The 571,182-nt window shown below is 48.8% G+C and overlaps 5 protein-coding genes across 9 annotated transcripts in view; 2 read left to right on the top strand and 3 right to left on the bottom strand.

The window, feature by feature from the left end:
- VWF (von Willebrand factor) overlaps window positions 1-22,123 on the bottom strand; it is a 162,380-nt gene extending 140,257 nt beyond the window's left edge. The window contains 6 exon segments of the mRNA XM_068160869.1: window positions 7,085-7,209; window positions 15,320-15,528; window positions 17,120-17,222; window positions 18,187-18,345; window positions 19,006-19,060; window positions 21,988-22,123. Coding sequence (XP_068016970.1) covers window positions 7,085-7,209; window positions 15,320-15,528; window positions 17,120-17,222; window positions 18,187-18,345; window positions 19,006-19,060; window positions 21,988-21,993 — 657 coding nt within the window. The 5' untranslated portion in view covers window positions 21,994-22,123.
- A 26,463-nt stretch (window positions 22,124-48,586) lies between these two features.
- On the top strand, window positions 48,587-77,581 carry CD9 (CD9 molecule). Its single transcript, XM_068160896.1, has 8 exons — window positions 48,587-48,768; window positions 67,369-67,471; window positions 71,010-71,107; window positions 72,289-72,363; window positions 73,383-73,475; window positions 74,021-74,110; window positions 75,905-75,988; window positions 77,176-77,581. The coding sequence occupies exons 1-8, from the start codon at window positions 48,703-48,705 to the stop codon at window positions 77,239-77,241; spliced, it is 675 nt and encodes a 224-aa protein (XP_068016997.1). The 5' UTR covers window positions 48,587-48,702; the 3' UTR covers window positions 77,242-77,581.
- A 193,673-nt stretch (window positions 77,582-271,254) lies between these two features.
- LOC137452470 (uncharacterized) lies at window positions 271,255-335,011 on the bottom strand. Its single transcript, XM_068160894.1, has 6 exons — window positions 334,638-335,011; window positions 333,337-333,400; window positions 288,347-288,406; window positions 278,978-279,269; window positions 277,023-277,130; window positions 271,255-273,687 (listed from the first exon to the last, which is right to left on the bottom strand). The coding sequence occupies exons 1-6, from the start codon at window positions 334,903-334,905 to the stop codon at window positions 273,676-273,678; spliced, it is 804 nt and encodes a 267-aa protein (XP_068016995.1). The 5' UTR covers window positions 334,906-335,011; the 3' UTR covers window positions 271,255-273,675.
- Window positions 334,888-395,253, top strand: KMT2E (lysine methyltransferase 2E (inactive)). Its single transcript, XM_068160888.1, is given in 28 exon segments — window positions 334,888-335,262; window positions 354,428-354,612; window positions 361,414-361,525; window positions 361,884-362,110; window positions 363,753-363,833; window positions 364,822-364,880; window positions 368,701-368,870; window positions 370,053-370,091; window positions 371,620-371,832; window positions 373,075-373,205; window positions 374,274-374,391; window positions 374,525-374,634; window positions 376,258-376,519; window positions 378,433-378,531; window positions 380,329-380,493; window positions 381,453-381,761; window positions 382,876-383,130; window positions 383,315-383,459; window positions 384,229-384,482; window positions 384,614-384,670; window positions 385,956-386,516; window positions 389,405-389,703; window positions 391,564-391,652; window positions 391,754-391,873; window positions 392,027-392,118; window positions 392,897-393,475; window positions 393,477-393,985; window positions 393,987-395,253. Coding segments are annotated over 27 exon segments (5,556 nt in total). The 5' UTR covers window positions 334,888-335,262; window positions 354,428-354,541; the 3' UTR covers window positions 394,417-395,253.
- A 1,892-nt stretch (window positions 395,254-397,145) lies between these two features.
- On the bottom strand, window positions 397,146-549,258 carry SRPK2 (SRSF protein kinase 2). 5 transcript variants are annotated; one of them, XM_068160889.1, is made up of 17 exons: window positions 549,121-549,258; window positions 548,939-549,023; window positions 440,965-441,116; window positions 434,056-434,164; window positions 433,460-433,547; window positions 433,117-433,204; window positions 428,104-428,210; window positions 423,133-423,298; window positions 421,115-421,140; window positions 419,540-419,786; window positions 418,113-418,601; window positions 412,132-412,232; window positions 411,924-412,031; window positions 404,862-404,931; window positions 404,074-404,166; window positions 403,543-403,635; window positions 397,146-398,809 (listed from the first exon to the last, which is right to left on the bottom strand). In XM_068160889.1, the coding sequence occupies exons 1-17, from the start codon at window positions 549,134-549,136 to the stop codon at window positions 398,625-398,627; spliced, it is 2,223 nt and encodes a 740-aa protein (XP_068016990.1). In that variant the 5' UTR covers window positions 549,137-549,258; the 3' UTR covers window positions 397,146-398,624. The 5 variants fall into 5 exon arrangements, with proteins under 5 accessions (XP_068016990.1, XP_068016994.1, XP_068016993.1 ...); XM_068160893.1 differs by lacking the exon at window positions 403,543-403,635 and having other exon boundaries at window positions 549,121-549,257; XM_068160892.1 differs by lacking the exon at window positions 404,074-404,166 and having other exon boundaries at window positions 549,121-549,257.
- Between the last annotated feature and the right edge of the window lie 21,924 nt (window positions 549,259-571,182).

Below are 571,182 nucleotides of genomic sequence, written 5' to 3'. Positions count from 1 at the left end.
CTGCTGTTAGTACTTAACCGCAACTAAGAACACAGCCAAGGTCATCAAGCCAGCAGAAGCACCAGGGAGCATTTTCTAGAGCTAAGGAACTGAAAAGAGAATTAATTTGCACAACTAACCTCGTGTTATTTTTCAGACCACTAGGATTATTTGAACCTTATTGTTATTTTCCTCTTTCCATCCATTGGCAAGAGGGGATTGGATGCCCATGGTCTAGTCGTGAGGTCAGTGGCGAGAGGTTGGACTCCATGATCTTGGAGGTCTCTTCCAACCTTGGTGACTCTGTGATACTCTGATATTTACATTCTGCTACTTTTCTGCTCAATATGTGGAAAGTTTCCCGAGGCACAGCCTAAAACTGCCACACCAGGGAAGACCAGACAGTGTCTGGAATAGCAGGAAAACAGAGAGATCAGAAAGAGGAGACATTTACAGCTGAGGTAGTTAAGAAGAAGAAAGAAAGAAATAGTGACCAGACCCACTTTTAGGTAATGAGTGAAAGATCAATCTGACTCAAATTCAGGGAATCAAATGTGTCTCCCACTTTCTGGCCCCGTGTTCCTGTCGCTCCTGCTGGCTTGCCCAATGCACAACAGCTCGATTTAACTCAGATAAAAGGCAGAAGAAAAACCAAAACATAGCAAATAAAAACCCAGGGAAGAAAAGCAATTTGTTCTGCTCTTGTTCTGTCAGCACAATAGCAGCTTAGTGTAAGGGGAGGACTGCACGGTGAGATGGAGGCAGGGTGCCAAAACCTCTCCTTTCAGACAGCAGCAAGCCAAGATGAAACTTGGCTCCACAGGAAACAAAACCTAAGGAATTCTCCCCCTGTACTCAACACTGGTTAAGCCACACCTTGAGTCCTGTGTCTATTTCTGGGCCCCTCAGCTTTAGAAGGATATTAAGAGACTTGAACGTGTTCAGAGAAGGGCAACGAGGCTGGGGAGAGGGCTCAAGCACAAGCCCTACAAGGAGAGGCTGAGGGAGCTGGGATTGTTTAGCCTGGAGAAGAGGAGGCTCAGGGGTGACCTTATTGCTCTCTACAACTCCCTGAAGGGAGGCTGTAGCCAGGTGGGGGTTGGTCTCTTCTCACAGGCAAGCAGCACCAGAACAAGAGGACACAGTCTCAAGCTGCACTAGGGAAAGTTTAGGCTTGAGGTGAGGAGAAAGTTCTTCCCAGAGAGAGTTGTTAGCCATTGGAATGTGCTGCCCAGGGAGGTCGTGGAGTCACCGTGTGGGGTGAGGTGTTCAAGAGTGGTGTCTCCCAACATAAACCTTTCTGTGAATTCTTTATTTTTGTTTCTGCTTTCTTCAAAACTCAATGGTCAGGCTTAATTTGCTCCCTGGGATAGGACAAGGAGCAATGGATGTAAGCTGCAGCACAGCAGGTTCCACCTCAACACAAGGGGGAACTTCTTTACTGTGAGGGTCACAGAACACTGGAAGAGGCTCCCCAGAGAGCTTGTGGAGTCTCCTTCTCTGGAGACTTTCAAGGCCTGTCTGGATGCATTCCTCTGTGACCTGAGCTGGATTGTAGGGTCCTGCTCTGGCAGGGTGGTTGGACTGGATGATCTCTTTGGGTCCCTTCCAACCTCTGACATCCTGTGATCCTGTGAACTAAAAGTGATCTTTGTTCTTTAGTTCAGGGGACAATGCACATAGAGGGTGAGGAACACGTATTGGCAGGCTCACCCACTGCTCTAACATTCCTGCTTACGGAACAACAGTCCTGGAAGCAGCTCTACACAGATACCAAAATATCACAGAATCACAGAAACATTCAGGTTGGAACAGACCCTCAGGATCCCCAAGTCCAACCCAGAACCTTACACTACAAGGTTCACCCCTAAATCAGATCCCCAAGCACCACATCCAAACCATCTTTAAAGGCATCCAGGCTTGGGGACTCCACCACCTCCCTGGGCAGCACATTCCAATGCCTGACCACTCTTGCTGGGAAAAAAACTTTCCTAGTGTCCAGTCTAAACCTACCCAGTCACAGCTTGAGGCCATTCCCTCTTGTTCTGTCAAAACTCAACAGACCAGGAAGCAAAGCCTCAAGCTGAAACAGTACTTAAGGTACAAGTGGCTGTAAGATTGAAAGTAGCAGACCTGACCGCAGCGTCCAAAATAAAGGTGACAGTCCTGCAACTTCTCCCTTGATTTCTGCATGAGTCCTGTGTTGGTACTTTAAATGGGTTGGCAATGTCCTGGCACTCACAGCCTGTAGCAACCACAAACTTGATGACCTCCTTTCTGCCTCAGTCCCAACACAGAGCTGTAGGTGGAATTTTCTGCATTCTTTCCATTTCTGTGGCATTGCTTTCTGCTGCTGCATGAACTGCATTTGTCTGTTGCTTAACATTTGCCATTAGGGAGGTACAACCTAAAAACTAACAGCTTCACAGATTGCATTGGGTTGGAAGGGACCCTCAAAGGTCATCCTGTCCATCCCCTCTGCAGTCAGCAGGTTGGACTTGATGATCTCAAAGGTCTTCTCCAAAATGGTGAATTCTATTCTATTCTGTTCTGTGCTATGCTATGCTATGCTATGCCATGCTATTCATCTCCAACCAGAGCAGGCTGCCCAGGGCTGCATCCAGTCTGATCTAGAATGTCATCACAGACAAGGCCTCAGCCACATCCCTGGACAACCTGTTCCTGTATTTCACCACTCTCATTGTTCAGAACTTCCCCCTGATGTCCAACCTAAATCTCCCCTGCTACAGTTTCAACCCATGGTCCCTCATCCTATGGCTACAAGCCCTTCTACAAGCCCTCTCCAGTCTTCCTGTAGGTCCCCTTCAGATATTGAAGTGGAGCTCTAAGGTCTCCCCAGGGCCACCTTCTCCCCAGGCTAAACAGCCCCAACTCTCTCAGCCTGTCCTCACAGCGGGGGTTCTGCAGCCCTTAGATCATCTTTGTGGCCCTCCTCTGGACCCTCTCCAGCAGTCCTATGTCCTTTTTATGCTGGGGCAGCAGAACCGGAGGCAATGCTGCAGGTAGGGTCTCAGCAGAGCAGAGGGGCAGAATCCCCTCCCTGTTCTGCTGCTCTCCCTGCTTTGGAAGCAGCCCAGCACACAGCTGCCTTCTGGGCTGCCAGCAACCATTGCTGGCTCATGGGGAGTTTGTCACCTACTGACACTCCCATGTCCTTCTCCTCCAGACTGCTCTGCAGCCACTCCTCACCCAGCCTGGATTTCTGCTGGGGCTTGCCCGACCCAGGTGCAGGACCTTGCATTTGGCCTTGTTGAACTTCATGAGGTTGCATCTTGCAAAGAAGTCAGAGATCTTCTGTCCAAGGATGCTATTAGGGGATACAGAGAGGGCAAAGAAAACCACAGATCTACCCTGCGTGGTGGGGGGAGAGAAGGGATGCACTGAACCAAAGCTGTTGTTTCCCTCACCTAGCAGCTGACTGCCCGGCAGGGAAGGAGGCTGAGAGATGGAGGAGATTTACATTCCTGAAGCTGAAGCAAACAAACAAAGCAGACCATTAAGCAGCTCTGCATTCTTCAGGGGGACTGGTTTGGCTGGATTTCTATTAATAGCATTGTGCTTATTCTAGCACAGTGAATACATTAAGCCAACTTCAAATGCTGTGAGATCATGAGCTCACGTGAGGCAGAAGATAATTTCACCTAGTTTGTGAGAGAGCAAATATTATCCCACAAACCCACTAATTTTTAACACAATCTGTATAAAACTCACAACTGGTGCAGCCTGCCCATCAGACAGGCAGGGCTTCACCCTGCATGCCACTCCCTGACCTCAGCTGCAGTGCTGACATTTTTTTAAGCCTTAAACTTGGCTGAACAAGATAAAATTCATAGAATAGAATAGAATCATAGAATCAATAAGGTTGGAAGAGACCTCAAAGATCATCAAGTCCAACGTGTCACCCAACACCTCATGCCTACTAAACCATGACACAAAGTGCCACATCCAATCCCCTCTTGAGCACCTCTAGGGATGGTGACTCCATCACCTCCCTGGGCAGCACATTCTAAAGACTAACAACTCTCTCTGGGAAGAACTTTCTCCTCACCTCAAGCCTAAACTTGCCCTGGCACAGCTTGAGACTGTGTCCTCTTGTTCTGGTGCTGCTTGCCTGGGAGAAGAGACCAACCCCCACCTGGCTACAGCCTCCCTTCAGGTACTTGTAGAGAGCAATTAGGTCTCCCCTGAGCCTCCTCTTCTCCAGGCTAAACAACCCCAGCTCCCTCAGCCTCTCCTCACAGGGCTGTGCTTCAGACCTCTCCCAGCCTTATTGCCCTTCTCTGGACACATTCAAGAGTCTCAATGTCCTTCTTAATTCCTAATTAATTCCTTCAGGCACAACCAGTTGCAACAACTAGCCCTGCTCTAGAATTGCATCTGAGTTTAAAACATAGTCCTGTCCCTCAGAAAACATCTCAGCCAGGCTGAAACTCCTCATGTTTAGGTCACACCCTTGGTATCATGCATCATTACTTAGGTCAGGTGTTCAATCTGTCCTGGCCCTGACAGAAGCCTTCTGCACACATTGACTCAGCTCTAAGGAGGCAACATGGAGAACGGCAGGAGATTGAACACATCCAAGTGCCAGGTTCTGCACATTGGCCACAACAACCCCAGGCAGTGCTACAGGCTGGGGTCAGAGTGGCTGAGAGCAGCCAGGCAGAGAGGGACCTGGGGGGACTGGTTGATGGTAGGCTGAACATGAGCCTGCAGTGTGCCCAGGTGGCCAAGAAGGCCAATGGCATCCTGGCCTGCATCAGGAACAGTGTGGCCAGCAGGAGCAGGGAAGTCATTGTGCCCCTGGACTCAGCACTGGTTAGGCCACACCTTGAGTCCTGTGTCCAGTTCTGGGCTCCTCAGGTTAGAAAATGTGTTGAGTTGCTGGAAGGTGTCCAGAGAAGGGCAACAAAGCTGGGGAGGGGTTTGGAGCACAGCCTGTGAGGAGAGGCTGAGGGAGCTGGGGTTGCTTAGCCTGGAGAAGAGGAGGCTCAGGGGTGACCTTATTGCTCTCTACAACTACCTGAGGGGAGGTTGTGGACAAGCAGAGGTTGGTCTCTTCTCTCAGGCAACCAGCACCAGAACAAGAGGACACAGTCTCAAGCTGCACCAGGGGAGGTTTAAGCTGGAGGTTAGGTAGAAGTTCTACACAGAGAGAGTGATTGCCTATTAGAATGTGCTGCCCAGGGAGGAGGTGGAGTCACCATCACTGGAGGTGTTTAGGAGGAGACTTGACAGGGTGCTTGGTTGCATGGTTTAGTTGATTAGGTGGTGTTGGATGATAGGTTGGACACAATGATCTTGAAGGTCTCTTCCAACCTGTTCTGTTCTGTTCTGTTCTGTTCTGTTCTATTCTATTCTATTCTATTCTATTCTATTCTATTCTATTCCCAACCTGAAATCACTGTTGTGTTTCCTCATCCATGTTTGTTGGCTGCTGATTGAAGCTGCAAGGCTAAGGAGCACAACCATGCTTTACTGAACTTCAGAACATGACTAATGCAAGCATCCCCACCCAAAATCTTAGTGCAGATTTAGATTGGATGTGAGAAACAAGTTGTTTACTATGAGAGTGGTGGAACACTGGAACAGGTTGCCCAGAGAGGTGGTTGAGGCTCCATCCCTGGAGATATTCAACATCAGGGCCAACAGGGCTCTGAGCAACCTGCTCTAGTGGAGGATGTCCCTGCTGGCTGCAGGAGGAGTTGGGCTAGCTGACCTTTGGAGGTCCCTTCCAACACAAACCATTCTATGCTTCTATTAAAAAAAAAAAATGAGCTGTTGGTTTCTTTCTCTGTGTAATGTTTGGGTGTTGGGGTTTGAAGGGGAGAGGGCAGTGGGAAGGGAATGTGTGTAATGCAGTTTTTAAAAGAATGGAAACAGGCAGGGTGCAGTAGGAAGAGAAAAAATTGCTAGTGAGCAACTATTCCTTTCTTAACACTGTGTGTAAGACAAACAACAGTCATGACAAGTGGCCTCCAAGGCTGCTTTGTTACAGCACCAGGCAGCCCAGGGTAGAAATCCTCCTGCTAGCACCAGCCAGCATCTGCAGAGAGGGCACACTTACCAGCTCAGGAACTGCAAGCATCCAGCTGTATACTGCATCCAGCCCCACTCTGGCTCACCCAGAGGCCAGGAGTGCCCAAAGACAGCTCAGGGATTTGCTGTGCAAGTGCCACTTCCACCTTCTGCCTGAACCTGATCCTCTTGTGCCACAGCAGGGACCTACATATGGCCACTATCAGCCCCATGGTTAACTCCTGCCAGGCTGGACGAGGAGCTGCACACCTTGTTCCAGTGCAGCAGCAAGACCATAGAATCACCAGGTTGGAAAAGACCTCAGAGGTCATCAAGTCCAACCTGTTACGCAATACCTAACACCTCATGACAACTAAACCATGGCTTCAAGTGCCACATCCAATCCTTTTTTGAATGACTCCACCACCTCCCTGGGCAGCACATTCCAATGGCCAATTACTCTTTCTGGGAAGAACTTTCTCCTCACCTCCAGCCTAAACTTCCCTGGCACAGCTTCAGACTGTGTCCTCTTGTTCTGGTGCTGCTTGCCTGGGAGAAGAGACCAACCCCCACCTGGCTACAACCTCCCTTCAGGTTGTTGTAGACAGCAAGAAGGTCTCCCCTGAGCCTCCTCTTCTCCCGGCTAAGCAACCCCAGCTCCCTCAGCCTCTCCTCACAGCGCTTGTGATCCAGATCTCTCCCCAGCCTCATTGACCCTCTCTGGACACGTTAAAGTCTCTCAATGTCCTCCTTAAATTGAGGAGCCAGAACTGGACACAGTCCTCAAGGTATGTCCTCACCAGTGCTGAGTACATGGGCACAATGACTTTCCTGCTTCTGCTAGCCACACTACCAATGCCCCATGTAGCCACCTTCAGAGCACTCTGCACCTTAGATACCCAAAATGGGTCCCTCCTAGGCCTCACAGCCTAACCATTTGCTGAGGGAAGGCCACATTAGCTACAGGCACAGACTCAAGGAAGTGTTTGTGCTCCTCTGCCAAAGGACAGGCAAAGTGCCTTCAGGTAGGGGAGGACCAAAAGCAGAAGGGTTCTCTCTTGCCACCAACCTTCTCTGCAATGTCAGATGAAATGTTGCAGGTGTTGCTTGGAGTCTGCACTCTCTTACACCGCTTGTTCTCACTGTGCAAAGCCCAGGAGTTTGCAAAATCATAGCTGTTTGCCACAAGGCTCCCTGAGAAGGAAGAAGAGAAGCACAGAGGGGAGGTTTAGGGGGCTGAGCAACAAGTGGGTTTCATTGGCTACTCTCAGTGCCATAGTCTACTGAAAGATCCTTCTAAAAATTAAGACTGCTGTATCAAATGAATTTCTATCCCAGGTAGACTCACTCTAGAAAAGGCACTTCCAGTCATTTGGACTGACTCTTGCAAAGGACTTGTCTGAGCTCAAGGACAGACTAAAGCCTGTAGAAGGGAGCTCCCAGCACTTTCCATGCATGCATGAGCATAGGAGTTACTGGCTGGTCAGCTTTAATCTGCAGAAGTCTAAGCATGCCTACACATTTTCCTACTGTTTAAAAGCTGTCAATAAAACATATAGAATCATGGAATCACAGAATGGTTTAGGCTGGAAGGGACCTTAAAAGTCATCTAGTTCCAATCCCCCTGCCATGGGCAGGGACACCTTACATTAGACAGGGTTGTTCAAGGCTCTCTCCAGCCTGGCCTTGAACACCTGCAGGGAGAGAGCATCCACAGCCTCACTAGACAACCTGTTCCAGAGACTCACCAAGACATTTGAGAGGGAGAGAATACAATAAAAATAATAAATACATAGATAAATAAATAAAGCTGTTCTCTCTAAACAAAGTGTGATCATTCCTGATCCAAACCAGCCTTGATTTTTCTCTTATCTGAAACTACATCTTGTGTGCAAAGAAATTTAAATACCATAATTGCTTAAGCCCATGATATTTTTGTGTAAGATCATGGAATGGTTTGGGTTGGATGGGAACGCCAAAGCTCATCTAGTCCAACCCCCTTCCATTCAGCAGGGGTGTCCTCCACTAGATCAGGTTTCTCAGACCCCTGTCCAGCCTCACCTTGAAAATCTCCAGGGATGGGACCTCAACTACCTCTTGGGGCACCCTGTTGCTGTCCTCCACCACCCTCATGCTACAGAACTTGCTCCTCACATCCAATCTCAATCTGCTCTTCTCTCATTTCAAACCATTGTCCCTCATCCTGTCACTGCAGGCCTTTGCGAACAGTCCCTCTGCAGTCTTCTTGGAGCCCCCTTCAGCTACTGGAAGGCTGCTCTTAGGTCTCCTTGGAGCCTTCTCTTCTCCAGGTTGAACAACCCCAGCTCCCTCAGCTTGTCCTTGTAGGGTGCCCTGAAGCATGCTCCTCTGTCCCAACACAAGCAGCTCCTGGCCCAGGCATGGGATGCTTTGCACCCACTTTGCATGAGAGCAAAACCAATGATGTGTATGGCTGCCTCTTGCTGGGAGGTGCAAACCAACTCTCTGCTTCTCTTGCTCCATCCTTCTGAGATAGGGGATCCTCCCAGAAAGGGAATGTTCCCTCCTCCTTCTCTCATCTCCCATGGCCTGGCTGATTCAAGGCTTAGCTCTGCTACAACATAATTAATTTCATGACACCCTCAGTTCTGCAACTCTGACTTTTAAAACCTTGCTGCATGTGAGAGGATCATTTCCCACTGTTAACACCTTCCTAGGACTTTGTGCAGACAGAGACTGTTGAAATATGACCCTAACTGTGTCTGAAAAATAGAAATGCTTCCCAAGCACATCTACATATCCCAAAAATATGATAAATCATTATTCATCTATATGCATACATAACAAAAATTAATGTAGCCACCGGCTGTACATTGAGTAGAAACACAAAGAGCATAACTGAACAATCGAACAGGTCTGGAATAGAATAGAAGTAACCAGGTTGGAAAAGACCTCAGAGATCATCAAGTCCAACCTATCACCCAACACCATCTCATCAACTAAACCATGGCACCAAGTGCCACGTCCAATCCCCTCTTGAACACCTCCAGGGATGGTGACTGCACCACCTCCCTGGGCAGCACATTCCAATGCATAACAACTCTCTCTATGAAGAACTTTCTCCTCAAAACTAGAAAAACTAGTGAAATTTAGTCTAGTAAGAATGGAGGTGCCAAATTAAATACATCTCCTTTTATTTGCACTAACAGGAGATGGGCTTCACTCCAAGGTAGTGTTCCTCTGGCTCTGAATACATGTCCATGATGATCTTCCCACTGGCAAGGACCAGCAGATCCTCACTTACCCACAAGTCAAGTCTTGAAGGTTGGGACAAGTTCCAGCCCTGTAATATTGGTCACCTCTTTTTTCATTTTAGAATAGAATAGAATAGAATAGAATAGAATAGAATAGAATAGAATAGAACAGAATAGAATAGAATAGAATAGAATAGAATAGAATAGAATAGAATAGAATAGAATAGAATAGAATAGAATAGAATAGAATAGCGCAAACCAGACCAGACCAGGTTGGAAGAGCCCTTTGAGATCATCGAGTCCAACCTATCACCCAACACCATCTCATCAACTAAACCATGGCACCAAGTGCCTCATCCAGTCTGCTCTTTCTGTGAAGAACTTCCTAACATCCAGCCTAAACGTCCCCTGGCACAGCTTGAGACTGTGTCTTCTTGTTCTGGTGCTGATTGCCTAAGACAAGAGACCAGCCCCCACCTGGCTACAACCTCCCTTCAGGTAGTTGTAGACAGCAAGAAGGTCTCCCCTGAGCCTCCTCTTCTCCAGGCTAAGCAACCCCAGCTCCCTCAGCCTCTCCTCACAGGGCTGTGCTCCAGACCTCTCCCCAGCCTCATTGTCCTTCTCTGGACACGTTCTCTGCCCTTCTCTCTGCCCTTCATGGACTCTGGTTCAAGAGTCTCAATATCTTCTTAAATTGAGGGGCCCAGGACTGGACACAGTACTCAAAGTGTGGCCTAACCAGTGCTGAGTCCAGGGGCAGAATGACTTCCCTGCTCCTGCTGGCCACTCTATTCCTGGTCCAGGCCAGGATGTCATTGGCCTTCAATGTGCACTGATAGCCCAGAAGGCCTATTATATCCTGGGTTGCTTCAAAAGCAGGGTGGCCAGCAGAAGGAGAGAGGGGATTCTACCACTTTGCTCTGATGAGTTCTCAGCTGCAGTGATGTATCCAGCTCCAGAGCCCTCAACACAGGAAGGACATGAACCTGATGGAGCAGGGCCAGAGGAGGGCCATGAAAACGATCACTACCCTTTGTATGTCATCATCCAATCAATTCCTCATTCACTGCACAGCCCACCCAGCTGGAGCAGGCTCAGAACACATCAAGCATCTACCCCAAGTTAGTCATGGGTATTGTTTTATCATTAATGTCTTTGTAATTTTAGATACAGATTCCCAGAACCTGCCAGCGCCAAGAAAAGCAAAACGGGATGCTGGATTCATTTGGGTTGACCTTTCTTTGAGAGGGGAAACAGAGGGGAAACAGAGGAGAGACAGAGAGGAAACAGAGGAGAGACAGAGAAGAAACAGAGGGGAAACACAGGAGAAACAGTGGATGGGCTGGGTTGGAAGGGACCTCCAAAGGTCATCTAGTCCAACCATGAGCATGTCACACACACAAATGACAAAATGCCAGATTAACCTCCCTGTGTTGGACTTGAAGGAGCTCTTTGGCACAAATAAATGGTAATGATGACCTAGACATCCAATCCCCCCTCACCCATCACAGCAGTTCCCCTGTGAGGAAGTTCTCTCATATGAGTACTTATCAAAGACTGAAGCTATGGGCACACAAATAAGCTCCATGAGCTTCTGCTGCAGCCTCTCTGACTAGGGAGAAATCCCCTTACAATTTCTGCAAGCTCAGAGCATGATCATGGGCTACACTTCTTGATAACTTGCTCAAACGCTCATGCTCTGAGATTTGAGGACCCAGATGCCCATGTTGTGCCAGATATCCTCTGTGGGATTATGTAAATCATGGCTGCTGGCCTGTGCTGTGGATCTCCAGCTGTAAAATACTCATGACACTCAAATGGCATGGGCTGAAGGCTGTCAAACAGGTATCTGAGCACCTAGAGAGGAGTCAGTTTCATGTTTCTGATATGAGTATAGACTATCAACCAGCTAGAAGTGGCTGATGATGAGGAGAGGCAAAACCTGTTCAATTACCAAGTCTTGGAAGCATTCACAGGTTCGCTGTAAAGGCAAGAAAAGCAGAGGAGAAATTAACTCCTTCCTTAGGATCTAGGGGAAAATCAGACCCACAAACAAAACCCCCTGGAAAGCTTCCAATAGCTTTATTTTTTTATGTTTTAGTTATGCTTAAAGTGTGAGAACAAGCTCTCCAGGGGCAGCTGGCTTGTTTTCCGTGCCCAGTCCAATGAACAACCAGACGTGTACAATGTAATCATTCCTGTTTATAAGTCTGGACAGGACACAAACACTTCTCTGCAGGATAAAGCAGTTTAGAAAACAACTATGTCAATGGGAGTGACTCAGCACAACATCCTCTGGCTGAAGGACAGGGTGTCTGCAACTCTGAAACCTGCTGGGGAGAATTAATTTGGGATGAAGTAAAAGAGCCTGAAGATGCTACCTACAATGCTGACTCCTACCAGTGTTATTTTGCTACAATATCTCACCTTCAGTCCTAACTTAGACCTCCAGGACCTCAATAACTAAGCTTCAAACCACATACAGGGCCAGGTCTGATTAATATCTTAATATCCCTGGGCTGCCCAGGGAGGTGCTGGAGTCACCATCCCTGGAGGTGTTCAAGAGGGGATTGGACGTGGTAATTGGTGCCATGGTCTAGTCATGAGGTCTGTGGTTACAGGTTGGACTCAATGATCTTTGAGGTCTCTTCCAACCTTGGTGATTCTGTGATTCTGTGTGATTAATGATTTGGGTGAGGGGATTGAAGGTACCATCAGTGACACTAAACTGAGAGGGATTGTTGAGCTGCTTGAGGGTAGGAAGGGGCTGCAGAGGGATCAGGACAGATTAAATCCATGGTCTGAGGTTAACACAACGAGGCTTAACAAGACCAAGTGCTGGGTGCTGCACTGTGGATGGAATGGAATGGAATGGAATGGAATGGAATGGAATGGAATGGAATGGAATGGAATGGAATGGAATGGAATGGAATGGAATGGAATTAAACAGGTTGGAAAAGACCTTTGAGATCATCAAGTCCAACCTACCATCCAACACCACCTAATCAACTAAACCATGGCACCAAGTGCCTCATGCAGTCCTTTTTTGAACACCTCCAGTGATGGTGACTCCACCACCTCCCTGGGCAGCACATTCCAATGCCCAATCTCTCTTTCTGGGAAGAATTTCTTCCTAACATCCAGCCTAAACCTCCCCTGGCACAGCCTGAGACTGTGTCCTCTTGTTCTGGTGCTGCTTGCCTGGGAGAAGAGACCAACCCCCACCTGGCTACAACCTCCCTCCAGGGAGTTGCAGACAGCAAGAAGGTCTCCCCTGAGCCTCCCCATCTCCAGGCTAAGTAACCCCAGCTCCCTCAACCTCTCCTCATAGAGCTTGTGCTCCAGACCTCTCACCAGCTTTGTTGCCCTTTGGTCACAATGCCACACAACACTACAGGCATGGGGCAGAGTGGCTGGAAAGCAGCCTGGTGGAAAAGGATCTGAGGGTGCTGGTGGACAGCTGAGAATGAGCCAGCAGTGTGCCCAGCTGGCCAAGAAGGCCAAGGGCATCCTGGTCTGTAACAAAAGCAGTTGTTCATTCTACAGAGGATAAAGGTTCAAGGAGACCTAAGAGCAGCCTGCCAGTACCTGAAGGGGACCTACAAGAAGGATGCAGAGGGACTGCTTGCAAAGGTCTGCAGTGGCAGGATGAAAGGCAATGGTTTGAAATGAGAGAAGAGCAGATTTAGATTGGATGTGAGCAACAAGTTCTTTAGCATGAGCGTGGTGGAATACTGGAACAGATTGCCCAGGGAGGGATTTGAGGCCCCATCCCTGGAGATATTCAAGGTGAGGCTGGACAAGGTTTTGGGCAACCTGATGTGGAGGAGGATGTCCCTGCTGACTGCAGGGGGGTCGGACTGGATGAGCTTTGGGGGTCCCTTCCAACCCAAACCATTCTACGATTCTATGACCTTTCTTCCTTTGTCTCTGACTCAGCTCTGCATAGTGCTCCCAAGAGGTTTCCAGATAAGAGCCTACAATCTCAGAAGCATTAGGTCATTGTCTTTTTTCTTTGCTCTCTGTGCTTCTATTCCACACTCTTCTGAAGCCCAGAGATCTTATTGTAGTTATTATCAATACAAACCCAGCCCAGAAATGTATCTAATGCATTAAAACTGAGAGCCCCAACTGGTAAATCAAAGCACGCCCACAAGCGAACAGGAAACAGTGGAGACATCAACAGCAGAGCCCAGTCTGCAGCAAATTGAAGGTAATCTTTTGGTACCCTCAGACTGCCAAGTCACTGCAGCAAGCTCACATCCTGGGTTGGGCTGACCTTTACAAGATCTAATCAGGCTAAAATGAGAGCAAATAAACTACAGCTAGAAAAAAACAAACCTACCTGCTTCTTCATGAGCTACATAGAACTTTCATTTGAGGAACATTTACCTCTCCCAGCCATTTTCTCTTGCTTCTCACCTGGAAGTTACTTTCAACAGTTTATAAATAAATAAATAAATAAATAAATAAATAAATAAGGCTTTTTAAAGGTCTGAATCAAATGAAAGCTGGGGTTGCTTAGCCTGGAGAAGAGGAGGCTCAGGGGAGACCTTCTTGCTGTCTACAACTACCTGAAGGGAGGCTGTAGCCAGGTGGGGCTTGGTGTCTTCTCCCAGGCAAGCAGCACCAGAACAAGATGACACAGTCTCAATCTGTGCCAGGGAAGTTTAGGCTTGAAGTGAGGAGAAATTTCTTCACAGAAAGAGTTGTTAGCCATTGCAATGTGCTGCCCAGGGAGGTGGTGGAGTCACATGGAGGCCATGAAGATGATCAGAGGGCTGCAGAACCTCCCCTCTGAGTTGGGGCTGTTCAGCTTGGAGAAGACTCCAGGGAGATCTTAAAGCACCTTTCCAGTACCTGAAGGGGTCTACAAGAAAGGCAGGAAGGGACTTTTGACAAGGGCTTGTAGTGACAGGATGATAGGAATTGGGTTGAAGCTCGAGGGCAGATTTAGTCTGAGACAGAGACAGTGGAACAGGTTGCCCAGGGCGATTGTGATTGCCTACTCCCTGGAGGTGTTCAAGGCCAGGTTGGATGAGGTCTTGAGCAGCCTGGGCTAGTGGAAGGTGTCCCAGCCTATGGCAGGGAGGCTGGAACTAGATGCTCTTGAAGGTCCCTTCCAACCTAAACCATTCTATGAATCTATGAATTAAAAGGTAACCAATATATAGAACAGCATTCCATGCCAAATCCAAACACAAACCTGCCAGGAGCAACCCTTAGGGTTCAATATTCTGCTGTTGCAACACTATCTCACTCCCTCTTCACTAATTCAGGAAAAACCTGATGCTGAATACATGAGTTTTCCTCACATCTCTTTTTGCTGGGTCTTCTAGTCTGTCTCCCCACACACTGTATCATCCATTAGAATTATCAGGGTTGGAAGGGATCTCAAGGATCAGCCACTTCCAAATCCCTGCCATGGGCAGGGACACCTCACACTACAGCAGGTTGCTCACAGCCACATCCAGCCTGGCCTTACAAACCTCCAGGGATGAGGCTTCCACCACCTCCCTGGGCAACCTGTGCCAGTGCCTCACCACCCTCATGGGGAAGAACTTCTTCCTAACATCCAATCTCAATCTACCCATTTCTAGTTTTGTTCCATTCCCCCCAGTCCTATCACTCCCTGACACCCTCAAAAGTCCCTCCCCAGCTTTCTTGTAGCCCCCTTCAGATACTGGAAGGCCACAATTAGGTCTCCTCAGAGCCTTCTCTTCTGCAGACTGAACAGCCCCAACTCCCTCAGTCTGTCCTCATAGGAGAGGTCCTCATTGTTTAGCCTGGAGCTTTCTCTTTGTATTTCAAGATTCAAGGTTATTAAAACTGTTCAATTTTAGCTACTGCTTTTTTGCTCAGGAATGAAATGTGGCAGCAATTCCCCTTTCAGGAGAGAGGAAGATGAAAGAACTTAGCCAAACAGCTTTTTTATTGTGGATCAAGAGAAGGGATCTGACAGGTTTTGTAGAGACCTTTTGCTGAAGCAGCAAAATCTGTTGAATGACCCAGCAGGCAAAGCATGCTGAGGGTACCTTAAAATCCATCCCATCAGTGAGTTGCAGCCTTACCTTCCTGAGTTCTGAAGTCATCTTCAGCAAACTGATTGAAGTTGCCACACAAGCCACAGGTCTTATTGTAGTGTTTCTCTTGAAAGAGGATCTGAATATTGCCACTGGTGTCAATCTTCACCATAAAGCCATGCTCAGTGCTGGATATTTTATAATAACCTGCTTCCTTCTCTATAAATATGCCATTGGAGGCAAAAGGTATGGAAACCCTGGGAAGAGGGGAAAATGGGGAGAATTTCTCAGAATATGGCACAAACACACACAAAAAAAATGAAAATTGCTGTCCTAGTTTGAACTTCCAGGGCAAAAGCCTGCTGGACAGGATGTATATTATCCCCACTCCTTCTTCCCCCACAGGGAAAAGATAGGCAGGGGAAGGTAAAAGGAATAAATAAAAACTCTTGCACAGAACTGGAAGCTAATAAAAGTCTCTCTTGAACTGGGGAGCCCAAAGCTGGGCACAATATTCCAGGTGTGGTCTCATCAGGGCAGAGTAGAGGGGGAGAAGAACCTCCCTAGCCCTGCTGGCCACACTTTTCTTGATGCACTCCAGGATATCATTGGCTCTCTTGGCCACAAGGGCACATTGCTGTCCCATGCAGAACTTGCTGTCTACCAGGACTCCAAGGTCTTTCTCCATGAAGCTGCTCTCCAGCAGGGCAGCCCCTAAGCTGTCCTGCCTCCTAAATAGAGGATATGCAGGAAAGGGAGAGGAGTAACATGCAACCAGCACCAGAGCAAGAGGACACAGTCTCAAGCTGTGCCAGGGGAAGTTTAGGCTCGAGATGAGGAGAAAGTTCTTCCCAGAAGAGTAATTGGCCATTGGGATGTGCTGCCCAGGGAGGTGGTGGAGTCATCATGCCTGGAGGTGTTCAAAAAAGGATTGGATGTGGCACTTGGAGCCATGATTTAGTTGTCAGAAGATGTTAGGTATTAGGTAATAGGCTGGACTTGATCTCTGAGGTCTTTTCCAACCTGGTTCTATGATTCTATAATCCAGTTTTCCACCCTGTGATGGTTTTGAGACTAGCTGCCTTTAAGAACCATGAAATTACAGACCTCCAGGTGGTCCAGAGTGTCCAGGAAGTGAACAGGGAAGTGTATTTCATTCCCACAAGTCCTGCATCCCTACAAAACTGACTGCAGAGTCAGATTTCTGCCCTTTCATCTCTCTCTCTGCTCCTGGGAGGACACACAGGCTGTTTTCTCTTGTTGGGGAGACCCGGTGTCAGCCTTGGCAATGATAGGTTGGACTCGATGATCTCAGAGGTCTCTTCCAACCTGGTTAATTCTATTCTATTCTATTCTATTCTATTCTATTCTATTCTATTCTATTCTATTCTATTCTATTCTAATGCTGCCAGCTAGGCCTGGAGTTGCCTAACTGGGACCTGGAGCTGCCGAGTCAAATTTTATCTGCGTCACAATGGTTTGGTGTGCAGGGCAGAGAAGCCTGGTAGGGGAAGAGACATGAAGTCCTGGGTTTGTTGCCCTGGTTTAAAAGGCAGTTTGTGTGAAGTTTGGCTTAGTGAGCTTCTGTGTTAAGCCCAGACTATGGGTTTACTGTATTTTATATGCTTTGTACTGCTTTGTGTAGGTGCAAATAGCATTTCCATTCAAACTTCCCAATTCTATTAATCCTTTGTGTGAGCATTTTTATTTTACCCCTGTTGGAAGAGGCAAAAGAGCATCTGCCTTGCTTTAAGACACACCCTGGGATCCACTAGCCAACCCTCAACCTGTAACAGTTGTGGTTTGGGGATTTCATTTTCCTGCTGGAATGCTTATTCCCACAGATACCTTTTGTCTTCCTGCATCACCTTTCCATCTAGAGAAAAGCGAAGGTTGAAATATTCTCCAAGGTACACAGAGAAACCAATCTTCTCCCCGTCCTGGTAGTCACCTGGAGAAATGAGACACAAGCAAATGTTGATATTTCTGGGATTCAGGAGGACAACTGGCAAATGCACCTGACAGAGTTGGGAGCACACCATCTACCATTTTCAAGAGGCATCTGTTTCATCACATCATAGTGGTTTAATATCAAAGGGCCAGGTAGCACCAGGAGGAGTGTTGGCATCAGCCACTGGCAGGTGCATGAACTGACACTTGAATGCATCCAGAGAAGGGCAACAAGACTGGGGAGAGGTCTTGAGCACAACTGCATGTTAGGAAGAAATTCTTCCCAGAAAGAGAGAGAGATTGGCCATTGGAATGTGCTGCCCAGGGAGGTGGTGGAGTGACCATCACTGGAGGTGTTTAGGAAGAGACTGGCTGGGGTGCTTGGTGCCATGGTTTAGCTGATTAGATGGTGTTGGGTGATAGGTTGGACTCTATGATCTCAAAGGTCTCTTCCAACCTGGTTAATTCTGTATTCTGTATGTAACAAGCCCTATGAGGAGAGGTTGAGGGAGCTGGGGTTGCTTAGCCTGGAGAAGAGGAGGCTCAGGGGAGACCTTCTTGCTCTCTACAACTACCTGTAGGGAGGTTGTAGCCAGGTGGGGGTTGATCTCTTCACCCAGGCAACCAGCACCAGAACAAGAGGACACAGTCTCAAGCTGTGCCAGGGGAAGTTTAGGCTGGAGGTGAGGAGAAAGTTCTTCCCAGAAATAGAGATTGGCCATTGAGATGTGTTGCCCAGGGAGGTGGTGGAGTCCCATACTTGGAAGTGTTCAAGAGGGGATTGGACATGGCAAATGAAGCCATGGTTTAGTATTCATGAGGTGTTAGGTATTAGGTAATAGGTTGGACTTGACGATCTCTGAGGTCTTTTCCAACCTGGTTGTTTCTGTGATTCTGAGAGACCCAACCATGTCCCCACAACATTGGGCATTTGTGTTACTTCTTGGCACCCTGATCAGACTCACCTAAGAGGGTGAAGGAGCGCTTGTGACAGTCACCAGCAAGGAGGTAACTGCAGTCCCCAGCAAAGCTGTAGAAAGAGCCATCAAAAGTTTTGATGTGGTCAGTCCCAAAAAGGCTGCAACGGGAAGCTGCTGACTCCTGAAGCAAAGAACTCGATGACCCTGGGTATCGAAAGACAACGTCACTGGCCATGTAAAACCCTTTTGTAGTGCAGAAAAGCATCTACTGGAGAGCAGAGCAGAGGAGAGGGACCTGGGGCTCCTGGTGGGTTGGAGTCACTGTTCCTGGAGGTGTTCAAAAATAGATTGGACGTGGCACTTGGTGCCATGGTTTAGTAGTTATGAGGTGTTGGGTGACAGGTTGGACTTGATGATCTTTGAGGTCTTTTCCAGCCTTATTGATTTTATGATTCTAAGGATGACCATGAGCCAGCAGTGTGCTCTTGTGGCCAAGAAGGCCAGTGAAATCCTGGGGGGTGTTAGAAGGGCTGTGGTCGAGAGATGTTCTCTTCCCCACTCTACTCTGCCCTGGTGAGGCCACATCTGGAATATTGTGTCCAGTCCTGGGCTCCTTAATTCAAGAAGGACCTCAAGGAACTTCTTGAAATAGTGCAGCACAAAGCCACAAAGCTGCTGAAGGCAGTGGAACATCTCCCAGCTGAGGACAGGCTGAGGGACCTGGGGCTCTTTAGCTTGGAACAGAGGAGCCTGAGGGGTGACCTCATTCCTGTTGATAAAGATGTGCAGGGTGGGAGAGAAATCTCCAAAGAAAGAGTGAGAGTGCATTGTAATGTCTGGATAGCAGAAAACAACAATTCCTACCTGACACTCCTGTGGCCAGCAGCACATCTGTTAGCAGCACCACCAAGAAGAGCATCTGTCACATATCAGAAAGGAAGAGATTAGAATATTCTCTATTTGCAGCTTTCAGTCTGCTTCAAAACAACTATTTTCTGTTCTTTCCTCATAAAAAGGATTTTTTTTTGTTTATCATAGAATCAGTAAGGTTGGAAAAGACCTCATAGATCATCAAGTCCAACCTGTCACCCAACACCCCATGACTGCTAAACCATGGCTTGAAGTGTCATGTCCAATCCCTTTTTGACCATCTCCAGGGACAGTGACTCCTGGGCAGCACATTCCAATGGCCAATCTCTCTTTCTATGAAGAACTTCTTCCTAACATCCAGCCTAAACCTCCCCTGGCACAGCTTGAGACTGTGTCTTCTTGTTCTGGTGCTGATTGCCTAAGACAAGAGACCAGCACCCAGCTGGCTACAACCTCCCTTCAGGGAGTTGGAGAGAGCAAGAAGGTCTCCCCTGAGCCTCCTCTTCTCCAGGCTAAGCAACCCCAGCTCCCTCAGCCTCTTCTCACAGGGCTGTGCTCCAAACCCCTCCCCAGCTTTGTTGCCCTTCTCTGGACACATTCCAGCAACTCAACATCTTGCTTAAACTGAAGAGCCCAGAACTGGACACAGTACTCAAGATGTGGCCTAACCAGTGCTGAGCACAGGGCACAATGACCTCCCTTCTCCTGCTGGCCACACTATTCCTGATGCAGGCCAGGATGCCACTGGCCTTCTTGGCCACCTGGACACACTGCAGGCTCATGTTCAGCCTACTATCATCTGGCCTGACAGGAAGAAGCACACAAGGCTGGATCAGCATCATCCTTATAATCCACTGAGTTCAGGGATGCTGGACCTTCTCATTTAAACTATACTCTTACCCTGAAAGGTTGGACTAGATGATCTTTGAGATCCCTTCCAACCTAGTGTTCTATGAATCTATGATGACAAACCTGTGGCTCTGAGCAATCTGATCTATCATGAGGGGTCCCTGCCTATGGCAGAGGGGTTGGAACTAGATGATTTGGAACTAGATGATCCTTGAGGTCCCTTCCAACCTCAACAATTCTATGATTCTATAATACAAGCAGCAAGAAGGATTTAAACCATTGCAGTTTGGAGACTTAGGGTGAAAATTTCCATTCACCAAAAGCAGTTTCCTGCTTTCTGCCACTGAAACATCAGCCTCTGTTTTCCATACATCAATAAAACACCTCCTGTACTGCCAAGCCTTGACAAAGAATAACAATAGGATATGAGTGTCGTGCAGATGGTGAACAGATGAGTTCTGCAGAAAAATGCTGCCAGTAAATGGATGAAAGCTATAGGGAGCTCCATCTAAGTGAGACGGGCTGCCTGAGGAGGTGGTGGAGTCACCATCACTGGAAGTGCTCAGGAGGAGACTGGATAGGGTGCTTGGTTGCATGGTTTAGTTGATTAGGTGGTGTTGGATGATAGGTTGGACGCGATGATCTTGAAGGTCTCTTCCAACCTGGTTTATTCTATATTATTCTATATTATATTATCTCTAATCTCATATAGGCAACTATAAAGGCTTAAATAACATAGAATTATCAGGGTTGGAAGGGACTTCAAGGATCAGCCAGTTCCAAATCCCTGCCATGGGCAGGGAACCTCACACTACAGCAGGTTGCTCACAGCCACATCCAGCCTGGTTGTAAAAACCTCCAGGGATGAGGCTTCCACCACCTCCCTGGGCAACCTGTGCCAGTGTCTCACCACCCTCATGGGGAAGAACTTCTTCCTAATATCCAATCTCAATCTACCCATTTCTGTTTTTTTTCCATTCCCCCTAGTACTATCATTACCTGACCATAAATATACCGTTCTTAAGCTACTAATGACAGGAGACCTGGCACTAAGCCATCAAAGAAGTCTCCAACTGAAGTCCAGAATCCATTCTGCCAAGAAATTCAGGCACACACTCCTGATGGATGCCCATTACCTAGGTCCCTTTCACAGCCACACAAATAAATACCAATTTCTGCCTCATTTACAAAAGATTCAGAGAGAAAGACTTGTTGTAAAGCTGTCCAGGCTGAAAATGCTCATCTGACACAAAGCTAAGATAGGTAAGAAATGGCAAGGCATGGGGAGGCAACTGCAAAGTAATGGTAAAGAAACGAGTAGGCATGGTCCTCAGGTTGCACCCTTGCTAGTGTATTTTCAGTGCATGCCCTGTGGAACTACCTGAAGGGAGGTTGTAGCCAGGTGGGGGTTTGTCTCTTCTCCCAGGTAACCAGCACCAGAACAAGAGGACACAGTCTCAAACTGCACCAGGGGAAGTTTAGGCTGGAGGTGAGGAGAAAGGTCTTCACAGAGAGAGTTATTGGCCATTGGAATGTGCTGCCCAGCAGCACAATATCATCCTTCACACCCTTGCCCACACCTAACTTGGGTCACATCTAGACTGACATCAAAACTAAGCTTTTCTCCTCTTTCTTCTGCAGGAACAAAAGCTCCTATACAAGTCTATGGCCTCTGAGAAATGAAGCATCCTACTTCTCCTCTTGAACAATAGCATTTCAAATTGAATGTGCTGCCCAGGGAGGTGGTGGAGTCACCATCCCTGGAGGTGTTCAAGAGGGGATTAGATGTGGCACTTGGTGCCATGGGTTAGTAGTCATGAGGTGTTGGGTGACAGGTTGGACTTGATAATCTTTGAGGTCTTTTCCATCCTTATTGATTCTATGGTTCTATGTGATCACATCAGGTCTCACTTTTCTCTGTTGAGTCTTACAAAGCATGCAAAGACAAGACAAGATGCAAACACTCTTGTTTTTCATTCCCCTTCCACCACCCAGTTGCAGACTTGAAGTTGTCCCCCCTCCAGTTCTGACAGAGCAGGTGCCACCAATAAATTAGATTACAACCAAATGAGACCTGCCAGTATATAACCCTCCATCATTTTATGGCTTATTTAGGAATGGATGTACCTTCATGTGTGCAGGATTCCTTCTGCATACGACCGAGAAGCTCCTCCAGTGGCTACCTATAGCCTCCACCACACCATGATTCCCGAGTTCCTTCAGGAGACAGCACTGGACTGGCTCTGCTCTGAAATTCCTTGTTTTTCTGCAAGCCAGGAACTCTTGGTCATTTAAAAGGGAAGAGCAAGAGCAAACGTCACATCCCTCTGGCTCTCCAAGACAATAGATCAAATTGCTATCGTGGAAATCAGTGCCTTCAATTGCCAGAAAGTCACAATGAGGGGAAATAGTTTTTAGAGACTTACATGACAGATAAGCCTTTGGAATACATTTTGCATGTGGATGTGTGACAGCTCTCACTGATTGAGCCACTGGGCAGCACATTCAATTTGAAATGCTATTGTTCAAGAGGAAAAGTAGGATGCTTCGTATCTCAGAGGCCACAGACTGGTGTAGGAGCTTTTGTTCCTGCAGAAGAAAGAGGAGAAAAGCTTAGTTTTGATGGCAGCCTAGATGTGACCCGAGTTAAGTGTGGGCAAGGGTGTGAAGGATGTTATTGTGCTGCTAAGGGCATAGCTGACAGTCTAGTCTCCAACTGCTCTTGTGGAAAGCAGCTTAGAGTAAGGAGAAGGAGATGCATCCTGGGCTGCATCAAAAGCAGTGTGGCCAGAGATGGAGAGGGGATTTTGACACTTTGCTCTGGTGAGCCTTCACCTGCAGTGCTGTGAGCAGCTCTGGAGCCCTCAGCACAGGAAGGACATGGACCTGATGGAGAAGGGCCAGAGGAAGGCTACAAAAATTATTTCCTCTACCTCTTTCCCAGCACTGCTGCAGGGGATGGGGCATGAGGGTTCCAATCAGCTCATCACAGACTGTCTCTGCTGCTCCTTCCCCCTCGTGCTCTTCCCTTGTTCCACTGTAGGATCCCTCCCACAGCAGACAGCTCTCCATGAGCTACTCCAGTTTGAGTCCTCCCCACCCACTGCTGCTCTTCTCAAACTGCTCCAATGTGGGTCCCCTCCCAGGGTGGAGCTCTTCAGGAACAGATTGCTCCAGGATGGGCAGCCATGGGGTCACCAGTCCTGCCAGCAACCCTATTCCAGTCTAAGTTACTCTCTCTACAGGTCCTGCCAGAAGCCTGCTCCAGCACAGACTTCCCACAAGATCACAGCCTCCTTCAGCCTGCCTCAGCATGGGGTCCTCCATGGCCTTGAAGTAGGCAAGGTGAAAAAGTAAAGCCTAGCAACACTGAATTTGGATTCCGTCTGAGGAAGTGTCAAAATAAGGAAGAGGCAAATTAGATTAGGCTGTGGGAGCAACAGAGGATGTCACTTTGTGACCATTTCAAAGATGCAAGCATTGCTGGTGATACAAAACTGGAACACCAGTAGGCTGTGCTGCCATTCAGTGGGACATGGACAGGCTGGAAAGCTGGGCAAAGGGGAACCCCATGAAATTCAAACAGGACAAGTGCAGGGTACTGCACCTGGGCAAGAATAACCCTAGGTACCAGTACAGGTCAGGAGCTGACTTTCTGGAAAGCCCCTAGAGTCCTGGTGGACAGTAAGTTATCCATGGGACAGCACTGTGTCCTTGTGGCCAAGAAGGCCAATGGGATCCTGGGGTGCATTAAGAGTGGGACCAGCAGGTCAAAGGAGATTATCCTGTCTAGTGAGACTGCATCTGGAGTATTGTGTCCAGTTCTGGGCTCCCCAGTTCAAGAGGACCAGGGAACTATGGACAGAGTCCAACAGAGAACTATAAGGATGATTGAGTCCAACAATGGAGAGAGTCATAGAATCACAGAATTGTTAGGGTTGGAAAGGAGCTCAAGGATCATCTAGTTCCAACCCTCCTGCCATGGGCAGGGACAACAGAGTCCAGCAGAGAGCAATGATCAGTTATGATTAGAAGCTGAGAGCCCTGGGGCTCTTTAGCTCAGAGAAAAGACTGAAAGGTGATGTGGTGGTGTTAGGTCATAGGCTGGACTCAGTCTATGATGATCTCAGAGGTCTATTCCAGCCTCAATAATTCTGTGATTCTGTGATCTGATAATACCTCAACAGGGTGGGTGTCAAGAAGATGGGGTCAATCTCTTTTCAGAGGTGTCCTCTGATAGAACAATGTGCAATGAATGCAAACTGGAACACAGGAAGATGCATCTCAACACAAAGAAAAACTTCTTTGGTGTGAGGATGCAGAAGCCCTGGAGCAGGTTGCCCAGAGAGGTTGTGGAGTCTCCTGCTCTGGAGACACTCAAAACTCATCTGGACATGTTCCTGTGTGATCTGCCTTTAGGTGATCCTACTGTGGCAGGGAGGTTAGACTAGATAATTTCCAGAGGTCCCTTCCAACCCCTATCCCTTGTATGAGCCCTTGTAGAATAGAATAGAATAGAATAGAATAGAATAGAATAGAATAGAATAGAATAGAATAGAATAGACCAGACCAGACCAGACCAGACCAGACCAGACCAGGTTGGAAGAGACCATTGATATCATTGAGTCCAACCTATCATCTAGCACCATCTAATCAGTTAAACCATGGCACCAAGCACCCCATCCAGTCTCTTCCTAAACACCTCCAGTGATGGTGACTCCACCACCTCCCTGGGCAGCACATTCCAATGGCCAATCTCTCTTTCTGGGAAGAACTTTCTCCTCACCTCCAGCCTAAACCTCCCCTGGCACAGCTTGAGACTGTGTCCTCTTGTTCTGGTGCTGCTTGCCTGGGAGAAGAGACCAACCCCCACCTGGCTACATCCTCAGGTGCCACAGAAAAAAAGCACACTCCAAGGAGGACAATTTATTTTGCAATGTAGGAAATGCTGGAACAAAAGACGTGCTTCATGAATCAGCAGAAAGCTCCTAAGCAGAGATTCTGGGGGAAGGAAGCCATAGGGCTTCGTTGCTCAGAAGCAGTCAAAGCAGTGAAAGAATTGCAGGAAACGGGCAATAAACAAAGAAAAGAAAACCAAAACCACCAAACACCATTATACAATCAGAAGTACAAAGTGCACATAAAGAAAATGTTCATCCAGTCCACCCCAAAACAGTGACATTCTTAATCATAGTATCATAGTATCATAGAATCAGTCAGGGTTGGAAGGGACCACAAGGATCATCTAGTTCCAACCCCCCTGCCATGGGCAGGGACACCCCACACTAGACCAGGCTGGCCACAGCCTCATCCAGCCTGGGCTTAAACACCTCCAGGGACAGGGCCCCAACCACCTCCCTGGACAACCCATTCCAGGGCTTCACCACTCTCATGGGGAAGAACTTCCTCCTCACCTCTAGCCTGAATCTCCCCACCTCCAGCTTCATTCCATTCCCCCTAGTCCTATCACTACCTGACACCCTAAAGAGTCCCTCCCCAGCCTTCTTGTAGCCCCCTTCAGATACTGGAAGGCCACAATGAGGTCACCTGGGAGCCTTCTCTTCTGCAGACTGAACAGCCCCAACTCCTTCAGTCTGCCCTCACAGGAGAGGTGCTTCAGCTCTCTGATCATCCTAATGGCCCTTCTCTGGACACGTTCCAGCACCTCCACATCCCTCTTGTAATAGGGGCTCCAGAACTGGAGGCAGTACTCCAGGTGGGGTCTCACCAGGGCTGAGTAGAGGGGGAGGATCACCTCCCTCGACCTGCTGGCCACACTTCTCCTGATGCAGCCCAGGATCTGATTGGCTTTGCGGGCTGCAAGTGCACATTGAGAGCTCATGTTGAGCTTTTTGTCCACCAGCACCCCCAAGTCTCTCTCCTCAGGGCTGCTTTCCAGCCAGTCAGTGCCCAGCCTGGATTTGTGCCTGGGATTGCCTCGACCCAGATGCAGGACCCTGCACTTGGTCTTGTTGAACTTCATGAGGTTGGCTTGTGCCCACCTCTCCAGCCTGTCAAGGTCCCTCTGGATGGCCTCCCTTCCCTCCAGTGTGTCTGCTGCACCACACAGCTTGGTGTCATCAGCAAACTTGCTGAGGGTGCACTCAATGCCACTGTCCATGGCACTGACAAAGATGTTGAACAAGATGGGTCCCAGGATTGATCCCTGAGGGACTCTGCTTGTCCCTGGCCTCCACTGGGACATGGAGCCATTGACAGCCACTCTTTGGGTGCGGCCATCAAGCCAGTTCCTTATCCATCTAGTGGTCACCCATCAAACCCATGTGTCACCAGTTTGGAGACCAGGATGTGGTGCAGGACAGTGTCGAAGGCTTTGCTCAGGTCCAGGTAAATGACATCAGTTGCTCACCCCTCATCTATTAATTTTGTCACCTGCTCATAGAAGGCCACCAGGTTGGTCAGGCAGGATTTGCCCTTGGCGAAGCCATGCTGACTGTTCCCAATCACCTCTTCACTATTCTTTTTTAAGGACGAGCAGAGGGCTGCAGCTGCTCTCCTATGAGGACAGGCTGAGGGAGTTGGGGCTGTTCAGTCTGGAGAAGAGAAGGCTCCAGAGAGACCTTATTGTGGCCTTCCAATATCTGAAGGGGGCTACAAGAAAGCAGCGAAGGGACTTTTTAGGATGTCAGGTAGTGATAGGACTAGGGAGGATGGATCCAAGCTAGAGGAGGAGAGATTGAATGTCAGGAAGTTCTTCCCCAGGAGGGTGGTGAGACACTGGCACAGGTTGCCCAGGGAGGTGGTGGAAGCCTCATCCCTGGAGGTTTTGAAAGCCAGGCTGGATGTGGCTGTGAGCAACCTGATCTAGTGTGAGGTGTCTCTGCCCGTGGCAGGGGAGTTGGAACTGGCTGATCCTTGAGGTCCCTTCCAACCCTGTCAGTTCTGTGATTCTCTGGGGGGCAGAAATTATGATTAGTGGTAGGAAGCAACTTCTCTGCAAGAGGAGGAAATTTCCAATCTTGGAAATCCACAGAAAAAAGCATAAGGAACATCTAATATCACAAATGGCACATAGAGAGTAATTTCCCTCAATGTAAAAGTTGGGAACAGCCAATGAAGTTCTCAGCATTCTAAGCTCAGAACTGGAAGGCCTCAGCACAGGTCACTGTGTCAATAAGTAGTCAACTTAATGAAGGGCTACTCCATCAAAGGGATGCAGCAAATCACAGGGATCAGGTGATGAATTGGAGCATGTGGCTTAGAAATTATTTACTCTGTGGAGTGCTGGAAGCAGAAATCCTACCCTTTGATGTTCCGCTTCATTGCTTACAACTCTTCTCCTAAACAACAGCTGCCAGACACCAGAATCCTATTTTTGGTGTTATTTTTGTCCCAAAGCACCAAAACCCACCACCTTCCAAATGTTACCTTCCACCAAATACCACCAAAACCACCACGCACACCAACCCAACCCAACCAACCCCTACTACCACCCCCCACACCCTCTGATGGGACTAGTTGTTGCACACAGCAGTGTAAAATGAATTTCATCCAAAAGGAGCAAAATAAATTTCTTTGAAACACCCCAAAAGCCTGCTTGAAGAACTAAACAGTGCCTTCAGTGATAGGACAAGGGGCAATGGTTGTAGATGAGAGAAGAGCTGACGGAGATTGGATGTTAGGAACAAGTTCTTTAGCATGAGGGTGGTGGAACACTGCAGCAGGTTGCCCAGGGAGGTGGTTGAGGTCTCATCCCTGCAGATCTTTAAGGTAAGGCTCAGCAAGGCTCTGAGCAACCTGCTCTAGTAGAGGATGTCCCTGCTGACTGCAGGGGAGTTGGACTGGATGACCTTTGGAGGTCCCTTCCAACCCAAGCCATTCTATGCTCTTATTCATTACAGTACATTTCTTCAACTGATTTCAGCCTTGCTGGGACTTTTTTTCCTATCTTTGCCAGAGATTCACTCATTCAGTCAAGGGTTGGACTGGATGATCTTTGAGGCCTCCTCCAACCAGATACATCGTGTGATTACATTCATATTGGCATTCCCTTGAAGTATTTACAGATGCTTTCAAGCTCAGGAACTTTCTTTTCTTTTAATATGGGCTACAAAAAGGAAATTTCTCAGACTAAATCCTACCAATCCTGTCTAGTGGCAGAGGACTTCTGCACAAAACCAGCACAGTTGTCAAAGATTGGGAGAAGGGATTCTTGTGAGAGAAACCAGATTACATAAAGACTGACAGCTCCCACACAATAAAAGTGAGTTTCTAAAGGTCTCCACTAGAAAGAGCAGTCCCCAACATTAAAGGAACTGAGTTTCTGAAGGTCTCCACTAGGAAAAGCTGTCCCCAGCATTAAAGGAATTGAGTTTCTGAAGGTCTCCACTAGGAAGAGGAGTCCCCAGGGTTAAAGGAATTGAGTTTCTGAAAGTCTCCACTAGGAAAAGCAGACCCCAAGGTTAAAGAAATGGAGATTCTGAGGGCCTCCACTAGGAAGAGGAGTCCCCAGGATTAAACAAAAGTGAGTTTCTGAAGATCTCCACTAGGGAGAGGAGTCCCCAAGATGAAAGAAATTGAGTTTCCGAAGGGCTCCACTAAGAAGAGCAGTCCCCAAGGTTAAAGGAATTGAATTTCTGAATGGCCCCAATAGGAAGAGCAGTCCCCAGCATTAAAGAAATGGAGTTTCTGCAGATCTCTAGTAGGAAGAAGAGTCCCCAGGACTAAAGAAATTGAGTTTCTGGATGTCCCCAGTAGGAAGAGGAGCCCCCAAGATCAAAGTCTTGGCCCATGTAGGCTCATTCCCCTGTACTATGAGGAGCCAGGATTTTCCCCTAATTGTTTCTTCCCTTTCCTAAACCACTTTCTCAAAAGCAAAGTTGTGCATAGCTGTGACTTCCCGACTTCCCTTCAACTCATGTTTCTAATGCTGAGCAAAAGGGGGGGGGGGGGGGGGGGGGAAGGGGGGGGGGGAGAACCAACTCTGATAAGCAGATCTTTAAGACAAAGTCCTGTGTTTGTGTCTGAAAGGCTGATTTACCCCAGTACAAAACAGAGCATGTTACTCATTGTGGAGGACAATTAAGTGGCAGAAACATCCACTGCTCCCTGGGAACAAATGGCACCATTATGTGATAAAGAAATCTGTCTTATGTGCATTCCCCACCACCCTTCCCCTTTTTTTTTCCCTGCAGGAGGAATGAAAAAAAAATAAAACAGTCCAGACTGGGAAATTTTCCTCTAGCCTCCTGGTTTTTAACTCATCCCATTTTTAACTCCCAAGTTGGGAGCAGGTGTTAGTCAGTTAGAGGGTAGAAAGGCTCTCCAGAGGCACCTCGACTGACTGGACAGATGGGCAGAGTCCAGCAGGATGGCATTTAACAAGTCCAAGTGCCAGGTGCTGCACTTTGGCCACAACAACCACATGCAGAGCTACAGGCTGGGGTCGGAGTGGCTGGAGAGCTGCCAAACACAGAGGGACCTGGGGGTGCTAGTTGACAGCTGGCTGAACATGAGCCAGCAGTGTGCCCAGGTGGCCACGAAGGCCAATGGCATCCTGGCCTGAATCAAAAATAGTGTGGCCAGCAGGAGCAGGGAAGTCATTGTGCCCCTGGACTCTGCATTGGTTAGGCCACACCTTGAGTCCTGTGTCCAGTTCTGGGCCCCTCAGTTTAAGTTTAGGCTGGGTGTTAGGAAGTTCTTCCCAGCAAGAGAGATTTGCCATTGGAATGTGCTGCCCAGGGAGGTGGTGGAGTCACCACCACTGGAGGTGTTTAGGAAGAGACTGGATGGGGTGCTTGGTGCCATGGTTTAGTTGATTAGGTGGTGTTGGGTGATAGGTTGGACTGGATGATCTCTGAGGTCTTTTCCAACCTGGTTAATTTTATTCTATTCTATTTTAAAGAGCAGAGCAAAACCTTGGGGACAGATTGGATGTAGAAACCACCAAGGACAGAGCCAAGGATGCTGACAATTATTGATGCATTATTTTTCATAGAATCATAGAGCATTAAGGGCTGGAAGAGGTCATGGAGTCCAACCCCCATGCCAGAGCAGGTCACACAAGAATTCATCCAGGCAGGTTTGGAACGTCTCCAGAGAATGAGACTCCACAACCTCTCTGGGCAGCCTATTCCAGTGCTCCATAACCTTCACAGTTTCTCCTCATGTTGAGGTGGAACTTCCTGTGTTCCAGTTTTTGCTTGTGGTTCCTTTTTCACTAAATGATACAACTGCCTTGGCTGAAAAACATGCTCAAGACCATTGAGCCCAATCATTATTTTACTCTAATAAGTCTGGTGCAAACCCACTTCCTTTAGCTTCACATCTCTGTGTCTAAGTTATCCTCTGCAGCCTCATAGGGTGGATTTGATAAGGACAAAGATGAACTATTCATTTTCAGCCTCAGGGTCACAGGATTTTAGGGGTTGGAAGGGACCTCTGGAGCTCATCAAGTCCAACCCCCCCATGCCAGAGCAGGACCATAGAATCCAGCACAGGAACACATCCAGATGGGGCTGGAAAGCCTCCAGAGGAGATTCCACAACCTCTCTGGGGAGCCTGTTCCAGTGCTCTGTGACCCTCACCGTAAAGAAGTTCTTCCTCATGTTGAGGTGGAACCTCCTGTGCTGTAGTTTACATCCATTGCCCCTTGTCCTATCCCAGGGCACAAGTGAGCAGAGGCTGTCCCTTCCTTCCTGATGCCCAGCCCTCAGACATTTAGAGACATTGATTAGACCCCTCTCAGTCTTCTCCTCTCCAGACTGAACAACCCCAGGCCTCTCAGCCTCTCCTCATCAGTGCTCCAGTCCCTTCATCATCCCTGTTGCCCTCCATTGGACTCTCTTAAGCAGATCCCTGTCCCTCTTGGACTAGGGATCCCAGAAATGGATGCAGTATTGCAGGTGGGGCCTCACTAGGGCAGAGCAGAGGGGTAGGAGAACCTCCCTTGATCTACTGGACACCCTGAAACAGTAACTGATGAAGGTCTTACTGAGTGAAGGAAGTGTGCTCCTCCTGTCTACAGGTAACTTTTACACACACTGTAAAGTCTTTGGAGCTGGCCCTGTGTTACTATTCTCAAGTTGCACAGCACTTAGCAAAGTGGGGACCAGGTCCACCACCTTGCATTACCAGAAAACAAAAGGAGCTAAACCAACTCTGACACGTGCACTGAGCTCCTCAAGTTTAATCCCATGGAATGGAGAGAAGGTAAAGCCTTTGCAAGTGATGAAAGACACATTCCTGTTTAGGCTAGAGTTTCCAGCCATCAAGGAGCTAATCACACAAGTGACATAAATCCTGGTCTAGACAAAGCTTTATACACTGAAAGGGGGGAAAATACCTTGCAATGGCATGGAAGACAGCTTCGCACACACCCTTCTGTAAGGAAGGGTGAAGTCATTTCAGCTAAAGCTAGAGAAGATTTTAGGCACCAGATTCATGCTGACTTCCACTGCCTCAGCATTTTACTGTGGCTTCTAAGCACAGCCTGAAGTCCAAAGCCCCTCAGATCTGACAGTCCTGCACCGATTATTTACACAGCTCATTTTGCATATTTGGATCCCATCTGCCCCCAGTGCTTTTTAGATGAGAAGGCTCTGAGGAGACCTAATTGTGACCTTCCAGTATCTGAAGGAGGATACAAGAAAGCTGGGGAGGGACTTTTTAGGGTGTCAGGAAGTGATAGGACTGGGGGGAATGGAGAAAAACTGGAAGTGGGTAGATTCAGATTGGATATTAGGAAGGAATTCTGGAAGATACTGGGAGGGGGTGGAAGCCTCATCCCTGGAGGTTTTGAAGGCCAGGCTGGATGTGGCTCTGAGCAACCTGCTGTAGTGTGAAGTGTCTCTGCCCGTGGCAGGGGGGTTGGAACTGGATGATCCTTGAGGTCCCTTCCAACCCTGACAATTCTATGATTCTATGATAGTTATTTCACAACAGTGAAAACATGATGGTCCTCAGCCCTGTTTTCTAGAAGTCCTTCACAACTTCATGCCTCAGTTTGGCCTGTCCACTGATTCACACAGTGGCATAAGTTGGAAGAAACCTTAAAGATCATCCAGTTCCAATCCCACTGCTACAGGCAGGGACACCTCTCACTAGACCAGGTTGTTCAAAGCCTTATCCAGCCTGGTCTTGAACACTTCCAGAGATGAGGCTTCCACAACTTCGTTGGGCAACCTGTTCCAATGTCTCATCACCCTCATAGTAAAGACCTTCTTTCTAATGCCTAATGTAAATCTGCTCTGCTCTTACTTAAAACCCTTGCCCCTCATCCTGTCACCATTTTCTCTTGTAAATAGCCCTGCTCCAGGTTTCCTGTAGGCTCTCTTCAGACACGGGAAGGCTGCTATTAGGTCTCCCTGGAGCCTTTTCTTCTGCAGGCTGAATAACCCCAGCTCCCTCAGCCTGTCCTTGTAGCAGAGGTGTTCCAGCCCCCTGATCATTTTCAGGAACAAGTTCTTTAGCATGAGGGTGGTGGAACACTGCAACAGGTTGCCTGGGGAGGTATTTGATGCTCCATTGCTAGAGATCTTCAAGGTCAGGCTGGACAAGATTCTGAGCAACCTGATCTAGTGAAGGATGTCCCGGCTGACTGCAGGGGGATTGGGCTAGATGATCTTTGGAGGTCCCTTCTAACCCAAACCACTCTATGACTATCAAGATTTCTTCCTAAGACCCAGTCTAGATCGACTCTCCCTGAGGTTCAAACCATTCCCCCTTAGCCTATTGCTAGACACCCTGATGAAAAGTCCCTCTGTAGCCTCCCTGTAGGTTCCCTTCATGCATTGCAAGGCAGCTCTTCTCTTCTCCAGGCTAAACACCCCCAGCTCCCTCAGCCTGTCCTCATAGTAGAGGTGTTCCAGCCCTCCTCTGGACTCACTCCCACAGCTCTATGTCCTTCTTATGCTGGGGACACCAGAACTGGAGGCAGGATTGGAAGTGTGGTCTCAGCAGAGCAGAATCAAGGGGCAGAATCCCCTCTCTTGCCCTGCTGGCCACGCTCCTCTGGCTGCAGCACAGCACACAGCTGTCTTCTGGGCTGCATGAGGGCACTGCTGGCTCCTGGGGAGCTTCTCATCAACCAACACCCCCAAGTCTCTTTCTTCAGAGCTCTCTCAACCCACTGTGCACCAAGCCTGGATTTGTGCCTGGGATTGGCCTGACCCAGCTGCAGGACCTTGCACTTTGCTTTGTTGAATCTCATGGAGTTGGCACTGGTCCACTTCTCAAGGCTGTTAGGATACTTCTGGATGGATCCCTGCCCTGAAATGACATCCAGCACACCACACAGCTTGGTGTCACCAGCAAACCTGCTGAGGGTGCCCTCGATGCCCCTGCCGATGCTGCTGACTTGTGGAAAGAGAAGCCAAGTGACATTGTTCTCACTCTGCCATTTTTAAGCATTAGGAGTCAAAATGAGAAGAACATAACCTGGATTCACATCCAGCAGGAATGTGCCTAGCAGCAGGCTGCTGCTACATGTGCTGAGGAGCCCTTGAAATTAAAACAAGCCAGCCACAAATGACACTAATGGGGAGGCTGTCACTTCTGGGTGCAACCACAGAAACAAAACATAATAGGGGGAAAATAGATATTGGCTTTATTCCCAGACAGACAGTAAATCATCTGCAGAGAGAATGACATTCCTCTCCTCCCCTTGAGAGAACAGAATAGAATTAACCAGGTTGGAAAAGACCTTTGAGATCATCAAGTCCAACCTATCACCCAACACCATCTCATCAACTAAACCATAGAATTACATAGAATTACATAGAATAAACCAGGTTGGAAGACACCTTCAAGATCATCGTGTCCAACCCATCAACAAATCCAACCCACCTAAACAACTAAACCATGGCACCAAGTGCCTCATCCAGTCTCTTCCTGAACACCTCCAGGGAGAGTGACTCCACCACCTCCCTGGGCAGCACATCCCAATGTCAATCCCAATCTCTCTTTCTGGGAAGAATTTCTTCCTAACATCCAGCCTAAACTTCCCCTGGCACAGCTTGAGAATGTGTCCTCTTGTTCTGGTGCTGGTTGCCTGGGAGAAGAGACCAACCCCCACCTGGCTACAACCTCCCTTCAGGGAGTTGGAGAGAGCAAGAAGGTCTCCCCTGAGCCTCCTCTTCTCCAGGCTAAGCAACCCCAGCTCCCTCAGCCTCTCCTCACAGGGCTGTGCTCCAGACCCCTCCCCAGCTTTGTTGCCCTTCTCTGGACACCTTCCAGCATCTCAACATCTTTCCTAAACTGAGGAGCCCAGAACTGGACACAGGACTCAAGATGTGGCCTGACCAGTGCTGAGTACTTGTTCAAGTAGATAGCACATCTTTGGAAGGGACTTTCCCCCCTTTTGATAAGTCAGCTTAAAGAGGAAAGGAAATCAAAATAAATCACACTCAATAACCAGGCACAGAGCAGTCAAACAGGCTTCAGATACTATGCATAGCTCTTAAATACTGATACATTTATCACAGGATGTTAGGGATTGGAGGGGACCTCCAAAGGTCATTGAAAGAATCTATCCAAAAATGCAACACTAGGTTGAGAGAGGTTCTCCTCCTCCTCTACTCTGCCCTGGTGAGGCTGAATCTGGAATACTGAGTCTAGTTCTGGGCCCCTCAGGTCAAGAAGGACCTCAGGGAATTGGTTGAAAGAGTCCAGTGCAGAGACACAAAAGTGATTAGGGGAGTAGAACATCTTTCTTATGAGGAGAGACTGAGGGAGCTGGGGCTCTTTAGCTTGGAGAAGAGGAGACTGAGAAGTGACCTCATTCCTGTTTATATAGATGTGCAGGGTGAGTGCCAAGAGGCTGGAGCCAGGCTCTGCTGGGTGATGCCCAGTGGCAGGACAAGGGGCAATGGGTGGCAGCTGAGGCATAGGAAGTTCCATGCAAACAGGAGGAAGAATTATTTCACTGTGAGGGTGACAGAACACTGGAAGACGTTGCCCAGGGGGCCTGTGGAGTCTCCCTCTCTGGACATACTCAAAACCCACCTGGATGTGTTCCTGTGTGATCTGGTATAGGTGATCCTGCTCTGGCAGGGGGGTTGGACTGGATGATCTTTTGAGATCACAGAATGTCAGGGGCTGGAAGGGACAAAATTACGGAATTAGAGTAATACCAGAAACTTCAACTGTATATTTCCAGAGGTTCCCTGGAGAAACGGAGAGGTCCACATAGAAGGTATTTTGTGATATGAGATAGATATATACATATGTACAAAAAGGTCTGAGGACTAAAATATTCTGTTTTCTGACCTGTTATCTCAAGCTGAACACCTGAAAAATACATTCGGACTTATTACCCCTTAAGTCTCCCACCCTGCACTGAACAGCTTCTAAGCAACCAGTAGATGATTTCTAAGGTCCTTTCCAACCTAAGCCATACAGCTGAAATAAAACACTGGGCCCTCAATGTTTGCAGAAACTTGCTTGAATAGTGGTCTTTCAGCAGACATCCTTTGAATGTTGGGAGCAGATGTTGATTGGTTAGAGTGTAGAAGGGCTCTCCTGAGGGACCTTGACCATCTGGACAGATGGGCAGAGTCCAACATGATGGCATTCAACAAGTCCAAGTGTTGGGTGCTGCATTTTGGCCACAACAACCACATGCAGTGCTACACACTGGGGTCAGAGTGGCTGGAGAGCAGCCAAACAGAAAGGGACCTGGGGGTACTGATTGACAGCCATATGAACATGAGCCAGCAGTGTGCCCACGTGGCCAAGAAGGCCAACGGTATCCTGGCCTGCATCAAGAATAATGTGGCCAGCAGGAGCAGGGAAGTCATTCTGCCCCTGTGCTTAGTACTTGAGTCCTGTGTCCAGTTCTGGGCTCCTCAATTTAAGAAGGACATTGAGACACTTGAATATGTCCAAAGAAGAGCAACGAGGCTGGGGAGAGGCCTCAAGCACAAGCCCTAGAAGGAGAGGCTGAGGGAGCTGGGATTGTTTAGCCTGGAGAAGAGGAGGCTCAGGGGAGACCTTCTTGCTGTCTGCAACTACCTGAAGGGAGGTTGTAGCCAGGAGGGGGTTGGTCTCTTCTCCCAGGCAACCAGCACCAGAACAAGAGGACACAGTTTCAAGCTGTGCCAGGGGAAGTGTAGGCTTGAGGTGAGAAAAAAGTTCTTCACAAGGAGAGTTGATAGCCATTGGAATGTGCTGCCCAGGGAGGTGGTGGAGTCACCATCCCTGGAGGTGTTCAAGAGGGGATTGGACATGGCACTTGGTGCCATGGTTTAGTAGTCATGAGGTGTTGGGTGACAGGTTGGACTGGAGGATCTTTGAGGTCTTTTCCAACCTATTGATTCTATGAATTCTATTCTATGAATGGAATGGAATGGAATGGAATGGAATGGAATGGAATGGAATGGAATGGAATAGAATAGAATAGAATAGAATAGAATAGAATAGAATAGAATAGAATAGAACAGAACAGAGCAGAATAGACCAGGTAGGAAGAGACCTTCAAGATCATCATGTCCAACCTATCATCCAACACCACCTAATCCCCTGAGTGATCCAGCTCACAGCAGCCAAGGCAAGGCACAGTTGCTACCTCCCAGTTGTGTGACCACAGATGGGTTTCTTCACATATGCATTTCTAAGCCCATTACTGAAATGGGATGTGGGACTTCCTCAAAAGCTTTGCCTCCAAGTTGCAGCCAAGCAGGGGGAAACCCAACTTTCACACATTTTTTACCTCTGTGGTCAGAGAGGAATGGCTGTGTACTCAGCTCTCACAGCCTTCTGAAGAAGAATCTATTCCAGTCCTCCAGAGCTCTGGCATCTGGCAAATGCTCAGTGTTGCATACTTGCTGACTACCCCAGTGTGCACCAGGATAATGCTGAATTATGAACCCAGCCCACTGCACAAAGTGTTCCTGTCTCCTTTACAAAAAGCCTTCCCTCCTCCACCCAGAATGTTAAACGTGTAAACAGCACACTTGTGTTTGAGCTGAGAGGATTGCAAAACAAGGAGGAGGACAGAGGCTTGCAGAGAAAGGAGGCACAAGCCAGCAGCCCTAAAGAGAACCATAGAATGAATAAGGTTGGAAAAGACCTCAGAGATCATCAAGTCCAACCTGTCACCCAACACCTCATGACAACTAAACCATGGCTCCAAGTGCCACACCCAATCCCCTCTTGAGCACCTCCAGGGATGGTGACTCCACCACCTCCCCGGGCAGCATATTCCAATGGCAAATCTCTCTTTCTGGGAAGAGCTTTCTCCTCACCTTCAGCCTAAACTTCCCCTGGCACAGCTTGAGACGGTATCCTCTTGTTCTGGTGCTGGTTGCCTGGGAGAAGAGACCAACCCCTCCTCACTGCAACCTCCCTTCAGGTAGTTGTAGACAGCAAGAAGGTCTCCCCTGAGCCTCCTCTTCTCCAGGCTAAGCAACCCCAGCTCCCTCAGCTTCTCCTCACAGGGCTGTGCTCCAAGCCCCTCCCCAGCTTTGTTGCCCTTCTCTGGACACCTTCCAGCAGCTCAACATCTTTCCTAAACTGAGGGGACCAGAACTGGACACAGGACTCAAGGTGTGGCCTAACCAGTGCTGAGTACAGGGGCAGAATGACCTCCCTGCTCCTGCTGGCCACACTATTCCTGATGCAGGCCAGGATGCCATTGGCCTACTTGGCCACCTGGGCACACTGCTGGCTCATGTTCAGCCTACTATCAACTAGCACCCCCAGGTCCCTTTACTGCCTGGCTGCTCTCCAGCCACTCTGACCCTGGCCTCTAGCTCCGCCTGGGGTTGTTGTGGCCAAAGTGCAGCACCTGGCACTTGGACTTGTTGAATGCCATCCTGCTGGACTCTGCCCATCTGTCCAGCCTGTCAAGGTGCCTCTGGAGAGCCTTTCTACCCTCTAACTGATCAAGACCTGCTCCCAACTTGGTGTCATCTGCAGTTAGAGCAAGGAAGGTGCTGATGCCACATGGAACAAAACTGTGCCTCTCGACCTTTCTGTAGGAAGAAGTGAGAGTTAAGTGATCAGGAAATGTGCCCTTGTGGCCAACAAGTCTAATAGCATCCTGGGGTGGGTTAGAAGGTGAGTGGTTTGGAGGTCCAGAGAGATTCTCCTCTCCCTCTACCCTGCTCTGGTGAGGCCACATCGGGAATATTGTGTACAGTTCTGGGGCCCTCAGTTCAGGAAGGACCTCAGGGAACTGCTTGGAAGAGTCCAACACAGAGCCACAAAGATGAAGAAGGGAGTGGAATGTCTCCCTGATTATCAGAGGGCTGGAGCACCTCTTCTACAGGGACAGGCTGGATCTGAGCAAAGCCTTCCACACTGTCCCACACAACATCCTGGTCTCCAAGCTGGTGCAGTATGGGTTTGATGGATGGATCATTCATTGGATAAAGAAATGGCTTGGTGTCTGCACCCAAAGGGTAGCTGTCAATGGATCCATGTCCAAGAGGAGTCTCTCAGGGATCAGTCCTGGGACCAGTCTTGTTCAACCTCTGTGTTGGTGACACGGACAGTGGCACTGAGTGCACCGTCAGCAGGTTTGCTGGTGCCACCAAGTTGTGTGGTGCAGCAGACACTCTGAAGGGAAGGGAGCCTTCCAGATGGACTTTTACAGGTTGGACAGGTGAGCCCATGACAACTTCATGAGGTTCAACAAGACCAAATGCAAGGTCCTGCACGTGGGTCAGGGCAATCCCAAGCACCAATATAGGCTGGGCAGGGACTGGCTTGAGAGCAGTCAAGAGGAAGAGGACTTGAGGGTGCTGGTGGATGAGAAGCTCAACAGGAGCCAGCAGTGAGCACTTGCAGCCCAGAAAGCCAATCCCATCCTGGGCTGCATCAAGAGAATCAAAGCCAGCAGGTCAAGGGAGGTGATTCTCCCCCTCTGCTCCACTCTGGTGAGACCCCACCTGGAGTCCTGCCTCCAGTTCTGGAGCTACTATTACAGGAAGGATCTGGACATGCTGGAACATGTCCAGAGAAGGGCCATGAGGATGATCAGAGGGCTGGAGCTGCTCTCCTATGAAGACAGACTGAGAGAGTTGGGGTTGTTCAGTTTGAAGAGAAAGCTCCAAGGAGACCTTATTGTGGCCTTCCAGTATCTGAAGGCATCCTTCAAATTATCTCCTCTGCAGAGATGCTAGAGAAGAATCTTAAGGAGGTCTACAAGAAAGCTGGGGAGGGACTTTTGAGGATGTCAGGTAGTGATAGGACTGGGAGGAATGGAACAAAACTAGAAATGGGTAGATTCAGATTGGATGTTAGGAAGAAGTTCTTCCCCATGAAGGTGGTGAGACACTGGCACAGGTTGCCCAGGGAGGTGGTGGAAGCCTCATCCCTGGAGGTCTTTAAGGCCAGGCTGGATGTGGCTCTGAGCAACCTGCTGTAGTGTGAGGTGTCCCTGCCCATGGCAAGGGGGTTAGAACTGGCTGATCCTTGAGGTCCCTTCCAACCCTGACAATTCTGTGATTCTGTGATTCTATGGAATGGGTTAAGAGTGAGCAAGGAAAGGTTTTCCTAGGTAAATTATTCAGCTGGAAGGGAGAATGAGCAGTGCACTGGCACCCCCCCACCCAGCCCTTGCAGGTCAGATGGTGCAAGGATACAAGGCACCATACAGAGCCAGGCTCAGACACCTACTGCCAGCATGTGATGGAGCAGTGTCTTGCACAGCATCAGGCTATTCATGCAGGATAAAAGGGGGCATTCTGCAGAGGAAATGGAGAGGTGGCCTTCTCAAAGCTGAGCCACAGTAATTCCACCATGACTGCTCAGACCGTGTGTGATTGATCAGAAGCCGACTTCCATTGCCATCTGGCACCTTTTATGATTACTGAAGGTAATTTTAAACAAAACAAAACCCCCACAATAAAACACCCTATTCTGATTACTTTCTGTGACTTACTTTGTAGGAAAGGTACTTTGCAAAATCTTTGAGCTCAGCAACTTAAGTTAATCACTTAATTCTAGGAGATATCTACACCCTTGACTCGCTGCTGAGCATTTAGAAAACTGTTAAATCCAGCTGGCAACTGGTCATCAAGAAGGATATTGAGACACTTGAACGTGTCCAGAGAAGGGCCACGAGGCTGGGGAGAAGTCTGGAGCACAGCCCTGTGAGGAGGGGCTGAGGGAGCTGGGGTTGCTTAGCCTGGAGAAGAGGAGGCTCAGGGGAGACCTTCTTGCTCTCTACAGCTGCCTGAAGGGAGGTTGTAGACAGGTGGGGGTTGGTCTCTTCTCCCAGGCAACCAGTACCAGAACAAGAGGACACAGTCTCAAGCTGTGCCAGGGGAGGTTTAGGCTGGAGGTTAGGAAGAAATTCTTCACAGAGAGAGTGACTGGCCATTGGAATGTGCTGCCCAGGGAGGCAGTGAAGTCACCATCACTGGAGGTGTTTAGGAAGAGACTGGATGGGGTGCTTGGTGCTGTGGTTTAGTTGTTTAGATGGTGTTGGACTCAATGATCTCAAAGATCTTTTCCAACTTGATCTATCCTGTTCTATTCTATTCTATTCTATTTCACAGAACAAAAAGGCAATGGAGTGGATGGCACCAGTTTATGCCAGCCACTCCCACCAGGGGAAGCTTTTTTGTGTAGACCAACAACTTCATTTATTCTCTATGTTAGACTACTAGTCAAGGGTTACAATTTGGAGACAGCTGCCCTGGTGCCTGGACATTGGCACCTGCCCACCCGCACAGTGAAACGAACGACATGGTGGCCTTTGTTTTATCATAGAATCACAGAATTGTCAGTGTTGGAAGGGACCTCAAGGATCAGCCAGTTCCAACCCCCCTGCCATGGGCAGGGACACCTCACAATAAAGCAGGTTGCTCACAGCCACATCCAGCCTGGCCTTACAAATCTCCAGGGATGAGGTTTCCACCACCTCCCTGGGCAACCTGTGCCAGTGTCTCACCACCCTCATGGGGAAGAACTTCTTCCTAACATCCAATCTCAATCTACCCATTCCTAGTTTTGTTCCATTCCCCCCAGTCCTATCCCTCCCTGACACCCTCAAAAGTCCCTCCCCAGCTTTCTTGTAGCCCCCTTCAGATACTGGAAGGCCACAATAAGGTCTCCTCAGAGCCTTCTCTTCTCCAGACTGAACAGCCCCAACTCCCTCAGTCTGTCCTCACAGGAGAGGAGCTCCAGCCCTCTGATCATCTTTGTGGCTCTTCTCTGGACACACTTTCTTGGCTGGGAGGCAGTGACCTCAAGCCATTTCATTCTTTCCTCATGCTACCTGTATTTATCTCTTATTAACTTGAAAAGCCAGGACATTTTTCCACTTTGTCCCATAAAATTCCTAGATGACTCCTGTTGGCCTGGTTTTATAACCTGGAACTTAGAAGGGTTTGCCCTAGTTCACCACCCACATCACAGTGCTATATTACAGCAAGAGAGGTGTGGCACAGCATGGGTCATAGAATCATAGAATCAATTAGGTTGGAAAAGACCTCAAAGATCCCTGTGCTCGAGAATTGTAGAATCATAGACTGGTCTGGGTTGGAAGGGACCTCCAAAGGTCATCCAGTCCAATCCCCCCTGCAGTGAGCAGGGACATCCTCCACTACATCATGTTGCCCAGTGCCCTGACAAGCCTCACTTTGAATGTCTCCAGGGATGGGGCCTCAACCGTCTCCCTGGGCAACCTGTTGCAGTATTCCACCACCCTCATGCTAAAGAACTTGCTCCTCTCATTTCAAACCATTGTCCCTCATCCTGTCACTGCAGGCCTTTGTGAACAGTCCCTCTGTAGCCTTCTTGAAGCCCCCTTCAGCTACTGGCAGGCTGCTCTTAGGTCTATCCGGGGCCTCCTCCAGGCTGAACACCTCCAGCTCCCTCAGCCTGTCCTCATAGCAGAGCTGCTCCAGCCCCATGATTATTTTCATGGCCCTCCTCTGGCCCTGCTCCATCAGGTCCATGTCCTTCCTGTGTTGAGGGCTCCAGAGATGGATGCAACACTGCAGGTGAGGTCTCACTAGAGCAGAGGGGCAGAATCCTCTCTGTCCATCCCTCACCACACTGCTTTTGATGCAGCCCAGGCTGCCATTGGCCTTCTAGGCTGCAAGCTCAGACTGCTGGCTCCTGTCCATCTTCTCATTCACCAGCACCCCCATGTCCTTTTCTTCAGGGCTGCTCTCATCCTCCCCCAGTCTCTTGATAACCATACACACCTCAATAGCAGCTACAGCCCCTGGCCCCACTCTGGCCTAAAAATAGCCTCTCCTCTACCAAAAAGACTGAGACATGCAGACATCAAAGTAGTAGTTAGATGAATCACACTTGGAGCTGAGCAAGTGTTTGAGTCATGATTTCCCAAATGGTCTTTTGCAAGCCTTCGTAGTCACAGCCTTTGTCGCTACCAACAGCTTACTGTTTATGAAAGATGTGAGCGCCCATCCTGCTGACATGAGACTGCTCACATGTTGAAAGCCAGACAGGAGTTCTGCTGCCTGCAGCATGATGGGTCTTACATGGTCATTTCACATGAGAACAAGTTAACAACTGCAGATTCAATGGTGTCAAACTGCTGTGAAAAATGAAGGGGCATCAGGACTCTTTTTCTGTGACAGCTTAAAACTCAGGTGTGTTTTCTCTGAGTAAAACTATGACATCTTCCATGGCCTTCCTTCCTAAAACAACCTGTCTTCATCACTGGTAGGAGTAAGAGAGAGTCTGAATTGTTTGGAACCGATACTTACAATCTGACTCCAAGTTTAAATGTAAACACAGAATCACAGAGTGTTAGGGGCTGGAAGGGACTCAGAAAGATCATCCAGTCCAAAAGGTCCTGCCAGAGCAGGATCATCTAGAGCATATCACATAGGAACACATCCAGGTGGGTTTGGAATGTCTCCAGAGAAGGAGGCTCCACAACCCCCTCAGGCAGCCTCCTCCAGGGCTCTGGCACCCTCACAGGGAAAGTTTTCCCTTCTGTTCCCATAGCACCTCCTCTGCCCCAGCTTGCACCCATTGCCTTTTGTCCTATGTTTGGACATCCCTGAGCAGAGCCTGGCTCCATCCTCCCAACACTGCCCTGCACATCTTTATCAACAGGAATGAGGTCACCCCTCAGGTTCCTCTGCTCCAAGCTAAGGAGCCCCAGGTCCCTCAGCCTGTCCTCAGCAGGGAGATGTTCCACTGACTTCAGCAGCTATGTGGCTCTGTGCTGGATTCTTCCAAGCAGTTCCCTGAGATCCTTCTTGACCTGAGGGCCCAGAACTGGACAAAATATTCCAGATGCAGCCTCACCAGGGCAGAGTAGAAGGGCAGCAGAACCATTCTGGACCTACTAACCACAGCTGTTCTAATACACCCCAGGATGCCCACAAGGGCACATTGATGGCTCATGGGCATCCTTCTGTCCACCAGGACCCCTAGGTCCTTTTCCCCAGAGCTGCTCTCCAACAGATCAAACTCTAACCTCTACTGGTCCACGGGGCTGTTCTTTCCTAGACAGAAGACTCTACACTTGCCCTTGTAGGATTTCATTAAACAGCTAAGAACAAAATAATCAGTCATTGGATTTGTTGCTTCTTTTGTTTCCATGCATTTTATCTCAGAGCATGGAAGATGATAACTGATGGTGAAACAGTTTTCAAAGGGTTCCTAAGTTCACACTGAGATTTTCCTCTTGGTCTCCTCACAATAACAGCACTAATGTATCATACACAAAGGTCTTATGCCAAATATTTGCAAGGAAGGGCCTAAATATCTTCTAATCTTCCTCAAATCTCACTTGCCTCTACTTGCCCCTGTACTCAGCACTGGTTAGGTCACACCTTGAGTACTGTGTCCAGTTCTGGCTCCTCAATTTAAGGAGGACATTGAGACACTTGAACATGTCCAGAGAAGGGCAATGAGGTCCAGAGCACAGCCCTGTGAGGAGAGGCTGAGGGAGCTGGGGTTGCTTAGCCTGGAGAAGTGGAGGCTCGGGGGAGACCTTCTTGCTGTCTGCAACTCCCTGAAGGGAGGTTGTAGCCAGGTGGGGGTTGGTCTCTTCTCCCAGGCAAGCAGCACCAGAACAAAAGGACACAGTCTCAAGCTGTGCCAGGGCAAGTTTAGGCTCAAGGTGAGGAGAAAGTTCTGCCCAGGGAGGTGGTGGAGTCATTGGCCCTGGAGGTGTTCAAAAAAGGTTTGGATCTGGCACTTGGAGCTATCGTTTAGTTGTCATGAGGTGTTAAATATTAGGTAACAGGTTGGACTTGATGATCTCTGAGGTCTTTTCCAACCTGGTTGATTCTATGATTCTACTTTCAGCTGCACTTCCAGTTTTGAAGGAAGACCTGATTTCTAGTGAAATCCTGTGAGGCTTTGTGGATTCTTCCAAGTCCTGCTCATGGCAGAAAGCAGACAAACTTCCAGGATTTACTCCCCAGCATAAGATCTTCCAGACTCTAGCTGTTATGGATACCAAACAGTGGGGAAAGGCCACAGCCTTTGACACAGTGCTAGCAGCGTGACTGATCCTATGAGTCACTTTTGCAGTGGAATGCAAATCTTGAATCCCCAGCTCCCAGAGGAGCCTCTCCCTTGCAGCCTCAGATGCTAAAGCCAGCAGGAACCACTAACCCACTTCACATCTCTCCTGCATATGAAGCCATTCCAAATTATTGCTGTATTTAAAACAATCCAAGGAAGAATCTGGGAAATTTGCTTGGAAAAGTTAGGCCAGAAGAAATAAGGCACTTAACCTGAGGTTTCATGGATAGACTTGAAACACTGGAACAGGCTGTCCAGAGAAGTTGTGGAGCCTCCTTCTCTGGAGACATTTAAATCCCACCTGGACATGCTCCTGTGTGATCTGCTCTAGGTGATCCTGCGCTGGCAGGGGGGTTGGACTGGATGGTCTTTTGAGGTCCCTTCCAACCCCTAATGTTTTGTGATTCTGTGTGACTTGGCCATACATTTTGAGAAGCAAGGGGAAATAAGAAGCCACGGACTCTATTCCAGTGTCATCTGAGTCATTCTAAACTCTGAGGTCATTGACAGCACAGAATCACAGAATGGTCTGGGTTGGAAGGGACTTCTGAAGGTCACCTAGTCCAAACCCTTCTGCAGTCAGCAGGGATATCTTCCACTAGATATGCTCAGAGCCTTGCAGAGCCTTAACTTGAGTATCATCAGGGATGGGGCCCCAGCCACCTCCCTGGACAGCCCATTCCAGTGTTTCACCACCCTCATGCTGAGGAACTTTTTCTAATATCCAGTCTAAATCTGATCTTCTTTCATTTCCAACCATTACCCCTTATCCTGTGTCTGCAGGCTTTGCAGCCCTCTTGTAGCCCCCTTCAGGTACTGGAAGGATGGAGCCTTCTCTTCTCCAGCTGAACACCTCCAGCTCCCTCAGCCTGTCCTCATAGCAGAGACGCTCCACGCCCATGATCATCTTCATGGCCCTCCTCTGGCCCTGCTCCATCAGGTCAATGTCTTTTGTGTGTTGAGGGCTCCAGAGATGGACACAGCATTGCAGGTGAGGTGTCACCAGAGCAGAGTAAAGTGGCAGAAGCCCTCTCTCCATCTCTGGCCATGCTGCTTTTGATGCAGCCCAGGCTGCCATTGGCCTTCTGGGCTGCAAACTCAGACTGCTGGCTCATGTCCAGCTTCTCATCCACCTGATAAGAAAATTGTTATTTTTTTCCCCTTCATTCCACACTCTGAAGAAATTCCATTAATCCCTGTCCTTCCCTGGGGAAAGCTTCATACTTTATCTTTCTGCAGCTCAAATCACTTATGCCTGGCCCTTTAAGGGAAAGAGACCTTTCCAAAGACCTGAAATTGTTTATGTAGAGAAGGCTAAAGGCATCAAGTTAGCTGACAGTTGTCCTTCCACATGTATGTGAACACAGAGATATGGGGAAAATGGGCCAAGGAGGCTGCTGTGAACCTCAGTGCTCCTGCAGTGCTTAGCCATGGTTCCCACCATCCTTTAACACAGTTAGGAGATAGACTCCCTCTCCCCTTTGCCTCCCTGCATTCATCAAAAGATCAAGGCCTTTTGGATAAAGCAGTCTGAGTGGAAAACCTTTCCTCATGAGAAACAAACCCTTATCTTCTTTGCTGTGGGCCCAAATAAGACATTTGGGTTCCCATTAAAAACAGGAGAAACTAATTCAGCTTATCTGGACATGAAAACTAAGCCAGTGTTGTGTCTAGGTGATTAGCAAGGTAGTTTTAAGAGGCTCCTTGTAAGCTCTCCTTATCAGCAGTATCCCAGGTTTGCTCTTCTCTGTCGCAACAGGATAAAAACAGCCATCCAGCAAAATATAAGGGCAGGTAATACATATCTCATGCAAAAGAATCATAACAATAACAATAACAATAATAATAAATTATTTCACCAGGTGAACTAATAAATCATTCTGAAGTGCTTCTCACAAGGGTCACAGATGTCCATTACTGATTTCTATTATGCAGAAATGCAGCCGACTATTATCTCATTTCCACAGTCACAGAAGTTCAGCTATGTACAGAGGGTGCAGTTTGAGACTGTGTCCTCTTGTTCTGGTGCTGGGTGCCTGGGAGAAGAGACCAACCCCCACCTGGCTACAACCTCCCTTCAGGGAGTTGGAGAGAGCAAGAAGGTCTCTCCTGAGCCTCCTCTTCTCCAGGCTAAGCAACCCCAGCTCCCTCAGCCTCTCCTCCCAGGGCTGTGCTCCAAACCCCTCCCCAGCTTTGCTGCCCTTCTCTGGACACATTCCAGCAAGTCAACATCTGGAGATCTTCATGTCTAACCCCCCTGCCAGAGCAGGACCATAGGATCTAGCACAGCTCACACAGGAATGCAGCCAGGGCTTGAAAATCTCCAGGGATGGAGATTCCACAACCTCTCTGGGGAGGTTGTTCCAGTGCTCTGTGATCCTCACAGTAAAGAAGTTCCTCCTAATGTTGAGGTGAAACCTCCTGTGCTGTAGTTTACATCCACTTCCCCTTGTCCTATCACAGGGTGCAATGGAGAAGAGCCGGTCCCTTCCTTCTTGACACCCAGCCCTCAGATATTTATCTGCATTTATTAGATCCCCTCTCAGTCTTCTCCTCTCCAGACTGAACAGGCCCAGGTGTCTCAGCCTTTCCTCATCAGGCAGTGCTCCAGTCCCTCCATCATCCTTGTAGCCCTCCATTGGACTCTCTCCAGCAGATCCCTGTCCCTCTTGAACTGGGGAGCCCAGAACTGGATGCAATATTCCAGGTGGGGCCTCACTAGGGCAGAGTAGAGGGGGAGGAGAACCTCCCTCGATCTGCTGGGCACACCCTTCTTAATGCACCCCAGGATACCAACACCTTTCCCAAATTCTCCTTTCCCATCCCTATCTGTGGTGCAGCAGCAGCTTAGACTCCTAGCTCTTTATTTTGCTGCCTTGCTTTCTAGCAGAAACATATTCATGTTTTGCAACCTGCTCAGGGAAACAGCTACCCAATTCAATGTCTCCTCCATTCTATGAGCTCTGGAATGTGCCCTATCTTATCATTTGTTTTGGCAACGATAACCCCAACATGGTTTTGTTTGCTTTTCACTAAGTATTCTTCTGTTCTTCCTGTTCTGATCCAGAGGCTGGGTTTGGTTTGGGGTTTCATTATTTGTTTTGGTTGATTGTTTTTTTTGTTGTTTAGTTTGTTGGTTGGTTTTGTTGTTGTAGAATAGAATAGAATAGAATAGAATAGAATAGAATAGAATAGAATAGAATAGAATAGAATAGAATAGATTTAACCAGGTTGGAAGAGAGCTTCAAGATCATTGAGTCCAACCTATCACCCAACACCACCTAATCAACTAAACCATGGCACCAAGCACCCCAGCCAGGCTCTTCCTAAACACCTCCAGTGATGGTGACTTCACTACCTCCTTGAGCAGCCCATTCCAATGGACAATCTCTCTTTCTGTGAAGAACTTCTTCCCAACATCCAGCCTAAACCTCCCCTGGCACAGCTTGAGACTGTGTCCTCTTGTTCTGGTGCTGGTTTGTTCGTGGTTTTGTTTGGCTTGGTTTTTTTTGTTTGTTTGATGTTTTGTTTGGCTTGATTTTGTCTGGTTTGGGGTTTTTTTATTTGGTTGGGTTTTGATTGCTTTTTGTTGGTTTTGTTTTGATTGTCTGTAACTGCTGAATTTCTACTAACTCTGCATTAAAGTCCAAGCGAGGCACAAGCTCTCAGTTTTCATGCCTGAGCTAACAGAAGCTGAGTGCTGAACTTGCCGTTAAAAAAATCAAAGGGAAGTTCTTTGCCCAAATTTAACAGGTTTTCTCTCACAATTGGGATGACCTAAGGGTATGTGCGGGATGAAACTCATCCCACCCCGATGTTTCCAGATTGCATGCTTGTAACTTTGCACGGGCACGTTCGAAAGATTAAAGCACCTAACAGAACCCATTGGAAACCTGACTGACGGATTGAAGTTAAACTGAATAAAGCTTTGCTAGAGCAGGCTGGAACGCGGCTCCAAGCTGACCGGGTTTTGCACATGTCGCTGTTACACCACCGAATTCTTTCCCCGGGACGACGGCAGCTGGGCGCCGGGACGCAGCATCCCTGCACCGGGAGCGACACCTCAGCCCGCGGCGCCCGAGGCCGTGGGTGGAAGAACAGCCTTCCCCCAACCCTCGCTCCACCCGGGGTTCCCCAGCCCTCGGAGGCCCCGGCGGGACGGGGATGGGAGAGGGGTAGGAGGGCGGGAGGCCAGCCCCGGGGCGGGGCGGCCGCAGGTGCGAGGCGGTGGCGGGAGCTGCTAATTGGGCGGCCGGGAAAGGGGCGGGCAGAGGGCCGAGGAAGGGGCCGGGCACAATGGGGAGGGAGAGCCTGGGAGAGACCTGAGGAGAGCCGGATTTAAGGAGTGGCGCTGGGTAGAGGTGTCCTGCTGGTGACTGTCCGTACCACCACCGCCGCCACCTTACCGCCGCCATGCCCGTCAAAGGAGGCACCAAGTGCATCAAGTACCTGCTCTTCGGCTTCAACTTCATTTTCTGGGTGAGGGGCACGGTCGCCGCGGAGCTCGGCGGGGCTGTGCCGCCGGAGCTGCTCGGGAGGGAGCTCCTGGGAACCGCGTGGGGAAGGGCAGCCTGCCAAAGCGGTGGCTTTGGTTTTCCGTGTTGTGTTTTACCGAGTTTATTGCTTTTTCCCCTCACTCTCACGCCAGTCGGGAAGGGGCGGGTGAGGCGGGGGGGCTCCCGGCACTGCTTTCCGCCCCCTGCTTAAGCTGCCGCCGTTTCCCCCGCCGCTGCCGGGGCGGCCACGGTACCTGCGCCCGGGCGGGGCGGCTCCCGGGCGCCGCGGCGACCGGCGGCACCTTCCCTGCGCGGCTCTCTGCGTAGCCGGGCGGGGCTCCTGGCGCTCTTCCCGCTTTGGGGCGCTCTGGGGTGGGTGCCTCTGGCTCCCTTATCTCCCCCGGAGGGTTCTGAGGCGTCCTGCCCCGTGGGAGCTGGCGTCTTCCCGGGCGGGGGCCGCCGGTGGGGAGCGGCAGCCGATTACCTGTTGCGATACTGAACGTGCTGCGGTGCCGTAAAACGCCCGGCGAGGTGTTTTATTTCCCAACCTTTTTGTGTGTGTGTCCGATTAAGCCGTGCTTAGTGTAGGGCTGCCTGCGTGTCCCGCCTGTTAACATTACGGGGGGATGCTGGGTGTGAAAGTGGCTTCCCCACCCCCAGCAGCTCGCCCAGAAACTCTCTTTGCGGGAGGTACTGCTCGGGAGGTTGTTTGGTTTCTTGTGGGTTTGTTATTTTTCGGTGCGAAGGCTGTGACGGGCGGTGGTGAGCTGCTGCCTCCCGGACTAGTGCTTGTGATCGTCATTTGTACGGACCCATCTTGTGGGGCTGTGGCTTCTGCCTTGTATCTTCTGGGCAGTGTCCTGTAAAGAAAACCCTCAGCAAATTCAAGCTGCAGGAGCACCCCATCACCGTCGCTGGGAATCCTATCTCGGTTCCTTGGCTTGTGTTTACCAGGCAGTGTCAGAAAGCATGGCTTCACTTGAGAGGTTGTGGCTGCTTCTCAAGCACTCAGACCATGGACATCTGAATTTTGCACGATCTGCCTTGCAGCAAATGACACAGGGCCATACAGCACAACTGCCTGTGTGCCTGATGTATAGGTGTGAAGTGTGAGACTCCCAAAAAAAATGAGTTTTCTCTGGGCTATCTGCTACAGCTACAGTGGAGAAATTCTTTTGTGGTTCCTTTTCACCTTCTGATGTGACAAAATTAACTGGGAGCTGTGGAAGGAAACCACTTCTGGAGTCAGTTACAGTGTTGCACATGGGATGACTGGAAGACACAATACTAATGGATTAAGTTGTCATCATCTCTTGACTTAAAAATGAGTTTCAGCAAAATAAGAGAGTGGAACCGGGCTGCCCTCGAGGGAAGCTGTGCAGAGAATTTGCAAGGGCCCAGGAAAATGCTAATTGCCCCTTGTGAGTCATGGAGAGGCTGAGCAGAGGGGTCACAGAATGCCAGGCTGGGAGAGACCCTGAGGATCATGTGGTCCTGCTCTGGATGCTTTCCAGCCTGTCTGTCTCTTGTGTACAGCCAGGACCAAAACTGCACTCAGTGCTCCAGGTGTGGCCTGACACGCACTGAGTGGGACAATGGCTCCTTTATCTCTGCTGGTAATGCCCTGGTTGATGCAACCCAGTATCCTGTTGGCTTTCTTTGCTGTTGCTGCAGTACACTGTTCACTCATGCTGAGCTTGATGTGCACCAAGCCCCCCCAGGTCCCTTTTTATAGGGTTGCTCTTGAGCTAGGCGGACCCTACTGAGCTGCATCCCTGGGTTAGGTATTCCTAGGTGCAAGACCCTACATTTCTTCCCACTGAACTTCGTAAGGTTCTTGCTAGCCTGCTCATTCAATCTGTCCAGGTCTTCCTGGAGGGTGGCTCTCCCTTCTGGAGTGTAAACCTCCCCACTCATTTTGGTGTTGTCTGCAAACTTTATCAGGGTGCTCTTGATCCCAACAGCCAGATCACCTATGAAGATATGAAACAGCGATTGGGCCCAATATCAATCCCTGGGGGACCCTGCTTATGACTGGCTGCCAGGCTGAGAAATAACTATTGATTACCATCTTCTGGGTACAGTCTGTCAGCCAGCTCCCCACCCACCCCACAGACCACCTATCCAGGGCAATATTCCATAATTTTCCCAGGGATTGAATGAGGGTAATAGGTCTGTCATTACCTGGGTCCTGTTTGGGGCCCTTCTTCTACATGGAGGTGACATTACCCATCTTCAGGGATGTCTCCTAATCTCCATGACTGCTCGTAGGTTACAGAAAGAAGCCTCACGAGGACATCAGCCAGCTCTTAGCACCCTCAGGTGGAAGGCACCTGGGCCTGTTGAGTTGTACAGATCAAACACTTGCAATAGCTGACACAGCAACTCTTCCTTCAGTGAAGGTGGATCTGTGACGTTGTTCCCATGGCCTGGGTCCCCAAAACACTGGTAAAGACAGAGGTGAAGGTGTTGAGGACCTCTGCCTTTTCAGTGTTGTTGGTTCACCTCTCTTGTTTAATAGTGGGCCTAGAGTGTGTTTCTGTTTCTGCTTGTTATTAATGCATATGAAGAACCTTTTCATAGAGTTTTTAACCTCTTTGGCCAATTCCAGTTCAAGCTGAGCTTTTGCTTTCCTAACTACAAGAGCATTACCAGGATGTGCAGAGATGCAATCTTCAATTAGTAATTGTCCATTTTTCCACCTCTGGTACACTTCTCTTTTGGTTCTGAGCATACCCAGGAGCTCAGAATTAAGCCAAGGGTCTCTCTTGTTCCACCTCCTTCCCTTGCCTTTAGAGGGGATGAACTGGTTTTATGTGTCCGGGAGGTTGTTCTTGAAGGAAAACTCCCAGCACTTGTTAGCTCCTTTGTCCTCCATGGGAGCTTTCTATGGATCCCTTCCAGCTGAGCCCTGAGCACAGTGAAGTTTGCTCGTCTAGAAATCTAACCCCTTTGTTTTGGAGCTAACCTTCAGTGTGCTCAGCAGTATCCCAAATTCCACAATCCTGTGATCGCTGCAGCCAAGGCTGTCATTTAACCAAGATACTCCAGAGCAGGTTTTCTTGGTTGGTGAGCAGCAAGTCCAGTAGTACCTCCTCCTTCCTGGCTGGCACATCTGTGTGAGGAAGGAGTTCTCTATGCAACCCAGAAACTTGATGGATGTCAGGTGAAACTGCTCTGTTGTCTCTGTAAAGAGACAGCTATCTTGGGGCAGGCAGCACTAGAGGCTGGGAACAACCCTGATAAAGGCTTGGATGTTTTTTATGGCATTGGGAGATGTGAAAAGCTGATGAAGTAATGGAAGTAAACTGAGCCGAAGTGATATGCCTGAGTGCAACCCTGATCCTAAAACTGAAGGCACAGTCAGTGACCCTTGGCCTTGGGAACCCCTCCTCAAGAAGAGGAAGAAGCCTTTGCTTGCTTCTGAATAGTTCATGGGTGTGGGGTGCTGTTGTTCAGGTGCTACTTGGGGACGATGATGTAGTCAGGTTTAGTGCACCTCCTGAGGCAAGAGAAGTTGCAAGGTCCTGTGAAGCTGTGATCAAGTTTTACACACAGGACTCCTTTTTTTAGTATACAAGTTGCCTCAAAAGGACAGGTAAGGAACATAAATGGCCTGTAGGTGTTTGTAGTTTGATGTTAGGTGGCTTTATTTGACCCCATCAGAGATTTGTGTGAGGGCAAGAGGAAGCAAAAAAGCTTGGTATGGGGGAGGGGAGTAATAAAACAAAACCTGGGAAACTCAAAGCTGGAACTATGCTGAGGGAAAGAGATGGAGGTTGCAAAATGTCGGCAAGCCAAATGTAGCAGTACAATAAGGCTAGCCAAAGAAAAAGCTTCAGGAACAGTTTGCAAGAGCAAACCCAACTAACATATCCCCCGCCAGACACATTAGGACCAGGGAGCTTCCTGGGGAGCCCTGCAATTGGTTCAGGCACGTAGGAGCATGTTGGGAGTGATGTGCTGTGGGACTTGCTCCTACTGTGGGTACTTGGGGAAAACATGGGCAGAGTTCTGTGCTCTAACCTGTCTCTGAATCCCTCACAGGCTTGGCTTGACCTCATGATGAAATGGTAGTGGAACAAAAACAGTAAATGCTGGTTAACAGCTTTCCAGGTTCATACAACATTTAGCTCATTGTGACTGGGTAAAGCCTCCTGCTCTCGCCTCCCACCTCAGTGCTGGAAGAATGGAGTGTGGTGGATTTGAGCCTGGATGTTTTTTGTTTGATGCCATTCTGGGGTATGTAAGAGTGGCACACATGATGCCTCTGGAAAAGGCAGAGAAGATTCTTTCCAACTACAAAGCTGGTGTACAGGTGGAGGTGTGCTGTTGAAGAGAGTATGCTAACTGCAAGGGGAAGCTGGACTTTGTGACACAAACTGTTCATCGGAAGCCTTGGATCTTGGAAAGAGGAAGGGGCCACTTGGTGTGTGTTCACTTGTTCAGGGTCTCCTGGAGATATCAGAGCTTTTAAGGAAACCAAGCAGCCTTGGAGTAAGATCCTGGCAGGACAAAATGGTTGGCTGAGCAGGGGCAGGGCTGAGTTGAGGTGGAGCTCTCTTGCAGGGGAGAGAACTGGCAGACCTGGCATGCAGGAGTCAACTGCATGGTAAGCAATACAGTCCCAGCTAATCTGTAAATGCATGAGAAGTAACAACTTGGTGCTTGAGTAGCATCTGTTATTCCCAGCAATGCAGGTGGGTGCATGCTAACCTAGCAGGCTGTGTGAGAAGTGTGACACTTGCCAAAGACCAAGTAACATCTGGGAGGCAGGGGCAGGAAGGAGCCTGGAGTTATGAACTCCTTGTTTGAGTGGCAGCAATGAAGTCTTGAGAGAAAAGGGTCTGTGATGGCTTCACAAAAGCACCAGGTGGATGCACAGAGGAAAACTAGTTTCAGAAGTCAATGACCTGAAGAAAAGATGATCCTGTTGTGTAAATCTATTGTGTGCTGTGGGCTGCTCTAGTGTTCTGCCCATGTTGAGAAGGAACATGGTGGTAATGTTTAGGATAGGAAGAGGGTTTCTGCTACCAGCAACTGAGTGAATTTGTATTCTTTACCTTAAAAACAGGAAAATGTGCTTGAGGTCTGTAAGATCATGACTGGCCAGGTAGTAGTTAGGGCCTGACTATACAGAGAGCAAGAACTGAGGGCTGAGTCTGAGAAGAGGAAGGTTTGAAAGATGAGGACATAGCTCTAGGGCTGGTGGTGTCTCTCCAGCAGGTGGTGTGGATTATGTAGCTCAAGGGGTACCTATCTAATGGTGCTCAGCAGCCTTTAGTTCATTCTCTAAAGGTTCTGTCTGTGTCTTTGCACAATCTGTAAGCCCTCAACATACAAACTGGGAGATTAGTCCTTGGAAACGCCACTGCCTGCCATGCTCTGATAACCCTTCTTGAGGAACCCCCTTGTAGGATGCTGTGCTAGACTGTGATAAGTGGCCTGATGGCAAGGCCAGGCTGGGAGTGCTGATCACTAGCATGATATTCTCTGAAACATTTGGAACTCCAGAGCTTTGATCCAAATGTGCTTGTGGCCTGAAGGGAAAGTGGAGAGAGGAACCCATGGATGGCTGCTGCTAGTACTTTGTAAATCTGGTTCATCAAAGAATTGTCAGGATTGGAAGGCACTTCAAGAATCATCCAGTTCCAACCCCTCTGCCATGGGGAGGGACACCTCACACTAGATCAGGTTGCCTGAGATATGTCCAGCCTGGGGGATGGGGCTTCTGCCCCCTCCCTGGGCAACCTGTTCCAGTGCTTCACCACCCTTATGAAAAACTTCCTGACATCTAATCTCAATCTCCTCTCTAGTTTGGATCCATTCCCCCTAGTCCTACCACTACCTGACACCCTAAAAAGTCCCTCCCCAGCTTTCTTGTAGCCCGCTTCAGATACTGGAAGGCCACAATAAGGTCTCCCTGGAGCTTTCTCTTCTCCAAACTGAACAACCCCATCTCTTTCAGCCTGTCCTCACAGGAGAGGAGCTCCAGCCCTCTGATCATCCTCATGGCCTTCTCTGGACACATTAAGCATTACATTTGTAGAAAATGTTTTCACTGTTGTGCTTGAATAGATCAGGAGGTTAGGTGATCCAGTCTCCTCTTCAAATTGTGGGAATGAGAGGTGGGTATGTGTTTCCCCCCCCTTTAGTTCAAGTATTACTCGATAAACCAGGTTCCTTGCTGCTGTTGTGTTGCTGGTATCCTGCTACTTGAGTTTGCAGGCAGTGCTTCTCTCTCAGCACCACCAGTACTGGCCCTAATGTCTTTGGGTCTGATCTGTAATGAAAGCTGTACCAGTTAAAGCCTTTGGAAGTTTGGGCTTTGATTTGGGATGGGGAAGGGAGGTGTTGAGGCTGCCAGAGAAGCTAATACAAAAGATTAATATTTTTTCCTGTCAGGCTGGCTTGAGCTTGGCAAGAAGTCAATGGAAACTTCACATGATGTGCCTTAAAGCCAAGCAGTGGAGTGGTCTGGCCAGAGTTGGTGTTGAACAACATTAGCATGGGCACATGTTTGATTACCTTGAGTTGTGTAACGAGTGACTGCCCCTAGCTGAGCTCCCTGAACTCGTGGGGTTTGCTCAGGCTTGTTGGCCCTGGTGATTAAGTGTTTTCCTGGTGAAGCTGCTGGCTGTGCTGAGCAGCTCAGTGCATGCAGTGTGAGCACTTGGCACGCCAGCCCGCCTGTTATCTCGCTGGCTTGCTGCTGCTACTGAACAAAAGCAAGGACCTTGCATCATTAAACTTAAACCTTGGGGTTTTTTCCCTTGTGAGTTTTGTGGAATCTGAAGACATCTGCTGCTGCTACTTGATTTACTGTGCTGTTGGTTGAAGTGCTGCAGCATACGCTCAGAGGTCCTCTTGAGCCTTTCAGAAGTTTGTCTTGCTCCTTTGCACTATAAAGCAGCCAGCTTGTCCTGGCTCTCTTCTCTTCAGAGTGTTTTGTGTTGTAAACAAATGCAGTTGTCTGTGGGAGTGCCTGCTGGAGCAAGATGAGCAAGATTAGGCTTGGAGGGCTCTTTTCCTTCTGTCTGTAACTTTAAGATACCTCTGACTTTGTTCAGAGCCGTAATCTCATCTGCTGCAGGAGCAGCCAGGAGCAATTCGGTGCTCTGGCTTCGGTAGAGGGCCTTCAGGGTTCAGATGAAGATTTGCAGGATGGGTAGGGAAATATCACAGAATTGTCAGGGTTGGAAGGGACCTCAAGGCTCATCCAGTTCCAACACCCCCTGCCATGGGCAGGGACACCTCACACTACAGCAGGTTGCTCAGAGCCACATCCAGCCTGGCCTTAAAAACCTCCAGGGATGAGGCTTCCACCACTTCCCTGGGCAACCTCAGGGCTGCTTTCCAGCCAGTCCCTGCCCAGCCTGGATTTGTGCCTGGGATTGCCTCGACCCAGCTGCAGGAAGTCCTTCCCCAGCTTTCTTGTAGCCCCCTTCAGATAGTGGAAGGCCACAAGAAGGTCTCCCTGGAGCCTTATCTTCTCCAGAATGAACAACCTCAACTCTCTGTCCTCATAGGAGAGGAGCTCCAGCCCTCTGATCATCCTCATGGCCCTTCTCTGGACACTTTGAAACATGTGTATGTGTGTCTGCATGCACACACCAAAGGAGCAGCAAATAGCTACTTTCTTTGCTCCGTTAGCAAAATATTTAGTTGCTGCCTGCAGTGCAAGAACCAAAATGTTGCCTGGGTTCACCTGGATGTATTTTACTTCTAGTCAGTGCTGTGAAGTCAGGAATGGAGTTGAAGGGTGTAGTCTTGAGAAACCTGATGGGAAGCTGCTTGTACTTCAAGTTCTAGCAGCCCTAGCTGCTATTTGCAATTTAAATTGCAAATACAGTCAACTGGCCTCTGAATAGGAACTTGTATGAAATGGGCACCAGCCTTGGCAGCGCTTCAGGAATTCTGTAATGCTGCTCCTACTGTACTGGAGCACCCTTTTATTGCAAGAAATTGTGACATTAATTTAGCCCACAATGCTCTTGAAGCCAGCCTAAGAAGCAAGAAAATACTTCCTTTGCAGTCTGCTGCTTTTTCTCTCTGAAGGAGGAGTTTGGAAATAGCTGCAGTTTCTTATACAACTGCTAGCATTTGTTACACATCTGTTGGGAAAGTGGTTGGTTGGGTGTGTGGTTTTTTTTTTTCTTCAGAAGTTTGCCAACCTTTGCTGTTGTGGATGACACTAATCCTGTAATTGAGAGGTTTAGCTCGATGGTGAACCTCATCTGTGCTTACTGTTTGCAGGGTTGTATTTATAGAGGGCCAGCAAGTAACAGAACAGAAACAGACAGTTTGTTACTGCTCATAATGTTCTCAATCCCTTTGCCATGTGCAGAGTCTTGCACAGGCAGTTAGTTGTCTGCCTCATGCAGAGGAAGGTTTGAGTCAGATCTTCCATGCTGCGGAAGTGGAGGAAGGGCTGGCAGTAATGTTGGAGTAAGAGGGAGAGTTCCCCTAGGAAAGCTTAATCACGGAAGGGTCAGGGTTGGAAGAGACCTGTCAAGGATCATCCAGTTCCAACCCCCCTGCCATGGGCAGGGACACCTCGCACTAGATCAGGTTGCCCAGAGACACATCCAGCCTGGCCTTAAAGACCTCCAGGGATGAGGCTTCCACCACCTCCCTGGGCAACCTGTTCCAGTGTCTCACCACCCTCATGGGGAAGAACTTCTTCCTAATGTCTTATCTAAGTATCCCCTTATCCTATCCCTACCTGACACCCTATAAAGTCCCTCCCCAGCTTTCTTGTAGGCCTCCTACAGATACTGGAAGACCACAATAAGGTCTCCTTGGAGCCTTCTCTTTGCCAGACTGAACAACCCCAGCTCTCTCAGCCTCTCCTTGTAGGACGGGAGCTCCAACCATCTGGTCATCTTCATGGCCCTTTTCTGGACATGTTCCATATTGTCCCCAACCCTCACCCGCCTGCATGTCATCAGCCTCCTGCCAGCAACAGGAGTGGCAGTGAAAAATAATAGCAGGATGGAAAAAAAAGCCAAGGTCCTGTGGTACTTAGGGTGAGCCCCAGCACTGCTTGTACCAGTCTGTCGTCATAGGAGAGGAGCTCAAGCTAGCTCCAAGCTATCACTTGGTAACTGCTTGGACCCTGAGCCCCTTGAGATGTTTCTGTATGCATAAAGGCAAGATGCTGTAAGGTGCCTGTCTGCAGCAGATAGGTGCTTGTTTGGGGACTGTCCTTTGGGGTAGATCAAGGTAATGAGGTCAGAAGGGACTGAACAAAATGGTCTTTGCAAAACAGTGGTTAAACCCAAATGAAACTTTCCAGCTTTCCAAAGCATGACACAGCAATACGTAGATTAAAAACTGGGCTTCCTAGTTTGAAAAAGCTCAGGCTTTTAATACCTGATCACACCAAGGTCCTTACATCTACATCTTAAACCCCCTGTGCAAATCTTCTGCCAGGAGTCCCATGTGTGGGAAACCTGAGATGATAAACCTGATTGAGAGCATGACTGAATGCTCCCAGTTCATGAAGGTAAGCAAAGTGCAGTCACAGGATGATAGGGGTTGGAAGGAACCTCTGGAGATCGAGTCCACCCCCGCTGTCAGAGCAGGACCATAGAATCCAGCATAGGTCACACAGGAACACATCCAGATGAGGCTGGAAAGGCTCCAGAGAAGGAGACACCACAGCCTCTCTGGGCAGCCTGTGCCAGTGCTCTGTGACCCTCACAGTGAAGTTCTTCCTCATGTTGAGGTAGAAGCTCCTGTGCTGTAGTTTCTGTTGCCCCTTGAGGTGAGGAAGGAAGACCTGGGATGTTGCTTTTAATGAGGTCAGGACTGTGCTCTGCAGTGGTAGAGATCCTTTGTCAGCTATTTCTTGGCACATGGAAGGCTAAAAAAGCAGGGTGTCAAACATCAACACTGGGACACACCTTAAGATATGCCCAGAAGCAAAACTGTGTAGGGGGAGACCACAGGAATGGAAAGGGCTGAGTTTGGAGCAAGCATTTGTTGAAGCATGGGGCTGGATGGGTGGGAAAAGGGAAGTCCTTAGCAGGAGGAGGTGCAGGGCTGTGTAAGAAGGGGAAACAGACCAAAAAAAAGGGTTTAGTGTTGTAATACGAAGAAAGATGTGTGTAGGAGTGGAGCTTTGGAGGCCATGGGGATGTATTTGCATGTGATGGGAGGAGGGGAAACCTAAGAAATCGCCATAAGGATTAGAGGAAGAAAAACCGGGTATTTTTATCCTTGATTTGCATCTAGAACCACAGAATGCCTTGACTTTGGAAAGGACCTTAAAGGTGACCCATTTCCACACACACCTCCCCTATTGCTGTGGGCAGGGATACCTTCCACTAGACCAGGTTGCTCAAAGCCTCATCCATCCTGCCCTTAAACACAACTTCTCTGGGCCACCAGTGTCCAATACAAACCTACCCTGCTCTAGTTCAAAACCATTGTCCTATCACCACAGGCCTATATAAAATGTCCCTCTCCAGTTCTTCTGTAGCTCCATACAGGTAGTGGAAGGCCTCCCTGGAGTAGTCTTCTCCAGGCTGAACAGACCCAACTCCCTCTGTCTGCTTTCAGCCCTCTGATCATCTTTGTGGGTCTCTTCTGGTCCTTTACCATCAGGTTCTTGTGCTGGGGTCTCCAGAGCTGGCTGTAGTACTGCAAGGTGGGGGTCTCAAGTGTGAAGGAGAGAGGCAGAATCACCTCCATTGACTTGCTGTAAATTGCAGCTACAGAATAGGGCTGAGTCAAGCAGTAATGAACTGGGAGGTGTTGGATGGTTAGGGGAAGAGCAATGACACCTCTTAGCTTGAGCAGGGCTGTGGGTAGCATGCTTGGACCAGGGCACGAGAATCACTGCCACAAGTTCTTCCAATGCACTGAGCGATAGTACCCCTTTAACTTCACATTTTGGATGAATGGGTTAATAAACCCTTTATCCTGACTTCCCTTTCCTCTCCTCTTTACCACAGGCACATCCTACCCCCAGGCTTCCTAAATGCTGCTTTGCCCTTCTCTCCCTTAATTTTGCAGGGTTTTTGCACACCAAATGGCTAACTTGAGGAAAACTGGCAGTTTAATTCTTTTCTTCAGCACAGGATAGATTTATTTAGAAATCTCATGTCTTACTCAACTCCTATGACAAAACAGAGTCTGTTAGGTTGGGAAAACATTGGGATGAAAAAGCAAACCACCCTCAACAACCAGCTCTGTAAGGGATCTGCTATGCAGCCTGGGCACAGGGACATGCACCCCTTTCCTGGGGAGGAAAAATACAGCTACCAAACCCACCCAAAATACAGCTGCCAGCAAGCTTCTGGCATAGCATCTGTGAGCAGAGAGGTGGCCATGTAGCAGCCTCTGGTGTGCCAGATTTGGTCTGAGAGGCTGCCAAGTGTCAGCGGGTGCCCATGGGGCTGGGCTTGCCTCTTCCTCTGGGGGTAGTGTTGGTGCCCTTGTCTCACAGTAATTTGATGGAAACCTACAACCTCAAATTGCTTTCTTGCCTTCTGCTTTAAAACTGCCCTTTTTTTCCCTCCCCTCAGTTCGGTAGCCTTTGTGGGTAGGAAGAGCACAAACTGAGAAGACACAAGGCTGCTTTCCTTAAAGTGAGACAAAAAGTCACTTTCTTGCAAGAAGGAGCTGCTATTTTTTGTGTTCCTAGTCCATCATGGAGAGAATTACCTCCTGATTTCATCCTAGCATTTTTCTAGTGATGTGGAAGCTTGAGTATTACCACTCTTCTGTGATCCCAGAATAAGTTCTATAGCTCTCTGTCATGATGCCTTTCTGAAGGGAAGTCATTTAATCATGCCCAGAGTTCAGTTTTTGTCCTTTTGAAAGGACCCATATTGGGAATGTTGTTTCACACAGTGGAGGGCAGACCAGTTTGGTTATGAATCATAGAATGGCTCTGGTTGGAAAAGAACCTCAGAGATAATCTCCTCCAACCTCTCCACCATGGGCAGGGACACCACTCAACTACACTCAGCTGCTCAAGGCCTCATCCAACCTGGCCTTGAAGACCCTCAGGGAAGAGGCTTCTACAACCTCTCTGGGCAGCCTTTCCAGAGTCTCACCACCCTCCTACTGAGGAACTTCTTTCTAAGATCCAGTCTAACCCTGCTTTTCCTCAGCTTCAAACCATTCCTCTTTGTCCTGTTGTTAGACACCATCATGAAGAGTCCCTCTGCAGCTTTCCTGTAGAATCCCTTCATGTGTTGGAAGGCAGTTGAGCCTTCTGAGTTGCTTGGACCTGCTGGATTATCTACATGGCTAACCCTAACCCTTCACCATTTTAATAGTCATAGAATTAAATTGTCAGGGTTGGAAGGGACCTCAAGGGTCATCCAGTTCCAACCCCCTGCTATGGGCAGGACACCTCACACTAGATCAGGGTGCTCACAGCCACATCCAGCCTGGCGTTAACTTCCAGGGATGAGGCTTCCACCACCTCTCTGGGCAACCTGTTCCAGTGTCTCACCATCCTCATGGTGAAGAACTGCTTCCTGAAGTCTAAATCTTCCCTCTTTCAGCTTGAATCCATTCCCCCTAGTCCTATCACTACCTGACACCCTCAAAAGTCCCTCCCCAGCTTTCTTGTAGTCCCCTTCAGATACTGGAAGGCTGCAATAAGGTCTCCCTGAAGCCTTCTCTTCTCCAAACTGAACAACCCCAACTCTCTCTGTCCTCATAGGAGAGGAGCTCCAGCCCTCTGCTCATCTTCATGGCCCTTCTCTGGACACCTTCCAGCACCTCCAGATCCTTCCTGTAATAGGTGCTTCAGAACTGGACACCTTAAAGGTCTGCAGGGGGATCAGCTCTGGGTCTGGAGCTTGCAGTCATTTGCTGTGCCCTGCTCCATTTACAGCATGCCATTGAGCTCCTGAACACTGAGTTGTCAAACCACAAACACAGGTAGCTGCAGACAGCTGGGTGTGCTCAGGCTTGTGGCTTTGCAATTCATGGCTTGCTAGCAAAACAAGCAGAGGCTGGAGGGTTTCTCTTCTGGGTGCCTGCAAAAGCTGAGGACTGCTTGACCTAGGGAACAGAGTCTTGGAGGATTATTAAGTACTGGGTGGCTTAAGTGTAAGTTAGAAGCAGTGCATAAGATTTTCCGTCCCTAAGCCCTCTTGGCTTTTGCAGTGAAGTGAGCTGAGATTGTAAAGGCTCTTTTCAGATGGTGCTGTAGCAGTGAGTATAGGTAAAGCAGCAACTTTTTCTGGGAGCTAGTCCCCCTCTCCTTTCCCCTGGGGTGCTGCTGAGGCACAACAAATGGAAGCAATGCTGTTGTCACACACTATACTGTCAAGGTCCTTCATGAAGCATGACTTAAACTTACTTGGTTAGCATAGCCCTAGCAAGGAAAGCAGCAGGGAAGTGCAAGCTTTGTTCTTGCTGAGTACTTTGTGAGTAAGCCTGTTCCTACACACCCCTGACACCACCAAAGTGTCTTTTACATAGGTCTGGAGCCCTCTGTCTGGGTTTGGCTCTTTCTGCATCATCTATCACTTCATCTCTTTCCCAGTAAACCCCTGCAGCTCCTCTTCAAGGCAGGCTTGGGAGTCAGGTGCCTGCCATACCAGAAATGCTGGTTTTCCTACCATCTCTTTTTCACTCTTGACTGATACATGAGCCCTTCAGCCCTGCACTTGGGATGCTTTCTGCTGTGAAGCTGTGTGACCGTTTGAGGCTGTGCCTTTGTGAAAGGGACACCATGGCTGAATGTTTTGTAAACAAAAGACAGGTCTAAACGAATTTCATTGGTAGACTGCAACTTTAAGTTTTGAGTGCAACTGAGACTTTCCTCAGTTTCGGTTCTTCCCTCCTCCTTTCCAGCTGGTTTGCTTCTAGGCTCTCTGCCAGACTGACCTTGGACAGATAAGGCCTCTACTAACATATTCTGCTTTAATTAACAATTGCTCTTTTTCTTTCTTTCTAACCCTCTTTGGGGAAAAAGGGGAGAGAAGGGGGTACAGGGGGGGAACCCTCCTCCAGAAAGGTGTGTGGGGGGGGAATTTCGTTCCTGTGTTACTTTGCTGTATATTTCTGTGTATATATTGTAAATACTGTAAATTGTGTATATATACCCTGCATCCCCTAAAGCTGCCTGTAAATAGAGCATTCCTCTTGCTCCTGCAGCTGTGGCTAGCTGTGGTTATTTTTTTTTCCTTCTCTTTGCGGGGGGAGGAGAAAGCTGGGCCTTCCTCTCAAACCCATGACAAGCTGCAAGGGATATGCCTTCCCTTAAACCCTTGTTTAGCTCCATTCTCCTCATCCTGAGTGAGGCTTCAGAGCTCTCCCTGTTTTTTATGGGCTTGGAAGAGCAAGCCCAAGAGGCTAGAGAAGAGAGCAAAAATGGAAATGGGTAGATTCAGATTGGATGTTAGGAAGAATTTCTTCCCCATGAGGGTGGTGAGAGACTGGAACAGGTTGCCCAGGGAGGTGGTGGAAGTCTCATCCCTGGAGGTGTGTAAGGTCAGGCAGATCTAAAGCAATCTGATCTATTGTGAGGTGTCCCTGTCCATAGCAGGGGGGTTGGAACTGGAAGGCTCTGGAGATCCCTGACATTTCTATGAAGAGAGCCACGGGCAGCAATCCTGTGCCTGCCTTTGAGTGCAGACACTCCTGTGGGGAGAAGGCTCTCAGGCTTCCCATGGGGACAGCACAAGGAGCTTGGCTTGCTGCTGAAGGATGTTAGGAACAAGCTCTTTAGCAGAAGAGTGGTGGAACCCCTTCAAGACGCTGTCCAGAGAGGTGGTTGGGGCCCCATCCCTGGGGACATTCAAGGTGAGTCTTGACTGGGCACTGGCTAGCATGATGTAGTGGAAGATGTCCCTGGTGACTGCAGGGGAGATGGGACTGGATGAACTCTGGAGGTCCCTTCCAACCCAGACCATTCTATGACTATACCCACAGGGGTTTTCTGTAGAAATACTTTCCACATTCTCACTGAAAAATAACATCAGTAAACACTTCCCAGTTCCTTGGCCACAAGTCAAGCATATTGCTCCCTTCTAGGAGGAACTTTGTATCAGAGATAAGGCTTTGTGTTTTGGTTTTTTCTCATGCATGCTTTGCCTTATCAAAGCTCCAGAATTTCTAAGCTTGTTGCTCACTCTTAAGTTGAAATGTTTTCTGTCTGCTGCAATGTGGGATATCTGTCCTGGAGAGCTGTTTTGATAGTGAAATGGCAGAATTGTCAGGGTTGGAAGGGACCTCAAGGATCACCCGCTTTCACCCCCCTGCCAGGGGCAGGGATACCTCATACTAGAGCAGGTTGCTCACAACCACATCCAGCCTGGCCTTAAAAACCCCCAGGGATGAGGCTTCTACCACCTCCCTGGGCAACCTGTGCCAGGGTCTCACCACCCTCATAGGGAAGAACTTCATTCTGAGGTCTTATCAAAATCTCCCCTCCTCCAGCTTGCATTCATTCCCCCTATTCCTATCACTACCTGACACCCTAAAAAAGTCCCTCACCAGGTTTCTTGATATTGGAAGGCAACAGTAAGGTCTCCCTGGAGCCTTCTCTTCTCCAAACTGACCAACCCCAACTCTGTCAGCCTGACCTCACAGGAGAGGTGCTCCAGCATTCCGGTCTTCAAACGAGAGGAGGAGCTGAGAAGCACACTCTCCAGCTTGGTTTCTTTTTCTCCTCTTCCATGCAAGATGACCTCAGGTTTTTGTGTTTTAAAGGAAAGAGTGTGCAGTCTGCTCAAAGCAAACCTACCATTTGCCATTCCCTCTCTTGCAGCACTTCTCTGATGCCTTCTGCAAGGTGTTTCGCCCAGCAGCTAATTTAGGCACACAACTTGCCACAGACACATACCAGTGTTAAGAGGAACCTGGAGGTGCACAGGCAGAGCTGTTAACAATATAAAACCAACTATTCTCTAAAACTTGCCTGCTTTGTTCCAGATCAGTGCACAGAAATGCTGCTAGTTTACCAGCTTGTTTCCCCCTCTTCCTTTCAGCACTGTATCTTATTGTGTTGTGTTGTTTTTTTTCCCCATCCCTGGAGGTTTTTAAGGCCAGGCTGGATGTGGATCTGAGCAACCTGATCTAGTGTGGGGTGTCCCTGCCCATGGCAGGGGGGTTGGAACTAGATGACCCTTGGGATCTCTTCCAACCCAACAAAGAGACCTGGGGGTGCTGGTTGATAGTAGGCTGAACATGAGACAGCAGTGTGCCCAGGTAACCAAGAGGGCCAATGGCATCCTGGCCTGCATCAGGAACAGTGTGGCCAGCAGGAGCAGGGAGGTCATTCTGCCCCTGTGCTCAGCACTGGTTAGGCCACACCTTGTGTCCTGTGTCCAGTTCTGGGCCCCTCAGTTTAAGCAAGATGTTGAGTTGCTGGAAGGTGTCCAGAGAAGGGCAAGAAAGCTGGGGAGGGGTCTGGAGCACAGCCCTGTGAGGAGAGGCTGAGGGAGCTTGGGGTTGCTTAGCCTGGAGAAGAGGAGGCTCAGGGGAGACCTTCTTGCTGTCTGCAACTACCTGAAGGGAGGTTGTAGCCAGGTGGGGGTTGGTCTCTTCTCCCAGGCAACCAGAACAAGAGGACACAGTCTCAAGCTGTGCCAGGGGAGGTTTAGGCTGGGTTTTAGGAAGAAATTCTTCATAAAAGAGAGATTGGCCATTGGAATGTGCTGCCCAGGGAGGTGGTGGAGTCACCATCACTGGAGGTGTTTAGGAAGAGCCTGGCTGGGGTGCTTGGTGCCATGGTTTAGTTGATTAGATGGTGTTGGGTGATAGGTTGGACTCGATGATCTCTGAGGCCTTTTCCAACTAATTCTATTAAGGTTTCTATTCTGATCTAATTCTATGATTCAGGGAAGAGCACACTCAAAACTCTCTCCTGAGATACACTGAGTTTTTTTCGAGTCTCTTTCACATGCTAAAACTTCTATCTTGGCCCTACAAGGCTCTTTTCCTTCTGATGGACTTGTCCTTGGGTGTGAAGGTTTAAGATCCCTTAGCCTTGGGATGGCATTGCAGCCACCCAGAATCAAACAATGGGCAGGGAGGGGTCAGTGGAAAAGCTGACACTTGGCACCTCAGGTATTGTGAGTGAAGAACAAGAATAGTTTGATGTGTAAACACATCTGTCAGCGAGATGCCTCCCGTCAGGAAGTCTGTTTGTTCTGCTTTTGGTGTCCCCATCCTTTTTATGCTGGTACTTTGTCACCACCTTCTTAAACGACAGAGCTCCATGCTGTGTTTGCTTCTGATGTTGCTACTAATGCAGGGGTGAATGTGGTTGTGGTTGTTTCAGGCTATGCCTTTACAATTTCTCACAGCTCTTGAGCAGAAAAGTAGTAAAATGTAACTAAGTCGCCACTGGGTATGGGGAAAAAAGGGAAAATATTATTGTACACAATAGCATTGGAGAGATAAGGAACTTAAACTGGCTGTACCAAAACAGTTTCTCTTCTCTTCTGCTATCCAGAGGGACCTGGACAGGCTGGAGAGGTGGGCACAAGCCAACCTCAGGAGGTTCAACAAGACCAAGTGCAGGGTCCTGCATCTGGGTCGAGGCAATCCCAGGCACAAATCCAGGCTGGGCAGGGACTGGCTGGAAAGCAGCCCTGAGGAGAGAGACTTGGGGGTGCTGGGGGAGGAGAAGCTCAACAGGAGCTCTCAGTGTGCACTTGCAGCCCGCAAAGCCAATCAGACCCTGGGCTGCATCAGGAGAAGTGTGGCCAGCAGGGCAAGGGAGGTGATCCTCCCCCTCTGCTGAGACCCCACCTGGAGTATTGCCTCCAGCTCTGGAGCCCCTATGACAAGAGGGATCTGGAGGTGCTGGAAGGTGTCCAGAGAAGGGCCAGGAGGATGAGCAGAGGGCTGGAGCTGCTCTGCTGTGAGGACAGACTGAAGGAGTTGGGGCTGTTCAGTCTGCAGAAGAGAAGGCTCTGAGGTGACCTCATTGTGGCCTTCCAGTATCTGAAGGGGGCTACAAGAAGGCTGGGGAGGGACTGCTCAGGTAGTGATAGGACTAGGGGGAATGGAATGAAGCTGGAGGTGGGGAGATTCAGGCTGGAGGTGAGGAGGAGGTTCTTCCCCATGAGAGTGGTGAAGCCCTGGAATGGGTTGTCCAGGGAGGTGTTTGAGGCCCTGTCCCTGGAGGTGTTTAAGGCCAGGCTGGATGAGGCTCTGGCCAGGCTGATCTAGTGTGGGGTGTCCCTGCCCATGGCAGGGGGGTTGGAACTGGATGATCCTTGTGGTCCCTTCCAACCCTGACTGATACTGTGATGCTATGATACTCTTCTTGCTTTTTTGCTCTGGAGTGATCTTAACTTGCTTCTGCTTGACCTTGGCTGCAGTGTTCTGGTGAAGTCTAACAGCAACTTTCTCTGCTCTTCTGTACAGGGGGATAGGGGAGGACAGAAAAGGAGAAGCTGGTAGCTTCCCCTGGTCTCTGACCTGTATAGTTTGTACATATTCGTTGTGCTCCTTTGCAGTTTTGCCTGTAAACACAGCTTTCATTTGCTTCCAGCTGGGCTGACAAAGTTAATGTTGGGGGTGGGGTGGGGGAAATTTTAGCTCACCTCTGGGGTTTTATGAAGTGTCCTTTAACGAGGCTTGCTGCTCCTCCCAGCTCGCAGGGACAGCAGTTCTTGCCATCGGACTATGGCTGCGGTTTGATTCACAGACCAAAAGCATCTTTGAACTGGAATCCAACAACACAACCTTTTACACAGGTAAGCTAGGAGGGGGCTCAGGGTGGGAGATCACGGCTTTACACCCTGGCTTTCAGGCTCCTTAGAAACCTTTGTCTTCCTTGAAGGCTGGAGAAGAGAAGGCTCTGGGGAGACCTTATAACTGCCTTCCAGTACCTGGAGGGAACCTACAGGAAGGCTGCAAAGGAGCTTTTTACAAGAGCATCCACCAATAGGATGAAGGGAAATGGATTAAAATGGAAGGAGAACAGGTTTAGCTTGAGTCTTAGGAAGACATTCTTCACTATGAGCGTAGTAAGACTCTGGAATGGATTGTTCAGGGAGGTGGTGGATGCCCCCTCCCTGGAGATGTTCAAGGCCTTGAGCAGCTGAGTCGAGTTGAGAGATGTCCTTGCCCTTGGCAGGGAGGTTGCATTAGATGATCTCTAAGGTCTCTTCCAGCCTTGGCCACTCTATAAAAACAGCCCTAAACTGCCTTGGGCAGAGAGCAGCTTCCCCTGGCTGGTGCAGGGGGCAGCTCTGTGTTGTGAGCTCCTGAGCAGACAGCAGCAGTCACGTTCAGGGTTTCTTGGCCCTGTATGCATTGTATATCACTTCATCTTTTTTCCTAGCTATAAACACTGCAGTTAAGCATTTGTAATCCCAGACATTCCTGGTAGACACAGGGGGAGTCTCTGCCTGATACTTCTCATGGTATGAGTCAGCAAAGTTTCACTCCCAGGGGAATAGAATTAACCAGATTGGAAAGATGTCACAGATCAAGTCCAACCTATCACCCAACACCATCTGATCAACTAAACCATGGCACCAAGCACCCCATTCAGGCTCTTCCTAAACACCTCCAGTGATGGTGACTCCACCACCTCCCTGGGCAGCACATTCCAATGGCCAATCTCTCTTTCTATGAAGAATTTCTTCCTAAAACCCAGCCTAAACCTCCCCTGGCACAGCTTGAGACTGTGTCCTCTTGTTCTGGTGCTGATTGCCTGGGAGAAGAGACCAACCCCCACCTGGCTACAACCTCCCTTCAGGGAGCTGGAGAGAGCAAGAAGGTCTCCCCTGAGCCTCCTCTTCTCCAGGCTAAGCAACCCCAGCTCCCTCAGCCTCTCCTCACAGGGCTGTGCTCCAGACCCCTCCCCAGCTCTGTTGCCCTTCTCTGGGCACCTTCCAGCAAGTCATCATCTTTCCTAAGCTAAAGGGCCCAGAACTGGACACAGGACTCAAGGTATAGCCTAACCAGCAGTCACAGATGACACTAACTGTTTTTCTTCTTCTGTAGTGGCCAACCTAAGCTACCCACAACTCCAGCTCTGGCCTTATCTCTCTCAGAAGGAGCATTTACTATTGCAGCCTTTACAGCATGCTAATTGACTCTAAATGTAATGGAAAGTGTGCACAGTTGTCTTGGTGAGCAACTATTAAAGGCAGGCTGGAGCAACTCAGCTTTAGTTAGGCCGTGTGGAAGTTACTCAAAGAATCACAGAATGGTTTGGGTTGGAAAGGACCTCCGAAGGTCATCCAGTCCTACCCCCTGCAGTCAGCAGAGACATCCTCCACTAGAGCAGGTTGCTCAGAGCCTTCTCAAGCCTGACCTTGAAGATGTCCAGGGACAGGACCTCAATTACCTGCCTGGGCAAGCTGTTGCAGTGTTTTGACATCCTCATGCTAAAGAAACCTTTGCCTCTTGTTTTATCACCGCAGGCCTTTGCAAACAGTCCCTCTGCAGACTTCTTATCAACCAACACCCCCAAATCTTTCTTCAGAGCTACTCTGAACCCCCTATGCACCCAGTCTGGATTTGTGCCTGGCATTGGTCTGACCCAGCTTGCTGTATGGCTTTCTTGAAACAGTATTGATTTGCTCTCTGAAGGCCAGAACTAATTTGTTATCTGTATTGATAGAAATTTCATCCAAATTCTACATGGTGTGTGCTTGTCTCGTGTTTCACCGTCTGAATGATGCCTTCTTGCTGTCCATGGGGAGTTGCTTTGCTTGCTAGCTCCTGGTGCTCTCACCAGCTAGCAGCTGTAATGCTGAAGCTGTGACAGTTCCCAAATGTAAAATGAGAGGATTTGGTGTAAATGGAGGCTTTTAGCCCAGAAATGTTTGCTCTGTCTCCTCCACCATGCTTGCTGCCTCAATTCTGGGTGTAATGAGCCTCTCCAGGCCATTGGATATGGTTTGAGGAAATGCTGAGTTCCTTGTTTTTAGAGAGGCTGCTGGGTTGGGTATCTGGAGTGTGGGCTTGTACTACTGGGGAATAATTCAGTCTTTCCTCATGCTAAACCAGTGTAGGAGATCATCTAAAGCTTGATGTCAGAGCCCTCAACACAGGAAGGACATGGACCTGATACAGAGGGTCCAGAGGAGGGCCATGAAAATGATCAGGGGGCTGGAGCAGGACAGGCTGAGGCAGCTGGGATTGTTCAGCCTGGAGAAGAGAGAGGTTCCAGGTAGACCTAAGAGCAGCCTGCCAGTAGCTGAAGAGGGCTCCAAGAAGGCTGCAGAGGGACTGCTTGCAAAGGCCTGCAGTGACAGGATGAGGCACAATGGTTTGAAATGAGAGAAGAGCAGCTTTAGACTGGATGTGTGGAACAAGCTCTTCAGCTTTAGGTTGCTCAGGGAGGTAGTTGAGGCTCCATCCCTGGAGATCCTCAAGGTGAGGCTGGACAGGGCTGTGAGCAACCTACTCTAGGGGAGGATGTCCCTGCTGACTGCAGGAGGGTTGGACCTTTGGAGGTGCTTTGCAACCCTAACCATTATGATGCCTTTTAATAGCCATTCTCCTGGAGGCAGCATGCTTCAAGAATTCTCAGCTGGCAGTAAATCACTAGTTGCAGCTGTTGAGCTGCAACACTCTCTTCATCTGTAGATAAGTTGGCAATTCTAGCCCTGTGCCAGTTTTAAAATGCCTCTTAGTTTGTCTTAGATAGCTTTATCCTGCCCACTGTCTGAAACTTGGGCTGCAGTAATGGTCAGAATAGAATAGACCAGGTTGGAAGAGACCTTCAAGATCACTGCGTCTAACCCATCAACCAATCCAACCCACCTAAACAACTAACCCGTGGCACCAAGCACCCCATCAAGTCTCCAATGAAACAAAACCTTCAACTTATTGATGATAGTAGTCAGAGAATAAGAATTCTCAATGTTATCTTCCCCAGGAGGGTGGTGAGACCCTGGCACAGGTTGCCCAGGGAGGTGGTGGAAGCCTCATCCCTGGAGGTTTTGAAGGCCAGGCTGGATGTGGCTGTGAGCAACCTGCTGTAGTGTGAGGAGTCCCTGGCCATGGCAGAGGGGTTGGAACTGGATGATCCTTGAGGTCCCTTCCAGCCCTGGCAATTTGGTGATTCTATAATACGTTTCTTCCCAAGCTCAGACATGGTAGCTTTGAATTGTAATCACAGCCCTTTTGTTCTTGCTTGGAACATCTCACTCAAGAATCTACAAAACTTGTCAGAAGCTACAAATGTTATTTGTGGGGCAACTGCATCCATACCCTGCTGCTGAGATCTCACCTTACCTATCTCCATGTCTCTGTTTTAATTCTCCTCCCTAGGAGTTTACATCCTGATTGGAGCTGGTGCACTTATGATGCTGGTTGGCTTCTTGGGATGCTGTGGTGCATTGCAGGAGTCTCAGTGCATGCTTGGCTTGGTAAGTGGTTAAACTTCTAGCAGCACAGTAAGTGAAGGGAAGAAAATGCTCCCATGCTGATTTGCTTAGGCTCCACAATGTTTGTTTCAACACATTTTGCTTCCAGAATGCCCAAGTGTTAAATAGAGCTTCCATTTCTGGTCTTGAATGTGCCTGTCCATGTTGTATTTGAACACAGGGTGACTTCAGGAGTTGGTGACATGGTCAGATATTGAGGTATCAAGACTTGGGGAGGGTGTGTGAACATAGAACTAAGACACTGACAAGATTAATGCTGTTTATTAAACACTATGTCCTGAATGTTGAAGGCTGGGCAATCTTTAATCTTTGAGCCCAGAGCTGTAGTATTTGATCCTTGAAACAAGCCTCCACTGTTCCAAATCACAGGATGAGCTGCTTCTAGTTGACAACTGCTCTGCAAGCCAATTATTGGAGCGCAACTTCATTGTTTGCAGACTGGAGGGACCAGTGGAGCTCGCTGGGTTGATTGCACATCTGTATACTTGTGGAACTACCCATCCACATAACCAGAAGATTTAGTTAATAAAAGACTATTGCTATAGCCAGGGCCAGAACAATTCCCCTTCTGTGTAATGGCAGAAGTTCATTTCATGTGTTTCTTGCAAAGTAATGCCTTTAGCCTTCTAATTCTGAGCATCCTTTAAAGTGCCTTCAGATGATAGTGGTGGCTTGGGACCTGGCAGTCAATTGCCTGCAGAGATGACACTCTTATTTCTGTCTTATGTGATGCACAACAAAGAAGGGACCATTAGCTCTCTGGGAGTTGGTGCCAAGCTAGGTATTAAGTGATGACTCCTAAAGCAATAGATGTGACGAACCAGAGGAGAGAATTGGTGTCAGCTGTTGTGATGTCCAAGTGACCTAGGCAGCTTCAAAGCCTGAGCTAACAGGTGCTTGAGTTTTTAATTAGCACTGATCAAAAAGGAGGGCTTGGAAAAACACTGCTAGGCTTTCTGACTCTCCTGGGAAGAAGTGCTGAGCCAGTGCAGTGCCCTCTTTCTTCATCTTGCCGCTGTTCCAGACCTCCCTTGAGCAACTCTTACCACCAGGTTGAATGCTGGGGAGTGGACAAGCTTGCAGTGAACCTGTGTGATGCTGGTTTGTGGTCTTCTGATCTCAGTGAGCTGACCTTATTTTTTTTCCTTCTTCATCTTTTCCAGTTCTTCCTGTTCCTTTTTGTGATTTTTGCCCTTGAAATTGCTGCTGCAATCTGGGGATTTGCAAACAAAGACAAGGTAGGTTTCTTTTAAAAGCTGGAATGCTGCAATAGGTTACCCAGTGGAGCTGTGGATGCTTCATCGTTGGAAGCATTCCAAGTGGTGTTGGATGGGGCTTGGAGCAACCTGATCCAGTGAAAGATGTTGCTGCCCATGACACAGGGAAGGGACTAGACATTTAAAGGTCCTTCCTGACCCCAAATAGTCTCTGATTCTGCGATACTGCCCACAGAAAGTCAGCAGTCTGCTGAAATCTATACCAGAGTCAGAGTTCTCAGGGTTGGAAGGAACCTCAAGGATCATCCAGTTCCCACCCCCTGCTATGGGCAGGGACACCTCACACTAGATAATCAAGTTTTGACTAGTACTGATCTAAGCAATCTGGGGGAGAGAAATAATGGTCTGGATCAGAAGGGACCTCCAGCAAAACAATGTAGGAGCTTAGACTCATTTTAAAACAGTTTTAGACTTTATAGCAGAGAAGCCAGAATCCAGCATGCTAGAAATGCCCTCTGGGCATTACCTGGCTGAGCTGTGAAGCTTTCATCACTTCTAGATGTGAGCTGGATCAGCTACAGGCTGAATGGTTGTGCATCTAGAAGGTGACTTACCTGGACTGTCCTCTCAAGCAGTCAAGATTGTCTCTTGTTTCCACATGAAGTGCTTGTAGATCAGTGTTGGTTTTCTGCTTGTCTTGTGGAGCAGGAGAAGACAGCAACTTCTAGGGTACAGAAATGAGGAGGGGATATTTTTGTGTGTGCGTGTAGCCAGTGGGTGAAGACTTTGTCTTCTCTCCTCCTAGAAGCTCAGAGGTTTGGAAGGAAAAAGTGAACCTTATCTGCTCAGGTGTGGCTTTTAAAGTGAGTGTTGCAGTTAGGCTCACCTGTTCCTGTTGAGAAATGCTGTCCACCACCCTCTCTTTCTACATGCCAAGAGAATTAGTGTTGCAGGCTGCAGAATTTCTTAGGACTGACTCCAAACTATTCTGTCTGTGTAATTAAGGCAGTGATACAGCATAACTGGTTGCTATCCTCTAGGTTATTGAAGAGCTGAAGGACTTCTACAAGGAAACCTACAACAAGAGATCTCAACCAGCTGCCAAGGAGACCCTGAAAGCATTTCAGTTGGCTGTAAGTATGGGGTCACACTTCAACTAGGCAGTAATGCAGCTTGTTGGCACTGCTCTGGGTCATTCAGTCCCCTGTACAGATCTGGCACCTTATGAACCAGAAGAAACTGGTGATGCAGAGAAGATCTTTTTGTGTAGCATCAGTGAGTTCAGGATGAGTCTTTGTCCCTCTGAAGTTGCAAAATGCTTACAACTAGTTCCTGTTTTCCTGAAACCCAGATCTGTGGAGGTTGATCTGGAGGATCATAATACATAGTGTTTGGATATGTGACATTTGGGCTTTGGGGTCTGTAAGGGAGCACAAGGTATCACCACAATTCATGTGTGGTATGGGATCCAGCCCTCCCTTTCAGAATCCTGTCCTTTTCAAGTAATAAAGGCTCCTTAAAATCAGGTTTAGAGCAGGATTTCTAAGGCAATTGGCTTACAATCTGTACTATAACTTCATGTAATCCATTTCCCCTTATTTCCCAGATAGGGAGCAAGAGTAAAGGATTATTTAACCTGGCTCTGTTTTTTTTTTCCCCTGTGTGTTTTCTTTTGTAGCTGGACTGCTGTGGTCTTACAGGATCTTTAGAGCAACTCTTAATGGACACCTGTCCCAAGAAGACCTTGATTGAGGCAGCTTCTGTGATGGTAAAGCATGACTGAACTCACCAATGGGTAGAATGAGAAACCTGGTTCTGAACAAAGCCTTCTAGTCCATGGGGGAATTCCCATGTCACACTCACTTAGCAACCTCTCTCTCCCTCTCTAATCAGTCCAGCTGTGGAAAATCAACAGACTGCTGCTGTGGAAAGAACAAGCAGGGTCAGCAGGAAGTCTGAGCTTGCACAGGAAATGTGTAGTTTGTGTGTCACCACCACTCACATGGATGGACAGCAAAGGCCAAGGCTTCACCTTCCTTGCCTGCAGCAGGAACAGTGTGGACAGCAGGAGCAGGGAGGATATTCTGCCCTGCACTCTGTGCTGGTTAGGCCACACCTTGAGTCCTGTGTCCAGTTCTGGGCCCCTCAGCTTAGGAAAGATGTTGACTTGCTGGAAGGTGTCCAGAGAAGGGCAACAAAGCTGGGGAGGGATCTGGAGCACAGCCCTGTGAGGAGAGGCTGAGGGAGCTGGGGTTGCTTAGCCTGGAGAAGAGGAGGCTCAGGGGAGACCTTCTTGTTCTCTCCAACTCCCTGAAGGGAGGTTGTAGCCAGGTGGGGGTTGGTCTCTTCTCCCAAGCAACCAGGACCAGAACAAGAGGACACAGTCTCAAGCTGAGCCAGGGGAGGTTTCAGCTGGAGGTTAGGAAGAAATTCTTCATAGAGAGATTGGCCATTGGAATGTGCTGCCCATGGAGGTGGTGGAGTCCCCATCACTGGAGGTGTTTAAGAAGAGCCTGGATGGGGTGCTTGGTGCCATGGTTTAGTTGATTAGATGGTGTTGGGTGATAGGTTGGACTTGATGATTTCAAAGGTCTTTTCCAACCTGGTTAATTCTATTCTATTTGAGCAGCTGCCAGGCTCTCAAAGACTTATACTTCTAAAAATTCCTTTTTCTTGGCTACCATGAAGTCTCTCTGGGAAAAGGATTGTATTTAATTCTTTTTTTCCGGGGAGCTTCCAGCTGGCCAATCTATAGCCTAGCATGCAGCTGAAGAAATCCTGGCCTTCCCATGCACCCTGTGTTGATAAAGTGTCTGACAAGATCAAGAGTGCCTTCAAATCATAGAATCAATAAGGTTGGAAAATACCTCAAAGATCATCAAGTCCAACCTGTCACCCAACACCTCCTGACCAATAAACCATGGCTCCAAGTGCCACATCCTATCCCTTTTTGAACACCTCCAGGGACGGTGACTCCACCACCTCCCTGGGCAGCACATTCCAATGCCAAATCTCTCTTTCTGTGAAGAACTTCTTCCTAACATCCAGCCTAAACCTCCCCTGCCACAGCTTGAGACTGTGTCCTCTTGTTCTGGTGCTGGTTGCCTGGGAGAAGAGACCAACCCCCACCTGCCTACAACCTCTCTTCAGGTAGTTGTATCTGTGTTTTGAAAGGGGCTCAGCAACCCTCACCCTGATACTGGCAGCCAGTAATAAGCTAAGTCTGACACAACTGCTGCTGGCCCTGATCTACCTCATCAGCTCTGTAGGTGTTGGGAATCCTGCTGTAGTGAAGGCACAGTTAAGAAGTTTAGATACTTGGAGGAGTATAAGCCTCTTCTTTAGCAGCTTTTTTTGTGTTGGAACATCCCTGGTTTTCTTTAAAGAGGGGGAAAATGAAGCCATTTCCAAGCAGTATTCCAAAGATGGAGTCTTCATCTCCAGTTGCAGCAGACTTGGCCAGAGGTGCAGCAGGAATTGGCAGACTTGAGCACAAACAAGTAGGAACAAGCCCCTTTTGTGTGTGTAGGAAACACTAATGAAGAGGTGTTTTTCTTTTCAGTCATGCCCTGCTGCCATTGATGATGTCTTCAATTCAAAACTGAATGTGATTGGAGCAGTTGGCCTTGGCATTGCTGTCATCATGGTGAGTTCCCAGATGATGTAGAAGGTAGCTGCATGGCCTAAAGGATGCTTACAGCAGAAGACTGTGGACCAGTGCCTGGCATGGCAGTCCCCAAGCCCTATTCTGCTGGTGGCATGTACCAGCAGGATCAGGGTGTGTGCTGCAGGGCCTTGAGGCAGCACAGAGGGTGGGGTGGCTTGGACCTCCCTGCCTTGGATTAGTATCTGCCTCCCTGTAGTGGAGCAGTGGGGAGGTTTTATCAGTAGTGTGTGTGTATATATACTTAGGGTGGAGATGTACTGGTCATGTTGCCAGCTCATTCCTCAGTCTTAATATCTCTTGAGGATCCTTGCTTTTGTTTCCTCTGTCACAGAGAGTGCCAGAGAGCTGGATAAGAGTTGCTAGGAAGAACATTGGCACTTCTGGTTTGACTTCTCTGGAGGAATGTGTCATGGAAGCAAATGTATGCTAGGGTGGATCAATGATTTCTTAAGAGGCATGGCAGTGGTTTGTAGCAGAGTTGTTTGGAAGTGTTGAGGGTGAAGGAGATCCATGAAAATGGACTGAAATTTGGGGCTGGAGAGGTGGGAACTTCAGAAAGTGGTGATATGGCTCCTGGGCTGGGAAGAGCAGCTACACTCCTTCCCATGTTGATGATAGGATTGTATCCAGTTTGGGCCCCTTTGTTCAAGGACCTCAGGAAACTGCTTAGAAAAGTCCAGGGCAGAACCTCAGAGATACTGAAGGCAGTGGAATAAGGCTGAGAGAGCTGGGACTCTTGAGCTTGGAGCAGAGGAGCCTGAGGGGTGACCTCATTCCTGTTGATAAAGATGTGCAGGGCAGCGTCAGGAGAATGGAGCCAGACTCTGCTCAGGGATGTTCAGTGATAGGACAAGGGGCAATGGGGGCAAGCTGGAGCAGAAGAAGTTCCACAGGAACAGAAGGGAAAACTTTTTCCCTATGAGGCTGCCAGAGCCCTGGAGTAGGCTGCCCAGGGGAGTTGTGGAGTCTTCTGCTCTGGAGACATTGCAAACTCACCTGGATGTGTTCCTGTGTGACCTGCTGTAGGTGATCCTGCTCTGGCTGGGGTGGGGGGAATTGGACTGGATAACCTCATTAGGTCCCTTCCAAACCCTAGCATGTGATTCTGTGGCAGTCTGTGGTGGTGCCTTGTCCCCTGACTCCTCCTGCATCTGCTTTCTCCACAGATCTTCGGCATGATCTTCAGTATGGTTCTGTGCTGTGCTATCCGCAGAAGCAGAGAGATGGTCTGAAGAGCTAATAAAAACCCCCAAACACATCTTCCCCCCCCCCCCCCCCCAAGACTGCTGCACTATAAAAACCTTTCTCATTAACTTTAGAGCTCTGAAAGCATTTCTTAAGAGAGAAAAAAAAACCAAAAGAAAGTTATATATTTGTTACCTTTTTAATGCTTTATTTGGTACTGATGTAGGTTTGCTGTTTATGTTCCTAGGTATAAAAGTGACCAAGGTATATCTGACTTCAGACAAATACTGTATATAAAATGCCTGACTTTCTTGGAACTTACTTAATTTGGATGTAATTTATGTTGGAGACAATTTGATACTTTAATAAAGAGTAAGATGTATTGTATGTTTGTGGAGGAGAGTGGTGTGTTCAGTTTGGGGCACCTCAATGCGGGAGAGATGTGGAGGTGCTGGAGCCAGTGCAGAGGAGGGCAAGGAAGCTGGGGAAGGGCCTGGAGAATAAATCTGATGAAGAGCAACTGAAGGAGCTGGGGATGGTTAGTTTGGAAAAGAGTAGGCTGAGGGGAGACCTCATTGCTCTCTGCAGCTACCTGAAAGGACATTGTGGAGAGGCTGGTGCTGGCCTCTTCCCACAGGTAATTAGTGATAGAACAAGAGGGAATGGCCTTAAGCTGCAGCAGGGTAGGTTTAGACTGGACAGTAGGAAAAAAATTTTCAGGGTCAGAGTGGTCAGGGATTGGAATGTGCTGCCCAGGGAGGTGGTTGAGTCCCCAAGCCTGGCTGTGTTTCAAGGTGGTTTGGATGTGGTGCTTGGGGATCTGGTTTAAGGGTGAACCTTGTAGAGTAGGGCTCTGGGTTGGACTTGGTGCTCCTGAGGGTCTTTACCAACCTGAATGTTTCTGTGATTTTGAGAGGGGAGATTTTACTATGGTCATTAATGATTGTGTTGGATGCATAGCATGGAGTTGAACTTTCAGACCATCTGAAGTGTTAAATCCCCATAGGTTTAGTATAAAGCAGAAGATAAGTTCTGTGCCAATGCCAGGCTTGAAGGGAATCCCAAGAAATAGGAGAGACACTTGCCAGAGTGTGTTGGGGAAGATCATAGAATGGGTTGGAAGGGACCTCCAAAGGTCATCCAGTACAACCAACTCTGCAGTCAGCAGGGACATCCTCCACTATATCAGGTTGCCTCACCTTTAATATCTCCAGGGATGGAGCCTCAACTGCCTCCCTGGGCAACCTGTTGGAGTGTTCCACCACCCTCATGCTAAAGAACTTGTTTCTAACATCCAATGTAAATCTGCTCTTCTGCCATTTCAAACCATGGGCAACCTGATCTAGTTGGGGATGTCCCTGCTGACAACAGAGGGGATTGGACTGGATGAGCTTTGGAGGTCCCTTCCAACCCATTCTATGCTGTTACACAAAGGCTGGAGGAGCTGAGGAAGTACTGGGCAAGTATTGATGGGCTCTGCGCTGTCTAGCTCCGAGGCTGCTGTGAGGAGAACAGGGGCAGATGAATCCAAACTGCTGATGGATAAGGGGTAGAGCTGTTCATATGTTGTAAGCTAGCCAAGGACAGTAGGCACAAACAAGGTTGCATGCAGAATGTGGGAATGCTCACCAGGAAACAGCACAGCTGCTCTTGAAGGCTTGAAAAAATAAATGTTTGACTAAGGGGCAAGGACTTTGAAGTCCTGAAGAATGCTAGATTTGGCTGCTTGTGAGATAATTATGCCAGAAGAAAGGTTTGGAGGTTTGAGAGCTTATAATATTCTTTTAAATGTGTTCAGAGTGTCTGGGTCAGGCTGCCTCAGAAACAGGATCTCAAGCTAGCTGCATGGGCTGCAGTGTTAGGAGAAGGTGCAGGCAAGGCAAGGAGGGCTTGGTTTTCCATGGGGGCAGGATTTGTTGCTGGGAAACATCTTCCTTATGGGAAAGTTTTCAGTGGTAGAGCTTACTGTCAGTTTACAGCAGTCCCAGCCCATCAGGGTGTTGTGGAGGAGTGTGAGGGGGGAAAAATGACAGCAGGCCCACAAAAGGAGTGGTGGAGTCCCCATCCCTGGAGGCGTTCAAGAGGGGATTGGATGTGGCACTTGGTGCCATGGTCTAGTCGTGAGGTCTGTGGTGACAGGTTGGACTCGATGATCCTCGAGGTCTCTTCCAACCTTTGTGATACTGTGAAATGTGGGCAGTGTGTTGGATGTATGGAGAAGAATGGGAAGAAAGGTGCAAGCCTTAACTTATTTTTGGGGGCAAATAAATCCTAGGGTTTTTCACACACTTCAAAATATTTTAATCCATCACAGAATAGAATTAACCAGGTTGGAAAAGACCTTTGAGATCATCAAATCCAACCTATCACCCAATACAATCTAATCAATTAAACCATAGCTTCAAGTGCCTCATCCAGGCTCTTCCTAAACACTTCCAGGGATGGTGACTCCACCACCTCCCTGGGCAGCACATTCCAATGGCCAACCTATCTTTCTGTGAAGAACTTCTTCCTCACATCCAGCCTAAACCTCCCCTGGTGCAACTTGAGACTATGTCCTCTTGTTCTGTCCCAGGTTGCCTGGGAGAAGAGACCAACCCCCACTTGGCTACAACCTCCCTTCAGGGAGTTGTAGAGAACAATAAGGTCTCCCCTGAGCTTCGTCTTCTGCAGGCTAATCAACCCCAGCTCCCTCAGCCTCTCCTCACAGGGCTAGTACATTCTAACTATTTCAGCAAACTTTGTAGGAGTTAGGCTCAAAGCACTTGCTCTAAGGGAGAAGGGGGAAACATTGTGAGGATGAAAGTCCCAGTGATAGATGTGAAATGGATGCTGTTTCCCAGGGGAATGTGCTGTGGAGTTCAAGCTGAGCTCTGCCCTGTTTTTCTCACAAGCTTCTACAGAGACAGCTGCCCAGCAAGGCTCCAGCTGGAGGCTGGAGTACTAGTGGTGGGGCTCAAACTAAGTACTAGAGGAGCTTGTTTGTTTCATCCTGCTTTTATTTTTCACTGCTAGCCTGTCACTGGAGGTGGGTGAGGGTTGGGGAGGATAAAGAATGCTTCCAGAGAAGGGCCATAAGGATGGTCAGAGGGCTGGAGCTCCTTTCCTAGGATAGACAGAGAGTTGGGGCTGTGCAGTCTGGAGAGGAGAAGGCTCCGAGGAGGCCTTCTTGTGGCCTTCCAGTATCTGAAGGGGGCTACAAGAAAGCTGGGGAGGGACTTTTGAGGGTGTCAGGGAGTGATAGGACTAGGGGGAATGGATCAAAGCTGAAAGAGGAGAGACATATTAGACCTTAGGAAGCAGTTCTTCCCCATGAGGGTGGGGAGACACTGGCACAGGTTGCCCAGGGAGGTGGTGGAAGCCTCATGCCTGGCGGTTTTCAAGGGCCAGGTTGGATGTGGCTGTGAGCAAGCTGCTCTAGTGTGAGGTGTCCCTGCCCATGGCAGGGGAATTGGACCTGAATGATACTTGAGGTCCCTTCCACCCCTGACAATTCTGTGATTCTTTGGCTGTGCTGCAGATGCTTTGCAGCAGAGTAAATTCCTTACTTGCTGTTGCTGCCCAGGAGGGATGGATTGGCTCAGGGGCTTGCTGTCCCTGGGTGAAAGTTGCTGCTGCAGCTACAGAGCACAAGCACAGAGATAGCACACAGCCTGAGCTGGGTTTGGTTGGGTTTCTATGTTTAGAGGGTGGTTTATGCAGATGGCCACCATGTAATTATGATGATTATAAAACAGCCACCTCTTCAGTTTCTGCCTGCTGGCAGTCCCGAGGAAGTGACCTAATGTGAACTGCCCGCAGTGAGGACCTTCAACCCTATCAGAAGTCACATTTAACTGAAGCTAGGACACCCAGACAGTTGCCAGGCTTTGCTGGCAACTACAAAAATAGATTTAGTGAGGTTTGGGGTTTTTTGGGTGTTGTTGGGTTTTTGTTTTTTCCACTGCTGGATACAGGTTTCCACATGCATGACTCCAACAAAATGAATCCACAAGGAAGCCATTCATGGCATATTGAATGCTTCTCTTCTCTAGCTGCCTGTTTTGTGTTCAATAGATATTCAGGCTGGGGCTGAGAAGTGACCTTTTCTGCCTTGTTCTTAATGCTGGCTCTTAGTCCCCTGAGTTGCCACACACCGGACTGCTGCACTGCTTCTGCTGCTCTGTCCCACCAGCAAAATTGCTGCCTTTGAAACACCACCCTGGCAGGGCCTGCAGGATAAACCGAGTTTGTGTTACACAACACTGCTCCATGGTCATGCACAATGAAGGAATGGGGTGGAGGAGAGCCAGGGGAGTTACACCACAGGACAGGTTTTTCAGCTTTGTGCTGGTGTAGCCTTGATGCAAGCACCACCTTCTGCTTATAGCAGCACCACCTCTGCTCCTGCAAAGGTGGGGGAGTACTCAGCAGCCCTTTCCAAACCCAGCACCTCACCTCAGCTTCAGGTTTGTTAGCTGTAGATAGCCTTGATGCTCCCTTGCTGCTGGGACTTCTTGGTCCCTCTCCTTCCCTCAGCACCCACAAGTGTGGTTATCAAACAGGAAGGCTGCAGAGGGACTTTTCATGAGGGGGGCTAGAGACAGGACAGCGGGGAATGGTTTGAAGCTGAGGGAGAGCAGGGTTAGGCTGGATCTTAGGAAGTCACAAAAATGCTTGCAGAAGGGAAAAAGAAAAGAAACCCCTCAACTTTTTAACAGTAATCATCCCTAAGAGTAAGATGGGACCTTGGCCAAGAAGGCAGAGGGAGGAGAGCTCTTCTGCTGTAATGAGATGCCAGCAACAGCAAGCAAGGGGCTCAGAGTTCTGGGAAGCCATGTGGTTACTTGCTGGAAGAGCAGAGGAAGCTGCTGACAAGCTCAGGAAGGAGACTTGATGGCTAAACAAAAAAAAAGCAGCAACTCGGGGGTGGAGCCAAGGCAGGCCTCACCAAAAGGAGAAGCTTACTCTTTCTAGTGACCTTGGCACATAGGACCAGCAGTTCCTAAGGAGAAGGGACTTGCCAAGGGGCATAGGTGCTGCTCTCTCAGCTTTCTGCCCTCTTTCCACCTTCACTTTTCTTCTCTCACACTAAAATCCTTCAGTGCAGACATGCTCTCTTTCACAGACCCACAAAGTACCAAGGAAACGCCTTCTTGTTTTGTTGTTTGTTTGGGTTTTTTTTTAGCAGTATAGCTCTTCTAACCTTGGCTACCAACAGGTTCCAGTATCTGAAGGGGGCTACAAGAAGGCTGGGGAGGGACTGCTCAGGATCTCAGGTAGTGATAGGACCAGGGGGAATGGAATGAAGCTGGAGGTGGGGAGATTCAGGCTGGAGGGGAGGAGGAAGTTCTTCCCCATGAGAGTGGTGAAGCCCTGGAATGGGTTGTCCAGGGAGGTGGCTGAGGCCCTGTTCCTGGAGGTGTTTAAGCCCAGGCTGGATGAGGCTCTGGCCAGGCTGATCTAGTGTGGGGTGTCCCTGCCCATGGCAGGGGGGTTGGAACTAAATGATCCTTGTGGTCCCTTCCAACCCTGACTGATACTATGATACTTTTTAGGGTGTCAGGGAGTGATAGGACTAGGGGGAATAGATCCAAGCTAGAGGAGGAGAGATTTAGATTAGATGTTAGGAAGAAGTTCCTCACCATAAGGTGAGAGACTCACACAAGTTGCCCAGGGAGGTGGTGGAAGCCTCATCCCTGGAGGTGTTTAAGACCAGGCTGGATGAGGCTGTGGCCAGGCTGATCTAGTGTGGGGTGTCCCTGCCCATGGCAGGGGGGTTGGAACTGGATGATCCTTGTGGTCCCTTCCAACCCTGAATGATTCTATGATACTATGGTACTATAACAGCTCTGATGGGAGGAGAGGCTGAGAGCCCTGGGGGTGTTTGGCCTGGAGAGGAGAAGGCTGAGAGGAGATCTGATCAATGTCTGTCAATATCTGAGGGGTGGGGGGCAGGGTGGAGGTGCCAGGCCCTGTGGGGTAGTGCCCAGGGCCAGGCCAAGGGGAAGAGGGCACAGACAGGAGCCCAGGAGGTTGCAGCTGAGCAGGAGAAAGTTGTTTGGTGTGAGGCTGTTGGAGGCCTGCCCCAGGCCCTGCTGCTGAGCCAGCACCACTGAGCCACCTCCCTCAGCACCACATCCAGGCAGCTTCTAAGCCCCTCCAGGGCTGGGGACTGCACCACCTCCCTGGGCAGCCTGGGACAGGCTTTCAGAACCCTTGCTGGGGGGAGGTTGTTCCTAATGCCCAACCTCAGCCTCCCCTGGCACAGCTTGAGGCTGTTCCCTCTTCTGTCGCTTGTTGCATGTGAGGAGAGACCAACCCCTGACCACTCTGGCAGCAAAGGAATTGTTCCTCAGCTCCAACCTCAGCCTCCCCTGGCACAATTTCAGGCCAGTTCCTCTCCTATCACCTGCTATGAGGGAGCAGAGCCCAAGCCCCAGCTGGCTGCAGCCTCCTCCCAGGGAGCTGCAGAGAGCAAGGAGGTCTCCCTCAGCCTCCTCTGCCCCACACCAAACCCCCCCAGCTCCCTCAGCTGCTCCTCCCCAGCCCGCTCCTCCAGACCCTTCCCCACCTTTCTTGTCCTTCTCTGGCCCTTCCCAGTGCACTGGCACTGGTTGGTGTGGCCCAGAGCAGTCCAAACCTCACCCAACCACCTCCTCTCTCCTGCCCAAGGCAACCAGTGCCAGCCTCAGGAGCTGGTTCCTTGGAGCCAGAAGTGACCTCTGGAGATGGCCTCAGCCTACATTTGATGCAGAGGTCCTGGGCCATGACTGTACTAAGGGAGAGAATGAAAGGGCAGGGGAGGGGGGCAGGGAGAGGAGGAGAAAATGTGTTTGGCACTGCAGGAAGCTGAACTTTCTCACATGAAAAGCAAAGCAGCAGGAAAGGAGGAGCAGAGGTGTGGCTCCCATGGGGCAGGCAGCAGGTCCTGGCTGGGAAGTCTCAGGGCACCCTGGGCCTCGTGTTTGTGAGGTCATCAGAGGGGACAAAGAACATCACCCCAAGCTTTCACTTCTCTGAGCACCACAGCTTCCTCCTCCCTATCATCCCCCCCAAACTCCACCTCAGGCTGCACACTCTGTGCTCTCCCACAGGCTGCTGGAGAGCAGCTGGCACCCAGCACTGCCAGCCCAGCCCCAGCCTGCCCTGGGCTGAGCCCCAGCAATGTGGGCAGCAGGGGCAGGGAGGGGATTCTGCCCCTCTGCTGTGCTCTGCTGAGACCTCCCTGCAGTGCTGGGGCAGCTCTGGAGCCCTCAGCACAGACAGGGACCTGCTGGAGCAGGGCCAGAGGAGGCCACAGCAGTGCTGGCAGGGCTAGAAGGGCTCTGCTGTGAGGCCAGGCTGAGAAAGTTGGGCTTGGGCAGCCTGGAGAAGGCTCCAGGGAGACCTTCTGGTGGCCTTGCAGTGCTTCCCCTGCTGGCATCCCCTGCAGGCATCCCCTGCTGGCATCCCCCGGTCTCCTGACACAGAAGCTGTCAGATGCCTGAGAGTCTCCTATAGAAATGTCTCATTTCTGGAGTACTGCATCCAGCTCTGGAGCTTCTGTGCCAGGAAGGCTCTGGAGGGGCTGGAAGATGTCCAGAGAAGGGCCAGGAGGGTGAGCAGAGGGCTGGAGCTGCTCTGCTCTGAGCACAGCCTGAGAGAGTTGGGGTTGTGCAGGCTGGAGAGGAGAAGGCTCCAGGGAGACCTTCTGGTGGCCTTCCAGGGTCTGCAGGGGGCTACAAGAAAGCTGGGGAGGGACTTTTGAGGGTGTCAGGGAGGGACAGGACTAGGGGGATGGAGCAAAAGTAGAAGTGGGGAGCTTGAGACTGGCTGTGAGGAAGAAGTTGTTGGCCAGGAGGGGGCCAACCCTGACAGCTGTGTGATTCTATGGCATCCCAGCCCTGCAGAGCACCCAAGCAGCTCCTCCTGCCAAGCCCTGGCCCAGAGCACAAGCCAGGGATGCAGAGCAGCGACAGCAAGAACCCCAGGAGCCCTGCACCCCACCAGCTGTTCCATGGAGTGCACAGAAACCACAGCAGGGATGGGCAGGGCACCAAAGCCAGGCAGACACCTGAGGCTCTCAGCCCTCCTGAAGCCTCAACTGCTGCCTCAGCTGAGAGGGCAGGGGGTCCCCAGACCTCCTCCTTCTGCCTTGGGCTTTCTGCACCCCACGTTGTAAAGAGGAGGTCTCCTCAGTCTCTGCTCCTGCCCAGACTCAGAGCACCAGGGAATGGGTTTGGGGTTGGAAGGGACCTCAGAGCTCAGCCACCTCCAGTCCCCTGCCATGGGCAGGGACCCCTCCCCCCAGCCCAGGCTGCTCAAGGCCTCATCCAGCCTGCTCCTGAGCACCTCCAGGCAGGGGGCAGCCACAGCCTCCCTGGGCATCTAATAGCTGATATCATCTAATACCTAATGCTATCATCTAATAGCTGATCTCTTACAATACCATCTAACAGCTAATCTCACCTAACATCTAATGACAGGGAATGTGCTGCCCAGGGAGGTGGTGGAGTCCCCATCCCTGGAGGTGTTCAAGAGGGGATTGGATGTGGCACTTGGTGCCATGGTTTAGTCATGAGGTCTGTGGTGACAGGTTGGACTCAATGATCTTTGAGGTCTCTCCCAACCTTGGTGATTCTGTGATACTGTGATATCCAGCACTATCGAATGCCATCTAATTGCTAATAATCACTGAGCTCTACTGCCCAGGGTACCACATGTCCCCTGAGAGCTAATATCTGATAATACCTAATAATATCTAACACTCTAACAGCTAACAGCTGATAAGACCCAATGGCTGCAGTGTCTATCATCATCTAATGTCTCCTCCTACCTGATGATAGCCAATGAGCTCTCCTAGCTCCAGCCCCAAATCCACACCTCCGACCCCACCCCTCCCAGCTGCCCTGCTTCAGGCTGAGCTGGGGGCTGCAAGTCAGGGCGTAGCCAAGCCCCCCGACCAGGGGACCCCCCCCCAGGGGGTTAAGGGAGTAGCGGCAAGCCGCAGAGCAAGGGCTGCCTCCAGGAGGGTGCAGGGAAGCGGCTAAGAATGTGCTGCTTCCCCTGGGCGCTCACAGGATGCCTGAGCAGGAGCAAACCCACCAAGAGAGCCTCCAGGGCTAGGCCCTCGGTGACCCCAGCCCCAAGGTGACAGGGGACAAGAGGAGCCACGGGACCCTACCGGCTCTTTCCACACCTTGAGTCCTGTGTCCAGCTCTGGGCTCCTCAGCTTAGGAAAGATGTTGAGATGATGCTGGAAGGTGTCCAGAGAAGGGCAACAAAGCTGGGGAGGGGTCTGGGGCACAGCCCTGTGAGGAGAGGCTGAGGGAGCTGGGGTTGCTTAGCCTGGAGAAGAGGCTCAGGGGAGACCTCCTGGCCCTGCACAACTCCTGGAAGGAGCTCTGTGAGCAGAGCTGGAAGGGCTTCTGTGTGCTGCTGTAGCAGACGTTGCCATCCTGGTGTGGCTCCTTCCTCGCTTCTGCCTCTGCTCTGCCTCTGATGGGCTGGTTCTGCCACGTGGGGCAGGGGGCTGCTGCAGCGGAGGAGCAGGTGAGCGAGGGCTGGGCCCCCCCTAAAGTGCTGAAAATTCACCGAGGGGACCACAAAATCTTTAAAAGTGTAAGTACAGGGGTGAGGCGAGGCGGGGCCAAGCCTCTGGTGTGCAGCTGGAGAGGGAGGGATTGGCGTGACTGGTGCGTAAGAAAGCTTTGGAAACGACCCCTGTCTGCCCTCTCTGCTTCTAAAAGGCTTTTAGCATTGAAAAAAAAAACATATGGGGGCCCGGCTGCTGCCCACGCCCAGGGAGGTGCTCAGTGCTGCCACCCGGTGTGTAATGGCCGGCAGTGCAGGCGTGCCGCGGCGTGTGCCGCCCCGTGGGAGCTCAATGCTGCCACCCGGTGTGTAACGGCCGGCAGTGCAGCCGTGCCGCGGCGTGTGCCGCCCCGTGGGAGCTCAATGCTGCCACCCGGTGTGTAACGGCCGGCAGTGCAGCCGTGCCGCGGCGTGTGCCGCCCCGTGGGAGCTCAATGCTGCCACCCGGTGTGTAACGGCCGGCAGTGCAGCCGTGCCGCGGCGTGTGCCGCCCCGTGGGAGCTCAATGCTGCCACCCGGTGTGTAACGGCCGGCAGTACAGCCGTACCGCGGCGTGTGCCGCCCCGGGGGAGCTCAGTGCTGTCACCCGGTGTGTAATGGCTAGCAGTGCAGGCGTGCCGCGGCGTGTGCCGCCCCGTGGGAGCTCAGTGCTGCAGCCTAACTGCACTGAATGCTTGAAATGCTCGAAAATTCTTAGGGGAAGAGGGGAGGGCGGAGAGCTTGACTCGAGCGTCGCTATGGATCCAGCGCCTGCGCTCTAGCCCAGCCCTGCTCGCGCCAGAGGGGCAGCGTCCAGGTGGTCGCTACGGATCCAGCACCTGCGCCCTAGCCCAGCCCTGCTCGCGCCAGAGGGGCAGCGTCCCGGTCATCGCTGTGGTTACAGCGCCTGCGCCACAGCGGGTCTGGTCCTGCGCACGTGCCCTCCTCGCGGGCTGCGCCCTGCTCTTTTGGCGGGGGGGCGGGCGCCGTGGTGTGTGGCTTTGGCACAGGACCGGTCACGGAGAGCCCTGATTCGGCGCCTGATGCCGTTCTGTGCCCCAGGGTGCCTGCGAACCGCCATCCTTTGGCGGGGGAAGGGGTCCTGGCGCATTCGGGGAGCTTGCAGTGCGGTTTCCGGTGTCGCTGCTGGCCCGGGACTCCCAGGTGTGTTCCTTCCGACGTCTGAAGGTGATCTGGGGGCATCCGCAGGGCTTTTGGGGGTGAGGGAGGAGGTCTGGGGGCACCTAAAAGGGTCTGGGGATATGTAAAGTTATCGTGGGGTCATCTGAAAGGGTCAAGGGTCGTGGAGAGGCACCTGGGCACCTCCGACGGACCCTTTGGGAGGTCTCTGCAGGCTCCCGTGGGAGCTGGACGTGACTCGGGGTGGGTTTGGATTTGGATTTGTGCTGCAAACAGCGTTGATAATGACTTAGAGAAAGACACACAAGACAGTAAGTTTTTTGTATCATGCTTCTATTCTGGCGCCTGACACAGGCAGAATAATTTCAAAAGACCTGTGTGTCTTCAGAGAGTTTTGGGCAAACTTTTATACAAAAAGTTATCTGTCTATAATGACAGAGGTCCAGATGCTTCCTATCTATACAAAGCTTATCTATCTAAAAAGAGCAGAAGTATACATATCATGGAGGTGTCCTTTATCTTATACAAAAGAGCATCTTGTCCAAGACTAACAGAAGTGAATCACTGAAAAATCCTGTTACTCCTTATCTATCCAAAGGCTGTCTGCCAACCCCTCTCCCCCTCCCTGCATTCCAGCATTTCAGCTAACAAGAGGAAAATTCTTTATCAACTCTGTTATTCTGTTAATGAGAATTTTCTGTTCATCAATTTCCCCCTTTCTTACAGCCAACAGTATATTCCTATACTATATTTTCTTAAGTCAAACTTTGGACCCAGGCTTTCTGAGCTATCTTTCCCATGCTGACAATTGTGGAAGTTACTCTCAGATGTAGTCACCCAGTCTGACGGCCCCCAAGTCCAATTCATTGAGGCTACCCCAAATAAAGGGGTCCTCATTTGGCCTCGAGGAAGTTTAGTGCATATCCAACAGTTAGAGAGACTACTTTGCAAAGCCAATTCTTGCCTAACATTTAAGTACATATTGCCTTCCCATCCCTCAATAGTAACAACCCTCAAGAGTAACAACAAATCACAATTATCGGTACAGCTTGAGCTTCAGGAGTCCCTGGGATTTGAGTTTCCATTCTTTTGCTGAGGTCTTCTTGACTCTGGTGTGGTGAATCCAAGCAGCTTGTTCCTTGATTTTGATGGCTGTGAAGGATGTCAGTAACACCTGATATGGTCCGGTCCACTTGGGGTCCAGAGGGTTCTCTGAAAGAGATCTGACATAGACATAATCTCCAGGTTCCACATCATGGACTGGTCTGTCTAACCCTCTCACATTGGTTCCAATCACCTGTTTGTTAACAATGCTCAGGTTCTTATAAATTTGCTGAACATACTTGTTCAACATTTCCTCTCTAAATTGCCCTGGTTCAGAAGGGTCCAGAGTTCCTACTACATAAGGTCTTCCAAACAGGATTTCGAATGGGCTCAACCCTTCCTTTATTCTTTGCTTAGTTCAAATTCACAACAGGGCAATTGGTAATGCTTGTGGCCAAGGAAGGTTTGCTTCCTGTCCAATTTCTACTATCTGGTTTTTGATTAAATGGTTCATTTTCTCCACTTGCCCACTCGAATGTGGATTGTAGGGGGTGTGGAGTTGCTAATCAATCCCTAAAATTTTGCTCACTTGTTGTACCACCTTGGCCACAAAATGAGGTCCCCTGTCTGAGGAAATAGCAGCAGGTACCCCAAAACGAGGTATTATCTCTTGTAACACTGCCTTAGTAACCTCCCGTGCTTTGTTTGTGCGACCAGTCAATATTGCTAAGGACCAGTCAATACTGTTGTAGTTGTATTTGTATTTGTTTTGTGTTCTGTGTGCTGTAAAAAGAAAATACTGTGTTGTATTGTGTAAAATGGGAGGCAGACAAAGTAGTGAGATCCCAAGACATAGCCCACTTGGTTGTATACTTGCCCACTGGGGGGAAATTGGAGCCCCCCCCCCAAGGAGGGTCAACAAATCAAAAGACTCTAATTAAATTTTGTACCCGGTGGTGGCCATTATGTGAATTAGATGGTGGAGAGAAATGGCCTGTAAATGGGAGTCTGGAGTATGATGCTTTACTGCAATTGATGTTGTTTTAAAGAAGAGAAAAGAAATGGGATGAGACAATATATGCTGATATGTTTTTCTATCTCCAAGAGCATCCTGAGTTTCAAAGGGACTGTGGTGTTAGAGCTCCCTCTGATCCAATGGTTTTGGCCCTTGCAAAAGAAAACAAGGCCAAGAATAAGAGGCAGACACGGTTGAATAGGTGTTGCTCTGTGTGTAGCATAGGGCGGAGGTGTCTTAAACTTGAGGAATTAAAAGACCTGCCTGAATTTTATCAATCTTCAGGAAAATTGCAAGAGGTAGTGACAGAGAGTTCGGAAAATAATGTAGGAAATTCTGTGAGTGGCAGCAATTCTTGCCACTGGGCTTCCCTGAGCATAGCTCTGGGAACTGACTCCAGTATCACTCTCTTATTTGTAAAGTCCCCTGGGTACCGGCCCTCATGAACCAAGGGGTTCAGGAGGGTTGGACCTACTTCAAACAGGAGCTCTTGAAGGCACAGGAACTGGCGGTTCCCACATGCCGAAAGGCAAGCTGGTGGGGAAGGCAACCAGCCTGGATGAGCAAGCAGCTCCTGGAGGATTTAAGGGGGAAAAAGAGGCTGTATCACCTTTGGAAGGAGGGGAAGGCTACTCAAGGTAAGTTCAAGGAAGCTGTTAGATTATGTAGGAATAAAATTAGGGAGGCAAAGGCCCAGCTGGAAATGAAGCTGGCCACCTCAGTCAAAGACAATAAAAAGCATTTTTATAAATATATTAACAATAAGAAGAAGGGCAGGAAGAACCTGCACTCCCTATTGGACCTGGAGGGGAACATGGTGACCGAAGATGAGGAAAAGGCTGAGGTCCTGAACACCTTCTTTGCCTCAATGTTTAACAGCAAGGCAGGAGTTCAGGACAAGTGGCCTCCTGAGCTGGGCGATGGGGTCGGGGAGCAGTGTAATGCCCCGGAAATCCATGAGGAATTAGTTCGGGATCTGCTGAGCCACTTGGACACTCACAAGTCCATGGGACCGGATGAGATCCATCCTAGGGTGCTGAGAGAGCTGGCAGATGAGCTGGGCAGGCCGCTCTCCATCATTTTCCTCCAGTCCTGGCTCACCGGTGAGGTCCCAGATGACTGGAAACTGGTCAGTGTGGTCCCCATCCATAAGAAAGGTCAGGTGGAGGAACCTGGAAACTACAGGCTGGTCAGCCTGACCGCAGTGCCAGGGAAAGTGATGGAGCAGATTATCCTGGCGGCAGTAACAGCGCACCTGAAGGATGGCCAAGGGCTCAGGTCCAGCCAACATGGATTTAGGAAGGGCAGGTCTTGCCTCTCCAACCTAATCTCCTTCTATGATCAGATGACCCATCTGGTGGACGTGGGGAGGCCTGTGGATATGGTCTGCCTGGACTTCAGCAAGGCCTTTGACACCGTCCCCCACAGCAAACTATTGGTTAAGCTGTCAGCTCGTGGCTTGGACCACTACACTCTGTGCTGGGTTAGGAATTGGCTGGAGGGCCGGGCCCAGAGAGTGGTGGTGAACGGCGCCACATCCAGCTGGCGGCCAGTCACCAGTGGTGTGCCCCAGGGATCAGTGCTGGGCCCTGTCCTCTTCAACATCTTCATTGATGATCTGGATGAGGGGGTCGAGTCAGTCATCAGCAAGTTTGCAGATGACACCAAGTTAGGAGCAGATGTTAGTCAGTTAGAGGGTAGAAAGGCTCTGAAGAGGGACCTCGACTGACTGGACAGATGGGCAGAGTCCAACAGGATGTCATTCAACAAGTTCAAGTGCCGAGTGCTGCGCTTTGGCTACGGCAATCCCATGCAGAGCTACAGGCTGGGGTCGGAGTGGCTGGAGAGCTCCCAAACAGAGAGGGACCTGGGGGTGCTGATCGACAGCCACCTGAATATGAGCCAGCAGTGTGCCCAGGGGGCCAAGAGGGCCAATGGCATCCTGGCCTCCATTAGGAAGAGTGTGGCCAGCAGGAGCAGGGAAGTCATTGTGCCCCTGTACTCTGCTTTGGTTAGGCCGCACCTTGAGTACTGTGTCCAGTTCTGGGCCCCTCAGTTTAAGAAGGACATTGAGACACTTGAATGTGTCCAGAGAAGGGCAACAAGGCTGGGGAGAGGCCTTGAACACAAGCCCTATGAGGAGAGGCTGAGTGAGCTCAGAGGAGGCTCAGGGGTGACCTCATTGCCCTCTACAACTACCTGAGAGGTGGTTGTGGCCGGGAAGGGGTTGGTCTCTTCTCCCAGGCAACCAGCACCAGAACAAGGGGACACAGTCTCAAGCTGCGCCAGGGGAGGTTTAGACTCGAGGTGAGGGGGAAGTTCTTCACCGAGCGAGTCATTCGTCATTGGAACGGGTTGCCCAGGGAGGTGGTGGAGTCATCAACCCTGGAGGCGTTCAAGAGGGGATTGGATGTGGCACTTGGTGCCATGGTCTAGTCATGGGGTCTGTGTTGATAGGTTGAACTCTGTGATCCTCGAGGTCCTTTCCAACCTAAGTTATACTGTGATACTGTAAGACAGAGCAGGGGAGGGCAGGGCACGGTAAGGCAGGGCAGGGCAAAGCAGAGAAGAGCAGGGCATGGCAGGGCAGGGAAGGGCAGGGCAAGGCGGGGCAGGGCATGGCAAGGTAGGGCAGGGCAAGAAACGGATGGACAAGGCAGGGCAGGGCAAGGCAGGACAAGGAAAGGCAGGGCAGGGCAGGGCTAGACAGGGCAGAACAAGGCAGGGCAGAGGATGGAAGGGCAAGGCAGGGCAGGACAAGGCAGGGTGGGGCAAGGCAATGCAGGGCAGGAAAAGGCAAGGCAGGGCAGGGGAAGGCAGGGTTGGGAAGGGCAGGGTAGGGAAGGGCAGGGCAAGCCAGGGAAGGGCAAGGCAGGTCAAGGCAGGGCTGACAAGGCAAGGCAGGGCAATGTAGGGTAGAGTAGGATAGGACAAGGCAGGACATGGCAGGGAAGTGCAAGGAAGTGCAGGGCTGGGTAGTGCAGAGCATGGCAGTGCAAGGCAGGGCAGGGCAAACAAGGAAGGGCAAGGTAAGGCAGGGCAGGGCAGGTCAAGGAAGGGCAGGGCAGGGCAAGGCAGTGTAGGGAAGGCTGGGCAGGGCATGGCAAGGCAGGGAAGGGCACAGCAGGGCTGGGCAGGGCAATGCAGGGTAGGGCAGGGCTAGGAAGGGCAGGGCAGGGCAGAGCAGGAGAAGGCTGGGCAGGACAAGGCAGGGCATTGCATTGAAGTGCAAGGCAGGGAAGTGCAGAGCATGGCAGTGGAAGGCAGGGCAGGGCAGGTCAAGGCAGGGCAATGTAGGGTAGAGTAGAATAGGGCAAGGCAGGGCATGGCTGGGAAGTGCAAGGAAGTGCAGGGCTGGGTAGTGCAGAGCATGGCAGTGCAAGGCAGGGCAGGGCAGGGGAAGGCAGGACAGGGCAGAGCTGGGCAAGGAAGGGCAGGCCGGGGTAGGGTAGTGCAAGATGGGGCAGGGCAGGAGAAGGCAGGGCAGGGCAGAGCAGGGCAAGGAAGGGCAAGGCACAGCCGGGCAGGGCAGGACAAGGCAGGGGAATGCTGGGTAGGGCTGGGCAGGGCAGGGCAAGGAACGTCAGGCCGGGGCAGGGTAGTGCAAGACGGGGCAGGGCAGGAGAAGGCAGGGCAGGGCAGAGCAAGGCAGAGAAGTGCAAGACAGGGAAGGGCAGGGCATGGCAGTGGAAGGCAGGGCAAGGCAAGGCAGGGCAATGTAGGGTAGAGCAGGCTAGGGCAAGGCAGGGCATCGCAAGGAAGTGCAAGGAAGGGCAAAGCAGGGACGGGCAACGCAGGTTCAGGGCAAGGCATGGCAGGACAAGGCATAGCAGAGCAGGGCAGGGAAAGGCAGGGCAGGTTAAGGCAGGGCAGGGAAAAGCAGGGCAGGGCAAGCTAGGGCAAGGGAAAGTGGGTTAAGGCAGGGCAAGCTAGGGCAGGTTAAGGCAGGGCAGCGCTGGGCAGGGCAAGACAAGGCATGACAGGGCAGGGTAAGACAGGGCAGGGCGGTTTAGGGCGGGGCTGTGAAGGGCAGGGCAGGGCACAGAAAGGCAGGGTAGGGCATGGAAGGGCTGGTCAAGGCAAGGCAGGGCAGGGCAGGGTAGGGGAAGGCAGGGTAGGGCTGGGAGGGCAGGGTAAGGAAGTGCACGTCAGGGGAGTGCATGGCAGGGCAGGGCAATGCAGGGCAGGGGAAGGCAGGGTAGGACAGGGCAGTGGAAGATATGGCAGGGCAGGGGAAGGCAGGGCAGGGCAAGAAAGGGCAGGGTAGGGCAGGGCAGGACAAGGCAAGGAAGAGCCAGGCAGGGCAGGGTAGGGCAGGGCAGGTTAGGGCAGGGTATGGCAGGACAGGTTAGGGCAGGGTAGGGCAGGGCAGGTTAGGGCAAGGCAGGGCAGGGCAAGTCAGGGCAGGGCAGGGCAAGGCCGGACAGGGCAGGGCAAAGTATGACAAGGCATGGCAGGGCAGGGCAAGGCAGGGCAGGGCAAGGCTGAGCAAATCAGGACAGGGCAGGGAAAGGTAGGGCAGGGCAGGGGACTGCAGGGCATGACAGGGCAGGGTGTGGCAGGGCAGAGCAAAGGAGGGCAGGGGAGGGCAGTGCAAGGCAGGGCAGGGCATAGGAGGGCAGGGCAGGGCACGTGAGGAAACGAGAGGGCAGGATAAGGGAGTGCAAGGCAGGGATGGGCAACGCAGGTTCAGGGAAAGACATGGCAGGGCAATGCAGGGCAGGGCACGAACAAGAATGGATGGGAGTGGGACAGAAAAGAATAATACAAAACCAGTCTTTCTCTGAGGAGGTGCAGAGGCAGCAGGGAAAAGGATCAGGTCCAGCCACGTGGCTGAGGAGCAGGAGGGCAGCTGCAGTAGCTCTCATCCAGCAGAGGCAGGAGCCAAAAAAGAGATCCAATAGCTATGATGTCCTGCTTTTTATACCCTAGCTGGGCAGGGAGGGGGGAGTGGAACAGACTCAGCTTTCCCAGGGGGGAGACGCCCTTCAGGGAGTGTAAAGCACCTGCAAGCCCTCCCCCCTGCTTTCTTCTTTTTTTTTCAGAAAAAGGCGTTAACCCACCACAGCAGGACAGAGAAGGGCAGAGAAAATGCTGGGCCAGGCAGGGCTGGGCAGGGCTGGGCAAGGCAGGGCAAGGGTGGGCAAGGCAGGGCAGGGTAGCGCCAGGGAAGGGAGAGGAGGGCAAAGCAGGACAGGGCAGGGCTGGGAAGGCAGAGCACAGCTGAGCAAGGCAGGGCAGGGCAGGGCTGGGCAAGGCAGTGCAAGGCAGGGCAGGGCTAGGCAGGGCAGGGCCAGGCAGGGCAGTTGAGGGCAAGGCTGGGCAATGCAGGGCAAGGCAGGGAAGGGCAGGTTAGGGAAGGGGCTGACAAGGCAGGGCTAGGCTGGGCAGGGTCGGGCAGGGCAGGGCTGGGCAAGGTGGGGCAAGGCAGGGAAGGGCAGGTTAGGGAAGGGGCTGGCTGGGCAGGCTCAGGCAGGGCAGGGCTGGGCAAGGTGGGGCAAGGCAGGGCAAGGGAAGGTAGGGAAAGGCAGGGCAGGGCATGTCAGTGCTGGGCAAGGCAGGGCAGGGCAAGGCAGGGTGTTGCAGGGCAAGAACAGGCACGTTTGGGCAAGGCAGGGCCAGTCAGGGCAAGGCCGGGCAATGCAGGGCAAGGCAGGGCTGGGCAAGGCAGGGCAGAGCAGGGCAGGGCTGGGCAAAGCAGGGCTGGGCAAAGGAAGGCTGGCCAGGGTAAGGCAGGGCAGGCCAAGACAGGGCAAGGCAGGGAAATGCAGGGCACGGCTCAGCAGGGCTGGGCAAGGCAGGGCAAAGCAGGACAGGGCAGGGCTGGGAAGGCTGGGCACGGCTGAGCAAGGCAGGGCAGGGTAGGGCTGGGCAAGGGAAGGCTGGGCAGGGTGAGGCAGGGCTGGGCAAGGCGGGGCAAGGGAAGGCAGGGCAAGGCAGGGCAGGATAGGGCAGGGCAGTGATGGGAAGGCAGGGAAAGACAGGGCAGGGCAGAACAAGGGAAGGCAGGGCAGGACAAGGCAGGGTGTTGCAGGGCAAGAACGGGCAGGTCTGGGCAAGGCAGGGCCTGTAAGGGCAAAGCTGGGCAATGCAGGGCAAGGCAGGGCTGGTCAAGGTAGAGCAGGACAGGGCAGGCTTAAGGAAGGCAGGGCAGGGCAGAGCAGGGCAGTACAGGGCAAAGCAGGGCAAAGCAGGGAATGGCAAGGCAGGGCAAGGCTGGGTAGGGCAGGGCAAGGCAGCGCAGGGCAGGGTAGCGCCAGGGAAGGGAGAGGAAGGCAAAGCAGGGCAGGGCTGGGAAGGGCAGGGTGGGCAAGGGAGTGCAGGGCAGGACAGAGCAGGGCTAGGCAAGGCAGGGCAGGGCTGGGCAGGGCAGTTGAGGGCAAGGCTGGGCAATGCAGGCCAAGGCAGGAAAGGGCAGGTTAGGGCAGGGGCTGACAAGGCAGGGCTAGGCTGGGCAGAGAAAGGCAGGGCAGGGGAGGGCTGAGCAGGGCAGGGGAGGGGAGGGTTGGGCAGGGGAGGGCAAGACAGGGCAGAGTAGTGCTGGGCAAGGCAGGGCAGGACAGAGCAGGAGAGGGCAGGGCTGGGCAGGGGAGGAAAATGAAGTGCAGGGCAGGACTGGGCAAGGCAGGTCAAGGCAGGGCAGGGCAGGGCAAGTCTGGGGAAGGCAGGGCAAGACAGGGCAGGCCAGGACTTGGCATGGAAGGGCAGGGCAGGACAAAGCAGTGCACGTGAATACAGGGCAAGAAAGGGCAAGGCAGGGCAGGGGAGGATAGGGCAAGCCGGAGCAGGGCAGTACACGGCAAGGCAGGAAAAGGCAGGGAATGGCAAGGCAGGGCAAGGCAGAGTTGGGCAGGGCAGGGCGGGGCAAGGCAGGGCAAACTAGGGTAGGGCAGGGCTGGGCAAGGCACCGCAAGGGAGGACAGGGCAGGGTAAGGCTGGGCAAGGCAGGGCAGGGTAGCGCCAGGGAAGGGAGAGGAAGGCAAAGCAGGGCCAGGGCAGGGCTGGGAAGGCAGGGCAGGGCTGAGCAAGGCAGGCAGGGCAAGGCAGGGCTGGGCAAGGGAGTGCAAGGCAGGACAGGGCAGGGCTGCACAAGGCAGGGCAGGGTAAGGGAAGGTAGGGCAGGGCAAGGAAGGGCTGAACAGGGGAGGGCAGGGCTGGGCAGGGGAGGTCAGGCCTGGGTACGTCATGGCAAGGCAGAACAGGGGAGGGCAGGGCTGAGCAAGGCAGGGCAGGGCAAGGCCAAGAAGGGCAGGGCAAGGCTAATCAGGGGTGGGCAGGGCAAGGCAGAGAAAGGCATGGCAGGGTAAGGGAAGGCAGGGCAGGGCAGGATGGGGTAGGGCAGTGCTGGGCAAGGCAGGGCAGGCCAAGGCAAGGCAGGCGAAAGCAGGGCAGGGCAGGCCCGGGACTGGCAGGGCTATGCAGAGCCGGGCAGGGGAGAGCAGGGCAGGGCAAGGCAGAGCAGGGGACGGGAGAGCAAGGAAGAGTAGGGCAGGGCAGACAAGGGCAGGGTAGGGCAAGGCTGGGCACAGCAAGGCAAGGTAGTGCTGGGCAAGACAGGGCAATGCAGGGCAGGGCAGGGGAGAGCAGTGCAGGACAAGGCAGGGCTGGGCAAAGAAGGGCAATGCAGGGCAAGGCAGGAGAGGGATGGGCAAGGAAGAGCATGGAAGGGCAAGGCAGGGCAGGGCTGGGCAAGGCAGGGGAAGGCTTGGCACGGCAAGGCAGGGCAAGGCAGGGCTGGGTAAGGCATGGGAAGGAAGGGCAGGGCTGGGCAAGGCAGGGCAAAGCTGGGCAATGCAGGGCAGGGCAGGGCAGAGCCAGGGAAGGCAGAGGAGGGCAAGGCATGGGAGGGCAAGGCAGGGCTGGGCAAGGCATGGGATTAAGGGCAGGGCAGGACTGGTCAAGGCAGGGCAAGGCAGGGCAGGGGGGGCATTGCTGGGCAAGGTAGGGCAAGGCATGGTAGGGCAAGGCAAAGCAGGGCAGGGCAGGGCTGGGCAAGGGAGTGAAATGCAGTTCAGGGCAGGGCTGGGCAAGGCAGGGCAGGGCAGTTGAGGGCAAGGCTGGGGAAAGCAGGGGAGTGCTGGGTAAGGCAGGGCAAGGGAAGGCAGGGGAAGGCAGGGCAGGGAAGGACAGAGAAAATGCTGGGCCGGGCAGGGCTGGGCAAGGGAGTGCAATGCAGTTCAGGGCAGGGCTGGGCAAGGCAGAGCAAGGCAGGGCCGGGCAGGGTAAGGCTGGAAAAGGCAGGGCAGGGCAGGGTAGCTCCAGGGAAGGGAGAGGAGAGCAAGGCAGGGCTGTTCACGGCTGGGCAAGGCAGGGCAGGGCAGGGCAGGGCTGGGCAAGGGAGTGCAATGCAGTTCAGGGCAGGGCTGGGCAAGGCAGGGCAGGGCAGTTGAGGGCAGGGCTGGGCAAGGCAGGGCAGGGCAGTTGAGGGCAGGGCTGGGCAAGGCAGGGCAGGGCAGTTGAGGGCAAGGCTGGGCAATGCAGGGCAAGGCAAGGAAAGGCAGGTTAGGGCAGGGGCTGACAAGGCAGGGCTAGGCTGGGCAGGGCAGAGCTGGGCAAGGTAAAGCAGGGCAGGACTGGGCAAGGCAGGGAAGGGCAGGTTAGGGCAGGGACTGACAAGGCAGGTCTAGGCTGGGCAGGGTCAGTCAGGGCTGGGCTGTGCAAGGCAGAGCAAGGGAGGGCAAGAGAAGGCAGGGAAAGGCAGGGCAGGGCAGGACAGGGCATGTCAGTGCTGGGCAAGGCAGGTCAGGGCAAGGGAACGCAGAGCAGGACAAGGCAGGGTGTTGCAGGGCAAGACCGGGCAGGTCTGGGCTAGGAAGGGCCAGTCAGGGCAAGTCCGGTCAACGCAGGGCAAGGCAGGGCTGGTGAAGGCAGAGCAAGGCAGGACAGGACAGGGCAGGGCAGGCTTAAGGAAGGCAGGGCAGGGCAGAGCAGGGCAATACAGGGCAAATCAGGGCAAGGCAAGGAATGGCAAGGCAGGGCAGGGCAATGCAGGGCAGGGCAGGCAGTGCTAGCTAAGGCAAGGGAAGGCAGGGCAAGGAAAGGCAGGGCAGGGCTGGGCAAGGCATGGCAAGGCAGGGCAGAGCAGGGCAAGGCAAGGCAGGGTTGGGCAGGGCAGGGCTGGGCAGGGGAGGTCCGGCCTGGGTAAGGCATGACAAGGCAGAACACAGGAGGGCAGGGCTGAGCAAGGCAGGGCAGGGCAAGGCCAGGAAGGGCAGGGCAAGGCTAATCAGGGGTGGGCAGGGCAAGGCAGAGAAAGGCATGGCAGGGTAAGGGAAGGCAGGGCAGGGCAGGACGGGGTAGGGCAGTGCTGGGCAAGGCAAGGCAGGCCAAGGCAAGGCAGGTGAAGGCAGCACAGGGCAGGGCTGGGGCTGGCAGGGCAAGGCAGGGCAGGGCAGGGCAATGCAGGGCTGGGAAAGGCAGGGCATGGCATAGCAGGGCACGGCAGGGCAGGGAAGGGCTTAGCAAAGCACGGAAAGGCAGGTCAGGGTAGGGCAAGGCAGGGATGGGCAAGGCAGGGCAAGACAAGGTAGGGCAGGACAGTAGAGGGCATGGCTGGGCAATGCAGGGAAGGCAGGGAAGGGCAGGGCAGGGCTTTAGAAGGCTGGGAAAGGCAGAGCAGGGTAGGGCAGTAGAGGATTGGGCAAGGAAGGCAAAGGCATGTCAGGGTAATCCAGGGCTGAGCAATGCAGGGCAAGGCTGGAAAGGGCAGGGCAGGGCAAGGCAGGGCAGGTCTGGGCAAGGAAGGGCCAGTAAGGGCAAGGCAGGGTAGGGCAGGGCAAGGCTGGGCAGGGCTGGGGAGAGCAGGGCAGGGGAGGACAGGGCAAGGCAGGGCAAGGCAGGGTAGGGCTGGGAAGAGCAGAGCAGGCCAAGGCAAGGCAGGCGAAGGCAGGGCAGGGCAGGGGAGAGCAGGACAGGGCAAGGCAGGGTAGGGCAAGGTAGAGTAGGGCAGGGCAAGGCAGGGCAGGGCTGGGCAGGGGAAGTCAGGCCTTGGTAAGGCATGGCAAGGCAGAACAGGGGAGGGCAGGGCAGTGCTAGGCAAGGCAAGGGAAGGCAGGGCAGGGCAGGTCTGGGCAAGGCAGGGCAAGTCAAGGCAGGGCAGGGCAGGCTTAAGGAAGGCAGGGCAGAGCAGGGCAGGGGAGGGCAGGGTACGACAGGGCAAAGGAAGGCAGGGCAAGGCAGGGCAGGTCTGGGCAAGGCAGGGTAAGGCAAGGCAGGGCAAGGCCAGGAAGGGCAGGGCGAGGCTAAGCAGGGGTGGGCAGTGCAAGGCAGAGAAAGGCAGGGCAGGGCAGTGCTAGGCAAGGCAAGGGAAGGCAGGGCAAAGCAGGGCAGGGCAGGGCTAGGCAGGGGAGGGCAGGGGTTGGCAGGGGAGGGCAGAGCTGGGCAGGGGAGGTCCAGCCTGGGTAAGGCTTGACTAGGCAGAACACGGGAGGGCAGGGCTGAGCAAGGCAGGGCAGGGCAAGGCCAGGAAGGGCAGGGCAAGGCTAATCAGGGGTGGGCAGGGCAAGGCAGAGAAAGGCAGGGCAGGGTAAGGGAAGGCAGGGCAGGGCCGGACGGGGTAGGGCAGTGCTGGTCAAGGCAAGGCAAGACAAGGTAGGGCAGGACAGTAGAGGGCATGGCTGGGCAATGCAGGGAAGGCAGGGAAGGGCAGGGCAGGGCTGGCAAAGGCAGGGCATGTCATAGCAGGGCATGGCAGGGCAGGGAAGGGCTTAGCAAAGCACGGAAAGGCAGGTCAGGGCAGGTCAGTGTAGGGCAAGGCAGGGCTGGGCAAGGCAGGGCAAGACAAGGTAGGGCAGGGCGGTGGAGGGCATGGCTGGGCAATGCAGGGAAGGCAGGGAAGGGCAGGGCAAGGCTAAGCAGGAGTGGGCAGGGCAAGGCAGAGAAAGGCAAGGCAGGGTAAGGGAAGACAGGGCAGGGCAGGACGGGGTAGGGCAGTGCTGGGCAAGGCAGGGCAGGCCAAGGCAAGGCAGGTGAAGGCAGGGCCGGGCTGGGCCTGGCTGGGCAATGCAGGGCAGGGCAGGGGAGAGCAGGGCAGGGCAAGGCAGGGAAGGGGAGGCCAGGGCAGGGCAGGACTGGCCCTGGCCAGGCAATGCAGGGCAGGGCAGGGGAGAGCAGGGCAGGGCAAGGCAAGGCAGGGCAGGGGAGGGCAGGGCAGGACTGGGAAAGGCAGGGCAGGCCAAGGCAAGGCAGGTGAAGGCAGGGCAGGGCTGGGCTTGGCAGGGCAATGCAGAGCAGGGGAGAACAGGGCAGGGCAAGGCAGGGGAGGGCAGGGTACGACAGCGCAAAGGAAGGCAGGGCAAGGCAGGGAATGGCAATGCCGGGCAAGGCAGGGCAGGGGAGGGCAGGGCTGGGCAAGGCAGGGCAGGGCAGTGCTAGGCAAGGCAGGGAAGGGCAGGGCTGGGCAAGGCAGGGTAAGTCAAGGCAGGGCAGGGCAAGCTTAAGGAAGGCAGGGCAAAGCGGGGCAGGGCTGGGCAAGGCAGGGTAAGGCAGGGCAGAGCAGGGCAGGGCAGGGCAAGGCCAGGAAGGGCAGGGCAAGGCTAAGCAGGGGTGGGCAGTGCAAGGCAGAGAAAGGCAGGGCAGGACAGTGCTAGGCAAGGCAAGGGAAGGCAGGGCAGGGCTAGGCAGGGGAGGGCAGGGCTGGGCAGGGGAGGTCCAGCCTGGGTAAAGCATGACAAGGCAGAACACGGGAGGGCCAGGCAGGGCAAGGCCAGGAAGGGCAGGGCAAGGCAGAGAACAGCAGGGCAGGGTAAGGGAAGGCAGGGCAGGGCAGGGCAGGACGGGGTAGGGCAGTGATGGGCAAGGCAGGGCAGGCCAAGGCAAGGCAGGTGAAGGCAGGGCAGGGCAGGGCTGGGGCTGGCAGGGCAATGCAGGGCAGGGGAGAACAGGGCAGGGCAGGGAAGGGCTTAGCAAAGCACGGCAAGGCAGGTCAGGGCAGGTCAGGGTAGGGCAAGGCAAGGCAGGGCAAGACAAGGTAGGGCAGGACAGTGGAGGGCATGGCTGGGCAATGCAGGGAAGGCAGGGAAGGGCAGGGCAGGGCTTTAGAAGGCTGGGAAAGGCAGAGCAGGGTAGGGCAGGGGAGGACTGGGCAAGGAAGGCAAAGGCATGTCAGGGTAATCCAGGGCTGAGCAATGCAGGGCAAGGCTGGGAAGGGCAGGGCAGGGCTGGGCCAGGTGGGGCAAGGCAGGGCAATGGAAGGCAAAGCAGGGCAAGGCAGGGTAGGGCAGGGCAGGGCTGGGGAGAGCAGAGCAGGCCAAGGCAAGGCAGGCGAAGGCAGGGCAGGGCTGGGCCTGGCAGGGCAAGGCAGGGCAGGGCAAGGCAAAGCAGGGGAAGGCAGGGCAGGGCTGGGGAGAGCAGAGCAGGTCAAGGCAAGGCAGGCAAAGGCAGGGCTGGGCAGGGCAGGGGAGAGCAAGACAGGGCAGGGGTGGGCAGGCAAGGTAGGGTAGGGCAGGGCAAGGCAAGGCAACAGAAGGCAGGGCAGGGCAGGGCACGGATGGGCAAGGCATGGCAAAACAGGGAAGAGCAGGGCAGGGCAAGGCAGGGTAGGGCAGGGCAGGGGAGGGCAGTGGTGGGCAGGGGAAGTCAGGCCTGGGTAAGGCATGCCAAGGCAGAACAGGGGAGGGCGGGGCTGGGCAAGGCAGGGCAAGGCAAGGCAGAGAAGGGCAAGGCAGGGTAGGGGGGAGCAGGGCAGGGCAAGGCCGGGCAGGGCAGGGCTGGGTAGGGCAAGGCTGGGCAGGGCTGGGGAGAGCAGGGCAGGGCAAGGCAGGGTAGGGGTGGGCAAGGCAGGGCAAGGCAGGGCGAGGCTGTGGAGAGCAGAGCAGGCCAAGGCAAGGCAGGCGAATGCAGGGCAGGGCAGGGGAGAGCAGGACAGGACAAGGCAGGGCAAGAGCAGGCGGGGAGGGCAGGGCAAGGCAGGGTAGGGCAGGGCAGGGCTGGGCAAGGCAGGGTAAGTCAAGGCAGGGCAGGGCAAGGCTAAGCAGGGGTGGTCAGGGCAAGGCAGAGAAAGGCAGGGCAGGATAAGGGAAGGCATGGCAGGGCAGGTCGGGGTAGGGCAGTGCTGGGCAAGGCAGGACAGGCCAAGGCAAGGCAGGTGAAGGCAGAGCAGGGCCAGGCTGGGCCTGGCAGGGCAATGCAGGGCAGGGCAGGGGAGAGCAGGGCAGGGCAAGGCAGGGCAGGGGAGTGCAGGGCAGGACAGGGCAAGGCTGGGAAAGGCAGGGCATGGCAGGGCAGGGCAAGGCAGGGCAGGGCTGGGCAGGTCAATGCAGGGCATTGCAGGTCAGGGCAGGGCAGTGCTAGCTAAGGCAAGGGAAAGCAGGGCAAAGCAAGGTAGGAGAAGGCTGGGCAAGGCATGGCAGGATCCTCCTCAGCAGGATCTTTTAGAGTAGAGGGCCCCTCACCAGGATCAGTCTCCAGCTCTTCCTCTCCATCTTTGGCCTTTCCACCTCTAGTCTTTAAAACAGCCACCTTAAATGGAGCTGTGTTTGAATTTACAGCCACCTTAATGGAAGCTGACAGGTCCTGAGATAAATCAGCTGCTGGGGCAGTGACTTCCGGTCCCACCGAGAGAGTGGGCGGAAGTGACGTTGCTCCATTAATGGCTGACAGAGAAGAAGAAGGAGGAGAAGGAGCAGGTGCCATGTTGATACCAGCTGACGCCCTTGGCAGCTTGCCAGAATCAGCAGAAAAGTCATTTAGAGCTGCTTTACCAATTAACTTTTTAGCCCTCTTTTTAACTGACACAGATTCTGCACATTCCTCATCATTAGATGATTCTGGGACTGATCCAGAGCCACGGCGTTTTCTTTTTGATCTAGTTTTAATAACAAAGCAAGCTTTGGATATCTTTCTCTCTCGCCGCAGAGAGAACAGTAAATATGCAATTACCATCACCAGCAACAGATCTATACACAACAAATAAGTCACTTTTGGATCCCAGGCATCACCTAAAGTTACTCTCTCCTCAGGCGGAATCTTAAAACCCTTTATCTCAATTGGGAGAGTGGTGGAGGTAACATTTCTGCATCTCACTGGCCATAGGAAATCCATGCATTTTCTATACCATAGTCTAACTCTATACATAACCCACATATAAATTGTCCGCACCAAATATTTGCCCAGGTAATCCAAAATCAAACCCAAACAATATCTGTAAACCAGAGCCCCAAAAATTGAAAAAAATAATCGCTCTACAAACCACAACACCTTCATGCTTGCTAATTCAGCTAGAAAACACTAAATCAATCAAGTAATAAATTAAACTAATTATCTGCCCCACGTTGGGCGCCAAGAAAAAATGTGGTGGGGTTGGAAGGGTAAGGCCAAGAAGCCTCTTCCCTCCCCCCTGTAAAGTAAAGGGAAAGAAAATTGGAGGGAAAGGAAAAAAAAAACTCACTGCTGAATTAGCAAAGCAGTGGAGCTGTATATTTACAAAGCAATATAGGATATGCAGGGGAATATATACAAATTTACAATATTTATAATATATACAAATATATACAATAAAGTAACACAGAAATGAGAGTTCCCCCCATCAGCAGAGGGGGTTCCCCACCTCCGCTCTCCCCTCTCTCCCCCCTTTCCCCAGAGTAGGTTAGAAGAGAGAGAAAGAGGAAAAAAAAGTTAGAAGCGGTTTGTGTTAATTGGAAAGGAGTTAGTACAGGCCTTTATCAGTTTCAAGGCCGAAGCCTTGGCAGAAAGCCCAGGAGCTGCAAGCTGCTGCCCGAAGGAAAAACGGAAGCAAGACTGCAGAAAAGTGCTGGAAAGCCCAGTATACCTTCCTGCACTCCCAGTTCAGAAGGTGCTTCCTCCCACTTCACCAATGAAATTAGTTTAGATTCTTCTTTCGTTTACCAACATCCGTCCACCATATTCCCTTTCTTAAAGGCACAGCCTCAAACGGTCACACTGAGCAATGCAGGGCAAGGCAGGGCAGGGGAGGGCAGGGCAAGGCAGGGTAGGGCAGGGCAAGGCAGGGCAAGTCAAGGCAGGGCAAGGCAGGGTAGGGCAAGGCAGGGTAGGGCAGGGCAGGGCAGGGCAGTGCTAGGCATGGTAAGGGAAGGCAGGGCAGGGCTGGGCAGGGGAGGGCAGGGGTGGGCAGGGGAAGTCAGGCCTGGGTAAGGCATGGCAAGGCAGAACAGGGTAGGGCAGTGCTGGGCAAAGCAGGGCAGGCCAAGGCAAGGCAGGTGAAGGCAGGGCAGGGCTGGGCCTGGCAGGGTAATGCAAGGCAGGGCAGGGGAGAGCAGGGCAGGGCAAGGCAGGGCAAGACAGGGCAGGGCAGGGGAGGGCAAGGCAGACAAGGGCAGGGTAGGGCAAGGCTGGGCACAGCAAGGCAAGGTAGTGCTGGGCAAGACAGGGCAAGCAGGGCAGGGCAGGGGAGAGCAGTGCAGGACAAGGCAGGGCTGGGCAAAGAAGGGTAGTGCAGGGCAAGGCAGGAGAGGGCTGGGCTGGGCAAGGCAGGGCAACGCACGGCAGGGCAAGGCAGGACAGGGATGGGCTATAAACATGGAAAGTTATCTTGGACAACAGGACATACACCTGCATCAACAAACCTTGTGTGTCGTTAGTAGTTGGACCAATAATCTGTAATAGAGCGATGGGAACCAATGAAGCCATGCCAACAAGGCACCCTGAGTTTATATAAGTTGTAGAAGTTCCCTTGCTACGCACTTCTGCCTTTCCTGTCTTTTCTACACCTACATTTTACTTTACTGTGCTATACTCACATTACAGGCGTGCACCACAGGCCTGCACCATAGGCCTGCGACACTGGAACAATAAAGGAACAATAAATGAACAATACTCGATCATATTGGTCAGCCGCATTGATTCCAATCTCCGTCGCCCATAGGGCAGTGCTGGACAAGGCAAGGTAGGGCAGGGCAGGAAAGGGCAGGGCAGGGCAAAGGAGGACAAGGCAGGGAATGGCAAGGCAGGGCAAGGCAGGACCATGCAGGGCATGGCTCGGCAAGGCACTGCAAGGCAGGGCAGGACAATGCAGGGCAAGGCAGATCAGGGCAGGGTAGGGCAAGGCAAGGCAGGGCAGGGCTGTGCAAGGCAGGGCAAAGCAGAGCAGGGCAGGGCTGGGAAGGCAGGAAACGGCTGAGCAATGCAGTGTAGGGCAGGGCAGGGCTGGGCAACGCGGGGCAGGGCAGGGAAGGGCAGGTTAGTGCAGGGGTTGACAAGGCAGGGCTAGGCTGGGCAGGGTCGGGCAGGGCAGGGCTGGGCAAGGCAGCGCAAGGCAGGGCAGGGGAGGGCAGGGCACGGCAGGGCAGGGCAGGGAAGGGCTTAGCAAAGCACAGCAAGGCAGGTCAGGGTAGGGCAAGGCAGGGCCGGGCAAGGAAGGGCAAGGCAAGGTAGGGCAGGGCAGTGGAGGGCATGGCTGGGCAAAGCAGGGAAGGCAGGGAAGGGCAGGGCAGGGCTTTACAAGGCTGGGAAAGGCAGAGCAGGTTAGGGCAGGGATGGACTGGGCAAGAAAGTCAAAGGCATGTCAGGGTAATCCAGGGCTGAGCAATGCAGGGCAGGGCAGTGCAGGGCAGTGCTGGGCAAGGAAGGGCAAGGCATGGCAGGGTAGGGCAGGGCAGTGCAGGGCAGGGCTGGGCAGGGCAGGGCAAGGAAGGGCCGGGAAGGGCAGGGCAGGGCAGGGCAGCGCTGGTCAAGGCAGGGCAAGGCATGGCAGGGAAGTGCAAGGCAGGGCAAGGCTGGTAAAGGCAGGGCAGGGCAGGGCAGGCTTAAGGAAGGCAGGGCAATGCAGGGCAGGGGAGGGCAGGGTTCGACAGGGCAAAGGAAGGCAGGGCAGGGTAAGGCAGGGGAGGGCAGGGCAAGGCAGGTGAAGGCAGGGCAAGGCAGGGTAGGGTAGGGCAAGACAGGGCAAGGCAGGGCAAGGCAGGACTGGGCAGGGCAGGGCAAGGCAGGGAATGGCAGGGCAGGGCTGGGCAAGGCAGGTGAATGCTGGGCAGTGTACGGCAGGACAGGGCTGGGCAAGGCAGGGGATGGAAGGGCAAGGCAGGGTAGGGCAGTGCTGGGCAAGGCATGGCAAGTGAAGGGCTTGGCATGGCAGGGCAAGGTTGTGCCGGGTAGGGCTGGGGAAGGCACTGCAAGGCAGGGCAGGGCAGGGCCGGGGAAGGCAGGGATAGACAAGGCAAGGCAGGGAGGCAGGGCAGGTCAGAGCAGGGCTGGGCAAGGCAGGGCATAGCAGTGCAGCAGAGGGCAGGGCTGGGCAAGGCACGGCAAGGCATTGCAAGGCAGGGCAGGGCAAGGCAGGGTCAGGTAGGGCAGTGTAGGGCAGTGTAGGGCAGGGCAGGTTAGGGCAGGACGGGGCTGGGCAAATGATGGCAAGGCAGGGCCGGGTAAGGCAGGGCAGGGCAGCGCAGGACTTGGCAAGGCAGGGAAGGGCAGGGCAGGGCAGGGCAGGGCTGGTGAGGGTAGGGCTGGGCAAGGCAAGGCAAGGCCGGGCAGGGCTGGGCAGGGCAGTGCAAGGCTGGCAATGGCAGGGCAGGGCAGAGTTCAACAATGCAGGTGAATGCTGTGCAGGGTACGGCAGGGCAGGGCTGGGCAAGGCAGGGCAGAGCAGGGCAGGGCAAGGCAGGGCAAGGTAGAGCAGGGCAGGGCAGGGCTGTGCAAGGTAGTGCAGGGCAGGGCTGGGCAAGGCAAGGCAAGGCAGGGCAGGGCAGGGCAGGCTGGCCAATGCAGGACAAGGCAGGGAAAGGCAGGGTAGGGCACAGCTTGGCAAGGCAGGGAAAGCTTGTCAGTGTAGGGCAGTTCAGGGCTGGGCAAGGTAGTGCAGGGCAGGGCTGGGCAAGGCAGGGCAAGGCAGGGCAGGGCAGGGCAGGCTGGCCAATGCAGGACAAGGCAGGGAAAGGCAGGGTAGGGCAGGGCTTGGCAAGGCAGCGAAAACTTGTCAGTGTAGGGCAGGCCAGGGCTAGGCAAGGTAGGGCAGGGCAGGGCTGGGCAAGGCACAGAAAGGCATGGCAAGGCAGGGCAGGGCTGGGAATGGCAAGGCAGGGCAGGATTCAACAAGGCAGGTGACTGCTGTGCACGGTACGGCAGCAGAGGGCTTGGCAAGGCATGGGAAGGCAGGGCAAGGCAGTGATGGGCAAGGCAGGGCCAGGCAGAGCAGGGGAGGGCAGGGCTGTGCAATGCAAGGAATAGCAGTGCAGCAGAGGGCAGGCTGGCCAATGCAGGACAAGGCAGGGAAAGGCAGGGTAGGGCAGGGCTTGGCAACCAGGGAAAGCTTGTCAGTGTAGGGCAGGCCAGGGCTGAGCAAGGTAGGGCAGGGCAGGGCTGGGCAAGGCACGGCAAGGCAGGGCAGGGCAGGGCAGGGCACAGCAGGGCAAGGGAAGGCAAGGCAGGGCAGGGCTTGGCAAGGCAGGGCAGGGGAGGGCAGGGCAGGGGAGGGCAAGGCAGGGCTTGGCAAGGTACGGCAAGGCAGGGCAGGGCAAGGCAGGGCAGAGTAGGACAGGGCAGGGTAGGGCAGGACAGGGCAAGGTAGGGCAGGGCAGGGCAAATCATGGCAAGGCAGAGCCGGACAAGGCAGGGCTGAGCAGGGCAGGGCAGGGCAGAGCCTGGCAGGGCTCAGCATGGCAGGGCAAGGCAGGGCAGGGCCGAGCAGGGCAGGGCAGGGTAGGGCAGGGCAAGGCTTTGCAAGGCATGGCAAGGCATGGCAGGGCAGGGCAGGGCTGGGCAAGGAACAGCAAGGATTGGCAGGGCAGGGATGGGCAGGACAGTGTACGGCAGGGCAGGGCTTGTCAAGACACTGCAAGGCAAGGTAGGGTAGGGCAGGGCAGGGTAGGGAAGGGCAGGAAAAGGCAGGGCAGGTCAGGATAGGGCTGGCAAGGCAAGGCAAGGCCGGGCAGGGCTGGGCAGGGCAGGGCAGGGCAGGGGTGGGTAGGGCAGGGTACGGCAGGACAGGGCTGGGCAAGGCAGGGTAGAGCAGGGCAGGGCAAAGCAGTGATGGGCAAGGCAGGGCAAGGCAGAGCAGGACAGGGCAGGGCTGTGCAATGCAAGGAATAGCAGTGCAGCAGAGGGCAGGCTGGACAATGCAGGACAAGGCAGGGAAAGGCAGGGTAGGGCACGGCTTGGCAAGGCAGGGAAAGCTTGTCAGTGTAGGGAAGGTCAGGGCTGGGCAAGTTAGGGCAGGGCAGAGCTGGGCAAGGCAGGACAAGGCAGGGCAGGGCAGGGCAGGGCAAGTGAAGGCAAGGCAGGGCAGGGCAGGGTAATGCAGTGTAGAGCAGGGCAGGGCAGAGTAGGACAAGGCAGGGCAGGGCAAGGCAGGGCAGGGCAAGGCTGGGAATGGCAGAGCAGGGCAGGGTCCAACAAGGCAGGGGAAGGCAGGGCAAGGCAGGGCAGAGCAGGGCAGGGCAAGGCAGTGATGGGCAGGGTAGGGCAAGGCAGAGAAGGGCAGGGTAGAGCAAGGCAGGGCAGGGCATAGCAGTGCAGCAGAGGGCAGGCTGGCCAATGCAGGACAAGGCAGGGCCGGGCAGGGCAGAGCCGGGCAGGGCAGGGTAGGGCAGGGCAGGTCTTGGCAAGGCACAGCAAGGCAGGGCAGGGCAGGGTAGGGCAGGACAGGGCAAATCACTGCAAGGCAGAGCCGGACAAGGCAGGGCCGAGCATGGCAGGGCAGGGCAGAGCCGGGCAGGGCACAGCAAGGCAGGGCAAGGCAGGGCAGGGCTGGGCAAGGCTTTGCAAGGCATGGCAAGGATTGGCAGGGCAGTGATGGGCAGGGCAGTGTACGGCAGGGCAGGGCTTGTCAAGACACTGCAAGGCAAGGTAGGGCAGGGCAGGGCAGGGTAGGGCAGGGCTTGGCAGGGCAGGGAAGGGAAGGGCAGGGCAAGTCAGGGTAGGGCTGGCAAGGCAAGGCCGGGCAGTGCAGGGCAGGGCAGGGCTGGGCAAGGCAGGGCAGGGCTGGGGAGGGCAGGGCAGGACAGGGTAGGGCAGGGCGCGACTTTGCAAGGCAGGGCAGGGCAGGGCTTGGCAAGGCACGGCAAGGTATGGGCAGGCAGGGTAGGGCAGGGTATGGCAGGGCAGGGCTTGTCAAGACGCTCTAAGGCAAGGTAGGGCCAGGCAGGGCAGGGGTTGGCAAGGCAGGGAAGGGCAGGGCAAGGGCAGGGCTTGGCAAGGCACAGCAACGCAGGGAAAGTAGGGCAGGGCAGGGCAGGGCAGGGCAGGGTAGGGCTTTACATGGCAGGTCAAGGCAGGGCAGGGTAGGGCAAGGCTGGTCAGGCTAGGGCTAGGCAAGGCACGGCAAGGCAGTGCGGGGCAAGTCAGGGCAGGGCAAGGCAGGGCCAGGTAGGGCAGTGTAGGGCAGGGCAGGGTAGGACAGGGCAGGGCTTGGCAAGGCACAGCAAGGCAGGGAAGGGAAGGGCTTGGCAAGGCAGGGCAAGGCTGGGTAGGGCAGGGCTGTCCTGACTAAGGCACGGCAGGGTAGGGCAAGGAAGGGTAGGGCAGGGCTGGGCAAGGCAGGGCAATACAGGGCAAGGCAGGGCAGGGTTGGGCAATGCAGGGCAAGGCAGGGCAGGGTTGGGCAATGCAGGGCAGGGTAGGGCAGGGCTTGTGGGTGTAGGGTTGGCAATGCACAGCATGGCCGGGCAGGGCAGGGCAGGGTAGGGCAGGGCAAGGCTGGCAATGGCAGGGTAGATCAGGGTTTGACAAGGCAGGTGAATGCTGGGCAGGGTATGGCAGGGCAGGGCTGGAAAAAGCAGGGGAAGGCAGGGCAAGGCCTGGCACGGCAGGGCAGGGCAAGGCAAGGCAAGGCATGGCAAGGAAGGGCAGGGCAGGACAAGCTGGGGCAGGGCAGGGCAGGGCTGAGCAAGGCACGGCAATGATTGGCAGGGGAGGGCAGGGCAGGGCAAGGCTGGGAATGGCAGGGCAGGTCAGGGTTTGGCAAGGCAGGTGAATGCCGGGCAGGGCAGGGCAGGGCAAGGTAGGGCAGGGCAGAGCAGGGCAGGGCTGGGCAGGGTAGGGCAGGGTAGGGCAGGGCTTGGCAAGGCACGGCAAGGCAGGATAGGGCAGGGCCAGGCTGGGCAAGTCAAGGCTGGGCAGGGCAAGGCTGGGCAAGGCAGGGCAAGGCAGGGATGGGAAGTGCAGGGCTGGTCAGGGTAGGGCTGGGCAAGGCACAGCAAGGGTGGGCAGGGCAGGGCAGGGCAGGGAAGGGAAGGGAAGGGCAAGGCATGGCAAGGCAGGGCAGGGCAGGGCAGGGTAGGGCAAGGCAGGGATGAGCAAGGCAGGGCAAGACAGGGATGAGCAAGGACAGGGTTGGGGAGGGCTGGGCAATGCAGGACAAGGCAGGGAAAGGCAGGGAAGGGCAGGGCTTGGCAAGGCACAGCAATGCAGGGCAGGGCAGGGCAGAGCAGGGCTGGGCAATGCAGGAGAAGGCAAAGAAAGGCAGGGTAGGGCATGGCAAGGCTTGGTTAGGAAGGACAAGGCAGGGCAGGGCAGGACTGGGCAAGGCAGGGCAGGGCAGGACAGGGCAGGGCAGGGGAGGGCAGGGCTGGGCAAAGCAGGGCAAGTCAGGGCTGGGTAAGGCAGGGCAGGGCAGGGCTCGGCAAAGCACAGGAAAGCAGGGCCGGACAAGGCTGGGCTGGGCAGGGCATGGCAGGGTAGGGCAGGGCAGGGCAGGGCAGGGCATGGCAAGGGAGAGCAAGGCAGGGCAGGGTAGGGCAGGGCTTATCAAGGCACTGCAAAGCAAGGTAAAGCAGGGCTGGGCAGGGCTGGGCAAGGCACAGCAGGGATGGGCAAAGCAGGGCAGGGCAGGCCAGGGGAGGGCAGGGAAGGGCAGGGCATGGCAAGGGAGAGCAAGGCAGGGCAGGATAGGCCAGGGCTGGGCAAGGCACTGCAAAGCAAGGTAAAGCAGGGCTGGGCAAGGCAGGGCAAGGCAGGGCCAGGTAAGGCAGGGCAGGGCAGGGCAGGGCAGTCCTGGGCAAGGCACGGCAAGGATTGGCATGGCTGAGCAGGGCAGGGCAGGGTACGGGAGAGCAGGGGTTGTCAAGACACTGCAAGACAAGGTAGGGCAGGTCACAGCTTTGCAAGGCAGGGCAGGGCAGGGCAAGTCAGGGCAGGGCAGGGCAGCGCTGGGCAAGGCACGGCAAGGAATGGCAGGGCAGGGCAGGGCAGGGTACAGCATGGCAGGGCTTTCCAAGGCTCTGCAAGGCAAGGTAGGGCAGAGTAGGGAAGGGCATGGCAGGGCTGGGCAGAGCAGGGCAAGGCCGGGCAGGGCTGGGCAATGTAGTACTGGGCAAGATCAGGCAGGGCAGGCCAGGGCAGGGCGTTACAGGGCAGGGCAGGGTAGGACAGGGCAGGGCAAGGCAGGTCACGGCAAGGCAGGGTAGAACAAGGCAGGGCAGGGTAAGGCAAGGCAGGGGTGGGCAAAGCAGGGCAGGGTAGGGCAGGGCAAAGTAGGGCAAGGCAGGGCAAGGCAGGGCAGGGGAGGGCAGGCCACGGCTTTGCAAGGCACAGCAAGGCAGGGCAAGGCAGGGCAGGGCAGGGCAGGGTACGGCAGGGCAGGACCTATCAAGGCACTGCAAAGCAAGGTAGGTCAAGGCTGGGCAGGGATGGGGAAGGCAGAGCAAGGCAGGGGCGGGTAAGTCAGGGCAGGGTAGGGTAGGGCAGGGCAGGGCAGTCCTGGGCAAGGCATGGCAAGGAAGGGCAGGGCAGGCCAGGGGAGGGCAGGGCTGTGCAATGCAGGAGAAGCCAAGGAAAGGCAGGGTAGGGCAGGGCAAAGCATGTCAGGGCAGGGCAGGGCAGAGCAGGGCAAGGCATGGCAAGACAGGGTAGGGAAGGGCAGGGCAGGGCAGGGTATGGGCAGGGCAGGGCTTGTCAAGGCACTGCAAGGCAAGGTAGGGCAGGCCAGGGTAGGGCAGGGCAGGGCTGGGCAAGACACGGCAATGATTGGCAGAGTAGGGCAGGGCAGGGCAGGGTAAGGCAGGGTAGGGATTCTCGAGGCACTGCAAGGGAAGGTAGGGCAGGGCAGGGCAGGGCAGGGCTTGGCAAGGCAGAGCAAGGCAGGGCAGGGCAGGGCAGGGCAGTGCAGGGCAGGGCAGGGAATGGCAGGGTATGGCAAGGCAGAGCAAGGCAGGGCAGGGTAGGGCAGGGCTTGTGGGTGTAGGGTTGGCAATGCACAGCATGGCCGGGCAGGGCAGGGCAGGACATGGTAGGGCAGGGCAAGGCTGGGAATGGCAGGGTAGATCAGGGTTTGACAAGGCAGGTGAATGCTGGGCAGGGTATGGCAGGGCAGGGCTGGAAAAAGCAGGGGAAGGCAGGGCAAGGCCTGGCACGGCAGGGCAAGGCAAGGCAAGGCAAGGCATGGCAAGGAAGGGCAGGGCAGGACAAGTTGGGGCAGGGCAGGGCAGGCCTGAGCAAGGCACGGCAATGATTGGCAGGGGAGGGCAGGGCAGGGCAAGGCTGGGAATGGCAGGGTAGGTCAGGGTTTGGCAAAGCAGGTGAATGCCGGGCAGGGCAGGGCAAGGCAGTGCTGGGCAAGGTAGTTCTGGGCAAGATCAGGCAGGGCAGGTCAGGGCTGGGCAAGACAAGGCAGGGGAGGGCTGTGCAGGGCCATATGGGGCAGGGCAGGGCAAGGCAGGGTAGGGCAAGGCAGGCCAGGGCAAGGCAGGGCAAGGCAGGGTAGGGCAAGGCAGGGCAGGGTAAGGCAGGGCAGGGATGGCCAAGGCAGGGCATGGCACCACAAGGCAAGGTAGGGCAGGGCAGAGCAGGGCAGGGAAAGGCAGGGCAGGGCAGAGCAGAGCAGCAGAGGTCTGTGCAAGGCACTACAGGGCAGGGCAGGGCAGGGCAGGGCTGGGCAGGGAAGGGCAAGGCAGGGCAAGGCAAGGGAAGGCAGGCCAGGGTCGGGTAGGGCAGGGCTGGGCAAAGCATGGCAAGGCAGGGCCGGGTAAGGCAGGGCATGGCAGGGCTCGGCAAAGCACGGGAAAGCAGGGCCGGACAAGGCAGGGCTGGGCAAGGCAGGGCAGGGCAGGGCAGGGCTGGGGAGGGCATGGCAAGGCAGGGCAGGGCTTGGCAATGCAGTGCAGGGCAGGGCTCGGAAAGGCAGGGCAAGGCAATGCTGGGCTGGGCAGGACAGGGCAGGGCTGGACAGGGCAGGGCTGGGCAGGGCAGGGTAGGGCAGGGCAGGGTAAGGCAGGGCAAGATTGGGCAGGGCAGGAGGGCAGGGAAGGGCAGAGTACAGAAGGGCATGGCAGGGCTGGGCAAGGTAGTACTGGACAAGATCAGGCAGGGCAGGCCAGGGCTGGGCAAGACAGGGCAAGGGATGACTGTGCAGGGCAATACGGGGCAGGGAAGGGTAATGCAGGGCAGGGCAAGGCAAGCCAGGGCAAGGCAGGGCAAGGCAGGGTAGGGCAAGGCAGGGCAAGGCAGGGTAGGGCAAGGCAGGGCAGGGTAAGGCAGAGCAGTGATGGGCTGGGCAAGGCAGGGCAGGGCAGGGCTTGGCAAAGCACGGCAAGGCATGACAGGGCAGGGTAGGGCAGGGCAGGGAAGGGCAGGGCATTGCTTCTCAAGATGCTGCAAGGCAACGTAGGGCAGGGCAGGGTAGGGCAGGCAGGGCATTGCTTCTCAAGATGCTGCAAGGCAACGTAGGGCAGGGCTGGGCAGGCAGGGCAGGGCAGGGCTTGGCAAAGCACGGCAAGGCAGGACAGGGCAGGGCAGGGAATGGCAGGGCAAGGCAGGGTAGGGCTGGGCAAGGTAAGGCAAGGCTGGGCAGGGCAGGGCAGGGCAGGGCAGGGCAAGGCCAGGAAGGGCAGGGCAAGGCTAATCAGGGGTGGGCAGGGCAAGGCAGAGAAAGGCATGGCAGGGTAAGGGAAGGCAGGGCAGGGCAGGATGGGGTAGGGCAGTGCTGGGCAAGGCAAGGCAGGCCAAGGCAAGGCAAGACAAGGTAGGGCAGGACAGTAGAGGGCATGGCTGGGCAATGCAGGGAAGGCAGGGAAGGGCAGGGCAGGGTTTTACAAGGCTGGGAAAGGCAGAGCAGGGTAGGGCAGTAGAGGATTGGGCAAGGAAGGTAAAGGCATGTCAGGGTAATCCAGGGCTGAGCAATGCAGGGCAAGGCTGGGAAGGGCAGGGCAGGGCTGGGCCAGGCGGGGCAAGGCAGGGCAAGGCAGGGCAGGGCAGGGGAAGGCAGAGCAGGGGAGGGCACGGCAGTGCAGGGCAGGGCAGAGAAGGGCAGGGCAGAGCCGGGCAGGGCTCGGCAAGGCACGGCACGGCAGGCCAGGGCTGGGCAGGGCAGGGCTGGGGAGGGCAGGGCAAGGCTTTGCAAGGCATGGCAAGGCATGACAGGGCAGGGCAGGGAAAGGCAGGGCTGTGCAAGGAACGGCAAGGATTGGCAGGGCAGGGCAGGGCAGGGCACGGTACGGCAGGGCATGGCTTGTCAGGACACTGCAAGGCAAGGTAGGGCAGGGCTGGGTAGGGCAGGGCAGGTCAGGCAGGGCAGGGATTGGCAAGGCAAGGCAGGGAAGGGCAGGGCAGGGTAGGGCAGGGCAGGGCAAGACAGGGATGAGCAAGGCAGGGCAAGACAGGGATGAGCAAGGACAGGGTTGGGCAGGGCTGGGCAATGCAGGACAAGGCAGGGAAAGGCAGGGAAGGGCAGGGCTTGGCAAGGCACAGCAATGCAGGGCAGGGCAGGGCAGGGCAGAGCAGGGATGGGCAGGGCAGGGCAGTGCAGGGGAGGTCAGGGCTAGGCAATGCAGGAGAAGCCAAGGAAAGGCAGGGTAGGGCATGGCAGGGCTTGGTTAGGAAGGACAAGGCAGGGCAGGGCAGGACTGGGCAAGGCAGGGCAAGGCAGGGCAGGGCAGGATAGGGGAGGGCAGGGCTGGGCAAAGCAGGAGAAGGCAAGGAAAGGCAGGGTAGGGCATGGCAAGACTTGGTTAGGAAGGGCAAGGCAGGGCAGGGCAGGATAGGGGAGGGCAGGGCTGGGCAAAGCAGGAGAAGGCAAGGAAAGGCAGGCTAGGGCATGGCAAGGCTTGGTTAGGAAGGGCAAGGCAGGGCAGGACTGGGCAAGGCAGGGCAAGGCATGAAAGGGCAGGGCTGGGCAGGGCAGGGCTGGGCAGGGCATGGCAAGGTAGGGCTTGGCAAGGCAGGGCAGGGCAGAGCAGGGTGGGGCTGGGCAAGGCATGGCAAGATATTGCAGGGTAGGGCAGGGCAGAGCAGGGCTAGGCAAGTCAGGGCAGGACAGGGCAGGGCTGGGCAAGGCACGGCAAGGATAGGCAGGGCTGGGCAGGGCAGGACAGGGCAAGGCAGGGCAAGGCAAGGGAAGGCAGGCCAGGGTAGGGCAGGGCAGGGCTCGGCAAAGCACGGGAAAGCAGGGCCGGACAAGGATGGGCAGGGCAGGCCAGGCCATGGCAGGGTAGGGCAGGGCACAGCTTAGAAAGGCAGAGCAAGGCAGGACTGGGCAGGGCAGGGCTTGGCAGGGCAGGGCAGGGCAGGGTAAGGCAGGGCAGGGCAAGGCAGGGCACGGCTGGGTAGGGCATGGCAGGGCAGGGCAACTCAGAGAAGGGCTGGGTAGGGCATGGCAGGGCAGGGATGGGCAGGGCAGGGCAGGGCATGGCAAGGGAGAGCAAGGCAGGGCAGGGTAGGGCAGGGCTTATCAAGGCACTGCAAAGCAAGGTAAAGCAGGGCTGGGCAGGGCTGGGCAAGGCACAGCAGGGATGGGCAAAGCAGGGCAGGGCAGGCCAGGGGAGGGCAGGGAAGGGCAGGGCATGGCAAGGGAGAGCAAGGCAGGGCAGGGATGGGCAGGACATATCAAGGCACTGCAAAGCAAGGTAAAGCAGGGCTGGGCAGGGCTGGGCAAGGCAGAGCAGGGATGGGCAAGGCAGGCCAGGGCAGGGCAGGGGAGGTCAGGGAAGGGCAGGGCATGGCAAGGGAGAGCAAGGCAGGGCAGGGCAGTCCTGGGCAAGGCACGGCAAGGATTGGCATGGCTGAGCAGGGCAGGGCAGGGTACGGGAGAGCAGGGGTTGTCAAGACACTGCAAGGCAAGGTAGGGCAGGTCACAGCTTTGCAAGGCAGGGCAGGGCAGGGCAACGTAGTACTGGGCAAGATCAGGCAGGGCAGGCCAGGGCAGGGCAAGACAGGGTAGGGGAGGGCTGTGAAGGGCGATACAGGGCAGGGCAGGGTAGGACAGGGCAGGGCAAGGCAGGCCAGGGCAAGGCAGGGTAGAACAAGGCAGGGCAGGGTAAGGCAGGGCAGGGGTGGGCAAAGCAGGGCAGGGTAGGGCAGGGCACGGCTTTGCAAGGCACAGCAAGGCAGGGCAGGGAAGGGCAGGGAAAGGCAGGGCAGGGCAAGGCAGGGCAGGGCAAGGCAGGGCAGGACTGGCCAGGACCTATCAAGGCACTGCAAAGCAATGTAGGGCAAGGCTGGGCAGGGCTGGGGAAGGCAGAGCAAGGCAGGGGCAGGTAAGACAGGGCAGGGCAGGGCAGGGCAGGGCAGTCCTGGGCAAGGCATGGCAAGGAAGGGCAGGGCAGGCCAGGGGAGGGCAGGGCTGGGCAATTCAGGAGAAGCCAAGGAAAGGCAGGGTAGGGCAGGGCTTGGCATGTCAGGGCAGGGCAGGGCAGAGCAGGGCACGGCATGGCAAGAAAGGGTAGGGAAGGGAAGGGCAGGGCAGGGCAGGGCAGGGCAGAGCCAGGTACGGCAGGGCAGGGCTTATCAAGACACTGCAAAGCAAGGTAGGGCAGGGAAGGGCAGAATAGGGAAGGGCATAGCAGGGCTGGGCAGAGCATGGCATGGCAGGGCAGGGCTGGGCAAGGTAGTACTGCGCGAGATCAGGCAGGGCAGGCGAGGGCTGGGCAAGACAGGGCAGGAGAGGGCTGTGCAGGGCAATACAGGGCAGGGTAGGACAGGGCAGGGCAAGGCAGGCCAGGGTAAGGCAGGGCAAGGCAGGGTAGGGCAAGGCAAGGCAGGGTAAGGCAGGGCAGGGTTGGGCAAGGCAGGGCAAGGCATGGCAGGGTGGGGCAGGGCACGGCTTTGCAAGGCACAGCAAGGCAGGGCTAGGCAGGGCACGGCTGGGCAAGGCAGGGCAGGGCAGGGCAGGACAAGTTGGGGCAGGGCAGGGCTTATCAAGGCACGGCAATGATTGGAAGGGGAGGGCAGGGCAGGGCAGTGCTGGGCAATGCACGGCAAGGATTGGCATGGCTGAGCAGGGCAGGGCAGGGTACGGGAGAGCAGGGGTTGTCAAGACACTGCAAGGCAAGGTAGGGCAGGTCACAGCTTTGCAAGGCACAGCAGGGCAGGGCAAGTCAGGGCCAGGTAGGGCAGTGTAGGGCATGGCAGGGTAGGGCAGGATGGGGCTGGCAAATGATGGCAAGACAGGGCCGGGTAAGGCCTGTAAGGCCGGTAAGGCTTGGCATGTCAGGGCAGGGCAGGGCAGAGCAGGGCAAGGCATGGCAAGAAAGGGTAGGGCAGGGCAGGGCAGGATAGGGCAGGGCAGGGCTGGGCAAGGCACGGCAATGATTGGCAGAGTAGGGCAGGGCAGGGCAGGGTAAGGCAGGGTAGGGATTCTCGAGGCACTGCAAGGGAAGGTAGGGCAGGGCAGGGTAGGGCAGGGCTTGACAAGGCAGGGCAAGGCAGGGCAGGGCAGGGCAGGGCAGTGCAGGGAATGGCAGGGCATGGCAAGGGAGAGCAAGGCAAGGCAGGGTAGGGCAGGGTATATCAAGGCACTGCAAAGCAAGGTAAAGCAGGGCTGGGCAGGGATGGGCAAGGCAGGGCAGGGCAGGCCAGGGGAGGGCAGGGAAGGGCAGGGCATGGCAAGGCAGAGCAAGGCAGGGCAGGGTAGGGCAAGGCTTGTGAGTGTAGGGCTGGGCAAGGTACTGCAAGGCCAGGCAGGGCAGGGCAGGGCAGGGTAGGGCAAGGCAGGGATGAGCAAGGCAGGGCAAGACAGGGATGAGCAAGGACAGGGTTGGGCAGGGCTGGGCAATGCAGGACAAGGCAGGGAAAGGCAGGGAAGGGCAGGACAGGGGAGGGCAGGGCTGGGCAATGCAGGAGAAGGCAAGGAAAGGCAGGGTAGGGCATGGCAGGGCTTGGTTAGGAAGGGCAAGGCAGGGTAGGTCTGGGCAAGGCAGGGCAAGGCATGAAAGGGCAGGGCTGGGCAGGGCAGGGCTGGGCAGGGCACGGCAAGGTAGGGCAGGGCAGTGCTGAGAAGGAAGGGCAGGGCATGGCAAGGCAGGGCTTGGCAAGGCAGGGCAGGGCAGAGCAGGGTGGGGCTGGGCAAGGCACGGCAAGATATTGCAGGGTAGGGCAGGGCAAGGCAGGGCAGGGCAGAGCAGGGCTAGGCAAGTCAGGGCAGGACAGGGCAGGGCTGGGCAAGGTACGGCAAGGATTGGCAGGGCTGGGCAGGGAGGACAGGGCAGGGCAAGGCAGGGCAAGGCAAGGGAAGGCAGGCCAGGGTAGGGCAGGGCAGGGCTGGGCAAAGCAGGGCAAGTCAGGGCCGGGTAAGGCAGTGCAGGGCAGGGCTCGGCAAGGCACGGGAAAGCAGGGCCGAACAAGGCAGGGCTGGGCAGGGCAATGCTGTGCTGGGCTGGGCAGGGCATGGCAGGGTAGGGCAGGGCACGGCTTAGCAAGGCAGAGCAGGGCACGGCATGGCAAGAAAGGGTAGGGAAGGGCAGGGCAGGGCAGGGTACGGCAGGGCAGGGCTTGTCAAGGCACTGCAAGGCAAGGTAGGGCAGGCCAGGGTAGGGCAGGGCAGGGCTGGGCAAGGCAGGGGAAGGCAGGGCAAGATTGGGCAGGGTAGGTGGGCAGGGAAGGGTAGAGTACAGAAGGGCCTGGCAGGGCTGGGCAGAGCAGGGCAAGGCCAGGCAGGGCTGGGCAAGGTAGTACTGGGCAAGATCAGGCAGGGCAGGCCAGGGCTGGGCAAGACAGGGCAGGGGATGACTGTGCAGGGCAATACGGGGCAGGGAAGGGTAATGCAGGGCAGGGCTTGGCAAAGCACGGCAAGGCATGACAGGCCAGGGTAGGGCAGAGCAGTGATGGGCTGGGCAAGGCAGGTGTGGCCGGTTGACGTTGCCCCCTTAAGAAAGGGAATATGGTGGACGGAAGTTGGTAAACGGAAGGAATAGTCTAAACTAATTTCATTGGATGAGTGGGAGGAAGCACTTCTGAGCTGGGACTATACTGGACATTTCCAGCACTTCTCAGTCAGTCTTGCTTCCGCCTCTTCTTCAGGCAACAGCTTTCTGTCCTGGGCTTTCTGCCAAGGCTCCGGCCTTGAGAGAAAAACAGATAACAGGCCTGTATTAACTCTTTTCCAATTAACACAAACTGCTTCTAACATTTTTTTTTCTTTCCTCTCTTTTCTCTCTCTTCCTATCCCACTCTGGGGAAAGGGGGGAGAGAGGGGAGAGCGGAGGTGGGGAACCCCCTCTGTCCAGAGGGGGGTCACTCTCATTTCTGTGTTACTCTGTTGTATATCTTTGTATATATTGTAGATATTGTAAATTTGTAAATAATCCCCTGCAAACCCTACATCGCTTTGTAAATATAGCTCCACTGCTTTGCTAATTCAGCTTGCGAGTTTTTTTTCCTTTCCCGTCAATTTTTTTTTCCCTTTTACTTTACAAGGGGGAAGGGAGGAGGCTTTCTCGGCCTTACCTTCCATCCCACCACATTTTTTTTTTTTTATTGGCGCCCAACGTGGGGCAGATAATTAGTTTAATTTATTATTTGATTGATTTAGTGTTTTCCAGCTGAATTAGCAAACATGAAGGTATTGTGGTTTGTGGAGCGATTATTCTTTTCAATTTTTGGGGCTCTGGTTTACAGATATTGTTTGGGTTTGATTTTGGATTACCTGGGTAAATATTTGGTGCGGACAATTTATATGTGGGTTATGTATAGAGTTAAATTATGGTATGGAAAATGTATTAATTTATTATGGCCAGTGAGATACAGGAATGTTACCTCCACCACTCTCCCAATTGAGATAAAGGGTTTTAAGATTCCGCCTGAGGAGACAGTAACTTTAGGTGATGCCTGGGATCCAAAGGTGATTTATTTCATGTGTATAATCCTGCTCTCAGTGATAATTAACGTGTATCTCCTGATTTCTTTGCGGCGAGAGAGAAAGGTGTCCAGAGCTTGTTTTGTTATTAAAACTAGATCAAAAAGAAAACGCCGTGGCTCTCGATCAGTCCCAGAGTCATCTAGTGATGAGGACTGTGGAGAACCCGTGTCAGTCAAAAAGAAGGCTAAAAAGTTAATTGGTAAGGCAGCTCTAAATGACTTTGCTGATTCTGGCAAGCAGCCAAGGGCATCGGCTGGTATCAACATGGCACCTACTCCTTCTCCTACTCCTTCTCCTTCTTCTTCTTCTCCATCGGCCATTAACGGAGCAACGTCACTTCCACCCACTCCCTCGGTGGGACCGGAAGTCACTGCCCCAGCAGCTGATTTATCTCAGGACCTGTCAGCTTCCATTAAGGTGGCTGTAAATTCAAACACAGCTCCAGTTAAGGTGGCTCCTTTAAAGACTAGAGCTGCAAAGGCCCAAGATGGAGAAGAAGAGGTGGAGACTGATCCTGGTGAGGGGCCCTCTGCTCTAAAAGATCCTGCTCAGGAGGAAGAGAAGGTTTGTTTTAAAGATCTAGCTAACCTAGTGAGATCAAAGCAGGATAGAGATGAAGCTAGGAAGGCAGCTGGCAAAGGTGGTTCTCAGCTTAAAGAGATCCTTAGGAGAATGACAGCAGGATTTTATGGGCAAAGAATTCAGGGAGATGAAGATGAAGATGATATTACGGACTGTTCGTCACCACGGGAAGAATTGCGAAATGTCCGTAAAGATTTCACCAGGGCAGATAAGGAGCCAGTTCTAGCTTGGCTTAGTAGGTGTTATGATACAGGTGCTTCAGCTCTAACAGTTGGAGACAAGTCAGCAGCTCAGTTAGGAACTCTCTCAAGGGACAATGGAATAGATAGACATCTAGGCGAAGCTCTCGGTAAGGTTAATCTGTGGATACGCCTTTTAATAGCGGTTGCCCTGAGATACCCTTCCCGAGATGATCTCCCATGGAATCCTAAACCCTGGACTACCATAGATGAGGGAATTAAGCGCTTGAGAGAATTTGCTGTTAGAGAGCTACTCTATGGTGAACATGAAACTCTGAATCCTGATGACATTCCTGTGGGTATTGGTCTTGCTAAAAAGATCATCAAGCTTGCTCCTTCCAATTATGCAAACATTCTGGCAAGCAGAATTGTGTCAAGAAGTTATGGTGGAGCTTCTCCTACGGTTGGCCAATTCAGTGATCAAATGAGACAATTGGAGGATAGCATGACACGTGGTTCTTTGGTTTCAGCCATTGAAACTTTGTCTGGAAAAATTGAGAATTGTATGAAGGATCTGAAAAATGAATTTAGAAATTCCATATCCCAATTGGCACAAAAGGATAATTTCAATTCTTCCTCCAGGTGGGTACAAGTTTCATCTGTGAGGAATACACGTCCTCAAAGGAGGTCATTCCAAAACAGGACATTCCAAAACAGGTCATTCCAAAACAGACCACCAAGACAATCACGTAGAACCATTTGGATAACTCTGCGTGATCAGTTTGGTGAGAACATGAACCGCTGGGATGGCCAACCAACTTCTAATCTTTTCAGGAGACTGAGGGAATTGCAAAGTGGCAGAACCCGAGGTAGCAATACCAGAAGGGTAGCTGTTACTTCCACAGTTCCCCAAAACGACTCTTATGGCTCCAACAGTGGCTCCAGTTATAACATGCAAAGTTATAACCCTGCACAATATGTGCAATGCACATGTGCGCATGTTCCCCATAACTAGGGGTGCCCTGCCTCCCGCCAGGGGGAGGAGAGGGATAACAGAGATAATAGAATCTATTGGGATGTGTACATCCAGTGGCCTGGCACTTCACAATTTCGAAAGTACAGGGCCTTGGTTGACACAGGAGCTCAGTGCACCATAATACCATCAAATTATCAGGGATCAGAGTCTATAACTATTCTGGGAGTCACTGGTGGATCTCAAGAGTTAAGTAAGGTGGAGGTTAATATAAGTTTAACTGGTAAACAATGGAGGAAGCATACAGTTGTGACCGGACCTGACGCACCTTGTATTTTGGGAATTGATTTTCTGAGAGAAGGACGTTTCAAAGATCCTAGAGGTTACAAATGGGCTTTTGGAGTAGCTTCAATAGAAATTGATGGACAAAAATTGAAGCTGTCTGCCAGACCTGAACTTTCTGATGAATCTGCAGTTGTGGGACAACATAAGATACAGGACATTAAATTGCCGGTTGCTTCTCAGACTGTGCATCACAGACAATACAGAACCAACCGTGACTCTTTGTTGCCCATTCAGAATCTGATTCGTCAGTTGGAAAGTCAGAAAGTCGTCAGCAAAACTCATTCACCTTTCAACAGTCCAGTGTGGCCTGTGCGGAAGCAGAATGGAGACTGGCGTCTGACGGTAGACTACCGAGCCCTGAATGAAGTAACACCACCTATGAGTGCAGCAGTACCAGACATGATGGAACTGCAGTATGAGCTGGAATCCAAAGAGGCCAAATGGTATGCTACCATAGACATTGCTAATGCATTTTTCTCTATTCCCATAGCAGAGGAATGCAGGCCTCAGTTTGCTTTCACCTGGAGAGGAATCCAGTACACTTTCAACAGGCTGCCAATGGGCTGGATCCACAGCTCAAGCATCTGTCATGCAGTGATCCACGATGCTCTGGAGAAAGGAGGTGCTCCAGAACACATCCAGTTCATCGATGATATCATCGTCTGGGGTAAAACTGCTGAGGAAGTCTTCAAGAAAGGTAACAAAATCATTGACATTCTTCTGAATGCAGGTTTTGCCATCAAACGAGACAAGGTGAAAGGACCTACCACAGAGATTCAGTTTCTGGGAGTGCGGTGGCAGGATGGACGCCGACACATTCCAGTGGATGTGGTAAATAGAGTCTCTACCATGGCAAGTCCCACAAACAAGCAAGAGACCCTACGTTTCTTGGGGATAGTGGGATTTTGGAGACTGCACATTCCTGGATACAGTCAGATTGTGAAACCTCTGTATGATGTAACTCGAAAGAGAAACCATTTCCACTGGGGACCTGAACAACAAGCAGCCTTTGACCAGATAAAGCAAGAAGTGATTCAAGCAATGGGTCTGGGACCAGTCCGAGATGGTCCAGACATTAAGAACATTTTGTACACGGCTGCGAGTGACAATGGTCCAACCTGGTGCTTGTGGCAAAAAGCTCCAGGTGAGACACGTGGACGACCTCTTGGTTTCTGGAGTCGAGGTTACAGAGGTTCAGAGGCTAACTATACTCCAACAGAGAAAGAAATTTTAGCTGCCTATGAAGGAGTAAAAGCATCTTCTGAAGTGATTGGAACTGAATCACAACTTCTCTTAGCTCCCAGATTACCAGTTTTGAATTGGATGTTCAAAGGCAAAGGATCCACACCACATCATGCCACAGACTCAACATGGTCTAAGTGGATGGCTCTGATAACACAGAGAGCTCGAATGGGAAATCTTGAAAGACCTGGTCTAGTGGAGGTGATCTCAAGTTGGCCTGAAGGTATCAACTGTGCCAAACCTCCAGAGGAGAAAGTGACTCGTGCTGAGGAAGCTCCTCCTTATAATGACCTTTCTGATGATGAAAAGAAATATGCTTTGTTCACAGACGGTTCCTGTCGTCTTGTTGGAAACAAGCGAAGGTGGAAGTCTGCAGTGTGGAGTCCAACACGCCGAGTTGCAGAGGCGAGAGATGGAGAAGGAGAATCCAGTCAGTTCGCAGAGGTAAAAGCTGTCCAGCTAGCTCTCGACGTAGCTGAACGTGAGAGATGGCCAAAGCTTTATCTCTACACCGACTCATGGATGGTAGCCAATGCTCTATGGGGTTGGCTAAAGAACTGGAAGAAGAGTGGTTGGCAGAGAAAAGGAAAACCCATTTGGGCAGCCAACCTGTGGCAGGACATTGCTGATCGAATCGAGAGAATTCCAGTGAAAGTGAGACACATCGATGCTCACATTCCTAAGAGCAAAGCTACTGAGGAACAGCAACACAACCATCAGGCAGATCTAGCTGCAAGAGTTTCTCAAGTAGACATGGACTCTAATCTTGATCTCGACTGGAAACACCGAGGTGAGATATTCTTAGCTCGGTGGGCTCACGATTCGTCAGGACATCAAGGCAGAGATGCAACATACCAATGGGCTCGTGACAGATCCATAGACATTTCCATGGATGCTATCACACAAGTCATCCATGACTGTGACATTTGTGCTGCTATTAAGCAGGCAAAACGACTTAAGCCCTTGTGGTATGGTGACAGATGGTCCAAGTACAAGTATGGTGAAGCTTGGCAGATTGACTACATCACTCTACCACGTTCTCGTTCTGGTAAGCAGTACGTGCTTACTATGGTAGAGGCAAACACTGGATGGTTGGAAACTTATCCAGTTCCACATGCAACTGCACGCAACACTATTCTCGGTCTGGAGAGACAGATCCTGTGGAGACACGGAACTCCAGAGAGGATCGAGTCAGACAACGGAACTCATTTCAAGAACAACCTTGTAAAGAACTGGGCAAAAGAGCACGGTATTGAGTGGATATTCCACATTCCCTACTATGCACCAGCTTCAGGAAAGATTGAACGCTACAATGGTTTGTTGAAGACCACTCTCAAAGCCATGGGAGGTGGATCTTTGAAAAACTGGGAAAAACATTTAGCACAAGCAACCTGGCTGGTAAATAGTAGAGGTTCAGTGAACCGAGCTGGACCTGCACATTCAGATTTGCTACGGAAAGTAGAAGGTGATAGAGTTCCTGTTGTTAGAGAAAAGAATCTGTTAGGTAAAACTGTTTGGGTATTTTCACCCTCAGGAGAGGCTAAACCTGTCCGAGGGGGGGTTTCAGCTGAAGGTCCGGGTCACACTTATTGGGTAATGCAAGAGAATGGTGAAATTCAGTGTATTCCACAAAGAAATTTAACTTTAGCTGAAAGAGGTTAATTTTGGACTGTTGTACAGCTACATCGTGTCCAGAGGAAGAATCAACGAGGAATCTACGGTGCACGAACCCTGAGATCCCTGAGAGCCCTGAGTCAACTAAGAGACCCTGAGATTTCCCTGTTTCCCTTTTCTTCGCTTCATCGGTGAAGAAATGAACTGTTTTCCATTTTTCTCATTTTCTGATTTTCTTGGACTTTTGAATCATCTACATCTGAGCATAGCCGGAATGGACTATGAACTTTACTCACGAACTGTAAATATCATTTTGGATTGGATGGACAGTATGAACAGCCAATGAAATTGTTTAGAAGGGGTGGACTGTGGCCGGTTGACGTTGCCCCCTTAAGAAAGGGAATATGGTGGACGGAAGTTGGTAAACGGAAGGAATAGTCTAAACTAATTTCATTGGATGAGTGGGAGGAAGCACTTCTGAGCTGGGACTATACTGGACATTTCCAGCACTTCTCAGTCAGTCTTGCTTCCGCCTCTTCTTCAGGCAACAGCTTTCTGTCCTGGGCTTTCTGCCAAGGCTCCGGCCTTGAGAGAAAAACAGATAACAGGCCTGTATTAACTCTTTTCCAATTAACACAAACTGCTTCTAACATTTTTTTTTCTTTCCTCTCTTTTCTCTCTCTTCCTATCCCACTCTGGGGAAAGGGGGGAGAGAGGGGAGAGCGGAGGTGGGGAACCCCCTCTGTCCAGAGGGGGGTCACTCTCATTTCTGTGTTACTCTGTTGTATATCTTTGTATATATTGTAGATATTGTAAATTTGTAAATAATCCCCTGCAAACCCTACATCGCTTTGTAAATATAGCTCCACTGCTTTGCTAATTCAGCTTGCGAGTTTTTTTTCCTTTCCCGTCAATTTTTTTTTCCCTTTTACTTTACAAGGGGGAAGGGAGGAGGCTTTCTCGGCCTTACCTTCCATCCCACCACAGCAGGGCAGGGCAGGGCTTGGCAAAGCATGGCAAGGCATGACAGGGCAGGGTAGGGCAGGGCAGGGAAGGGCAGGGCAAGGCAGGGTAGGGCAGAGCAGGGCTGGGCAAGTCAGGGCAGGACAGGACAGAGCTGGGCAAGGCACAGCAAAGCAAGTTAGGGCAGGGCTGGGCAGGGCAGGGCAGGGCTTGTCAAGGCACTGCAAAGCAAGGCAGGGCAGGGCAGGGCAGGATAGGGCATGGCAGGGCATTGCTTCTCAAGATGCTGCAAGGTAATGTAGGGCAGGGCAGGGCAGGGCTTGGCAAAGCACGGCAAGGCAGGAGAGTGCAGGGTAGGGCAAGGCAGGGAAAGGCAGGGCAAGGCAGGGTAGGGCTAGGCAAGGCAAGGCAAGGCCGGGCAGGGCAGGGCAGGGCAGGGCAAGGCCAGGAAGGGCAGGGCAAGGCTAATCAGGGGTGGGCAGGGCAAGGCAGAGAAAGGCATGGCAGGGTAAGGGAAGGCAGGGCAGGGCAGGATGGGGTAGGGCAGTGCTGGGCAAGGCAGGGCAGGCCAAGGCAAGGCAAGACAAGGTAGGGCAGGACAGTAGAGGGCATGGCTGGGCAATGCAGGGAAGGCAGGGAAAGGCAGGGCAGGGTTTTACAAGGCTGGGAAAGGCAGAGCAGGGTAGGGCAGGGCAGGGCTGGGCAAGGAAGGCAAAGGCATGTCAGGGTAATCCAGGGCTGAGCAATGCAGGGCAAGGCTGGGAAGGGCAGGGCAGGGCTGGGCCAGGCGGGGCAAGGCAGGGCAAGGCAGGGCAGGGCAGGGGAAGGCAGAGCAGGGCAAGGCATGGCGTGTCTGGGCAAGGAAGGGCCAGTAAGAGCAAGGCTGGGCAACGCAGGGCAAGGGAAGGCAGGGAAAGGCAGGGCAGGGCAAGGGAAGGCAAAGCAGGGCAAGGCAGGGTAGGGGAGGGCAGGGCAGGGTAGGACAAGGCAGGGCAGGGCTAGGGAGAGCAGAGCAGGCCAAGGCAAGGCAGGCGAAGGCAGGGCAGGGCAGGGCTGGGCCTGGCAGGGCAATGCAGGGCAGGGCAGGGGAGAGCAGGACAGGGCAAGGCAGGGCAAGAGCAGGCAGGACAGGGCAGGGGAGGGCAGGGCAAGGCAGGGGAGGGCAGGGCTGGGCAGGGGAGTGCAGGGCTAGGCAGGAGAGGGTTGGGGTGGGCAGGGGAAGTCAGACCTGGGTAAGGCATGGCAAGGCAGAACAGGGGAGGCCAGGGCTGGGCAAGGCAGGGCAGGGCAGGGCAGTGCTAGGCAAGGCAAGGCAGGGCAGGGCAGGGAAGGGCTGGGCCTGGCAGGGCAATGCAGGGCAGGGGAGGGGAGAGCAGGGCAGGGCAAGGCAGGGAAGGGCAAGGCAGGGCAGGGCAAGGCAGGGCAGGGCATGGCTAAGCAGGGGTGGGCAGTGCAAGGCAGAGAAAGACAGGGAAGGGTAAGGAAAGGCAGAGCAGAGCAGGGCAGGACGGGGTAAGGCAGTGCTGGGCAAGGCAGGGCAGGCCAAGGCAAGGCGAGCGAAGGCAGAGCAGGGCAGGGCTGGGCCTGGCAGGTCAATGCAGGGCAGGGGAGAACAGGGCAGGGCAGGGCAGGGGAGGACAGAGCTGGGCAGGGGATGTCCAGCCTGGGTAAGGCATGGCAAGAGAGAACATGGGAGGGCAGGGCTGAGCAAGGCAGGGCAGGGCAAGGCCAGGAAGAGCAGGGCAAGACTAATCAGGGGTGGGCAGGGCAAGGCAGAGAAAGGCATGGCAGGGTAAGGGAAGGCAGGGCAGGGCAGGGCAGGACGGGCTAGGGCACTGCTGGGCAAGGCAGGGCAGGCCAAGGCAAGGCAAGTGAAGGCAGGGCAGGGCAGGGCTGAGCTTGGCAGGGCAATGCAGGGCAGGGAAGAACAGGGCAGGGCAAGGCAGGGGAGGCCAGGGTACGAGAGCACAAAGGAAGGCAGGGCAAGGCAGGGAAGGGCAAGGCAGGGCAAGGCAGGGCAGGAGAGGGCAGGGCAGGGCAAGGCAGGGAAAGGCAGGGCAGGGCAAGGCAAGGCAAAGCAGGGAAAGGTAGGGCAAGGCAGGGTAGGGCAGGGCAGGTCAAGGCAGGGTAGGGCAGGGCAGGGCTGGGCAGGGGAGGGCAGGGCAAGGCAGGGTAGGTGTGGGCAAGGCAGGGCAAGGCGGGGCAGGGCTGGGGAGAGCAGAGCAGTCCAAAGCAAGGCAGTGCAGGGCAGGGCAGGGCAGGGTAAGGCAGGGCAGGGCACGGCAGGGCAGGGCTTGGCAAGGCACGGCAAGGCAGGGAAAGGCAGGGCAGGGAAGGGCAGTGCTGGGCAAGGCAGGGGGAGGCAGGGCAGGCTAGGGCAGGGCTGGTGAGGGTAGGGCAGGGCAAGGCACAGCAAGACAAGATAGGACAGAGAAAGGCAGGGCAGGTCAGAGCAGGGCTGGGCAAGGCAGGGCAGAGCAGTGCAGCAGAGGGCAGGGCTGGGCAAGGCACGGCAGGGCCAGGTCGGGCAGTGTAGGGCAGGGCAGGTTAGGGCAGGACGGGGCTGGGCAAATGATGGCAAGGCAGGGCCGGGTAAGGCAGGGCAGGGCAGGGCAGGGCAGGTCTTGGCAAGGCATGGCAAGGCAGGGAAGGGCAGGGCAGGCAGGGCAGAGCTGGGCATGGCTTGGCAAGGCTGGGGAAGGCAGGGCAGGCTAGGGCAGGGCTGGTGAGGGTAGGGCAGGGCAAGGCATGGCAAGACGAGGTAGGGCAGGGCAGTGGAGGGCAGGGCAGGGCAGGGTCAGGCAGGGCATGGCAGGGCAGGGTAGGGCAAGACAGGGCAGGGCACGGCTTTGCAAGGCACAGGAAGGCAGGGCTGGGCAGGGCAGGGCTGGGCAATGCAGGGCAAGGCAGGACAGGGTAGGGGAGGGCAGGGCAAGGCAGGGCAGAGCAGGGCAGGGCAGGGCAGGGCAGGGCAGGGTACGGCAGGGCAGAGCTTGTCAAGACACTGCAATGCAAGGTAGGTCCGGGCAGGGCAGAGCAGGGCTGGGAAAGGTAAGGCAAGGGAAGGCAGGGCAGGGTAAGGCAGGGCAGGGCTAGGCAAGGCAAGGGAAGGCAAGGCAAGGGAAGGCAGAGCAGGGCAGGGCAAGGCAGTGCTGGGCAAGGTAGTTCTAGGCAAGATCAGGCAGGGCAGGTGAGAGCTGGGCAAGACAGGGCAGGGGAGGGCTCTGCAGGGCAATACAGGGCAGGGCAGGGTAGGACAGGGCAGGGCAGGGCAGAGCAGGGCACGGCATGGCAAGAAAGGGTAGGGAAGGGCAGGGCAGGGCAGGGTACGGCAGGGCAGGGCTTGTCAAGGCACTGCAAGGCAAGGTAGGGCAGGCCAGGGTAGGGCAGGCCAGGATAGGGCAGAGCAGGGCAGGGTAAGGCACGGTAGGGATTCTCGAGGAACTGCAAGGGAAGGTAGGGCAGGGCAGGGTAGGGCAGGGCTTGGCAAGGCAGGGCAAGGCAGGGCAGGGCAGGGCAGGGCAGTGCAGGGAATGGCAGGGCATGGCAAGGGAGAGTAAGGCAAGGCAGGGTAGGGCAGGGTATATCAAGGCACTGCAAAGCAAGGTAAAGCAGGGCAGGGCAGGGATGGGCAAGGCAGGGCAGGGCAGGCCAGGGGAGGGCAGGGAAGGCCAGGGGAGGTCAGGGAAGGGCAGGGCATGGCAAGGGAGAGCAAGGCAGGGCAGGGCAGGGCAGGGCAGGGCAGTGCAGGGAATGGCAGGGCATGGCAAGGCAGAGCAAGGCAGGGCAGGGTAGGGCAAGGCTTGTGCGTGTAGGGCAGGGCAAGGTACAGCAAGGCCAGGCAGGGCAGGGCAGGGCAGGGTAGGGCAAGGCAGGGATGAGCAAGGCAGGGCAAGGCAGGGATGAGCAAGGCAGGGCAAGACAGGGATGAGCAAAGACAGGGTTGGGCAGGGCTGGGCAATGCAGGACAAGGCAGGGAAAGGCAGGGAAGGGCAGGACAGGGGAGGACAGGGGAGGGTAGTGCTGGGCAATGCAGGAGAAGGCAAGGAAAGGCAGGGTAGGGCATGGCAGGGCTTGGTTAGTAAGGGCAAGGCAGGGTAGGTCTGGGCAAGGCAGGGCAAGGCATGAAAGGGCAGGGCTGGGCAGGGCAGGGCTGGGCAGGGCACGGCAAGGTAGGGCAGGGCAGTGCTGAGAAGGAAGGGCAGGGCATGGCAAGGCAGGGCTTGGCAAGGCAGGGCAGGGCAGAGCAGGGTGGGGCTGGGCAAGGCACGGCAAGATATTGCAGGGTAGGGCAGGGCAAGGCAGGGCAGGGCAGAGCAGGGCTAGGCAAGTCAGGGCAGGACAGGGCAGGGCTGGGCAAGGTACGGCAAGGATTGGCAGGGCTGGGCAGGGCAGGACAGGGCAGGGCAAGGCAAGGCAAGGCAAGGGAAGGCAGGCCAGGGTAGGGCAGGGCAGGGCTGGGCAAAGCAGGGCAAGTCAGGGCCGGGTAAGGCAGTGCAGGGCAGGGCTCGGCAAGGCACGGGAAAGCAGGGCCGAACAAGGCAGGGCTGGGCAGGGCAATGCTGTGCTGGGCTGGGCAGGGCATGGCAGGGTAGGGCAGGGCACGGCTTAGCAAGGCAGAGCAGGGCACGGCATGGCAAGAAAGGGTAGGGAAGGGCAGGGCAGGGCAGGGTACGGCAGGGCAGGGCTTGTCAAGGCACTGCAAGGCAAGGTAGGGCAGGCCAGGGTAGGGCAGGGCAGGGCAGGGTAAGGCAGGGCAAGGCTGGGCAGGGCAAAGAGGTCAGGGAAGGGCAGAGTAGGGAAGGGCATGGAAGGGCTGGGCAGAGCAGGGCAAGGCCGGGCAGGGCTGGGCAAGGTAGTACTGGGCAAGATCAGGCAGGGCAGGCCAGGGCAGGGCGATACAGGGCAGGGCAGGGTAGGACAGGGCAGGGCAAGGCAGGCCAGGGCAAGGCAGGGTAGAACAAGGCAGGGCAGGGTAAGGCAGGGCAGGGGTGGGCAAAGCAGGGCAGGGTAGGGCAGGGCACGGCTTTGCAAGGCAGAGCAAGGCAGGGCTGGGCAGGGCAGGGCAGGGCAGGGCAGGGCAGGGCAGGGCAAAGCACGGCAAGGCAGGGCCGGGTAAGGCAGGGCAGGACAAGGCAGGGCTGGGCAAGGCAGAGCAGGGCAGGGCAGGGCAGGACTTGGCAAGGCACGGCATATCAAAGCAGCAAAGGGCAGGGCTGGGAAAGGCACAGCAAGGCAGTGCGGGGCAGGTCAGGGCAGGGCAAGGCAGGGCCAGGTAGGGCAGTGTAGGGCAGGGCAGGGTAGGGCAGGAGGGGGCTGGCAAATGATGGCAAGACAGGGCCGGGTAAGGCAGGGCAGGGCAGGGCAGGGCAGGGGAGGCCAGGGCAGAGTAGGGTAGGGCAGGGCAAGGCAGGGCAGGGCAGGGCAGGGCAGGGCAGGACTTGGCAAGGCTGGGGAAAGCAGGGCAGGCTAGGGCAGGGCTGGTGAGGGTAGGGCTGGGCAAGGAACGGCAAGGCAAGGTAGGGCGGGGTAGTGCAGGGCAGGGCAGGGCTTGGCAAGGCACAGCAAGGCAGGGAAGGGCTGGGCAGAGAAGGGCAGGGCAGGGCAAATCACGGCAAGGCAGGGCAGGGCTGGACAAGGCAGGGCTGAGCAGGGCAGGGCAGGGCAGAGCCGGGCAGGACTCGGCAAGGCACGGCACGGCAGGCCAGGGCTGGGCAGGGCAGGGCTGGGGAGGGCAGGGCAAGGCTTTGCAAGGCATGGCAAGGCATGACAGGGCAGGGCAGGTCAAGGCAGGGCTGTGCAAGGAACGGCAAGGATTGGCAGGGCAGGGCTGGGCAGGGCAGGGTACGGCAGGGCAGGGCTTGTCAGGATACTGCAGGGCAAGGTAGGGCAGGGCTGGGTAGAGCAGGGCAGGTCAGGCAGGGCAGGGATTGGCAAGGCAAGGCAGGGAAGGGCAGGGCAGGGTAGGGCTGGGCAAGGCAAGGCGAGGCCGAGCAGGGCAGAGCAGGGCAGGGCAAGGCTGGGAATGGCAGGGCAGGTCAGGGTTTGACAAGGCAGGTGAATGCTGGGCAGTGTACGGCAGGGCAGGACTGGACAAGGCAGGGCCGGGCAGGGCAAGGCAGGGCAGGGTCAGGCAGGGCATGGCAGGGCAGGGCAGGGCAAGACAGGGCAGGGCACGGCTTTGCAAGGCACAGGAAGGCAGGGCTGGGCAGGGCAGGGCTGGGCAATGCAGGGCAGGGCAGGGCAGGGCTGGGGAGGGCAGGGCAGTGCAGGGCAGGGCAGGGCAGTCCTGGGCAAGGCACGGCAAGGATTGGCATGGCTGAACAGGGCAGGGCAGGGTACGGGAGAGCAGGGGTTGTCAAGACACTGCAAGGCAAGGTAGGGCAGGTCACAGCTTTGCAAGGCAGGGCAGGGCAGGGCAGCGCTGGGCAAGGCACAGCAAGGAATGGTAGGGCAAGGCAGGGCAGGGCAGGGCAGGGCAGGGTACAGCATGGCAGGTCTTTCCAAGGCTCTGCAAGGCAAGGTAGGGCAGGGCAGCACAGGGCAGGGCAGGGCAGGGTAAGGCAGGGCAAGGCTGGGCAGGGCAAAGAGGTCAGGGAAGGGCAGAGTAGGGAAGGGCATGGCAGGGCTAGGCAGAGCAGGGCAAGGCCGGGCAGGGCTGGGCAACATAGTACTGGGCAAGATCAGGCAGGGCAGGCCAGGGCAGGGCAAGACATGGTAGTGGAGGGCTGTGAAGGGCGATACAGGGCAGGGCAGGGTAGTACAGGGCAGGGCAAGGCAGGCCAGGGCAGGGCAAGGCAGGCCAGGGCAAGGCAGGGTAGAACAAGGCAGGGCAGGGTAAGGCAGGGCAGGGGTGGGCAATGCAGGGCAGGGTAGGGCAGGGCAAGGCAGGGCAGTCCTGGGCAAGGCATGGCAAGGAAGGGCAGGGCAGGCCAGGGGAGGGCAGGGCTGGGCAATGCAGGAGAAGCCAAGGAAAGGCAGGGTAGGGCAGGGCTTGGCATGTCAGGGCAGGGCAGGGCAGAGCAGGGCAAGGCATGGCAAGACAGGGTAGGGAAGGGCAGGGCAGGGCAGGGTACGGCAGGGCAGGGCTTGTCAAGGCACTGCAAGGCAAGGTAGGGCAGGCCAGGATAGGGCAGGGCAGGGCTGGGCAAGGCACGGCAATGATTGGCAGAGTAGGGCAGGGGAGGGCAGGGTAAGGCAGGGTAGGGATTCTCGAGGCACTGCAAGGGAAGGTAGGGCAGGGCAGGGTAGGGCAGGGCTTGGCAAGGCAGAGCAAGGCAGGGCAGGGCAGGGCAGGGCAGGGCAGGGAATGGCAGGGCATGGCAAGGCAGAGCAAGGCAAGGCAGGGTAGGGCAGGGCAGGGCAGGGCAGTGCAGGGAATGGTAGGGCATGGCAAGGCAGAGCAAGGCAAGGCAGGGTAGGGCAGGGCTTGTGGGTGTAGGGTTGGCAATGCACAGCATGGCCGGGCAGGGCAGGGCAGGGTAGGGCAGGGCAAGGCTGGCAATGGCAGGGTAGATCAGGGTTTGACAAGGCAGGTGAATGCTGGGCAGGGTATGGCAGGGCAGGGCTGGAAAAAGCAGGGGAAGGCAGGGCAAGGCCTGGCACGGCAGGGCAGGGCAAGGCAAGGCAAGGCATGGCAAGGAAGGGCAGGGCAGGACAAGTTGGGGCAGGGCAGGGCAGGGCTGAGCAAGGCACGGCAATGATTGGCAGGGGAGGGCAGGGCAGGGCAAGGCTGGGAATGGCAGGGCAGGTCAGGGTTTGGCAAAGCAGGTGAATGCCGGGCAGGGCAGGGCAGGGCAAGGTAGGGCAGGGTAGGGCAGGGCTTGGCAAGGCACGGCAAGGCAGGATAGGGCAGGGCCGGGCTGGGCAAGTCAAGGCTGGGCAGGGCAAGGCTGGGCAAGGCAGGGCAAGGCAGGGATGGGAAGTGCAGGGCTGGTCAGGGTAGGGCTGGGCAAGGCACAGCAAGGGTGGGCAGGGCAGGGCAGGGCAGGGAAGGGAAGGGAAGGGCAAGGCATGGCAAGGCAGGGCAGGGCAGGGCAGGGTAGGGCAAGGCAGGGATGAGCAAGGCAGGGCAAGACAGGGATGAGCAAGGACAGGGTTGGGGAGGGCTGGGCAATGCAGGACAAGGCAGGGAAAGGCAGGGAAGGGCAGGGCTTGGCAAGGCACAGCAATGCAGGGCAGGGCAGGGCAGAGCAGGGCTGGGCAATGCAGGAGAAGGCAAAGAAAGGCAGGGTAGGGCATGGCAAGGCTTGGTTAGGAAGGACAAGGCAGGGCAGGGCAGGACTGGGCAAGGCAGGGCAGGGCAGGACAGGGCAGGGCAGGGGAGGGCAGGGCTGGGCAAAGCAGGGCAAGTCAGGGCCGGGTAAGGCAGGGCAGGGCAGGGCTCGGCAAAGCACAGGAAAGCAGGGCCGGACAAGGCTGGGCTGGGCAGGGCATGGCAGGGTAGGGCAGGGTAAGGCAAGGTAGGGGTGAGCAAGGCAGGGTAAGCCAAGGCAGGGCAGGGCAAGGCAGGGCAGGGCACAGCTAAGCAGGGGTGGGCAGAGCAAGGCAGAGAAAGGCAGAGAAGGGTAAGGGAAGGCATGGCAGGGCAGGACGGGGTAGGGCAGTGCTGGGCAAGGCAGGGCAGGCCAAGGCAAGGCAGGTGAAGGCAGGGCAGGGCCGGGCTGGGCCCGGCAGGGCAATGCAGGGGAGAGCAGGGCAGAGCAAGGCAAGGCAGGAATGGGTAAGGACAAGGTTGGGCAGGGCTGGGCAATGCAGGACAAGGCAGGGCAAGGCAGGGAAGGGTAAGACAGGGCAGGGCAGGGAAGGGCAGGGCAAGGCAGGGTAGGGCAGAGCAGGGCTGGGCAAGTCTGGGGAAGGCAGAGCAGGCTAGGACAGGGCTGGTGAGGGTAGGGCTGGGGCAAGGCACAGCAAGGCAAGGTAGGGCAGGTCAGTGCAGGGCAGGGCAGGGCTTGGCAAGGCATGGCAAGGTAGGGCAGGGCAGGGCAGAGCAGGGCAGGGCAAGACAAGGCAGGACAGGGCAGGGTAGGGCTAGGCAGGGCAAATCATGGCAAGGCAGGGCCAGACAAGACAGTGCCAAGCAGGGCAGGGCAGGGCAGAACCGGGCAGGGCTCTGCAAGGCAGGGCAAGGCAGGGCAGGGCTGGGCAGGGCAGGGCAGGGTAGGGCAGGGCTGTGCAAGGAACGGCAAGGATTGGCTGGGCAGGGCTGGGCAGGGCAGGGTACGGCAGGGCAGGGCTTGTCAGGGCACTGCGAGGCAAGGTAGGGCAGGGCAAGGTAGGGCAGAGCAGTGCAGCAGAGGGCAGGGCTGGGCAAGGCACGGCAGGGCCAGGTAGGGCAGTGTAGGGCAGGGCAGGTTAGGGCAGGACGGGGCTGGGCAAATGATGGCAAGGCAGGGCCGGGTAAGGCAGGGCAGGGCAGGGCAGGGCATGGCTTGGTAAGGCACGGCAAGGCAGGGAAGGGAAGGGCAGGGTAGCGCTTGGCAAGGCTGGGGAAGGCAGGGCAGGCTAGGGCAGGGCTGGTGAGGGTAGGGCAGGGCAAGGCACAGCAAGACAAGGTGGGGCAGGGAAAGGCAGGGCAGGTCAGAGCAGGGCTGGGCAAGGCAGGGCAGAGCAGTGCAGCAGAGGGCAGGGCAGGGCAAGGCAGGGCTTGGCAAGGCATGGCAAGGCAGGGAAGGGCAGGGCAGGGAAGGGCAGGGCAGAGCTGGGCAGGGCTTGGCAAGGCATGGCAAGGCAGGGAAGGGCAGGGCAGGGAAGGGCAGGGCAGAGCTGGGCATGGCTTGGCAAGGCTGGGGAAGGCAGGGCAGGCTAGGGCAGGGCTGGTGAGGGTAGGGCTGGGCAAGGCACGGCAAGACGAGGTAGGGCAGGGCAGTGGAGGGCAGGGCAGGGCAGGGTAGGGCTGGTCAGGGCAAATCACGTCAGGGCATGGCCGGACAAGGCAGGGCCGAGCAGGGCAGGGCAGGGCAGAGCCGGGCAGGGCTCGGCAAGGCAGGGCAAGGCAGGGCAGGACTGGGCAGGGCAGGGCAGGGGAGGGCAGGGCAAAGCACGGCAAGGCAGGGCCGGGTAAGGCAGGGCAGGACAAGGCAGGGCAAAGCAAGGCCTTGCAAGACATGGCAAGGCATGGCAGAGCAGGGCAGGGCAGGGCTGTGCAAGGAATGGCAAGGATTAGCAGGGCAGGGCTGGGCAGGCCAGGGTACAGCAGGGCAGGGCTTGTCAAGACACTGCAAGGCAAGGTAGGGCAAGGCAGTGTAGGGCAGGCAGGGCAGGGCAGGGCTTGGCAAGGCATGGCAAGGCAGGGAAGGGCAGGGCAGGGCAGGGCAGGGCATGGCATGGAATGGCAGGGCAGGTCAGGTTTTGACAAGGCAGGTGAATGCTGGGTGTGTTACGACAGGGCAGGACTAGGCAAGGCAGGGCCGGGCAGGGTAGGGCCGGGCACAGCTTTGCAAGGCACAGCAAGGCAGGGCTGGGCAAGGCAGGGAATAGCAGTGCAGCAGAGGGCAGGCTGGCCAATGCTGGCCAAGGCAGGGAAAGGCAGGGTACGGCACGGCTTGGCAAGGCAGGGAAAGCTTGTCAGTGTAGGGCACGGCAGGGCTGGGCAAGTTAGGGCAGGGCAGTTCTGGGCAATGCACAGCAAGGCAGGGCAAGGCAGGGCAGGGCAGGGCAGGGCCGGGCAGGGCAGGGCCGCGCAGGGCAGGGCAATGCAGGGCAGGGCAGGGCAGGTCTGGGGAGGGCAGGGCAGGGGTGGGCAGGGCCGGGCAGGGCAGGGCAGGACAAGTTGGGGCAGGGCAGGGCTTATCAAGGCACGGCAATGATTGGAAGGGGAGGGCAGGGCAGGGCAGGGCAAGGCTGGGAATGGCAGGGCAGGTCAGGGTTTGGCAAGGCAGGTGAATGCTGGGCAGGGCAGGGCAGTGCTGGGCAATGCACGGAAAGGATTGGCATGGCTGAGCAGGGCAGAGCAGGGGTTGTCAAGACACTGCAAGGCAAGGTAGGGCAGGTCACAGCTTTGCAAGGCACGGCAGGGCAGGGCAAGTCAGGGCAGGGCAAGGCAGGGATGGGTAAGGACAGGGTTGGGCAGGGCTGGGCAATGCAGGACAAGGCACAGCAGGGCAGGGCAAAGCATGGCAAGGCAGGGCCGGGTAAGACAGGGTAGGGCAGGGTAGGGCTGGGCAAGGCAGAGCAGGGCAGGGCAGGGCAGGGCAGGGCAAGGCAGGGCCAGGTAAAGCAGTGTAGGGCAGGGCAGGGTAGGGCAGGAGGGGGCTGGCAAATGATGGCAAGACAGGGCCGGGTAAGGCAGGGTAGGGCAGGGCAGGGCAGGGCAGGGCAGGGGAGGCCAGGGCAGGGCACGGTACGGCAGGGCAGAGCTTGTCAAGACACTGCAATGCAAGGTAGGTCCGGGCAGGGCAGAGCAGGGCTGGGAAAGGTAAGGCAAGGCAAGGGAAGGCAGGGCAGGGTAAGGCAGGGCAGGGCTGGGCAAGGCAAGGGAAGGCAAGGCAAGGGAAGGCAGAGCAGGGCAGGGCAAGGCAGTGCTGGGCAAGGTAGTTCTAGGCAAGATCAGGCAGGGCAGGTGAGGGCTGGGCAAGACAAGGCAGGGGAGGGCTCTGCAGGGCAATACAGGGCAGGGCAGGGTAGGACAGGGCAGGGCAAGGCAGGACAGGGCAAGGCAGGGTAGGGAAAGACAGGCAGGGTAAGGCAGGGCAGGGCTGGGCAAAGCAGGGCAAGGCAGTGCAGACAAGGCAGGGCCGGGCAGGGCAAGGCAGGACATTGCTGGACAAAGCATAGCAGGGTAGGGCAGGGCATGGCTTTGCAAGGCACAGCAAGGCAGGGCTATGCAGGGCAGAGCAGTGATGGGCAAGGCAGGGCAAGACAGGGCAGGGCAGGGCAGGGCAGGGGAGGGCAGGGCTGGGCAATGCAGGAGAAGGCAAAGAAAGGCAGGGTAGGGCAGGGCAGGGCTTGGCTAGGAAGGGCAAGGCAGGGCAAGGCAGGGCAGGACTGGGCAAGGCAGGGCAAGGCAGGAAAGGGCACGGCAAGGTAGGGCAGGGCAGTGCTGAGAAGGAAGGGCAGGGCATGGCAAGGCAGGGCTTGGCAGGGCAGGGCAGAGCAGGGTGGGGTTGGGCAAGGCACGGCAAGGATTGGCAGGGCAGGCTAGGGTAGGGTACGGCAGGGCAGGGCAGGGTACGGCAGGGCAGGGCTAATCAAGGCACTGCAAAGCAAGGCAGGGTAGGGCTGAGCAGGGCAGGGAAGGGCTTGTCAAGGCACAGCAAAGCAAGGTAAGGCAGGGCAGGGCCGGACAAGACAGGGCCATGCAGGGCAAGGCAGGGCATGGCAGGGTAGGGCAGGGCATGGCTTTGCAAGGCACAGCAAGGCAGGGCAGGGCAGGGCAAGGTAGGGCAGGGCAGAGCAGGGCAGGGCTGGGCAGGGTAGGGCAGGGTAGGGCAGGGCTTGGCAAGGCACGGCAAGGCAGGATAGAGCAGGGCCGGGCTGGGCAAGTCAAGGCAGGGCAGGGCAAGGCTGGGCAAGGCAGGGCAAGGCAGGGATGGGAAGTGCAGGGCTGGTCAGGGTAGGGCTGGGCAAGGCACAGCAAGGGTGGGCAGGGCAGGGCAGGGAAGGGAAGGGAAGGGAAGGGCAGGGCATGGCAAGGGAGAGCAAGGCAGGGCAGGGTAGGCCAGGGCTGGGCAAGGCACTGCAAAGCAAGGTAAAGCAGGGCTGGGCAGGGCTGGGCTGGGCAAAGCAGGGCAAGGCAGGGCCGGGTAAGGCATGTCAGGGCAGGGCAGGGCAGTCCGGGGCAAGGCACGGCAAGGATTGGCATGGCTGAGCAGGGCAGGGCAGGGTACGGGAGAGCAGGGGTTGTCAAGACACTGCAAGGCAAGGTAGGGCAGGCCAGGGTAGGGCAGGGCAGGGCTGGGCAAGGCAGGGGAAGGCAGGGCAAGGCCTGGCAGGGCAGGGCAGTGCTGGGCATAGCACGGGAAGGCAGGGCCAGGCATGGCAGAACAGGGCAGGGCTGGGTAGGGCAGGGCAGATCTGGGCAAAGCAGGGCAAGGCACGGCAGACAAGGCAGGCCCGGGCAGGGCACTGCTTTGCAAGGCACAGCAAGGCAGGGCAGGGCTGGGGAGGGCAAAGTAGGGCAAGGCAGGGCCGGGTAGGGCAGGGCAAAGTAGGGCAAGGCAGGGCAAAGTAGGGCAAGGCAGGGCAAGGCATGGCAGGGCTGGACAAAGCATGGCAGGGTGGGGCAGGCCACAGCTTTGCAAGGCACAGCAAGGCAGGGCAAGGCAGGGCAGGGCTGGGCTGGGCAGGGTACGGCAGGGCAGGACCTATCAAGGCACTGCAAAGCAAGGTAGGTCAAGGCTGGGCAGGGCTGGGGAAGGCAGAGCAAGGCAGGGGCGGGTAAGTCAGGGCAGGGCAGGGTAGGGCAGGGCAGGGCAGTCCTGGGCAAGGCATGGCAAGGAAGGGCAGGGCAGGCCAGGGGAGGGCAGGGCTGGGCAATGCAGGAGAAGCCAAGGAAAGGCAGGGTAGGGCAGGGCAGGGCTTGGCTAGGAAGGGCAAGGCAGGGCAAGGCAGGGCAAGGCAGGGCAGGGCAGGGAAGGGCGGGGCGGGGCAGGGCAGGGCAGGGCAGGGCAAAGCATGGCAAGGCAGGGCCGGGTAAGACAGGGTAGGGCAGGGTAGGGCTGGGCAAGGCAGAGCAGGGCAGGGCAGGGCAGGGCAGGGCAAGGCAGGGCCAGGTAGGGCAGTGTAGGGCAGGGCAGGGTAGGGCAGGAGGGGGCTGGCAAATGATGGCAAGACAGGGCCGGGTAAGGCAGGGTAGGGCAGGGCAGGGCAGGGGAGGCCAGGGCAGGGTAGGGTAGGGCAGGGCAAGGCAGGGCAGGGCAGGGCAGGGCAAGGCAGGGCAGGACTTGGCAAGGCTGGGGAAAGCAGGGCAGGCTAGGGCAGGGCTGGTGAGGGTAGGGCTGGGCAAGGCACGGCAAGGCAAGGTAGGGCGGGGTAGTGCAGGGCAGGGCAGGGCTTGGCAAGGCACAGCAAGGCAGGGAAGGGCTGGGCAGAGAAGGGCAGGGCAGGGCAAATCACAGCAAGGCAGGGCAGGGCTGGACAAGGCAGGGCTGAGCAGGGCAGGGCAGGGCAGAGCCGGGCAGGGCTCGGCAAGGCACGGCACGGCAGGCCAGGGCTGGGCAGGGCAGGGCTGGGGAGGACAGGGCAAGGCTTTGCAAGGCATGGTAAGGCATGACAGAGCAGGGCAGGGCAAGGCAGGGCTGTGCAAGGAACGGCAAGGATTGGCAGGGCAGGGCTGGGCACGGCAGGGCAGGGCTTGTCAGGACACTGCAAGGCAAGGTAGGGCAGGGCTGGGTAGGGCAGGGCAGGGCAGGCAGGGCAGGGACTGGCAAGGCAAGGCAGGGAAGGGCAGGGCAGGGTAGGGCTGGGCAAGGCAAGGCGAGGCCGAGCAGGGCAGAGCAGGGCAGGGCAAGGCTGGGAATGGCAGGGCAGGTCAGGGTTTGACAAGGCAGGTGAATGCTGGGCAGTGTACGGCAGGGCAGGACTGGACAAGGCAGGGCCGGGCAGGGCAAGGCAGGGCAGGGTCAGGCAGGGCATGGCAGGGCAGGGCAGGGCAAGACAGGGCAGGGCACGGCTTTGCAAGGCACAGGAAGGCAGGGCTGGGCAGGGCAGGGCTGGGCAATGCAGGGCAGGGCAGGGCAGGGCTGGGGAGGGCAGGGCAGGGCAGAGCAGGGCAGGGCAGGGCAGGGCACGACTTTGCAAGGCAGGGCAGAGCAGGGCAGGGCAGGGCAGGGCAAGTCACGGCAGGGTAGGGGAGGGCTGGGCAAGGCACGGCAAGGCAAGGTAGGGCAGGGCAGTGCAGGGCAGAGCAGGGCAGGGCAGGGCAGGGCAGGGTACGGCAGGGCAGAGCTTGTCAAGACACTGCAATGCAAGGTAGGTCCAGGCAGGGCAGAGCAGGGCTGGGAAAGGTAAGGCAAGGCAAGGGAAGGCAGGGCAGGGTAAGGCAGGGCAGGGCTGGGCAAGGCAAGGGAAGGCAAGGCAAGGGAAGGCAGAGCAGGGCAGGGCAAGGCAGTGCTGGGCAAGGTAGTTCTAGGCAAGATCAGGCAGGGCAGGTGAGGGCTGGGCAAGACAAGGCAGGGGAGGGCTCTGCAGGGCAATACAGGGCAGGGCAGGGTAGGACAGGGCAGGGCAAGGCAGGACAGGGCAAGGCAGGGTAGGGAAAGACAGGCAGGGTAAGGCAGGGCAGGGCTGGGCAAAGCAGGGCAAGGCAGTGCAGACAAGGCAGGGCCGGGCAGGGCAAGGCAGGACATTGCTGGACAAAGCATAGCAGGGTAGGGCAGGGCACGGCTTTGCAAGGCACAGCAAGGCAGGGCTATGCAGGGCAGAGCAGTGATGGGCAAGGCAGGGCAAGGCAGGGCAGGGCAGGGCAGGGGAGGGCAGGGCTGGGCAATGCAGGAGAAGGCAAAGAAAGGCAGGGTAGGGCAGGGCAGGGCTTGGCTAGGAAGGGCAAGGCAGGGCAAGGCAGGGCAGGACTGGGCAAGGCAGGGCAAGGCAGGAAAGGGCACGGCTAGGTAGGGCAGGGCAGTGCTGAGAAGGAAGGGCAGGGCATGGCAAGGCAGGGCTTGGCAGGGCAGGGCAGAGCAGGGGGGGGTTGGGCAAGGCACGGCAAGGATTGGCAGGGCAGGGCAGGGTAGGGTACGGCAGGGCAGGGCAGGGTACGGCAGGGCAGGGCTAATCAAGGCACTGCAAAGCAAGGCAGGGTAGGGCTGAGCAGGGCAGGGAAGGGCTTGTCAAGGCACAGCAAAGCAAGGTAAGGCAGGGCAGGGCCGGACAAGACAGGGCCATGCAGGGCAAGGCAGGGCATGGCAGGGTAGGGCAGGGCATGGCTTTGCAAGGCACGGCAAGGCAGGGCAGGGCAGGGCAGGGCAGGGCAAGGTAGGGCAGGGCAGAGCAGGGCAGGGCTGGGCAGGGTAGGGCAGGGTAGGGCAGGGCTTGGCAAGGCACGGCAAGGCAGGATAGGGCAGGACCGGGCTGGGCAAGTCAAGGCTGGGCAGGGCAAGGCTGGGCAAGGCAGGGCAAGGCAGGGATGGGAAGTGCAGGGCTGGTCAGGGTAGGGCTGGGCAAGGCACAGCAAGGGTGGGCAGGGCAGGGCAGGGCAGGGAAGGGAAGGGAAGGGCAGGGCATGGCAAGGGAGAGCAAGGCAGGGCAGGGTAGGCCAGGGCTGGGCAAGGCACTGCAAAGCAAGGTAAAGCAGGGCTGGGCAGGGCTGGGCAGGGCTGGGCAGGGCAGGGCTGGGCAAAGCAGGGCAAGGCAGGGCCGGGTAAGGCAGGGCAGGGCAGGGCAGGGCAGTCCTGGGCAAGGCACGGCAAGGATTGGCATGGCTGAGCAGGGCAGGGCAGGGTACGGGAGAGCAGGGGTTGTCAAGACACTGCAAGGCAAGGTAGGGCAGGTCATGGCTTTGCAAGGCAGGGCAGGGCAGGGCAGGGCAAGTCAGGGCAGGGCAGGGCAGCGCTGGGCAAGGCACGGCAAGGAATGGCAGGGCAGGGCAGGGCAGGGCAGGGTACAGCATGGCAGGGCTTTCCAAGGCTCTGCAAGGCAAGGTAGGGCAGGGCAGCACAGGGCAGGGCAGGGCAGGGTAAGGCAGGGCAAGGCTGGGCAGGGCAAAGATGTCAGGGAAGGGCAGAGTAGGGAAGGGCATGGCAGGGCTGGGCAGAGCAGGGCAAGGCCGGGCAGGGCTGGGCAACGTAGTACTGGGCAAGATCAGGCAGGGCAGGCCAGGGCAGGGCAAGACAGGGTAGGAGAGGGCTGTGAAGGGCGATACTGGGCAGGGGAGGGTAGGACAGGGCAGGGCAAGGCAGGCCAGGGCAGGGCAAGGCAGGCCAGGGCAAGGCAGGGTAGAACAAGGCAGGGCAGGGTAAGGCAAAGCAGGGGTGGGCAAAGCATGGCAGGGTAGGGCAGGGCACGGCTTTGCAAGGCACAGCAAGGCAGGGCAGGGAAAGACAGGGCAAGTCAGGGCAGGTCAAGGCAGGGCAGAGCAAGGCAGGGCAGGGCTGGCCAGGACCTATCAAGGCACTGCAAAGCAATGTAGGGCAAGGCTGGGCAGGGCTGGGGAAGGCAGAGCAAGGCAGGGGCGGGTAAGGCATGTCAGGGCAGGGCAGGGCAGAGCAGGGCACAGCATGGCAAGAAAGGGTAGGGAAGGGCAGGGCAGGGCAGGGTACGGCAGGGCAGGGCTTGTCAAGACACTGCAAGGCAAGGTAGGGCAGGCCAGGGTAGGGCAGGGCAGGGCTGGGCAAGGCAGGGGAAGGCAGGGCAAGGCCTGGCAGGGCAGGGCAGTGCTGGGCATAGCACGGGAAGGCAGGGCCAGGCATGGCAGAACAGGGCAGGGCTGGGTAGGGCAAGGCAGATCTGGGCAAAGCAGGGCAAGGCACGGCAGACAAGGCAGGCCCGGGCAGGGCACGGCTTTGCAAGGCACAGCAAGGCAGGGCAGGGCTGGGGAGGGCAAAGTAGGGCAAGGCAGGGCCGGGTAGGGCAGGGCAAAGTAGGGCAAGGCAGGGCAAGGCATGGCAGGGCTGGACAAAGCATGGCAGGGTGGGGCAGGCCACAGCTTTGCAAGGCACAGCAAGGCAAGGCAAGGCAGGGCAGGGCTGGGCTGGGCAGGGTACGGCAGGGCAGGACCTATCAAGGCACTGCAAAGCAAGGTAGGTCAAGGCTGGGCAGGGCTGGGGAAGGCAGAGCAAGGCAGGGGCGGGTAAGTCAGGGCAGGGCAGGGTAGGGCAGGGCAGGGCAGTCCTGGGCAAGGCATGGCAAGGAAGGGCAGGGCAGGCCAGGGGAGGGCAGGGCTGGGCAATGCAGGAGAAGCCAAGGAAAGGCAGGGTAGGGCAGGGCAGGGCTTGGCTAGGAAGGGCAAGGCAGGGCAAGGCAGGGCAGGGCAGGGAAGGGCGGGGCGGGGCAGGGCAGGGCAGGGCAGGGCAAAGCATGGCAAGGCAGGGCCGGGTAAGACAGGGTAGGGCAGGGTAGGGCTGGGCAAGGCAGAGCAGGGCAGGGCAGGGCAGGGCAGGGCAAGGCAGGGCCAGGTAGGGCAGTGTAGGGCAGGGCAGGGTAGGGCAGGAGGGGGCTGGCAAATGATGGCAAGACAGGGCCGGGTAAGGCAGGGTAGGGCAGGGCAGGGCAGGGGAGGCCAGAGCAGGGTAGGGTAGGGCAGGGCAAGGCAGGGCAGGGCAGGGCAGGGCAAGGCAGGGCAGGACTTGGCAAGGCTGGGGAAAGCAGGGCAGGCTAGGGCAGGGCTGGTGAGGGTAGGGCTGGGCAAGGCACGGCAAGGCAAGGTAGGGCGGGGTAGTGCAGGGCAGGGCAGGGCTTGGCAAGGCACAGCAAGGCAGGGAAGGGCTGGGCAGAGAAGGGCAGGGCAGGGCAAATCACAGCAAGGCAGGGCAGGGCTGGACAAGGCAGGGCTGAGCAGGGCAGGGCAGGGCAGAGCCGGGCAGGGCTCGGCAAGGCACGGCACGGCAGGCCAGGGCTGGGCAGGGCAGGGCTGGGGAGGACAGGGCAAGGCTTTGCAAGGCATGGTAAGGCATGACAGAGCAGGGCAGGGCAAGGCAGGGCTGTGCAAGGAACGGCAAGGATTGGCAGGGCAGGGCTGGGCACGGCAGGGCAGGGCTTGTCAGGACACTGCAAGGCAAGGTAGGGCAGGGCTGGGTAGGGCAGGGCAGGGCAGGCAGGGCAGGGACTGGCAAGGCAAGGCAGGGAAGGGCAGGGCAGGGTAGGGCTGGGCAAGGCAAGGCGAGGCCGAGCAGGGCAGAGCAGGGCAGGGCAAGGCTGGGAATGGCAGGGCAGGTCAGGGTTTGACAAGGCAGGTGAATGCTGGGCAGTGTACGGCAGGGCAGGACTGGACAAGGCAGGGCCGGGCAGGGCAAGGCAGGGCAGGGTCAGGCAGGGCATGGCAGGGCAGGGCAGGGCAAGACAGGGCAGGGCACGGCTTTGCAAGGCACAGGAAGGCAGGGCTGGGCAGGGCAGGGCTGGGCAATGCAGGGCAGGGCAGGGCAGGGCTGGGGAGGGCAGGGCAGGGCAGAGCAGGGCAGGGGAGGGCAGGGCACGACTTTGCAAGGCAGGGCAGAGCAGGGCAGGGCAGGGCAGGGCAAGTCACGGCAGGGTAGGGGAGGGCTGGGCAAGGCACGGCAAGGCAAGGTAGGGCAGGGCAGTGCAGGGCAGAGCAGGGCAGGGCAGGGCAGGGCAGGGTACGGCAGGGCAGAGCTTGTCAAGACACTGCAATGCAAGGTAGGTCCGGGCAGGGCAGAGCAGGGCTGGGAAAGGTAAGGCAAGGCAAGGGAAGGCAGGGCAGGGTAAGGCAGGGCAGGGCTGGGCAAGGCAAGGGAAGGCAAGGCAAGGGAAGGCAGAGCAGGGCAGGGCAAGGCAGTGCTGGGCAAGGTAGTTCTAGGCAAGATCAGGCAGGCCAGGTGAGGGCTGGGCAAGACAAGGCAGGGGAGGGCTCTGCAGGGCAATACAGGGCAGGGCAGGGTAGGACAGGGCAGGGCAAGGCAGGACAGGGCAAGGCAGGGTAGGGAAAGACAGGCAGGGTAAGGCAGGGCAGGGCTGGGCAAAGCAGGGCAAGGCAGTGCAGACAAGGCAGGGCCGGGCAGGGCAAGGCAGGACATTGCTGGACAAAGCATAGCAGGGTAGGGCAGGGCACGGCTTTGCAAGGCACAGCAAGGCAGGGCTATGCAGGGCAGAGCAGTGATGGGCAAGGCAGGGCAAGGCAGGGCAGGGCAGGGCAGGGGAGGGCAGGGCTGGGCAATGCAGGAGAAGGCAAAGAAAGGCAGGGTAGGGCAGGGCAGGGCTTGGCTAGGAAGGGCAAGGCAGGGCAAGGCAGGGCAGGACTGGGCAAGGCAGGGCAAGGCAGGAAAGGGCACGGCTAGGTAGGGCAGGGCAGTGCTGAGAAGGAAGGGCAGGGCATGGCAAGGCAGGGCTTGGCAGGGCAGGGCAGAGCAGGGGGGGGTTGGGCAAGGCACGGCAAGGATTGGCAGGGCAGGGCAGGGTAGGGTACGGCAGGGCAGGGCAGGGTACGGCAGGGCAGGGCTAATCAAGGCACTACAAAGCAAGGCAGGGTAGGGCTGAGCAGGGCAGGGAAGGGCTTGTCAAGGCACAGCAAAGCAAGGTAAGGCAGGGCAGGGCCGGACATGACAGGGCCATGCAGGGCAAGGCAGGGCATGGCAGGGTAGGGCAGGGCATGGCTTTGCAAGGCACGGCAAGGCAGGGCAGGGCAGGGCAGGGCAAGGTAGGGCAGGGCAGAGCAGGCCAGGGCTGGGCAGGGTAGGGCAGGGTAGGGCAGGGCTTGGCAAGGCACGGCAAGGCAGGCTAGGGCAGGGCCGGGCTGGGCAAGTCAAGGCAGGGCAGGGCAAGGCTGGGCAAGGCAGGGCAAGGCAGGGATGGGAAGTGCAGGGCTGGTCAGGGTAGGGCTGGGCAAGGCACAGCAAGGGTGGGCAGGGCAGGGCAGGGCAGGGAAGGGAAGGGAAGGGCAGGGCATGGCAAGGGAGAGCAAGGCAGGGCAGGGTAGGCCAGGGCTGGGCAAGGCACTGCAAAGCAAGGTAAAGCAGGGCTGGGCAGGGCTGGGCAGGGCTGGGCTGGGCAGGGCTGGGCAAAGCAGGGCAAGGCAGGGCCGGGTAAGGCAGGGCAGGGCAGGGCAGGGCAGGGCAGTCCTGGGCAAGGCACGGCAAGGATTGGCATGGCTGAGCAGGGCAGGGCAGGGCAGGGCAGGGCAGGGCATGGCTTTGCAAGGCACAGCAAGGCAGGGCAGGGCAGGGCAGGGCAGGGCAGGGCAGGGCATGGCTTTGCAAGGCACAGCAAGGCAGGGCAGGGCAGGGCAGGGCAGGGCAAGGTAGGGCAGGGCAGAGCAGGGCAGGGCTGGGCAGGGTAGGGCAGGGTAGGGCAGGGCTTGGCAAGGCACGGCAAGGCAGGCTAGGGCAGGGCCGGGCTGGGCAAGTCAAGGCAGGGCAGGGCAAGGCTGGGCAAGGCAGGGCAAGGCAGGGATGGGAAGTGCAGGGCTGGTCAGGGTAGGGCTGGGCAAGGCACAGCAAGGGTGGGCAGGGCAGGGCAGGGCAGGGAAGGGAAGGGAAGGGCAGGGCATGGCAAGGGAGAGCAAGGCAGGGCAGGGTAGGCCAGGGCTGGGCAAGGCACTGCAAAGCAAGGTAAAGCAGGGCTGGGCAGGGCTGGGCAGGGCTGGGCTGGGCAGGGCTGGGCAAAGCAGGGCAAGGCAGGGCCGGGTAAGGCAGGGCAGGGCAGGGCAGGGCAGTCCTGGGCAAGGCACGGCAAGGATTGGCATGGCTGAGCAGGGCAGGGCAGGGTACGGGAGAGCAGGGGTTGTCAAGACACTGCAAGGCAAGGTAGGGCAGGTCATGGCTTTGCAAGGCAGGGCAGGGCAGGGCAGGGCAAGTCAGGGCAGGGCAGGGCAGCGCTGGGCAAGGCACGGCAAGGAATGGCAGGGCAGGGCAGGGCAGGGCAGGGTACAGCATGGCAGGGCTTTCCAAGGCTCTGCAAGGCAAGGTAGGGCAGGGCAGCACAGGGCAGGGCAGGGCAGGGTAAGGCAGGGCAAGGCTGGGCAGGGCAAAGATGTCAGGGAAGGGCAGAGTAGGGAAGGGCATGGCAGGGCTGGGCAGAGCAGGGCAAGGCCGGGCAGGGCTGGGCAACGTAGTACTGGGCAAGATCAGGCAGGGCAGGCCAGGGCAGGGCAAGACAGGGTAGGAGAGGGCTGTGAAGGGCGATACTGGGCAGGGGAGGGTAGGACAGGGCAGGGCAAGGCAGGCCAGGGCAGGGCAAGGCAGGCCAGGGCAAGGCAGGGTAGAACAAGGCAGGGCAGGGTAAGGCAAAGCAGGGGTGGGCAAAGCATGGCAGGGTAGGGCAGGGCACGGCTTTGCAAGGCACAGCAAGGCAGGGCAGGGAAAGACAGGGCAAGTCAGGGCAGGTCAAGGCAGGGCAGAGCAAGGCAGGGCAGGGCTGGCCAGGACCTATCAAGGCACTGCAAAGCAATGTAGGGCAAGGCTGGGCAGGGCTGGGGAAGGCAGAGCAAGGCAAGGGCGGGTAAGGCATGTCAGGGCAGGGCAGGGCAGAGCAGGGCACAGCATGGCAAGAAAGGGTAGGGAAGGGCAGGGCAGGGCAGGGTACGGCAGGGCAGGGCTTGTCAAGACACTGCAAGGCAAGGTAGGGCAGGCCAGGGTAGGGCAGGGCAGGGCTGGGCAAGACAGGTGTGGCCGGTTGACGTTGCCCCCTTAAGAAAGGGAATATGGTGGACGGAAGTTGGTAAATGGAAGGAATAGTCTAAACTAATTTCATTGGTAAAGTGGGAGGAAGCACCTTCGGAAGTGGGAGTGAACTGGACATTTCCAGGACTTTTCTATCAGTCTTGCTTCCGCTCCTCCACAGAGCAGCTCTGTCTGTGCTGGGCTTTCTGCCAAGGCCTCGGCCTTGAAGACAGATAAAGGCCGGTATATTAACTCCTTTCCTATTAACACAAACTGCTTCTAACATTTTTTTTTCCCTCTCTTTTCTCTCTCTTTCTATCCCACTCTGGGAAAAAGGGGGGGGAGAGAGGGGAGAGCGGAGGTGGGGAACCCCCTCTCTCCCGAGGGGGGTTACTCTCATTTCTGTGTTACTTTATTCTATATCTTTGTATATATTGTAGATATTGTAAATTTGTAAATATCCCCCTGCAAATCCTACACTGCTTTGTAAATATAGCTCCACTGCTTTGCTAATTCAGCTTGTGAGTTATTTTTTCCTTTACCTTCAATTTGTTTTTTACCTTTTACCTTACAAGGGGGAAGGGAGAAGGCTTCTCGTCCTTACCCTTCCACCCACCACAACAGGGCAGGGGATGACTGTGCAGGGCAATACGGGGCAGGGAAGGGTAATGCAGGGCAGGGCAAGGCAGGCCAGGGCAAGGCAGGGTAAGGCAGGATAGGGCAAGGCAGGGCAAGGCAGGGTAGGGCAAGGCAGGGCAGGGTAAGGCAGAGCAGTGATGGGCTGGGCAAGGCAGGGCAGGGCAGGGCTTGGCAAAGCACGGCAAGGCATGACAGGGCAGGGTAGGGCAGAGCAGTGATGGGCTGGGCAAGGCAGGGCAGGGCAGGGCTTGGCAAAGCATGGCAAGGCATAACAGGGCAGGGTAGGGCACAGCAGGGAAGGGCAGGACAAGGCAGGGTAGGGCAGAGCAGGGCTGGGCAAGTCAGGGCAGGACTGGACAGAGCTGGGCAAGGCACGGCAAAGCAAGTTAGGGCAGGGCTGGGCAGGGCAGGGCAGGATAGGGTATGGCAGGGCATTGCTTCTCAACATGCTGCAAGGCAACGTAGGGCAGGGCAGGGCAGGCAGGGCAGGGCAGGGATTGGCAAAGCACGGCAAGACAGGACAGGGCAGGGTAGGGCAGGGCAGGGCAAGGCAGGGTAGGGCTGGGCAAGGCAAGGCAAGGCCGGGCAGGGCAGGGCAGGGCAGGGCAGGGCAGGGCAGGGCAGGGCAGGGCAAGGCCAGGAAGGGCAGGGCAAGGCTAATCAGGGGTGGGCAGGGCAAGGCAGAGAAAGGTATGGCAGGGTAAGGGAAGGCAGGGCAGGGCAGGATGGGGTAGGGCAGTGCTGGGCAAGGCACGGCAGGCCAAGGCAAGGCAAGACAAGGTAGGGCAGGACAGTAGAGGGCATGGCTGGGCAATGCAGGGAAGGCAGGGAAGGGCAGGGCAGGGTTTTACAAGGCTGGGAAAGGCAGAGCAGGGTAGGGCAGGGGAGGACTGGGCAAGGAAGGCAAAGGCATGTCAGGATAATCCAGGGCTGAGCAATGCAGGGCAAGGCTGGGAAGGGCAGGGCAGGGCTGGGCCAGGTGGGGCAAGGCAGGGCAAGGGAAGGCAGGGCAAGGCAGGGCAGGGCAGGGGAAGGCAGAGCAGGGCAAGGCATGGCGTGTCTGGGCAAGGAAGGGCCAGTAAGGGCAAGGCTGGGCAATGCAGGGCAAGGGAAGGCAGGGAAAGGCAGGGCAGGGCAAGGGAAAGCAAAGCAAGGCAAGGCAGGGTAGGGGAGGGCAGGGCAGGGCAGGGCTGGGTCTGGCAGGGCAATGCAGGGCAGGGCAGGGGAGAGCAGGACAGGGAAAGGCAGGGCAAGAGCAGGCAGGGCAGGGCAGGGGAGGGCAGGGCAAGGCAGGGTAGGGCAGGGCAAGGCAGGGCAGGGCAGGGCTGGGCAGGGGAGGTCCGTCCTGGGTAAGGCATGGCAAGGCAGAACACGGGAGGGCAGGGCTGAGCAAGACAGGGCAGGGCAAGGCCAGGAAGGGCAGGGCAAGGCTAATCAGGGGTGGGCAGGGCAAGGCGGAGAAAGGCATGGCAGGGTAAGGGAAGGCAGGGCAGGGCAGGACGGGGTAGGGCAGTGCTGGGCAAGGCAGGGCAGGCCAAGGCAAGGCAAGACAAGGTAGGGCAGGACAGTAGAGGGCATGGCTGGGCAATGCAGGCAAGGCAGGGAAGGGCAGGGCAGGGCTTTAGAAGGCTGGGAAAGGCAGAGCAGGGTAGGGCAGGGGAGGACTGGGCAAGGAAAGCAAAGGAATGTCAGGGTAATCCAGGGCTGAGCAATGCAGGGCAAGGCTGGGAAGGGCAGGGCAGGACAAGGCAGGGCAGGGCAAGGCAGGGTAGGGCAGGGCAAGGCAGGGCAAGGCAGGGCAGGGCTGTGGAGAGCAGAGCAGGCCAAGGCAAGGAAAGCGAAGGCAGGGCAGGGCTGGGCCGGGCCTGGCAGGGCAATGCAGGGCAAGGCAGGGGAGAGCAGGACAGGGCAAGGCAGGGCAGGAGCAGGCAGGGGAGGGCAGGGCAAGGCAGGGCAGGGCAGGGCTGGGCAAGGCAGGGTAAGCCAAGGCAGGGCAAGGCAGGGCGGGGCAAGGCATGGCAGGGCAGGGCAGAGTAGGGGAAGGCAAGGCAAGGCAGGGCAGGGCAGGGCAGGGCCAGGCAGGGCAGGGCAGGGCCAGGCAGGGCAGGGCAAGGCAAAGAACGTCAGGGCAGGGAAAGGAAGGCAGGGCAGAGCAGGGCAGCACGGGGCAAGGCAGTGCTGGGAAAGGCAAGGGAAGGCAGGGCAGGGCAGGGCAGGGCTGGGCAAGGCAGGGCAAGTCAAGGCAGGGCAAAGCAGGCTTAAGGAAGGCAGGGCAAAGCAGGGCAGGGGAGGGCAGGGTACGACAGGGCAGGGCAGGGCTGGGCAAGGCAAGGTAAGGCAGGGCTGGGCAAGGCATGGCAAGGCAGGGCAGAGCAGGGAAGGGCACGGCTAAGCAGGGCAGGGCAGTGCAAGGCAGAGAAAGGCAGGGCAGGGTAAGGGAAGGCAGGGCAGGGCAGGTCGGGGTAGGGCAGTGCTGGGCAAGGCAGGGCAGGCCAAGGCAAGGCACGTGAAGGCAGGGCAGGGCCAGGCTGGGCCTGGCAGGGCAATGCAGGGCAGGGCAAGGGAGAGCAGGGCAGGGCAAGGCAGGGCAAGGCAAGGCAGGGAAGGGCAAGGCAGGACAGGGCTGGGCAGGGCAATGCGGGGCATTGCAGGTCAGGGCAGGGCAGTGCTAGCTAAGGCAAGGGAAAGCAGGGCAAAGCAAAACAGGGCAGGGCAGGGCATGGCAGGGCTGGGCAGTGGAGGGCAGAGCTGGGCAGGGGAGGTCCAGCCTGGGTAAGGCATGGCAAGGCAGAACACGGGAGGGCAGGGCTGAGCAAAGCAGGGCAGGGCAAGGCCAGGAAGGGCAGGGCAAGGCTAATCAGGGTTGGGCAGGGCAAGGCAGAGAAGGCATGGCAGGGTAAGGGAAGGCAGGGCAGGGCAGGACGGGGTAGGGCAGTGTTGGGCAAGGCAGGGCAGGCCAAGGCAAGGCAAGACAAGGTAGGGCAGGACAGTAGAGGGCATGGCTGGGCAATGCAGGCAAGGCAGGGAAGGGCAGGGCAGGGCTTTAGAAGGCTGGGAAAGGCAGAGCAGGGTAGGGCAGGGGAGGACTGGGCAAGGAAGGCAAAGGCATGTCAGGGTAATCCAGGGCTGAGCAATGCAGGGCAAGGCTGGGAAGGGCAGGGCAGGGCTGGGCCAGGTGGGGCAAGGCAGGGCAAGGGAAGGCAAAGCAGGCAAGGCAGGGTAGGGCAGGGCAGGGCAAGGCAGGGTAGGGCAGGGCAAGGCAGGGTAGGGGTGGGCAAGGCAGGGCAGGGCAGGGCTGGGCAAGGCAGGGTAAGCCAAGGCAGGGCAGGGCAAGGCAGGGCAGGGCACGGCTAAGCAGGGGTGGTCAGGGCAAGGCAGAGAAAGGCATGGCAGGGTAAGGGAAGGCATGGCAGGGCAGGACGGGGTAGGGCAGTGCTGGGCAAGGCAGGGCAGGCCAAGGCAAGGCAGGTGAAGGCAGGGCAGGGCCGGGCTAGGCCCGGCAGGGCAATGCAGGGGAGAGCAGGGCAAGGCAAGGCAAGGCAGGGAAGGGCAAGTCAGGGCATGGGTGTGCAGGGCAGGACAGGGCAGGGCTGGGAAAGGCAGGGCATGGCATAGCAGGGCAAGGCAGGGCATTGCATGTCAGGGCAAGGCAGTGCTAGCTAAGGCAAGGGAAAGCAGGGCAAAGCAAGGCAGGACAGGGCTGGGCAGGGCATGGCAGGGCAAGGCAGAGTAGGGGAGGGCAAGGCAAGGCAGGGAAGGGCAGGGCAGGGTAAGGCAGGGGAGGGCAGAGCAGGGCAGTGCAGGGCAGGGCAGGGCAAATCACGGCAAGGCAGGGCAGGGCTGGACAAGGCAGGGCTGAGCAGGGCAGGGCAGGGTAGAGCCGGGCAGGGCTCTGCAAGGCACGGCATGGCAGGCCAGGGCTGCGCAAGGCAGGGCTGGGGAGGGCAGGGCAAGGCTTTGCAAGGCATGGCAAGGCATGACAGGGCAGGGCAGGGCAAGGCAGGGCTGGGCATGGAAGGGTAAGTCAAGGCAGGGCAAGGCAAGGCAGGGCGGGGAAAGGCTAAGCAGGGCTGGGCAGGGCAAGGCAGGGCAGGGCAAGGCAGAGAATGGCAGGGCAGGGTAAGGGAAGGCAGGGCAGAGCAGGGCAGGATGGGGCAAGGCAGTGCTGGGCATGGCAGGGCAGGCCAAGGCAAGGCAAGCGAAGGCAGGGCAGGGCAGGGCAGGGCTGGGCTTGGCAGGGCAATGCAGGGCAGGGGTGAACAGGGCAGGGCAGGGCAGGGGAGGGCAGGGTACGAGAGCACAAAGGAAGGCAGGGCAAGGCAGGGCAGGGCTTGTCAAGACCCTGCAAGGCAAGGTAGAGCCGGGCAGGGCAGGGCAGGGCAGGGCAGGGCTTGGGAAGGCACGGCAAAGCAGGGCAGCGCAGGGCAGTGCAGGGAAGGGTAGGGCTGGGCAAGGCACAGCAAGGCCGGGCAGGGCAGGGCAGGGCAGGGCAAGGCAGGGCAAGGCAGGGAATGGCAGGGCAGGGCAGGGTTTGACAAGGCAGGTGAATGCTAGGCAGGGTGCTGCAGGACAGAGCTAGGCAAGGCAGGGCAAGGCAGGGCAGGGCAGTGCTGGGCAAGGCACGTCAAGTGCAGGGCTTGGCAAGGCAGGGCACGGTTTTGCAGGGTAGGGCTGGGGAAAGCACGGCAGGGCAGGGCATGGCAGGGCAAGGCAGAGCAGGGCAGGGTAAGGCAGGGATGGCCAAGGCAGGGAAGGGCAGGGCAGGGCAGGACAGGGCAAGTCAGGGCAGGGCAGGGCGGGGCAGGGTAAGGGAGGGATGGTCAAGGCAGGACAAGGCAGGGCAGGGCAGGGTAGGGAAGAGCGAGGCAGGGCAGGGTAAGGCAGGGATGGCCAAGGCAGGGAAGGGCAGGGCAGGGCAGGGCAGGGCAGGGCGAGGCAGGGCAGGTCAGAGCAGGGCTGGGCAAGGCAGGGCATAGCAGTGAAGCAGAGGGCAGGGCTGGGCAAGGCAGGGCATAGCAGTGAAGCAGAGGGCAGGGCAGGGCAAGGCAGGGCAGGGCAGGGCAGGGCACGGTAAGGCAGGGCAAGGCAGGGCAGGTCAGAGCAGGGCTGGGCAAGGCAGGGCAGGGCCAGGTCGGGCAGTGTAGGGCAGGGCAGGTTAGGGCAGGACGGGGCTGGGCAAATGATGGCAAGGCAGGGCCGGGTAAGGCAGGGCAGGGCAGGGCAGGGCAGGGCAGGGCAGGGCAGGTCTTGGCAAGGCATGGCAAGGCAGGGAAGGGCAGGGCAGGCAGGGCAGAGCTGGGCATGGCTTGGCAAGGCTGGGGAAGGCAGGGCAGGCTAGGGCAAGGCTGGTGAGGGTAGGGCTGGGCAAGGCACGGCAAGACGAGTTAGGGCAGGGCAGTGGAGGGCAGGGCAGGGCAGGGTAGGGCTGGTCAGGGCAAATCACGTCAGGGCATGGCCAGACAAGGCAGGGCCGAGCAGGGCAGGGTAGGGCAGAGCCGGGCAGGGCTCGGCAAGGCAGGGCAAGGCAGGGCAGGACTGGGCAGGGCAGTGCAGGGGAGGGCAGGGCACGGCTTTGCAAGGCAGAGCAAGGCAGGGCTGGGCAGAGCAGGGCAGGGCAGGGCAGGGCAAAGCACGGCAAGGCAGGGCCGGGTAAGGCAGGGCAGGACAAGGCAGGGCTGGGCAAGGCAGAGCAGGGCAGGGCAGGGCAGGACAGGGCTGGGCAAGGCTTTGCAAGGCATGGCAAGGCATGGCAGAGCAGGGCAGGGCAGGGCTGTGCAAGGAACGGCAAGGATTAGCAGGGCAGGGCTGGGCAGGCCAGGGTACGGCAGGGCAGGGCTTGTCAAGACACTGCAAGGCAAGGTAGGGCAAGGCAGTGTAGGGCAGGCAGGGCAGGGCAGGGCTTGGCAAGGCATGGCAAGGCAGGGAAGGGCAGGGCAGGGCAGGGCAGGGCATGGCATGGAATGGCAGGGCAGGTCAGGTTTTGACAAGGCAGGTGAATGCTGGGTGTGTTACGACAGGGCAGGACTAGGCAAAGCAGGGCCGGGCACGGCTTTGCAAGGCAAAGCAAGGCAGGGCAGGGCAGGGCCGGGTAGGGCAGGGCAATGCAGTGCAGGGCAGGGCAGGGCTGGGGAGGGAAGGGCAGGGGTGGGCAAGGCAGGGCAGGGCTGGGGAAAGCAGGGCAGGGGTGGGCAAGGCAGGGCAGGACTGGGGAGGGCAGGGCAGGGCAGGGCAGGGGTGGGCAAGGCAGGGCAAGGCAGGGCAGGGCAGGGCAGAGCTGGGTACGGCAGGGCAGGGCTTATCAAGACACTGCAAAGCAAGGTAGGGCAGTGCTGGGCAGGGCAGGGCTTGGAAGGTCAGGGAAAAGCAATGCTGGGCTGGGCAGGACAGGGCAGGGGAGGGCAGTGTAGGATAGGGCACGGCTTTCCAAGGCACAGCAAGGCAGGACTGGGCAAGGCAGGGCAGGGCAGAGCAGGGCAAGGCAGAGCAGGGCAGGGCTAGGCAGGGCAGGGCAGGGCAGGGCAGGGCACGGCAGGGTAGGGCAAGGAGGGCAGGGAAGGGCAGAATAGGGAAGGGCATAGCAGGGCTGGGCAGAGCATGGCATGGCAGGGCAGGGCTGGGCAAGGTAGTACTGCGCGAGATCAGGCAGGGCAGGCGAGGGCTGGGCAGAGCATGGCATGGCAGGGCAGGGCTGGGCAAGGTAGTACTGCGCGAGATCAGGCAGGGCAGGCGAGGGCTGGGCAAGACAGGGCAGGGGAGGGCTGTGCAGGGCAATACAGGGCAGGGTAGGACAGGGCAGGGCAAGGCAGGCCAGGGTAAGGCAGGGCTAGGCAGGGCAGGGCAGGGCAAGGCAGGGCAGAGCAGGGCAGGACAAGTTGGGGCAGGGCAGGGCTTATCAAGGCACGGCAATGATTGGAAAGGGAGGGCAGGGCAAGGCTGGGAATGACAGGGCAGGTCAGGGTTTGGCAAGGCAGGTGAATGCTGGGCAGGGCAGGGCAGGGCAGGGGAGGGCAGGGCAGGGCAGGGCAGGACTTGGCAAGGCTGGGGAAAGCAGGGCAGGCTAGGGCAGGGCTGGTGAGGGTAGGGCTGGGCAAGGCACGGCAAGGCAAGGTAGGGCGGGGTAGTGCAGGGCAGGGCAGGGCTTGGCAAGGCACAGCAAGGCAGGGAAGGGCTGGGCAGAGAAGGGCAGGGCAGGGCAAATCACGGCAAGGCAGGGCAGGGCTGGACAAGGCAGGGCTGAGCAGGGCAGGGCAGGGCAGAGCCGGGCAGGGCTCGGCAAGGCACGGCACGGCACGGCAGGCCAGGGCTGGGCAGGGCAGGGCTGGGGAGGACAGGGCAAGGCTTTGCAAGGCATGGTAAGGCATGACAGAGCAGGGCAGGGCAAGGCAGGGCTGTGCAAGGAACGGCAAGGATTGGCAGGGCAGGGCTGGGCACGGCAGGGCAGGGCTTGTCAGGACACTGCAAGGCAAGGTAGGGCAGGGCTGGGTAGGGCAGGGCAGGGCAGGCAGGGCAGGGACTGGCAAGGCAAGGCAGGGAAGGGCAGGGCAGGGTAGGGCTGGGCAAGGCAAGGCGAGGCCGAGCAGGGCAGAGCAGGGCAGGGCAAGGCTGGGAATGGCAGGGCAGGTCAGGGTTTGACAAGGCAGGTGAATGCTGGGCAGTGTACGGCAGGGCAGGACTGGACAAGGCAGGGCCGGGCAGGGCAAGGCAGGGCAGGGTCAGGCAGGGCATGGCAGGGCAGGGCAGGGCAAGACAGGGCAGGGCACGGCTTTGCAAGGCACAGGAAGGCAGGGCTGGGCAGGGCAGGGCTGGGCAATGCAGGGCAGGGGAGGGCAGGGCACGACTTTGCAAGGCAGGGCAGAGCAGGGCAGGGCAGGGCAAGTCACGGCAGGTTAGGGGAGGGCTGGGCAAGGCACGGCAAGGCAAGGTAGGGCAGGGCAGGGCAGGGCAGAGCAGAGCAGGGCAGGGCAGGGCAGGGTACGGCAGGGCAGAGCTTGTCAAGACACTGCAATGCAAGGTAGGTCCGGGCAGGGCAGAGCAGGGCTGGGAAAGGTAAGGCAAGGCAAGGGAAGGCAGGGCAGGGTAAGGCAGGGCAGGGCTGGGCAAGGCAAGGGAAGTCAAGGCAAGGGAAGGCAGAGCAGGGCAGGGCAAGGCAGTGCTGGGCAAGGTAGTTCTAGGCAAGATCAGGCAGGGCAGGTGAGGGCTGGGCAAGGCAGGGCAGGGGAGGGCTCTGCAGGGCAATACAGGGCAGGGCTGGGTAGGAGAGGGCAGGGCAAGGCAGGACAGGGCAGGGCAAGGCAGGACAGGGCAAGGCAGGGTAGGGAAAGACAGGCAGGGTAAGGCAGGGCAGGGCTGGGCAAAGCAGGGCAAGGCAGTGCAGACAAGGCAGGGCAGGGCAGGGCAAGGCAGGACATTGGTGGACAAAACATAGCAGGGTAGGGCAGGGCACGGCTTTGCAAGGCACAGCAAGGCAGGGCTATGCAGGGCAGAGCAGTGATGGGCAAGGCAGGGCAAGGCAGGGCAGGGCAGGGCAGGGCAGGGGAGGGCAGGGCTGGGCAATGCAGGAGAAGGCAAAGAAAGGCAGGGCAGGTCAGGGTAGGGCTGGGCTGTGCAAGGAACGGCAAGGATTGGCTGGGCAGGGCTGGGCAGGGCAGGGTACGGCAGGGTAGGGCTTGTCAGGGCACTGTAAGGCAATGTAGGGCAGGGCTAGGTAGGGCAGGGCAGGGCAGGCAGGGCAGGGCTGGGCAGGGCAGGGCTTGGCAAGGCACAGCAACGCAGGGCAAGGCAGGGCAGGGTTGGAGAGGGCAGGGCAGGGCAGGGTAGGGCAGGGCACAACTTTGCAAGGCAGAGCAGAGCAGGGCAAGTCACGGCAGGGTAGGGCAGGGCTGAGCAAGGCACAGCAAGGCAAGGTAGGGCAGGGCAGTGCAGGGCAGGGCAGGGCTTGGCAAGGCACGGCAACGCAGGACCGGGCAGGGTAGGGCAGGGTACGGCAGGGCAGGGCTTGTCAAGACCCTGCAAGGCAAGGTAGAGCCAGGCAGGGCAGGGCAGGGCAGGGCTTGGGGAGGCACGGCAAAGCAGGGCAGGGCAGGGCAGTGCAGGGAAGGGTAGGGCTGGGCAAGGCACAGCAAGGCCGGGCAGGGCAGGGCAGGTCAGGGCAGGGCGGGGCAGGTCAAGGCAGGGCAAGGCAGGGAATGGCAGGGCAGGGTTTGACAAGGCAGGTGAATGCTAGGCAGGGTGCTGCAGGACAGAGCTGGGCAAGGCAGGGGAAGGCAGGGCAAGGCAGGGCAGGGCAGGGTAGGGAAGGGCGAGGCAGGGCAGGGCAAGGCAGGGCAGGACTGGGCAGGGCAGGGCAGGGGAGGGCAGGGCAAAGCACAGCAAGGCAGGGCCGGGTAAGGCAGGGCAGGGCAGGGTAGGGAAGGGCAAGGCAGGGCATAGCAGTGAAGCAGAGGGCAGGGCTGGGCAAGACATGGCAAGGCAGTGCGGGGCAAGGCAGGGCAGGGCAAGGCAGGGCAGGGCAGGGCAAGGCAGGGCAGGGCAGGGCAGGGCACGGTAAGGCAGGGCAAGGCAGGGCCAGGTAGGGCAGTGTAAGGCAGGGCAGGTTAGGGCAGGACGGGGCTGGGCAAATGATGGCAAGGCAGGGCCGGGTAAGGCAGGGCAGGGCAGGGCAGGGCAGGGTAGGTCTTGGCAAGGCACGGCAAGGCAGGGAAGGGCAGGGCAGGGCAGGCAGGGCAGAGCTGGGCATGGCTTGGCAAGGCTTGGGAAGGCAGGGCAGGCTAGGGCAGGGCTGGTGAGGGTAGGGCTGGGCAAGGTACGGCAAGACGAGGTAGGGCAGGGCAGTGGAGGGCAGGGCAGTGGAGGGCAGGGCAGGGCAGGGTAGGTCTGGTCAGGGCAAATCATGTCAGGGCATGGCCGGATAAGGCAGGGCCGAGCAGGGCAGGGCAGGGCAGGGCAGGGGAGGGCAGGGCAAAGCACAGCAAGGCAGGGCCGGGTAAGGCAGGGCAGGACAAGGCAGGGCAAAGCAAGGCCTTGGAAGACATGGCAAGGCATGGCAGAGCAGGGCAGGGCAGGGCTGTGCAAGGAACGGCAAGGATTAGCAGAGCAAGGCTGGGCAGGCCAGCGTACGGCAGGGCAGGGCAGGGGTGGGCAGAGCAAGGCAGAGAAAGGCAGAGAAGGGTAAGGGAAGGCATGGCAGGGCAGGACCGGGTAGGGCAGTGCTGGGCAAGGCAGGGCAGGCCAAGGCAAGGCAGGTGAAGGCAGGGCAGGGCCGGGCTGGGCCCGGCAGGGCAATGCAGGGGAGAGCAGGGCAGGGCAAGGCAAGGCAGGGAAGGGCAGGGCAGGGCAAGGGAAGGCAAAGCAGGGCAAGGTGGGGCAAGGCAGGGCAGGGCAGGGCAGTGCTAGGCAAGGCAAGGTAAGGCAGGGCTGGGCAAGGCAGGGCAAGTCAAGGCAGGGCAGGGCAGGTGAGAGCAGGACAGGGCAAGGCAGGGCAAGGCCAGGCAGGCCAGGCAAGGCAGGGCAGGGCAGTGCTAGGCAAGGCAAGGTAAGGCAGGGCTGGGCAAGGCAGGGCAAGTCAAGGCAGGGCAGGGCAGGTGAGAGCAGGACAGGGCAAGGCAGGGCAAGGCCAGGCAGGCCAGGCAATGCAGGGGAGGGCAGGGCAAAGCAGGGCAGGGGAAGGCAGGGCAGGGCCGGGCAGGGCTGGGCAGGGGAGGGCAGGGGTGGGCAGGGGAAGTCAGGCCTGGGTAAGGCATGGCATGGCAGAAGAGGGGAGGGCAGGGCAGGGCAATACAGGGGAGGGTTGGGCAGGGCAGTGCAAGGCAAGGCAACGGAAGGCAGGGCAGGGCTGGGCAAGGCAGGGCGAGTCAAGGCAGGGCAGTGCAGGCTTAAGGAAGGCAGGGAAAGCATGGCAGGGCAGGGCAGTGCTAGGCAAGGCAAGGGAAGGCAGGGCAGGGCAGGGCAGGTCTGGGCAAGGCAGGGTAAGTCAAGGCAGGGCAGGGCAAGGCAGGGCAGGGCAGGGGAGAGCAGGGCAGGGCAAGGCAGGGCAAGGGAAGGCAAAGCAGAGCAAGGTGGGGCAAGGCAGGGCAGGGCAGGGCAGTGCTAGGCAAGGCAAAGTAAGGCAGGGCTGGGCAAGGCAGGGCAAGTCACGGCAGGGCAGGGCAGGTGAGAGCAGGACAGGGCAAGGCAGGGCAAGGCCAGGCAGGCCAGGCAAGGCAGGGCAAAGCAGGGCAGGGGAAGGCAGGGCAGGGCCGGGCAGGGCTGGGCAGGGGAGGGCTGGGCCAGGCGGAGCAAGGCAGGGCAAGGGAAGGCAAAGCAGTGCAAGGCAGGGTAGGGCAGGGCAAGGAAGGGTAAGTCAAGGCAGGGCAGGGCAAGGCAGGGCAGGGCAAGGCTAAGCAGGGCTGGGCAGGGCAAGGCAGGGCAGGGCAAGGCAGAGAACGGCAGGGCAGGGTAAGGGAAGGCAGGACAGAGCAGGGCAGGACGGGGCAAGGCAGTGCTGGGCAAGGCAGGGCAGGCCAAGGCAAGGCAAGTGAAGGCAGGGCAGGGCAGGGCTGGGCTTGGCAGGGCAATGCAGGGCAGGGGCGAACAGGGCAGTGCAGGGCAGGGGCGAACAGGGCAGGGCAAGGCAGGGGAGGGCAGGGTACGACAGTGCAAAGGAAGGCAGTGCAAGGCAGGGAATGGCAAGGCAGGGCAAGGCAGGGCAGGGGAGGGCAGGGCAGGGCAAGGCAGGGAAAGGCAGGGCAGGGCAAGGCAAGGCAAAGGAGGGAAAGGTAGGGCAAGGCAGGGTAGGGCAGGGCAGGTCAAGGCAGGTTAGGGCAGGGCTGGGCAGGGGAGGGCAGGGCAAGGCAGGTTAGGTGTGGGCAAGGCAGGGCAAGGCGGGGCAGGGCTGGGGAGAGCAGAGCAGTCCAAGGCAAGGCAAGGCAAGGCAGGGCAGGGCAGGGCAGGGCAAGGCAGGGTAAGTCAAGGCAGGGCAGGGCAAGGCAGGGCAGGGCAGGGGAGAGCAGGGCAAGGCAAGGTAAGGCAGGGCTGGGCAAGGCAGGGCAAGTCACGGCAGGGCAGGGCAGGTGAGAGCAGGACAGGGCAAGGCAGGGCAAGGCCAGGCAGGCCAGGCAAGGCAGGGGAGGGCAGGGCAAAGCAGGGCAGGGGAAGGCAGGGCAGGGCCGGGCAGGGCTGGGCAGGGGAGGGCTGGGCCAGGCGGAGCAAGGCAGGGCAAGGGAAGGCAAAGCAGTGCAAGGCAGGGTAGGGCAGGGCAGGGCAAGGCTAAGCAGGGCTGGGCAGGGCAAGGCAGGGCAGGGCAAGGCAGAGAACGGCAGGGCAGGGTAAGGGAAGGCAGGGCAGAGCAGGGCAGGACGGGGCAAGGCAGTGCTGGGCAAGGCAGGGCAGGCCAAGGCAAGGCAAGCGAAGGCAGGGCAGGGCAGGCTGGGCTTGGCAGGGCAATGCAGGGCAGGGGCGAACAGGGCAGGGCAGGGGCGAACAGGGCAGGGCAAGGCAGGGGAGGGCAGGGCAAGGCGGGGCAAGGCAGGGTAGGGCAGGGCAAGGCTGGGCAGGGCTGGCTGGATCAGGGCAGGGCAAGGCAGGGCAGGGGAGGCCAGGGCAAGGCAGGGTAGGTCAGGGCAAGGCAGGGCAGTGCAGGGCTGGGCAGGGGAGGGCAGGGGTGGGCAGGGGAAGTCAGGCCTGGGTAAGGCATGGCATGGCAGAACAGGGCAGGGCAGGGCAGGGCAAGGCAAGGGAAGTCAGGGCAGGGCAGGGCAAGGCAGGGCAGGGCAGGGCAGTGCAAGGAAAGGCAAGGGAAGTCAGGGCAGGGCTGGGCAAGGCAGGGCAAGTGAAGGCAGGGCAGGGCAGGCTTAAGGAAGGCAGGGCAAAGCAGTGCAGGGCAGGGCAGTGCTAGGCAAGGCAAAGGAAGGCAGAGCAGGGCAGGGCAGGGCTGGGGAAGGCTAAGCAGGGGTGGGCAGAGCAAGGCAGAGAAAGGCAGGGCAGGGTAGGGAAGGCAGGGCAGGGCAGGACGGGGTAGGGCAGTGCTGGGCAGGGCAGGACAGGCCAAGGCAAGGCAGGTGAAGGCAGGGCAGGGCCAGGCTGGGCCTGGCAGGGCAATGCAGGGCAGGGCAGGGGAGAGCAGGGCAGGGCAAGGCAGGGCAAGGCAAGGCAGGGAAGGGCAAGGCAGGGCAGGGAAGTGCAGGGCAGGACAGGGCAGGGCTGGGAAAGGCAGGGCATGGCATAGCAGGGCAAGGCAAGGCAGGGCAAGGCAGGGCAGAGCAGGGAAGGGCACAGCTAAGCAGGGGTGGGCAGTGCAAGGCAGAGAAAGGCAGGGCAGGGCAAGGGAAGGCAGGGCAGGACAGGGCAAGGCTGGGAAAGGCAGGGCATGGCATAGCAGGGCAAGGCAGGGCAGGGCAAGGCAGGGCAGGGCAAGGCAGGGCAGGGCTGGGAAGGGCACGGCTAAGCAGGGGTGGACAGTGCAAGGCAGAGAAAGGCAGGGCAGGGTAAGGGAAGGCAGGGCAGGACAGGGCAAAGCTGGGAAAGGCAGGGCATGGCATAGCAGGGCAAGGCAGGGCAGGGCAAGGCAGGGCAGGGCTGGGCAGGGCAATGCAGGGCATTGCAGGTCAGGGCAGGGCAGTGATAGCTAAGGCAAGGGAAAGCAGGGCAAAGCAAAACAGGGCAGGGCAAGGCAAGGCAGGGCAGGGCAGAGCAGGGGAAGGCAAGGCAAAGCAGGGCAGGGCATGGCAGGGCTGGGCAGGGGAGGGCAGAGCTGGGCAGGGGAGGTCCAGCCTGGGTAAGGCATGGCAAGACAGAACACGGGAGGGCAGGGCTGAGCAAGACAGGGCAGGGCAAGGCCAGGAAGGGCAGGGCAAGGCAGAGAAAGGCATGGCAGGGTAAGGGAAGGCAGGGCAGGGCAGGACGGGGTAGGGCAGTGCTGGGCAAGGCAGAGCAGGCCAAGGCAAGGCAAGACAAGGTAGGGCAGGACAGTAGAGGGCATGGCTGGGCAATGCAGGGAAGGCAGGGAAGGGCAGGGCAGGGCTTTAGAAGGCTGGGAAAGGCAGAGCAGGGTAGGGTAGGGCAGGGCTGGGCAAGGAAGGCAAAGGAATGTCAGGGTAATCCAGGGCTGAGCAATGCAGGGCAAGGCTGGGAAGGGCAGGGCAGGGCTGGGCCAGGCGGGGCAAGGCAGGGCAAGGGAAGGCAAAGCAGGGCAAGGCAGGGTAGGGCAGGGCAGGGCAAGGCAGTGTAGGGCAGGGCAAGGCAAGCTAGGGGTGGGCAAGGCAGGGTAAGCCAAGGCAGGGCAGGGCAAGGCAGGGCAGGGCACGGCTAAGCAGGGGTGGGCAGGGCAAGGCAGAGAAAGGCAGAGAAGGGTAAGGGAAGGCATGGCAGAGCAGGACGGGGTAGGGCAGTGCTGGGCAAGGCAGGGCAGGCCAAGGCAAGGCAGGTGAAGGCAGGGCAGGGCCGGGCTGGGCCCGGCAGGGCAATGCAGGGGAGAGCAGGGCAGGGCAAGGCAAGGCACGGAAGGGTAGGTGAGAGCAGGACAGGGCAAGGCAGGGCAAGGCAAGGCAGGGAAGGGCAGGGAAGGGCTGAGCAAGGCAGGGTAAGTCAAGGCAGGGCAGGTGTCATAGTTTGGGCTGGGTGCCCGCTGCTACAGGGGTGTTTCCTGTGTCCAGAAGTCCAGCCCAGTGGGTGGACACAGGAAATTAGGTTATTTACTGCCATGATCCCTTGCACCAGTATAAGTTTCGCGGCGGTGTCTGGCACTTCCTCTTTCCTACCTCCTCGCCACCGGGTAACTGGGGTGGAGATCTCCCGGCCATGGGCCTGGTTAGGCCCAAGGCCACGGGGGGGATGGGCAGTCTCAGATCTGGCCAGCTGAGACTAGCCTAGCAGTGGGGGGGGGGGAAGGAGGAGCCCTGGGGGTTTGGGTGCACCCCCAGGTGGGGATGGGATTTCTCTGGGTCTGTTTTTGGGTCTCTCTCTCTCATCACAGTATTTTTAGTTTTTTTTCCTGCACGCACTCACTGTTCTATTTAAACTTTCCATCACCTTTGCAATCCGTTTGTTTGAGTCATTATTTCTGCGCGTGGTGGGGAGGGGGTCTGCCCCAACCCATTACAGCAGGGAAGAGCAGGGCAGGGCAAGGCTAAGCAGGGGTGGGCAGGGCAAGGCAGAGAAAGGCAGGGCAGGGCAGGTCGGGGTAGGGCAGTGCTAGGCAAGGCAGGGCAGGCCAAGGCAAGGCAGGTGAAGACAGGGCAGGGCCGGGCTGGGCCTGGCAGGGCAATGCAAGGCAGGGCAGGTCCGGGCTGGGCCTGGCAGGGCAATGCAGGGCAGGGCAGGGGAGAGCAGGGCAGGGCAAGGCAGGGAAGGGCAAGGCAGGGCAGGGAAGGGCAAGGCAGGGCAGGGAAGTGCAGGGCAGGACAGGGCAGGGCTGGGAAAGGCAGGGCATGGCATAGCAGGGCAAGGCAGGGCAGGGCAAGGCAGGGCAGGGCTGGGCAGGGCAATGCAGGGCATTGCAGGTCAGGGCAGGGCAGTGCTAGCTAAGGCAAGGGATAGCAGGGCAAAGCAAGGCAGGACAGGGCTGGGCAAGGCAAGGCAGGAAAGGGCAGGGCAAGGCAAGGCAGTAAAGGGCAGGGCAAGGCAGGGCAGGGCTGGGCAGGGCAATGCAGGTCAGGGCAGGGCAGTGCTAGCTAAGGCAAGGGAAAGCAGGGCAAAGCAAAACAGGGCAGGGCAAGGCAAGGCAGGTCAGGGCAGAGCAGGGGAAGGCAAGGCAAAGCAGGGCAGGGCAGGGCAGGGCTGGGCAGGGGAGGACAGAGCTGGGCAGGGGAGGTCCGTCCTGGGTAAGGCATGGCAAGACAGAACACAGGAGGGCAGGGCTGAGCAAGGCCGGGCACGGCAAGGCCAGGAAAGGCAGTGCAAGGCTAATCAGGGGTGGGCAGGGCAATGCAGGGTAGGGCAGGGCAAGGCAGGGCAAGGCTGGGCAGGGCTGTGGAGAGCAGAGCAGGCCAAGGCAAGGCAGGCAAAGGCAGGGCAGGGCTGGGCTGGGCCTGGCAGGGCAATGCAAGGCAGGGCAGGGGAGACCAGGACAGGGCAAGCCAGGGCAAGAGCAGGCAGGGGAGGGCAGGGCAAGGCAGGGCGGGGCAAGGCATGGCAGAGCAGGGCAGAGTAGGGGAAGGCAAGGCAAGGCAGGGAAGGGAAGGGGAGGGCAAGGCAGGGCAGAGCAGGGCAGGGCCAGGCAGGGCAGGGCAAGGCAGAGAACAGTAGGGCAGGGAAAGGAAGGCAGGGCAGAGCAGGGCAGGACGGGGCAAGGCAGTGCTGGGAAAGGCAGAGCAGGGAAAGGCAAGGCAAGCGAAGGCAGGGCAGGGCAGGGCTGGGCTTGGCAGGGCAATGCAGGGCAGGGGAGAACAGGGCAGGGCAAGGCAGGAGAGGGCAGGGCAGGGAAAGGCAGGGCAAGGCAGGGCAGGGCAAGGAAGGCAAAACAGGGCAAGGCGGAGCAAGGCAGGGTAGGGCAGGGCAGGGCAAGGCAGGGTAGGGCAGGGCAGGGCTGGGCCTGGCAGGGCAATGCAGGGCAGGGCAGGGGAGAGCAGGGCAGGGCAAGGCAGGGCAAGGGCAGGCAGGGCAGGGCAGGGGAGGGCAGAGCAAGGCAGGGTAGGGCAGGGCAAGGCAGGGCGGGGCAGGGCAGGGCAATGCAGGGCATTGCAGGTCAGGGCAGGGCAGTGCTAGCTAAGGCAAGTGAAAGCAGGGCAAAGCAAGGCAGGACAGGGCTGGGCAAGGCATGGCAGGGCAGGGCAGAGCAGGGGAAGGCAAGGCAAGGCAGGGAAGGGCAGGGCAGGCCAAGGCAGGGGAGGGCTGGGCAGGGCAAGGCAGGGCAGGGCTGGGCAGGGCAATGCAGGTCAGGGCAGGGCAGTGCTAGCTAAGGCAAGGGAAAGCAGGGCAAAGCAAGGCAGGACAGGGCAAGGCAAGGCAGGGCAGGGCAGAGCAGGGGAAGGCAAGGCATAGCAGGGCAGGGCAGGGCAGAGCTGGGCAGGGGAGGGCAGAGCTGGGCAGGGGAGGTCCAGCCTGGGTAAGGCATGGCAAGGCAGAACACGGGAGGGCAGGGTTGAGCAAGGCAGGGCAGGGCAAGGCCAGGAAGCGCAGGGCAAGGCTAATCAGGGGTGGACAGGGCAAGGCAGAGAAAGGCATGGCAGGGTAAGGGAAGGCAGGGCAGGGCAGGACGGGGTAGGGCAGTGCTGGGCAAGGCAGGGCAGGCCAAGGCAAGGCAAGACAAGGTAGGGCAGGACAGTAGAGGGCATGGCTGGGCAATGCAGGGAAGGCAGGGAAGGGCAGGGCAGGGTTTTACAAGGCTGGGAAAGGCAGAGCAGGGTAGTGCAGGGCGGGGCTGGGCAAGGAAGGCAAAGGCATGTCAGGGTAATCCAGGGCTGAGCAATGCAGGGCAAGGCTGGGAAGGGCAGGGCAGGGCTGGGCCAGGCGGGGCAAGGCAGGGCAAGGGAAGGCAGGGCAAGGCAGGGCAGGGCAGGGGAAGGCAGGGCAAGGCAGGGCAGGGCAGGGCTGGGCAGGGGAGTGCAGGGCTAGGCAGGAGAGGGCAGCGGTGGGCAGGAGAAGTCAGGCCTGGGTAAGGCATGGCTAGGCAGAACAGGGGAGGGCAGGGCTGGGCAAGGCAGGGCAGGGCAGGGCAGTGCTGGGCAAGGCAAGGCAGGGCAGGGCAGGGAAGGGCTGGGCAAGGCAGGGTAAGTCAAGGCAGGGCAGGGAAGAGCAGGGCAATAAGAAGAAGGGCAGGAAGAACCTGAACTCCCTAGTGGACCTGGAGGGGAACACAGTTACTGAGGATGAGGATAAAGCTGAGGTCCTGAACACCTTCTTTACCTCAATGTTTAACAGCAAGGCAGGAGTTCAGGACGAGTGGTCTCCGGAGCTGGGCGTTGGGGTCGGGGAGCAGAGTAATACCCTGGAAATCCATGAGGAGTTAGTTCGGGACCTGCTGAGCCACTTGGATATCCACAAGTCCATGGGACCAGATGGGATCCATCCTAGGGTGCTGAGAGAGCTGGCGGATGTGCTAGCTAGGCCACTCTCCATCATTTTCCTCCAGTCCTGGCTCACTGGTGAGGTCCCAGATGACTGGAAACTGGCCAACGTGGTCCCCATCCACAAGAAGGGTCGGATGGAGGAACCTGGAAACTACAGGCCAGTCAGCCTGACCTCAGTGCCAGGGAAAGTGATGGAGCAGATTATCCTGGCAGCAATAACTGCGCACCTGAAGGATGGCCAAGGGCTCAGGTCCAGCCAACATGGATTCAGGAAGGGCAGATCCTGCCTCTCCAACCTGATCTCTTTCTATGATCAGGTGACCCGCCTGGTGGATGTGGGGAGGCCTGTGGATGTGGTCTACCTAGACTTCAGCAAGGCCTTTGACACCGTCCCCCACAGCAAACTGCTGACTAAGCTGTCAGCCTGTGGATTGGACCACTACACTCTGTGCTGGGTTAGGAACTGGCTGGAGGGCCGGGCCCAGAGAGTGGTCGTGAACGGTGCCGCATCCAGCTGGAGGCCAGTCACCAGTGGTGTCCCCCAGGGATCAGTGCTGGGCCCTGTCCTCTTCAACATATTCGTTGATGATCTGGATGAAGGGGTAGAGTCAGTCATCAGCAAGTTTGCAGATGACACAAAGTTAGGGGCAGATGTTAGTCAATTAGAGGGTAGAAAGGCTCTGCAGAGGGACCTCGACCGACTGGAAAGATGGGCAGAGTCCAATGGGATGGCTTTCAACAAGTCCAAGTGCCAAGTGCTGCACTTTGGCTATGGCAATCCCATGCAGAGCTATAGGCTGGGGTCGGAGTGGCTGGAGAGCTCCCAGACAGAGAGGGACCTGGGTGTGCTGATCGACAGCCACCTGAATATGAGCCAGCAGTGTGCTCAGGTGGCCAGGAGGGCCAATAGCATTCTGGCCTGCATTAGGAATAGTGTGGCCAGCAGGAGCAGGGAGGTCATAGTGCCCCTGTACTCTGCTCTGGTTAGGCCGCACCTTGAGTACTGTGTCCAGTTCTGGGCTCCTCAGTTTAAGAAGGACATTGAGACACTTGAGCGTGTCCAGAGAAGGGCAACAAGGCTGGTGAGAGGCCTTGAACACAAGCCCTATGAGGAGAGGCTGAGGGAGCTGGGATTGTTTAGCCTGGAGAAGAGGAGGCTCAGGGGTGACCTTATTGCCCTCTACAACTACCTGAAGGGTGGTTGTAGCCAGGAGGGAGTTGGCCTCTTCTCCCAGGCAACCAGCACCAGAACAAGAGGACACAGTCTCAAGCTGCGCCAGGGGAGGTTCAGACTCGAGGTGAGGAGGAAGTTCTTCACCGAGCGAGTCATTCGGCATTGGAATGGGTTGCCCAGGGAGGTGGTTGAGTCATCGACCCTGGAGGCGTTCAAGGGGAGACTGGACGTGGCACTTGGTGCCATGGTCTAGTCATGGGGTCTGCGGTGTCAGGTTGGACTCGATGATCCTCGAGGTCCTTTCCAACCTAAGTGATACTGTGATACTGTGATACTGTGACGGGGTAAGGCAGTGCTGGGCAAGGCAGGGCAGGCCAAGGCAAGGCAAGCGAAGGCAGAGCAGGGCAGGGCTGGGCTTGGCAGGGCAATGCAGGGCAGGGGAGAACAGGGCAGGGCAAGGCAGGGGAGGGCAGGGCAGGGCAAGGCAGGGTAGGTCAGGGCAAGGCAGGGCAGTGCAGGGCTGGGCAGGGGAGGGCAGGGGTGGGCAGGGGAAGTCAGGCCTGGGTAAGGCATGGCATGGCAGAACAGGGCAGGGCAGGGCAGGGCAAGGCAAGGGAAGTCAGGGCAGGGCAGGGCAAGGCAGGGCAAGTGAAGGCAGGGCAGGGCAGGCTTAAGGAAGGCAGGGCAAAGCAGTGCAGGGCAGGGCAGTGCTAGGCAAGGCAAAGGAAGGCAGGGCAGGGCAGGGCAGGGCTGGGGAAGGCTAAGCAGGGGTGGGCAGAGCAAGGCAGAGAAAGGCAGGGCAGGGTAAGGGAAGGCAGGGCAGGACAGGGGAAGGCTGGGAAAGGCAGGGCATGGCATAGCAGGGCAAGGCAGGGCAGGGCAAGGCAGGGCAGGGCTGGGCAGGGCAATGCAGGGCATTGCAGGTCAGGGCAGGGCAGTGCTAGCTAAGGCAAGGGAAAGCAGGGCAAAGCAAGGCAGGACAGGCCTGGGAAAGGCATGGCAGGGCAGGGCAGAGCAGGGGAAGGCAAGGCAAGGCAGGGAAAGGCAGGGCAAGGGAGGGCAGGGCTGGGCAGGGCAATGCAGGTCAGGGCAGAGCAGTGCTAGCTAAGGCAAGGGAAAGCAGGGCAAAGCAAAACAGGGCAGGGCAAGGCAAGGCAGGGCAGGGCAGAGCAGGGGAAGGCAAGGCAAAGCAGGGCAGGGCAGGGCAGGGAAGGGCAGAGCTGGGCAGGGGAGGTCCAGCCTGGGTAAGGCATGGCAAGACAGAACACGGGAGGGCAGGGCTCAGCAAGGCAGGGCAGGGCAAGGCCAGGAAGGGCAGGGCACGGCTAATCAGGGGTGGGCAGGGCAAGGCAGAGAACGGTAGGGCAGGGTAAGGGAAGGCAGGGCAGGGCAGGACAGGGTAGGGCAGTGCTGGGCAAGGCAGGGCAGGCCAAGGCAAGGCAAGACAAGGTAGGGCAGGACAGTAGAGGGCATGGCTGGGCAATGCAGGGAAGGCAGGGAAGGGCAGGGCAGGGCTTTAGAAGGCTGGGAAAGGCAGAGCAGGGTAGGGCAGGGGAGGACTGGGCAAGGAAAGCAAAGGAATGTCAGGGTAATCCAGGGCTGAGCAATGCAGGGCAAGGCTGGGAAGGGCAGGGCAGGGCTGGGCCAGGCGGGGCAAGGCAGGGCAAGGGAAGGCAAAGCAGGGCAAGGCAGGGTAGGGCAGGGCAGGGCAAGGCAGGGCAGGGCAGGGCAAGGCAGTGTAGGGCAGGGCAAGGCAAGGTAGGGGTGGGCAAGGCAGGGCAGGGAAGGGCTGGGCAAGGCAGGGTAAGCCAAGGCAGGGCAAAGCACAGCTAAGCAGGGGTGGGCAGGGCAAGGCAGAGAAAGGCAGAGAAGGGTAAGGGAAGGCATGGCAGGGCAGGCCAAGGCAAGGCAAGTGAAGGCAGGGCAGGGCTGGGCTGGGCCCGGCAGGGCAATGCAGGGGAGAGCAGGGCAGGGCAAGGCAAGGCAGGGAAGGGCAGGTGAGAGCAGGACAGAGCAAGGCAGGGCAAGGCAGGGCAGGGAAGAGCAGGGCAGGGCAAAGCTAAGCAGGGGTGGGCAGGGCAAGGCAGAGAAAGGCAGGGCAGGGCAGGTCGGGGTAGGGCAGTGCTAGGCAAGGCAGGGCAGGCCAAGGCAAGGCAGGTGAAGGCAGGGCAGGGCTGGGCTGGGCCTGGCAGGGCAATGCAAGGCAGGGCAGGTCCGGGCTGGGCCTGGCAGGGCAATGCAGGGCAGGGCAGGGGAGAGCAGGGCAGGGCAAGGCAGGGCAAGGCAAGGCAGGGAAGGGCAAGGCAGGGCAGGGAAGTGCAGGGCAGGACAGGGCAGGGCTGGGAAAGGCAGGGCATGGCATAGCAGGGCAAGGCAGGGCAGGGCTGGGGAGGGCAGGGCAGTGCAGGGGTGGGCAAGGCAGGGCAAGGCAGGGCAGGGCTGGGTAGGGCAGGGCAGGGCAGGGCAGGGTAATGCAGGGCAGGGCAGGGCAGGGCTGGGGAGGGCAGGGCAGGGGTGGGCAAGGAGGGCAGGGAAGGGCAGAATAGGGAAGGGCATAGCAGGGCTGGGCAGAGCATGGCATGGCAGGGCAGGGCTGGGCAAGGTAGTACTGCGCGAGATCAGGCAGGGCAGGTGAGGGCTCGGCAAGACAGGGCAGGGGAGGGCTGTGCAGGGCAATACAGGGCAGGGTAGGACAGGGCAGGGCAAGGCAGGCCAGGGTAAGGCAAGGCAAGGCAGGGTAGGGCAAGGCAAGGCAGGGTAAGGCAGGGCAGGGTTGGACAAGGCGGGGCAAGGCATGGCAGGGTGGGGCAGGGCAGGGCTGGGCAAGGCAGGGCAGGGCAGGGCAGGACAAGTTGGGGCAGGGCAGGGCTTATCAAGGCACGGCAATGATTGGAAGGGGAGGTGTAATGGGTTGGGGCAGCCCCCCCCCCCCACCACGCGCAGAAATAACGACTCAGACAAACAGATTGCAAAAGTGATGGAAAGTTTAAATAGAACAGTGAGTGCGTGCAGAGAACTAGAAATACAGTGACAAAAGAAAAAGAACCCAAAACAGACCCAGAGAAATCCCATCCCTACCTGAGGGTACACCCGAGACCCCCAGGGCTCCTTCTTCCCCCTCCCATTGCTAGGCTAGTCTCAGCTGGCCAGATCTGAGACTGCCCATCCCCCCGTGGCCTTGGGCCTAGCCAGGCCCAAAGCCAGGAGATCTCTCCCCCATGTTACCGGCTGACGGAGGAGGAAGAAAAGAGGAACTGCCAGACCCCGCCGCAAAACTTATAGTGGTGCAAGGGATCATGGTAGGAAATAACCTAATTTCCTGTGTCCACCCACTGGGCTGGACTTCTGGACACAGGAAACACCCCTGTAGCAGAGGGCAGCCAGCCCAAACTACGACAGGAGGGCAGGGAAGGGCAGGGCAAGGCTGGGAATGGCAGGGCAGGTCAGGGTTTGGCAAGGCAGGTGAATGCTGGGCAGGGCAGGGCAGAGCAGTGCTGGGCAATGCACGACAAGGATTGGCATGGCTGAGCAGGGCAGGGCAGGGTACGGGAGACCAGGGGTTGTCAAGACACTGCAAGGCAAGGTAGGGCAGGTCACAGCTTTGCAAGGCACGGCAGGGCAGGGCAAGTCAGGGCAGGGCAAGGCAGGGATGGGTAAGGACAGGGTTGGGCAGGGCTGGGCAATGCAGGACAAGGCACAGCAGGGCAGGGCAAAGCATGGCAAGGCAGGGCCGGGTAAGACAGGGTAGGGCAGGGTAGGGCTGGGCAAGGCAGAGCAGGGCAGGGCAGGGCAGGGCTGGGAAAGGCAGGGCCAGGTCGGGCAGTGTAGGGCAGGGCAGGTTAGGGCAGGACGGGTCTGGGCAAATGATGGCAAGACAGGGCCGGGTAAGGCAGGGCAGGGCAGGGCAGGGCAGGGCAGGGCTTGGCAAGGCACGGCAAGGCAAGGTAGGGCAGGGCAAGACAGAGCAAGGCAGGGCAGGGCTGTGGAGAGCAGAGCAGGCCAAGGCAAGGCAAGCGAAGACAGGGCAGGGCTGGGCTGGGCCTGGCAGGGCAGGGCAGGGCAGGGCTGGAAAGGGCAGGGCAGGGGTGGGCAAGGCAGGGCAAGGCAGAGCAAGGCAGGGCAGGGCTGGGGAGGGCAGGGCAGGGGTGGGCAAGGCAGGGCAGGGCTGGGGAGGGCAGGGCAAGGCAGGGCAGGGCAGGGCAAGGAAGGGCTCAACTTTGCAAGGCACAGCAAGGCAGCACAGGGCAGGGCAGGGGTGGGCAAGGCAGGGCAAGGCAGGGCAGGGCAGGGCAGGGCAGCGCTGGGCAGGGCAGGGCTGAGCAGGGCAGGGCAGGGCAGAGCCGGGTACGGAAGGGCAGGGCTTATCAAGACACTGCAAAGCAAGGTAGGGCAGTGCTGGGCAGGGCAGGGCAGGGCAGAGCAGGGCAGGGCTTGGAAGGTCAGGGAAAAGCAATGCTGGGCTGGGCAGGACAGGGCAGGGGAGGGCAGTGTAGGAGAAGGCACAGCTTTCCAAGGCACAGCAAGGCAGGACTGGGCAGGGCAAGGCAGAGCAGGGCAGGGCAGGGCTGGGCAGGGCTAGGCAGGGCAGGGCAGGGCAGGGTAGGGCAAGGAGGGCAGGGAAGGGCAGAATAGGGAAGGGCATAGCAGGGCTGGGCAGAGCATGGCATGGCAGGGCAGGGCTGGGCAAGGTAGTACTGCGCGAGATCAGGCAGGGCAGGCGAGGGCTGGGCAAGACAGGGCAGGGGAGGGCTGTGCAGGGCAATACAGGGCAGGGTAGGACAGGGCAGGGCAAGGCAGGCCAGGGTAAGGCAGGGCAAGGCAGGGTAGGGCAAGGCAAGGCAGGGTAAGGTAGGGCAGGGTTGGGCAAGGCAGGGCAAGGCATGGCAGGGTGGGGCAGGGCACGGCTTTGCAAGGCACAGCAAGGCAGGGCTAGGCAGGGCAGGGCTGAGCAAGGCAGGGCAGTGCAGGGCAGGACAAGTTGGGGCAGGGCAGGGCTTATCAAGGCACGGCAATGATTGGAAGGGGAGGGCAGGGCAGGGCAGGGCAAGGCTGGGAATGGCAGGGCAGGGCTGGGCAAGGCAAGGCAGGTGAATGCTGGGCAGGGCAGGGCAGGGCAGTGCTGGGCAATGCACGACAAGGATTGGCATGGCTGAGCAGGGCAGGGCAGGGTACGGGAGAGCAGGGGTTGTCAAGACACTGCAAGGCAAGGTAGGGCAGGTCACAGCTTTGCAAGGCACGGCAGGGCAGGGCAAGTCAGGGCAGGGCAAGGCAGGGATGGGTAAGGACAGGGTTGGGCAGGGCTGGGCAATGCAGGACAAGGCAGGGCAGGGCAGGGAAGGGCGGGGCAGGGCAGGGCAGGGCAAAGCATGGCAAGGCAGGGCCGGGTAAGACAGGGTAGGGCAGGGTAGGGCTGGGCAAGGCAAAGCAGGGCAGGGCAGGGCAGGGCTGGGCAAGGCAGGTGATGCCAAATTTTGCCCCAAAAGGCAAGAATAACTGCCTAAGAGACTCAGTTTAAGTCAGATAGACAGGAGGTATTTTATTAGCAACGCGTTGGAGAAATCACTAAATGGATTTCTGCCTTTCCCGTAACAGAAGCATGTGTTTTATACAGTTTTGGACGTAGTATTGCATCAGATCACATACATAATCATATCTTTGCATACATATTCATAAGAGGCGTGGTGTAGGTGGGGCGTGGGCAGGGACATCTCTTTTGAGGATCTTCTTGGTGGTCAATTCCCGGTGTGCCTGGCTTAGTTTTACTGACTGGACAAGGCTGTTAGGGTCAGTTTGACCTTTCTGGTTCTGAATCATGCTTTCTCCGTCAGTCCTTATCACTTATCTCCTTTTTCTGTCACAGTGTCCCAGGCCTTAGCGATTTATTGCTCTATGTGGTTTGTGCTTCCTTCAATTGCTTCACATTCTCGAAAGCTATCTGTTTTGGGGCTTCATTTCCCCCCTTTTTTCTTATAACTTACGAATTCTTTCATCAAATTCTAATCCTATAGGGCTCTGATACGTTCGTACCATAGCCCAAACCATTTGGGTCCTTTTCATTATGATTCTTAGTCTCCACCACATACAAATATTTGTGAGAGTTAATAGTAACAGAACTACAATTAGTCGTTTGATTCACCTGTTGCACCAATTTCTTCACTTTAGGATGTGCGAGCATCGCTTTAAGAATTTTGACGTCCATCCCTATTTGTAATTTCGGTATCTCTTGATATAGATTAAAATCTGCGTTAATTAGCTGTCGAGTAGTTATTGGGACAGTATAGTGAAAATCACAACCCACTATTTTAGTGAAGTTACACACACAGAAGTTAGTATTGTTAGTCTCCTCTTGGCAATTATCTATAGTGACGTTGTCACAAGCTGTCCTCACGCAAACACACCCATTCCCTATATAGCAAACTTGTGATTGTGTTCTATTATGTGAAAGCATTTCAAAGGTACATATACTGTTTTCGACATCTAAGCATAAATCTTCTGCTTCTACTACAGCGTTTTCGCAAACATAGCCTAATTGTCCTCTAGGAATCATGCCTCTGTGCTAACTGATTGCCACCTATTTTTGGTATAATCATAACTGGCCCAGACATTGTGGTCTATTGGTCTGACAATGACATGTTCATGTATCAAAGCAGCAGAGGGCAGGGCTGGGCAAGGCACGGCAAGGCAGTGCGGGGCAGGTCAGGGCAGGGCAAGGCAGGGCCAGGTAGGGCAGTGTAGGGCAGGGCAGGGTAGGGCAGGACGGGGCTGGCAAATGATGGCAAGACAGGGCCAGGTAAGGCAGGGTAGGGTAGGGCAGGGCAGGGCAGGGGAGGCCAGGGCAAGGCAGGGCAGGGCAGGGCAGGACTTGGCAAGGCTGGGGAAAGCAGGGCAGGCTAGGGCAGGGCTGGTGAGGGTAGGGCTGGGCAAGGCACGGCAAGGCAAGGTAGGGCGGGGTAGTGCAGGCCAGGGCAGGGCTTGGCAAGGCACAGCAAGGCAGGGAAGGGCTGGGCAGAGAAGGGCAGGGCAGGGCAAATCACGGCAAGGCAGGGCAGGGCTGGACAAGGCAGGGCTGAGAGGGCAGGGCAGGGCAGAGCCGGGCAGGGCTCGGCAAGGCAAGGTAGGGCGGGGTAGTGCAGGGCAGGGCAGGGCTTGGCAAGGCACAGCAAGGCAGGGAAGGGCTGGGCAGAGAAGGGCAGGGCAGGGCAAATCACGGCAAGGCAGGGCAGGGCTGGACAAGGCAGGGCTGAGCAGGGCAGGGCAGGGCAGAGCCGGGCAGGGCTCGGCAAGGCACGGCACGGCAGGCCAGGGCTGGGCAGGGCAGGGCTGCGGAGGGCAGGGCAAGGCTGGGGAGGGCAGGGCAAGGCTTTGCAAGGCATGGCAAGGCATGACAGGGCAGGGCAGGGCAAGGCAGGGCAGTGCAAGGAACGGCAAGGATTGGCAGGGCAGGGCTGGGCAGGGCACGGTGCGGCAGGGCAGGGCTTGTCAGGACACTGCAAGGCAAGGTAGGGCAGGGCTGGGTAGGGCAGGGCAGGGCAGGCAGGGCAGGGACTGGCAAGGCAAGGCAGGGAAGGGCAGGGCAGGGTAGGGCTGGGCAAGGCAAGGCGAGGCCGAGCAGGGCAGAGCAGGGCAGGGCAAGGCTGGGAATGGCAGGGCAGGTCAGGGTTTGACAAGGCAGGTGAATGCTGGGCAGTGTACGGCAGGGCAGGACTGGACAAGGCAGGGCCGGGCAGGGCAAGGCAGGGCAGGGTCAGGCAGGGCATGGCAGGGCAGGGCAGGGCAGGGCAAGACAGGGCAGGGCACGGCTTTGCAAGGCACAGGAAGGCAGGGCTGGGCAGGGCAGGGCAGGGCAATGCAGGGCAGGGCAGGGCTGGGGAGGGCAGGGCAGGGCAGGGCAGGGCAGGGCACGACTTTGCAAGGCAGGGCAGAGCAGGGCAGGGCAGGGCAGGGCAAGTCACGGCAGGGGAGGGGAGGGCTGGGCAAGGCACAGCAAGGCAAGGTAGGGCAGGGCAGTGCAGGGCAGAGCAGGGCAGGGCAGGGTAAGGCAGGGCAGGGCTGGGCAAGGCAAGGGAAGGCAAGGCAAGGGAAGGCAGAGCAGGGCAGGGCAAGGCAGTGCTGCGCAAGGTAGTTCTAGGCAAGATCAGGCAGGGCAGGTGAGGGCTGGGCAAGACAGGGCAGGGGAGGGCTCTGCAGGGCAATACAGGGCAGGGCAGCGTAGGACAGGGCAGGGCAAGGCAGGACAGGGCAAGGCAGGGTAGGGAAAGACAGGCAGGGTAAGGCAGGGCAGGGCTGGGCAAAGCAGGGCAAGGCAGTGCAGACAAGGCAGGGCCGGGCAGGGCAAGGCAGGACATTGCTGGACAAAGCATAGCAGGGTAGGGCAGGGCACGGCTTTGCAAGGCACAGCAAGGCAGGGCTATGCAGGGCAGAGCAGTGATGGGCAAGGCAGGGCAAGGCAGGGCAGGGCAGGGCAGGGGAGGGCAGGGCTGGGCAAGGCAGGGCAAGGCAGGGCAGGGCAGGGCAGGGGAGGGCAGGGCTGGGCAATGCAGGAGAAGGCAAGGAAAGGCAGGGTAGGGCATGGCAAGGCTTGGTTAGGAAGGGCAAGGCAGGGCAGGACTGGGCAAGGCAGGGCAAGGCATGAAAGGGCAGGGCTGGGCAGGGCAGGGCTGGGCAGGGCACGGCAAGGTAGGGCAGGGCAGTGCTGAGAAGGAAGGGCAGGGCATGGCAAGGCAGGGCTTGGCAAGGCAGGGCAGGGCAGAGCAGGGTGGGGCTGGGCAAGGCACGGCAAGATATTGCAGGGTAGGGCAGGGCAAGGCAGGGCAGGACAGGGCAGGGCTGGGCAAAGCACGGCAAGGATTGGCAGGGCTGGGCAGGGCAGGACAGGGCAGGGCAGGGCAAGGCAAGGGAAGGCAGGCCAGGGTAGGGCAGGGCAGGGCTGGGCAAAGCAGGGCAAGTCAGGGCCGGGTAAGGCAGCGCAGGGCAGGGCTCGGCAAGGCATGGGAAAGCAGGGGCCGAACAAGGCTGGGCTGGGCAGGGCATGGCAGGGTAGGGCAGGGCACGGCTTAGCAAGGCAGAGCAAGGCAGGACTGGGCAGGGCAGGGCTTGGCAGGGCAGGGCAGGGCAGGGTTGGGCAGGGTAAGGCAGGGCTGAGCAAGGCACGGCAATGATTGGCAGGGGAGGGCAGGGCAGGGCAAGGCTGGGAATGGCAGGGCAGGTCAGGGTTTGGCAAGGCAGGTGAATGCCGGGCAGGGCAGGGCAGGGCAGTGCTGGGCAAGGCACGGCAATGATTGGCAGGGGAGGGCAGGGCAGGGCAGGGCAAGGCTGGGAATGGCAGGGCAGGTCAGGGTTTGGCAAGGCAGGTGAATGCCGGGCAGGGCAGGGCAGGGCAGTGCTGGGCAAGGTAGTTCTGGGCAAGATCAGGCAGGGCAGGTCAGGGCTGGGCAAGACAAGGCAGGGGAGGGCTGTGCAGGGCCATATGGGGCAGGGAAGGGTAGGACAGGGCAGGACAAGGCAGGCCAGGGCAAGGCAGGGCAAGGCAGGGTACGGCAAGGCAGGGCAGGGTAAGGCAGGGCAGGGATGGCCAAGGCAGGGCATGGCACCACAAGGCAAGGCAGGGCAGGGCAGAGCAGCAGAGGTCTGTGCAGGGCACTACAGGGCAGGGCAGGGCAGGGCAGGGCTGGGCAGGGAAGGGCAAGGCAGGGCAAGGCAAGGGAAGGCAGGCCAGGGTAGGGCAGGGCAGGGCTGGGCAAAGCATGGCAAGGCAGGGACAGGTAAGGCAGGGCATGGCAGGGCTCAGCAAAGCACGGGAAAGCAGGGCCGGACAAGGCAGGGCTGGGCAAGGCAGGGCAGGGCAGGGCAGGGCTGGGGAGGGCATGGCAAGGCAGGGCAGGGCTTGGCAATGCAGTGCAGTTCAGGGCTCGGAAAGGCAGGGCAAGGCAATGCTGGGCTGGGCAGGACAGGGCAGGGCTGGACAGGGCAGGGCTGGGCAGGGCAGGGTAGGGCAGGGCAGGGTAAGGCAGGGCAAGATTGGGCAGGGCAGGAGGGCAGGGAAGGGCAGAGTACAGAAGGGCATGGCAGGGCTGGGCAGAGCAGGGCAAGGCAGGGCAAGGCAGGGTAGGGCAAGGCAGGGCAAGGCAGGGTAGGGCAAGGCAGTGCAGGGTAAGGCAGAGCAGTGATGGGCTGGGCAAGGCAGGGCAGGGTAGGGCTTGGCAAAGCACGGCAAGGCATGACAGGGCAGAGTAGGGCAGAGCAGTGATGGGCTGGGCAAGGCAGGGCAGGACAGGGCTTGGCAAAGCATGGCAAGGCATGACAGGGCAGGGTAGGGCAGGGCAGGGAAGGGCAGGGCAAGGCAGGGTAGGGCAGAGCAGGGCTGGACAAGTCAGGGCAGGACTGGACAGAGCTGGGCAAGGCACGGCAAAGCAAGTTAGGGCAGGGCTGGGCAGGGCAGGGCAGGGCTTGTCAAGGCACTGCAAAGCAAGGCAGGGCAGGGCAGGGCAGGATAGGGTATTGCAGGGCATTGCTTCTCAAGATGCTGCAAGGCAACGTAGGGCAGGGCAGGGCAGGCAGGGCATTGCTTCTCAAGATGCTGCAAGGCAACGTAGGGCAGGGCAGGGCAGGCAGGGCAGGGCAGGGCTTGGCAAAGCATGGCAAGGCAGGACAGGGCAGGGTAGGGCAGGGCAGGGCAAGGAAGGGTAGGGCTGGGCAAGGCAAGGCAAGGCAAGGCCGGGCAGGGTAGGACAGGGCAGGGCAGGGCAGGGCAAGGCCAGGAAGGGCAGGGCAAGGCTAATCAGGGGTGGGCAGGGCAAGGAAAAGAAAGGCATGGCAGGGCAAGGGAAGGCAGGGCAGGGCAGGATGGGGTAGGGCAGTGCTGGGCAAGGCAGGGCAGGCCAAGGCAAGGCAAGTGAAGGCAGGGCAGGGCAGGGCTGAGCTTGGCAGGGCAATGCAGGGAAGGCAGGGAAGGGCAGGGCAAGGCAGGGCAAGGGCAGGCAGGGCAGGGTAGGGGAGGGCAGGGCAAGGCAGGGTAGGGCAGGCAAGGCAGGGCAGGGCAGGGCTGGGCAGGGGAGGGCAGGGGTGGGCAGGGGAAGTCAGGCCTGGGTAAGGCATGGCAAGGCAGAACAGGGGAGGGCAGGGGAGGGCAAGGTTGGGCAGGGCAGGGCAGTGCTAGGTAAGGCAAGGTAAGGCAGGGCAGGGCAGGGCTGGGCAAGGCAGGGCAAGTCAAGGCAGGGCAGGGCAGGTGAGAGCAGGCCAGGGCAAGGCAGTGCAAGGCCAGGCAGGCCAGGCAGGGCAAGGCAGGGCAGGGGAAGGCAGGGCCGGGCAGGGCAGGGCTGGGCAGGGAAGGGCAGGGGTGGGCAGGGGAAGTCAGGCCTGGGTAAGGCATGGCATGGCAGAAGAGGGGAGGGCAGGGCAGGGCAAGGCAGGGGAGGGTTGGGCAGGGCAGGGCAAGGCAGGGCAGGGCAGTGCTAGGCAAGGCAAGGGAAGGCAGGGCAGGGCAGGGCTGGGCAAGGCAGGGCAAGTCAAGGCAGGGCAAAGCAGGCTTAAGGAAGGCAGGGCAAAGCAGGGCAGGGGAGGGCAGGGTACGGCAGGGCATGGCAGGGCTTGGCAAGGCAAGGTAAGGCAGGGCTGGGCAAGGCATGGCAAGGCAGGGCAGAGCAGGGAAGGGCATGGCTAAGCAGGGGTGGGCAGTGCAAGGCAGAGAAAGGCAGGGCAGGGTAAGGGAAGGCAGGGTAGGGCAGGTCGGGGTAGGGCAGTGCTGGGCAAGGCAGGGCAGGCCAAGGCAAGGCAGGTGAAGGCAGGGCAGGGCCAGGCTGGGCCTGGCAGGGCAATGCAGGGCAGGGCAAGGGAGAGCAGGGCAGGGCAAGGCAGGGCAAGGCGGGGCAGGGAAGGGCAAGGCAGGACAGGGCTGGGCTGGGCAGGACTGGGCAGGGCTGGGAAAGGCAGGGCATGGCATAGCAGGGCAAGGCAGGGCAGGGCAAGGCAGGGCAGGGCTGGGCAGGGCAATGCAGGGCATTGCAGGTCAGGGGAGGGCAGTGCTAGCTAAGGCAAGTGAAAGCAGGGCAAAGCAAGGCAGGACAGGGCTGGGCAAGGCATGGCTGGGCAGGGCAGAGCAGGGGAAGGCAAGGCAAAGCAGGGCAGGGCATGGCAGTGCTGGGCAAGGCAGGGCAGGCCAAGGCAAGGCAAGTGAAGGCAGGGCAGGGCAGGGCTGGGCTTGGCAGGGCAATGCAGGGCAGGGGCGAACAGGGCAGGGCAAGGCAGGGGAGGGCAGGGTACAACAGCGCAAAGGAAGGCTGGGCAAGGCAGGGAAGGGCAAGGCAGGGCAAGGCAGGGAAAGGCAGGGCAGGGCAAGGCAAGGCAAAGCAGGGAAAGGTAGGGCAAGGCTGGGCAGGGGAGGGCAGGGCAAGGCTGGGTAAGTGTGGGCAAGGCAGAGCAAGGCGGGGCAGGGCTGGGGAGAGCAGAGCAGTCCAAGGCAAGGCAAGGCAAGGCAGGGCAGAGCAGGGCAAGACAGGGCAGGGCATGACAAGGCAGGGCAGGGCAGGTCTGGGCAGGGGAGGGTAGGGGTGGGCAGGGGAAGTCAGGCCTGGGTAAGGCATGGCAAGGCTGAAGAGGGGAGGGCCGGGCAGGGCAAGGTAGGGCTGGGCAAGGCAGGGCAAATCAAGGCACGGCAGGGTAGGTGAGGGCAAGGCAGGGCAAGGCCAGGCAGGCCAGGCAGGGCAGTGGAGGGCAGGGCAAGGCTGGGTAGGGCCGGCAAGGCAGGGCAGGGGAAGGCAGGGCAGGGCAGGGTTAGGGCTGGGCAAGGCAAGGCAAGGCCGGGCAGGGCACGGCAGAGTAGGGCAAGGATGGGAACGGCAGGGCAGGTCAGGGTTTGACAAGGCAGGTGAATGCTGGGCAGGGTATGGCAGGGCAGGACTGGGCAAGGCAGGGGAAGGCAGGGCTGGGCAAGGCAGGGGAAGGCAGGGCAAGGCAGGGCAGGGCTGGGCAGGGCATGGCAGGGCTTGGCAAGGCAGGGCCAGGCAGGGCATGTCAGGGTAGGGCAGGGCAAGGCCGGGTGGGGCAGGGCACGGCTTTGCAGGGCACAGCATGGCAGGGCTGAGCAGGGCAGGGCTGTTCAAGGCAGGGCAAGGCAGAGCATGGTTGGAGAGGACAGGGCAGGGCAGGGCAGGGTAGGGCAGAGCACGACTTTGCAAGGCAGGGCAGGGCAAGTCACGGCAGGGTAGGGCAGGGCTGAGCAAGGCACGGCAAGGCAAGGTAGGGCAGGGCAGTGCAGGGCAGGGCAGGGCTTGGCAGGGCACAGCAACGCAGGACCGAGCAGGGTAGGGCAGGGTACGGCAGGGCAGGGCTTGTCAAGACCCTGCAAGGCAAGGTAGAGCCGGGCAGGGCAGGGCAGGGCAGGGCTTGGGAAGGCACGGCAAAGCAGGGCAGCGCAGGGCAGTGCAGGGAAGGGTAGGGCTGGGCAAGGCACAGCAAGGCTGGGCAGGGCAGGGCAGGGCAGGGCAAGGCAGGGCAAGGCAGGGAATGGCAGGGCAGGGCAGGGTTTGACAAGGCAGGTGAATGCTAGGCAGGGTGCTGCAGGACAGAGCTGAGCAAGGCAGGGGAAGGCAGGGCAGGGCAAGGCAGGGGAAGGCAGGGCAAGGCAAGGCAGGGCAGGGCAGGGCAGGGCAGTGCTGGGCAAGGCACGTCAAGTGCAGGGCTTGGCAAGGCAGGGCACGGTTTTGCAGGGTAGGGCTGGGGAAGGCACGGCAGGGCAGGGCAGGGCAGGGCAGAGCAGGGCAGGGTAAGGCAGGGATGGCCAAGGCAGGGAGGGGCAGGGCAGGGCAGGGCAGGGCAGGTCAGGGCAGGGCAGGGCAGGGCAGGGCAGGGTAAGGCAGGGATGGTCAAGGCAGGACAAGGCAGGGCAGGGCAGGGTAGGGAAGGGCGAGGCAGGGCAGGTCAGAGCAGGGCTGGGCAAGGCAGGGCATAGCAGTGAAGCAGAGGGCAGGGCTGGGCAAGGCACGGCAAGGCAGTGCAGGGCAGGGCAGGGCAGGGCACGGTAAGGCAGGGCAAGGCAGGGCAGGTCAGAGCAGGGCTGGGCAAGGCAGGGCATAGCAGTGCAGCAGAGGGCAGGGCTGGGCAAGGCACAGCAGGGCCAGGTAGGGCAGTGTAGGGCAGGGCAGGTTAGGGCAGGACGGGGCTGGGCAAATGATGGCAAGGCAGGGCCGGGTAAGGCAGGGCAGGGCAGGGCAGGGCAGGGCAGGGCTTGGGAAGGCACGGCAAGGCAGGGAAGGGCAGGGCAGGGAAGAGCAGTGCTGGGCAAGGCAGGTGGAGGCAGGGCAGGCTAGGGCAGGGCTGGTGAGGGTAGGGCAGGGCAAGGCACAGCAAGACAAGGTAGGGCAGGGAAAGGCAGGGCAGGTCAGAGCTGGGCTGGGCAAGGCAGGGCAGAGCAGTGCAGCAGAGGGCAGGGCTGGGCAAGGCACGGCAGGGCCAGGTCAGGCAGTGTAGGGCAGGGCAGGTTAGGGCAGGATGGGGCTGGGCAAATGATGGCAAGGCAGGGCCGGGTAAGACAGGGCAGGGCAGGGCAGGACAGGGCAGGTCTTGGCAAGGCATGGCAAGGCAGGGAAGGGCAGGGCAGGCAGGGCAGAGCTGGGCATGGCTTGGCAAGGCTGGGGAAGGCAGGGCAGGCTAGGGCAGGGCTGGTGAGGGTAGGGCTGGGCAAGGCACAGCAAGACAAGGTAGGGCAGGGAAAGGCAGGGCAGGTCAGAGCAGGGTAGGGCTGGTCAGGGCAAATCACGTAAGGGCATGGCAGGACAAGGCAGGGCCGAGCAGGGCAGGGCAGGGCAGAGCCTGGCAGGGCTCGGCAAGGCAGGGCAAGGCAGGGCAGGACTGGGCAGGGCAGGACTGGGCAGGGCAGGACTGGGCATGGCTTTGCAAGGCAGAGCAAGGCAGGGCTGGGCTGGGCAGGGCAGAGCAGGGCAGGGCAGGGCAAAGCACGGCAAGGCAGGGCCGGGTAAGGCAGGGCAGGACAAGGCAGGGCTGGGCAATGCAGGGCATAGCAGTGCAGAAGAGGGCAGGGCTGGGCAAGGCAGAGCAGGGCAGAGCAGGGCAGGGCAGGGCAAGGCAGGGCCAGGTAGGGCAGTGTAAGGCAGGGCAGGGCAGGGCCGGGCAGGGCTTGGCAAGGCTGGGGAAGGCAGAGCAGGCTAGGACAGGGCTGGTGAGGGTAGGGCTGGGGCAAGGCACAGCAAGGCAAGGTAGGGCAGGTCAGTGCAGGGCAGGGCAGGGCTTGGCAAGGCATGGCAAGGTAGGGCAGGGCAGGGCAGGGCAGGGCAGGGCAGGGCAGGACAGGGCAGGGTAGGGCTAGGCAGGGCAAATCATGGCAAGGCAGGGCCAGACAAGACAGGGCCAAGCAGGGCATGGCAGGGCAGAACCGGGCAGGGCTCTGCAAGGCAGGGCAAGGCAGGGCACGGCTGGGCATGGCAGGGCAGGGTAGGGCAGGGCTGTGCAAGGAACGGCAAGGATTGGCTGGGCAGGGCTGGGCAGGGCAGGGTACGGCACAGCAGGGCTTGTCAGGGCACTGCAAGGCAAGGTAGGGCAGGGCAGGTCAGGGCTTGGCAAGGCACAGCAACGCAGGGTAAGGCAGGGCAGGGAAGGGCAGCAAAGGGCAGGGAAGGTCAGGGTAGGGCTGGGCAAGGCAAGGCAAGGTCGGGCAGGGCAGGGCAGGCAGGGCAGGGCTGGGCAAAGCAGGGCTTGGCAAGGCACAGCAACGCAGGGCAAGGCAGGGCAGGGTTGGAGAGGGCAGGGCAAGGCAGGGTAGGGCAGGGCACAAGTTTGCAAGGCAGGGCAGGGCAGGGCAAGTCACGGCAGGGTAGGGCAGAGCTGAGCAAGGCACGGCAAGGCAAGGTAGGGCAGGGCAGTGCAGGGCAGGGCAGGGCTTGGCAAGGCACGGCAACGCAGGACCGGGCAGGGTAGGGCAGGGTACGGCAGGGCAGGGCTTGTCAACCCTGCAAGGCAAGGTAGAGCCAGGCAGGGCAGGGCAGGGCAGGGCTTGGGAAGGCATGGCAAAGCAGGGCAGCGCAGGGCAGTGCAGGGAAGGGTAGGGCTGGGCAAGGCACAGCAAGGCCGGGCAGGGCAGGGCAGGGCTATGCAGGGCAGGGCAGGTCAAGGCAGGGCAAGGCAGGGAATGGCAGGGCAGGGTTTGATAAGGCAGGTGAATGCTAGGCAGGGTGCTGCAGGACAGAGCTGGGCAAGGCAGGGGAAGGCAGGGCAAAGCAGGGCAGGGTTGGAGAGGGCAGGGCAGGGCAGGGTAGGGCAGGGCACAACTTTGCAAGGCAGGGCAGGGCAGGGCAAGTCACGGCAGGGTAGGGCAGGGCAGGGCAAGGCATGGCAAGGCAAGGTAGGGCAGGGCAGGGCAGGGCAAGGCATGGCAAGGCAGGGAATGGCAGGGCAGGGTTTGACAAGGCAGGTGAATACTAGGCCAGGTGCTGCAGGACAGAGCTGGGCAAGGCAGGGGAAGGCAGGGCAAGGCAGGGCAGGGCAGGGTAGGGAAGAGCGAGGCAGGGCAGGGCAGAGCAGGGCTGGGCAAGGCAGGGCATAGCAGTGAAGCAGAGGGCAGGGCTGGGCAAGGCACGGCAAGGCAGTGCGGGGCAGGGCAGGGCAGGGCAAGGCAGGGCAAGGCAGGGCAGGGCAGTGCTGGGCAAGGCACGTCAAGTGCAGGGCTTGGCAGGGCAGGGCACGGTTTTGCAGGGTAGGGCTGGGGAAGGCACGGCAGGGCAGGGCAGGGCAGGGCAGGGCAGAGCAGGGCAGGGTAAGGCAGGGATGGCCAAGGCAAAGAAGGGCAGGGCAGGGCAGGGCAAGGCAGGGCAGGGTAGGGCAGGGCACGGTAAGGCAGGGCAAGGCAGGGCAGGTCAGAGCAGGGCTGGGCAAGGCACGGCAGGGGCAGGTAGGGCAGTGTACGGCAGCGCAGGTTAGGGCAGGATGGGGCTGGGCAAATGATGGCAAGGCAGGGCCGGGTAAGGCAGGGCAGGGCAGGGCAGGGCAGGGCTTGGCAAGGCACGGCAAGGCAGGGAAGGGCAGCGCTTGGCAAGGCTGGGGAAGGCAGAGCAGGTTAGGGCAGGGCTGGTGAGGGTAGGGCAGGGCAAGGCACAGCCAGACAAGGTAGGGCAGGGAAAGGCAGGGCATGGCATAGCAGGGCAAGGCAGGGCATTGCAGGTCAGGGCAGGGCAGTGCTAGCTAAGGCAAGGGAAAGCAGGGCAAAGCAAAACAGGGCAGGGCAAGGCAAGGCAGGGCAGGGCAAAGCAAGGCAGGACAGGGCAGAGCAGGGGAAGGCAAAGCAAAACAGGGCAGGGCAAGGCAAGGCAGGGCAGGGCAGAGCAGGGGAAGGCAAGGCAAAGCAGGGCAGGGCAGGGCAGGGCTGGGCAGGGGAGGACAGAGCTGGGCAGGGGAGGTCCGTCCTGGGTAAGGCATGGAAAGGCAGAACACGGGAGGGCACGGCTGAGCAAGGCAGGGCAGGGCAAGGCCAGGAAGGGCAGGGCAAGGCTAATCGGGGTGGGCAGGGCAGGGCAGAGCAGGGGAAGGCAAGGCAGGGTAGGGCCGGGCAGGGCAGTGCTGGGCAGGAGAGGGCAGAGCTGGGCAGGGGAGGTCCAGCCTGGGTAAGGCATGGCAAGGCAGAACACGGGAGGGCAGGGCTGAGCAAGGCAGGGCAGGGCAAGGCCAGGAAGGGCAGGGCACGGCTAATCAGGGGTGGGCAGGGCAAGGCAGAGAAAGGCATGGCAGGGTAAGGGAAGGCAGGGCAGGGCAGGACGGGGTAGGGCAGTGCTGGGCAAGGCAGGGCAGGCCAAGGCAAGGCAAGACAAGGTAGGGCAGGACAGTAGAGGGCATGACTGGGCAATGCAGGCAAGGCAGGGAAGGGCCGGGCAGGGCTTTACAAGGCTGGGAAAGGCAGAGCAGGTTAGGGCAGGGGAGGACTGGGCAAGGAAGGCAAAGGTATGGCAGGGTAATCCAGGGCTGAGCAATGCAGGGCAAGGCTGGGCCTGGCAGGGCAATGCAGGGCAGGGCAGGGGAGAGCAGGACAGGGCAAGGCAGGGCAAGAGCAGGCAGGGGAGGGCAGGGCAAGGCAGGGTAAGCCAAGGCAGGGCAAGGCAGGGCGGGGCAAGGCATGGCAGGGCAGGGCAGAGTAGGGGAAGGCAAGGCAAGGCAGGGAAGGGCAGGGGAGGGCAAGGCAGGGTGGAGCAGGGCAGGGCCAGGCAGGGCATGGCAAGGCAGAGAACGGCAGGGCAGGGAAAGGCAGAGCAGGGAAAGGCAAGGCAAGCGAAGGCAGGGCAGGGCAGGGCTGGGCTTGGCAGGGCAATGCAGGGCAGGGGAGAACAGGGCAGGGCAAGGCAGGGAAAGGCAGGGCAGGGCAAGGGAAGGCAAAGCAGGGCAAGGCGGGGCAAGGCAGGGTAGGGCAGGGCAGGGCAGGGCAAGGCAGGGTAGGGCAGGGCAAGGCTGGGCAGGGCTGGGGAGAGCAGAGCAGTCCAAGGCAAGGCAGGCGAAGGCAGGGCAGGGCAGGGCTGGGCCTGGCAGGGCAATGCAGGGCAGGGCAGGGGAGAGCAGGGCAGGGCAAGGCAGGGCAAGGGCAGGCAGGGCAGGGTAGGGGAGGGCAGGGCAAGGCAGGGTAGGGCAGGCAAGGCAGGGCAGGGCAGGGCTGGGCAGGGGAGGGCAGGGGTGGGCAGGGGAAGTCAGGCCTGGGTAAGGCATGGCAAGGCAGAACAGGGGAGGGCAGGGGAGGGCAAGGTTGGGCAGGGCAGGGCAGGGCAGGGCAGTGCTAGGTAAGGCAAGGTAAGGCAGGGCAGGGCAGGGCTGGGCAAGGCAGGGCAAGTCAAGGCAGGGCAGGCAGGGCAAGGCAGGGGAGGGGAAGGCAGGGCAGGGCAGGGCAGGGCTGGGCAGGGGAGGGCAGGGGTGGGCAGGGGAAGTCAGGCCTGGGTAAGGCATGGCATGGCAGAAGAGGGGAGGGCAGGGCTGGGCAAGGCAGGGGAGGGTTGGGCAGGGCAGGGCAAGGCAGGGCAGGGCAGTGCTAGGCAAGGCAAGGGAAGGCAGGGCAGGGCAGGGCTGGGCAAGGCAGGGCAAGGAGGGGCAGGGAAGGGCAAGGCAGGACAGGGCAGGGCTGGGCAGGACTGAGCAGGGCTGGGAAAGGCAGGGCATGGCATGGCAGGGCAAGGCAGGGCAGGGCAAGGCAGGGCAGGGCTGGGCAGGGCAATGCAGGGCATTGCAGGTCAGGGGAGGGCAGTGCTAGCTAAGGCAAGGGAAAGCAGGGCAAAGCAAGGCAGGACAGGGCTGGGCAAGGCATGGCAGGGCAGGGCAGAGCAGAGGAAGGCAAGGCAAGGCAGGGAAGGGCTGGGCAAGGCATGGCAGGGCAGGGCAGAGCAGGGGAAGGCAAGGCAAAGCAGGGCAGGGCATGGCAGGGCTGGGCAAGGCAGGGCAGGCCAAGGCAAGGCAAGTGAAGGCAGGGCAGGGCAGGGCTGGGCTTGGCAGGACAATGCAGGACAGGGGCGAACAGGGCAGGGCAAGGCAGGGGAGGGCAGGGTACAACAGCGCAAAGGAAGGCAGGGCAAGGCAGGGAAGGGCAAGGCAGGGCAAGGAAGGGCAGGGGAGGGCAGGGCAGGGCAAGGCAAGGCAAAGCAGGGAAAGGTAGGGCAAGGCTGGGCAGGGGAGGGCAGGGCAAGGCAGGGTAAGTGTGGGCAAGGCAGGGCAAGGCCAGGCAGGCCAGGCAGGGCAGGGGAGGGCAGGGCAAGGCTGGGTACGGCAGGCAAGGCTGTGCAGGGCAAGGCAGGGCAGGGCAGGGCAATGCAGGGCAAGGCGGGGCAGGGCTGGGGAGACCAGAGCAGTCCAAGGCAAGGCAAGGCAAGGCAGGGCAGAGCAGGGCAAGGCAGGGTAGGGCATGGCAAGGCAGGGCAGGGCAGGTCTGGGCAGGGGAGGGTAGGGGTGGGCAGGGGAAGTCAGGCCTGGGTAAGGCATGGCAAGGCTGAAGAGGGGAGGGCCGGGCAGGGCAAGGTAGGGCTGGGCAAGGCAGGGCTGGGCAAGGCAGGGCAAATCAAGGCACGGCAGGGTAGGTGAGGGCAAGGCAGGGCAAGGCCAGGCAGGCCAGGCAGGGCAGTGGAGGGCAGGGCAAGGTTGGGTAGGGCAGGCAAGGCTGGGCAGGGCAAGGCAGGGCAGGGCAGGGCAGGGCAGGGCAGGCAGGGCAGGGCTGGGCAGGGCAGGGCTTGGCAAGGCACAGCAACGCAGGGCAGCGAAGGGCAGGGCAGGGCAGGGTAGGGCTGGGCAAGGCAAGGCAAGGCCGGGCAGGGCACGGCAGAGCAGGGCAAGGATGGGAACAGCAGGGCAGGTCAGGGTTTGACAAGGCAGGTGAATGCTGGGCAGGGTACGTCAGGGCAGGACTGGGCAAGGCAGGGGAAGGCAGGGCTGGGCAAGGCAGGGGAAGGCAGGGCAAGGCAGGTCAGGGCAGGGCCGGTCAAGGCAGGGCAAGGCAGGGAATGGCAGGGCAGGGTTTGACAAGGCAGGTGAATGCTAGGCAGGGTGCTGCAGGACAGAGCTGGGCAAGGCAGGGGATGGTCAAGGCAGGACAAGGCAGGGCAGGGCAGGGTAGGGAAGGGCGAGGCAGGGCAGGTCAGAGCACGGCTGGGCAAGGCAGGGCATAGCAGTGAAGCAGAGGGCAGGGCTGGGCAAGGCACGGCAAGGCAGTGCGGGGCGGGGCAGGGCAGGGCAGGGCTAGGCAGGGCAGGGCAGGGCAGGGTACGGTAAGGCAGGGCAAGGCAGGGCAGGTCAGAGCAGGGCTGGGCAAGGCAGGGCATAGCAGTGCAGCAGAGGGCAGGGCTGGGCAAGGCACGGCATGTCTGGGCAAGGAAGGGCCAGTAAGGGCAAGGCTGCGCAACGCAGGGCAAGGGAAGGCAGGGAAAGGCAGGGCAGGGCAAGGGAAGGCAAAGCAGGGCAAGGTAGGGTAGGGGAGGGCAGGGCAGGGCAGGACAAGGCAGGGCAGGGCTAGGGAGAGCAGAGCAGGCCAAGGCAAGGCAGGCGAAGGCAGGGCAGGGCAGGGCTGGGCCTGGCAGGGCAATGCAGGGCAGGGCAGGGGAGAGCAGGACAGGGCAAGGCAGGTTAAGAGCAGGCAGGGCAGGGCAGGGGAGGGCAGGGCAAGGCAGGGTAGGGCAGGGCAAGGCAGGACAGGACAGGGCTGGGCAGGGGAGGGCAGGGGTGGGCAGGGGAAGTCAGGTCTGGGTAAGGCATGGCAAGGCAGAACAGGGGAGGGCAGGGGAGGGCAAGGTTGGGCAGGGCAGGGCAGGGCAGGGCAGTGCTAGGTAAGGCAGGGCAAGTCAAGGCAGGGCAGGGCAGGTGAGAGTAGGCCAGGGCAAGGCAGTGCAAGGCCAGGCAGCTCAGGCAGGGCAAGGCAGGGCAGGGGAAGGCAGGGCAGGGCAGGGCAGGGCTGGGCAGGGGAGAGCAGGGGTGGGCAGGGGAAGTCAGGCCTGGCTAAGGCATGGCATGGCAGAAGAGGGGAGGGCAGGGCAGGGCAAGGCAGGGCAGGGCAGTGCTAGGCAAGGCAAGGGAAGGCAGGGCAGGGCAGGGCTGGGCAAGGCAGGGCAAGTCAAGGCAGGGCAAAGCAGGCTTAAGGAAGGCAGGGCAAAGCAGGGCAGGGGAGGGCAGGGTACGACAGGGCAGGGCAGGGCTGGGCAAGGCAAGGTAAGGCAGGGCTGGGCAAGGCATGGCAAGGCAGGGCAGAGCAGGGAAGGGCACGGCTAAGCAGGGGTGGGCAGTGCAAGGCAGAGAAAGGCAGGACAGGGTAAGGGAAGGCAGGGTAGGGCAGGTCGGGGTAGGGCAGTGCTGGGCAAGGCAGGGCAGGCCAAGGCAAGGCAGGTGAAGGCAGGGCAGGGCCAGGCTGGGCCTGGCAGGGCAATGCAGGGCAGGGCAAGGGAGAGCAGGGCAGGGCAAGGCAGGACAGGGCAGGGCTGGGCAGGAGAGGGCAGGGCTGGGAAAGGCAGGGCATGGCATAGCAGGACAAGGCAGGGCATGGCATAGCAGGGCAAGGGAGGGCAGGGCAAGGCAGGGCAGGGCTGGGAAGGGCAATGCAGGGCATTGCAGGTCAGAGGAGGGCAGTGCTAGCTAAGGCAAGTGAAAGCAGGGCAAAGCAAGGCAGGACAGGGCTGGGTAAGGCATGGCTGGGCAGGGCAGAGCAGAGGAAGGCAAGGCAAGGCAGGGAAAGGCAGGGCAGGGCAAGGCAGGGCAGGGCTGGGCAGGGCAATGCAGGTCAGGGGAGGGCAGTGCTAGCTAAGGCAAGGGAAAGCAGGGCAAAGCAAAACAGGGCAGGGCAAGGCAAGGCAGGGCAGGGCAGAGCAGGGGAAGGCAAGGCAAAGCAGGGCAGGGCATGGCAGGGCTGGGCAGGGGAGGGCAGAGCTGGGCAGGGGAGGTCCAGCCTGGGTAAGGCATGGCAGGACAGAACACGGGAGGGCAGGGCTGAGCAAGGCAGGGCAGGGCAAGGCCAGGAAGGGCAGGGCAAGGCTAATCAGGGGTGGGCAGGGCAAGGCAGAGAACGGCAGGACAGGGTAGGGGAAGGCAGGGCAGGGCAGGTCGGGGTAGGGCAGTGCTGGGCAAGGCAGGGCAGGCCAAGGCAAGGCAGGTGAAAGCAGGGCAGGGCCGGGCTGGGCCCGGCACGGCAATGCAGGGGAGAGCAGGGCAGGGCAAGGCAAGGCAGGGAAGGGCAAGGCAGGGCAGGGGAGTGCAGGGCAGGACAGGGCAGGGCTGGGCAGGGCAATGCAGGGCATTGCAGGTCAGGGCAGGGCAGTGCTAGCTAAGTCAAGGGAAAGCAGGGCAAAGCAAGGCAGGATAGGGCTGGGCAAGGCATGGCAGGGCAGGGCAGAGTAGGGGAAGGCAAGGCAAGGCAGGGAAGGACAGGTCAGCGTAAGGCAGGGGAGGGCAAGGCAGGGCAGAGCAGGGCAGGGCCTGGCAGGGCAGGGCAAGGCAGAGAACGGCAGGGCAGGGTAAGGGAAGGCAGGGCAGAGCAGGGCTGGGCTTGGCAGGGCAATGCAGGGCAGGGGAGAACAGGGCAGGGCAAGGCAGGGGAGGGCAGGGCAGGGCAAGGCAGGGAAAGGCAGGGCAGGGCAATGGAAGGCAAAGCAGGGCAAGGCGGGGCAAGGCAGGGCAGGGCAGGGCAGTGCTAGGCAAGGCAAGGTAAGGCAGGGCTGGGCAAGGCAGGGCAAGTCAAGGCAGGGCAAGGCCAGGAAGGCCAGGCAAGGCGGGGGAGGGCAGGGCAAAGCAGGGTAGGGCAAGGCAGGGCAGGGGAAGGCAGGGCAGGGCAGGGCAGGGCTGGGCAGGGGAGGGCAGGGGTTGGCAGGGGAAGTCAGGCCTGGGTAAGGCATGGCATGGCAGAAGAGGGGAGGGCAGGGCAGGGCAAGACAGGGGAGGGTTGGTCAGGGCAGGGCAAGGCAGGGCAGGGCAGGGCAGTGCTAGGCAAAGCAACGGAAGGCAGGGCAGGTCTGGGCAAGGCAGGGCAAGTCAAGGCAGGGCAGTGCAGGCTTAAGGAAGGCAGGGAAAGCACGGCCAGGCAGGGCAGTGCTAGGCAAGGCAAGGGAAGGCAGGGCAGGGCAGGGCAGGGCTGGGCAAGGCAGGGTAAGTCAAGGCAGGGCAGGGCAAGGCAGGGCAGTGCAGGCTTAAGGAAGGCAGGGAAAGCACGGCTGGGCAGGGCAGTGCTAGGCAAGGCAAGGGAAGGCAGGACAGGGCAGGGCAGGGCTGGGCAAGGCAGGGTAAGTCAAGGCAGGGCAGGGCAAGGCAGGGCAGGGCAAGGCTAAGCAGGGGTGGTCAGGGCAAGGCAGAGAAAGGCAGGGCAGGATAAGGGAAGGCATGGCAGGGCAGGTCGGCGTAGGGCAGTGCCGGGCAAGACAGGGCAGGCCAAGGCAAGGAAGGTGAAGGCAGGGCAGGGCTGGGCTGGACCGGGCAGGGCAATTCAGGGCCGGGAAGGGGAGAGCAGGGCAGGGCAAGGCAGGGCAAGGCAAGGCAGGGCAGGGCTGGGCAGGACAGGGCAGGGCTGGGAAAGGCAGGGCATGGCATAGCAGGGCAAGGCAGGGCAGGGCAAGGCAGGGCAGGGCTGGGCAGGGCAATGCAGGGCATTGCAGGTCAGGGCAGGGCAGTGCTAGCTAAGGCAAGTGAAAGCAGGGCAAAGCAAGGCAGGACAGGGCTGGGCAAGGCATGGCAGGGCAGGGCAGAGCAGGGGAAGGCAAGGCAAGGCAGGGAAGGGCAGGGCAGGGCAAGGCAAGGCAGGGCCGGGCAGGGCAGTGCTAGCTAAGGCAAGGGAAAGCAGGGCAAAGCAAAACAGGGCAGGGCAAGGCAAGGCAGGGCAGGGCAGAGCAGGGGAAGGCAAGGCAAAGCAAGGCAGGGCATGGCAGGGCAGGGCTGGGCAGGGGAGGACAGAGCTGGGCAGGGGAGGTCCGTCCTGGGTAAGGCATGGCAAGGCAGAACACGGGAGGGCAGGGCTGAGCAAGGCAGGGCAGGGCAAGGCCAGGAAGGGCAGGGCAAGGCTTATCAGGGGTGGGCAGGGCAAGGCAGAGAAAGGCATGGCAGGGTAAGGGAAGGCAGGGCAGGGCAGGACGGGGTAGGGCAGTGCTGGGCAAGGCAGGGCAGGCCAAGGCAAGGCAAGACAAGGTAGGGCAGGACAGTAGAGGGCATGGCTGGGCAATGCAGGGAAGGCAGGGAAGGGCAGGGCAGGGCTTTAGAAGGCTGGGAAAGGCAGAACAGGGTAGGGCAGGGGAGGACTGGGCAAGGAAGGCAAAGGCATGTCAGGGTAATCCAGGGCTGAGCAATGCAGGGCAAGGCTGGGAAGGGCAGGGCAGGGCTGGGCCAGGCGGGGCAAGGCAGGGCAAGGGAAGGCAAAGCAGGGCAAGGCAGGGTAGGGCAGGGCAAGGCAAGGCAGGGCAGGGCAAGGCAGGGCCAGTAAGGGCAAGGCTGGGCAACGCAGGGCAAGGGAAGGCAAAACAGGGGAAGGCAGTGCGAGGCAGGGTTGGGCAGGGCAAGGCAAGGCAGGGTAGGGCAGGGCAAGGCTGAGCAGGGCTGGGGAGAGCAGGGCAGGGCAAGGCAGGGCAGGTGAGGGCAGGGCAAGGCAGGGCTGGGCATGGAAGGGTAAGTCAAGGCAGGGCAGGGCAAGGCAGGGCGGGGCAAGGCTAAGCAGGGCTGGGCAGGGCAAGGCAGGGCAGGGCAAGGCAGAGAACGGCAGGGCAGGGTAAGGGAAGGCAGGGCAGAGCAGGGCAGGACGGGGCAAGGCAGTGTTGGGCAAGGCAGGGCAGGCCAAGGCAAGGCAAGTGAAGGCAGGGCAGGTCAGGGCTGGGCTTGGCCGGGCAATGCAGGGCAGGGGCGAACCGGGCAGGGCAAGGCAGGGAAGGGCAGGGTACGACAGCGCAAAGGAAGGCAGGGCAAGGCAGGGAAGGGCAAGGCAGGGCAAGGCAGGGCAGGGCAAGGCAAGGCAAAGCAGGGAAAGGTAGGGCAAGGCAGGGTAGGGCAGGGCAGGTCAAGGCAGGGTAGGGCCGGGCAGGGCTGGGCAAGGGAGGGCAGGGCAAGGCAGGGTAGGTGTGGGCAAGGCAGGGCAAGGCGGGGCTGGGCTGGGGAGTGCCGAGCAGTCCAAGGCAAGGCAAGGCAAGTCGGGTCTGTGCAGGGCAAGGCAGGGTAGGGCAGGGCAAGGCAGGGCAGGGCAGGTCTGGGCAGGGGAGGGTAGGGGTGGGCAGGGGAAGTCAGGCCTGGGTAAGGCATGGCAAGGCTGAAGAGGGGAGGGCCGGGCAGGGCAAGGTAGGGCTGGGCAAGGCAGGGCAAATCAAGGCACGGCAGGGTAGGTGAGGGCAAGGCAGGGCAAGGCCAGGCAGGCCAGGCAGGGCAGTGGAGGGCAGGGCAAGGCTGGGTAGAGCAGGGCAGGGTACAGCAGGGCAGGGCTTGTCAGGGAACTGCAAGGCAAGGTAGGGCAGGGCAAGGTAGGGCAGGGCAGGGCAGGCAGGGCAGGGCTGGGCAGGGCAGGGCTTGGCAAGGCACAGCAACGCAGGGCAGGGAAGGGCAGCGAAGGGCAGGGCAGGGCAGGGTAGGGCTGGGCAAGGCAAGGCAAGGCCGGGCAGGGCACGGCAGAGCAGGGCAAGGATGGGAATGGCAGGGCAGGTCAGGGTTTGACAAGGCAGGTGAATGCTGGGCAGGGTACGGCAGGGCAGGACTGGGCAAGGCAGGGGAAGGCAGGGCAAGGCGGGGCAGGGCCAGGCAGGGCATGGCAGGGCTTGGCAAGGCATGGCAAGGCAGGGCCAGGCAGGGCATGTCTTTATTAGAATAAACCTTTATTAGAATAAACCAAACCAGGTTGGAAGAGACCTTCAAGATCATCGTGTCCAACCCATCAACCAATCCAACCCACCCAAACAGCTAACCCATGGCACCAAGCACCCCATCAAGTCTCCTTCTGAACACCTTCAATGACAGCGACTCCACCACCTCCCCGGGCAGCCCATTCCATAGCGCAATCACTCTTTCTGTATGGAACTTCTTCCTAACATCCAACCTGAGCCTCCCCTGGCGCAGCCTGAGACTGTGTCCTCTTGTTCTGGTACTGGCTGCCTGGGAGAAGAGACCATCATCAGCCTGTCTACAACCTCCCTTCAGGTAGTTGTAGAGAGTGATAAGGTCACCCCTGAGTCTCCTCTTCTCCAGGCTGAGCAACCCCAGCTCCCTCAGCCTCTCCTCATAGGGCTTGTGTTCCAAACCCCTCACCAACTTTGTTGCTCTTCTCTGGACTCGTTCCAGCAAGTCAACATCCTTCCTAAACTGAGGGGCCCAGAACTGGACACAGGACTCGAGGTGTGGCCTAACCAGTGCAGTGTACAGGGGCAGAATGACCTCCCTGCTCCTGCTGGCCACACTGTTCTTGATGCAGGCCAGGATGCCATTGGCCCTCTTGGCTGCCTGGGCACACTGCAGGCTCATGTTAAGCCTACCATCAACCAGCACCCCCAGGTCCCTCTCTGCCTGGCTGCTCTCTAGCCACTCTGACCCCAGCCTGTAGCTCTGCATGGGGTTGTTGTGGCCAATATGCAGAACCCGGCACTTGGATGTGTTAAATCTCATGCCGTTGGATTCTGCCCATCTGTCCAGCCTGTCGAGGTCCCTCTGCAGAGCCTCTCTACCCTCCAGCAGATCAACTCTTGCCCCCAGCTTGGTGTCATCAGCAAATTTACTGATGATGGACTCAATGCCCTCATCCAGATCATCAATAAAGATGTTAAAGAGCACAGGGCCCAGCACTGATCCTTGGGGCACACCACTAGTGACTGGCTGCCAGCTGGATGTGGCACCATTCACCACCACTCTCTGGGCTCGGCCATCCAGCCAGTTCCTAACCCATCGCAGTGTGTTCCCGTCCAAGCCATGGGCTGACAGCTTGGCCAGCAGTTTGCTATGGGGGACGGTGTCAAAGGCCTTGCTGAGGTCCAGGTAGACTACATCAACAGGCCTCCCCACATCCACCAGGCGGGTCACCTGATCATAGAAGGAGATCAGGTTGGTCAGGCAGGACCTGCCCTTCCTAAATCCATGCTGACTAGGCCTGATCCCTTGGCCATCCTGTAAGTGTTGTGTTATTGAACTCAGGATGACCTGTTCCATTATCTTGCCTGGCACTGAGGTCAGGCTGACAGGCCTGTAATTCCCTGGCTCATCCAACCGGCCCTTCTTATGGATGGGCACCACATTGGCCAGCTTCCAGTCCTCTGGGACCTCGCCAGCGAGCCAGGACTGCTGGAAAATTATGGAGAGTGGCTTGGCCAGCTCATCTGCCAGCTCTCTCAGCACCCTGGGATGAATCCCATCTGGTCCCATGGACTTGTGGGGATCCAAGCTGCTAAGGAGAGTTCCAACCACCGCCTCATGGAACATAGGGAAACTGTGCAGCTCCCTGGCTCCTTCTGCTAGCTCTGCAGGCCAGCTGTCAGGAAGACGTTCTGCCCTTCTAGTAAAAATTGAGGCAAAGAAGGTGTTAAGTATCTCTGCCTTTTCCTTATCCTTGGTTACAATGTTCCCCTCCGTATCCACCAAGGAGTGGAGGTTTTCCTTCCCCTTCCTCTTACTATTAATGTATTTATAGAAGGACTTTTTGTTGTCCTTCACAGTAGAGGCCAGTTTAAGCTCCAAGTGTGCTTTTGCCTCCCTAATTCTCTTCCTACAAGACCTAGCAACATCCTTAAACATTCTGTGGGTTGCCTCCCCTCTCTTCCAAAGATGATACACCCTCTTTTTTTCCCTCAGTTCCATTAAAAGTTCATGAACCATCCAGGCTGGCCATCTGCCCCGGCGGCTCATCTTCTGGCACATTGGCACAGCCTGTCCCTGAGCCTTCAACAATTCTTCATTGAAGTAGGTCCAGCTCTCCTGGACCCCTTTGTTTTTAAGGGCTTTATCCCAAGGAACCCTCTGAATTAGTTCCTTGAGTAACCCAAAGTCTGCCCTCCGGAAGTCCAGAGTGGAGGTCTTCTTGCCACCCCTCTTGGCTTGACCAAAAACCGAGAATTCAATTATCTCGTGGTCACTGGACCCCAAACACCTTCCAACCACCACATCGCCCACCAGTCCTTCCCTGTTGGTGAAGAGGAGGTCAAGCATAGCCTTGCCCCTGGTAGGCTCTCGCAGCACCTGGGATAAGAAATGTCAGGGTAGGGCAGGGCAAGGCCAGGTAGGGCAGGGCACGGCTTTGCAGGGCACAGCATGGCAGGGCTGAGCAGGGCAGGGCTGTTCAAGGCAGGGCAAGGCAGAGCATGGTTGGAGAGGACAGGGCAGGGCAGGGCAGGGCAAGTCACGGCAGGGTAGGGCAGGGCTGAGCAAGGCATGGCAAGGCAAGGTAGGGCAGGGCAGTGCAGGGCAGGGCAGGGCTTGGCAAGGCATGGCAACGCAGGACCGGACAGGGTAGGGCAGGGTACGGCAGGGCAGGGCTTGTCAAGACCCTGCAAGGCAAGGTAGAGCCGGGCAGGGCAGGGCAGGGCAGGGCTTGGGAAGGCACGGCAAAGCAGGGCAGTGCAGGGCAGTGCAGGGAAGGGTAGGGTTGGGCAAGGCACAGCAAGGCCGGGCAGGGCAGGGCAGGGCAGGGCAGGGCAAGGCAGGGAATGGCAGGGCAGGGCAGGGTTTGACAAGGCAGGTGAATGCTAGGCAGGGTGCAGCAGGACAGAGCTGGGCAAGGCAGGGGAAGGCAGGGCAAGGCAGGGCAGGGCAGTGCTGGGCAAGGCACGTCAAGTGCAGGGCTTGGCAAGGCGGGGCACGGTTTTGCAGGGTAGGGCTGGGGAAGGCATGGCAGGGCAGGGCAGGGCAGGGCAGAGCAGGGCAGGGTAAGACAGGGATGGCCAAGGCAAAGAAGGGCAGGGCAGGGCAGGGCAGGGCAGGGCAAGTCAGGGCAGGGCAGGGCAGGGCAAGGCAGGGCCAGGTAGGGCAGTGTAAGGCAGGGCAGGTTAGGGCAGGACGGGGCTGGGCAAATGATGGCAAGGCAGGGCCGGGTAAGGCAGGGCAGGGCAGGGCAGGGCTTGGCAAGGCATGGGAAGGCAAGGAAGGGCAGGGAAGGGCAGGGCAGGACAGGGCAGGGCAGGGCAGGACAGGGCTTGGCAAGTCTGGGGAAGGCAGAGCAGGCTAGGACAGGGCTGGTGAGGGTAGGGCTGGGGCAAGGCACAGCAAGGCAAGGTAGGGCAGGTCAGTGCAGGGCAGGGCAGGGCTTGGCAAGGCATGTGTGGCCGGTTGACGTTGCCCCCTTAAGAAAGGGAATATGGTGGACGGAAGTTGGTAAACGGAAGGAATAGTCTAAACTAATTTCATTGGTGAAGTGGGAGGAAGCACCTTCTGAACTGGGAGTGAACTGGGAGTGAACTGGACATTTCCACGACTTTTCTGTCAGTCTTGCTTCCGCCTCTTCTTCGTGCATGTCACGGTCCGGAGACATTAGATGTCTCGGTCCGGAGACTCAGTTCTTTTAAATATTCCCGTGTTGTGAAATTAAAGGCACAAACGAGGCCAAAGTATCAACAGCTAGACTATTTATTAGATAAAGTGGACATAAGAAGGGAGAGGGAGAAAATGGAGAGAGAGAGAGAGGGAGAGAGAGGGGGAGAAGAGGGAAGGAATTAGAAGGAGAAAGTCAGAAAGAGATTATATTACCAACGGTCGGGGTGGTGAGAGTCCAAGATGCGTTGCATTGCCCCGTGATGTTATGGTGCCGTCTTCTCTCTTCCTCCTTGACAGTGTCACTCAGGTCTTTTATACAGTTTTTTAGTCCTCAGGCAGGTGTTGGTATGTCAGGTATTCCAGAGGCAAGGAAATAATCCAGGTATCTGTTCCCCCGGAAATCTTTCTGTGTATTGCTGTGTATGTGGGCAAGATTTTTGGATGGAGGCGAGGGGGGCCTCCGTCCCCCCCCCTCCATTCAGACAAGTCTTCCCACATTCCTTTACACAGGTGGTGGAAACCATCGTATCACCCTGCCCAAGGTACTTGATGGGCGGAAACCACCCTGTCCAAAAAGCGTGATGGCTGGGTCGTTAGGTCCATTGTTGTAGTCCGACGTTATCATGATGCAATCACAAGCTGATTTGCATCCAGGATTGGTAGACAGGATTAGTCCGATGTGGTAGACAGGATTCTTTCCAGTGGCTCTGCTATCAGTTTATCTTTGTTGATTTACATTAAGAGAGACAAACTTCTCGTCTTCCACACCACCCCGTCAATCAAAGATAAAAGTGAGAAAGTGGACATAGAGAAAGAAAAGAAAGGAAAGGAAAGGATTTTTAAACAATTTTTACAATACATTTTGATCGCCTAATGGCACGAATCTGTTTTACATCGTCATTAGTTACAAATTGCATATTAGATACTACATGTTGAATCAAATGTATAAAACAGGGAATAATACAGGGTAAAAGGAGTAACAAGGCCAAAACACATAACAAATAATACAACAATTGTTTCATCCACGGTCCTCCTGGGAGCCAGGAGAGCCAGCTCATATCCCATCCCTCCCAAGTTTGGACAGGGACATGTGTTAGCTTCCTCAGTCCAGATGATATTTTCTTTACTACTTTTCCATTGTCATCAATCTGTAGACAGCAGTTAGAATCATTTAATTTCCCACAGACCCCTCCTTCTTCTGCTAACAAATAATCGAGAACCATCCTATGTTGTAGAATGGCTGTTCGCATCTGTGTAGCTTGATCTGCTAATAAATCTAGGGCATGAGCTGTCTCATTGCTGATTACTTCTAAGAGGGCTTGCAGCCTTATGATACGGTTTAAGTTATAGATTGGTTCTCGAGCACCACTAATCCTTTCATAGGGGTTCCAGGTGGCAGGACCATAATATTCAATAATCCTTTGGGGGGTCCATTCACCCTTTCCCCATTGTTGACCACTACCCCTGGTCAAGTGAGTGGAGATGGACCTCTTCCTTTTTCCCAGGTTATCATATACTTTGATCCCCAGGGAATTTCCTTCTCCACCTGGGAGTAAGAAAAACAATGGGTGGATTAGTCCAACATAGCATATCCCGGTCCAATTCCGTGGTAATTTTTTATAGGCCCGGTGCCCGCATATCCAATAATGGCCTTTCAGTGCAGTAGTTCCATTTTCAAACAGGCCTGTGGGGGTTGTAGGCATCTGGAAATATGTAGAATTTGTCATGCCCAATGGATTAGGGAAAAGGACATGGTTCCATCTCCCCTCAGGGTGAGCATGACCCACCATTGTACAATACCAAGCACCCGAATCATTTTTCCACTCACACGATTGGTAGAGGAGTGGACCAAATCTTTCTCTGAAATCATATATACGAGACACATTTTCTCTTGACCAAAACCCCTCAAAGTCCTTAACTCCCCCAGTTTTATTAGCCCACATCCACCCAGATGTGTGCCTAAAACTGGGTCTTTTCTTTTGGTTTTGTAATCTCAGATTACGATATGTAAATGTCCATTGACATGTACTTCTACCTACAAAAACACCACCAGGTTGTGTGCGGTTTAGACAATAGATTCCTTGGCCTGGATACTGGACTGGCCATGGGGCTGTATCTTCTTCAGTCCAAAAGGTGTTTTTGTCCACTTCACTAAGGGAGCTTACAAGCCATTTGGGAGCTACTGGAGTCGAAACCCAAGGCCATGCTTCGAATCCCTGCGGCCCACCACACACCCAACAGTTCGTAAGGTTGTACACAGAGGACACTTCTTCTGCCAGCTGCATGAATAGATTGGTTACAAGAAACCCCTCATTAGGGTCTGAGGGGGCAGATGCAGAAATATCAAGGGTTAATGCTCCAAGGGTACACCAAAATAGAGAGACAAACATCTTGTTCATATCATAGGGAATATCACATAGATAAAGCAGTTTCCCAGAAGGTCATGCAGATGATCAATGCAGATGATCAACAGCTCCACAGGTTCTCTAAGGCAGACCTCGGGTCTTTCACCTAGAAGAAAAAAAAAAAAAGAAAACGGACTCGGTCCATTGTAGGGAACCGGTAGATAGTTATTATTAGAAAGATGGAATAATCCACCTTGTATTAATCTTGAATTCTTTTCCATGAGCATCTTTTGCCCTCCAGGTATATTTATTAATTGGAGTTTCGAGTACCAGGGGTATTGTTCCCACAGTGGGGAGTTCAACCAAAACTGGTTGGCCTGGAGAGTATGAGGGAGATTTGGAATGCTCAAGTATGGTTGGTATGATTTCTGGGGCTTTGGGGCAAAAGGCTGTAATTTTTGGGCATCCGTTTACCCCCCAACGGCAATTAACACTGGTCAATGCTTCCCTTAGCCGCTCAGCCCATCCTGGCATATGAGGTTTAAGAAAGCGTTTTAACAGACCGTTGGTTCGTTCCACGATTCCATTTGCTTGTGGGTAATAGGGGGTATGATATACCCAAGTAATTCCTTCCTGGGTTGCCCACTCTTGAACTGTTTTGGCAGTGAAGTGGGAACCATTGTCTGATTGGATGGACTGTGGTTTAGGGAATGTACCAAACCACCCCTTCAGTGCCTTTACTGTGTTTTCCCCAGTTGCTCTGGCAAATGCCTCAGCCGAGACCAATCCTGACACTATTTCTACCCCGACCAACACATATTGCTTCCCTTCTGATTTTCGGAAAGGGCCAATATAGTCCACTTGCCAAGCTTCCCACAGCCCCTTCCCCTCTCTTAGGTGCAGGGGGTCATTTTCCAGAGGGTGTCTTTCCAAACGGGTGCGGCATTGGTCACAAGCAGAGACACAAGTCTTGCACTCTTCTCTGCTAACTGGCCAACCCCTTGCTTGGGCCTCACAATACAGATCTTTTATTCCAGAGTGTTTTCTTTTCACATGCAGCCATTCTAGCAACCGTTCCCAATTTTCTGTTATTTGGGTGTTTTGCAGGGGAGCCAATCTGGCTAGTTCATCTGCTCTGCCATTCCATTGGCTAGCAGAGGAACCATCCTCTTGGTGGGAGGCCACCCATCCCACTGCGAATTTTCCCTTTTTAGCAATGGCCAGAATATCTTGCCATTTCTCCTTCTGCCATACAGGTATTCTATTAACTTCCCAGTCATTCTCCTCCCAGAAGAGTATCCATTCAGTACAGCCCTTAAATACAGCATAGGAGTCAGTATAGATGTGGACAGGAGAAGTAGATTCAGCCTCATGCTGAAAAACACTCCAGACTGCAATCAACTCCCCCACTTGAGCACTACCTTCCCCTTCAGTAATTATCTGTTCATTGGTATCCACACTGAGTGCCACAGATCTGTACTTCCAGGTCTTCCCTTCCCGCTTAGAGGAGGCATCTGTGAACCATGCATTCAGTATCTGTCCAGAGAATGTAGGTGCTATTTGTATTACGGAGAACGGTTTGTTAGCCTCCCAGTCTGGACCCATTTCCTCCTGGAAGGTCAACATTTTGGTGGTTCCCTCAGATACTGAAAAGATGTCACAGTAGTGCTCTATCTGGGCATACCATTTCCTCACAGAGGCTCTTTGGGCCACCCCTTCAGGTGGTGGTGTTCCTGCCAGAATTGTCTTAATTACTTTGAATGGGCCTCTAAGCACTATTTGTTGCTGTTTAATGGTCTTCTCAGCTTCCCGCAGGGCTAAACTAACCACAAACAAACCCTTTTCCCACACCGTGTATCTTTTTTCTGCATCCTTAAAACTACGACTGTAAAATGAAATTGGTCTGACAGGGGCTTCTGGACCCTTTTGCCATAAGTGTACTGATAAGCCAGACTTAGCAAATCCCCATTCAATGTGCACAGGGTCAGTAGGGTGAATAGGACCAAGAGCTTGGTGGGCAGTGGCTTCAAATATTAGCAGCTGTAATGCTTCTTCGTGGGGCTCTTCCCACTGCCACTGAACGCCTTTGCGTAACAAATCATATAGGGGTCTTGCAATAATTGAAAAATCAGGAATATGTTTCCTCCAAAACACAAGTAATCCTAGTGCATGTTGCAAATCCTTTTTGGATTCTGGCATTTTGATCTGGTCCAGGGAGGAAAGGGTGTCTGGTGGAATACAGGTCATTCCCCCCTTCCACCAGATTCCCAAAAACTTCACTTCACTTGAGGGCGTCTGTACTTTCTCAGGTGGTATTCTCAGCCCCAAATTTTCTAGATGTGAAATTATATTATCTTGGGTTATTCGTACCCCTTCAATATCTTCTCCTGCTACCAGAATGTCATCAATATATTGGTAAACACTGACCCCTGGCTCTAGTTGGACCTTTTCCAGTTCCTGTGCCAGCGCATGGTGGGCAAAAGTGGGTGAGTGCTTAAATCCCTGTGGGAGACGTGTGAATGTGAATTGTTGACCACCCCATGTAAAAGCAAAGCGGTCTTGGTCCTCAGGTTGCAGCGGGACCATAAAAAACATATCTTTCACATCCACTGTACCCATAATCGAGTGTGCTTTCTCCTGTATTGTAGCTATGAGTTCAGCAATATTTGGCACTGCAGCTGTTAGTGGTTCAGTATTGGCATTAAGCCTGCGGTAATCAATGGTCAGCCTCCATGTCCCATTAGGCTTTCGTACAGGCCAAACTGGGGAATTGAAAGCAGAGTGGGTGGGAACCACAATGCCCTGTTTTTTTAAGTCCTCCAGTACAGGCACTATTCCTTCTTTAGCTCCCAGAGGTATAGGATAAGGTTTGACATTTGTCAGCTTTGAGTGAGGTAGGAGAGGTACGGCTTTCAGCAGCCGAATGCTCATTATGGGAGACCCAAAAGACCATTTTCGCCCTTTGTTGTCTGACCAGGTTTTCCCTTTTAAAACATCAAGCCCTAGGAGGTTAGTTGGAAACTCCCCTACGACCATTGACACCTTAGTGTCCTTATCTTCCCCCGGCAAGCGTAACCGGATGGTTGCTAATGCCTGTGCATGGGTTTGACCCAGAGCGTCTGCTACCAGCAATTTTTGTTTGGAGGGCACCACTCCACAATCAGTAGCATCCTTCGTTTTAATAGCTGAAATCTGAGCCCCGGTGTCTACTAAAAATGTAATAGGAATTTGTTTTGGTCCTACAATGCCAGAGATTAGTAAATCGCCCTGGCCATTTTCGGTGAGCTGACGAATATACATCCACCCTTCACCCCTCCGCCCACCATTGGGGGGTGAAGACTTCAGTTTCCCTGAGGCTGAAAAGAAGGCATGCCTTTATTCTCCTCAGACAGGTCTATTAAGGGGGGTGCAGTGGGCTCAATTTTCTGATTGGGCTCAGGCCAGTTCTTCGCAATCATTTCTAATTGTTTTGTGTTTAGCCCATCTATCACTTCTTTGGGGATATTTTTCTTTAGACCTAAGTTCCACCAATATTGCCGGGTATTTGTGTGTTCCCTGCCCCCTGTTCCAAGCCGGCTGGGGGCACGGTTAAACCCCTGAGGACTTGAGGGTAAGTGGTTCAGTTTTACATGCCTCAAGCCCCTAGGGTCAGTTTTTTTAATTTCTTCAGGGATACTATATTGCCTGGCATAGTCTAATAACTCCCTTCCGACCTCCTCCCACGTCCATGGTTTCAAGTCAGGCTGGCTGCCTCCGTGTGTTAAATTATCTCTTAGAGCAGCCTGCATCCTGGAGGAAATTGGGGTATCAGCTATTTCTTTTTGGAGCTGGATGCCTCTTATTTTAAGCGAGTCAGGGAGGCCCCTAACCAGGGCAGTCATTCTGTTTGCGTCCACCAGGAGAGAAAGAGGGGATTCAAAATGATGTTTTAGTTCCCTTTCATATATCATCTGCAGGCATGCAGCCTTTTGCACATTCTCCATTATCTGATTCATCCCTCCCCACAGAATTAGGGGTTCACCCCTCTCTTTTGGATCAAACCCCCCTGCCCAATAGGCAGCTCTTTGCGTAAGACTCCAGGGTCCACTTCTGTTTTTTGTAGTTAGAAAAACATTATCACCCCAATAGCCCATGGCTTCAGCTTCTGTTAACAGAATCTGATCACCTCCAGTTTTTGAAACTCGCCAGACATATTCCACCTCAGATTCCCCAGCAGAGCGTGCAAATTCTTTACGAATTTTGGCCAATTCAGTTGAGGAGAAAGGTGTTTCTTTGGTTGTGATAGTGGGGGTAACCTCCCCATCCTCATATAAAACTTCAGTTTTAATGAGAGGTCTGATATGCGCAGCAGCTTCCTTAGCCGCTGTCAATTCTGCCCGAGGATATATGGGGGCAGGATCCGGGTAATCCCCCTCCTGTTTTGCTTCCAATTGAAGTTTAAGATCTGCTACTACATTTTTTAAAGTAGCCACATGGCTTTGTAGTGCGTCTCCTAAGCCCTGCAAAGAGGAAATAGTCTTATTTTCTTTCTCATACCATTCCTCTTTCTCTCTCACTGCAGCTGCTAAACAGGTGCCTAACACTGCACAAATAAAAGCTTTCCCTTTTCCGGTTTTTGCCTTGGCTTCCTTTTGCAGAGCCAAAATACGATCAGCCACACTCTGGAAATTATTCCAGTTTTCATAAGCCCAATCAAGACCTTGTATAGATGGGCGGGCCCCGTGAATTTCTAAAAGGTTAAAAAGCCTCTCACACCGGGCCATCTTTTTTGTTTCACAAAGCATTCCTTAATGGGGCACTAAGTTTCACAGCGGATTCAGATCAAAACACTGTTTGTACCAGCAAAATCTTTCCTGGAAAAACGTACACTTTCAAAAAGGCTTACTCCAAAATAATCTTCTCCAGGAAAAATGCACAATAGATTTCTCAGGAGAGGTCACACACAAGAAAAAAAAAAAAAAACAAAAAACAGCAACCTGGGCTTCTCAAGGAAGTCACACTATTTCCCTGAGAGAACCCACACTTGCAAAAGCTTCTCAGCTTTTGTACCTCAAATTTTATGTTACACCAGGACAACAACCCTGTGATTCTTAGGGAAGAGTCACTCTGTTTCCCTGAGAGAACACACACCAGCAGAAGTTTCTCAACTTTTGCTTCAATACTGGGCTTCTCGGGAAAACCACACTTTACAAATATCACCAACACTGGGTTTCCTAAAAGAGGGTACTGAGAATTCTCGGGGAGGTCACACTATAAAGTCAACAGTTGTACCCCAGATAATCTTCCCCGGGAAAGCACGCACATTTAAAGCAGGGTACAGAGGATTCTCGAGGAGGTCACACTATAAAACCAACAGTTGTACCCCAGATAATCTTCCCCGAGAAAGCACACACATTTAAAGCTTTTGAGAACTCCCACACAGTCTCTCTGAAAATTTCGCTTCGTCCTTCTCCGGCCACTTCCCTCACGGGCGAGTGGAAACGCGAATCTGGACTCCACTCTCGCTTCGTACTAAAAGTACGTCTCAGGCACACACACACATTTCGGGGTTCTCAGAAATGCAATAATTTTGCTGTGATACTTTTCACTGCACGGGAATCCTGCCGACTACGCCAATTAAATGTCAAGGTCCGGAGACATTAGATGTCTCGGTCCGGAGACACAGTTCTTTTAAATATTCCCGTGTTGTGAAATTAAAGGCACAAACGAGGCCAAAGTATCAACAGCTAGACTATTTATTAGATAAAGTGGACATAAGAAGGGAGAGGGAGAAAATGGAGAGAGAGAGAGAGGGAGAGAGACGGGGAGAAGAGGGAAGGAATTAGAAGGAGAAAGTCAGAAAGAGATTATATTACCAACGGTCAGGGGTGGTGAGAGTCCAAGATGCGTTGCATTGCCCCGTGATGTTATGGTGCCGTCTTCTCTCTTCCTCCTTGACAGTGTCACTCAGGTCTTTTATACAGTTTTTTAGTCCTCAGGCAGGTGTTGGTATGTCAGGTATTCCAGAGGCAAGGAAATAATCCAGGTATCTGTTCCCCCGGAAATCTTTCTGTGTATTGCTGTGTATGTGGGCAAGATTTTTGGATGGAGGCGAGGGGGGCCTCCGTCCCCCCCCCTCCATTCAGACAAGTCTTCCCACATTCCTTTACACAGGTGGTGGAAACCATCGTATCACCCTGCCCAAGGTACTTGATGGGCGGAAACCACCCTGTCCAAAAAGCGTGATGGCTGGGTCGTTAGGTCCATTGTTGTAGTCCGACGTTATCATGATGCAATCACAAGCTGATTTGCATCCAGGATTGGTAGACAGGATTAGTCCGATGTGGTAGACAGGATTCTTTCCAGTGGCTCTGCTATCAGTTTATCTTTGTTGATTTACATTAAGAGAGACAAACTTCTCGTCTTCCACAGTGCAGCAGCTTTGTGTGCTGGGCTTTCTGCCAAGGCTCCGGCCTTCAAACTGACAAACTTGATAAGGCCTGTATTAACTCCCTTCCAATTAACACAAACTGCTTCTAACTTTTTTTTCCTCTCTTTTCTTTCTCTTTCTATCCCATTCTGGGGAAAGGGGGGGAAGAGAGGGGAGAGCGGAGGTGGGGGACCCCTCTGCCGAGGGGGGTCACTCTCATTTCTGTGTTGCTCTGTTGTATATCTTTGTATATATTGTAGATATTGTAAATTTGTAAATATTCCCCTGCATTCCCTATATTGCTTTGTAAATATAGCTCCACTGCTTTGCTAATTCAGCTTGTGAGTTTTTTTTTCCCTTCCCTTCAATTTTTTTTTCCCTTTTACTTCACAGGGGGGAGGGAAGAGGCTTCTTGGCCTTACCCTTTCCAAACCCACCACAGCATGGCAAGGTAGGGCAGGGCAGGACAGGGCAGGGCTGTGCAAGGAACGGCAAGGATTAGCAGGGCAGGGCTGGGCAGGCCAGGGTACGGCAGGGCAGGGCTTGTCAAGACACTGCAAGGCAAGGTAGGGCAAGGCAGTGTAGGGCAGGCAGGGCAGGGCAGGGCTTGGCAAGGCATGGCAAGGCAGGGCAGGGCAGGGCAGGGCAGGGCAGGGCAGGGCATGGAATGGCAGGGCAGGTCAGGTTTTGACAAGGCAGGTGAATGCTGGGTGTGTTACGACAGGGCAGGACTAGGCAAGGCAGGGCCAGGCAGGGTAGGGCCGGGCACAGCTTTGCAAGGCACAGAAAGGCAGGGCTGGGCAGGGCAGGGCTGGGCAAGGCAGGGAATAGCAGTGCAGCAGAGGGGTGGCTGGCCAATGCAGGCCAAGGCAGGGAAAGGCAGGGTACGGCACGGCTTGGCAAGGCAGGGAAAGCTTGTCAGTGTAGGGCACGGCAGGGCTGGGCAAGGTAGGGCAGGGCAGTTCTGGGCAATGCACAGCAAGGCAGGGCAGGGCCGGGCAGGGAAGGGCCGGGCAAGGCAGGGCAATGCAGGGCAAGGCAGGGCAGGGCTGGGGAGGGCAGGGCAGGGGTGGGCAAGGCAGGGCAAGGCAGGGCAGGGAAGGGCAGGGCTGGGGAGGGCAGGGCAGGGCAGGGCAGGGCAATGAAGGGCTCAACTTTGCTAGGCACTGCAAGGCAGCGCAGGGCAGGGCAGGGGTGGGCAAGGCAGGGCAGGGCTGGGGAGGGCAGGGCAGGGCAGGGCAATGCAGGGCAGGGAAGGGCAGGGCTGGGGAGGGCAGGGCAGGGGTGGGCAAGGCAGGGCAAGGCAGGGCAAGGCAGGGCAGGGCTGGGGAGGGCAGGGCAGGGCAGGGCAAGGCAGGGCAAGGAAGGGCTCAACTTTGCAAGGCACAGCAAGGCAGCGCAGGGCAGGGCAGGGGTGGGCAAGGCAGGGCAAGGCAGGGCAGGGCAGGGCAGGGCAGCGCTGGGCAGGGCAGGGCCGAGCAGGGCAGGGCAGGGCAGAGCCGGGTACGGCAGGGCAGGGCTTATCAAGACACTGCAAAGCAGGGTAGGGCAGTGCTGGGCAGGGCAGGGCAGGGCAGAGCAGGGCAGGGCTTGGAAGGTCAGGGAAAAGCAATGCTGGGCTGGGCAGGACAGGGCAGGGGAGGGCAGTGTAGGACAGGGCACGGCTTGCAAAGGCACAGCAAGGCAGGACTGGGCAAGGCAGGGCAGGGCAAGGCAGGGCAGGGCAAGGCAGAGCAGGGCAGGGCAGGGCTGGGCAGGGCAAGGCAGAGCAGGGCAGGGCAGGGCTGGGCAGGGCTAGGTAGTACTGCGCAAGATCAATCAAGATGTGGCTCAGTTGTTAGTGCATAAGACCCTTAATGGGAAGGTCGTGAGTTCAAGCCTGCAGTGGGCAGTAGTGTCCTCCCTACTCTAGTCATAAGGTCTGTGGTGGCAGGTTGGACTTGATGATCTTTGAGGTCTCTTCCAACCTTAGTGATACTGAATACTAATACTGAAAACGAGATCAGGCAGGGCAGGCGTGGGCTGGGCAAGACAGGGCAGGGGAGGGCTGTGCAGGTCAATACAGGGCAGGGTAGGACAGGGCAGGGCAAGGCAGGCCAGGGTAAGGCAGGGCAAGGCAGGGTAGGGCAAGGCAAGGCAGGGTAAGGCAGGGCAGGGTTGGGCAAGGCAGGGCAAGGCATGGCAGGGTGGGGCAGGGCACGGCTTTGCAAGGCACAGCAAGGCAGGGCTAGGCAGGGCAGGGCTGGGCAAGGCAGGGTGGGGCAGGGCAGGACAAGTTGGGGCAGGGCAGGGCTTATCAAGGCACGGCAATGATTGGAAGGGGAGGGCAGGGCAGGGCAGGGCAAGGCTGGGAATGGCAGGGCAGGTCAGGGTTTGGCAAGGCAGGTGAATGCTGGGCAGGGCAGGGCAGGGCAGTGCTGGGCAATGCACGGCAAGGATTGGCATGGCTGAGCAGGGCAGGGCAGGGTACGGGAGAGCAGGGGTTGTCAAGACACTGCAAGGCAAGGTAGGGCAGGTCACAGCTTTGCAAGGCACGGCAGGGCAGGGCAAGTCAGGGCAGGGCAAGGCAGGGATGGGTAAGGACAGGGTTGGGCAGGGCTGGGCAATGCAGGGCAAGGCAGGGCAGGGCAGGGAAGGGCGGGGCGGGGCAGGGCAGGGCAAAGCATGGCAAGGCAGGGCCGGGTAAGACAGGGTAGGGCAGGGTAGGGCTGGGCAAGGCAAAGCAGGGCAGGGCAGGGCAGGGCTGGGCAAGGCAGGGCATATCAAAGCAGCAGAGGGCAGGGCTGGGCAAGGCACGGCAAGGCAGTGCGGGGCAGGTCAGGGCAGGGCAAGGCAGGGCCAGGTAGGGCAGTGTAGGGCAGGGCCGGGTAGGGCAGGACGGGGCTGGCAAATGGTGGCAAGACAGGGCCGGGTAAGGCAGGGTAGGGCAGGGCAGGCCAGGGCAGGGCAGGGCAGGGCAGGGCACGGCAGGGCACGGCAGGGCAGGGCAGGGCAGGGCAGGACTTGGCAAGGCTGGGGAAAGCAGGGCAGGCTAGGGCAGGGCTGGTGAGGATAGGGCTGGGCAAGGCACGGCAAGGCAAGGTAGGGCGGGGTAGTGCAGGGCAGGGCAGGGCTGGGCAAGGCACAGCAAGGCAGGGAAGGGCTGGGCAGAGAAGGGCAGGGTAGGGCAAATCACGGCAAGGCAGGGCAGGGCTGGACAAGGCAGGGCTGAGCAGGGCAGGGCAGGGCAGAGCCGGGCAGGGCTCGGCAAGGCTTTGCAAGGCATGGCAAGGCATGACAGGGCAGGGCAGGTTAATGCAGGGCTGTGCAAGGAACGGCAAGGATTGGCAGGGCGGGGCTGGGCAGGGCAGGGTACGGCAGGGCAGGGCTTGTCAGGACACTGCAAGGCAAGGTAGGGCAGGGCTGGGTAGGGCAGGGCAGGTCAGGCAGGGCAGGGATTGGCAAGGCAAGGTAGGGAAGGGCAGGGCAGGGTAGGGCTGGGCAAGGCAAGGCGAGGCCGAGCAGGGCAGGGCAAGGCTGGGAATGGCAGGGCAGGTCAGGGTTTGACAAGGCAGGTGAATGCTGGGCAGTGTACGGCAGGCCAGGACTGGACAAGGCAGGGCTGGGCAGGGCAAGGCAGGGCAGGGTCGGGCAGGGCAAGGCAGGGCAGGGTCAGGCAGGGCATGGCAGGGCAGGGCAGGGCAGGGCAAGACAGGGCAGGGCACGGCTTTGCAAGGCACAGGAAGGCAGGGCTGGGCAGGGCAGGGCTGGGCAATGCAGGGCAAGGCAGGGCAGGGCTGGGGAGGGGAGGGCTGGGCAGGGCAGTGTACAGCAGGGCAGATCTTGTCAAGACACTGCAATGCAAGGTAGGTCTGGGCAGGGCAGAGCAGGGCTGGGAAAGGTAAGGCAAGGCAAGGGAAGGCAGGGCAGGGTAAGGCAGGGCAGGGCTGGGCAAGGCAAGGGAAGGCAAGGCAAGGGAAGGCAGAGCAGGGCAGGGCAAGGCAGTGCTGGGCAAGGCAGTTCTAGGCAAGATCAGGCAGGGCAGGTGAGGGCTGGGCAAGACAGGGCAGGGGAGGGCTCTGCAGGGCAATACAGGGCAGGGCAGGGTAGGACAGGGCAGGGCAAGGCAGGACAGGGCAAGGCAGGGTAGGGAAAGACAGGCAGGGTAAGGCAGGGCAGGGCTGGGCAAAGCAGGGCAAGGCAGTGCAGACAAGGCAGGGCAGGGCAGGGCAGGGCAGGGCAAGACAGGGCAGGGCACGTCTTTGCAAGGCACAGCAAGGCAGGGCTATGCAGGGCAGAGCAGTGATGGGCAAGGCAGGGCAGGGCAGGGCAGGGCAGGGCAGGAGAGGGCAGGGCTGGGCAATGCAGGAGAAGGCAAAGAAAGGCAGGGTAGGGCAGGGCAGGGCTTGGCTAGGAAGGGCAAGGCAAGGCAGGGCAGGGCAGGACTGGGCCAGGCAGGGCAAGGCAGGAAAGGGCACGGCAAGGTAGGGCAGGGCAGTGCTGAGAAGGAAGGGCAGGGCATGGCAAGGCAGGGCTTGGCAGGGCAGGGCAGAGCAGGGGGGGGTTGGGCAAGGCACGGCAAGGATTGGCAGGGCAGGGTAGGGTACGGCAGGGCAGGGCAGGGTACGGCAGGGCAGGGCTAATCAAGGCACTGCAAAGCAAGGCAGGGTAGGGCTGAGCAGGGCAGGGAAGGGCTTGTCAAGGCACAGCAAAGCAAGGTAAGGCAGGGCAGGGCCGGACAAGACAGGGCCATGCAGGGCAAGGCAGGGCATGGCAGGGTAGGGCAGGGCATGGCTTTGCAAGGCACGGCAAGGCAGGGCAGGGCAGGGCAGGGCTTGGCAAGATAGGGCAGGGCAGAGCAGGGCAGGGCTGGGCAGGGTAGGGCAAGACAGGGCAGGGCACGTCTTTGCAAGGCACAGCAAGGCAGGGCTATGCAGGGCAGAGCAGTGATGGGCAAGGCAGGGCAGGGCAGGGCAGGGCAGGGCAGGAGAGGGCAGGGCTGGGCAATGCAGGAGAAGGCAAAGAAAGGCAGGGTAGGGCAGGGCAGGGCTTGGCTAGGAAGGGCAAGGCAAGGCAGGGCAGGGCAGGACTGGGCCAGGCAGGGCAAGGCAGGAAAGGGCACGGCAAGGTAGGGCAGGGCAGTGCTGAGAAGGAAGGGCAGGGCATGGCAAGGCAGGGCTTGGCAGGGCAGGGCAGAGCAGGGGGGGGTTGGGCAAGGCACGGCAAGGATTGGCAGGGCAGGGCAGGGTAGGGTACGGCAGGGCAGGGCAGGGTACGGCAGGGCAGGGCTAATCAAGGCACTGCAAAGCAAGGCAGGGTAGGGCTGAGCAGGGCAGGGAAGGGCTTGTCAAGGCACAGCAAAGCAAGGTAAGGCAGGGCAGGGCCGGACAAGACAGGGCCATGCAGGGCAAGGCAGGGCATGGCAGGGTAGGGCAGGGCATGGCTTTGCAAGGCACGGCAAGGCAGGGCAGGGCAGGGCAGGGCTTGGCAAGATAGGGCAGGGCAGAGCAGGGCAGGGCTGGGCAGGGTAGGGCAGGGTAGGGCAGGGCTTGGCAAGGCACAGCAAGGCAGGATAGGGCAGGGCCGGGCTGGGCAAGTCAAGGCAGGGCAGGGCAAGGCTGGGCAAGGCTGGGCAAGGCAGGGATGGGAAGGGCAGGGCTGGTCAGTGTAGGGCTGGGCAAGGCACAGCAAGGGTGGGCAGGGCAGGGCAGGGCAGGGAAAGGAAGGGAAGGGCAAGGCATGGCAAGGCAGAGCAAGGCAGGGCAGGGTAGGGCAGGGCTTGTGAGTGTAGGGCTGGGCAAGGCACAGCAAGGGCAGGCAGGCAGGGCAGGGCAGGGCAGGGCAGGGCAGGGGAGGGCAGGGCTGGGCAAAGCAGGAGAAGGCAAGGAAAGACAGGGTAGGTGTGGCCGGTTGACGTTGCCCCCTTAAGAAAGGGAATATGGTGGACGGAAGTTGGTAAACGGAAGGAATAGTCTAAACTAATTTCATTGGACGAGTGGGAGGAAGCACCTTTCTGAGCTGGGACTATACTGAGTTTCTCCAGCACCTTATCTTCAGTCTTGCTTCCGCCTTTCCACGGTGCGGCTGCTCTCTGTCCCTGTGCTGGGCTTTCTGCCAAGGCTCCGGCCTTGAGAGAAAAACTGATAAGGCCTGTATTAACTCCTTTCCAATTAACACAAAACTGCTTTTAACTTCTTTCTTTCGCTCTCTCTCTCTTCTAACCTAATCTGGGGAAAGGGGGGAAAGAGGGGAAAGAGGAGGTGGGGAACCCCCCTCTCTGCCGAGAGGGGTTCACTCTCATTTCTGTGTTACTCTGTTGTATATCTTTGTATATATTGTAGATATTGTAAATTTGTAAATATCTCCCTGCAAACCCTACATCGCTTTGTAAATATAGCTCCACTGCTTTGCTAATTCAGCTTGCGAGTTTTTTTTCTTTTCCCTTCAATTTTTTTTTTCCCTTTTACTTTACAAAGGGGGAAGGGAGGAGGCTTCTTGGCCTTGCCCTTCCACCCACCACAGTAGGGCATGGCAAGGCTTGGTTAGGAAGGGCAAGGCAGGGCAGGACTGGGCAAGGCAGGGCAAGGCATAAAAGGCAGGGCTGGGCAGGGCAGGGCTGGGCAGGGCACGGCAAGGTAGGGCAGGGCAGTGCTGAGAAGGAAGAGCAGGGCATGGCAAGGCAGGGCTTGGCAAGGCAGGGCAGGGCAGAGCAGGGTGGGGCTGGGCAAGGCAGAACAAGATATTGCAGGGTAGGGCAGGGCAAGGCAGGGCAGGGCAGGGCAGGACAGGGCAAGGTAGGGATGAGCAAGGTAGGGCAAGACAGGGATGAGCAAGGACAGGGGTGGGCAGGGCTGGGCAATGCAGGACAAGGCAGGGAAAGGCAGGGAAGGGCAGGGCTGGTCACAGTTTCACAGTATCACAGTATTACTTAGGTTGGAAAGGACCTCGAGGATCATCGAGTCCAACCTGACACCACAGACCCCATGACTAGACCATGGCACCAAGTGCCACGTCCAATCTCCCCTTGAATGCCTCCAGGGTCGATGACTCAACCACCTCCCTGGGCAACCCATTCCAATGCCGAATGACTCGCTGGGTGAAGAACTTCCTCCTCACCTCGAGTCTGAACCTCCCCTGGCGCAGCTTGAGACTGTGTCCCCTTGTTCTGGTGCTGGTTGCCTGGGAGAAGAGGCCAACTCCCTCCTGGCTACAACCACCCTTCAGGTAGTTGTAGAGGGCAATAAGGTCACCCCTGAGCCTCCTCTTCTCCAGGCTAAACAATCCCAGCTCCCTCAGCCTCTCCTCATAGGGCTTGTGTTCAAGGCCTCTCACCAGCCTTGTTGCCCTTCTCTGGACACGCTCAAGTGTCTCAATGTCCTTCTTAAACTGAGGAGCCCAGAACTGGACACAGTACTCAAGGTGCGGCCTAACCAGAGCAGAGTACAGGGGCACTATGACCTCCCTGCTCCTGCTGGCCACACTATTCCTAATGCAGGCCAGAATGCTATTGGCCCTCCTGGCCACCTGAGCACACTGCTGGCTCATATTCAGGTGGCTGTCGATCAGCACCCCCAGGTCCCTCTCTGTCTGGGAGCTCTCCAGCCACTCCGACCCCAGCCTATAGCTCTGCATGGGATTGCCGTAGCCAAAGCCGTGGTCAAGGCACAGCAATGCAGGGCAGGGCACAGCAGGGCAGAGCAGGGATGGGCAAGGCAGGGCAAGGCAGGGCAGGGCAGGTCAGGGCAGGGCTGGGCAATGCAGGAGAAGGCAGGGAAAAGCAGGGTTGGGCATGGCAGGGCTTGGTTAGGAAGGACAAGGCAGGGCAGGGCAAGGCAGGGCAGGGCAGGACAGGGGAAGGCAGGGCTGGGCAAAGCAGGAGAAGGCAAGGAAAGGCAGGGGAGGGCATGTCAAGGCTTGGTTAGGAAGGGCAAGGCAGGGCAGTACTGGGTAAGGCAGGGCAAGGCATGAAAGGGCAGGACTGGGCAGGGCAGGGCTGGGCAGGGCACGGCAAGGTAGGGCAGGGCAGTGCTGAGAAGGAAGGGCAGGGCATAGCAAGGCAGGGCTTGGCAAGGCAGGGCAGGGCAGGACAGGGCAGGGCTGGGCAAGGCACGGCAAGGATTGGCAGGGCTGGGCAGGGCAGGACAGGGCAGGGCAGGGCAAGGCAAGGGAAGGCAGGCCAGGGTAGGGCAGGGCAGGGCTGGGCAAAGCATGGCAAGGCAGGGCCAGGTAAGGCAAGGAATGGCAGGGCTCGGCAAAGCACGGGAAAGCAGGGCCAGACAAGGCTGGGCTGGGGAAGGCATGGCAAGGCAGGGCAGGGCTTGGCAATGCAGTGCAGTTCAGGGCTCGGAAAGGCAGGGCAAGGCAATGCTGGGCTGGGCAGGACAGGGCAGGGCTGGACAGGGCAGGGCTGGGCAGGGCAGGGTAAGGCAGGGCAGGGTAAGGCAGGGCAAGATTGGGCAGGGCAGGAGGGCAGGGAAGGGCAGAGTACAGAAGGGCATGGCAGGGCTGGGCAGAGCAGGGCAAGGCCGGGCAGGGCTGGGCAAGGTAGTACTGGGCAAGATCAGGCAGGGCAGGCCAGGGCTGGGCAACACAGGGCAGGGGATTACGGTGCAGGGCAATACAGGGCAGGGAAGGGTAATGCAGGGCAGGGCAAGGCAGGCCAGGGCAAGTCAAGGCAGGGCAGGGCAGCGCTAGGCAAGGCAATGGAAGGCAGGGCAGGGCTGGGCAAGGCAGGGCAAGTCAAGGCAGGGCAGTGCAGGCTTAAGGAAGGCAGGGAAAGCACGGCAGGGCAGGGCAGTGCTAGGCAAGGCAAGGGAAGGCAGGGCAGGGTAGGGCAGGGCTGGGCAAGGCAGGGTAAGTCAAGGCAGGGCTGGGCAAGGCAGGGTAAGTCAAGGCAGGGCAGGGCAAGGCAGAGAAAGGCAGGGCAGGATAAGGGAAGGCATGGCAGGGCAGGTCGGCGTAGGGCAGTGCTGGGCAAGGCAGGGCAGGCCAAGGCAAGGCAGGTGAAGGCAGGGCAGGGCCGGGCTGGGCCTGGCAGGGCAATGCAGGGCAGGGCAGGGGAGAGCAGGGCAGGGCAAGGCAGGGAAGGGCAAGGCAGGACAGGGCAGGGCTGGGAAAGGCAGGGCATGGCATAGCAGGGCAAGGCAGGGCATTGCAGATCAGGGCAGGGCAGTGCTAGCTAAGGCAAGTGAAAGCAGGGCAAAGCAAGGCAGGACAGGGCTGGGCAAGGCATGGCATAGCAGGGCAGAGCAGGGGAAGGCAAGGCAAGGCAGGGAAGGGCAGGGCAGGGCAAGGCAGGGCAGGGCTGGGCAGGGCAATGCAGGTCAGGGCAGGGCAGTGCTAGCTAAGGCAAGGGAAAGCAGGGCAAAGCAAAACAGGGCAGGGCAGGGCAAGGCAAGGCAGGGCAGGACAGAGCAGGGGAAGGCAAAGCAAAGCAGGGCAAGGCATGGCAGGGCTGGGCAGGGGAGGGCAGAGCTGCGCAGGGGAGGTCCGTCCTGGGTAAGGCATGGCAAGACAGAACACGGGAGGGCAGGGCTGAGCAAGGCAGGGCAGGGCAAGGCCAGGAAGGGCAGGGCAAGGCTAATCAGGGGCGGGCAGAGCAAGGCAGAGAAAGGCATGGCAGGGTAAGGGAAGGCAGGGCAGGGCAGGACGGGGTAGGGCAGTGCTGGGCAAGGCAGGGCAGGCCAAGGCAAGGCAAGACAAGGTAGGGCAGGACAGTAGAGGGCATGGCTGGGCAATGCAGGGAAGGCAGGGAAGGGCAGGGCAGGGCTTTAGAAGGCTGGGAAAGGCAGAACAGGGTAGGGCAGGGGAGGACTGGGCCAGGAAGGCAAAGGCATGTCAGGGTAATCCAGGGCTGAGCAATGCAGGGCAAGGCTGGGAAGGGCAGGGCAGGGCTGGGCCAGGCGGGGCAAGGCAGGGCAAGGGAAGGCAAAGCAGGGCAAGGCAGGGCAGGGCAGGGCAAGGCAAGGCAGGGCAGGGCAAGGCAGGGCCAGTAAGGGCAAGGCTGGGCAATGCAGGGCAAGGGAAGGCAAAGCAGGGCAAGGCAGTGTGAGGCAGGGTTGGGCAGGGCAAGGCAAGGCAGTGTAGGGCAGGGCAAGGCTGGGCAGGGCTGGGGAGAGCAGGGCAGGGCAAGGCAGGGCAGGTGAGGGCAGGGCAAGGCAGGGCTGGGCAAGGAAGGGTAAGTCAAGGCAGGGCAGGGCAAGGCAGGGCAGGGCAAGGCAGAGAACGGCAGGGCAGGGTAAGGGAAGGCAGGACAGAGCAGGGCAGGACGGGGCAAGGCAGTGCTGGGCACGGCAGGGCAGGCCAAGGCAAGGCAAGTGAAGGCAGGGCAGGGCAGGGCTGGGCTTGGCAGGGCAATGCAGGGCAGGGGCGAACAGGGCAGGGCAAGGCAGGGGAGGGCAGGGTACGACAGCGCAAAGGAAGGCAGGGCAAGGCAGGGCAGGGGAAAGCAGGGCAGGGCAAGGCAGGGAATGGCAGGGCAGGGCAAGGCAGGGAATGGCAGGGCAGGGCAAGGCAGGGAAAGGCAGGGCAGCGCAAGGTAAGGCAAAGCAGGGAAAGGTAGGGCAAGGCAGGGTAGGGCAGGGCAGGTAAAGGCAGGGCAAGGCGGGGCAGGGCTGGGGAGAGCAGAGCAGTCCAAGGCAAGGCAAGGTAAGGCAGGGCAGAGCAGGGCAAGGCAGGGTAGGGCAGGGCAAGGCAGGGCAGGGCAGGTCTGGGCAGGGGAGGGTAGGGGTGGGCAGGGGAAGTCAGGCCTGGGTAAGGCATGGCAAGGCTGAAGAGGGGAGGGCCGGGCAGGGCAAGGTAGGGCTGGGCAAGGCAGGGCAAATCAAGGCATGGCAGGGTAGGTGAGGGCAAGGCAGGGCAAGGCCAGGCAGGCCAGGCAGGGCAGTGGAGGGCAGGGCAAGGCTGGGTAGGGCCGGCAAGGCAGGGCAGGGGAAGGCAGGGCAGGGCAGGGCAGGGCAGGGCAGGGCAGGGCAGGGTACGGCTGGGCAGGGCTTGTCAGGGCACTGCAAGGCAAGGTAGGGCAGGGCAGGGCAGGCAGGGCAGGGCTGGGCAGGGCAGGGCTTGGCAAGGCACAGCAACGCAGGGCAGGGAAGGGCAGCAAAGGGCAGGGCAGGGCAGGGTAGGGCTGGGCAAGGCAAGGCAAGGCAAGGCCGGGCAGGGCACGGCAGAGCAGGGCAAGGAAGGGAATGGCAGGGCAGGTCAGGGTTTGACAAGGCAGGTGAATGCTGGGCAGGGTACGGCAGGGCAGGACTGGGCAAGGCAGGGGAAGGCAGGGCTGGGCAAGGCAGGGGAAGGCAGGGCAAGGCAGGGCAGGGCCAGGCAGGGCATGGCAGGGCTTGGCAAGGCATGGCAAGGCAGGGCCAGGCAGGGCATGGCAGGGTAGGGCAGGGCACGACTTTGCAAGGCAGGGCAGGGCAGGGCAAGTCACGGCAGGGTAGGGCAGGGCTGAGCAAGGCACGGCAAGGCAAGGTAGGGCAGGGCAGTGCAGGGCAGGGCAGGGCTTGGCAAGGCACGGCAACGCAGGACCGGGCAGGGTAGGGCAGGGTACGGCAGGGAAGGGCTTGTCAAGACCCTGCAAGGCAAGGTAGAGCCAGGCAGGGCAGGGCAGGGCAGGGCTTGGGAAGGCACGGCAAAGCAGGGCAGCGCAGGGCAGTGCAGGGAAGGGTAGGGCTGGGCAAGGCACAGCAAGGCCGGGCAGGGCAGGGCAGGGCAGGGCAGGGCAGGTCAAGGCAGGGCAAGGCAGGGAATGGCAGGGCAGGGTTTGACAAGGCAGGTGAATGCTAGGCAGGGTGCTGCAGGACAGAGCTGGGCAAGGCAGGGGAAGGCAGGGCAAGGCAGGGCAGGGCAGGGTAGGGAAGAGCGAGGCAGGGCAGGGCAGAGCAGGGCTGGGCAAGGCAGGGCATAGCAGTGAAGCAGAGGGCAGGGCTGGGCAAGGCAGGGCAAGGCAGGGCAGGGCAGTGCTGGGCAAGGCACGTCAAGTGCAGGGCTTGGCAAGGCAGGGCACGGTTTTGCAGGGTAGGGATGGGGAAGGCACGGCAGGGCAGGGCAGGGCACGGCAGGGCCAGGGAGGGCAGTGTAGGGCAGGGCAGGTTAGGGCAGGACGGGGCTGGGCAAATGATGGCAAGGAAGGGCCGGGTAAGGCAGGGCAGGGCAGGGCAGGGAAGGGCAGGGCAGAGCTGGGCATGGCTTGGCAAGGCTGGGGAAGGCAGGGCAGGGTAGGGCAGGGCTGGTGAGGGTAGGGCTGGGCAAGGCACGGCAAGACGAGGTAGGGCAGGGCAGTGGAGGGCAGGGCAGGGCAGGGCAGGGTAGGGCTGGTCAGGGCAAATAACGTCAGGGCATGGCCGGACAAGGCAGGGCAGGGCAGGGTAGGACTGGGCAGGGCAGGGCAGGGGAGGACAGGGCAAAGCACGGCAAGGCAGGGCCGGGTAAGGCAAGGCAGGACAAGGCAGGGCTGGGCAAGGCAGAACAGGGCCGGGCAGGGCAGGACAGGGCTGGGCAAGGCAGGGCATAGCAGTGCAGCAGATGGCAGGGCTTGGCAAGGCAGAGCAGGGCAGAGCAGGGCAGGGCAGGGCAAGGCAGGGCCAGGTAGGGCAGTGTAGGGCAGGGCAGGTTAGGGCAGGACGGGGCTGGGCAAATGATGGCAAGGCAGGGCCAGGTAAGGCTGGGCAGGGCAAGGCAGGGCAGGGCAGGGCAGGGCTTGGCAAGGCACGGGAAGGCACGGAAGGGCAGGGAAGGGCAGGGCAGGACAGGGCCGGGCAGGGCTTGGCAAGGCTGGGGAAGGCAGAGCAGGCTAGGACAGTGCTGGTGAGGGTAGGGCTGGGGCAAGGCACAGCAAGGCAAGGTAGGGCAGGTCAGTGCAGGGCAGGGCAGGGCTTGGCAAGGCATGGCAAGGTAGGGCAAGGCAGGACAGGGCAGGGCAGGGCAGGACAGGGCAGGGTAGGGCTAGGCAGGGCAAATCATGGCAAGGCAGGGCCAGACAAGACAGGGCCAAGCAGGGCAGGGCAGGGCAGAACCGGGCAGGGCTCTGCAAGGCAGGGCAAGGCAGGGCAGGGCTGGGCAGGGCAGGGCAGGGTAGGGCAGGGCTGTGCAAGGAACGGCAAGGATTGGCTGGGCAGGGCAGGGCAGGGCAGGGTACGGCAGGGCAGGGCTTGTCAGGGCACTGCAAGGCAAGGTAGGGCAGGGCAAGGTAGGGCAGGGCAGGGCAGGCAGGGCAGGGCTTGGCAAGGCACAGCAACGCAGGGCAAGGCAGGGCAGGGTTGGAGAGGGCAGGGCAGGGCAGGGTAGGGCAGGGCACCAGTTTGCAAGGCAGAGCAGGGCAGGGCAAGTCACGGCAGGGTAGGGCAGGGCTGAGCAAGGCACGGCAAGGCAAGGTAGGGCAGGGCAGTGCAGGGCAGGGCAGGGCTTGGCAAGGCACGGCAACGCAGGACCGGGCAGGGTAGGGCAGGGTACGGCAGGGCAGGGCTTGTCAAGACCCTGCAAGGCAAGGTAGAGCCAGGCAGGGCAGGGCAGGGCTTGGGAAGGCACGGCAAAGCAGGGCAGCGCAGGGCAGTGCAGGGAAGGGTAGGGCTGGGCAAGGCACAGCAAGGCCGGGCAGGGCAGGGCAGGGCAGGGCAGGGCAGGGCAGGGCAGGTCAAGGCAGGGCAAGGCAGGGAATGGCAGGGCAGGGTTTGACAAGGCAGGTGAATGCTAGGCAGGGTGCTGCAGGACAGAGCTGGGCAAGGCAGGGGAAGGCAGGGCAAGGCAGGGCAGGGCAGGGTAGGGAAGGGCGAGGCAGGGCAGGGCAGAGCAGGGCTGGGCAAGGCAGGGCATAGCAGTGAAGCAGAGGGCAGGGCTGGGCAAGGCACGGCAAGGCAGTGCGGGGCAGGGCAGGGCAGGGCAAGGCAGGGCAAGGCAGGGCAGGGCAGTGCTGGGCAAGGCACGTCAAGTGCAGGGCTTGGCAAGGCAGGGCACGGTTTTGCAGGGTAGGGCTGGGGAAGGCACGGCAGGGCAGGGCATGGCAGGGCAGGGCAGAGCAGGGCAGGGTAAGGCAGGGATGGCCAAGGCAAAGAAGGGCAGGGCAGGGCAGGGCAAGGCAGGGCAGGGTAGGGCAGGTCAGAGCAGGGCTGGGCAAGGCACGGCAGGGGCAGGTAGGGCAGTGTACGGCAGCGCAGGTTAGGGCAGGACGGGGCTGGGCAAATGATGACAAGGCAGGGCCGGGTAAGGCAGGGCAGGGCAGGGCAGGGCTTGGCAAGGCACGGCAAGGCAGAGAAGGGCAGAGCTTGGCAAGGCTGGGGAAGGCAGAGCAGGTTAGGGCAGGGCTGGTGAGGGTAGGGCAGGGCAAGGCACAGCCAGACAAGGTAGGGCAGGGTAAGGCAGGGCAGGTCAGAGCAGGGCTGGGCAAGGCAGGGCAGAGCAGTGCAGCAGAGGGCAGGGCTGGGCAAGGCACGGCAGGGCCAGGTCGGGCAGTGTAGGGCAGGGCAGGTTAGGGTAGGACGGGGCTGGGCAAATGATGGCAAGGCAGGGCCGGGTAAGGCAGGGCAGGGCAGGGCAGGGCAGGGCAGGGCAGGGCAAGGCAGGGCCGGGTAAGGCAGGGCAGGACAAGGCAGGACTGGGCAAGGCAGAGCAGGGCAGGGCAGGGCAGGGCTGGGCAAGGCAAGGAATAGCAGTGCAGCAGAGGGGTGGCTGGCCAATGCAGGCCAAGGCAGGGAAAGGCAGGGTACGGCACGGCTTGGCAAGGCAGGGAAAGCTTGTCAGTGTAGGGCACGGCAGGGCTGGGCAAGGTAGGGCAGGGCAGTTCTGGGCAATGCACAGCAAGGCAGGGCAATGCAGGGCAGGGCAGGTCTGGGGAGGGCAGGGCAGGGGTGGGCAAGGCAGGGCAAGGCAGGGCAAGGCAGGGCAGGGCTGGGGAGGGCAGGGCAGGGGTGGGCAAGGCAGGGCAAGGAAGGGCTCAACTTTGCTAGGCACTGCAAGGCAGCGCAGGGCAGGGCAGGGGTGGGCAAGGCAGGGCAAGGCAGGGCATAGCAGTGCAGCAGATGGCAGGGCTTGGCAAGGCAGAGCAGGGCAGGGCAGGGCAGGGCAGGGCAGAGCAGGGCAGGGTAAGGCAGGGATGGCCAAGGCAAAGAAGGGCAGGGCAGGGCAGGGCAAGGCAGGGCAGGGTAGGGCAGGTCAGAGCAGGGCTGGGCAAGGCACGGCAGGGGCAGGTAGGGCAGTGTACGGCAGCGCAGGTTAGGGCAGGACGGGGCTGGGCAAATGATGACAAGGCAGGGCCGGGTAAGGCAGGGCAGGGCAGGGCAGGGCTTGGCAAGGCACGGCAAGGCAGAGAAGGGCAGAGCTTGGCAAGGCTGGGGAAGGCAGAGCAGGTTAGGGCAGGGCTGGTGAGGGTAGGGCAGGGCAAGGCACAGCCAGACAAGGTAGGGCAGGGTAAGGCAGGGCAGGTCAGAGCAGGGCTGGGCAAGGCAGGGCAGAGCAGTGCAGCAGAGGGCAGGGCTGGGCAAGGCACGGCAGGGCCAGGTCGGGCAGTGTAGGGCAGGGCAGGTTAGGGTAGGACGGGGCTGGGCAAATGATGGCAAGGCAGGGCCGGGTAAGGCAGGGCAGGGCAGGGCAGGGCAGGGCAGGGCAGGGCAGGGCAAGGCAGGGCCGGGTAAGGCAGGGCAGGACAAGGCAGGACTGGGCAAGGCAGAGCAGGGCAGGGCAGGGCAGGGCTGGGCAAGGCAGGGAATAGCAGTGCAGCAGAGGGGTGGCTGGCCAATGCAGGCCAAGGCAGGGAAAGGCAGGGTACGGCACGGCTTGGCAAGGCAGGGAAAGCTTGTCAGTGTAGGGCACGGCAGGGCTGGGCAAGGTAGGGCAGGGCAGTTCTGGGCAATGCACAGCAAGGCAGGGCAATGCAGGGCAGGGCAGGTCTGGGGAGGGCAGGGCAGGGGTGGGCAAGGCAGGGCAAGGCAGGGCAAGGCAGGGCAGGGCTGGGGAGGGCAGGGCAGGGGTGGGCAAGGCAGGGCAAGGAAGGGCTCAACTTTGCTAGGCACTGCAAGGCAGCGCAGGGCAGGGCAGGTGTGGGCAAGGCAGGGCAGGGCTGGGGAGGGCAGGGCAGGGCATGGCAGGGCAGGGCAAGGAAGGGCTCAACTTTGCAAGGCACAGCAAGGCAGCGCAGGGCAGGGCAGGGGTGGGCAAGGCAGGGCAAGGCAGGGCAGGGCAGGGCAGGGCAGCGCTGGGCAGGGCAGGGCCGAGCAGGGCAGGGCAGGGCAGAGCCGGGTACGGAAGGGCAGGGCTTATCAAGACACTGCAAAGCAAGGTAGGGCAGTGCTGGGCAGGGCAGGGCAGGGCACAGCAGGGCAGGGCTTGGAAGGTCAGGGAAAAGCAATGCTGGGCTGGGCAGGACAGGGCAGGGGAGGGCAGTGTAGGACAGGGCACGGCTTTCCAAGGCACAGCAAGGCAGGACTGGGCAAGGCAGGGCAGGGCAAGGCAGGGCAGGGCAAGGCAGAGCAGGGCAGGGCAGGGCTGGGCAGGGCTAGGCAGGGCAGGGCAGGGTAGGGCAAGGAGGGCAGGGAAGGGCAGAATAGGGAAGGGCATAGCAGGGCTGGGCAGAGCAGGGCAAGGCAGGGCAGGGCTGGGCAAGGTAGTACTGCGCGAGATCAGGCAGGGCAGGCGAGGGCTGGGCAAGACAGGGCAGGGGAGTGCTGTGCAGGTCAATACAGGGCAGGGTAGGACAGGGCAGGGCAAGGCAGTCCAGGGTAAGGCAGGGCAAGGCAGGGTAGGGCAAGGCAAGGCAGGGTAAGGCAGGGCAGGGTTGGGCAAGGCAGGGCAAGGCATGGCAGGGTGGGGCAGGGCAGGACAGGGCAGGGCAGGGCAGGGCTTATCAAGGCACGGCAATGATTGGAAGGGGAGGGCAGGGCAGGGCAGGGCAAGGCTGGGAATGGCAGGGCAGGTCAGGGTTTGGCAAGGCAGGTGAATGCTGGGCAGGGCAGGGCAGGGCAGTGCTGGGCAATGCACGGCAAGGATTGGCATGGCTGAGCAGGGCAGGGCAGGGTACGGGAGAGCAGGGGTTGTCAAGACACTGCAAGGCAAGGTAGGGCAGGTCACAGCTTTGCAAGGCACGGCAGGGCAGGGCAAGTCAGGGCAGGGCAAGGCAGGGATGGGTAAGGACAGGGTTGGGCAGGGCTGGGCAATGCAGGACAAGGCAGAGCAGGGCAGGGAAGGGTGGGGTGGGGCAGGGCAGGGCAGGGCAAAGCATGGCAAGGCAGGACCGTGTAAAACAGGGTAGGGCAGGGTAGGGCTGGGGCAAGGCACAGCAAGGCAAGGTAGGACAGGTCAGTGCAGTGCAGGGCAGGGCTTGGCAAGGCATGGCAAGGTAGGGCAGGGCAGAACAGGGCAGGGCAGAGCAGGGCAGGGCAGGGCAGGGCAGGGCAAGGCAGGGCATATCAAAGCAGCAGAGGGCAGGGCTGGGCAAGGCACGGCAAGGCAGTGCGGGGCAGGTCAGGGCAGGGCAAGGCAGGGCCAGGTAGGGCAGTGTAGGGCAGGGCAGGGTAGGGCAGGACGGGGCTGGCAAATGATGGCAAGACAGGGCCTGGTAAGGCAGGGTAGGGCAGGGCAGGGCAGGGGAGGCCAGGGCAGGGCAGGGCAGGGCAGGGCAAGGCAGGGCAGTGCAGGGCAGGGCAGGGCAGGACTTGTCAAGGCTGGGGAAAGCAGGGCAGGCTAGGGCAGGGCTGGTGAGGGTAGGGCTGGGCAAGGCACGGCAAGGCAAGGTAGGGCAGGGTAGTGCAGGGCAGGGCAGGGCTTGGCAAGGCACAGCAAGTCAGGGAAGGGCTGGGCATTGAAGGGCAGGGCAGGGCAAATCACGGCAAGGCAGGGCAGGGCTGGACAAGGCAGGGCTGAGCAGGGCAGGGCAGGGCAGAGCCGGGCAGGGCTCGGCAAGGCACGGCACGGCAGACCAGGGCTGGGTAGGGCAGGGCTGGGGAGGGCAGGGCAAGGCTTTGCAAGGCATGGCAAGGCAGGGCAGGGCAGGGCAGGTCAAGGCAGGGCTGTGCAAGGAACGGCAAGGATTGGCAGGGCAGGGCTGGGCAGGGCAGGGTACGGCAGGGCAGGGCTTGTCAGGACACTGCAAGGCAAGGTAGGGCAGGGCTGGGTAGGGCAGGGCAGGTCAGGCAGGGCAGGGATTGGCAAGGCAAGGCAGGGAAGGGCAGTGCAGGGTAGGGCTGGGCAAGGCAAGGCGAGGCCGAGCAGGGCAGGGCAGGGCAGGCCAAGGCTGGGAATGGCAGGGCAGGTCAGGGTTTGACAAGGCAGGTGAATGCTGGGCAGTGTACGGCAGGGCAGGACTGGACAAGGCAGGGCCGGGCAGGGCTAGGCAGGGCAGGGTCAGGCAGGGCATGGCAGGGCAGGGCAGGGCAAGACAGGGCAGGGCACGGCTTTGCAAGGCACAGGAAGGCAGGGCTGGGCAGGGCAGGGCTGGACAATGCAGGGCAAGGCAGGGCAGGGCTGGGGAGGGCAGGGAAGGGAAGGGAAGGGCAAGGCATGGCAAGGCAGAGCAAGGCAGGGCAGGGTAGGGCAGGACTTGTGAGTGTAGGGCTGGGCAAGGCACAGCAAGGCCAGGTAGGGCAGGGCAGGGGAGGGCAGGGCTGGGCAAAGCAGGAGAAGGCAAGGGAAGGCAGGGTAGGGTATGGCAAGGCTTGGTTAGGAAGTGCAAGGCAGGGCAGGACTGGGCAAGGCAGGGCAAGGCATGAAAGGGCAGGGCTGGGCAGGGCAGGGCTGGGCAGGGCACGGCAAGGTAGGGCAGGGCAGTGCTGAGAAGGAAGGGCAGGGCATGGCAAGGCAGGGCTTGGCAAGGCAGGGCAGGGCAGAGCAGGGTGGGGCTGGGCAAGGCACGGCAAGATATTGCAGGGTAGGGCAGGGCAAGGCAGGGCAGAGCAGAGCAGGGCACGGCGTGGCAAGAAAGGGTAGGGAAGGGCAGGACAGGGCAGGGTACGGCAGGGCAGGGCTTGTCAAGGCACTGCAAGGCAAGGTAGGGCAGGCCAGGGTAGGGCAGGGCAGGGCTGGGCAAGGCAGGGGAAGGCAGGGTAGGGATTCTCGAGGCACTGCAAGGGAAGGTAGGGCAGGGCAGGGTAGGGCAGGGCTTGGCAAGGCAGGGCAAGGCAGGGCAAGGCAGGGCAGGGCAGGGCAGGGCAGAGCAAGGCAGGGCAGGGCAGTGCAGGGAATGGCATGGCATGGCAAGAGAGAGCAAGGCAAGGCAGGTTAGGGCAGGGTATATCAAGGCACTGCAAAGCAAGGTAAAGCAGGGCTGGGCAGGGATGGGCCAGGCAGGGCAGGGCAGGCCAGGGGAGGGCAGGGCAGGCCAGGGGAGGGCAGGGAAGGGCAGGGTAGGGCAAGGCAGAGATGAGCAAGGCAGGGCAAGAGAGGGATGAGCAAGGACAGGGTTGGGCAAGCTGGGCAATGCAGGAGAAGGCAAGGAAAGGCAGGGTAGGGCATGGCAGGGCTTGGTTAGGAAGGGCAAGGCAGGGCATGACTGGGCAAGGCAGGGCAAGGCATGAAAGGGCAGGGCTGGGCAGGGCAGGGCTGGGCAGGGCACGGCAAGGTAGGGCAGGGCAGTGCTGAGAAGGAAGGGCAGGGCATGGCAAGGCAGGGCTTGGCAAGGCAGGGCAGGGCAGAGCAGGGTGGGGCTGGGCAAGGCACAGCAAGATATTGCAGGGTAGGGCAGGGCAAGGCAGGGCAGAGCAGAGCAGGGCTAGGCAAGTCAGGGCAGGACAGGGCAGGGCTGGGCAAGGTACGGCAAGGATTGGCAGGGCTGGGCAGGGCAGGACAGGGCAGGGCAAGGCAGGGCAAGGCAAGGGAAGGCAGGCCAGGGTAGGGCAGGGCAGGGCAGGGCAAAGCAGGGCAAGTCAGGGCCGGGTAAGGCAGGGCAGGGCAGGGCTCGGCAAGGCACGGGAAAGCAGGGCCGAACAAGGCAGGGCTGGGCAGGGCATGGCAGGGTAGGGCAGGGCACGGCTTAGCAAGGCAGAGCAAGGCAGGACTGGGCAGGGCAGGGCTTGCAAGGGCAAGGCAGGGCAGGGTCGGGCAGGGCTTCGCAGGGCAGGGCAAGGCAGAGCAGGGCTGGGTAGGGCATGGCAGGGCAGGGCAAGTCAAAGAAGGGCTGGGTAGGGCAGGGAAGGGCAGGGCAGGGCAGGGCAGGGCAAGTCAAAGAAGGGCTGGGTAGGGCAGGGCAGGGCAGGGTAGGGCAGGGCTTATCAAGGCACTGCAAAGCAAGGTAAAGCAGGGCTGGGCAGGGCTGGGCAAGGCACAGCAGGGATGGGCAAAGCAGGGCAGGGCAGGGCAGGGGAGGGCAGGGAAGGGCAGGGCATGGCAAGGGAGAGCAAGGCAGGGCAGGGTAGGGCAGGGCATATCAGGGCACTGCAAAGCAAGGTAAAGCAGGGCTGGGCAGGGATGGGCAAGGCAGAACAGGGATGGGCAAGACAGGGCAGGGCACGGGAGGTCAGGGAAGGGCAGGGCATGGCAAGGGAGAGCAAGGCAGGGCAGGATAGGCCAGGGCTGGGCAAGGCACTGCAAAGCAAGGTAAAGCAGGGCTGGGCAGGGCTGGGCAAGGCAGGGCAAGGCAGGGCTGGGTAAGGCAGGGCAGGGCAGGGCAGGGCAGTCCTGGGCAAGGCGCGGCAAGGATTGGCATGGCTGAGCAGGGCAGGGCAGGGTACGGGAGAGCAGGGGTTGTCAAGACACTGCAAGGCAAGGTAGGGCAGGTCACGGCTTTGCAAGGCAGGGCAGGGCAGGGCAAGTCAGGGCAGGGCAGGGCAGCGCTGGGCAAGGCACGGCAAGGAATGGCAGGGCAGGGCAGGGCAGGGCAGGGTACAGCATGGCAGGGCTTTCCAAGGCTCTGCAAGGCAAGGTAGGGCAGGGCAGCACAGGGCAGGGCAGGGCAGGGTAAGGCAGGGCAAGGCTGGGCAGGGCAAGGAGGGCAGGGAAGGGCAGAGTAGGGAAGGGCATGGCAGGGCTGGGCAGAGCAGGGCAAGGCCGGGCAGGGCTGGGCAACGTAGTACTGGGCAAGATCAGGCAGGGCAGGCCAGGCTAGGGCAAGGCAGGCCAGGGCAAGGCAGGGTAGAACAAGGCAGGGCAGGGTAAGGCAGGGCAGGGGTGGGCAAAGCAGGGCAGGGTAGGGCAGGGCACGGCTTTGCAAGGCACAGCAAGGCAGGGCTATGCAGGGCAGAGCAGTGATGGGCAAGGCAGGTCAAGGCAAGGCAGGTCAAGGCAGGGCAGGGCAGGCCAGGGGAGGGCTGGGCTGGGCAATGCAGGAGAAGGGAAAGAAAGGCAGGGTAGGGCAGGGCAGGGCTTGGCTAGGAAGGGCAAGGCAGGGCAGGGCGGGGCAGGACTGGGCAAGGCAGGGCAAGGCAGGAAAGGGCATGGCAAGGTAGGGCAGGGCAGTGTTGAGAAGGAAGGGCAGGGCATGGCAAGGCAGGGCTTGGCAGGGCAGGGCAGAGCGGGGGGGGGTTGGGCAAGGCACGGCAAGGATTGGCAGGGCAGGGCAGGGTAGGGTACGGCAGGGCAGGGCAGGGTACGGCAGGGCAGGGCTAATCAAGGCACTGCAAAGCAAGGCAGGGTAGGGCTGAGCAGGGCAGGGAAGGGCTTGTCAAGGCACAGCAAAGCAAGGTAAGGCAGGGCAGGGCCGGACAAGACAGGGCCATGCAGGGCAAGGCAGGGCATGGCAGGGTAGGGCAGGGCATGGCTTTGCAAGGCACGGCAAGGCAGGGCAGGGCAGGGCAGGGCTTGGCAAGATAGGGCAGGGCAGAGCAGGGCAGGGCTGGGCAGGGTAGGGCAGGGTAGGGCAGGGCTTGGCAAGGCACGGCAAGGCAGGATAGGGCAGGGCCGGGCTGGGCAAGTCAAGGCAGGGCAGGGCAAGGCTGGGCAAGGCAGGGCAAGGCAGGGATGGGAAGGGCAGGGCTGGTCAGGGTAGGCCTGGGCAAGGCACAGCAAGGGTGGGCAGGGCAGGGCAGGGCAGGGAAGGGAAGGGAAGGGCAAGGCATGTCAAGGCAGAGCAAGGCCAGGCAGGGTAGGGCAGGGCTTGTGAGTGTAGGGCTGGGCAAGGCACAGCAAGGCCAGGCAGGGCAGGGCAGGGCAGGGTAGGGCAAGGCAGGAATGAGCAAGGCAGGGCAAGACAGGGATGAGCAAGGACAGGGTTGGGCAGGGCTGGGCAATGCAGGACAAGGCAGGGAAAGGCAGGGAAGGGCAGGGCTTGGCAAGGCACAGCAATGCAGGGCAGGGCAGGGCAGGGCAGGGCAGGGCATAGCAGGGATGGGCAAGGCAGGGCAAGGCAAGGCAAGGCAGGGCAGGGCAGGGCAGGGCTGGGCAATGCAGGAGAAGGCAAGGAAAGGCAGGGTAGGGCATGGCAGGGCTTGGTTAGGAAGGACAAGGCAGGGCATGGCAGGACTGGGCAAGGCACGGCAGGGCAAGGCAGGGCAAGGCAGGGCAGGGCAGGACAGGGGAGGGCAGGGCTGGGCAAAGCAGGAGAAGGCAAGGAAAGGCAGGGTAGGGCATGGCAAGGCTTGGTTATGAAGGGCAAGGCAGGGCAGGACTGGGTGAGGCAGGGTGTAATGGGTTGGGGCAGACCCCCTCCCCACCACGCGCAGAAATCACAACTCAGACAAACGGATTGCAAAAGTGATGAAAAGTTTAAATAGAACAGTGAGTGCGTGCAGAAAAACTTGAAACACAGTGACAAGAGAGAGAAAGACCCAAAAACAGACCCAGAGAAATCCCATCCCCACCTGGGGGTGCACCCAAACCCCCAGGGCTCCTCCTTCCCCCCCCCCACTGCTAGGCTAGTCTCAGCTGGCCAGATCTGAGACTGCCCATCCCCCCGTGGCCTTGGGCCTAACCAGGCCCATGGCCGGGAGATCTCTCCCCCAGTTACCGGGTGGCAAGGAGGAAGGAAAGAGGAAGTGCCAGACCCCGCCGTAAGACTTATAGTGGTGCAAGGGATCATGGTAGGAAATAACCTAATTTCCTGTGTCCACCCACTGGGCTGGACTTCTGGACACAGGAAACACCCCTGTAGCAGAGGGCACCCAGCCCAAACTACGACAGGAGCCACCCCTTATTTCATATCATGATCCCTGCACCCAAACACATCATCAAATCAGAAAACTGATGACGTGTCCAGCGAAGTCCATGTCTTCATCTGGGCGTCCACTCAGTCTCTCAATCATGCTCAAGTGTCTGTCCATTCCAGTTCTTCCTCCTTCATCCAGTGGAACCTCCCGGCGATGCAGAGCTCATTCTCCTGCGGTGCAAGTTCTCCATGGATCCGTTGGTCATCCTGGTCACCTGGAAAAGCCTCACGACTTCTCAGCCAAGCCTCTACTTTTCACCTATGATCACTCGGTGGCATATTCTCCACCCCTGGGGCAGGCCAGTCGAAACACTCCAACCCACGACTGCCTTTTTCAATCCATCCAGGGTGCCGCAATCAACCGCTTCCAACTGCGGTCCAAACTACACGGATGCATGTCCGAGGTACTCCGCCCCCCCACTAGGCGTACCCGTACCAAAGCAAGACAGCATCCGGCTGCACACCTCCCCTGGAAAGGGAGGGGCTGCACCACAGCTCACTGAGAAGAAGGGAGGTGGAGCCAGGTGCTCAGAGCCATTTTCGGAACTCGTCCAAAAAAGTCGGGGAAGAGACTAGGGCCGGGCCCGCCGCAGCCCGAGCGCACGGCCGGGTCCGCCGCCGCCGCTCGCCACGCAGCAGGGCTCCGCCCACCTCTGCCGCCGCGGCACAGAATCAAAATCACCTCCACCCCTTGGACACTCAAACGGCTTCTCCAGCGAAAGCCATGCGCGTGTTCTCAGAGCCCTTGAAAACGGCTTTCCAGCTGGAGTCCCCGTCGCCCCCCCGGGGCTTCGGGAGCTGGCTCGCCCGCTTGCAGCGGCTGGCTCTATCCCCACAGCGAGAACGGACCTGACTCTGATCTGCTCGCCGCTGCCCCTCCCCCACTTCACTGCCCGCCGTGGAGGAGGGGCAGGTTCCGCGTTCTCAAGCGGTACCCCGATGCCGATGGTCGAGAACCACCCCTGCCTGAAATAGCAGGAGAGGGTCCGCACCACCGGCAGCGCACCAGTTATCCCCCCACAATCCACAAGAACTCACACGGTCGCCCTGGCAACATCACTTGAGCCCCCAACTGCCAAACCCAAACCAACGCCCAGAACTAAATTTAAACTCTCCATCCTTTGCAATCGATCTGCAGAGTGGGCACAACAGCCAGCCCCACGTTGGTGCGCCAAAAATTGTAGTGGTTTGAGCCTTAACTGAGAGTTAAAAGCTCAAATGGGGAAAAGGCTGAGAATCTCTTCCCCACTTCCCCCCCACCTCCTCCCTCCAAACAGGGAGAGGAGGGAAAAAAAAAGGTAAGGAGCAAATCCACTAAGCAACAATCTGGAGTCAGCTTGGAAGTAGAGAGGCAAGTAATTTTTTTTTTTTTTCTTCAAAATATATATATATATAGCAATAACAGGGAAAAAGGGTTCACAAGGGCAAGGAACAAGAATGGATGGGAGGGGAATAGAAAAAGAATAATACAAAACCAGTCTGTCTCTGAGGAGGCGCAGAGGCAGCAGGGAGAAGGATCAGGTCCGGCCACGTGGCTGAGGATCAGGAGAGCAGCTGCAGTAGCTCTCATCCAGCAGAGGCAGGAGCCAAAAAGGAGATCTAACAGCTATGAGGTCCTGCTTTTTTATACCCTTGCTGGGCAGGGAGCGGGGAGTGGAACAGACTCAGCTTTCCCAGGGGGGAGACGCCCTTCAGGGAGTGTAAAGCACCCGCAAGCCCTCCCCCCTGCTTTCTTCTTTTGTTTTCAGAAAAAGGTGTTAACCCACCACACAGGGCAAGGCATGAAAGGGCAGGGCTGGGCGGGGCAGGGCTGGGCAGGGCACGGCAAGGTAGGGCAGGGCAGTGCTGAGAAGGAAGGGCAGGGCATGGCAAGGCAGGGCTTGGCAAGGCAGGGCTTGGCAAGGCAGGGCAGGGCAGAGCAGGGTGGGGCTGGGCAAGGCACGGCAAGATATTGCAGGGTAGGGCAGGGCAAGGCAGGGCAGGGCAGAGCAGGGCTAGGCAAGTCAGGGCAGGACAGGGCAGGGCTGGGCAAGGCACGGCAAGGATTGGCAGGGCTGGGCAGGGCAGAACAGGGCAGGGCAGGGCAAGGCAAGGGAAGGCAGGCCAGGGTAGGGCAGGGCAGGGCTGGGCAAAGCAGGGCAAGTCAGGGCCGGGTAAGGCAGGGCAGGGCAGGGCTCGGCAAAGCACGGGAAAGCAGGGCCGGACAAGGCTGGGCTGGGCAGGGCATGGCAGGGTAGGGCAGGGCACGGCTTAGCAAGGCAGAGCAAGGCAGGACTGGGCAGGGCAGGGCTTGGCAGGGCAGGGCAGGGCAGGGTTGGGCAGGGTAAGGCAGGGCAGGGCAAGGCAGGGCAGGGCTGGTTAGGGCATGGCAGGGCAGGGCAAGTCAGAGAAGGGCTGGGTAGGGCATGGCAGGGCAGGGCAGGGCATGGCAAGGGAGAGCAAGGCAGGGCAGGGTATGGCAGGGCTTATCAAGGCACTGCAAAGCAAGGTAAAGCAGGGCTGGGCAGGGCTGGGCAAGGCAGGGCTTGGCAAGGCAGGGCAGGGCAGAGCAGGGTGGGGCTGGGCAAGGCACAGCAAGATATTGCAGGGTAGGGCAGGGCAAGGCAGGGCAGGGCAGAGCAGGGCTAGGCAAGTCAGGGCAGGACAGGGCAGGGCTGGGCAAGGTACGGCAAGGATTGGCAGGGCTGGGCAGGGCAGGACAGGGCAGGGCAGGGCAAGGCAAGGGAAGGCAGGCCAGGGTAGGGCAGGGCAGGGCTGGGCAAAGCAAGGCAAGTCAGGGCCGGGTAAGGCAGGGCAGGGCAGGGCTCGGCAAAGCACGGGAAAGCAGGGCCGGACAAGGCTGGGCTGGGCAGGGCATGGCAGGGTAGGGCAGGGCACGGCTTAGCAAGGCAGAGCAAGGCAGGACTGGGCAGGGCAGGGCTTGGCAGGGCAGGGCAGGGCAGGGTTGGGCAGGGTAAGGCAGGGCAGGGCAAGTCAGAGAAGGGCTGGGTAGGGCAGGGCAGGGCAGTGCAGGGCAGGGCAGGGCAGGGCATGGCAAGGGAGAGCAAGGCAGGGCCGGGTAGGGCAGGGCTTATCAAGGCACTGCAAAGCAAGGTAAAGCAGGGCTGGGCAGGGATGGGCAAGGCAGAGCAGGGATGGGCAAGGCAGGGCAGGGCAGGCCAGGGGAGGGCAGGGAAGGGCAGGGCATGGCAAGGGAGAACAAGGCAGGGCAGGGTAGGGCAGGGCATATCAAGGCACTGCAAAGTAAGGTAAAGCAGGGCTGGGCAGGGATGGGCAAGGCAGAGCAGGGATGGGCAAGGCAGGCCAGGGCAGGGCAAGACAGGGCAGGGTAGGGTAGGACAGGGCAGGGCAAGGCAGGCCAGGGCAAGGCAGGGTAGAACAAGCCAGGGCAGGGTAAGGCAGGGCAGGGGTGGGCAAAGCAGGGCAGGGTAGGGCAGGGCACGGCTTTGCAAGGCACAGCAAGGCAAGGCAGGGAAGGGCAGGGCAAGGCAGGGCAGGGCAAGGCAGGGCAGGGCTGGCCAGGACCTATCAAGGCACTGCAAAGCACGGTAGGGCAAGGCTGGGCAGGGCTGGGGAAGGCAGAGCAAGGCAGGGGCGGGTAAGTCAGGGCAGGGCAGGGTCGGGCAGGGCAGGGCAGTCCTGGGCAAGGCATGGCAAGGAAGGGCAGGGCAGGCCAGGGGAGGGCAGGGCTGGGCAATGCAGGAGAAGCCAAGGAAAGGCAGGATAAGGCAGGGTTTGGCATGTCAGGGCAGGGCAGGGCAGAGCAGGGCAAGGCATGGCAAGAAAGGGTAGGGAAGGGCAGGGCAGGGCAGGGTACGGGCAGGGCAGGGCTTGTCAAGGCACTGCAAGGCAAGGTAGGGCAGGCCAGGGTAGGGCAGGGCAGGGCTGGGTAAGGCAAGGCAAGGCACGGCAAGGCAAGGAAGGGCAGGGCAGCACAAGTTGGGGCAGAGCAAGGCTTACCAAGGCATGGCAATGATTGGAAGGGGAGGGCAGGGCAGGGCAGGGCAGGGCAAGGCTGGGAATGGCAGGGCAGGTCAGGGTTTGGCAAGGCAGGTGCATGCTGGGCAGGGCAGGGCAGTGCTGCGCAATGCACGGCAAGGATTGTCATGGCTGAGCAGGGCAGGGCAGGGCAGGGCAGAGCAGGGATGGGCAAGGCAGGGCAAGGCAGGGCAGGACAGGCCAGGGGAGGGCAGGGCTGGGCAATGCAGGAGAAGCCAAGGAAAGGCAGTGTAGGGCATGGCAGGACTTGGTTAGGAAGGGCAAGGCCGGGCAGGGCAGGACTGGGCAAGGCAGGGCAAGGCAGGAAAGGGTAGGGCTGGGCAGGGCAGGGCTGGGCAAGGCAGGGCAAGGTAGGGCAGGGCAGTGCTGAGAAGGAAGGGCAGGGCTGGGGAAGGCAGGGCAGGGCAGGGCAGGACTGGGCAGGGCTGGACAAGGCAGGGCAGGGCAAGGCAGTGCAGGACAAGGCAGGGCAGGGCTGGGGAGGGCATGGCAGTGTAGGGCAGGGCAAGGCTTTGCAAGGTACATCAAGGCACAGGTGGGCAAGGCAGGGCTGGGAAAGGCACGGCAAGGAGTGGCAGGGCAGGGCAGGGCTGGGTACGGCAGGGCAGGGCTTGGAAAGTCAGGGAAAGGCAATGCTGGGCTGGGCAGGGGAGGGCAGTGTAGGACAGGGCACGGCTTTCCAAGGCACAGCAAGGCAGGACTGGGAAGGCAGGGCAGGGCAAGGCAGGGCAGGGCAAGGCAGAGCAGGGCTAGGCAGGGCTGGGCAGGGCAGGGCAGGGCAGGGTAGGGCAGGGAGGGCAGGGAAGGGCAGAATAGGGAAGGGCATAGCAGGGCTGGGCAGAGCAGGGCAAGGCAGGGCAGGGCAGGGTAAGGTAGGGCAGGGAGGGCAGGGAAGGGCAGAATAGGGAAGGGCATAGCAGGGCTGGGCAGAGCAGGGCAAGGCAGGGCAGGGCTGGGCAAGGTAGTACTGGGCAAGATCAGGCAGGGCAGGTGAGGGCTGGGCAAGACAGGGCAGGGGAGGGCTGTGCAGGGCAATACAGGGCAGGGCAGGGTAGGACAGGGCAGGGCAAGGCAGGCCAGGGAGAGGCAGGGCAAGGCAGGGCAAGGCAGGGTAAGGCAGGGCAGGGTTGGGCAAGGCAGGGCATGGCAGGACAAGGCAAGGTTGTGCAGGGCAGAGCAGGGCAGGGAAAGGCAGGCCAGGGCAGAGCAGGGGAGGGCTGGGCAGGGCACTACAGGGCAGGGCAAAGCAGGGCAGGGCAAGGCAGTGAAAGACAGGGCAGGGCAGAGCTGGGCAGGGAAGGGCAAGGTAGGGCAGTTCAATGCATGGAAGGAAGGGTAAGGCAGAGCAGGGTAAGACAGGGCAGGGCAGGGCTGGGAAAGGTAAGGCAAGGCAAGGGAAGTCAGGGCAGGGCTGGGCAGGGAAAGGCAGGGCAAGGCAAGGGAAGGCGGGGCACGGTAGGGCAGGGCAGGGCAGGGCTCGGCAAAGCATGGCAAAGCAGGGCCGGACAAGGCAGGGCATGGCAAGGCAGGACAAGGCAATGCTGGGCTGGGCAGGACAGGGCAGGGGAGGGCAGTGTAGGACAGGGCACGGCTTTCCAAGGCACAGCAAGGCAGGACTGGGCAAGGCAGGGCAGGGCTGGGCAGGGCAGGGCAAGGCTTTGCAAGGCATGGCAAGGCAGGGCAGGGCAGAGCAAGTCAGGGCAGGACAGGGCAGGGCTGGGCAGGGCAGGGCAGTCCTGGGCAAGGCATGGCACGGCAAGCAGTGGCAGGGCAGGGCAGGGCAGGACCTATCAAAGCACTGCAAAGCAAGGTAGGCCAGGGCTGGGCAGGGCTGGACAGGGCAGGGCAGGGCAGAGCAGGGCAGGGCTTGGAAAGGCAGGGCAAGGCAATGCTGGGCTGGGCAGGACAGGGCAGGGGAGGGCAGTGTAGGACAGGGCACGGCTTTGCAAGGCACAGCAAGGCAGGGCTGGGCAAGGCAGGGCAGGGCTGGGCAAAGCATGGCAAGGCAGGGCAGTGCAATGCATGGAAGGACGGGCAAGGCAGAGCAGGGCAAGGCAGGGCAAGGCAGAGCTGGGAAAGGTAAGCAAGGCAAGGGAAGGCAGGGCAGGGCAGGGCAGGGAAAGGCAGGGCAAGGCAAGGGAAGGCAGGCCAGGATAGGGCAGGGCAGGGCTCAGCAAAGCACGGCTAAGCAGGGCTGGACAAGGCAGGGCTGGACTTGGCAGGGCAAGGCAGGGCAGGGCAAGGCAATGCTGGGCTGGGCTGGGCAGGACAGGGCAGGGCTGGGCAGGGCAGGGTTGGGCAGGGTAGGGTAGGGCAGAGCAGGGAAGGGCATGGCAGGGCTGGGCAGAGCAGGGCAAGGCATGGCAGGGCTGGGAAAGGTAGTACTGGGCAAGATCAGGCAGTGCAGGCCAGGGCTGGGCAAGACAGGGCACGGGAGGGCTGTGCAGGGCAACACAGGACAGGGCAGTGTAGGACAGGGCAGGGCAAGGCAGGGTAGGGCAAGGCAAGGCAGGGCAAGGCAGGGCAGGGCTGGGCTAGGCACGGCAAGGATTGGCAGGGCAGGGCTTATCAAGGCACTGCAAAGGAAGGTAGGGCAGGGCTGGGCAGGGCAGGGGCAGCGCAGGTCAGGGCTTGGAAAGGAAGGGCAAGGCAATGCTGGGCAGGGCAAGGCAATGCTGGGCTGGGCAGGACAGGGCAGGGGAGGGCAGGGGAGGGCAGGGCAGGGCTGGGCAAGGCACGGCAAGGATTGGCAGGGCGTATCTGGGCAGGGCAGGGTATGGCAGGGCTTGTCAAGACACTGCAAGGCAAGGTAGGGCAGGGCAGGGCAGGGCAGGGCAGGAAATTGCTGGGCTTGGCAATGCAGGGCAAGGCAGGGCAGGGCAGGGCAGGGCTGCTCAGGGTAGGGCTGGGCAAAGCACGGCAAGGCCAGGCAGGGCAAGGCAGGGCAAGGCAAGTCAGGGTTGGGTAGAGCAAGGAATGGCAGGGCCGGACAAAGCATGGCAGGGTAGGGCAGGCCAGGGGAGGGCAGAGCTGGGCAATGCAGGAGAAGCCAAGGAAAGGCAGGGTAGGGCAGGGCAAGGCAGGGCAGGGCAGGACTGGGCAAGGCAAGGCCAGGCAGGGCAAGGCAGGGCAAGGCAAGTCAGGGTTGGGTAGAGCAAGGAATGGCAGGGCCGGACAAAGCATGGCAGGGTAGGGCAGGCCAGGGGAGGGCAGAGCTGGGCAATGCAGGAGAAGCCAAGGAAAGGCAGGGTAGGGCAGGGCAAGGTAGGGAAGGGCAGTGCTGAGAAGGAAGGGCAGGGCATAGCAAGGCAGGGCTTGGCAAGGCAGGGCAGGTCAGAGCAGGGTGGGGCTGGGCAAGGCACGGCAAGATATTGCAGGGTAGGGCAGGGCTGGGCAGGGCAGGGCAGAGCAGGGCTGGGCAAGGCACGGCAAGGATTGGCAGGGCAGGGCAGGGCAGGGCAGGGTATGCCAGGGCACGGCTTTGCAAAGCAGAGCCAGGCAGGACTGGGCAGGGCAGGGCTGGACAAGGCAAGGCAGGGCAGGGCTTGGAAAGGCAGGGCAAGGCAATGCTGGGCTGGGCAGGACAGGGCAGGGGAGGGAAGTGTAGGACAGGGCACGGCTTTGCAAGGCACAGCCAGGCAGGGCAGGGCAAGGCACGGCAAGGAAGGGCAGGGCAGAGCAGGGATGGGCAAGGCAGGGCAGGGCAAGGCAGGGCAAGGCAAGGCAGGGCAGGCCAGGGGAGGGCAGGGCTGGGCAATGCAGGAGAAGCCAATGTAAGGCAGGGTAGGGCATGGCAGGGCTTGGTTAGGAAGGGCAAGGCAGGGCAGGGCAGGACTGGGCAAGGCAGGGCAAGGCAGGGAAGGACAGGGAAGTGTAGGATAGGGCAGTGCTGGTCAAGGCACAGCAAGGCAGGGTAGGGCAAGTCAGGGCAGGGCAAGGCAGGGCAGGGCAGGGCTGGGCAGGGCAAGGCAGGGTAGGTCAGGGCAGGGCAAGTCAGGGCAGGGCAGGGCAGGGCTGGGTAAGTGTGGCCGGTTGACGTTGCCCCCTTAAGAAAGGGAATATGGTGGACGGAAGTTGGTAAACGGAAAGAATAATCTAAACTATTTCATTGGTGAAGCGGGAGGAAGCACCTTCTGAACTGGGAGTGAACTGAGCATTTGCAGGACTTTTCTATCAGTCTTGCTTCCGCCTCTCCACGGTGCAGCAGCTCTCTTTCTCTGCTCGGCTTTCTGCCAAGGCCTCGGCCTTGAAGACCAGATAAAAGCCGGTATTAACTCCCTTCCAATTAACACGAACTGCTTCTAACATTTTTTTTTTTCTCTCTCTTTTCTTTCCCTTTCTATCCCATTCTGGGGAAAGAGGGGGAGAGAGGGGAGAGCGGAGGTGGGGAACCCCCTCTGCCAAGGGGGGTCACTCTCATTTCTGTGTTACTCTGTTGTATATCTTTGTATATATTGTAGATATTGTAAATTTGTAAATATTCCCCTGAATACCCTACATTGCTTTGTAAATATAGCTCCACTGCCTTGCTAATTCAGCTTGTGAGTTTTTTTTCCTTTCCCTTCAATTTTTCTTTCCCTTTACTTTACAAGGGGGAAAGGAGGAGGCTTCTTGGCCTTACCCTTCCACCCACTACAGTAAGGCATGGCAAGGATTGGCAGGGCACGGCAGGACAGGGTACGGCAGGGCAGGACCTATCAAGGCACTGCAAAGCAAGGTAGGGCGGGGCTGGGCAGGGCCGGGCAGGGCTGGGCAGGGCTTGGAAGGCACGGCAAGGCAGGGCCAGGCAGGGCAGCACAAGGCATGGCAAGAAAGGGTAGAGAAGGGCTGGGCAGGGCAGGGTACAGCAGGGCTTGCAAAGCAGGGCAAGGCAGGGCAGGGTAGGGCAGGGCTGGTGAGTGTAGGGCTGGTCAAGACACGGCAAGGGTGGGCAGGGCAGGGCAGTGCAGGGCAGTGCAGAGCAGGGCAGGGCTCGGAAAGGCAGGGTAAAGCAGGGCAGGGCTGGGCAGGGCAGGGCAGGGCTGGGCAGGGCAGGGAAAGGCTGGGCTTGGCAAGTCAGGGCAGGGCAGGGCAGGGCCAGGCTGGGCAGGGCAAGGCAGGGAAGGGCAGGGCTTGGCAAGTCAGGGCAGGGCAGGGCAGGGCAGGGCTAGTCACGGCAGGGTAGGGGAGGGCTGGGCAAGGCAGGTAAAGGTTGTGCGGGGCAAGGCTGGGGAAGGCAAGGCAAGGCAGGGCAGGGCAGGGTAGGGCAGGGCAGGGAAGGGCAGGGCAGGGAAGGGCAGGGTAGGGCAGGGTAGTGCTGGGCAAGGCAAGGCGAGGGCAGGCAGGGCAGGTCAGGGCAGGGTCGGGCAAAGCTGGGAATGGCAGGGCAGGGCTTGTCAAGACACTGCAAGGTAAGGTAGGGCCGGGCAGGGCAGGGCAGGGCAGGAAAGGGGAGGGCAGGGCACGACTTTGCAGGACAGGGCAGGGCAGGGTAGGGCAGGGCTAGTCACGGCAGGGTAGGGGAGGGCTGGGCAAGGCACGGCAAGGCAAGGTAGGGCAGGGCAGTGCAGGGCAGTGCAGGGCAGGGCAGGGCAGAGTACGGCAGGGCAGGGCAGGGCAGGGTACGGCAGGGCAGGGCTTGTGAAGACACTGTAAGGCAAGGTAGGGCTGGTCAGGGCAGGGCAGGGCAGGGAAGGGTAAAGCTAGGCTAGGCACGGCAAGGCCTGGCAGGGGAAGTCAAGGCAGGGCAAGGCAGGGAATGGCAGGGCAGGGCAGGGTTTGACAAAGCAGGTGAATGCTGGGCAGGGTACGGCAGGGCAGGACTGGGCAAGGCAGGGGAAGGCAGGGCTGGGCAAGGCAGGGCAAGGCAGGGGAAGGCAGGGCAAGGCCTGGCAGGGCTGGGCAGTGCTGGGCAAGGCACGGCAAGTGAAGGGCTTGGCAAGGCAGGGCAAGGTTGTGCAGGTTAGGGCTGGGGAAGGCATGGCAAGGCACTTCAGGGCAGGTCAGGGCAGGTCAAAGCAGGGCCAGGTAGGGCAGTGTAGGGCAGGGCAGGGAAGGGCAGGGCAGGGCTGGGCAAATGATGGCAAGGCAGGGCCTGGTAAGACAGGGCAAGGCAGGGCAGGGCTTGGCAAGGCAGGGCAGGCTAGGGCAAGGCTGGTGAGAGTAGGGCTAGGCAAGGCACGGCAAGCCAAGATAGGGTAGGGCAGTGCAGGGCAGGGCAGGGCTTGGCAAGGCACAGCAAGGCAGGGCAGGGCTGGGGAGGGCAGAGCAGGGCAGGCAGGGCAGGGTACGGCAGGGCAGGGCTTGTCAGGACACTGCAAGGCAAGGTAGGGCAGGGCAGGGTAGGTCAGGGCTTGTGAGTGTAGGGCTGGACAAGGCACAGCAAGGCATGGCAGGGCAGGGCAGGGTAGGGCAGGGCAGGGCTGGGCAGGGCAGGGCTAGTCACGGCAGGGTAGGGGAGGGCTGGGCAAGGCACGGCAAGGCAAGGTAGGGCAGGGCAGTGCAGGGCAGTGCAGGGCAGGGCAGGGCAGAGTACGGCAGGGCAGGGCAGGGTACGGCAGGGCAGGGCTTGTGAAGACGCTGTAAGGCAAGGTAGGCCTGGGCAGGGCAGGGCAGGGCAGGGAAGGGTAAAGCTAGGCAAGGCACGGCAAGGCCTGGCAGGGGAAGTCAAGGCAGGGCAAGGCAGGGAATGGCAGGGCAGGGCAGGGTTTGACAAGGCAGGTGAATGCTGAGCAGGGTATGGCAGGGCAGGGCTGGGCAAGGCAGGGAATGGCAGGGCATGACAAGGTAGGGCATAGCAGGGTAGGGCAGGGCACAGCAGGGCAGGGCAGGGCACGGCTTTGCAAGGCACAGCAATGCAGGGCTGAGCAGGGCAGGGCTGGGCAAGGCAGGGCAAGGCAGGGCAAGGCAGGGCAGGGCTGGGGAGGGCAGGGCAGGGCAGGGCAGGGCAGGGTAGGGCGGGGTACGGCAGGGCAGGGCTTGTCAAGACACTGTAAGGCAAGGTAGGGCCGGGCAGGGCAGAGGAGGGCAGGGCAGGGCAGGGCAGGGCAGGGCAGGGCAGGGCAGGGTAGGGCGGGGTACGGCAGGGCAGGGCTTGTCAAAACACTGTAAGGCAAGGTAGGGCCGGCCAGGGCATAGCAGGGCAGGGCATGGGTTGGCAAGGCAGGGCATGGGTTGGAAAAGCAAGAAAGGCTAGGGCAGGGAAGGGCAGGGCAGGGAAGGGTATGGCTTTGCAAGGCAGATCAAGGCAGGGCAGGGTAGGGCAGGGCAGGGCTGGGCAGGGCAGGGCTGGGCAGGGCAGGGCTGGGCAAGGCACAGCAACGCAGGGCAGGGCAGGGCAGGGTAGGTCAGGGCTTGTGATTGTAGGGCTGGGCAAGGCACAGCAAGGCCGGGCAGGGCAGGGCTGGGCAGGGCAGGGCAAATCACTGCAAGGCAGGGCCGGACAAGGCAGGGCTGAGCAGGGCACGGCAGGGCAGAGCCGGGCAGGGCTCGTCAAGGCAGGGCAAGGCAGGGCAAGGCAGGGCAGGGCAGGGTAGGGCAGGGCAAGGCTTTGCAAGGCATGGCAAGGCACGGCTTGGCAGGGCAGGGCAGAGCTGTGCAAGGAACGGCAAGGATTGTCTGGGCAGGGCTGGGCAGGGCAGGGTACGGCAGGGCAGGGCTTGTCAGGACACTGCAAGGCAAGTCTCTTAGGCAGTTATTCTCGCCTTTTGGGGCAAAATTCGGCATCATTTTCTGGCGACCCAGATGGGACCAGACAGGAGATCCAGGCCTTAAGGGGTCCTCCCGAGCCGGGTCCGGGGCTGGGACCCTCTGGGCGCCCCTGACGACTTTTTGTCAGAAGAGACCCCCCCGGACCAGCGCTCGTTGGTGGACGAAGGATTACCTGCATCTCCTGCTCCAATCAAGAGGTATTTTTTATTGATTTTGGGATAAAGCGCTTTGACCGGGAAACGGGGACCAGACGTGGTCACCTGACGGGAAAGCCCGGGGACGCCCTGGCAAAGTCCTGTATATCGGGGTTTGAGTCCCCACTGGAAATCGGGGTTCGAGTCCCCACTGGAAATCGGGGTGTTTGTTAATCGGGTGTATGTTTCTCTTTCATCTTAATGTTGTTGCTTTGCTTCTGAGAAGATACATTTGTGTTATACTTTTGTCTAACATTGTTATGTTGTCTGCAAGAATCTTGTAATTTAGTAAGACGCGAGTTTGAATTTTGGGATAAGGACTCGGTATTTTGTGTTAACTGTAATCTCTTTTGTGTGTAAGAATTTATTGTGATATCATCTGCAAACCGTACCTTGGTTTACAGCTGTTTTACGGGTGTGTGACAGCCCGAAGCTGACCAGTATCGGTACTATACGGTTGGCCAGCGACATCTCGTGGTAAAGCAGTGTACTCTGATAGACCGGAAAGGTAGGACAGTTTGGATGAATGTGTGGGTGTGTGAGTGAATGAGACGTAGCATCGCTGTGAAGCGAGAGGGAGTCCTGATCCGCATTTCCTGTTCTTCGCGAGAAGCCAGGTCGGAAACGGACAAAGCGATTGGAAATTGTGTGTATGAAGTGTTAAAATATATTGGCATATAGTGCTTGCGGGAAAAAGAGACTGTTCCGGTTAAACAGAGAACGCAGATACAGGGAACAGCCATGGGAGGTCGACAAAGTAAGGACGTAAATATGAAAACCCCCTTAGGATGTATCCTAAAGCACTGGAAGGACTTGGGAGGGATTCCAGGGGGAAGCATAAGTAAAAAGACACTCCTTAAATATTGTACACAGTGGTGGCCATTGTATAAGTTAGATGACAATGAGAAATGGCCACCGGAGGCAACAACTAATTGTAACACTATTTTACAACTAATGCTCTTCCTCCGCCGGTTCAATAAATGGGATGAGGTGATGTACGCAGACATGTTCTTCACTCTAAGGAATAAACCTGAGTGGCAAAGAGAGTGCGGAATTAATGTAGCCCCTCAGGATCCCCTAGTACTAGCCCTGGAAAGGGATAAGAAGGGTCCAAAGCCTAAGGAACGTTGCTGTGATGCATGTAGTATTGGACAGCAGTGTCTCAAGCTAACAAGAAGAGATAGTGGAAAGGAGAGCGAAATAAGCCTGAGGGAATACCATCCATTCGCTCCAGGGTGGGAAGGGCCTCTTCCCAGGCCAAAAGAGGAACAAGGGGATCCCAGCCCATTAAAGGAACTGGAGCGATGGTGGAAATCTAAGTTTGGGCACAGCCCTCAGAGGTTAGACAACAGTTGGGAGGAGGGTAGTCCATTAAAATCGGGGATTGACGAGAGGAAAAGCAGCCCTCAGGGACTAGATAGTCCACAGGGGTTGGGGAGCTACATGGATGCTGACAGCCCACCCAGACTAGAAGTCGAAAGGGAGGAAGGCAGTCCGTCAGGAGCAGAGAGCCGAAGGGAGACACGTAGCCTGCCCGAGTTCAGTCCATATGGGGATAACAACACATCCAGAAGTGGAGACGTTTGTAGAATGGAAACCAGCACACTAAGGACTGGGGACAAAAGTAACTCACTGGGAAGCGGCGTCTCTAAACTGAGAGGCGATGTCTCTGAATTGAGATATAGTGAGAAGGATGATAACGAGACATGCAAAAAGGGGGGCAGAGAACAACTTAATATAGTAATTCAGATAAAGGATAAGAGAAATGGGAGGGGAGCAGAGGATGAGAGAGACAGCAGCCCGGGACAGGATAGGAGCCGGCAGATACAAAAAGGGCGACAGATGCAGGACGAGAACTGGATGGATTGTGTAATAGAGATAGGAGGGGAAAATGAAGAACAGGAAGGGGGGAAGAGGAAAGAGAAGAGAAAGAATAGGGGAGACATTGAGGCACAAGAAAGAGATCCCGGGGAAGAGATCGGTCACTCGTATTATACCAGATCTGTGGCACGGGGGGAAGCAAAGCAAAGAGAGGAAGGGAACCATACGATAGCTCCTCTCCGACAAGTTGTGCCAATGGCAGGGGAAAGGACTAGAGTAAAGGTGCCGTTCTCGACAAATGATTTGAACAATTGGAGGGATGAGGCAAGGAATTTCAGGAGAAATCCTGAGGGAGTAGCGAAGAGGTTTGAATTAATGGCAAAGAATTTAGATATTGATTGGGAGGATATAGAAGTGATGCTGTCAGAGTTGACAGATACAGAAAGGGAACTCGTATTGGAAACAGGAAAACGACATGCTCAAGTATTATCAGGAAGACTAGAAGATAATTTTCCCAGCAGTAAACCAGAATGGGACCCGGGCAATGCAGAGCACTATCAACAGCTAGTGCAGTATAGAAAACTGATAGCGATGGGCTTGCGTAATGCGATCCCTAAGGCTATCAATTGGTCAATGCTATATGACATCAAGCAGGGAAAGGATGAGACCCCATCAGAGTTTTTGGATAGACTTAGGGCAGCGATGAGACAATACACACCCCTGGACCCAGCAACAGAAGAAGGGAAACAGCACTTGTTAGGGTTGATGATGGGACAGAGTAACCCAGACATCAGGAAGAAATTACAAAAACTTGAGCATCCAGCAAATAAAAACCTAGAGACACTGCTGAATGAGGCATGGAAAGTATACAATAATAGAGAGATTGAGGAGAAGAAAAAAGAGGACAGGAGGATAGCGCGAGTAGTGGCTGTAGCAGTGGCAGCTCAGAAGACAGGTTACTCGGAACCTGGAACCAGGGGAAGAGGTACAGGCAACCCAGCAGGAAGGGGAGGGAGGCTCCAACCCCACCCAGCTAGAGTAGGGCCAAATCAATGTGCATACTGCCTACAGATGGGACACTGGAAGCGAGAATGCCCCCAACGAAGGGAAAGGCTAATGGCCACTACTACTACCACACATCAGGATAGTGAATGAGGAGGACCGGTGGGCCATACCCTAGCAGACCCACTGGTTAAAATGGAGCTAGGGGAAGGTAAAAAGGAATTGAACTTTTTGATTGATACGGGAGCAACTTTTTCGGTTTTAAATCAGGAATTGGTACCTAAAAGTGATGAATTTGTACAAGTTGTGGGAGCAACAGGCCAACCAGAAAAGGCTTACTTTTTGAAACCCATTAAATACAAAATTGGGAAACAAATGGGAATTCATCAGTTCCTGTATTTACCAAATTCACCAAAGCCCTTATTGGGGAGAGACCTATTGGAGAACTTGGGAGCCATAATAAAGTTCAACAAAGACAAATTGGAATTACAAGTAAATGAGGAACAACTGATTACAGCTCTAAGCCTAACGATCAGTTGTGTGGAGCCTAAACCTGAGAAACACAATTTCGAGCGAATCCTGAACAAGACGTACCCATTAGTGTGGGCTACTGATATACCTGGAAAATCAAAACAAGCAGTACCGATTGTTGTTGAACTTAAAGTTGGGGCAAAACCGGTGATAAGAAAACAATACCCTCTGAGGATAGAAGACAGGAAGGGGATTGAGCCCATAATCAAAAGGTTTTTGGAACTGGGGTTATTGGTAGAATGCGAATCAGATTTTAATACACCAATCCTGCCAGTAAAGAAACCTAATGGAGCCTATAGACTAGTTCAGGATCTGAGAGCAGTAAACGAAATAACCAAGACATTACATCCGGTTGTTGCTAATCCATACACACTTTTAACTAGACTGAAGGCTAATTTGGCCTGGTTCACCGTATTAGATTTAAAAGACGCATTCTTCTGCCTTCCCTTAGCTCCCGAGAGTCAAAAGATTTTTGCCTTTGAGTGGGAATCTGTAGATAGAGGAAGAAAGACTCAACTTACCTGGACGGTATTGCCCCAAGGATGGTGCAATTCCCCCACGATTTTTGGGAATCAGTTAGCCAAAGAATTAGAACAGTGGGAAAGGCCGCTGGGAGATGGCACCCTTCTGCAGTACGTAGACGACCTCCTAATAGCAACAGTGACAGAGGAAGAATGCATTGAATGGACTATTTCCTTGTTAAATTTCCTGGGTTTAAGTGGATATCGAGTTTCTCAACAGAAAGCACAGCTGGTGCAAAAAGAAGTGGTGTACCTGGGATACGAAGTCTCCAGAGGACAGCAATCCCTGGGAGCAGCTAGGAAAGAGGCCATCTGCCAGATACCTAAACCAGAGACGGTGAGAGATCTGCGCGCCTTTCTGGGGATGACAGGTTGGTGTCGGCTATGGATCTACCAGTACGGGATACTCGCTAAACCACTGTATGATTTGTTGAAGGAAACTAAGAACGTCCTAGTTTGGACTCCCGAGGCAGAAGGGGCCTTCAAGAAGTTGAAGCTGGAGCTAATGAGAGCACCGGCCTTAGGTGTCCCAGATGTATCAAAACCATTCTGGCTGTTCTCCCATGAGCGACAAGGGATGGCCCTAGGAGTCCTAGCACAGCAATTGGGACCACACAAGAGAGCTGTGGCCTACTTCTCCAAGCGATTGGATGAAGTAAGTAAAGGATGGCCAGGCTGTCTGAGGGCAGTGGCCGCAGTAATAATTAACATAGAAGAGGCCAGGAAGCTCACGTTGGGTCAAAAGATGACTGTGTTAGTATCTCACACTGTGTCAGCTGTGCTGGAACAGAAAGGCAACCATTGGCTGTCGCCTTCCAGATTCCTAAAATACCAGGCCATCCTGGCTGAATCAGATGACATAACCATTCAGGTAACTAACATTGTGAACCCAGCTTCATTTCTAGAAGGAAGAGACCCAGCAGAACCCATCGAACACGACTGACTGGAAACAATTGAAGCAGTCTACTCCAGTCGCCCAGATCTCAAAGAAGAGCCGTTCGAAGATGAGGATAACTGGTTCTCAGATGGCAGCAGCTTCGTGAAGCGAGGAGTAAGAATGGCTGGCTATGCAGTCACTACTACAGAAAGGGCAATTGAGTCGAACCCCTTGCCTGCAGGGACCTCAGCTCAAAAGGCAAAACTGATAGCTCTGACTCGAGCCCTGGAATTGGCGGAGAACATGCAAATTAATATATGAACAGACTCTAAATATGCCTTTTCCGTTGTACATGCTCATGGAGCCATTTGGAAAGAAAGAGGACTGTTGACTACACAAGGAAAAACGGTCAAACATGCAGAGGAGGTTCTGCGATTGCTAGAGGCGGTCCAACTCCCAGCACAAGTGGCCATAATGCATTGTAAGGGACATTTGAAAGGTAACACTATTCCAGAAATAGGAAACAGGAAGGCAGATACAGAAGCTAAATTGGCTGCCACGAGGACTAGGGAAGTGAAAATAACGGCCCTAATACCAGGAGAGCTGGATACCAACATCCAGCCAGAGTACCAGGAATCAGATCATAGATGGATTCGAAGAAATAAGGGCAAAATATTAGAAAATGGTTGGGATCAATTGGAAACAGGACAGTTAGTAATACCAGGAAACGTGATGTGGCAGTTTGTAAAGGCAGAACATGAGAAGGCCCATTGGGGTCTAGATCCGCTTTACCAATATTTGCAAACCAGGATAGCAGGACCGAAATTATTTACTACTATAAAACACGTTACATCCCAGTGCGAGCGGTGTCTGAAAAACAACCCGAATACGGGAACCAAGGTACACCAAGGAGCCATAAATTGAGGTAAATTCCCAGGTGAAGTATGGCAAATTGATTTTTCTGAACTCCCAAGAAAAGGGGGGTTTCGGTATTTGTTGGTATTAACTGATACGTTTTCTGGGTGGCCTGAAGCATTCCCTTGCAGGACAAATAAGGAAAGAGAAGTAACTAAAGTACTGTTGAATGAAATTATTCCACGGTTTGGGGTACCGAAGAGCATTTCTTCGGATAGGGGTACACATTTCTGTGCAAAAGCGGTGAGAGCAATAAGCAAAGCATTACAAATCAAATGACAATTACACACGCCTTACCGTCCACAGGCCAGTGGGCAAGTGGAAAAGATGAATCACCTTATTAAACAGCAAATTGCCAAAATATGTCAGGAGACTAATTTGCAGTGGTATCAAGCTCTGCCTATTGCTCTACTGAGGCTGAGAGTCAAACCAAGATCAAAAGAAAAGTTAAGCCCATTTGAAATTTTGTATGGTAGACCTTATGCTATGCAAGTCGTAAATGGGGACGCTATAGGCCAAATCGGTGATCAGTACATTTATGATTATGTAATTACGGTGGGGAAACAATTCGACAGGAATGCTACTGTGGTGATAGAGCACCAACCTAAACAACCTGATTGCAAATTGCATCCGTTTAATCCCGGTGATTGGGTGTATGTTAAGAATCTTTTAGTAAAACCCCTACAAGAGAAGTGGGAAGGACCTTTCCAAGTGCTGCTGACTACCTTCACCGCGGTTCGGATCAAGGAGCGACCTACGTGGATCCATTATTCACGAGTCAAGAAAGCTCCGGAGAACAAACAAGAGGAGCAGACGTCATGATCCTGACTCCACCTCAAATCTTTACAACTCTGATCATTGGACTCTCGATAAGTATAGCTCTTCCCCAAGGCTCTGCCCCAATAGACCCATGGTCTCATGCACACCAGTGTATCCACCCGGAGAGGGGAGTGAAGGGACCCTATTTCGAGGTTTATGTCTTACGTAACAATCAGCCATACATGAGTAAAGTATGGCATCAGCCCTCCATGGTAGCATACAAGGGAGACCAAATCCAAATTGGGTGTCGAGAGCTTGACCCAGTGGAAGGAAAAACAAGGCAGCTGGTATTAACAATTCGACCCTTGATGCCAGCCTCTAAACATAACCTAATTACCTTTAGTCCAGTGAAAATGGGCAAGCCCACCGTCTGGATCCAGCAAAAGGGCCCAATTTCATGCCAGTGGAGTGACTTCAGGGAAGATCCACCCAGATTACAACCCCATAACTCGGTAATTTATAGAGAAGATTCGCTTGGGGAACTACATCCCCAAAACATAACCCTTGACCTTCACCCTCTTCTCTTTCCTGCGGGAAAGATCATAGCATCTAATGGTCCTGAGGAAGGGAAAGCACGGTGTGAGATGACATTTAGATTGGATCAGTCAATGTCGTTCGTATGCGAAAGACAGTTGAAAATGCTGGAACGGGGTTTTAGCTTCCTTAGGCATGCTGTCAAATATAAGGTGCAATTACCGGGAGACGTGATCCCATTGTATCCAGATTTAGACTTGCCCCAAGAAACCACTCTACCAGTGGAATGTAAAGTAGTACATAACCTAACCTTTATAGGGCCTCAGGTGATAAGAAGATCTAACGAACTAAAATTATTGTTAGACCCCACTTATTCCCTGAAAAAGGTGCAGATGAACATTCACGCCGATGTTACGCATTTGCAGAAGGATTGCCGACCATTTATACAGCAAAGCCTTAAGGGATGGAATGCATGGCTGGCAACTAGGTCTTATCACAGACTGGCGCAAAGAGATATAAGTGGATGGGTCGGCACTGGATTTGGAATACTGAATGCAGTGGATCAAGAGGTATTGGTGAACAAATTGAGTACTGTCACCACCAACTTAGGAAAACTCAAAGTGCCCCTGAGTTCATCTATGCTTACATTAGCAGAAACACAATCGCTAGTAGTAAAATTACTAACCATGGTAGCAAACCATACTGCAGAGGATTTTGTGAAGCTCGCTGACTATACAGGGGAACTTAGTAGAGACATTAGATACCGAAATTACAAATAGGGATGGACGTCAAAATTCTTAAAGCGATGCTCGCACATCCTAAAGTGAAGAAATTGGTGCAAAAGGTGAATCAAACGACTAAACGAATGGTATGGCAGGTAGAACATAATTCAGAAAAAATAAAAGATGTCCTGAACGAAGTAGAACAAGTAGGCCAGCATCATTGGTGGGACATCTTTACAGGATACTCCCCAACAGCTACACAGGTCTTCAACTATCTGGTGCACCCAATGCTAATAGTAATTGTAGTTCTGTTACTATTAACTCTCACAAATATTTGTATGTGGTGGAGACTAAGAAGCATAATGAAAAGGACCCAAATGGTTTGGGCTATGGTACGAGCGTATCAGCGCCCTATAGGATTAGAATTTGACGAAAGAATTCGTAAGTTATAAGAAAAAGGGGGGAAATGAAGCCCCAAAACAGATAGCTTTCGAGAAATAATGGGTTAAAACATAGAATGTGGAGCATTTGAAGAAAGCATAAACCAGATAGAGCAATAAATCGGCTAAGGCATGGAACACTGTGACAGAAAAAGGAGATAGGGAATAGAAACTGATAAGAGCTGTTGGACTAAGCATGATTCAGAGCCAACAAGGTCAAACTGACCCTAAGAGCCTTGTCAAGCCAGGGGAACCAAGCCAGGTACACCAGGAATTGACCAAATTAGGAAAGGAGTTCAAAAGTTTAAGGAGGAAGACTCATCAGGAGACCCCTGCCCATGATGAAGGCCACCGGAATGACCACCAAGAAGATCCTCAAAAGAGATGTCCCCGCCCACGCTCCGCCTACACCACGCCCCATATGAATATGCATGCAAAGATATGATTATGTATATGATCTGATGTAATACTACATCCAAAACTGTATAAAAGGCATGCTTTTGTTACGGGAAAGGGAGAAATCCATTTAGTGATTTCTCCAACACGTTGCCAATAAAAATACCTCCTGTCTATCTGACTTAAACTGAGTCTCTTAGGCAGTTATTCTCACCTTTTGGGGCAAAATTCGGCATCACAAGGCAGGGAAAGGCAGAGCAGGGCAAGGCAGGGCAAGGCAAGGGAAGGCAGGGGAGGGCAATGCAGGGCAGTGCTGGGCAGGGCAGGGCAGGTCAAGGCAGGGCAGGTTAGGTTAATTCAGGGCAAGGTAAGCCAGGACAGGAGTGGGAAACACAGGGCAGGGCAGGGCAGGGCAAGGCAGGGCAGTATTTGCGACGGAGATTGAAATCAATACGGCTGACCAATATGATCGAGTATTGTTCCTTTATTGTTCCAGTGTCGCAGGCCTATGGTGCAGGCCTGTGGTGCACGCCTGTAGTGTGAGTATAGCACAGTAAAGTAAAGTGTAGATGAAGAAGAGACAGGAAAGGCAGAAGTGCGTAGCAAGGGAACTTCTACAACTTATATAAACTCAGAGTGCCTTGTTGGCATGGCTTCATTGGTTCCCATTGCTCTATTACAGATTATTGGTCCAACTACTAACGACTTGCAAGGTTTGTTGATGCAGGTGCATGTCCTGCTGTCCCAAGATAACTTGCCATGTTTATAGCTAGCAGTGCCTTGTTTTAGTTACATGCTGCAGGCACAGCACTGATTTGCTACACTGCTACCTGGCTCTGCATTTATGCTGAGCATGGCCTACCACCATGTCAGGCTCTAGGTCTACACTGCCAGATTGCTCACACTGCTTGTCCCTAGCATTGCCACAAATCCCCCTTTTTGTTTTTGTGAGCAATCTGGTCATGGGAGTTGTTCTCTTCCCATACAAGGTGCTACTGCAAACACAGAAGCAAGCAAGGTAAAGGTAAGCTGTATAGCAAAAGCAAGAGCTCTGTAGTGCAGCATGTCTAACAGACTGGTGTAACCCACACAAAGCACAAAGCTTAAGTTGAACTAGTTACAATGCTCTAACAGAGTTGGCATAATACATGGTCAAAGATAACAAACATTGTAAAGAAGAACTTAGATCTTAACAGTTCCGATCTTTACATTTCACTCCTCTTATTGACAGAGAAGACTTGATTATGCCTGAACACATTGCACATAGAGATTGAGGCACAAATGCAATCCTTAGCACTGTCTTTTACAATCTGCTTTAGGATTATGTTGCATCTCTATTTTCTCTAGGATGGTCAAAAATCATGAATTGCTTAATGGTAGCAAGATTTCTTTAATCTGTAAAGGTAGATTTGGCCAGGCTCTAGCTTCACAGACAGAAAACTTGCAGGCAAACAGCAAGAGCAAAAAGAGCTTCATTGCTTTACCCAATATAAAATTACACATTATAATGTGTTTTTGCTCATCCTAGTGATTCTGATCTCTTAATGTTCACACAACAATTAAGCAGTCACGACACCCAGTTATAAGATGCTTTCTGTTGACATCTTGGTTTATCGTGACTGTTGTTGTTGTCAGTGCTAAGCAGGTTTGCTGATTGTCATTTTCATGACAGTTGTGCTGTGTTCGTGCTGTCTTGTGCTGAGAGGGTTACAGCACTTTCTAGGGTTGATGTTTCTAGGGTTACAGCATTTCTAGGGTTGCCATGAGCTAATTTTTTGCTATGGGGTATTCTCTCTTTTCCCCTTTTTCTTTTTCTTTTTTTTTTTTTTTTGTTAATAACCTCTACTAAGCAAAATGTAGAGATGAAACTTTATCCTCTAGGATGTCTACATTCAGAGGCACACTTAGTTAACAAGAGAGAATACAAAGTTATCAAGCAACCACAATTTTCAGTCCTAATTCGCATGATGCTGTGGTACATTCTTCTGAGTGGTGCTGTTTGATCCCAGATTATCATAGCAGTTGTTGTGATCGATGTTCGACTGCATGGGAAATGCTGTGTCCTCATGGTCTTGATTCTTCTGCCGTTGTTTATTGCAATGATTGCGGTTAGCAGAAAAGAAGGCTCGAGGTGACCTGATGGTGGCCATCCGGTATCTGAAGAGAGCCTACAAGAATGCTGGGGAGGGACATCCTAGCATGTCAGGAAATGACAGGACTAGGGAGAATGGAACAAGGCTGGGGATGGGAAGATTCAGGCTGGATGTGAGGAAGAAATTCTTCACTGTGAAAGTGGTGAAGCCCTGGAATGGGTTGCCCAAGGAGATGGCCGAGGCCCCATGCCTGGAAGTGTTTAAGACCAGGCTGGACGAGGCTCTAGCCTGCCTGATCCAGTGTGAGATGTCCCTGCCCATGGCAGTGGCTGGAACTAAAAGATTCTTGTGGTCCTTTCCAACCCTGACTCATTCCATGAGTCTATGATTCCACATATTTTGTAACTAATTTTGACAGTTTTCTGCTTGTTTTTAATGTGAGCTATTTTTAAATTTTTAATTAATTTTTGCTTCATTTCTTTAATATTTTTAAATCTACTTTCAATAAATCTATTTTGTATTGTTTCGATTTTATTAGATGTATATTTTTTCTAAGTTTAATATTTTTTTTTCATTATTTTTACATGGTTGCAATTGTTTTTGTTTAATTTTGTAATTTCATTTCAGTTTTATTTTTTGTAAACTATTTTGATATTTTCTTTTTAATTCTAATTTGAGTCGTTTCATATTTTATTTGGATGTATTTCTTTTATTATTTATTTTTTATTTCTTTTTGTTATTTTATTTCATTTTTAGTTATTATTTTCTATTCTGAATTTATTATTTTGATATGTTTAATATTTTGACTTTTAATCTAGTTCTTTTGTTTAATCTTTAATTCATTTTCATTTTTGTTTTTAAATTATTTTTATACTGTTTTAATGTGGGTTGTTTTATTGCATTTTATTTTTTTTTATCTGCAATTTTAAATTTTTTTTGTTTTGTTAATTTTAATCTAATTTTGATACAATTTTTTTCTAATTAATTTTTATTTTATATTTTAATTTTTCTTTGTTCTTTAAATTTTTATTATTATTATTAACTTTTTGTAATTTTAAATTTATTTCTTTTTTTATCCTCTTTATCATAATTTTTATTTTGTTATTGCCATTTTTTAATCTGTATTTTAATTTGTTATTCTAATAATTTTTTTATTTCAATTTCTTTTATTTTTTTTGTAATTTCTAATTTTTCTTTTTATCTAGTGTTTAATCTTTTCTTTTTATCTTATATTCTTTATTGTAATTATTATGTTGCATGTTTGTTTTATTTAATCTATTTTCTATTTTAATTTTCATTTTTGCTTTTTTATTATATTTTTAACCTTCTTTTCTATTAATTTTTTTTTTAATTAGCATTTTTATTCTAATTTTCTTGATTTTTTCTTTGTATAATTTTTTGTTTGTTTTAATCTAGCAGTCTTGATAATCCTTATTTTTATTTTTGCTAACAATTCTTATGTTTTTTTTTGTTAATAGCTATTTTTTGTTAGTAATCCTTAATGATTTTTCAGTGTGTCATATTTGTTTTTCATATTTTGTTTTTATTGTTGCTCTTCCTTTTTATTATTATTCTGTTATTTAGTACTCTATGTTTTGTATCCAGAGTTTCTGTGCTTTTGTTATATATTTCTATGTTTAAATTTTTTCTTTGCACTTGTTACCTTTTTGTTTACCTTTTTTTTTTTTTTTGCATTTTTTGTATTTTTTCTAGTCTATGTCTAAGAAGGAAATATAAAGACATTACCTTAGCTAAGGAATACTTTTAAAAATTAATACCTATTTACTACAAGTCTTAACTATATTACATGGAGCTCCTTTGAAATGCCATGGCACACAACTAAGAAGGTTCGAACCAAAAGAAATCTTACAATGTGAACTCATTACTAAGTACTTACACCTTACTACAATTACTATGTACTAGGTATCTGTAAATACCAAATGCTTACCATTCATTATGCTTACCAGGAAAACTTAGCAAATCTCTAAATAACAAATCTCTTAAGGACATTGCAATCAGAAATGAAGAAATTAGCACTGTAGCTTTAAATCAGAGCAGAGCTTTGGTCGGCAAGATTCATACCAGAAAATCCTCCCTTTTCTGGGGGTGGGGGTGGGTTGAGGGTGGCTAGCAAGGTGTACCCTAGTTGCTATTGTTTCTGTATTAGGGTCTTAATGACTTGCAGCCTATCGTGTCTGAACGACCATTGTTTCACCCACACTGGATTATGTGTTTTCCATTTTGATTTGAGGATTGGTTGCTGACTAGTAGCCACTACAAAGAAGGAACGGTAACAAGTTTTGCTCCTAGCTGACTTAAGGCATCTCAGCCCAATAGAGCAACTGGAAGGGTTAACACGTACTGTCTTACAGTGATTGATTTGCCATAGTTAAAAGCTAATTGCACTGGCTGTTTGCTAACCCAGGTTGTTTGGATACCTTTTAAACACATGACTTCAACATTTGCCATGAGCAATGGCTAGTGACCATTCCATTTATGACTAGATATAATGATGACATGGTCTCCAGTATCCATAATAATTGAAAATTGTATAATTTGTCCACAAGGGTGTCTGACAGTTAAAATCTGTTCCAGTTTTCTCTTTTGGATTTCTAGGGCTAATAAGGTATTAGGCATATCGGTGGAACCCGAGCCTTCTTGCCCTCGGATCCTGTTAGTAGTTTTAGACGCTCGGGACTCAGATGGTATTAGCTGAGCAATTTCTGTCCCAAAAAGAGTGCTAACAGGAGGGGCAATGATATAGAGCATAATTTTCATAGCCCAGTCATAATCAGAATGTATTGAACCAGGAATTATAAGGATGCCCTGTCTAGAGGTAGACAATCTGCCAATTAACAGAGCACAGGGTCTGTGACCCAAAGGACCATGCCAATTAAACTCGACAACACTTTGTGGATTAAAAGTGATATGCGGCTGTTGTCAGGTCCGCTATGCGCTGCCAGAGGGGGCTGCGGGGGTGGCGCGGTCCAAGCACCCTGGTTTGGTGTCGTCGTGTGGGGTATATTCACGCTGCAGGAGCAGCTTCTGCGACACTCTGGAGTAAAATGATTAGATCTGTGACACTTTCGAGTCTGTCCAGCAGTCAGGCACTTCGATTTAAGGTACCTAGGTTTCTCAGAGGCACGATGATTTCCACCCAGGTTGTTTCCTTTGTGCGGTAGTCGTACTGGTGGTTTCAGGACTGCTTCTATGGCTGTAGCTAGATACGTTGGTGTTTGTCAATGCCTCATTTGTTGTTGCGTCCAGCAGTCATGAGACAGCGGCACCTGTTGATAAAACGCTGAGAACCTGTTTAGTTTCTTCATTAGCATTGTCAAATGCCAAAATATCCAGCATTTTTACCTTCATATCATGAGTCAGGTCTGAATGTATTGAATGCCGTATGTAAGGTGTGGTATTGACAAAGGAACCAAGTGGCCCTGTTAGACCCTGCTGAGTAGTGAAAAGCACAGGATCACAGTTATTGTCCTGGATTCTGGACCACTCTTTGATCACAAAATCCTGACTTAATTGCAAAGCTTTATCAGGAGGCTGCAATTGCTGATACAATCTGGAAAAAGTCTCGCCCCAACGAGATGATTAGTGGTGACACCTTGTAAAGAGTCTCCTGGCTGCTGAGGCATGGCTTCTGAGGCATTTGCAAGTGAATTGCCACTTAATTGAGAAGTTGCAAGGTCTGAGGCGATGTGACTTTCAAGTCACTGCTTGCTGACAGCGGCTGAAACTCAGAGAGCACTGTCTTAGGATGTAACTTTTTTGTTGCAATCAGAATATCATCCATAGACTTATAGATGTCACAAGTCTATGTCACAATGAGTCTATCTAAGTGGGAAGAGAGTGCCAGAGAATTCTGGCATGCCTTGAGGCTACCCATTGATATTGGTGGGTGGAGTCTGCTTTAATCGATGACTCAGTAGATGCAGACCTTTTTGAATCCTCTGGGTGTAAGAAAATTGTAAAGAAAACAATCCTTCAAATGAATAATAATCAGGTCCCAATTTGTGGGGACTGGGAGTTGGGAGGCCAGGTTGTAAGGCACCCATCTCCTCCATGATCACTCTCAGACTATGTAATAAACACCATTTGCTGACATACGTGTGTCAAAAGGGATTAACAAATGTGTTGAAAACAACTGATTGATTACAGCAGTTGTGTATCCTGACTGTAGCCCATAGGTAGCTATGGCTTGTCTAGCTTCCCTTAACATTGTCAGTCCAGAGATTACCATTGTTAACCTTCTACAGATTTCTCCATCTGTGACTACATTTCCCAACAATACCTTTTCACCAGCGCAGCGGGACAGTTCCCTGTCCCTTCCACCTCCTGATTGCCCTATCGGGACTCAATTGAAACCTCCGTCGGAGTGCTATACTCTGCTGATCATGTCTGGAATGTAGGAGGCGGGGGGGGGGGTGGTGTAGCGCAGCTGAAACTGCTGGGGGAAGGGGCCATTTCTGCCATGAGGGTGGCCGCTGCCAGTGTCAGTGCTGGTATCGGTGGTGCGTTGGTCAATGCCGCCTTGATCGGAAGCATCCGGTACTTGCGGGGGCCATGGGGGGTTGCGGGAGGCATCGCCAGGAGAACTGCCGGGCTGTGGGGCACCACTGGTGTGAGCGCCACTGGGCTGAGGGATGCTGGGCTGAGCCCTGCTGGGGTAGTGGGGGCCACCATCAGGGCGGCTGGGGCACGCAGGCGGGGTGGGGGTGCAAAAATGCCGTGATCATGAGCCTGCAAGAGCTCCATCTTTTCCAAGAGGAGTTGTAGAGTAGAGTCAGCACTGTAAGGCCTCCCACCACCAGTCCTCTCACCTTCCAAGTCAAAGCCTTTGCTGGAAGATGTTGATGAAGGGGATCGAAAACGCCGAGCCACAGGTTTCGCTGCTTTTTTTTTTTTTTTTTTTTTAATTGTTAATGGGTTTCTCTGCTGGGCGCGGACGGCTGTGGCTGTGTGTTAATAAACATGGTGTGCTCGCCAAGATGGCGGAGGTGGCGTACTCTTTGTCTAATTCTTAATGCGTAGCGACCTCCATTTTGATTTCGCACGCCTTATCAGTTCGATCAGGATTCGCTTCTGCCACTATTAATGTGGCAGGAGCAGATTTTTCCGCACAAAAGGACGGTAATAAGAGCCACGATTCATGTAGAAGGAGTAGCGGGCAATTGAAATTCTGAGGAGGATGCTGACGGAGCGGCAGATGACGTGCAGGAAGAGAGGAGGGGGGCGGAGGGCGGGGGGCTGCCTTCCGAGTCACCCTTTTTCACCTCGGTTAGAACCAAACGCTGCAGCAGCTGAATCAGGAGTAGACTGCTCTGCTTTTTTCGATTGCAATGTCCGTGACGATCTGTCACACGGTGCTATAGTGAAAAGCTGCTTTTTTAAGTATGCAGCACCTCATCCTACAGCTGGGCTGCAATTTCATGTCGTGCTTCGGAAGTAAAAGCTAATTTGCCGTGGGGATGACTCTGGGCCCAGGCTAATAGCCCTTTTAAGATCCCAGAATCACCAGTAATACCTCTCACAGAGAGGATAGGTGGAGGGCATTTAGCACAGCCTCTTCTGTTTCGTGGCATGCTTCTCCTTGCCCGTACCCAGTCACTCACCGGGCCAGGGTGAGATTCACTTCCTTTTTGAGCGCGTGCGCGTGCTGCTAATTTTTCCAGGACTGGGGCAGCGCTATTCCGACCGGCTTTCCATATTGCTCGGACGTACCTCTTTATGCTGAGTCGATCAGTATCGTAGGCCGAGAATCCTGAGAATTCATGTATGTTCGGGCGCCAGATGTCGACGACGGAGATTGGAATCAATACGGCTGACCAATATGATCAAGTATTGTTCCTTTATTGTTCCTTTATTGTTCCAGTGATGCAGGCCTATGGTGCAGGCCTGTGGTGCAGGCCTGTAGTGCAAGTATATATAGCACAGTAAAGTAAAGTGTAGATGAAGAAGAGACAGGAAAGGCAGAAGTGCGTAGCAAGGGAACTTCTACAACTTATATAAACTCAGAGTGCCTTGTTGGCATGGCTTCATTGGTTCCCACCACACTATTACTGATTATTGGTCTAACTACTACCGACATGCAAGGTTTGTTGATGCAGGTGCATGTCCTGCTGTCCCAAGATAACTTGCCATGTTTATAGCTAGCAGTGCCTTGTTTTAGTTACATGCTGCAGGCACAGCACTGATTTGCTACACTGCTACCTGGCTCTGCATTTATGCTGAGCATGGCCTACCACCATGTCAGGCTCTAGGCCTACACTGCCAGACTGCTCACACTGCTCATCCCTGGCATTGCCACAAGGTTAGGGTTAGGGTTAGGGTTAGAGTTAGGGTTAGGGTTAGAGTTAGGGTTAGGGTTAGGTTTAAGGTTAGGGTCAGTGTTAGGGTAAGGGTTAGGGTTAATGTTAAGGTTAGGTTTAGGTTTAGGTTTAGGTTCAGGGTTAGGGGTTAGGGTTAGGGTTAGGGTTAGGGTTAGGGTTAGGGTTAGGATTAGGGTTAGGGTAAGGGTTAGGTTAGGGTTAGGGTTTGGGTTAGGTTTAGGGGGTTAGGGTTAGGGTTAGGGGTTTAGGGTTAAGGTTAGGGTTGGGGTCAGGGCTACGGTTGGGGTTAGGGTTAGGGTAAGTGTTAGGATTAGGGTTAGGGTTAGTATTAGGGTTAGGGTTACTTGCAGCATCATTAGGGTTAGTGTTAGGGTTAGGGTTAGGATTAGGGTCAGGGTTAGGCCATTAGGGATAGGGTTAGGCCATTACGTTTAGGGTTAGGGTTAGGTTTAGGGATAGGATTAGGGTTAGGGTTAGGGTTAGGGTTACGGTTAGGGTTAGGTTTAGGATTAGGATTAGGGTCATTAGGGCTAGGGTCATTAGGGTTAGGGTTAGGGTAGGCGTAGGATTAGGGTTAGGGTTTTGGTATAAGGGTTAGGGTTAGGCTTATCATTTGGGTTAGGGTTAGGGCTTAGGGTTAGGGTTTAGGGTTTGTTTTAGGTTTATGGTCAGGTTTAGGGTTGGGGTTAGGGTTAGGGTAAGTGTAAGGGTTAGGGTTTGGCTTAGGGTTACGGTTAGGGTTACGGCATTATGGCTAGGGTTAGGCCATTACGGTAAGGGTTAGGGTTAGGTTTAGGGTTGGGGTTAGGGTTAGGGTTAGGGTCAGGGTTAGGCCATTAGGGATAGGGTTAGGCCATTACGGTTAGGGTTAGGGTTAGGTTTAGGGTTAGGATTAGGGTTAGGGTTAGGGTTACGGTTAGGGTTAGGTTTAGGACTAGGATTAGGGTCATTAGGGTTAGGGTCATTAGGATTAGGGTTAGGGTTAGGGTAGGAGTAGGGTTAGGCTTATCGTTTGGGTTAGGGTTAGGGCTTAGGGTTAGGGTTTAGGGTTTGTTTTAGGTTTATGGTTAGGTTTAGGGTTGGGGTTAGGGTTAGGGTTACGGTTAGGGTTACGGCATTATGGCTAGGGTTAGGCCATTACGGTTAGGGTTAGGGTTAGGGTTAGGGTTGGGGTTAGGGTTAGGGTTAGGGTTGGGGTTAGGGTTAGGGTTAGGGTTAGGGTTAGGGTTGGGGTTAGGGTTAGGGTTAGGGTTAGGGTTAGGGTTACGGTTAGGGTTAGGGTTAGGGTTACGGTTAGGGTTAGGTTTAGGACTAGGATTAGGGTCATTAGGGTTAGGGTCATTAGGATTAGGGTTAGGGTTAGGGTAGGAGTAGGATTAGGGTTAGGGTTTCGGTATGAGGGTTAGGGTTAGGCTTATCATTTGGGTTAGGGTTAGGGCTTAGGGTTAGGGTTTAGGGTTTGTTTTAGGTTTATGGTTAGGTTTAGGGTTGGGGTTAGGGTTAGGGTTACAGTTAGGGTTACAGCATTATGGCTAGGGTTAGGCCATTACGGTTAGGGTTAGGGTTAGGGTTAGGGTTAGGGTTGGGGTTATGGCTTAGGGTTAGTATTAGTGTTAGTGTTAGGTTGAGGATTAGGGTTAGGGTCATAAGTGTTAGAGTTATGGTTAGGGTTAGGGTTAGGTTTAGGGCTAGGGTTTGGGAATGGTCATTGGGGTTAAGGTTGGGTTTAGGGTTGGGCTTAGGGTTAGGGTTAGGGTTAGGTTACGGTTAGGTTTAGGGTTAGGGTTATGATTAGGGCTAGGGTTAGAGTTAGGGGTTCGGCTTAGGGTTAGGTTAAGGTTTGAGTTAGGGTTACGTTTAGGATGAGGGTTAGGTTTAGGATGAGGGTTAGGTTTAGGTTTAGGGTTAGGGTTAGCGGTTTAGTGTTAAGGTTACGGTTACGGTTATGTTTAGGCTCGGGTTAGGTTAGAGTTAGGGTAAAGGTTAGGGTTAGGTTTTGGGTTACGGTTGGTTTTTAGGGTTAGTGTCAGGGTCAGTATGGTTAAGTTTGGGATTAGGGTAAGATTTAGGGTTAGGGTTAGGGTTAGGTTTAGTGTTGGGGTTAGGGTTAGGGAAAGGGTTAGGGTTAGGCCTTTGGGGTAGGGTTAGGGTTAGGAGTTTGGGGTTAGGAGTAGGGTTTAGGGTTAGGTTTAGGGTTAGGGTCATTAGGGATAGGGGTAGGGTTAGGGATGGGGCTTAGGGTTAGGGTTAGTGTTATTGTTAGGGTTAGGGTTATGGTTAGGGATTAGGGATTAGGGTTAGGGTTAGTGATTAGTGTTAGGGTTAGGGTTACGGTTAGGGTTTAGGGTGTGGGTTAGGGTTAGGGTTAGGGGTAAAGGTTAGGGTTAGCGTTAGGTTTAGGGTTAGGTTAGGGCTAGGGTTAGGGTTAGGATTAGGGTAAGGATTGGGCCATTAGGGCTAGGGTTAGGCCATTACGGTTAAGGTTTGGGTTGGGTTAGGGATAGCGTTTGGGTTCGGCTTAGGGGGTTGGGGTTAGGTTTAGGGTTAGGATTAGGGGTTTAGTGTTAAGGTTAGGGTTATGGATATGGTTAGGCTTGGGTTAGGTTAGTTTTAGTGTTAAGGTTAGGGTTAGGGTTCGGGTTACTGTTAGGGTTAGGGTTAGGGCCAGGGTCATTATGGTTAAGGTTAAGGTTAGGGTTAGGGTTGGGGTTACTGTTAGGTTTAGGGTTAGGTTTAGAGTCAGCGTCATTAGGGTTAGTGCTAGGGTTAGGGTTAGGATTAGGGTCAGGGTCAGGCCGCTAGGGCTAGGGTTAGGATTAAGGGTTAGTGTTAGGCTAAGGTTTAGGATTAGGGTTAGGGTTAGGGTAAAGGTTAGGGTTAGGCCTTTAGGGTACTGTTCGGGTTAGGGTTAGGGGTTTAGGATTAGGGTTACATTTAGGGATAGGGTCATTATGGTTAAGGTTAGGGTTAGGGAGAGGGTTGGGGTCAGGGTAATTATGGTTAATGTTAGTGTTAGGGATAGGGTTAGGGTTAGGGTTAGGGTTAGGGTTGGGGTTAGGGTTAGGGTTAAGTTTAGGGGCAGCATCATTAGGGTTAGTGCTAGGGTTAGGGTTAGGATTAGGGTTAGGGTTAGGATTAGGGTCAGGGTTAGGCCACTAGGGCTACGGTTAGGCCATAATGGTTAGGGTTAGGTTTAGGTTTAGGTTTAGGTTTAGGTTTAGGTTTAGGTTTAGGTTTAGGTTTAGGTTTAGGGTTATGGTTAGGGTTAGGTTTAGGGTTAGGGTTAGTTTAGTATTAGGGTTACGGTTAGTGTTAGGGTTAGGGGTTAGGGTAGGGTTAGGGTTAAAGCATTAAGGCTAGGGTTGGGCCATTTCAGTTAGGGTTACTGTTAGGTTTAGGGTTATGGTTTAGGGTTAGGGTTAGTGTTAGAGTTAGGTTTGGGTTGAGGATTAGGGTTAGGGTCTTTAGGGTTAGGGTTAAGGCTTAGGGTTAGGGTTAGGCTTAGGGTTTGATTAGGTTTAGGGTTTAGTTAGGGTTAGGGTTAGGGATAGGCTTAGTGTTAGTGTTAAGTTTAGATTTAGGGTTGGGGTTAGGGTTAGGGCTTACGGTTAGGGTTAGGGTTAGGTTTAGGGTTAGTGTTAGGGTTAGGGGTTTAGGATTAAGGTTAATGTTACGGTTATGGTTAGGCTCACGTTAGGTTAGTGTTTGGGTTAAAGATAGGGTTATGGTTTGGGTTACGGTTAGTGGTTAGGGTTAGGGTTAGGGTTAGGGTTAGGGTTAGGGTCATTATGGTTAAGGTTAGGGTTAGGGATATGGTTGGGGTTGGGTTTAGGGTTAGGGTTAGGGTAAGAGTTAGGATTGGGGTTAGGGTTAGGGTTAGGGTTAGGGCTAGGGTTAGGGTTCGGATTAGGGTTAGGGTCAGGGTCATTATGGTTAAGGTTAGGGTTAGGGTCAGGGTCATTATGGTTAAGGTTAGGGTTAGGGTTAGCATTAGGATTAGGGTTAGGGTTCGTGTTAGGGTTAGGGTCAGCGTCATTAGGGTTAGTGCTAGGGTTAGGGTTAGGATTAGGGTCAGGGTTAGGCCACTAGGGCTAGGGTTAGGTTTAGGTTTAGGTTTAGGGTTAGGGTTAGGGTTAGGGTTTAGGGTGAGGGTCAGGGTTAGAGTTAGAGTTAGTGTTACGGTTAGGGGTTTTGGTTAGGGTTAGGGTTAGTGTTAGGCTATTAGAACTAGGGTTAGGCCACTACGGTTATGGTTAATGTTAGGGTTAGGGTGAGGATTTAGGATTAGGGTTAGTGTTAAGGTTAGAGTTAGATTTAGGGTTAGGTTTAGAGTTAGGATTAGGGTTAGGGATAGGGTTAGGGTCATTAGGGTTAGGGTTAGGTTATGGTTAGGGATAGGATTAGGGTCATTATGGTTTGGGTTAGATTTAGGTTAGGGTTAGGGTTAGGGTTAGGGTTAGTTTTAGGTTTAGGGTTAGGGTTAGGGTTAGAGTTAGAGTTAGGTTTAGGGTTAGGGTGTTAGGGTTAGGGTTAGGGTTAGGGTTAGGGTTAGGATTAGGGTCAGGATCATTATGGTTAAGATTAGGGTTAGGGATACGGTTGGGGTTGGGTTTAGGGTTAGGGTTAGGGTAAGAGTTAGGATTAGGGTTAGGGTTAGTGTTAGGGTTAGGGTCAGCATCATTAGGGTTAGTGCTAGGGTTAGGGTTAGTATTAGGATAAGGGTTAGGCCACTAGGGCCTGGGTTAGGGTTAGGGTTAGGGTTTAGGGTAAGGGTCAGGGTTAGAGTTAGAGTTAGGGTTTTTGGTTAGGTTTAGGGTAAGGCTTAGGGTTAGGCTATTAGAGCTAGGGTTAGGCCATTACGGTTATGGTTAATTTTAGGGTTAGGATTTAGGGTTATGGTTAGGGTTAAGGTTAGGTTTAGGTTTGGGGTTAGGGTTAGAGTTAAGATTAGGGTTAGGGATAGGGTTAGGATCAGTAGGGTTAGGGTTAGGGTTAGGGTTAGGGTAAGTATTAGAGTTATGGTTAGGGTTACCGGTTAGTGTTAAGGTTAGGGTTAGTGTTAGGTTTAGCATTTAGGTTAGGGTTAAGGTTAGGGTTAGGGTTAAGTTTAGGGTGAAGGTTAGGGTTAGGCCTTTAGGGTACAGTTCAGGATAGGGTTAGAGGTTTAGGGTTAGTGTTAAGTTTAGGGATAGGGTCATTATGGTTAAGGTTAGGGTTAGGGATAGGGTTGGGGTCAGGGGAATTATGGTTAAGTTTAATGTTAGGGATATGGTTGGGGTTAGGTTTAGGGTTGGGGTTAGGGTTAGGGTTAAGGTTAGGGGCAGCGTCTTTAGGGTTAGTGCTAGGGTTAGGGTTAGGATTAGGGTCAAGGTTAGGCCACTAGGGCTAGGGTTAGGCCATAATGGTTAGGTGTTACAGTTTGAGCTGGGTGCCCCCCTGCAATGTTTACTTCCTGTGTCCAGAAGTCCAGCCCAGAGGGGTGGACACAGGAAATTATGTAGTATTTCATACCACAATCCTTTGCACCACTATAAGATCCAGTGCGGAGTCTAGCACTATCTCTTTTCTTCCTTCTCCGTCAGCCGGTAACTGGGGGAGATGTCTCTTGGCTTTGGGCCTGGCTAGGCCCAAGGCCACGGGGGGATGGGCAGTCTCAGATCTGGCCAGCTGAGACTAGCCTAGCAGTGGGAGGGGGAAGAAGGAGCCCTGGGGGTCTTGGGTGTACCCTCAGGTAGGGATGGGATCTCTCTGGGTCTGCTTTGGGATCTTTCTTTATCACTGTGCTTTTGCTTTTCTGTAAATGTTCACTGCTTTCTATTTAAACTTTCCATCACTTTTGCAATCCGTTTGTCTGAGTGTTCATTGTTGCCAGGGGTGGGGAAGGGGGCTGCCTCAACCCAGCACATTAGGCTTAGGGTTAGGTTTAGGTTTAGGGTTATGGTTAGGGTTAGGTTTAGGGTTAGGGTTAGTTTAGGGTTAGGGTTACTGTTAGGGTTAGGGTTAGGGGTTAGGGTTAGGGTTAGGGGGTTAGGGTTAGGGGCTTAGGGTTACGGTTAGGATTAGCGTTAGGTTTAGGGTTAGGCTTACGGGCTTAGGGTCATGGTTAGGGTTATGGTTGGGGTTAGGGTTAGGGTAAGGTTTAGAGTTAGGGGTATTGTTAGGGTTAGGGTTAGGGTTAGGGTTATGGTAAGTGTTAGAGTTTGGGTTAGGGTTAGGGGTTTGTGTTATGGTTAGGGTTAGTGTTAGGTTTAGCGTTTAGGTTAGGGTTAGGGTTAGGGTTAGGGTTAGGTTTAGGGTGAAGTTTATGGGCAACGTCATTAGGGTTAGGGTTAGGGTTAGGGTTCGGGTTAGGGTTAGGTTTAGGGGGTTAGGGTTAGAGTTAGGGTTAGGGGCTTAGGGATATGGTTAGGGATAGCATTCAGTTTAGGGTTAGGGTCTTAGGGTTCTGGTTATGGTTAGGGTTAGAGTTAGGGTTAGGGTATTGTTTAGGTTAGGGTTAAGTTTAAGGTAAAGGTTAGGGTTAGGCAATTAGGGTACGGTTCGGTTTAGGGTTAGGGGTTTCGGGTTAGGGTTAGGGTTAGTGATAGGGTCATTATGGTTAATGTTAGGATTAGGGATAGGGATGGGGTTAGGGTTAGGTTTAGGGTTAGGGTGAAGTTTAGGGGCAACGTCATTAGGGTTAGTGCTAGGGTTAGGGTTAGGATTAGGGTCAGGGTTAGGCCACTAGGGCTAGGGTTAGGTCATAATGGTTTGGGTTAGGGTTAGGTTTAGGTTTAGGATTATGGTTAGGGTTTGGTTTAGGGTTAGGGTTAGGTTAGTGTTAGGGTTAGGGTTAGGGTTAGGGGTTAGGTTTAGTGTTAGGGTTAGGTTAGGGTTAGGGGGTTAGGGTTAGAGGTGGGGTTAGCGTTAGGGTTAGGGTTAGGGTTAGGGTTCAGTGTGCGGCTTAGGGTTAGGTTTAGGGTTAGGGTTAGGTTAAGTTTGAGTTAGGGTTAGGTTTAGGATGAGGGTTAGGTTTAGGGTTAGGAGTTAGGGATAGGGTTAGGGTTAGGGTTAGGCTTAGGGTTAGGGTTAGGGTTATTGTTAGGGTTAGGTTAGGGTTAGGGTTAGGGGTTAGGATTAGGGTTAGGGTTTGGGTTAGATTTAGGATTAGGGGGTTAGGGTTAGGGTTAGGGTTATTGTTAGGATTAGGTTAGGGTTAGGGTTAGCGTTAGGGTTAGGGGTTAGGTTTGGGGTTAGGGTTAGGGTCAGGGTTTAGTCTTTCAGTTAGGTTCAGGGTTAATGTTAGGGTTAGGGTCAGTGTATGTGTTAGGGTTAGCGTTCAATGTCAGGGACAGGTTTAGTGTTAGGTTTAAGGTTAGGGTAATTTTCAGGGTTAGGGTTAAGGTTAGGGGTATTGTTAGGTTTAGAGTTTAGGGTTAGGGTTAGGGCTGAGTTTAGGGTTATGGTTGGGTTATTGTTAGGGTTACGTTTAGGGTTGGGGTTAGGGGTTAGTGTTAGGGCTTAGGGTTAGCATTAGGTTTAGGGTTAGGGTTTGTGTTTAGGGTTAAGTGTTAGGTTTAGGGTTAGTGTTAGAGTCAGTGTTAGGGTTAGTTTTAGGGTTATGGTAAGGGTTAGGGTTTAGCATTAGTGTTTATTTCAGGTCTAGGGTTATGTTCATTGTTAGGGACAGGATCAGGGTTAGGTGTATGGTTTGTGTTAGGTTAGGGTTAGGTTCAGGTGTTGGGTTAGGATTAGGGTTACAGTTTAGTGTTATGTTTAGAGTTAGCGTTAGGGATTGGATTAGGCTTAGGGTTCCAAGTCATTAGGGTTAGGCTTAGGAATAGGGTTACGTTTATGGTTATCATCAGGGTTACGCTTAGGTATAGGGTTAGTGTTAAGGTTTGGGTTCGGTTCAGGTTTCGGGTTAGGGTCACGGTTTGGGACAGGGCTAGGATTATGTTTCGGCTTAGGTTTAGGGTTAAGTTCAAGTTTCAGTTTAGGGTCATGTTTCGGGACAGGGTCAGGATTAGGTTTATGTGCAGTTGTTTGGGTTAGGGTTAGGGTTAGTGGTTAGGGTTATGGTTAGGATTAGGCTTAGGGATAGGTTTAGAGGTTATTTTTAGGGTTTGGGTTAGGGTTATGGTTAGGGTCAGGATTAGGGTAAGGGTCATGGTGAAGGTTAGGTTAAGGGGGCTCGGGTTTGGGGGTTAGGCTTAGGGTTAAGGTTAGGTTTAGGCTTAGGGTCAGGATTAGTGTAAGTGTCATGGTCAGGGTTAGGGTTAAGATTAGGTTTAGGTGGTTAGGTGATGGGTTTTAGGGTTAGCGTTACAGTCATTAGGGTTAGGGTTTGGGTTAGACATTGATCAGATCTCCTCCATGTCTTTTCCAGACTATAAAATTGCAGTCTTTCTTCATAGGGGAGATGCTCAAGTCCCTGAATCATCCTCGTGGCTCTTCGTTGCACTCTCTCCAGCAGGTCTCTGTCTCTCTTGAACTGTGGAGCCCAAAACTGGACACAGTATTCCAGGTGTGGTCTTAGCAGGACAGTGTAGAGGGGGAGAAGAACCTCCCTAGACCTGCTGGACATGCTTTTCTTTATGCATCCCAGGATACCATTGGCTCTCTTGGCCACAAGGGCAAATTGGTCTCCCATGGAGAACTTGCTGTCCTCTAGGACTCTGAGGTTTTTCTCTGTGAAGCTGCTTTCCAGACCAGCCTCCTGCTTCTGGGGGTTCAGGGCTCTATCCAGTCTGGTCTTACAAACATCAGTGAATAGCACACTGTACTTCCGGGTAACCTGCTTGACTGTTTAATTAAGCCTTATAAAGGAGTGCCTAATTATGTAAATGTCAACCAGGAGACACTGACATGTGAGATCAGAAGAGCTGCTATGTTTATGGCTCCACTCTGAAGAAAAACCATTCCAGTTTTCTTACAGTAAATTTTTAACTCCTAGGCCTGTGCACAGAGTTCCAATTTTAATATATTTATAGTACTAACTTGTCATTGGTACTGAATTCTATTTTTGCTGTAATTGAAAGGGATGTATTCCACCTAAGTTTGTCCATCCTACCAGGAAACTTTATTATTTTATTGAAAAGTAGTAAATGTACATAGACCAAAAGCAAAATCATTGTCTGTAGCCTTGACACAGCATTGTGTTCTGCAGGATTCCCCAGCCAGGAAAAGTCACCTTGAATTAACCTGTGGTACCAGGCCTGTCCCTGCAGCCTAGGCAGTAAATAAAGCAACTTTTTGCCAGTATGCAGTACTTCAGTTCCTTGTGGTGTAATACTACCAGGTTTTGTGAAAACTGCTCTGTTTTGCAGGGGAGGACTGGAGGATTTGCAATAGGTTATCAATGAAAACTGAAACACATTGTCATACACAGCTGCTGTCAATGTCCAGAATAAGGTGAAAGAAGTCAAGCACAAGTTTCTTGCGCTTTGGTGCAACCTGGTGGATGCAGGACCACACACACTGGTTTGGTGATGGTGGTCAGTGTAAATGTCAATGGCTTTCAGATCATGAATTCTGTTCATCTAGGACTGGTGTAAGAAATCTTTCCAGTCATGGGGAAAGTACTTAAAATCTGGAGAGAACTCTGTGAGTTTCACACCATCACAGCCACTGTTTCTTCCTGGACTTAAGCAGCCTCTTAAAGGTCCTAAGCCTTCTCCCCTGTTTCTCTTATTTTCTTGTCCCACGATCTCCCTACTACTTTCTTAGCAAGAATATTCCTAAGAGTTTCTGACAACTAGTCTTATTTTGAAAGGATGAATTATGTAGGACTTGTTGCCTTTGTCAGGGGTTTTGTCACTTTTAAAGTGGCTTCTAAGCACTCACAGCTATGATGAAGAGCAGGAAAATATGCACATCACATATTCTAAAGGCTTCTAAGCCAGAAGGTAAACAGCAAGAACCCAAAGTTCAACTGTGCTTAAATCTCATTATTTTTAAGTCAGCCATACTTTGTAGTCTGATTCAATGTATTTTAATGTTGAGGACTGCAGTAACCAGCTAAAAAGAATGCTTTTCCCAGAGTGGAGGAAAGAATGTGCCAGCCAGATGTCATCGCAGGACAGAAAATGAAGTGTCATGCAGCAGTGAAAACAAACTCTGGGTCCAACCTGCCTGTTGCAGTGCCTGCTGGGCTCTGTGCCAGAAAACCACAGCCTGAAGCAGGGGTTTTCTCAGTTCTTACTCGTGATCCCTTCCTTTTCAGCATGTTAGGATTTAACAGATAAGGCTTCTCCCTCTCAAAGCAGCATGTAACTTGCTTTCCCTTTGTCTTCTCTCCTCTAGATGCCAGATGGTTGGTATCAACAAGTGATTTTTAAAGCAAAGAAATTTATTGAAGATAACAGGAAGCAAAGGGAAACTTCACACACTGAATGGTCATTCCAAAAGGTCAAGGCAGAAAAAGTATTTATGAAGAGTTATGACTTTTTTCTTTTTTTAGTTCTGGCCTTCCAGTGTCTTAAGGGGGCCTACAAGAAAGCTGGAGAGGGACCTTTAAGGGTGTCAGATAGTGATAGGACTGGGCGCAATGCAGCAAAACTAGAAATGGGTAGATTCAGATTGGATGTTAGGAAGAAACTCTTCACCATGTGGGTGGTGAGGCACTGGAACAGGTTAGCCAAGGAGGTACAGTTGAACTTCGGGTTCTTGTTCTTTGCCTTCTGGCTTAGAAGCCTTTAGAATATATATGCATATTTTCCTGCTTTTCATCATGGCTTGGTAGGAGGGTAATCCATAGTTAGTACATGGCAAGCTAACTCCATTTCAAGATTTGAATCAAGAGCTTCCTGCCTTCTTCAGCAAAACACCATTTGGCCTTGACTGAGGCATTCCTCTTTCCTCCCTCGTTGGTGCCTAGGTAAAATGGCTGAGCTGCCTCCCTTGGGCCTGCCCAGGCCCAAGGCTGGGTTGGGGGGGGAGAAATAACCCTGGGGGGGGCTGGGTGTACCCCCAGGTGGGGATGGGATGTTCTTGGGTATGTTCTGGGATTTCTCTCTTTTGTCACAGTGCTTGCGGTTCTCTGTAAGATTTTCATTGTTGTTTTTTATTGTTTTTCTATTTAAACTTTGCATCACCTTTGCAATCTGTTTGAGTCGTTATTTCTGCCTGTGGTGAGGAGGGGATCTGCCCCAACCCATTACAGCTTCACAGGAGATGACAGTTCCTGCCATGAGTGGTTTACAGCTTCAGAATGACTGGAGATGACCAAAGACTGTAGAGAAGACTGCTTGCTTCATGCTTTCTGTGTCTTTTCCCACAGTTGGTCAGATTACTAGGTGGTTTCTATGTCCCTTCCCTGCCTTAAGGCAATGTCAGCTTGTGCATACAGGCTTCACAGGCTTTCTCTGGATTTCAGAACATCTTTATGAATCTCAGAGCTGTGCAAAGGTACAGGAAACATCCTGGGGACTGCTGCCACCACCCAGGATAAGTAATGACTGTCTGTGAAGCTAGTCAAAAGGAAGTCAGTAGCAACAAAAAGAAGCCTGGAGGATGGAGGAACCTATTGGCCACCCAATGTATCAACAACTCTGCTGAAAATACCTTATTTTCTCAAGTTCCCTCCTCCTGACCTGCTGTCACCAGTCTGTACAATTCCACAAATAAAAAGTTGGTGGATTTTTTCAGGTCTTTCTAAGGGAGTTAGGAGCACAGCTCCCAAGACACATCCACTTTCACAGCCCAGGACTATCACTGCAGATGGAGGCACAGAGGAGCCAGCTGATCTGTTGGTCTTCTGCAGCTGCCAAGATGCCACAGGAAAAGAGTACATTAGGGCATAAGAGGGGTGGGGTGGGGTGGGAAACCAAACCCACAACCCACAGCATTGAAGAAAAGTTGTATAATAGAGGAATGTGGCACACAAAATAATGTTTGGGGTCATCCAAGGAAAAGGGATAGGATGGAAAGCAGGTAGAGCATGTACAGCATATTTTTTATTACCCACTTGCAATGTTCATCAGCTTACAACGGTACCAAACCAATGGTGGGTCCAGACTGTGTCTCACCAGAAGTTGACATGTTGCAATCCACAAGGTAAAAATTCAAACATGACAGTCTCACCTTCTTGGTAAAACCACTAAGAGTTGGTTCTGTATATCTAACAGTCCAGTAGGGGAGGAGATACATGTTCTGGAACAGCAGAGCTGGAAACGGTTTCATAGGAAGTAATATAATCCAGAGCTGTTCAGCCCTGCCCCTTCATAAAGGATGTTGTAGAGAGGTTGGTGCTGGCCTCTTTTCACAGGTAATTAGTGATAGAACAAGAGGGAATGGCCTCAAGCAGTAACAGGATAGGTTTAGACTGGACATTAGGAAGAATTTTTTCACAGAAAGAGTGGTCAGGCATTGGAATAGGCTGCCCAGGGAGATGGTTGAGTCACCAACCCTGGATGTGTTTAAAGGTTGTTTGGATGTGGTGCTTGGGGATATGGTTTAGGGGTGAATCTTGTAGAGTAGGGTTCTCAGTTGGACTTAGTGATCGTGAGGGTCTTTTACAACCAGAATGTTTCTGTGATTCTGTGAAAGCAGACATTTCAGTACATGGCACTTCTTAAATGTAAATGAGGCAAGCCAGACTGAAGTTTCTTAAGACTCCAGATAAGATTTGCAGCAGTGAAATCTCAGTAATGTCAGAGGAATCACTTGGCTCCTCTGTCTCCTGCTGCTGCAGTCTCTGAACTTGACCCTACATTTCCATTCTCCTGCAAGACTGGAGTGCAGCACCAAGCATCAGTGCAATCCCTCCTCCCTTCCACCTTAGCCTATGCTGGCTGTGCCAAAGCTCCAGCCCTGGCCCTTCCCTTGGGAAACCAGGGTGGTAAGTTAGCTGAAGGGAAAAGAGCCAGAGAGTGTGTGGCCTGGGTGGGAAGGGAGGCCTGAGTTACCGTCATTTCCTCTGCAATGACTTCAAGATTTTTCAGTAAAAATCTTTACAGGATGGGTTGGGCTATTTTATCAGAGCCAGATTTTGGCAGGGTTGTTTTCAGCGAGGTCCTTTTCACCCTATAGCCCTCATCTGGAGCTTGCAGACCTTACCTTCCCAAGCCCTGCACAGTCTTGCCCAACTGATGGGTGGATTTCGTCCCATTGCAGGAGGGAGAAGTGACTGCTGAGTCTCCTTGCAGGAGGGCTGCTGACCCTTCTCACAGGAGGACATGCTTTTGATTTCATTTTAGAAGTAACACTGGTGACAGGCAGTTCCGGTGACAAAAACATAAATCACTTGCTTGACAAGGACAAGCTTATACTGGTGACTGACTGGTAACAGGCAGTCCTGATGGCACAAACATAAACCTCCAGGTCACTTGCTTGCCAAGGACAAGCTTATTCCTTCAGAAGAAATGAAAACATGGAGGCACTTGAAAATATCCAACCAGACACTGCTTTCTCAATCTCTTTGAAGTCTCACAGTTTAAACAGAGCAACAGCTTGCAGTGAGCAGGAAACAGCAGCTCCTTCCTGCTGCACAGCCAAAACCACTTGCACAGGAGCTTGCCTGCTCTGGGGCTGGGTTTAGTTATTAGCCAGTGCTGACCCTGTGTGAATCTCAGAATCACAGTTTGGATAGGAAGGAACCTTTAAAGGTCAGCTGGTCCAACATACTGTCACTCCTGCTTCCATTAAAGTTAAGTAAAAGGCTAGAAGACATATTCCAGCTGAATCACAGAAAATAGCAGCAGAGCAGCAGGTCTGAGGCAGCTGAGATAGATAATGTCAATTTTGTTAAGTGTTTTCTAAATCCTCTGTATTTCACACTTCACAAATCATTCAGATTTTCTGGACATTTTGTGTGACATGTGACAGCACAGAGTAGAAATAATTCTCTCAGTCTGGGATAGTTTAAGATAAATTCTTTCAGGGAAGAACCCTAGATTTTGAAGATGACACTACTACTACATTTACTTGGGAGTTCCAAGTAAATTATTCCAAATAATCTGAATTCATCCTGCCTGATTGATGTTCAGGAAACCAAACTGAAGATGGCATTCAGAAAAAAATAATTTAAAAACAAAGTAATTCACACATATGCATTGTGCTGATGAACAAAGATAATTTAATGTGCAGACATGAATAAGATGGATGAGAAGTTTTCCTTTGGGTTAGGTTTCATGTGAGCTCTGACATCTGACCTCAAACGGTCACAGTCCCATTGGGGGAAGAGCCACAAGCAGGATGAAAGCTTACATGTAAGAATCCAAGCCTGAGGCAACAACTGGAACCTTGTGGCTGGTGCCTACTACAGGCCACCTGATCAAGGCTTCAGCTCACAGGCTCTCATCCTGCTGGGCGACTTCATCCATCCTGGCATCTGCTGGAAAAGCAGCATAGCAAACTGTAGACAGTCAAGGAGTCTCCTGGAATGCATGGAGGATAACTTCTTAAGCCAGGTAATAGGCAGCCCTACCAGAGGGGGGTGATACTGGAGCTCTTGGTCACCAATGCAAGTGAGCTAATCGGTGATGGCAAGATTGGAGGCAGCCTGGGCTGCAGTGATCATCCACTGGTGGAGTTTGTGATCCTGAGGGAGGGTTTCCACAGAGTGCAAGAGTTCTTGATGCCCAGCTGTAAGACATTGGGCAAGGAAGGCAATAGACTGGCATGGATGAGTGAAAACCTGCTGGTCAAACTAATGTTATCAAAGGGATGGAATACTTTTATGAGAAAAGGCTGAGATAAGTGGGGTTGTTCAGTCTGTAGAAGAGAAGGCCCTGGGGAGACCTGATTGCAGCCTACAGGGAAGATGGTGACAGTCTTTTTGGCAGGGCTTGTTGTGACAGGACAAGGGGTAATGGTTTTAAACTAAAAGAGCATAGATTTAGTCTAGATATAAGGAAGACCTTTTTTTTCCCACAGTATGGAAATCAATTTAACAGACACCCCACCCCCACCCCCCAAAAAAAAGGCATGTAAAAACACTTGACACTTGGCTGGAGTGGGGATATCCCCCAAGCTGGGCTGGGCTCCTCCTGCTCCCCATGGCATGGGGGCAGCAACTAGTCAGGCAACCCCATTACTCTGGGTAGATTGCTTTTTTTAAACACCTTTGTATATTCATTCTTCTATGAAGGAAGTTGCCAAGGACCAGCACTCGGGTCAGAGCTCCTGTCTCAAGCAACCACCACTACTCTCTGATGTGTTGAGGGTGGGTCCTGGAAGGAAACACCACAACATGCTCTCCTTCCCAAAAAACATCTGCCTTCTCCTGCTCCCCTCTGTAGTTTAATTAAAGCATTTTAGCAATTTCTGTTTGGCAGCTTCACAACATAAGAACAGCATCAGCTCCAAGATCATGCCTTAGAAGTGCAGCCTCTCCAGGTGTTTGGGCATTGGGACCTGCCCCTCATTTATTTTTACCAGCTCAAGCATGCTTTAATCTACAAAACCTCCTTAATGAAGCTGTGAGTTCCTAGCAAACCCAGCTCTTTCAAGAGCACGCTGGTACTTAATCTTTCCAATCATCTTGTTTTCTGATAGGGTCCCAGTGCCTGCCTACAAGAATGTTTGTTTACACAAAAGATACTAGTCCTCAGCAGACTTCTTATTCCTGCCTCAAAACTGCTGCAAAAATACAGCTGAGGAAGGTCAATGTGTTTTTGCCTCTGGCAAACAGTTCATATACTCACATAGGCCATGCAGCCATAGGTACCACAATCCCTCCTGTCCTGCCCGCCCGTCTGGTTCAATAGCAGCACTGAGTAAAAGCTGAAATGTAGCCACCCCATAGCCTACCAATAATGCAGAAATATGCCTCACAAATGGCTTTCATCAGCTACCAAATCTGGCTTACAGCTTGTCTGCAGCAGCAAGTGGAGACAGGACAGCAAGTCTTTACATGGGGTCCTGCTCCTTTCAGAAAGGTTTCCCTTCCCCCCCAGAAGCCTCCTGCAGCAACCCAGCATTGCAGAGTAACACCAATGTGTTTGTGTATCAGTAGGATTCCTGCAATGGTCACCCTGCATTCTCACACCTCTTCCTTTGCTACCACACTTTACACAAGCTCCTGAGACCCAGAGAGGGACTAGGGGGCAGGAGACACTTTGCTTCTGTACAGCAGCAGAGCATCTGTGAACACCAAGGAGGTCTGAATCCCCTGGGGCAAGAGGAAAGCTGAGGCAGCTGCAATGCCTGTGCCTCTGAGGTTTCACCCACATTCAACAGCTCCGTGTATACAAAATAAAATTAACATTAATTAAACTTGTCTGAAACCCTTCTCTGGCAGAGAACACTCCATACCCTTACTATTGAAGTCTCAGCCTCCAAAGTAGCATAGCTTCACCCAGCCTGCCTAATGGGAAGGGGCCCTGGTGAAGGCCAATTCCCAAATCTTATCCCAGCTTTCTTTGGGAGACTGTCTTTGCCTCAGGCCAAAACCAGGCTAGGAACCACTGTACTGGTGTAGATGGTTTAGCGCCACTTCAGATGAAAAGTCCTTGATAGCTTTTAGATTGACAGGAGGCATTCATCTACCCAAATTTACCACCCTGCTGGATTGTGAAGCCTACAGAGATGAGGTTTGACCTTGAATTCAGTGAGAGGTGGACCCTGTTAGCTCATTGTCCTTAACACAGAGCAAACATTCCCATGAAGGCATATTATTCGTGGATTCCTTACATCAACTTGGATCTTTAAAAAATCCAATTTAATCAGTCAGTGTGACCAAACTTGCCTTCCCATAAGGTACATCTTATATATAAAATGGCCTGTCTGGCTTTCTCCACAAAGAAGTTTACAGCTGACCTATAAAGCAAGGGTTTTGTTTTGTTTTTCCAGAAACCAGTCCCTGGGAATATAGACCTGCCACAGCAGATCAGAGAGTGACCCACAGTGCATTCCCTCTGGGTTCTTCCTCCATCCAGTTGGTAACTCCCCAAATACGTGACTTTCAGAAGAGGGAGTATCAACCACACAGCAAGCAGTAACCCATTAGGAGAGGCTGGTTTTACTTGAGGCAAGATGAATCCTTCAAAATAAGTGACAAGTTTCAGGTCTTCTAGCAAAATCCTCTAAAAAAGCTATTTCTGGTTTACATATTCAGAGCACTGAATGCTGAGAAACTAAAATATTAACACTTCACAATGAGTTGAATGATTCAATATATTGACAGTTATTTAATCAATTATTATCAACTTTAAAAGAAGTGCTTTAAAAGCCTGAAATTTAAAAAAAAAAAATAGTCAAAGAAGGACTGAGTCTTCAGTGCCTGATGTATAATATACTTTTAATAATAAAAGTTGTTCCCATATCAGTATTAAATAGCTTTTCTGTATACTACTGAATAGAGGTATAAAGATAAAAAAGGAAACACAGGATATAAAGGGAATTAAGGTCACTGAAACAGCACAAGTTCTCCCTTGTCTCCACACAGCTTTCTGTCCCATGTGCTAATTATGTTTTGCATAGGGCTGAGACACTTTGCTGAAAAACTTCTGAGGGAAGCAGTTTTAATAAACAAGTTTAATATTTTAATCAGGTTGCTAAGAAGATGGTTACAAGCTATGGGCAGGCAAACTGATGGCATGAAATCTGAGAAAATGTATCTATATATATAAATCAAATACCCTCTGGTGTTGCAGAGCAGGGAGAGGAGTGATTTTCAGTAGGATTTGGGCAAAACCCCCAATTATTAAAAAAAGCCCCAAATGACTAACACTGACTCATTATCTTGGCAAGATGTAGGGAGGTTTCTTACTGTTATTTCTAATTGTGTTCTGGTCCAGTTATGGCATGCTGTCAGTAGAGGAGTAGTTGGAAAGGTGTTAGCTTGGAATTCAATAGTTCTTCTGTACCATTTGGTGTCCTGTAAAATAGAATTATTTTTTTTCCTCCCATAACTCAAAAGTCAGCCAACCATTTCCCTTCTGCAGCCCCATATAATCCCCACAGTCCCTATAATATGGCTTGCTAGTGCTAGTGGAGTGTTGGCTCCTTCCTGCCTCTTCCCAGCAACTTGCCCCAGGAAGGGCCCCTTCCTTATCCCTGCCCAGAACAGGAACCCTTGCAGGGATTGTCCTATTTTGCCTTGTGAATCCACAATCCAAGAACCAAGTTTCAGGATGCTTTTTTTTGAAAAAAAGACCTCACATTTATAAAAGTAGTCAACTACATTAGGAGCTATTTTTGTGCCTAATTTGGTTTAAAGGAGTTAGCTACTTACATAGTTTTTAGGATCTGTGGCTCTCATCCAATATGAAAGAGCAGCTGTTCTGGCATACAGGACATCCAGTTGTGCATAAGGAGACTTAAAGAACAATGGTGTGTTTTGCTTCATCTTAAAGAGCATAGTAAGGTATTTCTATGAAAATTAATTACTTAGATAAAACAGAAACAAAGAGGAGGAATTCTGTGTTAAAGTACAAAATTATACAGGTAATTCTATCTAAGCAGAATATAAGAGAAAGGCCACCAGAGACTTAGGAGAAATGGATGCTCTGACCTGCATGGCACCTGGCCAAAGCATCTCCTTTTCAGACAACATTCACGGAGGGGTTGGAAGGGACCCTCAAAGGTCATCTTGTCCAACCCCCCTGCAGTAAGCCAGGACACCTCTAACTAGATCAGTCTGGCCAGGACCACATCAAGTCTGATCTTTAATGTCTCCAGGAATGGGGCCTCAACCACATCCCTGGGCAGCCTGTTCCAGCATGTTACCATTCTCATTGTAAAGAACTTCCTCCTTATGTCCAACCTAAACCTACTCTGCTCTACTTTAAAAACACTGCCCCTCATCCTATGTCTATAAGCCCTTCTAAATAGTTCTCCAGCCCTCCTACAGGTCCCCTTCAGATACTGAAAGGCTCTCAGAAGGTCTCCCCAGAGCCTTCTCTTGTCCAGGCTGAACAGCCTAAATTCTTTCAGCCTGTCTTCACAGGAGAGGTGCTCCAACCTTCTGATCATCTTTGTGGGCCTCCTCTGGACCCACTCCAGAGGGTCTTCTTGTATTGGAGGCCCCAGAGCTAGACAAACTACTCCACGTGAGGACTCACCAGAGCAAGAGTGGCAGAATCACCTCTCTTGACCCACTGGCCACACTTCTTTTGATATAGCCTGGCATGTAACTTGCCTTCTGGGCTGCAAGTGTGCCTGCATTGTTGGCTCATGTCCAGCTTCTCATCCACCAGTATCTCCAAGTCCTTTTCTGCAGACCTGCTCCCAATTTCATCATCCCCCAGCCTGGACTGATATCAAGGATTGCCCAAACCTAGGCGCACTTTGCCTTACTTAACCTCATTAGATTCTCCTCAGCCTACTTCTCCAGGCTGTCCACGTCCCTCTGGATGCCAACCTATCCTTCAGTCTCATCAACTGCACCATTCAGCTTGGTATAATCAGCAAACCTGCTGAGGGTGCACTCGATCTTGTTGTCTATAGCATTGATGAAAACATTGAACAGCACTGGTTCCAATACAGACTGTTGAGACCCAATACAAACCACTTGTTATCTGTCTTCATCTGGACATTGAACCGTTGCCCACTACCCTTTAGAGGTGATCCTATTCCTTATCCATCCATCAAATCCATCTCTTTCCAGTTTAGAGAGAAGGATGTTGTAGGAGACTGTGCCAGGGCTTTACAAAAGTCCAGAGAGATGACATCTGTTGTTTTTGCCTTGTCCAATGATGTAGTTAGATCATCATAGAAACCTACCAGGTTGGTCAGGCAGGACATGGCCTTGGTGAAGCCATGCCGTCTTGAATCAAGTCCTTGTCCTCCATGTGATTTAGTATAGCTTCTGTTCCATGATCTTCCCAGGCACAGAGGTGAGGTTGACAGGTCAGTTATTTCCAGGGTCCTCTTTTTCACCCCTTTTAAAATTAGGTATAATGTTTCCCTTCTTCTAGGCTCTAAAGATTTTTCAAATATTATGGAGAACGATTTTGCATCTCTATCAGCCAATTCCTTCAGAACTCTGGGATGCAGGGCTTCCTTCCCTTGGGAGCTAGGAGACAGAGGGGGACATTTAGCACACATGCATCTTATTTCCTGTGGGGAGAAAAAAGCTAAAAAGTGCTTAGGAATTGCAGCACATATCTTGGTATGACAGGAGAATGAGGGAAAAAAAATCAGTGAAATTGAATGCAAGCCAATTGCAAAGGTTTGGGAGTGCAGAAGAGGGTGACAATTTTAGCGGACACACAAAGTCCTTGTCAGCAGGTATTCTTGAGATTTAGGACCCAAAATATTAGTGAATGGGTGTGGTAATAGTGGCAACAAGCAGTGTGAGCAATCTGGCAGTGTAGGCCTAGAGCCAGACATGGTGGTAGGCCGTGTCCAGCATGGGTGCGGAAGTGGCTAGCAGTGTAGCAGAATAGTGCTGTGCCTGCACCGTGTAACCAAAGCAGGACACTGGTAGCTATAAACACAGAGAGTTATCTTGGAATAACAAGACGCGCACGTGCATCAACAATCTCACGTTATTACTGGTTTAACCAATAATCAATAGTAGTACAGTGTGTGGTCACTCGTGAGGGACTAATGAAGCTATGCCAGCAATGCCCTCCGAGTTTATGTAAGTTGTAAAGGCTTTCTTAATACGCACTTCTTCTACGCACTTCTTACTAACCTGTCAGCTCTACTGTCCACTCTGTACTATGCTTGCATTATAATTGAACAACACTGAAGCAATAAAGGAACAATACTAGATCATACTGATCAGCTGTATTGATTCCAATCTCTGTCGTCCATAAATGGGTAAGTGGGTAATGAGGATGTTAGACATTTTTTAGACAGGATTGAAAAAATACTGGAAATATAAATAGCTATCCTTTAGAGCCCTGTCCCTCACTAAATGCTCAGAGGAAGAGTTCAACATTATTTAAAATTTGTCTTCTAAGGAGTTTCTTATCCTTCCTCTGTGACAGGTGGTACTGGCGCTCTGAAAACAAGAGACACTGCAATCCCCTGAAAAAGACACATGCCAGACACAGAAGTGGAAACCTTGTGGGTTTATCTGCACAAAACCCATTTAGCCCTAATGCACTTCTGCGTTTAAAAAAGGGCTCCGTTTGCTCTGCCACAGAAAGGGCAAACAGGGTTGGTTGATTGAATGAAGCCTTATGGCTTCAAATAAGTGGTTTTCTTTGTTTGGGAATCTGTTTCAAGGTTATTTAGCATCGGAAAGTGCCAGGTGTAGAAGATAAAGATCTCAGTCTGAAAGCAGGGAAGGCAACAGATGAACCAAGACACAAGTCAATGACATGCTGCCCTCCTGAATATGCAGATGAGGCTACATCATATTTGGATATGGAAAGTGCAGTGCTGTTACCAGAGCAAACTGACCCCATCATTAAAAAAATAATTAAGTAAATTAAGGTCATGTAGTCTACAGAGGAAAGGCCAGGGCAAAGTGTATTGACAATATAATAAGCCTAGTGTATTGTGGGCCTTTCAGCTGAGTCACTTGGACAATAATGGAGCAAATCCCAGCATTGTGAAGAGAAATCCCACCTTACATATTTTGGAACCATTCCAGTTTGCTTAGCACTTTCCATGAGGCATTTAGCAGGAATGCCCTGTCACCATTTTACTACATCAATCTTCTGCTTGTGCAGTTTTTGTCTGTTCCCAGAGCGCAAGTTTTAAGTCTCTTTTTTTAGGCTATAGCTTGTTTCCTATGGGTTTTCATGCAAGATTTCCTAATTATGGTGGTATTTAACACTATAAAAATATTTTAAGTCTTCGGGAAAAATTCAGGTCTTTACAACTTGCTGCAGTCATATTATTTCTAATGGTTTATAAACTTACTTCCTCTAACTCCTAGCTCCACTGCCCAGAGGGTAAAACAGGGGTTCATTTAAACAATTGGTTTAACTGCATGCTAATTAGCACCATTTGAGGTCTAGCTATATGGGTGCTGGCTGATTAGTTCTGCTGTAATTTAGCTACTTATTGTAAATCTGACCATATGAAACAACATGTCTCCAACGGATCAGTTCTCATGTAAAGCCTTTATAAATCAACTGTCTGACAGATGCGATCTGTTTGCTTCTCATCTTGGAAACAGTCTCCCTCCATAAATAAGATCTGGATCCTAATGAAATTGTAAGAGATGTTGGCATGCAGTTTCACTCATTTTCTTTTTAATGATAAACGCCATAGAAAAACAAGCTTTTAGTTAACTGCTTTAACTCACAAGTTGACTTGCTACAGCATAACAGAAAGCCTAACTTTATCCTTTCTTATCTTCTAGCAAACTGTTAAAAATACAAGAATGCGTTACAAAACTTGTGGTAGTTTTCACAGAATCACTGAATGCTCTGGGTTTGAAGGCACCTCCAAAGGTCATTGAGTCAAATCTCCTCTGCACTAAGCAGGGGAATCCTCAACTAGATTAAGCTGCCCAGAGCCCTGTGAAACATCACCTTGAATATCTCCAGGGATGGGGCCATAACCACCTCCACGGGCAGCCCATTCCAGTGTTCCATTAACCTCATCATGCAGAACATGTTTCTAACATCCAATCTAAATCTACCCTTCTCTACTTTGAAGCCATTGCCTCTCATCCTATCACTGCAGGCCCTGGGAAAACCTTCTTGTAGGCTCCCTCCAGGTACTGGTAGGCCACTATTAGGTCTCCCTGGAGCCTTCTCTTCTTCAGGCTGAACAACCCCAGCTCCCTTAGCCTGTCCTCGTAGCAGAGGTGCTCCAAGCCCCTAATCATTTTTGTGGCCCTTCTCTAGACCTGCTCAATCAGGTCCATGTTATTCATGTATTGAGGGCTCCAGAGCTGGATGCAACACTCTGAAGTTTCACCAGAGCAGATCAAAGAGGTAGAATCACCTCTCTCCATATGCTGGCCCCTCTTTTTTTTTTTTTGATGCAATCTAGGATGCCATTGGCCTTCTGGGCTGCAAGATCACATCCAACTTGTCTCCCACCAGCACCAAGTAAGTTCTTTTCCTCAGGGCTGCTTTCTATCATCTTCTCCCCCAGCCTGTACTGATAGTGAGGATTATTCTGACCCAGGTGCAGGAGCCTGCACTTGTTCGTGTTGAACCTCATGACGTTCATCCTGGGCCCAACTCTCACCTAGTCGTATGGTACCTGATATAGTTTTTGTCTCCTCTTGTCCAGTATGACAAGAGAAAGTTAGCACTGTTTACTAAACTGTATTTCCATCTTTGTTGAATTTAAACACTCCTGTTACTGAACATACTGTTGTGACAGTACCATTCCAATAGGAAAGGTCACACAGCATTCCCACTGAATAGCTTTCTTTATGCTCAAACAACAAATTACCACCTACATCTAAAACTTCCCTAGGCCTCCTCTGTTGTTCTGAAGAAGAGACCCTACATTTTATTATATTTCCCAGGAATCCAAACCAAGCACCTCAGTCTTGACAGCACTGAATGCAGGTAAGGCCAAACACTGTCTATACCTAGGTGGTCCTCTCCTAGTCCTGCCTGTGGGCCCTCCAGTTTTCAGTAATCAGTCAGAGTAAACAATGTGCCAGGGGTCATCTTTAATCAGTCTCAAGGGTTGTGATTTGATGGAGCTGAAGCCAGACTAGATTGAGGACTTAATTCAGTATATTGGGTACTGATGGATGAGATAAGTTACCTGCATGCAACCGCTTGTGGGTTTGCACTGTGAGTCAGATCAATATTGGACTTCTCTGGCTTGAAGGACCACCCCACCCTGCCCATCCAAGTGTTCTGGCCTCCAGTGCATGTTGCAAGGAATTGCATTCATCTAACCACAAGTATGGTGCCCCATGGCATGGAAATAAGCAAGGACAGAGAAAACCAGAAAGTTGCTGAGCTGGTATTGCCACTAAACTCACCATGTCACCACATTGCAGGAGGACTTCTGCTCTGTAGTGCCCAAGGCATGAGACACTCTCTGATCCACCCCTCCAAAATCTTGCTGTTCCTACTTTCCTTGTTCCCAAAGCTCTGGGGTTGGAGTATCTAAACCATTCCAGTGTGGGAATGCTTCTGGGACAAGTTCAGCTTTCCTTTCACTCAATCTGATGATATTTTAGATTGAAAGGACTTAAATAAAAGGTTTTCCTTCTAACCATATCAAACAGTCCAGGGTGAGGGAAGGGTGGACAAAATGTAAGAAACAAATAGAGCTTTTTCTCATAGGATTTCTTCCTTTCATCCTACTTTAAATCTTCCCAGTAAACAATTCTTGTGTTCAAATAGTGTCAGGGTATTTCAAGAGGACAAGCTGAAATTTTTCCTTATGCAATACAAATTAAGAACTCTTTTTTTTAATATACTTAATCAATGCATGCTGATATCTTACCAGATGAATAAATCAGATACTCCCTAAGGTATATGTGTCAGAGCCAGCAAGGAGGAATGTGCCTTTGCAGTCACACAGCTAGCAAATCACATTAGATTTGTGTCTCAGTAAAGTTGTTGACTATATTACTGTAAGAAACTCTTAGACAGTTCTGGGAAGTAAAGCAGCATTCTAAGTATACATAGGATCAGTCCTATTTTTCTATACCAACATAGGATTTTGAACAAATCCAGGCAGAAAAATTCAAAGGTTTGCCAGATTGGAGTCGTCTGGCAGTTGAATATGGTTAAGACACTTCCATTTTGGTAGTTAACCCCATCCTGGAGGGAAGAGGTTAATATATCACCTGGCTTCCTTGAACTTAACCAATCCAAAAAGATCTCTTTCACCTGGGTTGGTAAGAGGATAACAGATTAAAGCACAATCTTACACATCTGGATTCACAGTAGGATGCTTTAATTACCCTGCTTCTTCATCCTCTCTTGTGCAGGGAACCCCAAACTCCATGCATCACCATATTGTTTTTTTCTTGTTCAGGAGATTGAAGATATGACAGCAGATACTTCAGGCACTCAACCATTTCCCATTCCACATGGAAAGTCACCTTCCAGGTGCTGACTCTAGACTGCTTCTCCTACATTCCCTAATGCTTGCCAGCTGGGCTCCTGCTAGCAGGTACCTGTTGGGATGGGCCTTGTTTTTCAGCTTGCACCATATACAATCAGAGGACTTCTAGGAACAGTAGTCACTTCAAACCAGACTTAAAACTGGTTTGTGCTGCCCGAATCAGGCAAAACTTGTTTAAAGGAGTTAAGGATTTGGCCCCAGTATTTACATAACTGAGCCACTCCCTGCAATGAATTATTTTTCCAGACAAATTACCCTTAACTAAAATAAGAAGCTGAGAGATAATGTCTACAGACTGTAAGTAGATCTTGGTAGCAGTGCTATTGATGAAGTTGATGTCTTAGAAGGAAAAAAGCAGCTTGTAAAACTATTCTGTCAGAAATAGGCATGTCTTGTCTTCTTCCCAGAAGGGTGACTTCCAATACAAACCTGTATGGTTCAGGAGATTCAGGTATCCAGGGTCTCATTTGGGATAGTAGCTCAAGTTCCAGCTAAACTCATGGGAATTAGCAGGCTGCAAGTCCTGCTGCACTCTGCTCCCTTTTTCTAATTATTCCCTCAATCTTAATGTTGCAGGTCAGTTGACTGCTGAACCACCTTATGCTATTTCTGAAAGCTTGCATTTGTAACAAATCAACACTGAATAGCAACTGCTGCCTTCTTTAATCAGCAATGAAACACATGAGGCATATTAAGACAGGACAATTACAAACTTGTGCAACTTGCAGGACTGAGAGAAAATTAATCTTTATGTAACCCATAGATCCTGAAAACTACTGATGTAGTTACACTGGAAAATTAATCGGAGGTCTTAATTGCACTCATCCCCATGAGTGCAATCTGCCCACAGCTGTACCACCACCCTAGTTAATTCCTAAAAATTCCTAAATTAATTCCTAAAAATTAGCCTCCAGGTGAAGGTGCTTCCAGGAAAGGGGCACCGGAAACATTCTTCTCTACTGCACATCTGAGTCATTTGCCCCAACGTGTCAGTGGAGAAGCTGACTGGAGACTCCCTCTCATGGGTGATACAAGGATAATTCTCTGCCTACCCAGAGTGTGAAATGTTTCCGTAGCGCTGCATGGTTCTCTGTATTTCTAAACCATTGTAGCCTACAGCAGTCTGTTTGAAGCTCCTAGTTTACCATAACAAGGCACAGACAGATGTGCATTATGTTGATGTGCTCTGCACAGAAACTTTAGCTAACTAAGGTGGTTTTACAGAATCATAGAATGGTCTGGGTTGGAAAGGGACCTCCAGAGGTTGTTTAGTCCATCCCTCTCTGCAGTAAGCAGGGGCATCCTCAACTAGATCAGGTTGCCTAGAACCCTGATGAGCCTCACCTTGCACATCTCCAGGGATGAGGCCCAAACAATCTCCCTGGGCAACATGTTTTTGTGTCCTGTCCAAGGAAGCCCTTGCCCAGGATGACTATGTGTAATGGCAGCCATTCCACCATCTGGCATGGTGGAAGACGTTATGAAAACTGACCTGACTCTGCTATAAAGCAACTATAAAAAAAACAAGCCATAGGCAGAACAGGGAAATTACAGTAGAGAGGGATGACCCAATAGAAGACAAACTTCAACAAGTTCCCTTATTCACAACAGAGGCAACAATCTCCCTTCAGCAGTCTCCTCTGAAGAGCTATCTGCATATCAGAAGTTCCTATACCAGTTTTCCCAAAGGCCCAATCCTAAAAATACTGCCTTCCAGTTTTCTTTCCACAGACTAGAGAAAGCAGACACATCAAAGAAGCACATTTACATCCAAATACTTATGAGTTTCAGAGCTGTTGCCTAAATCCTTGTAGAATACACGTTCCTTTCCTAGGTCTTAGTACTCCAGGTGCTAAGGCTGAAAAAATTGGATTCGTGGGCATGATAATCAGGTCAGCTGTTTTACATACTCCTCATGTTGTGATAGCAGACTGTTTTAACAGCTCTCCCACACAGCTGAGAAGATAGTTATTAATAGACAGCATTCTACAACCATACCAAAACCCGTTGCTTTTATAAACACAAAGACTGTCAGACCACAGGAAGCACAAGCCATCACACTTCTCATTTATCAGTTCCAGACTGATGAAGCACAGGGCACTCCATTCTGGCTGAATAGAAGAGCAATTAAGATCTGGATCTGGAGCTTAGCTACAAATGCAAAGGAAGGCTTGGTCACTGAGAAAAGTACACATTTTTGTGTGTTCCTGCAACGTTCAGAGATACAGCACTGCACTAAAGATGTACAAATGGTTTCTTCTCCTCCTAGAAGGAGGCCAGGAAAATCATAGAATGGTCTGAGTTGGAAGTGACCTCCAAAGGTCATCTAATCCAACCTCCTCTGCACCAAGCAGGAGAATTCTCAACTAGATCAGGTTGCCCAGAGCTCTGTCAAGCATCACCTTGAGTATCTTCAGGGATAGGCCCTCAACCACCTCGCTGGGTAACCAGTTCATGTTCCTCACATCCATCCTAAATCTACTCTTCTCTAGTTTGAAGCCATTGCCCCTCACCCTATGTCTTCAGGCCTTAGGAAACAGTCTCTCTCCAACCTTCTTGTAAGCTCCCCACAGGTACTGGCAGGCCACTATTAGGTCTCCCTGGAGCCTTCTCTTCTCCAGGCTGAACAACCCCAGCTCCCTCAGCCTGTCCTTGTAGCAGAGGTGCTCCAACCCCCTGATCATTTTTGTGGCCCTCCTCTGGATCTGTTCCATCAGGTCCAAGTCCTTAATGTATTGAGGGTTCCAGACCTGGATGCAGCACTCCAGGTGAATTTTCACCAGAGCAAAATGGCAGAATCAGCTCTCTCCATCTCTGGCCACACTGCTTTTGATGCAGTCCAGGCTGCCATTGGTCTTCCGGGTTGCAAGCTCACACTATCCGCTTATGTGCAGCTTCTCTCCCACCAGTACTGACTTAATTCCTTTTCCTAAGGGCTGCTTTCTATCACCTCACCCCCCAGTCTGTATTGGTAGCGAGGATTGTCCTGGCCCACGTGCAGAACCCTGCACTTGTTCTTGTTGAATCTCATGAGGTTCACCTGGGCCCAACTCTCCAGGTTCTTCTGGATGCCATCCTGTCCCTTTGGTATACTGACAGCACCACTCAGCTTGGTGGCATCTGCAAACTTCCTATTGGTGCCCTCAATCTCACTGTCTACAGCAGTGATAAAAATATTAAATAGTACAGGTCGCAGTGTGGACCCCTGAGGAATACCATTTGTCACTGTTCTCCATCTGGACTTCAAGCCATTAAGCACCAGCCTCTGGATGTGACCATCCAGCCAATTCCTTATCCACTGAACAATCCACCCAGCAAACTCCTATCTTTCCTTTTCCAAGGAGGAAACCCTGTTGTGAGCACAAGACACATAGACTGAAACACCGCACATCCTAGTTCAGAAAAATGATCCTTCCTGATATACCAGGCCTCAAATGATAGCACAAACTCCTTGATAGATACTAAAAGGCCTGTAAAACCAAGACTAAGCACTTTCTTAAAATATAGACTATAATTAGGAGGGCAATTACTGACTTCATGAAAAGTTAGTGGAGAACATTTTACAGGCCATATTATTTGGGAAGTGAGAATAAAATCATACTCATACCTCCTCAACATTTATAATCAATGCAGGCCTCTTGTCAAAACAAACACTTTGTTTACTCCTTTAGTTTCCCTTGGGGAATACATGCCTAAAAACCAGCTGATCAAGGAGCTGCTTTGCAAAGCACAGGAATGGGGAGAAGTGCATCCTCTCCTAAGCATGGCATAGAGGAAACAGAACTTAAAAACAGGGGTTACTTAGCCTGATTCAGCAGAATTTGTGCCTAATTTGGAAATCCAGTAAATACTGATTAAATCGTTAGGCAGTAGTTCACACTTCATAAACGGTATTAGCACAAGTTGTTTGGCGATTTATTTTTTCTTTTACCCCATACACATTATCTTACCTGTATCTATTTGTGGATGAATTTCTGTTGGGCTAATTGCCTTGGAGTGTGATATTGTCATTACCTCACCAGTGTTGAATCCATATTGATTAGGACATAGCTTTGTAGGCATGATTTAAAACAGAAGTGATGCTGAAAGGGCTGCCCACACCTTTTCCATGCACCCCCAGCCACACACACTTACTTGCTTTCATCAGCTCTGATGATTATATGACCATGGATCTGTCTGTAAAATAGCAAAACCCTGCAAACAAAAGACACCTTTTCAACCAAAACAGATTAAGAGCCACATAAGCACTAGAGTCAGTGCAATGAAGGCCATGTATGTCAGTATGGTGGGAAACAACTGGCAGTAGAGGCATGAGATGCAAATAAAGGCTGGGCAGGGGTGGCTTGAGAGCAGTCTCATGGGGAAGGACTTGGGGGTGTCAGTTGATGAAAAACTCAACATGAGCCAGCAATGTGTGCCTGCAGCCCAGAAGGCAACCATGTCCTGGGCTGCACCAAAAGAAGTGTGAACAGCAGGATGAGGGAGATCATTCTCCCCATCTACTCTGCTCTCATGAGACATCCACCTGCAGCATTGCATACAGTTCTGGTGCCCCCAGCATAAGAGGGACATTGAACTGCTGGAGCAGGTCCAGAGGATGGCCACAAAGATTGATCAGAGGGCTGGAGAACCTCCCCTATGGGGACAGGCTGGGGCAGGTGGGGCTGTTAGCCTGAAGAAAAGCTCTGGGGAGACCTTAGAGCAGCCTTCCAGAACCTGAAGGGGACTGAGTTGGAGATCAAAACCTACTAGCCAATAACCATTAGGCCAAGGTATTGCTTTATTATGGCACCAGGTGCAAAGGGGTCACCCTCCAAATTTGCATCACCCAAAAGTGATCCCAACATGCTTTATACACTTAGAGTTATGCATATCCAATAAATTTCTGGGAAATGTTTTACATATGCATGGAGTCATTTAAACAGATAAAATCTTTTTACTTCTTGTTGATGTCAGCTTCTTACTGTGTCAATCTTTATCTTGGCCCCTTTGAGGTTTTGGGTTGCTCTTTTGCAGTTGTCTCTTACCTTCTTTGGCTCCAGGCAGCTCAAGGCCTCATCATTATTTCTGTCTAGAAGCTGATCTCTCTTAGCTGTTGAGAAAGTGAATTTCCCCAGTTCAGGACTTAAAAGAAAGCCAGGAAGGGGCTTTTTCCATTTTTACCATTCTCTGAATCTATGAAGGATGCAGACTGTGCACACAAAACCCAATATCAAGCAGAGGAACCAGTGCATTGAGATCAGCCTTTCAGAGACTGTGGCAGCCCCACTAACTGTAGTATACATAAAAGACATTCTTTGCACAGCTGGTTTATGTCTTTCACACAATCAATTAACAAAATCCACAGTTCCTGTATCAAGACAAACCCAGTAGGAGATTCTGTGGTTTCATCTCTTTATTTTCTTTTCTCTAGGCACCAGAAAATAATCAATCAGCTTACAAGTGTGAAAAGTCAGGTTTCTTTTAATCATGAATGTACAAGAGGTTACTTGCATGGTAGGGTAAGGAACTTTCTTACTCCTCACAGTTCTGCTCCTCCAACACTTGGAGTTAGTGCTGGACTTCTGTATGGCTTGTGTATATTGACTGGTTGAGCTCTATGAGCTCAAATTTGTTCACAAATCCTTAACAAATTGTCAAACTTGCCAGCAGCAGACCAAATTCCATCTTTTAATTTTATTCTAGTGTAGCAGTTTGGGCTGGGTGCCCTCTGCTACGGGGGGGTGCTGCCTGTGTCCAAAAGTCCAGCCCAGAGGGGTGGACACATGAAACTAGGTGTTTCATACCATAATTCTCTGTGCCACTGTAAGATCCAGCGTGGGGTCTGGCACTTCCTCTTTCTTCCCTCGCCACCACCTGGTAACTGAGGGAGATGTCTCCCGGCCTTGGGCGGGGCTAGGCCGATGGCCATGGGGGGATGGGCAGTCTCAGATCTGGCCAGCTGAGACTAGCCTAGCAGTGGAGTGGGAGGGGGGGAAGAAGGAGCCCTGCGGGTCTTGGGTGTACCCTCAGGTGGGGATCGGATGTTTCTGGGTATGTTTTGGGATTTCTTTTGTCACTGCACTTCTGGCTCTCTGTAAACATTCACCACTTTCCATTTAAACTTTCCACCACTTTTGCAATCCGTTTGTCTGAGTCGTTATTTTTGCCCGTGGTGGGGAGGAGGTCTGCCTCAACCCGCCACATCTAGTGGAAAACTTTTTTGAGTCACCATAGAGCACCATTACAGATAACTTTATAAGTTTCATTGAATTGATGATGTAAGAAAGTAGATTTAGGAAAAAGTCCTTGCTGATAGCCATGAGACTCGTTACAGGGACTGTGGCCTCAACAGGACAAGGAAGTATTTCTGATCAACAAGAGAAGGAAGTATTTCTGAGTGCCCCTTCCTTAGACTCAGCCTGGTGCCACACATTATCTACTTCACAGCAAATGCTACTAAGAAAATTCCACTAAACCCAGTTTAACTTCATTGTAAGGAGATCCAAATCAGAGAATTACCAACTGAATCATTAAAAATGTGAGTTCCATCTTCAGACACCTTTTCCTTTCCCTCTCTCCCAGTTCATTGAACCTCTTCTCCTAGCTGTATTTATTGTGAACCTAAAAAATTATGAAAAACTGAATCACAAAACTCTCGACAACAGATTCCATTTGACATTTTCCAGTAAAGACTTACATTTTTCTTCTCAAATGTGGCTTTGTCTCACAATGCCTTTCATCAGCAAAGAAACTGATTTACCTTCCACTGCACAAAGGGATTCCAAAACTGGGAGTCATTCTTCTATGGGTACTATACAGCCTTCCCAGCTCTCCTTGCCAGCAGAGAGTCTATTCAGCTAATTCCCACACCTCTTCATAAGCTGTTGCTGCCAGACCTGCAGCTATGTTAAGAATAAAGGAGTTCCCTTCCAAACACATTTTCAAGGACTTGTAGATCTTTTTACAATATCAGACTTTGCACTATGACATCCTTTCCACCCATTATTGGTAGATTCATTTGACCTCTACTCATGCTTATCTGGAAAGATAATCTAGCACATGAGCAGAATATAGCAACAGTCAAGAGGCAAGCTTGCCCCTAGACATATCTAGGAAAGTATTTTACATGGATTTAAATTACACTTTTTTTTTTTTTTTTTAGGAGGCAGGAGTTACCTGCTGCAATGCTGAGTAAAGACAGATGCACAAGGTAGTAACCACAAACCAGCAGCTCTGCGGAGAGTACTTGTGTACACAGTCTTACCTGTCCCTTGCCCATCTTCCTGTAAATACAAGACAAATTACTTATACCATGCTTACTCCTGGGTACTACAGGGAAAAGCAGATATGCATGCTTACAGCAAAACAGCAGACAGACAGGATGGGAAGTGTCAGTTTGGATTTAGCCTTTTGCAAAGCATGGGCTGCCCTTGCACCTCAGCAATGGCAGTTCCTATATACTCTCAGTGCACACATTTCAGTCCACAGATCTACCAGACCTATGTTAATACGTGCAATGCTTTGTGTTATCAAAACATTACAATATCACTGCAAGTCTTCTGAAAACTGTTACTGCATTATTCATTGAGCAGTCACTCAGATCTTCAGTACAATAAACAGGAGAAGCTACTCCCTGGCTGTTGGATTTGCTTGAGGATTTTTTTTTTCTTTCTCCTTCTCATATTTTGTTTTTTTTTCACCAGGTATTAGAAGTAAATCTGCAAATGATCTTTTACCAGCAGCCAAAACAGACCTAGTGCTGTCAAGTTTTCAAACACTTAGGTTAAAGCCACAAGGAGCCTTTTGTTGATATTTTAAAGTAGGTAGGTTTAATGAAAGAACGATAACCACACACTTTGCTGTAATTATTGACAACATTCTGTGTTTGGGAACAGCTGATTTTGCTAAGGCGATTCATCTCAGAATTCATTTACATTAGCTATTTCAGCTACGCAAACCACACAAGTGAAGTTGTGCTGCCTTTCAGAGAGCTTCACCCAGTGCTTCACTAAAACCAAACTATTCAGAAAAAAATTTTCTCCATCTCTGCCTAGAGCCTTTTCCCTTCTCTTCAGAAGAGGAAAAAGGAGGCAGAGAGACTTTGCTGGGTGAAGGAAAACCACTTTTCACATCTCCTTCTAGTACTTTGCAGATTCCAAAATGCCTGTCAAGATGGTTTTTCCCATAGCACCAGATACAGTCATACGGAGGTACCTCATACTGAGAAAGTAGCTAACAACTCACAATAGATGGCCCCCCAGAAAAATTCCAAGAGCAGGACCTGCTCTGCTGGAAAAAATCTTTGCCTCTGATCCACAAAAACTGCTCCTGCTCGAGTGTGGGAAGTTTTTGGCTGACATCCCACTGGCATTTCAGTGGGAAGCTCTCTTGGGAACCGCACTGAGACCAGCAGCCTTGGAGGGCACCTTACTCTACTTTCCTTTTCAGGCTACGGGAGCGGCAGGACCCCAGTGTGATGGGTTAAGGCTGACCCCCCTCCCCAACATGGGCAAAAATAACAACTCAGACATACGGATTGCAAAAGTGGTGGAAAGTTTAAATGGAAAGCGGTGAATGTTTACAGAGAGCCAGAAGCGCAGTGACAAAAAAAAATCACAAAGCATACCCAGAAACATCCGATCCCCACCTGAGGGTACACCCAAGACCCGCAGGGCTCCTTCTTCCCCCCCTCCCACTCCACTGCTAGGCTAGTCTCAGCTGGCCAGATCTAAGACTGCCCATCCCCCCAGCTGGGAGGCATCTCTCCCCAGTTACCAGGTGGTGGCGAGGGGAGAAAGTGCCAGAACCTGCGCTAGGATCTTATAGTGGTGCAGGGAATTATGGGACAAAATACCTGGCTTCCGGTGTCCACTCCTGTGGTGGTTTAGGCTGGGTGCTGGCCTGGATGCCACTGCACAGAACACACCTGGGAGGTCCCTACGGGTGGGCCCAGCCCAGGGGGTGGTCACAGGCAGGTATTCCATTTTCCATAATGCCCTGCTCCCCTATAAAATGCCCATGCGGGGTCTTCACTTCCTCTTTCGTCCCCAGCTGCAGCCTAGGTAAAATGGCATGAGCCGCCTCCCTTGGGCCTGCCCAGGCGCAAGGCTGGGTTGGGGGGAGGAAAGAGCCCTGGGGGGGGATTTGGGTGTACCCCCAGGTGGGGACGGGATGTTCTTGGGCATGTTCTGGGATCTCTCTCTTTGTCACGGTGCTTGTGGTTCTCTGTAAAACTTTCATTGTTGTTTGTTTTTAAATTGTTTTTCTATTTAAACCTTCCATCACTTTTGCAATCCCTTTGTCTGAGTCATTTCTGCCATGTGGTGGGGAGGGGGTTTGCCCCAACCCATTACAACTCCTCTGGGCTGGACTTTTGGACACAGGAAGTACACCTTGTATGAACACAGCAGAGGGCACCCAGCCCAAACTGCTACACCCGGCAATCCCCAGGCACTCGGAGAGGATCGGCATAGCCATCTTCTCACATGCCTGCTGCGTGTGACCGTTACGTCACCAGCGGCAAATTTAAAACCCCAGCAGGGGCTTGCAGGGGCTTGCATTGCAGCAGGAAGCTGCTGTGCTCTTGCTGCTGTGCTCTCCCTGCTGTGTTCACGCTGCCGTGCTCTCCCTGCTGCTCTCTCGCTGCTGTGCTCTCCCTGCTGTGCTATCTCTGCCGCGCTCTCCCTGCCACGCTCTCCCTGCTGCGCTCTCCCTGCCGCGCTCTCCTAGCCACACTCTCCCTGCTGTGCTCTTGCTGCTGTGCTCTCACTGGCTGCAGCCGCACACGCTGCTGCACTTTTTTTACTTTTGTTCAGTAGGTCCCGTGGCCAGGGAGCGGCCAGGCAGGCCAGAGATGGTTGTGAGTTGCAGCAAAAATGCCTTCAAACAATCAGTGTCAAACCAGACTGGGGTGGAACATAGGCAGGTAGGTGTCCAGGTATCTGGCTGCAGAGAGTGCTGGAGCCTGGCACTTGAGATGCAGGGTAGTGGGGACAACTCCTGCATTAAGTGTGAGCAGATCGACTATCTGCTTAACCTGGCAGCTGAACTGAAGGATGAGGTTGCTAGACTTAGAGCTATAAGAGAATGCAGAAGGGAGATGAACTTGAGTAACCAGGCTCCCCTAGCAGAGGCTGGTTATCCAAAAAGCGGTGGGGAATGGACACAGGTTGCTCTCAAAAGACACAAAGTAAAACCTCCTTGCCTCCCCTCACCTTTCCCACTGCCCCTTGGAAAACAAGTACGGGGCACTGGAGGTTGAGGGTGAGGTGATTCTGATGCCAGAGGACACACCATCTGAGGTTTTCCCTAAGGCTAAACAGCCTAAGGCTAAACAGCCTAAGGCAAAACAGCCTAAGGTTAAACAGCCTTCCCCCGGCATCAGGACCTGCTCCCTCAAAAAAAGGAGGAGGGTAATTGTTATTGGTGATTCCCTCCTGAGGGGAACAGAGGGCCCCATATGTTGGCCACCTCCTTCCCATGGGGAAGTTTGCTGCCTCCCAAGAGTCCAGGTTAGGGATGTTACCAGAAGGCTGCCTAGTCTGGTGCAGCCCTCTGATTACTATCCCTTAATAGTTATGCAGTTAGGGAATGATGATGTTGCCACCAGAACTCCCAGGGCTATCAAAAATGACTTCAAGGCCCTGGGAGATCTGGTTGAGGAGTCAGGGGCACAAATAATTTTCTCCTCAATACCCTTAGTTGCAGGAAGGAATACCAGAAAGAACAGGTTGGCAGCTATAATCAACAAGTGGCTTAGAGGCTGGTGCTGCCAAAAGAACTGGGGGGGAATTGGGGGAACTTTCTATTGCACCAGGTCAGCTGGCAACAGATGGAGTACATCTGTCCCAGAGGAGGGGAAAGATCACAATGTATGAGAATGGCCTATCCTTCAAAGGGAAAGAGATTCTAGGAAAGGAATTGGCAGGTCTCATTGATAGGGCTTTAAACTAGATTTGAAGGGGGGAGGGGCTGAAACCAGTCTCCCCAGACAGGAGTCTGGGGGTGATAAGCTGGAGCCAGGGGTGAAACGAGCAGCCCGGATGAAGTGCATGTACACAATGGACAAAGTATGGGCAACAAACAAGAGGATCTGGAAGCCTTGTTGCAGCAGGAGAGTTATGATGTAGTTGCCATCACAGAGACATGGTGGGATGACTCACGTGACTGGAGCACTGCAGTTGACAGCTACAAGCTCTTCAGCAGAGACAGGCAAGGGAGAAGGGGTGGAGGGATGGCCCTGTACATCAGGGAGGCACTGGATGCCATTGAGCTAGAGGTCAGGGATGATCGGATTGAGTGCTTGTGGGTGAAAATTAGATGGAAGACCAACAGGGCAGACATCCTGGTTGGAATCTGTTACAGACCACACAACCAGGATGAAGATGTTAATAGGCATTCTATAATTCTATAGGCAGCTTAAGGCTGTCTCAAGATCGCCTGACCTTGTTCTCATAGGTGACTCCAACCTGCCTGATATCTGCTGGGAACTCAACACAGCAGAGACAAGGCAGTCTAGGAGGTTCTTAAGAGTGCATGGAGGACAGCTTCTTATCCCAGGTGCAGTGTGAGCCTACCAGGGGTAAGGCTATGCTTGACCTCCTCTTCACCAGTAGGGAAGGGCTGGTGGGTGATGTGGTAGTTGGAGGGTGTTTAGGGGCCAGCGACCATGAAATAGTTGAATTTTCAGTACTCAGTGAATTTAAGTGGGGTAGCAAGAAAACCTCCACTCTGGACTTCCAGAGGGCAGACTTCAGGTTACTCAAGGAACTAACTCAGAAGGTTCCTTGGGAAACAGCCCTTAAGAACAAAGGGGTCCAGGAGAGCTGCACCTGCTTCAAGGAAGAACTCTTGAAGGTGCAGGAACAGGCTGTGCCAATGTGCCAGAAGATGAGCCGCTGGGGCAGACGGCCAGCCTGGATGGGCAATGAGCTTCTAAAAGAACTAAGGGAAAAAAAGAGGATGTATCATCTTTGGAAGAAAGGGGAGGCAACCCATAGGATGTTTAAGGATGTTGCTAGGTCTTGTAGGAAAAAAATTAGGGAGGCGAAAGCACATTAGGAGCTTAGACTGGCCTCTGCTGTGAAGGACACAAAAAAGTCCTTCTACGAATAGAATAGAATAGAACAGAATAGAATAGAATAGAATAGAATAGAATAGAATAGAATAGAATAGAATAGAATAGAATAGAATAGAATAGAATAGAATAGAATAGACCAGGTTGGCAGAGACCTTCAAGATCATCGCGTCCAACCTATCATCCAGCACCACTTAATCAACTAACCCATGCAACCAAGCATCCCATCAAGTCTCCTCCTGAACACCTCCAGTGATGGTGACTCCACCACCTCCTTGGGCAGCACATTCCAATGGGCAATCACTCTCTCTGTGTAGAACTTCCTCCTAACCTCCAGTCTAAACCTCCCCTGGCACAGCTTGAGACTGTGTCCTCTTGTTCTGGTACTGGCTGCCTGGGAGAAGAGACCATCATCCGCCTGTCTACAACCTCCCTTCACGTAGTTGTAGAGAGCAATAAGGTCTCCCCTGAGTCTCCTCTTCTCCAGGCTAAGCAACCCCAGCTCCCTCAGTCTTTCCTCATAGGGCTTGTGTTCCAAAACCCTCCTCAGCTTTGTTGCCTTTCTCTGGACACACTCCAGCAAACCAACATCCTTCCAAAACTGAGGAGCCCAGAACTGGACACAGGACTCAAGGTGTGGCCTATCCAGTGCTGAGTACAATGACCTCCCTGCTCCTGCTGGCCACACTGTTCCTGATGCAGGCCTGGATGCCATTGGCCCTCCTGGCTGCCTGGGCACACTGCAGGCTCATGTTCAGCTTACCATCAAACAGCACCCTCAGGTCCCTCTCTGCCTGGCTGCTCTCCAGCCACTCTGACCCCAGCCTGTAGCACTGCATGGGGTTGTTGTGGCCAATGTGCAGAACCCGGCACTTGGATGTGTTAAATCTCATGCCGTTGGACTCTGCCCATCTGTCCAGCCTGTCGAGGTCCCTCTGCAAAGCCTCTCTACCCTCCAGCAGATCAACTCCTGCCCCCAGCTTGGTGTCATCAGCAAATTTACTGATGATCGATCCAATGCCCTCATCCAGATCATCAATAAAGATGTTAAAGAGCACAGGGCCCAGCACTGATCCTTGGGGCACACCACTAGTGACTGGCCTCCAGCTGGATGTGGCACCATTCACCACCACTCTCTGGGCTCAGCCTCCAGCCAGTTCCTAACCCAATGCAGTGTGCTCCCATCCAAGCCATGGGCTGACAGCTTGGCCAGGAGTTTGCTGTGGGGGACAGTGTCAAAGGCCTTGCTGAAGTCCAGGTAGACTACATCCACAGGCCTCTCCACATCCACCAGGCGAGTCACCTGATCATAGAAGGTGATCAGGTTGGTCAGGCAGGACCTGCCCTTCCTAAATCCACGCTGGCTAGGCCTGATCCCTTGGCCATCCTGTAAGTGCTGTGTGATTGCACTCAAGATGACACATTCCATAATCTAGCCTGGCACTGAGGTCAGGCTGGCAGGATGGTTGGAGGGTGGAAAAACAGAAAAGGAAGAAGCATTTGTACTTGCTCTGGTTGAGGCTTTTATCAAGGCATCCAATCGGTGTCTGCTGGAGACAGGATCAATATGAGCTGGATGCATCTCAGCCAGGCCCAGCATGACCATTGTTTCACCTTTTAGTTACTGCTCTATGAAACTATCATAATCCTCAGGAGCTTTTAGGCCACAAGGTACATTGATAGAAACTGCTGTTTTATTAGAAATGCCATCAGAGAGTGGCAGGTGGCCCAGTGTAAAATTGCTCTAGATCAATAAGCCTAAAACAAACACCACCTTTAATCCCCAGAGAGCCTAGCAGATAGAAAAATTATGGCAAGAAGAAGACCTCACTGCACGTGTTGTACCCATCCATGTTTGCACCTTAAAGGTATCAGTAAGTTTGTGATTTTGCAGCAGGCCAGAAATACTTTGAGTCACAGTGTCACAGTATCACAGTATCACCAAGGTTGGAAGAGACCTCAAGGATCATCGAGTCCAACCTGTCACCACAGACCTCATGACTAGACCATGGCACCAAGTGCCACATCCAATCCCCTCCTGAACACCTCGAGGGATGGTGACTCCACCACCTCCCCGGGCAGCCCATTCCAATGACTAATGACTCTCTCAGTGAAGAACAAGTCCTTTGAGCAAGTTTGAGTTCCACATACAAAAGCTAACGAAAATTTATTGCTTTAGAAAGCAAATCACTGAAGCCCAGTGTTTTCAGAGGCATCATAGCTATTTAGTTCACTTTGTAAATTAATATACCTTTTTTACTCTAGAGTTTGCACTTCTACTCATAGTCTGGTATCTGGAGAAATGAGGTATTTCCAGATACGTGAAGTGAGCAATCTAAAAAAGTATTTACTAACTCCATTCAATGAAACTAATCCAAGATTTTGACTTCCAGGAAGATGCATTTTCCTAATATTAGGCAGAACAAGGAGGTGAATTATTATAAAGACACAGTATAGTCTAAACAAAGAGAAAAATTTATACTTGTAACATGTTATTAACAGTCAGTGAAGTCTGAAATTCAATTTAAATTCTGGCCCACCAGAGAAACAGAATATGTAGCGAAAATTTTTCATCTTTTGGAAGCTGTCACTTTTTCTATTGAAAACATTTTGAATGGATACATTCTATAGCCAGAGTGGTTTGTGGACCTGTTAACAAGTACTTCTTATGCACCAGAAGCTCACTGGATTGTGGTGTAGGTGCCTAAGCACATAGCAGTCTCCCTGCTAGAACTCCGCTTAGCCACTGCTCCTGGGAAGCTGCCAGCCTTGCAATGCTCCCGGAGAAGCAGCACAAGAGGGCGCTTGATGCCTCGTGTATCTGAAGTCTTCATCATCTTTTCTGTAATAGTATGCCCTATTTCCTATGTCAAACTCAGATCCAAAAGTTATTACAGTGAGGTGGGATGGGAAAGGTCATTACAAAGCCCTGAGGAGCACCTTAGCTGCATGTTCTAGGCATAGTTTCGCTAGCCTCCTGAGCATATTTGAGAATGTTTCCAACATCTATGCAATAGGGTGGATTCTCTGTTTGCAATTCTGCGTTTTCTAAATAAAAACCTGTATTCATTTTTGTGCAGAAAAGAAAACCAAAATCCTGTCATATGTGAGATTTAAATGGTAGGAAGCAGGAGAAACGTTCAGAGAACAGTAAGACAAAAGCCAAAAGCATTAATTAATTTTATGTCAAATTTAGCCTGGCAACCACCCAATCTGTGGACTTTGGCAGACTGCTTGCTGGTTACAACAGAAGCCACTTCCTCTGCTGAACACGCATATCAACACTATTGTCTGTTTCCTGGGGACAGGCTAGAGGTGTCTCAGTCCTCTGGGTGGGAGCTAGAAGCTGCACAATGTTGCTTATGTGGAGCAGAGTGATTGAAAAACACAAAGCTGCAAACCCCCAGCGGTGGCCCCATGGGGAATTCTCCCATGCATATCTCGTTAGAAAATGAATCGGGGTATTTTTCTCCCTGCCCTGACTCTGGGCGCTCTGACAGCCCCATTCAGCAGAGGGGAGCAAGTATTTGCCCAGGGCTCCTCTAGAGCTGCATATGACTCATGCTGGAAGAGTCCCTTTCAAACAGATTTAAGGAGACAAAGTCTTCCCTAAGTTTTTCTGAGTTCATTTTAACTTGCTGCCTTCTATCACTTTAAAGCTTTCTAGCAGAGCCTGCCTCAGTGCAGACAAAGCGACTTGACAAGGCAGGAAAAGCAGCAGGCCCAGGCTGGTCCCAAGAGGTGCCAGAGCGGCCTGCTCCCTCCTGCCATCCAGACTCCTTCCTCTCCTGCTGCAACATCATCAAGAATAAACCACTCTTAGAGCATGCAGGAGAATCAGAGAAACAAACCCTGATGGGATTTTCTCACAATTTTCTTCCCATAACCAGCACTGCCTGGCCAGAAGAGCAGGAACCTATTTATGAAGCTCCTTTTCCCACTTTTCATTGCTTTTTGTTTGCTTTATCCTTTCTGTCCTTATCCTTTCTCTCCCTTCTGCACCCCTGTATAGGGCTATGGAGGCAGAGATGGAGTTCTGCAGGCTCCAGATACTCACCCACACTATGTGAAGACAGACAGTCCAATCCCACAAGTAGGTTCCCATAGAAGATTGTGTGAGGTTGGTACTTTTCCTGCTTCTTCTTCCTCCCACTCTACTCACCACTTCCAAGCAGGTGAGAAGTCTTCTTGTATGCAGAAGAAAAGTCTTCTTGTATGACATCAAGAAAGTTTTTCTTACCAATGTTTCAGTAGTGCACAAAAATGACATCATGATGCTAATATATGAGAGAGGAAGTGCAACCAAGGATAAAAACCACTGAAAGTGAACATCTAGGAAGTGCAGCCATAAACGCTAACGACAGCACTAAACAGAAAATGAGGTAAGAATTTTGGTTCATCTAACTTCTTCCACATCTGTACTGTGACTTGTAACAGTAGGTTATAAAAACAAGTCCTCAGACACTATTCAGGGCCTTCAAGCTTTACAAGAAAAAATGAAGAGGTTCCTTTTCTAGGGTGATGTGAGAGACTAAATCTTGTCTCTCTTGATGTGACTCAACAAAGATAAAATCACCTTTGCTGCTGGCCGAGGCAATAGCTGATGTGTATTGGGCAGACACCACTGGATAACGACTCCCTAGAAGGTGCTTAGATAAAGATTGCTCACCAGACTGCAGCTGCCCTGGAAATAATGGGCAGAGGCCAGTGCTATCGATACTCTCTGGAATATACGTACCTAAAAAACTGTATAAAAGATCTGAGCAACTACTGGCTTGGGAGAAGGAAAACACGAGAGAAGGAAAAGACCAGGGCAATGCTGCTCTGAAGGAAAACACCTGAGCAATGCCGCTCTGAAGAAAACAAAAAAACTACCAGGAGAGAAAAGGACAGAGACATCACCATGCTCTCCATGTACTAGGTTCCACCTGCTGCAACTCATGGAGCTGAAGAGGCTGCTCAGAGAAGGGCTTGGACTTGGACTTTGGGATCTCTCTCTCCCCTCCTCCGCTGGAAGACAGCACAACAAGGACAACCTCTCCTCCAGGCCAAAGCTGCAGCAGCCTTCCTCCACAGACCCAAACTGTCTTGGGGAAGGTGAGGAGGGTGGTAATATAATTCCTTTCCTCTTCTCTCTCTCTTTTCTCTCTCTCTCCTTCTGATCCATCCACTTTATTCCGTTAATAAATAACCTCGCTGTTGATATTTTGGCCTCGTTTGTGCCTCTAATTTCATGACATGGGAATATTCAAAAGAACGGAGTCTCTTTCCCTCTCTGACTGAGACAGGTGATGGGGACCTAGTGCCTTACTCCAGTCCCTAAACTGAATTAAGTACTTTCAGACCAGTCTGATAATCCAGATAAACTCAATGTGATTTGTAAACCTTCTCATCTCTCCAGCCCCTTTTTTTTTGAGTTAAAACTAAGATCATTACCAATTATCTTAGTCATTCTTAGATTTCTACTTTTAGCGTGTGTATCCCTTTATTTTCCAGAAAATTGCACTGAGGTCTTCAGTCTCCTTCAGCATGGCTCACCTGCCTAATTGCTGCTGCCCAGGTCTGAGCCTAGACCTCTTTATAGTCACTCAAGAGTTACCTGTTTCATCTCATATTAATGTAAACATATAAATAGGGTAATTTGAACCACATTTTGTCTGTAAGACCTCTCCCCATCAATATCAGAAATTTCTAGTCTAGAAAGATCCTAGAAGCTCATAGCCAAGTTTGTCCCCCGTATTTGCCGTTATGTCAAGCAGCTGACAAACTGAATGGCAGTACCCTGGGAGAGGGGTGGCACCTGGCCACCTTGCCTTCAACAAGCACAGTGTGGTGGTTCAGGCTGGGTGCCGGCCCCTTATGCCACCGCACAAGCCACACCTGGGATGTCCCAAAGAGGGCCCAGCCCAGTGGGTGATCACAGGAAGCCAGGTATTTCATCCCACAATGCCCTACTCCCCTATAAAACATCAGCAGGGGGTCCTCACTTTCTCTTTCTTCCCTCGCTGCTGCCTAGGTAATGGCATGAGCTGTCTCCCTTGGACCTGGCCAGGCCCAAGGCTGGGTTGGGAGGGGGAGAAAGAGCCGGGGGGAGGGGGCGTGGGGAGTGTGGGGGGTGTTTGGTGTGGTTTTCTGTAAAACTTTCATTGTGTTTTTTCATTTAAACTTTCCACCATTTTTGCAATCTGTTTGTCTGAGTCTTTCTTTTGCCCCTGGTGAGAGAATTGGTCTCTCAACCTACAACACACAGCTTTTATAGATGTGTGCAGAACTTAAGAGATACAGCTTCATGAAACCATAAAGCACATTTGATTGCTGACTACTGCCAAAATGGAAGGTTATCCTTCCTGTTTCCCTGGCACTAGCACTCATTTGACCCCACAGGAAGCCACTCACAGAGCTACACTGGCATCAACTGACCACAGCAAGAAAAGTGAGGTTCTTCCCTGCTGATGCAGCTCACTGCAAGTTCACCTGCATGCCAGTGCTGGTATGTGTATGGACTGGGGAGGGAAAAAAGCTCATACAGGCTGCAGTATGTCACCTGCTTGGTTGAATCACTGAATGATGCACTGGGTTACTGAATAGGTTGAAGTGAATCGGTAAAGACTCTTGCATAGGCATTTGTTCAGAGTTTACAGCTCTATTACAGAGCAATTATATTGATTTCACTTAGCTTCCCCTGGTTTACAAGTATCAGTTTTAAGACAGCAGGACTAATGTTGGGGCAGCTCATATCAGCCAGAGCTGGTGCTTCAGCACTGTGCAGCATCTGACAGGTACTTAATTGAGTACACCTAAAATTTCCAAGGTTTCTAAAAGCTGTTTACTATACAAATCATGTTAATTTAAATCATTACTAACTGCAGGGTTTTTGGAGCTGAGGTCATAGGCATGTGGTGCTGCTTCTCTGATATATGACACAGAATCTGTACAGCAATTACAAAATATTGCAGCCTTAGCAATGTATCACACCACTCAAAAGCTTGTTCATAAACTGCCATTTTTCTGCAACATAAATGACCCCACACAGAAATTAAATAAAACATAAGCATGTGTTGTTGTTACTCATTAGATGTTTTCAGATCCCTGCTGTTGTATCTAAGTCATCTACCTAACATTTGGAAAATATAGTAATTAAATCAAATCCCATAAATCTGAAGGTATTAAAAATATAATTAGTCTCCTTAAACTTTGGGACATTTGACTTAAAAATCCTACTAAACTCTCATACCGCTGAAAATGATGAAAATATCATTGTTTTGCGTAGCAAACAAGAAGATTAAGTCAGCCCAACCTTTCAAATGGGCTTCTGTACAAAACACATGCAGACATCAGCTACCTTTGAAAAACATCCCAACCTTAAATATGATTTAGCAGTCTTAGAATAACCAGCAGACTGCCATCAAATTAATGCAGCCTGCCTCAGTTATACCACCCTATATGTGAGGGCAGAGAATCAGACCCTCTAGAAACAAAGGCTGTGTTCAGCTGTGACAATGACTGCTTCTGAGTGTAGTCACTTGCAGTATGAGCCACAGGCCTTGAATTTACCTCTCAATATCTTTTTAATGCCCTCCCCATCATAAATGCTTTGAAAATAAAGCAATACAGAGAATGAGAATAGCAACTGCTGATTTAGAACCCACAGCACACAGTTCTTTGCTTTGGCTGTGATTGAGGGCACATCAATGAATGAATTCACTGCTTTTGACAGAAGCAGGAACTGGGTTGGTTTCCCTATTCCCAATGCTGGCTTATTTCTTTGTATGAAGTACAGAAACAAAACAAAACCAAAACCAAACAAACAAACAAAAAAAAGTTCCTGGCTTATGTTTCTTTCTATAATTGAAAATAACCAGTGCTGCTGTTTTCTCACACCTTCACACCATGACAAGAAGTTGCTGTTGCTTAGAGTCACCTCTAAAGTAAGGTAAGGGCAATAAGTGTAAGGCTATCCTGTCTCAAAGGTTCCAAGCAGTCTTCCATTCCACAGGGATTTCTCTCACACTCCTCACTAACTCCCATTAGCACATCAACGTGACTTATACCAGCCAGTCTTGAACACAGTCATGTGAATTTATAATTCCTGTTGTTTTAAGGAGAGTATTTTCCCTGTGGATGAAAGTCTCCATGCTGTGGTACATAGTAGTACCTACGTGACGACTTTTGGAGGTCCCTTCCAACCCAGACCACTCTGTGGTTCTGCATGATTCTGTCATACCAGCAATGTGGGACCACCACTGACTGAACCATTCCCCCAGTGACTGGCATCCAAGGGAAAGGTAGGAGGACATACAAGAAAAGTTTTTTTTTATTAAAAATACAAAAAGGAAAAGGAGAAACCGTTAAAGGAACTTTAATCTGAGGGCTTTGTGCCCTGATATCCCACACAGTGTTAAGCCTGCAGAGCAGCACTGACAGACTTAATTTCTGAGGCCAGAACTGGATGCAGGGAGCAGGTCTGGAAATTCTCCTCATGGAGGCTGATAATATAATTTAGTCTCAATGAGGAACTCCAAAGTACTCGAGCTGTAGACTGAGCCTGTCTCAGGTTGTATACTGTCAGCAGAAGAGGCTGGATGGGACCATGCAATCACAGAAACACACTGTTATCCACTAATATCATTGTGTGCTCATAAAAACATTAAGGTGTTTAGCTTTAAGCAGATACCCTTGAAGGCAATTCATGAGAACACTGTAGCAATTCTGTACAGTTAATGACGAATACAGCTGTACAGCTGCAGGTTTTTGGCAGCTATAGCCATGTCATGGGACTGGTCTTTTATTGCTACACACAGACACTGAAGAGACACAGAAAGGATTCTTTTCCATTAATTTGTAATTGGGTGTGTCCTTCCAAAAACACTGTAAAGGGGTTTCTATTGTGCCTGACAGTCCAGGAGGAGACTATTCCCAAAACAGCAGGATGGTCTAGATGCTCTCACACCCTTGAGGTCAGCAAGGGGAGAAGTCACCCCTAGCTAGGGAAGGAGACTGCAGCACTAAGCTAAAGCACACAGGAGCTTTGCATGAAAAACCAGATCTCTCATCCTGGGAGAACTTCTATTTACATGAATGCCTTCCCTATAATCTCATTTTATGGGCCACATGTTTTGGGAATGCTGCAGCCAGGAGACTGTCAGACACTACGGGGAAGTGATTCCTTTCACTGGACTGCAGAAAAGCAGGATACATCCTCAGACACTCTCATGGCAGCCTGCTGCTTAGCTACAGGTGTATTACCATAACAAATGTTTTTGTCTTAAATAGGTACTGAACACAAGCAAGAAATATAAAAACCTGCTTTTGTGAAGTAAGAAAACTATAATGAAGGGTTTGAAATTCACATTGAAACAATTTTCCTGTTTGAAAATGGAAGCACCTCAGCTTTTTAAAAAATAAGCTCCAAGCTGGTAAGTTAGGTGAAAGAGACTGAAACAAACAAAACTAAGCCAAACACAAAGTTTTATCATTTTCAGCTTGATAGCTCCCTTCTTTATGGATAGGTCCATTAACGTGCAGATGGAATAGCACACTACTCAGCACAGAATCAGAAACAATAACCACCCTGTCTCTTTGGTGGGGTATTAGATCTCAGCAGCAAAAGACTGAGCAGCGGTGAAGCAATGTCAAAGAAAATTCACTATGCCTGAAGCAAATCTGTTAACATTTCCTGCCCCCTAAAGACAGTAATTATTGGCATGGCTGCACAGAAAAAACTTTTAGGCTTAAAGTATGTCAATTATCAGTTGATTCACATAACTAATAAAACTCTCTCAGCTACTTTTACCAACAAAACCCCTTTGTTCTCTAACCAGGGAGCCTAATGTTTTAATCCATTCCCCCATTTCGGTAAGAGCAAATGCTCAGCACCTGGCAGGACCGAGCACCCCTTAAGCTGCTGTGGTCCCTTTGCTTTAGTATTTTCCATACGGTGCTCTGAAAAAGAAGGCAGGCAGAAAATACAGTGACTTATAATCCTGAAGAACAATGGGCATTTCTGTGAGCTGGTTTTCTACACAGGATGTGGGGTGGGCCTTCTTGAGCTTGTGTAATCTGTCTGCAAATCCAAAAACCACACTCCAAAAACATGCTTTTCCTTTAATAGTCACACACAGAGTCTCTAACATTTTACTTCTCTGTCATTCACTGTTAAGGAAGATTTTCATTAAAAAAATGCTTGGGGAAAAAAATTATTATAAATAAGATACACCTAACTGTATGTAGGGATGGAAACTTAACTTAATTAAAATGGAGAGAAGAGCTGCATCTTTGGTAGTACTTTAGGTGCTTCTTTATAAGTATGAGGCCCTGCAGGCCATGGGCAATGTGGATGAGAGAGCGGAAGAGGAACCATCTAAGGAGATGCCTAAGGCAAAGCAGTCCCCGCCAACTATAAGGACCAGCACCATAAAGAAAAAGAGAAGGATTATAGTTGTTGGAGACTCTCTCCTGAGGGGAACAGAGGGACCCATATGTCATACCGACCCATCCCATAGGGAAGTCTGCTGCCTACCTGGGGTCCCGATAAAGGACTTCACAAGGAGACTCCCAAAGCTAATCCAGGCCACTGACTATTACCCATTGCTGGTAAGCCAAGCTGGAAATTATGAGATTGATAAGAAGGGCACCAGGACAATTAAAAAGGAATTCAAGGCCCTCAGACAATTGATGGATAGGGTGGGAGCTCAAGTGCTCTGCTCAGTTCCATCAGTTGCAGGGGAGTACACTGAGAGGAACAGGAGAACCCATGCCATCAACAGTTGGCTCAAGGGATGGTGCCAGCAGCAGAATTTTGGGTTCTTTGATCATGGAGCAACTTTTACTGCACCCGACCTGCTGGATCCTGATGGGGTGAATTTATCTAGAAAGGGCAAGAGGATACTAGCTTTGGAGTTGGCAGGGCTCATAAGGAGGGGTTTAAACTAGGTCTGAAGGAGGTAGGTGAGGAAACCAGTCTCTCCAGAGAAGAGAGAGTGGAACATAAATTACAGTTAATTGAGAAATCAACAGCCCAGCTGAAGTGCAGGTACACCAACGTATGCAGTATGGGTAACAAACAAGATGAACTGGAAGTCTTGGTCCTCCAGGAAAACTATGATATAGTTGCTATTACAGAAACATGGTGGGACGATTCACATAATTGGAGTACTGCACTGGGGGGTTACAGGCTCTTTAGGAGAGAGAGAAGAGGAGGAAGGGTGGCCCTGTACGTTAGGGAATCACTTGATGCCACAGAACTTCAGGTTGTGGATGAAAGGATTGAGAGCCTGTGGGTTAAATCAGAGGGAGGCCTAACAATACTGACATCCTGGTTGGAGTCTGTTATAGACCACCCAACCAGGATGAGGCGGCAGATGAAATATCCTACAAACAACTTGAGGCTGTCTCATCAGATCTTGTCCTAGTGGGTGACTTTAACCTGCCAGACATCTGCTGGGAACTTAACTCAGCAGAGAGGAGGCAGTCCAGAAGGTTCCTAGAGTGCATGGAGGACAGCTTCCTGATGCAGCTGTTAAGTGAGCCTACCAGGGGTCAGGCTCTACTTGACCTGCTGCTCTCCAACAGAGAAGGGCTGGTGGGAGACGTGATCGTGGGAGGCTGCCTAGGGTGCAGCAAACATGAGATAGTGAAGTTTTCAATATGCAGGGAGATAGGGAGGAGCAGTAACAGAGCCCTCACTTTAGACTTCCAAAGGGCAAACTTCAACTTGTTTAAACAACTTACTTGGAATGTTTCCTGGGTAGCAGCCCTCAAGAACCGAGGGGTCCAGGATGGTTGGACCTACTTCAAAGAGGAGCTCTTGAAGGCACAGGAATTGGCAGTTCCCATGTGCCGAAAGATGAGCTGGCAGGGAAGGCGACCGGCCTGGGTGAGCAAGCAGCTCCTGAAGAAATTAAGGGGAAAGAGGCTGTATCACCTTTGGAAGGAGGGGAGGCAACTCGAGATATGCTTAAGGATGTTGTTAGATCATGTAGGAGAAAAATTAGAGAGGCAAAAGCCCAGTTAGAACTCAAGCTGAACACTGCTGTGAAAGACAATAAAAAGCATTTTTATAAATCTATTAATGCTAAAAAGAGGGCAAGAAGAACCTCCACTCCTTATTGGACCTGGAGGGTAACATTGTAAATAAAGATGAGGAAAAGGCTGAGGTCCTAAACACCTTCTTTGCCTCAATTTTCAACAGTAAGGCAGGAGGACTCCAGGATAACTGGCCTCCTTAACTGGTTGATGGGGTCAGGGAGCAGTGTAATACCCCTGAAATCCACAAGGAATTAGTTTGGAACTTGGTGAGCTACTTGGACACTCACAAGTCCATGGGACTGGATGGGATCCATGCTAGGGTGCTGAGACAGCTGGCAGATGAGCTGGCCAAGCCTCTCTCCATCATCTTCCTCCAGTCCTGGCCCACCAGAGAGGCCCCAGATGACTGGAAACTGGCCATGTGATGCCCATCCACAAGAAGGACCAGATGGAGGAACCTGGAAACTACAGGCCTGTCAGCCTGACCTCAGTGCCAGGCAAGATCATGGAACAGGTCATCTTGAGTGCAATCACACAGCACTTACAGGATGGCCAAGGGATCAGGCCCAGCCAGCATGGATGTAGGAAGGGCAGGTCCTGCCTCTCCAACCTGATCTCCAATGATCAGGTGACAGCCTGGTGGATGTGGGGCAGGCTGTGGATGTAGTCTACCTGGACCTCAGCAAGGCCTTTGACACCGTCCCCCACAGCAAACTCCTGGCCAAGCTGGCAGCTCATGGCTTGGACAGCAGCACTCTGAGCTGGGTTAGGAACTGGCTGGAGGGCCCAGCCCAGCGAGTGGTGGTGAATGGTGCCACATCCAGCTGGAGGCCAGTCACTAGTGCTGTCCCTCAGGGATCAGTGCTGGGCCCCATCCTGTTGAATATCCTCATTGAGGATCTGGATGAGGGGATTGAATCAGTCATCAGCAAATTTGCAGATGACACCAAGTTGGGAGCAGATGTTGATCAGTTAGAGGGTAGAAGGGCTCTCCAGAGGGAGCTTCACCAACTATACATAGTCCAACGTGATGACATTCAACAAGTCCAAGTGCCAGGTGCTGCACTTTGGCCACAGCAACCCCATGCAGTGCTACAGGCTGGGGTCACAGTGGCTGGAAAGCAGCCAAACAGAAAGAGACCTGGGGGTACTGACTGATAGCTGGCTGAACATGAGCCAGCAGTGTGCCCAGGTGGCCAAGAAGGCAAATGGCATCCTGGCCTGCATCAAGAACAGTGTGGCCAGCAGGAACAGGGAAGTCATTCTGCCCCTGTACTCTATACAGGTTAGGCCACACCTTCAGTACTGCCTCCAGTTCCAGGCCCTTCAATTTAAGAAAGACATTGAGACTCTTGAATGTGTCCAGAGAAGGGCAACAAGGCTGGGGAGAGGCCTCCAGCACAAGCCCTGCGAGGAGAGGCTGAGGGAGCTGGGGTTGCTTAGCCTGGAGAAGAGGAGGCTCAGGGGAGACCTTATTGCTCTCTACAACTCCCTGAAGGGAGGTTGTAGCTAGGTGGGGGTTGGTGTCTTCTCCCAGGCAACCAGCACCAGAACAATAGGACACAGTCTCAAGCTGTGACAGGGGAAGTTTAGGTTCGAGGTGAGGAGAAAGTTCTTCACAGAGAGAGTTATTAGCCATTGGAATGTGCTGCCCAGGGAGGTGGTGGAGTCACCATCCCTGGAGGCATTCAAGGGGGGATTAGACTTGGCACTTGGAGCCATAGTTTAGTAGTCATGAGGCCTTGGGTGACATGTTGGACTTGATGATCTTTGAGGTCTTTTCCAGCCTTATTGATTCTGATTCATGTCCTAGGTTAACTCAATCCCAGAGATGAACCACAGAATCACAGAATGATAGAGGTTGGAAGGGACCTCTGCAGATCATCATGTCCAGTCCCCCTATCAGAGCATGTGATGTAAAGCAGATCACATATGAATATACCCAGGCAGGCCCTGAAAGTCTCCAGAGACTGAGACCTGTCTGCCAACCTCAAAGTAACTAAGTTCCTTCTCATATTTAGATGGAACTTCCTAGGTTCAAGTTTATGCCCATTACCTCTTGTCCTGTCACTGAAGACTACTGAGAGCAGTCTGGCCCCATCTTCTGGACACCCACCCCTTATATATTTTTAAGCATTAATAAAGTTTCCCACTCAGCTTCCTCTTCTCCAAGCTAATCAGGTCCAGCTGTCTCAGCCTTCCCTCATATGATAGATATTCCAGTTGCATAATCATCTTAGCATCCCTGCAGTGGATTCTTTTCAGTAGTTCTTTGTTCTTCTTGAGCTGGGGTGCCAAGATCTGGACACAGCACTCAAGGTGAGGCCTTACCTGAACACAGCAGAGGGGAAGATGAACCTCCGTTAACCCACAGGCCACACTCTTAAAATGAACACTCAAGGACACCAGAAACACTTCCATGGAATGTGCCAGGAAGCACTTTAAAAGTGTATCACATTCAGATTATTCTATGAAGCAGACTTCCAGATGCTCTAAGACACTAGATGCAGTGAATTCAGGCAGCCCTCTTATTACACACACTCCACTAAGATGAACTCTCCCCTTCCTCCAAGCAACACCAGAAGATAGTCCGGCACAAGAAAATCTATGATGTACAAGGACTGGACCAAGTATAGCAGAAGCTACAACACGAGAGAGAAATGGCTTCCTCCAAAGCTCTCCCTGGGTCTGTAGGATAAAAAGACAGCAGATCTGAAGTAGCAGATAAAAAAAGCATGTACAGGAGTAATGCCCTGTTTCACAACATTACACGTTCAGAAAGCTAATGCAAGTTTTTGTATTTATGTCAAAAGCAATTCCATTTATCTACTAGATTGCCTGAAAAAAAAGGAAGACCTTCTGCCACAGAAATATTTCCATCACAAATACCTGTGCTGCATGAGAGACAGGACAACAAGGATTGGATCTTAAGGAGGAATATGCTTCCAAGTAAACAGCAGAACAATATTTCTACAGATTGGAAGGCAAGACTTAATTAAAGTGATCCACAAGAAAAGGAACAAGTGCTGCCGATGTTTTTTCTTTTAAAGATTTATTTCACTGGAGTGATCTGCCTGAAGATTTGTCTACCCCTCCTTTCCTGTTCATCTCTGGAGGCTGTAAGATCTTGTTTATCAAGAACAATTGCTGAATTAGTAGAATTCATATGGATTCTCTTAAAGTTTGTGTTCACAATAAAACCACAGATCTTCTATTTGACACTAAAATTCAATAGCGTAACAATTTGTTATAAATTCTTCTCTTCTAGGAAGCAGAAAGCTGCATGAAGCAGGTATGCATTTAAAAACAGTCTTGTAACTTTAATGCTGTAACTTCCGTGCTTAAGTATTAACTCCTAGTGAAACTAGATAACAGTTTGAGGCCTTATCCAATTTCCAGTGCTCAGAGTTTTCTGAGTTAATCTTCTTGAAGTTTTTATTCTGCAAACCTTTTGTTCCTTCTATGGGAAATTAGAAAGAAGTTAAGACTGACCAACTGGGAGAAAACCTCACAATACTCCAGGATAGTGAAATTTATTTCTTGTACGCTATCAGCTTTTGTACAGCTTAAAAATACAAGAAATCAGGCCCCCGCTTTCATACGTTAATATTAGCATATGATACTCATTTAGGCAAATTATGAAGGGATAAATCCTCAGCAACATTAGACACAGGAGTTCCTGCCACACCCTATGATATTTTGACAGTTACCACACAATTTGAGTCAGAAGTGATTATGCTCTGCACAGAGCTGTTTGGCTTGGCTCCAGCAAGTTCCTGCCTGAGTACACGCGCGACACGAAAACAGCTCCTGCAGCTATGTGGGGGAGATCTGCAAGGAAATCCCAAACTCCAGCAGGAAGCAACGTTTCTGTGACTCGACACGTTGAGTCCTTTCCTCTCCGATGGCACAAACCAGCATAAAAAGCATAGCATTAACTGCATTTAAAAATCCTTGTCCTGTGTCCATTACAGATCCCATGATCTCTTAAGTTTTGGGTGACTGACCCTGTCTCACTCCTCCACCAAGTATTCCTTTCACCTATGGTAGTTTAAGGGAGAAAAGAGAAAGACGTTAAATGTAGCAAAACCACTGCATTTCACCTCTGCCAGCTGTGCAAGAAGAGCAGAGGAAAAGGAAAAAACCCAATGAACCAAACACACACACCCCCCGCACATCCCCCCTCCCCTCCCCAAACCAACCAAACAAAAAACCCCACAACCAACCACCCAAAAAAAACCCCACAACAACAAAAACCCACACAAAAACTTTTCTGGCTGAGTTACTAGCTTTCAATCCTTTACGTTGGGGGAAAAAAAATCAGGGTAATGTGCTTACAGCATAGTTTGTCACTGTAGTGGAAGTAAATCAGTGTACCATAGCGGAGGCTTACAGCAGTTACCGAAGCACACTGGAAGACTGCACATTATGATGACTGGACAGGAGAAAGGCATAGGCTATTTTGTAGGCAAAAAAAATAATGAAAATATCCAAAGACTTTTGTTAACATTACATGCCAAAAAAAAGATTAAATTCCATTTTGCTCCCTGCAGTTCCCATCTGGTTTTAATTTGTAAAGAAGATTGAAGGCTGTATTCAAAAAATAGGCTGAGTTGTAAACACTAGTCTCTGCCAGGATTACTAGTAACTCATGAGGCACTGGAGTTACCATAGAAAGGCAAAGAGGAGGGAGGGAGAAAAAAAGTCTATGAAAGTAAGATTTATTCTGTCATTAAGCTTGTCTTTTAATTGCACTGTTAATCCATGAAATGAAAGTGAAAAATATTGATGCTCAGAAAAAAACAAACACTTGCAGAAGATCCAGTTCTACTCTATTATGTTTTCTAACGTTATGAAATGAAGCAGGAGTAAGTTGAGAAATGTCAGAACAAACCACCTAGGCCACAAGACCCTCTTGTTTTATAAAGCTTACAACTACAGGCCACATACTGTTGCCTTATTTATTTCTTGTCATGTTATCAGTGAAAGATCTCTCTGCATGCATAGTTTTGTTAAATTGTGACAAACAAATGAGATAAGACCTAACAGCATCTTAGGGTAATATTCAACAATATGCTTTTAATGAGACTTTCCTTCCTATCCCTGCTTTAGACTTCTTATATAATAGAATTCCTCCAGCCAAATTTTTCATGGATCACCAGTAATTAGTTTCTACTTACCTATACCTCTGACACAAGGCACTGATGTGTTCTGAAAAAAATCTACTTACAGAATTTAAGCAGAAGTGTAAAAAAAGGAGGAAGAGATGGTTTTACAGCAACAGAAAGATTTTGTTTTACATCACACAGCAGTTTCCCCTCCATTTTGATGAATCCTAGATCCACACCAAGCCCTGACTTAAATATTAATTCAGAAGTGGAAGAAAGTGATCTCATTAAACAGACCAATCCCTTGTTCACAGCAGGCTGAGGTGATGGGAGTACTATGCTCTGGTGTCAGAACAATAACCCGTAAGAGTGGTAAAGAGTAATTGGAGAGAACAGCTCAAAACACTACTGTCTCTCATACACACAACAGGCCCTGACATACCACTTTCTAGTTAGGACTCATTAAGAAGCTGGTAGCTTTCCAACATTGAGTTGAACTTGTTTCAGTCACCATCAACATGGTCCTACTACTAATCACTTCTTACTTTGCTGAGTTACTATCCAACTAGTCATGCTTTCCTCCGACTAAGTTAACCTTGCAGCTCCTCCACCCCCTAGGTGAAGCTAACAACCCCATCAGTTGTCCCAGTGTTGTGTTTGTCACTGCCATGCTTCCAGATCTAGACTTCCGCGTTGACTTTTCCATGGCAAGTGGCATTAGCAAATAGCCACTAAGTTGCTGCAGGCCCTCATGTAAGGCTTCCTTTTCTTTAACTATTGCTAAAGATGGCTCTCTTTATCACAGCTCCTTCCCTTCAATTACCTCAGCACACCCTTTTTGCTTGGTGTCCTCTTATTTCACCCATTCCCACCTCCCCTCCTTTGGCTAGCTCTCAGTGCAGCTTTCATTCCTGAAAGTCCTCAATTTCATCTTAATGCACTCCCTTTAGTCTTGTTAGGTGTACATATACACATCAATCTACCACTCGCTTCTTGATATTACTCATCTTTCACCAAGAGCAACAAAAAGGTTTAGTGAAACAGCTTTTTCTTCCTTCTAGTTCAGATGTTATTGTCATTAGAATCAATTAAAAGTAATTCACGCTTCTACACTCATCTTAGAGCAGTCCAGAGTGACCATGGCATGAAGACTTTATGCAAGTCATCCACATCCAGTTAATGTTATTCTCAGCCTAACAGATACACATGAACAGGCTACATTCACAAACATTGCTAAGTCACATCTGTTTCACACATCTATGGTATGTATAATTTGACCAACATCAGGAATTGTGAAAGGCTCATTTTAAAACATAAGCTTCTTAAACCACACCCATTCAAAACCCTCACCCACTACTTAAGACACACACTTTTCCCATGATAGGATCACAGCTTGGACAAGATTATTGGCAAGGTCTCAAAGGAGCAGCAAGAGGCTTTTTCTAAACTATACACCCAAGAACTAGAGCATGATTCCTCCAACACTTCCAAGGCTACTACCTACAGTTTTATCAAGGGGACTTCAGGAAACTAAACCACACTAAAAACCTTTCAGTAACTGCAAAGGACTTGTGCAGAGTCAGCAGACCCCACTCGGAAGGGAACACTGACTTAAGCCCCTGTCCTTTATACCCTTCACTGCTTTAGTTTGTTTATACTCTGTGTTATAACAAATTGTTCATTTTCACCTTTCAAAGGGGTAGTTCTGCCAAAGTCCAACTAAGTTTTAACAGTTTGTTACTAATTCCATTATTAATGAGTCCTGAAGAAAAGGACTTAGGGGTGCTTGTGGATGAGAAGCTCAACATGAACCACTAGTGTGGACATGAAGCCAAGAAAGCCAACCAGATCCTGGGCTGCATCATGAGAAGTGTAGCCAGCAGGTGATTCACCCCCTCTACTCCACTCTGGTGAAACCCCACCTAGAGTACTGCATTGAGTCCTGGAGCCCCTATTACAAAAAGGATATGGACGTACTGGAATGTGTCCTGAGAAGGGCCACGAGGATGATCAGAGAACTGGAGCTCCACTCCTATGAAGACAGATTGAGCAAGTTGGGGCTATTCAGTCTGGAGAAGAGAAGGCTCCAAGGAGACATTATTGTGGCCTTCCAGTATCTGAAGGGGGCCTACAAGAAAGCTGGTGAGGGACTTTTTAAGGTGACAGGCAGAGGTAGTACTAGGGGGAATGAAGCAAAAATAGAAATGGGTAGATTCAGATTGCATGTTGGGTAGAAATTCGTCACCATGAAGGTGTTGAGACACTGGAACAGACTGCCCAGGGTAGAAGCCTCATGCCTGGAGGTTTTTAAGGCAAGGCTAGATGTGACTCTGAGCAACCTGATGTAGTGTGAGGTGTCCCTGCCCATGGCAGGGGGGTTAGAACTAGATGATGCTTGAGGTGCCTTCCAACCCTCACAATTCTATGACTCTGTGATTCTAATTACTGTAAGAAAATGTGAATTCTGCATATGGAGCTGCAAAGCAAACTACACAAATCCATAGAACTACCAATTTAGAAGTTCCACTAGGAGAAAAACTCTTAATTTTCATCTGCAAATAAAAATAATGTTTGAGAGCAGAAAACATTGCTCAGTTTTACCACTAATCAAGTACCCTAGTGCTATGCTTTTTAAAAAGAATGATTCAGACATCAGGGGATTAAGGTTTTACCATCTGTGCCTAAGTAGTGATGCAAGAGTTCAGATGTCTTTCTGTAAGCAGACACTCCATTTGTCCAGAATTTATGATTTTAAAATGGTATTCTCAATTAGAATCCTTTCATACACAGCTGGTTTTCCAAGGTAGCTCATATTAGGGTGAAAATTTTGCTTCAGCAGGAAGAATCACAGTAAGCAGATCAGTTCAGTTTCCTAAAATCATAACTTTACATGAAACAAAACCCCAGATCAAAATACAAACCCGTGTCCCTAAACACAGCACAACCACCCTTCTTAAATAAATGGAAAATACGCAGTGGAAAATACATAGAAGACTGCAGGTAAAGCACAGTTCTACACAGCAGTAACATTTCTGCATAACTGCTGGAGAAGCATGCAAGGACAAGCCTGCTGTTTCTGTCTTTTCTCCATACACAGGGATACTTCTGCATTCCAAAGCCAGTATTTATCTTCTTGCCCAAGTGAGTCTAGGTCCGCTCCTTACACGCTTCATAATGCCAAGAAGCTTCATACTTGCAGACTGATTTTGGCCAGGGGGAGAGAGAGTATTTATACAAAAATTATGCCCACATTGACCGCCAATATGATGAGATCTACACAACAGCCCCAGACAATTTTCCTCAGGAATTTAACATGTGCATACCACTGCAAATAAACTCATTCTATGAGCCCTATGAGGAGGGACTGAGGGAGCTGGGGTTGCTTAGCCTGGAGAACAGGAAGATCAGGGGAGACCTTCTTGCTCTCTACAACTAACTGAAGGGAGGTTGCAGACAGGGGGAGGTTGGTCTCTTCCCCCAGGCAACCAGCACCAGAACAAGAGGACACAGACTCAAGCTGTGCCAGGGGAGGTTTAGGCTGGAGGTTAGGAAGAAATTCTACACAGAGAGAGAGATTGCCCATTGGAATGTGCTGCCCAGGGAGGTGGTGGAGTCACCATCATTGGAGGTGTTCAGGAGGAGACTTGATGGGGTGCTTGGTGCCACGGTTTAGTTGATTAGATGGTGTTGGATAATAGGTTGGACACAATGATCTTGAAGGTATCTTCCAACCTGGTTTATTCTATTCTATTCATGCAACACATGGCCTTATACCATTATTACAGTAGCAGTGAGAAAGACCACATGCATGTCTGCTTTTCTCCTGTAAGATAAAATCCAAAGCATGGATACATATTTATGTCTCTGTGGTTCATGGAATATTGTGATCAGCTTTGTGTCCCTCGCTACAAAAAGGGTATGGAGTTGCTGAAGCACGGCTAAAAAGGGCAGTAAAGCTAGTGAGGGATCTAGAGAACAAGTCTGATGAGAAGCAGCAGTTTTTTAGCCTGAAGAAACAGGCTGAAGGAAGACCCTACCACTCTCTGTAACTACTTGAAAAGATGTTGCAACAAAGCAGATGTGGCTCTCTTCTTCCAAGGAACAAGTGGAAATGGCCTCAAAATGCACCAGGGAAGGTTTAGGTTGGCTATTTAGGAAAAAAAATTTCAGAGAAATGTTGTCAAGCACTGAAACAGGCCACTCAAGTAAGTGGATTTAAAAGGCATGTAGATGTGGTGCTGAAGGACATGGCTTAGTGATGACTTGGTAGTGCTGGGTTAACAGTTGGACTCAATGATCTTAAGGCCTCTTCCAACCAAATGATTCTATGACTCCAAGGTAGTAACTGAGGACTTGTTTTACATGGAAGGAATTTAGAATAGCTCAAGCTAGACAGGTATTTTTATCAAGTTTGCTTTATGGCATGGATGTGTACCAAAACCTACAAGTAAAACTAATTTGTAGTAATGGATAAGAAAAAGTAGCAGCTGCAGTAAAGACATTAATGATTATTACCTAAATATATTCATGTTATAGTGACTAAGCAGCACTAGAGAATTCAGTTTCACCAATTTGTTAGTCATGCCTGCACCTATCAAAGTTCCCATGACAGCAATTGGAGAAAGGGTAATTGTAGCTGTGAGTTTTAATAGTTGTATTTTGGGGACTATTCAGATACAATTAACAAGCAAGGTGCATTCTGCTTTTCGTCGAGAGGCTTCATACCTGTCTGTTGTTTCAAACCCGCTCCAGTGGCACAACTGGCCAGTGTGCACCACCGACACAGCGCGACAAACCCAATCAATGTTGAGGCCACAAGTTCAAGCCTCACTCTCAACACCACACCACGACTCTAGAGCAACAGATTTTCAGGTGACTCGCCTGGTGGATGCGGGGAGGCCTGTGGATGTAGTCTACCTGGACCTCAGCAAGGCCTTTGACACCGTCCCCCATAGCAAAGTCCTGGCCAAGCTGGCAGCTCATGGCTTGGACAGCAGCACTCTCAGCTAGGTTAGGAACTGGCTGGAGGGCCCAGCCCAGAGAGTGGTGGTGAATGGTGCCACATCCAGCTGGAGGCCAGTCATTAGTGCTGTCCCTCAGGGATCAGTGCTGGGCCCCATCCTGTTGAATATCCTCATTGAGAATCTGGATGAGGGGATTGAGTCAGTCATCAGCAAATTTGCAGATGACACCAAGTTGGGAGCAGATGTTGATCAGTTAGAGGATAGAAGGGCTCTCCAGAAGGGGGCTTCACCAACTATACATAGTCCAACATGATGACATTCAACAAGTCCAAGTGCCAGGTGCTGCACTTTGGCCACAGCAACGCCATGCAGCGCTACAGGCTGGGGTCATAGTGGCTGGAAAGCAGCCAAACAGAAAGAGACCTGGGGGTACTGACTGACAGCTGGCTGAACATGAGCCAGCAGTGTGCCCAGGTGGCCAAGAAGGCCAATGGCATCCTGGCCTGCATCAAGAACAGTGTGGCCAGCAGGAGCAGGGAAGTCATTCTGCCCCTGTACTCTATACAGGTTAGGCCACACCTTCAGTACTGTCTCCAGTTCCAGGCCCTTCGATTTAAGAAAGACATTGAGACTCTTGAATGTGTCCAGAGAAGGGCAACAAGGCTGGGGAGAGGCCTCCAGCACAAGCCCTGCGAGGAGAGGCTGAGGGAGCTGGGGTTGCTTAGCCTGGAGAAGAGGAGACTCAGGGGAGACCTTATTGCTCTCTACAACTACCTGATGGGAGGTTGTAGCCAGGTGGGGGTTGGTCTCTTCTCCCGGGCAACCAGCACCAGAACAAGAGGACACAGTCTCAAGCTGTGACAGGGGAAGTTTAGGTTCAAGGTAAGGAGAAAGCTCTTCACAGAGAGTTGTTAGCCATCGGAATGTGCTGCCCAGGGAGGTGGTGAAGTCACCACCTCTGGAGGCATTCAAGACCTGGCACTTGGTGCCATGGTTTAGTAGTCATGAGGCCTTGGGTGACAGGTTGGACTTGATGATCTTTGAGGTCTTTTCCAGCCTTACTGATTCTATGATTCAAAAGAAAGAATACTGTTCAAGTGCTGCCATGTTACTGCAGTATGCCTCACCCATGAAAAATTTAAGGATGTGGCTAGGTCTTGTAGGAAGAAAATTAGGGAGGCAAAAGCACATTAGGAGCTTAGACTGGCCTCTGCCTGAAGGACAACAAAAAGTCCTTCTATAAATACATCAATAGCAAGAGGAAGGGCAGAGACAACCTCCACTCCTTGGTGGACACGGAGGGGAACGTTGTAACAAAGGATGGGGAAAAGGCAGAGATACTTAACACCTTCTTTGCCTCAATTTTTACTAGCAGGACAGAATGTCTTCCAGACAGCTGGCCTGCAGAGCTGGCAGAAGGAGCCAGGGAGCAGCATAGTTTTCCTCTGTTCCAGAATGGGGTAGTTGGTGATCTGCTCAGCCGCCTGGATCCCCACAAGTCCATGGGACCAGATGGGATCCATCCTAGGGTGCTGAGAGAGCTGACAGATGAGCTGGCCAAGCCACTCTCCATCATTTTCCAGCAGTCCTGGCTCACTGGAGAGGTCCCAGAGGACTGGAAGCTGGCCAACGTTGTGCCCATCCACAAGAAGGGCCAGTTGGATGAGCCAGGGAATTACAGGCCTGTCAGCCTGACCTCAGTGCCAGGCAAGATCATGGAACAGGTCATCCTGAGTGCAACCACACAGCACTTACAGGATGGCCAAGGGATCAGGCCCAGCCAGCACGGATTTAGGAAGGGCAGGTCCTGCCTGACCAACCTGATCACCTTCTATGATCAGGTGACTCGCCTGGTGGATGTGGGGAGGCCTGTGGATGTAGTCTACCTGGACCTCAGCAAGGCCTTTGACACCGTCCCCCATAGCAAACTGCTGGCCAAGCTGTCAGCCCAAGGCTTGGACGGGAGCACACTGCGATGGGTTAGGAACTGGCTGGAGGCTGAGCCCAGAGAGTGGTGGTGAATGGTGCCACAGCCAGCTGGCAGCCAGGCACTAGTGGTGTGCCCCAGGGATCGGTGCTGGGCCCTGTGCTCTTTAACATCTTTATTGATGATCTGGATGAGGGCATTGAGTCCATCATCAGTAAATTTGCTGACAAGACCAAGCTGGGGGCAGGAGTTGATCTGCTGGAGGGTAGAGAGGCTCTGCAGAGGGACCTCAACGGGCTGGACAGATGGGCAGAGTCCGACAGCATGAGATTTAACACATCCAAGTGCCAGGTTCTGCACAGAGCTACAGGCTGGGGTCAGAGTGGCTGGAGAGTGGGCAGGCAGAGAGGGACGTGGGGGTGCTGGTTGATGGTAAGCTGAACATGAGCCTGCAGTGTGTCCAGGTGAGCCAATGGCATCCTGGCCTGCATCAAGAACAGTGTGGCCAGCAGGAGCAGGGAGGTCATTCTGCCCCTGTACTCTATACAGGTTAGGCCACACCTCGAGTACTATGTCCAGTTCTGGGCCCCTCAGTTTAGGAGGGATGTTAACTTACTGGAGTGTGTCCAGAGACAGGCAACAAAGTTGGTGAGGGGCTTGGAACACAAGCCCTATGAGGAGAGGCAGAGTAAGCTGGGGTTGCTTAACCTGGAGAAGAGGAGACTCAGAGGAAACCTTATTGCTCTCTACAACTGCCTGAAGGGGGGTTGTAGAGGGGCAGAGTTTGGTCTCTTCTCCCAGGCAGCCAGCACCAGAACAAGAGGACACAGTCTCAGGCTGCAGCAGGGGAGGTTCAGGTTGGATGTTAGGAAGAAGTTCTATACAGAAAGAGTGATTGCCCATTGGAATGGGCTGCCCAGGGAGGTGGTGGAATCGCCATCACTGGAGATGTTCAGGAGGAGACTTGACAGGGTGCTTGGTTGCATGGGTTAGTTGATTAGGTGGTGTTGGATGATAGGTTGGATGCGATGATCTTGAAGGTATCTTCCAACCTGGTTTATTCTATTCTATTCTATCTATAACTACCTCTTCCACACAGGTCAGGAAACTGATGCAGTTAAACTGGGGCTGATCCACCAACTCTAGATTACTACTTTTCTTCCCCATATGTGTTGCACTCAAGGTTTTCTGGGGGAAGAGAAGACAGGAAACAAGCACTCTTCCTGCTCCCCAAACATAAAAATAACCAAGACAGTGTTTCTGAAATATTTAAGCCATAGAAGCACTCAACAAAGGCTGAAGTATTTGTACTCTGGGCAAACAGTCATAGAACTCTTGGGTTGTGCCTGCCTGGTGGGTGTTGGGTTTTCTTGTTTGTTTTGTGGGGTTGTTTGCAGGTGGGATTTTTTTTGTTTTGTTTTTTAATCATTACCCAAACAGATCAGGAGACTCTGGCAGGAAAGTTTACTTTTCTGGAGGTAGACATGAGCCCATTGTCAACTGTGTGTTTAAGCTATACCTTTTTTCCTGGCATTATACTGGGGGTCAATTAGGCAGCAACTACAAGCTGCAAGACTATGCTGACTTATGATCTCAAGCACTACTTTCTCCTCTTCCTCTGTGACAAAAAAGTCAGCAGGTTCAGCAGAGTTTCTTTCACATTATAAAACAAAGAAAACAAACATCTCTGTATTTAAGTCAGGGGACATGTTCTGGAGAAAATCTGAAGTTAATACCAACAGCATGAGAAAATAGCTAGGAAAAAGGAAAGAAAAAAATTAAAAATCACACTATACAAGTTACAAAAATCCACTAGACAGATTTTTCCACAACAGTATAAAATCAGACCACACTGAATCATGTTTTTTCTGTTTTCACCTTTAAGCATGGAAAGTTAAATTCCTATTAATTGAGGGTTGTAAGAAAAGAGACTTATTACACCATGAAGTCATGGTGTAAGTCACACAGAGCATTCACAGGACTTTGGAGGCATAGAATCATAAGGGTTGGAAGGGACCTCAAGGATCATCTAGTTCCACTCTCCCTGCCATGGAGAGCAGGGAACCTACATCAGGTTGCTCAGAGCCACAGCCAGCATGGCCTTAAAAACCTCCAGGCATGGGGCTTCTACCACCTCACTGGGCAACCTGAATGCTTACAGGCTTCATCATTCCAGCTCTTCCGCATTTTAAAAGGCTACCGATTTGGTTAGAGCTGCTTCTCTTTCAGAAAGCTACTAGAGACTGAAGATGAACATCTACTTGCAAAACAGAATTCAAAGTTAAGAGGCAGACCTAATAAAATAAACACCGTAGTTTTTTTCTGTGCCGCTCATTTTTGAGCAATATTACTCATTCTTCACTGAGTGGCTTCTTTATGTACCTCACATAATCCATATTATTGCATAAGAAATCTACAAGCTCATTTGGAGGAGTCTGGTAGGCAGATGAAAATTTAGGCATAAAACAGCCATTCCTAGAGCTAGCCTCCAGCTCATTTTCTTTTTGATATTTATAAATAAGACAGGGCATCATTCAAATAGAGAAAAACTATCTTTTGACAGTAAAAGTCCTTGAGAATAAAAAAAGCTCTAATAGGCTTTACATGCTATATTGTTATCTTATACATGCTATCGGTGGACCACGATATGCCACAGCACATCCAGCTGTAACCCCCCACCCAGAAAGGCAGGTAAGGAAACAATTGTTGAATGGCCACCTTCACCCAAAGACTCCAAAACTTACTCAAATTTCACTCAGAGCCAGAAATTCGTAATAGCTCAGATATAAGTTCCCAGCAGGAAGGAAGTTATAGTTAAATACATGTCCCTCCACAAGATGAATTGGAAAAAAGTCAAGCTTTCCTGTTGCACAACAGCTAGCAATCATGTGATACAGTACACAGCACGACTACTTGAAACAGGGTTGTTACTCAAATGCAGAAGATCCCCTTGTAAACTGGTCTTTCCAAATTCCACAGCTGCATACAATACCTCTGTTTTCCTAATTTATGCGATCTACTCTAGACATAGCTTTGAGCTACTTCAGTTGTATGCTGTTCAAGAATGTTAGGCCTGCTTGTTTTCCAACTGAAAGATTTCAGTCAAGTTTTCCTTCTTTTAGTTCATACTTCACTGCAGTTATGGGCAGAATCTCTTAATGATGATGTATTCAATTCAGGCTTTTAAAACTTTAAATGAGCAGCTTAGAAAACCCACAAATGCTGATAAGACTACCTTTCCAGTAACTATTCTTTGGTTAACACAAGGAAGATTATACCTTTGCTTCAACCCATCTATTCTTTCATTCCTCCCCCCCACAAGGAGCTGCAGTTACTTCCAGAAGCCTCCATCATCCTCCCTTTGGTCACCTCTGATTGTAGTAATAGACATTCACAGCTATTGGTATTTCATGTTTTGACTGGTTTAGCTCACATACTGTAGACCAGTTCCTTTAAACAGACTAAGTTTATCATGGGTATATGTTGTGAAGATTGTTTACAGATGAATGTATTTAGTACCTGGGTTCTTTCCTGCCAGTCAGAAAGGCCATGAGCATTTAGAGTTGAGCATTGAGTATCTGATACTGAGAGAGTTTCCAAAAGACACCAAAAAATTAACATGTTGGACATGTGTAAAGGAAAAAGCAAATGGGTTTAATGAAACATCTCATTATAGTGGTACAACAAGTAGAACAAGATTTCTGGTTATGAGCTATAGCAAATGTATTTCTAAGCAGAGAAATCTTTCACTCCAGTGCCAACTGAGCATATCCAAAATTCAGATTTGACTAAAAAACCTTAGAAAGGCACAAAGAAAAATGAAAATTTGATCTACCTTTTTGGACACCCAATTCAGTTTGTTTGTTGTTTGATGGTCTATGACTATAGTATCATAGTATAGTATCAGTCAGGGTTGGAAGGGACCACAAGAATCATCTAGTTCCAAACCCCCTGCCATGGGCAGAGACACCCTACTCTAGATCAGGCTGCCCAGAGCCTCATCTAGCCTGCTTTTAAACACCTCCAGGGATGGGGCCTCAACCACCTCCCTGGACAACACATTCCAGGGCTTCACCACTCTCATGGGGAAGAACTTCCTCCTCACATCCAGCCTGAATCTCCCCACCTCCAGCTTCATTCCATTCCCCCTAGTCCTATCACTACCTGAGATCCTGAGAAGTCCCTCCCCAGCCTTCTTGCAGGCCCCCTTCAGATACTGGAAGGCCACAATTAGGTCATCTCAGAGCCTTCTCTTCTCCAGACTGAACAGCCCCAACTCCTTCAGTCTGTCCTCATAGGAGAGGTGCTCCAGCCCTCTGCTCATCCTCATGGCCCTTCTCTGGACACATTCCAGCACCTCCACATCCCTCTTGTAATAGGGGCTCCAGAACTGGACACAGTACTCCAGGTGGGGTCTCACCAGAGCTGAGCAGAGGGGGAGAATCACCTCCTTTGACCTGCTGGCCACACTTCTCTTGATGCAGCCCAGGATCTGATTGGCTTTCTGGGCTGCAAGTGCACATTGAGAGCTCATGTTGAGCCTCTCCTCCACCAGCACTCCCAAGTCTCTCTCCTCAGGGCTGCTTTCCAGCCAGTCCCTGCCCAGCCTGGGTTTGTGCCTGGGATTGTCTTGACCCAGATGCAGGACCCTGCACTTGCTCTTGTTGAACCTCATGAAGCTGGCTTGTGCCCACCTCTCCAGCCTGTCAAGGTCCCTCTGGATAGCCTCCCTTCCCTCCAGCGTGTCTGCTGCACCACACAGCTTGGTGTCATCAGCAAACTTGCTGAGGGTGCAATCAATGCCACTGTCCATGGCACCCACAAAGATGTTGAACAAGACAGGTCCCAGGACTGATCCCTGAGGGACTCCGCTTGTCACTGGCATCCACTGGGACATGGAGCCATTGACAGCCACTCTTTGGCCATCAAGCCAGTTCTTTATCCATCTAGTGGTCCACCTATCATAGACTGTTGATGCAGAAACAGTACCAATACCACAACAATGTGCATTGTTGCAACATGTGCCAAAAATCCAGTACCTATTTTTAACCATTACTTCAGATATCCTTTAAAGGCACTAGATTTTAAATATAGAATGGCTTCTGAACAGCTGTTCATGCTATTTGTAGCAAGATGCAACAGATGTTTAGGATTACATATTAAGTGTAAACCAGGATGTACAGTTTACTTGTACTGAGTGCCATCAGTATACAATTGGTGCTCAACACTAAAGGAGCCAGTATCCAGAGCAAGACACTTAAATTTTCAAGCTGTCTACAGGAAAAAAAAAAATAAATGCATGTTTTATGCATCTACAGACATGTGAAACTACCTTCCAGCTACAGGATAGGAGCATTTGTAGCTAGCCCAAACCCTGCTTACTTGTGATGTGACATCTACAAAATACATTGAAAGGTTATGATGATTAGTCATACAAGAAATCTGAAGCACAAGCCTATAGTTCTGATCAACGAGGTAAGGCAGAGCCACTGACCTGAAGTGGGCTCACATACATGCGTATTTTTGCTAGGTTGAAGCGTGTGGAGCTGAGGGAGTTTTTTGAAGTAAGAAAATGTTTCTAGAACTGGCAGCACTGCTGTATTACTGAAATTAAAGGGCATGTTTAAGCAAAGACACTTGAACAGGAGATTAAGTGCAGAAGGTACCATACCTTCCAAAGAGATGACTTTGGTTTATTAACTGTAGGATGAGATTAGAACAGGTCCAATGATAGGTTTTCCTTCATATAAGCACTAACACTTGGCCTACAATACACAACTTCTATAGCTGCTCATCTCATTGATGTCTGCTAATAATAGTTTACTTAAATGGGAATGGGATGACATAGTTGTAGCACTGAAATAGGACAAACCAACGTAGCTAACAGCTGTACTTCCAAAGCAAGTATTTCCCTCCCCGCCCCCTGCCATCAATTAGTTCTATACTAGCATTTGAGGAGTCTTTTGGAAGACCCATAAGACATGTAGAACTTGCTATGTTGATATTGCACTGTGTAATGAATCTTTCAGCAGCATGGTATTATTGTACTTAGTCTCATTTGAAATATATCTTTGCCTGTCAGTTTAAAGAGACAAACAAAACCAAGTCTAAGTGCTTCATCACTATTCTTTATTTTTGCTCAAAACAACACAATATATATTCTCCAAAGCTGTCCTTCTATTTCAGAATTCACTCCTTAGTACAGCAAGTGTGTTAACACCCATAGTCAGTGTTTGTATTTCAACACTAGCCTGAAGCAGAAGATATTGGACACAGGGAGGAAAAAAATAAATCCTTAAAATACTACTCCTACTTGCATACAGAACCCAATTTCATGCAATTTCCTAATGTTAGTGGAAATTTAAGGGTGGTTTAGAGTAGTATCACACAACTGTAGTAAATTAATTATTGCAAATCAGTAGCAGGTTACTAAGCAAAGCCACTATATTCAACAGGAGAGATACCATTTTAAGCTTTCCAGCTCTCAACTCACCTTGTATTCCATTAAGAATAACAAAGCAGATTCACTAACCTATTCACATTTGGCTAGTCTGTCACACCACAGACCTGTATTTTTTATTATAGCTAGTTACAGTCAAGGACTTAACACCCCCCAGTCACCATTTCCTCTTGTTGTCATTTCCCCTCCCCATCAAGTCAGTGCAGATTCGATTATCTCAGAAGAGGACACACTCAAGTTCAAAAACGGCTGTTAGCTGAGCCCAGCCACTGTGGCTTCTACATGAAGTATAGCCTTTCCTATACTCGTGCAGAGATTAGAACACAGTAGTGTTTCTTGGAAACAGTTTAAAAATAGGAGCTGACGACCATCCAACATGCCTTTAAAAGCTTATGAGCTTGCTCTAGTATATGAATACTGGGGTAATGGGAGCACAGGTTTGGAGATTAATTCAAAGTGTAGCACCACCCTGAAAAAAGCAGCAGCTTCGTTTTGAGGCGAGTACTCTTCTAAATTAGGATAGTTGTGACGGTGACATTAAAAATAATATGCTCTAATTAGAAGGTAAATAGGTCTTCTGGATGGAGTTTTAGAGACAACTTACCCTGCTCTCAGCAGGTAAGACTACATTGAGCAATCGATCAGCAATCGATCATCAGCCCAACAAACACCATGACCCAAAATTAAGCAGAACATTGCACAGTTCAGCACTTATCAGGAAATAAAGCTGGTAGAAGACCTCTTAGGCTAGAGACTAGCCTATTATTTCAATTTCATGACCAGCTGTCTCAGTCTCTTAAAGGGATTGCTTTGACTGCACTAATAAAATTGTCTCTTCAGCTCAAGCTCCTCTTTTTCCCTCCCCACTAGTTTTGACACGCTCCAGGTAAGCCACAAAAGGTAGTTTTGGATGTTTGGTTGGTCAACAGCACTTGTAGATGAAGCTGCTACGCAACACTATGAAACACTGGATGAAGCTTCTATGCAAAGATCTATACACACAACACTAAGATTTGAACTCCAGCAATACAAAGCTTCATTAGTCGCCAGGCCACTGGATTTACAGTGAATGCCAGAAAGCTACCCATTCTGGGTATACCACTTTGGTGTCAAGCTTCCATACATCTGAACCTGTTTGAATCCTAGGCCACACTGGGTAAGGACTACTGCTGTCTTCAAAGGCTAAGCCTCTGAAGTGACATGAAGTACTGCTACATCCAAGCTGCATTTCTACTTCTAGGTAAGAACTACTGCATGCCTGCACATCACTGACAAGCTACCACACAGTGGTTCTGTATCTGACCACTGGAGTGCAAGAAATTTAAGCCCTATTATAAAGCTCCCTCCAGAAAAAGTCACAGTAGGAAGTTTCAGAAAAGACAAGGATCCTCTTTTGTCAAACACTTAATGACTTCACAAATACAACAGCTGAACTGGTTTCCAAGCTTACCGGCAACACAAACTCCTGTTTTCTCTGTGACAGGACCACCTCTGAGCTACACCTTTGGGAAGCTGGAGCTGCAGTTCAGTAGCTTCCTGCCTGGCACAGCCCAGGTTACAGCACATGGCAGTATTTTCCCAGTTTCTTCCTCGTGATGCTCAAGAACCACCCAGTGTACTACCACTGCCTGATTCCTAGCACCGAGAAACCACACAATTGCTGGTTATTTTCAACATCTTCAAAAAAAGTGTTACTGACAGGGCTTCACAGCCAGTGGAGTCAGAGCACTGCCTAACTTATGGCAGTAACTACACAAAGCTTAATACTGCTCTCCCAAGCAACCAGTTCATGAGAAAGAGTCCACTTCAAATAACAAGGAGAAAATAAACAAACCACTGTCCTACTTCACTACCCAAAGGTCATACCACTGAGCTGGACTTGGTGCAAATTCCCACTAATCCTGGGATTAGCATGCCACACAACAGCTCTAAACTTGCTCCTTTCAGGGAGGAACTCAACTGTTAAGAACTGTAGAAGCAGCCAGTGACTTGTTTTCCTTCCAAAGAAAGGCTTTACTACTCTCAACTTTCTCAGAAAAGTTCACACCACGAAGCCTGAAGTGTTTTTTTGAAAGGACACTCCTGCCCTGTCCTGCTGCTGTTTCAAGTGTGGAACACAGTCCTTCCACATCCAGGTGGATAAACAGAAGTCACTAGACCTGCTCTACTACATGCAAATAATGCATATTCATTGGGCTAGAGACTACTGTAAGCCACAGGTATCACGTTAAAAAAAAGTCAGTTCAGAACTCATCCAGTCCAAATAATTCATCACTGAATTTTCCAGCCATTAGGTTATCAGCCATTTCTGGGAGAATCACAACTATTTCAAGTTTTACAGTGTTATAAAACAATCACCTCCTTACGTGCAAAATCCTGCAAACAAGTGGCTACAGTTAAGAAGAACTCGGTGGTGTAGATCTTGCCGTCTAGAACTGCAGGTCAGTCTAGCAGTGCTTTACATACTCCTAATTAAAAGTTTTGATTTCTGCTTGACTCTTTAAGCAGAGATCCTGGCCATAGCAGCCAAGTGCCTTTCCAAGCTGCCTTTCAAAATGCTCTAAGAACTGCTTCTCTGCTAAGAAAAAAAACCCACATCACTAAAAGTTAAACACATATACCTCTGTATTCCCTCTAACTGCTTCTTCCTACTTCTGTTGAAGCAGAAGCACTTGTGAAGACATGCAATGAACGTTCACCTTAATAAACCATCCATCACATTAGGCTTATGCTAGATACATTGTTCTACTTCCCACGCGATCACTTGCCCCATCAGAAAAAGGGGTGGTGGAGAAGCATGAGCAAACAGCTGGGGAAAGTGCAGGATCATCTTTCAGCATGAGCACCGCTTCAACTGTTTGAACTATGGCATTAATGAATAAGCCAGATCTATTACACTGCTTGTCTCTCTCTCTCTCCCCCAAACACCCTTGAACTCCTGTCAGTTCCTTTGTAAGGTTAAGGGCAAACAACACTGTTTAACAGGTCTTAACAAAGGCACGGACCACACATACATGCACAGACAAGCTGCCATGGCAAGCTAGAACCGCAACTCTGACTGCTGGAGAACATCCAGCCAATTGAAATAGCCTCATTGAAAAAAAAAAGTTTCTCTTCCTAGTAGGCTCCCATAAACGCAAGCTACATGCCTGTTTTTACCTAGCTGCCTTCTACAGCTCCTTTCCTTCCCTTCACATTAAGATAAAGCTTGCATCAGACTGGCCTTTGGGCATATCCCCTCCCCTGAGGTTTCAGTTTCAAAGTAGTATGCACAGTTGGTTTTTCACTCATCTGCTGCAGCAGAAGTAATTCCAAAGGCATCAGATGCTGTTTTCAGATTGCACTGCAACACTGCTGAAGCTACTCCTCCTTTGAAGCTTCCCTGAGAACAGCTAACAAAACAACCTTGAAATAAGCAAAAAAGTATTATGAGCTCATTAAAACTAGCCTTGATTTCTATAGCTTCATAAAACCATAGCAACACCTCAACTCAGTACTGTAGCAATAAACTACCAGTTACAGAGAGAACTTTGGAAGTAGTTCACTTTTTGATTTAACATGAGCAACCTACAAAAGTGCTTTAAGAATGGAAGCTCCAGCTGCCATAGCTGAGAGTTTGATTTCCAGGTATTCTACATCAGCTACCTCAACATTAACATTCCCTATTTTGTAATTACTGAATGCATGTCTAAATGTAAGTACTAATAAAACAGATCTGTGTTTTTCCCTCAACTTCAGTTCAAATATTGTTAATTTAACACATCTGCCAGGACACATTCACAACACTGGATCCCAAATAAAACAATTTGGTATCAAAAGAATCATTGTACTGAAAGCCACTCTAGATGCTTCCATTACAAAGGGAGTATTTATTTACCTTGTATCATACTATGCCTACACAAAAAGTATTAGTAACATAGTCACTTAATATTTGGTCAAACGAACTGCCACTTCATAACATCATTTCCAGTAAACTTTTTATTTAAAAACAAGCAAACAAACCCAAACCAACAAAACAAAAAACCCCACAACCACCAAAACAAACAAACAAACCCACAACAAACACCCAAACAACCAAAAAAAAACAATACACCACCAAACAGAAGGATCACCACCTCTAGGACTGTGGCATTCTGCTCTCCATAGTATTTTGCGTAGAACAAAATTGGTCGGTACGCTCAGCTTAAAAAAAAAACAAACAAACCAAACAAAAAACAACACAAACAAACCAGCAACAAAACAATGGGGAGCATGTGTTCTTTCAGAAAATAGAGCTTATAAACTAAGTGCTAGGCTCAAACAGGACTTCAAACTTTTGAGAACTTCATGCTGCATCATCCTGAATTACTGTCTCCCCCATTTTATTCCTGGTATTCTGTATGTAATCTACAAGGGAAAATGTAGTACTATGAGATAATTCCAAGTCCGTTCTTCTACCCCTCCCCTGACAAGAGGTGGCCTGCAGGCTGTTTCTGCAACTAATACAGACTACTTATAGTAGCTACCCAGTCCCCAGTCAATTCTTATGTAACTAGACTCCACCTCACCATACTACTTATGTAACATGTCTTAAAACAGCATTTATTAAACAGCAGTCTTCTATATTAGTCATATACTCAGCTTCTTCCATTCCAGTAGTTTTCATGTAACACACAAATATTCTAGCTTTATCCCCCACCAGGTTTACTACTGCAGGGGAAGGGGTGTTAAAAAAAAACCCAAAACAAATCAGTTACCTGAGAACAGACTAAGAACAGAGAAAGTGCTATGAAATACTTTTAAATGGAACGGACCACCACCTTTCAAACATCAGCAACTTTAAATGTTAATTTGTTAATTGGATTAGATGCAGAGGCTGAATTTACCCCTTTTTATGTAAGACATGTAGCATCGAATTGCTCTGAAAACATGAGAATCCCACTCACACACCAACACGAGTTCTGTTCCTTAAAGGTGTTGGGATGGGAAAACATGTTTCTCACGCTATCAGAACACTGAAATAATGCCCTCAAAGAGCCAGGAAAACGTATCTGCTGAGCTTCCAAGGCTACCCAGACCAGTGTGACAAGTTCCTTTTCCTATGAACCTCGGAAAACAAGGCACCAGGCATCTGCACGATATTTGCATACCATAGTTTTCCATTTGCACTGAGTGTAGACTGAAATCCCCGAGTTAAAGATGCAGGCCATCTGCACCCTGATGTTGTAATGCACACAGTACCCCACGGAAGCGCTGCTCAACTCCTACAACAGGACCCAACATACAAATAAAGGAATATCGATTCGGTTTTTCCATACCGACGTTCTACTCAAACAGAATGAAGTCACTCTTAGCTTGCAGATTTTCCCTCAGGCCCCCCACCCCGTGCCCGTAAGCAAAGCCACGGTGCCAACACGATGACCTCCTCATCAGAAGAGCTCGGCGTAGCCTGTCAATTTTCCTCGGCTGTTTTAATGAAGTCATTTAAACATCACTTGAAACGACTTTTTCCAGGAAGTCACTATGGACGATTCTGATTCCGGGGAACCTAACGTACAGATGAACGAGCTCTCGCACACGAGAAAATGGCAGCCGATCAACAGCTAGTGGCATTTACTTAAGCATAGCCGGCCGCCGGCAGGCCGAGCGCGGCAGCCGCGCACCGCCTGCTCCCACGCTTGGGCGGAGCAAGTAGACGCCAAAGGGTAACTTTCCCTTGCAGTGGGTGAAGGCTTACAGAGAGGGGGCGGAATGGAACGCTTCCCTACAGAGCAGCTACACCCTGGAGAAGGGTGGAGAAGGAAGAGACAAACGAGAACCTTCCTCCGCGGCAGCTACGCCCTTGCGCATTAAGGTTAATGTGTGACGGGAAATGCGAACCAAGGCAGCACCGACGGCATTGTGCAGGGAGAGGGAAACACGGACTCTCCAGGGCCGCCCCCACTTCAGCCAGTTTGGTCCGCAGCCAAACCCCACAAGAATGCAACGCGGTCACATGACCTTCAGCGGACGTGCAACTCCTTTCCCTCTCCAGGGACACCCTGCGCCATCTTGTTCTGACGCAGTTACAAAAGCAGACACGAGTTGCTCCCGTCTTTCCCGGCTCCTCTCCTTACAGCCCCAGCACTGTTTGGAGAAGAGAAGCCAAGGCCTAGTCCTGCTTTCCTTAGCTTCAGCTCTCCAGGGTTCCCTCGCCCCGGAATCATGGCGCCCATTTTCTCCTTTTGCATCAGCCTCCCGCGTCAGTTCCCGAACCCTGCCCAGCTTCAGTTACCCCTACTGCAGGATGATGTCAGCGCCAGCCAATCAGGGTGTGCCGAGCTATTCCAGTCGCCCTGGCTATTGGCTCCGGCACAGCTCCCTCCCCCCTCGACTCCCGTCTCCGCCGCGGTTCACTGCGGAGTCGCAGCCAAGGGACAAGTGGGGGAGGGAAAGAGAAGAGAAAGGGGGAAAAAAAAAAAAATCTTCCACCACCACCACACACAAAAAAAAACAACCCAAAACAACAAATAAATAAACAAAAACCCCCACACAGCCTACATACACACACAAAAAAAAAAAAAAAAAAAAAGAAAGGAAAACCCCCGACAACCAAACCCACCAAGACGCCAGCCGCCATTTCGCGCAACAGGCAGAACCCGAGCGAGCAGCCCCAGCCAAGCACCCTACAGAGAAAAAGAGAAACAAGAGACACACGGACAGGAAAAGTTAAGACAGGAAAAAATACCCATAGACTCCGCCATGGTCACAAGACGTTTAATCGCCCCCCTCCTCCCTCAGAGTCAATGTCCCATTACAGCCGCCTCCTCTGCATCCAACCAGCTAGCAGATCCTTTCACCTTGGCTCCCTCCTGCCGCAGCAGCAGTTGTTTAGAGCCTCAAACTCTGCTCAAGGTGTGTGTGGGGTACGCTAGTCTATGGCGGTGCTGCTAACTGCTTCTCCAGTCACTCGATTGTGGCGGCTCCATCGAGGCAAAGTAAGAGCTGCCAGCCCAGCTTTTTATCTGGTGTCCCGAGTTTGCGCACTGAAGTAGGCTCGCTCAGCCCCTGGTGGGCGTCGAATGAAACCCCAGCCACCGCCTCTCCTGCCTCCATGAGCTGTATCGCTGCAGGGGCTGAAGCCGGGCACGGGAGGCAGGGCAGGCAGGGCGGTGTGCGGGCAGAAGAGCTGGGAGAGCATATGGTGAAAGGAAAAGGAGCCCGGCACGAATGGTGTAAGCTGCGTCCGTCCTGAGACGCTAAGCGAGCCGCCTGCTCTCGCAGACTACACCTACTCACCAAGTGCGGTCCCTAAAGGGAAAATGAGGCTTGTTCTCGTTCCCTACTGAAAAGAAACGCCTTCGGCTTACGCTGTGCTACTCGCTTTCAAAAAAGCAGCTCTTTCCCACTTGCCTTATATATAAAACTTAAACGCCTCAGTCTAAAGTGCTTTATTAACAGAAAAGATTCAGTCAACCTCCCCCACCGCCCCCCATCACCGGTCTCGAAGGTCCCGCTCCATTCCTTTTCTCGTCTCCCTCTTTCCCGCCCCTCAAGTAAGTTGCCTGTGTGAGATTTGGCATGTCTGCCTGGCTTTTCGCGTACTTCCTGACGAAAATTTGCTCCTCAGGTTGCGATTCATAAAGAATAGTTATGGTGAAAGTAACTACGACAGTGACGGGAGCGGGGGGGGGAAGAGGGGAATGGGGGGTGAGAAAAGCAGCCGAAAGGGAGGCTTTGGCGTGCCTCAGAGGATGCAGTTCTGAGTCAGACATCCTTCCGCCCTCGCTCGGTCCCACAACAGCCTGGGATGGAACCCCTGCCCCTCCCCCGCGGTCTGAGCCTCCGGGGCTGCGGATCGCCCCCGGTACCAGCCCCAGCTGCGGCCGCCCCTCCTCTGCTGCCCTACTTCCCTCCGCACACCTTCACAGCCCCTGTGCTCAGCCCCTGCTGCAGTCTGGTGTCTCGGCCGCGCCCAGATCGAGACGTTTAGCGTAACGTGCAAAACGCTGTTGCAAAATGGACACTGAGGGTTCGTCAGGCGCAGATTGCACTCGTAGCCCATAAGCAAAATGGCGGCTGTTTGGCTTCGCCTTGGTAACCCTGCCCCTGCCAGGCGAGGCGGGTGAGCCCCGTGCAGTGGGAGGGAGGGGAGAGCGGACGCCATTTTCCCAGAGAGAGGCAGTGACATAGAAGGGAGCGTAGGAGGCTGAAAGGAGGGAGACACGGGAGCAGCAGCGCGGCGGCAGTGGGGTTTGTACACAGGTCCCAAGGCAGAGGCGCTTCTAAGCTGGTCCCTGTACGGTTCTGCGCATTGACCTAGGTTTGGGGGGAGGGGGGGGCTCCATTCCCCTTTCTTTCCCTGCCTTTCCCTATATTTCCCCTTCTTTCCCCTTCTTTCCCTTTCTTTCCCCTTTCTTTCCCTAGAGCCTGCTGAGGGTTGAGTCCTGCCCTAGGGTAGGGATATCTGTAATAGGGCTTTTGCATTGTTAGGATAGAGAAGGGGCTCAGCTGAGGGTTCCTGCTGCCTGGCCTGTGACCATTACAGGTGAGTCTTTGGTTATTACCAGCGTATTCTGCTGTGGGTGTTTAGGGGACGGGAGGGTGGCAAAAAGGGAGTGAAATGCAACTGGAACGTTTCCTTGCTCTCAGTGCGAGTATAACTCTTTACCACCTTGAGATCTGTTTGGATTGTGATTAAGTTACCTTAAAATTGCTTCCCGTGTTGTGGGGTTTGGTTAAAAATGGCAGGCTGTCGCTGTGTCTTGTGAATATGGCGGGTTACTGTAACTGGAGGAGCCGAGGAGAATTTTTTGGCAGTTATGCCAGATTTATGCATTATGCTTGGAAAAAGAATCAGAAGTGGGGATTATGTGACAACGTAGGCTTTCCTAGGCTGGTGATTTTCGGCATGGCTTTTTGTGTTATTTGGACTGCGTATCGAGCTTTATCAAGATTGGGGAAACCTATTCTCTTCCTCCATCCTGTATATTTTTGCTTTGTGGTACTAAAATGGCTCGTTATAGGCCTAATCTTTCTGCCTTCCACACCCCCGCCTCCTTTCCTCCCTCCCTGCTAATGTCTCCGCTTCGTGGTGTAACCTGGACAAACGGAAAGCAGTCCTCGAGAGTTTCTGTGCCAATTTAAAAGGGGATCGTTCTCTCCACCCCCTTTCTTGAGGGTGTAAGTAGTTATATACTGGTGCATCCCTTTCTCGATTTAGTCTCTGCAGCCAGCATTCGTTTTACTTTAGTTTTCTTCTTTAAAGAAATACATGTTGCTGAGGTAGACCCTATTGCTGCATACATAGGGGTGGAGAAACAAACGATTCACTGTGTAGTACTAAATAGGGTAGAGAAACATAATATAGGCTGATTGTGAAGGTCCAGTATTCCCACATACTCAGCCATTAGGGAATGTGCCGTGGCTAAACGCCCTGAGGTCCCTAAAACGGTACATACTACGTGTCGTTAAAAGCAAGACTTCAGTGCTGCATCTAGATTTAGGAATGTTTTAATCTGTTTATTTACACCTTAAAGGAATAATAACGAAGCGTTTATGTTACTCGAGGCTCAGATCAGAGAAAAGAAAGAGATCTCTATGTCTGTTCTGACAATGCATGATTAATTGATTATAATGACTCTACTTTTAAAGTTACTTTCCAAAAAATGTGGAGCAAATTTTTTAATTTCCCTCTTTTGTCCTTTAGAGATTCTAAAAATGGCGGCCTCGGGCTGATGTTGTGGTAATCTAATCAGCTCGGGTCCTCCACACCCCATGCAGTGCGTTTGTCTGCAGCATATTAGAGTCTCATTATGTTTAAATGAAAAGACTTCCCTTCAAATAACGTACAAAACATCTCTTGACTTTACTGCGATTTAAAAATGCTGTGTTCCAGCTGATTAATTTTATTGGTTATATCTGTGAAAGGCAAGTGAACGAGACCACTCTTGTCAGGGAAAAGGGGGGTAGAAAGAGGCAGCACACTCGAGCAGCTTCTTTGAGGGGTGTGTATAGGTTGCTTGTAACGTAATGTGTATGTTGGTTTAATAATTGGAAAAAACACTCGCGTTTGGAGTGGATACCGTACATCTGTCCATCTTAACGACATAATAGTAGTAGTATTTATAAAAGCAGTGGATTAAGATCACTGAAAGTCAACTAAATTCTTTGTGGAATCACATTTGTGAAAGTTCACCTTCTAGGAGACACCTTTGCTGGCTATCAGGGTAGTAATTGCATGTACTCATAGTTTGAGAATATGGAAATAATGTAATACTTACAGAAATAATGCATGTGAGATTATAACCTGTTACTTTATTAAGACATGGAATTTCTGATGCCACCATATAATCTTGGTATTATATTTTATTCCTCAATTTATTTTGTGTATTGTATAAATTTTATCTGTGGTAATACACATGCAAATTCTAGTGGACAGTGCAGTTCCTATCCTCTAAGTTTTTTCCTAAATGAAATATGAACCTTTTCGTATCACCACTATAAATATGTTCGGGTGGGGGGAAGGGAGGTCACAAGGATTTATTTTTTGGTAGTTGGTGTAGTGTGCTCTGATGCAAACAGGAGGCTGCAAACAATACGTTTTAAACAACAGTGACAAAATACTAAAATGATTTGTTTTGGTATACCTGTATTTAATCTTGTCTTTGGTTTAATGAGGTTGAATTCCTATCCTAGTACAGCTTTGGAACCTTCTGGATTTAGACAATCATAAATGGCAAAACTGTATCAGTCTCTAAAAAAATGTTAATTTAGGTACCATTTAGAATCACTGATGTGTGGTTTAAGGTATACCTAAGTTGGACAATAAAATAGTAAGACTTGTAGAGTGTTGATAATGTGTGCCTTTTGTGTGTTTTGAGGCCAAAGGCTGAGTGATTTCAACCACCAAGTCATGCGTTAATAGTCCAGTAATGCACGCTCCCATCATACCTTCCTTATTTATATAGATTTGGTCGTGGTGGGTTTTTTTAATAAAGCACATCTTACTCTGTTTATTAAAAAATACATGAAAAATATTCGGAAGAGTGTGTATATGGACTTCTTGGAAACTCTTTGACATTTTCTTTCCTCTTCATAGGTTTAAAGCTGATCTCATGAATAATTTTTTTAACATTATGACATAGAGGGTTACGCAGCTCTTAGTCTTAACTTCATGGCTTCAGTCATGTTCTCAAGCAGACATCTGATTCAAGATTAAAAGAAAATGTACACTTTATTAAAGGGATTGAAATAAACCCAGAGATGGAAATACTCGTACTCAGATTTTGCAGTGTCTTATGTATTGTTAATTGTATGCACTAAGAGCCTCTTGGGAATTTTGAAATCTTCCAGTTTTCATGTCTTAAGTTCTAGTGAGTCAGTTTGCCTTTGTGACTCAATTTCTCCATTTGTAAAAACAGATCTTCAGTTTGGTTTAAACTACCAATATTGCAGAGGAAATTCTACCTTTTCAAAAAATCCATTGATGTTCATCTGTCACACACTATATTTGTACACAATTAAATACTCTCCAAATGAATAAAAAATTATTGAAAAGAGGGAAGGTTTGAAATACAACTTTATTTTTGCAGTAAATTCTTCTGATCCACAAACATACTGTAACAAATAGTACAGAGTGTAGTTCTAAAATAGTTTATGTATCTTCAAGTTAGACTTTTGAGTGAACTTTTTTGCCATCTGGGAAATTTCAGAGGGGAGCTGACAGACTATAGGGAAAATTTCTCTTAGCACGAAAATCCAGATTACTTGTAGGAGTTCCGTTTTAGCTTTGATATAGTTTCATTGTGCACAGCTGTTAATACTCTGTCGGAAAGCAACAGAAATCAGCGTCACACCAAAGGCTGAATTGTCTCTCTAGAACTGATCTCAGTTTGATTTAAGGACAACCTCAATTTTGTTAATATTAATTTTAGTAAGGAGTTGTTGTAGGACTTACTTAGGGAGTGGTGTATGTAATTGTGGGATCGTGCCATTACTCTAAACAGATTAATGTAAATTAAGGCTAAGTGAAAGTATTTTGTCATTTTCCTGTAACATTCTAACAAATTTGAATGGGGAGGATGTAGTTTGATAATGACAAAAAACAATTCAGTCTTCTGGAGAGATCCTGAAGAACTCTGTGTTATTGGCCTGGTGACTTCCATACAAACGAGCATTTGTGAATCTCTCAAAAGCAAATTTTGGTGCAGTGTTTTTGGAACAAGTACCGTGTTTAAATGTTTCCACTGTGCAAATATTAGTTTTGATTTATTGCTAAGAATAAAACTTAAGGCATCTTTAGAAAAAAGTTGCAGTATATGTGGAATGTGTATTAAAACGTTTTTTTTATTCTTACAAATTATGGATTATTTAAAATGTTAATTGTAGCAGGCTTTTGAATGGTGCAAGATGAGTATTTCAAACTACATCAGTGTTCATATTTTCTTAGTAATAAAAGTTAGCCTAATCTCTTTGAGGAGCCCATATTCTGCTCCTGACCTTCATACTGCAAAAAAAAGATCTGTTGTGTTCAAAGACAAAGCTCTGGCTACCTTTAAGGCATAACAAACAAGTTATTTAAAAGAAACTGCGTCAAAGTTTCATGTACTTGCTAGGAGGTATTGAGATTACTTTTATTTCCTCCTGCAAATCTTAATGTGTTATTAATGGATAAGATTTTAAGTGCCTCTGGTTGATAGAAAATCTTAATTGAGATAATCTGTAAATTTTTGAAGGCAATTGTATGTAAAAAATACATAGATTGTTTAAAATACCTACTTTGTATGTGCCTGACTTACATGCCTCTGTTTTTTTAAATAAAAATGTTTGCTATGAACTGTGGTAAATCAGTGTGTACTCAAGTTAAATGTTTGAAAAGCAGAAATGAAGTCTTACATTGAAGTGTATTGCATCCTATGCAGGTAAAATTTATTAGTTTTGCATAGTTATTTGAAGACTTCTATTTCTTCTTCCACATGATAGCCATACGGTGCTTAGATGGAGATGCAGTGTTGTAAAACTTAGGTGACAACTTGCAAAGGCCCAGCAGTTTTGCAAATCATGCTAAGTATGAGAATGCTAAAATAGTGTTGATCCTAGATAGAATTTACTTTTACGTTAACGTTTCCGTAGGTGTAGATGTTCAGATGTTATAATAGCCTCAGGTTTATAGAAGCTTTTAAAAAATTGATTCTCGTTTGCATTTGTGTTTTGATTATTGTTTTATGCTATCATAGTCTAGGTAATCATTCACTTTTTTAATCTTTATCTCAAAAATAAATTACTTAAGTTCAAAGACAACATGATAAGACTAGATTTTAATGGCATTATCATACTTTATAGTACAGCTTAAGAAGGAGGACTTACAATCTGTTGTCTGTTGTTGGTTATTTCATCAGTCACAGAATATGATGAAATTAATACCCTGTATTTAGAAAAAGATAATTTAAAAAGTATTCAGGATCATAGATTTGAATCTTACTTGGAGGAGCTCTGGTTATTGAAATTGGTTTGGTGTTTGTCACTCTTAACTCTTCTAGTTGACTAGATTTAGAGATACTTTAACAGGGAGTGATGCTCTTAACTTGCTTTGAGTATACAAAAGGTGCTGACTCCTAGTTAGTATGGTTATAATGGAGCTATGTTTAAAACAGTATCACAAACCAGATTATATTCCTGCTCTAGACAGTTAATCCTGTTTTAACTGTTGGTTTAAAGAAACTTATGCAATTAAAAATGTTTTTAGTAGGTTCTGCTTAAAATGAAGGCGAAGATCTGAGAATTACAGCAATTTATTTACAGTTTTTGAGGAAGTTAGATATTGTATCTCTCATTTAGTTTCCAAACCTATCCTCCAACAATGAAAGGAATGTGAATGTTTTATATACAACTGATAAACAGTACAGTAGTTATTTGGCTGGTTATAAGGACAAGGTTCCTCCCTCAGCTGCTTTACCAAATAATATAGCTAATTGCTCTTTTTCATGGTTGTGTTGTTTGGTTGGTTTGTTTGTGGTTTTTTTAATGTGTTTTGGTGTGGTGTGTTTCTGTTTTTTTAACTTGAAAGTAGAAACACCTGATGGGAATCTTACTCTTCATTATCATTACACAGGATTTTTATGAATGACTGTAGTGGGTTTTTTTATAAAGTTCATTCTCTGTTGAATGTTCTACTGTCTCTACTTTACAAACACGTCTGTACTGGAAGGCAAATACAAGGCACTGCATCTTTTTTCCCCCAGTATACATTTCCCCAGTACTATTGGCAGTAGTATTGAAAGTTAAAAGCTCATTTGTACTCCCATTATTGGGCAGGATTTGTTGTGTTTATTCTAAGGTGACACCTTTCATATCTTTGTTACTACAATTAACAATGTATCTTGAGATCTCCTTGGAAAACACAAAGGTATAAAGTTACAAATGCATGGGATCTTACATGTTGTAACACAGTCAATACTGTTCTGCTAGGTAATTGCAACTGAAAATAAAATGGCTTTTGTTTTCTTGAAAGTAGGAAAGATCTCTGGATCTTAAACTTCTGTATATTTTGGCTGTCCTGGTTTATGATATAGTCCTTCCTATCTGTTCCTTCACTCTTTTGTCCTCTTCCTTCCAAAATCTTAGTAGAGGACATTGAAATATTGCTAAGTTGTTATTAAGAAATGTAAGCCAGAATGATCTGTGGTTAAAATTACATAAAAACATTTTTTCTAATTGCTAGAAAGAAAGTTCTGTTTGAAGGAGTGCAACTTTCTGACTTGCTTGTGTTTAGATTCCTAGGCATTAATATAACAGTTAGGTGAATGTCTATAAACAGCTTCCAAATTTAAAGTAGAAGCAGTGGTGTGCTATTCATGTAAGTCACGTGCCACAGATGACAGGGGAACTTGTTTTTGGAATTTACCTAAGTGAATACATGTCAAAATAGGAATTTGTTTAGCCTAAGTGTCAGACTTTGCATCAAAAGAACTCTTGTGTAGCAGGTATCTAATTATTAGAGTAGATGCCAAGTCTTATTAAGCAATACAGATAAAACCCCTTTAATTATTTTGTTTGATGTCATGAAACCAGTGAAATACTTGGATTGTGGAAGGTGTACTGCTATGTGTTTGTAGCCATGTGTTTTTCTGCCCAAAAGCCTAACTGCTTCTTGGGAGCAATATTATGCCTTGAGTTTAGACCTTCCAGTGACTGAATCGCTATGAGCTGCACTGTTACATTTAATAAAAAAAATAAATATGGTTAGCCCTTGAAGTTGTAGGAATGACTTGAGTATTCTTGCAGAATATGGACTGCGTGTACTTGCAGAAACACTTACTATTCTTAACAAACATCTCAAAATATAAACTTAAGGTAATAGGTGTAAATAACATTTTCTTGGAGAAAAACCTGTCAGAGGCATTATGTGTAAGTTTAACCAGCAGGTATTTACTGCTTTGTGGTAGATGAGTAAAATGTTTACAGTAAAGCAGCTGTTAGAATGTCTTAAAGCCAGGATTTATTTATTTTATTGGGTAACTACTTAATTTGCTTTCTTAATATTTTAACTTCTGTTTGAAGGAATTTTACATCTTGTAGTGATATTTACGCATTAGTGTTACGTAGCCAGGTTACTTCTCCAAGCAGCAGTGCTCTTTCTCTGCTTTGTATGCTGTACTGTCTGTATTTTGCAATTCCTTAACTCTCCAGCTCAAATAATTGATGCATTGGAATGAATAGGCATTCTTATGTGTTTGATATTTAGTAAACTTAGACACGTGAACGATTGACAGTTAATTTTCAGTTTTGGGGGTTGACTTCTGTAAATAGAAGAATTAAAATCACTAAGCATGGTTGATTTGGTTTTGGGTTTTTTTAATACTTCTGCTTACTGATTCTTTGATAGATTTCTGCTCCATAAACTAATTCTTTCTGTAACTACATTTACCTTTATTTCCCTTCTACCACTCATTCTTTTTCTCTTCCTAGTCTCATATTTTGTCTAACTTCCAGTGAGAGAAGAAAAGGAGTGAAGAGAGAGAAGAGGTAAGGGGAAGTCTTCCATGTTTTGATGGACTGACATAAATATTTTAGGAAGAGACCATTTTCCATCATTTCTTTAGGAATACTTAAGATGATCATTCTTGGACTAGATACAGTAAAGGGAAGATAGCTTATGGCTAGTAGAAGCTAGCTCTTCTGTATGGCAGAAATCTTTCTAACTACACACACATTCTAGGTTTATACTTTAAAAGGGCAGCTTTCTTTCTACTGACTAGTGTAATGCATTTAATACTGAAGCATCAGTAATTACCTGATAGGAACTTAAGGGGTGTTTTAGTGCATAAATCTCAGATACCACAGAGGAGGCAATTCTTTTTAATTCTCTAGATCCCAAACTCGAGGCTAATTCATGAAGTTTGGCTGTCATTCCAAACATGACTGAGATCTTTATTGAATGCGAAGTCCTATATGTATCGGAATATCATAATACTCATCAGAATATTCATAAGTAATCATGCTTGTTCTTATTCTGTATTGCCACCAGATTAAAGCAAAACAGGAGAATGATCTTTAGTGTTTTGGCTGTAATAGCTGTGTTGCTTAAGCTGTTCTAAAGATTGCTAGGTCTCCATCATTGCAACCAATAACTTAAAGAGCTAGGAAGTTAATACTCTTGAGATCTCTGAAGCTTAGTGAAAATCCAAAAGGAAATGGAAAGATATGGCTATGAGCAGTGTCCTTGGAGAGGCAGGGAGAAGCAGCATGATTTTAGCCATTATTTGTCATGTGTGTAACTCCAACCTAGCTAGAGCAGGTACCTTTTTCATCTGAGTGACTGGACGTGAGAAGTAGGTAAGGGTAGGGCCTGACTTCTGACAATGTGTGGTTCAGTGTGGATGGTGTAGGAGATTGAAGGGCTTATGATTTTGGTCAGGAACAGCTATTGTGATGAGCAAGATGGGGAGGAAGATATTGCTATGAGAAAGATATAGAGAATATTAGGTCGGTAGGAATAAACGGGTCCTAATTTTTATATTGTATTTGAATGTGCCTACTGTGTCTTTATTTTTATCTACTACAATTTTTTTGTCTTCGTACAGCTTTTAAGTAAACTGTTAACTTATCCATAAGGTCTCAATTTGGACTCATGGTTGTTAATTAAGCCTTTCTGCAACTTGCAGTGGTATAACATTTGGAATATGTCTTAGCAAAGTCTGTAACATGGTGGAGCATGTTGGGGGAAACAGTTTAGAACTTCCTTTTGAGTAAGATTAGTTATTTATCCTTTTAAGTCTGATTAAAGATAGAATCATAGAGTGGTTGGGGTTTGAAAGGCCCTCACCTACTTCAAAACCCCCTGCTATGGGCAGGGACACTGTCTGGCGGGTCTGGTCACTGGCCTTGGAACACTTCAGGGAGGGGACATCCACAGCGTTCCTGGACAACCTGTTCCAGTGCCTCACCACTCTCAATGTAAAGAATTTCTTTCTAATACCCAGTCTAAATCTCCCCTCTTCCAGCTTAAAGCCATTCCCCCTTGTCCTATGACTACAACCTCTTGTAAAAAGTCCCTCTCCAGCTTTCTTGTAGGCCCTCTTCAGGAACTGGAAGGCTGCTATAAGGTCTCCAGAGCCTTCTCTTTTCCTGGGCGGGATGGTGCTAACTGTGACAGCCTGTCCCCATAGGGGAGGTGCTCCAGCCCTCTGATCATCTTTGTATGATAATGAAGACTAATACGTCTTCATATGATGGGCTATTTAGTTGTGAGAAGAGTAGACTTAGAGGGGATCACATCAATGTATATCTGAAGGGTGGGTGTCAAGTGGATGGGGCCAAGCTCTTTTTGGTGGCATACAGTAATAAGGAGCAGTGGGTTCAAACTTTAACACAAAAGTTTTCACCTTGACATGAGGACATGCTTCCTTACGGTGAGGGTGACAGAGCACTGGAACAGGCTGCCCAGGGAGGTTGTGGAGTCCCCTTCTCTGGACACATTCAAACGCCATCTGGATGCATTCCTGTGGGGACTACACTATGTGACCCTGCTTTGGCAGGGGGGTTGGACCTGATGATCTCTTGAGGTCCCTTCCAACCTCTCATGTACTGTGATACTGTAATATTGTAGCCCGCCCCTGGACCCACTCCAACAGTTTGATGTTCTTACTGTGTTTGGGGTACCAGGACTGAATGCAGTACTTCAGGTGGAACCTCACAAGAACAGAGTACAGGAGAAGAAAAACCTCTCATCCTGCTGGTCACACTTCTTTAGATGCAGACCAGGGTACTGTTTGCCTTCTGGGCTGCAAGCACATGTGTCATTTCTATCAGTAGTTTTCAAGATAACTATCATCTAGTGAAGATGTGAGTGCTCAGAGTAGTAGGAGAAAGCAAAAGTGTTATCAAAGAGATTTATTATTTAAGTACAATTTTCTTAATGCTTTCTTCTCTCTTCTTGTAAATACTCTCTCCCAGTTAAAATAAATAAATAGAAAGTTTTTTAAAAATGAAAGAAACAATGCTGTAGGCAGTGAAGTCAGGTTGGAAAACTCAGTTTATTGGCAATATGACAACTCAAGGCTACTACTACACACTGTACTGATAGGTGCATTTTTACTCAGAACTTTCCCTTGTCTGGACTGTGCTAGAGCATAGGTGTTATCAACTTTTCTTAGATGCATTCTCCTGGATTGCTTTGTGGAAAGGGTGGTCCTCAGGACCACAGGTTGAAATTATTTGCCTGTAAACCTCAGGAAAAGAATGACAAGAATGGCTTTGCTAGTGATTGCAAAATGTGTATACATGTATGATGTAATTGGGGGGGGGAGGTGTGAAGGAAGAGGAGTGTTCAGAATGCACGCCAAATAAAAAGCACTTTATGCATAGAAGATGCTTGTGTTTGTCCTTTGAGTTATCTTTTCCCTTTTTCCTTTGTATGTAGTAGACTTGATTTGGTGCCTTTCAATTTTAAGGTACATTCCTGTGCGCTATATTGAGTAACATCACTTGAAAAAACATTTTTAGCTATCTCCCCTTGTAGAAAAAGCATTTTTGAAGGGAAGGAAGCACCAGCACATGTTGTAGACTCTTCTTCCTGGAGATAAGACAATAAAATAGAGTTATACCTTTGGGTCATCTGTGTCTTGTTACATAAAATTTGTATAAAAAGCCAACACTTGAGTCAGCAGAGGTCTGAAAGCAGTAGTACCATCTTGGAAATCTTGCCTGAAATACCTTGTCGATAAGAGAGACAGTAGTTAGTTTCAGAGTGATCTTACTTGACTGTGGAGTCAGCCTGGACCCACAATAGCATGAATTTTCTATTGGGAGCAAATGGAAATTGGAGTTTTGCTTTGTGTTTTTAAGCTGAATAAATAGAGATAGATTGTTTTCATATTTGTGACGGCAGTTAGAACTGTTACAGCATCGTGTGTTGGTTGAACTGTCTTGCTTGACTTAAGACTGTTTGTGTATTTTACGTCTGAATAACTTTTATCTGTAAATCTGATAACTCTTCTCTGCTCTTCCTCTTCCTTCTTGATTCACACACAAGTGGAAAATTGACAGTACCAATCACTTTGTTTCGGCGATTTTATATTTGTTGCAGTAAGTGTCAAGTTAATTCCTTTACATTTGTGCACATCTCTTAAAAATGAATCTTTATACATATAGTGTGTAATGCTGTTCCAGGAAATTGTTGGTAATTTTTTTGCTTGTATTTAAAGAGTGTGAGCAATGGGTTTAACCATTACTCTTAGGATAGCGAGAGAGAGCCTCCTTTGTATGTGTGCTCTGGGCATATGGGCTCTTTTTTAACATAAGGTGAACTAGCTGTTTCTCTAAGTTGAGAAACATGGGCTATAATTTTTCACATATTCAGGAGTGATAATTATTCTCAGACATTTCAGTTGTGCATTGTATATAGAACTTATGAAGATCAGGTAATTTGACTAGTCTGCAGTGTCAGTAGTTAAGGAGTTTGAGGTAAAGTTTTATGCATTAGTATAAAATGTAAATAATTATGCATCTTAAGCCACCACTGTTTCCTCTCATGAAATAAGCTAATCTAATTATATTTTTCTCCCTTAAACATCTACTCCTTGTTTACGAAGTCCCTGGTAATTCTCTATGCAAGGAAATTATGTGATGAAATCTGAGTCTTGAAACATCTAAATGTGTAACTACTTACTTTTTAAAATCTTGTAATTCTTGACAGGTGGTGAGTGATAGAGACAATTGCTAGACAAAATGACAACTATATATTGAAGTCATAAAAAGGGGGAAAAGGACTTTTTATAATGCATAATGATGTGAGAAAATCAAAGTGGTTTAGTGATCAACTTACATAATACTCTACAATAATTTTTACATGTGAAAAATATTTCAGATGTAAGAAATAATTTGAAGCATAATTTATTTTCACTGATGCCCCTTTATAATTTAGAAAAGAATGTTGCACTGTACCTAGCTTTGAATTCAATTCCTAACTTTTAGACAGCAAAAGCAACAAAAAGAAACTTAAGGAAAATGCCATGGAAGAATTTGTCTGGCCTCTTGGTACTTAGAGGATGATCGATAGCTGGGCTTATGAAATCTTGATGGAGTCATCTGGACAGTTTGGCTAGACTCCAAGTTCTTATTTTTCAAGTGTGCTTTTCTGTCTAGGTGATCTATCATCTGCTCGTTTCCTGAAACTGTTCTATACAGCTTTCAGTGGCCCTAAAAAGCAAGTTGAAAGAGGGGAGAAAAGACATGCTGGAGTTCCCAGCCAACATTTGACCATAGCAACTGGATTTCGTTTTGAATATTTGGACCCTGTAGGATTAGCTTAAAAAATACTAATGTAATTTCGAAGATTACCACTTTACTTTTTGATTCGAGAGTTGAGCCCTCTCAGTATTTGTGGGGTTTTTTGTTTTGTGTTTTTTTTTTTCTTTTCTGTGTACCAGTAAACAAGTTTTTTCTTCTACTGTCACACAATTGATCTTAGAACGACATGGCAGAAAGGAAAAATGTGGTCTTCGTTAAGACTACAGAATATTGTTGTGTAAGTGGAATACCTCAGGGATAATATGTAAGTTATTTTCTGTTTAATACATAAATTATGTTCTTTATACAAAGCCACATAGATGAGTAATTTGGAATGCATTGTGTTCTTCTGTTGTCGTGTAAAAAAAGAAAAAGATGATTCTGGTATCATAAAGTGGACCATGGGAAGTATGGTGTGGCTTCAAACATACTAGTCTTCATATGGCTATGTCTAAAAGCTCCCATGTATTTTCTAGAGAGAAAAAGCACTGACACTGGAAATGTAAACCAATGTGTTTAAATGGTAAGGTGTGAGGCTGATCTTATGTGAGGTAAATGAACAAAGGAAAAGTTTGTTGTTTGGTTGTGGTTTTTGTTTGTTTTTAATATTAAAATAATATTAGGACAAAATACAGTTCTTAATTGCAATTAAAGGCAAAATTTCTTCAAATAAAGACTATAGTTTCATATAATAAAGTTGTTCTGGTAGGGTAATAATGAAGAAAACCTGATCTAAGAAATTGGCAGAATTCCTTCAAAGATTCTAGTGTGTTACCACTAAAATAGTAGAGCGGGCCTTAATAAAATCTGAGGTCCTTTACTGTTGAGATTAAAATATGGTAGATGAGCTACTTTGCACAATAAGGAACTGATCTTTGAACTTTGGACCAGCAGTTTTTATATGGTGTCTTTGACCCTGAAATTACCTGGACAAACTAGTGTTGGCTTTCTTAACTTTCAAATTAATGTAGTGCTCAAAGAAAGACTTTCTCAAACAGTAAGTTGTGTGTGATCTGCTTGGATTGTAGGAACACTTCCCTAGCAGCCTTTTTTTCACTCCTGGCCAGTTATTTAAATAAAATGCACCTTTGAAAACTGTTTCCTAGAAGGCCATGGGAGAAAGGTTGTAGGTATTTGGGGAATTTTGAAAGCACCGTGTTATGGCTGCAGATTGTATTTTATGACACACTTGCAATTCCAAGCTTCAAAGGATAAGCAATCACTTTTGAGATGCATAAGGAAGAAAATTCCCTAACATTTACATTATTTTCTGTTCTCAACCTTCATGTTTTTGTAGTATAATCCAGTAAAAATATTGGGAATATTTTAGTGTGTCACGACAAGGGTTCTGGCATGACAGAAAACAGTTATTTTCCTTCATTCCAAATCTTGCATCATTGTGGTCTTCATCACTGGATGACCTGCCAGGTTACAGTTCTGTTAATAAGTGGACATAATGTAATTAATTTAGCCTGGGTATTCTCTACCTTCATTACAGGGCTTCACTGAGGATGACTTCTCAAAAATAATGAGCTATGTTTATTTGAATTACCTTATCTGTATAGGTCCTGCAACCCTGTGTTTGTCTGCATTCTTCCATACTTAACTAAAGGCAGAGGAAAAGCATTGGAGGGTTTTGTGCATGTGTGTGTGAAGACCTGAAATCTTAGGGTGGTAAATATGCTGAAGTAGTAGTAAAATAATTTTCAGATTCCTTTTGAATTACACAACTTCAGTTTAATGCTGTTTGACAAAAGAAATGTGAGTTCCTCAAGTATGATTTTATTCATTGTAGATTAGTATCTTAGCTAAGACTAAGGCTTAAAGATATATTTCAGTAGTTTACAGTGGGGTATGAAGTTTATCTTTGCTCAGTTCCTCCCAATTTTATTTTTTTTTCTCAGAAGAGTGGTGATATATTTGCTTGCTCAGAGATGATGGTGTTGATTGGGCCGTGCTTTAGCAATTGATTTTTCTCTATGTACATAGTTCTAAAAACATAAACATAGTGGTCTTTGTTTTGCATTAGTTTAAAAAGCAAACCCAAATTTCACTTGACTGTAGGATCTGATAACTATATCTCTTTTCTCTGTGTTGTGACAAGGCCACTTGAATAGGGAGTGATTGGGTGATGTCAGTTGTTTAACATGAGTTTGGAGATGCCATAGATGTCAGAGGCAGGTTCTTCACTACCATGAATCTCCTGGGCGTTTTTGCTGACATTAATTTCTAGTTGACACTCGGTCAGAAGTGTTCAAAGAAAATTCAATTAAGGAAAACCACACCCCTACTGAAAGTAATTTTAAGTGTGTGAAATGTCCAAGTGGGGATCTTGATCCCAGGTAGCGCTGTTAAGTATGTCTTTTGGACCTACTTTTGTAGTCTTACCTAATAACAAGTGTAAAGTCTTGTTGTGGGTTGAGTTGAATCTGCTGGTGAATATTCAATACTATAGTGACGTCATGCCAGCTTTAAAATGAAAGTGCTGCCTGTAGCAAAGTATCATGGGGCTTGAAGCTCAGATTGTAGTGTTAGAGGCTTCCTGTCTCTGCTTGCTATTTCCAGGTTTGTAGTGTTGGCCTTCTGTCAGGGCTGGCTACAGGTTGGTAGATACAGTGATCATTTGGTTGCTGGCTTCTGCTTTTTGCTGTGCTTTTCTGCAAACCAGGCAAAATTGTTCATTGTACCACTTCATTGAACACCTTATCTCAGCCTAGAGTGTTTTTTGTGTTACTTTCCCTCCTATGTGTGAGGGGGATGCTTATAATAGCAGACTGTATTAACCTGGGACAGATCTATTATGCTAATGATTTGTTAGCATAGGTGAAATTGTAGTTAATAGTAAAACAACCTGTGATAGCCAATTTAGCTGGACTAAAAATGTTGGGTTTATTTCAGTTATTGGGTAGGAATTAATATTACTTATTTTACAGCTTACTATTTATTTCTCCTCTTCCAAAAAAGCAAATGACGATGAAGTCATTCAGGATTTTACCCTATGAGTAGATTAAACTACATGATGGCAGTAGTGAGTACTCTCTTCAGAGGGTAAGACAGGCTTGGGGTTTGTTTTATGCCTGCTACTCAAAATACTCTATACCTGCTTTTGATTTAACAGGTTTTTCTTACTTCTTGTTCTTGAAAATAGTATGTTTTTCCCCTTAATTTTATGCATAGCTTATGCATACAGTTTGGCATTTGTGGTATTTGATAAGAACACTCTCAGTGTTCAAATGAGGAAAAGCAAGACAGTCCAACAGCAGTTTGCGTGGTTGCTTTTCAGTTCGTTGTATTTAGTGACTTGTGATGGGACTTCTGCTGTCTAAAAACAAACAAAACAAACTATAGAAAGTTTAGGCACTTAAGAACATAGCAAGATGTTTGATGCTGATTGACAGACTTCAGTAGTAAGATAAAGTGATATATGAAGGCTTGGTGTTCATACCTTAGGGGAACCCCTGGATGGATGACACTTCATTTTGAAGATACCAGCTTTGTCAATAAAAGGAATAAATTCAGCTTTAAGTTTGCAGTGGTTTTCTGAAGCCCTTTTTTTTTTTTTTTCCTTTCTTTTAAGTACCACATTTTACCCAGGAGGCTTATTAGATGATTTTTTGTTTGTTTGTTTGTTTGTTTTTGTTTTTTGTTTTCCTTGGCAATCCAGTGTTGTAAAATATATTGATCTCAAAACTGTTGGGCTTTTGTAGACTTATCTAAGATACTGCACTTTGTAAGAAGGGAGAAGCGTATTTATTAGGCGCTGTACGTGCTTCACTGTAAAATGGTCTGTGTTCTTGCAGTTCTGACACTTGGGAAGGAGTTTGCAGTTACTACAGAACCACAGAATGGTATGGGTTGGAAGGGATCTGTGAAGAACATCTACTCCAACTGACCTGCTAGAGAAGGATCACTTAGAGTAAATCACACAGGAACACTTCCAGGCAAGTTTTGAGTATCTCCAGAGAGGGAGACCCCACAGCCTCTCTGGGCAGCCTGTTCCAATGCTCTGCCACTTTCAAAGTGAAGAATTTATTTGCATTTATGTGGAACCTCCTGTGTTCCAGTTTCTGTCCATTGCCCCTGTCCTGTTGCTGCACATCAGTGAGAAGAGTCTGGCTGCATCCTCCTGCATAGTATTAATTATGTAGGTATTGAAGTGGGGGGGTATTTTGCTTCAGTTACCTAGTGCAGTGGTTTGAACTGCATAGTGTATGTATATCCACCACTATCAGATGATGAGTTATGACGGCATTATGACCCCAGGAAATGGGGCACTGGTTGCTTTCTCGCTCTTCCTGTTCTCTTTCTGGGCAGCTGCTCTTCTGCCTGTTAGGGGATCTTGGACAAGTATTCCTTTCTCCCTTTTCCCTGTTCTCTCTCTCTACATATATACACACTGGTGTAATCTGATACTTTAGTAGCAGAGAAGTAATCTGTTTCGTGTAAGTCAGCTAAAACTCTGTACCTTTTCTCTCCCCTTACAAGGAGATAAGAAAGGGAGGAAAAAAAAGGTGGGTGGAGGGGGAAGAGATACCTTGTGTTACCCTCTGACACCTCATCACTCATGGAAAACCTTAACTGTATTAGGACATAAAAATGCACCAGTATACTAATCTGTGAATAGAGACATCCAAGCTGCTATGTACTTCTCCTCTCTTATGCTTTATTGGGTGTTCTTAGTAAGAGGAGGGGGACACTAGTAGTAAGTGGCATACAGGTAGGATTGTTGCATTCATGTGAGTCAAGTAGTTTGTAGCTTTGCTGTACAGTTAAAAGCTACTACTGATTCTTTTTAGTTTACTGCTTAAAAGTCACTTACAAAAGCGGCTCTTGATGGTTATGATACCTTCTCATAGTGGTCTATTAAAATGAAATTCCTTAATATTATTATTATGAACCATTGGAATGACTTTGGTTTTAAAACATACTGAATGGATGTTAAGACATTGTTTCTTTTAACATTCTTAATTTGTATTGTGGAAATTCAGAGTTAGTATTTGGGGTTTTTTGGTGTTTTGTTAAACCATCACAGTTTTTTTGTCAAAGTGTATGTAAAGTGAATAATCCTCTGTAAGAAATATTTGAACGATTCTGTAATTGGGCTTCTATTGAAGGGTGCACCAGCTGGGCTCTGACAGTGTGGAGCAGTAAGCAGATGTATGTCACATTGAGTATGTCTGCCATAAAGTGAATCTTTATTACCTCACCGAATGTGATGAGTGGGTTTTTTTTTTTAATCACCAATTTAAATTGTAATATTTTTGTCAATTTATAATCCTTTTAAGTTCAGACCTTGAGATTATAACACACCTAAAGTAAGTGTATTTGAAGTTAACTTTAGAGATGATTGTTTTCCTTTTGTTTGCACAAGTCTATGGGACCAGATGGGATCCACCCAGTGGTACTTTAGGAAGTGGTAGATACGCTCACCAGACTGCTCACCATTATTTGTTAACAGTCTTGGCTAGCCAGGGAGGTCCCAGTTGACTGGAAGCTAGCAAATGTGATGTCCATCTACAAGAAGGGCTGGATGCATGATCCAGGGATCTACAGGCCTGTCAGTCTGACCTTGGTGCCAGGAAAGGTTATGGAGCAGGTGCCATCATGCAGCACATACCAAGACAACCAAGTGATAAGGCTCAGTCAGCAGGGGATCTACCTAACTAATCTGATTTGCTTCTACAATAAGGTGACCTGCCTAGTGCATGAAGAACGTGCCATGGACATTGTCTACTTGGATTTCAGTATAGCCTTTGACACTGTCGCCCACAGCATTCTCCTTTAGAAACTCATGGCACAAGGCTTGCATAAGTGCAGTCTGCATTGGATTAAGAACTAGCTGGATGGCCCAGCCCAAAGAGTGTTGGTGAATGGAGTTAAATCTGGCTGGTGAGCAGTGGTGTCCCCCAGGGTTCAGTATTTGGGTCTGTGCTCTTTAATACCTGTATCAGCGATCTGGCTTGAGGGGCTTGAGTGCACCCTCAGTGAGTTTACAGATGATGCCCAGCTGGGTGGCTGTGTCAAACTGCTGGAGGGTAGGGAAGCTTTACAATGGGATCTGGACAGGTTAAATCGATGGACCGAGACTTCATTGTGTGAAGGTCACGAAGGCTAAGTGCCATGTCACAACCACACCCATGGTAAGCTACAGACCTGGGGTTGTGTGGTTGGAAAGCTGCAACTCAGAGAGGGGTTTTGGGGTGCTGTTTGATAGTTGAGTGAACATGTGTCAGCAGCATGCCCAGGTGGCCAAGAAAGCCAGAGGCATCCTGACTTGAACTCGAAACACTGGGGCCAGCAGGGACAGGGAGGTGATCATCCCCCTGTGCTCAGCAGTGGTGAGGCCACATCTCAAGTACTGTGTTCAGTTCTGGGCCCTTCACTACAGGAAGGACATTGACATGTTGAAGTGTGTCCAGAGAAGGGCAGTGAGGCTGGTGGAGGGCCTGGAGCACATGGCCTATGAAGAGCATCTGAAAGAGCTGGGGTTGTTTTGTCTGGAGAAGAGAAGGCCTCATTGCTCTCTACAATTACCTGAAGAGAGGTTGGAGCAAGGCTGTCTTTCCCCCTTGGTGTCAGGCGACACGGTTAGAGTAAATGGTTTCAAGCTTTGCAGGGAGAGGTTCAAGCTGGATGTTAGGAAATACTTCTTCACAGAGTTCTCCAACACTGGAAAAGTCTGCCCAGGGTAGTGGTGGAGTCACTGTTGTTGGAGGTGTTTAAGCAGCATGTGGACCTGGCACTTAAGGGCATGGTTTAGTGTTGACCCTTCAGTGCTGGGTTGAGGGTTGGACTGGATAGATTCTGTGATTCTGTATAAAATGGATAATTGTGACAAATAAGTTTGTTTTCAAATATGTGATGTAAAATTGCCTGGTTTTCAGATTAACTGATTCAGTCTTCTGCCTCTCTTTTTTTAACAGGGTTTGTGGATGCACTTAGATGTTTGCAATGAGCACTGTGGCTGGCATGCCCCAGTGTTTTGGATACCAATGCATAGGACTCCGTAGTAATCGAATTTATCAGAAACGAACGTCATGAGCATAGTGATCCCATTGGGGGTTGACACAGCAGATACTTCTTATTTGGAAATGGCTGCAGGCTCAGAGTAAGTATTTGAACATTACTTGTAAGTTTTCATTTTCTATATAGTATTTTTTCCTCTAGTGAGTGTTTCCCTAAATAGAATTGGAGAGGAATTTGGAGTTTTATTGACTCTTTAATTACTTTATAACTGTCACTTTATTTTTAAGTCAGTTTCTTCCTCTTCAGGGAGAGCAGAGAAGGAGAAGCTAAGCTGTTATACAGGTGCATATTTTTCTTGCTTATCAGCCAAAGAAACGTAGATACTGCTTGGTTTGCTTTTCACACTTAAAATATATTGCCGTTTTGGTTTCCTTTTAAATATATGTAAAAAAACTATTTTTTTATTTCCCATAATAGAAAGTAAACAAATTTGATGTGGTAAATTGCAAGAAAGTGGTAGTAATTAGATAAAGGTGCCTTTTAGTTATGGAAGTTGGAGGCCTGGCTGAACTGTCTAATTCTGTGTCTTCACAAAGTTATTTTGTATTGAAAAGCTAGTAGAACTTCACTTATTAGTCATTCATTTAAGTTAGTTAGTAACTGTTCTTTGTATGAAATAAGCATAATGAATTTTGGGATTTTGGTTAGGGAGAGCTGTTTGCCTTTTTTTTTTTCTTCTTTTCTTTTCCTTTCCAGATCAGGGACTGGTCTTAGCATATGCTAAGTTTAAGAAGCAAATTACTTTCCTCCAAAAACTTTGAGAGAAATGTTACTGGAAGCAAAACTCTTGAAAGGCTTTTTAAGGCCTTTCAGTGACATATGAGACTATTCTAATCTTGCACCATTTACATAAAGAAACTTTGCAATTGGGAGCTTTTTGTCACATAACATTTTTAAAGTTGTTTTGTTAATTTCTTACACGATGAAAACGAGTTCTTTTGGTGCAGAGGTTTTAACTTGAGTGACCCATTCACAGCTCTTTTCATTATCTTCTCCCGTGGCTTTCTTTTATGTTTAGAGAAAGCTTGTGATTCCTGCAGCTGCTGACATTCTTTGCAGACAAAGCATGCCATGCTGAAATTAAAATAAATAAATATAGTTGTCAGTATAAACAAGATAGAGTTCACAGTGTGTTATTTGCTTGATACTGTGGCATGGCGGCCCAGTTAGGAACTGCTTTTCTTCAGATCTGAAGTGATTTACCAATGAGACTAATTCTTGTCACCTCTGCCATACTTAGGTTGAAAACATCTGTAGGTTGCATCATTGGTTTGCACTGATTTAAAACCCGTGTCACTGCCTAAAAGAAGTGTGACACAAAGTTGTGACCCATAGATGGTCTTTGAGCAAATTCTGGGATTTTCCTGAGAAGGAGGAGTTGGATTTTGTTCACTCTAACTGACCTGTCTGATATTGCTTCACCAGTTGCTGAAAGCATGAGCAACTGCAAGAATGGGCTAGTGGCAAACCTGATTATGCAGAAGGAGGTGGGGGGGCATGGAGGGGTGAAAATCTTAGTTTAGTGCAATTTCTTAGTGATGAGATTTTAAACTTTGGGGGGGGGGGGGACTTCAAACTAAGGGGTAGATCTATTAAGAAAATAATTCAAGTTTGAGAGTTTTTTTGTTGGGGTTTTTTTGGGGGTTGGGTTTTTTTATGTTGCATTTTTTTTGTTGGTTTGTTTTGAATAATTGTAGCAAATAACTGTGTGGAAAATAACTCACTAAAATATTTGAATGTCTTAAAATTGGATTAAGTAGTTTGCCTCTTAAATTACATGTGCCTGAGTGAGCTCTCCAGTGGTGCATTGATTTTTGTAGTGCCATAGTAGTCCGAACATGTATTTGTAAAAATATTATTGAAGATAAATATGCATGACTTCTTACTGTTAAAGACCTTGTAAACAGATCCAACTATTGTGGAAGGTTCAGAATGCCCCTTAAGAGAGCGTTAGTCCACCTTTTAGAGCGTGAGTGTATGCTACGCACTGGGAAATACCATGGGTGGCACTACTCTCCTTAGTATCTCTCTGTTTTTAGACAGAAGGTCTGTAAACTGAACCTGACAGTCCTCAATCCTGATCATTGGATTGAGTTTGGTGACCAGGAGAAAACGTACATAATGTAGTTATAGTATTAAATAAACAAAAGATATACTCTTCCATGACTGTTGTTGAAACAGTGATTGATTTATTAAATGCCTTTTAGTACAATGGGAAGCCTCACAGTTCTTACAGATGGTATTGGGCCAGCCTATAGTTTTAAGGCCTGCTTGTGGGATACTTAGCAGAACCTGCTTTGTGGTAAAGAACTATTGCTCCGTTCTTTGTTGTTTAGGTAGTGAAGCCCATCTCATGTTTTTAGTTAGATGAAGCATCTTGAAATAGAAAATACTTTTTTCATACAAAATAAGTTATGTTCCTTTATCCTTTCAGCCGGATATTGCTCAGTGTGCTGGTGGAAAGGGAAGACAAACCTGAACTTGAAAATTAGACCTATCAAATTGGCATGGCAGATTGATGTTGCCAAAGCATGCTTGAAAGCACGAGGTTTCATTTGGAGTTTTGACAGCTAAATTCTCATAGCCTAAGGCTTGGATAACCACCTGTCTCTGAAAATTTGAGTTTTAAGTTTTATCTATCTGTCTAAACCATTTGAACACCTGCATTTTTATAGAAGTGGTTGATGGCCCCAAATACTTAAGGACGGATTGTATTTTGGGTGTTAGTCAGAAACCACTTCCACACACATCCATCCCCCCCACCGCCTCCTTTTTTTTTTAATTACATGGTCAGAAACAAAATAGTATTTAAAAGGAATGGGATATGGGGCATGGGACTTGACTTTTGGCCTAGAAAATTTGATAGTTAATTCTCTTAGTATAAATTACCTACATAAGCTTTCAGAGACGGAGTTTTTCTAAACTACCTGAGCTCATCTGTGACTTCCTTAATTTCTCATTAGTGCCATCTGCTGGCAATGTACAGATTAATTTCAGTTTGCATTGTATTTTTAAATACGAACAGTAGGAAATGATCCAGAACATGAGAGTTGTTTCTCTTGGAGAGTGACAATTATTTGAGGGTTTGGCTATCTTGCCTTTTATTTATTTATTCATTTGAAAAAAAAAAAAGCAGCAACCCATGTTACTGTTTTGAAAGTCAAAGGAATGTCTTAAAAAATTGCAGGCCAAGGGTGTGGGGAAAACTTTTTTTGGTAGTGCTTTTAATTTTGTTCCTTGCGTATATTTGGTACAGTTTTGAATTGCTGAACACAACAGTTAAGTAGATAGAACATTTTAGCAAAATGTCATTGTCAGTTTATCGTGGTAATACTTGTTTATTTTAGGGCATAATACTAGGATTGGGGGTCTAACTTCAGATATACTGTATTATAATAATCAACCAGTTTTGATGGAAACTGAAAACATCATAAATATTTTCTTTAGACATTTAAAGGTGCAGTTGTTGGAGGTGAAGATAAAAAGTGTGGTATGCTCGGGTTGACAAGCTTAGTACCTCAATCCATTATAGAATTGGCTTATGTTCAAAAGTTCATAGTGTTCTTTCAGATCTGAGTGCTTACACTTCTTTTTTCCTGAAAACTTGCATTTTGGGGTGCCCATGAAAACACCAACAGTCGGTGCCTTGCTACCAGAGCCCTACTTGAGTAAAGAAAATTCTAAAAATTACTTTTTCAATTAAATTGTATCTCATGCTTCAGTCAGCTGTGCAATTACTTATTTTACCACGAGAGATTCTTTCATAAAGCTCTCAAGTTCTGAGATGCCTATTTGAGAAGGAGACCTTGACCTTTGGACAAATTAAAGGATGTGCTTTCTGTACTGCTTATGACTGTTTCTTTGCTGTTAACTGTAAAGGAAACCTATGATGATTAATAACTAACTCCACCACCTTCCTGTATTTTCATCCCAGTCTAATCTTTGAATGTGTAAGTGGAGTGGATACATTCAAAGCTTTAATTTAAAGGATTATCTGTGTCCCCCCAGATAAGTGTTTGAAAAAATGTTTGCTGTAAGCTGATTCTGGTCCATTTCTGTATCTAAATTAAAACCTTTTCAATACAAAGGTTTAATTGCCTTTGTATCTAATAGTATTTTTTCCTACCCACTTTCTGGCTTTGTTTGCTCAAGTAAAACTGCCCTTTTTCCTTCTTAACCCTGTATTCTGAATGTGGTTTGGGTGTTAAAACGGTTGGGGATAAATGCATTTGTTTTCTGTATTTTGGGTTTTTTTAATGTGACTGCTTTCTACAACTGTTAGGACTCTAAATACTTAAAGAATTAAGTGGTTTATAAATTTCTAAGAGTAGGTAGAAATGGATTTAGAGAGTGGGTTGTATTGTGTTGAGTTGCATTTTGCAAGAGATTTAGAATACCGTCTCAATTTTCATAGTTGGTTGATGAAATACATGTGACCTCTTTTTAGGACATTTCCATTCAGGTGTCTTTCACTAAATGCTCTCATGTTAAAGTAGCTGGTATTTAGGTTGTGGTAACATTTATTTTTAATGAGTATCACTCTTCCAAATTAATTGTGGCATTGCTAAGTGATGGTTTGTACCTCAATTCCACCATGTTCTGAACCAGTAAGCCATCTTGCTGGGAAAACTGTAAACAAGACCTAGGTTGAGTGTTGAAGATAGGTATGATGGGTGCATGCAGCTGTGCTGCTGCTTGTCCCATTCAATAAATGTTGAAGAACAGCAGTAAAAGTGATAGAGTGGTCAAGACCCTCTTGAAATGGAGAAAGATAGGTTAAATTCTGTCCTACCCATGATGGATAAATAGTGCCTGATTCATTGGTATTTTGATTGGCTAGCTCAAAAGGATTAACAAAATTATGGCAGTGATGTATAATTACTGGATGAGTGTGTTAGATTAGTAAATGGCTGAAGGGAAATCTGTTGGAAAGACACAGCCTTTCCAACTTTAGTCTGGTTTGTGGGTTTTTTGGGGTGATTGGTGGTTGTTATTTGGTTTGGTTTTAAGTCAGAGGTTTCAGCCTTGGATAATTCTGAGCTTTGTCTAGAAGATAATGCCAAAAAACTGAATGAAATTTTCAAGTTGAGAAGTGATATAAGAGGAAAAAAATGAGGGTTTTGGGGGGGTTTATGAGGTAACGAATGGCATGTGTCACAGAACCACAGAATTACGGGAATTGGAATGCAGCTTTGGAGATCATCGAGTCCAACCCCCCCACCAGAACAGGTTCCCCTGGAGAAAGCGTTCTAGAACTTGTTCTTTTATCTCATGCTAGCCAGAAGTTGTATTTCTAAAGTCAGCCCTTCATGGGGTTTGTGCACTTGCATGTTTATTTGCTCTCTAAAAGGAATTGCAGCTGGTGACTAATAGAAACATTAGCTCTAAAAAAGATTTTTTTTTCTTCAGTCTCTAGAAACGGAAGTCTTCACAGAACAGCATTTTAACCAGTGTTTCGTTCTAAACTGTTATATTATGTAGTAACCTGGCATGGGAAAAAGCTAATGAGAAGAAATGGGCCATCAGAAGTGTTAGGATATACTTGAGTAGACGTGAAAACACTCTCTGTTTTCAGGAAGCTAATGAGTAATATTTGTACCAAAAAAATGTTACCAACAGTTCTAAATTTCTGGTGTCTTCTTAAACCAGTATCACTTCCTGGCATAAAAAAAAGCCTGTATGTGCTGTCTTAACATCTTAAAAAGCAGTGACACCTATTCTAACTCAGATTGATAAGTAACCAACTTTCTAGAATAAAAATCACTTCCAGGAATTACTGATGTATGTGTCATGGAAATTAGACTTCAGGATTAACAAAACCAAATTAAGAAAGTGAACTGGTCTTCAGTTTTAGATACTGGTATTTTCTCCTGCCTTTAAATGTAGACACTGCAAGGAACCCAACCAAACCCGCACAGGCACACACAAAATGCATCCCCCAAGCACCTGAACACCCCCCCCAAAAAAAATCCAAACCCCCCAGAAAACCCAACAGAAAAAAACAACCCAAATCCCAGACATTTAGGTAACTTTGCATTTATTTGATGTTTGTCCTAGCATGATTGAATCGTAGTGCAGTGTAAAACCTGTAAATTACTTCTAGAGAGTATCTTAACCATATGTGTATGCTGGCATCACATGGGAATGTAACTGCTGAGGAGAGGTACTGATGGTGCAGTTTCTTCAGCTTACGATACTCTTGTGATTTTAATATCCTTCGTCTTTCATGTGGTTTAGTGCACATAAACCACAGTTTGTCTGTTAAAGAGGGCACTACAAAACCTTTCCCCCCCACCCCCCCCATTTAAAGATAAATTGATAAACTGCCTTTTTAAGACAGATTTGCCCCACTTGATTTCTGCTACTTTGAGTACTGGTTGGTGCAGGTGGTGCTTCCTCTATATGTCATTGCAGAATTGAGTGGGATCATTGTAGTACAGGGTTGTATCCATTTGCAGCTCTCTGAAATACTGCTTCTATGTTTTGTCATGATTATACTGACATCCTTTCTGAAGCTTCTGTTACGTTTCTGTGGATTTGGGCATACAGACTAATGACTCCCTGACGAAGTGCATAACACACTTTTCTGTCCTGATTTTCAGGTTATGTCATGTGATCCAGCATGCACTTATTTTTGAGAAAAATGTTGTGGCTCTGTAGAGGCATAAGTTGTCTGCCACTCTGGAATCTTCATTTTAAATAAAAAAAGAAAGTTGATTTCCTTGTTTGGTTAGGGGTTTTTGAAGAGCTAGAGGGCCATTGGTGGTGTGTGTTTGGTGTCCCCCCCTCCCTTTTGTATGCTCCTTTAAACAGGATCAGCAGGCAATTAATTAGAAGTTGTTACATATTAATGGTACTTACTTTTCTGTCTTTCACCTTGCAGACCAGAATCTGTAGAAGCTAGCCCTGTCGTAGTTGAAAAATCGAACAGTTATCCGCACCAGTTGTATACCAGCAGCTCGCATTCACACAGTTACATTGGTTTGCCCTATGCAGTAAGTTCCATGCTAAGTATTCTGTATGAAATAATTATGTAAGATCTGCCATTCCTAAGTGGAAATTCAACTCCTAATTATTGCTTACATGTTCATATCTTACTGGGACTTGAGTAAGTTGACTAAAGAGGGTTGATTCAAAGCAGAATACAGAACGTAGTGTACTTACGTGTAAAACATAATTGAGAAGGTAGAAAACAAGAATGAGCAATGACAGAAATGAGATATTAAACTTATTGAAAAATAAGTCCCTGAAGTTGTTTACGAAGTTCTTTACAAAGTGAATTCTTACACTCTGGCTTAAATAACCATCAGTATATGAATTTGAGTTGTAACTTACCTTTCTGCAAAAATCTAGGACCATAACTATGGTGCTCGGCCTCCTCCAACGCCTCCAGCTTCTCCTCCATCCGTGCTTATAAGCAAGAATGAAGTAGGCATATTTACCACTCCCAACTTTGATGAAACCTCTAGTGCTACTACCATCAGTACTTCAGAGGATGGAAGCTATGGAACTGATATTACCAGATGCATTTGTGGCTTTACACATGATGATGGATATATGATCTGTTGTGACAAATGCAGGTAATAAATAGGAAATTCATTTAAAGGGTAAAAATTACTTAAAACTTCAAGCAACGCTGAAAGTAAGCATAACTAAGTGCTGGTTTAATTACATTGAGTCATATGAAATTTCTTTCAAATAAAACAGTGTTTGAAGGTTGTGTGACTTTCTAATAGGCAAGGTAATTGGGTGAAGGGCAGTGCATATTTTATTCTTTATTCTAGTCTGTCTTGACTACTCATATTTATTTGTTCATGCCTTTACCTGTGGGTGTTTCTTTTTCCCCTCTGAAAAGGGTATCTATTTGGTAGCTTATCAAAGCAATTTGTTAGTGTGGTTAATTAAAGACCTAGGGATTGGTTCCTAATCTGCATGTACTGAGTAATTAAAGCATCTTGGTAAATTATATGTAAATCAAGTATCTTGAAGGATGCAAGAGAATCTGAAAGAAAGAAACTTTTCAAATACTGGTTTCTCTGTGCATGATCTTTCTGATAACTCTTAATTGTTAAAGTACGTATTTTTAAGAATTCTAATAACTGAAAAGACTACCTTGGATTCTGATGGGAGAAGCTGAATTTAAATGTGTAAACTTTTGTATTTATGGTTAAGCACCTACTTACTCATAGTAAAATAAGGTGCTATTAAATACTTGCATGTGGAAAAATGAGCTTAGAAATTTTTAGAGTTTACATACTTAAAAGGAGATGATGAATCTCATGTTTCTGTATTTACTCAGTGTTATCTTTCTATTTTTACATTCAGGATATTTCTGAAATGGTGGTTATGGCTAACAAAAACATTCATTTGAGCTCCAATCTTTTGTCTGCTAACATAACAAGCTTGTTAGTAATTTTTGATGGTCCTTGATTCTGATAATATTTTCCCTTATTTTGATAAATTAGATGTTCTTTCAGCAGTGGAGCTAGCCACCAGCTAGGTAGAGTTTGCTGCTTTTGAGGAAGAGCTTCTCTATGAGGAACTGGAAAGAGTTATGACAAATTCACAACTAGGAAGATAATAGTGATTTTTATGTCCCCATTTCTTCTAGAAAAACTGTTGTCCTAGGTTAGCCTTCAGTCTAATAAGCAGCCTCTCTTCCCCTGCCTGCAGGCAGCAGTTGAGGCTCTTCCTGTGCTTCCCAGCAGTGCTAAGAGTCATGTGAGGAGTGTGTATAAAAACATATCTTTTAAAATATGTATTCTGTTAAAATATGTCAGTTAAAAAAACAACCATACATTTTCATAGATATTTTGATATAATTTTTGTATATTTATTAAAGGAAACAATCCTTTTGTTTAAAGTGCCCACTACCGTGTAAAACGTAACTCTTATTGCTCAGGGTATTTGTCAGTCTTGTTCTGTATTGTGATGATTTACCATTTTTTATTTCCAGCATTAGAGAAAAGTTTCCAAGAGGGAAAGAAGCAGAGAGACACCGTGAGACAGCCACAAGATTGGAATTACAGTGATCAGTGGAATAGAAAATCAGCTAGCAGAGTGGTGGTGAAGACAGTGATTGAGATATAGCTTTAGGCAGTATTTAATCTGAGTAAAGATCATGATTTAAAAACAATGGCTCTGTGTGTGTGTATTACGCATGCGAGTTTAAAAAAAAAAAGTACCTAACCTAAAAAGATGCATTTTTGTTTTTGTTTTAAGTGTCTGGCAGCACATTGACTGCATGGGGATTGACAGGCAGCATATTCCTGACATATATCTGTGTGAACGTTGTCAACCAAGGTGAGTAGTTTGGTTCAAACACTTAAATGCATAGATTGGTTAGAGAATATTAAAAGAGGAGGTACTGGAACAACCAGCAGGTAAAACAGACCATGTAGCATAATACTGAAAATTGTAGTTACAGGAGCTACATCTACTGCAGATAATCTTTCCAGTCTGTCCCCTTGCTAGCAGCAGTATTATTTCACCTCACTAAGCAGAGGATAAACTGCAGAAAACACTTAAGGAAATAAGAATAATTTCTGGATCTCAGGCTGACTGATGCACAGACAGTCTATTTCATGGCTGTTGAACATTGAGAACCCTTAACAAGCAGTGTTTTCAGGTCAGCTTCCACCAGTACTTCTTAGTGTCTTCTGCTTTATGGCCATATTCCAATATGCTGCAGTGCTCACTTTGAGGATTTCTAGCTCTGGAATGAGTATTTGTATGCTCCTCTTCAAACCTGAAGTCCTGTGACATTACAAGGAGGGCATTTCATTCTGACTTTGGTAGATAGATTATACCTGACTTGTCATAATAGTTGTCCTGTATATGCTCCATGTAGAGTATACAATGCTACCTGTTTAGGTTGTAGATTGTTAATTAAACACAGAATAAAAGCCTTGTGTTGACAATATTTGATTCTGTTATGTCTGAAAAGTAGTTGGTTTGGATCTTGTTGTTACAGAGTATTGGGTTTATATTGTGTTGTGACAGTTGAAGAATCTTCATGAAGGTGGTTTAATGCCTGCTTATCTGTAATCCGTGAACTAACATATGAAATTCAGTTACATTTTTAAGTGGTTTGGATATTTGTGTGTTCTTTACATTAAAATGTAATGTAATAGTGTACAGCTGATGTTTTTTCAGTATCTAAATAATCAGCTAGTTTATCATTTGTTCTGTGATAGTGGAAAATGGTAACTATAAAAAGACCTGTTTTACTACTTAAAGGCTTTGATGCATAAGTGTGACAAATGGAATAAAAAATCATTTTTAATTTCAGGAGTTTGGATAAAGAAAGGGCAGTGCTGTTGCAAAGAAGGAAAAGAGAAAATATGTCAGGTGAGTATAGCTTAAAGATTTTTTCTTAGTAAGGGTTATAATTATTAAGTATTTATAAGCTGTATAATAGAGGTAAGAGTGTGTGCACAGTTCCTGTAATTTTGATAGCATACAAGAATAACATTATATCAATATTGCTGCAGTTCCATGAGTTCTATTGAAGGATGTCACCGCTGACTTTTTTTTTCTTAGTATTGTGGACTAATTCAGCCTATATGACCATTGGTAGAGCTTCATAATAATGTAACATTTATAACTAGATTATTTTGATTAAGCTACTGAAGATAAGATGGGAAGGGTTCAGGTTTCTTCTGCTGCAATAAGAGAGACTGTTACCACCTGTCATAGGTGAAGTTTTAGGTCTGCTGCTGCCTTGTGCCAGCTTTAAAACAGAAGTGCTGGCTGGAGCAAAGTATGGTGGAGCTTGAAGTTGGAATTGTAACATGGCAGGCTTCCTGTTCTGATTGCTGCTTCTGGGATCCAGGCACTGGGTGTTGGCCACCCATCTCTTCTGCTGGGATGGCAGAGGGATGGGGGAGCAGCTCTGGCTTGGGCTTCTACTTGCTGCTGCTTTCTGCTATGCCCTTTGCTGGAAAAAAGGCTAAGGTAGTTGTGCATTTGTATTACAATGATCTGATTTGCTCAGTAAACTCTTGCCTCATTCTTTTTTGTCTCTACCCAGAGTTGTTTGTGTGTTGTTTTTTCCCCTCACTTCTCAATAACCCGTTTGTCTTGATTTAAACCGTTACAGTTACTCAGCCTGCTTTCTTTTTGAAGAGCTGAAAATGTACATGGCTCTAATTTTTTATAGACTATTTAAATCCTCAAAGTAATCTCAAAACTGTTCCATTGCAGGAGACATTCCTGGCTTTAAGAGTGACATAATTGAGATTTTAAACATTCTAGCATAGTTTTAAGAGAGAATCATAACTCTGATTTGTTTGCCATAGATTTGGATATGTGTCTTTATATGTTTTTTGGGTGATTGACAATAATTACTAAGTTCAGGTAATGTAGTTACACGATGTTTTGAGGCTTTTTTTGGCATTTGATAACTAGATGAGGCTTGTACTGCAATTTCCTATTTTATTCTCCATATTTTATGAAATCAGCTGTCCTACAGTTTGTAGGATTCCAAAACTCAGCCAGCCAAACTTGTCAGGAGTTCTCTCCAGCCATTACCAAAATGTGTTGTGGGTTTCTTGGTTGACAGGTGATACTTTCAAGCTCTATTATGAAAGTCATAATTTGGGAGGAAGTCAGCCTCCTAAACTTCACATTTTGCTGTCAAACCATGTCTCTGAATTACTGGGGTATGTGTGTGTATGTGACAGGATTTCTTTAAAAAAGATACTGTATAGATAAGGTCCTGATGCCTTCTTTATATGTCTTCAGAAAATTCTGAAATGTGTTATGTAGCCCAGAAGGAGTAATAGTGCTTCATGTTGCCATTGACACTTCCTGCTGTCCAGTGCTAAAGTGCCTTAAGTCCCTTGAAGGCATTAATCATTTATCTGGAACACTACAATCTTTGTTTTGTTTTCATTTTAACAAAACCCAACTTACTTTGTAATGTTTTGGTTGACCTGCTAGATAATATAATTTTAATTTTATTTAGAATTTAAGATTACTCTTTGCTGGTTGAAGTACATTTATAATTCATTTGGAGTTAATGAGTTCACTAAGTGGTATGATACTGTGAGAATAAACTTCAGATTACATACAAGATAGGGAAAATTGATGGTCTGAGGTATTTAGGTAATATCTTAAACTTTGAAGCCACACTATGATCATTCACTATAGAGGGAAGAGAGAGTGAAAATCTTAGCAGGAGCTGAAGAAATTTCATCTTTCAAGTTGTTCATTTCTCCTTAATCCTAGTGATGGTGTAAATCTGGTCTGTGTATTCAATAGGAAAAGAAATACTAAGTGGTAAATCTTGTGTATCAAAACAGAGTAAAACACTTGGGAATTTTCTGTCGATTTCTGGTTTTAGTTTTGTTCTGTTTATTTTAAAGATACAGTATCTAGGCATGTAACTCATTCAGTGATGTTTCTTCAAGCTATCTGTTCTTGAAATTGGTGCTGATGAAAGCACTTATGATACTTATGGGGAAATGAGTCTGGGCCCATAACTTAGTGTGAAATTTGGAAAGTGTGTATTTTGCCTTAACAGATGCAAAATCTTCCTTTATTGTGCTTTACTAAGGCTCTTCAAAGTGAAAGCTGGCTATGCAGGTTAGGAGGGAATGTCTCAAAACAACTCTCTGTAATTACATGTTTGGTTGAGGTCATTATTCTTTACAGTAAGGGCACAATGTAGACGACAATATTGAAATGTTGCTTCCCTAAGGAAGACAGTGCTTTGTGAGGCTTGGGGGTGGGAGAGACGTTTGGCTGTGACATAATGATTCTGTAGGCACTAGCTTACGAACTGCAAACATCAGCAACTTCAAAAAAGCTTTGGGTTTTCGTTTCTCAGTTGTTGGTTATTCTGTTTATTCTTCAATTAGGTACTATTTCTTTCTATGTTGTGGGGTTTTTTTAAATGCTAGTTCAGAAAATTGTCTCAGCAGAAATTTAAACAAATGTAGAAAACATCGTTTCCTAATCTATAAAGTATAATTATGTGCCTAATAAATTGTTTGGCAGAAAACCAAGGTGATAGAATTGGGTTGCTTACTATGCGCAGAAATATCCTGCGAAGGAATGTTATGAGCAAGAAAAATCCAGAGTAACCGGTAGCTGGAGTTCTTTATTTAGTTAAGAAGGTTTCAAGAATTAGGACTCTTGAGTACGCTGATTAGGGCAACATCCTTCTATGCTCAGGAATATTTGTTCTGCTCTCATATTGTAAAGCCACATTCTATGCAGTTTTAGAAAAAGTCCTGCTTAGTGAGAAGTGTATTTACTGAAGAGAGAATATTTAGAAAAGCTGCTCGGCTCCAAGGAATCTGTACTGAGCACATGAAAACAGCAGTCTGCTATCTGTACGCACCATCTCTCTTCCAGTCCTTCCTGTACTTCACAGCCTTTGATCCTGACAGAACTAGGATAATCCTCTTTCAGGTCAGGAAATGTATTTGTCTGACATAAATGCTGATGTATGCTGAATTACAGGCTGTGGCTTTAAGATCTGCAGGTGCACAGCACAACTGAAAAATACATCTGTTAGTTTTTGTATGACTTAACGAGTTAAATAGTTTTTTTTTTTTTGTTTTTTTTTTTTTTTTCCCCCTGAGTAGCAGAATCCTACTGGTAGGGGATTTTGAGGAGAGGAGGCTTTTGGCTAAATTAACATATTTACCCTGAAAAAGGCATAGATGCTGCAAATTGCAGCTGAAATAGTTGATTGCAATTTACACATGCCTGATTAGGAGCGCTTCACAGGAAATGCTGGGCAGTCACTAATTTTAATCCCCTCTGCAGTACAGTAATCTGAAAGTATCCTAAAACCATATTAATAGAAAAAGCTATCTATAAATGAATGAGTTAACAGATTTTAATTATTTTTTTATAACCATTTTTTTGTTTTGATTCTAATCTTCCTTATAATGGAATATCATCATATAATTCTTTTCAAAAAATGGAATTAATGTCATATTTTTTTTCTTACCTGGGATTACAAATATTGGTTAATTTCTAGCTTTTTATTGGTCGGTCATTCCTTTCCTTGTTTTTCCAGCTGTTGGTGAATTATGCTTCAAGCACTCTCATGCAAATACCAATACACTTGTTTATCATTTTTAAAAGAAGGTTTGGAGTAATTAGGGAATGTTATTTCTACAGTACATAACTTGGAATATTCTTTGTTTTAAAGATGGGGATACCAGTGCAACTGAAAGTGGTGATGAGGTTCCTGTTGAGCTGTATACTGCTTTTCAACATACACCAACTACAATTACTTTAACTCCTCCAAGAGTTACAAAAGTTGATAAGAAAAGGAAAAAAAGTGGAGAGAAAGAACAGAACATAGCAAAATGTAAAAAAGTAAGTGAATGCAATTTCTCTTTTAATAACTGCTACAAATTACAGCTGTGTGACATCTTGTACCAAGAGACACCAGTTATAAAAATGTGGGTGTTATTACAGATTTTTTTGCTACCTGGTTTTAGCTTGAAATGTAATACTCTGCAGTGAATAATGCAGTCTTCTCTACCTCTTTTACCCCCACTTAATTCAAATGTACATGTACTAGCAATGAAATAGCAATTTTATAGTTGAGGCAGAATTTGTAAAGAGGAATTATGTTTATTGGACCACTTGATACCGTTAGAGGTGGGGCAGAAATAGCTGCAGATGACAAAGAACTGTTATTGTCTGAAAGTATTCAGTTGTGGTTGCTTTAAGTTCAGAAATAGGTGCTGTCAGTTCTCCTGATGTAACTTCATTCTCATTTGAGTTGAAATTGTGTGGAAGTGTATTGTCAGAAAGTTAGCCACTGAATTACTTTGGTAGACATTATACTGTAGCTACAGTTGCAAATAGTACAGTGTATGTGACAAGGTAAAGTACAAAGAGTTTCTTAAACTAGTGGGTTCTTTTGTGCAGTTCAGTTTCCCTGGCTTGGATGAGAATTTTATCCTTTAAAATTTAATCAGAATAAGTTACCAGCATCTCTTTGGAAATAGAGAGTAAAATGTTTTCCTTTTGGATGAATGTTTCTGAATAGAAATTTACTACCTTGTGTTCTGTTATCTCCCAGGATTGTGTGAGGTGATTTAAAGAACAAGATTTTGAAGAGTGACAAAGTGTTTTCAGAAGGTAGCATTGTAGGACATCCATGCCACCTGCTTCTCCCTCATCTTTGTCCAGAAATAGTGTAGTGAAGGATGTAGGCAATTCACAGGTTTACCTAAAAAGTATGGGGTGTTCCATAAGTAACTTTTTGGTTACTTTGTAATGAATTTTGCAGTTCTAGAGAATTGTATGGGAGAAAGGTACCTGGACTACTTGGTGTGACATCCAGTATGCACTTTGCTTGGAGTGCTGAATTGGTTTTGAAATGTATTTTGTGAGATGTAACTTGTTGCCTTCTTGAGATGTCAGCATAGTTTGTTAGTCGTCATCTTGCATGTTTTACTGAGAATGGTCCACGTTGAAAAGCTGTTCACTTCTTAGTAGATTTTTTGTAGTTCTTCCAAGGAATATAAATACCTAATTTTGTTGCAGGCATTTCGGGAAGGGTCCAGGAAATCTTCACGAGTAAAGGTAATGTGATTTTTTTTTTTTGTTTGTTGGTTGGTTTGGATTTTATTTTAAACTTTGATTGTTCGTTACTTTAATATGAAGCATCAAGAGCGTAATTTGGGCTATACATTAAGCACTAAAATACCATTGATAACAAATGTACTGTATACTCACAGACTGATTTTAGAAGGCATGAGCACTATAGCTTTGTCTTGCAAAGTTAACTGAAATAGCACGTGTTATTTTTATTCTGAAAATACTTAATTTTCAAGAGGCATTGGTACTGTGCAAGGGATCAAAGATGAATGCACACCTCATTTGAACTTAGCATCTCCAATTTTTCATAGCTCTAAGCAGAAAAAGAATGAAATGGCTATATTGCATTTGAAAACCAAAACAGGAGTTCTGCTTTGTCATACTTCTGCATATTTGTTGAGTGGGATTCTACTCTCTACTGCTGGCATACTTCAAATAATCATGTTGGGATGCCTGCTTTGCAAGATTTAAGTGCTACAGCAGTGCTAAAATTTTCTGAGAGATAGAAATATGCATACTTGTGAAAACTGAGTATTTCCCACAGTTTATTCATCCTTGGGATATACAAAAACAAATGGAACACAATACACTTTCAGTGCGTAAGATGTGACTTGTGAATATTCAAGATGGAATTGGGGAAGAAAGTCTTGGATTTGTGCTTTTTGAATACAGTGTTTGTGAGGTTCCATTGTGTTCTTTCAAGGTTTTCTTAGCATTGCACCTTTTTGAAATGCTGTTTATGTGTTTGGTTCTCCAAATGTACAAAAGAAATGTAAACAGGTAAATTGAATTCCTGAACTACTTGCTGTTTCGTTAACCTTTAATAGTGTCTCTGCTCAGGTGGATAGAAAAGGGAGCGTTGGTTGGCTGCTGCTGTCCATAAGGAGCATTGGTTGGCTGCAGCCTGGCTGATGCTTGTGAGGTCTGGAGGTACAATGGCCCTTTCTTTAAAAATGAAAAGAAAAGCCTTTAGTAAGGAGCAGAAAAGGGGAGGAAAAGGATCTGTGAAAGCCCGTAACATTAGAGTTGACAACCTTAATTTAGTAGGTGCAGTGAAGTTAATTAAGACGTGAAGCAGAAAAATAACACAGTATAACTCTTAAGGCTAAAAGGGGAAAATCCAATCTGTGTGTTGTAGGAGGGAAATTGATAGGGCAGGGACACCTGACCCTCTGACTCTTGCACTTACAGATTCATGATGCAGTGTGGTTGTGGGAGGAAACAGTGTCAGATGCGGTTCTCATTGCACTAAAAGCTAGAATTCCTATTGGAGAGGGATTGTGTTCTTGAACGTGGGCAATATTTATGAAATCATAAAATTCCTTGAAAGACATGTAATGCTACTGAATTCAATTAAGCACTTTTAAGTAATGCAGAATTTCATATTGGGCTTTTTAGAAAATCCAAACCTTAAATCAGTGGTGTACCTTTGGCCTTCGTCTTGTGTCTCATTGTAAACTTGTGATATATTTTACTTACCTTGTATTATCTGGTCAATTACTTTGATTTGTAGGGCTCAGCTCCAGAGATTGATCCTACTGACAGTTCAAACTTTGGATGGGAAACCAAAATCAAGGCATGGATGGATCGTTATGAAGAAGCAAATAATAACCAGTACAGTGAGGGTGTCCAGAGGGAAGCACAAAAAATAGCTTTGAGATTGGGCAGTGGAAATGACAAAAAAGAAGTCAGCACCAGCAATCTGATTTTCAAACCTCCAGTAGAGGTAATGAGCTGTGCCTTCTTGTTTTATTGCTTGCTGCTTTTCTGCCATGGCAAATAGATCCATTTAGATGGCCTTAACAACAACAACAAAAAAAAGTGGGGGTAAGTCCCCCCCACAACATTTATTTTGTTCATCTTGTCTCACTTGATCAAACCATCAGAGATTTAACATCTTTTTCAGATTTTGTAATTGATTTTAAAATGGATTTTTTTTCATCCTGTATCCCTCTGTTCTTGTAAAAATAACCAAGGTGTTAGTCTGAGCCTGAGCATTGGATTATCCTTAGACTGTCTTTTGTGGTGGACATAAAGCAGTAAACTTTGGTTTTCTGCTCTATGAGGAATATAAGAACCCATAGATTGAAATTGGAATGCTGGTGTGGTTTTTTTCTTTTTTGTTTTGGGTTTTGTTTAACTCTTGAAATCCTGTAATTTCTAGTTAATGAGGAATTGTGTCTTTTTAATCCTTAACATCAGCTGCTTATCAGTTTAATGCCAGAGCCCTTCAACAGACTCCATAGCATTTTTGGAAGCAGAAATATCAGAGAGTAGCTACTGTAGCAGATTAAGGGAAGCATCTTTGCTGCTTTTACTCAGAGACTATCATAGCATATGGGACACACTCCTTAGAGGAATATCCCTGCTTACAGAGCCTTTTGCCTGTGTAGAGGCTACTTCCTTTTTGATTGGCGATGACAGTTACGAGAGGTGTGAGTTCACTAATTGTCAGGCTATGTATTGGTTTTCAATTAAAAGCCATTCTTCCATCTAAAGATGAAAATAAATTTGGAACATCTCTCAGGATTCTTTTAGTTGTGTTATCTTGTTATTTTCCTGTTGTGTTTTTCACGGAATGAATCATGAATGTCCTTTTATGTCTGCATGTTTTGTTTAGTTTGAAGGAATTGAAGCCTTTAGAAAACGTTGAGCACCTCATCCCAGTAGCGATAACAGTTAAGTGCGCTAAGGGATATAGTACTTCAGTTGTGAGAATATGAACATGCTGGTTTTCAGCCATGTTGTGGAGCACTAGGTCAAAAACATTCCCTGAATCTAAATTCAAAAATTGCATTGGTAGGGGAACAGGACCGTTTGATCAAGACAGTCTGAAGGTAATTACAAAAAGGAGGGGTTTTTAGTTCACACAGAGTTTTTTAGTTCTTGTGAAAGTGTTATCTGCTGTTAATAGTAACGGAGAAACGGTAGAAAACTATGCCTAATAAATCAACTTACATCTTTATAGAGTTATGTGCAAAAAAACAAGAAGATTTTAAAAGCTGCCAAAGACTTGCCTCCTGATGCACTTATTATTGAATACAGAGGAAAGTTCATGCTGAGAGAACAATTTGAAGCTAATGGATACTTTTTTAAAAGGTTTGTTTATTCCAGATGTTTTAATAACTGCTTAAATGCTGTTTTTCCAAACTCTTGCCTCAAGTACGAGTGTCTTGCATTTTACTGTTCTGTCACCCTAATTAAAAATAAGTGCAGGTGGAATCTGGTTTTCCCCATTCTCCTGTGGATATCCTTACAGATCTGTTCAGGAGTTAGTTTTCATCCTAAAAATTCAGAACATAATGTTGAAGACATTCTCTTCCGTGAGATTTTTCAGTCCATCAGGCTGAGACCAGAATTGGACATGGGTCAGCCTCGAGACATTTTACTGTCAGAGTTGTCTGGTTAAGCTACTGAGCAGAGCATGACTGCTTCCTTCTTGTGGATCATTTTCAGTGCTGCCATTAACTGCACAGACACACCTATTTGGGAAATTGCAAGAGGTTTGTTGGAAGAGACACCCACCCTTCAAGTATTTTTAAGTATTGATCCTCCCCTCAGTGTTCTGTAGGCTAAAAAGCCCCAAGTCCCTCAGCCTTTCCTCAGAGAGGTTCTAGTCTGCTAATCATTTTTGTAGTCCTTTGCTGTATGTTTTCAAGTAGTTCCCTGTTCTTGAACTGGGGAGCCCAGAACTGGACACAGTACTCCATATGAGGCCTTACAAGGGCATAGTAGAGGGGAAGGATAACCTTCTTTAACCTGCTTGCCAAACTCTTCTTGATGCACCCCAAGGATGCCATTGACCTTCTTGACTACAAGGCTGGCTCATGGTCATCCCGTTGTCCACCAGGTTTCCCAGGTCCTTTTCCAAGGAGCTGCTTTCCAGCAGTCCAGTCCCTAACCTATGCTGGTGCATGGGGTTATTCCTTCTCACGTGCGGTGCCCTACACTTAACCCATGTTGAATTTCATAAGGTTACTATTTGCCCAACTCTCCAGCCTGTCTGGCAGCACAGCCTTCTGATGTGTCAAACACCCTTCCCAATTTTGTGTCATCAGCACAAATGTGGTGATCTTGCCATCATGTTAGAAAGGTAACTGATGTGAAGAATGAATGATATTTAGAAACTTCAAAAATTATAAAACGGTTTTCTTGTATCTTTTTCAGGCCATACCCATTTGTTTTGTTTTATTCCAAATTCCATGGACTAGAAATGTGTGTTGATGCAAGGACATTTGGAAATGAAGCTCGATTCATCAGGCGTTCATGTACACCAAATGCAGAGGTGAGCATAGGCATGAAGTTAAATCCCCTTTTCTTTGAGTTTCCTGACTCAATCCCTGAATTTCTATTCAAGTACTTTAAAAGAACCCAACAGACTGATACCTGATAATGCTGTCATGTTATCTTCAATATAGGTGAGGCATGTAATTGAAGATGGAACAATTCATCTTTATATTTACTCCATCCACAACATTCCAAAAGGAGCAGAGATTACTATAGCATTTGATTTTGATTATGGAAATTGGTAAGTATTTGACTGTGCTGTTCTAAAATATATCTAATGCTTATCAAGTTATGTGGCAATTCAAAAGGGCTGGCTTTCTTTTTATATCATTTACTTTCTGGAATGCTTTAATAATACAGGGCCTCTTTACCACTGTATCTGTTGCTAATTTCAGCAGTGTTGCAGTTACTTCCAAGTGATGTGGAAAAGATAGAAACTTAGATGAATATGAATAAAGATGTACAATGAAAATTTTTCTGTATGTGTTCCATAGTGTGGGGAGAGTAGAGCCAAGAAAATCTAGAACTATTTGATGATTTTTTCCCCCCTCAGTCTTCTGTAGTCTACTTATTTTAGAGTGCCTATGTAGTGTAACTTGAGGAGAACAGCATCTATGGAACTTAGTTATAAATAGTATTTGTTTCATATGTGATTAAGAAAGTTCAAATACACTGAATGCTTACTGCCTTACGTTCTGTAACCTGTTACATGATTTCCTGAGTATAACTTCTCCTTTGACAAACTGGGAAGTCTTTAATAAATTGTTGCCATTATCTGTAAGCATTCATTTTAAAATGGTAAGGGAAACAATTGGTCAAGTTCCATTCATATACATAGGAGCTGTTATTCAAACACTTCTTTGAAATCTGATGTCTTCGAGTGACACCTAGAAATGAATTCTTTCTGCTAGTAGGAAATTTCTAGGGTACAGGTACGTTGTGCCCAAACGCCTGGGCTAATACTAAATTTAATTAACTGGAAAACGGAAGCGTTGAAGAGCCTATTTCTGTATGTGCACTTGGTTGTATCCAGAAACAGTCCATCTGTTTAACGTTTTGCTACACCAAGGCAACACACTTTCCTGTGGGCTGCCTGTAAGTCAGTGTGAGTGCAGTGCTGTGCAGATATTTCTTCACTACTTCTGGACCTGAAGTATTTGCTTTTAGAGTACTACCTGTATTAATCAACTTGAGCTCAGACTAGCTCAGGATACCTTGCACTGTTAAGTGTTGTAGATACTCTACATTCCTCATGGGAAGACAACCAAAGAAATTGCCTTCTTGATAGGTTTTCTGTATTCTGTTATTTAAAAGTATGTAGCAGTCATGTTTAGTAGCTGCAGCTGACAGCCTCTGTAAGTTAAACGTGTTTGAGCAACAGCCCCTTCGTGTCCAGGTGGCATTTCAAACTGTACAAAGCAATACAGAGGTCTTTGCAGTGTGCTCATTTTGTTAAGTGTGCTCTACTTGTAGTCTTTGCATAAAGCAAGAACTCTGCCTTCCATGCCTCTTGTCAACCTCTTTGTTGTGGTGGTTGTATTTCCACCTAGGATATACTCAGGTTTTACATGTCTTCCAACTTTTCATTTAAAAGAATTCCATGCAGCAAACAGCCATAAGTTCTGATAACCAGTAGGTAAGGCTTTTGAATTACTAGCAATGTTGTATATCTTGGTGAAAGTTTGAGTCAGCTGCTTTTAATATGTTCAGGCCATTTTTATAGGTAGTACTTGGAGTTAGGAGTTTTGTAGCAGATGTCTGACGTGATATGTATCAGCTCGCGTGTGTGATTTTTGTATTGAAAAGCCGCATTACTGGACAACCTCACCAAAACACACCCTCTTGCGTTTAATTACTCTTTTAGCAAATACAAAGTGGATTGTGCTTGCCTCAAAGAAAATCCCGAATGTCCAGTTCTCAGACGTTCTGAGCCTACGGAAAACATCAATACTGGATATGAAACCAGAAGGAAAAAGGGAAAGAAAGAGAAAGATATTTCAAGAGAAAAGGAGACTCAGAATCAGAATGTCACATTGGACTGTGAAGGAGCAACCACCAAAATGAAAATTGCAGATAATAAACAGAGGAAGCTCTCACCCCTCAGGCTGTCCATTTCTAATAACCAGGTATTGACACAGAGATAATCAGAAAGAAAAGCTTTTAAACACATGTACTCCCCTTTTGTAGTTACTAAAGGAATTTTAACAAGTCAGTGGAAAGGGGTATGTACACTTACCAGAAATCATAATGATGAATAAACTGTTTAGAATTTTTTATGCTGTTCTCAGTTTTTCCTTAATATTTGATTGTATTTAAAGACAGTGTTGATTCCTATACCAGTTATAACTATGCATTTTTCCTGCAAATTTCTTTGTGTCTCTAATATTCAGGCTTCATGCCATGCTTTCAGGAGTTCCCAGTCCACCCTGGAGTGTCTTTTGATTAGTTGTGTTATTCCAGAGTATAGTGTTTTAAACATAGCAGCAAGCTACTCCTGTAACAAATACAAATTCAGCCCACAATATTAATTGTTGGCTGCAGTTCTGTGTTTAATAGAGGTCTGCAGCTCTATTACATAAGGGTTTGGGGAGCTGGAAAAGAGGAAGGTGTTTTGACACTAAATGCGGGATAATAGGGGACATTATGGTAAAGTTGCCTGGTGGTAGTCAATATTAAAGTAGTCTGTCCTTTAATGTCAGTTTGAAAGAATTAGTGGGAGAAATTGAGATTAATAATTAACTGTTCCTCAGAGCAACTGTTAAACATTTAATGTGAGCAGATTGTTGCCTTAAATACCTTTTCTTTCCTTTAGGGGGGGTGATAGTAGTGATTTTTAGTTTTTCTTATGTGATCGGTTTTGATGATGATTTAGGGGCACAGAAAAGGGAGAGCACCATTTCGTAGTTCTTTTAACATCAGTTAGTGAAGGAAATAAGGTGAAAATGAGCATACTGACACACAGTTTTCACAGGACGATCAAATTCCTCTGGAGTTTTACTAGCTCAGTAGCTTTAAAATGCTTGGAAGTCCAGAAGGCATGGCATGTTACTGTTACGATCTCTAGAGAGGCAACATTTAAACTTTCTCATCTTAAGTGTTTTTTGTGTTTTGGCTTGTTTGGGTTTTTGTTAGTTTTTTGGTTTTAGCAAGTGATAACTGGTATTTGGAACCTTCTCCTGAGCTTTTATTTCAGCATACAGTGCTTATATGGAACAGTCACAGGAGAACTGATAGTTTTTCAGATCTGAGTTTAAACCAGAAGGAATCCTGAGAAGGAATAAAGCTGTTAAAATGTGCTACGTGAATGCAGAATCCAGTCAACTCTAATTTTTTTTTTCCTTGGGTAAAATACATAGCACTGAGGTAAAAAAAGTGTATGGGAAAACGTAAATGTACTTTTAAGACAACTGTTAAAAGATCTTTTCTCTAGTCCTTTATGTAAACGTGAAATTGTATACAGGACACGTGATCACTTAGCTCTTCTCAAAGTCTTTTATTCATGGCTGTATTTTTTTATTTTGATTTTTTTCAAAGCAGAAGACTATTTCAATTTGGTAACACTTGTGTTTCCTTGTGATAGGACACGGTTAGAGAGTCTAAGTGGAAAAGTGTGACCTCAATACAATACACATGAGCTGAGAAGAACGTCTTTGTGATGATTTATTAACAACTCCTTGGACAATCATTCTAGTTCACTAAAATTATTGCCTTTTATTATTATTTTTGTTTTTCCAAATTGGTGGGATGGGGGTGTGGGGATGGCACCCCAAAATTTCAGTATAAATATGCTAAATTAAAAAAAGCTATGGATATGTCTAAGTTCAGAATGGAAAAGGTCTAGCCAGGTGATTATATTTACAGGCTTATGAAAAGATACAAGTGGATATTAGTGTTTTGTGGTTTGTGGGTTTTTTATCATTTTTGTCTCAATTTATTGGCTTGGTTACTTTTGAGGATTCTTAGTTCTGTGTAGTTTTTAGTTTTCCCTAGTTTTCAAGTGTAGTAGAGCTTCTGTAAAGCAGTCATTTCCATCTTTCAGGAGCCAGATTTTATTGATGATATAGAAGAAAAAACTCCCATTAGCAATGAAGTAGAAATGGAATCAGAGGAGCAGATTGCAGAAAGGAAAAGGAAGATGGTAAGTTGGGAAGCAAGTAGCTGCCTAAAGTTGTCACTGAGGCTTTGTGACACCTGCTCTTCCCATGCTAGTTGCTGCTTTTTTATAGGCTTGTAGAATCTGAGTATATATTAGGACAGATTCTTACATGAGTTTCAACTTTAAATGCTAAGCTTGCTATTTGAGAGCAGTTCATCTGGCTTGATCATTGCTTTCTGATAAAAACCTGCTTTTATCTTCAAATGTATATAACTTTTTATTGTCTTTAAAAAAGTCATTGCAGAGATCATCTAGATTTCATTTTCTTTGGTCTTTATTATTGCCTGCTATGTGTCAAGGCCATTTTAATAGATAGTATTGGGAGTTAAGAGTTTCGCTTCACTAATTATTGAGTTTTCATATTATAAGGACTCAAAATTTCAATTTTCATAGGTTGGTAGAACAGCACTAAGAAAAACAGCTGTTAGGCATTCAAACTGTGAGATACTTGAAATTGCTAATTAAAATTGGGGCCAAATTGTATGATGAAATACTAATATTTGGAACTTTGATTTTTATTATTTGTGCTTGATGAGCTTCTGATAAGTGGAGTTCAAGCTGGCACCAATACTGTCTGTATCTGCCCAGACCTTGAAAAAGTAGAGCAGGGATGTGGTATATGTTCCTTTTGGTTGCTATTTCCTACAACTCTTGTCAGTAGCAAAATTGATGCGACTTGTGGTGGTTAGACACCAGAAAACAAAATCTTGTCAAGTAAAATGTGTATTTGAATACAAAATCTGAAGAATGACAGCATGAGCTCTAATACTAATGTGCAACAGTGCCTGTCATACTTTCAAGGAATGATTTTCATCAAATATGTTGGATGTGTTGGTTTTGCTGCAGAGGCACTTTTTCCCCCTGCTTTACATTTGCACTGTTATTAAGGTAAAGCTTTCTGTGTAGCTTAGTTAACAGCACAGTTGCTGTTAAAGATGTAATTATTGCTCTAATTCCATTGTGAGTATTGCAAATAACTGCATGTTTGGCTGTGTTTTACTAAGCAAACAGAAGCAGGTTCAGTAGCTGAAGACAATTTGGTTCCTTGTTCACTCATATGAGCAGTATATTTGCACATTTTCTGTTGTGTATTGTTGGTATCAGTGCACTGTTGAGCTGCAGATGTTTATATTTAAAAAAAGTTTGTAATAGAAGTCTCACAATTCTGCCACCCCTGTAATGTCTTAAGCAGAGCTCTCTAAAGATGAAGGGATCTGCCTACGTACAGCACTAGTGGTCCTGAACTACAGATAGGAAATGTAGCTTTTCTGTGTGACCCAATGCTACCTTACTTTGAAGTAGTAGTTCTTGGATCTTGAATGTGTATTTTCATGTAGTGTTTGACAGTTGGAAAATTGAGTCAAAGGATAATGGAGCTTTCTGTCATCGTTTGATACATTTATTAGTATTTCATATTTTTCTGGTCCCAAGTGTTTCATTGGTTTTGAGTAAGTAAGCAGCTCAGAGCTGTGTGTTCTTTTTATGCTTGTAGGCCAACGATTTACTAGTAAATGACTATTTTTAGCAAGTTCTTAAATACAAAGCAGGACTGTCTTCGTGTTTGTCAGAGTTGGTATGAATGCAAGGCTGTCTTCAGAATTCTGTAATAATTGCGGTCATTGTAACATCTCCCTGTCTTCTGAGCTTCTGCTGAAAATGAGTTCCATGTCACATACACTGAACATGTGCTAAATAAAGTACTTTAAAAAGAAAAAAAAAATAGGTATTTATATATGCAAAAGATTATGACGGAAACTTGATTGTTATTAAATCCATCAGACAAGAGAAGAACGGAAAATGGAAGCTATCCTGCAAGCTTTTGCCAGACTAGAAAAAAGAGAAAAAAGAAGAGAACAGGCTTTGGAAAGAATCAGCACAGCAAAAACTGAAGTTAAATCAGAATGCAAGGAAGCACAGAGCCTGACTGATGCTGAATTTATTCAGGTAGTTATCTGGAACTTTATTTTAAATCTCGCTTTTAGCATGGCTTATTTTATTGTTTTGGATGTCAAGTTGTACTTCAGGATGTATGAGATGATGGGTTTTTTCCCTTTGATCTCAAATATGTTTGACAAAAATCTGCATAGTTCTTTGACATGTTAACTCCTGGTACATTTTTCCAATGAAATATGTATAGAATTAATTTGTGAGGAATTTCAGTGCACACATAACAGTTGTATAATTCAGTGTGTCCTTGAAGCTCAGGACTGCAGTTGTTCAGCAATGCCGACTTTAGCCACAGGAGGTGTCTTTCCTTAGGCACCCTCGATAACTGGTGCAGGACAGCTCACTAGTTCAGTTAGTGACTCAGGAACAGACTACAATCCTTTCTTTCGTTTTCTGGGAACGGCATCACTAAAGCATAGCTTTTTTGAGTTCTTGCAGATCATGCTTAGTGGTTCATAAGCCAGTTTTACTGTTACTGGATGCTAGTGTGCTGCTTATATTGCAAATACTCCTACAGATTCTCAGTTCAGGTTGTTTCCCTGGATCATTCATGTCAGAATGCTGTTGAGTATATTTCATGACAATGCTAAACACTGAATAAACTACAAATTACAAAAAGGTTATTGGACTGAAATACACCATGTTGTAAGCAGCTGATTTCTGACTTTATAGATGAATGAATGTGATGTGGCAGTTCATACACAAGTACACGTGAATACTCTGCCAGTGATAGAGCAGCTGCTTGGGAGGAACCTAAAACAAATCTTGCCATTTTTGTGAAGCCACCTTCTATCTTCATAGAATTATTATCCCTGAAGTATTTTAGTTCTAACAACAGAAATGAGATTGAAGCTTTTTGGAGCTGTAAAGGAAAGGAGTACCAACATTTTGTTCTAAGAATGACATGTAGCTTTACATGTGTGGGATCTGCTTACTAGAATTTTATTTTTTACCAGGAACCATCAAAAGAAGAAGCTGCCACCAAGCCTACCCCAGCCAAAGTTAATAAAGCTAAACAGAGAAAAAGCTTTTCACGGAGTAGAACTCACATTGGACAGCAACGCAGACGACATAGAACTGTCAGCATGTGTTCAGATATCCAGCCATCTTCTCCTGATGTGGAAGTAACTTCACAACATAATGAAACTGAGAATGCTGCAGTAGTAACTGAGCCTGAAGCAGAAACTGTTGTTGCAGAAATGGTTACTGAAACGGAAGCTCCAGCACTTAATAAATGTCCTACTAAGTATCCTAAGACAAAGAAGGTATGTCTCTTAAGGGGTGGGGAGAAGAGGATGGGCTTTAACAAAGAGTTGTAAAATTTCAGACTTCTGCATCAGTGGGCTCCATGTCATAGGCTGAAACTTCTTGTCAAATGAAAAACCCCCAAACATACTTCAAAAGGCTTCAGAGTTACCCTGTCACACTGCTTATTGTTAAATTCTTGTCAGAGGGCTAACTAGAGTATTTCTTACTTTTTTGCATGTTGCGTAGCAAAAATGGAAGATACCAGAGAAGTCTTGAGTTTTACAACACTTTTTTGCTGTTGAATAGTATTAAGCATAAATCTCTGTGAAAGGTCTCGATACACTCTATTCAGTGTACCCTAAGTGAGGAGATGACATTGCTTTCAAAATTAAGAACTATAAATAGGCTGGTAAAAGACAAGCAACTTAACACAGATTATCGTAATATATTTAAAGCCTTATATTAGTATTATTTTACGTGTTGTTTTTTAATATCCTTAGCTTCAAGAGTTCATAGGAACTGAAATCCCATGGCACATTTTTCAAAGACACTGTACTAGCTGGGAAAGAATACCCTTTTTTGGATAAGTGTGCCTTAGTAAATGTGCTGTAATTTAATACAACAGAGAAGTATATTCAAGGTGTCTGTCTGACATGTTGGCAGAAGCAGAACCTTGACAGTACACAAATTTGAAGAGGATTTAACTTTTGTTAAGATGAGCTATTTCCCCTCATCTTAGGTGCTCAGGCACAAGTTTAAAATCTGTCTTAAAATTCTGTTACAAATTCACTTCGTAAGTACAGTTGATCTCAGCACTTGTATATTCAGTAAGAATTAAATACAGAAGAACTAACTTTTTACCAAAAGACTCAAAATCCAACAAAAGCAAAACTTCCAAAACATTGGTATGAAGAACAAATTTACACTGATTCCTTCTGCTGTGCCCTTTATTTTACTAAAATTGTCCTCGTTCTTCTTGCTGTGCATGTTTTTAAACTTGCAGCCTGGAAAGTAACTGTTTTCTGATTTGTATAACAATTGACCAGGTCAAATAGTCTAAAAAATTTCTAAAAGACACTGATAAAAATACTCATAAAACATAACCATTTTGTTTTCTCTCTCTCTGTCTAGCACTTAGTCAGCGAATGGTTAAGTGAAAAGAGTGATAAAACAGGGAAGCCTACAGACAGTCTATCAGAAAGGCCTCTGCGTATAACTACCGACCCTGAAGTTCTGGCTACTCAGCTGAATTCTTTACCAGGTCTCACTTACAGTCCACATGTATACTCAACTCCAAAGCACTATATTCGTTTTACTTCACCATTCCTTTCAGAAAAGAGGAGGAAAAAAGAACCTGTGGAAAACATTACTGGCTCTTGTAAGAAGGTAATGCCTTCCCTTTCTTTTTGGCTCACCATCTGATATTAATTAAAAATAAGCCTTTGTTCGCTGACACAAATTCAGGCAGTGAAGTGCTTGCTGGCAAATCAGTTCTGTCATGTGTAATGCAATTTGAAACATCTATTGTTAAACTGTTCAAAGTCACTGATTTGTACTTGTTTTATAACAGCGTTGGTTGAAGCAGGCTTTAGAAGAAGAAAATTCAACAGTGATTGATAGATTTAACTCACCATCACAAGAGAGATCCAGAAGTCCAGCCGTCAATGGTGAAAATAAAAGTCCTCTGATACTAAATGACAGCTGTTCCTTAACAGGTGAAGGTCACTAACACAGTAGTACAATAAGACCTATGTCAACATAACTAATTGTGGAGGACTGTTTTTTGAAGTGAATGAAAACTCCAGGGATATTTTGTACTGTTTCATTAAGTTTTCCTTGAAAGAAATGCTTAGTTGCATAGTGGTTGGGATTTTTTTGCCCCTTCAATGTCTAATTTATAGTAGATGGGTAACCACTGTACCTCATAGTGTTTACAGTCCGCAGAAGACTAACGGTTCTGACTGAGAGCATGAAACGGTTAAGATTATTGATTAACTTTCTCTGCTGTTCTTTATCTTCAGAATTTCTTTTCAGTTCAGGGAGCCTGTGTTGCGCAGAGTTGAAAACCTGTGTTATTTTGTAGGCATAACACAAAATGGGAATGTGTTAAAGATTAAACATGCTTCTGTAAGGATGTGGAGCATATTGGATAATTCTTGTGTACAGTCTTCAACTAGGAATTTCCCTTTTTTATCTGAACAGTCTTAAATACATGTAGAAGTTGACTTTGCCTTTTCTGGAAACATAAATAGCATCATCCTAGCAAGCAAATTTCAGTTATTTGATATATCTGTAGGCTGTTACAAGTCTATTTTTCAGGAAGCTTTTGTAGGTTATTAGAAGTTCATCTTTCAGGAACTTCTGCCCTTAAGAAATTGTTGTAATCTTGGAGTTTAGAAATTCATTGCATCAAGGATGTGAACAGCTGTGTGAGATAAACTGTATCTAGATCTCCCCTAACTTTTTTCAAATTCTAATACACAGATCTAACCACACCATTAAAGAAACGAAGATTGTATCAGCTGTTGGAGTCTGCCTTCTCAGAAACATCCACACCTACTCCTTCTCCATATGCCACACCAACTCATGCTGATGTCACTGCCTCCGAGCCATCATCATTTGCTACTCCTCCTAGGGTAAAAACAGATGATGAAGCTTGTAGAAATGGTTTCAAACCCATCTACTCACCAGTTACTCCTGTAACTCCATGTATACATGGAAATGCCATGCACTTTGAGGTGAGATTTCCAGAGTTTCAGTGTTCAGACATTCCAGTGTCCACTGTTATTTGTACTCTTGCTACAGGGGGGTGTTTTACATCTCCAGGCTAAAAAAGAAACTGATTTGCAATTTCCTCTTCTTTGTTTAGAATATTTCCTCACCTGACAGTTCCCCAGAAATAAAAAGGCGAGCTTACAGTCAAGAGGTAAGGATACTTGCCAAAAAGGGCAAATGGTACCAGTTTCACCTGTGTGGCTGCACGGGCCTTGCTGAATGCTTTTCACCAGCCATTGCAGGTTTCCTGGAATACAAAGGGCAACTTCCCTACAGGCTCTATTTGCTTATTACTGTTTATTACCTGTTTAATTTTATCTTTTAAACTGGTTGGTCTCTTCTGTTACCACTTGAAAATTCTGATGGCTTTCATGGAAGGAGTGAGTACTGTCAATGAAAGAACAGAAAAGCAGCACTTGTTTTCAGGCTGTGGCTTGATCTAAATCAACATGATTTAGATACATGATGCCGGCATATCTTCATTGTTTTTCTTAAGCCTAATTATGCTTGAAATGAGAGAGCTTAGCAGAAAGGTGGTGTACCCAGGGGTGTGTGGGGGCAAGTTGGGGATCATCAGTTGTTGTGGGCCTGTTCCATTGCTGGCCGCTAAGGGGAAGTGAGACTTGGGAGTGCGACAGCTTCCTGTGGCAGCTGCACACTTTAGTGCAACAGTAACGGGTGACAGTCACAGGAAGAAGCTTTAGCAGGTCGTATTGATGGGCACCTTCGCTTCTGCTGAGTGGTGTAAAGGAGTGATCCAAATACTCTCTCCTGGGAGTTAAGTACATATTTGTATACTTTTTAGGTAAAATCTTAACAAATGTTTGAAATTTACAGAATTTTTCATAGTCATAGCTGTCAACTGAATCTAACAATTACATATAAACTATAGTGTTTCATATTTTCAAGATGATCTAAATTTAGCTTGGAAAAGGGGAGCCTGAGGGGCAACCTTATTCATGTTTATAAAGAGGTGAAGGGAGGACTATGAGGATGAACCCAGGTGCCTCTCAGTGATGTCCAGTGATAGGACAAGGGGCAGCAGGTGCAAGCTGGAGCAGAGGAGGTTCCACAGGAACACAAAAATTTTTTTTGCTGTGAGGGTGACAGAACACTGAAACAGGCTGCCCAGAGAGATCGTGGAGACTCCTTCTCTGGAGACATTCAAAACCTGCCTGGATGCGTTTCTGTGTGACATACTCTAGGTGATCCTGCTCTGCCATGGGGGCTGGACTAGATGATCTGTCAAGGTCCCTTCCAGCCCCTAACTTTCTGTGATTCTGTAACTCAAAAACAGAAGTTTTACTGAAGCTTAAAAAGAGATAAATTCATTGTACTGTTGGGCCTTTAATCACAGTTAAAAGGCACAAATGAATGTCAGAATAGTTGCAGTTTTGTTGAAGTGGAAAATGTTGACATGTCTTTTCTTCACACAGGGATATGACAGAGCATCGATTCTAGCACTGAATTCCTTCAGAAATTCCAACATGACAGAAATGGGCCTGCAAGAAATAAAGACAATTGGGTATTCCAGTCCAAGGAATAGGACTGATGTTACACGGCAGTGCACTGGAGAAATGGAATCTGTGTCAGACCTCCAGCTGGGACTCGAAGTAATTGAGCAAAGTGCACTGCATAAAAACCTGGAAGCCCCAACACACGATAGGACTGATTCAAACAGCCAATTAGAAACTGCTCATTGTGGACGGGGCACAATTTATTCTTCCTGGGTAAAAAGTCCTGACAGGACAGGTGTAAATTTCTCAATGAATTCTAATTTGAGGGACTTGACCCCTTCACATCAGTTGGAGGTAGGAGGTGGATTCAGAATAAGCGAGTCAAAGTGCCTGATTCAAGACGATGCTAGAGGCATGTTCATGGAAGCATCTGTTTTTTGTACTTCAGAAGATGGAATTGCATCTGGCTTTGGAAGGACTGTCAATGACAACTTGATGGATGGAAATTGCACGCCTCAGAATCCGCCACAAAAGAAAAAGGTGGTAATATTTAAAATCATTTGGTCTGTCTCATATCTACTAATGGTAGATATATATATAGCAGTAAGAAAACCACAATACAATAAAAATCAGTTGATGGCTCGCCTTTGGCTACTGCAATGTAGTAGATACTACTTGGGGGAAATAATGAAGATCAGAGAGTAAAGCTGCATATGACCTTTAGTAAACTTTTTTTTCCCCCTGAGTGATAGATCACTCTAACTTCCATGTGAGTCATAAATGAATGGCCCAATAAGTAATTTCAGGTTCTACAATGGTTGCTCATACCACCTGGTATTAAATTATTCTGTTAAACAGAATCTGTACTAGCTTCATAGAGATCAAGTACTCTTAATATTTGTAAGTGCAGTTTCCTAAAGAAGTTCATAACACATCTATGATACAAAAGCTTTAAAACTCTGAATTTTATATATACACTTCAGGTGTCTTGGTTTCACAGAAATCGCTACTTCCAAGAAATCTTTTTCTGGGCTTAATATTTATTTCCCCCACCCCCACCCCCCCTTCCTAAAATGCAGTGTTTGATAAATCAGCACAATCTGAATTGCTGCGCTCATGAAACAGTTCTTGTAGATAAGTTGTGTGGTCATGACCAACTCAACCCAGAATTTTAATTTATTCTGTGTAACTGTATTTGACTGCACTTGTTAGGTTGGACTTTGTTTGCTTCTTGCAGAAAGGGTGACAAACGTGGAAGGCAGTAGCCTCCAATATCACATCTTGCCAGTTCTGTCTCATAACAGACTGCAGTAATATTTCTTAATTGAAAGGTGTGATTTATTTTCTTTATGGAAGTAATGATGGAGGAGGAGGTAGAAGCACAATCTGTGTCTGCACATGCATGCACAATGCAAGTTTAGAGGTTTTGGTCCCCTTGTGTCCCCTCCCTGTATGTGCCTCCTTCTCTGTGCCTTGGGGGCACGTTGCTAGGGCCCACTTAGGATTCTTCCTTAAGTTCTCCATCAGAATTGCAGTTTTGTTTAGTTTGCTTCAAACTGCCACAATGGAAAAGCAGGATGGTAGGAGCGCTGCACTTACCTAGTTCTCATGCTGGCAACCGTATAGGTCTTCTGTGTGTTACTGTAGCCCTGCTGTTTTGGCAAAGCCAAAGAATTCACCAGAAGCCAGAATTTCTGTAGTTTTACATTCTTTGTCTGAAGGTTAATTTATTTTCAGATCCTAGCAACACTTAGTGCTTTAGTAACACTATCCCCTTTTTCTTGCTGACAAGGATTCTTCCAGGTTGTTGCTGCAGAGGGCATGTTACCCTAGTGTCTGAATGAGGAAAAAAAAAAGGTGTGGCTTGCCCCTGAAACCCCAGGATTCCTGTTTCCAAGTTTGAAGAAATGAAACATTTTTGTCTGTACCCTTGAAGAAGTAGTGGGGTTTAGGCTCTTCAAAGACATGTTAAAGAAATGCAGGTTTTTACTATGTCAGAAGAGTGGTAAAATCTCACCTAAAGAGAGGGTGAGAATTAAGGAATTTATTAGTCTTTCCCAGGATCATATAAGACATGAATGTCCTTAGGCAGTTACAAGGCAGGTTCCTCTGCATTTCACCATTTCTGTGGGCATTTGCTCTTCTGTTTTCTCTCACCACTGTACAAGTTTATGCCATTTCAGCATGGTTCTGTATCTCTGCCACACCATGTAGACTTCATCCATTCTTAACTTGGAAGTTTTCTTTAAGCAATATTCTTCAAGAGAGCCAGAGCTCATTCATGTAATGGGTAATTAATGCAAATTGTTTAAAAGCAAGATCAATTCTTAGCCTAAACTTTATCCTATGAGAAAAATCAAATACTTTTAGCTATTCTTACTCCGGCATATATAAATGAGTCTTTAATGGATAGGGCTGTTGGAAAGCAAACAACCAACCAACTCTAGGGCTGCAAACAAAGCAGGCTGCCTTGTTTTTTTCTATCAGTACAGAAATGAATGTCTGCTTTTATTGAGAACTAAGTTAAATTTTTTTCATTATTGTACTTAAGTTTCTTGTTCTGGATGCTTCATGTTTCAGAGTAGGTTGTTGATAAAATTGTCATTTCCACCAGTCTAGTGTCGTTAGTGAATAAGACAGGTAAGAAAGTCAGTATTTCAGCTTTCTGCTTCAAATCCTGAAGATTTGAAAAGATAGTGAAAACATTTTGAGAATTGATTTTTCTCACTGAAGGTAACTTAATAAAATATCTAAACTGTTTTATTTGGAAGCTTCTGTGTAGTTATTTTATCTACATCCATAAAAAGTAGACCAGTTTTTCGCTTCATGTGTCACTGGTTTTGATAGTAACATTTACTTGGAATTTAACTTAATCAGTCTCTCTTAGATTGCAGTAATGACAGGAATTCAGAATAAACTGGGAAAAGAATGGAAGTGTGAGTTGCAAATGCTATGATGTTAGGAAAAATGTATGAGGAGCTCAGAGAATCCATTGATACGTGCAGTAGAGTAAAGCAGAAAGATGATGAGGGAATGAGACAGAGCAGGAGGAGAGAGCTCTTAAAAAGAGCTTTGCTCTTACCATTACACTCTTACTAAATGCTGTAGTCCCAGGAAAAACTCTAAAGTTCCTTGCAGCTTCAACCAACAGTGTGACTTCTGCAATCAGTCTGTTACTGACCTCCATCATACTTCCTTCTCTCCGCAGCAGCTTTTTTCTTGTATTGTCCTTATAGGCATCAATAGCTCAATACTCTGTAAATTCACTGGAGATGCAGTGAAGTATCTTCCATTAATCCGTCCCTGTTTTCTTTTAGAGTCAAATGGTACGTCTGAAGGGTTACATTTAATTGAAAGTGAGAGAAATGAAACAAGTAAACTTGCCTTTTAATGTTCCTTTTGTTGTGTTTTTGTTTTTTTCTCTCTAGGTATCCTTGTTAGAATACCGTAAGAGACAACGAGAAGCTAGAAAAAGTGGCTCAAAGACCGAAAACTTCCCCCTGGTTACTGTATCTCCTCAAGCGGCTAGTGGAGGAAATACAAGTAGTAACAACAGTGCTAATGATGGCTATAACAACAGTGGTGAAAATGGGGAGCAAACGGATAATGCCACAAGCCTCCCTTTACCACAGCCAACTACTCTTTATAATGCAGCTCCCGAAGATGCTGGCAACAGCTGTGCAATTAAGGAATCTGCCAGTGAGAAGAATGAACCAGAAGTTCAGTGGTAAGCCACAAAACTTGAAGTGCTGAAGAATTAATTCTGATTTGATAAAGGTGCTGTTGCAGGTTACTGATTGGGAGCTTTTCTTCCAGATTAGTCAAGAGTTGCCCTGCCTCTTTCCTCGGAAATATAGCAGATACCTCAGACACCAGAATGTATGGGAAATTACCTATAAGATTCTAGTTATTTTCATTCTGCTTTGCTTTTGTATTTTCTAAAGAGAAAAACAAGTAAGATGTTTGAGCAAGACAAGTTGAAGTAGGTGAAGTGCACTTGTAAATGTGTGCTAAATGGCATCCTTGAGTAAGCATGCGTGTGCCACCACTGCTCCAGCTGGGCTGGGTGCTTGTTGAGGAAGGTGTGTGGAGGGGGAAGAGCAGTAGGATGTTGTAATGGCTGAAAGAAACTTGAATCTGATTGTCAGCATGGCCTTGGCTCTGCACTCAGACACTCCTCATGTTTGTAGGCTGAAAAGAACATTTTTTTCATCCTAAATCACAAAACCTTTCTCAAAGTACTGTGAAGATGAAAGGTGGAGCAGGAGACTAATATGTATTGATTAGCAAAAGCTGCTGGAAGACTTCAGGAAGTCTCTTTTCTGGCTGGAGTGTGTTCATAGTGTTTGCTGTTGCTTAAGTGCAGTCTGCAGGGCTGCAGTCTGCCTAATGGTTCCTTCTGCTCAGGTAGAGAGCATGTGGTGATACTTGCATCATTTTCTATGATCATGAAATGGTCCCCCTGTGTGCAGACCATATGCTCTGTTGGATGCAATGCCAGATAACTCCAACAACTAGACATCCTAGGGGGAGAGGGTGAGGGCATGAAATATTCTGACTTCAAGTCTGTAAATCTTAGACATTTTCTACTGCATTTTGGTAGCCTTAAGGTAGATTGTCATTTCTGGTGATGCTGTCTCCAAAATGTTACCAAGCACAAGATAAATCCTGCAGCTATTCTTTATGCTGTGGTGAAGACCTAGCAGTGTTGGGGATGAATATGGGCTGAGGAGTTGAATATCCTTCTGCTCAGATGCTCCAGCTATTTCAGAATAGGCGTTTGTAGAGCCTATTGAAGGGAGCCTTCAAAGAAGTTTCACTGAAAAAGAGCCTGTAAGTTCACTATGCAGAAACTAGTGCACTACCTTTTAAACAAAATATGGCAACAGGTTAAAGGGAGAAGAATTTCTCTGTGAATTTTTGCACTAATCCTGGAGACAGCAACAAAATTGATTTTAGTACAACAGTATTGCAGAGTAATGCTGCACCTGCTTACCTGAAGGAACTTTTTTTTGTACAGTGCTGTCTTTTCTTGATTGGGTTGTGATTATCAGATGTAATTGATTATGCAAGAGAAAATATGACTGTCATTTTATACCCACTATCTGGCAAGTCAAATGTAGAAATTTAAAAGGGTAGTAGTAGTTGTGAAGTATTTACAACTATGGATCCACTATTACAGAGTAAAATCTTAGGAAGACTGCTTGCAGCTTTGGAAGAAGCAGTTTTCTCCAAATAAGAATATGAAGCCATACCTGTGACTTTTGTTTTTCTTTTTATGAGTAGTTTCTACTTTTTCAGCTGTTCAGAAAAGAAAAAACCCAGATACACAGATGTTATTTCCTCATTAGGAATTGTCAGCTCTTGTAATATAATGAGGTTGCAGGAAATTGGTGTATTTAAAGTGGGAGAAACTGATACAAAATACTTAACAATCACATTCCTTATGTGCAACCAGTTATTTGGCTCATACATGCAGTCAACACCATAAATTTTCTCTGACCTAGTATTTTTGCAAGAATATTGTCCTGTTTCAGGTCTGTGGAAGTACATCCTCTTAAACTGAACATGTCCTGCTCTCTTCCAGGACTGCATCAACCTCTGTGGAACAAGTGAGAGAACGAAGTTACCAGAGAGCTTTACTTCTCAGTGATCATAGGAAAGACAAGGACAGTGGTGAGTTGATTTATCATGTTGAAGATAGATCAATCACACCAGTCCCCCCATGGTAATCTGAAGTCATTCTAATAATATGTTTGGGTCTGCTTCATCTGTAGGGGGAGAATTACCTTGTAGCCCATGCTCACCGTCTCATGTTCAGTCTCCACCTTCATCTCATTCAAATCTCATTTCCCAGTTGCAGCTTAAGGGCCCTTCTTTCACTGAATTTATGGAAGGTCAGTAAGCAGATGACCTTGTATGATAGTTGACATAATGAATAGTCTCTTAAAACAATTTTAATAGCTCTTTTAAAGTCACATTTGCAAAGACTGCTAAGCATAAGACTAGATTTTCCCACTTCTACCATTATCTCTGCTTTGTTTCTGTAGAACCTGATACTGAAAATCCAGAGCCTACTTCTGAATGTCCATCCCCAGATGTTTCACAAAGGACGTGTAAAAGCCCATCAAAAGCAAGCAAGGTAATGGACAGGGCGTGCAGGCGCGTGTGTGGTGTAGGACATCCATATGAGTGTGTACACACATCTCTGATTTACCTTACAGAATGTTCATCTGTCTGTGCAATACAGGTAACACAGGTAAACATGTAAAGAGATTTGTGTTGGATCATGCACACCAAAAAAAGTCGATTTCTTTTCTGTTCTTTCAGTAGCTGTAGATGTTTTTGTATGATTTTGCCTTCCGTAGGCACAGAAGAGGTTTTACTTACATGTCACTGCAGTTCTGCAGGGTCAGAACTGACAGTAATAAATGTGATTTACATACCTTGTACCTTAGCAGGACTTTCCTCTTGCCATGTCAGGGTTTAGCACCAATGAGGAGAAAGATGTTGAGCAGTATTAATTGAAAGTAATTCAGGTTGTGTTGTTTGGTCTGCCTGCTTGAACCATGCCAATTTTAAAATGTTGAATCACTGTGAAAGTGGCATTTTGTTAAGTGGTCTTGTCTGCAGTGATTTTCTTCAGACTGAGAAATCTAAAACATGAACCAGGAACAGACTCTCATTTTGACCTGACGGGTCCTGTTTCTGTTATTACTTCAAAATACACTTTCCGGTTTTGAGGAACGGATGAGACAGTTGCTAAGCTTGCTATTGTTGCCGGTTTTCTTACACCAAATACCTATCCTGTGCCTCAACACTTCTTTTTCCCCATCGGGAGAAAACCCCGAGACATTGTTCTTGTTCTAATGCATGTGTAGTTCACTGCTTTGCACCGAATTACTTCCTTTTCATTCCAGCCCTCTTCACCGAGTCCTGGAGTTTCAACGCAGTCCCTTGGGAAAACACCCACAAAACCAGATTTGCACTGGGAAGCTGCAGCTAACGCACCTGAGGCTGAATGTGTGAAACATCCAAAGTCTGAGCTGCAACAAAAACAGCCAACAAACAATGTTCAAGCACTTTCAAAAAATCATCAGTCTCAGCCACATCTGCGCAGTTCTGCTGAGCAACTTTCACATTCACAGAAGTTGCCTTCTGCACCTTTGAAGCTGCATTGCCCCCCTTCACCTCATGTGGAAAATCCTCCCAAGTCCTCCACCCCTCACGCACCTGTGCAGCATGGATACCTTTCACCAAAGCCTCACTCGCAGCAGTTGGGATCTCCATACAGACCTCATCACCCACAGTCACCTCAAGTTGGAACGCCCCAGAGGGAAACACATAGGAACTTTTATCCAGCAGCACCAACCCTTCAGCCAAGTAATCAGCAGCAGGCTAGCGGACCCCTGTTCACTCAGCCAACTTCAGGACAATCTTCGTCTTCTTACAGCCAGTTTAACCAACAAAATTTGAACAGCAATGCACCACCTCCCCCACCCCCCCCCACCCCCTTCTTCTCCTTACTATCAAAACCAGCAACCCTCTGGAAACTTTCAGAGTTACAGTCAGTTGAAGGGCAGCATACCCCAACAGACTGTGTTTTCATCTGGACCAAATCAATCGCTTTCTAGCACTGCGGGTCAGCAAAGTGTGCCAGGGCACCATGTAACTGCAGGGCATTTTTTGCCATCTCAGAACCCTAGTATTCATCACCAAGCATCAGCATCTGCTGCTGCTCCTCCTCCTCCTCCTCCACCACCTGCTCCAGGGCCTCACCTTGTACAGCAGCAAAGTACTCATCAGCAGCACTCTGTAGCACACGTCGTTGGTCCAGTTCATGCTGTGGCAGTAGCTCCTGGATCACACATTCATTCTCAAGCTGCTGGTCACCATTTGCCACCACCGCCTCCACCACCAGGTCCTCTCCCCCACCACCAACCGCCCCATCCTTCCGCTGGACACCAAGGTTTGCAAGCACAACACCAGCATGTTGTAAACTCTGCACCTCCCCCCCCCTCCGCCCCCACCCTCCAATGTCATCAGCTCGGGGCATCACCCTGCATCGGCACAAGGGTTGCACCACCCCTCTCACCAAGGGCCACCCCATTTTCCTTCAAACGCTCACACAAGCGTTTCCTCTTACTCCTCACAAGCCCCACATCACACAACGCTAGGACCTGGACCTCAACATCAGCCTGCTGGAACAGGACCTCATTGCCCACTCCCTGGTCAGGGTCCTCACATTCAACCTCAAGGACCAAACAGTATCACAACACCCACAGCTTCAGGGTTCTGCCCTCACCCTGGCTCTGTCACCTTGCCCCACGGAGTGCAGGGGCCACAGCAGGCCTCACCAGTGCCCGGACAGATCCCGATTCACAGAGCACAGGTGCCACCCAGTTTTCAGAACAACTACCATGGTTCAGGGTGGCATTAAAACAGACCCCTCTAACCCTAAACATTTTTAAAATGTTGTGTAATATAAACTATGTATATTTCATATGTACCTGTTGAAGGTACTTTTTAAAGCTTGTACATGATACTTTGTATAAAAGCAGACACCAGTGCTCTTTCATCGTATTCCTTCCGTTTTTATTTAAACAAAAAACCCTGAAAACGTGCTGTTAAGCCAGTATTAGGTATTTGCTTTTACTTTGTAACTGAACATTCCAGCTGTTTCTTGTTTTTCAGGTTTGTTTTTTTTTTCTGGCAGTAGGTTTGATGCTGCATAACCTTTAAAACTTTATCGTTGCAGTTAAATTCATTTAGTGAATGTTTTCTATATTTTATACATATGTAATTAAATAAGTACGCAGGCGATGTGATGGCACTAACTTTTTTTCCCCCCCCCCCCCTCCTGTATTTTCTTCTGTCAGCAATCCTTTGTGTGCATAGAGATAGAAAACGATGCAATACAAATTTTTATAGTTTTGGTGTGGACATGGCTTTTGTTTCATCAGTTATTTGCAGAACTTGTAATTTAATGTATAGACTGTTTCTAATGTTTGGAGTACTGTAAATACTGTATTTCTTTTGCGTGTACAATTGCTTCACCTCCCTCCATTTGATATAGTATTGTATATAAGTCTCTTTTGCAAAAAAAAAAAAAAAAAGCTAAAAAAAAACCAACACCACAAAAAAAAAAAAGTGTGATCTTTGTGAAAGTAGTACAGTATATGATTTATTTTATTTTTTTTTTTAATATACTGTCACATTGCAGCACTGGTTGGGCATTTTAATTCATGTTAATAAATCACAGTTATGTCAGTTTTAACTACTTGTCCTGAAAGGGTGCTATGTCTTCAGGGAAGTGCCCTGAGGGGCTGTTCCCTTCTCCGCAGGTCCCAGGGGTGGGTTTACTGCTGTAGCACAGACAGGTGTGGAAGGAGGGAGGTTTATTTCTTCTCCTCATTCTAGAAGTAGGGAAAAAAACTGTTCTGAGAAGAGCAGGCTCTGGTGTCAATTACTGACTGGTGAAGGAGCATGCAGCAGCGCGCTGCACAGAGGCTGCTGCACCAGCACCGCTGCTCTAACGCTGCTGTGTGACCTCAGTTACAGTTCACAGAATCAGCTGTACCCTGGACTATGTTCCTGTTCTCCTCCAGTGGATCTGCAGGTCTGCTGTTGGTGCAGACTGAGACTGCCACTCAGGAGGAAGTTAAGGAGAGCTGGGCGAGTGGTGCTCAAATGGGGTATGGGTTGTTTTATCCATCTGTCTGTCCGTGTGTACGTACATCTATACACACACAGATACACTCTCTGGCAGTCATTTATTTTTTTTAAAAGGAAGTAATTTATTCCTGCTGTTCAACAGTAGCAGCAAAGATAGTGGTCTTGCACTTTATCAGGTGCAGAGTTACTCCATAACTGGTCATTACCTTTTCAGCAGTGATTACTCTGAATTCTGCTCACCTAACAGGACTATGCTTGATGACTCCAGCCCTGAATCAGAGAAGCAAACCTGAAATGGGATGTGATGTGAAGTGGCTGTTTCTACTTACTGAAAAAAAGTGGCAATTCTTTTCTACATGTAGAAAATAATTTGGGCATTTTTAAATGGTAATTTTTCCCCTCTAATTATTAAAAAGAATAAACTACAGTAAAAATAGCACACTAGAAATACTTTCTGAATGACTCCTGCCTGTGCAAAGCACATGCTCTACAGAATGCATGAGATTTTATACTAGCATGAAGTAGAATAAGATGGACTTACTGCATTTAGAGGACTTTTACAACTTTACTAATTGTATGATTAGGCCATCAGTAGCAGTAAAAAACCCATCCCACTCTTAGTCAGATCTGCTCAGGTACTGATCTTGGGAAACACCTGGATCACCTGTAGCCCACTGTTCAGCTCTCATCCTGAGATCCCCTTTTGTTCTCCTATGCAGCAGGTCCTCACATCAGCTCAGATAATAAATACGTGCTGCACATGGTGAGCTCTTGGAACAGAACAAGGAGCTGATGCGCTGTACTACACATGGTCCTTAAGTTCTGCAGTATTCTCATGGGCCAAGCAGAGGGCAGAGATAGCACATGGTTACTTTGTATTTCAGCTGGCAGGGCATTCAAGTGCTAGTATATTCATGGATTGAGGCTTCTGATTAGTTGCAGCAACTACAGCCTACCACGGGCTAGGCCAGGTAAGAAGCTGAACGTAATTTTTACCTGTAGCTCTGGAGTCTGCTGTGCCACTGTCTTCACCAGCGTTGTCCATGTAGCAGTTCCAGCATGAAGCACTCAGGGTGTGGAGGGTGAGGACGTGCAGTCCTGAAACCCAGCTGCTGGTGGTGGCCTCAGCATGTGGACACAAGTTTCTGACTGATGCATGTGTCCCCCACTCTGTGGTGGCTTTGCAGCTTCTTTTTGGAGGAGTGGCTGCACCAGCCTCTTGGGAATGGGGTCATCATTGGCTTTCTCAGAGTAGTTAAACACTGGGTAGGAAACATTCTTGTTCAGTTTTATCATGTTTCACGTAGCAACCACTGCCACACCACCCCTGGTGCCACGTTACTCTTCAGGATGCTCTGATGTACACCCGGTGACATATTTTACAATTACAGAAAGCTGCTTTTTACTTTGTCCTGCATAAACCAGCTCCCACCCCTCCACCCCACCAGACCAGGAGTCAGGGCTAGCAAAGATTCCAATGACCAGCACACTGTCTGAAAAAACAAAACACTTTAATTAGACAACTGCAAGCACCTCAAACAACTGGTTATTGTTACAGCATGGGGCTATCTTCTCACAATCTAGTTATTGCAAAGGCATGTGAATAAATTTCATATAGACAAAGTCAAGGAAAAAAAAAAGTGGCACCGTAGTTACACGAAGATCAGAAATAAGCTTACATTCATCCCACTGACTTCTAGAAGAGGCCCAAACACACCTCTGTACTGTACATTCTACAATGTGTATTGCCTATGAGCTTCATCCTATGCAGCTTGCTTTTTATTTTCCTAGGAAACACCTAATTGCTGCGTGCAACTTACAACAGGTAATCGTCTGCCTAGTAATGGGAAAGAATAAAGCTTAGTGCAATTTGTTTTAGAAACATGTAAAGCTATGAATGGAATGAGCATGATCCATCCTTGCATCACTGCACCCACTGCACAGTAAAGATTTGCAGCTCTATCCTTCCTTAACTGGTGCCAAGCACACTTGTGTGAAAGATCAGCAATTCTACACAGAGGGTGGTTCTCATGCTCAACTTTAAATTGTTTTTTTCCTCTTATTGTATAGTACAACTGAGAGTGCTTATAAAAAGGCAACACCATATGGTACCATGTCTTCACTATCACATCGTAAGGGAAATTGCTATTTGTTTCTTTTCTTAAAAGCACTTAAAATAGGCAAAAGTTCTGAAAGGGAATGCTAAATGTTAATGCATACTTTATTAGAAAGAAGTCTAGCCTTCCTTTAAAGTGCCGTTTTGGGGAATGAAATCCTGTAAACCAGAGCCACTTTGTTTAAAATCCAATGAACAGGAACTGCTGCAGAGTAGAAAGTTTGCGCAATTCCTTAAAGCAGTTTTAAGTCCACTACATGCAATTGATTTGCTATAAAGCTCTCTAAAACTTAAGTCGCTTTTACTCTGAAATTGAGTCCCCAGTCCCATATTGAAATGGCAATAAACATTTACAGGTGCATTTACATACACTATAGTACAGGAGTGACATCCCTTTGCCAGAAGAGAAAAATGGTACAGTTCCTCACCATAACTCAGTTCTGACTCCATAAATTTCTTACACTTGTAAATTATATAATATGCATCAGGTAAAATATTTTATTTTTTTTTCTTCTCATAAATAGTTACAAAACTTGCCAAAACACATAGGGGTAGGTTTCCTTTGTTCAAAAATCTGACAGCTGAATGCCACACAACACAAGAAACAATGCTTAAAAGACACAGTAAAGAAAGTGGGTGAGTAAACTACTTGCTGAAGACAAAAAGAAAGACTACCCTTCCCCAAGAACACAGTGCACAAAAGCAAAATGTCAAACAGTACCTCAAGCAAAATAAAGGTCTGAGAGGATTGAAGCCAGCTCACGTGTGATCCTGCTAAAGAATTTGTGACAGTCACCGTTTAGGTCCGATGCACTGGGAAGTGGTCGCTGGCTTTTTTGTACGGCTGGGAGATTCTGCTAAGAATTCAGCCATGGATGCCTGAGGCATTCTCCAGCTGAAGCACGTTTCTCTGGGACCATTTCTAGCATGGGGATCAGGAAATCTGTAAACTGTGCAGCATCTTCATGAGGCCAACCATACTTCTCCACAAGCACATCAAAAAGACTCCAAGGTTTCAGCTTGGTAATGTGTCGGAGCTCTCCTGCAAACAGAAATATTACTGGCATTAGGAAAATGCCTCTCTACCCCCATCAGTGACCAACCCGTTTTTGGTTTTTCTCCCACTCTGCATTCACAGCACCTTGACAAGGCTGAGAATTGTTAGGAAGGGCAGCACATGGCAAGCTTGCTTGAGGTCACCAAAGAGTTACAAGTCCAATGTCAAACCCAAGAAATCATTCCTACGGCAAGCTGTATGTTTCACCTGGACTCCACTCCAGCACCAGTTCTAATTTTTCCTGCTGTCTTCATTCTGCTTCCTGCACACAAAGGACTGGCTCGCTCACACACCAGCTCACAATGTGAACAAAGGATACCACGGGCCAAAACCCCCAAACTTTGTAAAAACTGCTCCAATCTTAAGGTGGAGATTGTGGCATTTGCCAGCAGGGAGCAGTGACTCCTCCCATACCGAGCCAAGCACACCACCATCTCCCAGGCCAATGTCCCCAAGTCACACTTTGGCTGAATCCTTCCTGAGAAGGAAGGACCTGCTGCTGCCAACATCTCCTTCAACCAACCACCAACCCAAGTGGTGGCAGCAGCTGCAGGATTTGGCCAACTTGGCAATGTGTTTCAGACCAAAACTAATGAAAGAGACTAGAACTCTTCTGCCACTCAAACCAGCAATTCGGGTCTACCTACAGGGTATCTCACATGATGGCTAAGAAAGACTCTTCTGGCTGCCGTCTCCCCACTTTCCAGGCATACATCTGAGCCACACAGTTTCCACACCTCAGAGACCCCAGCAGAGACTGCAATGTCCTCTGCACTGCTGATGAAGGTGGTAATTTCTCAGCCAGTTCTGGAAGGTAAACATGACTCGCCCATAGCTTCATGAGCACACTATGCCATCTAATACAGGGGGCACACAGAGTGAAGTGGTTTGGCAACCTGATTTGTTGTCTCTGTTCGTATTTGTTGCCCATAAATTGCCATCAGATGTCAGCTCACAGGTCTGAGTTTCTGTACATCTCTCTGGATCCAGAACTTCCAGGGCAGAAGACGACTAATCTCTTCATGAGCATCTGAATGATATTAATGGATTAAAAGTGTCCCACGCCCAGCAGAACAGGTTCCTGCTACCTCAGGCCACAGCAGGACCTTCTCAGCAGGGTGCTACACTTGAAAAAAAGCAGCTTTCCAGGTGCTATCACAGAGACCCCAAAAGAGAGGCTGTGCAAATTGTTGATCAGTTGCAAGAGAAAGAGAAGACTCCTGCTGGTAATGCAGAGTAAGATGTGCTGCCCACAGCTGCTCCTTTCCCAGCTCGCAGGGTAGGAGGGGTGCTGAGACAGAGCACAATGAGAGCAGAGCTTTGTACATTTACAGCACGGCTTGCCACACCAGTACCCGCAAGTCAAACCAACAAAGGCTCTGCTTTAGGCCCACACCGTCCCAGGTCTGCAGGTACAGAACGGACAGCACATCTCAGAGCAGTGCCTTCATTCCAGGCTCATTCTCAGCCTTTTAAAAACATTGTGTAACTCTGAAATTTAACTGCTGAAAACTCAGATAGGTTTCCAAAGTGTTTATCGGTGATGACTAAGAACAGGTGGCAAACTATCTAGTGAGAGATCTTCTGAACAAAGGAATGTTAAAGTCAGGTGGAAATTGCTAATGAAATTTCTGAAGGACCTGTGGGGTGGGAGATGCTATTTAAAGCATTCTCTGCTGACTGCAATAAGGAAACGCAGAGCCAGTCTATGAAATCTGTCAAAGACAAATGTAAGACGTGTCACCAGGCAAGAGAAGGCTCGGTTATCAAACAGTAGAAATGAGAGGAAACGAAGGACTGAGGAAGCAGCAGTGGGGTACAATCTCCTACTATGTCATGAGGATGATCAGAGGGCTGGAGCGCCTCTCCTATGAAGGCAGAAAGAGTTGGGGCTGTTCAGTCTGGAGAAGAGAAGGCTCTGAGGACATCTTATTGTGGCCTTCCAGTATCTGAAGGGAGCTACAAGAAAGCTGGGGAGGGACTTTTTAGGGTGTCTGGTAACAATAGGACTAAGGGGAATGAAACAGAAATGAGTAGATTCAGATTGGATGTTAGGAAGAAATTCTTCACCGTGAGGGTGGTGAGACACCGGAATAGGTTGCCCAAGGAGGCGGTAAAAGCCTCATCCCTGGAGGTTTTTAAGGCCAGGCTGGATGTGGCTCTGAGCAACCTGATCTAATGTGGGGTGTCCCTGTCCATGGCAGGGGGAGTGGAACTAGATGATCCTTGAGGTCCCTTTCAACCCTGACAATTCTGAGACTCTATGATTCTATGTTGAGAGCATGCTTGTGAGAACTAACGCAAGAACTGCTGGTGAGGCCCCATGGTACAGTAGATGGAAGTGAGGGATGTGGAAGAGTGCTCTGTCCTCCCCTTCCACAATGCTAAACAAGCAGCAATGCCTGGAGAAGGCTCCAGGGAGACCTTATGAAGTCTTTCAGTACTTAAAGGGGGCCTAGAAGAAAGATGGGAACAGTCTATTTTTGCAGGGCCTAGTGTGATAAGAGTGATGGTTTTAAACTTAAAGAGGGGAGATATTAAGGATGACTTTTTTTTCACAATGAGGGTGATGGAACATGAACAGGTCGCCCAGAGAGGTGGTAGATGCCCCATCTCTGGAAAAATTTAAGGTCAGAGCTGAGTGACCTGATCTAGCGGGGCATGTCCCTGCTTGTTGAGGGGTTTGGGGACTAGATGACCTCTCGAGGACCCTTCCAACCCAGTATATTCTATGATTCTGTGTCCCTATTAACTGCAGGGGGGTGGACTAGATGACCTTTAAAGGTACTTTCCAACTTAAAACACTCTATGATTCCTTGATAAAACTTCAGTGAGCAAAGCCAGTACCCAGCCCAGATCTTGCACAGGCTTAACTCAAAAGGAGATGGGGCTATCAAATACCAGAAGAAAAAAAGGAGCTATGATCTAGGGAAGAAAAACAAAAGGGTTTAAGTTTTAGTTCCACAACATATTAATCATTTTTACAAATAGCATGAAGGTAATGGAGAAGAGGACTCTGGAGTTGTTACTGGGCTCAGTCGAGGTGGGACCCTATAAAAACTGTGACCATTTTTGTTACTGTGCCTAAGAAACAACTTAAAACTGCTTTTCCTTTTCTCAATGCACCCTCTTATTTGAGTATCACTAACTTCAGGCAGTTCCTGGGAAGAGGGAACTCAATCCTGTAAACTCAGTGACACCTTCCCTTTTGTGCCTGTGAATTCAGCAGAACCACTGAAATGTTTAAAGCTCCACACAGAGACTGAACTTGTTTATAGACAGGAACAACACCCAAATCGTGATTTCTTGATTTTCACCCAAGGCTGATGTTACAAAACAGGAGCCTGCAATTAGATTTCTAGGTCCAGCTTTACACCGCAGTGTGCAATTTCTGGAAGAGCCTCAGGTCTGTACGCTGCATGTCCTCTCATCTCAAACGCTCAGGCCACAAGCAGGTAGGTAGTACAAAGTGCAGTGGTTTCCCGGCCAACTCTGAAGCCTCTCGTTCCCTGCCAGCCCATCACACCGAGTGCCTCACGGGGGCACAAGAGAGGTGGCCAGGCCAAAGGCAAAGGGGATCTGCTGCCCAATCTAATGAAAAAACAATCTCAAATAAGCGAGCAGGAAAACCACCACCTCTTTTTATTCCACAAAGCATTCCTGATTTCCTGAGACTGCTGTGATCTGAAAATGCACCTTAAGCCTGCATTTGAGACCCTTTTCAGTAAAATGGGTGGGATTTAGTCTCCTTAAGCCTCCACAGCACACCCGCACCACTGACACTATGTGTGGTGGGCAAACCAAGGTTTTTTAAGTGCTTAAATGCCACCCAGAGCCATGAGCCACAGCAGATGCTGTGCCTCTGAGGAATGTCACTGAAGTTTCAGGTCCGGGAGGACAACAGCAACACTTTTCAGTGAAAGATGCTCCTGACACACCCTGTCCCTTGATACAACACAGTGCTGTCTTGTACATGGAGGGGTCAAGAAAACCCCACTTTGAAGCATCATCACTTCCCTCACATGTCTTAAGGAGCAGCCTGAGCCAAGGCAACCTACAAGAACTGTAAGGCCCAGTGCACTTGCTCAGGTTAGTTACTTTCATGTGGCAATGGACAAGGGCTTTCATCTTAGGGGGTGGAGCCACACATTGGTACAGCACCAAACACAGCCAAGTCATTGCTTATGGCTGTGGCACTTGGCTATTTCAGTAGTTGGGAACACCACAAAGCAGCTTTCATCACTGTGTCACTGAGCCACCTTTCCTGCATTCTGTCTTCAGGGAGCTTATCAGTGTGAGGACTGACTGCATGCAGCTGTGTGCCCACTGCCCATCTATTCCCTTCCCATCTGCATTATCCCCTATCAGTAGCATATGCGAGACACTATATATGATCAAGAGTAGCCAAGAGATGATTTTCCATCACGTTGCAAACCGCACCACTTTGATTCCTTACACTTACACAGACACTGGACAATAGATTCACACAGACGCTTCTGAATATCCACACTGTTAAGTCCATGCCAAAATGAATTTTAAATGAAGTAGTGAACACTGCAAATCGTGGCTTTTCTCAGTAAGCCAAGTTTACACCCAAGTTCTTCTTTTGTAACAGGGTTCCATTTAAATGGCTCTATTTCTTCAGTACCCATAAATTAACAGACTCTCCTTTGGGATAGCATTAGGCTTTTAAATTAGTGTTGCAGAAATACCGTTACCTTTTTTGGTGAAAAACTCCTTGGAATATTTCCCCAACATAGCGTATTTTCGAGGGATTTTTCCCAGCAGTTCAATGATCAATGCTATGTGGTCTGCATTGGAGAACATTGCCAGCAAAACAGAAACATACAACAGTTTAATCAGTACATTGCATGCACACACTAACACCGGCCTGGTACAGACAGAAATAGATTGATCCTGGTGGGGGGCGCAAAAAGGGCAGGTGCACACTGCACATTGGCTGATTTGGAAAGATGCTTTCAGCAAAACTCTCTTCTCAAAGCAACATCTGAGTATCAGCTGCCAGAAACAAGTTTTGCTGTGTTATTGGAAAGGTACCAATAGTTATTTTCCAGAATATTTGGCTAAGAAAACAAATTGTCAGGTAATTCCTGTGTATTTTGTGTCTCAAAAATAGTTTTTTGCTGTGTGATTTCAGGAAATGCTTCTCAGTGGGACATGCTACAACCAGTAACAGCAATTCCACTTCTGTCTGCATCATGGCACCTTTCAAAAAGAAGAGGTACTACCTCTGCGATTGAAGAATTCCCGAGAATATTTTCCAGATAGAGCAAAGTGCCTTGGGATATTGCCTAGCAGCTCTATGATGTGTGCTATATGGTCTATGAGGGAGAGAAAAAAAGGATACGGGAGTGGAAGGGACAGGGAAAGGATGGGATAAAAAAGAAGAGGAAAGAAACTGGAATTAGTAAAAAATCAGATATAGTTTTAAATCAACGTTTGCAGCAAATCCATGCAGAGGTTTCCGGGATCAGCAGAGCTCTGGCATCATTAGTAGCATTTAGAACAAGGAATGATGCCCACATTACCACTGCAAAGTGTATTTACAAGCAAACAAGCATGAAAATGGACAGATACACAGATGGAAGCAGGAGTTAATTCTGATTTAAAAATAAAACATAAATAAAATTAGTAATTGCCTCACTGAACTAAAAATACACAATGTAAACATTATTCCAGTGCCACTCTTATCAAGAGGAAAAGATTATACAGTTCAAATTCATAAAGTTTCTTTCCTAAACTAAAAAGCTGTTATTCTCAGTCAGGTTTCCACACATATGCAATCTTACAGGAAGGGCAGTTTAATTCCTTCAGGCAGGTGTTAAGTAGGTGCATATCTGCAGAAGGGAGTTTTTGCCCACCCACTGCTAGTGGTGGAACTTAAAACTAAAAAGAAAAAAATTGTATTTATATTCTGAAAACAACCATGTATGAACAGTTCACTCAAATACAAAACCTCACTGAAAATTTAAGGAGTGTGAAAATACCTAGAAGCTAGCACTCAAAAGATTCATACCTTCATCTCTGGAATAGTCTTCACCGGAGTGTGGCTCAAACAAATAATCTCCCGTTGCTAGCTCAAAAGCCTACAACACAACAGACACACTTATGGGCATTTCAGAAACTATGTTCTTCATCTCAAGATGCCAGCAAAACATCACAACTACCTCATAACCTAGAGGGAATTAACAGCCACATCTCAATGCCTACAACTTCATCTGAGACTGGGAAGAGGCAACTTACCTGGGGGCTGGTAAGAGAGCTTCACGCCCACGCCCAAGCACACCCTGTCAGCTCCAGAGGCTCAAGTTTGGCAGTAGACAGCACAGCCAGATCCCAGGCACTTCTGCCCACTCAAGCCAGGATGAACGGAGGAGATGGATGAGGGTCGTGCGACTGCAGTCCCCCCACCCAGCAATCCCTGGGGCTCCACTGGCTGACCAGGGAGTATTTCGGTTGTGGTGTGACATCCAGCACCAGTCCTTGGTGGTGGGAGGCAGCAAATGGCCTCCATCTGAACAGATGGGCACAGGGTGTGTGAGGAGGGCATCGGTGTAAGGTGACGTTAAACATGGTTTTACATGCTTAGGTGCTGTCTGCTGATCATGTTGAACACATTAAGCCAAGGAAGCTGAGAAAGGGGCACTTCTCTATATTTTTAACAAAGAGCTGCACCTGTGTCTGAATGCTAATTATCTGTCAGGCAGTATGTCTGGGATTGAGACAAAGTCAGAATAAAAAAACATAAATCTATTTGAAACTGTAATTAATTACTTGAAATTAGTAAGCAGGGTGAGCTTACCGGATGCTTCTTAAGTCTTAAGCCTCCATGGGATGCTAACCCTGTGTTAGGGCAGGACAAAAGTGAGTTTCTCTTGAGGGTGTAATGCCTATTAAAAGCTGCAAAAGGCTGAGATAACCATGAAAGCCCATACTTGTGTGCAAACATGGGTTCATCTGTCTTAATTGGTTAAACTATTCTCTTTCTGCTCTGTATTGCCAATTGCCCAAGCAGCCACAGGATTTTAATTCTTTTCCAGGTGGCTGAAACCTCAAACTCCACCTCCAAGACCAGGGAAAATATCCAATCCACAAAAGAATTCCAAAGACCAGATGGAACTTCATGGCACAGTTCTAGGAAGGGATTTCACTCCATTAGTGTTTACTACAAAGCATTTGTCTCCTGAAAACACACTTTTCTGTTCCAATTCATAACCTGGACTTGTTAAATCACCTGTAAATTTAGCCTATTTATGGGAACTTGGCATTTGCAAGCTTTGAACTGCAGAGCTATCCAAGTGGGTTACAGCCAGAATAGTTCATTGCCATCGCACAGAGGAGCCAAGAAAGCAATAATGACCCTTGCTGGTATTTCTGTAGCTCCTATGAAGTCACTAATGAACAGTCACTCACCTTTTTCTTGTTCTACCCTAAGCTTTGACAATTTTCATTTTACAGCTTACCAAAAAAAATAGTAATATATAGCTGAAGGACTTCATGTATAAGCAAGTACTTAAACTGAAGAAAGATCAGGGAGTACCTCCAAGATGTTAGTGGACTAAGCAGAGGGTGCAGGAGAGGCTAAGGGGGTTGTGTTTGTTCATGCTGAAGCAAGGCAGAAGAGGGGATTTAATTGCAGCACTCCACTGCCTGAAAGGCAGTAACAAAGCAGGATACAGACTTCCCAAGGAAAGGACAGAGAACAGACATAAGCAGCTAGACAAGAAATTCTAACCATACTTGAGGAAAAAAGTTCTTCACTGAGACTGGCTGAACACTGAGACAGGCTGCCCAGTGGCAATGCCATTCTGACAGAAATGTATCCCCCAGCTGCACAAGGCTCTGAGTAACTTCATCTTGACATTAAACCTGGTTCGAGCAGGAGGCGGGCTACCAGAGATGTCTTTCAACCTAAATGTGCCTATGATTCCTATGATGCCACAAATACAGATGAACCATATTTACTTACTTTGACTGCAATCATTTATAAAAACTAGCTTCTTGACATAAGCTCTGACTTTGAAATGCCATAATCTTTCTCACTTAATGCTGACATTTACCTCACCATAAATCAGTGGTTTAATTATTATATGGAGGTAACAAATGTGTTACAGCACGTTCAACATATGGCATGAAAGCCGAAGACAATCATCCATCCATACTGACTGCATTGGCAACTGCTACTTCCCACTTTGTGAAGGTTACTGCAGAAAAACAGTCTAGACTGCTTTTCTCCATCTGCAGATGGAGAACCTTTCATATAAATGGTCACACAGCTGCTTTTGTAGGCTCTGCAGAGGCTATGATTCCTTTCCTGTCATGTGATTCTATAGGAACCTACCACAAAGCTGTTGGCATCACTACCATGTATTATGGATCCATGCCTAATCACACAGTTGGAAATAGCTACATTTTCATTGTGTGACAGCTGTGTACTCAATCTGGTGACTGAAAATGGATGCATGCCTAGGGAAAGCTGTCTGGGAGATGACTGGAAGAACAATTCACTTGGACTGCATTAGCCTCTCTAAATTTCTCTTACAAAGCCCCAGCTGAAAAAGGACAATGAGCTACAGGCCAAAATTATTATTCTGACAGATGAGATCCAGCACTTAGCCTGAGTTTCTCTGCACCAGATGAAATGAAGAGCTGTGAATGAGAAGACTGTAATTGCTTTAAAAATAGGCTTAATTTTAAGAATATTGTTCCACAGGTAACTGGGAGCATGGGAAGAAGAACAAAAGGCATTTTGAGCTATACCTGCCAGCAGACAGTTTGTTCTCCCATGGACATTTCCTTCTGAAGAGCCAAGCAATGGGTGGATTATAAAAATCATTTTGCATGGTTAGTGTGTGGTGAGAAAGGCCACATCTACAGAACACAGACATGCACAGGATGCTTGAAAAGGAAACAGGTTTCTATAATTTGCTGTGTCCTGATCTTGGATTCATGTACCTACTGAGTGGTTGCTTTGGAAAGTCATTTTCTTTGGAAAATAATTTAAAGTATTTCAGATTGTCCACCCACCACCTTCAAAAAGGGTGTAAAGTGATTAGTAACAGCATGCTGTACTGTATCAGCCTACTGTAATATGTGCATAGTGACTTGAAGTTCTCTTAAGCAGATTTTTTTATTTTTCTTTTTTTTCTCAGAATGCTGCTTTTGTGCAGACTGAGGCTTCTCATCACACCCTGGGTATGTGCCACTCATGCATACTAACACACGGATACTCATGATCCCATGGAGATATTATCATTTTCCCCCCACTTACAACACAGGAAGAGTAGATAAGGGCAGATACTTCTCCAGCCCATGCTAGAGGACACCATGCAAAGTAGTAAATCAGGGATGGAACTACAAACACTTAGGTATAGGTAAGTGTTAATTCTGCCAAGAGGGAGGTGCAGAATGAGCATTGTAAGTTACTATAATCTGCTCATTCTTCATTCTGTTCCCCTGAGTTCTCTCACATGAACAGACATACTCATAATAAAACCCACCCCTCTAAGCTTACTGGTCTTGTAGTAGCATCTCCTTCATTTTGAAAGCTGTTTGCCTTCTCCCTCTCACCCCCATCTTTTGGATTCTCCTTGGGTAGATAACCAGGAAGTATGATTCTATGTCTGACTCCCTGCCAATCTACGGCTATGACCTATTTGCTATTTCTTATAATATGAAGAAATATTTCAGGCATCACCGCCAAAGCCACCTCAGGTAAGTGTTAGAAACAGCCTTGTTACTGTCCTACTCTTTTGACGTAGTCATCTCCTCCCTGCAGTGCAAACAAGACTGTACATAATGAACAACAGAAGTCAGCTGATGAGACTCATCATTCCAGGTGCCTTTTTTGTCTCCAATACAAAGAGCATGAACAGAGAGAAACAGTGGAATCATGGTGCTTCCAGTCATTTCCAAGAGCAATACACAGGGATGCCCTCTGCCAGTACTCACTCCCTTATCTTGCCAGGATTTCTTGGCAGCAGCAGTGGAGGACTGTGTTCCATGGGTTTTGAGATTTAGGAAGTGCTAAATCATGCAGTGCCTGACCAGTTTCTGCTCCACAGAAAACAACCCTCTCAGTACTGCAAACACAGACATTCAGCCTGACGATTAAGGGTGGTTTCGGTTCTGTCAAAGGCACTGCTGGCTCTGAATTAGTCCTTTTTGTGTGTGTGCGTGTGTGAAAATGAGAGATGTACCTCCCTGCTGGCAGAATTAAAATAGGGAACAGAATTTTCTAGAATTCAGTAAATGTGGAGAGAGATTTCCAGTGTCTAGCATTCCATGAGCACAGCTGAGTATCCCACTTAAACAGCCAGATTGTTAAAAGAAAGGGCCCTGTGCAATTTCCTTAGACCAACCTATAAATGACTGGCAAATGACAGCAATCAGCCAGTCTGGAGGGGAAAAAATATAGCCTACCTTACACTTGGGTGCATTCTTTGCTGAGCCCAGAACAAGCCAACAATTCTGTGGTAGTCCAGAAAAGCCCAGTGACATCTAAGTTCTTTCATTAGCTTCCGAGCACATCATGCATGCACTGATGACCAGCATCCAAAGATACTCATCGTCCTCTTTTCAGCCCTGTTTTTTGTTGTTGATGTTCTGTTGGGGATTTTTTTCCCCCCTCTCCATCTCCTTAAAGACTCTGAGATTCAGATGACCTGAGCAGAGGACTGGTACTAAAGACACTTGCTCTCACCCTTTAAATCTGATCTGAAGAGGTTTGAGGTGCAAGAACCAGACCATGCCAAATAATTTAAAATGAGAAGTTTCAGTTCACAGGCAGCTGGCTTGCTATGCTACTTATTCACTCACATAACAACAAAAGAAACAACTAGACCCAAATCTTGTGACAAGGAATACAAACTTGAGGAACCAAGTGGGACCTACAATGGCATTAAAACACTTCAGTACTTCACAGGTGGCTACTTTTAGGGATTGCAGAGAATCAGATCGTAATTTCCAAGGATAGCCTAAATAAATCAATTGGGAGTCTGTATTTCCGACATTAGGCATTTTTTCCCTGGCTGTTTATCTGTTACAAGTCCTGTGCAGAAAGAGCTGCTAAGGTCTTCAAGGCAAGCCCTACCTCAGAGCTGTTTTCCATGTGATACAGGATGAGCATCTCTGACCCATTTTCTCAGCCACATAGGAAAGCAGATCTGGAGGCGTTTAGAAACACTGAATTTTTGGGGTGATCTTGAGAGACTGATGACAGCTGAGCTCAATAATCATATGTCAGTGCTGTGAGATTATAAAACTTCTACAGCATTTCTTAAAGGGGGGAAAAACAAACTTGTGGCAGAAGCCTGAATCGCAGTGTTTTTGCCTCAAACACTTAACCATCTTTGCATCTTACACAACAAAAAGCAGAAATATAATTTCCTCAGTAAAATACTGACGTTTTGTAAATAACTGTGAATCTGAACTAAGATATCCCTAGTGGCACACATGCTTCTCATTTTTAAGGTTTTGTGTTTGCTTTGGTTTTGGTGGTTTTATTTGTGTGGGTCTCTTTTGTTCGAGGGGTGGGGAGGGAGGTTGTTTGGTTGGGGTTGTTGTTTTGGTTTGTGTGTTTTTTCCTGGACTTTGAGAAAGAACTCACATGAAGAAAGCAGTAATCTTTATATAACAGAAAATAATTAAAATACAAGATGCTAGACAACCCCAAATACTGTAAAAGTACTCTATTTCCTAAGTGTGATATTGCTGTTAAGTATCCCCCTTTCTTTAAAAGCAAGCCCTTTACATGTGGGTTTATAAGCTTCAACACTGTATATAAAATCAGCAGAGGATAGGTAAAATGTTAAAGGAAGACAAATACAGGGTATTCAGTAATATAAAAAGGTATCAAGTTCAACAGAGATTTACAAAGTATGAGGTAAAAGGAACAAAAAGTCTCTGCAGTAATTTTGTAGTTACTTAGGAGAGGCCAATGACACCCTGACTTGTATCAGGAACGGTGTAGCCAGCAGGAGCAGGGAGGTCATTCTGCCCCTGTACTCAGTACTGGTTAAGCCATGCCTTGAGGACTGTGTCCAGTTCTGGGCCACTCAGTTTAGGAAAGATGTTGAGCTGCTGGAACGTGTCCAGAGAAGGGCAACAAAGCTGGGGAGGGACCTCAAGCACAAGCCCTATGAAGGGAGGCTGACAGAGCTGGGGTTGCTTAGCCTGGACAAGAAGAGGCTCAGGGGAGACCTTATTGCTCTCTACAACTATCTAAGGGGAGGTTGGTCTCTTCTCCCAGGCAACCACCAACAGAACAAGAGGACACAGTCTCAAGCTGCACCAGGGGAGGTTTAGGCTGGATGTTAGGAAGAAGCTCTTCATTCACAGAAGGAGTGACTGGCCATTGGAATGGGCTGCCTGGAGAGGTGGTGGAGACGATGCATGTAGCATATTTGTCTTCAAGGAGATATTACAAAAAGACTAAGTGCTACAGAAAGCTGAATAATTTAAAGTTTTTACTTTTTATATGCTTTTAACTTATTTTAACATCTGTAATTTTGGGTTTACTGTATGTTAAAACTAATTCCACAGAATATTACCAAGTATTTTACTAACCAATTCCTTCTCTTCAAAGGTTAGAACCTAAAGCTGTTATTTGTAAGTAGAATTTAATGAATGTTTTCACTGCACTTGACAAGCATTTGAAATATTTGACCATTTTTCTGGTTTACCCAGGAAAAAGGAATGGAAAACACAGCAAAGAGCTGCACAGATTTTGAAGATGGGAAGAAAACACATTACTGTTTCTACACGGTGTCATTTAAAATATGTATCTCTATACACCTAGATATATAAATAAGTATTTCCCTCCAAACTTGCAGGCTTTTGACTACAATTTTAAAATGCATCAAATGAAAATTAGAAATGTTCTCAAAAATACTTCCTTTTGATCAGAATTCTTAAGAAACTGAAATAAAGAGGAGAAATTATCAGTAGCTATGACGTAATTTATGATAACGTCTGCGTGTCAAAATGTCAGAATCATCCTCATCAGGTTTCCTTATCAGAAAAGGCAACTGGTTTTAGGAGGTTTATTCTTGTAAAATACACATGGTATTGCTCTTACCATACACGCTGTACTCCAGATATCAGCAGGTGTACTGTAACCTGCTCCTATTAAAACCTCTATGGATCTATATTGTCTTGTCTGGATGTCTTCTGTGAAGTGTTTATGCTACAATAGAAAGAAGCAGATTAATGGGCGAAAAAAATAACAACAAAAAGATTAATTCTAAATAGCGAAGGGTAAATAGCTGAAATGATGTTACACTTACCACCCAGCAAGCATTCCCCAGGTCAGCAATTTTAACTCTAATTTTATCTGCATTTCTTGGGTCCAGGGGATTCACCAGTAAGTCAGCAGCACGAGTTTTTGCTAACACAAGCAAAATGCAGACCAGTTAGTATTTTGAGCACACTCTTCATGATTTCTAAGCACTTTTGCCTTTATCCAGTTTTTTGATGCACTGAAGGCATCAAAAAACATTTGCTGAATGTTAGGAGAAACATAAATAGGATTTCTTACCTTGGTTTCTCAATACCCTTACACATTTCAAGTGTAATGTAAGTGTAATTTGTGTGTGTTCTTAAACTGCCAAATGACTGTTATTAGAATAGCCAGAAAAGCTTCTAAGAAAAAGTAGCACCTATGTTTACAAAATCAGACTCAGACAGAAAATGTTGAAACTCAACTCCAAGAGCTCCACATGAAAGATATATTCTTGGGACAGTTTAGTTGAGAAAATAAATTCTGCACTTCCATTCCTGACTAAAGTAAATAAAATATTTCTGTTTTTTTCCCCCTTTTTTAAACATCTGTCCAAAGGGCAGGAGGACTCATACTTTTAAAAAGCCACCAATATAAAGCACAAAAGTAAAATCCACTGAGAGAATAAGGTTGAAATCCAACACTTAAGAGACAGCAACTAGAAAGTTTAATATTGAAGTCTTCCCGTACAAGCTTGCTGTGTAGTACTTCTGTACAGGAAAAGAGCACTAAAATTATAGAGGAAAAAATAGCACCATATAAAAACAGTGAACAGCCTGCAATTCTTTTACCTATACTCTAAATCACATAACGTCTGGGTTGGAAGGGGCCTCCAAAGGTCATCTAGACCAAACCACTCTGCAGTAAGCAGGGGCATCCTTAACTAGATCAGGTTGCCCAGAGCCCTGTTGAGCCTCACTTTGAGTATCTCCAGGGATGGGGACACAACCACCTTCTTGGGCAATCTATTCCTGTGTTGCACTACCCTCATGGTGCAGAATTTGCTCTTAACATCCAATCTAAATCCATTCTTAGCTCTAGTTTGAAGCCATTGCCGCTCATCCTATCACTGCAGGCCTTTGGAAACAGTCTCTCTCCATCCTTCTTGTAGGCCCCTTTCAGGTACTGGAAGGCTGCTATTAGGTCTCTCCAGAGCCTTCTTTTCTGCAGGCTGAACACCCCCAACTTCCTCAGCCTGTCCTCATAGCAGAGGTGCTCCAGCCCCCCGATCATTTTCAGGACCCTCCCCTGGACCCACTCCATCAGGTCCATATCCTTCCTGTATTGAGAGCTCCAGATTTGGACGCAGTACTTCAGGTGAGGTCTCACCAGAGCAAAGTGGCAGAATCACCTCAGTTGATCTTAGTATCTTAATCTGTTTTAATACTGTTTAACCAGACATTATTATTGATGCCATCAGTATTACTAATGTGAAGCTTGCTTCCCTGCACCCCCCCACCCCCACCCCTTTTCTGCAGAAGTGAGCTATGGCTGAATTTAACATCTTTCTCCTTTCTTTGCACAAAACATCTGTAAATTGCTCCTGATGAAATAACACCAAGGATAAATAGAGTAGGTTTGTTTCCACAGCTTTGGACAGAAGGTGCTCCCATGATGGCTTTACTCTCTGGAAGCATAAGGATTTTACACATCAATCCAGGTAAACAGAAAGAGGCTTTCTGCCTATGTACTGCCAGTAGCACAAATTATGAGGCTACCAGGCATCTAGGAACCTCCTGTACATTGTTTAAGGGATTGGAGACTGTAAGGAGATAGACTTATTTGCCTGGATCTTGAACATTTTCCAGAAACACAACCCTTCTCAGTTGTTTTTTATTTCATATTTCTTGCTTATCTTCAGATAACCTCAGCCATCAGACTCTGTAACAAAAAAGTGTGTGATTTGCTCTTCTAAAGTCTTTATCCATGAAATATACCCTCCTTTAATTTTCAATACATCTCTATTCAAATTTAGTAACTTCATCTGGGAAAATGTTGATGCAGGCTTGGTGATCTATGCTCTCTCATTTTCTTCTACCCACTTACAGATTTGGTCTCTCAGTATTTTCTTTATTAAGCCTGAAACCCATATAATTTTTCATTTAGCCACTGGCACTATAAATAAAACCTACACATAATACTCAGAGCTATCTAATGGCAAAAATCAAGCTCTTTGCAGTGAAATCAAGATTTCACCCTCCACATCTTCAATGAGCAGTTCTGATAGCCAGAATTTAAATGTCCAAACCCAGTCTGAATACAGAAATTCATAATGAATTGAGCATCAGCAACAAGCCTTATGATGACAAAGACTTTTGTCTTGCTGAGTTTTAATAACAGGTCAAAGAGGGACTGTTTGGAACAGAAAAGAACTATCAATGAATGAAAAAATAAAGCACATTACACAATTTTTAAATATGACTGAGAAGATACAACAAGAACTAACAGCTAGAAGCTGCAAAAAGACAAATCCAAACTTGCTACAATTCTTCTGAAACAATTCTGAGTACTGGCCAGTGGAGCACACTTTGACCATGCTAGATTTTATATACTTTAATTTGTCCCAACCAGAGCAGTGATCTTTTTGAGAAGCATGTTTCAAAGCAAGCATAAATGTTACTGGCCTTAATAGACAGGGGCAATGGCTATAAACTACAGCACAGGAGGTTCCACCTCAACATGAGGAGGAACTTCTTCACTGTGAGGGTCCCAGAGCACTGGAACAGGCTCCCCAAAGAGGTTGTGGAGTCTCCTTCTCTAGGGACTTTCAAGACCCATTTGGATGCATTCCTGTGCAACCTGTGCTAGATTCTATGGTCCTGCTCCGGCAGGGAATTTGGACTCGATCTCTGGAGGTTCCTTGCAACCCCTAATATCCTGTGATCCTGTGAATTCAGGTTATATAATCTCATGATCCCCTGCTCTTAAACTATGGGAATAATGCTTCCCTGCCACTATAAACTTATTTTTCTCTTTCCCATTTGCACTGACCCGTCAATATTACTTTTAAAAATGTAATACAAATACATTACCAGATAAAAGATTTACATCAACCCAAATTGAAAGTCAATTTTCCCCTCTTGCCTCTATTTCTAAAAGCTATTCAAAACCTACATGTTTGCTTTTTCATGAAAACTGGTACTTTAAAACCCCAAAATTCACCAGAATACTTTAGAACCAAACTAACTTAAGAGTCTCCTCTTTATTTTTAGATACCTGTTCTGCCTTTTTGACAGAAAACATGACTGGAATGTGGCCATGGCTGGTGGTGTCCTTTTCAGGAAAGACGGGTCAACAACACGCGGTGGTGGAGTTGCTCTTTATTGTGAAGGAGCAACTAGAATGTATTGAGTTCTGTCTGGGGTGGATGAGGCGCAAGTTGAGAGTTTGTGGGTACAAATCAAGAGGCAGGCTAGCATGACTGACACTGTTATGGGTGTTTATTACAGACCACCTGATCAGGATGAGGAAGTTGATGAGGCCTTCTCCAGGCAGCTGACAGCAGCCTCATGCTCACAGGCCTGGGTTCTCATGGCGAATTTTAACTACTCAGATATTGGCTGGAAGGACTACTCAGGTAGCCATCCACAGTCCAGAAGGTTCCAGTGCATTGGTCACAACTTCTTGATGCAAGTGGTGGATAAGCCATCTAGGAGAGGAGCACTTCTGGGCCTGATACTAGCAAGGAGTCTGGTTGAAGCAGTGAAGGCTGAGGGAGGCCTTGGCTGTAGCAATTATGAGATGGTGGAGTTCAGGATCTTGTGTGGTAGAAACAGAATATCAAGCAGGATCACAACCTTGGACTGCAGCAGGGCCAACTTTGGTCTTGTCAAGCAATTGCTAACCGAAATCTCATGGGACAGGGTACTAGAATCAAAGGGGGCCAAGACATTTGGTTAATATTCAAGGACCCCTTTTTCCTAGCTCAATATCAGAGCATTCCAACAAGTAGGAAATTGAGAAAGGGAGCCAGTGACCTGCACAGTTAAATAGGGAACTGCTGAACAAACTCAAGTGGAAGAAAAGAGTCTACAGATCATGGAAGAAGCAGCTGGCCACGTGGGAGGAGTATAAGACTGTTGTCAGAGGATATATGGAGGCAACTAGGAAAGCTAAGACCTCCTTGGAATTCAACCTTGCAAGGGAGGTCAAGGGCAACAGAAAGGGCTTCTTCAAATACACTGCAAGAAAAACTAACACTAGAGGCCAGTCATGGCAGACAGGAGAGGTTCCTGGAGACTGGAGGAAGGAAAACGTCACTACAATCTTCAAAAAGGGTAAGAAGGTAGCTACAGACTAGTCAGCCTCACTTCCATCCCCAGAAAAGTAATAGAACAACTTATCCTTGGTGCTGTCCTTAGGCATATCAAGGACAAGAGGGTCATTAGGAGCAGTCAGCATGGTTTTACCAAGGGGAAGCCATGTTTGACCAACCTGATAGCCTTTTATGTGGACATAACCAGGTGGATAGATGATGGTAGAGCAGTGGATGCAGTGATTTCAGGAAAGCATTTGACACTGTCTCCCCCAGCATCCTTGCAGCTAGACTGAGGAAGTGTGGTCTGGATGATCACGTTATAAGGTGGATGGGAACTGGTTGAAGGAAAGAAGTCAGAGTTGTGGTCAATGGGACAGAGTCTAGTTGGAGGCCTCTACTTAGTGGAGTCCCTCAGGGGTCAGTACTGGGACCAGTACTATTCAATACTTTCATCAATGACCTGGATGAGATCACAGAGTGCACTGTCAGCAGCTTCGCTGATGACACAAAACTGGGTGGCGATGCTGACACATCAGAGGGTTGTGTTGCCATTCAGCAACAGTCCAGCACAGAGACACAAAAATGATGAAAGGAGTGGAACATCTTCCTTACAAGGACAGACTTAAGGGAGCTGGGGCTCTTCAGCTTGGAGAGGAAGAGACTATGGGGTGACCACATTAATGTTTAGAAATACATAAAGGGTGAGTGCCAAGAGGATGGAGCCAGGCTCTGCTCGGTGATGCCCAACGGGTGGAAATTGAGGCATAGAAAGTTTGATGGAAACATGAGCAAAAATTTTTTCACTGTGAGGGTGAGAGAACACTGGAACAGGCTGCCCAGGGGCGTTGTGGAGTCTCCCTCTCTAGAGATACTCAAAACCCGCCTGGATGCATTCCTGTGTGATCTGGTATAGGTGGTGATCCTGCTCTGGCAGGGGGAGTTGGACTGGATGATCTTTTAAGGTCCCATTCAACCCCTAACATTCTGTGATTCTGTGAAGATTTCTAAGGTGAAATACTAAATTTAAAACAATCATAACAGAGATTTTTGTATGTGTACTAAGTATGTATGATTCAATGAGAACGATGTTCAGTGCAGAGAAAACCAAGAAGATTAAATCAGCTGGCAATGAAAAAAGGGTTCCTAGTAGTGCGCTGCAGCTGTAACTCAACCCTTGCTGTGGTTCATCTGATCTCATATGCCACCACCCTCTCCAAGCTGGGGGAGTGCTTAGTAAAGTGAGCATCTGGGGCTAGTCTGCACAGACTTCTCTGACTGCAGGGGCTGGCATATAGACAGCATCTTTTCAGTGGGTACTCTTCAGACTCAAGCACGGAGGAGGCCAGGACATTACTACGCTTGGCACCAACCCAGAAGCTAAAAATATTTATAACATTTCACCTGTAGGTTTGAAAAAAGTCAGCATCACTGAGAAGTGCTAGACCTGGTGTTTCAATCAAAGTCAAGGAAATATATAATATGATAAGAGTTCTTACCTATACTGAAAGGTCCTTTTGTGTTACTGAAAACAGTGCAAGAGCCTACCTATAGGGCTTGGTAATGAATCTTCACCAAAAGCCCCCAAACCAAATAAAATCTACATATACATGTCACTGAAACCAGATACCAATTATACATAAGGTTTAACCTCTCTACTCAACTACTTCAGATATGAGCTATGGCTCCAAGAGACTTTAAGCACACTATATACCACAGTGAGGAGCACTTACTTTTTGGCAAATCCCCAGTGCTTGAAGCTGAAACTGTTCTGCTCCTGTCGTGAGATGGGCTGCTCTCATCTCTTTCATTTACAGTTGATTCTTCAGAAACAGCAGAACCACAAGCTACAGACTCTAGAGCCCCAGAGAACACTGAAGCTGAAAATTCAGAGAACTGTGACTCAGGAATTTTATGACGTCCATTTGGCAATTCACCGTTAAACTGTTCATAGGAGCTGCTATAAGAGTAATCACTCTTTGCATTTGGCTCATCAAGATTATACTCCTCTGGATTTGGACACTCCTCTTCTTCATCATCTTCATCTTCAATTTGCTGCTCCAATAGGAATGGACCGTTCACAATATGGCCATTTGTTTTGGGGGATTCTATCCACTTAGGGTCTGTAGGGTGAGCATTGACAAGTTCCTGCTCAACATCATCATCTTTTTCAGTGTTTTCTTTCTCTGTGTCTTCTTTTTCATCCTGATCTTCTGCTTCACCTGTAAAATTTCAGTAAGCGACACATCAGAGTATACATCAATACAGCATTTTAAAACTAGCAAACCATGATTTTTAACTCCTCAGTAACTCCTTGACTTCTAACATATCTCACAAGGAAACTGTGAATAGCACTGAAAAAGGCAAAGACCTTAAAATCAGAACTAAAGGTGAATGAATAAACCGGTAACACATTGGAAAAAATAAAACATGAAAGGCTTCAGGAGAGAACAATTCAGAAGAGAAAAATGTTTGAAGGGAAGCTGTATGAATCTTGAAAGGAAGCTTTACAAATATATAACTCAATCTATGGCAGAGTCATCACAGAAGTAGAAAAATTTGCAGTAAGAACAGAACAAAACTAACCCAAATGTCAGTTTCATCAGTTAGATTTTTATCTGAATTGGAGAAAGTTGAGAAGAAAACCAGGGAAGGCAGAATGGAGCTGGGGCCTAAGAATTATGCTCCAAAAGACTAGGACAAAACAAGAATTTAAAGAAGACATCTTAAAAATTTTCCTGAAGGAGATGCAATAGATCACTAAAACAAGCACTGTAACAAGAAAGAGAGAACGCAATGATGAGTCTAACTACATTAACGTTACAAAGTACAGATTCGTCTTATTTTCCTTCCACCTTGCCAAGATACTCAGCTATACCAATTAATGTGGTGTGACCACTGACTGCTCTGTTGAATTTTCTGTCTCTCTTTTGTGACATTTGATAGCTGGGTTGCTATTGATGTTTTTCTTTGCTTCGATTGAAGGTTTGATTTTTCACTTTTAAACTCTGCATTTATGACTTTTAGCTACAAGAGAAAATGAAATTAAATCATCCAGGACGGTTTGGTGATTTTGCTTGCAGATTTTTCATGCAATGCTGCAATTAGTTTCCCTTCTCAAACTGTAAATTCAAGGTCAATAAAAGCAGCTAATACTAACCATCATCATTTCCAGGTTCTTCATCTACTACCTCTTCTATATCAGCTGATTTTAGTTTCACCTCTGCATGGTACTCCTCTTCTTGATCATTTGATGGTACAGCCGAGGTTAAATTTTCTTCTATTTTTTTCCTTTCAGCTTCTCGCTCCAGTTCTTCTATTTCCTGCAGGCGTTTTTCTAACAGCTCAGCTTGTCTCTTCTGCTTTTTCTTCATTTTTTTCTTTTTGTTTTTGGATATTTTTCCAACCTGAAATGTGAATGCAAAACTAGACAAAAACTCTACACATCCCACACTAAATTAGCTTCTAGGGGGATTACTTATGGATGGAAAACAATGGAACAAAATTACTACAGAAAATACATTGCTTTTTCTGTTTTACTTCAAATCAAGAATGATTTAGGCATATATGAAGTAAAAATGCTTTACAAATTTTACATAGTCGTACCTGTTCTTACATGGGTAGTTATTTGATACAAGGACAAAATACATCCAGAGTAAAATTCCTGTGACCTCAACTAGGCACAATAAACTTCAGCCTAGGTTAACAGATTATATTGTATGTGGAAGACAGTCTGCTATCCTATCTGCTAATTACATATAAAGTATACAGTATATCTCCCTCCATACAAAGTAGGTAATGACCAGCAAAAGTATACTGGGGAAAAAAGATACGAGAAAGCCAGAGACTGCAAATGGTAAAGGATTTTAAGCAACTCTTGTGTTGTTCAGCTACTTCCTGTGAGAGGGAAGCATTTTTATTCACTTTGGAACCAAAATGTATAAGGCACAAATAACAGGTGGCAATTACTAAACGTTTTGCATTTTAGGTAATGTAAGGATTGACAAACTCAGGTACAATAACTAGGTTATATATTTTAGCTCAATATGACTTCTATTTTTACTCTTTGATAAATTTGATTTATCAAATTTTCACTCACTATTTAGTTAGCACAGTAAAAAATTCTCATATGATTTAAAAATAAAATACAAGGAACAGAATGAAATATGGTTTCCTCAAAGGCTTATCTGTCAATCCTGTTATCTTCAAAAGAACAAAACAGTTAATTTGACAATCCTATTAACTGCCATCTATTTTGTGTGCCCATTGAAAGGATACATATTCTGTACACAGAGATGGAGAAAGCAGGCTGGACCAAAGGTATTCTTAATTATCAGAAGTTACGTGTTATATTCACATGGAAAGCAGATCTTTCAAAACTCAAAATCCCTCCCCTTTAAGGTCTGGATGTCCTTAAGCTACATACAAGACATGATATTTAGTGCATGCCCCCATTTTTGTCAGGATCTAAACACAATGGATTATTCCTTGAGATGCAAATGGCAATGCTTAGTGGTCTGTGACCCAACCATGGAACCATAAAGTCTGTGGTAGTTTCCATCAGAGAATCAGAGTGCTTAAAACATGTACAGCCAAAGACACCCTACGAAAAGTGCTCTTTGAAAGATAAAAGCTTTATTCAAAGATCTTTTAAAAAGAGTAGAGGCTACCAGCAGTCTACTAGATAATACCTACAGAAACACAGAAAACATATGAACTACATCACAATACTTACAGGCTTTTGTTGTGGAGCTGTACTCACTACAAAGAAGAAGAAAAATAAATTATATGTGTATTTTTATTAAAAGAAGTCTATAAAATGAGGAAATAGTCAAAATTATGCAAAAATAGTCTTCATTCAAGTAGTAACTTTCATTATTTTTAGCCAGATTTTTTTAGTCTTCACAAATATCTGCTGCCTGAAAACATTTAATGTCCCCATTAGTGCCTCTAGAATTGGGAGGAGCTAGCTAGCATCAATATCTGTTCACTCTGCCGTCGTTAGTGGAGAGGTAAAGGAAGTCAGAAAGGAAAGTTTGAATCAGTGAAGAGTGGACAGACACACTAAATTACTGAGAAGTTGCCAAAGATTAAATATATTAAATCAGCTGCCTAAGAAGGTATAGATAAATTTTAAATAGTACACGGAATATCAACCAAGACTATTGTGTGGCACTCGGTAGAAAAGTAAAATATTCGTTGCCTTTATTATGAAGCAAGGTAGTTTGACAGCTAGAACTGGAGGCATGAAGAAGTGCCTACAGCAAAAAGCACGCCACCATAGAAAAAGCACCTTCGCCTCCTCTTAAGCATCTCTCAGAAAGGTATCATCAATGACTATATCTGATGAGATTACTAACTGTGAAAATGCACCAGCCACGACCCCCATATAATCAAACCCAACAGAAATAAGCAAATGTGGGAGATAGAGGCACAGAGGAAGCGAGAAAGAGGCACTCAATGGGGGAGGAGAACCTCTCACAAACTTCTTCAGACACACAGGAATATGACAATTAACAAATGCAAAATAAGTAACAGAGAAGGCTGAGACTTCAGGGTTCTTTTACAGGTTCAGCTAGTGCTGCTAAGTTCAGGGGGGAAACTGCTTGTACGTCCCTGAAAGGGCGAAGTTTTCAAAAAGATTCTTGAACTTGAATATCATCACTGCTCTAAACAGAGAAATTATGCAGAACCTACTCAAACTGCTGTAAAGAAAGCTCATCTTCAGATCCTGTGTTGGAAAGGCACAGATTTAACTACAACTTATTAAGAACCAAGTGTGATAAAATCTCCATCAATATGTTCTTTATAATTTTATGTACTTTCATGTCTGGAAGCAATATAATGTCTCATGGAAAAAACTAAGTTACTTCCCACACAAATAGCATACAGTCTTTAACTATATGATTACACATTATGTAAAATTCAATGCAATATATTCACAATTTGTAAGATTTTGCTTCTTAACATCCAAAATACAATGAAATATTCATGGATTTTGACCACAGTGTTTGTTCCTGATATAGCAGGTATTTCTATTGTACCTCATAGGTTTCAATCTGTATTTTCTGACAGTATTACATAGGTATTTTAATGTTACTATTTCTCCACTGTCTGTAGCTGATGTGCTTGACTAGCAAATAAATAGCCACCATGGTACTGAAGAACACATCCTCTTGTCCTTACTGATCGCTGTGAACAGTAGTTACCTTAGTTTCTTTTAGCTAAACATCATGTACAGTTCCCAGCTAAACTCTTTGCAAGTTTAACACAAAACATTTCACATACAGTGCTAGGGAGAAGGGCTTATCATTAATTCAGACAGATACAATCAATTTCATTTTCAAAGGTGAAAAACTAAAGACTCTCAAGACTATTCATGGCCTTCTGAGCCTAAGTTATAACTGACAAGAAGAATTTCACAAGGACGCTGATGAACTTGTAGCGGAACTAGATGTGTAATTTATGCAAGACCATTAAGTATCATCAATATTAATAGATGCAAGGCTCCATTGTAGCTAAACCCCTGCCCTTAAAGCTTGTGAGGTGTGAGGAAAGTAAGTTTATACCAACATATCTTTTTCTGTATCTGGGTACTTTGAAAATTTGAACATGCAAAGCTGAGCATTTCCCTGGTAACTTCCAGTTAATAAGAATTAACTAGACGTGCATTTTCCACACGACTGTTTGAAACATTTTCATTAGACAAAATATTATTTGCACTAGTATACTGATGGAACTTCACTACTGTACCTGCTGAGCCAGAGGGAGGAGGTGCACCAGCTTTCTGCCACTCGGTAGCTTCAGCAGCCATTCTACGAACATAGGCATCATCCACACACATCAAAATGTTTTCTGGTTTTATATCCGTATGAATGATCTTGCACTTGCTGTGTAGATAATCTAGACCTTGAAGTACCTAATTACAAAATCATCATTTAAAAAAAAAAAAGATTTATTTTAATTACCCAGATTAAGCTAAATGCATTTATTACTAGTACAGAGAGATAACTCAACCAATTGCCTGCAGTCCATACATGGCCTGAGAGGATAATTTATTTGGCTCAAAGTCAGTTATTGAGACTCCTAATTGAGTAAGATGCTGACTCGATAAATAGTCCCAGTGACAGCGACCTGCTCTCAGGACTTCCATTTCCCACATACTCTTTAGTTCAACTGCACATGTGTAAAAAAAACCACAATGCATCTTCTGAAAAAAATAATACGGCCACTCAGTAAGAAGGGGCTAATCCTCACTGGCTGATTGTTTAAAAGGTACTTACTTGAAAAGAGCCACTGCAAATGCAATACATGAAGTCTGGTTTGTGAAAAACCATCTTACAATTGTAAAAAATAGCAAAAATGGCAATGTGTTGTTGAGATGAAATGCTAACTGTAGTTTTCCTTAGAATGCCAAGAGTAATTCAGCTTTCAGTATGACAAGGTGCTATAGAAGGATTTGTCTGCCTGTAGTCATCATGTATTTTTCCACTAGTCTTTCATATTCTCCGCAGGCTGAATTCTGGTAGCTCATATTAAACCTACATATCCAAAGTCTTACATGTGCATTCTGGGACATAAATTAAAACACTGCTTTTATGCAATTAAAAAAATGTCTCAGACATAGTTATGAGAAACTGTGGAAGTCAATTATTACCATTATTCAGTACAGAACAACCTAGCAGCATAACCAAGCTATCACTATTATAAATCTACATAAATATTGTAGAAAAATATCAGCAAGGGAAAAAAGCAGCACAGAAACCTAGCTGACCTCACCTAAAAGATTTTTTGAGTTTTAGAGAACATTCTACAGCAGGAAACAGGCCACCAAGACTCATGAGCTCCAGCTACACATTCATCCTGCCATTCTAATTATTTTGTGCATAAAACACCAAGTGGATGCTCTCAGGATCTTTTAAAACATGACTGACTAGGGTGAACTTTAAAAGCAAAATGTCTTGGTTCAGAATACCAGGGACAGTGACAGTGCATTAGTCCAGCACTCAGTCCTGAGCTAATACCAGATGTGGTACATCCGTTCAGCACACTAGGTAGTTCCAAGAGCAGCAGCATGCAAATGTTATTTACACTCAGCCTAACGTATCCTAGAAACACCTCAAGTGCATGGCTCTGCTTTCTCCAGTTCTGGAGCTAGACTAGAACAGCAACCATTCTGAAAAGCTTTCTTTATATGTCTCTATAAAGCTCAGCATCTATGCCAATGGGACACCTAAAAACTGCTGTGCTCTTGACAATCTACATTTTTTTTTTTCCTGCAGATCCAAAATATGCTTGATTACTTGTCAAATCAACTGAAACAACATACAGTACGTCTCAAAGAAAGAAATGTTAAGAAAGAATGGAGGGAGGGAAGAAAGAATACAGGGAGGGAAGGTAGTGGTTCAGTGACTTCAAAATTTAAGACAACACCAACAGTGTCTTCCCTCCCCAACCAGACTACAAAACATCTTACAAACTACCACTGAATGTCTGTAATTCTGAAGCCCAGAAAAAAGATTCCAGAGAACACTGAAAGACATGAACATTTAGAAGAAAGAAATATCTGTTCCACTGCAATATGCAGCAAGTGGAATTGATCAGCTAGAGTTGATCTCTCTCATTTTTCTCCCTTTTTAAGTAATAGTGTTAGGGTGACAGCTTTGTCTGAAATTTTTGGAGGAAACAGTATTTTTTAGAATCCACATCAGTTCCATGACTTACCATAAGGACCATTCTGCTAGAACTTTATAATTAGAATGACTGTTCTTAGCTGTATTAAAATGTGGATCAGATTGCTTCATCCTAAAAACATGTATAGCACTAACCCAGTAAGGAAATGTATTCTACATGGACATGCTTTGCACTAGGACAGAGAGCAGGGAAAACACTCCTAGTTTTCATTTATTTGTCCACTGAGATCAGAAAAAAACAACCCTAAACCATGAAAGAAGTAATGTATTATGACTCTGAAAAATTACAACAGAGCCTGTTACTACAATCAAAACTGTATGAGAAGGTTATATTTTTTCCCTTGTAAGGGTCAAATGGCTAGTTTCACATAAAAACTCTAATCACTTGCAGTTTCTAAATAATATAACTTCTTTTCTTTTTTCTTTTGTGGTTTTTTTTTATCATTATTCAAGGAGCCACATTATACTGACCGTTAAGCAGATTATTTACTATATTGTAATCAAAGCAAAAGTGAACATTTTCATTAACCAAATTCATGTCAGCATCAGTTTCAGAACATGAACCTCTCAAAACATTTGATGATCAGCATTTTAGAACCCAAAGTGAGCATTCCAGAATCAAAGGAGCAGACATTTCTAACCATCCCCACTGGAAAAAAAACTAAGAAGAAAAAAGAAAAAAAAGAGGGAACTGCAACAGCTAACCCTCTTCTGCAAGGTCTTCTCTTGCACAACAGTTTGTGGTTGGACTTGATGATCTTAAAGGTCTTTCCCAACCAAAAGGGTTCAGTGGTTGTATGACAGAACTATGAGAGGGGAAAAAACACTGCTTGAAACCAAGAGGAAACTTCTTATTAAGAACCTCAACTCTCAGTTGCATTTGAAAATAAACCTAATTTTGTCCCAATGCTCAACGCTACTCAAAAACACAAGAAATACTTTCCAAATCATAGCATTAAAAATTCATTTTCAAGTAAAGCATGGAATTACAGTACTTTCTAAAATGAAATGGGTTTAGAACAGTAACACCAGTATAGTAATTGAATTGTTTCCATGTGCAAGTTTCATACATAATTTTTTGTGTAGCACAGGTTCCATCTAAGTACTAGAAAGAATAAGGATCTGTATTATCAGTAATGAGATGAACAACCTGGAAGTCTTACCAATGTCGCTCTCATTAGATCAAACACTTTGTTCAAAGCTCACAAAAATTAAACCTGTTTAAATCTTCCAGGACTAACTCATTCCTCTTATTTCAGGCATGAGTGTTTGAATTACTGGGAACTCTTACCATTGCTCACATTCAAAGAGTAATTAAGCTTGCAAGATTGTGATTCAAACTCTCTCCATTTAAGACATATAATCTTGAAAGTTGTCATTTCTGACCAACTCCTATGATGCAGGTGCATAACACTGTGGAACACTGTAGACAACCTATTCCAGTGCCTGATCACATTCACTACAAAGAACTTCTTCCTAATATGTAACCAGAATTTCTCCTTTCATAACTAAAGTACATTGCTTCTTGTCCTGTCTCTGTGCATCGGCAAGTCTGGCTCCATTTTCTCTGTCCTGAATAGATCAAAAGTTCCCATTAGCCTTTTCTTCTTACAAACAAGCCAACCTCTCTTCCTAAGACTTCCCATAACATCATATGCTGCAGCTTCCTCACTGGACTCACTTCAGTAAGTCAGTGTCTCACACATGAAGCCCAAAAAACTGTACAGACTCTGAAGTACTGAAACAGAGCCCTTGTACTGCTCTCCACATTCTTGCTACTACATGGTTAGCATTTGTAACCACAGAAGCACATGTTCACTTTGACTCGTGTTACGTTCGTTCTACTAGAAGCCCTCATACCAAAGCTACCATTCATCTTCACATTTTCAACTAGTTCTTTGGTATTTGTATTCAGTCCAGCAAGGTGCACCTCCAAGCTGTCTTGCTTGTTGAGACACAGCAGTAGACTGAGCTGAGAAGTAGTCCTCAACACACTCAGAAATTTCTTTGACTGCATGTGTCCCACCAGAGCAGGTATTAAGGTGGTTAAAAGTATGCCATAAGAACCAGTTCATTCCAGTTGTCTAAAGAAGGTGCTTCTCATCTACTTCAGCATCACATAGCAGATACATATCATGATGTCACCTTTGGTGGGCTCCCCTCTTGACTGAATCATTCCAGAGCAGAAACTCAAACATTTAAGCTCAACTGTTTTCTGGACATCTTTTCTAAAGTGCCCTTATCAGGCTACTTCTCTTTAGGCATGCATGTGAGCTACCCAAGCACACCTCTGCACTCACAATGAAGTCACCTCTGTGACTACATAGAGATTTCGAATTCCTACTCCTTGTTCCACATGCTGCATGCATAAGCCATTCAAATCAGGTCCCCCAGAGAAGTACTGAGAGCCTGCTCCATAAATTCTGCTTTTCAAGGCCCCTATCCTTGCCAAATTAATTCATTGTTTTCATTTTAATTGCACAGATATTATATGCAAAATCATAGAAAGATGTATGATTTTTTCCTTACTGAGACACTGTTTCTCCTTCAGATCACATCTTAGTGATTTTATTTCCATAGTACAGTAAAAGAACAGATCATGGAAGAACGTGTCCCAGTGAAACACTCTGACCTGTTTCATCTTCTCAACTGATTCTATAAAAATCTTACAGTAGATAGCAACTTTTCAAAGAACAGTTTTTTCCTTCAGAACCTATTTTTCAGAGAGATATAAATTGTTCAATTATGTAACATTATTTCCCACTGTTCTTATGTTTTATTTTCCAAAAGATTTTGTTAAGAAGCACAGCATGTCAACTAGAACTGCAACTGAATAGCAGTATCTTTACATCTATGAAAAAGGTTCAACGCTTCAACTTTTTGTTTCCCAAAACAGTTTAGAAGAGATGACCAAGAAAATTACCTTATCTCAGATATTCATTAGTAAGAGCTCAGCTGAGATATCATCATTCCATCCTTCAAACTGCTAACAATGCTGGAAAAAACTGGTTATACCATTAACAAAACTTACCTGTCGAATTATACTTTTTACACAATGGATGGGAAGGCCTTGATAATTAGACTTGATGATCCATTTTAGGAGATGATGTCCAAGTACTTCAAAAACCATACAGACATCTGGGATTTAATTAAGGATAATTTCCAAATAAACTTGTTGATGAGATCAACACAAGCATTTGTTTCCACACTGGCTAAAGCAATCATCACCCTGTTTAGAGGGAAAACACTTCCCCCATACACCACCAGACCACGGTGTATGCTCAGTGCTCTATTTCAATTATCCGTAATACATACATGAGCAGCATCCAAATGTAGAACAAATTAAAAAAATTTAATTATGCACATTTTGCCAGTTATTTCTACATTAGGGTAAACTATGAAAGAGGTAACTGTAAAAAAAACCAAAAACTAAGTCATTTTTGTTTTCTTTGCAATAGTTGGGAGTACTGATCTGCCCTATTATCGCTGGTTTCTAAACAAATGTAAATTGTATTAATAGAAGGCTTTAACAACAGAAGTATGCAGCAACAGTTTTACAGAAAATCAACCACACTAAACACCTTTTTGATTAGGCTCAGTTAAGCATCACTTAACAACAAAGACTACAGTATTAAGAGAATGGATCTCTTGCCACATACAATTACAACTGTGGAGAATAACAGCAATCATCAAAGAACTCAGGAACAAAGAAAATGCACAATTCAGAAGCCGTAAGTAAACGTCACTACTGGGGCCTACATTTGGGTCACAACAACCCCATGCAATGCTACTAGGCTTGGGGAAAGAAGCGTCTGGAAGTGTCTCAACCCACTACAGCTGCCCAGCAGAAAAGGACCTGGAAGCGCTGTTTGACAGCAATGTGAGCATGAGCCAGCAATGTGTTCAGGTGGCCAAGAAGGCCAACAGCATCCTGGCCTGTATCAGGAATAATGTGGCCAGCAGAAGTAGGGAAGCGACTGGGCCCCTGTACTTGGCACTGGTGAAGCTGCCTCAAATACAGTGCTCAGTGCTGGGCTCCTCACTCCCCCAAGGAGGACGCCGAGTTGCTGTAGTGTGTCCAGAGAAAGGCAACAAAGATGGTGAAGGGCCTGTACACAAATCATCTTAGGAAAAGCTGAGGGCACTGGGATTGTTTAGTTTGAAGAGGTGGCTGAGGGGAGACCTCACTGCTCTCTACAACTACTTAAAAGAAGGTTATAGTGAGGTAGAGGTCAGTCTCTTGTTCCTAGTATCAAGTGACAGAACAAGAGAAAATGGCCTCAGGTTGTGACAGGAAACATTTAGATTGGCTATTAGTGAAAAAAATGTTCATTGAAAGAGTGGTCAGGCATTGGAACATGCTGCCGAGAGGCTTGGTGAAGTCACTGTCCCCGGAGGCATTCCAAAAACATGTGGACATAGTACTTCAGGACATGGTTTAATGGCCATAGTGGTGTTAGGTTGATGGTTGGACTTGATGATCTTAGAGGCCTTTTCCAACTGAAATAATTCTATGGTTCTGTGCACGCCACCAACAGAGGTCAGTAGGAGATACAAGAAGAGTATTAGATAAAAATATGTTGTAGGAACTTGCAGTGACTTGTGGTTTGAGAGTTTCCTGATTTAGAGATTCTACACTTAATGAATCAAGGTAGGTTATTTTTCTATTAAGAAAATATTCAAATATTCAAACTAAGCATTCCAGCAAGAAATTGTATCATTTGACTATACTGAGTTAATCCTTAGATGGGTTGGGAATGACCTTAATATCCCCAGAAATCAAAGAGAACATTAAAATCTTAAATAAGTGATTCTCTAACTTTGCAAAGAATAACATAATACAAACCGCAGAAAATTAATTGGCAAATGGTGAAGGAAAATCTCAATGATGAAATCAGATTGTATCTCAGAACTAGGAAGGGAAGCAATTTTACCTATTCTGTAAGTTTTATCACCTAGAACTTGCCAGTGACGTTAGAGCCAATTAAATTGTGTCAAAATGAGACTTACCTATCAGGCTATCAACTACATTTTTCTCAAGTACTTACCTCTATGCCAAAACTAACTGAAATTTTAAAATCTATATCCTCTGTTAGATCAAACTTTAAAGATCTCAAGAGTGGTCAAATAAAACAGGTCTCAAGCCTAGTTAAAGCACTTTGTGAAGAAGTGTAACATAAAAGCATGTGCAGGAGATGGGGTTTTTCAGTCTGGAGAAGGGGAGGCTGAGGGGAGACCTACAACTAGCTGAAGGGAGGTTGGAGCGAGGAGGGGGCGGCCTCTTTTCCTTGGTGGCAAGTGACAGGAGTAGAGGAAATGGTTTCACTGAGAGGGTTCTTAAACACTGGAATGGTCTGCCCGGAGCAGTGCTGGAGTCACCATCCCTGGAGGTGTTTAAGCAGCATGTGGACCTGGTGCTTAGGGACATGGTTCAGCTGTCAACCCTTCAGTCAAAGGTTGGACTGGATGATCTTGGAGGTCTCTTCTGTTTCTGTGATTCTGATTGCTGCTACCTGTTTGTCTCCCTTTATGTTCTTTAATTCCTATAACAGAGGAGACAGAGAATAGTCATTTCCCAATCTTATTAGTAAGCCTACTCAGATTATTATAAAAATCTGTTCAATTCAGAAGAGAAAACAGTCTTTGCTACTTTACCACGCAAACATCCAATGAACTGAAGTCACTAATAAAGCAAACAGCAGGAAAAGGATACACACAGCACCTGAAGTTCTGCAGGGCATGTTATCTTAGCCCATGCAATGAAACTGTAATGCTACAGCAACACTGCAACATTCAGAAATTAAATTTAGAACACCCACCCACAACACTTCAGACCACTGCTGCTGCAGACTTCCCAATGCACATTCCTGCCATTTCTTGTGCTTACAGAAGTGCTAAGCATTGCCAGTAACCAGAGGGAAAAAAAAACAGGATATAGGGAACTAAATAGCTGAGAGGCAAGGGCACTGAGAAGGAAGAAGCGAAGAGGAATGGCAGAGGCAGACAAAGACAGGGAAGGCCACAGGAAAGAGAACTGATGTCTACCCAAACAAAAAGAAAAGATTGTAACATTTTTCTGGAAGGACTTGAACAAACTCATGCTCAGTTCGGCGGGGACAACTGGGATGAGGAGAAGACATACGGGTGGCTCAGTGTTTGGAGTAGGTATGAAAAATTGACTTTGTCTGATTTACTACCCTGACCTGAAACACCTTAACTGTAAACCAGATTGCCCAAAACAAAAACTTTGGGAAAAGCGGTGCATTACATTTTAGGAAGCCAGCCTTGTAAGTCCCTGGATCCTCTTACAGGACCGACATCCTGACAAAGTCCTCCAGAAAAAATAAACCTAAAGCCCACCCAGCAAATACGCCTCTTCAAAGCAGTTTGGAGAATGTCAGAAAGAGGGAAACTGAGCAGAGCTGCAAGAATGAGAGCAAATATTAACCATCTGACCGGCTAAAGTATTTAAAATTGTTCTTTCTTGACTAAAGACCTGTAAGTATTTATCTGTCTACAAACACACATTATAGGACCATTTAGAAATCTGGTGAGGGTTAAAAACCAGTTAAGCTAAATGAAATAAGGCTCTGGTACCAACACAGAAGAACATTTCTGGATTGGCAGCATGTCAGCTCTATGGCATTTAATTAACACTATCTATTCTTTGGAGACAAATTACTATAACATCACATATATTACTCTTGTACTATTATAGTTACGGTATAAACACATTATAGGATGCTTCCTTCTTTATTTTTCTCTCGTCCCTCCAAACAAACACTATGGTATTATCTCAATCTTTTATTTGGAAAAAAAAAAAGCTACACTCAAATAAACATTTATTAAGGCTCTAATAAATTCCCAGTGCAGACAAACATAACAATCTACACTTATTGAAAACAAAGTACAAAAGTTTAGGAATTATTTCCTGAAAAAAAATCCTAACTGCAATCTTTTTTAAATGTGCAAGTAGCTAAAAAACTGCCAGTCTCATGTAGCATAGCACACTGTTAAAATCCCTCCATATATAAACACTGAAAACAGCTCCCAGCACAAAGATTACTGTTTTCAGACAAACGGTGCAGGCCAGTGGCTCTGCACATTCTCAGCTCTGTGCCACGTGACTCTTGACAAGTTTCCCTGTTTGGAAGCTCCATGCCATATTGTTGTATCAGCCATCCAAACAACTCATCCCCCTTTCTTCTACCCTGCTTTTAATATTTAAATACAGTCCATAACCAAACCCAATAATCAATCCTCTATGAAGCAATTTACAGTCAATTTTTAGTGTTTAGTGACTTACCCAAAGGACACTGGAAACAGCAGGCCATAGAAAAACTCTCACATTACTGTATTTGTCTCAACCTCTTCAACTCAGTAATGCCATGCCATGCCATTTAATAACCAGAAACAAATAGCAGCAAAACATTAACATCCATCACCTACCAAACTGCCTCAACCAAAGATTTTTATTCCCTAGCGGATAAAAAGAAGTGGATCAAATAACCAATGCAATCAAATAAGGACTGCTCCAATAACGAATGCAACTCACAATGCACAACAGTTCACAAGAAAAGTCAAAGGATAAGACACTTGGCCAGCATATTGTCACTGGCGGTTAGGACTTTGACAGTCTTCCAGCTTAATTTAAATTGGAGTCGAGTATTGGCTCATCCCCTCTACCTGTACCTTTCTGAACAATGTACTTCTCAGTAATGCATGAACAATTTGCCTCCACATTTGGTTGCATGGTTTAGCGCTTGGGTGGTGTTGGATGATAGGTTGGACGCGATGATCTTGAAGGTCTCTTCCAACCTGGTTTATTCTATTCTATTCTATTCACATAAAACAATTTCTGCCCTGCCAGAGGTTTCAACATGAAGGTACAACTGAAGTAGACTAAATCAGTATCATATGTACAGTTTTAATCTGCTAATACTTAAGGTAAGTCTAACCAAAATAAAGAAAGAGGCCAGAGTTAAACACTACTTCATCTCAATCGATAGGTTTTAACGAAGACGCCGGGTTTTTAAAAGGATACGAATTCCATTCATTCCAGAAATTTTGAAGTCATCAATTAGCTGTACAACCATATCCTTGTTGGGATCATTAGGGTCACTTTCACGAACCTAAACCAAGAATGTAAACACTGACATTTTAGGGAAAGATTCATTTTAAAGTGCTAACTGGTCAGCTTTTCAGAGGAAGTTAATCATGTTTTGGAGCTTTCAGTACCATGGCCAAGCCAATTATTTGGGGGGGCAGGGGAGGGGAAGGACAAAAACTTTAGAATTAGTAATTTGGCAGCTTTTTTTTTTTTTTTTTAAAGTCATTGTAACTGTTACTATTGCCACTGAGCACTGCATTGCATGAGTGATACTTACACATTTGAGCAACTTTATTTCATCCAAGGCTGTCTCCGTATAATGCTGAGCACTTTTTACAACTTTCATTGCAACAAACCTTTTTCCCCTTGAAAAGAACAAAAAGATTTTCAACACACACTCTGAGCTAAAAGGGATTTATTTTGAGTGTTGGGAAATATTACACAGAACATTTCATCATCTAATGTATTTTGACAGAGAACACATATTACACCTAAAACCCAACTTTTAACAGTCTGCTCTCTTAAAGACAGTAGTACTGAGACAATATATTCAAAAGAGAAATTTGGTTACACATTTTATCATTCAATCAAGATACAATATTTCATTAAACTGAAATAAAAGCATTAGCTTAATCTCACGTGTTGAAGACAACATGCAATTTCATTAAGTTAATTTGTAGAAGAAAATAGACTTACACTTATTTTGAGGGCTTTTATAAACTACACCCTTAACCAAGAGCAAAATAAGACTCCAGGCATCTTTCTGCATAAAGATAACATTCACATAACTTTACCATGCACATGAAACAAAAGTTACTGCAAGCAAAATAATGTAGTAAGAAAAGAATTAATGGAAACAAATAGTTTTCTTACTGCATATCCCAGCATAGCCAAACTGTAGAGAAGTGTCCCCATCCTAACTTTCTGATAACATGATACCGGCCATTGAAAAGATCACCAATTTTCACTGGGTGATAGCCTCCTTTAGGGGGGGGGAAGGAGAAAAGAAAAGAAAAAAAAAAAGATCAGGAAAACCAGTAATCCCAAGGCTTTCGAATAATTCTTGTACTGTATACTCTCCTCTTCAAATTGTCCTGTACTATAAATAAAAAATCTAAAGAAAAATTTACTGTAATGTTTAAAATTCTGCCTTATATGGCCTGGAGGGGAAAACCAAAACATAATGTCCTGTAACTACTGTAGAGTTTATTCAACTTTCTTTCTTATGGCTTTTATTAGTGGCAGTATTACCATCTGTTCTCTATTTCCCCAGGCTTATTTTATTCCACTTCACAGAGAGTGAAGGAAAGATTTATATTATTTATCATATTTGAAGCGTCTCCAGTCAACATATTTTGGATGATTGCAGAATCTCAACAGAGATTGTTTTATTTCCCATTCACTTTCTACTAATAAAGGCAGCAATTAAATACTTACTGGGAAAATGTTAACAACAATGCAGACTTTATTGATGCATTTCTGCTTGGTTCCTGCCCATAGCAGCAGTGCATTTGTCTCATGTCTGAGGTTTTTACAGCAAGGAAGAAGAGAGAGCAGGCTACTACAAGCTTTATCTGAACTGCTTTTTAATTACCGAAGTCTGGGGTGCTAACTTAAACCACTACACAGGTTGTCAAAAGCCCCATTAGGCTTCTGAAATCCCCTGAAAATCTTCTTAGAACTGGTGCCCAGTTAAGAAAAAAATGTAAACACGGGAACTTCACTCTTATCTCCTTTTTATCTGCTGAACAATGACATCAGATCTGGACATATTTATATCCCTCCTTTGCTAATAACATCTTTTGCCTTAACGAAGTTCAAGAGTTTATTTGTAAACTTTCTTCCAATGTTTCCAGAGCAGCTTAATAAATTTAGCAGAACTGTAAGACAAAACTATGAAAATTACATATTCAACAAAGAGCTGAAATCAAATCATGTGTCACTTCAGATAATGTAAGCTTTCATGTGTTTAGATTAAGGTGTAACTTCAAGAGCAGTAGACAGCAGATGCTGATTTGCTCATGGCATCAATCAAAAAGATCAACCCACCTGGATGCATTCCTCTGCAGACTACCCTAAGTGATCCTGCTTTGGCAGGAGGGTTGGACCCAATGATCTCGATGTTCCTTCCAACCTCTAATATACTGTGATACTGTGAAAAGCTGACCCATTTGTCATGCTTGCAGCTGCCCAGGCTCCTGCACGTAACCCACTGGAAGGGACTCAAATAGCTCAAGCCACAGTACCAGGGAAGCAGCACCCTCAAGTATTAGTCTCAGAAAGGAGTGATCTGACCCAAGTGACAGCAGCAAGTCCAGATGGGTGGCCAAAGCCTTTGCTATATACAGTAATTACTTCACACACATCCCTGTCCACCTGTCTCCCAGTTTATACCACTACACAGGGATGCGTATGTTTAGCAGGCACAGGAGTCTGAAGTGCGTAAGTGGCACATTCAGACACAGGGAGCAGTCTCAGCTTCCTCAGCCTAGCAGTAAGATGTTGGAAGTTTCATCTTGTTCATGAAGATTTTGAACAAATCTAAGACCACTGAGATGAGAGAACAACCTTTAAACCTTTCACTTGGGAGAATGATCTACTTACCAACACACAGTATTCATTTCACAAATCATTAGCTATACAGGCAGCAACATTTTCAGTTAAAAAAGGGAAAAGAAAGCCCTAGTAGTACAGGGCTTTACAGGGCTGGAACACCTCTTGTATAAAGGCTGTGACAGATGGAGTTGTTTAGCCTGGAGAAGGCTGCCAGGAGACCTTAATGCAGCCCTTCAATACTTAAGCATGGCCCATTGTGAGAGGACAAGGACTAATGGTTTTAAATGAAGAGAGGTTAGATTTAGACAGGATAAGGAAGAAATTGTTTACAGACAGTGTTGAAACACTGGAACAGGTTGTCCAGATAGAAGATATAAGCCCCATCCCTGGAAACACTTAAGGTCAGGTTGGACAAAGCTCTGAAATTTTATTTATTTATTTATTTATTTATTTATAGATGTCCCTGGTCACTGCCCGGAAGTTGGACTATATGTCATTTAAAGGCTCCTTCCAACTCAAAGCATTCTGAATCTATGATTACAGGAGGACCAAGACATACAGACCCAACCTAGGACTAAGCCCCAGAATTTCCCCTCAGGAAATTCCCTCCCCACCATCACTGGGAAGGAAATCTTCACGAAAACTTGCCAGGACAACTCACCCAGCAGAAAACAGAAAAACAGATCCCTTCTGGAATGCTTGACTGGATTTATACTCCAGGACAGGAAGGAGGACTCAGGCTTACTGAGGGTAAGCATTAATTATTTTGCTGTCGACTTCATTTACAAAAAGAAACTGTATCGGCCGCATACGAAGCTCAAGTCTATTGCATATACAAATCCCTACTGATAGAAATGTTAAAAACAAGCCTAAAATTTGTCTATTTAACTATCCTTGCAAGAACAGCAGATGGAAGTATTTTAAAACATGAATCAATACAGTAATATTTTAAGACGGCTATTGCCTGCTTTAGAACAATGATGACAAAAATTACTCTTTGGTAAGATGAAGTGATGGATGTGGCTGGAAGGGTTAAAAGAACATTCAGCAATTCTATCTTTCTGTTACCGAGAAGGCTTGCATTTGTGAAATGATTCTAGTCTGACAACCTGACAGAGAGAATTACGTAACAAATTTCCACATAATTCACCATCACAGTATTGCTTCTTCCAATCTGAGTTTTGCCCTGCATGTATCATCGCATTAAACCAAATAAGTTGTTCTCTGTATAACCATTATTCCTTTGCAAACAGATAGAATTTTACAAACCCTAAAGTATTTAAGTCCTATTTTTAACATTTCTCTATGGTTTGCAACCACTTCAAAATTCAACAATACAAATGGTTCTGGGATGGTTTTGTAACTTTTCCTAGATATCTAGTCCTTTTAAATTAGTCCTCAACAGTTATATAGCTTCAAATGTATATGAAAACACTCAGAATTCATGCAGCTTTTTCCATTGCTGAAAGGGTGTAAGTGGGACTTTGAATACCTAAAACAACATCCAGAAGTAACTTTTTTTCTTCACTAAACAAAATATTTGCTTTTTTAACATCTTAATGGCACAGCACTCACAGAAGAATTTAAATACAGGTAAACATGTTTCAAAACATAGTTTAGGTAAACAAGCACCTTATAAAGTCTGCCTGGCTGCAGATAGCCTATGGCATGCTTGTGCTTCAAAAGGTCAAAATAATAGACAACTTGAACAGGTGTGGATTTGGGGTTGGGTTTTTGTTTGGTTTTGTTTTTTCTTTTTCTTTCTCCCCATCTCTGATAAGAGAGAGAATAGAGGAAATCAAAGACACCGAGGTTAAACTTAGCAGTTGCTAAGTTACTTTAGTAAAATCTTTGTATTGCAAGAATACCAATACTATATATGTAAAAGCCACGTTATTTTGGTCCCCATGGCCCTGTCACAACTAATTATAGCAATACACCAGCATACGCTACATACACCACCAGCAGCAGCATATTCTCCAAGTTGATGTGCTTCACAAAACACTTTCTCCTGTCCTAAGCCACAAGAAGACACAAAGCATTTCTAAATCTTAACAAGAAGAAAGTTAACAAAGTTAACAGGCTGAGAAAAATGATGGACTTTTGGGAAAACAACACCAGTATTTGAGAATCTACAACGTGTAAATGAAACCACTGATAACGTACAAAAAAAACCCTCTTGTGCTATTTTGCTGCAGCACACAGGGAAAAAAGAAGTCTCTCTCACAGCCAGCTAGCTAGCTACATGCACTCAAGAAAGAGGGTCAGAAAAATGAAATCATTATTCCTAAAAGTTTCCTGAATGTATGGGTAATTGTGGTTAGCTAGTTCTGTGTTTGTATAGGGAATTACTCCCTTTGTGAACTGGATGAATGGGAGACATCTCCAGGGGGCAAAGATGATGATCAGAGAAGCAAAGAATTTCAATTAATCCATGAAACACCATGCTCTTGATAAAAATCTCCAAGTGTTTCAAGACTTTTCAAGGAGGAAAACCTAGTTTCACTGTCTAAGCAGCCTTTCAAAAATTACGTAGTTGGACATTAGTTATTTTCATTCTTTAAGCAAATAAAGATTTTAAAAGCATTTAATGTAAATTCAGTGACACCAACAGATTTAAAAAGGCCTTGGAGGAAGCTGCCAGGGAACAGAGGTTAGTCTGCATTATATTAATAGCTGTTAGTTCTCTCTTTTACATGAGGTGCTAATTCAAACTATTCCAATCTCCCAGTTAAAAATACTGTTACAACTAATTACTAACCACCATGGAATGCAGTGGAGGTGTGAGCAAAATATCCTTAAAAATAAAATTAGCAACGAAAACATCCTGGCAATGGGAATTTACCAGCTAACAGGTACAATGTTGAATACCTTTTCTTTCAATTTTTTTACAATTATATATTCCCTCATCAAAACTGTCCTCCTATGAAATGTCAGGCTGTAGCTGAGTATACATCTGCACCTCACTCAAAAAATCCTAGGAGATGGTCATTTGGAAGATAAAATTAGGGAGAGATACTTCTGTAATGAATTATGATTTAAATCATGAGGGTGGTGGAACACTGGGACATGTTGCCCAGGCCCCTCTCCTGGAGATACTCAAGGTAAGGCTCAATGAGACCCTGGGTAACCTGGTCTAGTTGGGGATGTCCTTTCTGACTCTGGGGAGGCTGGACTGAATGATCTTTGGAGGTCCCTTCCAGCCTGGACCATTCTATGATTTCCAAATATTTATCTTCCACTCTGTAAATACAGGTAAGGTTACCCAAACCAGGCAAGCATATTCAAAACTGATCAAGCAACCTGTCAAAAATAATGGAAATAACATGTCTAAAAGCCGCCTCTGGAATTCTTTACCAAGTAATTTATTAATTCCTCATACTGCATATAAAATAAACAGGAAGCTTGTATGGCCCCAAAACATCGATAGAGCCATTCAATTCAGATTCTTAGGATGATCTTTCCCAGCAGACTTCGAGGAGGAATTATACTGCTCAGTCTTATATGAAATCATGATTAGAAAATAGATAAACCATCTACTGGAACAAGAAAAACACTGATCTCTCAGAAACAAATCATGATTAAGACATCCAAATGAACCAAAACTTGAACCATTTTCACAATACTTCCATCAATTCAGAGCTTCAGGACCAGAACTCAGAAGAACCTTTAAGTATACAGAAGTCCCTTCTCATTTTTCAGGAAATACTCAAGTAGTTATAGTGTAACACACAGATGACTTTAGAAGCATACAGACCTCACTACTGACCTGCTGGAGTCACAGAGACTCTGGTTAAGCAGGTAACTCATCAAGAGGCGGTAAACATAAGACTACTTTTTGTTTGGTTTGTGATCTAGCTTCTCCAGATGGTGACATTTTGCAAGAGATGCTGGAACATGGACAACAGTGGACTGTTTGAAATTAAATGCAGCCCTTACCTCAGGGAGAATTAAGTGGGAGCCTTGAAACACTTATCTCAATGAAATACAGATGTTCACAAATGAACAGATGTTTCAACAGCAAATATCCAAAGAGCTGCCTTGAGAAACAAATGTGTTGTAACAGGAATCATTTTGAAAAAATTAAAACCAAACACACTTCAGCAAAATATTTTTCTTTTTTCCTGATGCAAAACTCAACATTCAGTTTGAGTTTACCATTTGGTTTTAACTACTGCTATTTGTAAGCCACTTGAATCTTTGAAATACCATGTATTAATAAAACTCCTTACACCAAAATGAAATAGTCACTTTCAATTGGAGGAGAAAGAGGAGAAGGAGGAGAAGGAGGAGAAGGAGGAGAAGGAGGAGAAGGAGGAGAAGGAGGAGGAGACAATCAATCTGGGGTAAGGGGTTCTTAATATAGAACATCTCCAGGCTTACATAGGAATTTAGGATTAAGAAGACATCATCACAGGTGACATAGCAAGTGTCTCAATATGAGGAATATAGAATGCCAGATACAGCCAATGTGCATAGAGTGTTTTCTGGCTTTTCAGCAACAATCTGGAGCGATAAAACTTCGATGTTTCTTTAATTAAGCTAATATCCTTGAAATGTAGTACAATAGAAAAGCCAAATTTAATAGACCTGTTACTTATGATTTTTCATGTAAGTATAGTAGACATTTTACCCTAATGGGAATAGACATGCAACTTCGAAATAGTGACACTACTGAAGCAAACTCAGGACACTCAGGCCACTACAAAAATTAAGCAAATAATGAGCTAAAATGAAGATGCAGAAAGCCTCAGGCAATTCTGAGGGCTCTCTGTGGAAGACAGTGTGAAAAAGATATAACACCTTGGGCTGGTTCATGGAAGAGAAAAAGGGTAATAGATTTTAAAATCAATGTAGCTGACGTTAATGACACAAAGGAATTTTGTAACCTTCCAAACGGTGGGAGGGGTTGTTTGCTTTGATTGTTAACTAACACCACTCAAGAAAAGTTTCTTCTCTATTCTTCTAGCTAGGACTCAGAAAGAGAAAAGGGATGCAATACTTGTGTATTTATTGCAAATATATATAAAATATATTTATTAACAAATGAGATATGGCTAAGCGAAAAAGAACTGAAGACCCTTGTGTGTCTGGACCCAAAATGAGTAGCTTCTCATAAAAAAATTCCATAATTCAAGGACAGGTCTCTAAAAAATCTCACAAGAATCAGAGTTAAGACTTGCATGACAATGTTTACCCTGACAGACACTACTGGATTGCACACACCTTTACAGTAATCTGCAGGATCCTCTTGCTCCTCATCATCGGACCCTAAGATCTCCTCCTCTGGCTCTGGTGGAGTGGCCTCTGGCAGGGGTGGTGGTGGGGGCGGGGGTGGAGGTGGAGGTGCAGAGGGAGCTTTCTGTTGAGGCTCTGGCCTGCAAATGAAAGAAAGATCACACATAGTAAATGTAGAGTTCCAGCCCCTCAGAGGGTAGGAAAAAAAAGCCGTGGAAAATACCAGTAGCGTGTGTCTACCATGTTCTCACTGTCATCGTTCACATCACCTGTAGGACTCCAGGGAGGCATGGAGAGGCACCTGACCAGATCAAAAGCAGGCCTCAAATGGATTTAGACATACTCGCTGGAAAAGCTTTCCAAAGACACATCGAGTACATAATCAGATATGGACAAGCATTCAGAATTCCTGATGAGCAGATGAGGTATTAGACCTATCCTCTTGAGCACAACTGAGAATAAATACTTGTTTTGAGAACATCAAGTTATTCAAAACCTCCTCCCTGCTCGCTGAAGGAAGAAAGATCTGATTAATGCACGACACACATGCAGAACACACACAGTATGCTTTAATATGTACTAATTGAGAAAAAAAACAACCAGACAAACAAAAAACAAACAATGCAAAACAAACCAAAATTCCCCACATTAAACAAACACCATCACCTAAGAGATTTTTAAATTTTTTATCCTGGATTGCACCTCCAGTTTGGAAGATTAAATAAAGCTTTACATCCTATTCTGGAAAAGCCTGAAGCCTGTACTTGGAATTTCTACACAGCTACAAATTCCCCACATTTTCAGTCCACATAAAAAAAAATATCCAGGGAAGGATCATATCTGCTTGTTAAATAATTCTTCCACAAACAGGCTGAAGCTGTTATTTTCTGTATCTGCACTTCACACAAGTAAAAAATATATACTTGTCAAATAATACACTTACAAACTACATTTGCAAAGTAACTTAAAGCCTTTGTGCCATCAAAAGCTGCTGCAATTTGCATCTATATCTACTCCAAATTTAAGCCGTCTGAAAAACACTACATTAACAAATGGAAGTCTGTAATTTGCTAACTTTTCAGCTCCTAAAATTTAGATTCATGACTAAAAACTGTATTTATGTTTATCCTACTTCATAATTCTCCCTTCCACTTTTTATTTTTACACACGGCAATTGTTCAAGACAGAGCATTTGGAGTTGAAGAGTACACAGTCAAAAATAAATTCCACTGGCACCGTGTGCCGCCTGCACAGCAGCTGCTCTTACGTCCTTACTTTAAAGGACATCACTGGAAGTTACATGCATACCCAACTGATCTGACTGCTAACCCTTTCCCACAATAACATTTGTCTATTCGTTCAGTAAATGGTCAGAATTAAGAAGGAATACTTGGAACTAATTTATTAATCTACCCAAATGATGTGTTTATGTAATTTTTAACCACATAAAATTTAGTACAGGCAGAGGAGAGACAAGGGATCCATTTGTAGGATCACAGAACAGAACCACAGAATCATTACAGTAGGAAAAAACCCTTAAGATCAAGGCCAACCATAACCCAACTACCATGACCACTAAACTATACCCTGAAGAGCCAGAAGTACACACTTCTTCAACACCTCCAGGGATGGCAACTCTACAATTTCTCCCTGGGCATTCTGCTTCAATGCCTGACCACTCTCCTTCAGTAAGGAAAAGTTTCCTAATATCCAATTTAAATTTCCCCTGGCATAACTTAAACCCATGTCCTCTCATCCTATTACTAGTTACTCAGGAGGAGAGACCAACACCAGCCTCACTATGACCTCCTTTCAGGTCATTGTAGAGAGCAATAACATCTTCCCTTAGCCTTCTCTTCAGACTAAACAACTCCAGTTCCCTCAGCCACTTCTTGTATGCCATGTCCTCCAAACCCCTCATCATTGATTTTCCTTGGACACCCCCCAGGACCCTGATACCTTTCATATGCTGTGGCATCCAGAACTGAACACAATACTCAAATTGTGGCCTCAGCAGTGCCAATCACTTCCCTCCTCCTGCTGAACACACTGATCTTAACAAGAGCAGTCTCAGGCTGCGCCAGGGGAGGTTCAGGTTGGATGTTAGGAAGAAGTTCTATACAGAAAGAGTGATTGCCCATTGGAATGGGCTGCCTGGGGAGGTGGTGGAGTCGCCGTCATTGGAGGTGTTCAGGAGGAGACTTGATGGGGTGCTTGGTGCCATGGGTTAGTTGTTTAGGTGGGTTGGATTGGTTGATGGGTTGGACACGATGATCTTGAAGGTCTCTTCCAACCTGGTTTATTCTACATAATTCTATGTAAAGGCCAAGATGCCATTGGCCTTCTTGGCCACCTGGGCACATAACAACTGTTTGGACTTGCTCCTACTTAACTAAACCACGCTCTTTATTTCCCTTTATGTTTCCTCCTTTGTTCCCAACACATCTCTGTATTGTACACATTGTGAGAAGAGTAAACATAGCAAATGGAAGGGACAGTGTTTTCTCTGACCAGTTAATCTTACTACAATGTTATATTAACAGCCTTCCACTGGTTTCATGGGGACAGCAAGTTGACAGCCCCTGTGCCAAGTCTGATGTTGTGAGAAAGGTTTCATCAACAGCCTTGAAACATCATCTGCTTGAGCACAGGACATCTTGGATACACAGATAAAGAACTACGAACACTTACAAATTATTAATGCTATTGGTGAGCCACAAAAATAAAGCATAGCAACTTTCACTTCAATAGATCTGAAAGTAGTGTGCCAGGTTAACAAGAGCTCATCCATCAGCGCTTCAACTCTTTACTTTGGATGGTACCATCATGTTACTTGGCTCTGACTACAGGTTTCCATGTTATTATTTTGGTGGTAAAAAATATAGCAAAACCTAGCATAGGTCACAGCAATACAGTACACGGTTCCCAAGTTCAAAAATCCATTGAGGTGATGTCACCTTTTGTCTTTTAAGATAACATCTACTGTCTCTCTTTCTTCACAAGACAAGGATAATACTTTAAAGAGAAATGGAAGAATTTCTGGAATTGAGATTCACAAATTTTGCCACTCGTTTTGAAACAGGCATCAAAGGATACCAATAAATTCCTTCCAACAGAGGGAAGAATTGTACAACCCAAGATTTCAATATTTGAATTTATTCCTAGGAAAGAGATTAAGAAAACAGAGCTGCTTCCCAACTCTTACAGTATAGTATCACAAAGGTTGGAAGAGACCTCAAAGATCATCGAGTCCAAGCTGTCACCGAAGACCTCATGACTAGACCATAGCACCAAGTGCCACATCCAATCCCCTCTTGAACACCTCCAGGGATGGTGACTCTACCACCTCCCTGGGCAACCCATTCCAATGATGAATGACTCCTCACCTCGAGCCTAAAATTCCCCTGGCACAGCTTGAGACTGTGTCCTCTTGTTCTGGCGCTGGTTGCTTGGGAGAAGAGGCCAACCCCTCCCTGGCTACAACCTCCCTTCAGGTAGTCGTAGATGGCAAGAAGGTCACCCCTGAGCCTCCTCTTCTCCAGGCTAAACAATCCCAGCTCCCTCAGCCTCTCCTCATAGGGATTGTGCTCAAGGCCTCAAGGCCTTTTGAAGCATTAGCCCCACACAAACTAATCTAAGGACTTACTATGGGCCAAAGAGCATCAGGCGGGTCTCACAGAAACCTCCCTTCCTCCATAATTGTCACACCTAACAAGCAGACATAAAGCACATGCTACCACAGTGGCAAGACTGAAATATAATAAGCATCTCTCTCAAGCTACTATATTTGACTTTCTTTTTTAAAGGTTGGGGTCTCTTCTGTCTCCAATCCTAGCTGTATTTGGTAATCATGAGTGTTTTCTTATTGTGCTTTGTGCACATCAGGAAGAAAGGAAAGGTATTATTTTATTTCCTTCTGTGGGTATTGATAATTTATCTGTTAATAACAAAACACTGACTTAAACTACACACAATCTTTGATTTGTCCTTTTAGCTTTAGCCATTAGGGTGAAACAGGTGGAACAGGTTGCCCAGGGAGGTGGTGGAAGTCGGATCTCTGCAAGTTTTTAAGGCCAGGCTGGATTGGGCTCTGGGCAGCCTGAGCTAGTGGAAAGTGTCCCTGCCCATGACAGGGAGGTTGGAATAAGAAGATCCTCAAGGTTCCTTCTAGCCCTGACAATTCTGTGATTCTGTAAGCTTTGCTTGCATCTTTTGAAGCAGTAAAATATTAGGACATGAAGAAGGGTGAAACAAATGCGGCTGTTACATCAAGCTAAGTGCTAACTCTGCATTATTGGCTGTTTTTGCAAGTTTTTGCTTCAGTTTGGGATTCTTAGCACAGGATTCACAAAGATTGTTCACTTTTACATTTCTAGGGTACATGTGAAGATGAAGTCTCTAACATTTGACTTGGCTGCTTAAATTCTGCTGCCAGGTTGAATAACTCATCCTGGCACCCCGATGCTTGCTCATCTGACACCAGACCACATTTCACTGTGTTAGGTAGGACATCAGTTGACAAAAGAACTCCAGTTTTGCTATTTCTTAGTAGCCCTTTTATTGAAGTGGAAAGACAAACTACAGTGAATGTTTCAGCAAGAATACCATGTGCTAATACAAGCGTCCTGCATTAAAGACTTTATTGCTTTCTACAATATAAGATACACATTTGTATATATGATGTATGCACAGCTCCTAATACATCTCTGGTTTATTACTTGCATCAATATACTTTAAATGTAGAAAAGCAAATGAAAAATGCTTGCAGAAATTCAGTTCCTGGATATGGATATATTCATGTGGTAGTGTAGTTCTGACTGCTGTGTAAGGAATTAACTAATGTGTAAGGTATTAGGTAATAGGTTGGACTTGACGATCTCTGAGGTCTTTTCCAACCTGGTCGATTCTGTGCATGAAATCCCTGAAAGAAGGCTGTAGCAAGATAGGAGTTGGCCTCTTCTCCCCAGTAAAAGAGCAAAAGGACAAGAGAAAACAGGATTTAAGTTGTGCCAGGGGAGGTTCAGGTTAGGTATTAGGAAAAGAATTCTTCAAAGAAACATTTCTCAAGCATTGAAACAGGCTGCCCAGGGAAGTAGTGGAATCACCATACCTGGAGGAATTCAAAAGATGTGCAGATAGGGTGCTCAGGAACTTGGTTTAGTGATGACCTGGCAGTGCTGGGTTAACAGTTGGACTTGATAATCTTAAAGGTATCTTCCAATCAAAATGATTTTGTAACTTTTCTATGAACACTATCCTCCTTTGAGATAGATGCCACTTTATTTAACTTAGATTTCATTTTTCCAGTATAGATTTTCTTGAAATGTGAATTACTTTTTCTTCAAAGAGGACTTGAAAACATCTTTAGCATTAAACCCCCAGACATTATGAAAGTTATAAAAAGCATGTATGCTAACCTTCGTTTTCTTTTCAGAAACATAATTGTCCAAAACTGCAACAACATAACATGCTATTCAAAGGCTACATTATTTCATGTTATTGTTCTTACTTATTTCCTAAAAAGCTGTATGTAACGATATGCATTAGGCGACACACATATGCAGAGTCATACATTTAATCTCTTCTTTTTTTCTGAAGTAACTGCTTAGTACTCTGTGGTCTGCCATCACTAGGTTATTTATCACCATCACAGCATAAATTAATACAAGATGAGACATGATTTCTAGACTCAACAGCATTCTGTCAGTAGGTACGCAGAGAACTGAGCACCCTCACAGGCTGTGATGGGGGGAGAAATCTTACCATTTTATTGAAAGAAGCATTACAAGCAAGTAACAAACACCAGCAGGATGCAACCTTTTAATTACTCTCTTTTAAATGGACAAAAAAAATATTATTTTTTTTTTAAATCATAGGAGCATCCAATCAAAATACAATGAAATCCAATTTTTAAGCTGTTCTTAAGAGGGAATGCTTAGTAAAAGCCAAAAGAAAAACTGAAGCATTTCTCCTCTGCAATGAGCTTTCAGCAAAATACACTGAAGAGCTACATGAAGTCTTACAGAAAAATCAATCACCCACTTTAAGAAATGTAAAATTACTGACAACTTCATTTTACTGTTAGCCGCCATTGACACGTTGCCTGCTCCACGTTCCAGCTGGGGAACAGCCAATAGCAAAAGCAATCTCCATAACATTAAAACCCCAAAATGTCAGGAAAATTACACCACGAGAAACTCAGCAACAACTGTTCGGGTCTTTTGCTGTTGATGCTGTGGGGTGTTTTGCTGCTGCTCTGTTCTGGAAAAGTTAAAACAAAAGCAGTGAGGATGAATAAAAACCATGATATGCCTTCCATATGGGAAGCATCTGAACATACCAGAACTCTACAGCCAGGAAAATAGATAGTAGAAATCTAGAAAATCTTGAGACACAGAGATAGCAAATAGGAAATGACTGTTCACTGCCTCTCCCCACACAAATTGAGCCAAGGTGACAAAAAAAATCTAGAGAAAAAAATTAAATTACCCATGCCACATAACATTTAAACTAAAGCCACTTTCCTTTCCCCTGGGTATCATGGATGAGAGAAGTTAGAAAAGTTCAAATAGAGCTCAGAAAAACACTCCTGGAAGAACAATCAACACATGAAGCCTATCAGCTTGAGATGGCTGGCTGCAGGAGAGTATTCAGCACACTGAGGCTCAGCCTGTGCTCTTCCCCAGGCAACTGCTCCTGGCCAGAGGGAACACAGATGGACCTTAGGTCTGACCTTGTGTAGTCTCTTATCTTCAGACATTCCTCCATTTTCCTCAACAAATGAATGACTTCCACTACCAAAAACAAAACCAGACTTTAGGTCGCTTTATCCAAAATTCTCATAAGCAAAATATATGTATTGTTAATAAAAAAATATTGTTGTTATTATTATTGCTACAATTTTATTATTAGCATCAAGTAATGGATAGTATTGCACTGCAGACAAGATTGCTATACAAAAAGATCATGAAGAAATCTTCCTGTTCTCCACAAGAAACAGGCATGTAACAGGAAGAGTGCTGCCTTATGAACACTGCACTGCAGGCACAATAAACTACTGAATTCATTAATGATTACTTTTAGGCAAATAAACTTTACTTTAGAAGTAGCTAAGATCCGTACCTGATTTTCCTTCCTTTAAGAAAGTACTGCCTCAGAAGAGAAAGAGACTGAGTTAAACACACCCAAAAAAAATCATAGGGGAGACAAAAATTGGTTATGTTAAGCGAAGAACTATCTCTGAGGGGAAAACTAAAGTCTCCTTAGGATTTTCAGATGAATAGAATCACAGAAAGAGTAGAAGAGGGTGGAAGAGACCTCCAAGATCATCCAGTCCAAGCTTCGACCCAGCACTGAAGGGTCAATACTAAACCATGGCCCTAAGCACCAGGTCCACATGCTGCGTAAACACGTCCAGAGATAGTGAGTCCACCACTGCCCTGGACAGACCACTCCAATATTTGAGAACCCTCTCTGTGAAGAAATATTTCCTAACATCCAGTCCCTGGGGCACTTTGAAACCATTTAAACCATTTCCCTTATTCCTGTCACTTGCCACCAAGGAAAAGAGGCTACCCCCTCCTCACTCCAACTTCCCTTCATGAAGTTGTAAAGAACAGTGAGGTCTCCCCTTAGCCTCCTCTATTCCACACTGAACAACCCTAGCTCCTTCAGATGCTCCTTGTAAGCCATGTGCTCCAGGCTCTTCACCAGCTTTGTCGCTCTTACACTGAGATTTTTTTTTTGCTAATAGAAAATACAATTAAAAGGAGTTAAACAACCCAGTCACATATTTAATAAAACAAAATTCTGCATAACCTGTATAAGCCCCTTGACATGTCCACAGAATCCCTTCAGGGAATGTGAAATTGAAGGTGCCGGGGTGGGGGGGGGGAAGAATGGGAGGCAGGGAGAGGGTAAACATCAGGAAAATATACTAAAACTTCCTAATGCAAGTATGTAGGCTGCAAGAAATCCGAGTGGGTGTAAGTCCTTCTGGAAGTTGCTCCAGCTATACTTCTCTCCAACTCCAGAAGGCAAGAATCTCACATGTGCTACAGAACTCAAGTCTGAAATCTCTATATACAACTTCCTTCCAGCTGTTATTAATTGTTTAAAGACTCAATTGCTTGCACCTCTTTGATGTTTGTTCAAATGGTGTCTTAGTTTAAAAAGCAGACAGCTATAATTTTACACACACCCCTATAAGAGTAAAATAAAACACTCTTGTTGAATTGGAAATACAGAATTGTATTCAAAAATATACAGAAAAAATATAGAATACATGAATCCTTAACTCCTAATACATATCCCAAGAGAATACAGGGTACATGAAAACCTTCCCCCAACTAGAGTAAACCAAAAGCCCCACTGCTTCTTTTCCCCCTGCCACTGCCTCCCTTCCATTAGGCCTAAACAGGCCAAAATAGCACAGGACCAATTAGTCAGGCCTCTGAAAGCCACAAACAGGCCTGAGATACTCCCCCATGTTACCAGAGAAGGGCTCCCAAAGGAGACCAGAAAGAAGGCAGAAAAGAGAGCAAGCTAACCATACGGCCTGCTTACAAAGAGACAGCAGAATCAGGGGATAGAATAAACAATTTACATTTTCTGGTCCATCCCTGGACCTTTCTGGTCCTTCTGGAGGTCTCCCACTCTGTGGTTCTTAAAAGCACCCATCCTTAAACCATAACAAATGGTGTCTGCTTTACCAGTTGGATTCTTGCCTGTTTTCTCCAAATGCAGATTTAGCTTAATTAGACAGGTGCCTTTAACAGTGAGCAATTTGAGCCAGAAACAGCCTTAAATGAAGGCTCTGTAAATAAATCCACAGGCACAACAGGCAGCAAAGACACAGAACAGATCAAAACAAATCCCAAGTTCGTGCTCAAGGAACAAAGTTCTGCTGGATAATCCAAGTACGATTTTTAAACTGGTCATAACTTGGAATAATTTAAAATGTTAATAGTTATGATCAATTATTTGCAATTTATTACAATTATTCTTAATTATGCCAAAGGTCATGTCGCTGTTTTTAGAAACAAAGGCTCTAAGCCCAGAAGGAAACAGAGCATAAGGAGTCATGTCTAACGCCAAGAAATTGCTTGCTTTACATTAGGAGTGCTACTTGTGTTCTTATACTAATGCAAAACTATACTACAATTTGTAGAAAATCCATGAACACAAAAAGAAACTGCTGGCATGTCACAAGCATCAAACAGTATCTACAGCCAGCCATTATCAAACAAAATTATCAGTCCTCTTGGGACTTCACATTCCTTCAAAAGATACCATCATACCACCAAACACTAGGAAAAAAAACTCCTGGAATGAAGCAAGCTGAGACACAGCAGCTTCTGTAACCTTGAACAAACAGCAAAACACAGAATGAATTTTTCATTCTCGTGCTGCTTATTAGCTTTTAGGAGGCAATCTTTGGCTTCAACATATACACAAATGCCAAAGAACTTTGTCATCTTCTGTTCAGAACAGCAGGTAGCTATAAATGAGCACAATTTCAAGCAGGGAGTATTGCAGTCCCATCATGCCAACACCCAAGCCTAGCAGCAGAATGCTAGAGTAGACAGATTTCTCATTTTCCACTCCTCACCATAAAGCTTCTCCCTTGGAAAATTAATTTATGAACTGGGCTGCCCCATTCTGCTGCCACATTGGAGGCAACGTGAGCAGAGGGAGCACATCACCACATGGATGTGCTGAGGGGAACCAACAGCAGCCTACTGGAAAAGGACTTGGGAGTGCTGATGGACAAGATGCTGGACATGAGCAGTGTGAGCTTGCAGCTCAGAGCACCAATGGCAGCATGAGCTGCATCAAAAGCAGAATGACCAACAGATGGAGAGAGATGATTCTGTCACTTTACTGTGCTCTGATGAGATCTCACCTGGAGCGCTGCAGCCAGCTCTGGAGCCCTCAATATGGGAAGGATACAGACCTGATAACGTGGGTCCAGAGGAGTGCCCTGCAAAGAATCAGGGGGTTGAAGCACCTCTGCTATGAGGACAGGCTGAGGGAGCTGGGGACGTTCAGCCTGGAGAAGAGAAGGCTCCAGGGAGACCTAATAGCAGCCTTCCCGGCACCTGAAGGGGGTCTACAAGATGGATGGAGAGAGACTACTTTAAAAGGCCTGCAGTGATAGGATGAGGGGCAGTGGCTTCAAACTAGAGAAGAGTGGATTTAGATTGGATGTTAGGAACAAGTTCTGCACCATGAGGGTAGTGCAACACTGGAACAGGTTGCACAGGGAGGTGGTTGGGGCCCTATCCTTAGACATATTCAAGGTAAGGCTTGACAGGGCTCTGGGCAACCTGATCTAGTTGAGGATGCCCCTGCTTACTGCAGAGGAGATTGGACTTGATAACCTTTGGAGCTCCCTTCCAACCCAGACCATTGTGATTACATTAGATCACGTGTGATGCACTAAGGTCTGTCAGGTCTGCAAATATTACAGGATTTAGCTCTTTGGGGCTTTCTACAACACAGAATTACATCGAGTTCCCAGAATTAACTGGTTTCAAGCTCTGAAAGTCAGACCCAAATGAAATGTCATTCTCAGGTATTGCAATCCTGTTAAAATGTTCTTAAGACAGGTGCCAAAATCTATCCAGAAAGAAATCCAGGGTATTATGTTTTCTTCCTCAAATACTGTTTTTCTTGCAGAGTTGTACTTTCAAGTTCAGTGATCCATTACAGACTTGCAGAGGAAAAAAAAAAAAAAAACAGCCAACCCTTAAAAGAAGAAGAAACAGGCCCAGCTGGTGATACAAAATGATAATACCTGCAAATACGCTCAGCAGCTTCCGCTTTATCTGCATTTCTATCATCAATAAAGTGCTGCCAAGACTGAGGAAGTTAAATTGAAAAATAGCACAATTTCCTAAAAGCTAAAGAAGAGCAACACAACTGTTGTTACCTCCATGGAATATGCACTTATCAGGGGAGAATACAGAGATTCTTATATGAACACCCTAACAGATAAGGAATATCACAGACTCATAGGCTGGAAAAGAGCTCCAAGATCAAGTCCAACTGTTCACCTGACACTGTTGTCCAGTCTACCAGTAAACCATGTCCCTAAGCACGTCTACGTGGTTTCTGAACACTTCCAAGGACTGTGATTCCATCACTTCCCTGGACAGACTGTTCCAATGCTTAACCACTCTAAGTGGTTTTTTCCCCTCCTTAGTATTCCATCTAAACTGTCCCTGGCACAACCTGAGGCTGTTTTCTCTCATCCTGTTGCTTGTTACCTGGCAGAAGAAACCAATCCCACACCTCAGGTACTTGTAGAGAGCAGTAAGGTCTCCTCTCAGACTCCTGTTCTCCAGACTAAACAACCCCAGTTCCCTCAGCTGTTCCTTGTAAGATCTAGATCCTTCCCCAGCTACACTGCCCTTCTTTGGCCACTCCGCTACAATGATAAAAACCTAGTTTTAAAAAGTCTTATAAATCTCACAGGAAGCTTCACCATCTCCAAGTCCTCTTGTAACAGGAGTTCTTTCTCATGATGCACAGCTCATTCCTCCCCCTCCCTGTGTATGTACCTCCACTTCTGACTGATTTTAAGACCTGACAGGAAACACCATAGCCACTATTTGCTTTGACTTCTTTCCTCTCTCTTACTACAGTTAAATCGTGTGATGTTCAACAGAACAGCTCCTAAGTGTGTAAATGGAAATCAACACTTCCAATTTTTTATTGGCACATTATGCTGCAGTACTTAATTTCTGACTCCACGTTAAGCTACAGCGTTTCTAGTCTTTCTACTAATAAAATTGAATCAGAAAACATGCTGTTGTTGCTTCAGTATCTTATAGTTGCCATTAGCAACAACTCTGCAAGTTTTGAAGAGGCGGCAGAAGAGCACTCTCTCTTGACCAACCACCTTATCTGCCCCGGAAAACTTAGCAAATTCAACTTAACTTGGCTTCAAAAACTCTTAAGTCAATGACCCTTTGAAGTCAAAGGCTCAAATATGAATTCATAACTACATTATAAAACATGGATATAGCCTCTGTTTATTATACAAGCAATCAAGGTTCTTGAATATAAGCACACATACAGTATGAAGAAGCACATCTTCCACTTATATGTGTTAGAAATCAAAGGCAATTATGACAATCTTAAGTAAATGAGGAGTAAATCAACAAATTCAATATTCTACTCCTCTTTTTATCTATTTAACTACCCAGTAGAAAAGAATTCATAGGAACAGTAAAATTGCAACCCTTCACTTAATACCACATCTCGTCAGCCACAGAGTTGCTCTTGCTTTTTTAACCAGGTAAAATGTAATCCTGACTTCATGAGATCATCTAAAAAAAAAAACCAAAACCAAAAACCCCAACCAAAACACAAACCAAAAACCATCACCCACACCACAAACCAAAAAAAACAAACCAAAACAAAACCACACACCCCCAAAACAAAAACAAACACACACACACCCCAACCCCCCCCCCAAAAAAAAAAAACAACCCCACACAAAAGAAAAAGGGCATTTTCTGATATCTGTGCTTAGTTACTGTTTGGAAGCCCTATTCACCCTCTTAGCGCAAATGAATCATGCTCTGGGTTATATCTGGGAACTCAATTCTGCAGGCAATGAGAAAAGGATAAGTAGGCAAGCATTTTGGATGGGACAAACACTGAGGGACTGGCTAAAAGAGCCTGAAGGAACAAGGTTGCATAACTAAGTCAGCAATTAGAAGAAACCTCTTCTGCAGCAAATACAAAGCATGGCTGCAGCAATAAATTCTGAATGCCATAGCTGGAACTCTGTTGATACAAAATTTTACCTCATTAACTCTGCTTTCAAGAAGCTGGAATAAGTGTTTTACATTAACAACTGTAACTCCTTTTCACTAACAACTATATTAGCCCCAAATGACTTCCAAAATGTTTGATCTCAAGCCTAAAAGCACATAACCTTGACCCAAACTTCCAAATGCTAGTAACATCTTCTCCATAGAACTTTACAAGAATTTTAACAAATCCCTTCACATTTCTTACCATATCTATACTTGGCCTTCAGTATCAGCAAATAAAAACAAGAACAACTTAAAACTTTTAACCTTAAATATAAGACATAAGTTGCAACATGCCTATCATTCAAAAACATTTTGCCAGTGTTCAAAGGCTACTGGAATTCTTGCTTTTTGAGTACACATGGCCATAAGTACAATATACAAAATGACAGCTTTCAGTTTCTATCTTATTTGCTTATTCATGTTAATTTAAGCATCCATTTTCATGATATAAATACACAACAAAAGCAATGAGACTGCAAACCCAGCAGCATCTGAAAGTGAGAAGATGGCAAAATTACGTATGTGTTTTTCACAAAACTCATTCAGACCCAAATCCAGATAGATAATGAGGATCTGGTTTTATATAAGCCGTATTTTAAAATACAGCCTGACATACTTTGAGGGCTGCACCTATACCTTCTGTATCTAGTATTATCATAGGCAAGAACCCAATCTTGAAACCTGGACACTGACCACAGCTAAGCCAAGACCAAGAAATGAGCTGGCAGTAAGCACAGACATGCCATATTTTGGCTGTTCTGCTTAGACCTGCGTGATTGTCTTGGCTGAGTTTCCCTGCATCTGTGACATGGTTTTTTGAAGTGCAATTACATAGAGTTGAAAAGGAAAGGAATCAGGAACATGGTCTTGAATCTTTAGTTCTGAAAGCTCAGAAAGTCTGGCTTTCATCTGCATTATTAAGACATTCATGCTGGAGAAAGACTGTGACTGTTTGAGGCTGTGCCTTTAGGAAAAGGGACAGTGCAGGGACACTCTGGCTGAATGTTTTGGTGAAGACAAATGAAAACATCGATATTCTGAACAAATTTCATTGGTAGAATGCAGTTTTAAGTTTTGTGCAGCTGGGATTTTCTCTCAGTTCGCTCCTTTCTTTCTCCTTTCCAGCTTGCCTGCTTCTGGGCTCCCTGCCAGAGTGACCCTGAACAGATAAGCAACTAATTTGCATGAGGCCTACTAAGAGTCTGCTTTATTAATAATTACCTTTTCTCTCTTTCTAACCCTCTTTGGGAAAAAGGGAGGTAGGGGGAGAGAAGGGGGGTACAGGAGGGGAACCCTCCTCTGGAGGAGGGAATTTTGTTCCTGTATTCTTGTTTTTTTTTTTACTTTGCTGTGTATTTCTGTGTATATATATTGTAAATACTGTGTATTGTGTACATATCTTGCATTTTCCACATTGCTTGTAAAATACAGCATTCCCTTTTGTTTCTCTGGCTGAGTTAGCTGTGGTCTTCTTTCCTCTTTGTTGGGGAGAGAAAGCTTAGGCCTTCTCTCCAAACCACCACAGACTGTTTCAGCGAGGCAGGTAATATACCATGTAATTCAGGACTCTCCAACTTGAACTTTTTGTCTTCGTGTCTTCATAGAGGCAGTGACAATTATTACATGGAAATGCTTTTTGTTTGAATAATTGTTTGATAAACTGATCAAGAGGAAAACAGTCATTTAAGTTCCTGAGGGGGAAAAAAAGTCTTTTTTAAAGTGCCTAGATCTCTGAATATTTTTTCACTTTACTCTGCATACTTTTAAATGCAAAATTTACAGTTGATCTCTTGCATAACCACCTGACAGAACATGGCATCTTTTCTTTATCCAAAGTCCACAGCATTCCATATCCTCTCCTGTCATGCATTCCCTCAGTGCAGAGCTCATTATTCCTCAGACCATAAGATTCCTCCAAGTGCTGTGTATTCAACAATCCCCAGGAAACAGCTTTCAATCCCTTACTCCCACAAACCACTTGTCTCGTGGACTGAAGAGCTGTCGTATTTCAGCTAGGATAAGATTCATTTCCACAAGAAGCTAGGAGGAGTCACACCCAAGTCAGCCAACCAAACTAGCCAAGGGAATATCCAATACCATACTGACATCATGCCCACTATATAAAGCAGGGGCAGTGGCCATAGGTCAGCAGGCAGGTTTTTGTACTCAGCAACAGGACCAAAGGAAAGGCAATCGATTCCTGAGTGTCGTGTTTCACATTACTCACTTTTTTTTTTATTATTACTTCACTAGCATTTACTGTTATTTCTTCGTTGTATTGTCCTGTTAAATTCTCCCTATCTCAATGCACAGCATTCTTCCTTAGTCATTCTGAAGCTCTTCATTTTATCTGAAGCTTGCATGCACTTTCATTTGACCAGATCTTCAACTAGCAGCAGCTGTTTCAGAAGAGTTACTTCAGTATTTTAAATCCCTCTCCAGTCAGTTCAAATACTGCAATAATTCCCAATGAGGCTTTCAGAATCTCTTTTGTGTCAGCAAGTTATCAGACCACCTGACTCATTCCAGCCTTGGCATGCTTTACCTCACAGCAATATTCCTAACAGCAAGAGAAAATCTCTTCCATAGCAGAAAAGCACTCAAGGAATCCCACATGTCATGGTATGCCAAAAGAGCCTCCTCCTCTGCAGAGAAGATACAACTGCTTCCGAGTGGGATCTTTCCACATCCTGTGACTTCATACCAGAATGCTGTGACTGAAGCTTCCCCTATCATGTCAGTAAACTGTATGCCTCAGGAAAAGGAAACTCATCTTCTAAGTTCTGAATCCAGTTTACAACAAGAATTGGACAGCAACTGTTAGTACCGGGAGGCTATCACCTCCAGCTCTCCTCCTTTCCATAAGTAACTCCACCTCAAGGTTTCTCAGGCAAGAACAATGGCAACCACTACACAGCTGTTTGCAAAACTGAAGAACTTTCAAATTCCAGGTTTCAAAAATCATGGGACCAGGATAATTGGCGTAGCACAGAAAATGTCAGAAACACTCTAGTGCTGAGTAGTAATGACAGTAAGTGAAGGTGACAGGCCTTCAAATTCATGCTATACTTAGAAGCAGAAAATGAGGATCAACATAAGTTTATTGCTGCTGAAAATGGAAACACTAAGGTCTTATGGTACTGGCACAACTTCTGATCTGACTGCTAAAACTAAGACACATTACATGTTTACAATGTATTGCTTCACTTTCACTAAGCTAAGGCAGTGCCAAAGCCAGCTAAAGTCTACTCTGGCATTGGCTCAGTTATCTGACAAGCTTCAGGGAAGTCGTCAAGAAGCTCTATGGAACATCAGCAATAATGGGTGGAAAAGATCTGAAGGAAACTCAGAGCTGAAGCACCATGTTTCAAGAGACAAAGTTGATGGGGAACTGGAAGCATACCAGGCTCATCTTACCTTATGTACCTATGTTAGTGGCACAGTCATTTTGCTGCTCCCGACTGAAAATGTGTAAGTGTGCACACAGGCTCTCAGAGCTTTGATTTGCTAAAGCTCTGAAAAGGTAACAGCTGAAACACATGCTGATTGTAGAATGAGACGGAGATACTCCACTACAAGTGACATTTCTTTAAATCATCAGCATGACAAGGCAACCAAGCTGTAAAATGCCGTCAAGCTTAATGCTGATTGACAGTGCGGATGCCAGACACAGTGAAGAGGCTAACATTCCTCTGTGAAGATTTTATCTACTTGAATTTTTATAAAAGTCACAGAATAAATCACAGTAGATTAGAGGCTGGAAGAGACCTCAAGAGATCATCGGGTCCAACACCCCTGCCAAAGCAGGACAGTTAGTTCCCTTTAAACACTTGATTAACCTTTGCTAGGCAACGCCAGATACAGACTACCTGTATAGAGCCAGGGTCAGGGAAGAAAGATGATTCATTGAGATGAACTGAGCCCTTCACACTACTGAAGAATACTGCTTCCAACAACATTCTCCTCAGAAGGTTCCAACTTCTCAAAACATCCCACTTCAACAAGGTAGAGCAAGTACTTTGCACTGTAGGAGGCACAGAGAAATGCAAAGCAAAGAGCAAATCTTCACTCTAGTCCCATCAAAGATAAAAGAGAAACTACAGGCTTTAGAAACCTCTTCCCTTAATGACTCCTGCTACCCAAATGTAGCATTTCTAGAAAGCTGATACCTTTAAATCATGCCTTACTCAACCCTAAGCTTTTCATTAATAACAAGGGAAACAACTACCTAAGCTTCTCATCCATGTGCATTTAGCTCTTTGAAATATAGCTTCTAGGGAAGTATAAGACACAGCCTTTTTTATTTCGAACACAACCTTCACCTTCTTCACCTCACCACACATCATTTGACATCCCAGTCTTTCCCTATCAGCAACCTTCACAAGTACACAGAAGAAAGTTCGTAAAACAATGTCCATGATTCTTCCAATTTCATCTGAATTCCCCTTAGGTACCTGTGTAGGAGCTACAACTATTTCTTAAATAAATAATGATGACACCTAATACACCAATAGCAAACAAAAACACACAAGAAGTAGCAATTGTGCAAAACTACTGGACAGTCTCTAGCAGATATAGGATATGAGGGGCTTGGCTTCCTTGCCACTGTCAGAAGGGGAAGATAAAAAATACAGGAGTCAGTGTCAGAGCTCTTCCCATCCCTATGATCATGCAAAAAGTAGAAAAAAAGTACACTGAGTACCAGTGAAAGATAACAGAAAATGGAAAGAACAAACAAGTGAGGATGTTAGGAAGAAATTCTTCACCACAAGGGGGGTGAGACACTGGAACAAGTTGTCCAGGGAGGTGGTAGAAGCCTCATCCCTGGACATTTTTAAGGCCAGGCTGGATGTGGCTCTGGGCAACCTGATCTAGTATGAAATGTCCCTGCCCATGGCAGGGGTGTTGGAACTAGATGATCCTTGAGGTCCCTTCCAATCCTAACAATTCTATGATTCTATGACTGTTTTTCAAAACTCACAGAAATAAAGAAATCCAGAGGTTAAGATTGCCATTAAAAAAGAACAAGATTTATCTGGAAATCCTCAAAGGCTTTTGTGATAATTATTTTACAGGAGTTCAGAAGGCAAAAACCAGAACGAAAGGGCTAGGAGACTAAAACAAAATTCAGACCACTTTGTCTCTATTTTGCCGCAGAACAAAACTTCCTTTGTCTTCAGTACAGAAGACTCCTCACTGTTTCCATGCAGAAAGAGCAGGAGTAACTGTGGATACATTTTAAAGTGCTGGTTTGTAATGACAAAAATAAATTTTCCACTGCAAACAGCAAATAATAGATTTCAGTTTTCATTGTTACACAGTACTATTTTTTAAATAGATTGTAAATGTGAAATGCTTTTGTGCCTTGAAATACATTTCTTAACTAAAAATGCAGGTCTGCATCTCTTCCCTTGCATAAAAATTACCAACCACAGCACAGCATCAGCTTTTCTCTCAGTGCCACCACGTTGCCATAGAAACTGATTTCTACTGCCAACATAGTTTCCGTGTAAGCAGGAAAAGAGCTTATGTTTATATAATATGCATCAGAGAACAGAGAGATATATAAGGTTTACGATTTTATTGAAGGCCTCTAGATTGGCTAAAGTGGTTTAGAGAAATCCCTGATTGGTTCTATCAGGAATTAAAAGTATATTTATACTACTAGACTCAAAATCATAGGTTGGGAAAAACACTTACATATGTGGGATTCAGTATATGCTTTCCCCCCTCTTGTTTTCAATCAAAACCAGAGAGGCTCCTACTTTATAAGTAAACAGAATCACATGTTCTTGAATTTTACTGTGAAAAAAATAGAATTTAACTTATTCCTCGAAGAGCAAGACAACCCCTTTGCCTTATTCTCAGAGTGTCACCATGGAAAACTATAAAGGCTCTTTTGTAACAGGCTTTGAAACAAAAGAAAGGCAACCTAATCTTCAGTATTCCTCTTTTCATAGGCTGGCAAGTCTCTCTTCTCTTTCTCATTGATGCCCTTCAAGTAAGTTTCCTGTAAAACTGTTGCAGTGAATATACTCCCACACAATTCTACTGGGGTTCTGGTTTGCTTTTTTGCTGAATTCAAGTTGTGTGTGTGTGCCCACATGGCTGGCCTTCACAGAAGCAGAGAAGGGCTGAGGTTGGAAGGAACCTCTGGAGGTCATCTGGTACAATCCCATTTCTGATCCACCAGGGCTAACTAGACTAAGTTGCCCAGGACTGTGTCCAGTTGGCTTCTTTTGTATATCTCAAAGGATGAAGACTCCATCACCTCTCTGGGTAACCAGATGGTGCCAGCACTCAGCCTTCAGCAGACACAAAACCAGGAGACGCACACAAACTTCTAAAGGACAAACAACCCAACCAGTTACTGCCCAAGAGCAGTTTTCAATACCAAGTCAGTTTTATTAGACACCTTACTGTAAAATGACAGAATGGAAAATACTTTCTGAATCTGTTTAAAGGGGTAGAATAGAATAAACCAGGTTGGAAGAGACCTTCAAGATCATCGCGTCCAACCTATCATCCAACACCACCTAATCAACTAACCCATGCAACCAAGCACCCTGTCAAGTCTCCTCCTGAACACCTCCAGTGATGGCAATTCCACCACCTCCCCGGGCAGTCCATTCCAATGGGCAATCACTCTCTCTGTGTAAAACTTCCTCCTGACCTCCAGCCTGAACTTCCCCTGGCACAGCCTGAGACTGTCTCCTCTTGTTCTGGTGCTGGCTGCCTGGGAGAAGAGACCAACCTCTGCCTGTTTACAACCCCCCTTCAGGTAGTTGTACAGAGCAAGAAGGTCACCCCTGAGTCTCCTCCTCTCCAGCCTAAGCAGCCCCAGCTCCCTCAGCCTCTCCTCATAGGGCTGTGTTCCAAGCCCCTCACTAACTTCGTTGCCCTTCTCTGGACTCGTTCCAGCAAGTCAACATCCTTCCTAAACTGAGGGGCCCTGAACTGGACACAGTACTCGAGGTGTGGCCTAACCAGTGCTGTGTACAGGGGTAGTTAATGCTGCAAAGACTGTAGATATCCTCTCTTTGTTAGACTTTCTTAGAACACTTTTTCAAAGGTAACATGTATTAAACTGTTAAGCCTGGGTTTTTTCTTTCACAAGGAAGAATTTCTGACTAGAAATAGTAGAGCAAGACACACAGATACAGCCTGGGAAAGATACTTAAAGCCAGGTTCAAATCCCTGATCTGCATCATCTGAGATATAACTTCAACTACCTGTAGTTCTTTCCCATGTCAAAAGCCAACCAACACAGCCTATGACTAGGGTCAAGTCTTACCCTCTTTCTCACCTTTCTCAGCCTTTCTTTTGTTTGTTCTGCACCTGTCACCTCAAAGCTTCAACTGATATCCTTTGCTTCATGTACTAAAAGTGCCTGCAAACAGTCATTATACAGTCACCCTCTCCCTGGCACACAATTTAATAGACATCTACTGTATCCCACTCTTCCATCTGTTTTTTCAGCCTTGAAGAGTCCTACTCAGTTCTGTCTTTCCTCACAGCAAAGCTGCTCCACAACTCAAGATCCTCCCCTTTACTCTTCCATGAATCCTGCCAAGACCTTCACTTTTCACACAATATTCCATAGGTGACGCATGACCGCTTTACATTTTGCCACAACAATGATTTTCTATGGTGTTGTTTCCTTCTTTGTTCCTAATCACACATTTGCCTTTTGGTTTTTTTTTTTTTACCAATACTGAACACAAAGCTGATAATTTGAAAAAACATCTGCTTCAATGGTAGTTCTCTAAACACCGATTACCACCTGAGAATCCATTATTTTATATGAAAAGTCAGTTTTTTCAATGTGCATCACCCAAACATTTATCTAGGCTGAATATCTTCTGCCATTTTGACATCAAAAATGCTGGTATGAATATACTGAATTAGGCTTGATGTAGTATTTTGACCAAGAACCACAAAGACTTAAAAAAAAACCCAAACAAACCAGCTAATAATTTAATTTTTTGTGTCTTCTGGGAAACAAAAAAACCCAGAAACTAGTTTTCATTGCATTTTTTTTCATGCTTTTAACATCCTAGGTCTATGACTGGCTTATATAACTACATCTCCCCAGAACTGCCTAATTATTTGCTAATGAGAGTGTGATTATGGTATGAGTTACTACAATATCTTTGAATAGATTAATCAGTAGCTCTAAAAAGGAAACGACATTTCCTTCAAAAATATCATTTTGCACAAAAATAATTACATCTCATTAAGTAAATAAGATTTCAGAATTGTAAAGAGACCTGAAAGTAAAAATATTTACCAAAGTCATGCACAGACTCTTGCTCTGCTTTAGTTAACAGCAGACAGCCCCATGAAACATATACTTTGCAAAATAATGCAGAAAAAAATCATGTTCTTTAACCTCACTTTATCCTTGGATTAAAGATACTACCTGGGTGCCATCTCTCGTGAAAAGATCATGTATAATTTATCAGTATAACCTGACTTCAAAATAGCTATCACATCCATAGAAACACGTTTAAAAGACAAATATGTCATCCCCAGAAAAAAAAAGTATAAATATGAAAACATCAGATACTATAGGCTAAACTAAGAGAGAAATGTTCAGCGTGACAATTCTGAGGCCCTACACTAAAAGATAAAATATACCCAGCCAATTTAGAAAGGTGAAGAGATTATTAAAAGCCTACTTGACTAGCAATTCCCTCTACAACAGTGCTGGAAAGAAGGCAATTCACACATCAGGTCAGCAGAGAAACAAAATATTTAATTTCAAATGAGTGATGAGTGCTACTTTAATGAACTAACAAACTTCAGTAAGATCGTTTTGCTTTTTATCTTTAGGGGAGAAGATTAGAACTGATAAATTGATCAGAAAACGCTTCTTTGGAAATAGCTCCACCAGAAGTACAGCAGTGACAACAGGTAAAGGCAAATAAGAATCATTTAAAAATCAATTGCATGAACTTCATTGTTAGCTATTTGCAAAAGCCAGTGCCGGCCAGACAGCAGCTTGAAGTAGATTTTAGCTAAGCAGTCGAGATAGAGAACACAGTAGCTGCTTCAGGCAACTTACAAATTGGCAGAAATCTTCCAAGTGTTTGTAGCAGGACTTTTTAATTTTATAGTGTAGTATGTTTCATTTTAATGTCATTGTTCATTGATTGTGCAATCAGCACAGGAGACCCAGTCTTTATAATTTTTAATTGTTATTATTTTTCAATTTGTAAGAATATATTCAAATAAAGACCCTGCAAAACATTAGCAGGCTGCAAATTAACCATGTGACACCCAAAAAAAAATAAATCAATCATCTTCTCTTCAGCTGTTTCTGTACAAATTGCTGTTTCTCAGAGACGTCTGTTATTTACCTATGCCTACCATTAAATAAAAAGTAAAATATCTGGATGAATCATTATTGTTTGAAAGCAGCTGCTCATTTGAGCAAATGAGAACTCTAGTACTGGAGTGATCTTTGTTCAGATAGTCTAACGTTCAGCAGCATTCTTCACTCTGCCTTCCATGGCACATGGACAGCACACATATTTGCAACAATGTTAGGACTTCTAAGCTCAAATGGGTAAAAGACAAAGATCACTGTAATAAATACAAAATGAACAGGAAAGAATGTTTAAAAGAAAACAGCTTTTCAACTATAAAATGCTACTTTGCAATTAAATTTCGTGGTAAATCTCAGGCAATTTCCTCTGACTGCTTTATTTTTCTGACTGTCCAGCCCTGCCAGAAATTGTGCCATGGTATTTTATATGCTAACACATGTTCAGTTGCATGTAGTAGAAATTATTTCCTAGTAATCAGATATTTGTTGACCAGAAGCAAAGTTATTATTATAAAGTGGGACTTTTTTGGTGGTTTGTGCAGAATAAAATACTTTCCTGCTTAGCTTCAAGGGTTTGCTCACTGATAACTCCAGCCTCTGTGCACGGCCTTCACTCGAGCTATCCCAATGAGAGCAGAAAACAGTCATAAGATATAAATAGGAAGATTATAGTAATTTATTTCCTGTATATTTTCTGACTCAGCTAGGCAAAGTATTTAGATTAAAGGAAAACAGTGACATCAGAAATATGACAGCTCAGGTCTTGAATTCTGACTGAGAACTGCAGCTACAACATCCTCCACCCAAAGAATGAACATTACAGCAAAAGGAGTGAACAGCAAGTCCTAAGATTTTGCCTCAGTTTACAAGCAAAAAACTTTACATTATTTTGCCCCTTCAGCTCTGCCATTTATTTTTGTCATGTATTTCAGGCCTTTTTCTATGGCAAGTGTTACACGGTATGTAATCCCTATGAAAATAAACCACAATCTTCCTAACAGAAGTGTCAGGAGTAGACAAAAACAAAGCATTCCCTCCCCCCTTTTGAAATGCAAATTACATCTTCCCTACACAATTCTCACAGAATTAAGTGCAACTGTGAATTTAACATTAACTCATCTGTACCACAGTTACTCCAAGTTCAGACAGTGAAATGACAGAAAGAAGGTGCAACGTGTGGGCTGTGCCTAGGACTACATGAAAGCAGACAAACCACTGGCAGCAGATGCAGAGGTTCCCTTGTGGCACCCTCTACAGCACTATGAATTCTCCAAATGGCTTTACTGTTGTGCTACTATTTAATAGCTAGGGAGCAGACGTACTGGTTGCTGAGCTAGCCAAGGCATCTTCCCCTTGCAGCATTCTGTCTCCCACTTTTCTTTTGCTCAGGTTAATGCTTGTGTCTGTCACCTGACCAGAGACACTCTGCGCATTTGCATCAGAGCATGCAAATCAAATAGAAATCAAATCAGTTAAGTGGCACATATTAGGGTCAAAGTTCTTCAAGTCAGAAGTTAGTAAACTCTTAACAGGGATGAAATGTTTGAAGAAATATTCCCTGAGCTGTTCTAATATCCACTGCATTCCACACAGGCACCGCATAGGAGACCCCATCTTTATGATTTTATTTATTATTTCTCAGCAGTGGCCTATGGAAGAATAAGTTGCAACATGGTTCTTAAAGCCTTCATCAACGTGTAAAGGAAAGACATGAATACAGTATCACTCTGGGTACTGCAATGAAACGAAAACCTCAGAACACACATATATACAAAAAGTGGAGCATGCGTAAAACATGACACCAACACAGATGCTTCAAAAAACAAAATACATCGTTTGGGTTGGTTTGGTGGTAGCTTATTTTTCTTATAAAGTTCCTTCTTTTTCTTGACACACAGCCACTACATGATTTCTAGGCTCAAGGAAAGTTTTGGCACATGTCTGTGAGATATTAATGAGAGCCAAAGATAACCATTATAGATGACAAGAGTATCCTTAAATTTTGCAACAGAATTTTATTCAGAGAGAATTCTCAAGAACCAGAAATCACAAGAGATAAAAATTCTGCCAGAATTTTAAAAGAAATACAACGGTGATTTGCACTGCCATCAACATGCAATGCACAGTGTATGTGGACAGACTCCACACTGAAATAAAAAAATAGTATTTACACCTTATGAAACACATTTAGGATTTTAGGGTCACATGGAAAGCTAGAGAAGAGGGCTTTAAGAATTGCAGTGAGACATTATTCCAAATATCCTTTAAGAAACAGAAAAGTATCTGATGATGGGTCTGAGGAAGACACAAAGCTTTCCATTTCCTTCAGCTTGTTATTTGTACAGACACATCTGGCTTAGGAATGAGTTTGTTTTACATTTAAATCTCAAGTGCAGGGGTCAGGCTGCACTTTTTGAAAAACTGGAAATACTGGAAAACAACTTGCTGCTTGTACTGTGCTACTTACCACGATCTGTTTACTCTAGTTCTGTTGATTTTTAGGGTTTGGGGACTTTTTTTTTATTAATTCTACAGAGAAAAATCAGTATTTTGGTACATGTACTCTTAGTGTTACATTTGACTACACTCTGGAACTACACCATTATTCTACTGATATATGCATTGTAAACCAACTTACCACCTGAAAGACTGTTATGTCTCCACTTCAAGGGGTGGAGAAGCCAGGAGAGAAACAAGGGAAAGGGTTAAGACACGCAAAGCCAAACTTCTTTTCAGTGCATCAGAGAACATTGCTGTAGCAACAAATGTTAAATTAGTTTCTAGAATTGGGTTTTTCCCTCCACTCCTGACAGTTCTGCAAGGCTAAAGCACTGAGCATATGCCTAAAAAAAGTTTCTGGATACAGAGACTTAAAGAAATCCTCACAATGCCTGCAATGCTCTAATGTTTTGGTTTGTCGGTGTAGGGTTTTTCCCCCCTCACTTACTCTGATCTTTAAAAGAGACTGGAAGAAATTTACTTATGGGAAGGATCAATTTCGTAAATGAACAGGCTGCCTGAACTGTTAAAATCCTTACTAAACCCCCAAGATTTATCAGGCAACATACTTAAAAAGCAAAGGTACTAGAAACACAGTAGCTTTATTTAGCCTATTACTGAAAGTAAGCTAACAGTTCTGCCTGATTCCTTCCTCTACCTAGGACCAGATAATAATTAGGAACCACTGTCCCGCACCACATCCTGGTCTCCAAACTGGTGACACATGGGTGTGATGGGTGACCACTAGATGGATAAGGAACTGGCTTGATGGCTGCACCCAAAGAGTGGCTGTCAATGGCTCCATGTCCCAGTGGAGGCCAGGGACAAGCGGAGTCCCTCAGGGATCAGTCCTGGGACCTGTCTTATTCAACATCTTTGTGGGGGACATGGACAGTGGCATTGAGTGCACCCTCAGCAAGGTTGCTGATGACACCAAGCTGTGTGGTGCAGCAGACACGCTGGAGGGAAGGGAGGCCATCCAGAGGGACCTGGACAGGCTGGAGAGGTGGGCACAAGCCAACCTCATGAAGTTCAATAAGAGCAAGTGCAGGGTCCTGCAGCTGGGTCGAGGCAATCCCAGGCACAAATACAGGCTTGGCAGTGACTGGCTGGAAAGTAGCCCTGAAGAGAGAGACTTCGGGGTGCTGGGGGACAAAAAGCTCAACATGAGCTCTCAGTGTGCACTTGCAGCCCGCAAAGCCAATCAGATCCTGGGCTGCATCAGGAGAAGTGTGGCTAGCAGGTCAAGGGAGGTGATCCTCCCCCTCTACTCAGCCCTGGTGAGACCCCACCTGCAGTACTGTGTCCAGTTCTGGAGCCCCTATTACAAGAGGGATGTGGGGGTGCTGGAACGTGTCCAGAGAAGGGCCACAAGGATGAGCAGAGGGCTGGAGCACCTCTCCTATGAGGACAGACTGAAGGAGTTGGGGCTGTTCAGTCTGGAGAAGAGAAGGCTCCGAGGTGACCTAATTGTGGCCTTCCAGTATCTGAAGGGGGCCTACAGGAAGGCTGGGGAAGGACTTCTCAGGGTCCCTGGTAGTGATAGGACTAGGGGGAATGGAATGAAGCTGGAGGTGGGGAGATTCAGGCTAGATGTGAGGAGGAGGTTCTTCACCATGAGAGTGGTGAAGCCCTGGAATGGGTTGTCCAAGGAGGTGGTCGAGGCCCCGTCCCTGGAGATGTTTAAGCCCAGGCTGGATGAGGCTGTGGCCAGGCTGATCTAGTGTGGGGTGTCCCTGCCCATGGCAGGGGGGTTGGAACTAGATGATCCTTGTGGTCCCTTCCAACCCTGAATGAAACTATGAAACTATAATATGCACAAACTTGCTAAATTTCAAGCTTCAGAATTTTTACTTTTTTTTTTCCTCCTTTCTTTACTGTACACTTGCCTAAGCTTAAGTAACACTAGTCATTTAATCTTCCACAAGCTAAAAATCACTCTAATGGAAATTAAAAGGACATTTAATAATTGTATAATTAAGTATATTGCTGCATAGGTTACTATAAAGCCCAGAGAAATTCCTCTGCAAGAAGTTAAATGCTTAAGGTCATAAAGAGAGAATGTGCCTATAAACAAAGTGTCCTTTTGGGTTTTTTCCCCTCTAAATAAAAATACTGAAAACACATCTGGAATATCTATCTTTGGAGAAATATACTTTTTCTAATATATTGAAAATAGCAACTAACTCCAAAAAAAAAATAAATCTTATCTTAAAAATACGCTCTGCAGATCTCACTTTTACAGCTCAGTAACCAGTCCAAACCAAAGAAGGCCATGTTACACAGGTTACACAGAACTAGTCTCTTAAAATAAGCATGCAAGAAGGACAGTAAAGTTTAAAAACTCCTGTTGCAAGAGTGTATGAATAGAACAGCAAGTGACAGTTTTGCAAGTCTGTTTTCAAATCAGCAGAATGTGGCCTCAATCCTCCCACAGCAGAGACTGTAGTTAAAGCAAAACACGTCTGAATAGTTTGAATAGAGACTTTAGTCCACACCAAAGGCATGTGGACATGCTCTTCAGCCAACTCAACTTCAAAGACCATGGTAGACCATGATCCAAAAAGACTTAAATCTAAATCACTGAATACTAAGAGTTGTTAACCTTTTAACTCCTTTAATTTTTTCCACTTCATATACAATACTTTGGAAACATTATAAATAATTAGATCATTAGAACAGGGCAAGTTACCCTGAATGGCAGGATGAAAAGTTTAAAAGGTTTTAAGAATGCAAAACAAAGTGACCTGCATTTGGTACAGGACTTAGTCTTCACTAGGAAGGGCACCATGGCAACGTTTAAATTGCACACACGTAAAGACATGAGGGGAAAAGGCTCACCAAGAATAGCAACAATCTATTCATAAACAGCTCCTGATATTGGGAATGAAAAGCAGACTAGCATTGAGGCTTGTGTTTCATCAAGATTGACCCTAAGCTGGTTCTTATTAGAGCTGAGGAAAAAGCTTTAGGCCCAAAGACTTGTTCACTTGTTCCAATTAATTTATAAGGTTAATGGTTTGCACAGCAAGTTTATTTCAGAAAATTGCACTCTTGGTAATCCTGTATCCACTCAGATGATAAACTGAGCAGTTAGGTGTAGTTCTAAGAATGATCCTGCTGCACAAACAACAGAAATATTCAGGTAATTTGGCTTAACCCCTATTTCTCTATTAGATGCCCTTCAGCACTTTGTCACTGACAGCTGATGCTGACCACCACCACCACATTCACTGCAGGAAGACCAATAGCTCCAGCAGGCTGTTTGCCATGCTTCTGTCACTGCTTCCATCACCTCCAGCCACTGCTCACAAGCATGTCCACTGTTTTCTGCAGAGGGAGAGATCTCTGTACTTGTCTCTGGTACCGGGTCCCATGAATTCTGGAAGAGCATGTTATATGTGGAAGTTATGAAGCAGGCAGACAGTGATGAGTACAGCCATATAGAATAGAATAGAATAGAATAAACCAGGTTGGAAGAGACCTTCAAGATCATCGCATCCAACCTATCACCCAACACCACCTAATCAACTAACCCATGGCACCAAGCACCCTGTCAAGTCTCCTCCTGAACACCTCCAGTGACGGTGACTCCACCACCTCCCCGGGCAGTCCATTCCAATGGGCAATCACTCTCTCTGTGTAAAACTTCCTCCTGACCTCCAGCCTGAACTTCCCCTGGCGCAGCCTGAGACTGTGTCCTCTTGTTCTGGTGCTGGCTGCCTGGGAGAAGAGACCAACCTCTGCCTGTTTACAACCCCCCTTCAGGTAGTTGTAGAGAGCAATAAGGTCACCCCTGAGTCTCCTCCTCTCCAGGCTAAGCAGCCCCAGCTCCCTCAGCCTCTCCTCATAGGGCTTGTGTTCCAAGCCCCTCACCAACTTTGTTGCCCTTCTCTGGACTCGTTCCAGCAAGTCAACATCCTTCCTAAACTGAGGGGCCCATCTACAGGCACAGCTGCCCCAGGCCTGATGGTACAGCCTGCCTGGGCTACGCACAGTCAGAGGTGCTCAATTCACTGCACTTCCAAGTCTCCTTAAAGTCTTATCACTATACCTCTACTTGTGCAGTAAGACTGAACCAATGCTTACTTTGCAATGCATTGCTTTGTCAGTGCAACCAGAGAGCTTCAGCAGAAAAGTAGATGCCATCTTTGACCACAAAGAGCTGGGGGCTTTTGAATGACCTGCTACTTATATTACAGATTCTTTCACTTCTTAAATTAAAAAAAAAAAAAAATCGGAGAAGGGAAACCAGCAGCAAAGAAATTGACTCAAACAGAATCATAATCAAAGAATGGCTCAAGCTGGAAGGGACTTTAGAGATCATCTACTCTAATACCTCTGCCAAGAGCAGGGATGCCTCTCAACTAGATTCAGCTGCTCAGGGCCTCAGACTCTCATATTGTACTCGCATTTAAAAACAACTTCTCCTAAGAAACAGAATCGCTGCATTTTCTGGACATGGACAGAGTTACAGAACATATGCACACTAACATGCAACGCAGCCTAGAGCTTAAAGCACTGTCCAAAATCAAGAGTTCTTAATAAGATAAGATCATTTGCAAGACCTGACTCATCTGGCTAACTTAGGGCGAAAACTCTCTGTAACAACACTGGAACAATCTGTGTAAAAACCAAGCTACAAATTTTGAGAGAAAAAAAGAGTCTAAGGAAACACCATGAATTAAGCCAGCTTTTTGTGAGGATTTCTTTCCCTCCTTCTGGCAGAAGGCAGACACTGCAGCCCACAATTAAACAACTCAGACAGTACTCCAAAGTTATACCTTTAAAATTGCAAATAGGTCTGGCCAAGTACAATTCCTGCTCTTGAGCACTGCTCATGAACTGTCATTCAGATTTTAAAAAGTATTTTAAAATAGCCTGGCAAGTAGGTGTAATGTTCATGCACATGCATAGTGGTGAAAGGGTAATCTGTTTCTTAGCAGACTGTAAGAAACTGTTAATATGTACAAACAAAAAAAAAAATCAGACTTGAAAAAAATGGAAGTGGCATGCAAGGCAAAGATTTGCTTAATATTTATTTCTGATTTCTAATTACAACTCAATTTTGCATTTCTACTCTTATGACTTCCCTTTCCAAGACAATGAAAAAACAGGAAACACAATGTGTGTATCTATTAAGTGTGGAGAAAATGCAAGAAACACTGCTAAGCTTTCACACTACCCCCAAAGTCAGAGACGTGCCAAACAGCAATGCTTTACAACCTACACAAACTCACAGGGGCCTTTACTGGTTATCCTATGCTGCATCTCATTTATGTATCCTTTAAACCCAAAATCCCAAGCAAGTCTGGGTTCAAGAAAGTATGAATTAGAAGTTACTTCGGTTTTTTTGTTGTTGTTGTTGAGATACTGGATGTCTGTACAGACCCTAAAATGGGTTGAACCACTGTAAGAGGGACATATATCTGTAGGAACAAGTCCAAAGGAGTACCACAAAGATGATCCAGGGGCTGCAACACCTCTGCTATGAAGCTAAGGGAACTGGGACTGTTCAGCCTGGAGAAGACTCTGGGGGGCCCTTAGAGCTGCCTTCCAATACTTGACAGGAACCTACAGGAAGGCTGCAGAAGGACTTTTTACAAGAATGTCCACCAATAGGACAAGGGGAAGTGGATTTTCACGTAAGGAGAATAGGTTTAGATTGGATTTTAGGAAGAAACTCTTCACTACAAGGGTGGCAAGACTCTGGAATGGATTGCCCAGAGAGGCTGTGGATGCCCCCCCCCCCCGAAGTTCTTCAAGGCTAGGTTAAATGGGGCCTTGAGTAACCTGGTCTAATTGAGAGGCATCCCTGCCCATGTCAGGGAGGTTGGATGCAATGATCTCTAAGTCTCTAGGTCTCTTGCAGCCTAAACCATTCTATGATTCTATGAACACTACTTTTTAAAGAAAGGAAATATCAAGAGTATTAAAAAAAATCATATAGAAGACCTTAAGGAATCTATTAATTTCTTAAGTGTACAGTAATCACATCTTTTCTTTTTTTTTTTTCTAACAGAAACGTTTTGAGGCATTCCTAAAAAAGATCAGTGAGCAGAATAAACCAGAATTTTCCATGGAGAATTTCACTAGACTGTCGCTAATCTGAACACTCTCAAAATTTCAGGACTAATATAAAAGCACTTTCCCAATCTGCTAAAAATATAAATAAATAAAAGGGAGAGGTGTTGTTTTTACACAACAGTGATTTTTGGCATTTCAAACTATTGCTGGATAAACACAGTATCACTGAAAATCACTCACAGCTTTTGGTAAATAAGTTAGTGTATGGACGCGACCAAAAATTCTGTGGCAGTTCTATGGCACACAAAGCCTGAAGTTAACTTGGAAAGAACAGTCAAACTGCTATGAGAGATTAAAGCTAAGATAGGAAATCATCATGGATGTCTGAAGCACACACAAACAGCAAGGTGGATGGAATGGCAGCTGTTGTATTAGGCACCAGAGGATGGAATTAATGCACCAGTTAAGAAAACAGGAAAGTAACATTTGAATCTATCTAAATTAAAACTGGTCCCCATTTATCTGTAGGAACAACAGAGTGGGTAGGGAAGCTTTACAACAGGCCAAGGTTAATTGCATGTGATTTGACATGGCCAAGTGCCAGGTCCTACGCTTGGGTCATAAGAACCCTGTGGTAAGCTACAGATTTGGGGATGGGTGACTGGAAAGCTCCAACTTGGAAAAGAACCTGGGGGTACTGGTTGATAATCAACTAAATACAAGTAAGCAGTGTGCCCAGGTGGACAAGAAAGCCAGTGGCATTGTGGCTTTTATTAGAAACACCAGCCAGCAGGGACAGGGATGTGATCATCCCCCTGTACTCAGCACTGGTGAGGCCATATCCCTGGTCCTGGGTCCCTCACTGTGAGAAGGATGTAGAAGTGCTGGAGCATGTCCAGAGAAGGGTAGTGAGGCTGGTGAAGGGCCTGGAACACATGACCTGCAAGGAGGGGCTGAGGAAGCTGGGGTTGTTCAGTCTGGAGGAGGCTGCGGGGAGACCTCATTACTCTCTACAACTCCCTGAAGGGAGGTTGGAATGAGGAGGGGGCACAGCCTCTTCTCTCTCGTGACAAGTGACAGGACCAGAGGAAATGGTTTCAATCTGCACCAGGGGAGTTTTGGGCGGGATGTTAGGAAATATTTCTTCATTGAAAGGGCTCTCAAATATTGGAATGGTCTGCCCAGGGCAGCGGCAGACTCATCATCCCTGAAGGTGTTTAAACAGCATGTGGACATGGCACTTAGGGACCTGGTTTAGTGTTGACCTTGCAGTAATGGGCTGAAAGTTGAAGGTCTCTTTCAATCAAATGTATTCTGCGATTCCGTCTTCCCAGAATGAAACTGAATCGTGCAGTATTTTTAGTCACTGATATTTGAACTATAATTTCTCAGGTCCTTCCTTATTTTAAACTATTCCAGAGAGAGCAAATGCCACAACCCTTCCCTAAGTCACCTTGTCAAAGGCTCTGAATCGCAAATATTTTTTCCGTCCTCCAAACAGGATGATCAAAAAGGCTGCCCTGAAAGGAGTAGGGTGATAGAGCTCTACATGAGCAACTGAGTTTGTGCTTTGTAGGTGGGCTCTTTTTCCACATCACCCTTCAAGCAGTGGCTGACCATGATTTTTGAGAACCATATAACCAAGAACAACTGATGATTTTTCTTACTAGCATTTTCTTTTAATGTGCACTAGACCCAAAATACCCAAGATGTATGCTAGCCTGAAAAATCTCACTGTGATTAAGAGGAAAGAAATGTCTGCCTACATAGCAGGTAGACATCAGAAGGATTACTAAAGAATTCCATTATGTGGAATTACGCAAAAGCTCTATTAGGCATGCACTGAATGCACTGAAACATATGCCCCATTCTTACTGCATAAAACAAATCAGTATTCTTCTAGATCGACATACTCTTGTGTTGTCAGAATGTTGCAATTCAGATTTGGGGATTTAACAGAAATTCTGACTGAATCTGCCAACTGTAAATCCAGCAAATATCCACCTAGACGACAGCTGGGGCAGCCTAAGATACCACTCTAGGTATGTACTGCTGCGCCAGAAAACAGTCTTCCCATAGGAAAGTGAACAGAACAGGCATGTGCTGAACTAATACTATACCAAAAATTAATCTGTCTTTAATCCAGGTACTACCAGAGACTGATCCTCTAATAAGCTTATCTAGACCCAAGCAGGGCAGCAGCAGTGCCTCATTAGCAGAGCAGTCCTCACACACACCTGCTCAGCTTGTTACAGGAGCGCAGACACACACAATGAGGCCTTACTAAAGCTTGAGAGCAACTGTTTCCCCTTGTAACATGGGAAAATTCCAAGAGGGCACAAACTACATCAAAGAGAAAATCAAAATACATTAAAAATAATGCAGAATCATCACAACCCTGCCTTAGTTCCTCTCCAATCCTCAGACAATGCAGAAAAATAAAATGGCATCAGCCACAAGAACTAGCTGAACGGCCTAGAATTTTAAGCAGCACGAATCACCAGTGCAGGTGATCCTGCCACTTTGCTCTGCTGAGACCTCATCTGGAGTACTGCATCCAGCTCTGGAGCTCAATACAGTAAGTACATGGACCTGATACAGCAGGTCCAGAGGAGGCCCATGAAAATTATCAGGGGTTGGAGCACCTCTGCTACAAAGACAGACTGAGGGAGCTGGGGTTGTCCATCCTCAAGAAGAGAGGGCTCTGGAGAGACCCAATAGTGGCCTTGCAGCATCTGAAGGGGCTGAAGCATGGAGAGAGACTGTTTACAAAGGCCTGTAGTGATAGGATAAGTGGCAATGGCTTCAACGTGGAGAAGAGCAGATTTAGATTGGATGTTAGGAACAAGTTCTGCACCATGAGAGTAGTGGAACACTGGAATAGGCTGCCCAGGAAGCTGTTTGGGGCCTCATTCCTGGAGGCATTCAAGGTGAGGCTTGACAGGGCTCTTGTAGGAAAGCAGAAAGTACCTATGGAAGGTTTCAGGAGAAGAAAGAACAACAGGCCACTGATACTGGAAGGATAGCTTGATGATAAAGAAGAGCTGACCTGGTAAACAACCTGAAGTGCCAGACAGAAGGACACTTGCCTCCATGCTGGAGAAGATCAACCTGATATGGGATGAAGATAACAATGGACAGCTGCATATCAAAGGAGAAAACTCAATTAGCAGCAGTGGTGCAAGAATGCAGGGAATTGCTTACCCTGCTCGATTTTGCCTGTATAAGCTGCTTGTTCTGTACCAATAAACGATTCCTGCTTCACCAACAAGGGAGTCTGTGCATGCTTTCCAAAAGGCTCTGAGCAACCTGATCTAGTTGAGGATGACCCTGCTTACTGCAGGGGGAGTTGGACTAGATGACCTTTGGAGGTCCCTTCCAACCCAAACCACTCTGTGATTTTGTGACTTTGTGAATGCAATAGTATTTGAAAAACCAAACACAGGCTGGCATCATTTCAGCACAATCAGATCCTGAGGGAAAGTAATGATATCTGGTGCTCTGCCTAAAACCCTAAGGACACTTCAAATACAGGTACTGATGAGTCCTGGAGGGAAATACATCAAGCTTTCATGAGACAAGGACACTGTAATCATCAACCTAGGCAAAAGTAAGCTGTAAACAGGAGTACAAGATTAAGACGGGTACTTAGAATCACTGTGAGTACAAAGTAATGGAATCCATTGAAACGAGAGCTTTATCAGCCTCATTCACTATCTTCTCCTTTTACCTAACACTCTAATATCTACAAACTGCAAATATTACAACAGTGGGGACTACAGATTAAAAAAAGTCAGCCCTAACACTTCAGCATTGCTTTATTGACTTGAGAAGCACAGATGAATTGTTGAAGTCAGCACCTTTTTAAAAAAAGTGGCAGAAAATACTCAACCAAATCTCCTTCTATGATCAGGTGACTCGCCTGGTGGATGTGGGGCAGGCTGTGGATGTAGTCTACCTGGACCTCAGCAAGGCCTTTGACACCATCCCCCACAGCAAACTCCTGGCCAAGCTGTCAGCCCATGGCTTGGATGGGAGCACACTGCATTGGGTTAGGAACTGGCTGGAGGGCCGAGCCCAGAGAGTGGTGGAGAATGGTGCCACAGCCAGCTGGTGGCCAGTCACTAGTGGAGTCCCCCAGGGATCAGTGCTGGGCCCTGTGCTCTTTAACATCTTTACTGATGATCTGGATGAGGGCATTGAGTCCATCAGCAGTAAATTTGCGGACAATACCAAGCTGGGGGCAGGAGTTGATCTACTGGACGGTAGAGAGGCTCTGCAGAGGGACCTCGACAGGCTGCACAGATGGGCAGAGTCCAAGGGCATGAGATTGAACACATCCAAGTGCCAGGTTCTGCACATTGGCCACAACAACCCCATGCAGAGCTACAGGCTAGGGTCAGAGTGGCTGGAGAGCAGCCAGGTGGAGAGGGACCTGGGGGTAACGGTTGATGGTAGGCTGAACATGAGCCTGCAGTGTGCCCAGGCAGCCAGGAGGGCCAATGGCATCCTGGCCTGCATCAGGAACAGTGTGGCCAGCAGGAGCAGGGAGGTCATTCTGCCCCTGTACACTGCACTGGTTAGGCCACACCTCGAGTCCTGTGTTCAGTTCTGGGCTCCTCAGTTTAGGAAGGAGGTTGACTTGCTGGAGTGTGTCCAGAGAAGGGCAACGAAGTTGGTGAGGGGTTTGGAACACAAGCCCTATGAGGAGAGGCTGAGGGAGCTGGGATTGCTTAGCCTGAAGAAGAGGAGACTCAGGGGTGACCTTATTGCTGTCTACAACTACCTGAAGGGGGGTTGTAGACAGGCAGAGGTTGGTCTCTTCTCCCAGGCAGCCAGCACCAGAACAAGAGGACACAGTCTCAGGCTGCACCAGGGGAGGCTCAGGCTGGAGGTCAGGAGGAAGTTTTACACAGAGAGAGTGATTGCCCATTGGAATGGGCTGCCCGGGGAGGTGGTGGAATTGCCATCGCTGGAGGTGTTCAGGAGGAGACTTGACAGGGTGCTTGGTTACATGGGTTAGTTGATTAGGTGGTGTTGGGTGATAGGTTGGATGCGATGATCTTGAAGGTCTCTTCCAACCTGGTTTATTCTATTCTATTCTATATATGTAAAAAAAATTCAAAGATATGTTGCATCTATGTGTGCTTTTATACTTCTGCTTTAATCATTAAACAACTTCTCAACATTGAAGTTTTATTCCCTCTAAAAAGCAAAAATTGGGGAAAACTCAAATTATTCTCTTTGGAGTGTATACATATGCTGTATTTGCATTAGTCATCTTTCTTTGAAAGGAACACGTACATGTGTCTTTCACATAAAGAATCCCAATCTTTAAGAAAAATGAAATAATTTGAAAGAAAACTTTTAAACATACAAATCACAATCAAAGAGATGTTAGAAACTCCTGTGAAGAAAACATTTTTTCCTTTTATTTTTATATCAGTAACAAGCCTAACTACATCACCTAACACCACCATCGTAATTATATATGCAGATTTCACAGACTCACAGAAAACATCTAGTTGTAAGAGACCTCCAAGATCATTCAAGTCCACTTGAATTCCACTGAAATTCTAGCAATTCCTCTACATGCACTGAAATAGCATTGTAACTGAAAATAGACTTTTGCATTACTATGAACTGACAGGATTTAATTCTAGCAATGCTAACAGATGTCAAAAACAAACCCAAACAAACAAACAAACCTAGAAAAACTATGATTTTCATGGAATCACAGAAACATTCATGTTGGAAAAGACCCTCAGGATCACCAAGTCCAACCAACAACCCTACTCTACAAAGTTTACCCTGAAACCATATCCCCAAGTACCACACCCAAACAACCTTTAAACACACCCAGGGTTGGTGACCTAACCACCACCCTGGGCAGCATATTCCCATGCCTGACCACTCTTTCCATGAAAACCTTTTTCCTAATGTCCAGTTTAAACCCACCCAGTCGCAGCTTGAGGTCATTCATTCTTGTTCTATCACCAATTACCTGTGAGAAGAGACCAGCACCAGCCTCTCCACAATGTCCTTTCAGGTAGTTGTAGAGAGCAATGAGGTCTCCCCTCAGCCGTCTCTTTTTCAAACTAACCATCCCCATCTCCTTCAGTCACTCTTCATATGATTTATTCTCCAGGCCCTTCCCCAGCTTCATTTTCTCCTCTGCACTTGCTCCAGAGCCTCCACGTCTCTCTTGTACTGAAGTGCCCAAAATTGAAGACAATACTCAAAGTGTGGCCTCACCAGAGCTGAGTACAAGGGGACAAACATCTCCCTGCTCCTGCTGGACACAGCATTTCTAATCCAAGCCAGGATCCATTTGCTTTCTTGGCCACCTGGGCACACTGCTGGTTCACATTCAGCTGCCTGTTGATTAGAACCCCCAGGCCCCTTTCTGCCAGACAGCTTTCTAGTCACACTTCCCCAAACCTGCAGCATTGCTTGGGGATGTTGTGACCCAAGTGCAGGACCTGGCATTTGACCTTGTTGAAGCTCATCCCATTAACGTTGGCCCATTGATCCAATCTACCTAAGTCCCTCTGTAGAGCCTCCCTACCCTCATGCAGATTACCATTCCCACCTAACTTGGTGTCAACTGCCAACTTACTGAGGACACACTCTGTATGTCTTCATCAAGATCATCAATAAAGATGTTAAACAGAAGTAGTGCCAACACTAAGCCCTGAGGAACACCACTTGTGACCAGCTGCCAGCTACACTTAATTCCATTGACCACCACTCTTTGGGCCCATTTGCCCAGCAAGTGTTTTATCCAGCAGATCCTGTACTCATCCAAGCCTTGAGCAACCAGTTTGCCCATGAGAATTCTGCGGAAAACAGTGTCAAAGGCTTTTCCAAAGTCTAGGTAGACAAAATCCACAGCCTTTCCCCCATCCAATAGTCAGGTCATCTTGTCATCTTTCAATCCCCACTTACATTTTAAATTCCCAACCTCTGATCTCCAGCTCAGGAAGGCTTTATTTAAAACAGGACTCGATTTTTTGGGAAAGCAAAAATTAGATATATTAATACCTTCCTTCCTCTAATCATTAAGAATACTCACCATGACCCATTTACACACGGCTTCAAAAAGACATCAGCACAAAGGCATGCTATAGAAACTAATTTTTAGTTTATCATTTAAACACTATTTTTATCCAATATAAATTTTACTACAATCAAAGTAAGAAATACTTGTCATCGTAATCCTTCAAAGAAGACTGTGACTAAACTTTGCAGACAGTAAATATGGAAATCCTGTTGGTTTCATTCTCTAGGAATTCCACATAACCCCACTTCCAAAAAAGAAAAATCACTTTTACTTAGCAGGAATTATTTTCTCTCTTGATTGCATACTAATTCTTCAGTATCTAGGTCATACAGCAGGCTACCAGCACTACTTGAAAAGCTACAGCATGATGTACTGTAGCCTGTGATCTTCCTAACCAATCAAGGCAAGAAACAAATCAGCAGGGGCCACAAAATACATGCAGGTGGGACTAAAAAGGAAGAAGACAGCATTTTGGCTGGTAGTACTGTATATGCTTGCAGTATGCTCAATAGAAATCACAGATGTGAAATAAATCACCTGCAGAATAGCTGCAGCCCACTAATTATTACAATGTGCCTATCCTAACAAACAATACAGTTCAATATACTTTACAAGCAAATCCTTGTGCACCATTGTTCATGCTCACAGTTAACTACTCTTAGAACCAGTTTTTATTCATCTTTATTTACTTTAAAAGTTTTCATTTCATTTAAAGGTAGAATGCTTTCAATATTTATTCCACAGCTACCTTCATCACCAAAATGCTACCAATGAACTACTCTGTAAGTTGAGGGTTCCATTTTTTTTTCCAGTAACTGAATATGTGAGCTCTGCATTCCATTAGAAAAGGCTTGTACTGACTTCAAAAATACAAGCCACAGTTAAACATAACTTTCCAGGTCTTTGTTAGCAGCGAATAAAGATGAGATTGCCCAACAAAAAGTAGAGCTTCTATGTCATTTGGCATATTACAAGTCATGTGTTGAAGAAAGTGAATTACCACATCATTAACAGTTTAGCAAAATGCTTTCTCCAACACAATTAAGGCTATGAATTGATCATAACTAATCTCCTTCCCAATACACATCTTATTTTAGAATCTGGTGAAAAGCATAATTAACTACGAATAACTCAGAGCTTCAGAAATTAAGATGCAGAAACAGTATATCCTGGACAGGTGTTTAACAACAAATACATACCTTCCTTATTAGTTTCCTTTGTCTTAAGTCCACTGTAAAACATCTGCCTATAGATCTGTAACCAAACCCCTTGCCCTAGATGCAAACCAGGTAAACAGCAAATACCAAATTCAGTTTTAAAGAGAGCTAAAAGGAAAAGACAAAGAATTTGTTCTGTAAATCTAATGAAGCCCTGGTTACTTGTAGAAGTGTAAACAAACAGCCAGAGAGAACTGCATGAGACAGATGTCTTTTGGACAGTCTTTTTTTACAGGGCTTAACTATATAGGAAATAAACAAGAGTATAATGAACAATAGCAAAGCTGTGTGTTCTCACAATTACATGACTATTGAAAAAGGTGTTTTCCACAGAAAAAGATGATGATCAGCTGAAACTAATCCCAATACTAGTTGCTCTCAGTTCAAGCAGAGAAGTCAGGAAAATTAATTAATGATGTAAGAAGACTTTATTTTCAATAAAAAGTAATGGCGTTTACAAACCGTGTCTTTGCTCTTACAGTTTTAACTGAATTTAAGAGAGTATACTTTGTCCAAACACTGTTTCTGCAGTCACTCAACAGCTGATGCTATGAGATACTTCTGGAGGTCACAGGTTCCACATGACTGCTCAAATGACTTATTCTCAGGAGGTAGCTGAGACTCCACAACCCCTTCGGTCAGCCTGTGCTAGTGTTCAACTACCTTCACAAGAAAAAGTTTTTTCTTTTGTCTGAATGAAGTTTACTGTATTGCGGTTTATGGCTTCTGCCTCTTCACTGGTCACTGAGCAGCAGGGACAAGTCTATCTTCTTTACACTCACCAACTGGGTATTTGTTGATGCACACTGCCCCTGAACCTAATCTTCTCCAGGCTGAACAACTCCAGCTGTCTCAGCATCTACACTTCAAGTATCTTCAAGCACTTCACCACCTTTGTGGCTTTCAAGTGGACCTATACCAGCACGCCCCTCTACAGCTCTCTTGTACTGAGGAGCCCAGCAGTGGACACAACACTTCAAATATGTCATGCAACTAGTGTAGAGAGGAAGGATTACCCCCCTTGACTTGCTTGCTGCTCTGCCTCATGATTTGCCAGCCCATGGTCAACATGCTGCACACCAGGTCCTTTCCTGCCAGGCTGTTTTCCAACTGGTTGACCCACAGACTGCCCTGTTGCATGGGGTTATTCCTGCCCAGGTACAGGACTCAGCATTTTCCTATGCTGAACTTGAGGACATTTGCTTCAGCCCATTTCTCCACCCTGTCAAAGACTCCAAATATGCACAGCCCTTTAAACCCAAAAGATCAGACAAATTTCCATCCACTTGATGGCCTTGGTACACATCCCAGGCTCAGTTTGTGTACCAGAACGTTCTAGAATAGTACTGAAAGTCTTGCTGAAGTCAAGATTAACAACAGACTCTGATGTTCTTTAAACAGTGTTAAATCTATCTTAAGCCTCTAACATTTTCATCGTTCAGTATGTACTTGGACACTTTTTTGCTGCATCACAATAAATTCTATGATTTCTATGATTTCCTGCCTAACTGACCTGATCTCCTTCTATGATCAGGTGACGCGCCTGGTAGATGTGGGGAGGCCTGTGGATGTAGTCTACCTGGACCTCAGCAAGGCCTTTGACACCGTCCCCCATAGCAAACTCCTGGCCAAGCTGTCAGCCCATGGCTTGGACAGGAGCACACTGCGATGGGTTAGGAACTGGCTGGAGGGCTGAGCCCGAGAGTGGTGGTGAATGGTGCCACAGCCAGCTGGCTGCCAGTCACTAGTGGTGTGCCCCAAGGATCAGTGCTGGGCCCTGTGCTATTTAACATCTTTATTGATGATCTGGATGAGGGCATTGAGTCCATCATCAGTAAATTTGCTGATGACACCAAGCTGGGGGCAGGAGTTGATCTACTGGAGGGTAGAGAGGCTCTGCAGAGAGACCTCGACAGGCTGCACAGATGGGCAGAGTCCAACGGCATGAGATTTAACACATCCAAGTGCCAGGTTCTGCACATTGGCCACAACAACCCCATGCAGTGCTACAGGCTGGGGTCAGAGTGGCTGGAGAGCAGCCAGGTGGAGAGGGACCTGGGGGTACCGGTCGATGGTAGGCTGAACATGAGCCTGCAGCGTGCCCAGGCGGCCAGGAGGGCCAATGGCATCCAGGCCTGCATCAGGAACAGTGTGGCCAGCAGGAGCAGGGAACTCATTCTGCCCCTGCACACTGCACTGGTTAGGCCACACCTTGAGTACTGTGTCCAGTGCAGGGCCCCTCAGTTTAGGAAGGAGGTTGACTTGCTGGAGTGTGTCCAGAGAAGGGCAACGAAGTTGGTGAGGGGCTTGGAACACAAGCCCTATGAGGAGAGGCTGAGGGAGCTGGGGTTGCTCAGCCTGGAGAAGAGGAGACTCAGGGGTGACCTTATCACTCTCTACAACTACCTGAAGGGAGGTTGTAGACAGGTTCCCAGGCAGCCAGTACCAGAACAAGAGGACACAGTCTCAGGCTGCACCAGGGGAGGTTCAGGTTGGATGTTAGGAAGAAGTTCTACACAGAAAGAGTGATTGCCCATTGGAATGGGCTGCCTGGGGAGGTGGTGGAGTCGCTGTCATTGGAGGTGTTCAGGAGGAGACTTGATGGGGTGCTTGGTGCCATGGGTTAGCTGTTTAGGTGGGTTGGACTGGTTGATGGGTTGGACACGATGATCTTGAAGGTCTCTTCCAACCTGGTTTGATTTATTCTAAATTAAGGTTTATTCTATTTTATTCTCTTGTGAACTCTAGCCATTACAAGCTGGTAACTGAATTACTGTAAAACCTTCATCAAACATATGCATGCAGAAGCGAGTGAAAGACGCTCTCTAACCTATCCCACTCAACGTCTCAGTCCTTCAAACACAAAGTGGGACAAGAAGAATGAGGACTGGGGGGGAGGGCAAAGGGAAAGCCACGGGGTACAACTTCTGTTCTATTATTTGCATATAAACCTCCACTGCAACTGAATCTCAGAATACTTTTTGCAGGCAATAGTATACATATGAACTGCTATCTGCGCACGAAACAAGGAGGTCTTAGAAGTTCAGAGAGCCAAACTGCTACAAGTCTCAGAAATAAAGCTTTCAAGAATTAAAGACGACAACATGTATGTCAACTACAGCAGACTCATTATGATCTGTTGTCAAACTTTCTACAGAATAAAAGCAATCATTTAGAAGGAAAAAATAAACAAGCACAAAACTGTGACGGACCGAATCCAAACACTCCTGCCCTACAGCAATCCATTGAAGACCTGGCAGAAGCCTGGGAAGACATCCTAAAACTGCTCACACCTGTCCATGGGAAAGGCCTGACAAGAGCTATTGGCAGTAAAGGGCAGGAGTCTTTGGACACTGCACAACATGAGCTGGCAACAAATTGCAGAGTCCTGAAAGTGAATACAGGTATTATAGCATGCATAAAGACATTTTGGTAAAGTTGCATGTTAAGTATGGCATTGTTATCCTAAAAAAACAAAAAATAATGCCTGTGATCAAACTGCTCCCTAAAGAATTCTGATTTAGCTGCAATCAAGGCTGAGCTGAATACCCTCTTATTAGTTTAAGTAATAATTTTTTTTAAATATTAAAATAATAAGCTAAAAAAAACCCACACCCATACACACACAAATTGTCCAAAGTACTTAAAATATAAAATTCAGATGTTCAAGAAATTAAGAATTTTATAAATAGTAATTATGAAAAGAAAGAAGTTGGGGGAAATTTGCAGTCATATATTCCTCTGTGTTTTAAGCAGGAAAAAAAAAATTTAAAGGCATGCAAAAAAATGCTGTGCCTGTGGTCTCAGGAAAGTTGTGTGCATTTATTTGGTGTGGAGGTTTTTGAGTTTTTGGGGGGGGGGGTTCTAGCACAGTACTTGCTAGACAGACTTGAAAACATCAGCTGCTTGTTGCATTTTGTTTGTACTCTGCTCAAGCACACAGAGCTCTGTTTATATTCTTTGTAAATAAACAGGACTGCACACACAAAAAAATCTCACAACCCTCCAATCACATCATCTATTTCCCTTCCTGAGAAAAGCAACTTGGCAAAACCTCAAGTATTAGCTAGCTCTTGGGCTCTTACAGTAGAAATTATACGTGCCAGGTTTTCTGAATACAGATGTCAAATAGCCAAATATTGGCTAATACACATTGTGGGTCTGTGATATTTGTTTGCTCAGCTACCTTAAAAAGGAGTTGAGCAACCTCTTGAAGCTTGCAGGCCAAATTCACAACTGGCTTTCCTGTCCACTTTGGAGATGTGACTTTCCTTCTAAACATCAACACACAACTGCTTTTTGCCTTTAAACTGGACTACAGAATACTTTCTGGTATCTCTGTTCTGGACCACAACACAGCCCTAGATGCCAACAACTGAAGAACACCAATGGGTCAAAGCTTCAAGCAACTGCACAAACCATTTAAAACCAGCTACTAAGGCGACACGTAAAGCACACGTGTGGGTTTCTGTTCTCGTGAGTTCTAGTGAACTTCAATCCCAAGGAACTGGAAAGGAGCAAGAGGACTGGTGTGTCCATGCTATTCTTGCTTGAGTGCTCTGTGTATGTTTCTGTCAATGCCAGTAACAGCACTGGTCCAAGTCTCTTGCTCTGTGGCCAGCTGGCATGCATTTTCTGCGTGTCAGTGTGTGTGCACCTACTGCAAGTAAGTACTCAGTCTCAAGACGGCTGGCCCTGAGGACACAGACCTGCATTAGTCTTGTGCTAAACTCTTTAGGTAGGACACAAGGTATACTCTTGAGACCCAAAGCCCTCCACACCTGGCTGCCTCTAGCAACTGGCATGGCTAAAAGAACAGGTGCCTTTAAGCAAGTTTCTTATTCTTAGCAAAGGTATTGCTTCCTCTTTGGAGGAGAAGTGTATAAACCTGCCTTAAATTTCAGTTCAGGCTAGTCCACACTGCCTAAGCTGTTTTGGCATCTACACACTTAATGCAGTTTTACTAAAGCATTTTGTAAACCACTGAGTATTTGAATGACAACAAAACAAAAAAAAAAAAAAGTGTTGGCATTCTCAGGCACCATTCTACTCCAGCTCTATGTCCTCTGTTCCTTTTAATAGTTCCTTGAAATTCCTATGTGCAAAGCATGTCTGAAAGGAATCTTGAAAAGAAAACACATAGGAAAGATACAGTCAAGTCAACACTCAATGTACACCATTCTAACAGAAAAGTAACACAAAGCAAAAACATATATCAAAGCAAGTAATGTAAATTAAATTACAGGAACGTAACAACTTTGCCTAAGGAGCAATAGCACCTTTAAGTACCAGTGACCTGCACAAAATTCACGCATTCTCTGGCAGCACACTACAGTTACAGTGCCTAAGGAACAGCGTCCATGCTAATTCATCATGCCAGTAATCTAGCCCCATATCAAGAATGTATGTGAGAAAAGGGAAGGTTTTTTACCTTGATCACCAATGATATCTTTTTAAGCGCTGTATTCTTTCACTTCTGTGTGAAACATAAGCAATCTGAGGAAGGCTGTATGCTTTATTTGGCTTTCTAGACTAACAGTCTGAAACACCCATTACCTGGGAAGGAGCTAAGTACACTTCAAACAAAGTATGTAAAAGATTGTTTGTACTCTTATTTATACTAGAATAAAACCTTCTAATTGATAAAAGAATACTTTTATCCCTATGGCTGATCATCTTTTTCATGGCACTTAGGGAAGTCCTGGTTAAAAGCTGTATTAGTCTTCTTGAAAGCAGACACTTATCACAGGCTAAGATACCAAGTAGCAGTGGAAATTCCTGACTCTTCTCACATATGCAACAGGAGCTGTCAGAAAGGCTTTACACTTTCATACTGGGGATGACAAAGCACCACTGAGGAAACCACCACACGTGGTCTCCTATGGGTATGGTAATCCTTTTATAGAAAGACTCATAAAGAGCAAAGATGATTCTAAACATCTTCCATTCTTGTTCATGGCATGAAATAAACAGAGGTTGATATGTCTGTTTGGTATTTGGGCATGGCAGGATATGAATGCATCTATGGACACAGGCCATAGCAGCTGAAGATGACAGACAATAAAAATCTGCAGGTTTTATCTGATGCTGGGTACAGAATAACAGAAGAGTTGTCCACTGAAACCCATAGGAATTTCATGACCCTTTCCCCACCCCCACAAACAACAAAAAACCCACCAAAAATAATAATAATTTAAAAGAAAAACTTAAATCACTGCTGTATCTTGTGACAGAGTGGTTAATAAAGAAAATAACAGTCTCTTTGTAGTAGTATTAATGACAAAAAACAATTCTCCTAGCTTTTACCAGAACTACTGTTAATATGTAAGCTTTCACAACTCTGAAGAAACATGCAGCTGAAGAAGAGGGAAGCATTTCTGCACTAATACAGCTACCTTTGCCTGCCCAAAAGACAGACACTATCCCTAAGCATAGTACAACTCAGCATCAGAAGCAAGGACAAGTGCCTGCATTCTTAGGAAACTGCTTTATGAAAGCAAAGCACTAAAATTCTTGAAATGTTTCATGCTACTCCAATGACCTTTCACCAAATGAGAAATAGCTTTAAGAAATCCTTGTCCCCTCCACAGACTTATGCTGCTCTAGGTTTTGGAAAAAATAACTTCAAGATTAAGCAGCACAACACTAAAATACAGATGTTTCACAAGCTTTCAAGAGAAGAAAATAGGATCTTTTAGTGAGGGTATCACTAATTTACAGACATTTGCTGTTTCAGCAGAAAACAAGGTAAAGTTAGAATTAGGGCACATTTAGCAGTACAGAGAGGTTATTTAAAGTGTCTTCTGAACATCCTATTAAACACAATGACCAACATTTCATAGGAACGCCTACATAGGATGTGGTTCTGGTCTTGAACCCTGTCCAGTTCAAAGAGAAGCAATCAACCAGCCTAGTTAACCTAAAGCTGTATTCAGATGAGAAAAGCAGCATAGACAAACTTGGTAAAGAACTGGTGCTCCTTTGGCTGTAGCACATGTCATAGGCAAAGCTTGGGGCTGCATGCATTTGGCTTCAGTCTTTAAGGCTCCAATTACAAAAGAAAGAAGACGACTGAATAACAGAAAGGGAAATAGCAATTCATTATTCATCTAGTCACAATCAGCGACATGAGTTTGGTAAATGACTTTCATATTTGCTTTTAAGTCATGATTAAAACAGTGATTAGGCCCAAAGTTGACTGTTGCTATTTTGTCAGAGACTTTACTCAAGCCAAAGTGTGAGTCCTGAAGAAAATACAGAAGCACCTGGGGCAGATATGGGCTCCAGACTGCAAAATTCCTGCAGACAGACCTAGTAAGGCCTTTGGGTCACAACATCCTTTATATAGGAAAGGTTATTTTTCAACCAAATGGAAGTGCTGACGAATATCCTTCCAACTGCATAGCAGAATTCATGGCAACTCACAAGCTGAGAGATGCTAAAATTTCCCAATAATACGTTTAGAATATACAAAACAGGCAATAAAATGGAATGCTTAAATTGAAATACATTTGCTTAACCTGTTGCTTAGTGTCTCTTGCTAACTACAACTGTGGATCAATGAAAATACATGTATCACAGTAATTTTACTGAACTGTATGAATGTCTGAAAATTTCATATTCATTTGTGTGAAGTTGCAGAAAAATCACAAATTAATTTAGCCTGTGGCACAGCAACAACCAAAACACAGTCATGTGGCAGAAACACACATTGGTTTATGCAATCTGTCAGGCAACACTCCCTTACTATCTCTTTGGGGGCCTGGATTGGACATTGTAGCGAAGCCACGATTAAGGCAGTGATTAGGCCAGAAGTTACAAGACATAAACCAGATTGAATTTGTAATACAAAAGGCTATGTTTAAAATGACCTGTTACTTTGCTGATATTTTACCCTGAAGTGCAATTGGAATATATATGTTTTACCTTTGAAAGTCTATTGTTCAAGTCATGGTTTTCAAATGTTTTACACACATGCAATCAGCACTGGATTGCTTGAATTAATTTTCAGTGAACAGTTCTCATAGAGAAAAAAACTCACAACCTCCTCAGCACCTCTCCCATTCCCAAAGTTCTCTCATTTATTTCCTAGAGTAAGTGCCAAAAATTGAGACTTGTCTTTTCAAAAGTCACCTCCCCATAACAAAATCTCTCAAACAGCTGCACAACAAAAAACTCTTAAAAAAAAGTAAAAAAAAAGGTTTAAAAAAGTCAAGTGGGGCATAGAAGATCTCAATAGTAGGAATATTAATGATGCTTTCACTTGTGACTAAGTATTAAAGTACATGATTTCTTCGTGTACTGCCAAAATTCCACAGGTGAAGTCTATCGTTGGAAAATAAAATATGCATCAAATTCTAAATCTTTGCACAACCTGCTAAAGAACTGATACAGGCACTGTCAACTCTAAACCAACCACAATGTCCCCTAAAAACATCACCTCAAGTAATAAAGCTGATCCACGAGTGGCTGCTTCTACACAGGCCATTGCCATGTTTCTTTCTCACAAGGTCAACGGCATGCTGCAGCATTCTTTATCTCTACATCCTTTTCATATTTCACCTAAAAGCCTTGCATGATAAAATGATGAGCTTGTAAGACTTTTAACATGAAAAACACACAAAACAGGGAGTTATTTTGGTCCCATTTTAGTAATCTGAGATCAATTATCAAGTCCAAATGAGCTATAGAGGCATACCATCCTCAAATAGAGCCAGGTGGTAGAATGAAGTGCCTCCCTGGACAATAGTTTAACGGCCCACAGTAAGACAGGATGATTTCCTCCACACTTCTGAGATAAAACCCCCAAATGTCAGTATCAGCTTGCTATTCTAAAGAATGGGGGGGAGAGAAAATATTGTTCATTGTTACCAGATATTAAACAAAACTGAAAAACTGAAGTTGTGTGACTACTAAAATTACATTAAACAGCCCTGAAATGGATGTCAAGCAGTATTTCTTTTACACTCAAAACCAAAATAAAGCACGAAGACAGCTACAGAAAAGATGTTATTTTAGAAACCATATGACAAAGTTAGCAGGACCCAAAAACCACGTTGCATTATTCTGATAAGTTTTGTTTGTATGCTATATAAATTACTATACAATTATCTTACAACACTCTATTACCTAATAATTATCCTTAAACATATATCTGACACATAGCAATGCCAGCTCACACAATGTTGTGACGTAATGGTGGTTCTACTTTCATTGTTATGCTTCACCACAAGTGATAACTCCTGCCTTTGGAAAAGCAGTGCATCCACAACTAAATTCATTTTAATAACAAAATAAAACAAACAAACAAAAGACAAGAACAACATAAAATACAGGTACACACACAAAAAAATCTCCCCAAATGTTCCCAAACTTAAAGGAACCCTTCAGCATTGTAATTAGTTTCATAATGCGTCTTTTATTAGTTAACATCAGGTCTCTTAAAAAAGGAAGCAGACAGTAATCAGTCTCCAGTTTCTTCCTTCCTCCTCATTATTTTAGATTTCTTCCTCTAATTTTATACCTGACTGCATTCTTAGCATGACTTGATGGAGGGCTATGTAAACGCACTGAGAAGTACCTCAATTTGCCCTGTGAAGATAAATCACATAGAGGCATATACATAGCACAAGACAAAATAAACCAAAAACCAACCAACAAACACTACTCGCCACAACAGCAAAACCCCACCCAACCAAGGTTGGAAGAGACCTCAAAGATCGAGTCCAACCTGTCACCACAGACCTCATGACTAGACCATGGCACCAAGTGCCACATCCAACCCTTTTTTGAACACCTCCAGTGATGGTGACTTCACCACCTCCCTGGGCAGCACATTCCAATGGCCAATCTCTCTTTCTATAAAGAACATCTTAACATCCAGCCTAAACTTCCCCTGGTGCAGTTTGAGACTGTGTCCTCTTGTTCTGGTGCTGGTTTCCTGGGAGAAGAGACCAACCCCCACCTGGCTACAACCTCCCTTCAGGTAGTTGTAGACAGCAAGAAGGTCTCCCCTGAGCCTCCTCTTCTCCAGGCTAAACAATCCCAGCTCCCTCAGCCTCTCCTCACAGGGCTGTGCTCAAGGACTCTCCCCAGCCTTGTTGCCCTTCTCTGGACACGTTCAAGTGTCTCGATGTCCTTCCTAAACTGAGGGGCCCAGAACTGGACACAACATGTCATCCTTAAACCTTGCCTGCACCACCTCACCCAGTACTTCTATACACTAGATAACACAAACTTTGCTGTCCTACTGTCATTTGAAACTATCTTCCCTTTCCTGCTCTTCATGAAACCTCTCAAAATCATGAAAATGGAATTATACATACACTAATTATCTGTTTAGACTGGTCATGAATGGTTGCTACTTACTTTTAAAAAAATCACAGGATCACAGGATGTTAGGGGTTGGAAGGGATCTCCAGAGATCAAGTCCAACTTCCCTGCCTGAGCAGGACCATATAACCATATCATCCAGTACACATCACACAGGAATGCATCCAGATCGGTCTTGAAAGTCTCTAGAGAAGGAGACTCCACAACCTCTTTGGGGAGCCTGTTCCAGTGCTCCATGACCCTTACAGTAGGGAAGTTCTTCCTTGTGTTGAGGTGGAACCTCCTGTACTGGTGCTCGTATCCATTGCCCCTTGTCCTATCACAGGGCACAACTGAAAAGAGCCTGTCCCCTCCCTCTTGACACCCAGCCCTCAGGTATTCATAAACATTTATTAAATCCCCTCCCAGTCTTCTCTTCTCCAGACTAAACAGCCTCAGGTCTCTCAGCCTTTCCTCATAAGGCAGTGCTCCAGTCCCTTAATCATCCTCAGAACCCTCTGTTGGACTCTCTCAAGTAGATCCAAGTCCCTCCTGAACTGGGGAACCCAAAACTGGATGCAGTATTCCAGGTGAAGTCCTACCAGGGCAGAGTAGAGGGGCAGGAGAACCTACCTTGAGAAATAAAAATCACCGAAGCAGAAATCTATTTTGCAGAAATGTATATATGCATTTTTTGCAGAAAGATGAGAAAAGAGCAGGTCAAATACTTCAGACTTAGCAGCCTTGATAGCAACCATTACCAGTATATACCCTGGGGTCAAACTGCATTGCTAAGATGACACAAATTTAGAATCCAAAATTAGAACTAAAAAATACTGCGTTTTTTGTCCTAAAATATGAAAAAGAAATACATATACATTAGGTTTACATCTAAGGAGTAGGAAGGTATCCAGACAGAATAACTGATTTTCCTCTGAACTAGCAAGAAGATCCTTAAAAATGCCAGAAAAAATCATCTGTACACCTCAAAAGTTGACTCTGCTGTACCTGAGAACAACGCGTAACTCTCACAACAGAAACAAAAGTATTTTTTCTTTATTGGAGAGTTCTTGAAAGATCTACCTCCTCCATCTGGCTGCTGTTACTTGCTTTCTCATGACATTTGCAAAGTTTCAACTGGTAACCTCACACAGCTTCCACCGAAACATGAAAAACATGGGGTACATGGTAGTTCAATACATACAGAAACCAGATGTGTGTCACACTCTTAAGCATGCTGCAGGAAAACATTTCCATGGTATACTTAAAGCTCAGATATCCAAACAAATCAATTCAGCGTAACAAGCTACCTGATCGACTGTAACTCCACTGTAACCAACCATGTGCACACACACAGGTGTAGTTACCCCAGTTACCTTATCAACAAGGAATAAGGATTTTGTCACACACTGCTAACATCCACATGGGCAGCACTAACTACTCAGAATGTACCACTTATAGGTGCAGTCTGCTTAATGAAATAACCCGTAACACCCCAAAACACAGCTATCTTATTCCTGCCCATCTGCAATTACACTTTTCTATTGGGAAGGGTAGGGATGAATCTCACTACCAAAAATGTCTCCAGTTTGTATTCATTTACTTCCCAAGGCTGCAATGCCTTTTAACCTCTCAGTGAATCCTCAACAACAGTGTTCATCTCACTTTCTCATTAATCTCTCCTAAAAGCCTCTTAAAAATGTAACAACTGACCATCCTAGGAGAACACTGCAGGATTTCTAACATGTTCAGCTTCTGTAACAACCAAACCATCCATTAAATTCTAGCTTCCTTCTCATGTTTTTTTTTCTTCCAGGATAACATGTTGAACTCGCCAAGTGAGCAGGAGAACCTACAAACATTAAACTGTCTCGTAAAAACAAAGGCCAACCGAAGAAAGGGTCAAATAACGAGCTTCTCTCTCATCCCTTCTCTGTTCCTGTTTCATTGGTTTCTGCAAATGCAGAGAGCACCTCCTCTCCTCTCCCCTCCCACTCCAAAAGCACTGTCTGGCAGTCTCTGTTAGTGTGGAAAACAAGAACCAAGTCATGGACTCTCTCAGATCCTCAACCCAAACTCAAGCTTCTCAGAAAGTCCAACCTCTCGGAGCAAGGGTGAAAGAATAAAAATAATAATTTTTAAAAAATGCAAGTATGAATTCCCTTTTTGTGTTTCTCAAAAACATGCATATTTTCATGTCTGCATGCTACGAACACACACTGAAATGTTACTATACAGCAGATTAGGGACAGTTTAGCCATTTAGACAATCAATATTGCAGTTCTTTTCTTAAAAAAAAAACTCTTGCAGGTTGATTTTTCAAAGGGCCTTGAAAGGAACTGGCAGCTAATAGGATAGCACTGTTTCATAACAGCTTGCAAAAAAATTCAGTCTATTTTTAGATATATGAAAAGAATGTGGTTAGTGAAGGGGAAAAAAAAATCACAGTATATAAAATGCTCTTATTTATAACTGACCTTGTAAACCATGAAGCTGATGTGTCAGATCACTCTCCAGGTGAACACTAAGTACCACATTTAAATCCCCAAAAGAAATGCATATACAAAATTCAGGTTTTAATCTTTATTGCCAGATAAAGCATCAAGCTGTTATAAAACCTTGCTTTTAATGAATGACATTGAAATGGATCTCAGGCAAAATGAAGCTTTTAGTAATCATGTTATAATCCTTTCATCTAGTACTACCATTAGTTCAACTATTAGCATATTTTGCTGATCTGTTTTAGGGTGCTGCAAAGCATTTATATTTATATATATCTACGTTATATACTGAATTCTCTCACAGCAACACCAACCAAAGCCTTTCCAAAAATGAAGTTAACACCTGTTTCCTTTACTATTTTCACTCTGTCATCCCCTCTGTTGTCACCACCATTTTGTTAGGTCTTTTAAATAAAAATTAAAGCATCAGGTGAACTAATTTAAGATTTCTTTCACAATTCTTAATTTTGAATAAAATAAATAAATAAATATATCTCAAAGCTCTTCTTATATTTCTCCATTTTGGAAAGGTGACTTAACAACCTATTTCCCACACACCATTTTCTGTATCTCCCATTGCTGGTATTTTGCTATACTACAGCTGGTTGAAGGCAGCGCAGTTTGCTTCCATATATCTTACACAAATATAAATCATATTCAACTGCTCGTTTTTTGGTATGGTGTGTGGGTTTTTTTAAACCATGCATGCTATACAGCACTCATTTTGAAAGATGTCTTTTAGTCTGCTTCCTTAAGATTGCTTCTAATGCATTATCATGTGCATGCTGAGCCAATCGATAAAATCTACTTCAGATGATCATTTCAGCTAAACTCACAATGCGAGTGCTTAGAATATACAATTTTCCTTTTTTTACATCTACACCCGATATTAAAATGGCAAAGCAGTACATTCATTTGGGTCTTCTGCATACAAAGGATGACTCTGAAACAGTTGAAAAATATTACTGATACTATATTGTTCTGGATTTAAGCAGTTTTGAAAATAAAAATTTCTTCTACAATTCAGTCACGAGGAAAACAGAAGTGAGCTGGGCTGGATGACTTACAGATCAAAAATAATCACCAGGAGGTTGTTTCATGTCAGAGAACTTTAATGCACATTTAGCATTCTGAAATATTTCATTAAAAGAAACAGCTACTTGAAACAGTAATAATCTGACTGACAGGTAAAATAATTGCTTTAAAAGCACTTCTGAGTCATTTTGTCCTTACCTGCAGGCATGAACCATTACTGCATGCAGCGACTGCTCCATTTCCTAGGACAGACTTGAACAAGAACCACATTCTCTGATTCTATGATCTATCTCATACAATGTGACTAATCGGAGGATTTGCAATTCCTGAGCTACTTCGCAAAGGGCACTCCCTTTCCACATAACAGGACACGGAACGCTTCACCAAGTTGCATTTCCTACGCATCTAAATAGAAAGGAACCCTTTGCAACCGTGCAACCGTTTCCTGCAACACAACAAAAACCCGAGGGGCTTTAAAACCCGATTTAGAAACCGAGATGCTGCTCTTGCGCGACAGTGAAAAGGAGCAAGGACTGCAACACCCGCACACAAAACGCAGCAGCCTGCTTTAGGAGGATTTGCATGCTGCAGCCCAGCAGGCTTCATTAAAAAGAAAAAAAAAAAAGCCAGAAACCAAAAAATGTCTGAAAAAAAAATGCACGAAGCTTAACCAAAACGAGAGGTTCAATGGATACAGTATAATAACCGGCATGCAGTACGTAAACGATGCTACAAAACTTGACGAGGAAAAGCAAAACCAAGCCCTGCGCCGCTGCTTGGCGGTGCCACACCATCAACGGTTCATGCAGGAGATGCAGCCGTACCTTTCTGAAGAGGACGACTTCTCAGAGTTAACTGACATCAGCAGCTCAATCTTCTGCTTGATTTCTGGAAAAATCAGAAAATGTTCACAACCGAGACCGCCTGCCCTCGCTTTCTGCAACCTTTTTAACCAAGCGACTTTATTTCCCTAAGCCCTTTTGTTAGGAAGGAGGCCGCAGGAGCCACGGTGCCCGTGCGAGGGTCGGCCCAGCCGCGCTCTGAGGGACGAGGCGGGAGGCGGCGGCCCGGGCCGGCCCGCGCACATGACTGGGCACGGCGGCGGGCGGAACCATTCCGCGGCGCGCGGGGGTGGGTGGGGGAGAAACCGGCTCGGAGGAATCCGGCACGGACACGAGATGAGTGTCGCCGTCACCGGCGGGGATACGGAGGTGACCTTGTAAGGAGGGAAAAAAACCCGACCAAGGGACTTGTGGCACGGATTATCTTCCCGGTTAGTTATCTAAAATGTATTCAACACCCTCGAAAACCTCCAGATTAAAGGCCCTGAAAAATATGGCTCTTTGGATCATTTTGTCACAAAGAACGAAGCGTTAAATCACTACTTCCATACATCAGGCATGAAAAACACTACGCCTATCTAGATTTTAGTCTTTAGCGCCTTGCCTCTAATTGCTTCCAAATATACCGTAAAAAGTAATACTTAGATTCCCTTCATTTTAGAAGCATCCATTAATTACCAATCCAGCACTTGTGAAGGACTCAGCAAAAACACTCGCCGGGGCATCCTGGGCTGATGATGCCTCATTCTGTGCTAACAGAAACCGCCTTGGCTGCGCACCCCACACGGCCCCCCGCACCAACTGCTACTAGGGGAAGGAGAGGCACCCCCGGCCCTCTGTCACTTGTTTCTCAAGACCCTGGGGAAGCAGAACAGAGAGACCGTGGGAAATGAGTACACCAGAAACTGCAGAGTCAAGAGATTTGTAACGCAAATAACCCCAAAAGAATAATGTCACAGATGTAAGCACCATTTTAAGATCCAGAGACTGTAGTTCCATCTAAGGCAACTCTGGTAAGACCCGTGTAACATTAAAGACTATGTCCACTGGTTTCCAAGCAAAGTAAATCTCAACTATTTGGGATTAACCATCGTACAACAGAAAAGCTTCAACCTGATTTTTCCCCCCTCTCTTACATGCATTTCACATATAAAATCTAGTTCCTCATTTCTGTTATTATTTGTTTTTTAAAAAGTTAAAAAAACATTACTATTTTATCACCCTCCTGTTCTAGTGGAAGGGTTGCAAGTTAGCAGTGATCATCACCTGATTATGTGTATGCCACCTGTTCTTCCCAAAACATACTGACTGGAGAAAGCTACAAGAATCAGTTCTCACATCCCAAGGAGATGCTTCTCACAGCTTTCAAGACATGTCTGACATGTCAATACATTCACAACTGACTTCAGTGGATGACTTCAAGAACTATGGAAGACTTCCTGTAACCATTTCCCACCACAGGCAGCAGGTCCTCCTCTAGACAGATACCAAGGCAGAAGTTCAGTTGCCACAAGAAGGGCCAGGTTGATGGCTGGGAAACCTCCCACGTTCTGGACAGCGCCAGAGCTGCTGTGTTCTAGAAAACAAGCCTGCTTATCTAGTCTATGGGACCTCATCATTGAAAGCCGTAACAGTTCTCATTTAAGCCATGGGGCGTCTTTCTCTCTGTGCCTTAGTTCTTCTCCAGCCGTCAGGAGGATATGGCAGCACTAACTAAATTCCCCAGGGATACTGTTGTTGGTTTTTTCAGCTGAAAACAACCCAACAGTCTATGACAAAGTAATAGTGAGAACCCTCAAACACCAAATTATCTCATTTTGTAATCAGTGCAGTTTTGAAAATGGCTATTAAGTACAGCTTAAAAGAATTACTATTAAGTATGACTTAGAACAAACTCCTGGCAAAGCTGTCAGCCCATGCCTTGGACAGGAGCACACTGCATTGGGTTAGGAACTGGCTGGATGGCCGAGTCCAGAGAGTGGTGGTGAATGGTGCCACATCCAGCTGGCAGCCAGTCACTAGTGGTGTGCCCCAGGGATCAGTGCTGGGCCCCATCCTCTTTAATATCTTTATTGATGATCTGGATGAGAGCATTGAGTCCATCAGCAGTAAATTTGCGGACGACACCAAGCTGGGGGCAGGAGTTGATCTGCTGGAGGGTAGAGAGGCTCTGCAGAGAGACCTCGACAGGCTGGACAGATGGGCAGAATCCAAGGGCATGAGATTTAACACATCCAAGTGCCGGGTTCTGCACATTGGCCACAGCAACCCCATGTAATGCTACAGGCTGGGGTCAGAGTGGCTGGAGAGCAGCCAGGTGGAGAGGGACCTGGAGGTACTGGTCGATGGTAGGCTGAACATGAGCCTGCAGTGTGCCCAGGCAGCCAGGAGGGCCAATGGCATCCTGGCCTGCATCAGGAACAGTGTGGCCAGCAGGAGCAGGGAGGTCATTCTGCCCCTGTACACTGCACTGGTTAGGCCACACCTTGAGTCCTGTGTCCAGTTCTGGGCCCCTCAGTTTAGGAAGGAGGTTGACTTGCTGGAACAAGTCCAGAGAAGGGCAACGAAGTTAGTAAGGGGTTTGGAACACAAGCCCTATGAGGAGAGACTGAGGGAGCTGGGATTGCTGAGCCTGGAGAAGAGGAGACTCAGGGGTGACCTTATCACTCTTTACAACTACCTGAAGGGAGGTTGTAGACAGGTGGATGATGGTCTCTTCTCCCAGGCAGCCAGTACCAGAACAAGAGGACACAGTCTCAGGCTGCGCCAGGGGAGGTTTAGGCTGGATGTTAGGAAGAAGTTCTATACGGAGAGAGTGATTGCCCATGGGAATGGGCTGCCCAGGGAGGTGGTGGAGTCGCCGTCATTGGAGGTGTTCAGGAGAAGACTTGATGGGGTGCTTGGTGCCACGGGTTAGTTGTTTAGGTGGGATGGATTGGTTGAAGGGTTGGATGCGATGATCTTGAAGGTCTCTTCCAACCTGGTTTATTCTATTCTATGCTGGACTGCTCCATGAAGAGCTTTAATGCCACTTTGTTTTCAACTGTACAATTACACTGTTATTTAGTGAAACATATGACACTGGTGTTAATCATACAAGTTATGCAATGCAGTGGATATAGAATCATAGAATGGTTTAGGCTGGAAGAGACCTAGAGACTTAGAGATCATTGAATCCAACCTACCTGCCATGAGCAGGGACGCCTCTCAACTGGACCAGGATACTCAAGGCCTCATCCAACCTGGCCTTGAACATCTCCCTGAGGGGCCATACACAACCTCTCTGGACAATCCATTCTTTCTGTTTTTAAGAAACTATCACTTGTATTTGATATTGTCCTACTGCAATACAGGAATGCTGATTTCTCACATTTCTGATACACTTAATGTTCTCTTGGAATCATCTACCTGGGTATTTTTAAAGAATACATCCATAGCAATATTACTGCTGTCCTTCCAAACAGTTTTTCACACATGAGCTCAGGTTAAAAAGTAACAAAATACCCTGAAAAAAACTTGTTTTCCTTCAAAATGGCTGCCACCTCCTATTAGTACCCATGAGGTAACTCTGCTCTAATTCTTAAAAGCAGACATCTTTCATACAGGATACACTGTTTGTTGTTTAATGTTGTCCTCATTAACACAATGGGAGGACAAAGATAATCTGACAGTATGTATGTATACTTTAATGGCAGCTGTGGCACTGTTTTTTCCAAGCAAAAAAATCCAAGACTGCTCATTAAGAACTCACTGAACAATGTTATTTCCTTCTGGAAAAACAGCAAGCATAGCACTAGCATGTTAAAACTTCATCTCACTGTATCGTCACCATCAGCAGGACTCAGGAACGTATGGGATACAAAAAGGAATTAAACATGGTAGGAAGGAAACGTGCACTGGCAGAAACCACAAGCTTCAGAACATCCACCACGCAAATTTGTTTCTGCTTCCCAAAAGGGAAAATACCCTAGAAACTACAGAGATGAATTGGCCTTTTACTTGTTAAAGTTTCCATATAGAGAGATATACAGCCTAAGTCACATATTTAGTACCTCTGAAAAATTTTCAGTGCATTCCACTTCTTAAGTTTCTTGTTTATGGAAATTTTGGAAAAAAGTTTGTAGATAAAAATCAAGGAAGCTTTAGGGTTTTAAGATACACTACAATCACTCTTAAAGTGGCCTACTATAGACTCAGGGAAACAGAATTACACTTAAACCTAACTATGCATCTGAATTTCTCTTCAGTCACTCAGGTGACTACCTAAGCCTTGCTGACATAACGTGACATCTTTGCCATGCTGTTGCACTCGTTAATGAAGTGCCTACTGAAACACAAAGATCATATTTAGAAGAACTTTTCAGACTGGTAGTTCTGAGTTTGGCAGCATTTGCCTGACCAGATGCACATCCAATATCAAGTTGTTGCTTTTCCCTCCCTCATCCTATCTCACCATAATAACCAACTCTGTCCAATGACTGTTTGAAACTGTGGTTGTCCAGAAAACCATTTTTAAGAAAAGAAAGCACTAACATTATTTATACGGTGCAATTTACATTATTGATCTTGTATTACCTTTATGATTTGTATGTATTTTACCTTAATGAGAAAGGTTTTATTTGGAGGGGACAGGGACACAGTTAAGAACATTTCTTAGAGCTGCCATTGTGGACAAAAAAAAACAGATATTCACAAAGTACATTACAATGTATCTGCCCATCCTTTAAAAATCATCTGCTAATTGCTTCCTAATACTAAGCAAAAACCATCTTCACATGACAACAGCTGTACATAAGACAGCTAGAGACAGAGTGATTTAAGTCACTCTGTACTCAGCACAGGTTAAGGTCACACCTTGAGTGTTGTGCTCAAGTTCTGGGCCACTCACTACAAAAGGGACTTGAGGTTCTGGAGTGCATCCAGAGAAGGGCAGTGAGGCTGCTGAAGGGCCTGGAGCACATGGCCTATGAGGAGCATGTGCGGGAGCTAGGGTTGTTCAGTCTGGAGAAGAGAAGGCTGAGGGGAGACCTCATTGCTCTCTACAACTCCCTGAAGGGAGGTTGGAGTAAGGAGTGGGCAGCCTCTTCTCACTCGTGACAAGTGACAGGACCAGCAGGAATGGTTTCAAGCTGCATCAGGGAGATTCAGGATGGATGTTAGGAAACATGTTTTCACTGAAAGGGTTCCCAAACATTGGAATGTTCCACCCAGGGCAGTGGTGGAGTCACCATTCCTGAAGGTATTTAAGCAGTGTGTGGACCTGGCACTAAAGACATGGTTTAGTGTTGACCCTTCAGTGCTGGGTTGAAGGTTGGACTGGATGATCATTATGGTCTCTTTCAACCAATGATATTTTGTGATTCTGTAAGCCATTATTACTCTGTTCATTAGAAGAGAACAAATAATCAGCTGTATTTTCCCATCCTCGTCTAGAACAAGGCAGATGGTGTGCTGAGTGTGCGTGGCCAGCTTTTCTTCCAAAGCTGAAAGACAGTCCACCTCTGGCATAGTAATGGAGTGTTAATTTTTTCATACCCTCAAACTATGTCACTTTGCTGTCTTAACTCACTCGACACAACCAATAATTTCCAATTTCTATTCTGAAATATTTCTAATTTATTCCTTTTACGATCTAGTAAACAACTGTTACTGTGGCAGGACCCTTGATAATAGCATTTTCTTTCAGGTCTACAATTTGCCTAAATGCCTCAAGTGCTATTCAAGCTTTCAAATATTCTTGTTACACTCGTTTGTTATGTTCTTTTCCTTCAAAATTCAAGGAAAAAAAAATGTTCTAATGCTGCAGGTTGACAAACTAAATTCCACTCAACCCCCCCCCCAGATTTCTATTCATCCAAACTGAATCAAGCATATGTTACCTTCTAAAGTCTGAAGCAATGACTCATAATATCTTGCACACACACAGATTCCTGCCTCTCCTAGGAGATGAACCTACATGATTTACCCAAAAGGATTAAACTGGGTCACAATTATTTGATACATGTTATAACCTTAAACTCCAGGTTAAAAATTCTCCTTAGCCTTACTTTTTATTGTCATTCACTGTTCTTAGAAGTGTTATGTTTTTAAGGCCTTTTTACAAATTTTATAGTTAGAAGTCCTTGTAGTATAAATATTTTTTACATAGAGATATTTTGACAGGATATTCACAGGATGTTTTCCAGTATGTTCTGTCAAACTTTTTATACAGTGATAATCACCACAGTATCTCTGTAACTGGCTTTTCCAAATATTCTTGCAAGGTTTTCAATGACTTACCCAGCACATAATCAAGTCCTTATACTCCTTGTATCTCAGGCATAAAGAGGTCACATTCAACTCTGTCCCTCTCACAGGAAACAGTACTTATTTCACCTTTCTTGGCCTTGTAAGAGGACAAACACGTCATCCTCGGTATGAGGCAAGTCAAAAACCTCCCCATTTTAACAGTGAGTTATGGCCCACTGGGACATAGGTCCACATGGTGATCATCTTCCCCAAAGCTTAAATCTTCAAGAAAACTGGGTAGGATACAGAGTTGTCTCTGACAACCTTCAATTAAGATGTACTTATTTCTTACAAGGAAGGAGACAAAGAAAGAAGTGTTTATACATGAAGAAGGAATAAGAGCATCTGTGAAAGACAGCAGAAGGAGCATCCTAAGCAGCCATTAAAACTGCCAAAACCAAAATACTGATGTCAGCTGTACTGTACCATGCTTGCTAAATAAGATCCAGTTCTCCTTCTGGCTTTATCTCTGGTTGCACTGTACAACTCTACTGTAAATAAGTCTGTCCATGTGCACTGTGTAATCTAGATTCTGGGAATCATTGGCAACAAAGAATGAAAAATTAAGGCTGTCTCACAGCAACCTTCCCAATATTACAACAACCCCTGAAATTCTGTATCCAGCCAGTTAGCCATCCTTCTGCATGTTCTCTGCAGCTTATTTCTTATTGAAAAGACAACTTAAGGGCCAGTAAAAACTCTTAAAGGACACCAAAAATCTCCTTGTCAAACCAGTATCAATTACTGCAAGGAAAAGACTTTGGATTGTGGCACGTGCACCTTTGCTATCTCTGATGTGAAGCACACAGCTTACAAAAGAAACTTAAAAGCGAAGCCATCAACACTTTCCAGTCACCCTAAATGCACATATACTAAGTGTAATCATACCTGCTTCTTGCATATGGATCTGCCTGCCTGCTACCGTTGTCAATGCCAATGCAAGCAAAATCATCCAACACATTGCACAGAAGGAAATCATTGTCTTTTGTAACAGACAAATAGCAACAATAAAGCTGTAACAACAGTACCCGAGAACAGGTATGATTCTCTGATAATATAGCATCTTTTTATTATTTGCAAATATTATTTTAGCCAAATCAATTGATCTAACCATTCATAAATTACATCTCGATCAAGTTAGGGTTTATAGAAACAGTCCTTTTAGTCAAGCTGTAAAGCAGAAACATTAAATGAAAAAATATTACTGAGGATACAATTGTATGATGACAGATTTTAAACATGCATGCAGTGCCCATGGAAGAAGAAACCATCTGATTACATTTCAAGGGTGGTTCTCACATATACTATTTTCACTCTTTACTTGCCAATGCCCTGGATTTACATAGCAACACGAGAGGACACCAGGATTTTTCTGTTGGGCTTCTCCATATCTAACAGTGGACACAGCAACATGAGAAAGTATTTATTTAAACTGGTACACAAATGGTAATACACTAACACTGATGAATTGGCACTCAGCTGAAATCTTCACATAAAGGACATTCTTCTGTTCACTCTCTTTTTTGAAAGTAAGAGAAATATCTTTAAGTCTACTGATGCCTGTCTTTCCAAAGTCTGAATGTGATTACAGTATGATAGAAAGAATACAAGCTGCTTCTAGTTGATGGAGTACTTTGAAAGCCTTCTTGTCCTGAAGGACTTCTGTCAGGAATATTTTAAATTTTGTAGGTAAAACATACAAAATCCATGTCAGAACACCCCCCTGCTTCTGTTCTTGGAAGAAATTGGTTATACTGTGACATGGGATGGTGATTTTTATTTATTTTTTTTTTAAGCAGTGTTATACACATATGCAACAACAATACTTGAATGCAAAGCAATCTAGAGAAATTTCTCAGATCTTGCAGTAAAAGTCTGTAGATAAAGAATAAACATAATAAATTTTTTTAAATCAGAACAAATTAAATCTGCTATAGACAAAACATTTCCATAGGAAAGGAGTAAGTTAAAAGTAGCCACAATTATATAAAGGAGAGATCTGTGCAGGCACAAGATCTGATCTTGCAATTGATAAAGCTATTTACATGTCCTCTACCACCTTTTTGTTGTTGTTTTTTGTTGTGTTTGGGTTTTTTTCCTTCCATTAATGTCTCATATACATTATATCACCATCATCTATTGCTGATGAAAGCCACAGAGTGTAGCTTGCTGGTCTGCAGGGCCACCTCTTGAATGTTAAGACTTTCAAGATTTATTTTTAGCTCTACCTTTTTTCTTTTCACACCCTCTCCCCTTCTCCATCTGACTTCCCCATCACTTACTCAGCAATCACATGAGAAACCTGATACTGCCTTGTCTAAATGCCTGTGACAAATAGCTTTTCCTGTGGTGAAGGCACAGTAATGTAGGTGGCAATCACCATCCACTCTGCAAATGTGTGGTGACATTCAGGGTTCCTCTTTACCTTGTAGCTTCTTGTGCATTGTATGAAGTGGATTTTGGTGAGCAATGCTGCTAATAATGTACAAGTATGTCACTCAGCCTTCTCCTCCGCTGCAACCCTACCAGCTCCTCTTCACGTCTCAACCCTGGTAGCTGACATCTAATTAGTCAGCAAATGATGTCACTTACACACATCCATACCCAAAGCCAATTTCTTATTCCAACCATGAAGTTAGAACTCCTATACATGCCAGTCTTCCTGCACATATGAGCAGAGTAAAACACTTGGACTGTTGGCAAGAAACATCTATAAATTTAGGTTTTCAACAACATAGTCCTCATTTTGGCATCCATTAGAGCAACACTTAACAATATACAGTGTTGGAACAGACAATCAATAGTGTGAGTTCTGTCTTTCATAAAAATAAAACCCCACTGGAACTAAAAGTAACTGTTTAAAAAGCAGGCTAGTGCAGACAGTCATAAAGACATCGAAAGGAAAAAAGCAAATGGGAAGAAAACAGACTGTTGGGTAATACTTTGCCTACTACTTAAGGTTTCACTGAGAGCTTGGAGAAAGGGTCCATCCTTGGAGCATTTCCCATTTTATAAGCAATGGAGGAAAATGAAAGCCCTGTTAAAAAGAACCTCATGAAAGAGCACTGAGAGTTACATTATTGGAATTATCTTCCAGTTTCACTATCCTATTCACCATTCTCTAACATTATTAAGATAATGGTGATAGAGGATATGTACTCAAAAATCACACTATTCAAGTTTCAACAGGACTGGCAAGTCTACTCCAGATAAAGGCTACCAGTGACCATCCTGGCTTGCTGACAGGAAAGGAAACATGTTTTGAAAATTACATATGTTTTTTTAATTCCACTGCTAGTTCACCCTACTTATAGGAAACCTAAAATATAAATAGATTTATATAATCTTTATTCCTGGTGTTTAGCATTTTTAGCACATAAGATACTTTTATATAGAAAAGGAAAGGAAAAAAAATGAAGTAAAAAGCTACATAAGAAGAGCCAGCCTTACAAATCGCAGAATGGTCTGGGTTGGAAGGGACCTCCAAAGGTCATCTAGTTCAACCCCCCCTGCAGTAAGCAAGAGGATCCTCAACTAGATCAGATTGCCCAAAGCTCTGTCAAGCCTCACCTTGAATATCTTCAGGGATGTGACCTCAACCACCTCCCTGGGCAACCTGTTCCAATATTCCACTACCTTCATAGTGTAGAACTTGTTCCTCACATCCAATCTAAATTTGCCCTTCTCTAGTTTGAAGCACTGCTTCTCATCCTATCATTACAGACCTTTGCAAACAGTCTCTCTCTATCCTTCTTGTAGCCCCTCTTCAGGTATTGGCATGCCACTATTAGATCTCCCCAGAGCCTTCTCTTCTCCAGGCTGAACATCCCCAGCTCACTCACCCTGTCCTTGAAGCAGAGGTGCTCCAACCCCCTGATCATTTTTGTGGCCTCCTCTAGACCTGCTCAGTCAATTCTAAACAACATTGTTTTAAGTCATAACAATCACCAATTTTGATTCAAATGTTAATTAAGAACTAGATAAATGAAAAGAGTACAGAGACTGCTAGGAGACACAGGGAGCAAAATAAAAATCAGTACAAATTACTGAGAGCAATGAAAAAAAAAATCAAGAAGCAGGAGGGAAATAAAGCACAAATTCTGAGAAGGAAAGAAGGCTACAAGGGAGAACAGGTATGTTGCTGAGATGAAAACAGACAGGTGAACACAGCAAAGGAGGATGAGAAAACTCAGGAGAACATAGGAAGAAAAGCTAACCTAAAAAGATAAGAAGGTGAGAACTAAATCTTACAAGGGAAAGCAACAAATTAGCCAAAGTGTTCAACTCAAGTGAGCCAATGTGTGTTTTACAGGAGAAGGAAGGCAAGAGCACTTTCAGTATTTTGAGGAAGGTCAAGGAGTGCTCTTTTATGCACCATCTACACAATACACCAGAAATTGTACATTAGAAATTCAGCTTTTGCCCATAAAGAACTTATTCACAAGTCAACAGAATGACATTATGGCACGAAAAGTAAAATGTATGTCCTCAGAAAGTCCTAAAAACAAGACCTTTTTTCCAGCTTTTGCTTACTTGTGCTGTTATTTTTCATGTTTATTGGAAGGCTGGGGAGAAGAGCTCGCTGGCTTTTCTTTTCTTAACTGTGCAATACCCCCAAATGCCATGTTAAAATTGGAAAAACTCCCAATCGACATGAGTCATCCAACCACTCCTCCAACAAGAACAAAAAGACAGCAAGACTTAACATTGCCCTAGTTTATTTTCACTTTGAAATATCAACAGGAAAAGTGACTGAAAGTGGTAAAATATTTAGACTTGCTTTATCCTCCAAGGATAATTACAATTATTTTTTTCTTCTTTTGTTAATCTGCTTGGAAAAGCACATAAGGAGACTGGATAAAGAAAAATGACAGATCCAGAGGAAGCATGTTAGAAAGTGTAAATTTGATTATTTTACACTGTACAACTATGGAATGCTTTGGGTTTGAAAGGACCTTTAAACACCATCTCCTTCAAACACCTGTAATGGACAAGGACATCTTCAACTGCATCAGGCTGCTCAGATCTCTGTCCAACCTGACCTTGAATGCTTTCAGGAAATTGGCCACCTACCATCTGTCTAGGCAACCTGTTCCAGTGTTTCGCCACTCTCATCATAAAAACAATTCTTTTATCTTGGTCTTCCTTTAGTTTAAAAACTCTTGTCCCACCTTTCTTACAATCCCCTTTTAAGTACTGAAAGGCTGCACTTCATTCTCCCCGGAGCATTCTCTTCTCCAAGCTGAACCCCAGCCTTTTGTCATAGGAGGTGTTCCATGCCTCTGATCATTTTTGTAGACCTCCAACAAGCCTGTGTCTTTCACATCTTGAGGAGTCCAGACCTGGGTGCAGTACTCCAGATGTGGTCTCACCAGACTGGAATAGACTGACAGAGTCATCTCCCGCAACCTGCTGGACACACTTCTTTGGATGTACCCCAGTGTCGTAGTTTGGGCTGGCTGCCCTCTGCTACAGGGGTGTTTCCTGTGTCCAGAAGTCCAGCCCAGTGGGTGGACACAGGAAATTAGGTTATTTCCTACCATGATCCCTTGCACCACTATAAGTTTCGCGGCGGGGTCTGGCACTTCCTCTTTCCTTCCTCCTCCGTCAGCCGGTAACATGGGGGAGAGATCTCCTGGCTTTGGGCCTTGCTAGGCCCAAGGCCACGGGGGGATGGGCAGTCTCAGATCTGGCCAGCTGAGACTAGCCTAGCAATGGGAGGGGGAAGAAGGAGCCCTGGGGGTCTCGGGTGTACCCTCAGGTAGGGATGGGATTTCTCTGGGTCTGTTTTGGGTTCTTTTCTCTTGTCACTGTATTTCTAGTTCTCTGCACGCACTCACTGTTCTATTTAAACTTTCCATCACTTTTGCAATCTGTTTGTCTGAGTCGTTATTTCTGCGCGTGGTGGGGAGGGGATCTGCCCCAACCCATTACACCCAGGATATGGTAGACCTTCTGAGCTGTGAGCACATTGCCAGATCACATCCAACTTCTCATCCACCAATACCCTCAAGTCCTCCCCTGCAAGGCTGCTCTCCAATCCCTTGTGGCAAGTACAACCTGTCTGAGAAACACGAAACCCTAACAGACGCCTGACAAAAGTGTATGAAAGGCTTGCAAGAAGCTGAGAAAGATCAGTTTGGCACCTGGCAGACATCAACCCAGGCCCAGAAGCTCACACTCTACTTTTGTGTTGTTCTGTAGGCTCAGCCCTCCAACTATTTAGAACTGACCACAGTGCACCCTTGACTTAGGGTATAAATGAAGCCTCACTGTGGAAACACTGAGTTGGTCTCTTTCTGTATAGAACTTCTTCCTAACATCCAACCTGAACCTCCCCTGGCGCAGCCTGAGACTGTGTCCTCTTGTTCTGGTACTGGCTGCCTGGGAGAAGAGACCATCATCCACCTGTCTACAACCCCCTTTCAGGTAGTTGTAGAGAGTGATAAGGTCACCCCTGAGTCTCCTCTTCTCCAGGCTGAGCAACCCCAGCTCCCTCAGCCTCTCCTCATAGGGCTTGTGTTCCAAACCCCTCACCAACTTTGTTGCCCTTCTCTGGACTCGTTCCAGCAAGTCAACCTCCTTCCTAAACTGAGGGGCCCAGAACTGGACACAGTACTCGAGGTGTGGCCTAACCAGTGCAGTGTACAGGAGCAGAATGACCTCCCTGCTCCTGCTGGCCACACTGTTCCTGATGCAGGCCAGGATGCCATGTCTCCACACAGCAAACAGCCTAGTAGTCAGATCCTGTCCCCTTAGAATTGGATGCCACCTAAGGATACTTCCACAGTTTGAGTCCTCACCTCCCCTTTGGTGAGTGTGTATTTTGAGTACTCTTGAGTGGGAGTTTTCTCTGTTGTGAGTATTTACACACACATTTTGGTTCATCTTTCTAGAAGGAACATTTGTTGAAGCTTAGTTGGCTGTATAGTAGAGTATTTCCAGTGGACATTTAATTGTGTCAGAAGGAGTGCAGAGTAATTTTGGTTACAATGAATCCACATTTTTAGGTGGCTGTTGCTGTCTATTATCTGGGCGCCACCATGACATCCCTTCATCCCCCAGCCTGTATTGATATTAGAGGTTGCCCTGACAGAACTCATGAGGTTCATACAGACTCACATCTTCAAGCTTGTCCAGGCTGCTCTGTAAGGCATCCCATCCCTTAGGCATTTTAACCCCACCACTCAGATTTGTGTTGTCTGCAAATTTGCTGAGAGAACATTCGAACCCACACTGCATCACTGATTAAGATATTAAATTGTACTACTCCCCCTACAGACTTCTGAGGGACAACATCCATCTGGACACTAAGCCATTGACCACAATCCTCTGGATGCAAGCATCCAATGAATTCCTCATTCACCAATAACTCCGCCCATCAAATCCACATCTCTCCAATTTAGAGAGAAGGATGTTTTGGGGGATCATGGCAAAGGCCTTAAAGAAGTCCAGACAGATGACATCCATAGCTCTTCCCTTGTCCACTGATACGGTCACGCTATCATAGAAGACCACTAGGCTGGTCAGGCAGGGTTTGCCCTTGGTAAAGCCAAGATAGCTGTTTTGAACTTCCTGTCTTAGCATAGCTTGTATGAGGATCTGTTCTGTGATTTTTCCCAGCCACAGAGGTGAGGCAGACAGGTCAATAGTTCCTAGAATCCTCCTTTCTATTCTTTTAAAAATAGGTGTAGTGTTTCCCTTTTTCCAATCACCAGAAACTTCACATGACTGCCATGACTTTTCAGATATTATGGAAAGTGGCTTGGCAACTCTATCAGCCAGTTTCCTCAGGACTTTGGGATGCATCTCATAGATTCCTCAGCTGGTCACAAAGCTCATCTTCTCTTACAGTGAGAGGAACTTTGCTTCCCTACTTCCTGTATTGCAGTCTGTCAACTCAAGAGGTGCAAGAAGAGGGGTTGCCAGCGAAGACAGAAAATGGTTGTTGAGCATGTCTGCCTTCTGGGGTCCACGTACTGCAGCTAGGGCTGGGCTCTGAAAGAATCTGTGTACTGCCAGTTACAGAAACCATTACTGACCATCTTCAACGTAGCTGTGCATTTTATGTCATTTTTTAAACTTTGAAGCTAATACCCCATTATGAGTTAAGGTATGAATGTATGAATTAATGTATGAATGAAGGTATGAGTGTATGAATTAATGTTAGAATACAAGGGTTAGACACAGCAGGTTAGAGAAACAGAATCCCTCCAGTTGCTACTCATTGGTAAGAAATATTTCAGCAGGGCATATTTAGCAGAAGCAATTGAAAAGTGACTGAAGAGAACAGTTAAGCAATAGACGAATTAGTGCTGTAACCTTTTGTTGAATGAAGGTTTGTAACTTAAGTCTACTAGGTGGCAGTTAAATGGAAAAAAAAAAAAATAATTAGTCTTCCACAACCCAAACAACAGGCAAAAGATAAATAGGGCACCTTTTGCTGTGTAGCAAAATCTAGCCCAGAGCGATGACATACAGCACCTTTCAGTTCCAGCTTACCACTTATATTGAAATAAATTATGCAGATGACTTAAAATATAGATAACATACAGTTACAGTTCAAGCCAAAAGTGTGATCATTGAAATACAAGTATTACCTACATTCTAGCTAGCTGTTACTATTAAATCATGTCACAAAGTATAAATGATTTTATTCTGTCAATTAGAACACTTAAATATCTTTGAAGAAGCTAACCAGAGACCATCCAGTGATGGCAGCAGGAAGGGTTGGTGCATGTCTTGCATACCACTGTGTAAGATACTATTTTCTGTGTAAGACAGTATTTTTTTAAACAAATATATAACATACAACCATACTCCAGCTACTTTCTGTGCATTTCTGGCACAGCACTCACAAATCCCAATGAACTGGAGAATGATTTGTTTCCCTCCATTTCCTTTTAACTTTTCTTCTGAGCTGGAGACAGTGTTCTGCACAACGGCCTGAAACAGCAGAGGGCTCGCACAGTAACCAGTAGGTATTAGCCTCAACCATTTGGCCCTACTTGGACAGTCTAGCTGTACAGGCAACTGAGGCAACTTTGTTGTTATCCATCCTTAAGCAAGAGCTTTTGGCTTAAACTTTTTTTCCAACTCTGCTGGTCACTCAAAGCTCTCACCTTCGTCAGTACGCTTTGAAGACAACCTTCCTCATCTCACTTTTTCTTAGAACACCTGCCACAACCAAATATTCCAGATTGTTGCTCATTTCAAATTTTGTCTTAAAGGCTTTGGAAGCTTACATCCAAAATTTAGCCCTCTTTGCCACTTAAAAGGTGGTGGGGCTAAAACTGATGCAAGTACAAGGCTATAAAATGTAATCACATTTAAGACATACAAGGACAAATAAAACCCTGCACATCACTAATTACTGACATACGCCAAAAGCAATCCTGTCATCTGCATGTACTGCACACAAGTGCTGATCCAGAAGCCCCACTTGAAACCCTCTGGCAGGCCTTTACTCATCTTTCTTTACTGAACTGTGAATATATATTCTCAAATCCTGTCAAGGATTCCATTTTCTTGCCCTGTCCCAAGACTATTTTTGCACACCACATAGATTATCTATACATTTGTAGTGGGTTGGGGCAAACCCCCTCCCCACCACGGGCAGGAACAACGACTCAGACAAAGGGATTGCAAAAGTGATGGAAAGTTTAAATAGAAAAAACAAAAAAATACAACAATGAAAGCTTTACAGAGAACCACAAGCACCATGACAAAAGAGAGAGATCCCAGAACATACCCAAGAACATCCCATCCCCACCTGGGGGTACACCCAAACCCCCCCAGGGCTCTTTCCTCCCCCCCCAACCCAGCCTTGGGCCTGGGCAGGCCCAAGGGAGGCAGCTCAGCCATTTTACCTAGGAAGCAGCAGGGGACGAAAGAGAGAGTGAAGACCCCACATGGGCATTTCATAGGGGAGCAGGGCATTATGGAAAATGGAATACCTGCCTGTGACCACCCCCTGGGCTGGGCCCACCCCTTGGGACCTCCCAGGTGTGGTGGTCTGTGCAGTGGCATCCAGGCCAGCACCCAGCCTAAACCACCACATCATGTTAAGCTGCATGTTAACCTTGAGATTCACTCAGAGAAAACATGATTTAAGCTACTACTCTCCTTTATACTGTGGAAACATTACAAGGAAAAATTGTAAAGAATGCTTCCTTTCTCAAAGACAATATAGATTATATAGCAACAGCAGTATAAAATTAGACATAATTCTGCCAAAATAGGAGTATGAACACAGAAGATGAAGATCAAGTCTTTAGTAAAGTCTGGAGGAAAATCATAACTATAGATTGAAACCAAGGAATATTTGTTTGGGTTTGGGTTTTGGTTAGTGGTTGGTTTTTTGTTTGTTTGTTTTTGTGGGGTTTGTTTTGTTGTTCTTGGGAGGAGTGATTTTTTTGAGGGGGGGTGTTTTTGTGAGGTTTTGTTTTTAGATGGCAGCTTCTATAAGGCTGAGTTAATTTTCTCAGATAGCTTTGTTACACTGTGGCATGGCTATGACTGGCTCAAAACCCACCAACCATCTACTGATTTGGGAATGAATTTGTAAACGATGATGTAGTAACTAGGAAAACAAGCACAGTGAATAGTTGTGTTTTGCATTTATAAACATAAAGCTATATATCCCACATCTACCTGAAAAGACTGCTACTGAGAAAATATTATTCATTTCAATCCATCCCGACCTCTTGGTCAGTTCAGTGTTCTCCAGGTTTGACAGTCTTAAAGTAGGACGTCATCACAGGTTTCCAATGATAGGATGAGAACCATCTCAGCTTTGGTACACCACCAGAGCTCAATCAGATCACTGAAAGAGGAGGATGTGTTTATCAGTCATCTAATTGCTGCCCTGTAAAATCATTTTGACAGTGTTAACCCTTAAGGAAAACTTTCAACCATATGGTGGGATTGGAGAAAGGGTTAAAATCAATGTTTTACTGTAGCCCATGTTTAACATTTAAATCCCTTTAGTAATCCCTGTTACTTAAATTTGCTTTAATGTTTTTTTAAAAAATAATGTTAATAATCTTTTTCATTCAGGATTCATGAAGGCAGGCTGATTATAACACTGCCTTCTCTCTCTTGGTAAGCAAAATGCTGTGGAGGACACTTGGCACTGAGGATGCTGCTGAAGCACTACTTTCCTCTCACTTTCCTCTCAGACTTAGCTGTAGTACACACAGTTCCTCAAAAAAAATCCAATCATGCCCAACAGATGTCAACAAAACACAAATGTATCCTGATATTGCATTGTAAGAAAAGCTGACCCAAACCACAAAATGTGCTTTTTTTCTAGTGACTGTGGAGAGCACCAACTCTCGGGGAGATCCTCAGGTGACAAGACTCCCTTTTGATGGTGTCCAACTAAAAGAATTAAATTTTTTTTCCCTCTGTATATTGGTAGTTATTTTTTTACCTTTACAGAGTAATGCTAGGATAAGTGGGCTCCAAATATACATCCACATTATGGTATTAAAACTGCTGTAAATATACGCTTTTATGTGAAGTCCTTGGGTTTTTTATCTCCTTCCGCATTATAGCCATGGAGCATTTGTGACAAAACTCAAAGCCTCCCAAGACTCCATTTTTCCCTGTTCTAGCTCAAACACTTCCATCAGACAGAGTTCACAGAAAATGCTGAGGCTCCTATTTACACCAGCCAGAACATCTCACATAATAAAGTATTCATATACAGCTTTTGCATTATGTGAGTCTCAGTTAGGGTTAGAACACACTGCTCTATATAAAAACACAGAGACAAGACTGTTCCCCTGAATGAAGAGTTTACAGACTTAGAATACAAGGAGTATGTTGTGAAGGAAGAAAAGGCAGGCATGGGGGATAAAAGCATTTATAAATGAATCTACACTATGTTTATAATTAGAGTAATGGAATTGCCAACTGTATCATTCATCCCCTCAACTCCTTACAAGTATGATGGCAGAAATGGCTACGGGGCTTGAAAAAGAAGAGTGCAGTAGCTACAATGCTGGTGATGAAGGATATTTATAGGAAAAGGAACACGACAGGGGGAAGAGTGGAACAATTACAGGAGATAAGGAATGAGTGGGCAAAGCTCACAATGTTGTCAGATAAGAGGAGACAGATGATGCATTTGGATTTGCACACAATGAAGAAACATGGTGGGCAAGTTCAAATTATTTTTTTTAAAGCAATGTGCATCAGCTTAACAGTGAATATTAATGAAGAAATTTAAAAGGATACCTTGGTCAAAATTAGAATACATTCCACGTGCTCCTTGGAAGGACTTGAAGGGATGATCCTGCAGTCATCAAGTTGGTGGATAAGGCAGACATACTTTCTCACATAAATTGGTTATACCCACTTCAGAAGCTGCCTTTTAGCATATGCATATATTTTATTGCTCCCAACCTTATTTAAGACCCTCTTCTGCATTTTGCATCTTAAATGATAGCACAATGTCAAGCACTCCAGCCTTTTAATATATTGTTTGCAGTTTGGGTGGGTTTTTTTAAGAACTTTCATGATTCCACACTAACTACAAATGAAACAAACTGATAGTCTAACACTATTTCATTTGCAAGACGATAACTTGAGCAGCACAGTGTTCTTTAACGTATTGTCATGGGCTGAGTTGAATCTGCTGCTGTTGTTCACACCATGCTGCAGTCATATACCCGCAACTGAAGCAAAGTGTGATGGGGCTTGAGGTTCAGATTGCAACATGTGAGGCTTCCTGTTCTGGCTGCTGCTTTTGGGTTCCTGGTTCTTGGATGTTGGCTTTTTTCTGCAGGCACGGCAGTGAGATAAGTGGGAATTGGGTAGCTGCTGGGTTTGGTTTGCTGGTTTATGCTGGTGTTTTTTTTCCCATGTATTTTACTTTGCTGCTTCTGCAAATAGGATAAGCTAAGGTAATCATGCATTGTATTACTAGATTAATTAGATTATTAGCTAAGGTAATAACACACTATGATTATGATATGTTATATTAAACTCTTGGCTTATCTCTCTAACTCAGCCCTGAGTTTTGTGTTACTTTCCCCCTCACTTCTGTACTGGGGGAGCAGGCAGGTTAGCCATAGCAAAAAAAGTTACAGATATGACATTATTATTGTGGAAAATAGGGAATTCTGAAGGAGACAGATTGGTAATTTCCTGCTGTAAGGCCCCAGAAAGCAGGAACATGAAAATATTACAAAGTAAACAATTGTTTTCTTCTAGAACTATATAAATACCTTCACCTTACTTGTTGCATGACATCATTACAATGATCTCTTCAATGTGTATTTTTTTTATAAATCTCAACTGAATTCTGTATTTACTGAGTTATATACCTGAACAGTATGTGACTGGCAATATCTTAGTAATAGTGTTTAACCTTTAAAACACTCGTGCACACATTTAACACTGCATCTGCTTTTTGCCTCTTCATATGCAGCAATACAGAAACTGCTACAGTATGTTTATATTCTAATGTCTTTCATTTCACTTATTTCTATGTCATTAGATTGGAAACTGCAGAGTATCACTGACTGCCAGTAATTATCAATATCACACATCTGCTCAACATTTCACTTTGGCAGCTGACCCTAAATCACAAAATCCGCTAAGTAACTCAACACTCTCCAGAAGATGGTGTGGTGGGTTAATGCCTTTTTCTGAAAACAAAAGAAGAAAGCAGGGTGGAGGGCTTGCGGGTACTTTACACTCCCTGAAGGGCATTTTCCCCTGGGAAAGCTGAGTCTGTTCCACTCCCCCCTCCCTGCCCAGCTAGGGTATAAAAAGCAGGACCTCATAGCTGTTGGATCTCCTTTTTGGCTCCTGCCTCTGCTGGATGAGAGCTACTGCAGCTGCCCTCCTGCTCCTCAGCCACGTGGCCGGACCTGATCCTTTTCCCTGCTGCCTCTGCACCTCCTCAGAGAAAGACTGGTTTTGTATTATTCTTTTCTGTCCCTCTCCCATCCATTCTTGTTCCTTGCCCTTGTGAACCTTTTTTTTCCCTGTCATATATATATAATTTGAAGAAAAAAATTATTTGCCTCTCTACTTCCAAGCTCACTCCAGATTGTTGCTTAGTGGATTTGCTCCTTACCTTTTCTTTTTTCTCCTCTCCCTGTTTGGAGGGAGGAGGTGGGGGGGGAGTGGGGAAGAGATTCTCAGCCTTTTCCCCATTTGAGCTTTTAACTCTCAGTTAAGGCTCAAACCACTACAGACGGGTCTTGGGTCTGTTCTATAGATTATTTGATGGAAGCTGAAGAAACCGAAGTAGCCTTTGTCCCTACAGCTTTCACTCTGAATCTGCTCTCAGTATTCACTGTTAAAATAAACTCCTCTACTTAAGAGAAAGGGGCTGGAAGCACCACTTCAAAGATAAACACTATGAAGAATGTCACAGCATGTGGCTTGCCAACTCATGTAAAAGGTTAAGCAGCTTTACATATATACATATAAACAAATACCATCTAATAAACAACAACGATCAAAACCTTTTTTGTCTATCAATTGCTTCTCTTCTCACTCTTAAGCAGAAAAGCCTACGGTAACATTACAGATAATGAGTACAATGATCTTGTAGCATTATCACTGTCATAAGCACTAATCACTCACAGAAAAAGAATCTCTGAAGATTTCAAAGTAACAGTCATCCACACATGAATGAATTGGCTCCAGCTCTCCTTATCATCTGGACAATACAGTTTAAGTTCCTTGCCTTTTTAACATCAAGGCAATTGATTAAAGCAAGTTCCATCAAACTAAATTTAGAAGTTAAAAAAAAAAAAAAAACTGAAGAATAAAATCATTCAACCCACTGAGTTTTAAGTGCAGCTGTCAGAGATATCCAAATATTAGGGATACTGCAATATTTATTTCAAAAACTATGTAGATTCTGCTGGATTTATGTTCACATGTAGTCTGTATACAGGCCTGCATCTTCGAATGTCTTACCTCTTCAATGAGCTCTTTAACTGAATGTGTATTTAAACATTCTTTTTTTTTTCCCCACCTTTGCTGAGTAACAGTAAGAAGCAGGAGGAAGCTATAAGCAGGTAAAAGTGTAGCTACTCTTGAACATGTCATAACTGTTTGCCAAAGGAATTTCACGTGTAACACCACACAATCCTTGCACAACTGACTTACAGCAGTGGCCTAAGTTCTGAAAGCTGAAAACAATGCCAACAGGTAAATCTTTCAGACAAAAACATGGAAATAATGAGGGTGAAAATATTTTTTCCCCTTGGAAGATGTACTAAAAATCAAATACTACTCAAGATGTTTACATCTGGAGAACATAAACATGAATTTCTTTTCCTTCACATATAGGTTATTAGTTAGCTAATTGCTTTCTTATTGACGCACTAGAAAAGCATGGTTTTACTATGATGTATGAAGGCTCCAGATTTATAAATAGAAAGTTAAAATACAGATACTGCTATACAGAATCATAGAATGGCTTTTGCTGGAAGAACCCTTAGAGATCATTGAATCCAACCTCCCTGACATGGGCAGGGATGCCTCTCAATTAGACCAGGTTACTCAAGGGCCCATTCAACCTAGCCTTGAAGAACTTCCAGGGAGGGGGATCCACAGCCTCTCTGGGCAATCCATTCCAGAGTCTTGCCACCCTTGTAGTGAAGAGTTTCTTCCTAAAATCCAATCTAAATCTGTTCTCCTTACATGTAAATCTGTGAGAAACGAGCTCACTGATAAATTTTAAATACAACCAGTTCATCATAAAATAAAGGCAAAGCAGTGCTGGGCGCATAGCAGGTCTGCTAGAGGTGCACCATAACACCAGTTGAATTTATATAGACGTCAAACATACATATTCATACCTTTCCCCAGTACGTTCCCACCCTTCTCCATCAAGGCTGGGACAAAACCTGCACTTTTGACCTGGCCAGTCTTCAAACATGTCGGCTTTCTCTCCCAATACACAAGGATTGGACCCACACAATAAAGACCACAAAGACCGAACCTCACGGTCCCCAACAATTCCCCTTGCAAAAGCCAAATATTAAAAACAATTTCTCACAAATCCATTTCCCCTTGTCCTACTGGTAGACACTCTTGTAAAAAGTCCCTCTCCAGCCTTCCTGTGGGTTCCCTTCAGGTATTGGAAGGCAGCTCTAAGGTCCCCTCAAGAGTTTTCTCCAGTCTGAATAATCCCAGTTCCCTTAGCTTCATAGTAGAGGTGCTGCAGCCACTGGATCATCTTTGTGGCCCTTCTCTGGACTTGTTCCAACAGATCTATGTCCCTCTTATAGTGGGGACACCACCTCTAACATCTTTGGTCATCTCTAAAATAAGCATCAAGAGGAGGCAATATGACCAATAATTTCTAAAGTACATATAATAAAAGATATTTAAGATACACTAAAATATAAATAAAAGATATACAAAATATTTGTCACTCCCCAAGAGTCTGACGAACAATCCTGCTTTTGGAAATTCTGAATACAGAAATACAACACTTGAAGACATTAATATATAAATATATATTTGTTCTGTTTAAAACACCACAAGTGTTAAATTCACCCTCTTAATTTTTATCTGCTTTAGACATGACATGTAATTCCTGCTCTGATGAAGAATCCAACTGTACAAATACTCAGAGTGCCTGAGACAGCATTTAATTTACATTTGGTAGTTTAATAACTCTAAATGAGATGCACAAGGAATTTGTTTGCAAAGCCCCATCAGCTGATGTTTGAGATGACAATGTGAGGTCTCCTTTGTCTACCTCAAAAATGCCTAAGTCACTTCTGGCATGTCACAAATTTCAAGTAGGAGCCTAAAGATCTCAAGAATCTGAGGTTATATTCCTATGTGACATTTGCTGTATGCTTTGAATTTACCTATTTGAAGTTTTTACCTAAAGATTGATTTGTTCTTTTTAGAATACCAATATTCTGCAAGCACTATCAAAAATGAGCAACATGAAATGTCCAAACCAAAATTAAATGCAGGTCTCAAGCAAAATAAAAAGATCTGAATTACTGGTGTGTTAAAACAGTGATTCAAGAACGCTCAATACAAATATATGCATTGCTGCAAATACAACAACACTGAGTTTATAAATCTAACCATATTAATCTTCTTATCCTGGAGTTAAATTACCAAAGATCTTGATTTCAGTTCAGCAGGATCACAATCGAATAATGAAGCAAATTCAGAAACAGGTTCATGCTGGAATAAGCCACATGACTCAACATTTTAATGATTCTTCTTTCAGCCAGCTAAAAGCTACAGTAATTTTTTCCTTTACAAGTCAGATATTGCCCCCCCCCCCCCCCATCACTGCCTAAGTAATTAGCTAAGTATTCCTACTTGGTTTGGGTTTAGCTCTCCATGAAAGTATTCACAAGTAATATGAATAAACGCCCGAATACATTGTTCAAAACTTCATTCGCCAAATCTGACCCAGGAAAACTTAATCCATACATTTAGACGATTACTTTGTAAAAAAATAATTCCCATGCAGCCTCCTCAATGGTCTAATTTATTTCAAGTAAAATTAGCTTTCTCTCCCTATTCTTCTGGTCCCATTGTATTTTTTGGGCATTTTAATTTGCTATAGTAAGACTAGGGCTTTGATTGCTCTTCTCATACAACTGAGTATGAGCCTTTCAACCAGTTCTACCCACTCCATACTTTTCACCTCAATATACGCAGCTTGGACAGCAGCACTCTGCACTGGGTTAGGAACTGGCTGGAGGGCTGAGCCCAGAGAGTGGTGGTGAATGGTGCCACATCCAGCTGGCAGCCAGTCACTAGTGCTGTCCCCCAGGGATCAGTGCTGGGCCCTGTGCTCTTTAACATCTTTATTGATGATCTGGATATGGGCATTGAGTCCATCATCAGTAAATTTGCAGATGACATCAAGCTGGGGGCAGTTGTTGATCTGTTAGAGGGTAGGAGGGCTCTGCAGAGGGACCTTGACAGGCTGAACAGATGGGCAGAGTCCAACGGCACGAGATTTAACACATCTAAGTGCTGGGTTCTACACACTGGCCACAGCAACCCCATGCAGTGCTACAGTCTGAGGTCAGTGGCTGGAGAGTGGCCAGGCAGAAAGGGGCCTGAGTGTACTGGTTGACAGTAGGCTGAACATGAGCTAGCAGTGTGCCCAGGCAGCCAAGAAGGCCAATGGCATCCTGGCCTGCATCAGGAACAGTGTGGCCAGCAGGAGCAGGGAGGTCATTCTGCCCCTGTACTCAGCACTGGATAGGCCACACCTTGGGTACTGTGTCCAGTTCTGGGCCCCTCAGTTTAGGAAAGACGTTGAGTTGCTGGAATGTGTCCAGAGAAGGGCAACAAAGGTGGTGAGGGGTTTGGAGCACAGCCCTATGAAGAGAGGCTGAGGGAACCGGGGTTGTTTAGCCTGGAGAAGAAGAGGCTCAGGAGACCTTAGTGCTCTCTACAATTACCTGAAGGGAGGTTGTGGCCAGGTGGGGGTTGGTCTCTTCTCCCAGGCAACCAGCACCAGAACAAGAGGACACAGTCTCAAGCTGCGCCAGGGGAGGTTTAGGCTGGCTGTTAGGAAGAAGTTCTTCACAGAAAGAGTGATTGCCCATTGGAATGTGCTGCCGAGGGAGGTGGTGGAGTCACCATCACTGGAAGTGTTTAGGAAGAGACTGGATGAGGCACTTGGTGCCATGGTTTAGTTGATTAGATGATGTTGGATGATGAGTTGGACTCGATCTCGAAGGTCTCTTCCAACCTGATTTATTGTATTCTATAAGTGCAAAATGCTGTATCTAAGGCAATGACATCACCCTAATGGCATTCAAAAATTTCAGTAACGAAATATTAGCTGCACTCCTGCTACTCTGGTGGCGGAACTGAAGGATGAAGTGGCTGAGCTGAAGGAGAAGGTATCTAGGCTCAGGTCAATATGGGAAAGCGAAAGGGAGTTAGATATGTGGGAGAAGGCTCTGCAGATCTCCCCTGCTGAGGGAGGGTCCCTGAAAACAGGGAGGCATGGATACAGGTCCCTGCCAGGAGAGGCAAGGGAAATCCATCCCAGCCCTCTCCTCCTCTTCTGCTGCCCTTGCACAATAAGTGTGAGGCCCTGCAGGCCGAGGGCTGAGGAGCAGCCATCCGGAGAGGAGCCTAAGGCCAAGCGGTCCCCACCAATTATAACGACCAGCTCCTCAAAGTAAAGAAGGGTTATAGTTGTTGGGGACTCTCTCCTGGGGGGTACTGAGGGACCCATATGTCATCCTGACCCATCCCACAGGGAGGTCTGCTCCCTACCCAGGGTACAGGTAAGGGACATCGCAAGGAGACTCCCAAAGCTAATCCAGCCCTCTGAGTATTACCCTCTGCTGGTAATACAAGCAGGGAGTGAGGAAATTGACAGAAGGGCACCAGGGTGATTAAAAAAGAATTCAAGGCCCTTGGACAATTGATTGATAGGGTGGGAGCTCAAGTGGTGTTCTACTCAGTTCCCTCAGTGGCAGGGGAGTACACTGAGAGGAACAGGAGGACCCACACCATCAACAATTGGCTCAAGGGATGGTGCCAGCAGCAGAATTTTGGGTTCTTTGATCATGGAGCAACTTTTACTGCACCCGACCTGCTGGAGGTGGAGGATGAAGGGATTGAGAGCCTGTGGGTTAAAATCAGAGGGCAGCCTAACAAATCTGACATCCTGGTTGGAGTCTGTTATAGACCACCCAACCAGGATGAGGAGGCAGACAAAATATTCTATAAGCAATTGGAGGCTGTCTCAAGATCATCAGATCTTGTCCTTATAGGTGACTTTAACCTGCCAGATATCTGCTGGGAACTTAATTCAGCAGAGAGGAGGCAGTCCAGAAGATTCCTGGAGTGCATGGAGGACAGCTTCCTGATGCAGCTGTTAAGTGAGCCTACCAGGGGTCAGGCTCTGCTTGACCTGCTGTTCTCCAGTAGAGAAGGGCTGGTGGGAGACGTGATCGTGAGAGGTGGCCTAGGGTGCAGTGACCACGAGATAGTGAAGTTTTCAATATGCAGGGAGATAGGGAGGAGCACCAACAGAGCCCTCACCTTGGACTGCTGGAGGGCAAACTTCAGCTTGTTTAAGAAACTTATTCGCAACGTTCCCTGGGTAGCAGCCCTCAAGAACCAAGGGGTCCAGGATGGTTGGACCTACTTCAAAGAGGAGCTCTTGAAGGCACAGGAACTGGCAGTTCCCATGTGCTGAAAGATGAGCCGGCGCGGAAGGCGACCGGCCTGGGTGAGCAAGCAGCTCCTGAAGGAATTAAGTGGAAAAAAGAAGCTGCATCACCTTTGGGAGGAGGGGAAGGCTTCTCCTGATATGTTTAAGGAAGTTGTTAGATTATGTAGGAAAAAAGTTGGAGAGGCAAAGGCCCAGTTGGAAGTTAAGCTGGCCACCTCTGTGAAAGATAATAAAAAGCATTTTTACAAGTATATTAACACTAAAAAGAGAGGCAAGAAGAACCTCCACTCCTTATTGGACCTGGAGAGGAACACTGTGACTGAAGATGAGAAAAAGGCTGAGGTCCTGAACACCTTCTTTGCCTCAATGTTTAACAGCAAGGCAGGAGTTCAGGACGAGTGGCCTCCTGAGCTGGGCGATGGGGTCGGGGAGCAGTGTGATGCCCCGGAAATCCGTGAGGAATTTAGTTCGGGACCTGCTGAGCCACTTGGACACTCACAAGTCCATGGGACCGAATGGGATCCATCCTAGGGTGCTGAGAGAGCTGGCAGATGAGCTGGGCAGGCCGCTCTCCATCATTTTCCTCCAGTCCTGGCTCACCGGAGAGGTCCCAGATGACTGGAAACTGTGATGCCCATCCACAAGAAGGGTCGGATGGAGGAACCTGGAAACTACAGGCCAGTCAGCCTGACCTCAGTGCCAGGGAAAGTGATGGAGCAGATTTTCTTGGTGGCAATAACTGCACACCTGAAGGATGGCCAAGGGCTCAGGTCCAGCCAGCATGGATTTAGGAAGGGCAGGTCCTGCCTCTCCAACCTGATCTCCTTGTATAATCAGGTGACCCGGCTGGTGGATGTGGGGAGGCCTGTGGATGTGGTCTGCCTGGACTTCAGCAAGGCCTTTGACACCGTCCCCCACAGCAAACTGCTGCCTAAGCTGTCAGCTTGTGGCTTGGACAACAACACTCTGTGCTGGGTTAGGAACTGGCTGGAGGCTGAGCCCAGAGAGTGGTGGTGAATGGTGCCACATCCAGCTGGCAGCCAGGCACCAGTGGCGTCCCCCAGGGATCAGTGCTGGGCCCCATCCTCTTCAATATCTTCACTGATGATCTGAATGAGGGCATTGAGTCAGTCATCAGCAAATTTGCAGATGACACCAAGCTGGGAGCAGATGTTGGTCAGTTAGAGGACAGAAGGGCTCTGCAGAGGGACCTCAACAAACTGGAGAGGTGGGCGGAGTCCGATGGGATGGCATTCAACAAGTCCAAGTGCCGAGTGCTGCACTTTGGCCACAACAACCCCATGCAGAGCTACAGGCTGGGGTCGGAGTGGCTGCAGAGCTGCCAGGCAGAAAGGGGCCTGAGTGTACTGGTTGACAGTAGGCTGAACATGAGCCAGCAGTGTGCCCAGGTGGCCAAGAAGGCCAACAGCATCCTGGCCTGCATTAGGAATAGTGTGGCCAGCAGGAGCAGGGAAGTCATTGTGCCCCTGTACTCTGCATTGGTTAGGCCACACCTTGAGGACTGTGTCCAGTTCTGGGCCCCTCAGTTTAGGAGGGACATCAAGACACGTGAACATGTCCAGAGAAGGGCAACGAGGCTGGTGAGAGACCTTGAGCACAAGCCCTATGAGGAGAGGCTGAGGGAACTGGGGTTGTTTAGCCTGGAGAAGAGGAGGCTCAGGGGTGACCTCATTGCTCTCTACAACTACCTGAGAGGTGGTTGTAGCCAGGAGGGAGTTGGTCTCTTCTCTCAGGCAACCAGCACCAGAATGAGAGGACACAGTCTCAAGCTGCGCCAGGGGAAGTTTAGGCTTGAGGTGAGGAGAAAGATCTTCAGTGAGAGAGTCGTTCGCCATTGGAACGGGCTGCCCAGGGAGGTGGTGGAGTCACCATCCCTGGAGGTGTTCAAGAGGAGATTGGATGTGGCACTTGGTGCCATGGTCTAGTCATGAGGTCTGTGGTGACAGGTTGGACTCGATGATCTTTGAGGTCTCTTCCAACCTTAGTGATACTGTGATACTCATTTCTCTATGCATTGTTAAATAATATAAATTTCATGCTGTTCATCTTGTTCACATCTACAGTTCTTTCTTGGAAATGATAACATACAGTGTTATGGACTATAATGTACATACTGCAGTCCTGGTCTAAAAAGGTATGCCACACTCTAATTATTACGGTTAAGCTACTCAGACAGACCCATAGTCTAAAGTCAAAAACAACACAGGAATAACTAATGCTTTCATTACATTACAGTTTTAAAAACACAGTCATGAGCATTTCTGTATGCTTTGTACTATCATCCTACCATAGCCCAAAAGTGAGTCACAAATGCAGTCACAAATCCCTGTGAAACAGAAGTCCCAGGTTTGCAGAACACAAAGGCACATTTTTCAAAACAGCATATCTCAAGTACAGCATGAAAATAACCTCCACAACAGCACATCTCCTTCTCAGCCAACAAGACAAATCTACAGCACAGATAGGCCAAAGCTGTACTGCAACAAAACTCTAGGTCACAAATTCACCAAGTGGGTACGGCAACAAAAAGATTACTGCTACTGATCAGAATCAGCTCTTTTCCAGAGCTCTGTAGAAGCTCAGTTTCCATTAAAGCCCCACATATTAGTAGAGGTGAGTTACTAAAAACTGCTTCTGTTTAGGAAATACAAACACAAATGTAAACCAAATGGTGCACCTGAAGTCAGCCCTAATTTTATCAAAGTCTTACAACCTTGATGGAGCCACTACCTAAAGTCCCTACAGATTGAAAACTGAAAGAAAAAAGCCTGAGAATTTCTGCAAACGCTGTTAAACCAAATCACACACACCAAGCGTAAAACAGCTCTCAGAGACAAAAAAACAGCCACAAGTGCCTTCATGCTTAGAGGAATATGGAAATATAAACCAAAACCTCATGTTTCAAGAAAATGCCATCAAATACTCAAACTACATATTTTTGTCATGAAATAGTTTCCACACCTCACTGTGATGTAAACATTCAACACCAGGACTGTAAAGAGCACCATAACACCAGCAACTTAATACTGTTACAAACCCTAATTCCACCATTTTCGTCATTCCTTCACAAGTACAAGGAAGCAAAATGTGTTATGCACAAAGCAGTTTCACCAGGAAAAGTGATGACAAGGTCATACAGGAATGCTTTTTTTTTTCCCCTTAATGACAATTCTGGTTAGCATTTATGCTGATTTAAGGGGGAGGGGAGAATTTAACCATGCCCACAATTTAAATATGGAGACAGAAGTACTCTTTTCCCTTTCCTTCCCACACTGCTTTTCACAGTTAATAGTATTTATTAAGAAAATTCAATCAGTTTCAATTATTAAGATTTCAAGTATGTTCACAATCTAAATTAAAACTGAAATGGGTAAAAATACTTGCAAAAATAAGTAATTGCAATAAAATTGTCAAAATAATTGCACAATTGACAATTTGAACCTTTTTTCCTCAACACTTTATTACTAAGGTTACTGCAAGCTTTTCCAGTTCTTTCTGACACAGGAGGTCAAACTCAGGCACCTGCCCAAACCAGCAGGGTGTGCAGTCCAACACTGCCTGCCCAGCAGGCAATTCCCAGGCATTTTTATTAAGTGTCTATTCAAAACCCTTCTCTCTTTCTGATTTAATTTAAAGGATTAGTCTAAAAAAAAGGTATTTGCTTTCAAAGGCTGTTAGGTCTCTAGGTGGTCTTGAAGCTATCTTCAGTGGAACACTACCTGTATTTAGTAGTTATAAAAAAAGTATATATATATATACACACACAAGTTTTAGTTCTCAGCACTGTGTTCAGTCTATCACAATTCATTCAGATATTAAAGCCTGAAACAGTAGAGACACAGCAGAAAAATGCAATACAATAGAAACACTGCTTTGCTTTGTATCTGATATTTACTAAGTGAGTCATATTCCCTGCAGCCAAATTGCATTGCACTTGCTTTTCTTTTTCAAAGAAAAAACAAGTAAGGAAAATAGCTCTACTACACACAAAGGAATAGTTTTCTATTGCAGCTACTGAAAATAGATCCAAGCTTTGCTGATTCCATTTCTCAAAAGCATGCAGTACTGGAAAATGAAAATCCACACAGGCAAGCAAATGGACTCAATAGGTTTTTGGAGCCAAGACTACTGTCATGCCTTAAAATTTCTCAGATCAGCACCAACACCTACTGTCAGCTTTGCGTTACTTGCAGTTCTAAAAAGTCACTGCAAATTGTTTTTCCCTGCCTGTCAGGTCACACTTATGGGACCACTAAAACACAAAAGTCACAAAGACTTTGATTTACCAGGGTCTATACAAACACATTCATACTTGTAGCACTTCCTGAGCATGAGTAATGAGGTACAGACAGCAGCAATGGTAAGGGTATGGGTGCTGGCCACAGCCTGGCAAAACCCCTTCTTATTGGGTAGCTATGTGATGGTTTAAGTGCCCTATTGGCCCAATCGATCTCGCACAAGATTTATATACAGCCTGATTTCTAGTTGCCTGTGCCTCACTCAACCCTTGCTCAAGCTTTCCTCAACCCCTGCTCAAGCCTTGCATGCTTGAACCTGCTTGGACCTTGTCTGGCTTGAAGTTGCCTCAAGTTGCATAGCCTCGAGTTGCCCAGGCCAGAACCTGGGATAAAGCCACAAGCCTCCACCGCAAGCCATGAAAGAAGCCATGAGCTTAGGAGTCAGAGCCAAGCCTGCTTCCCCTAGTGACCAGGATTTGTGGTTAACAGCCTGCTGAAGTCAGACCAGCCATCAATGAATGTGTGATATTCCTGCCTACAACCTGCTGTGCCTGGTGCATGAGCACCCCAAAGCCTCTAATACACAGTGGCAGCACACCCTAGCTAGGTACAACCAGTTGTGATTAGTTAATTCACTGCCTCTGTGGCATAATGGTTCCTGTCGAGTCTCCCCCACACACACTGTGGTCAAGCACCATTTCACTCCCAGGGTATTCTCTTTCTGTTATGTTCCTCCTGGTCTGCATAAAATAGCTAAATTGTTATAGTTGCCCAAACACTGTACACTCCCATTGTAAATATATTCTAACCGCACATCAAACCTTTTATCTATATTAATAAAAGCTTATTAATATCTTCATTAATATTACCGTATCATTTATAAAGGAAATATTATATCTTTTCAACAAATACAGCAAGAAAGCATCAGACTCTGCACCAGAGTCTGTGTTAGAATTTCACAACTGATTTTCCACATGTCCCACTCCTAAATGAAAGTGTTTACATTCCCTGATCAGTTATCCCAGATACACAAATGATGCAGCTCTGTTGCTTCCTATGCCTGAGATTGCCCATACCTATGAAGCCCTTTCTATACATCCCCTGAGTCTACAGTTCATAAATGATACATTATTAAACTTAAAATCTTAATAGCAACAGACTCTACAGACACAGTTTGCTTTGGAATAAAGTTTCTGAAATCCTTTCTTTTCCAGTGGTGTTTAAATATCTGCTGTAATATAGCAAGATTAAACTATCGACACTTGCACTACAGCAAGATTAACCAGCCTACCCTTAGTAGTACATGCACAGAATTAAGTTACAGTAACAATACCACCACGTACGATGTACTTATTAAACACGGAGATGAAGTTAAATCAAACTGGGGGTGGGGGAAATCAAACATGAAACACCCACAACAAACAAAAATTTTCCGAAGTTCATCCACAGCATAAATAAAGCTACTGATTTTACCTTATTTTTAAAATGCCTTACAAGTGCATCAGTGACAATTTGTTTCTCAGGTACCATTGATACAACCCCAATTAATAGTACCTGAGAAGCAGGCTAAAGCATGTTTCATAATGAAATAGTATGACAATTTGCCTTCTCCAAATATAAAATAGCACAGTATAACCAAGGTTGGAAGAGACCTCAAAGATCATCAAGTCCAACCTGTCACCACAGACCTCATGACTAAACCATGGCACCAAGTGCCACATCCAATCCCCTCTTGAACACCTCCAGGGATGGTGACTCCACCACCTCCCTGGGCAGCACATTCCAATGGCGAACGACTCTCTCACTGAAGAACTTTCTCCTCACCTCGAGCCTAAACTTCCCCTGGCACAGCTTGAGACTGTGTCCTCTCATTCTGGTGCTGGTCGCCTGAGAGAAGAGACCAACTCCCTCCTGGCTACAACCACCTTTCAGGTAGTTGTAGAGAGCAATGAGGTCACCCCTGAGCCTCCTCTTCTCCAGGCTAAACAACCCCAGTTCCCTCAGCCTCTCCTCATAGGGCTTGTGCTCAAGGTCTCTCACCAGCCTTGTTGCCCTTCTCTGGACATGTTCATGTGTCTTGATGTCCCTCCTAAACTGAGGGGCCCAGAACTGGACACAGTCCTCAAGGTGTGGCCTAACCAATGCAGAGTACAGGGGCACAATGACTTCCCTGCTCCTGCTGGCCACACTATTCCTAATGCAGGCCAGGGTGCTGTTGGCCTTCTTGGCCACCTGGGCACACTGCTGGCTCATGTTCAGCCTACTGTCAACCAGTACACTCAGGCCCCTTTCTGCCTGGCAGCTCTGCAGCCACTCCGACCCCAGTCTGTAGCTCTGCATGGGGTTGTTGTGGCCAAAGTGCAGCACTCGGCACTTGGACTTGTTGAATGCCATCCCATCGGACTCCGCCCACCTCTCCAGTTTGTTGAGGTCCCTCTGCAGAGCCCTTCTGTCCTCTAACTGACCAACATCTGCTCCCAGCTTGGTGTCATCTGCAAATTTGCTGATGACTGACTCAATCCCCTCATTCAGATCATCAATGAAGATATTGAACAGGATGGGGCCCAGCACTGATCCCTGGGGGACGCCACTGGTGCCTGGCTGCCAGCTGGATGTGGCACCATTCACCACCACTCTCTGGGCTCAGCCCTCCAGCCAGTTCCTAACCCAGCACAGAGTGTTGTTGTCCAAGCCACAAGCTGACAGCTTAGGCAGCAGTGTGCTGTGGGGGACGGTGTTGAAGGCCTTGCTGAAGTCCAGGCAGACCACATCCATAGGCCTCCCCACATCCACCAGGCGGGTCACCTGATCATAGAAGGAGATTAGGTTGGAGAGGCAGGACCTGCCCTTCCTAAATCCATGTTGGCTGGACCTGAACCCTTGGCCATCCTTCAGGTGTGCAGTTATTGCCACCAAGAAAATCTGCTCCATCACTTTCCCTGGCACTGAGGTCAGGCTGACTGGCCTGTAGTTTCCAGGTTCCTCCATCTGACTCTTCTTGTGGATGGGGACCACAATTTGATACTGTATACATACATTGGTGCCATGGTTTAGTAGTCATGAGATCTTGGGTGACAGGTTGGACTTAATGATCTTTAAGGTCTCTTCCAACCTTATTGTTTCTATGATATATAGAGAGATATGTATAATACATACACATTATGTAATATATATTGCAGATATATAAAAGTGAAAATGTTTCCTCTGTGTCCAAAGAAAGACACCTAACTGCCCTCAGTCACCAGCCACCCACACCAAGTACTTTTGCACAACACCTCCTCTCTAAATTGGGCCAATTATACATACAAGATATTTTAATGGTTTCACTTTAATCAAACTTACTGTTTAGTGTCACATTTTAGAAGACAACTTTAATTGCATTTCTTGGCATTTTTTTAATTGTTATTGCCACCTAGTGGTTTGTTTCATCCATATTAAACAACCACAGAAGCCAGCATAACACAGCAACAGACCCTCAGGTTCACCAAGTCCAACCATTAACCCTGCTCTGCAAAGTTCACCTCTAAACCATATCCCCAAGCACCACATCCAAATGACCTTTATACACATCCAGAGTTGGTGACTCAACTACCTCCCTGGGCAGCGTATTCCAATGCCTGACCATTCTTTCTCTGAAAAAAATTTTCCTAATATCCAATCTAAACCTGCCCTATTACAGCTTGAGACTGTACCCTCTCATTCTATTGCTAATTACCCATAAGAAGAGACCAGAGCCAACCACTCCATAATGTCCTTTCAGATGGTTGTAGAGAGCAATGAGGTTTCCCCTCAACCTCCTCTTCTCGAAACTACAGTCCAAAGCCCCTTCAGTCACTCTGCATTGGATTTATTCTCCAAACACATCTACATTAAACCTGAAAAAAAACATCAGATATTTTCTCAACAATATATAGAAAACTAATACTACTCTCAACCCAAAACAATGGCCAAGGCCCATTTATAGAATTAAGCCTAAAGTAATACATTCTCTTTAAAATAAAATTAATTCTATAAGCAGAATAAAACAGTATCACCAAGTAACTTTATGTCATGTAATAACCCAATATTGAATAATTCTCTGAGCACATAATTTCAGGAAAAAGAGCACCATTACTAAAATCTTTTTTTAGAGCTCACTTCTTTCACTTTTTTTTTTTTTAAATCAAAAGAGAGAGGCCTATTTCCCTCCGGCCTAGTCTTGGGTTTGCTGTTCTATGTTTAATGACAAGATGATATAAGCACTCTAAATACAGGAATTAAAATCCAGAATGATTCCTGGTTTACCTAATATCAGTGAAAACAACTTCCAAAATGTTTCTGCTAGTAAGTTTGGCTCATTTGTAGAAGAGAGACAAACCAGACAATAAGTCCTTACTATTGATGCAGCTTTTCCAGTGCTATTGCATTTTGAACCAAACCACCTGTAAGAGAGCCCCACAGTTACAGACATTCAGTATTCCTAAGATTGGAAGAGACCTCAAAGATCATTGAGTCCAACCTGTCACCACAGGCCTCATGACTAGAGTAGGGAAGACACTACTGCGCACTGCAGGCTTGAACTCACGACCTTCCCATTAAGGGTCTGATGCACTACCAAGCTGAGCCACCCTGCTCCCCAATTACATCTTTGTAATTCATTCAGAGTGTTCAAGTCCACGTGACTGAATGGCATACACCCATGGGTACTGAGGAAATTGGTGGGTGAGGTTACTAAACCACTCTCTATTATATTCCAAAAGTCGTAGCAGTCTGGGAAAGTCCCCACTGCCTAGAAAAGGGGAAACATAACCCCACTTTCAAAAAGGGAAAGAAGGATGATTTGGAGAACTATAGGCCAGTTCTCACTCATGAGTTTTCCCATTAGCCAGGATTTTTCCACTATCTACTACTGCAAGGTAGAAGAAGGGTTGTTTTCAGATAGCTTAAAAGACTATAGGGAAGATTTGCTTTTGCTCGAATTAGAGAAAGCTATGTTTTGTCTTTGACTCTGAGGGTAATGTAAACACCTTGTAACCGAAGGAGAGAAACTGGGCAGAATTTGGTTGGATGTGTTAAAATATTGTTTTGTTACTTTGTCCCTTTCTTAAAGGCACAGCCTCAAACGGTCACAGTATGCCTTAATTACACGTATGCCAGTAGAAAATGGCCAATTGAGATATGACATGTGCCTTCTGATAGACTATATAACTTGTCTGTATAATGTAATAAAGGTCTTTGCCTGCTCACATCTCATCCTGAAAGCATTGCACGAGGCAAATCCAACATCTAAAAAACATCTATACTATTACAAATGGTGACCGTGAACGTGAGCCTCGACCAACTACTCATTATGACTCCCACTTGCACCATCAAGAAGAATCTTTGCCTTTAAGGACTGCAGAGGTGTTCGTGTTCGTCAGTGCCACTGATGGTGGCTATTAGGTTAGTCTCTATGAAATTAATCTATTCGCTTTTATGCCGGTGGCGTTCCCTGATTTGCATTTAAAAGGAACAGCACGAAAGGCACCTAAAGCATTACGTATGCATACATATCCGCGCAAGACGGAGTAAATAAAAGCCGCAAAATGCGGTGTGTATATATATAAAAATCAATCCCAAAAGATGAAGTAAATAAAAAACTGCAGAAGACAGTATAGAAAAATCTGCAAAAGACAGTTAAAGAAATCCGCTGCATATGCAGTCGTCCGGACGTTAAAAACAGAAGAAAGAAGGGTTGGTGCCCCAAAAAGAGGAAACAGCACGAAAGCGCAAGAAAAGAGCTCTGCAGGACAAGGCAAATCCAACATCTATGAAACATCTATACTATTACACTGCAATTCTCAACAAGGAAAAAATGTTTACATGTTAATAAAATACTTACAGACCATACAGACTTTCTGTACAAAGCAGAGTGCATTTGAATTTGAACTCAAAGCTAATCCCCTTGAATTTTTTCAAAAGGACAGAAAGGACCCTTTTTCTCTGATAAAATTTCTGCTTAGAGAAGGAGAGCTACTTATAAATATTCCTTCAGACATGCTGATCTATAGTAACACCTTCTGAATCCCAAGGTCATACATTTTTTTATGGAAAAATATTCAGAATGCCACTTCACCTAGGCATCACCATGTCAGCAGCAGATTTATGCCCTGTCACTTCCTGGCTGCCTCTTGCAAGCTTTGTAATCACCTCAGTAACAAGGTTCCGAGCGTGGCAGCAATTTTATTAATTCAGCATATCTGCATCCAGCATATGTGAATAAAGAGCAGTGATTGCTCCTCACCACAGAAAGCAAGACTGTGCAGTCCATAAACAATGGTGTTGCCACTGTCTGTAATGGGCATTATACAAGCCTTGGGATCTATCTGAACATGTCTTGGACTGCCTTGAGATTCGTTTTAGCACTGAACAGCAACAGTTATTGATCAAATGAGCTACTGTTTTAGATACTGCTTAGCTTTGTGCAGTGTGGCATAGCACTTATACATGTATCTGGAACTAACACAGCAATAATAGTTATTCCGTATAAAGCAAATTATTTAATATGCCGGAAGAGAAAGCTGTATAAAGTGATAAAGACGTGGAACAACTGCAGAGGACTAGAAAGTCATAGGATAACATGAAGGCTCAGAGCTACAAATGCCTCACCAATGGTCAGTTGCTGGCCACAGAGCTGCAACCTGAGAGCTGGGCAAAGTAAAGGGCAAGTATCAAATGTATGTAAAACACATCTGCATGGATTTACATGGGTTGGAGCATAAATTTACAAGGCAGCACAATAGGAACAACTTGCTGAAACAAAAAAAAATACCCAAGTGGATTTCAGAATGAGGATGAAGCTACCACAGCAACCTCACAGACCTCCTAGTTGGGGCTCAGGAGGCTGATAGTCACTGCTGGCCATATCCTTCCCTCTTTTCCTTCCCAATGCAGCTTTCAAAAAACACATCCCCAAATCTGTAGCTTACCAGGGGATTGTTGTCACCCAGGTGCAGAACCTGACACTAGGCCTTGTTGAACTTCATACAATTAACCTTGGCCCATTGATCTAACCTGTCCAGATCCCGTTGTAAAGCTTCCCTTCCCTCTAGCAGATCAACATAATCACCCATCTGGGTGTCATCTGTAAAACTATTGAGGGTGCATTCAATCCCTTCATCCAGGTCATTGATAAAGACATTAAAGAAGATAGACACCAGTACTGAACCACTAGGGGACACCACCAGTGACTGCTCACCAGCCAGATTTAACTCCATTCACCAACACTCATTGGGCCTGGCCATCAGCCATTTTTTTATCCAATGCACAGGGCACGGATCCAAGCCTTGTGCCAGGAGTTCCTGAAGGAGAATGCTGTAGGAGACACTGTCAAAGGTTTTACTAAAGTCCAGGTACACAATGTCCATGGGCCTTCCCTCACGCACTAGGCAGGTCACCTTATTGTAGATGATCAGATCAGTCACGACAGGACCTGTCTTTAATAAACTCCTGCTGACTGGGCCTGGTCGCCTCGTTGCCTTGTGAGTGTCATGTGATGGCACTCAGGATGACCTGCTACATAACCATCCCAAACACCTCTTTTAATGACACTGGCCAAGCTGAGTTCTAGTTGAACTTTGGCCTTCCTAATTTCCCCCTACAGATCCTGGCAAGAGCCATGTACTCTTCCTGAGGTGCCTGACCCTCCTTCCATAGCCATCAGACTTTCCTTTTCTTCCTGAGTTCTACCCAAAGCTCTCTACCTAGCCAGGCCAGGATTCTGCTCTGAGAGCTTGTTTCCCAGTGGACAGGAACAGCTTGTTCTTGTGCCTTGAAGATTTCCCTCTTGACAAATATCAAGGCTTCATGGACTCACTTGCCCTTCAGGACAGGGAATGAAATCTACCAGTCTCCTAAACAAGTCAAAGAAATGTCATTATAAACTCACTTTTAATTCTGATATAGGTACACATTTATTGACAGCAACTTTGGATTAGCTGCTTTCCATTGCTGCTGATCCAAGCAGAAATTAAATTCTGTTCTGGGAAATAGGATAAAGATGCTTTTCATTCCTGATTAACTTTTAATTCTGTGTACCTGTGGTACAGTCTGGTCATAGAATAGACCAGACTTTCAAGATCATCGTGTCCAACCTATCATCCAACACCACCTAAACAACTAAACCATGGCACCAAGCACCCTATCAAGTCTCCTCCTGAACACCTCCAGCGATGGCGACTCCACCACCTCCCTGGGCAGCACATTCCAATGGGCAATCACTCTTTCTGTGAAGAACTTCTTCCTAACCTCCAGCCTAAACCTCCCCTGGCACAGCTTGAGACTGTGTCCTCTTGTTCTGGTACTGGGTGCCTGGGAGAAGAGACCAACCTCTGCCTGTCTACAACCTCCCTTCAGGTAGTTGTAGAGAGCAATAAGGTCACCCCTGAGTCTCCTCTTCTCCAGGCTAAGCAACCCCAGCTCCCTCAGTCTCTCCTCATAGGGCTTGTGTTCCAAGCTCCTCACCAACTTTGATGCCCTTCTCTGGACACACTCCAGCAAGTCAACCTCCTTCCTAAACTGAGGGGCCCAGAACTGGACACAGGACTCAAGGTCTGGCCTAACCAGTGCAGTGTACAGGGGCAGAATGACCTCCCTGCTCCTGCTGGCCACACTGTTCCTGATGCAGGCCAGGATGCCATTGGCCCTCCCGGCCGCCTGGGCACACTGCAGGCTCATGTTCAGCCTACCATCAACCAGCACCCCCAGGTCCCTCTCTGCCTGGCTGCTCTCCAGCCACTCTGACCCCAGCCTGTAGCTCTGCATGGGGTTGTTGTGGCCAATGTGCAGAACCTGGCACTTGGATGTGTTAAATCTCATGCCATTGGACTCTGCCATCTGTCCAGCCTCTCAAGGTCCCTCTGCAGAGCCTCTCTACCCTCCAGCAGAGCCTCTGTACCCTCCAGCAGATCAACTCCTGCCCCCAGCTTGGTGTCGTCAGCAAATTTACTGATGATGGACTCAATGCCCTCATCCAGATCATCAATAAAGATATTAAAGAGCACAGGGCCCAGCACTGATCCTTGGGGCACACCACTAGTGCCTGGCTGCCAGCTGGATGTGGCACCATTCACCACCACTCTCTGGGCTCAGCCTCCAGCCAGTTCCTAACCCATCGCAGTGTGCTCCCGTCCAAGCCATGGGCTGACAGCTTGGCCAGGAGTTTGCTGTGGGGGACCTTGCTGAGGTCCAGGTAGACTACATCCACAGGCCTCCCCACATCCACCAGGCAGTCACCTGATCGTAGAAGGAGATCAGGTTGGTCAGGCAGGACCTGCCCTTCCTAAATCCATGCTGGCTGGGCCTGATCCCTTGGCCATCCAGTAAGTGCTGTGTGATTGCACTCAAGATGACCTGTTCCATGATCTTGCCTGGCACTGAGGTCAGGCTGACAGGCCTATAATTCCCTGGTGCATCCAACCAGCCCTTCTTGTGGATGGGCACAACATTGGCCAGCTTCCAGTCTTCTGGGACCTCTCCAGTGAGCCAGGACTGCTGATAAATGATGGAGAGTGGCTTGGCCAGCTCCTCTGACAGCACTCTCAGCACCCTAGGATGGATCCCATCTGGTCCCATGGACTTGTGGGGATCCAAGCAGCTGAGGAGACCTCTAACTACCCCCTCCTGCAACATAGGGAAACTGTGCAGCTCCCTGGCTCCTTCTGCCAGCTCTGCAAGCCAGCTGTCTGGAAGACATTCTGTCCTGCTAGTAAAAATTGAGGCAAAGAAGGTGTTAAGTATCTCTACCTTTTCCTCATCCTTTGTTACAACGTTCCCCTCCGTGTCCACCAAGGAGTGGAGGTTGTCCTTGCCCTTCCTCTTGCTATTAATGTATTTATAGAAGGACTTTTTGTTGTCCTTCACCGCAGAGGCCAGTCTAAGCTCCTAATGTGCTTTTGCCTCCCTAATTTTCTTCCTACAAGACCTAGCAACATCCTTAAACATCCTATGGGTTGCCTCCCCTTTCTTCCAAAGATGATACATCCTCTTTTTTTCCCCTTAGTTCTTTTAGAAGTTCATTGCCCATCCAGGCTGGCCGTCTGCCCCAGCGGCTCATCTTCCGGCACATTGGCACAGCCTGTTCCTGCGCCTTCAAGAGCTCTTCCTTGAAGTAGGTCCAGCTCTCCTGGACCCCTTTGTTCTTAAGGGCTGTTTCCCAAGGAACCTTCTGAGTTAGTTCCTTGAGTAACCTGAAGTCTGCCCTCTGGAAGTCCAGAGTGGAGGTTTTCTTGCTACCCCACTTAGATTCACTGAGTACTGAAAATTCAACTATTTCATGGTCGCTGGCCCCTAAACACCCTCCGACTACCACATCACCCACCAGCCCTTCCCTACTGGTGAAGAGGAGGTCAAGCACACCCTTACCCCTGGTAGGCTCACACAGCACCTGGGATAAGGAGCTGTCCTCCATGCACTCTCAGAACCTCCTAGACTGCCTCCTCTCTGCTGTGTTGAGATCAGATATCAGGTCGGTTGAAGTCACCTATGAGAACAAGGTCAGGTGATGTTGAGACAGCCTTAAGCTGCCTATAGAATGCTTCATCAAGATCTTCATCCCGGTGACCTACATGTGGTAGTGAGGAAAGTTCAATTCCCCCCACACACACCCATGGCTAACTCAGTCAGAGAAGCAAATGGAAAAGGCTGTATTTTACAAGCAGAATGAAATGCAATGAATATATACTAAATATACAGTATTTACATAAATATTCAAGAAAGAACATAACACAGAAACTCCCTCTGGAGGAGAATTCCCCCTCCACGTTCTCCCTAAGACCCCTTTTCCCCCCACCTCCCCTTTTCCCAAAAAAGATTAGATAGAAAATGGATATTAAGGGAAATTTTGTTAGCTCAAAGCAGTTGTTAAGGGGGGAAAAAAATTAGTTTCTTATGTTGTTAGTCCAAGGTCAGCACCGCCAAGAACAGAAGACAGAAAGCAGCTGCACAGACAGACACAGTTGAACAGACTGAACTGAGACTGAAAACCTTAAAGTTACATTCCTACTCATCTACCAATGAAATTTGCTTAGAATTACCTTTGTTTTCCTTTTTACACCAAAATATTCAGCTAGAGTATTCAGTAGCTGTCCTTTCCTTAAAGGCACAGCCTGAAACTGTCACACTTACTACATCACATAGAAAGACACAGGTCCATGAGGTAGAATTGACTAGACTAGACCAGACCAGGTTGGAAAAGACCTTCAGGATCATCAAGTCCAACCTATTACCCAACACCATCTAATCAACTAAACCATGGCACCAAGTGCCTCATCCAGTCTCTTCTTAAACACTTCCAGTGATGGTGACTCCACCACCTCCCTGGGCAGCACATTCCAATGGCCAATCACTCTTTCTGTGAAGAACTTCTTCCTAACATCCAGCCTAAACCTCCCCAGCACAGCTTGAGACTTTCCTCTTGTTCTGGTGCTGGTTGCCTGGGAGAAGAGACCAACCCCCACCTGGCTACAACCTCCCTTCAGGTAATTGTAGACAGCAATAAGGTCTCCTCTGAGCCTCCTCTTCTCCAGGCTAAGCAACCCCGGTTCCCTCAGCCTCTCTTCATAGGGCTTGTGTTCCAAACCCCTCACCACCTTTGTTGCCCTTCTCTGGACACACTCCAGCAAGTCAACATCTTTCCTAAACTGAGGGGCCCAGAACTGGACACAGTACCCAAGGTGTGGCCTATCCAGTGCTGAGTACAGGGGCAGAATGACCTCCCTGCTCCTGCTGGCCACACTATTCCTGACGCAGGCCAGGATGCCATTGGCCTTCTTGGCTGCCTGGGCACACTGCTAGCTCATGTTCAGCCTACTGTCAACTAGTAGACCCAGGCCCCTTTCTGCCTGGCCACTCTCCAGCCACTCTGACCCCAGCCTGTAGCTCTGCATGGGGTTGTTGTGGCCAATGTGCAGAACCCGGCACTTGGATGTGTTAAATCTCATGCCGTTGGACTCTGCCCATCTGTCCAGCCTGTCGAGGTCCCTCTGCAGAGCCTCTCTACCCTCTAGCAGATCAACAACTGCCCCCAGCTTGATGTCATCTGCAAATTTACTGATGATGGACTCAATGCCTATATCCAGATCATCAATAAAGATGTTAAAGAGCATGGGGCCCAGCACTGATCCTTGGGGCACACCACTAGTGACTGGCTGCCAGCTGGATGTGGCACCATTCACCACCACTCTCTGGGCTCAGCCTCCAGCCAGTTCCTAACCCAGTGCAGAGTGCTCCTGTCCAAGCCATGGGTTAAAAGCTTGGCCAGGAGTTTCCTGTGGGGGAAGGTATCAAAGGCCTTGCTGAAGTGCAGGTAGACTACATCCACAGCCTGCCCCACATCCACCAGGCAGTCACCTGGGCATAGAAGGAGATCAGGTTGGTCAGGCAGAACCTGCCCTTCCTAAATCCATGCTGGCTGGGCCTGATCCCTTGGCCATCCTGTAAGTGCTGTGTGATTGCACTCAAGATTCATAGTTCCATAGTCTTGCCTGGCACTGAGGTCAGGTTGACAGGCCTGAAATTCCCTGGGTCCTCCTTCCAGCCCTTCTTGTGGATGGGCATCATCACAGCACATACAGGAGAAACAGGGTACCAGGCATGGGTTTCTGAAAGGCAGGTCCAGCTTGTCTAACCTGATCTCCTTCTATGACAAGGTGACCCACTTAATGTATCACAGAAAGGCTGTGGAAGTTGTCTATTCTGACATTAGAAAGCTTTTGGTTTTGTTTCCCCACAGCATCCTCCTGGAAAAACAAGCTGCTTACAGCTTGGAGGGGTGTACATTTCACTGCATTAAAAAAAAAACAAAAAAAAGCCTGGATGGCCTGGCCCAAAGAATTGTGGCAAATAGAGTTGAATTCAATTTGTGGCTGGTCACAAGTGGTGTTCCCCACAGCTCACTACTGGAGCCTGTTTCCTTTATGATCTTTACCAGTGCCCTGGATGAGGGGATCAAGGGCACCCTCACTAAGTTTACAGATGACAGCAAGATAGGTGGGTATGTCAATGTTTTTGAAAGTAGGGAGGTTCTACAAAGGGATTTGGACAAGCTGGATCAATGGACTGAGGCCAGTAGTATGACTTTAACCAGGCCAAGGGCCAGGTCCTGCACCTGAGTCACAACAACCCCATGCATAGCTACAGGCTTGGGGTAGAGTGGCCAGAAAGCTGCCCAGCAGAGAAGGACTACCTGGTGAGGTGCTGGAGCAGGTCCAGAGAAGGACAATGAAGTTGGTGAATGGTCTGAAGAACAGGTCTTAAGAAGACCAGCTGAGGGAACAAGGGTTTTTTACCTTGGTAAAAGGGAGGCTTGGGGGAGACCTTCTCGTTTTCTACAACTACCAGACAGGAAGGTGTAGCAAGGCAGAGGTCGGTCTGTTCTCCAAGGTAACCAGCAATAGGACAAAAGGAAATAGCATCAAGTTGCACCAAAGGGGTTTTAGATTGGATACTATGAAACATTTCTTCATGCAAATAGTTGTCAGATTTTGCAACAGGAACCCAGGGAAGTGGTGGAGGTACTTAAAAGATGTGTAAATGTGGAGGGACATGGTTTAGTGGTGACCGGACAGTGCTGGGTTAATGCCTGGATTTGATGACTTCAAAGGTCTCTTCCAACCAAAACAATTCTATGATTCAAAGTAAAACATCTCATCTTAAAAGAGAAACATGGCAGCTCACTCCTTTTTATTCCACTTGCTTATGGCATCGTCATGCTTTGATGAAAACACCACAAGAAGCAAAACAATGAATAAAGGAGATATTTTTTCTGCTTTATTTTCAGCCTCTCCTGAAACACTAGGAGATTACATACTTCAGCTTTGCTATTATACTACTACCTTTGTCAAGTGTTAGGGGACTTTAAGAGTGTGGCAGGCTATGCCCATCCTGGGGGCGGGGGCGGAAAAGAGGTATAAGAGGGAAGACATTGCAGCCATTGCTCTCTCTCTTCCAGCTGCTTCCACACTTTGCAAAGGACTGGTTCTGTATCTCATATTTTTTTTCTTTTCCTTCTCCCATCCATCCTTCTTCCTTACCCTTGTGAACCCTGCCTGCCATTGTTACATATATATATATATTTCTATATATGTATGTGTTACATATATAGAGCAATGGCTGCAATGTCCTCCCTCTTATACCCCTGCTGGTCAAGGCAGGGGGGAAGTGGAACAGACCAAATCAGTTTCCCAGGGGAGAAAACACCCTCCAGGGAGGACAAAACAACTCTCACAAGCCCTCCCCCCCCTGTTTTTTTTTTCCAGGATGGGCGTAACCCACCACAAAGAGTCTTTATGTATTGAGTTTAAACTGCATTTAAATACTCCAAAATACAGTTTCCTATGTAAAAGCAATACTTCAGCAACACTTCCCTTTTAATCACTTGCAACTCCATCAGTCTGTTTCTCTTGATCTTTCCACTGAAGAGATGCAAAACTAGTGGATGCCCCTCATACACCACAGCCCAGCACAAACTATAATCCTGTGATTTACTTCTGCACATGGCAGACTGAAATAATAAGTTTGAAATTCCTCTTATTTCACAGATGAGTGAATTAAGCTACTGACATTAGCATGACAATCGAACATTTCAAACAAAACCAGCTGTTCATAGCAACTGAGGAAATAAACCAAATTCTTCCATGCACTTTAAATCCCAGGTTCATTTTGGCATCAGACTCAGACCTGCAGATGGCATCAAAGTCTGCAGGAACCAGAGCATTTCAGGCACGCCCACTACTTCAGTATTCTGCACTTATTGGCATGCCTCTCCACCCCTTCATTATTACCTTACTGTTCTTGGGCTACTGAAAGCTCTTCTCAAACACACACACTTCTACCTACTGCAAACTCCGACACAGTAGTTAACTCCAGTTACACAACTTGCTGAGAGCCACATATTCAATCACTCAAGCCCTGTTTTATTTCTAGGTTCACAGATATAATCCAGATTACACATACGAACAGATGTTGCAAGTGACCCACTCAGGCAGCCTCAAAAATCTAAGAGCTGCCATGATAATTAAGGCCAAACGCATACCTAGGCTAGGATTGTACCAGTAGGTGCCAAAAATACACTCTCTGTGCTAGGACAAACTTACATGACAGGGCTTCATCAAACATTGGCTTGGAAAGTCAAACTGCACCACCAGCAGTATAACTGAAAACAAATTCTGATTCTAGCACCCAGTCTTATACTACTTTAACTCATCTACAATCTGGCCTCTACAGCATATTGAAAAGTCACATTCTGTTATCTGCCCTGAAAAATCAGAAGTTGTTTGGGGTGTGTATATTGGCTTTCATGTGTGTTTTGTTGTTTTGGTTTTTTAATTAAAATCAGTCTTTGTATATCATTGTTTTGTAAAGAAAAAGGCAAGTTATTAATTCTTCCCTTTCTACACCTTTCAGGCACAAAGTGCTCCTTAACCAGCTTTACATACCTGAAAAATGATAGTCATAAATAAAGCTGTTCAATAACCTCCATCATCTTTACTATCTCCTCCTTTGAGCAATTTCTAGTTCTACATCATCTTTTCTGAGACAGTAAGGTGTGAACCATGAAACATAAGCACAAATATAAACCACAATTCATACTGAAGCACCATTTTAGTGTTCAAATATTAAAATAGCTATTTTTTTTTAATCTGGATTTAAAGTTATCTTGCCATGTACCTTACTTAAATACAGTCTTAACTGCACTTCACTTGGATTCCTTTCATTATTTTCTCTTCAGATTTTAATAACTTGTGCCTTTTTTTTTTAATGGGATTCAGTGTTCAACTGTTCTGTTTCTATAGGTTACATGATCTCAAACAGCCCGGCTGTCACTCACCAAAGGGAGCAAGTGACCACTGGGCCCTCAGGCTCTGGAAGCGGAAAGGCAGTCCTGCATAGCGCAGCAGAGCAGGCCCAGCCCACATAACTGCTCACCACTCAGCAGGACAAATGCTAACCGAAGCCCAGCCTTCTGAATTCAGAGTTGTTTTTCCCTTAAGCACTCTAGGAGAGTGAGGAGTCACACTGCTCTACTGACTGTACCTTCTCTCTTGAAGATAAAGCTCAATTGTGCATTTGCTCTCCTTACAGCAACCTTTCAGACAATCAGTCACAGAACAGCACTTCCATCACACCCATCTCCAGGCTCCACACAACTACCTAGCCACCTCTTCTACAACGATATTATTCACAGAGACACGTCTCAGCCTTCTTCAGAAGGAGTAACATCCCACATAGGTGAGCAACAGCAGGAGGGTAGTGAATGGGAGACAAGCACAACTCCAGTATAGTTACTGGAATGAGAGGGGAGACTAGATGAAACAAATCAATGTGAATTAAAAGCCAGATGTCAAAGAAGGATTTTCTTCAGAAGCATGAATATAAGAATAGTATCATTTGAATACAGTTTTCAAGTCAGTAAAAAAATGATTTTAGTATCGGAATTTAAGATACAGGTTTTGTACCTAGACAGCTCTAACCGAAGCCACAACATAGTGGCTGTTACTGACACTTGGTGGGATGAATCCCATGACTGGAATGTAGGGATAGACAGGTATAAGCTCTATAGGAAGGATAGGCAGGGAAGGAGAGGAGGAGATGTTGCCCTCTATGTCAATAGCCAGCTAGAATCAGTGGAGCGCCACCTGGGGAGGGATGATGAGCTGGTTGAGAGCGTATGGGTTAAAATTAAAGGCAGGACAGGGGAAGGAGATATTACTGTGGGGGTCTCCTACAGGCCACCTGACCAGCAGAACCAAGCAGATGAGGCCCTCCACAGGCAAATAGAAGTGGCTTCCAGGTCACAAGCCCTGGTCCTCATGGGTGATTTCAACCACCTGGACATCTGCTGGAGGGACAACACAGCAAGGCACCAGCAATCCAGGATGGTCCCGGACTGCATAGAAGACAACTTCCTCCTCCAAATGGTAGAGGAACCAACAAGAAATGGTGCTATGCTGGACCTTGTTCTCACCAACAGGGAAGGGCTGGTAAGCAATGTGAGGCTCAGAGACAGCCTTGGCTGCAGTGACCATGAAGCAGTTGAATTGAATCTCCTCAGGGCAATCAGGAGGAAGTATTCCAAGCTCACGACCCTAGACTTTAGGCGTGCAGACTTTGATGGCTTCAGGGATCTGCTAGCCAAAGTGTCCTGGGACAAAGCCCTGGAGGGAAGAGGGACCCAGGACAGCTGGTCAGTATTCAAGGACCACCTCCTCTGTGTCCAGGAGCTCTGTGTACCAACAAAGAGACAAGCAGGTAAGAATGCTAGGAGGCCTGCCTGGATGGGCAAGGAGCTACTGGACACACTATTACTTAAAAGGAAACTCTACAGGCAGTGGAGAGAAGGACAGGTAGAACAGGGGGGAGATAAGGAAGCTGCCCGAGCAGCAAGAGTCCTGGTTTGGAAAGCCAAAGCAGAGTTTGAATTGAATCTAGCCAGGGAGATTAAAGGGAACACTAAGAACTTCTACAGGTGTATGAATGGGAAGAAGAAGACTAGGGAAGGTGTAGGCCCCCTCAGAAAGGAAAATGGTGACATGATCACAAGTGATGAGGAAAAGGCTGAGGTACTTAACTTCTTTACCTCAGTCTTCACTGCAAGGGCCTCTAGCCACACTCCTGATGTTATGGAAGACAAAGCCAGGGACAGGGAGGAAGAACTGCCTATTGTAAGTGCAGATCAGGTTCGTGATCACCTGAAGAACCTGAAAGTGTTCAAGTCCATGGGACCTGACGGGATACACCCACGGGTGCTGAGAGAACTGGCAGATGAGGTTGCTAAACCCCTCTCTATTATATTCCAAAAGACATGGCAGTCTGGGGCAGTCCCCACAGACTGGAAAAGGGGAAACATTGCCCCCCATTTTCAAAAAGGGTAAGAAGGAGGAACCAGGGAACTCCAGGCCAGTCACTCTCACCTCTGATCATGGAGCAGATCCTCCTGGAGTCACTACTGGCTCAGAAGAAAAGTGAAGAAGTGATTGGGAACAGTCAGCATGGCTTTGCCAAGGGCAAATCCTGCCTGACCAACCTGTTGGCCTTCTATGAGCAGGTGACAAAATTAATAGATGAGGGGCGAGCAACTGATGTCATTTACCTGGACCTGAGCAAAGCCTTCGACACTGTCCCGCACCACAGCCTGGTCTCCAAACTGGTGACACATGGGTTTGATGGGTGACCACTAGATGGATAAGGAACTGGCTTGATGGCCGCACCCAAAGAGTGGCTGTCAATGGCTCCATGTCCCAGTGGAGGCCAGGGACAAGCGGAGTCCCTCAGGGATCAGTCCTGGGACCTGTCTTGTTCAACATCTTTGTGGGTGCCATGGACAGTGGCACTGAGTGCACCCTCAGCAAGTTTGCTGATGACACCAAGCTGTGTGGTGCAGCAGACACGCTGGAGGGAAGGGAGGCCATCCAGAGGGACCTGGACAGGCTGGGCAGTGACTGGCTGGAAAGCAGCCCTGAGGAGAGAGACTTGGGGGTGCTGGGGGATGAGAAGCTCAACATGAGCTCTCAGTGTGCACTTGCAGCCCGCAAAGCCAATCAGATCCTGGGCTGCATCAGGAGAAGTGTGGCCAGCAGGTCGAGGGAGGTGATCCTCCCCCTCTACTCAGCCCTGGTGAGACCCCACCTGCAGTACTGTGTCCAGTTCTGGAGCCCCTATTACAAGAGGGATGTGGAGGTGCTGGAAGGTGTCCAGAGAAGGGCCAGGAGGATGATCAGAGGGCTGGAGCACCTCTCCTATGAGGACAGACTGAGGGAGTTGGGGCTGTTCAGTCTGGAGAAGAGAAGGCTCCGAGGTGACCTAATTATGGCCTTCCAGTATCTGAAGGGGGCCTACAGGAAGGCTGGGGAAGGACTTCTCAGGGTCCCAGGTAGTGATAGGACTAGGGGGAATGGAATGAAGCTGGAGGTGGGGAGATTCAGGCTGGATGTGAGGAGGAGGTTCTTCCCCATGAGAGTGGTGAAGCCCTGGAATGGGTTGTCCAGGGAGGTGGTCAAGGCCCCGTCCCTGGAGGAGTTTAAGACCAGGCTGGATGAGGCTCTGGCCAGCCTGATCTAGTGTGGGGTGTCCCTGCCCATGGCAGGGGGGTTGGAACTAGATGATCCTTGTGGTCCCTTCCAACCCTGAATGATACTATGATACAACAGACACTAGTTTTTTTCCTTAGAGGCAGGAAAATATAATTGACCTCTAACTATGGAATTCTCTCTTCTGTTTTAGAAAACCACAAACCAAGCATTGACAATAGCTCAAGGCAACCAAAGCCAATGACTCTTTCATATTGACTATTAATTGACTACAGTTGAGGGAAAAACTGTATGGCACCAATACTGTCAAGAAGCATGATTTCACCAGGGTGTATTCTGTGGTTTGGCTTTAACAAAAAAGTTTAAGATTTCTTTAGCATTATTAACACTCAAGCCAGATTCCCCAGCAGAACATTACTTCATTATTCAGGCCCTTGATATAAAAGTCAAGTCTGTGCCAGATGCTTTCCTGGACAAAACAAGAATATTCAGACACACGCATATCTTTGAATCACAGTATTTCCAAACATGTAGGCTAAATAGTATAAAGCGAAGAAGGTGACCACCTTTACAGAGGTTCACTTTCAAACTTAGTAAGATCATCTTTTGTAATCAAAAATGTCTTCAGTTAATCAAAAAAAAAAAAGTGAGCAAGGGTTATTGCTCCAAATACATGAACACTTAGACCATACAGACATACATGAACACTGGGAATTGTAAAGATGGAAAAAACCCAATTCTTTTGTTCCTTTAAATATTAACAAAACATTTCATTTGGCTTTTTCTTGAGGTTTTTCTGTCTGTACAGGAGAAGGCTCTGACGAGACCTTATTGTTGCCTTCCACTATCAAAAGGGGGCCTCTAAGAAAACTGGTGAGGGACTTTTCAGTTGGGTAGTGAAAGGACTAGAGGAACAGATTCAAGCTAGAGGAGGGTAGATTTAGATTCAACATTAGGAAGAAGTTCTTCACCACAAAGGTGGTGAGACACTGGTACAGGTTGCCCAAAGAGGTAGTGGAAGTCCCATCCCTGTAAGTTTTTAAGGCCAGGCTGAATGGCAACCACATCTCATGGAAAGTGGACCTGCCCATGGCAGGGGGGTTGGAACTAGATGATCGTTGGGGTCTCTCCCAACCCTGACAATTCTATGGTGCTATGTGGTGGGTTACACCCATCCTGAGGGGAGGGTGGTGGTGGTTGTGAGAACCCTGCTCTCCCCAGGGATTAAGGAAACCTGATCCAGGTGGACTTGGGTCCTTCCTTCCTCCCCAGAGGGGGTTGCCCCCCAGAAACTGAGTCAGTCTCACAATGTGCAGTCAGATTTATAGCAAATGTGTTAAAGATAACAAACCTCTGGTAAGATATTCACTTGGGTTTTGTCATATGCATTTAGAAATAAGTTCAATCAAAACAAAAATGTCTAAGATAAATTTGTCCCAGTTGAATCCAGTGCTAATGAGCCTACCATTCTGCTGAATGCACAAAGGTAGACATACCTGAGGCCATCTCTTACATAACTGGCTTCTGTTAGCAGTAAGGACAGGAAATGGCCTTGTCTATCTGTAAGCAAGTCCATCTCTGAACACAGACTTCAGTATCTGTCAAAGACTCTACTTCACAAACCTCACTCAAATGAAATCTCCATTTTAAGAATAAATAATTTGTAGAGGGCCCAAATTAACCATTTTGATTACTTTTGTCCAATTCAAAAGATGTCTAAGAAGTTTGTACAGAATACACCAAAATCAAATGCTGTTATCAAACAGATTTTATTATTACATGCCATTTTCAATATAGTCTTGATTCAAGACAAAGTGCTTTCTCCTCAGAATGTGCACCACCACAAATTCTACTCTCTTTTTCCTCTCTATTACATAAAACTGACTTACAGGGTCATCACTGAGCAGTTACAGGACCAACCTCACAGCCTTCTATGACAACTGAGGTCATAACAGACAATAAGCTATTCAGAGTTTAAAAAGCACTGTAATATTTCCTTCTATTTGTGTCATCATCACAATATCCTTCAAAAGCCTGCAAATAAGCTACAGTGCAATACAATTCTCCTAGCCAATTCTACAAGAGGAATCCTGCAGTTCCTTTGAAGCACATTGTTACCAGCAACAATGGAAGTTGTTCCATAAAGCTATAATCCAGCAGAGAACAGTCTTCCTATGAACCACAATACAAAGAAACACAGTCAGCTGTAGATGTGAAACCAGTCACATTTTTTATATAGTGAACAGGTTTACCAGAGGGAACTTATACTATAGAATTTCCACCCCTCAAATCAACATTTTCATTTGCTGCTACTGTACATTTGTTATGCATCACAGATACCGTGCAGTCCTAACACACTAATAGATGCTGTAGCAGCTGAATTTCAAACAAGGCTAGGAAAAGGACAAAACAAACATTTCTGCCAAGATTGTCCTCCAAAATAACCTCGGATGCTGGCTTTACTTTGAAGATTAAACTGTTTAGCCAAATGCAAGAATAGTTAAAAATTTTAAGGGAGTTTCCTGTCCATAAAGAAGCATAAAACAGAGAAGGAGGCACCCAGAGCATAAAAGTAGTTTGAAAGGAACACTTACACAGCAGATGAGAAATCATGGTTCTGCTGTTTACCACAGCAAAACCAGCGTTTCCTGCAGCAATTGAACAGACCAGGCCATTGCACCTGGAAATGCTGACTCAGTATGGAAAGTGGCCAGCTAGTGACTGTGCACACTGACTTAATAGTGGCCCATTTCTTCAGCAAACACAAAAAGAACATCACTTCTGCACTTATCAAGTGTCTCTGAAAGCAAACTTTTGACAAACTCATTCAACAAGATTTCTCAAGACAGCTCCACAGAGAAGTGTATTAGGCACTGTATCATCCAAGTAGAATAAAAGTTCTTAACCTCATTGTGATAAAGACTTAACTGAAAGCTACAAAAACAATTCTGAACCTAGAGTTAAAATATAACTTAACCTATTTCTCTTTTCAAAGTGGTAAAACAAATCCATATAATGAAACAAACTGACTTCTCAAGAGATTTTTGGAAACATGGGAACCAATCCAATAAGGTTGTCTATCTTGCACATAAAATTTACTTCCTCTGCAGTAACTCCAAATTCACACACTGAAATTATAACACTGCTTGCATACAATGCTGGAGGAAACAGCAGTATCAGAACAGGATGTGAAGTTATCCATCAAAGCCTGACAACCACTATTTCAGCAATACATTCTACATTATTTTTACCCATCTCAAAAGGGAAAGAACCCCATTCATTGTAAAACCACCAAGACTCCAAGGTTATTATTTCTTTCTGCAGTAATCAGAAAGACCTTACCTCTTGAATCATTTGTCATAGCAACATTTTTACCCTATCATCTATATCAATATCCATCATACCCTGCTTCCCAGTTCTAAAGACTGACTCAAAGGAGAAAAAGGATGAGGAACATCAGGATTTATGCTTCCCTGTCAGAACAATGCAGGTGGACTGCATCCCCAAGCAACAAAAACAAAGGCAAGAGATTAACGGCGACTTAATGAGTCACCAATAAAGTCTCACCGAACAAAAGACAGTAAAAGTTAGTGAGAGAAGCAAGTAATTGTATGAGGTGAAAAAAAAATACAGAGGAGTACAAAGCTACACTGTCACAGGAAAGAGCAGTTGAAGGGGCCATACTATAGAGATGAGAGAATATCCCTACATGGTTCAGTGAAAACAGGTATCATGAGAATGAGAAAAGATGGGACAGTGACAGAAACATGAAGTGTTACCAGAAGATTGGGGCGGGGGGGGACAGACCATGACTTCTGTCCCACTCTGCAAGGCCAACAAAGATTTAAACAACGTAATACTGCCACCAGCGTTGCTGGCAATAGGGTCTGGGAATAGGAAATAGTCTCCCAGTAGGGAGCAGGAGGGCGAGAATGGTGTATCAGGCTGTTATCAGGATGAGAAAAGGACTGTCTACAGATGGGAGAACGTCTCCAGAAAGAAGCTTCTGAACAGAAAGCACATGGAGAGGAGGAAGACCACGCAGATTAACTGGAGGGTGATTCAAAAGGGATGCGAGTGTTGTGACGACCAAATCTGTGCAGATCCCCGGCAAACAGGGATTTCACAGAGACGCCGGCCACAGCGATGAGAACCGGGCTCTACACGGGAGGAAGGCCGGTCCGTGTGGTACGAGCAGGCCCTGCCCTAAGGCGCTTGAGCCCAGGGCCGGGGACAGCCCCTGTGGGGTCACGGGGCGTCAACCCCACGTAGGAGGGTCGGGTCCGGCTGCAGTGCGGTGCGAGCGGCCAGGATGTGCCCTGCTGGAGGAGCTGCCGTCTATCCCGCCGTCGGCTGCGGGAGGGGCTGAGCTTCCTCAGGATAGCAAGCAGCAGGGCCAGGACTGCGGGGGGGCAGAGGGACCGAGCCGCGGGACTGCCCTTGACAGGCGTTACAAGGAGGTGCAAGGAAAGACAGCGTGAAGGAACAACGGCCAACGAATCTGTACCGGGCGACAGGCTCCGTCTTGGTAGATCGAGATCCCCGTACTCACTTTTTGTGGGATGGCGGGTGCTTGTCCCTCCTGCTGGCCGCCGCGGACTGCTTGGGCCGCCGCCTGCGAGCCTGCAGGGCCAGCACTGCCGGGGAGAAGAGAAGAACCGGGAGCCGGCGTAAGCGGCGGCCACGCAGCACCCCCGCTCCCGCCCCGCCGCTCGGCACCGCTCGGTACGGTACCTTTGCGGGAGTTCATCGCCTGACGCCGCCTGTTCCGCAGCGGGCACGCCGCTCACCGGCTCGCCTCGCCCTGCTCTGCTCTACCCTGCCCTATCTTACACTCGTGCCGCCGCCGCCACCATGCGCCGAGCACCGAACGACAGCAACAGTACTCAACCGCACCGCCGCCCACTGCGCAAGCGCGGCCCTGCCGCTGGGGCCGAGGCCGGAAGGCGGGGACGTGGCGGCAGCAGGTGGCGGCGCGGTCTGGGCGGGAGCGCACCTGAGGTTGGATGCCGGAACCGATTAACCTCATGACACAAATCCGGGGAAATTGGATTTCCTTAATTCTGATTCTCACTAAGTTATTTGACTGTCCTGATGGGTAACTCTTGGCAATACTGTGGTTTTTTCCCTGCCGACAGCCTCCTGTTGCCCATAATGCCGGGCACTGTTTAGATTCGGCCTAATAACGACCTGTTGAAAACTGTCACTTCTTGGGCTGTGCACAGCATTGCTCTCTTTTTGACAGCATTAGGACTGAAATTTTGTGTCGTCTGTAACTTACACGTGGTGCCAAAGATTATCTGGGTCATCAAAAACTCCAGTACAAGTGTGAGGCTTGTCTGGCTTATCTTCACATGGGACTGGAAGTCTGGAGAAGAGAAGACCCCGAAGGGACCTTATGATTGCCTACCAATACCTGAAAGGAACCTGAAAGGCTGCAGAGAGACTTTATGCAAGAGTGTCTGCCGATAGGACAAGGGGAAATGGACTTAAATGTAAGGAGAATAGGTTTAGGTTGGATCTTAGGAAGCAATTATTCACTATAAGGGTGGGAAGACTCTGGAATGGATTGTCCAGAGAGGTTGTGGATGTCCCTTCCCTGGAGGTGTTCAAGGCCAGGTTTGAGGTCTCTTCCAACCTAAGCCATTCTTCTTCCAGTTACTGTGCCTTTGAACTTACCGTAAAGTCATAGAACCACAGAATGGCTTAGGTCAGAAGAGACCTTAGAGATACCTAATCCAAGCTCCCTGCCATGGGCCTCTGAACTAGACCAGGTTACTCAAGGGCACATCGAACCTGGCAGTCATTACATTTTGAGGCAGAACTGCCTCCCCAAATGGCAAGACAAAGAATCCATAAGGATGAAAATCTAAAAGCAGCTGCTGTCAAGGTATTATGTGAGTGAAGGGAACTAACAGGAATCACTATTCTTAAGTATCACTAAGATTTCAACTATGGCAAATTGAACCCCCTCCGTTAGTTTAGCTTAGGAGTTGAACAGAAACAAAAAGCTAGACAACTCAGAAAGGAAGTACCACGACTTTTTTTTTTTCTTTTGTCAGAGTAGAGAGCCTGATGAACAGAAAACAATAGGACCATGAAATTTCTACACCACAGCTCCCATGAGGCACAACAGCTGCATTTCTAAATGAAAATATTTTCTATGCTCCATCCTCTATCATAAAAGAACACATCGGGGAAAAAAAACACATTTCCAGTATAAACTACTACTTGAATACACAGTGTTGGTATGTTACACATTTCCCTTGTTGTGGTTAGTCCTGCAGGGAAAGATCAGTGTGATAGGTCAGGCAACAGAACACTGTACTGAAATTTGGAAGGCTTCCTGCTGCAGAAGTTTAAGTGCATGAAAATAAATAATGGTTGACTGTTTAAAAGCATATTACATATTTACCCCTTTTTTCCAGGCTGACTGACTTCAGTGATTCAGTTGTGTTCTTGCATGAATGCTTGTGCCTGTACAGAGAATGGTGGAAACCAAGGAGATGGTAATGGAGAAAATGGTGCGACTCTTGTTTTTTTTCTTTGTCAGGGGCACTGCTTGTTTAAAGTTAACCTTAAAGCTATGGTGTTAGAGAAACTCCTGTGCATTCCTCTTTACTTCAGTAGGAAGTCTGTATGTACAATGGATTGGACCGTTACAGTTAGGTGAGCTTTGCTTACATCAACAGGATTATGAATTTGTCACATCTGGAGTCAGAAAGGAATTTCCCTCATGAGCATAATGTCAGCAACATAATCAGGGCTAGCGCACAGAGAAGGAATTATGTCAGGACCAGGTGGGTGTATGGTACACAGTCAGTTTCTTTCTATTCTAATGAGCACATATTTTGCAACTGAATTCTTCCTTGTTCTTGTCGTTTCCTCCCCACTCTGCCCCCACTCAGAGGATGTTCAGGCAGAAGTACAAAACAATCACTGAGACTCGCTATGTGTGTATGAAGGATTACCATGTGCAATTAACTAACTGTGAAGTAAATAAAGATTAGTAGAGGGGAGATGTTATTTCAGAAAATTAAAAAAGAAAAACAACGTAGTTCTCAGGCTCTTGTGAGTGTAATTCCTACCTGAGAATACAAACACTAAGGGAAAATTCAAAAATTTACAGAAACAGTTGAAAATGTATGGATAGCCAGAATGGATCTACCCTGGATTAAGTTTATTTGCATTCACTCATTTCAGTGAAATTATCCATTCTTACTTCAACATATATCTTATTATGTGTAACTTCACTTTTCCAGAAAGAAGTAAACAGTCAAGAGTCAGACTAAATAGTAAAAGAAGGCATTTGTACCATCAGTATACATCATAAAGGACTGTGGACTGGGTCAGAATAGATCTGTTTCTGGCTGTCTCTCTTTGAACATATTACAGGAACAGGTGTCTGGTTTATTGCAAGGATTATGACAGAGCTCATTCACTCTGGGGAAGAGCAGTATGAGATTTAGGTGATACGATTTACCCAGAAAGGCAGGAAAATGGCATGGGAGGAGAAGGAGAGAATATCAAAATATGGAATTACATTTTTACCTATTTACAATATAGTTTGGACCACTCACCTGTCACCCCACAGATGTTTGGTTTGTTTCCTTTTCACCTAGCTTTGAAGTGTCCCACTTACATAGTATCATAGTATCATTCAGGGTTGGAAGGGACCACAAGGATCATCTAGTTCCAACCCCGCTGCCATGGGCAGGGACACCCCACACTAGATCAGGCTGGCCAGAGCCTCATCCAGCCTGGGCTTAAACACCTCCAGGGACGGGGCCTCAACCATCTCCCTGGACAACCCATTGCAGGGTTTCACCACTCTCATGGGGAAGAACCTCCTCCTCACATCTAGCCTGAATCTCCCCACCTCCAGCTTCATTCCATTCCCCCTAGTCCTATCACTACCTGAGATCCTGAGAAGTCCTTCCCCAGCCTTCCTGTAGGTCCCCTTCAGATACTGGAAGGCCACAATTAGGTCACCTCGGAGCCTTCTCTTCTCCAGACTGAACAGCCCCAACTCCCTCAGTCTGTCCTCATAGGAGAGGTGCTCCAGCCCTCTGATCATCCTCCTGGCCCTTCTCTGGACACCTTCCAGCACCTCCACAACATTAACTTTTCAGATATGAATGGAATACAGTTGTACAGAATAAAAAGCTACATAGCATCAATCTTGTAAACAAGATATTATCTTTCTGAAAATAATTTAAACATTTTCCTTCTGCTTCTGTTGGAAGCTTTTGCACTGATTTCTGTACCAGTTTCTTTCAGCGCTGCTTTTCCCACTGCTTGGTAGCATGCTCTCTGAACTGCACTTTCTTGGAAATCAGGATATGAGCCAACTTGGTGCTGCTCCTGCTCAGAGTGGAACAAACAAGAAATAACACATATGGCAGAGGAAGAAAAAAAAACCACCAATGGGTAGCATGAAAAGGAAAAAGAACAATGTACTGAAAGGAAATTCCCAGTTAAAGGAGAGTTCTCATTATTATGCAAGTCCAGCCTTCTCATCCTCTTGCCTCTGATGGTTGTCTCTTCCTTCAGTTCCCAACCCCATTCCACATTTCATTAAGTATAATAGACTCGTGTAGGCATGCAAACAATAACTCTACCCTTCTCTTGTTTGCTTACAGAATTTTCTGGATAGCAACATGTACTTTTTTTCCCTTCTAGTATGAGGACAAAACAAAAAGGACAACTCTTGGTTTTGAGCAACATAAACAACAAATTTACAGAGAGGAAGTATTAAGCAACAGTGATACGATGGATTTGCCTTTAAAGGGCAGACTACTGGCCCATCACTGCTTTAATATAATCAGTTAACATCAATAGAAAAAATGCATGTTAAACAATAAAAATAGTGTAGCAAGAAAAAAATAGCAGGAAGCATGATCTGGGATTTCCAGAAAAAAACATGAGGTCAGAAATTCCTGAATTTAGATTCGTAGCTCATTCATGGTGCTCTTCCTAAAGCAAATTACATAACTCACCTGACTCGATCTCTTAATCTGTAAAATGGTACAGTGTATGCCATCTGTACAGAGTCAATATTGATGGGGAATTCTTGTTTATTAAGTTCATTGAGATTACTAATGAAAGTTGAAAGATGTAAAGGACAAAGCAGACTAGTTAAAGACCAATTTGACATGAAATTAAAGACTTACCTATGCCCAGAAATAGCTACATCAACCCAGATGTGTAATGTATGTAGTCTAAAATAGGGCATGAACTGGCATGGCTTTGATCTGAAATAGAATTAAAACATACTATGGCAGTATTTTTGTGATAATTTTTTTTTAGTATTGGAGAACCCAGATTTACAGAATGACTCATTCTAGTTCCCCCATTACTTCCATCAGGCTTCCAAACACCCCTTAAATTAAACTTCCTCCAGCTTCCTGGGCCCTTTTCTTAAATTACAGTAGACCGCTCTCTGCCTGGTTCCCAGATCTTTACTCAGCTTGCCCTTCTCATCTCAACCCTTGTTTCAATCTATTGACTTTTATTTCTCTGTGTAAAATAGATGGTTTCTTCCTTGATTAAATTGAGCAAGGGAAGAGAGGATCACTGAAAGATTAGTGACTGATCTGAGTTTCCTAATCAAACACAACACAATTACAGGGAAAGTTCTTCAGCAATGATGTGGCAGTGGTATTAAACATCCAACATACGTATCCAACATACGTAAAATGCTGGTTTACAAAGTCTCATAATTTGAGAAGATTTTCATAGGGGTTGCAAAGGCTACTAAGGATACTAAGGACTGCAAAGGATACTAAGGACTCTTTGTATGAAATCTCAAAGTAGGGATTGCCAACTAGTGCAATAAGAATTTGTTAGAAATAAGGTGTAAGGCTTACCCAGTTTCCTTTTCTCTTGGCTTGGACTGTGTGAACAATATTCACAATGAAAACAACAAGAGATGAACTATAAACTCAAATATTAATGCAAGGGCAAGCAATTGAGTAATTTGTCTCTTGAAGAATAAAGCTTCCTTCTCCTCCACAACCTCCCCTATACTTTTACTCGATACAAAACATTTTCACAGCTTTCAGAAAAATCAGACACTAGCTAACTTGTAGGATGATGCTGAGTTATGTCACTAGTGCCCCAGATGTCCTTTCTTCACACATCCTTCAGTGTGACATGTATTATGTGGCAATCCTTCAGTGTGACATGTATTATGTCACCAAAAAAAACCCAACCAAACAAACCAAAAAATTGCAGGGTGGAGAGGGAGGTTCCTGAAAGCTGGTTAGCTGGTTACTACTCGAACAAAGGCTAGTAGGAGAACAGTGGGCACCCAAACAGAGACCACACACAAGCATGCAGATGTTCAGGTAGGTGGCTGCAGTGAGTGCCAGAGCCTGGCACTTGATATGGAGGAGGGAAGGAACAACATCTGTGTTATGTGTGAGCAGATCAGGGATCTGATGAGCATGGTGGCCAAACTAAAAGAAGAGGTGGAAAGGCTAAGAACCATAAGAGACTGCAAAAGGAAAATTGACTATTTCCATAATCTAACCTCTACAAAACCAGAACAAGGGGTAACTCTTAGTGGAACAGGGAGTCTGATACCCTCCCATCAGCAAGCCTCTCAGCCTCCCTGCAGTAACCCACATGAGCAGGGCCAATGGGAACAGGTCTCTGCCCGACAGAGACACAACTAATCTGGAAAAGAAACCTTGTGGGGTCATCAGTATAGGAGACTCCCTACTGAAGGGAGCAGAGGGCCCAATATGCAGACCAAACCCATTTCATAGAGAAGTCTGCTGCCTCCCTGGTGCCCAAGTAAAGGACATTGTAGGTAAAATTCCCAACCTCATGAGTCCTTCAGACTACTACCCACTTCTGGTCTTTCAGGTGGGTAGTGATGATGCAACAATGAGAGGCTCACAATCGATTAAAAGAGACTTCAGAATGATAGGGCAACTGCTAAAGGGATCAGGAGCTCAAGTTGTGTTCTCTGCTATCCCTCTAACATCAGCAATGGATGACGAAACAGTGAGGAAGAGCCAGCAAGTCAATTCATGGCTCTGGGGCTGGTGCCATTGACAGGGCTTTGAGTTCTACAATCATGGCTTGGTTTACAAGGCACCAGAGCTGAAAACAACTTATGGGATGCACTTGTCCCAGAGGGGGAAAAGGATCCTGGGGCAGGAATTGGCAGGGCTCATTGATAGGGCTTTAAACTAGATTTGAAGTGGGAAGGGGTTAATAGTCTCCTGCTGGCCTGTGACAGAGGGGCAGCTCACCAGAGGCAGAGGGACAGAGAGCTGGTAAGGGCTCTCAACTTGCTGCCCTGAGGCAGGCCACAAATGATGCACCAAGACATTCTGTGGAAACCGAGGGGATTTGGCACAAGAGGAGGACAGGGCCAGCCCAGCTGAAGTGCTTCTATGCGAATGCACGCAGCTTGGGCAACAAACAGGATGAGTTAAGGGCACTGTGCTGCTGGGATGCCACGACATAGTGGCTGTTACTGACACTTGGTGGGATGAATCCCATGACTGGAATGTAGGGATAGATGGGTATAAGCTCTTTAGGAAGGATAGGCAGGGAAGGAGAGGAGGAGGTGTTGCCCTCTATGTCAATAACCATCTGGAATCAGTGGAGCTCCACCTGGGGAGGGATGATGAGCTGGTTGAGAGTGTATGTGTTAAAATTAAAGGCAGGACAGGGGAAGGAGATATTACTGTGGGGGCCTCCTACAGGCCCCCTGACCAGCAGATCCAAGCAGATGAGGCCCTCCACAGGCAAATAGAAGCAGCTTCCAGGTCACAAGCCCTGGTCCTCATGGGTGATTTCAACCACCTGGACATCTGCTGGAGGGACAACACAGCAAGGCACCAGCAATCCAGGATGGTCCTGGACTGCATAGAAGACAACTTCCTCTTCCAAATGGTAGAGGAACCAACAAGAAATGGTGCTATGCTGGACCTTGTTCTCACCAGCAGGGAAGGGCTGGTAAGCAATGTGAGGCTCAGAGACAGCCTTGGCTGCAGTGACCATGAAGCAGTTGAATTGAATATCCTCAGGGCAATCAGGAGGAAGTATTCCAAGCTCACGACCCTAGACTTTAGGCGTGCAGACTTTGATGGCTTCAGGGATCTGATAGCCAAAGTGTTGTGGGACAAAGCCCTGGAGGGAAGAGGGACCCAGGACAGCTGGTCAGTATTCAAGGACCACCTCCTCTGTGTCCAGGAGCTCTGTATACCAACAATGAGAAAAGCAGGTAAGAATGCTAGGAGGCCTGCCTGGATGGGCAAGGAGCTACTGGACACACTATTACTTAAAAGGAAACTCTACAGGCAGTGGAGAGAAGGACAGGTAGAACAGGGGGGAGATAAGGAAGCTGCCTGAGCAGCAAGAGTCCTGGTTAGGAAAGCTAAAGCAGAGTTTGAATTGAATCTAGCCAGGGAGATTAAAGGGAACACTAAGAACTTCTACAGGTATATGAATGGGAAGAAGAAGCCTAGGGAAGGTGTGGGCCCCCTCAGAAAGGAAACAGGCAGAATGGTCACAGGTGATGAGGAAAAGGCTGAGGTGCTCAATAACTTCTTTACCTCAGTCTTCACTGCAAGGGCCTCTAGCCACACTCCTGATGTTATGGAAGACAATACCAGGGACAGGGAGGAAGAACTGCCCATGGTAAGTGCAGATCAGGTTCATGATCACCTGAAGAACCTGAAAGTATTCAAGTCCATGGGTCCCAAAGAGATACACCCAAGGGTGCTGAGAGAACTGGCAGCTGAGGTTGCTAAACCCCTCTCTATTATATTCCAAAAGACATGGCAGTCTGGGGCAGTCCCCACAGACTGGAAAAGGGGAAACATTGCCCCCATTTTCAAAAAGGGTAAGAAGGAGGAACCAGGGAACTCCAGGCCAGTCAGTCTCACCTCTGTGCCTGGAAAGATCATGGAGCAGATCTTCCTGGAGGCACTACTGACTCAGAAGAAAAGTGAAGAAGTGATTTGGAACAGTCAGCATGGATTCACCAAGGGCAAATCCTGCCTGACCAACCTGGTGGCCATCTATGAACAAATGACACCATTAACAGATGAGGGGAGAGCATCTTATGTCATTTCCCTGGACCTGAGCAAAGCCTTCGACACTGTCCCGCACCACAGCCTGGTCTCCAGGCTGGTGACACATGGGTGTGATGGGTGGACCACCAGATGGATAAGGAACTGGCTTGATGGCCGCACCCAGAGAGTGGCTGTCAATGGCTCCATGTCCCAGTGGAGGCCAGGGTCAAGCAGAGTCCCTCAGGGATCAGTCCTGGGACCTGTCTTGTTCAACATCTTTGTGGGTGCCATGGACAGTGGCATTGAGTGCACCCTCAGCAAGTTTGCTGATGACACCAAGCTGTGTGGTGCAGCAGACACGCTGGAGGGAAGGGAGGCCATCCAGAGGGACCTGGACAGGCTGGAGAGGTGGGCACAAGCCAACCTCAGGAGGTTCAACAAGAGCAAGTGCAGGGTCCTGCATCTGGGTGGAGGCAATCCCAGGCACAAATCCAGGCTGGGCAGGGACTGGCTGGAAAGCAGCCCTGAGGAGAGAGACTTGGGGGTGCTGGGGGACAAAAAGCTCAACATGAGCTCTCAGTGTGCACTTGCAGCCCGCAAAACCAATCAGATCCTGGGCTGCATCAGGAGAAGTGTGGCCAGCAGGTCGAGGGAGGTGATCCTCCCCCTCTGCTCAGCTCTGGTGAGACCCCACCTGCAGTACTGTGTCCAGTTCTGGAGCCCCTATTACAAGAGGGATGTGGAGGTGCTGGAATGTGTCCAGAGAAGGGCCAGGAGGATGATCAGAGGGCTGGAGCACCTCTCCCATGAGGACAGACTGAAGGAGTTGGGGCTGTTCAGTCTGCAGAAGAGAAGGCTCCGAGGTGACCTAATTATGGCCTTCCAGTATCTGAAGGGGGCCTACAGGAAGGCTGGGGAAGGACTTCTCAGGGTCCCAGGTAGTGATAGGACTAGGGGGAATGGAATGAAGCTGGAGGTGGGGAGATTCAGGCTGGATGTGAGGAGGAAGTTCTTCACCATGGGAGTGGTGAAGCCCTGGAATGGGTTGTCCAGGGAGGTGGTTGAGGCCCTGTCCCTGGAGGTGTTTAAGCCCAGGGTGGATGAGGCTCTGGCCAGCCTGATCTAGTGTGGGGTGTCCCTGCCCATGGCAGGGGGGTTGGAACTAGATGATTCTTGTGGTCCCTTCCAACCCTGACTGATACTATGATACTATGACACTATGACACTATGACATTGCTACAGCACCCTCACCCACACCTTCCTGGGAAATTAACAACCATTACTGTATTGCTTCTTAGCAAGGACAAGTGTTACTTCACATATATTCTGGTTACAATGGGTTTTGAAATGAACTTCTCTTAATGGGACAGCCAGTAAAGAAGCACTGGCCAAACTGGTTTGTTTAGACATGTTTCAGGAACTTAATCTCAGTAGCAAAGTAAGTTTGTCCTGTTTTGTAGGAAGTAACTATTTGGTAAACAATGGCTCAGTTACACAGGCAACATGCATTAGCAGCTACACTTATCAGTACACTATTGGTTACCTTTAAGGCATAGAACAGTGCCACTTATGCTTAATTAGTCTCAACTACATTGATACAAGGAACTACTGTGCTAAAGGGGCATTTCCATGAAATATCTCAGCATTCTTAAAGTATGATCAAAATTACATTCTTGAAAAAGTATGGATTATTTCCTTATTCAGCATCCATCCCACAACAACTGAAACTTGTACAAATAATAACTGGATCCTACAAAGTAAAAAGTCACAGGCCTCACTAGCTTGGTTCCTAACATGTGTGAATTAGCCATTCAGTTTAATTCTGTTTAGCTACATCTATACCATATCTAAATCACATAAACCAGCAATTAATTTTATTTTTTTTTTTTAACAGAAAACATTACAGCTAATTGCTAAAATAAAAGTAGAACTGTCTTGGCTTGTTAGTTAACTAGTATTCTTTTCAGCATTCATAAACAACCCTCATAAATGAACTCTGTTATTTTCAAAGAACTGAATAAAGGCTGATTATCTACCTCTAGGCATGTGAAATTTCCTGTGCTTCTACTATAAGATGTGTAACATTAAATAACAGTGAAAATATTATAAACAGTGTGCTATGTTCATTCAAAGCACAAAGAATTAATCCATTGCAATTTGCCCTTGTGCATTGTTGTGAATATACTAGTGATTTTACTGTTGGATATGTTCCCAGCTACCTGAGAATTCAGAACACAGGTTTCCTTTGATAGGGACAGTCTTTCCTGATGAAACAGAAATACAAAAAGCATTCCAAAAGCCCAGCAACTTGAGGATTGTACTGAGATTCCACAATCTCAGTTAAGGAGGAGATTACAGTTTGAAGAACCCTTGGATGTAAATATACCTGTACCTTGTATCCAGCGATGTTGGGAGACAACTATAGGCAGGAATAAAGGGGAAATCAGACTGACCCTGGATGTGGGAATGTAATTTTTATAGGGCAGTATTCAAAGTGGTCATGATTTATTAGTTAGGAAGAAGCAAATATGGGGAGCTTTGATCAGACCAGAAAGAAAGGACACATACCTAAATGATGGCTGATACCTATTGGGTCAGGATGGTATTGGATATGTGGTAAAATGCTTATAAGGTATTACCCTTAGGATGGCAAGAAAGATGTGCTATAGGACCGGTCTATCCTCATATCTCTATAGTAAATCAGCCACAGGAATTACTCAGGAGCTTTGCAAGAAGAACCAAGAGGGGAGCAAATCCACTACCAACCAGGCATAGCAAGTTTCAATAGTTTTGCTAGGAGGTTTCTACCTTGGCTTGAAAAAGCGATGGTAAATTTTTCTGCTACAGCTGAAATTATGATGAATGCAAGCATAGATGCAATAAAAGCTCAAAAGCTTGAAGTCAACTGTCTCTCAAAAGTATCTACTCAAAATAGGTTGGCTTTGGATTTCTTACATGTTGCATGTGTAGTCATAAATGTAAGATGTTGTAGTTATGATAATCTGTAGTTAAGTGATTGTAGATCACAATCAAATATTACATCAGATTTCTTTGGATGAAGCTTCTTGTGGTTTTAAAGAAATATGGGATAAGTTAACTTCTTGGTTATCGAATATAAGTTGGTTTAAACAATTGTTTGTAATACCTGTTGGAATAATTGTAATACTGATCTGTGTAATTCTTTGTAATTGTTGTTTTAAAATTATAAGACCTTTAGGCAAAATTGTTTATGCCAATAAGTTACAAGCAGATGGTTATGATCTGAAGGTGATCAAAATAGAGGAACTTAATTATGATCCAATTAAGGAGGTTCTGAAATATCTGGAAATTTGAACACAAATCAATGATGACAAAAAGAAAATGGGGGACCGTTATGAATATACTGGTGATTCTGTGATTTGTGTTAGAGAATTCAGAGTGCACTGGGACTGGGGGTCAGGAGCTTGCAGGAGCCTGTTTTGAGGACAAAGGGGGAGCTGCATATTTTACAGACTTAAACAGAGACAGTGTGTTTGGCTAATTGGAGACACTATGGCTGAGGAGAGGAACTGAGAATTTGTTTTCTTTAGATAAGAAGCTGTTGTAGGGTTGGAAGGGTAAGGCCAAGAAGCCTCCTCCCTCCCCCCTGTAAAGTAAAGGGAAAGAAAATTGAAGGGAAAGGAAAAAAAAACTCACAGCTGAATTAGCAAAGCAGTGGAGCTGTATATTTACAAAGCAATACAGGATATGCAGGTAAATATATACAAATTTACAATATTTACAATATATACAATGATATACAATAAAGTAGCACAGAAATGAGAGTTCCCCCCTCTGCTGAGGGGGTTCCCCACCTCCGCTTCCCCCTCTCTCCCCTTTTCCCCAGAGCAGGTTAGAAAAGAGAGAAAAGAGAAAAAAGAAGCAGTTATGTGTTAATTGGAAAGCAGTTAATACAGGCCTTGCAGTTTTATCAGTTTTGTCAAGGTCGAAGCTTGGCCGAAAGCCCAGAACAGAGAGCTGCTGCCCTAAAGATGAGCGGAAGCAAGACTGAAGATAAAAGTACTGGAATGCCCAGGATACCCTCCTGCACTCCCAGTTCAGAAGGTGCTTCCTCCCACTCTACCAATGAAATTAGTTTAGATCCTTCTTTTCGTTTACCAACTTCCATCCACCATATTCCCTTTCTTAAGGAGACAGTCTCAACCGGTCACAGAAGCCTGGATGACTGAGCATGCATGCAAGTGGATACTTTGACCCTTACCACACAGAGTGCACGGGAGCAGGGATCTGCCCACCTATTCTAAGACTCATTATCATATGCCTGCCTTCTATTTAGCATAAATTTGTTTATGTAGATGATGTAATTATATAAGATGAAGAAAACCATTGTAAAGCTGCTGTGGAGGTGGAGTTTTGTCCCCTCTCAAGCCCAGCACGCTGCTTTGCTTGCCTTTTATTGCTTTTATTGCCTTTTATTACCTTTTTGAGATCTTTTAGTGCCAATAAAACTGTTAACAAAAACTTTTACCTGGAGTCATCTGTTTCTTATAAATTAATCCAGTGGGCTTGATTTTGGGGGTTTGATTTAATCATATTTTACACCCACTTTGCCATTCATTGTAATAACACAAATTACTGTGGTAGGAAGTATTCACACGCATTTCCCTTCAGAGCTGCAAAACAGAGTGTAATGTAAATGTTGTTACCAAGACTATGTATTCATTATACTTTTTACTCATGCCAGGCCTTTAAAATCACTGCACTGTAAAAGTGTATTCACACAGTATGTCCATATATTTACAGTAACTTCTAAGTAAGAGGAATTGTACCCACCTTCCAGAGCAGTCAGCTGGGCTTTGCTGATACAAAGAGGTACAAAAATGAAGGATTGTGGCTATTTTGGTTCCTAGTGAGGAAGAAATCCAGTGTAGGGCAATGATTTCTTCTTTGTCCAGATACTTCATTTTATTCGACCACTAGTTGGAATAGGAATAGAAATCCATTTCCTAAAATCTTCTTCTGTGTCCTAACTTATGCATTATTCTTGAAGAACACAATTGCAAAAAAACAGCAGAAAAAGCAGGATGACATAGCAAAATGCTAATTGCACTTACATCTGATTAGATAAAGGTAGGATACATCCAGATCTGTTTACTGATATGCTGGGCTCTGTTTGCACTCAACGGAACAAGGCACTGTACCATTTCTGAATACACTGTACCATTTCTATGGGGATAGATGCAAGAAATGTTGTTGTGATCTCAATACACTGCCAAATCCAGTGCATACACTCACAACATGCCTCTTATCACTGAAAATCTGGGAGAACAGAGTGTGCCTTTTCAGTCTCTTCCTTTGAATTGTAGTTGAAATCCATGTTGCAAATGTGATGTTGTTCACAGAATCACAGAAGCATTCAGGTTGGAAAAGACCCTCAGGATCACGAAATCCAAATGATAACCTCATTCTACAACGTTCACCCCTAAACCATATCCCCAAGCACCACATCCAAATGACCTTCAAACACATCCAGAGTTTGTGACTCAACCACCTCCCTGTGCCTTGAGAATATATTAATCAGTTGCAGGTCCCAGATTGGAAGAAGAAACAATTTTTCCCAGCATCTGGTAGAAGGCTATTGCTATTATGATCTGGTGACCACTTAGCAAACTGTTGCATGCAGAAAGCCAGTAAACTGTAGAACAGACAACAGGGAGTTAGCTCGCTCCATAAATTTCACTGATAAATGTGATTTTCTCACATTTCAGTTATTTGTAAGACTCATTGAGCAGGAACAGGGAAAATACACAGATGAACATTAAAAGGATACTGAATTAGGATGTCAAGGCTAGCTAAAAATGCATCTGATTCTTATATTTTTGGCTGGAAACTAAAAGTGACAAGAGACCAAACACTGCAAGCATAAAATTATGTCTTCACTTACTACAAGTGGGACACTCCCTGGAACAGTGCTTTCATGTGGCCTGAACTTCATTACAAATGAGCTAACAGCAATAAGGAATTCAACAAAACAGAAACTTCTTCAGCTATCAAACTCAAAGCCTGAGGAGTGCAGCTGGACCTGCCAACTGTACACAACAAACACTTTTGCAAAATGTACAATACCTTACAAATCAAGCAAACTGGAAACTTAGATTGAACTGCAACTCAGTTGTAGTTTATGAAAACAGGGAAACACAAAATAGTGAAAGCAGCACCAATGCCAGATACCAACTGTCTGCTTTGCTTTTATCTTTTCCCTTCCTGCTTCTTTTATACACCATGCAACACACTACAGGCACACAAAAGGAAAGGGCTGCTGGGTTCCCTGAATAGTTCCATGCTTGACTGCTAACTCCCATGCATAGAGATTAGAGAGAGACCTGAAAAGATCTTAATGTCTTACTAAGAAGCTGGAGCAGCAGCAGATAGAGATGTTCATTGTTCCATGCAGAGAGGTCTGAACATGCACAGCTACTGCCCTTATGAGTTTGCCCCTTCCCTTTAGCTTCTACCTGTAAGAAATTCTTCTGATACACTTGGGTCAGTGTACACTTAGACCTGAACTTGAAAAGACGATGTAATTTCCTTAGTCACTTTCTCCCTGTAATCTCCATTCCAGAAGGCTGCTTTTCCTGTTTCTTCCTCTTTTTCTGCAGTATTTCAGAATTCTCTACTGAATTTTGGACATAATGTTATGTGCTGCACATTTCCAATTGGTCTTCTGTGGGTCTTCAATGGTACTTCAGACAGAAACACTTCACCTCTCTTTCTCTCCTTCCTTTTTTTCCTATTCCACTCCAACGCAGTTTCCACAGAAACAGAGCAGCACAAATAGTACAAGTTTTGGGTGGCTTTCTGCAGAAGTAAATGTTTATTTTAACAAAAGAGTCTGCATATAGTGTTGACTAATTAACATCATGTTTTGGTGAAAAGCTTTATTGGAGTTTAGATTCAGCAGTTATCTGGATACTAAAAATCATACTTAGAATTCTCTCAACATCTTAAACTTTCTCCAGTAACTCCATGGATCGCCTGACTATCTGGCAGCAGCAATGTGAAACTAATACTCTAATTTTTTTCACTTGGTTTAGGACTTCTTCAGATTTCTTTCCCCCCTGCTATTCATCAGCAACACTGGCACACCTAGAACACAAAACCAGGATCAAGCAAACCACTGTATCAGCCCACTACACATCTTCCATTACTCCCCACAGCCAAGCTTTGACTCAAAGCATAATTCTCCCTAACACTGCACTTATTTCACAATTACAAGATAATTTTGCACTTTGGAAAATACAGTGAAGACTGTTGCCCTTAGAACATATTCCAAGTTCCCAGCTGACCATCTAGCAGGTACCTGAGAGAATCAGTTCACCAGAAGTCAGTCATGCTCTGAGTTTGCGGCTGAGCCAGCCTCCTAGCCTTCTTTTTACAGACCTTCCAACTGCTTGTAAATACCCTCCCTGACAGGAAGATGTCATACCCATCGCTAAGCTCAGTGATTACAAATTGCCAAATACTTCTCACTCCACATCACAGGCAAACTTTGCTGGCATATATTCAGGATTCTGGTCTTCATCCTCAGCTGCATAGGAGAGCTTCTATGTGTTCTCCCAGTACTGATGCACTGGCCCAGTGAACACCCAGCTAAAAGAAGCTGTTGTGAAATGACACTGTAGTGGAATATGTTTCTATTACCTATTTGAAATTATGAGTGTTTACTGTACTCCTTTGAGACAGTAGCCTGTCAGTAGACAGTCAGTTGTGTGCATTTTGTCAAATAGCCAGAAAGACCCAGAGCTTACTGTTGCCAGTGATAAGCAGTTTGGAAAACTACTTAACCAAATGAAAGAGTATATCAAGAGTATCTCCAGGCAGTGGGAATGAGAAGGGTGATAGAAAGGACTGCCTGTATTCTGCATTTTGTTGTCTACAAACTATATGAAGAACTAGGCAAGTAAAGAGAGAATACTACAATGTGGATAAAGCCTAGCAGTTAACCAAATGCAGGTATCAGGATTTTCTGTACAGATGATGGGGAATGAGATTTTAAAGTAATTCATGACTATAAGTTAAAAAAAAGTAAGAGGTATTGCCATAATCCATTTTAGTTTCATGTCTGTCAATCTTTGACATAAATAGTGTGACTCCTAAAGTGTATTTATTGATGAGATTCAGTTGTACTGAGAACAACAGGCATTTTATCAGGAGCTTAATAGTGGACAAAATTTCACATCAGTAACAGTGATCAAAGGCAGCCAAAAAAAATTAATTAAAAACCCAGTGTGACAGCAGGCACAAGCAAAGCAGGCAGGCATATTTATATGCCTTTAAGGTATATATGCTATTTAGAGCACACTGCTACCCTGCAGGCCAGTGCCTGAGTAGCATGAGCTGCCAAGATAGCTCATTTTCTCCCTCCACCTTTACAACATTCTGCTTTTCTTCCTGCGTGAGGCAGCAAGTTTGCTGCGAGAGATGATCCCACCCAGCACCACTCAGCATCCTCACTCTTCTGTGTCCCTTGTGGGAACAGCAGGAGCAGCCAGGCTCTATGTCCTGTCTTAGCTATTTTCCTCTTCCCATTCACCTAGCACTACCCAAATACAGCTCTTGGAGGTGAAAGACCTTCCAAGATAACTGTGATGCAGACAAAACTATATAATTATCCCCCCCAGCTGAGGTTCCTATTTTCTGTGATACTTACTTTTTACTGTCTGTGCAAAACTGAACACTGCCATTCAAAGACATTTGATCTGTGGGTGACAGCATCCTTTGATGTCTACGCTGCTGCAAAGCTTTATAATATCCCCGAATCAAACTTCTAATAGCAGAACAAAGGTACAAAAAGAAAATAAATTTCACAGTTACCTCCCAATACTATGGTTAAGGTTTTACTTAACCTATAGTCACATACATTATTTATTTAAAATAACCCTGCATGGCACAGTAGCTGACAGTTTGTTTCTTACAGAGGAGCAAACTGGGTCCAAAAGCCCTGAGTCCCCTCTGCCTAAAATTTCAATTGTTTATTTAGGTAAGATGCTTTTTGACCTTTCTCCTAATGCAGACTAATTGACTCAAGAGATTTGGAGAGACAAATATGAAAACTAAGGAAATTTTAATTAGAAACAAAACAAACAACAGAATGGGAGAAGGGAAAGGGGGAAGAATCAACTTCAGGATGATGTTTTCCTAAAGGGCTATAAACTTTGATAATTTGTATTCTCTGAAAACTATTTTTTTGTCATTTTGGTAATGTGTGTGATTCTTTTTGGACTGTTTTCAGCATTCTTCAAAGAACTTCCTCACTTTTCCCCTAGTTTGTTTTTTTTTTTAATGATATTATACTTTTAGATTATGCACAGTAATGAATTACGGCCTCCACTTTCTGTTTCATGCGAGGCTTCAAAATAAGCATTAGTACCGCGATTGAGAGATGGAGACAAAGCTTGATGCAAGCAAAGTGTCTACTTTATTGTACAAAGTCTTTTCTTTATATAGGCTAACATAATCAAAAGCAACTCGTGACTGGTAATTAGATGTGTCCGTGCGACAGTTACAGATTTGTGATTGGCTGCCGAGGAAATACCAGGGAACACACATCCCTTGGCAAGGCTCACACAGGCAAACGATCAAGCATCTCTTCTCTAAGTTCAGAGAAAAGACAAAAGACTCTCTTGCAGTGTTTACCAGCTCTTATTCTCAGGTCGTTGTGTGGCTTCCTGAGTCACAATGGCCGTTGGTAATCAGCTAAAGGCCCTTTTTCTCTCTCCATAGTTGCAGTTTTCCCCCAAGGTTTGTGGCCCACAAGAGCTAAAACATTTCCTTCTATCAGCTGAGCATTGCTTGAGGTTCTACTCCCTAAATTCAGTGCGTCACATCAGAAATGCAAACAACCTACATATGAAAAATACATCAGGCTTTTCATAGTTCTTTCATTTTCATTATCTTTGGTACTATTAATGACAGGTAAAGATCAGACCACTTAAGTGCAGCTGGTGCAAAGAGGTGTAAAATTACAACTTATCTGCTTGATTGTTTATGCTCCTGAGAGGCATAAAACTAAGAAGAGTGAGTGTGGTTATTGCTGCTTTATCTTATTATTTTTTTTCTACAGAGGACAACAACTCAGTATTGTACCTTTGGGTTTTCAATGAGCATCTTTGGAGGAGACTGATACAAAATACTTCTCACTTGTGTTCTCTTCCTGGCCAGATTTATAGTCCCAGCTGCCAACATGTCCTATCTTGATTTCCCCTCCTGGAGAGCACAAGAGTAGGAAGACATTATAAACTTATTACAGGCTGTGACTATGGTTGATCATAATTTTTTTCCACAAAACAAACTTCTGTTAGGTTGCATTAAATAACATTTTTGTGGGAATATACTTATACTCACATTTTAATTGAGATTAAAAAAGAAGATATGATACCACTCACTATATTAGACCATTTATAATACTGTTTCTAATTGTTAAACCAGACAGAGGAAAAAAATCAAGCTGAAGTTGCAACCAAATAATTATTTTCTTATATGTTTCTGTAAATAAAAGGAGCACTTTGAGTAATGGAAAGTGGGGATGCCTGCATGTCCTTTGCCAGCCTGAGCTTGGAAACATGTTAGGGGTAGACCATAACAGAAAGCGACTGAGCAGGACAAAGTAGGTGATTCTACTCTGCTCTCTGAGATCCTACCTAGAGTACTGCATCCAGTTCTAGTGCCCCCAGCATAAGGAGGACATTGAACTGCTGGAGGGCCATAAAGATGATCATAGGGCTGGAGCACCTCCCTTGTGGGGACAGACTACGAGAGCTGGGGTTGTTCAGCCTGGAAAAGAGAAGACTTTGGGGAGGCCTTATAGCAGCCTTCCTGTACCTGAAGGGGGGCCTACAAGGCAGCCAGGAAAGAACTTTTACAAGGGCTTATAGTGATAGGATGAGAGGGAATGGATTGACTCTTGAGGAGGCCAGATTTAGACTAGTTATTAGAAATAATTTTTTTACAGGGAGGGTGGTGAGACACTGGAACAAATTGCCCAGGGAGGTCATGGATGCCCCCTCCCTGGAAGTGTTCAAGGCCAGGTAGGATGAGGCCTTGAGCCAGGGGTTAGAACGAGATGATAGTTAAGGTCCCTTCCAACCTAAAACAATCTATGAGCATGCCATCTTTTAAGTACTGATGGTCTCTACTTGCCAGAATGACTCCATTTTATCTCAGTAACAGAACTAGAGATTCTCTCCTTCCAAGGACTGAACTGTAGGAAAACAGTCATAGATGGATTTTGTCTGTAGATTCTCAGACATAGGCAAATAGTTCTTTGGTATGTCAGTGTGGTGGTGAGAGAAAGTTCAGTTCTCACACACACACCCCATGGCTAACTCAGTCGGAGAAGCAAAAAAAGAAAAAAAGCTGTATTTTACAAGCAGGATGAAATATGAATATATACACAATATACAGTATTTACAGTATATACAAAAATACACAGCAAAGAATGTAACACAGAAAATCTGGCCTCCTCCAGAGAGGAGGGTCCCCCCACAAAACCTCCTTCTGCCCCTTCCTCCCTTTTTTCCCCAAAAGGGTTAGAGAGAGAGAGAAGTAATTATTAAGGAGGAAATTCTGTTAGCTCAAAGTATACATTAAAGGAAGAATTAGTTTCTTGTCTCGTTAACTCAAGGTCAACTCCAGCCAGCACAGAGGAAAGACAGCAGCTGCTCAGGCAGACTGAAATAGAGAGACAACAGGACTGAGTGAGACTCAAACTGAACTAAAACTAAAATTTAAAGTTGCATTCTACCAATCTACCAATGAAATTAATTTAGAATATCTTTGTTTTCCTTTTCATACCAAAACATTCAGCCAGAGTGTTCCAGTAACTGTCCCTTTCAGAAAGGTGTAGCCTGAAACGGTCACAGTCAGAGATTGCTTACTGGTACTGAGAAAGGAGTCACAAAAATTGCTGAATATGTTAGAAAACTTGAGAAATGCATAGTGACAATGTTATTAGCTATTTACCTTACGGTAGCACTTGCAGGTCCTTCAGAATGCTGTTTCTTCACTGTATGAGGAACTTCATACCATTCAAAATCCTATTCAATCCAAGCTAATAGTAATGGATGACAGATGAATATAGTCAACAGGGAGAACTAACTGCAGGGTAATTATCATACCAAGCAGAGGTTCTAACATACAAGCTACTTAATTATTGGCAAAGATTTGGCAGACAGGGATGTACTTAATGTAGGAATATGAAGGAGGAAAAATAAGTATTTCAGGGAACTTCTCCCATACAAGAAAAAAGAGAAAAAAAGTTTTGAGTGATGCATGGTGGAAGTCTCGCTGAAGGATCCCCCCATAGTGTAGCTATGTCCCAAAGAACAGGCAACTGCTTGAGAGTCCAGTGCAGAGCCACAAGGATGATTATGGGAGTAGAACATCTCCCCTATGAGGAAAGGCAGAAGGAGCTGGGTCTTGTTAGCCTGGAGGAGACTGAGGAGTGATCGCATTCATGTTTATAAAAAAAATGTGAAGGGCAGTGTTGGGAGGCTTTGCTCAGTTATGTCTAGTGATAGAACATGAGGCAATGGGTGCAAGCTCAAGCACAGGAGATTTCATGTGAATAGGAGGAAAAACATTTGAAATGTGAGGGTGACAGAACACTGCAAACAGGCTGCCCAGAGAGGTTGTGGAATTTTCTCTGAAGGCATTCAAAGCCTGCCTGCATGCTACTCTAGGTGATTGTGCTCTGGCAAGGTTTTGCACTTTTGAGGTCCCTGTAGTGCTGTGTAGTGCTTTTTGTATTACCCCTACCACCAAGACAGCTTGAGAATTGGACAACAGTAGTCCTAGCTCTGGAGTCTCCAGTGTTGTTACTGTCTTCAGAAGTACCGTACTCTACCCTGTGTGTCCTGATGTCTGTTCCTGTTTCCATTCCACAGTTAACTGTTCATGGCAGCACAATGAACACATTTTTAGCACTCCCACTGGTTTCTAATAGGTTATTTAAATTCCAAGTATGATGGGTTGAGAAGGCCTAAACTAAAGATCTGTGATAAAGACAGTTTGATATCCTAGTACCTGATAAAATAAATCTCTACGGATCTGTCTCTGCTCAGAACTAAGGATGGCCACAAATCTTTGCATCTTCCTCACCACAAAATGCATCTTCTCTTTCTCATATAAGCTAGCCATACAGCAATACATATACCTGAGATTTTGTTAACTCCAAACCAAAGAACTCCATTGTGTTACCTGCCCTCTTGGAGTAGAATATGAAGTAAGTACAAGAAATGAGAAAATAAGTCACCCATGTACATATAGCAGTTAGAATTGTGATAAATAGAATACAACTACAGAACAAGAAGTATGACAAATTAAAGAGCAGCAAAGTCTGCAGCTGGCGAGGATTAAGACAGGCCACAAAGGGTCTTAAAAGACAAACCACATGTGTTGAAGAAAAGATATTCTTTGCACCACTGCTGGAAAGAGAACAGAAAATGACATTTTGTCAATGTCAGAAAAATACTCAGAGTACAAATCCAGCCTGATTTTATTTAGTTATAAATGGCAGCACGGTTTGCACATCTAAGGTGTAGTTTTCGAAATGGTACTTGGTGCACGGACTCTAATGTTCACAATCACCACGATGTTAGGGAGCTCAGGACAGCCATCACCTCGTACACATGGCTCCCTGCTTTGGCTATACCTGCATTTCAGAAAGGAAAGTTTTCCTGTAGAGTTACTACTCATCCGTAAATTCTTTCCTGCTTCCTCT

Source organism: Melanerpes formicivorus, unplaced genomic scaffold, assembly GCF_026170545.1.
Source record: "Melanerpes formicivorus ecotype bairdi unplaced genomic scaffold, bMelFor1.0.p_v2 SCAF_54, whole genome shotgun sequence".
Taxonomy (NCBI): domain Eukaryota; kingdom Metazoa; phylum Chordata; class Aves; order Piciformes; family Picidae; genus Melanerpes; species Melanerpes formicivorus.
Note: the sequence above shows the minus strand (reverse complement) of the source record. Positions and strands in the feature narration are given on the sequence as shown.

Excerpts from the sequence above, each read along its gene's own strand:
- SRPK2 (XM_068160889.1), bottom strand. Across the intron at positions 441,117-548,938 it reads CACCCGCCATCCCACAAAAA|GCCAGAGCCTCAACAGAAAG; the intron begins GTGAGTACGGGG and ends TTTCATTTGCAG. Across the intron at positions 423,299-428,103 it reads TAAAAAGTATAATTCGACAG|GTACTTCAAGGTCTAGATTA; the intron begins GTAAGTTTTGTT and ends TTTTGTAATTAG.
- LOC137452470 (XM_068160894.1), bottom strand. The coding sequence starts at position 334,905 with ATGTCACTGCCTCTCTCTGGGAAAATGGCGTCCGCTCTCCCCTCCCTC. Across the intron at positions 333,401-334,637 it reads TGAGCACAGGGGCTGTGAAG|GGTGCTTGGCTGGGGCTGCT; the intron begins GTGTGCGGAGGG and ends TTTTCTCTGTAG. Across the intron at positions 277,131-278,977 it reads TGTCCTGCCTGACCAACCTG|GACACCAAATGGTACAGAAG; the intron begins GTAGGTTTCTAT and ends TCTATTTTACAG.
- CD9 (XM_068160896.1), top strand. The coding sequence starts at position 48,703 with ATGCCCGTCAAAGGAGGCACCAAGTGCATCAAGTACCTGCTCTTCGGC. Across the intron at positions 67,472-71,009 it reads CAACACAACCTTTTACACAG|GAGTTTACATCCTGATTGGA; the intron begins GTAAGCTAGGAG and ends TCTCCTCCCTAG. Across the intron at positions 75,989-77,175 it reads TTGGCATTGCTGTCATCATG|ATCTTCGGCATGATCTTCAG; the intron begins GTGAGTTCCCAG and ends CTTTCTCCACAG.